Below are 490,275 nucleotides of genomic sequence, written 5' to 3'. Positions count from 1 at the left end.
GCAGTTGAAGCCATTATCTCACACAGACACCACAAGTGAAAGTTCTCTGATGATTTTAGAGTCTCAGTTTTAAAGCCTCATTCTTGCTTGTAAGAAGAAAACTTGTCAAAGTAAACTAGGCAGAACTGTGAAACAAACTGCTTCACTCCCCATATGCTCACACGCCATTCATCAGCAGTTTTCCGGCCAGAGCCAGAGATCCTTGCTAGTAAACAAGGATCGATAAGGCAGTTCCATTCCAAAAAGGAGCCTCTGTTTTCAGCATTTGACAATAGGCAATGGCCAGCTAGGGTGAATCACAGCACAGCAAGAAGCGGTCCCATCTAAGGCACCTCATTCTACCCTGGCAGTGTTTAAAGACCACGGATATATCATTGAGGGACTGGCTTCCACTGAAAGGAAGCAGATCTATAAGCCAGATGCAGACCTGCCCTGCAGACTCATTTGAGCTTGATTTAGCTCTTCCCATCCAAATCATTGTTTGGCTCTGCCTCTACTAGGCACTTGAGAATTCACACCAGAAAAGGGACATATGCACCCAAACTTCTTTGACCCTGCAGCTCAGCCTGTCCACTGGGATGGAATCCCTTGCTTTGTAATGTGGGTGGCAGCTGGAGAGATGTTTAGCTTGAAGACCATCAATCCAGTTTGAGCTGATGGGAATAGAAGAAAGGCAGTGGGTATTCTCCCATTCCATTCCAAGACTTGCAAGGGAAGAAGCAGACTTTGCAGGTTTTGTTAGTTACATACATCTGCAAAGACTGTTTTTCAGCAGGAAAAGCCTGTAATTCAGATACTCAACATAAGCAATTTGTTTGCATGGAATACCTCTCCCCCCACCAATCAATACCAGGATATTTTTGTTTTAGACAATATTTTGGCACACCACCTTTGCTGCAAGTGAACATAGCTTATGGGGAACAGAAACCCCTTTTAAGAGATGATTTTCATCTCATTTAAGAAATGACATAGCTGTCTCAGCTATATGTAGACTGATATTAATACTAGCAGTTAGTGTGTCAGCAGGTATTGCGATACCACTGCTCATTGCCCTGTAAGAGAATGTCAAAGGAAGTGAAAAGGACAGCATTCATTGAGTGCCTGAGATGGGGGATTTAAGAGATACATCCAAGTAGAGACTTCAGCCCAGATAATTAGTTCTACTGTTGCAAAGGTAAGAGTTTTGGCTGAAACAGATACAACTAAATGCTCTAGAAACAAGCCCTTCCATAGCCAGATTTTTCTGCTTGTTGCTTGGTGGTAGATAGGACAAGAAAACAGCTGAAAGGAGGGCATTTTCAGATTTTACACAAGCTCAAATCCGGTGCCTGAGCCCATGAGTTTGTGTTCATCTTCTCTGTGCATTCAAATACAGAGCACAAGCAAGGGAGAAAGCATTCATCTTCCCTTGACAACCAATTACAGTTCTTGATAAACATTCAGTAAAGTAAATCCATAAACATGGTATGCCTAAAAGACCACAAGGAACCATTTTAGGTAAAAGTGGTGGGTTAACCTTGGCTGGCTGCCAGGTGCCCACCAAGCCACTCTCTCACTCCCCCTCCTTAGCATGACAGGGGGAGAAAATAAGATGAAAAAGCTCATGGACTGACATAACGGCAGGGATATTACTCATCAATTACCTACTGTCATGGGCAAAACACACTTGGCTTGGGGAAGATCAATGTAATTCATTGCCAATTAAAAACCGAGTAGGATAGTGAGAAGCAATCCCCCTAAAAAACAAAACTAAAACCACCTTCCTCCCACCCCCGTCTTCCCAGCCTGAACTTCACTTCTGACTCTTCTACCTCCTCCCCCTGCCTGAGCAGCACCAGGAGATGGGTGATGCAGGTTGTGGTCAATTCATAGTGCTTCATCTCTGCTGCCCTTTCCTCCTCACACCGTTCACCTGCTCCAGCGTGGGATCCCTCCCACAGGATACAATCCTTCACTGTTTCAGTGCGGGTCCTTCTCACTGGCTGCAGTTCTTCAAGAACTGCTACATCATGGGTCTTCTCCATGGGGTACAGTCCTTCAGGAACAGGCTGCTCCAGTGTGGGTCCCCCATGGGCCACAGGTTCTGCCACAAAACCTGCTCCTGTGTGGGCTCCTCTCCATGGGCTGCCGTTCCTGCCAGGAGACTGCTCCAGCATGGGCTCTCCATGGGCTGCAGCTTCCTTCAGGGCACATACACTGGTTCCACAGGCTGTAGGGGGGACAGCTTGCTTCACCACGGTCTTCACAGGCTGCAGGGAAATTTCTTCTCCGGCACCTGGAGCACCTCCTCCCTCTCCTTCTCTGATCGTGGTGCTGCAGGCACCCTCTCTTTCTTACTACCCTCTCACAGATTCTGCGCAATGTTTTTTACCCTTTCTTAAATACGCTATCACAGACATGCTACCAGTGTTGCTGATGGGCTCAGCTTTGGCCAGCAGCAGATCCATTTTAGGGCCAGCTGGATTGGCTCTGTCCAACATGGGTCCCTGGTCTCTTCTCACAGCAGTCACCCCTGTAGCCATCACACCACCAATCCCTTGTCACAGAAACCCAATACAGTAAGGTAGATGACAATGGAGGTAAGAAGATACAGCCAAAATAGGGCACATAAGATCATATATATATGGCGTGCTTACAACAGAAGAATACATGCAAACTGATTAGTGTTCTCCTTTAAAAATGGTAGAGTTGGCTAAATACGACAGTCATAAAGTCAAAGGGAAAAGGACGTTCATTAATGCAAACACCCAGATCAGCTTGCAGCTGCATGAAATATTTATGTGAACTGACAGAGCCAAAGAAGGGAAAGTATTTATCAGTCTATAGGTAGGGCAACAATTTTATATGACTGAGACAGCTATGAAAGTAAAACACATTAGCACAGTGGTGGGGCACTGCAAATCAAACATTCCAAGCACAGACTGGAATCGCTGTCTAGGCAAACCATTAGGAAAGCCCTCGGTTGCTTGAGAGAATGCCTCAGTAAAATATACATGAATTATTCAGTCATGTTCTTATATTGTTAATGCTGTGGAAGTAAATACAAAAAAAAGAAACGGTAATATTCTTGCTACTTACTTCATGTCATTTTCCATACACTAGCAATGTGAATTACTTCTGTTAAAAAAACAACCCACGAACAAAAACAATAAACAAAAAAAAAACAACACAAAACAAAACAAAAAACCAAACCCCAAAAAAATACACAACCCCCCCCAACAGTACATATCAGGACTCTCATTTGAAAACCAAGTGATACAGGTACTGCAAGCAGACTATAGTGCCAAGTTTACCCACTGATCTACAGTACATTCTTGGCTGATCACATCACCACATTTCTAATTGCCTTCAGCCTTTGTCTAGCACATCTGTTTACTGTAAATCTTCGGAGAAGATGTTATTCCTGTAAAAGTGTTGACTTGGAAAGTAATACAACCCCAGAACCATGTACAAGCCTCATCAGAACTGCTTTTTCTGGGAAGGACACAATTTGTGTATAGTTTTTCATAGCAACATACACATTTGATAGAACAAAACCAGTTTAGATATCAGGAGTGATAGGCATCACAATCTATGTCCCTAACAAAGGCTTGGTATAATTCCTACTGAGATCAATGGAAAGATTCAAGAGAAATTATTGACAGCAGTGACTATATTCTGTATAAATTCTCATTCACATTCGCCCATATTTAAACACAGCAGGTACAGACACTTTGTCATGTTTTGAGGAGGACAGTTAAAAAATGCAGAAGTTAGGGGTTCAACTCTGACTCAAAGGGAGTGAGGTTAGAATGTTCATGTGCTTTTGCAAATCCTTTCCTAGCCAAATACATACATTTTTCCATTGTTCAATTATTTATGTAATAAAACCAATAAATATGATTTTATCCAAAGACAACTTAAACCCAAACTCTCAGATGTACTCTGTGGCATTTGTGACTCTAACTACATCTCAGCACCTCTTGCAGCAGGTCTGGAGTGTGCCCTTGCATGCCAAGCCACTCCCACATCGCCCTTGGCTACATGAGTAGAACAGGCCACGGTGTTTACAGCTACAGAAGTAAGATCAGAGGTAGCATGGCCAGCTCATTCCCTTCAAACTACTTGAATAAAAAGAACTATGCAACACATGAATTTCGTCCCTTGCATACTTTTAGGCCATGCCTACACAAGCAGCTTTGCAGCTCAGGCTGGTGACACAGGCTTCCTGCACTTCCATGCTGTTGTTACATTTACCCAATCAACAAAAGTAGAATAGGAACACAGTAGAAACCTGTGTATTGCTAATTACCACACTGGAGGTATGTGTATTTCCAGGACAGCTGGAAATCCTTTCAAACAAGCGTGCACAGGAAAAATAATATAGTTAGGTAACTGAAGATTCTTCAGGAAGAACAACATCACAGTGTAGGGAAGAAGTAGCTTAATCTTGCAAAAGTTCTGGTTCAGCAATATTAGCAATAGATGTTGGAGCTAGATGATGGATTAAATAGTCCCCTTCCTTCAACAAAAGCTAAAATACGATGAGCTACCAGATATTCGTTCTGTACTCTTAAAAGTTACATAAAGAATAGCTGCCTTGGGAAGTGGGAAGCTTTCAGTATTTTTTAGGCTACTATACTGCTCAAATAAAGTTCAAATGAACAATAAAAGTGGTAAGAGTGAAGCATCTTATCAAAACACAGATTCCTAAAATCTTTGTGTTAAAAGTGAGATATATAGAGACCAACTGTTTGTTTAAGGGACAGAGAGTATCAGTCAGTGCCTTGCCTACATCCCTCATGACCAAAGGTCACCACTTTTCAGCTTGTAAGAGTCAGTTTTTCACCACTGTAACAGTGTTTGAAATGATACAAGGAAGACATTCTCTGAAGGCACTAGTTAACTATGGATGATCCAGATCTGAACTATGAAGGCAAAGGCACTGAGCTGATTGTTCTTTGACCAAGCGAGCAGCGAACAAGAGAGAAAGAAGAGTATACCACAAAAACAGACCAAAAAGCAAGCTCCACAAATAGCCTGGATCAGCACTAAGAAAAGAGATTTTGGACAACAAAAGCTGAGTGAGAGGTTTGGAATTGTAAGCAAAACTATTGTCTCCCTGTTTTCTCCTTTCTTCATAGAAATGGACACTTCAAAAGTAAAGAAAAGGTTACACAGCCTAGGTGAAAATACTGCAGAATTTGAACACTCAACCAACATCACTGTCATTTTTTGAGTGCCTTGTTGGTGCCTGGTAAAGCACGTTGCCTTATGCAGAATCTTCTATCCTATTTGCATCTAACACAGGAAAAAAAATACAGATAAGGCAAAAAGGGATGCAAAAACATACGTCAGTGTGGGTGAGCTAGCAAAAGGTAAGCATTATACCAATGCTTATTCTTCAACATTCTGGCTACACAGGGAAAGGAAACATAAATGAGAGAGAAAACTAGTGGAATATTACCCAAAACTTTACAGGGAAGGGCCATGTGCAAAGCATATGCAGTTTACCAGGCATCGCTGCCAAAATGCATTTGCATTCAATCTAGTGGGCGAAGGGTGCCAAATAACCCTTCTGCCTACTGTCAGCAGAACATAGGAAATGTTGAGAGGGCACTGGGGGACAGAAAGGAAGAAAAATGCTACAAGCTGCTTCTGCTTCAGCTCAAATGCTGTTGAAAGCCATAAAACGTGTAGTAGAACTACTGCAAAATACAAATCTAGGGATGTAGCTGGTTACACAGTGCTTAGAGCATGCGTTAGGAAAAATAATGTAAAGAAAGAATCTAAGGAATATGTTTTGCTTTTTCCCTTTCTTTTCTGTTTTATACGTTTATTCCACCACATTCTTGTTTCCTCTCCCTGCTCTGCTAGCCCTAGGCTTCTTTCTAGCACTATTCTCCTTCTAGAATATTACCACCTTTTTTCTATTCTTTCTTGTGCTCCTTCTCGTTTAGCATTTTTGCATTTACTGTGTTTTTCCATGGCTTCTTTTCACTGCCTCTCTCTTCCTGAATTTCTCCCCCACCCTATCCCTGCAGCCAAGTCAGCAGCTGGGAAGCTGTGTCAGCATTAGCGTCCACACTGGCCACCCATTAGGAATGTAACTGACTTTCTGCACACCTTTGCAACCAACTCCCCACACAGCAGAAACCAACTGGTAAGTCGCAGAGCGGTGCTACATAGCCTCAGCTATCTGTTAAGGAAAGGAAAGCAAGTGCCTCAGCACCAACCTTCCAGTAAAACCCCTTGAGCTGAGTGACGATTTATGAAACCACAGGCAAAACCCCTGGACAGGATCAGGAAAACACCAGGAAGCTCAGGCAGCGGAGGGGGAGCCAGGAGAGTTGTGAGGCAAGGCAGGATGCAGGATGCTTTTAATATCTATGAATGAAGAACAAATGCAGAAGGAAGAAACCTGTATCTAAAAATCTCTTGGTAACTATATTGATTTCCTCTAACACGGTTAGCATATGGACAATAGGTTTGAAAGACTACATTTTTATCAGCAAACCAAACATAGGCTGACCATAGGCTCAATCACAGTCATTGATACAGTCCAGCTGCTTAGTACACTGCCAGGCACATTTTTGGCCCAGGCCACCTAGCAGCCACTCTGACCTCTCAGAAGAGAGCATATGCCAGAGATTGCTCCCAGTATGCAGCACAGACGAAGCCACCATGTTCAGAACGGGGAAGAGAATTTAGCTGGTATGGACATGACTTATGCCATATCACTTGCCTGAGGGCCAGATAATTAGCTGTGGATCTTTTTATTTACTAGTATAAATCACAGAACCACAGAATGGCTGAGGTTGGAAGGGACCTCTGGAGGTCATTTTGTCCAACCTCCCTGCTGAAGCAGGGCCACCTAGAGCCAACTGCCAAAGTCCACGTCCAGATGGCTTTCGATCGATCGTCTCCAAGGATTGAAACTCCACAGCCTCGCCAGGCAAACTGTGCCAGTGCTCAGTCACCCCTATGTGAAAAAAAGTGTTTCCTGATGTTCAGGGGGAAACGCCTGTTTCAGTTTGTGCCCGTTGCCACTGGGAACCACCAAAAAGAGCCTGCCTCTGTCATCTGTGTGCCCTCCTTTCATATATTTATATATATTAAGATCACCTCAAGCCATCTGTTCTCCACGCTGAACCATCCCAGCTCTCTCAGTTGTTCTTCACAGCAGAGATGCTGTAGTCCCTTAATCATCTTAATGACCCTTCACTGGACTTTCTCCAGTGTGTGCACCTTTCTCTTGTACTGGAGATGCCGTAACTGAACCCAGCACTCCAGCTGTGGCCTCACCAGTGCTGAATAGAGGGGAAGGGCCACTTCTCTCTTGACCAGCTGGCAATACTTTGCCTAATACAGCCCAGGATACCATTCTCCTCCCTTGTAGCAAGGGCACATTGCTGGCTTGTGTTCAACCTGGTGTTCACCAGGACCCCCAGATCCTTTTCTGCCAAGCTGCTTTCCAGCTGGGAGGCCACCAGCTTATACTGGTGCATGGGTATATATAGCATGTAAGTTTCTTCATTCCTTAGTCCACCCAGTGGACACTCTGGACAAGACTGCACCAGGCTGGCCTTGTGCCCTACCCAGTCCATTGTAGGTACTAGGAGGGTATATAGCCCTCCAAGACTATTGTACTAGCCACCATCTTCAGCCTTTTTGCTATCTTGGAGGGCACATAAAACAGATCCTCAGTTTCATGCTTAGGAGCACCACTGTGTGGGTTGCAGCCCAGACCTCCCATATCCACACACTCTGAAGAAAACAAAGAACAGCAAGGCCAAAGAAGCATTCCATCAGGCCCAGAGAGGACTCAGAGCCAAGTGCTTTCTGACATACATACAGCCACAAATGACTGATGGGAGAGTTAGAGGAAGCCAGAGGAAGCCAGCAGTTCTGTCCCCTCCCCAGGTAGCAGCCTCTGCATTGATGTGCAATTCTGGGCATGTTTATTTGGATTCCTCAGGCTCTTTATTCTATTTTATCTTAGAATGAAACTGATGGTTTGAGGAATTATTGTTTTTCCCCAAGTAGAAATTAAGCATCAGAATGCAAACCTGATTTTTTTCAGAGCCCATAAACAACTTATTTTGTGTGCTTCTTTGCTGGGAAAAGAGCCAAGACCCAGTGATGAAAATTCAACTTCAAAATTCACTCAACTATTTGCTACTTTAAAAGGTGATTTAAGGTAGGTAGTGTTAGAAGCTGTTAACTAATGGCAGACTGTACTACTATGTAGTTCTCTGTCAAGGCAGATACCTCTTTTGTTGTTCTTTAATGTTTTTATTATATGAACCTTTATAAACTATTAGAGGTTACTGCCTCTTCCTGTTTATAACTCTTTGAGAATATTCATGATGAATTTTTTTCTCCTCCCAGAGCCTATACAGAAACAAAAGGGAAGCCAGCATGGTGATGGAGCAGATCACCTGGGACAACTTCACTTGCAGAGGATCAGCAATGGTCCCAAAGGAGGAACCTTCCAAATCCTTGTTCTGAACTCAGACATAAGGTACAAAAGAAAGAATCTGTTTCAATGAGAGGTAAACAAACTTTGTAACACTACAGGCAAACTCTTCAACTAGTGAAGATCCTCAAGGCCAAGGCTCAGCAAATTCATAAAAGGGAAAATCCAGGGGCAGCTTTCCATCAGCACACAACACCGGTGTCCTTGCAAACCGTTTGGCAGTCAGCTGGCCAGCAGAGGTGGGCAGTGAGGACTGAAGGCAATATGATGATATTGGCTCCTGCAGCCACCTCAACTCATTACCTTCCTAGCAGGGAACTCGGATTTTTCAGCAGTCCTCACACCAATGCAGTGCTGCTACTACTTAGCAGATACTGCAGCACTTCAGCTGCCCCTGATGTCCCAGCCTTAGGATATGACACTTTACTGCTGTGCTAAGACTGGAAAATACAGAAGTATTTTTTCCTAGGAAATTCCAGAATATCAAAGAGAAAAAAAATCATTCAGAATCAGTATGGAAGTCAGAATTTCCTGGGGAACAGAAGCAGCTAGGTCAAAACATGCTGTTAAGACCAATACTTTGAAAGCAGGTCATATCTATAAAACACAGTAGAATACTAAAATACAAAATCCAAAGTGAAATAAAAAAAGATAAAGTTTATGACTCAGAAGAAGAAGACATTAAGTTCAGAGTGATAAAAGGTGGATGATCATACTGCATGCAGCATAAGCAGGAGAACAGAGATCTGGTCTTGTGTTCTGGTCTTGCATCTGTGGTCAGGAAGCCAAAGCTAGTGAAGGAATGATGAGGGAGCAGGTAATCATGTGCACACACCCCACTTGTGGCATCCAGTCTTTCTCCTTTAAGACTGATAGAATGTAAAACTCAGGCCAATGTTACAACAAAGCACGGAAAACTAACCTCCTCATTCTAACAGGTTATAGATACAGAAATCAGCACCTGGTCTGCTTGCATACTTACGGTACAGAATTAAGTATATCAAATATACAGTGTAGCATACAAAGAAAACATGACAAATAAGAGGTTTATATTCTTCATTTTATGTATGCTACATTTCAAAAGTGCTTTTGTATCTTTCTTTGGTGCAGTATGGTGCACAGTAACTAAAGTGCCACACAATGGAATTAATTATACTCTCAATGATTTCAGGAACAGAGCTACTCCAGTGTTCCAGAAATAGCGATAGCAGGATTAGTAAATTACACTCTTAGTTGGTAAACTGGGATAATCCTGTAAACCAAAACCCAGGAATGCCCTGGTATAGAACTAAAGTCAGCCAAAATAAAGACTTGAGCTTTGTCTCACAGTTAGTAGAAGAGTTTCTTATGTCCTACCTACTACCCTCAGAGAGCAATCTGAAGTAGATCTGGTGTCACCTTTTGGATATCCAGTAACTGAGTTCATGTAACAACTGATATTTTTGAAAAATATAATTTTAAAATTAGAATTGTACAACAAGAAAGACACTGACTTATCTGTCTGTAGTGGGTTTGCATGGCAAGGTTTTGGTAGCAGGGGGGCTACAGGGGTGGCTTCACTGAGATGCCAGAAGCTTCCCCCATGTCCAATGGAGCCAATGCCAGCCAGCTCCAAGATGGACACACCACTGGCCAAGGCTGAGCTAATCAGTATTGCCTCTGGGATAGCATATTAAGAAGGGGGTGGGGGGGTGGGGGCGGAGGGGGGAATCTCAGGAAAGGAATGAGAAAATGTAAGAGCAACAGCCCCACAGACTCCCAGGTCAGTGCAGGGGGAGGCAGGAGGGGCTCCAGGCACTGGAGCAGAGATTCCCCTGCAGCCCGTGGTAAAGCCCATGGTGAGGCAGGCTGTGCCCTGCAGCCAATGGAGGTCCACGGTGGAGCAGGTATCCACCTGCAGCCTGTGGAGGACCCCGTGCTGGAGCAGGCAGATGCCTGAAGGAGGCTGTGACCCATGGGAAGCCTGCTCTGGAGCAGGTTTGCTGGCAGGACCTGTGGACATGTGGAGGGAAGAAGATCCCAGGCCAGAGCAGGTTTGCTGGCAGGGCTTGTGACCCCACGGGGGACCCACATAGGAGAAGTTTGTGCCTGAGGGACTGCACCCTGTGGAAGGACCCATGCTGGCACTGTATGAAGAACTGCAGCCCATGGGAAGGGCACACAACTGGAGTTCATGGAGGACCATCTCCCATGCGAGGGACCCTGTGCTGGAGCAGAGGAAGAGTGTGAGGAGGAAGAAGCGGCAGAAATGTGTGATGAACTGACCATAACCCCCAATTCCCATTCCTCTGTGCCACTCAGAAATTGGGAGTGAAATTAAGTCTGGGAAGAAGGGAGGGGATGCATGGAAGGTGCTTTATCGTCATTTGAATGCTAATAAATTAAACTAATTTTCCCCAAGTCAAGTTTGTTTCACCTGTGATGGTAATTGGTGAGTGATCTCCCTGTCATTATCTCGACCCACAAGCCCTTTCTTTTATTTTCTGTCCCCTGTCCAGTTGAGGAGTGGGGTGATATAACAGCTTTGGTGGGCACCTGGCAGCCAGGGTCAAACCACCACACTGCGCTGCACTGGTAGACAATCTTCCCAAAACAGACCCAGTGTTGGTACCTGGCTACCTGTCAAATAGAGAAACAGAAAAAAAGAAAAAAAAAGAAAAAAAAAAGGGAATAGGATACATCTAGTACATATTTTTTAAGCAAATTATCTAGGAGCAGCCTACATTAGAATTGCTGCATTGCTCTGTGTAAGAACAAAGGTCCACCCAGTCTAGTACTCTGTATCTAATAGTATTGTATCCATGACACAAGACAAAACAGGGCAAACATCATGCTAGGTCTCCCAGCCTTAAACAATTGGGGAATCTGGGATTTCCAGAGTCAGAGCAGAGTCTTTGTATTTAATAGACCTGCACAGAGTTCTGCAAACTTGTCTATTTGCTCTTTAAACCCAAGTAAACTCTTAGCATCCACAACATCCTGCGACAAGAAGTTCCACAGTGTAACTACATGTCATGGTGGTTAAGAGCCACTGTTTTCTGGATTTCAAACAGGCAGTGTGATACTTTTAGTCATGTCTTGAATTTTTATAGTGGAAAAAAGCTGTTAACAGTTTGTTCTCTAGTTATTTTTTCCATACCACTAACAATTTGGTAGACCTCTAGCTACAGAATTCTTTGAATTCTGGAAAGAACTATGCTGTGATTCACCTGCTTAAAAAGCTGGCTAGGTAGCCTTATAAAAAACACTGCTGAGGTTCAGCCAAATTGGTTTCTGTTCCAAATTAGATGTACAATGATGGTAAACTAGCTTTACTTTATTGAATAATGTTTTCTTCTTTATCTCATCACAGTGACTGACAGTTCGTCTTCCACTGCTTTTGTATGGTTCAATAATATTTCACCGTGTTGGCAGCCAGTGTGCTGACTTGATTCAACCTCTGAGAAAATCACACCTACAGAGCAGCATGATGCAGATACATGTAAGGTAGATCCACTTCTCCAAGAAAGCATTTGGCTTTCAAAATTAGTCACAAACTGTCCCATTGTGGTCTGCAATCTACAGCACAGTAAAGTATTACTGTTGAAATGAAGCAAAACAACAATATACACCGAATAGCATGTAAGGATAGTCAGCACAGTAATACATACAGCCATCCCTTTCAATGGCAGCAAATTTGTCTTTTTTTCATTTCTCCAGTCATTTGTTTGAGGTGAAGAAATAAAACAAATAGCAATGAGAACAGAAACAGCCCCAGTGGGTGTTTCATCAGGAACAGTCTGTTTCTAGCTTGTGCCTTGTCTTAAAAGACTTAAACAATCCTCCATCTTTCTTGCCGAAACCTGGTTTTCAGTGGAGGACTTTAGGCTAACATGGTCACCGCTATCACAGGGCCAGAGACATGGTGGGGAAAAGACGGAGGCTCAGACATTTGCAGTTTTTGCTAAAGGTAGAGTTTGAGTTAACACGGTTCTTTTCCTTTTCTCCAGCTCTCTTTCATGGTCTTAAGAAATTTGTTTTCACCTTCTGATCAGTTTTAAATATTTTTAAAACAATTGTCCTTTGTCCACTCATTGATTGATTGTTTTTCATTTAATCTCATACAAACTAACTTACTCAGAATGTGAACTCCACGTACTATTCAGGTCTCTTCAATTCCTGACCTCTGGAGTAACACAGACTGTCTTCACAGTTTTGCTGTGAGCTCTCTAGACCATTCACTACCTGTCTTCCATGTGTTTTTACAGAGCTTAACAAAATAGCGCTCTGGTCTCTAATATCATCACCATTTTATTGGACAAATAAACTAAATCTTCCATCATTCAAACAAAACCAGAGTTCATTTCCCTCATCAAAAATGCCAAGCTATGAATGCCTTATCTATGTGATTCCCAACTTCTCCACCTTCATTGTGTAATTTTATTTCAAATTAAGTCCTGTGTGTGCATGTATGTAAGTTCTTGCTGCCAAACATACTGGTTGCACATTCAACCCTGAAAGATGTACCAGCAACATAAGATTCAGAAGCATTTTTTATTAGCTAAGAAAGGGAGGTCTCTTCAGTACGACATTGATTTTTCTGCTAAATACCCCAATTTGTAATGTCTTTATTAAAAAACCAAACCAAACCAACCAACCAAAAACCAACCAGAGATGCTTTTCTTTATTATTTGACTAGATAGGAACCAATTTCCAACTTCTCCAGGAAAGAAAGACTAGAAGTATGTGGCAATGCAGCAAATTTAAAACAGTCGGAAACCTGTGAAAAGTATAGGACTGCATTTTTTCTAATCCTGGCTTTCATCTTAATAGCGAATGACTTGAAAAGCTAATGAGAAATGAATACAACAAGCAAAGCTGGTACTTTAGATCAGGAGTGATAAGCTAAGCAGCTTCCTTCTTTCGATAAAAGACTGAGAAAGCAGGTTCCACTTACCTCTCATTACAGGTAAATGGGAATGCATTCTCATTTCTGCACAATAGTAGTCCCGGTGAAAAGTGTCCACAAACCAAAGCCATTACAGAACATCAGACGCCTCCTTCCCATTGTCACTCACTTATCTGGTACCCAAATGGCATCTTCTCACCTATCATCAATGAAATGCAACATATAAACTTTAAGGATACCATTAGTTTACCTTGCAAAAAAGAGAGAAGAACGTTACTGAATTGAGACACAAACTAGAAAGATTTATTCTGTCCTTGAAAACTTCCTTAAACAGATTTATTAAACTAGGCTAGGGGAAGGTCTGCATTCACATGACAGCAGGAAGGATACAAATTTTGCTTTACATTTTAGTGGCAGATGAAGACTGTTCAGTGCACAAAGATGTAATCAAACCTTTTAAAATTAATCTTGATATTTGGGTAAGAGACTGGAGTCTAACAAGAGGTTTTGGTGATTTGTTCAAATGATTCTCCCTTGCTTTGGAGCAAAAATATACTACCACAGATGAGGTTTACGTGAGTTTAACCTACTCTTTCACAGAACAATCACTGAGTTCTACCTAAAAACACTTCTGAAGGCATAAGCTGATTTGCCTATGTGGATGTTCATACCGTATCATTACTTGTTTCTCTGAATCTGTAGTGAAGATAACTGATGATTATCTGTTTGTTGGGAGAAAGAACTACCTCATGCTCTTGTGAAAAGCGCCACTTTATCAGCATGTTATAGGAAGGACAAAGTCCCTCTACAGAGGTAGAGATACAAATAATTTTTGTAATTTTCAAATCATTGATTCCCTCCAGTGTGTTAACCCTATGTTCTCAAACAATAATCTGTTCATGATCAGACTGCATGACCGTTTGGGCAAACTGCTGAAACTTTGAGATACTTCTGATTTATAAAATACGATAGCATAATTGTATAAAAATAGTTATAATATAAATATAACTATTATAAATACATTTGATGTAAATATATAAATATATGTTATAGAAATATATACATAAAAACAACCACTAGAAAACTCAAAACCTCATACCATTCTAATCTCATCTTTCAGTTGAAGGAGGTAGAAACCACACCCTTGCAGTCTTGCAAAGTCTCAGATTACTTAATTGTTTGAGCAACAACTTCCAGCTACTACAGAGACTTGTGAGACCTCCTGATGCAAAAGCTAAAAATAATGTATTTGTAAAAGTGTATTAATGTGTGGATAAAATAATAAAAATAATTTTAATTAGAATTAAACTTCTATCCATGTTTTTCTTTATGTGTAAATTCAGGCTTTCCTGGCCATAGCGTCAAATTCATACTTGGAAAAAACCCTCTCTCTCCCCCCACATACTTCACATGAATCATGAAGTGCCAATTTCACATAAATTAATATAGAAAGAATACAGTCACATAGTCCCAGGTTTGTGTGACACTGGTTCCCTTTTCTGTATCCCTGTGTCCCTGTATCAACCTTGACAAATGTCTTCTCACATGGAGAAGATGGTAGCTCTCCAGTCTGACAGACTGCCACACGCACTCTGTGACTGTGTTGTAACGAGGAATATCGTTGCAGCGCAGCACAGTACACTCGTTCAGATTCACAACAGCAAGGAACAGATTTGCCTTAAAATTCTACTAGCACAGACTTTGTATAGGCATCCATGTGAGTGCAAATCACAGCACTCAGCTTTGGCTGAAATATCCAACATGCTTAGAAACTATAAGTAATAAAAATTCATAAATGATAAAGAAAAGACAAGAGTGTGAAAATTAACGTGAAGCAAGGTAAGAGCCACACAGGAGAAAATGGGTAAAATGTGATCTTTCTTGGCTGCATTTCCACAATAATGTTCTCTCTTTAACTCAAACAAGACCTTTCTCCACTGCATTTCCATATTATTATTATTCAGTCTTCATTTTAAAGACAATTTCTACAGACCTGAGTAGTCATATAAAGGGTCTGCTGCTGTTAATTGTGTAGCAATAGCAATTGTATATGACTTGTTAGAAATTCGATAGCATCTAATAATAAGATTCTATTCTGTACTTTTTTTGCTGGCTGTTTATTCATCGTATGTGTCAAGTTTGTACTTTTTTTTCCTTTTTCCATGAAACACAAGTGCATTTTCATTCCATTCAGACAAGTGATTTGAACAATCATGATCAGGCCAGAATGCGTAGTATGAAGACTTTCAAAAGTGCTATAAGCAATTGCTGCAATGCAGTGCAGTGCAGATGAAATTCCATGTTAATTAGGTTTTATGAAGCCATAACAGTATTTAGAAACCTTGATGGATTCAGCAAGAACTATATGAGAAAATCGTAAATGAACTGTACAGTTACCAATCCCCAGGAGGAGAGCATCTCCCTCGTGACCATTTGCACACTGCCTATATACTATGTTCCATGGATCCCCATTTGTTAAACATAGTTTTCCTTTCTTATTTTGAAGCAATACCAAGCTGGCTTGCTTTGAAAAGTTATGTGCAAAAGGAACCATTCTCACACCAGCTGTGATATGGATACAATTAAGAGTTCAGACAAAAAATAACGGCTATATTGTATAGATAATTACTTCCCACTGAAGAATGCTGTTCTGTCAAAAAACGAATGTCAAAAATGACATTTCCGGAAACATTGATTTTAATTAAAATGTATCAGCTCCAGGATGGAATCTGGAGCAGGACAAATTAACTCCACACCTAGGTAATTCAGTGAGAACCGATGGGATTTTTTTTCTTTTTTTTATTTGATTTGAAGCACAGGCTGAAAAAAACCAAGTCTCTCAAATCTCACGTAGATGACCAAATCATGGCATTGTTCACTATTCTTATCATTTGGAATACTCACTCTCCTTGAATAATCAGCTTCTCTATGTTTATGTGTCTTGGCTTCATTTCATGCTAAACATTTATTTATTTTCTTTTTTTTTTTTTTTACATCTTCTATAAAATGAAATTCCTGTGGTTTTCTGGTCTGTGCTGGATACTTTTTTTAAACTTGGTTTCTAAGTAGTTAATGACATTGGCAATTTGTGAAGAATAAGAGCCAACATTCACCTGTTGCAAATCAATGTTCCTACAACAGTTTCACTGGCGGTCCATCGATTCATAGCACTTGATTTTCTGACAAATGTATCTCAGTCAGAGAATAGACAAGACAATGTAGGACCTTAACACAGCAAGAAGCAATAAAGTCACATAATGAAAAATCATATCTTGGGAAATGGCTGGGCAAACACTATAAACCTCTTCTGCTTATTAAATAGAATGAGACAGATATATCAAGGACTGGAAGGTCATGAAATATTTATTCCTTCCTTTAATAAACATTGATTATAGGCTTGGTGGCACATTCTCTGTTCAGTATCAGATAAAATGTGAATGCAGATTTCCCCTCTGCTTCAGTGTTCTTTGGACTCCCACCACCATGGAAAACTGAACGCATGCTACCAAATGTGTCTGGCTAAACTCATTATGCATTTAAAACCAAGCTGGCAATACTTAATAAGAAATAGACACAAAATCAAACAAAGGAAGAAATTCTCCAGTGAGAACCTAATACCTTGGTTCTACACAAAACAGTCCAGAAAGTTAGTTTAAACTGACAGCTAGGTATTTGTTCTGGCTAATACGCCAGTAATTTCTACATCTGTAACTACAGGAACTTTTCCTGATGCCTAGGGAGAACTGTGCTAGAAAGCCGAATTGCATGGGCTGCCACAACTAAGTATTGAGTCGTGCAGGGTCAGACTCTGGCTTGTCATCTTAAATTACACTCATTTTTCTTGCATTTGCAGGGAGGCAAGGAAATGGCAAGAGAGGAGAAGGGTTTACTCATCTCATTACTGTCTTAGTTTTTTAAAAAAAATTGTCAGAACCAGTACTTGTTCTGGGTATTAAAATTATGCTATAAATCTCCAACTCTTCTTGTCCTCCAACAAGAGAAGCACTACATTTAGTTTTAATTCAGTGTTCTGGTATGTCCTCTGTCATTCATGAACCTTCAAGATACCTCAGATAGCTTTGGTCAGTTGTTCAACAGAGACAGAAGTAGTCATCAATCTTAAAATATCAAATATGTCTAAGTACTGTTTGGCACGGTGTACCCCCCTAAAAGCTGAGATTGTCTTCACTTGTCACTAGTATTAATTCTGAAAGATTGCTGTTGAGCTTTAAGTGAAGGCTGATAGAAAAGAAACAACTTTTAACATACTATCCTCAGTAGTGGATCAGAGTCAGTAGTGGACAAATTTTTCTTGTTCTTTATCTTATAACTAATGTACTTTTTGAGTGATTTCCAGTTACTTTTTATGTCCCTCACTAACTGCATCTCATTTTGTTCCCTGACCCTTCTGATGTTTTTTTCTCTGCCTACCCATGTTGCACTTTGAGACTTCCCAGCTACTTGATCTGTACTTCAACTTCTGTATTCTTCTTGCTTGTGTTAAAGGTCAATGAAGAACTTCTGAACTGGCCAGATTGGTTTCTTTCTACATTTGTCTTTCCACTGTACTCTTAATATTATTTTATCAAAGAGTTGTCACCTCTTTTTTCCTTCAGATCTGATTTTCACAGAATATCCTACGAACTCTTAAAATTATTGAAATCTATCTTCTCAAACGCCATTGTTTTGATTTTCCTGTTTCTCCTTTGCCTCTTCCTAGAAGATGAGAAATACCGTCAATTCATGATTAAACCATACATTTGATATATGTGTTAATTTGCAGTTACTCAAAAAGTAACTGCTGAAAAAAAAATACTTTTACCCATTTTGGTTTTGAAACATGCCTAGTACTAATAAGCTCCTTTTCTCTCACTCGCAGAGTACACTGAGAAATTCCTTGCACGTTGCTTGCCAGCTAGCATCCATATCCAGCCTCTGAGAGCTCTTTGAAATTTGTATTGACTGTTGCAGCCAATCCCTGTATCTATACCGTACAAGAGGAAAGCAGACTTCCAAAGAGAAAGACGAAACCAATTTTACTTGCTTCTTCCCACTTCCACTGTTACAGACCTTGCAACAAAAGGGCAAAGATTCAGTCTGCTCCTCGGTTTTCCATGCACATGTAGGCATGCTGAACTTTTGAAAAATGGTGTGATCTTAAGCAGCCACAGACTTGTGTCATCAGCATGTGAGGGATGGAGCAAAAGCAAACAATTAAGCTCGGTCAGATACTTCAAAGTATTCTCAGACACGGGATAAATTCACAGCTCTAAGAATATTAAATATTCATGTAGATACAATTACAAGAGATTCCATTATTTATCATGTCCAGTCATTCATATCCTGTTACATTAAAAAAAATAATGTATTTTTACTATCTAGTCCAAGCACTATCACAAATTAAACAAAGCAAAATTCCAGTGTGGATGGGAGAGCAACAAATTTGTATTAGCTGAACTTCAAACTTGCCCTGGAATCATCTGTTCACTACAGGCTAGTGCAGTGTGCTTGACCCAGTAAAAACTGACTTGGGTAACTAAAAATTATGCTTCAGAATATTGTTTGACTAAAAGGTTACTGGTTCCTGGAGCAGAACCTAAAATGCTCATTGAGACAACTATCTTCCATATAGAGCTTGCAAAGAAAACAGTCTGCGGCAACCAGAAAGTGGAGAAAGCCATCTGGAGTCAGTGTTGTGCTGTTTTGAGTATATAAACAGTGCAATACAAAAAGACAAGGGCACCTTTTACATTTTTCCTTCTCAGAGATGGCAGACAGATGACTTCTGTATCTTGGCATCTAGAGTCCTTAACCCACTTGTATGTATGGACTTGTCTCAAAGCGATAAAGTAAAAATCATATTTTGAAGCACAGTAAAAGGGGGATATGTCAGTGGCACACAAATTTGTATGTGCCGAGGTTGTATATAGTCTGGATGTGGCAGTAATAACCACTCTTCTTAAACGTTTACTAGCAAATAATTCCAGCTACATTAAGCTGAGGATGCAGAGCACAGTCAAGTGTTATGTTCTGGTTTTCTACTTTATGTTCTGCTTTTCTGGGAGAAAAAGATAAACCCTAGCTGGCTTCATCATCCTTGGGCTAGCAAGCAAAACCAAACTGATCTATGAAGACCTTCCTCCCATTTCTCTCCCATGTAGTACATTTCACTGTGTTCAGTAATGATACCAAACTATTTGTCATTTTCCCTCTAATTAGCCTGCTTCTAATGAAGTTAACTAGCAAGTCAAAGAACCAAGAAAAAGGTGAAAAAAACCATGACGTTCAACTTCAGAAAAGGTTCAGGTGTATGTAACACCAGAGCTGTTACAAAAGCAAGGGGAAAATGAGAGCTTGACAGCGAAGAGCTATGTGAAAATGCACTGAAGCCATTGTGAGCACAGATAATTTAGAGACTAGAAATTTTCTCCTGTGGCTCAAATCTTTCCAAGGGCATATGTAATATCTACAGCTTTTAGAGACCTTATAAGGAATGCATATGAGCAGATATGGCTTGCAGTGTAAGGTCTTACAGATAACTAGTTGACTAGGACACAGGTTTAAGTTTGTTTCTAAACTGGCATAATGAAAACACCCTATCGATTTCCCACCTCATTATTGAGCATTACATTAGAAAAAATGCATAATGTATGATACTATTTACACTGTATCTACCTTCCCAATGAATTATTACTGTTAGGAGAAAGTTTTTCAATTTCTTGTGTCTATAGGTCCATCTTTTGAATATTGAATGTTTGTTTTTCTTGTACAATTTTGTACTTGAAAGAAAGCACCCTAAATCCATCTTAACGGTAAGTGTCCTCAGCGGTATGGAAGAACAGATACAGCTAAAAGCGCAGCAAAACTTTTACAATAGCAAACAATGATGAACTGCAATATTATCTCTAACATCAGTATACAATAAGGTTATTAATGTCCTAGACTACTTCTGATATTGTGGTTTTCTGGCTAAGGCATAAAGCAGAGCCAACACTTTTAAACACTGAAACTATTATTCCACTGTGTAAACAACTTCAGAGACAATGTAGTCACACTGCAAAAATCTTATTCCCATTTGGGATATCTGTTATTCATACTCAAGGTTTGTGTGCAGTGTCTCATAAAGCATATTGGAACCTTGTCAGCATTTAAAACACCTCCAAATTTAAGCATGCCTACAGAGGTAGGGGTTTAGATAAGATCTATTTGTAATTTTTAGCGGTATGATAAATCAAACCAGGCAAAAATGTTCAAGAACCTCTGATCCATCTTCACTTAACCGTCAGCATCAAAGCTCCAGCATACCTACATCACTACAGTAAAGAGCTTGTAGCCCCCTAATTCACTGAGGCATTCTTAAAAATAACTTATTCTAGCCACGTAGTAGCAGGCAAAATATTAATTGCAATAAAGCCTGGCTGAGGGTTTTTCCTTTCCTTTTGTTTTGAACAAAATATTTAATACTAGATATTGCAAAGTCTGAAATAGCAACCTGCTTGCAAAGCTCTCATTTCTATAAACCTTTCCAGTGCATTTAATGTGAAATAACTTGTAATCTGTATAAACAAAAATCCATTTTGGCATGGAAAAAACATACATACAAATGCTCTGCTTAAGATGAAAAAAGAAAAGGATCAGGAGAGAATCAACCCCATGAGTACTGAAGTACTGGACTGGAAGGAAAACATGGTGCCAAGGAAACCTCAGTTACCACCTTCCTGTACACCCACACAGATGCGCACATCAATGCTTAGCCCTAATGAAAATTTTTATTTGTCAGTATTCTAAAGGAGCAGGATTTGGCCCTTAATCCAAGTATGGTCAAATCTTATATGCAAATTATAACTAACTAACTAAATAAATAAATAAAAGCTACTGTCAAATGGTATATAGTTTGGCTGCTCCACAGAGCAGTTTGGAAGGATCTGTAATACCGTGGTTGCTGCTATCCTGACAAGACAGTTAGTACAGAAGATGTCAGTCACCCTGCTCAGCCACTAACTCCCCTGAGGAACACCACACAGGCTGTTGCCAGTCTCTTTTTCCACTCTCAGTGGAAAGCTGCTCCTCATGCTTCTACAGTCAGAGAAATGCGATCTGCTTCTGGCTTCAGGTGCAAATCTTGGCTCCCCAAACTCAGGCATCATGTCCTTTATCAAAGAGGCTCTTGGATGCAACTCACAATGACTGCCATATTGTCACACTACTGCTAACTGATACATCACAGGGATTTAAAAGCTACTGAGCTGCTGAAATAGGTGAGACTGGCTGAACACAGAAATGCCTGAAAAACAATTGAGTTCAACCAAAAGTTAAATTCTTTCAATTCAGAAATATTGATATTTATGAAGCATATGATGAGAAAATAATGCTCTCACTAAATCTGTAGTTCAGTTGTTTCATACCTACACACTCCCTGTGAGCTTCAGCACAGTCCTCACCAAGGACAAAACATAGCTGGGACACATATGATGAACCACTTTTTCTCTCCAAGCAAGGAAGCCATCAAGGGAGTTAAAAAAATTCCACAGAGGAAAGCAGAAGTATAACTCAACCAAATTATAGCACTGCTAAAGTACTGTAATATGTTTGATCCATGCTTGGGGGCTTGGGCTGAAACACTGTTCACTGCTGAATAACAGTAATGAATCAAGCATATCATAATCAAGGACAGTAACAGAAAAATAATGAAAATAAAGGAAAAATGTAAATAATTAATTTGTGCCAAAACCCCTTAATTCTGTATTTCTAGCAAGATAACACGATTCTAATGAAACATGATCATTTGAATTTCTGTAAGTCTTATGAAAGGTTCTTTGCTCTTTGTTTTTGTTAGTAATGAAAATATAGACAGGTGAATATTCACCAGAAAAATTAATATTCAGGAGTTATTCTCTAACAAATACAAAAAATAAATACATTAAGATCTACATTTGAATTTAAATATGCACTTTTAGTAATTATCTTAATAGCATTATTTTAAAATGAAAGAATTGGCTCTGAATAAATTCAAGATAGTGATTCAGACTCATAAGAGGGAAGAGGTTTTTACACAAGACCAACAAACTAACCTGAATTCATCTCCCTATTATGTTAAAACATGCCTGAAGTATTAGATACTGATTAACCTGAAGTGTGGACCTTATGCTGAATAGTGTTCTAGAATTTGGCCACTGATGCCACTTCAAAATGCTTTGATCAAACAGTTCATCATCATATTATTTATGTCTGGAGATGACAGCGTGTTTTCTGATACACTGGTAATCAACTTGAAAGCAGCCCTCACCAGCCCTCAAGAGATTTAACACAATTTTACTGGATGCAAATAAGGATTTGAGAGTACGCTGTTCATGATCTGAACTCTTTTATGAAATCTCACACAATGCTGACCCACCTATTGCAATCAGCTGTGTGTTCAACAAGAGCGTCATCAGATCCAGCACTACATGGACACTGATGAATAGTTCAGGTGTGGATTGTCCTGATCAAGTAGCCAACAACCACTTAGCAGAGCCTACATATATCCAGACAGTGGATGTTTTATTATATTGCCAGAACAAGAGGACAATGTGTGCAGCTCTTATAAAGTTGACAGTAATAATGTATCTGTTTTGCTGTCCTCCCACCAGCATCGCCTCCCAAAGAACATGCTTGTATGACTGCGTCCCCACACAGGTCACACTGGGAACCCCAGCATCCTTGTGAACAGCTAAGCATGGGGCACATCACTGAATCTCCAAAAGTGAAGTGCTGAATGTACGTTACCATGCAGGCAACCACCACCATCAATCAGGTGGGGACAAAGGCTGCAGGACACCCAGTCTTCTCTTAAGCACAAATCACAGAAGGTTCCTGATGCTCTTAGCTCAGTCCACCTCCTGCAGCCTGCTCTGCACAGCGCTTACCCTTTTCCTGGAGCTACCTCTCCTGTCTCACTGCTCCTTCCACCCCCATGCTCTGCTCGGGCTTTGAGCTGGAACTTCTCGCTTGCCTTCACTAGGCCCCGCAAGCCCATGCTTTCCTTGGCCTCCTCCCTGAACCAGGTTATACCGAAAGCATGACCCACCCACTCAACGACAGAGCTATTTTATCGACGGTATACAAATGGCAGACATCCTCTTTCAGCCTGGATGGCTTATTCCAGACTATGATGAAGTAAAGGGAGGAGGGAAATTGTAAGAAAACAGAAAGAAGCCATGTGTATTTCAGTAATACTTTGAGTAAAAATACACAGAGGAAAAGAAAATGCAGTCATTGTAGTTCCCCTCCACTTTACACACTTGCACACTTCACAGCACCTTTTCACTATTGTGCCAGGGCCTCAGTAGACTGTAAATAAACAAGCCACCACTGAAGTCATCAGTAATCCTGCTCTTTCATTTCAAGAGAAAATTAGAGCCAGAGAACTCAGAGCCATCCCATTCCAACAGTTTTATTCCTGCTTCCACAAATAAATGCTAATCAGGCAGTCCTGTCAGAAGCAGGGAGTTGGACTTAATGATCCTTACGGGTCCCTTCCAACTTGAGATACTCTATGATCCTAGGGAAGTACAGCCAGGATCTTGGGCTAGCTCTTACCCCAAGGAATCTTTTGATAGAGCTCATTAATTTGGCCTAAGAGCATTCTAAATAATACACAACATTGGTAAGGTGTTAAATAACATACATATTTGTATTATCAAACACTGTACCTAAGATATCGTTACCATACAGAACAATCCCACTAATTAGTCTTTGCTAATTTGAGGAAGTCAACCTGAAAACATACTTATTTAAATGTCTCAAAAAGCTGTGTCTTTTATGCCACACAGCACTGTGTAGAACAGCTGATTTTAAGTAATTCCAGGCCCTACTCTGAATACAGTAAATCTTTTTTGTTTAGAAAAACCTAATTTGGAGACAGACAGCTAGAAACAATAAAAAGTGAGCAGTATATATCAAGGTTTGTCTGCTTCCAAAGAATTACTCCCGTTAGATTTAGTTATTCTGTCTGGGTGATAATTCTTTCCTATCATGTGTGTTCCTAGTTCCCAGTGCTTTCAAAATACATTTATGCCTAATAATTCAGTAAAATATCTTAATTTAGAAGCCTTCCTTGTACTTTTTTAAGGGAAGGCTCACTCACTAAGGGGCAGCTGAGGAGTAGTTAAAGTAGAGCTCTGAGTTAACAGTCTCTTCTCCCTCAGCCTTTGAGTAAATTGAACAGATTGAATCAATTTGACCTCCTGGAGGCTGTAATTCAGCTACGGTGGTCACAGAAGTAGATGTTTCTGAGTGTGGAAATACCAGGCCACAAGAGGGTAAGTGTTAGACTATGCACCCTCCTGGCTAATGCTTTTTTCCTGCTGCACGGCAGGTAACCCTCCACCAGTACATCCGAAAGATACTGCTGAGCAATCCGTAAAGTAGCAGCCTTGTCAAAAGTGCGGAATGTTGACTTCATCCAGTGGGCAATCCCTAGGACCTTCAAGTATCTTCTTTACAACACTCTCAGACCAAATTCCTTCCCTCTGCTCACTGCAATGCAGTCAGAGTTGCTGTCCAAAGATCGCCCTTATTTTTTCATTCCATTCCAGCCATTCAAAATAGCTGTGCAACATCTACACCTTCCGCAGACATTTCTGGCATTTCCATTTAAGTAGTGATCAACAGAGTAACAATTCATATTTGCACTCAGGTTAATTCAATTTCCTTCCATATTACGAAGTACAATTTCACGGTAGAATTGAAACAAGAAGACTCCAGCTGTCCTATCCACTTATGTACCAAACAGAAAACACACATTGTCTCTTCTGTAAGACACTAAAAAGCCCATATGGGCTGTCCAGTCTGTCCAGCGTCAAACTGCTTTGCTGTTCTTAAATTCCGATTTTAGTTTTAGCAAAAGATGAAAACATGCAAATGTTTGGAAGACAAGAAACCAATACATCATACCTGTCATTTATAGAACTTCCTTCTGGGGATTTTAAATTGTTTGACACGTGTTGATCCGTCAGACATTCCCCTTTCACAGGAGAGGACTGTGGAGCAAACAGTATCTCCTACAGGATTCTGTTATCACCACACAGTGGAAACGACACTTTTCATCTGGGTCCAGGCAGCGAGCTGGAGAGCACATCTGAAAAGTACAGTGTTTTGAAAGGCACAATTTATTTCCTTTCTGTAATAGGCTATTTTTATAAAAAATAAACTTAAATATACGTTGAAGTGTGTTGGACTAGTTTCTTCTACATAAAAGGAAATACTGATTACAGAATAAAACACAATTATTTAAAATCATAAATAATCCCATCACTGTAAAACAGATTGCAGTACTTGTGAATATCTATTTTAGTTTCATAGACAAAAGTGCTTTCACAGCTGCTTTCTCAAAAAAATATCTGATGAAGCATGTACTTCAAGTCAGAATGGCAGACAACACACAGTCTGTTAAAAACCTCTCCTCTGACAAAGGGCAAGGACTCTCCTGAGGTGCATGACATATATCTAAGGTTAACAACAAGCAAGAGAAGTTGAATGAGATTTTGAATTTTAGACATTAAAACAGGACAAAATCTGGGAGATCACAGCCATAAGGTCTCAAAACAGCAAACAACAAGTTCAAAGAAAAGTGGTCTTCATGAGTGTCGCTACAGAACACATAGGGACATATTTAAAGGTGTGTCATCCCTCTCTGGCTAACAAAGCACATGTGCAGGGGCTTAAGAACATGCTTAAATACCTGACAGGAGTAGGGATTAGAAGCGCACTGCTAGGAATAAACTTGCATGCTTTAGGCACAGCTAGCACAAGTTGTCATTTTCTCCTTCCTTCTACACCAAAACTTAACACTTATTCTTTACTTACTATTTGTTTTCATCCACTTTTAGTTGAAATGTACATGGCAAAGTAACATAGGTGTGTCACAGACAATGAAGAGGAGTCCTAAATGCCAAACCATTTCACAAAGCAGGCCTTAAACAGACTTCCCATTCCTCATGAGAGACTAGTTACTGTACTTTAATTTTGTGCTCGTTAACAAAGGCCTTTACCTTCCTACCTTCTCAAACTCAACCATACCTCTCAAAGTACTCCTGAAATCACAGAGAATTTGCTAGGAACAAACACTTTACATATCTTTGTATTCTTTTTCTAGTACTCTGATTTCCTTTTCCAGTTTTCAACTTGCATGAAAGCCTCCATCCTGCAGTCAATTTGGAAAATATATAGCCAATTTCCACAGAAAATCAATTTGATCTTGCAGAGAGAAAAAAACCAAACAAAAACCATACAAAAAAAGCAAGGGATTTGGGACTGGGTGGTCTCCTAGAAAATTGCTCTGGATTTTTCTCTGTTCCACTTCACCCTATCTTCTTGAAACCACAGGGAACCAAAATTGAAGACATCATTCAAGTAAGTTTTCTAGTTAACCTGTAGGGAGCTTATGTGCCAACTGCCTGAATGTCATGGGATACAGGTTGAAATCTGTCTTCTGAACAATCCAACAATACTCCCAGGAAATGGGATTCTTCCTGTTATTTTGCTTCCCCACAGAACTGCAGGATAATTCTAAGACCATGAGTGAATTTACATTAGTGCACATAGTTCATATCAGGAGTACACTTTTGAAACACACTTCTTGATCATCCCCACTTGTTGTTTCTTGGTTTCCATTGCAGAGCAGTCTGTGAGTGTTCAATCATCCTCAGCACCAGCTCTGCTGATCTGCTTCTACTGGACCCTTCTTTAGATCTGATGTATTAGTCTGGTATCTCTTCAGGACTAATATATTAGTTAGAGGCACTGCTCTGTGAAAGGAGGTCAGCACTCTTCAGGCAAAGGACCTAGGTTCCTTATAATTCCTAGGCAATACTGCTGTTTACTGCCCAGGACCAAAATTCATCCTTCCATTTCTGGGTTGACTCCAAGCAGAGTTTATCGCCTGTCAAGTGGGATGCAAATTCAGAGAAAAGAGGCTAGAATGAAAGCATTTTGGTTATTTGATAGAAATTATGGAATTAAAATTCAAAATATGTGAAAAAACAAAATACCAAAAATTTAATGTCTGAACCAACACCCACAGAAATAGCAGCCGAACAATGTGCTTTCTGAAATACACTCAAGACTCTGTTTTATATCTGCAATCCATGCAGTTAGTCCAAATAATATATTCACCAATTTGTCCATTAGTTCCAGAAAACTATACCATTCCCTTCCCCGTTATCCTCTGCCAATTATTTCTGCTTCATTGTAGTCATCCAGACTGCCACTCCACCAGTTTCACAGAAAAAAACCCCATTAATTTGCCCCAATATAGCAAAAAATGTTACACTTAAGTATCAGGGTCCAGAGGGAAGTAAAAAAAAAAAACATGGTCCAAAATCCCAATATACTTATACTTGGCAGTCTACTGCTCCACATTTAATATCCAGCCGAAATGTCTTGTTAATCCAAAGCCATGCAATAAATGCTGCATGATATCTGTATGTTTTATTTTTGGCTAAAAATAAAAGGCATCAAACAGGCATCATAAGTTGCTATGCTGTCCACATGACAACCATGCTATTGCAAGCTGCATGTGATATTGCCAAGAAAAATACATACTGTGGAGACAAAAGTCACACACACATGGTCAAAAATAAAGTATTGCACAGCATTTCCATGCTTACTGCTGTAGGAAAGAGCAGGGCATTTCCAAGCTTGTTGCCACTTTGACACTCACAGGCAAGCTCTGCTCCACCTCAAGCAGAGATGGGTAGAGATGTTAGCACAGTGCCCTGCTGCACTCTCAACTATTGGCACCGGCCACCTCCATCCCAGAACAGACATTAGAAAGTATCTCCATCCCTCTATTCTCACCGTGCCTTCATAAAACGTATGCTTGGCCATACCTTCTCTTTTGTCACCTCAGCTACACAGGAGAAAACCTTTGGCAAATAGAGAAAGCAGCGGAGGACAGAGATACCTTGATCCTGATGGGGAAAAGCTAAAGAAACTCAAATCTTTTAACAGACACTTGCCAGAAGACCAATGGTAAAAGCCCTGCAGCCTTTAAACTATGGTATGATCTGGCTTCTACCTTAGGGATGCATCTATATTAGCATTTACTGCATTGCAGGGTTCACTTAAGGTTTAAATTTGTTTGCATCTATACTTGGATTCTTGCAATATCGCTCAAGCTCTGGTGCAGTCAAAGCACTTTCCTTCCTGGTGAACTAAGGTTGAAGTCACACATTAGAGCAGCACCTATCTCACCCCACCTGTGATGGTGGCACAAGGCCCTCCTGCGGTTAACACTCTAGACATCCATGGTGCACTCCTAGGTGCAGCGACTGATGGAAACACTGGTCCTGGAACCTGACAGGTCACGGCACATCAAGCCCTGATTCTTCCCTCTTTGTGCCACATCAATCAGTAATACACAGCCTAAGTTTGCCCAGGCGATTCGCCTCAGAGTCCTGCTATCGTATCACTCAAGCTGAACAGGCCTTCTGGTCTTTTATCTCTGCCCAAAATAATTCTAAAATGCCATTAACATACATTTACCGAGGACTGGAACTTGCACATAACTTCAAACTTTCACCAAAGAAAACATCAAGTCAGCAAATTATCTCCAAGGCCTGTATAACCAATTCAATGAAGAAAATCCAGCTTTCAAAAGTCTATAACCAAAGTTATAGATGATGCAGAACTGCTGACTTTAATAGCTTGACATCATGTTGTAGCCTCATCAATTTTCTTCACACACTACAATGCCTAAATAGGAAAAACCAACAGGCATTTGCAGTTGGTGTAGAGATCGTGTAGGTAGAGTAAGGCAGAAAACTTCATGTTGTGCTTACACTGTTGAGTTCCTGAGCCTCTCACTGCAGACACGGCAATTAGATTGATCCAAAGGTACACTGAAAAAGCTTATATACGATCTTATAAAACCACAGAAATCCCACAGAAATATATGCATGTAACTGTCCAGCAAACATGCCTGTCTTCTCTATTCAGTTTTGTGTTGCTGCCTTTATGTATGTTCATGAACGCAAACGGCCAGCCTGGCTGCCACATGCAGGCACACATGTGCGTGCATGTGTGCACACACATACTCTCCTGTTCTGTTTGTGAAGTCCTGGATATATTTATAAGTGAACCAATATTCCAAATCAGCTCAACGTAAATGAACTCCTATTGCGTGTATTTGTTCAACCAGGCAAATATGTCAGCCTTAAATGCCTACATTTATATTTATACTTCTGTGATATGAATTATGCATATGCCTATATTAGCGAGCTCTCTTCTTCTTCTATTAAGCTTTGGGCTGGTCCCTTGGGAACTCATTATCTACAGTGAGTTTCACAAGGGCTTGATGTGACTCTACCAGAACTGTTACTGTGTTGTACCTTCCCAGAAAGATTGCGATAGTTTTCCCAGACACCTACAGTTCAATTCAGTGTTGACTATTTAATTGTCTAATAGCAGCGAGCATTTTTCCAACCAAGCCAAAATAGTGAAATCTAATTATCAGGAATGTTACTGAGGGTTTGGTAGCTTGGTTTTTTCCCAGAGACAGAGCGAGCCATTAAACTAGCACTGGGATGGGTACTGCTGGAACAATTTCAGTGTCGTTCTTCCCCCTGGCGATCCGCTTCAACTTACTTTCCGGTGTGCAAAGCAGGTGCTGATGTGCTGGTTCCTCAGCTGCCTCGGGTGGCAACTCTGCCCGCCGGCGGCGGGAGCCGAGAAGCGGCCGCGGTTCAGTCAGCGCGTCCCGCCCAGCGACCGGCGCGGCGGGCAGCGGCTGAGGCGGCCAGTGCGCCGCCACCCCGCACCTCGAGCCGCCCCGCCGGGGCAGAGGGCGCTGCAGGCCGCGACGCCGCTCTCCGGGCTGCGGTGCCCCGGGCCCTGCGGCCGCCTCAGGCCCTCAGCCGCGCCGCCCTCGGCGGGCGCCGGGAGCCACCGGCCGCGCCCCTGCCCACGGCTGGGCCGCGCTGAGGAGGTACCGGACGGCTGGCTTCTTCCCGCTCCCGCGCCGCAGGGCACCCTCCTGCCGCGGGATTTCAGCACTTTTCCGCCGGCCTCGGGGGCGCCAGGCTGGCCCGCCCCGGGGGGGGGGGGGGGGGGGACGCTGAGGCGGCGCCCCGCGCGGGGCCGTGGCTCCCTCTGCCGGCCGCCGTGGGGAGAGCGGCGGGAGCCCCGGCCGGCCGGTGCACCTGGGCGACGTGCGCGGAGCTCCGCCTGCCCGTGGGCAGCACCGGCGGGGGTCCCTCCTTGGGAGCCCTTTCTTCTGTGGGCTGAGGGACAGGAGCACCCCCCGCGCCTTGCCTTGGCGGGCTGGAGCCTTCGGCTGCCCCTCAGGCACGGCCCCGGCGCTCCCGCAGCCTCCGCACGGCCCAGTGCGTGTGGCCCCGCCGGAGACCCTCGGTGTCTTACGGCAGAGCCGGGCTGCCCCGCTGCCTTCCCGGGAAAGGAGAAGCAGCCTGCGGGTCTGGCTTGCCTCACAAGTTGTTAAGAATTAAGGAGCAAACTCGGCACGGTCACACCGGAGCCCGGCGCTGGGTCCCGACTGGTGGCCGCTCCTGGCGGCGGCCGGGGGCTGCGCTGCGGGGGTACGGGCGGGCACGTCAGGGCTGCCCCAGCGAGCACCCCCGGGCGTGGAAGCGCCCGGCACGGCACGGCGCGGCCTCGGCACGGCGCCCCGAGCTGTAGGAGATGTCCTCCCCTCCCCGAGGAGGAGAAGGGAGGGGGGAGCGGCGGAGCCGGCGGGCACCGCTGCCGGGCAGCGCCGCAGGGAGGAGGGCGCGGGCCGGGGCAGGCCCGGAGCTCGGGGGGTCGGTGAGGGAGAACCGCCTCGACGGCGTCCCCATCTCCCCCCCCCCCGGCTTTCTGGGGGAATCACCCTTGGCTTTGTGTTTTGGGCTTGTGGGTGGGTTTTTTTTAAATAAAATGACCACCCCGTCTTCCTGCGCAGAGGTGCGGGAGGGCCCCGAGCAGAGGGAGGCTGGAGGCGTTTGTGCCCCCCGGGCGAGGGGACCCCAAAGCCCCCGACCCCGCAACTTCCACCGCCGGTAAAAGCGTCCAGGGCCGGCCCGCACCGCACCGCCGCAGCCGGGGGGCGGCTCCCGACGGCCGCCTCTCACCGTGTGTCCGGGCGGGGGCGGGGGTACCCCCGGTCAGGGGCGCTCGGCCGAGCACTTGCTCCCGAGGGAGCCGGCAGCGCCCGGCGGGCAGGGCGGGGCAGGCGCCCCGCGAAGCGCCCACCCCCGCCCCCGCAAGCGCCCGGTGCCGGGGGGCGGTGGGAGCCGGGCGCTGAGCGGGGAGCGGCCCCGGCTGCGTCAGCGCTGTGTAAACACCGCCGCGGCGCCCGCCGATACTTAAGGGGTCGCGGCTGAGCCGCCCCTAACTTCCCGCCCGGGCACCGCCGGCCGCGCTCCTCCTCGGCTCCGGCTCGGCACGGCGCAGCGGACAGGTAGGGAGCACCTGCCACCGCCGCTGGCCGCGCTCCGGGGCCGGACCGGGGGCCGGGGGGGGCCGGGGGAGCCTGGCGCTTACCTGTGCGGGGCTGGGCGGCAGCCCGGGGCAGCGGGGCCAGCAGGCTGTGGCAGAGGCAGCCGTCGGGGAAGGGACTGTGTGTTTCGGATCGTTAGAATGTACGGGAACGTATATATATTTATGCGTTAAAATACAGGAATCGGGTCGATGAAAAGGAGGGGAGGCAATGCACCTTCGGTGTCTTAATTACCAAAACCTACGCGGGTACAGCACTAATAACCGTGCTGGAGTGACAGTTTGACTTTTTTTGTTCATCTCCTAACAATACTAAAAAAAACCACCCCGTATTTTGTGCATCAGAAGTGCTTTCTATCTATTATATGTGGTGGACAAATAAACTTTGTTTTCTCCTCTTCTAAAGTGAAGAGGTTACCTTCAGTATGTTGTGCAAAAACTAATTTAAAAAGTCTCATATAGCTGAGGTAATTCATGTATATTTATAAATGGAAGTTACCCCTGTAGCTTTAAGTACTAGGTAGCTTGTTTCTCCTAACAGGTGAAGGAAGTTTCTCTGTTCCCAGAAAAATACTATTTCAGCTTATATGATCAAATGCTCTAGACAAGCAGCATCCTTTTGTCTAGTACTTGTTTAAGGAAGCGGTAAAAAATTTCTTACATTCGAATTTGCTGTCTTATATGAAGAACGTTACTGTTAAGTTGCATGTACTTCTTCCAGCTTTTAACTAAACAGCTTTTACCACCTTGGCTATTAGATCAAATGCTTGGGGGAGCAATAGATTTTGGATTTTCTTTCCTTTGGACAAGTTTTTGTTTTTTTTTTCTGTGCATGATGAGATGAAACCTCCTGAACACTGAAGTTGAAACCAATAAAGGCTGATTGAAGAAAGGCTTTTCACAGAATCTGTCAAACCTGAGCATTTGTAATAACAGAAGATTTTAGTGCAGCATTGAAATACTGAAATGTTTGAATCCTGACATTTTTCACAGTGCTGGATTCATCTCCCTGAAGTGTTAATGATATACAGCTTCCATAAAAAGAAAATCAAGTAAGAATTTAGTAGATCAGGGAGACATAGCATGTACTGCAGTGAAGCAATTTAGTCCCTTCCAGCATATCTTCCTCTTACCAAGGGATATTTAACCATTCACGTACATGTTTTCCAACTTAAGACAGATCCCACGGCTACCTGCATTAAGAAAACCCAACACAACCCTAGTTTGCTTAGAAACCAGCACACCCAATGGAAGATGGGGGTAGGGACAACATGCAATGTAGTAAATGTGGTCATTTTAACAGCTTAATGTTCCTTTTCTCTCCAGCAATGTACAGCGGTATATGCATCTGCGTGTTCCTTGCTGTGCTCTCGGCGAGCTCGTTCGGACAGCAAACTGTGGGCTTGCACAATGGGAATCCCCTGGCTGCTGAGCTTGAGCAGAGCTTGACAGAACATCAACGGCAGATCCGCGCCCCTTCATCTGCTGGCCCGCTGAAACCTCTGCCACGGCTGGATGGAAGCATTGACCAAAGAGCTAACATAGGTGCTTTGTTGGCCAAGTATCTCCAGCAAGCCAGAAAAGGTACGGTTTATAGCCTACTTGCTGTGACAGTTCTGTGTCAGTAGAATTTCCTGCAGGGATACCTAGATGTTAAGGTAAGCCTGTCATCATCTAGCATGAATTCCTAGAGAAGACAGGGTGTAGATTTTGCCTGGCTATTCTTGAAGCAGAGAGCATTCTATTATTTACTAAAAAACTCCTCCCAAAAAACGACTTGTGCATAGCAGCCACTGACTAAGAGCTGCGTATAGGTAACTAAAGAAAAATGTAACCTACCTGTCAGGTTGTACTTCAGCTTTTATTTTAAACTTACTATTTCATAGCCTTGTAATTATTTTGTTGTTATTTCAGCATGTTGTATCTCAGATAAAATACAGTAATTGCATTTTTTTCATTTTTTTTTTTCTTTTTCATTTAGTTAACCTCTCTCCTCTTAAATTAGAAGAGCAGGAAAACTTTTCTGAGGATAAATACAGAGCAAATGGCTAACCTCACCTCAGCCAGAGGTTATCTTTGGGCTATTGGATTTTCCATGTATTTGTTTGCAGAGGAAGTTCCAAAAGTGTGGAAGCTTTTGAAAGATCAGAATTCACACTTACGAACACAATAATTAAAAGCAGTGATAAGTAAAAGCACATTTGCTTCAAAACACATCAGTTCCTGTTAGTTTTTGGTCTTAGGCAGCCTGGGAACACAATCTTGTAGTTAATTTAAGCCTCCATGGCACTATGTTTGTAGCAAGGGCATGAAGCACTGGTAGAGTAGTGGAATTAAAGGGCTTCGTTCTTCTCATGTGATTTATTAGTCATTTGAGGAAACAATTGTATTACATACATGAGATAGCAAGCTGTCCCTGTTGATATCTTACCATATATGTTTTACATAGACAGAAACACATGCCATCTGTGCTACCAGTAAAAATGATGGATCAAAATCATTGATCGCTGAAACTCCTGCCAAGAAAACATTTTCCTTTTGAACTGCCTCATCTCTGTATTACTTTGTATCTCAATAGAGTAACACCATGGGCAGCCTCCTTGTGGTGGCCTTTTGACTGCCAACTTCAACAGAAGCTGCTACACAAACCTTGTTTACTTGTGATAGCCTCTCTGATCTATCCCCTGTGCTACCGCGAAAGAGGGTATCTTGAGAAGCAAAGAGCACTTGAGGGGAAGGCAGTAATAAGTATTACCTGGGTATACAGACACTGAGAAATTAACTCACTCCCTACCCCAGACTGTGCTTAGGATGAAATTCACTTTATACAAGTAAGAGCTTTTTCCTCTCCTGTCTCTTGACACAACCTTAAGCAGATCATTTAACCCTCCCCTCTTGATGCTCACTGCTCACCTCTATGCTAAGAAAAAAATCCTATTCTTATTTTTGATGGCAGTCTGCAATTAAGAGATATCAAATGCATTTTTATGCATTTCATATGCAGCCATATACATCAATCTGTGTAGTTAGAACAAAGCCAAATCAGAAACAACAGAAAAAGAACCACTTCTAATATAGTCTGAGAGACTTCATTGAATTTTACCAATTTGCAGAATATCTATTAAGGAACTTCTTGTAGCAGTTCACATAATCTAATGGAAAAGGAGTTCAGATATGAAATTCCTCAATTTGTGACTACAGTTAAAGCTGTTACTGAATAAGAACGTTATCGCAGGAGTCTATAAAGCAGAATCCTCGTTAGCTTTCCCAACAGTGTACTCATTGTCAACCACCTACCTGGAAACAAAACTCATTCTAGTTTATGTACCCACTATATCCTTAAATATCTGGCTGACATTTCCAAATAGCTTAACCAGATGAAGTGAAAAAAACACTTCGGATTTAAGACGTCTTTTTGGTAAATGTTAATATGAGGGAGAATTTCCTGCATACATGTTAATTGACTTATATAATTAACTCTACAAAGTGACTGTTAGCAGATGATGGGATTCTTGTGATGCTGGACTCTGGTTTGTAGACGTAGTTACTAGTTACAGAAGATTGACAGGGACAAAACAGTATTTACTTAATTTTACATACAGCATTTCCACTAAAACATTATCTTCTTATTCAACTTAAAGATTCTGGGCAGTACTTCAGAAATCTCTGCAGAGCACTCGCATCCTCTGTAATTTTAATCTGTCTAAACCATAACGCTCACTGGAAAATTCCATCCAAGAGGAAAGAGAGTCAGCATTTTCTAGTGTTAGCAGTCACCAGTGACGGCGCCTGTCCTTGTGCTTAATAGAAAGGCTGATTTTGGACAATAAGTCCAGTTGAAACAGTGAGAGAGTTAGATTTTCTTAAGAGGTCAGGGCTAAATGGCAGCCTCGTAGCCAAACTGCTATGGTTTTGAATATGTTTGCTGTACATTGATTCTGCAGTATCCACAGGACATCTCCAGTTGTTTGAGGAAGGGTAATTGATGTGCTTTTAAGAAATTAATTTTACTGTTTGTGACCCATAGCTTTCAACTAATTTCATCTGCAGGCTTTCAGCATGAATCTGGCACAGTGTAGAAGACATGCTGTAGCTGTCAAGTCAGTGACATGCACATTTACTATCCTCTAAGGAGCCTTTGCCAGGCCAGACCATAATGGCACCAGGGGAGCCATTACAGTCCACAGGTCACTGCAGGCTCAGAAGCCTCTTAAATACCAACATCTGAGTGATGGTTCTGTGCTGTCTTAGCCCTGCCTGATTATAGTGCCATGAAGCCATTTTCATCAATTTAATTGCATATTTTGAATTATACATGTGAATTTCATGGGGTTTGAGCATTTAATGGTAGACATTCTTTTCTAGAGATAATTAATTTTTTTGTCATTTTGTTTTTGGTAAATGGTTTATTTTTTTTGGTACCTTTGCTCTTCTGTCTCTCTGCAACCACTAATAAAATAATGCAGTTGGTTTTGTTTGTAACGGATCATGTTCATTACAAGTGATCACATGAGGAAAACCTTAAAATGTAAAAGCACAGAGTCACCAAGGGTTCCTTCAAAACAAGAATCCGTAAGCAAGGCAATTGTGTAGATTTGGATTTGGGGGGTTTGATTTGGGCTTCTTTTCCTTTTTGATCAGTTTGAGTACTCCTCAAGCTTCAGTCTGCATCGAATACTAATCGAATCTGTTCCTTCCTCACTCAAGGCTTAAGCTCAATCTAATTATTGGCACATGTCAATTTTGGCTGTTTTCAGGGAGTGGAGAGAGAAGTCATTTACTGTTCCCTACATTTTTAGTTACACAATGTGATGATGTCAAAACAGAGGATTAAAGCCCTTTTTTTTTTTTTTTAAGCATAAATTCTATTTGCTAATAATTTGTGTCTTTTTGATGCCTTAAGCGAGTAAGATGGAAAGGATAAAGCAAGATGAGAGATCAGCATCCAACCCTGCTGTGAAAGGATGTATGAAAGCTTTGGATAAGCAATGAAAGTATCACTGGCATAGTAATAAGCCCTGTATAGTTCCAGCAAGAGGTGTCTCTAGCTATAAACTCCAGACACAACTCTCTCCATTTCAGGATTATCCCCATTTCTCCACAAAACCTGGGATTCATACCCATACCGCGCTTGTTACTGAGTTTGCACTGTCAGAGCTCCTGTACTTAACATTTATGGCTTTTCAAGCAACACAGAACTGTGGTGGAGTCCTGTCTCAGGCCTGAGTCTGCTCTCAAGCAGAATACTTGGCATCTAGAGCAACTCTCCCAGCACCAGCAAGCAAGGGTGCAGTCCTACCGAAAGAGTGAGAAATGGTTTGAACTTTCTTTCTGTAGTGAAATAGGATGGAAAAAGAAGTGTACCCATATTCCTTCCTGGCAGCCAGGAGCAGAATGCCTCTGCAGCAGGAGGGAGAAAATGGCCTGTTTATTTTACAATAAAAAACTTAAGCCCCTTCCAGTACATTGCCCGTAACTTTTTCTATGATGTTTTCCCCAATGACATGACAGTGGCGTTTACACGATTGGTATTAAGTCAAACAGTGTCAACTTTTGCAGGTGTCTACTAAAGAGTACAAAACAGATCAGAAAATGGATGAACCTGAAAAATGTGTCCACTTACTCTCTGCTCTCCCAAACACTTTTTCTTTAGGTCCCACTGGAAGACTCTCAGTTATGGGAAACAGGGTACAGAGCATTGATCCTACGCACAGGATAAATGACAGAGACTACATGGGCTGGATGGATTTTGGACGCCGTAGTGCTGAAGAATACGAGTACTCTTCCTAAAGAACAGCAAACTATAGCAACAGAAAAAAAAAATCACACTCCCATGTCTGTACAGAAAGCGAAAAATTAATTTGTTTTCCTCTTTGAATCAGTGTTTTAAAATATATCATGTATTTGATGTAAATTTGTCTGTCAGACTATACAATGCAATATATACATATGCAGAATTTTCCAGAAAATATTTTCTTTCTTTTGTGGTTTCTCATACATCGATATTACATTAAAATGATTTCACGTACCCATTCTTGTCCTGTCACCACATGTTGCTGGGTGTCTTACTATACAGGGAGGCAGGAAAATGCCTTCGCTCTGCAATGTAAATGAATTCCATGTGTTGAGCAGTCAGATGAATGAGCCGCTTTTCAGACAAATCGTGTCAGTCCCATTAGCTGTGAACTCTTAAGGGGGAGCTTGTCCAAATGTAAACACAACAGCACAATACTGCCAGAAAAGGCCAGCTATTTTCACGGTGACCCCATTTTTAAAGGACTCAGACACCAAGCCCACATGTTTGTAGTAAATAGTCAACAATAGTAAAACTAAAAGAAAAAGAGGAACACCACCAACACCTTTCATCTTCCTGGTTTATTTATTTTATGTTGTGAGCTAAATGTGAAAGTTCTGCTGACAGCTGCAAATCATGGAATAAACAGAGCATTCATTCCTTGCCGTGTGGTGAGCCAAGCATTCATTTGGGGAGGGGGTCAGGACAGTTCCCTGAATGGAGAAGGTCATCCTGAGGGGGAGGAGGTACTGGAGCAGTCAGTGTCCTAAGAGGAAACCAGTCACTCCAGAGTATCACAGAGGCAGCCTGAGCTGCCTATCGCCCACCACCGTGGGGAGAAGGAAGGAGACTGTGCCCAGCCCTTACCTGGCGCAAAGCAAGGCAGAGCCCCACACTTGCAGCTGGGGACTAATTCCTGCTTGTGCAAAACCAGCATCCTGGGGTGGTCCAGCGGGTCCCCTCGGAGTTGTGCCTGCTGGCCAGCGAGCAACCTGCAGAAAGTGTTTTACCTACTGCTCTCCTCCTTCACTACAAGCCACCCCTCCCGTGGCTCCCACGTCTGCTTCAGCAGCTGGTTCTCACATCTAAGGAATTCCATAACCTGAAAAAGGAAGTAATTTTGCATTGCAGAATTTGCATAATTTCTTCCAAATGTGTGCATTAATAAGAAAGGAAGGCATTTGTCACATGCTGAAAAGCAGGTGCTTGCCGGAGGAAACAGGTGAATATCTCAGCAGCAATCCCTACAGCAGTTAATAGGCAAAACCAATGCATAGAAAACAACACAGAGAAAATACTTGTACTAAACCAAAATTATACCAAAACCAAGAAAAAAATTTGTTTGGGAAACAAACCGAAATGGTTAGGCCAAGGGCAGAATACAAAAACATTTTGAGGAGTTGCTCCCAACAGCAGCTGGCAGAGAAGAGAGCACCGCAGGAATCCGCAGTGAAAGGGAGACCTCAGCAAATTGTAACAGGGAATTGTCTTCTCTACTAACACCAAATCTCATCTTGAAAACATGGAACTGCTTTTCCGCATGAACTTTTCTTCCTTTCAAGCACCTTCCAGTCAATCAGTTTCCAAGCCACCTGGTCAAGGGTTCTTTTGCTTCCCTTCCAAATGTAATGAGTCCCTAAACACCTGAACTCTCTCCCTGGTTTTGACTTGCCCCAGGAAAACAGTCCAAAGTGCCAATTTTCCAAAACTTTCAAACAATAGATTAAACCCAATTATTCTGTATTTTTTTTCAGACTGAAGAAAATACAAATGAATCTAAATATACATTGATTAAAAACATTTCCTGCAAAAGTGGAGTTTCTGTAAAAGTAACTTGGGAGAAAACTAAGTTTTGACTTTGCTGTCTTTTATATTAATGACAGGAACGTTCAAACAACGTCTTAAAATGTTTCTATCCCTAGCTTATTTAATGAAGAATGTAATATAGTAATATTGCAGGGGGCTGGGGGTTGGTGATGTTACAAATCTAGCCTTATTATTGCCAAATGTCATTAGGAGAAAAAACAAACTTCTTTTTTTCTCCTTTGTCTCATTTCTTCTCTGCAGGGGGATGGAGGCACAAAGATGTTTCCTCCCATTCCTTTCTTCTGAAGGTCTCTGAAGGTGTCTGCGGAAGCGCCTGGCCCTTGGTGCAGCCAGGTGACGGTTTTGAGGGCTTTTGCAAGTCGCTCCCCCAGGATAGGGGCATCTTGTCATTGCCTGCCACACATAAAACGGTTTCACCACCAGGCTGCTCACAAGGCTCCCAGGTGAGAGGAGCCCCCTGGCCCCATCCTTTGTGGTGCAAAACTGCCCCATGAGCGGGACCATGGTCCCTGGGGTGGCTTGGGAGGCTTCACTGCCCTTGCAGTTATCAGGGTTGTACCTTCCTGTGTTCTCAACAGGTGAATAACCTCCAAGGCATCATTCCTAGGCACAAAACAATGCTTCCACCCCTGCCAAGCCACCATCACCATTGCCTTTGACCGAGCATTTGCTCATTTTAAATCACAAAGTTGCCCATTACAGAAAAAGTAGCTTCAAGCTTCACCTGTGAAATCTGCTTTCTCTTTGTGATACGATTGCAAGCAAAGTTTGTCTGTTTTTGAAAGTGATTAAGAGAAAGTGCTATTTTTCTTTGCCAGCCCCCCACCAGCATGACATTTTTAAGTCATCACATCTGGCACCTTTCCTGGATACCCGAGAGCTTCAGAAAAAACTTGGTCTAATTGTTTTTTACAGTCACTGCACGTGCCGGTTTTAATATTTAAGCTGTACATGCTGTAAAACAGAGCAGGGGAGTAAAGGTACTCGCAGTGACAGACCTGGCATTCAAATGAGGATTGAAAACATACATAATTTCGTCTCTTTTTTCCTATCTCCAGACTGAAGGTTTTAGCCGGCTGGCACAGGTAAATGGGGCCCCTCTGCTGACTTGGCATTGCAATGGCTGTCAGATGGGAGTGTGCGCTTTGCAGACAGCCTGATCCTGCTACACTTGGCTGTGTTTGCAGCTGCTTCTTGGGTCTGCTCATCCCTCAGCCTTTTAGAAGAAAAAAGCTTCTTACTACAGGTGCCGAGTTGCCCAGCTCTGACACATCCGCATGGAGACGTGTCCCAAGACGCCACAAAGCTGCACAGCCCCAGCTCTGCTCTGGTGAGGCACCACGCAGAGTGGGAGCACTGGGCAGAGCGGCGACCTGGTCAGGATTGCGAGTCGGGACCTACAGGTCTAAATTCTGCCAGAGCCCCCTCTTTACCACCTACAACCCAGCTCAGGACACAGTTTTTCAGGTGCCACTAAGATACAAACAAGTAGCTCCAGGGGACATCTCTTCTTCTTTCTTAGCACTCCCAGGCACACCAGTTTGGGGGCAATGTCAGTAATCATCAAGGCAGGAGGAACTGTGGCTCTAGGACACAGCACTGTTCCTGGAGACAAGGCTGTACGTGGCTTAGCAATATCCTCCTCCTTAAAACATCTGTCACCTGCTCCTCTGGGAGCAGAAACTCCCCAGGTGGGAAAGGGTTCTAAAGAGACACTGCTCAGCTCCTGGGTGACCTGGAGGTGCCAAGCCAACCGGAGGTGCCAATCGGAGCTAACAGGGGTGGGGGGCAGTAAATTCGGGAAAGTCAGACAACCCTGGTCGCTGCAATGCTTACCCTAGGGCATTAGGGAAGCCACTTTCCAGGCTGCTCTGTTTTAACCCAAGGGAAACAGTGGCCTCGGGGATGGAGCCCCTGCAGCTGGGTACGAGCCCCTCGGGTCTAGCAAAAGCTTTGGGCTGAGAAGCGCCTGCAGATTTCAGCACATGCGGCAGGGCATCGGCACAGCCTCCTGGTGCTCATCTGGGAGGTGAGTTTCCTGGCCCTGCCAGCTCTCTTTAGCTTTACTCAGATGCATCTTTATGGAAACGTGTGCGTAGGGGCTACATTAACACTGGCAAAAGAGCAAATCAATACCTTTTTGCATTTAAATATGTTTTTTTTTTACTCCTTGCATTTGATTCAACTAGCTCTGTTCCAGCTTTAACATAATTCCAAGACAGGTGCTGGGCAAATTCCCATGAACAGGGCAACTTACTGCAAACGGCACATAAATGAGCAGGGAAGAGCCTGTGGCTCTGCCCTTGCAGAGCCGTGCATACAGCAGCTGTGCAAAGTGGGTGGAAGCAGCAAGCGCTCCCGTGGGATTGAGAGGAAACCCAGGCAGCCCCCAAGAGAAAGGGAGCACCCCCACCCTGGGAAGGGGCAGCTCTCTTACAGCAGTGTGTAAGAGAAACCTCTGCTATGCCAGTGCACCTGATCCAGAACAGTCTTACCTGCCGTGGTATTTCATAGAGGAATGCATGTGGATCCAGCTTTGCTGCACCACCAGCCCCTCCATCCGTGCTGCCAGGGACACGCCGCAGCCAGATGTGCAAACCAGGCGGTCCCCCCCCACCGCCTGAGCTGAGGCATTTGCAAGTCAGACAAAATGCAAATGTTACAGTGTCCTAGCGGAGCAGTGGAAGGTTTTTCTGTGTGTTTGATTTTCATATCCCCTGAGCTTATTAAAATTCTCTTAAAGAAAGAAAAAAAATCTGGCGGTGGACTTGTTAAAGCTTTAATCATTCTTAAGTGCCTGTGTCAATTGAACAGCAATTGGATTCAGCACAGCTTGAAACCTATTTCAGCAGGACAAAAATCTCTATAATCTTCTAAACACAAACATTATCTGCTTCTTAAGTATATGCCATTCTCACACGAAAGCCCACTGCCTACATTACAGCTAAGGGCATTGCTAAACAGCAATAACTTTCAGGCCTTTCATTATTTTTCTTGCTATTCCGTGGTCTCAATTGGCTTGTTAACTGAATTAAAGCAGGTCTGAATGGCACCCAGCGAGACCCCACAGCCCGGCTGAACAATGCTAATTCCTCAGCGCTAATACAAGCTACAGGCAGCAGACCCTGTCTGTACCAAAGGAAGGCAGGACACATCTCACCGACACTGCTAGACTTTTCAGTTCAATGCGGAGAGGTACCAACAAATGTGTTCAGGAATTTGGGAGCAGCTGTTCAACCTCTGTGCACTACAGCATTATGTTGTGGGGCCCTCCAGTGCTTTGGAGACATGCAAAAGGAAGCGGGGAAGTGTCTCAAAAGGCTGAAATATCAGTCTTGGCTCTCCGGAGAGCATCCTATGTGTACACAGTCAAGTCTTAAGCACACAGGCCTCAGCACCCCACCCTCCTCTCACCTCCAACCCAGCTTTCAGAGGTGGATGACCACGTTCCTTGCTGCAGTATGGTGAAGATACATCCACTAAGGTTTCTGAGATACTTGGGTAATGCAAGGATGGAGGACCATTTCAGAGCAGAGGCCCTAATTCATCAGCCATTTGACCTTCTGAGGTTTAGTTTATGCAGTAGTTCTGTTCTGCTTTGAAATTGTCCGAGTGAGTTAAATACATTGGCTGAATTTCCAGATAGGCCATGCAGATTTTGCTACCCGGCAGCATAATTTACTGTCCTGAAGGAGCAACTAGGACACTTTCCAAATGCCAGCATTGTTTCCAGAAGCAGAAACCGTTTTCTCCAAAATTCACTAAATTCTCTAGGGTGCAGCACCTCACAGAGAAGCGGTCCTGCGTGCCAGCAAACCTCCCAGCCTTGCACCATCTCCAGTTGCTCCTTTTGTACCTTGAGGAGTTCAGCCTGACGCAGCTGTAACTTCCCTTGGCCTCAGTGGGCTGCACCCATCACAACCCTTGAAGCCCACTTCTTCTGTAGGGCCTTTCAGCGAATGTTGAATCTCTGGACTTTCATGGTTGTTTAAACCCAAGTTCCCCTAGAGTTCCAGGCCTTTGGGGAAAGCTGGGCTTATAAATCACCTTTAGAGACATGATGGCTTGAAAGCTGGTTTATCCATATGCACCCGCTTGTTAAACACCATCACTGTTCGCTTAGCTTGCACAGAAGACGCATATCTCCAAAGAAGTGAGTGAACCCAGCATTACATGCATCCTTCTGCATACTTTTTTAAAAAGTCAGAAAACAACAATACAGCATGAGCTACAAACCCTATGTGTTTATTCTTTCCAAAGCCAGAGATTTAGATCACTGCAGGAGCGTTCATGCACACCAAGGATAAGTTAGAGGGAAAAAAGCTATTAATTTTGGAAGGAAAAAAGATGGAAGAAGAGGATACCCAAAAAAGATGTTTGCTGTGTCATACAGAACTCACCAAGTGTCCCCACAGCGCCCCAGCACCCAGCGCAGCTCAGCAAGAAGTGACGGCAGCTGAGGGCTGTGCAAACAGCAGCCAGCACCCTTACGTGAGGAGGAGCAGGCCGGGGGCAACCTGCGTGCAGAAGGGCTGTGCCGTGGGGTGGGAACGGCACCGCAGCGCGCTGCAGAACTGCCACGCTGGCAGCGACACTGGCGGATCTTTCAGTCTCCTGGGTCAGAGCCGTGTAACAGCACAAAAACACAGTCTAGAAGCTCGTACGGCGTCAAAGCCTAGGCCCGACCCTTGGCCACCCTGGCCACGATGGCGTGTTTCACTTGAGCACGTACCTTCCTTGCCAGCACAGGCGGCAGCTCCCGGCTGCGCCGCGGCAGCTCCGGTGGCAGGGCAGCTCCCACCCCGCGCGGGCCAGCAGCTTCTGGCTCTCTGAGCCGTGGGACACGCTGGGGAGCACTGGGGTGCCCTGCTACGGGAAGCAGAGAGAAGCCAGCGGTTACAGGTCGCAGGTCTTGCAGGCACAGCAAGAACTGCCAGCACAGGAGAAATCCCACCACACACAGAGCTTATGAAGTCAAGGATGGCAGGCTACCTGGGGCAAGGCAACAGTTTACACACAACCAGCAAACTTTTGTTTTGCCGTTTGCGAGAGCTTACAACTTTAATTAAGCCCTGAAAGATAATTTGAAAACACTCCTACAACCAACAGCGCCCTTTAGACGCTGGTGCAGGAGGGGGGTTTCCGCAGGGCTCCCCAGCACGGCAGCAGCTGGGCTGGCACCGAATCGTACGGGGAACCGCACTATGCTCAGCTTAAATTTTCATAATTCATACAACTGCCTTACAAACCTTCCTGGGGGCAAGCAAGTAATTTTTCCTCCTCGCTTTCAGCTGTACATTTGTTTCTTCTGCCTTTCCTGGCTCGTACACCGTCACCATTTGTCCCCTGCTTGCACTGCCATTGAGCTCAGGGTTGAAGATCCTGACCCAGGCAGTGGCCAAAGAGATTGAGGAACTGGACTCGTGGGGCTGCGTCCTCACTCCCTAAAAGCCCAGGAAGGCACTGCATGAGGCCACAAGCATCTGACTTTGTCCACTACGATATCCAGATAAAACACATAAGCCTGTAAAAAAGGACCGAATTACTACTTGAAATCTTATTTTTTTAGCTATAATAGGAGAATATACCTTCCTCAAAATACTCACGACTTTACTAGAGTCTGGCAATAAGATACGTGCAGGTAGACCTTATGACTGCAAAACTCCAGTTTAAGTGGGAGTCCTTCTACGCTCATGTCTCTGACTGAGAACATTTGCTTTTTAAAGTGGGCAGGACAGATCTGGTCCAAATAATATCCCAATACCGTATTTATCACAAAAAACCCCCGCGGTTTTCTCCAAGTGACACTTTTATCTTTTTAAACCTTAAGCATCAACTTTCATTAATAGGCCTTACTACATGAACTCACCCCTCCTAGCTTTCTCCCCTGCACATCTGCGACAGTTCCCAGATTTCCTTCCCATTTCACGTGCACCCACCCTTCCGCGAGTTAACTGAATCTAAAATCCTGCTCATCGTAAAGCCACAGGCACCATGTGGACCAGCCTCAGCTCCCCGTTCCTGGAGTAGTGCTTGCTTAACTCTGGCACAAAGGGCGGGCTCGGTGCACTGTGCTTGTCCTTACTGGATCCTTCCCGTTAACCATTAACTTTCCGATCACAAGCCTCCCCCCCAGCTGGGTGCTGGACAGACAGGATGAGTCCCCACACACACTGACATGGTACCTGGATGAGGCCAGGATGGCAGCAGCCTTCCTCAAGCTGGTGCATGGCACTGCATCATGCTGCTGCAAGCCCTCCAAAAGTTTATTTTGGCATTACTGCTCTCCAGTTTTCTCTCTGCAGCAAGTATGTGACAAACGGTATTATTTCCCTCTCATCCTCACACACATCCCTCTCCTCAGTGTATGAGGCTGTCTAATCTTTCTGTGAATTCTTGTCTGACTATCCCCTCCTCCAGGGAGCTCTTTTATCATTACTTAGCTCTCACTACGTGTGCAGGATTTTTTGAGTTTCTCATTACCTGGCATTTAATCATTGGGCTGTCTCCTCCCTTGGCAACGAAGATGCTAGCTAACAGCAGAGCTCACTTCTTTCTCTGTTGGAAAACAGAGGATGTTTCCTCCTTACTCTTGTACTTCCACATTTTATCACTACAGATTTTGCATCATATTAGACAGAAGAATTCACACCCCTCTCCCGCTCAAAATAGACAAATGACACAACATCCAATTCTTTCTTGGAACACAAAAACCTGCATTCACTTCTGTATTTTTTGTTTTGACCCAAGTTTTACCTAGTTCCAGCAATCTTGAAATCTCAAGACTTTTCAACCGCTTCTGTGTCTAAGAATTTAAAAACTAGACCTGGTGATGGCCTCCTATTTTGCTTTGGCTGAGAGACGAAAGCAAGGGCTCAAGGTGGAAGATTTATCACCCTAAAAGAAGAGGAAAACAAAGCTGAACAATACACAACAATTTAACTTTTCTGTTATTTTATTGATATTAGTGAAGAAAAATTTAGATTTTATCAGTCTGATGTGTTACAATTGCTTTCTCCGGTGGGTGGACAGCTCCTACTGCTTATTTAAAGGCTAAATAATACTTCCCGATTGCATGATTAACTTCTACACTTTAAGTTCCCATATGGTATTGCTTTCTTCCTCTGGGTATATAAAATGGTCCATTAAGTCCATGATTTTTTTTTCAGAATCAACTGTTATTCTATCTACTGTTTTAAGATACATTCAAATAAAAAGATACTTAAGTTTACTTGCAATATGTGCACACATACAACAGCAAAGAGAGCTGATGACATTTTACTAAAACATTGTAAGTTCATAGAATAAATAGAAGTCTTCAAACACATGCAGTAACCGACCGATGTGTTTTTTTTTCTCTCAAAAAATATCCTTAGTGTCCATAGTGCTACTGCAATAACTACTTCATTCAGAAAAAAACAACCCACCCACCTATCTCTCGTCACAAAGACTAAAAGACAGTTTCATTTATACAAGAAATTATCAGTGCTAATGATTTAGTAACAGTCTGGTACAAACGGCAATTCACGGCAATTACGTGTAGTGTGATAATGGTAACAAACAGGGAGCTTGACTTAGATGCCACAAGAAGTGCAAGGAAAGTGGATGTTAAGCTCTCCCCTTTTTTGCTCCTCTCCATCTTCCCCCTCCAAAAAAAAAAAGTCTCAGCTCAGCTTTAGAAACAAGCTCCCCCCAGTCTGTTCCAATCCAAGATATTTCAATTCTTTCTACAAGCACCCAGCAGAAGTTTGGGAGAAACAGGCAAAAAAATTGCAATATAAGTTAAGATCGCCTGGCTGTAACTAAAGGTTGTGTTAGGTCTTTCGTTTCCTCTCTGAAAAAGCAGGGGGTTGTACGTTTGGTATTGGGAGGTGATTTTTCATTTTAAAACCACTGTGAAATAAAGCGTTTCCCATAGTTTTACCTATGCCAAGGTCCAACTTTGGATGAAAAAGGCTTCTCTGGAAACAGAAAGCAAAATGGGTGGGGAATATTCTCACCCCGCTTACAAGGCCATGGTCCTCAACACGCATGAAACCTGAAGGCCAGCGTGAGGACTGCAAGTTGCTCTTTCCAGCTTGTACCGTTCCATTACTAAATGTTTTTTGTGGTTCTCTTCTAAAGTTTCAAGGACGCACCTTTTCCTAATAGTGGTTTTGCTACATGTTCTTTTATAACATTCTTATCTGTCAGTCTGTTCTGCAACTTTGACTTCTAGGAAGTCACTGCCACGTTGACCTCATGAGTTGTGAAAACTGTTTTCTTTGGGGGCACTGACAAAGCATGTTTCAGTGACAGCAACACACAGTAAAGCGTTTTCCCTTCCACAATCCAGTGCAGCATTGAAAAACAAAAACAAAACCAAAAAAGAAGTCACAGAGTGTAAGTGTGCCAAATGAAACAGTGGTAGCAGGAATATGTCAGTATTCCAGGTACCCAGTAGGCCTGCTGACCTCAACACAATATTAATTCAAGTTTGTAATCTTGGGAGGGAGAATACAGAACGGGGGGGGGGGGGGGGGGGGGGGAATAATCATCCATTCAGGCATAATAGCCAGGCACTCCAGTAATTCAGATCAGCTCATCTACAGAAGCAAAATTAAAACTAACACATGTTAAACTGAGTGCTTTTTTTTTTTTTTTTTTCTCAGTATTTAACAAAGCACAGACGCTCCCATACTTCAAGTGATGTAATGCGAGGTCTCACATATCACATTCAATAGCTTTCCATGCACCTTTGACTCAAGTCAGGCTAGCTACAGAATTCACGTTTTCCTAGTCAAGTTATTTTTTGTTGGTTTTGTTCTTTTGTTTTTTTCTCAGTGCATCTTAAAAAAAAAAAACCCAAACCAACCAAAACACTTTTTCAAAAAGTTAGCAAGATAACCTTAATACAGCAATCATAACGTAGAGCCTTTTGCACTCAATTGAACAGCAAAATAATCCAATTAGTTACAATAGATCTGGTACATATTTACACATTTTATACAAAGTTTACACATTTCTCCCATTAGGCACGAAGTTGATTTGTCCAACTCAAGAGGCAATGAAGGGGTGGTGGGAAAAGGAAAATAAGATCGGAGAAAGAATCTGACTATTTTTCTTTAAAAAGACTAGCTGTAAAAATAAAGTCCTTCATCGTAAGCTAGTTTGCTTCGGGAGCTTGGTTCCCATGAGGATCCCCGAAGTGAGAGACGTTGGGCCTTTCATCTGCATGCTGGAACCCACCATGGTGGGGAAGCTCCGATTCCTTCGGATGCCAGTGTTCAGCTGGATGCCCCCGATGGCACTGGTCATGGCAGGGCAGCCCAATGGGAGACCATCGGATGCCAGGCCTCCAGGAACAAGGGCCCTCACTGGTCCTTGTGCCCCACAGAGAAGAGGTCCCTGGTCATCAGTTAAAGGAGGAACTGACGCTTGCCCTGAACTCACAACTTTGGTGATACCGAACCTCTTGACCTTGTCCACGAGATTAAGGTTGGAAACAGACACGTCAGTCTGACTCTCACTGTTCCTGATGTTCTTTTTATTCCTCACCTCCTTCAAGATCGAACTAGCAGGCTTCGAAGCCAAGAAGTTGTCGTAAGGTGGGCTGGTGCACTTGAACTCAAAAGATGGAGGGGAAGAAGAAGGTGTCTGCATAGGTGAGTTTGGTGGAGTGGAAGGAATGATGGCCATTTTAGGGGGGTATGTGCTCAGAAGGGTGCCCTTGCTGGCTCTGTCCCAGCTCTGTGGGTTGTACACTGCTGCCGAGATGCCTCTTTCCTTCAGCAGCCACACCAGCCCCAGAGACGTGCTCATCGTTGTTGTGGATTCCCGGAGGTTAGTGAAGGATTCTGCCAAACTCAGACGCCGAGGAGTACAGGGAGTAGCCACCGGGGTGCCTTTCAAATTGCTAATGCTGCCACAAGCTGGAGTAGGTGCTGCGTTAAGGCTGAAAGCAAAGGAGCAGTCAAGTTATTCTCTCCACTAGGGAATTAAAATTTACTGCAAGCAAGGTTTTTAACCCCGAGCTGGGCCCGTTATCCACTTCAAGAGGGCAGGAAACTGACAGTTCCCAGCTCTTCACCAATGTGTTAAGCACAAAACCATTGTCTCTTACAAAACACATCTCTCCACTTTGCCTACTCACCACCTAGTCTCATGGAATTAATGCATTCCCCAACACCCACCACCATATTTCTTCTGATAACCTATCAAATTGACAGGTCCACGATCAACACCTTCAGTATTTACCTCCAGATATATATCTCCTGGCTGTCACTACCCCTGGTTGCTTCCATGAGACAAGGAAATGGAGGGACCAACCATATAAGCAAGACAGATTTACTTTTTAGTGTCACTTCTAAGCACACAGAACTGCTAGTCCTTCTAGTACTGCTGGGTCACAGCAGAGAGTGGCAAAGGAGAAGGGGATTGCATTTGCTACAGAAGCATCTGTAGCAAAGCTGTTGGAAGTTGACATTGCAACCAACATGCACTTCGTAAGGTCAAACCTTTCTTCCCTTCTTTTGTTCAATTTGCTTTCATTAAAGGGGTAAGCGATGGGGGATCTGACTTTTGATGGAGATGCACAACTGTGAATAATCAGCAAAAGCCATGAGGAAAAAAACCAGTCAGGCTCTTGGTTGTCAATTGGCCAGTGGATAACTGACAACTCAGCAGCAAACCAAGCATGACAAAGAGCCATTCTACTGTTAATTTGGTAGAACGTTAATTTCTATAGCTTGAAACATTGCTAAGTTGATCCCCTATTCCAGTTAGTTCTTCTCAAAATAAACCATGTACAGGCAGTGGACAATACTAAATGGGCAACACTCTGCACACTTAGAACGAGAGGCTGGTACCACACATTTATGTTTAGTGTGATCTTACAGCATTTTCTTTCCTTAAGCACGCTACTGCTAGTTATGCTAGGGGTTGAGATTTCTTGAGGCACATCAAATAGCATTCCTTCTGGTGCATTGTTCTCTCCCCAAAAGCTGACCATCAGAACGAACACACACTCAATGCACCGCCTATTTCCAAAGAACTACCAACACAAAGGAGACATGCCAAACACTTTGGGCCACAGTAGGAGATCTCATGGACAGCGAGGTCTCTGTGTTACTGGCACTGCAGTGCCACCCTTAAAAAACTTGTTTCTAATAGATCGGGCTAGCCACTGTATGTTTACCTATGGATAATCCCCACTCAAAATTTATGGCAGTCCAAGGTACACCATTCATCAAGTAAGGCATGGTGTACTCAGTTATTCCAGAAACAAGGCAGTGGGACATCCATGACATTACATTCCAAATTTGCGTCTATTTGGGAGAATCCCAAGGGTTCCACACACTTTTAAAAAAAACAGCTTTCCAACTTTTTCTAACCATGCTCAAATGATGGTTTTTGCCACGTGTACACACACACACACAAAACTGAATCCCATGGTAGTATTTCCTAGGCATGGATTCATCCCCTCTAATGGCATTTAAAGGGTCTTGAACAACGCAACACTTGATGCTAACAGAATTCACTGACCTGAGAGCTCACCACAGTTCAAAGGCGGCAATCTTCCCCTTCATCTTGCCAGGTTAGCAAGCAGAAGACACTCAGCCAAGAGGCAGATAAAAACCAACGCCAGTGCAAAAGAGTGGGAAAACCAAGCAGCTAGGAGGGGAAGGAACAGGAAAGAGCAGGATCTTCCCTTTTCAGCAGAGCCATGCTGTTGGATTGGCTCAGTTATAACACACAGCTTTAGGTAGGGTTCTTTGTACCAAGAAATGCATCAGACAGCCACATTAAGACAGTCTGGTTCGATTTCCAGGCGCAGAGAAGACTCAGGCCAATGAATGAGTTGCATTATTTTTGTCCATAGGGACAAAGAGGCCTAGATATTATCTTAACTGGAATTTGAGGTCTCATTTCACCTTACATTAATGAACTCTGTGCACCCAATGCTACTGTGCATGTCAGGTTAGACACCCTGGAATGTTTTGCTTTAAGCCACAGTTTCTGATGAGCTTAGAACATCTAATGTTATACAGTGACCAGGTGACACAAGTTAACATAGCAGTACAAACTCTAGTCCAGTGATCTTCTAAAAATCAGCAGTACTTTAGTATCTTTAAGGCACTCTTTAATTAAGGAAATATTAGCCTGATGCTGTGAAGTCTCAAGTCATGTCTTCTTTCCATGGCTAAATAGGATGTGACCAACATCATCTCCACAGTGACTTGCAACTGTACCAGCTTCTACGGTAAGCAAGTGAAACTGCCGAAGGATTTTTATCCTGCAGTTGCGATTCAACAAGAGGAATCCCCTATCCTCCTCCCTGTAAACTGTGAAACATGTTTGAGAAAACTAGTATGAAGAGCAGTGTAATTTGAAAAGCAGCCTTGCTGAGTGGCTCCAAAATTGGTCTTCTTGCAAAGGCAAGCTCTCCTTGTGTCCCCTTTGTCCTGCCTGGATGGAACCAGCGGCAGGGGAGGACCACCCCTGGCAACACAGCTAGGGAGCACACCCGCGCTGTGGGCAAGGCTGAGGGGAAAGGAGAAGGCAGTTCACAGGTCTCTTTAAGCACTGATCGAAGCTGGACCTTCATAGCTCTGATTCCAGTTCATGGCAGAACTACAGAGCAGTGACAGCCACCGTAGTGCATCTCCCACACTGGCTGAACACAGAAGGACGCAAGTCTTGAACAGTGTGAGGGAAGGAAAAGAAAGAGAAAGCGAGCTTAACTGCATGAACTGACTTTCTGCAGGGTAGGACCAAGTACCTTCTGGAAACCCAGACATAAGCAGTGTTAATTATCAGGCCTCCAAGATGTCCCAGTCAGCAAATGAAAACTACAGCACTCCAGCGAGTTAACAAGTCCAACAGCTTCATTCCCTCCAGCTCCAGATTTGAGCTGCACAGATATTTACATTAGTATTTCTACTAATTTGTCAGCACAGGACACACTACAGTGCAACAAAAAAACCCAAGACATCCCTGAAAGAAAGTGGTTGTTACGTTGTGTTGCTTTTTTTGTTTGCTCATTTTGGTATTGCTTTAACAAGGAAATATTTTCCCCATCAAACTGACCAACACTGCAGAGCAACCTGGACGCAACCACAGAGACTCAAACTGGCCTCAGCAAGTCAGACCAGGGACAGTTTCAGAGTTAGACTGAGAAAAGAAACAAATAAATAAGCACCTCATTCAGCTAGATGACATTTAGTCAGGTTAGAGTGTCACCTGGGTTAGAGGCTAGGTTAAAGTGCAACCAGGTAGGTAAATATCCAAACTCTTTGGGTTAGCTGGTGCCACACACACTAGCATTCCTTGTACGTGACCCTGCCAACACAGACACTGCTGGCAGTGTTGCTCACCCCCTGCCACGCTGAGTCACAGTCTCTGCCCTATACCTCCTCCCAGCATAACGAGACATAATGCAGTTTCCTCGTCCTCCTCACATGACCTGCGAAGAATCGTTTATAGTTGGTAAGGACCAGCTCCTTAGACATGTCTGCTGAAAACATCACGTTGTGCTCTTCTTCCTCCTGAATGAATGATGAACTTTGGCTTAACTAAGGCAGCTGAAAACGTACCGAATGTAGCTGTCAGTTATGGCTGATTTGTTAGATTTAGTAACCAACATAATCAAGGAGGTTACTACGACCACAATTAATAGCAATTCGACAATGACAAGAAAATCAAAATAGAACTGCAGCCATATAAAAGGATCTCTTCAGTAACGGCGTTGAGGGGAGAGGAAGACAGAAGAGCGTAAAGAAAAACCAGCCAGGCCACAATTAACTAACTTATTGCCAAAAAGGAAGCAGAAAAGTTAAATTTAATCATCACCCATTTCCTTTCCACCTTGCAGGCGTTTGTATTTAATACCCTTACTTTTCAGGTGTCCACCTTATTTTTAGGCAGTTGCCACCAACCTCACATCTCAACAAGTCTGGACACATCATCTCTGAAAGGGGACCTACACAATGGCACACTCCTGCACAGGAGCTGGAAGGGGCCAAGAAAGCAATGAGGCATTGTCCTTCTAAACAGAAAAAAACATTCTTTAAATACTGATTTGCTAAGAAAGGAAAGTTCCCTTTTAAGTACGAAATTTACTCACCCCAAACAGTTCTCAGATCTTCACTTCCATAAGGCTAAAGAATTCCCATCTATTGGCATGTACTGCCTATACATGGCAGTTACTATTATTAAGCCAATTCCATTAGTTTCAGTTTGGCAACTCTGAACTAATTTCCAACAATTACACCAACAAACAAAGTAGATGGCTCCTGGTTTTGATTAAGGCATGTTTCCTCCTCCACTCCTCATGTACTCCCTGGATTTCTTTACCTGCGCATGTTTTGTTCTTCTGGGCCAAACGTTTAGATTTTTCCTCCCTGGAAAAATCTCTAATTTTTTTTGTGAGAGACCACATTCTGCGTATTCACACATGAATACTACGACTGGTCTGGGATCAAGAATAGTCAGGTTTGGATACTGGAAGCCAATTTAGTTAGGTCTGATCCTGCAATATTTTAACTAGAGACAACAAAATTTAAGGTGTTTTGACTGGCCTTCTAAAACAATACACATGCCTCTCAAAGAAAATCAGGATGAGGTAGCTCAAATTGGGAGGAAAAATTTAGGGGTGTATTGTAATTCAGCAATGCAGCTAATGCTTTTGCTTCTGCCATTACTTTGCATTTGTTTAGAGGGAAAACTCTGACAGAGCTAAATGCTTTGCCACCACAGGAAACCCTTACCTTGGTGTGACTCGTGTGAGTTCATCGGAAGGGTGCAGAATGCGGCAGGTGGTGAAGGTGAAGGTGGAGTTGGTTTGTGACATGCACTTCCCAGGATGAGGTACTAAATTAAAAAAAAGCAAATTCTTTGCATTTTACACAGAAAAGGGGAAAACCAAACTTCTGTGTGCTGATAAGACAGATGCAAAAAGTGATGAGGTACCAGAGATGGGATCAATGCAAGGAAAGTGAAATACACAAGTGCTACAGTGTTCTAACAGACACTTGTTCGAAACGCATCTAGAACTCCAAGGCCAGTGCTGACTAAAAGTGTCTGCTAAAACTTGCCCATGATCACTAACACTGCAGGTAAGTCTTGCTCAAACCACATTTAGGCAAAGCAGTGCCTGAAATGCTAGTCCTCATCTAAACTAGCAACTTGCATCAGTGGGAAATCACAAGCAGCATTTTCTAGTATCAGCTCAAGAGGGCAAAGATACTCTGAATGCTTGTGCATTTCAGCTTTTAGATCGATCCACAACAAGGTATCCCCATCACTTCTCAGTAATGGATCCAGCTTGCTAATACTACAGGAATACAGATTGCTGGGGCGGGGAAAGGACTGACACATGTCATTGTTTCTCTGTCTCTGACTTTTGATATCCACAGTAAGGAAAGGGGCAGTTGTTTGGATCCACTACTGTACATCTGTGACACTTCTCTTGTGCATGTGTTCAGATTCTTTAAGAATGTATGTCCTCTACTGCACTATATAGCAGTTTTTGAATATTTGTAAACAGTGTAGTAAATAATTTTCCCCACTAATGCTGCTGTAAAAATGCCACTCCGTCAGTGTACCAGTAATTTGCGAAAGCAGCAATACAGCTCAATTTGAAAAAAATAAGGACTGAGGCCAATTTCCTCCTTCTTAGTAGAGATACTGCTGCGGACATATGAACCTGCTATATAATGCAGCTGTGGCCATTGCAAAATAGCTACAAAATTTAAAAGCCATGCATCTGAAAAGCTGGTTGAAAAACACCCCGTTAAGTATTACATCAAAGATATCATGATTGCATAGGTTGTCTTACTTAGTAACCAAACTTAGCAGTGGTCAAAAGACATGCACAATAAAAACCCGTGTGTAGCTCCCTCCCCGTCGTCCTACCCAACCCTCTGAGCCATTCCCTGATTAAGCCACATTTTAATACCACAGTACACAACTATTCAACACATTGCAAAGGACAGACGGAACAACCAGCTAGACCAGACACCATTCTGAACTTCCAGAGAAGCTTAGCAGAAGCAAGGCAAGTCTTAATTGTGGCTGTGTTCCCTTTTTCATATAGAAAGTATCACAGCTCCAAAATAGTGTGTGCAGTTAGGTAGTCCTTTAAGAACACATAAAAGCAGTGTGTGAAGGGCAGCGCATGGGGAGTGTGAACAGTGGAAGCAGAAGTGGCTAAGCATACAGTGTGAGGTAACTTCCAGTTAGCGCTGGAACATACTGCTGTATGTTAAAAAGGATCTTTCTAAAAACCCACTGGAGTGTCATGTTAGCACACTCAAATGTTAGCACAGCATAACAACAAGCTCTACTTCACCTCCAGAGATGGTAACTATGATGCTTCAGGAATCCAGTTGCTTTAGAGATTAGTGTGAGTACTATAAAAGCTATTACAAGGGAGCACAGCCTAGCAATCATGATTCTCTCCGTATTGTAGAGAGTTAAAAGAAAATCTGGAGAAAGAGCTCAAATAACTGGACATGAAAAAAATTGGTTATTTGGAGAAAAACAAAGGACTTCAACATAAATCAAGTAGAAACAAAGCCATTATCCCTGGATGATGAATAGAGAACAGAATAAAGCAACGCCTGTTCAAGTTTGCAAGCTCAACCCAAAGCATGTAGCCGTAATACATTAAGTGCATTTTCCCCATTTGTTATATCCATTGGGCATCCCCTCAGATTGGAAACAGGCACGCTGAAGATACATAGCTGCATTAGCAAAAGCAAGACTCATTGCTATTAATGAGTCAGAGATAGGAGAAGGCTGCTAAAAGTAGAGCAATCACTGAGTAACCAGAGGAAAAATTGAAATTATACAAAAAAAATTTTATCGATTTCCAAGGATGTATTCCACCCTCAAATACCACTAAGAAAGTCCTGTACCAGCTTCATCCTCCATGAGTCAACAATGGGGTGTATCACATTGCTGTAGTATTTTCCATCCTTTGGACACAATACAAAGATTGAGAACCTGTTGCTGTAAATGAACAAAGTTTATAAAATATAAACAAAATCATTCATTCCTAACCTAGCCATTTTACTTAAGAATGGCCATCTCCTGAGTTGGTATCAGTTTTTGAGGAAGTAATACAGAAGTTTACAGTAAGAGAGACTATCTTCACATGTACATACAGCAAAGTATTATTTTAAATATAAACATCTGCTCCATGTGACTGTCTGAAATCGAATGTTTTATTTATACCCTCTTTAAAGCACTAGTAGGTTAACAACGAGGCTTCATATCTGTACAAAAAAGAATCTGTACATAATTCAGTGTTTAACAGAATTTACAAAAACATCATGTAATTTCATCCTCCGGGAAACCATAAGCTAAACTGTCTGTGCATTTTCCCCCTAAATTAAAATTCAAGCTAAACCTCAGATTGCTGCTAGATCATGTTTTCTCTCTCAGTAATTAATGATTCTTACCTTATTAAGCTTTCTCAAACAATTCTTAGGCATTTTGGAAAAAATGCAAAACGTTACAGCTGAAAGACATTCTACCGTAAGCACAAACACTGCTGTAAAAACACCTTTTAAAATACTGCAAAAGAAGGCAGGTACTAGTCAAACTGACTGCAGAGAGCTCCATCCTCTGGTACAACAGAGCTTTCCCCACTCAGAACACAAAGCTGATCTTCTACAGCTCTGAGCTGTTTCAGATCCAGCCTCAGTACCCCAGATGATGGGCCATTCTGCTAGATGCAACCAACAAACAGATGAGTTTAGGATATGGTCTTCTGCTGAGGGAACTCTCAAAAGACCCGTTAATCTGATTTTCGACCAGCACGTGCAGAGAAAGGTACCAAGTTACAGCTGGTAAACCAGTAGCCTGCCCCAGCCACAAAGAGGTGTCAAGACAAATTAAGTTTGAGAAAGATTTCTAAAAGGTAGCTATACTGAACCACCATTAACTTTTGTGCCATTGGTTACAAACTCAAATTCACTGTTATGCTAGATGAATAGCAAGGAGGCAGCGAGCTCACAGTGGGCAGTAAATCTTTGCATTTTATATAAACAACTCTTCTGGCAAACACAGAGTGATTAAAAAATTAACTTTAAAAAAAATATCAGAAATCTTCAGAGTATGACCTGATCCAGACTGGCACAAAGGTAACGTTTTAGTCCAACTCTGAAGCAAAACACTCTGGGTTTTGGATTTTTCTTTCATGTTTTAACAAAAGGAGGAAACCTGGTTCCCTGCTCTTTCAGCAGGGCGCATAGTGGAATTTGGGCATCTCTTTACCACAGGCTGGTGAGACAGGGATGGAACGACAACCAGGTTGGGGAGTCCTTACAGCAGCAGATGGTATTTTAAAGCATTAGAAGTTTTATTTTTTATTGCTGAATCGGAAAAAACCAACCAACCACAAACAACTCTGCCTGCTTTGGAAGAGGATAATGAAGGACCATGAAGAGGCACTTTCTCCCTCATTCCCACTCAGAATACAAGCTACGGACTTCACTTCTGCCAGTCTATGCCACCAACTCCATTCTTGGGCGAGGTGAAATTCCTGAAAACTAGGTCACAAAACCTCATTAGGATCCACAGGACAAGATAACTGCTGCATGCACTTTCTAAATTTAGCAGCATTTGTTCCCTCCGGCTGACTAAAGGTGAGAATTCTGATACCCAGTGCTACCTGTACTGAAAACTCCTGGCTGACGACAGAACAGGGAGAATATAGGGAATACTGGAGCTGATGCCCAGGTTAACTGCTACAACAACACAGAGATGGGTGATAAACACACCAGCTGTAAAATGTGAGCATGGTGCTCCCCTAAAGGCATTTAAGTGCCTTCAGATGTCCTTCAGAAAACACTGCCTTCAGGGGTAACCATGAATGCTGAAAACCTCCAAGAATCCATACATCTATGCCAGAAGCATTACTCCTGTTACCTTTCTTAAACAATCAACACCAAAATTATTTTCTGAACATATGCATTTCCAAACTTTCCATTTCTTTTGCCTTTGGAAACAGCAAAAGATGAAAAGTTGAACAAAGGTGAGTATTCTTTGGACAGGATTTTCTTAGCTTTCTTCTGGCTGAGGTCTCCTTCTCATATGCATATAACCACAGAGCACAGATGTAAGAAGACTTTGAAGTATTTAATGTGGCTTCAACATGAGTTTATGCAGGCTAGGATCGACAAATTAAAATTCTAGCATTTTAACAGCACACATAGCAACTGCTGACAGACTTTTTTCAAAGAAATAATTACTGTGAAATATTCATGCCATTTGAAAATAAAATATACTTAAATATGCATCAATACCTTAGTTCTAAGAGTTAACAGATTTATTGCTTTTCTGTACAATGGTAACCTCTTAGAAATATGTATAGTAATCCTGCTAACACCAACTCAAACATAAGACATTAATGATATGTTTTTGTGATTTTAGGCATCTATTTAGAAAGGAGTCCATGTCATGGTTAAGGTCTACACATGAAGTACAAGAGGGCTGATCCTGTAAAGCAATCAGTTAGTGGAACTTACAAACACAAGTACTGGAAGACCAGCTTAGGTTCATGCACCCAATACTAGCATGCAGTTAAGCACACGCTGAATCAAGTGTAGCCCTTCCAACCTCAAAAAGAGAACATTCATGTCATTATTAAGTGCTTTGAATGGCTTGGGGTTTTTTGTTTAAGGGAAACCTGAAAGGCAATGAATTAACACCACCACACACACCACACAACCACCCCTTCCTCCGAAACAGACTCCACAGTTTTATAATATACAGTTTCTCTCAAAGAATAATAATAAAAAAAATATATATTGAGGTTATTCAAAATTTGTGCTGCAAAAATCACTTGTTCTAGATGGTTTTAACATTGCTGCATCCTGTAACTTCTATACCGTTCCAATTATGCTGAGAGTCTATACAAGTGACATAGAAATTTCAACCTATTCCTGGGTATTAGGCTAGAACTGTGATTCTAGAATTTACAATCTTCCATAAAGTTACTCTAGCCCACACGCCATTTGTAGCTTCATCAGACCAACTGCAGATCATAAATTACATGTGCGTTAATTTCTCCTGAAATGTTCAGTGCCACAGCTGGGATAAATTTGCATGTACGGTAAGGAAGTTATTTTATATATCAATGGATATTACAGGTTTCAGTAAAGGGACAGGAAAATTCAAAGACCATAACTTTTTCTTATTTAGTCAGAATGATTTCTGACTCTGTCCAGCACTCACCAAGAAACAACTGATACTCTGTTCCAAATACATTTATTCTGGCTACAAGACACCTTTGGCACTACTAGCAGCACTTGCTCTCCTGAGCCTGGATGTTAAAATGACCTCTCTCGGGGCTCATCTCAAGCAGTACTCTGCATGCCTGCAAAACGGCAGTAAAAATAAGACCTCATAGCACTCTGCTAGAGAAAATCTCCAGTGCAAAAATGGTAAGACACAAGCCGTAAAAGCATACATCATTTGATAATGAGAGACACCTACGCAAAAGACTAAAATGACTTACACCTGCTGGGAACAGTCCTTGTAGGCACTGTATTTCCACAGACACCTTGCTCTCAGGTTAGAAGACCTGTAGCTCTGGACTGGCACACCCTATGACCTGCTGATGGGAACTGTAGGGAAATACCCTCTGGCTTTTACAAACTTCTTGAACTCTGATTTTTTTCCACAATGGAGCTATCCTGGATTACAAGCAAAAGCACTACCACTAAAGAACGCATTGAAGATAATTTTCTCCTTTCTTTTTTACTTTACTTCCACATTCTCTAGCAAGTGCTTACTCCGTATGTTGCCAACTGGCATCTCCGCTGAAATCATGCAAGCAATGAGGTCATAACCTTGCACTTGTGACAGCACTGTAAGGAACCACACATCCGTACACACCCCTACCTGCACTGCATTTCTTACACAGAAATCTGGGAGAGGCAGAAAGAATGCTGAGGAGGTTTTTTCAAGAGAAGCAATGGCTGCACGCTATTTAAATACAAAATACATTCATAAGCTAAGCACACATCCCTACTCCCAAAAGGCATCCTTCAGCGGGCAGATTTGTGGATCCTAAGAAAGCCAGTGCCATGTTAGTAAGTGCCTACTCTGAAAACATCCACAGTTGTCTTCTCCCTGTACACCACCTGACAAATTGCTTCAACAAAAAGCAGATACAGCAACTATGCAACCAATAATGATGTGGTGGCTCATGGATACTCCTAAATCCTAAGCAGCTGGGCAATTTGAAGGAAGGATAAATACTAGGAAATTAAAGTTTTCAGTGCATTTGTTCATTCTATAGATCAAAGTTACTAATTTTGACAGATTTCTCTGTTCATGTAATGTATTAAAATTACCCAACAAACAATATAAGATGAAATGAGACTACTAGGACAATTTCACAGATTTTATCTGCTTTGCCAATTTATAAGGTAGGGAATATGCTTAAAAGCCTTGTCTGAGAGAGGGTTTTCCCAGGCAAAGTCAGCAGTAACAAGGGAATAACCTGTTAGTAACAGTGACCTGTATTTAAATTATCATGGAGAAAGAAAGTGGAGGGCAATACTAGTCTTTCTTGCCACTTTGTAATCACAGCGCTGGACTACATTTATTTTTCTACTCCAAAGAAAGAACTATTCCAAATCATTACCCACAGATCTTTCACTAATCCATTCTTAAAAACCCTAAAGAACTAAATGATACCTATATCATTTATGTATGGTCCATGACAATGTCTTCCAAATTTTTGACATGTTTCTGTGTTGAATAGTCTTACAATTAGAAAATTATTTGCCCGGCATAACCCAAACAGCTTTTTTGCACAATTATTGTATTCCGAGTACATGAAGAACTGCTTGTTGCATTCCTCTCTGCAGCAATGTATTTTAAAATTAATCATATCTTTTCTTAAATCTTTTATTCTGCAGACCCTAAAACATGTCAGTTATTTCAGTCTTTATTTCAGTTCATATTTCCTAGATCTCCAGCTTTTCTTGCTGCTGTTATTCATACTTTAAAATTATAAAAACCTGGACAATACCCAAAACTGTACAAGTCCTGCAGAAGCATCATTTCTTTCCATATTAATATTAAAAATTAATATAATCATTATTCCTGGGCAAAAGATCTCATTGAATAAGACACTTTTTGCCAATGGAAAGGGAAGTTGAAGGATTTGAATGTTCAAGCACTGGAACAGGCTGCCCAGGGAGGTGGTTGAGCCCTGGAGGTATTTAAAAGACGTATAGATGTTGTGCTCACGAACATGGTTTAGTGGTGGACTTGGTAGCGTTAGGTTAATTGTTGGACTTAAGGGTATTTTTCCAATCTAAATGACTCTAGGTTGAATCTTACTACAACTGACTGCAAAAAATAGCTTATATTCAATAGCTGAAAGCACTGAACTGCCATTTCAGTGAGAGCTGAGGATACTCTGGCACTTCATGAAAATAACAGAAATATTATTGTCTAGCCCTGAGACAATCTAGTCTTCCAAAGATTAGCCAAATAATAAATTATTACATATTGCAAAAAAAGAACAGGAAGGAAGTGTCTTCATTTAAAGCAGTTACGTAAAAACAAGAAGTCTGAAGAAAATGGAGTTCTGGTAGTTTTCTGATTCTGGACTAAACATAATTCTTTACCAGTAGCAAATCTTAATGAAGACTAAACTCCTATATAGCTTATTAAAACAAAACAAACACCCGTCCACCCAAAAAAAAAAAACCAACAGAAAAAGAAACCACACAAACTCAAAACACATCTATAGTCTGAGAACTGGTAACCTCGTGCAATAATAGATCACTAACATCAGTTATCTAATAACTCATGCAGTACTGCATCACTTAAAAATGTTTAAGTCTCAATACGGTATAAATAGGAATGACAGAATTTAATAGTGTGGTGGAGAGGGAATGAGGGAAATGTCATTATTCTCTGCATAAAAGCATCCTTTTAATTCTTTATCTCAAAGGAGTTTAAAACCAGTTAACTCTATCTGAGGTAACTTAATTAAGTCTGCAGAAGTTCTTAGCTTGATTTTCAAGGCACTTCCATTTGTTTCAGCGAAGGCAACTTAGATGCACCTTTTGTCATCATTTAGTCTTTGTTTTTTTCCCAAAATACAAAAATCTAAAACATGGCAGCACCTCTTACAAACAGTCAGAAGAATATCTGCACTATAGGCATACAAAATATATATCATCTATACATTATATACACCGCAGAGAGTGCACTAAATACACATACAAGTTGCATACGTGCCACACAAAGGTTTGTGAGCCAACCACTTCCTTTTAGCAGCCTTCTCTTATCAAAACAGAGTAAAATATTGACCACAGATGCTGTTACTGAAAAAAAAAGTCAAATTAAATGACTATTAAGGAAAGGATTTTTGAGCCAATGTTAGAATGGTTATGTTCTAACTACTGCACGCATTAACGCGCAGATGTTACACACAAAGCAACACTATGGATGCTGTTCTGGAGAGATGCGAGAATGGCCCAGTAATCAAAATCCTGTAAAGATGTCAGTTTTACTGGACTTAATGAGTTTCCCTCACCAGACCCCTCATCATCGTCAGTCGTGGACTCCTGCATCTCCTCTGTGAAAGCCTGAGATTGGCGGGGGTTATTCTTGTTGTCTGAAACAGTCACTTGTGCTTGTGACCTCTCACCTGAGGTCTCTGTGTGCTGAACTGGCGTCGAGGTAGTTAGGCCCTTGTAAGAAATGTCACCTGTCTCATCTTCCTCATAGTCATTAAGGCAGTACACTTCGTCCAGGTCCAGGTCCAGAGTCCTGAAGCCCTTAGTGACAACCCCGGGCCTCGGGTCCAGGATCCCACCCAGGTGAGGCTGAGCCAGCTGCTGCCAGTGGTGCAAAGTGGCAGAACCTTGAAAGGGAACAGAAGGACAACACACACACACACACAAAGAAAAAAAAAATAATCAGTAATTAGTCCAGGATCTAAAAGGCAGAAAATCCCACTTTGTTTATCCGGAAGACCAAAGGTCTGGGAGCCCCAACCCCTTAATGTGTTTCTGGGTTTAATGTTTCTAGGCTTTACTCTTTCTAGGAAGACATGCTATAAGGCAAAACTGCTTCATCCACTCTTCAGCATTTCCACATCAGCATGAAATAAACTGATCACATCAGCACGTAGCTAGGCAAAGTCTGGTGGTAAGATGTGGCATACTTGTGTGCATGCACATTCCCTCCCCATCAGTATTCGCACCCTCCTAAATTCACCGGTTTAAGCGGGAGTGGAAAGAAGTTGTATTTAACAGTTGGTCTGAGCACTATCACAGAAAGCTGTAAGAGGAACATATACCACATATTCCCACATTAAGCTCACACCAAGAAAGGTGCTGCAAACATCAGAATTTACTACTGGTGGCTAACAGGGTGGTAGTCACATGAACTGCACATTTCTACCATACGTTGGGAAAGCCACATCAACTTCAGGCATCTGTAAGCAGGTAACAACTCTGACCTATACATCAAGTCTAAACCTTTGTATGGCCCTTATCTGAGCCCCTATGGTATAGGAACTCAACTACTACAAAACTAAATGCTACTGTACCTGTAGCTTCTTCTTTGGCAGAAAAGCGTTTTGAGTGAGGGAAGAGGTGCATTTTACAGAGAAAAGCATTCAGTATTTAGCGTTCAAAAGGAGACGAGTCAGAAACAGCCATGTATCACATTAAATTGATATATCCACTGAGATGGGCCAAATAAAACCAGGGGAGGATTTACCCAACTCTTCAAGCAGTGACTAAACACTGCTCGCAAGGGCCTACGTTTTCCAATGTGCCCACCAATCACTGCTGTGTTGTAATGTGCAACTTAAAACTATACATTCCAGGTCCTATGGCATAATCAAACCATCTTTGTTTTCATCTCTGCTAGCTTGAATCAGAACAGTTTTTGCTGTCTTGCTCCTGTCCCCTCTCCCCAGAGCACAACACTGACTCACTCAACAAGCTGGCATACAAACATCTCACCAGTGTTCAAAGACCAAGAATGTTCAATTTGTTGTATGGTATATGTAAAAATCTAAACCCACTGTAACAACTAGAGAAGGGATGGCCAATATACATTATTTTGTATGAGAAAAAATCCCATCGGATGAGAAAAATTGCTGTTTCACATGAGGATATTGCATGAGAGGAAGCTTATTGTCAAGAAACAGGGAAAAGTCCTTCTTTAGAATGAGAAGCATTTTGATTAAGCCTACCTCACTCTTCAAAATCTGTAATTTTTACCTCAGTTTAAATGAATCTGCTAGATTACTTTGGATAATGACCCTATCTTTTCCTTTTCTCTTGTTCTTTTTGAATTTTGAGTAAGTTGTGAGGGACTAAAGAGGATTGGAACCCTTGAGGTTCAAGAAGTAGAAACCATTACAATCCCAAAGTAAGTAACTGTAGGGAAGAGACATCCCTACAAATTGTATTTATTTCTGAATTGCCACAAAGGTCCCGGTTTTTTTCCTTCTATATAAAAGAAATATTCCAGAATGTGGAGAAGTGCCAGATACTGTCAAGCTTTAAGCAAGGAGTACAGCTTTGCTGTATGACAACACGCTTAAAAATTTAAGAACTGAAATCAAAATTTCTTTCTGCACTGCGTGCAAGTATAAAATCCTGTTGCTAATTAATTTCTACATGCATTCTGAAGACGTAATCTTTTTCACCTTTAGGCTCACCAAAACTTATACTCAGAAAAACTCTGCAGGGAACAAACATTTAATTGATAATATATTGTATCTTTTCTATGGAAAGATACTCACCAGAATATCTGCATTTTGAGCTTTAACACTTCTATTGACACTACATGTTATTAGTTCATTTTGGAAACTGGAAATCAAAGTGGCCTACGCTTCATCACAAAAAGGAGGATATCAGAGTTTAATTTTCATCTCATTAAAATGTGTGTAAGGGAGCCTTAACTTTGCTGCACATAAAATTGATGCAAATGCAAAAGCTATTAACTCCCTTATGATTGTTAAAAAAAAATAATAAGTCAAATGAAGAGGGGAGTACAACACCTTCGCTTATATTCAGTCCCAGTCTCTGGCTAGATAATTTTGTAAGTTACGTTATCAGAAAAAGCTGGCATCAGGGAATTAGTGTGCAAGAGTGGGAACTGCCAAACCGAAGCAAAGACAACATAAGCACAAAAATATGAACACAGTAAATTAAATCTGTTTTTCTGTTGTTGGTATCTGCATGATTGCATGCATGCTACCGGGGTCAGAGAAAGCTTTGAAATTCACGATGTGTTGTTGCCACAATTGCAGTAAAGTGGGTGAAGATACAATGAGTCCAAGGCTCCAGCTTTCCTACAGCACACAGGGAGTGCTATTTTGTGCTTATGGCACAACAAGCTGTAGATGCAGAGTTTAAAAACAAACCAAAACAAAAGACCCACTAAAGCAAGTCACATCAAGCGATCATTCTATTTGACTAAAAGTGTAGGTTTGTTGTTGTTTTGGGTTTTTTCTAAAGGTGCAGAATAAGATTCATTTCTTAGTGCTTCTGTCACCCTATTTGTTTTACTGTGGGATTTAAGATTGCTGTAAAGGAGTAGAAACCATTAACTTACATTTATTACAGAACTAACTTTTTATTTCTTCCATTTTACAGCATAAGCACCCCTAGGAAAACAGTAATAAAACCCAAAGGCACAACAGGCAACAATCTGCAGGAACAGCAGACTATTGTGCCCCAGTAGTCTGGAAGTATCCGTGAAGTTGAGGGTGCGGGGGAAATCACAGGGAAAATTCTCAGGAAAGAAACTAAGTTGAAGCAAGGAACAGCATCCTAAACATGTATTTAATAAAAGATAAACATTAAACTTATGAAACAGGCAGACACAAACATACTACAAATGAGATCTAAAACCAAACACGAGAAGTACTTTAAAAGGTGCAATAATTTTAAGGAAAAAAATGACCCAGGAGAACAATGAACAAAACCAGGAAAAAAAACCCAGACAGATAGAAAGATGATAAAGACTTTGAGAGTTTATTGAAAGAAAAAAGCAGATATAATGGGATGGTGACAGAAACCTATTACAGTGGTAGCAACCAGTAACTGAAACAGAGCTGGATCATCCCTTCCTTCAAGTGGTACAAAAATTTGTTATGACCATTTAAAAGCAGTCATGAAAACAAACTACTAAAAGCTGCTGAATCGTATGGACTCGTGTGCTATGGCTATAGTTTCATTTGAACAGGTAGATACAGCACATCACTTTCTTCAGGACATAGGAAGGATTATTTTTGCTTCTGAATTTATGTCATGCTAAATGTTCCTTATAGATGAAATAAACCTGCTCTAAAAAGATGAAAAAAATGAACTTTTGCAATTAAAACACACACAGACAATGTAATGTAACACAAGTTCTGTTAAAGGAGAAGAGCGAGAAAGACAGAAACCAAAGCTAAATTACATGGCTAGTGTATCTGTGAAGTACTAAGGAAAACAGCTTCATTTTGTTTAAAACCTGAAGAAATTTACTGAACTAACTTCCAGCAACAACCCGAAAGGACTGAAGAAAGCCAGGTAGACGGTACTGTATGAGCTGTCAGCTTTGTTAGACAGACTACAGCAATGTACTTTGCAATGAAGCTCTAGCCCTGACTACCATCTACCTATATCTTGCCTTTTTCTGCGACAATATATGGAGGAAATTTGACTTAAAAAAACAATCCCAAACCAACAAACTATTTCACACATGAAACCCAAAGCCACAGAAGCTCATGTATGGCCACTCACAACAGCCAAATAAAGTCCAGAGGTAATTTTTAATCACAAAAATAGTCTTATTAGACCTACTGGACTACGTGAACTAGGCAAAGGTCTTTCCAGGTGCTTATTTGCAGGACTGAGATATGATCAACTAATACTTTTGGCTGCTTAGTTTTCAGATACTCAACCACCTTCATTTTCTAAGTATGAAACTGCAACACTGAGGTTCAGGTCAGACATAAAGCTGCACTGCTGAGCTGATGCACGTGTGGCCTGTAACATTTATTTTACTGCCTTGGCTGGAATTGTTTCCTAACATTCTTAAGGCTTGTGGAAAAACGTCGTAGTTAGAAGATTTCAAACCAACAGCGTGGATTACTGTCTCTAAAGTAAAAAGAGTATGTATTGCAAAGATTTCCTGCTTTCTGGTGATGGATAAGAGACCACAAAGAGTCACTAAGAAGAACAGATAAAGGCCGAGGCCCTTTGTTATCACCTTCTAGTGGTTTCACAATCTGAAGCTTTTCTGGCAGGTAGGAGCGACTGCTGATAGACATTCCTGAATATCCAGTGAATTCTGAAAATCTGGAGTGAGTTCCCAGCGACATGATGCTCTCTGTAGGGGTAACGGAGCCACTGTGGAGTTCGCCCTTTTCTGCCAGTTCCCGCAACTTCCTTTCCTGCTCTTCTTCAAAGAACTTTCGCTCCGAGAGGTAATTCTCCCGCCTGAGGGACAGCCTGCGAAGGGCAGTCTCTAGGTCACTGGAGCCTGGGGTCCCTGGAGTTCCAGGTTTCTTCATCCTGTCTTCATTTCTAAAACGTAACAGGGGACGGACAGACACACACAAAGAAAAAAAGAAAGAAAAAAAGCGGGGAGAGGAGGGAGAAAAAAATAATTCTTAGAGATGCTTAAAAACTTCACATGACAGTTTTGAGACATTCAGCAGTACCTTTAAACTACTATGTCTGGGAACAACTTGCCACTCATCCAAGGAGCTCAAAGGCAAACACCAATATTTTGTCTCTCCTTCATACTAAAACTGTTTGGAATCCTAGTTCCTGCCTGGAAACTCCTGGTTGGAAGAGCTGCACTTTACTTAAGAGGTTCTTCCTACAAAGAGATGAGAGATGTCTACTTGTTGTCACTCTCTTACATTTACACAAACTCAAATAAGCAGGCCACATCTTACAGGGCCTACGTTACAAGAATACCGTAATGAGTCACAAGGGTATATTATGTGAATACATCTGTTATTTTGAAACATTAAGTTGTTTTTACTGGAAGGTATACACAGCATAGCGTGGAGCTGTGCTGGGGGAAGAGACAAATGGCTAGAATAGCAAGTTTCTTATTAGTTTCATTCATAAGTTCTTGTATTAGGTAACCTACACGCCATTTATTTATTTATAGCATCAAAAGCATTAGCTGTAGCTGCATCTTAGATCAGAACTCCCTAGCATTAAATGTAAAATATTGAAAATATAATTAAAGTTGACCCACAATTGCAAAGACAAAAAATTTATGTTTTACATCATCTGATGATGCTGCATCTCAGAACAGGCATGAGTTACAGACACTGATATACAGTACTTTCAAAAAGTTTCCTTTTTAAACAAGCTTGAGTGCTCAACAACTGTAAGCACAGAACAAAGTAACTTTTGAAGATGCACGTCACTGTGTTAACTGCACAATGTAAGACAAAAAGAGGAAAATAGCAACACTTTATGTCAGAATTAAAGCAAAAGCAAATTACAGAGCTATTGCACTGACCCGTTGTCAGAGGATTCAGTCTCTAGGATGATGCTATTGGTCTTGTTGTCTATCATAATGTTAGAGATGTCTCCCCCATAGAAACTGGAACGTGGAGTGCTGACGCAACTAGAAATGACTGAGTTCATAGCAGAGGACTGGTTAGAGCCTGGGATATTCATTGGTGACGGAGTCATGGATCTCTGCTTGACAACTTGGTTGACATTTCTCACTGTCTCGAAGACCCGCTTCTGATGACTGTAAGACACACACAGAGTTAATAATCACACAGTGCCTTCTCACCTTAAGAAGGAACAGAGAAACAGGTAACAGTTTGTTAACGACCCTTCCTATTCACAGCTCCACCAACCACCTTGTCTTTATACTTTCTGTAAAGTGGTATGCATAGGGTCCCATACTCGCTACAGTCTGGCCATTACATTCAATCCATCATCCTAGAATATTTTAGACAGAACATTTGAGAATGGTGTATATTTTTAATATGTATATATTATATCCTCTCAAATATTAATAACAAAATTAAGTGAAAGAGCATTTCAGTACATCAGCTAAAAACATCTTAAAGCCACTGTGTGGAAATGAGCTCTTCAAAAACAACATTGATCTCCATTCAATTCTTAACTATGAACTGGCTAATCAATTTTAAAAGGGAATTTGAAATTACTCTACTGAATATCTCTAAGCAAGCAAGTCTTGTATCTTTTCTTTTTGGAATGAATTTCCAACTCCCTTAAATAACGCTTAGAAACAAAAACCATCGGAAATATAATGGACCAAAAGTCTAGAGAGAGGCTGTCAAGGCTGGAAACTTAATTTTTTTACCTACTTCTACAGTTCATTCTTTATCACTATTGTCCTGATATCATAACAAACATTGTTCATCTGCTTCAAGATTAAGATCAGGTGACACTTTAGCAGAAATTTCTTGACAAAATTAAATTTGCCCTACATCATGCTACAGAAGTGCCATTGCTACTTTGTTTTACAGTTTAATGATGGCTGAACACAAGATCAATGCATCCCTTCCAGCTTAAAGGTAACAGGGCATAACAATGACAGCACACCTTATGCTATTTAATGTCATTCAAATTACTTTCCTTCTGTCCATGAGTGTTCAACAGTTGCAATCTTTGTGTGTAGGCTCCAAGTCTATACTTGTATACCTTTAGAGGCTGAATCTCAGAGCACCTATCGATAAACAGTCCCACAGAAGTTACAGTTACTACTGCTGAACAAATAAATAAAAACCAACACAAGCCATGAAACCAAAATAAGATATTCTTCTTTGGTACATGCATAGCAATACAAGTCTTTTGTATACTAAAGAAGTTACTATCTTTAAGTTAGATTATGCTGGAAGGACAGAAAGATCCTACGGGGTTCGAGCACACACATCTTTCTGATCTTACATTTTTCTAAACAACGTTTCACTCTGTCAAAGCCTCATTTACAATTCTTGGCTCATGCTCAGAGGAGGTTTAAGTACGTGCCAAGCTTTTTGCAAATATACTTAGGTTTCTGGAAAGTGGCTACTGTACCTTCCCTGAGTGTCCTTTCTTCGTAAACTCTTTCTCTAAGACTCTTTAAACAGGATTAACTTATTTCAAATTAACCAGTCCATGCCTTGTACAAATCTGTGAGATAAACCTACTGGAGTACACGTGCAACTGGTGTCACCAAGGCTGTATCTATCTATAACTTCTGTACTGTCACAAGCACTTAATTTGTTTCAAACCACTCTCCTGTTCAATTCAAGAGAACTTCAGCACAAGCGTAATGGGCATCACACTGTAAGCACCCAACCACTGAATCTCTTTCTGCACTGATGTTCTCCCTGTACTGTACTGATTAGATCAGTAACTACCTGGCAACTTCTGTTACAAAACCTGAGCAGATAACCCAAGGAATCGAACTCATCCCCTAACCATTAACTGAAGACACCTAGCATGGTAACACACAAGAAAACAAACCCTTCCTCATTCTCAGCACTCACAAATGAGGACAGAAAGTTCATAAGACAAGGTAAAATCTATATATAGGTGTTTTCCTTTGATACCTTTAGTAGAAAATATAATCACCCAATAAACAGATAATTTATTTTCCTTTCTCTCTATCATTCACATTCTGGCAGAAATATTTCTTTCTAAATTCCTAGCTCAACTATTTCCTGTTTTTTCCCTTCCCATCAAATGGTAATTAACTTCAGATACAATCAATCAATTAGGAACCAATTCTTTTCAGTCGTACGCCAAGTCAGGAGAGTCTGGTTCATCTAAATGCAGTTCTTTCCTCATTGACCCTTCTATCTCTGCTGCCAAAGAATCCTGTTAAAAATAAGCACAGAAGAAAAACAAATATCATAGTATTAATAAGTTATCATTGCAGAAAATAATTGTTTACTTATATAAAATAATAACTAATAATTAAAGTGTCATTATGGAGAAAAAGAGAAAGGTTTAAAAACTAAAATTTACTAGAAAGCTGGAAGACTAATGTATACATTTAAATTACTGACAAATTATGGCTTGGCCTTATACTGCTACAGTACTTAGCATCTGAAGACATATGACATCTGTCAAAGATCCTAAAAAGTCATCACAGGTAACAACAGAATTCAGGTGCCCCAACTTCCCAGACTGAATTCCCTACTCAGTAACGCTCACCTTTTGTTTATAAAGTTCTGCTTGATTTGTTTTCATTTAATATAAACAGAAAACACTCTTCCCTTTCACCTACCCACAAAAAAGACATGGCTCTTGGCATAAAGCATTATATGCTTCCCCCACAGGGTTACAGATGGCAGGCTATCAATTTTCCATTGCTGGTCAGTAAGTTTTACTGTCTAAATGTAGTTAAGTGCAGCGCCTAAGAGTCAAACATTCATAAATCCAAATGATCTTTGGTCCCATGCTTCAACACTTGAAAATCATTTTTATACAAACCACGTAAGCCTATCTCAGCACAAACATACCTTTTGCAGCTTTCAACTTTATTCGTGCAAGTACGACTTGTATTATTAAACGGCTGCACTTTAAATTGCCTGTTCAGTCTCAGAAGGGAACACCAAAAGGCAAGCTAAGCCTTTGTTGACTATTTACTTCTTTGGGTACAAATATAGTTTGTGTTCTTCCTCAGCAATAAGACAAGTCATGGCTAAAGACAAGGACAGCCAGATTCTGCTGCTTGATTACATTAATGTAACTCAAAAGAAACTTCACTGGTATCATTGCCCTCAGAAGTAATGGAATTATTCTAGAGATACACAGGCAAGCAGAGCCAGCCACTGAACTTACTTAGACATTCTTATCCACTCTTTGTTTCTCATTTGGTTGAGGGTACTGCACATTCCCCATGCTTTAGATGTACAATGTCATAATCAAATGAAACTAGGTAAACAAAGCTGCTAACACCAGTGACATTGCCATAATGCATATTAGCAACAAACATTATTTTAATGAACCACTGGATTTTCAGTGACCCTAGAACAAGAACATATGTGTAACCTATTCAAGTACTGAAGAACTAGAACATGTATCAGAAGTGACTAGAAGGATGCCATGTCCAGAAACCATTAGTTATGTTATCAGTAAGCTACATCTTCAAGGATATTGAAGAAAAACAAGAAGATCCTACTGAATATCAACCACCACAGTACAGGAGATGCATAACCAATATGCATGACAGTACAGAACTGCGCAACAACCTATTAATGCTACTCATGATTCACAACACAAGCACAGCTAGATGCAGGTTGTATGTAATACTGCATCAAAAATAAGGAACTGCACAGCATCACTGTTTCAGGACCATGTACGCAAAACTGATCGCTCCGGTATCCTTTAGTGCTACATCAATATACATTTCACCCATGCTCATGTCTGGCCCAGCATCCTGTCCCTGAAGCTGTAAGTCAGATACAAATACATTTCCTCTGGTTGATTTTCTGGTGTGTGCAAGTTTTTTTCTTGAATCAGCTTACCATAGGGAAGAGACCGAGAGAGTGGTACCGACGTGATATAGCATTTGGCATAGTCTTGTTCCGGAGGTTTTTCAGCTCTTCTTGAGCCTCATGAAGCATTTCCATGCACTCTGCATACTTGTCTTCCAGCTCTCGCAACTGCAGAGTATAGAAAACAGTCCAAGACATTATGAGCTACACTATCATCACAAAAAGCCTGCAAATTCTTTTAACACTGGTAAAGTATAATGGTGTAGGGAAGAACATTCCACTTTAAAGGAAGAAAACTCCAACAAATCAGTATCACTGAAAACCGTTAATAACAGATTAAGAATGGGAAGGTGGGGTGAGGGCAGAGGGGTCATGATGCAGGAAGGAACTGCTTGCTCCATTTCCTGCCCTGCATACCTATATGAAGCCACTATTACCAAGACACAGAGCTAAAATATCTTTAGTCTGATCAGATACAGTGCCTAATTACTGCCATAATGACCGCAGTAGCAAACAGCATAGGAAACGGACAAGACATTTCACAGTGTTCCAAGGGACTTCAGAATTTTTAACTCAAGACTTACATAGATATAACATATACATATAACCTCCAACAGGCTAAGAGAATGTCTTCTTTTTAGCTTGACTTTCTCAGGAAACATATCTCATGTAATCACTCTGTCTGTAGATGTCTGTACCTTCATAGCTTTTGACTTCACCAGCCACCTCAACCAAGTTTGGCAAGGAGCTGAAGTCTGAAACACCACATTCCTACAAGTTTCATAAAAATAAGCTACTTGGCTTAGAAACCGAGATCCTGTTCACGTCTTCCCTAAGAAAGGGATGGAAAAGCATAAGCTTAGTCTTTGTGGAGCACCACAGATACAAAAAGCCCATAGCAGGAAAGGCTTCTATGGGCAGTCCAAGATTCAACTCCAAGTAGTCCAACGACAAGACACATCCTAATGGAATCAAGCTTTATTCATTCTATTTCATGCATTTTGTTCACATGAATGTAGCACCCAGAAGACAGCCAGCAATCCTGGACTGTCTTTCGTTTATGCCCTGAACAAATCACAGTATGAATAAGCTCTTCAGTGTTATCTCACTATTCAAAACCAAAGTAGGCTTAAACTACCAGCACAGAGAAGTCAGCCTCTGAAGGGGTTCCTATATAGCCCATAAGCCGCAGGTTTTTAAAATGTATGCCAGTTGAAGGAGGAGAGAAAAGGAAGGAAAAGGTTTTGAACTCTACCAAGAACATTCATTCCATACACATAGGCAAAATTAATTGGTATTTCTGACCCAGCTTAAACTAAAACTCTTGTGGCAAAGTGAACAGCCATTGCCCTACTATTAAATTACTCTAATACTAAGTAATGTACTCACCTCTGCTGTGAGCTGTCTCTGGGCATCTTTAGCTGCTCCCAAATGCTGGACAAGTTCCTCATTTTCAACCGCACACTAAAACATGCCAGAAAATGTTAAAAATACTGTGATGACATTTATATCCTACATTGTATGTAAGCAGAAAAATTCTAACTTTTCTGAAGACCCTCCTGCAGCAATTAGTCCACATGTTAGTTTACAAACATTTAAAATGTTAACACAAGAACACCCAGAATCATTCTGTGCCCTGCTAAATGAACCTCCAAGGCTCTAAAATGAATGAGTACGTGCCCACTGAAATACTTGTGCTGGCCTTCTTCTCTTATGTGAAGTCATTAAGTTCAGTGCAGACTTTCACATCTAGTATTTAAAATAAATCTAACTATTGTATCTGATATATCATATATGCATCTTTTAATAAATTGATGCTTTCTGGTCAAGTATGCTAGATATTCAACATCAAACAAGGTCACCCAGGTAAGGAGGGTGGAAAATTTCCTTTAGGTTCTACTATACAGAGGACTGAAACTTGTCTTCCAGCTACAATAGTAGCAAATCACAACTTAGCCTTGCAACTGGATTCCTTACAGCTTTTGCCTTTTTCTGCAGATCGACTATCTGAGAGAGAAGATGGGTGATTTCTTCTTGCTGCCGGGCAGCATCTTCAGTTTTCTTTGCTAACTCTTCAGAGATATTGGCAATCTGGATGTTTGCATCCCCTTTAAGATAAGTGATTACAATTAATAACACAAACCCAAACATAGAAAAACAAGCAGAAAGGTGTTCTTTTGGCACATGACTTGATTCAGCAGAATCCTGCTCAAATACACAGCAAAGTATTTTTGAAAACCAACAGTAGAACACAAAGCCAGAAAGACACAAAAGTGCTCATGCTGCAAAGGAGATTGTATTTTCCCTTAACACTCACATTTTCAATGCAAAACTATTTTGCAACAGAGATAGATGTAGCTTACAGCCAGAATTTTCTGCTGTGAAATTTCAGCCATAAATTTTCTCCTTACAACCATTTAGATAAGGAAAATAAGTACCACAGGAAAGTATGGCTGATCTGACTCAGTTTTGTGCTTTTGGGTGGGGTTTTTTTTGTTGGATTTTGTTGTTTGGTTGGTTTTGGGGTGTTTTTTTACTCAACTATCTCAAATGAGAAGTGAAAAGAAATAGGGACATACTTAGCTCTTTTACACAGTCATTGACAAGCTGTTGTTCTTTCTCTTCGTAAGTAATTGTTTCAGTCTTCAGCTGACAAGCCTGTTCAAAAAATCCACATCAAAATACGCTACATTAGCACATTCTTTGCTAGTATGTTGATGCATTTCCATCTGCTTCAGGAAGACAAACTTTTCTAATCACTCCTCCAGGAAGACAATGAGAAATTACAGTTTTTGCCTGCCTGTCCTCCCTCATGTTCTGAAAAAAGGAGCCAGATGAACATTCAGCAGACATGACTGTATGGAGAAACTTCCACAACTATCACCATATCCCCACTAGATGTCACTTGTGTATTTTGCACTAAAAAAAAAAAAAAAAAAAAAGCGCTGAACATACAGAAGACTAGTATGCAGAGCTTGATCTGGTCACCTGAACAAAGCTAGGTATCATCACAAACTAGCATTCAGATACTATTCAAAAAGTGCTAGTACTGTAACCATATATTCCACTAAAACCTTAGTGCTACCTCCTTCCCTGCTTTGTCTTTCCTGCTCTGATTCCAGGAATGCCAAGAGAAGTGTGGCTACACCCGGCCGGTTTCGTCTGGCACCACCTCGGTGGGTCTGTAACCTATTCCCAAGGCTGGGGGCATGCACAGACACCCACAGACAGCACCTGTAGAGAGCTGCGTAGCTCAGGTTTCAAATTTGGCTCTATCCCGTGCCTTGCTGGCAAGATGACATCTCCCTGGAAGGGAAGCCAGTGGTAGGTAGGGTTCTCCTATCAGCTCCTGGTGCAGTGGCACTCAGTTCTAACCCTACCTTCAATACTCTCAAACCATCTACTGCTCATCTTCCTTGCTTGACTTCTCAATGAAGTGTATAGCACTCTGTTATGCAGTGTCTCATCCAAAGATGTGACACTACCTATTTGCAACGGGCCCTGCATTTGCAGTAGAAAATGGTAATCATACTCTGTTTTCATAAATTCATTCTTAGCTCAGAAGTATTTCTTCCACTATACTCTGCTACATGTTTGCAAAATGGTAATGTGCTCCCAAACTTTAAAAGTTGCATTGAAAATATAAAATTATTCATAGGATATTCAATTATGAAGTGTTATTTCTGACAGACAGGGAACAGTAAATGAACTTTTTAAAAGCTGCATCTGTAAAATGAACAGAATATTGTCAGAAAGAAAAGGCAAGAAAATCACATTCAACTGGAAATATAAACAGCCTGACTTGAAACACAAACCGAAGCGATTTGATGCAAATTTAGGCTAGCCATTTTTATTTTGCCAAACACTGAATTTGAACCAGACAGACCATGCCAGCCTACAACTTCAGATGTGCAGCCAAAATCACCCGTATCTGTCAGTGCAGCCATTTAAGTTTTGTTTCTATGTGCAGTGCTGGACTCCAAAACCTGCCCATGCTCCTGCACATTCTTTTGGCAAGGAAACTGCTTCACACGTAGCTTCACGTAGCTTCCACGTTTCAGCCTTTCCTTCATTTAGAAGGATAAAGGATGATGATTAACAACCACAAAGAAATGTGTCACGTGTAATTATATATTCTTAGACTTTCTCAACTTTTGATACACACTTCTCAACACCCATGTTTTTGCATTTAAATGAACAATTGCATTAAGCAAAACACAAAGTGAGCATTTTCACCTCAGATCTAAGCACAACATTCTCCTCTTCAAGGTCCTTGAGTTTCTTTTGAAGAGAATCCAAATGGAAGTAGTTCTGGACGGAGGAGGAAGATTCATTCCTCTTCAGCCTTGTAAGGAAAACAACAGTTCTAACTCATTTTCACCTGTATTATGGCCAATCTCACAGAAGAACAGGACTAAACAAGAGCTCTCAAAACCAGTCAGAGCCACATAAAATACAGCTTGTTCACGCCAGTATGTTGAGGCAGTGGCATATTTGCAGTGATTTTTAAAACAGAACAATTTTTAGATTTATTTATTATTCCACACATTTCCTACGGAAAAATTATTCAGCTAAGGCTAATGAGAAAGGAATCCACTTTACTACAGGGAGCAACCCAAAAGCTTCCTGATTAATGCTGCACATGCTTCACCAGAATGCAGCAATAACTCCGCAAGCAAGGGCAGGCAGCCCCTCAGAGCCTGCAGCGCTGTTCTGCCAGCTAATTGCCTGGAACTCGTGCTACAATCCATGCTTTATTTCCTTCCCTCTGCTTGGAATTTTTCCATAGAGCCTTCAGGTCCTTCAAGCGCAAAGGTCACACAGGTAGCACGTTCTAGCACAGCACGCAAAGGTATTTGATCCAGCAGGGTACTGTAAGCGAGACCTATGTCTGCCTCACCACCAGTGACCTAGTTCCTCTGAAAGTTACGGCGCTGTGTCAGCAGCCTCCCTGTGTACTCTCCCCTCCTGACTCTTGCTGGCACCTGGAGAGCCAGCTGGTACAAGGCAAACCCTTCCAGCTGGTGCCATGCACCAAGTTTGGAGTCCCATTTTTAGATCCAGCCAACACAGTGATCATTTCACCACTTTGCAAAGCTATTAAATTGTCCAAACTACCCATTGCTTAGTACCAGGTGAAGGTTCAGTGCTGTAGATCGATTAACTTACGGGGTGGAACATACAGACTCCGGCTCACTTTCTTCAGCAGCACTGGTATAGAACTGAAGCAGTTCATCTTTCATGGAGAGCTCATGCCGCAACTGAGAAACCTGCACAAAGAATTTGCAGATCACTAAGTTGATTTTCTAGGCACATTCATAAGTAAATGCACTACAAATTAGCTAGCTCTTCATCCTCCAAGCATCATCTTCAGACTAAATCAAGAGGCCAAGACTGGAACAGACCAGAACCAGTTCCTTTATTTCTTAGAAAGAAGGACAAGTGTACCTTTAAAATTAGCCATTAAATGTTCTTTTTTATAAATTAAAAAAACGCTATTATCTGCTGCTATAAGGCATCTTTCATCTTCTTTAAGATGAGTAATCCTGATTTGCTATTGCATTAGTCCAGAGTCACCTCCACAGAAATGGATATATTTCAATGATAATGCAAGAAATTAACGCGGCACAATCAAGCCAAACATCACTTTTATCCATTTTATGTGATGACTGTCACCTTCTGGCTTAGATACAGACATTTCCTCCTCTCCAAGAGACTTTCAGACAAAATTACTAAAATGCTTGTGCAGTGAGGTTACATTTGTGACTCAGTTCCTACTGAGCTGCAGACCACCACCACACGGTGGGAAGCTGCCATCCTTGAGGCTGCTTCAACAGTGGAGCCTGCAGTCAGTTTCTGGGTGTAGCGTGGGCTCTTGCTGACTCCAAAACATGAATCTAGTAAAGCTGTATGTGGTAGTCCCATACTTAGATACATACAGGTACCAAAAAGGGGAAAGAAAAAAAAAAACATTGAAACTGAGTGGTTAAGAGACCCTGTCATTGTGAGATCCACAAACTTGATCTTGGTTAATTTATATTGCAATTCTCCATGGAAAGGGTTAAAAACTCAGTTACACAGTAGCATTTACACCACTTCACAGCTGCAATTTAGGACGCCAGTGGCAAGTGATTACATTTTATTTGTCTTGCATAGCTATAAATACCAGAACTGATCAGACAGATCTGTTCCGTTCCACTTGCACTGCAAGACTTGGCCCTCAGTCTTCACTTTCCAATGCACAAATTACAGAGTATGTATGTTTCTATTAGACTTCTGCTTTTTGTATTGTAGGCGTTATTTATATTTGTAGTTACTACCCCAGAGAATATCAATAAAATAGATGTAAGCTGCATTTTCATCAAACAAAAAGCAGACTCAATGCAATAAAGTACTTAAACTCTGCAGAATTTTAAGCAAATAAGGTAATTTACTTTACTAAGGCTATTCTGTGTAATCAGATATGCTAAGACACCAAGCCCTCCTGGAACCATGGATTCTAAAATGCAAGGGAAAAAACCCCGCCATAAACCAACCAAAAAAACCCCAAACCAACCACGCTTTAGAACACCATGAAACAAAAATCCATGCATTAATTTTGGGAGGATCACTTTCCCTATTTCAGGAAAAGCTAAAAAGCTGAGCCAAAAATAACAATTTACTTCCCTCCAGTGCATTACGGCTCAGCCTCTTTAAGTAGCAAGGATTCAGATACTGTCCGTGGGTGGGTGTCAGATCATGTCCAGCTTTTGCTATACTTTTTTCTCTATGAATTAAAAAGACTGAGGATACTATTTTTACTGCCATTTCCAAGAATTCCAAGCCTCCAAAGGAGGGTGAACAGCCAGAAATGTTGACCTTTTCATGGAACAGAAGCAATCGGCACAAACCAAAACACAGGAAGCTACTCCTGAACATCAGATACAACTTTTTTATTGTGAGGGTGACTGAGCACTGGCACAGGTTGCCCAGAGAGGCTGTGGAGTCTCCATCCTTGGAGACAATCAAACACTGTTTGGACATGGTCCTGGGCAACCAGCTGTAGGTGTCCCTGTTTGAGAAGGTGGTCTGGACAAGATGACCTCCAGAGATCACTTCCAACCTCAATCATGCTGTGAAATGTGAGAAAACCTCACTGCAGTAACCTCCAGCAACACCTCCCTTTAACATTGCAATTTTGTGGGGTGTTGATGCCAGCCAGCAACTAAGCACTCACCAGCTGAGCCTGTACTCTGCCCCACAACCCCCATAGGACGGAGGAGAGAATCAGAAGACAAAAGCAAGAAAAACTGATGGGCTGAGATAAAGTCAGTTTAATAAATGAAGCAAAGTTGCCCATGCAAGCAAAGCAAAATAAGGTATTTATGAATTTATTCACTGTTTTCTATCAGCAGATGGATGTTCAGGCACTTCCTGGAGAGGAGAGCCTTGGCACACATAATTGTTACTTGTGAAGACAAACGCCACAGTCATGAGTGTCTCACGTTCTTCCTCTTTTCCCTGAGCTTTTATTACTGAGCATAACAGCATAAAGTATAGAATATCCCTTTGGTCAGTTTGGGTCAGGTATCCGAGCTGTGCCCCCCTCCCAACATCTTGTGCTGATGGGGGGCTGAGCAGAGAGAGAGAAAAAGAAGAAAGAAAAAAAGGGGAGTGTGGGGGGGAAGAGACAGACAACTGTCAGCAATAGCCAGAACACTGGTTGTTATCGGCACTGTTATAGTCACAAACTCAAACCATAGCACCACGCAGGCTGCCACAAAGAATATTAGCTCCAGCCCAGCCAGACCAGTACAAATTTTTACACTGCAAAATACAGGACTTGTTTTTTGAACAGAAAGGAACTCTTCTACATTTTCTCAAGCCGCTGCAACGTGTACCCTTCAGAGCAAGCACTACCACGCTACCCCTGCACAACAGATTGTTACAAGCAATACAGGCTGAGCCCTTGCTCAACGTGGGACAAGGCCCATGAGCTGTCACCATGCTTGGTTCCCAGGACTCCCATCTGTTGAGGCTTTTAATTCACTTCACTGCCCTGAAAGCTTCATTCAGCTTCAGAACTATGTCATGAAATAGCTGCATCTATCTTAGAAATAATTTAAGGTAGAAGACAAAAGGCTCCTCACATAGAGCACAACAGTTTAGAAACATGGAACCTAACTCGCGGGAACAATCCTTACTGAATCACTAACAACAGTTTCAAGAGTCCAGCTGATTGTTTCCCTGACTAACAGCAGCTAAATGCTTAACAGGTTGGAATTATTCACTTCAAATAAAGACATCCAGTTACACTGTATGTAATAACACACTTGCAAGTACCAAGCCAAAGAGCATTTACATCTTTCCAACATTACTTTATACTCTAATAGTCCAAACCCAATGTTCCATTCTTAAACCACCATTCCAGATCATAATTCAGTTTTCTCCTTTCCTCTCACTTTACACAGAGCAAAGTGAAACCTGGACTTTAAAACCAGCTATCACCAAAACACAAATGCTGATGTGAGCTGGAGCTCAAATAACAGGACTAAAAGGCTCTATCACCCAGACATTACCCCAGGTTTGAGATGGTGTTATTTGAGGACTGACACTGTGTTTGAAGCGCTGCCTTTTTAGCTTCAGAAATACATGACAAGACGTGAACACAAAAAAGAAATGTAAACTGGGGCATTTAGAAAGATTAGGAGGAGCTAAAACCTAATGACCTACTCCATTCCAAACACCTTGGTTGTCACAGTTCACATAGCTTTGATACTGAGCTCTGATCTCAAAGGAGACAACATTAAACTGTAGGCAGCACCACCCCAGCAAAAAGGAACACGTCTTGAGATGGGAGTTGTAGCATCCTTAGGAACACGGCAACACAGCAGGCAGATACACTGTACCTGGGAACTACACTTCTGCTCCTGAAAAGGCGGACACCCATCTCTGTAACCAAAATGATTTACAAATAAGAAAGTTTTATCGATATAATGTTATGCTTTTAGTATATAACTCTGAAACAGTAAGCTGAGACTAAAGAGCGTGCACGCAGTATAGTGCTTGCTCAGTGCACTCACCATTTGCTCTCCAGCGCGCTACAAGAAAAGTCTCAGTTCCATCAGTTTTTAATTGAACGTGAACACAGCCCCTTTCTAAACCTAAGCAGCACCTAACAATACAAACTCAAAAGACAAACCTGAGAATCTAATGTGTTTTGCACAGGTGTCTACATTACCTTAAGTGACATGTACCTATGAATGTGGCATGTTCACAAGGACACAGGAAAAACTTCAGCTACTTAATGGGAAGGCCAGAAGGTTTTGCCAGGACAAATTTGGAAAGTCAAAGAGATGAAAAGCTAAATTATTCACACCACGATACATATACCAATAAAACCTTACTTTATATCATATACCAGAAAGAACTTGTCTATATATTACAGAAACCACAGATCCCACACAGACAAATTGTTTTTTGGCTGTTTTTACAGAACATAAAAAGGACCAAATAAATTCTCTTATCTCTTAGCCTTCGAGGCAATGACCGTAGCTACCATTCTATTCAAATATTCAAAATTCAACATTAATGGAAAATTGAAACCTATGAAAGACAGATTTTCAACATAAAGGTGTCATGACTTTAAAGCCTGATGAGCTCTGCCTCAAAAGCATCAATTTCTGAAGGAGTCAAAATGACAGTGTGAAAAGATGGGTGTTGACAGAACATATGGTCCAACGTATCAAGCCACCTGGTAAGAAGCTTATTTCTGGCGACACTTTTCCTAACGCTGTTCCTGAGTCCCTATAAATAAAACCAGACCTGGACAGAGGCAGGCCATCCCTGTCCTCCACCTTCCCCAGTCAATTCTTCAATTCTTCCATTCTAGATGTATGATATGAATGCGCTGCCCTGCCCAGTCAGAACGTATATGCCTAGTAAATGCCATAGCAACCAAGGCACAAATACATTGGTTTGCCACATGATGGGACTTGGACAGCAAGCAACAGCACTCCTCTGGGACAGAAGATAATTAGTTTTCCTTGCCAAAAAGGGTAGGCCACACCAAAGGATATTATTTCTATGTGTGTGCTCCACCACTGTTCATCACCCATCTGGGATCCCTCCCATCCACGCTTTTCTCAACAGCACGTCTTGCATGTAAATCAACATCTCACACCCCTGAGCAGTTTTATTCGGAGCCATTTTTTAAGACTTTAATCCCCTGTGGTTCATGGTTCTCTTGCTCGCCCTACAACTGTGATATTTCTCTTGCTCTTGCTGAAAGCTACGTACGGACGCTAATCACAAACCAAGGTCACTGTCCCGGAATAGCAGAAACAACATTTGCCCCTAGCTCAGCAAGTCAGAGTTTAGTGACACTTGTGGTTACAGACAGAGCTCTTCTAAAGCATCCTGTATGGTTCCATGCAAGATACAGCTATCAAGAATCTGCCAGTACCTATAGCATTCCACTCCCCATTCAGAGGAATACAATAATAGCAACTGTATAAATATTTGCTTAAAAATTCCATGGTATCTGGAAGACATAAGGTGTTACTTGAAACAATGTAAGTTGTCTGGTATGTTTTATACATCACACCAATGTCTGCACTCAGAGTCTAGAAAGCCAACTGCATCCTGAGCTGCATAAGAAGAAGCACAGCCAGCCAGCAGGTTGAGTGAGGTGGTTCTGCCCCTCTATTCTGCTCTGGTGAACATCCAGCTCTGGAGCCCTCAGTACAAGACAGACACAGACTTGTTGGAGTGGGTCAAGAGGAGGGCCACAAAGATAATCAGAGAGCTGGAGCACCTCTCCTGTGAAGACAGGCTGGCAGAGTTGGGGTTGTTCAGCCTGGAGAAGAAACTGCTCCAGGGAGACCTTACTGCAGCCTTCCAGTACTTGAAGGGGGCTTATAAGAAACATGGGGACAAACTTTTTAGTAGGTCCTATAACAACAGGACAAGGAGTATTGGTTTGAAACTAAAAGAAAATAGATTCAAACTAGATATAAAAGGAGTATGTTTTTATTATTTTTTTTATGAGGACAATGAAACACCAGAACAGCTTGCCCAGAGAGGTGGTAGATGCCCCATCCCTGGAAACATTCAAGGTCGGGTTGGACGGGGCTCTGAGCAACCTGGTCTGGCTGAAGATGTCCCTGCTCATGGCGGGGGAGCTTGGACTAGATGACCTCTAAAGGTCACCTCTAGCCCAAGCCATTCTATGATTCTATGAATTGACAAACCCATGCACCATCATACTATATTCTACACGTGCTCATCAAATGTCTAAAACATTATTACTGCAGTCAAACTCAGACATATATATGTAACTGCAGCAGACTGCCAACCCATGCTTCAACAGATTCTATCACAGTTCCCTGGAAAGAGATACAGCAAAATCACAAGAAGCTGTAAGATCTTAGCAATCTAAATAAGAGGTAGCAAGTATCAGCCGATAACACTTTGCTTCCCAATATAACCTAATGCTTCTTGACATGACAAGTTCATGCATACAGAGCATGTTGATTAAAAATTATAAATTATTAAAAGGTATCTTGACTCATCTGAACACTGGAAACCTAACACAAGTCTATGAAGTTGGCCCAGCCTGGAAAAGGCAGAATGCACATGATTTCAGTAAGCATGCACCACTGAAATCGCCATAAATACAATTTACCTTATATGTGATACCTATATCATATTCAGTTTGAGAAGCAAAGGGAAGCATTCGCAGCGTTCTAAACCCCAAAATTCCAAGAGTCAAAATTTAACTCAGGTATGAATAGAAAAGCATTTGGGAAAAAGCAATTAGAGCAGCAGTTGGTGAGGAAGAAACAAGTGAGGACCAACAAGAAGATTCAGAACAAGAAGAACAAGAAAAATAAAGAGCTGCACACAAAGGGAGACAGGATAAAGGAAAGTGTGATGAGTGAAATAATGAAAACATACATGAATTATGCATAAAGCAGGAAAACAAGGACAAAAAAGGTAGAAAAAAACCAGTGGATATAGTGACTTTAAAATAGCAGCAAGTTTCAGAGAAAAATTAAATCAGAGGCAAAGCAAAATACAATGGTTTGAGGTGTTTTTTTTCCTCAAATCAACTCATTTGAGCCAACAGGTCAAATTACTTTTTTGATCACATTTCTAAAAGTGTACAAGCTGGAAAAATGGCTGACTGAACTGCTGCAACACAGATTGACCTGCTACGAACAGGATGCCCAAGAAAATTAAGTACAGACAAGGTGGAGCTAGATGGAAAATTCTCCCCATCACTGCAGATATAGCACTTAGGCATAAAAATCTTACCTCTTCCCTGATGTGTTCTACTTGCTCCTCCAGGAATTCATTTCTTTCTGTCAGTGATTTATTCTTCTTTAAGAGTGACTGGCCAATTCGAGCAGCTAATTCTAAGTCCCGTTCTTTCTGTGAAGGATTAAGAAGAGAAAGTTAATTTCAAATTTTTTATTCACCAAAGGATCAGAAGGAGGGTAACAATTGTCATGAAAGGGAAGGAACAAGTACTTGAACAAAAAAAGACTTTTCTTCTGTGAGGATTTGTTTGGTTAGTTTTTTGTTAATTTTATTTTTCTATTCCTGCTTATTTATTCAGAAAAGACTGACCCATACACATGAAAGCACAGCTTCAAGGTCTACAGTAGAACAACTTAAATGAAACCAGATCTGATTCTTTATTACAGTTTTGTTCAAGAAATTACTGAAACTATTCCATCACCTTGTTATACCATTTGCAGAATGCAATCACAGTACTTCAGAGGTTACATTTTAAAGAATTCAGAAGCACCATGAAAATATGAAAGAACTTGGGCATTTCATTCAGTTTCCACTTGCTCAGCCTTTAAATCAAATGCTGTAAGCTGAGCAGGAGCAGAAGCAGATTCCACCACAACAAATACTCAGCTCCTGTCTTGGTCTATGTATATCCATTAGCGCTTTTGTATAATACCAAATCCTATCCCCTTCGTTTTTGCACATGCCTAAATCTATGTTAAGTGGTTACTCTCATGCCATGCTTGGCCCTTCTTTCCCCCTCCTCTATAAGCACAGAATGGGAAATAACCAGTCCTAGACAGTTTACTACATGTACCAATAAAACTTAGAAGCTTATCCTGTTGGTGACATGTACCTATACATGTCTCAGCTTCTGCAAAGCTGAGACACGGGGTTGTAATCTGCCTGTGAAAGGATGTGTAAAACTCTGTGCTGTTCATTAAGCATTTCTATTTATCATGTTCTTATTCAGCTACTAGATCTTTAAAACAGGGGGGAAATGGCACAACAGTGAATTCCCCACTTACCTTTAGTTCAACACCATCTGAGGAAGAGTTTTCTCCCTCTCACTGAAAATACAGTTTGGGGTTTATACTGCCCCTGACAGCCATTCAAATTTTATGACTAAAAGCTACCTTATTTCATGCAGACATTAATGACAAAACCTACAAAACTCTACAGCTACTGAGTGCATGGATTTGAAGTCAATGAATTTGAATGAAGAGGCTTTCATAGTGGAAAAAAAAAAGTAGTTATGTCATAATCAGTAAATAAAACAGAGAGGTTATTGATCACTGCTGTATCTACAAAAGGCATTTTCCAAATGGCTTCTGAAGGTCAGGCTTATATTTGCATCGAAAGCTACTGGCATTATCTAGCCATAAATTCTTTATATAATCTTACGTACAATCTTTCAGAACAATAGGTCCCACAAAGTTATCCAAGCCAACTTATTGTTCAGTGATTTGGCTCACTTCATAAATACGAGTGGAAAAAATATATTGTTGCAGCTTTGACTCTACACAGGAAGAGCTATCTAGCAGCAAGGTTTCTAAACTCAGATTTGAGGAATCGAAGTGTATTTCCAGGCTCTTTAATTAACCTCCCTAGACTGCCTACGCAATTTTTAGCAATTCAGCTCTAAATCTCAGTGTGGGGTTAGGCCTCTTACTCATAGTGATAAGGATCTGATTTATTACAGAAATACATAAAAAACCATCCTGAAGCCGGACACATTTACACTATTATTAGAAAGGGCTGAGAAAGCAGGTTCACAGAGGAATCTACTCCTGTTCTTACTATATACGGCAGGCCTGGTGTTGCTCCCTTTGCTTAGTTTCAGGGCAACAGGCACAGATTTTCAAAATATCTGCACAGATACTGTTCTGAGATCTTACCTTTCCTATCCTCCCCCCAAAATGCTACACCTTTCAACCTGCCAACTTCATAATGCAATAATTTGCCAACAAGGACAGCCAAGGGGTAGTTTTGGGTTTTTTTCTTGCTTCTGTGTGTCAAGGTTCCAGAAGGAGTTAAACCTTAAATTCTGCAAATGGATGTGTCTTGTGATAACCACATTTGGAAAACAGAGAAAGGAGCTGTAAGTGCACATCTGCCAAGGAATGGAGCGATTTAATCAGAAAAGATGGCCAAATAAAAGGAAAAAGGCACACTGAAAGTACTTGTTTTATTAAAGGTTCACTTAATACACACTCCCCTGTTTTTTCTTTGCTATCATCCAGATAAAGTACACCAGAAATTTTAAAACATTGGCTCAGCAAGTCATTCTGGCATTGCTCCCATGAGTGTGATGTCTGGATCTATAGATGTTTGGCTATGTGGACTCAGGGGAGGCAACAGTTTGGCAGAATGCTGCATCATTACTGGAAGGAGCCGTGGAACAAACGCAAGTAAATCTCAGCCAAACAAGACAAAGGGAACAGGACACAAACAAGTAACAGACTGTTACTACAAATTAATGGATTATTCCAGGACAAGTCTTTTAGGTAAAGCATCAGTTTTAACTGATTTTCACAGACAGTTGTTTAAATGATTCATCTCAAAGCACAAAATGCAGGACATTGTACTGCAAACAGATCTATCAAGCATAGGTGGGAAATGTGAGCACTCCCGTGGTTGTTTCTTTGCAGAGCTAGGGGAGGAATAGACCACCCAACATATCTTAGACAGACAGACCCCATTTTTGACACTGCTATTGCAATAAACAAGCAAATAAATATGAGCCCTCAGCCATGAACCAATACAGTTGTAATAGTTTTCACCTAAAAAATTCTCCACAAACATTACTTGGAAAAACAGTGCTCAAGTTTACTGCAGAAAAGCAGCTGATTTCTGTCAAATAATTTATCATGTTTAATAAGCATCGTAGCTTGACAGTTGCTTTTTGACATTTCTTGAGTGCCAAGGATTAAAATAATAACAATTAACATAATAATGGTATTTAATATAAAAACCAAAAAATACCAACCCAAAACAACCAAATATAAGGCAAAGAAGAAAAGGTTTGGAGACAAATGGGATATTACACATTTTTTTATTTTGTGTCAATGCACTTTCTCTGGAAAGACATTATCTGAGCTAATAATTATGAATGTAAGACTATGTGTGAGCCTTTTTAAATTTATTTTTTAAAAAGACTAAATCCATCAATAATTATACTATTAGCTTTACATGTACTGTAAATGTGCGTGTCATTTTAAAACAACTCCCTCCACTCTCCTCCTCCTCATTCGTTATGTCAATTATTTGACCATAGCAAGTTAAATGGCCTCAACTGAAAAATAAGCATAAGTAATGAATCCATATGACTGGGGTAAACAAATAACCTTTATTTAGAAAGAATATTTACCTTACCAATGAGATAAAGTGTACATACCTCAGAGCACTTATTCCTCCTCACTAGAGGACAGTCTACCAACCATCTGTACTAGCGGTACCATATAATTTCTGTACTAGCGTCTCATACTGTGAATGGGTCCTTAAAGAGATGTAATACTTGCCTCTTCGAGAAGACGTGTAACAGCATCTATGTCATTGTATGTTTTAGTCATCTGGCCCACTCTTTCAGCACATAAAACTGTGAGGAAAAAATAAAACATTAATTATATTGGTAACACTGTTAAAGGGAAAATACTCTTAAGAGTTTGAGTTTGCATAAGTTTTCATCTTGAAAATACTTATCTCAACTTTTGGGTATGTATATCAAAAGCTTAAAAAAACCTCAGAAAAATAATCAAAGCTTCAAGTTAAACTGAGAATGCAAGTGTTCTTCTTTTGTAATCACTATTTGCTTTTTTCAGTGACAGAACAAACAGTTAAAATGTTAAATCTTTTGTCTGAAGGAGTATCTTGAGTTTATTAAAAAAAACATCAAGGAAGAAATGAAAATAGACATTCTTAAATACATGATTCAGATTCTATCACATCACTTAGTCATTGTATTATGTGCAATAATTTTTTGTTACTCCATGAATAAATACAGTTAGTAACACTGTTCAACATGAAGATACTATGTCATATAAAGTTGATAAGAACTGGGTTCTACTGTATGAGACAGCAAAGTAAATACAGAAGGCATGCAAATAATATTCTTATAATACCCAGAACACACCACAGTGGCCACAATATTGCTCATGAGAAATATTTACTTGGACTGGATGAGTTGATTAATCACTAAGGTGGAACCACAAGTTTTTTATACTGAAGAAAGTAGGCAGAAGTTTAGTCTACCACCTTTAAGAAGCTATATTGACTTATTTAAAAGTTTGCAAGTTTTCTAAAAATCCACTAACGGTCACAGGAGAAAAGAGCACTTTCTCCTCTACCCTTATATTCCTTCCATTTTCAGCTACACCTGTTTTTCAAACTCCATAGTTCTGGGAAAAAGGGATTGTTCATGAAGTTCCCTTGATCATATGTACTACGAGTTACCAGGCTGCTGTAGCACGAATTGCTATTTAGGGAATTTATCTTCAATGATGTCAGTTAAAGCTCCGTCTGACAGATTAGCTGATGTTGCCCTAGCGTGCATTAAGGCTGTGGGGGGAGACACAGATAAGGTCTAATAAGATTTAAATGGGGGGGGGGGGGAGGGTACTGAGTACAGTAACATTACCAGGAGACAGTTTGTCACACTAAGGAAACAACACTACCCAATTTATAAATAACAATCTACATATACACAAATGTACAGCTGATCACTTCTAAAGGCACACCCATAATGGACCAAATGCAACAGTACTTAGATACCTGTTGCAATGCTAGAGGTTGGTTTTTTTCCATACTTAAACATCAGAAAGTTCTTAAACTATGTCAACAAGGACAATTTGTTTCTGTTTATTTTCCTGTTTCTCAAATTCTATTTTTGAGGATCAAATCCTGAAAACATTTACAATATTTAGGGACATCAGCAGTGCCAGTGAACTCCAAAAGATGCCAATCAAAAGTATTCAAAAGATAATTACACTTATCCAAATAATTAAGTCTGAAAGGGATAACAGTAAAAACTCTTACGCTTTAAAGTAATAATCTGACATTACATACCAATATAAAAAATAGCTATACCACTGCACAGACAAAAATACAGTGCATCTGTAAACTACAAGCTATGGCAGTCAAAAGCAGACTAATCAGGATTCCACAGAAAAAAAGTGAAGTAACTTGCAGAGAACATCAGCTATAATAAACAAAGAGGTTAAACAGAAGCTTTCTATAAAAACTTCACATGAAGACAGATGGTGACACATCCAGAAGACTATTCACAATACAAAAAAAAAAAACCAAAAACAAACATTGCCATAAACCAAATTTTTTTAAGACATGGTAAGATCATAAATTGTGCCATAAAAGCATCTATCACAAGCCCTGACGCCAGCAAGTTATTTTCCAAAACAATGGTACACAAGTAGTTCCTTTGGTTACAGCATTCCCTTACTACTATAAAATAATGTTTGAGATTATCATTAGCAAGCTCACTTTAACTCTGTACCTAGCAGTAATAATCACCACTGATTATGACTATGGCAACCACCATGCCATCCTAATTCAGGTGAACATATAAACTTCCTAACATCCAAACTGGTAAAAGGACAATGCTCCCACAGACAGAATAAAGTCATCTAGGAAAGTGATAAAGGTTCATTTGCGTGGCTGCTCAGTCGGCTATTCCTTTGGACCTTGCTATTTAATCTTTAACCTGGCAGGCTAACACCACAGCCTTATCACAACAGACTTATTACTAGCAAAGCAGTAGCGACCTGGTCACCAATAGCTTTTATATCTCCAAGTTTCCATCACAATACTGTTGGTCATTATTTTTAAACAGAGGCCTTCATATATCACTCTGCCAAGGTGGAAGGGTTTCAAAGCAGAAATGGTAACTTGTGTATCCTCTTCAACATCCAAGTGGGAACAAACTTCAACAGACTGCATATAATAAAATGCCTCCTTCAGTCCACTACCTCCTTTGGGCACTAAACACAAAACACAGCAGAAGCGCAGTGCTACTAACTAAAAGGAAGGTTTTCCTTTTGGAAGGAGGGCAAACTTGCAAAGATGCCTTGCTCTCCATCACTCAGAAATCAATGCTTGTGGGAAAGAAGGTGAAAAGTGAGGGGAGAGAAAGCAATTGAGAAACAGCATTTAAAACGACAACTTCAAAACACTGTCAAAGTATGTAATTATTCCTCCCCCACAGATTACAAGATAGCATTTGGTCAGTTGCTAGTGCAGCGATTTTTATTTCCTTAGTGTTCACAAAATCTACCAGTGAAAAAAGACACACTATTTTGAATAAACATTTTGAGCCCTGATCAGTGAAATATGGATGGGAAAAAAACCCCATCACATCTCTCATGGATTCTGCATAGTATGTTTCTAGCCTGCTGGAGTTTCCGATGAGTATGTGAGTGCGGTAACACTACTGTGAAGATAAAACAAGAGCAAATGAAGGACAATGCTCTGTAATACAAAACCCACAGTGCCAATTTACTGACCTCTCTTCACTCACTTGCAAATCAGTAGTATGTTCGCCTGAGGGTGATAGGAAGAGCAGTGTCTAAACGCATGGGTACATGCAAACATTCAAATCAAATACACTTTGCACCTCTCAGTTTATGGAGAGGGCTGCTAGACAAAGAAAGGAAGAGTAACAATATTTTTCTAAAAAGTCTACCGCAGGTGGAACAACCATAGAATTCTAGAGACACAGAGTTAGAAAACATGTTTTGGTAACTGCTTTGAAAGTAATGTCACAGATCCAAACCAGGAAACAAACAACAGAGAAAGCTTCTGCTACACTATTTTCATAACAGCATTAAATACATGCTATCAGGGACACATTTGCAGTTCAAAGTATTTGGTTTGGTGGTTGATTTTTTTTCCTAACAGACAAACTCAAATATGGATAAATGCAACAGAGATCAAGTATTTCCTCTAACTTTAAATACAAAGCACCATCCTCATACCCTCTTAAAGCCTGAAAATGTATGGGTACCCACATTCCTGTGTTTCCCAACGTGAATACAGCTGAAAGGATGAGTATACTCTGGATTTCTCTCTCATCATCTATTTAATGCAGCACCTGATTGGAAGCTTCTTTCAGGCTCTGAGCACTGCACTGAAGAAAGCACCAATTCCCAAGCTGAAGATGCTCAGGGAGAAGAGAGGAAAGTATGTACCTTCCTGGATTGCTCCCCGAAAACTACACAGCCATTTAGCATGCTACTTAGAGGAAAATTGTTTCCAGGAACAGGAAACAGCCATAGAAGTGAAGGGAAGCAAGAATACCATTATTGGGAGCTGCTGCAGTGAGCCACCACCTACCGAACAGGGGATTCAGATGGAAGGGGGGGGGGGGGGGGGAAGACAGACAATCACAGGAGCCAGCAGTCACAAGTGTTCTCAGCCCCTGCTCCCTGCATCCCTCCTTGAGGCATATCCCCCCATCATTTTTGAGACCTAGCAATCAGGACAAACTAAAGAACTAAAAGAGAGCAGCCATGTCTGAAGCGGAAAGCCCAGCTCCCACTGCACCTCTTCCCATCTGTTTTCAACTACTGGGAAACAGAAGGGGGATAAGATGTTACAGTAAAGTTTCAGGCTTTAGGCAGATAATACTGACCTGTATATAGAGTCTAACAGAGAAGGCCCTAGTGCATGGGGGTTTCCCTACTACCAAAATTTATTTTCTTGGAAACTACACCAGGATAAGGGAATAGTCTTCATGGAGCACAGATCTCTGGCAATTTTAATACTGAAGCTTGTTCCAGGCAAGGTGGCAGCGGGGGACATTCACAACAGTGCCTACCCAAAGCCTTTAACTATTGCAAGGCCTATATATTCTCGCTCAGTCATGAGAAGCCCTGCCTCAGGAACAGCTTGTGTCTTCCTCCTTGCTGCTCATAGCTCTGCCCGAGCACTGGCAACACAGTGGCACGTTCCCTGCACGCTGAATGTCACGCACTGGAGATGCACGGACCACGACCACGGACAGTAACGCTGACTGGCCAGCCGCGCTCCCCACTGCCAGGTACCACCTGGCAAACATCAGTAGTCAGGGACCCCGGCAGACTCCGACACTCCTCAGCTCACATGGGTTTCATTTCCAAAAGGCTACTTTTGCACTCTGAGGATAAAGCACTTGCTAAAATCACAGATTCGGTTCTAGAGCCACTGACAGCTATGCTCTGGCACTAGTTACTGCAAGCACTGCACCAACCTGAGCCAAGCGCATAAGGAATTCTGAAACTCTGCCATATTATATATATTCCCTTTCAAACAGACTTGGTAAAACGGTACCTAAAACATGCCATCAGCTCTGTTACTGGCCCAGAGTAGCAGGATTTTACATGTTCAAAGATTAAAATGGTAGCTTCTCCTCCACTGAAGAGGACCTTCTGGCAGCCCTGGCTAAGCTGGAGCAGAGGCTCCAGGCACGCTGTTGCCCCTCATGTTTGAGATGGCCCTAAGAGAACACATTCACCTGAAGAGCTGAAAAATTTTAAGTGACTGTTGTCACTGGAGTGTGAAAAATAAAATAAAATGTACTTTTGAGGCATGACTTGCTATAAGTCCAAATTTTGACACAACACGCCAGCAGTTCCTCCAGCCACCCCCACTCCTCCAAGCACAGAGGCAGCCCAGTCCCTCCAGCAGGCAGATCTGGAGTTCAGCGGGTGGCTGTGACCCCGGTTACGGGGATAAAGAGTGGTCACAGCCTGCCAACTGCTTCACAACTGTCAAGTCACACTGTGGGCGAGATCCATGGAGGAGTCTGGAAGAACACAATGTTGTGAGCAATACATACTCCATCAGCAAGGCCATATTAGTGCGGTGAAAAATAACTACATTAAGTTCAATAGATAATGCCAACAGATTTTTTTCTTTTTCATTTTTTTTTTTTTTTTTTTAAATGTTACAGCTTCACTTACTGTCATTTCAATGGCATAGTTTGCAAATTAATCTTTTACTATTAAGGTGCAGTTACTGATTCTTCTTGAAGAAGACATTTTATCTTGTCATTTAAGCTATGTTTTGAAGGGTGTTTGTTCACTACCATTTCTCTCACACAGTTAAAGCCTCACATACAAACCTACACTATTACTTAATCTCAGGTTTGGGAAAACATTTTGCTGTTCTTTCTTTTCTAAAGCTTATGTCAAATACACAGGTAGGCAGCCATTTCAAAGTACTTCCTCTAAGCAAGGCAAGAACTGCACCAAATTTTCTTGTGATGAATGAAGAATCAGGTTAAAGGCAATTTCATCAAGAACATCACACACTTGCTCCTTCTATTAGCATAAACACAGATCAAATGAGGTAACTTAGAAAATACAGCCACAAAGTGAAACCAAGGAGATAAGGAAAAGCACCCGGAGGGAACTCACCATCGCCTCAATGCAATGTTCACACCGCTCACTGATACAACTCAGCACAACTCTTCTGTTAAAAATAAAGCTTTTTGTGCAGGATTGCTGATTATTAGCCGTTGAATTACTGTCTTGACATTCTCCTCCATCCATTTCCTGTCAAGAAATGTCTGGACTGCAGTCCTTGCAACTAATAAATGGGTGTAAGGCTTAAATCAGGATCTGGACTGTAAATCTTTCTGCACTGTCTCCCTTATTTAAATACGTGACCTTTTCCTATTCCAACTCTTTGGGAGGGATTGGCTGTGCCAAAGTTTTCAAGAAATACTAGTCTCCATTTTCTTCGCTTCAGTGTTTGAAGATTCCAGAGCCCTGTATGGCCTCCGTTCTACTCAATGTCTTTGTAAGACAAACCAAGCATTTTACATTTTCTGCAAGTGAGACCCCAGAGTGCCTGAACTTGAGATTTAACTTTTTTCTTTTTTTCCTTTTTTTTTTTAGATTAAACTTCAGCTAGAGTCTTAGCCTGCATTTACCCAGTACTTTAGACAAGGACTTTTAATCTGTTACATTAGTAAATTGAAACAGTAATGGCTAGCTGCTATCATAGGTCCTAAACAGCTAATAGTCTTTTCCTGTCCCACCTGCAAAAGCAAGAATCAAAACACAGCCCAGTTTCAGAATTAGCTGACCCAAACAAACCACTAACCAAAGAAAACTGACAGGCTGTCCTTTCACAACTCAGATTCTTTTATGAACAAAACCTAAGGAGTCTATCAGCAGATATCCCTGCACAAAGTTTCACTGCAGGCAGCTTACAGACCAGCTTATCAAATGAAGAGTAAACATGTTGCTGTCAGGAGAATTTACAACTCCAAAGCAATGCACTAACTCTAGGACTGTTCTGTCTAGACCTTTATGAAGGTGCTCCCCATACTCATCAAGAGAACCAATTCTGCAACTCCGCCAAGTGTACAACACACACTAGTTCTGGGACAAAGGATCTCTAAACAGGACTGAGGGCAGTCACAGGACCTACATGTTGGGACAGGAAAAAAACCTCAACATCAAAATGACCATAGAAATAACAGACAAGTAGTGAGTACATGTTCTGCCTGTGGAATAGGCCAAACAATTAAAGAGTCTTAATCACACTATTTTTCCCCTTCTTTTCAGTAACTATAAATGATTAAAGTAAGGCATATTCTCAGATCGTCCATTCTGATACCAGATGTATAGCCAGATATGGCTAGAATGCTTCTTTTGTTCAGCAAGAAAAGGCTGGTGTTTCCATCTGCTTTACTTATAGAACGAATTACCTCATCCCCAAGAAAAATACTATCGTTCCTAAGTGCACCCACATGCAAGGATACATAGAAATACCATACATCATTTTTGTGCACCTGTATCACTACTACAGTAACTGTGTAGGTGACCTGAATGTATAGGTGGAGGAGAGAAAGCATCTTTAGAAGGCATTTCAAATACATACTGAGCTTTTGAAGGGAAGGTACTGTAGAAGGACAGGGCTAAATTTATCCCAGATGGAAGTAAGCTTTCTTTTTTTCTCTCAAAATCAACAAGAACAGCTTCAGACTACTTAGATCTGGACAAAAGGTAAAGTCAACAAGAAGAATAAGAACAGCATGATGTACATTTCAGCAACCATTTAATCACTAAAAAAACCCCAGGAATCAAATATGAAAGTGTTGGTTGGCCTCTCTTATAAGTTTCCTCCCCATTCCAATCCCTAGTTTTAAATTTCCTTCTACCAGCATTCTCTCCAGCACCTTTCCACTTTGCAGAGGCACACAGGTTAGCTCAGCTTCCTTCAGAGACCCACAACAGGAGAGACGGATGGTTTATTGACCAAGTATGACTAAAATCCAGGTGGAATATGTGATTCTGAGGAGATCTTTACAGGAAAGACCTATGCAACAGGATTCAAAAAGCACATTTCGTCCACTGGGGCTCTGGACACAGGAATTCTTTCCTATAAGGTACGTAAGGGTATAAATGCACAGCAGGTCACATCCTCTGTGCTGACAATCTTTCAAAGTACCTTTACACCAGCTTTATGATAGTGTATTTGGAAGTAACAGTTCTCTAGCATAAAGCTGCTATTTTCAAGCAAAATTTACAGCACATGAAATCACATAAACGGTACATTTAACTTTTGGCACCTGAAGCCCTGAAAAAGATGGCCAGACTGGTGGGAAGCAGCCAGTGCACAGCATACAGCAGGTGCACAGGAGGGTTTGCAATGCACATACACTCACACTCCCACCCCAACGGCCCAGTTGCCTGCAAAACGCAGATGTCCATTATTTCCACAAAGCAGGACAAGATTGTTCCGTTGCTTGTTTTGTTGCAAGATTAAATCACAAGACCCAAAACTTGGATTTTTTCTGTTTGTTCGCTTTCAAGTTCATGGACAAGCACAAAATTGTTGCTCTGTTTGCTCTACTCATTTTTAGAAGTACCTAATGACAACACACACAGCTTCATAACACACACACACAAGATGTACATACAAAAACCGCATACAATTCCAAAGAAAGATAATTTCCCAAATCCAGTTTCATTATTAGAAAGATATTGCATAGTCTATATCTGTTGATAATGTATTTATTCTTTAAAGTAGTGTATATAAATCAAGATCCATCCTGCTCATGAGTATTTTCTTAGTATTCCATCTGAACATACTGGCTACACATTAAAAAAAAAAGTAAAATTTAGTAGATTTAAATCCACAAACATCACTCAAATAACTTATACGTTGCCATCTGCTACTACCGTAAAAGTTTAAAATCAAAAGGTGAAAAGTACCTTCTTCCAAGATATCAAGGCTCTGCCTGTTAAATGTGCCTTCTCTCCTACTTTCCTTTTCATAATCATATTCAAAGCTTTCCTCTTCCTTCACTGACATTGCTGAACTCGTCCCAAACAGACACGATATGATGCCTTAGTCTCACAGGAGATGGGAAGTCATTCCCCCGGAGGCTGTATTTTGGGGGAGAGCAAAGCGAGGTCTCCACAAAGCAGGATACCATCTTTCCTCACTCACATGCTCAGCCAGGGAGCTCCTGAGCAACTGAGTATTTGTCCTTAGCACAACAGCTTTCTGTTGTACAGATGGGGTGGAGGAGGGAAGAGACCATCTGTCTAATAATTGCTAGAAGATTTATGTTGTTCCTCATACCAGCTCTGAGGGCAGCCTGCTTCTGCTCAACAGCTCCACCAGCATATTCCAGACAAAGTAAGTGGGCTGAAAACCCCCGTCCTTGGAACTCCTCAGTCAACAAGGTTCTCCCTCCTCTGCCCCTGCTCGTCCAAGTGAAGTGGTAGCTTCCTGCAAGTGTCTCGGCAGCGCAGCCCGACCCAGCCTCCGACTGTCACACCTAGTGAAGGGTGTGCACCTTCACGGAGTTTAATCACCTCTCGAGTTGCCCAATGCTGCAAGTAACAGATTTCAGGGGAGCAGCGAGCAGCCACAGCCTGCGCACACGGCCAATCCCACCCAGCAGAGAGGTCTCGAAGGCTGAGGCTCTTGCGCAGCAAGAGTCCGGCTCTTGCACAGCAGTCCAGCTGCACTGACACCGCTGTGCAAAGAATCAGGCTGGGGGGAAGGGAGCTTTTTTATTGCTTTTCAAAAAAATACTATGGTTGCACCAAGCATTTAAATGACATATCACATCAGCTGTCAAACACGTTTTCCACAGTCGCCTTTACTGTGTGCTGTGGGGAAACGAAATACCTCAAGTCCACACAGGGCACCCTAATGCATTTTCAAGGGTGGACGTCTCTCTTTGTTCAACAACAAACAAAACTCCCTCCTTGTGCTCAGACCTCTTGGTTTCCAACAGATTGTTTGCTAAACTTGACTACAGACATAGGGCAGGTTAACTTTCTTATTTAACTTTCTGCGGCTGTAGATATTTAATGTTTGCCAGGTTGCCTCCCTTACTTTTCAACGGCGAAGAGGTGCCCTTTGCTGCTTGCAGAAGGCACTCCTATGGCAGGCAAAATGGGGGCACCGCAAGCCAAGGGCAGCTCATCACCCCCCGAGGGGCCCTAACTGCTGGGGAGGAAGGGAGCCAAGCACCACAAGCCAGCGGAACGTAACAGTTAGGATCACATAGAAACAATTTCTTGACTACCACCTCTCCAGTGGTGTGAGAGTACCAGGCACTACGAGATGGGAAAGAACTTGTTTTATACAATCACAACAAATTATTCTGGTTTATGTTTTAAACTCTTGATATTTATATACGAACACTGTACCAATGTTTATATAAAAAATAGCCAAAGGATATGAAATACATTAAGTGCTTGCTGAGGAAAGGAACACTCATTTCTGAGTAAAGAAGGACCTTACTACAGGACCTTACTACTCCAACTTAACCTGACCTTTGCCAAAATTTACTGCAATATTCAGCAGCAGCAACAGCCTCAAGAACGCTTTGGGAAAAAATGGGATTGTCCCTTTCTCCACCTACCATGACATTAAAAGATGCAATTTTAATAACAACGTAATAGGGTTTACTTCTAGTTTCTGGCTCCTTAGAGCTTTCCTGTGTCTTCATTTCTCCTCTGTAACAATGAATCAAAACTCTTTAAAATAAAATAAAATTAAGAAAGACAGTAAGAGTCTTAAGTACCTACTTGCCATCCAGTGTCAATTTATCACATTTTAATAATAGCTAGAGAATTGAAGTTCAGAGAATAACCAAAACAAACTCATTTTAAAAAAATGCCAGTAGCACCTTTTTAAACTTGGGGACAGAAGAGTCCACCCCTGCCAACCCTGTTGACATACTATGGGTTTAACATTGCTGGCAAGTGTTCACTATAGCTAACCAACTAGCTTACAAAGGAGAGCAGGGCAGTGGGTGATACACTGAAAACATGCACGTTGCTGTCCAAGATACATATAGCATCAGAATTGTTAAGGTGAAAAAGACCTTGAAGATCATCAAGTTCAACCATTAACCTAAGACTGCCAAGCCCACCACTAAACCACGTCCCTAAGTGCCACATGTACTGGTCTTTCAAATACCTCCAGGGATGGTGACTCAACCACCTCCCTGGGCAGCCTGTTCCAATGCTTCACAACCCTTTTGGTGAAGAACTTTTTCCTAATATCCAGCCTAAACCTCCCGGGTGCAACTTGAGACCGCTTCCTCTCCTCTCTACTATCCTGTCTTCTTTCTATCACTGGTCGCTTGGGAAAAGAGACCGACAGCCACCTCACTACAGCGTCCTTACAGGTAGTTGTAGACAGTGGTAAGGTCTCCCCTGAGCCACCTTCTCTCCAGGCTAAATGACAATATAAGGAGAATAAATGAGTATTTCCACAAGCTGACTTCTGAACTGTGACTCATGTGAACTCATGCCACACAGGAGGACTCTGACATTCAAAAGCTGGAAGATAAGTGTTGCAATGCCCACTTTGATATCAGTGTATGAAAAATGCTGATGCAAATTACTAATGGGTGGAGAAGGAATGTGTACCGAACCCTTACACTATCAACTCATTTTCAGTGCTATTCTGCATTAAGTCCTTTTAATAGTGCAGGAATATTGACTTTCTAAAGACTAAGAGCCAGGTTTCCAACAGATACCAAACAATAAGCAGCTACGGAGGAGGGGAAAAGCTACATTGCATATGGTTCTGAAAATATACCTTCTAATCAGGAAAGAGTCAAAAGTGATTTTTAGTATTTCCTATAAATACATACTCAGGAACTTCAAGAATATACCAGAATGAACACACATTTTTATGGGTTGCCACTGCAAAGTAAATTTGGCATATTTGCTGCAATCACTGCTCTGCATTAGCGGCGAAAGACATTTAACTTCCTTCAGGAAGCTTGCTAAGTGAGCTGCAATCCTTAAAGCACACAGATGCACATTCCTCATGCGAAGCTTGCACTAAGGTACAGATGGCCTTCAGCAACTTTGTGATCAAACGGCAAACACGCGAACTAGGAGCTCGTTTGAAGAAGGGTGAGGCTGGACACAACACAAACAAACCCTCATGTCCTGAGTCATTATTTCCAAGGAACTCCAATGTATTCAAATAATTCTAACCTTTCCTTATCAATAACATTTTCCACAATTAACCACATTAATTTTGACCACAATTAACTAATAATAACAATGCTGCAAAGAGAGTCTCTGTAAGCAAACAAATCCTAAAAACAACACCTGAAACAGCAGCACTCAGATTTTAAGTATGTTGAAGAAATGTGGGTGTTTTGGGGTGTGCTTTTCAGGGAGGGAAGATAAATTGGTCATTGAACATGTGCTTTGCTCAGTCAAGTAAAGTTAGCTTGTTAAATTTTCACAGGTTTTGCATGTTTCCCACTCTTTCAAAATCCCACCCAAATTATCTTCTGTCAACTCAACCAAAAGGACAGCACGTTACTTTTGCAAAAATGAAACAAAATGGGATGAAGTAGGAAAAAGCCTACCTGGAAATTCAGCAGGTGAGCAGAATAAAGAGGAAAGATACCTCCATACTAAAATACATAGAGGTAACATACAAGTACAAGTAGCTTAGGTCTGACTGAATAAAGAATAGAGAGTCAATGGAGGAATAAAGAACAAGAAGTGACATAGCAAAAAGCAGAAAACTAGGAAAATGGTATCAATGATTACATGAATATAAGCAAAATTCAACCATATTTATCAAGTATAGAGATACAGGACACAGAAGCAAAACAAGAACAACCTGAATGAGAATTTTAGCCCCATACCTATAGAGCAAGGGCCATTTCAGAGGTTGGATGCAACAGGCATTTGTAAGATTCTCACAGATTTAGACAGCATTAGATGCCACAAATCAGCATCTACCCAACACCCACAGTAACACCAGGGTTACTCTGTCCACAGGGCCAGCGACAAAAGAGGCTAATATATGAGGGAGACGATGATTCATCATAAATGCCCAACCGTCAGCTAAACTCCTGCTGTATGGGGTAAGATGTCATGGGAAGTGGATTTTAAGGAAAATGTTTGACTGCCACCCAAAGAGATGGCAGAGGTGTGTTTGCAAGGTTACCTGTAACTAAGGTGCACAGAGAAGAAACATGGAGAACCAAGAACTCTAAGAGCTGCAGCAGGGAAGACAAAATATTCTTCTAATGCTACCTTAAAGGAGTGACTTAAAAAAAAAGGGAGTGGGGGGGTGGGGGGGAGCAGAGGGGAACCAGGACACAGTCTTACATCTGTAAAGGCACAATATAGGCAAGGCAAGTAATCATTCTTACATTCTTAAAGTGGCTGAGAGGTCAAGGAGAACAAGCGTTAACGTTATTAATTATTGTTCAAGGAAAAAAGTTAGGGAGCTTGCTGATAATTATTTCAGTGCAGTGGAAAATAAAACAGAGAAAAGCTCCAAACAGTAACTGCAAACAGAACATGTGATCACGTGATGAAAAAATTCCAATGTGACCAGGAAGAAAATACAGGTAGGGGTTGAAAATTAGAGAAGAGCAAAAACAGGATAAGGTGTGCTGGAATGACAAAGAGAGTGAGATAAAGTTGCTCAAGCAAACATAAAAGCAGTTAGAAGCTTCAGCATGTGTAACGAACAGGGCACACAGTGGGATTGGCAGGGAAAAAAGGAAAAAGCGCCATCTTCTCCACAAGAATTGCTGAAACTCAAGGCCCACAAAAGCAGGAGAAAAGAGCCAATTGCACATACACAAAGTCATCTGGAATTGTAGGCAATGAACTCTCAGGCATTAGCATGAAGTTGTTCAGCTAGAAATAAACGAGTAATGGAAGAAACCACAAGAAAAGTAATTTGAGCCAAAGTCAACCTGGACTTCTCTACAAAGCATTGTTCATTGAGAGGATAAAAACATGGCTTAAGAAAGAGGCAGGGGGAGAAGGCTATTCATAAAGATTTCTATATGAAATTTATTTATCTATTTATCTGTTTATTTAGTTGTTTGGTAGTTTGTGTGGGGGGGGTTGCATTGTTTTTTTCACCCGAGTTGCATTACATGTGGGTTTTTTTAAGAATTATTTGGTTTTGTCTAAAACACCCAAACATCTAGATGAACCTATACTTTTATACTGCTTCCTTTCATGATAGATGTCTACAAAAGTTTTATCTTTTCTTCTTTTATCATTGGTTCTGTCAATCTCAAAGTCTGAGGTGAAAATAGCTACTTCCCTACCCAAGCACACACCCAGCTCTTTCCCCTTCGCATTCCACCTACGCAATATATTTAATTAATGCCAAGTAAGGTGACAACCGTTGCTCATATAATAAAATGTTATACTTGAAAATTATTTAAAAAGCACAGTGTAACAGTTGTTATTTACAGAAGTTTAATTTTATTGTAATGCTATTCAAACAGTATGACATTTTATTGTCTTATGTCCATCTACCCCTACCAAAAATAAACTCTGTAGGGGACCTTACCTAAAGGGATTAATTCATTACTCCAACCCTAGAAAGTCTTTGTAAAGATTTATAAATGGCAAATTTTGAGCACGTTAATTTTTTTGCAAGGTATTAAAAAAAAATAACTGCCACCAAACCCAATTTGAAGACATCATTACTCTGTTGGTTCATTAAATCTGAAGTAACAGTGAGAGTCACTTTTTTACCTATTAAGTTAAATGATAGCATTATAGCCTGATGCAATTTTAGAGGGCTTTTTTTCTCTGAAGAGCAAGAAACCACATGCTGCTGAAATAGTTATTAAAAAAAGGAAAACAGATGAAGTCACATCTTTTACATGGAAATCTGAGTCTCAGCAGCTCTGATAAAAAATGTATGAACAAATTAATCGGAAAAATAATACTGTAGGATAGTATCTTGTGAGGTTTCCAATTAGTTTCAATGTACCACCAACTCTCCTCTGTTACATTTACCAAAAAGGGTGAACTGGGTGGGATTCACAAATTGAATGCATGCATACATCTGAGCTCCAGAGAGTTCATGTATAGCAGAGAAATGAGCTCTTTAACTATCTTCATCTTGTCTTAAAATAGATATTCAAAACAGGTCAGCTGAGCCGCAACTGCCTATCACTCTCTACAGAATATAAAAAGACTCTCAGGCAAATGACTCTGGTATTGACAAATACATGGCAGAAAAATCAAACATCAATCAAGAGACAGGCATCTCTTATAATATGCCATCTGCTCCAGGTTTTTGGAAAAGCTCCATTTTCCTCTATAAAAATTTCTTTTGTCTCCCACTACGATTAGAATACCTTTTTCCATCAACAGGAAAAAGGTCAATACCATTTTAAACCCAAGTTAATGTGCCAGTATTGAAGGCCAAAGACTGTGCCTTCCACCGCACCTCTCAAATCCTTTTGTCTTGAGTACTTCAACTGGGAGAAGCAAAAGAACATTAACCCCATAAAGGCTCCATGAAACCCTGGAGGGCTACCACTCACCTGAGAGGCTGAGACAGGACTGACAGCACTATGCTTCCATCATGTAAGAAGTAATATTTTAATAAATTTTTTAAAAATAGTAATTTTAAGAAAGTATTATGCCTTACCTACCAGAGAAATGGTTTCCCTATGAGACATTAAACGCTGCTTTCTCTTTGAGGAGAGCTTCCCAAACACTTCAAGCAGCCAGCACGCACATACTCAGGTCTCAGGTCATGGAAGAAGTACGCTGGGTGGCGGCTCAGCGCTCACAGGAAAACTCGTAAGCCCAGAATCAGAGCAACCACTAGTGCTCCGGAGGCCCTGATCCCACAAAGGATTTAAATGCTTGCCTAACACCTGTTGCTTATTCCACTACCATGGAACTCCCATAGTTTCTCCAGCGCAGCACACACCTTAAGACAAAACTGATGAGCAGATCGGCTCTTCACTCAGACATTCAGGCATACCACACCTCTGCATAACGACGCTTTGACCAGACAAAGGACCATAAAAATGAACAATAAAAAGGTTATCTGCATTTAACCTGGGGGGGGGGGGGGGCGGGGGGTTAGAAATCAGCTACTGCTTTTAATGGCAGCATAACTGTTCTATTTCTAAAGCTTCTAAAACCAGGCCAACTCAGCTTGTTACATCATGCAGATTAATCAGATGCTACAGTATTTACTAGGGTCAAACCTAGGATAAAGGTTACATAATGGATTAAATCCAATTTAAAGTGGACAGATCTTTCAAATAAATACACACCTTTCCTCTTTGAATACCCGGACTCCTGTAATCAATTAAACATAAGAGAAGTTTAACAAGTTTCTGAAATGGCATTCAGTTCCAAAATCTAGTACAGAGAAATAAATGGAAGCACATACCACTGAAAAGACCATAAAAACCCATTCAAAATTTTGTCACAATTATCTTTACTCTTTACGTCCCCTCTGATACTGTTATCAAACCACTACAAAATATCTTTGTGTAACACATACTTACAACATCCCCATGGCCTACTCTCCTTTCTGCTCTTTGCTTCACTTTGATCTTGGACTTGTCTTGTTTAAACCAAGCTCTCCCACCAGAATAAAATCCATATATAACTACTGCTTTCCCAAAGGCTGCGTTTTCTTTTACAGGTTATCACTGAATGCCATCAATGAGAAATCTTGATTTTTCCACTCTGCAGAGAATACAGTTTTAGCCATTCCCTATTCTTCCTCATGTGCCTTCTGTCAGAAGTCTGATGAAAACATTCAGTGCTCTGATAAAGAAATAATCACCCAAGCAAACATTAGAAAAATTGGAGAAGGCCCAGAAGATAGTTTTCAAATTCAAAAAGTTAACCTGCTCACTTTTAGGAAGCTCCAGTTTCAAACGTCTTTCACAGACAAATAACCAGCGAGAAAACACATACTGCCTATTAACACATTAAATATATACATATTACAGCATATTGGTAGTGCAGAAAAAACAGACTTAAAACTCAAACCAGTACAGAATCTTACAGTAAGTGTATTTAATTTTAGCTCAATACATACAGTTATCATTTCAAATACCACTGCCCCTGCCCAAAGATTGCTCATACAGTACATACACTCCTCTGCCACTCCCTTTGAAAAAAAAGAAAGCTATATGGCTGAGTCTCTTGTAGCACACTCACAAGAGATGTTCAGCTGCAACAGAGATGCAGGCGTCTCCACTACACCAGGGCACCTTTTTCTAGGTATTTCATTTTTAAAACCCTTGAATAACGATGCTCCAATCTTACAAGCTCCAAATTCTGCAACAAGAGACTACAAATAAATATTTACCATCTGTGCATTCCTCATAATACCAGTCCAGTTCATAATAATCTGCTTCAATAAATTTCTGCATAGTCAGTATCCTTCAACAACATAGACGAGATTTCACTTCTCTGCTAAGGTCAAGTGAAATGCAGCCATGCCTTCCTGCCTTGGCGAAATACCACAGCGCAAGGAAGCTCACAGGAAGCTGAAAATAAGCTGCACATCTTCAACGAGGCAACTAAAATAAAACGGGGGGTGCGGAGGGTGTATTTGGAAAATATAAAAATAAAATAAAAACCAGAAAAAGGATGCAGAAGGGAGAAGCAGATGCCCTGGCGGCTCCTCTAATAAAGAAGCTCTGCACAGGAGCCTTGGATGGGTGTTAACAAAATCATCCTATCGAAAGGCTGATGCGCTGACGTAGGGGACACACACCACCACCGCCTGGCTGATTCTAACTCATTCCTTTCCTCCCTAGTCTCCACATCTCTTTCAGTCTAACATGTTGCTATGGAGACGAGCTGGCACCAGAAGCAATGCAGAGATAAAGAAAATGCATTTTGCTTTTCTGGCTTTATGGACTAGAAGTACCCCTCCATGCTGGAAGCAAAAATCCTTGCTCAGAAAGATGATACAACTCTCTGCTGACCGCTCACTGAACAGCACCATCATGCCATCACAATTCACCGGTTACATGCAGTACATTAATAATGAAAATCTAGTCCATTACTACTCTCCTCCCCAATCTGATAAAAGCCTGCCTTCCCCATGGAAAATTAAGCTACGTTACAGCTTTGTTACGCTATTCTGGGCTGATATAATAGAATCCTTTATGCATCTTGTTATTGCAAAAGTGGTAAACAAAAAAATGAAAGAATCAGAAACATCAGGACAGCAATACATTTCCCTTTGCAATAAAGCTAATCTGTTTCTACTTTTGCCCTGTCCATGAACGACTGACCCTTTTTTGAGTTTGTTTTTTTTTTTTTTCTTCCCAAGCATCTGAGCTTCACAGCTGAAAACAAGAGGTTAGGACAAACTTTCACTGCTCTATTCCTAAAAATGTTGAAGACTGTCACACAGATTAGCTTAATGTCTGTATTCAGTGTTTTGGAAATGAAAGAGAAGACTTTATTTTTGCAGCACAAAATAGAATTGTTTAAGCTATTAGAAGAAAATCTGTCTGAGGAAGAAATGGTGTTAAATCATCATCAAACAGCGATTCAATAAGCATGTCTGAATCTGAGCAGGTACAGTTACCAAAGGCACTGACATCCATTTTGTACATAACAGCCACATACTCTTCAGCCCTTTCTCCTCCTTTTTTAGGAAACTCTATTCCTTTATGAACACCAGTAGAATCACATGTTAATAACACAAGGTAGTAGGCCATACTGGGTCTGAGTAAGGAGGTGTCTGCCCAGCCAAAGGCTCCATCTACAAGAACAGCCACGAGCGGGTAGAGAACCAGCCAATACTTCCCGCAACTACCCTCCCAACCTCCAATTTTTCCAACTTCATAGATAGCCTGATACAGATACAGTGTCTAGTTTTAGCAGTTCTTGATGGACTTTCCCTGTCTATTCTTGCACCCGTATACATTTTCTGAACCTCCAACATCCTCTTGCAAGGAGTTCCACACATCTACTATTCATGATATAAGAAGCCCTCACCTTCTGCTTTGCAACTCAATTTTACTAACTTAATTCACTCCTTCCAGCTCTGAAATCTGAATGCTCAATCTCTCCTTTCCAATCACTCATGATTTCGCGGATTTCTATTAAGCTCACTCTCAGTCATGTCTTCTCTACGTTGTTACCCCATATTCTACTCCCTGACTGGTACCACTTTGCTCTATGTAACAGCAATATTTAAGACACAGTCAAGCTATGCAAAGGAAAATACATACATTTCATGACCGCATTAGTATTTCAACTTTTCTGGTATAAAAATTATCACTGCAGTAATTCTGAGGTTGGGAATTGCCACATCCCTTTTATATATTAATAGCTGAAGCATAGATTAACACATCGGTTCATGCATCTGCCAAACATTTTTCAGTGGCAGTTGAGCACGCTATTCACTCAGCTCCAAAGTTCCAGATGACAGCCAAACTCAAATACACCTTTGTTTGCAGGCACATTACTTCCACTGGAAAATAACATGTTGCTAAGTCGGGGTGTGTCAGGGTGTCTGTGTGTCGGGGTGTAGAAATCCCTGTGTTCATCCTACAATATTGTAACCTATTTGGCAATATCCCCTCTACTCAGCACCGGTGAGGCCACACCTGGGGTACCATGTCTGGTTAGGGTTCCCCAGTGTTAAGAGAGATGGAGCTACTGGAGGCAGAGTCCAGCAAAGGGCCACAAAGGCCAAGGAATCAAAGCATCTCTCCTATGAGGAAAGGCTGAGGGAGCTGGGACTGTTCAGCCAGGAGATGAGAGCGCTCAGGGGGATCTTACCAATGTGTATAAATATCTGAACAGAGGCTGCAAAGATGACAGAGGCAGGCTCCTTTCAGTGATGCCCAGAGGCATCTAGCACAAACTGAAACACAGGTGGGTCATGCTGCACATAAGAATTTGTGGTTGGTTTGTTGTTGGTTTTTTTTTAAATAGAAGGGTGACTGAGCACTGCCACAGCCTGCTTAGGGGACACTCCTTGAAGCAGGAGGATTGGACCAGATGACTTGCAGAGGTCACTTCCACACTCAACCATTCTGCTCTTCTATGATTTTGTAGTTCAAGGGCCTCCACTCATTTACTTAATTTTTTTAATTGCCACTGACTAAGATCTTTGAACTTTTTTCATTATACAAAACACTCATTTTTAACTTCCTAGGCAGTAGGAACAAGGGCACATGGTTTCAGACCACTGTGAACTTCAAAGCTTCATAGAGACTGGAAGTGCTAGAGCTCTTCCGCAAATACAGTTCCACCTTGCCCCTGTGAGATGTTCTTGGCTGGGCAGCAAATTGAAGCCCATGTTTCTAAATGACTGGTTTTGTCCAACTTTATTTACTCTTAGGACCCTGTCTGTTCTCCTCCATAAGCCAGCATTAGGCACCTGGGGCCAAGGCCTGCAGCTCTCCTGCAGTCAGTCTCCAGATGAAGAGGTCTAATGTTGGTACTTCAGTTATTACTGGTGGTCAACTGAGTTGGTGTAATACCCAAGTGAAGTCAGTCAACCTGCTCTAGGCTGGAAGCACTGTGATTCTTGGGTGGCTAATTCAAAGCAAAGCAGCACAGCCTTAACCAAGGCACTGCCACATTTACTGGCGCTTCTCCCCCATTTACAGGATACCAAAATGCAAAGTCAACAAGAATTGAACAGTCTGCATCTGAGCTCTGGCTGCCACAGCTTTTGCCCCTCTGTACCCACCACAGGTCAGGAAATCTTAATGTCTTATTAACTTCTAGCCCTGTACATGAAAAGCACAGAGATCATACTGATTTCCCCACAGAGGCTCGCCCTGTTACAATGCTTTTGCATCAAGCTAACCTTACCTCTTGAAATCAAGAGGCACACTGAAATAACAAGGGTCTGAAAAACAAAACTTATTTGCATTTTGACAGAGACTGTGTTATTTTTGGCTTTATTTTGCTGATCAGATTTTTGTTACACCCAATACTGATGTGAAAGCAGCACAGTAAGCATACATGAACTTCAGGTAGGTAAGTCACAAAGGATTATATAAAAGCCACTGAAAGCCTTTGGACAAAGTCATACAAATGATCTTTAAACAAATCACATTTCAAATAGTGCAACCTTTTTTGCCAAATGTGATCATTCTGCCATCACAATGTGGCATCTTGAAACAGGAATCTGACAAGGCAATCCAGCCCTAGCTCAGTCTTGCCTTGTGAGTATGCATAACTGAAATTCTGCAAGAACTGCACACGCTATTAAACGCAATTAAGGCTACACTGTTAAAATACTGTCAGAGAAAAATAAAGGTTCCTATGGCAACATTAACTCAATTGCTCTGCATATAAGCTATTTGTTCCACTTGTATTATTTTTGTCCGAAAGGTAATTTCAGTCTGGTAATGCTATTAAACAAGCATTTAAAATACAAACACTGGCTACAAGCTTAAATTGCTGCAGGGACTCTCTCCTTTTTAATTCCTGACATTTTAAACAAAGGAAATCTTCAACACGACAGAATTTTCATCTCACTGTCCTCCCCCCGGCACACACACCCCCTTCCAATGAGACGGGATAGAAACAGCTCAAGGTGGGGGTTTGGGGCTTCTTGTTCATTTTAATGATATTTTTCTACAGATTTGATTGGAAACATTGGTATAATGCAGAAAGGCATTCTTTTTCTGTGAAGAAAATCACTTGTGTGGTCAAATGACTTCAGAACTCCTCAAGAGACTTGGAAATATGGGATAAATGTATGGCCTTCCCAGCATGAAAACAGAAACCCTTGACAGACAGAATACTACATATCCAGATATCCACATGCAAGCATCCCTTCAATTATATAAGAAAGTGTAGCTTCATAAAGTGGGAGCTGGAAGGGTTGTCAAGTTGTCAACATGAAAGCCTGACCAGGCTGACAAATCAGTTGCATCCTTGCAGAACCTACTTTCAGCCTCTGCAGCCCTACTTTTCCTTCCTACAGCTATAAACCAGATTCATCTTATGTAAAACTTATCAGAACACATTTTTCTTTAGACTGCGTCTACCAACATTGAACCTCTGTGTATTCACATCTCCATATTACAACACTATTTCTGAGATTTTTTTTTTTTTTTTTTTACTTACCTAAACATTCATATAAAACTTAAGGTTAAGAAAGATTTCAGGTAATAGATTTGTGACTAAAAGGAATCTGCTTTTTCCTATTCCAAAGCTAAATACAGTTGTTCACATGCATTCAACATTCTCTTCCAGCTGCTAGATTTTGCTCCATTTTTTCTATGGTTAATTTCAAAGCAAGCAAACAAACAAAAACCCACCACTTTTACTTGTTCTCCACAGAGCAAAATATGCAGACTGATAAAGAATTCTGGTAGCCAACTGTGATCACCTAGACTGAGCACTCCTTAAGCTTGCAGTTACAAAGGGGTTTTATTAGGCAGAAAAGTTGGCTTGAAAAAGCTTTTAAGCCCTCTCCTCCTTCCTTTTTGCTAGAATAAATCCACACCATAGGTCAACACTGATCTGCCTAAATTAACCAGGCTACAAAAATCACACAAATCCTTTCCCTTGTTTGAAGAGAATTTCTGACTAAGGTAATTGCAACTACCTCATTTATAAACATGGCCTCTCAAGAAAGTTGGAGGAGAACACTCGAGGATGCAGCGAACCATGTTGCGAGGGTGCAAAGCAGCAGCAAGTCATCTCTGCTAGCAAATAAAGTATACAAAGAGTGTCACTGCAAACTATGTCACTATAAATCATGAGTTCCCATGCTTGGTCATTCTCAGCTTTCTCCTCCAAATCTTTCCCAGTTCCAGGAGGATCTTCTGAAACTGAACACCAGAGCTGGATGGAGTATTTTCATGACAGCTGCAACAGTGCATTACCTCCCATTTGATTAACTCTGGGTCACATTTCTTCTTTTGGCTGCAGCATCACATCAGGATGTTCAGATAATTAAACACCATATCCTTTCATTATTTTCTACAGTCGCCACCACTCAGGATAAAGTTGTCCATTAACATCACCTGGAGCCCTTTCCATCAGAGGAGCAGCTGTACAGACCATCACTATGCAATGCATATTGTTAACAGTCAGGGTTGCCATAATACTTACTTTGCAAATTGACATTTTTAACTGACTTTAAAAAACAAGTAAGTTAAAGAACATTAGAAAGGAAAGCAAGCATATTTAAAAGTCAAAATGATTTTCAAGGACAGGCTGGCATGTTGTTCTTTCTAAACTGGAATCTCATTTACTGAAGTGAAGAGTTACTGGTGTTTCACCTTCTAAAAGAACAGTTGAACAGCAGTCATTCTGTGACTTGCACACTTAGAGCAACAACTCTGCAACTTTAGACAGAGACTCCTCCACTATAGTTATTTTGCTTAGCAAGATGTCACTGTGGCTTGCTCAATCTGAAAAGTGGAACCAGAGCAGTGAAAAGCATTGTTATCAGCAGCTTTCAGAATTGGAATTTAGAAAAATGGGTGCTTCAGATTTATCAACTCTCCTTTGTCAAAATGGAATTGCTATTCAGGGCTTCAAAATGGTGCAAGTACTTCCTGCCGATGGGACAGAGCTGGTCCCTTCCAACACCATAAGGGTGTTTAAACACTGACCTCACCTGGTAGACAAAAGACCCTTCTAATGCAGAGAAGAATCTAACTTCTCCCACTGAAACAAAATGATTTAACATGAGACAGGGGCAGACAGATGAAATCAAGTTACTTAAGGACAAAAACCTATTTTCCACATGAGAAGATTATTTCTCCCTTCCCCCAAATTATTACTGAGTACTGTATTTGCACGTGTATAAAATCAAAATAGATATGGTCTTCAGCAACCTACCTGCAAAACCAGCTGCATAGGTTAATTAAGGTATCACTGGGCATACTCAAATACTCTAAATGAGACCATGACAGCGAGAAACAGACATTTAAGAGAATACACCCCTATCCAGCATAAAGCAAACGAAGAATAAAGCTTTAAAGAATCAAATTTGTAAACTGTTCACCATTTAGAAATAATGTAAACTACAATCTCTGATTTCTGTTGTTATATTTCTCCTGGAGACAACAAGAATATTTGTTGAGCTTAACATCACTCTTGATTGGATAGACAAAAATATTACAGCAGCATGGTTATGACCTATTTTTCTAACAAGGAGGTGAAAAAAGCCGCTGACAGTCATGATTGCAGCTTCCTGGGAGAGGAAAGGAATGCAAGTTGCATTACACTGAAGGAATACAGAATCAGGGAGCCCAGAACTGGACCCAGCACTCCAGGTGTGACCTCACCAGTACCAAGTAGAGAGGAACAGTCACCTCCCTCCACCTGCTAGCAACACTCCTCCTAATACAAGATACCATTAGCCTTCTTTGCAGCAGGGGCATGTTGCTGGCTCATGTTCCACTTGATGCCCACCAGGACGCCCCAGGCCCTTTTCTGCAAGGCTGCCTTCCAGCCAGCCGCCCCAGCACGGCATGGCATGCATGTGCATGGCGTTGCTCCTCCCCAGATGCAGGACTTAGCACCTCCCTCTGCTGACTTGCACAAGCTCTTACTGACTCACCTCTCCAGCTCATCAAGGTCCCTGGAGTCACTTCTCTGGAGTGTCTCAGCAGCTCCTCGGGGATCCTGTCTAGGTCTCTCAAGCCCCCTAATGCTGCGCAGCCTGCTGAATTCCTCTCAGCTTCTCTGCCTGGAGATAGCTCTCCACCAGCAGCAAGCCTCCTCTGTAAAAGGCGGCCATCTCTCCCTACCTCAGCGAGAGGCCCCAGGCACTCCCAGCAGCCTGGGACTTGCAGGGCTGCATCCACCATCTGAAGTTCTGTCTGGGTTCCAGTATCTGCCCTGGCAGGGACAGGTGGTCCAAAACCTGTGGAATGCACCCTGTGGCACAACGCCACCATACCTGAAAGTTTAGGCTGTTCATCACTCAGCGAGGGCCCCTTCTTTGCACCTTCCACACAAAGCGCTGCATGCTAGCTGCACTCCGGGCCTGGCTGCCACCTAGGGCTCTCCCAAGCGCCACCTAAAAGGGTGACTGACCATCCCTAACCAGCAGCAGCTGCAAGGAAGGCTCCGAGCACCCCTGGATCAAGGGCACCTGACAGTTCCTCGGGCCCATATCCCCGTGGCTCCACATACCTTGGGCAGCAGCAGGCACCCTCAAGTATCTCAGAGGGTTCCCAGGTGATCCTGGGCCCTGTCCTCATAAGCTGCCAAGGCAGAACCCAGACTCAGGCAGGCTGCTGTGTCTGGTGGCTGTGCCTGGAGAGCTGTGCCCTAGGCCTGGCTCTTACAGACCTCTCCCCAGCCGCCAGCTGAAAGTGTGCCCTAAGCTGGGGGCAGGGAGATGGAGCATCACTTCGCTGTATCATATATTTGTGCAGCTTTATTTTAAACTGCCTTAAAAGGCACCCCGCCTCCAGAGTTTAATGAGACTGGTGAGGTAACATTTGATTTATTTGATTATGCTTTAGGTCAGATCAGCTTTATTTTGTTAATTTTGTAGGGGCTGGCTCAGCCTTCTGTCTGAAGCATATAAAGAAAATGAAAAAGATGTGCTTTGGAATTTCAGAATGTAAAAGAACAGCTACAGCACTAATAAACCGTTCAGTTCCTCCCAAAAGTTATCTTCATCCAAGTGTGAAGACTCCATTTCCCAACTGCCATTGTTGGGAATTTTCATTTCATTTTATTATATATATCTTAAATTTTAAGAACTAATTCTCTAGATTGCCTATTCCCAGGTTATAGCTTAAGTTCCCCCCAAAAGTTGCTAATAAATTAAAACGCTTGGATATTTAAATATTCCTCTTTCCACCACCAATATCCTCAAAAATTAGTTGCAAAGGAGGTCTAAGTAGCTTTGTGTCCATGCTCAAATGACACTGCTCAGCAGATTCTGTGACTGCCGGCCTTTGCGGTTGGGGACTGAACTCAGGATCTCAAAAACAAAAAGGAACAGGAAGACAGAAAATCTGCTCTAACAAGCCACGGCAGTATAGCTAAGGGTCACTGTTGACTGTTATCCTGCGTGGATCAACACAGAAGGAAACTCATCACATTTCCACCAGCTGGTTATAAACCAGCATTAATCTTAGCATGTAGTCCAGAAATTGCAAGGACATTCTTCATAAGTCATTCAGGAATCAAATGCTCTTCTTAATTGCTCAGATTTCAAACCTCGCATATTCATACCGAACAGTTACAATGCCAATATTCAGTATGTAATCTTCATGAAGCTTAAGAGAATACTAGTAAAAGTCAAAAGCTAGGTTTTAAAATTCAAAGCATAACTTCTGTTGTAAAGTCATCTGAATTCCAATCAAAATCAGCGAGTTGTCTAAAAGGAATCCCGTAGGAATGACATAGCCAGCTGTAATCAGTATTTGGCCTAAAAGTTTTGATGTAGGTTGTGGAGGGAGATTTAAGACAAAGGATCCAAACATTCCTCTGGCCCATAGTCTTCTTTTCCACTACAGAGAAATCAACTCAATTTACATTAGGTGAGATCACCACTGCTTCTGTTGTATCTTCTGATGCACATCCTTCATTCTGTTAAAAGGAGTTCAGGCAGTATAACACCTTGCTGGAAATGGCAGACCATTACTAGACTCAGCATAAGGTTGTAGACATTTTTACTTAAATAAAGTTTTCTTTCTTCAGTGAAAAGAGTATGAAGACTTAGGGTTCTACTAATAATGATAGAACAGTCCTCATTACTGTAAAATATCACAAAAGCAACAATTAATGTTTTTTCAGAACTCAATGCTTTGCAATCGTAAAGACTAAAATATCATCCAAGTATCACAAAGAATTTAAGAAATATGAAGGTGGCATTGAAAAAGTGATTTTAGCTCACATAGCTCTGCAGCATTATTACTGGATTTACCTTGTATCACAATTTGCACATCTGTATAAGCCTATGAGAACAGGGCTATTAAAAAAATACTAAGAAAAAACAGTTTGTAAGTTTGTTTTACTGAAAGAGAACAGAGAGGTGCTCAACAGACAACCTAGGTTTTCAGTAATTAATGAAGTCACCATATGCACACACACATCCACATCACTCAAATCTCATTGCTTTTTTATTTTCATAGGTCATATCTTGACTCAGTTGTAACCACTACCCATGGTCAGAAGATCAAGCAGAACAAGTTCAACAGACTGGCGAACCAAAATAGAGTCAGTATTAAATACACATCACTGGCATATAGCACTCAGGCATACAAGAATAGCACAAATACTTGCTCTGTATAGACTTTCATATGACAAGTCTTGCTAGTCTGCAACTCAGTAATCAAAGCAGTTTAATGTATAGTTTCTTATTATACACAAGCTGCAAAAGATACTTAATTTTACTGAAAACCCACCCAGACCACAGTCACTTCCTACTCTTATCTTTGCATTGAAGCTCGCTCTTCATCCATCCACCCTCGTGTTTACCTTTTAGTACATGAACAATGCTTATTTTCATATTTTAAGGAGAAATAACAATACTAGAACAGATAGCATTTTGTGATTATCAAGTTACTTTTGAGAACAGCTGTACTCCATGCATCCTTTACAGTAGGGTCTAATATGTCATTTTCACTCAAAAATTATTGTTTCCCTACATCCAAGTGTTCTCTTGTGATATGCTTCCTATGATAAACATAAAACACAGCCCCCTCTGTCCCTTGAAACGGTACCTGTGCAGTCAGTGTAAAACAAGCGTGTGTGAGCATTACTAGCTAATCTGCTTTTTAACTAAATGAAAATGCATCTGTATACTTTAAAAGCTTGACTACACCACTCCAACACCCATCAGCTATTCAGAAAACTCAATCATTTCAGTGCTTCTACTGTAAAGGACAGCAATGCAGCTGCCAGTTACCTTATATGCTGAATCACTCCTAGAAATTATATTTCCCATGGATTCTCTCCTGGGAGCAAATGCAAACACAGATTAACTCCAACTAGAGAATACTGTCACTACAATTAATTTTGATTCTTTCACAAATAATGGTCTTTAGAGACACCTGAATCTATCTGAACCATGACAGAGCCTCTCTTATTAAATATAAAGCTATTATTCAGAAAAATCACAAATAGGTATGCAGTATCACAAGTTCCCTTTTAACAAGTCTGGTTTATAGAAAAGGTGGATAATGAGAACAAATTATAAACAAATAATAAAATGTGCAATGGGTATATGTGAACATGTAAGTGCATATGCTCAATACAGAAATCATGTACTGTAACTCATATAAAAATGACATTTTAAACAGCAAACAAATTATTTGGAAGTGCAGTTCTCTAAGATAGTCCTTGAGAGCACTGTTTTCTGAATGCAGTTTAAAATTTGGGTTTGGGGTTACAAATCAGTTAGAGCTTTTTATATAACCTTTTTGACAAGCAAGTTTTCTGCCTTCCATGTTGCCATTCTAAAACAGGAACAAATGAAGATGATAGTACAGTTTAAAAGCTATTTATTCACTTTACAAGACTTAACTAAAAATGCACTTGAGGAATTATTTTAATTTTCAGTAGTGATTTAAGATCTGGTCACTGTATTTTAAAGTTCTTTCAAAAGGATACCTACAAATCCAATTGTACTTCAATACATATATACTAGATATTTATTACTTATGCATACAAAACCACATGTTTATTTATTTATATATAAATATATACATACATCTAGAACACCCCACTCTCCTACTTCTGTGGACCTCAAATTATTTTTAATTAATTCAGTACTGAGGTTCAAAGGTTCAGACATCCATCTAGTTCAAAACTTAGACAATTAGTTGGACCAGAGCTGAAGATAGGGATCACAATCAAGACAGAGGTTAAAGAGTCACTGAATATGGTAACTGGTCACAAACGCATTCAAAACCTACAGCAGAAGGAAGGAAAAAAGCTGCTCTAAATTACCACCCCCCAAAAATCAACCTCCACTGCACTTGGATGGAGGGGTAGGAGTGCAATTACAACCACTGGAAAAACAGAAGTGTTCCCCTTCCCTAATTCCAGTTGTTCACAGTAGGTACCCGAACATCATTAAAGCAATGAGTTACAGCGCAAGACTGTCACTGTTGAGTTACCATTCAGACTGTTTCCAACCCACGTAGTTACACTTTTAACTGGTGTGGTGAGAGGTTATGAAATGTTGCTCTTCCTGATAAGCCCTCTCCCTATGTAACAGGAAGCCTTACAAAAGACATCATACTTATATGTATTAACATTGCACCATATTTACATATATTAAAACATGTCCAAACATCCTTCTCGCTGTCCAGTATTTCTGTGTGTGTCAACATCTCCCAAATAAAGCCACAACATACCCCTTCCTCTACAACCTGGTCATTTATTCATGTTACATCCTGGTTTCAAAGCTCATCAACACTACACCACCAGGAACAATAAGCAAAGACTTAATTTCACACCTAAAAATATTCTGCACCAGCTCAAGTTACAGCATCAGTATTATTTTAATTATCTTGGGTATCTCTAAGATGTTTGAAGAAGGTATAACAAAAATCTGTGTGTAGCACATTTAATTCTGATAAGAGTTTTTATTTTGCAGCAAATCCTTTTGTGCTGCTGCAAAAATAGATGAGTTCTTCCTTCCGTTAATGAAAACTGTGATTTTGAAATTTCATGTTTGTTTATCTAACTAGATCCATAGAAATCTCAGACCACAAAGGATACCATTTTGAAAATAAGTGTAAATTTGTAAGATTATACTAAAACTTTCTAAGAGACAAGTTACATATTTGCTCACCCCCTTCCCGAGGTTTTTAAACAACTTAAACAGGTAGAGAAGGAGTGCCTTAATTGCTGCACTGAAAATGAGTCATTGTGCAAGCAGCTACAACCTGGAAAACACTCTCCAAATTGATGTATAAGTCACAGGACTTTTCTGCCAACTCATTTAATATTTTTATTTTGACAATTATTTTTTTCATAAACCAATGTTTATAATCAGTCCCATGATTTCCAAATATGCCAAAGTTTTCTGATCTTGCATTCTCATGTATAGATGCATTATATGGCTTGTCCACAAAAACTGAACAAGGGTAAAGTCAGAGATCTCAGTTTCCAGGGTATCGGTCGAAGACGCAATCCAAATTTGTTTAAACATCTTAAATTACTATCTATACACAAGTACCTGCATATAAATAGTAAGGACTAAACTTTTATTGATGGAAGTTCTCCTTGCTTCGTTCCTCTTCTTTAAGCAGTTATTTCCCAATAAAAGGAGAAAACATACGCTGTGGCAGGAATTACACTATTTTTTTTCATTCAAGCCAGTTGATTGGCTGAAATGTTCAATCACAGCAACATGGTAAAGTTGCAGTCATCGTGCTTGTAAGCTAGAAACCGGATAAAATTGTTTAACTACTCAGTTCCAGGCAGCTACTGCTACCCCATTCCTCTGTTGTCCATAGCTTTGTTTTGTATCCATCTCCAACAGCCACGCACCATTGCAAGGGACATGCCCTGCCAGCAACTCTGCTGGGAGAATTAGGATGCTTCCACATGGATTTTTTACTTCCTTGCTCCACTAGCAAAGCATCTTTCCATGGTTATTGCAACAGTCCACCCACACAGACAATCTGATTTGTGAGACAGGACCAATCCAGTTACTAAAGACTTTGGAAACCTGGCATTTCAAAACATTTCATTAAGCCAACTTCTGCCATCATTATAACAGCACTAACGGACTGATACAAAGGGAGGAGTTGTAGTACAACCGATTCCACAGATCAGCTTCAGCTTGCCTCCTCCCCCTTCCCACTGACTGGAGGGAGGTGAAGAGCATATCTAAGCTCTCTACTAATGTTTTCTATTGAAGCATTAAAAGTCAGAAACTCAGTTCTTCATATTCTTAATGCTTTTCCTTACCAGCCTGGCTCCTTATAAAGGGAATTGTCCAGGTGCTTCAAAATGCAATGAAGCCATCTTTGCAAAGGTTTGTGTTGAGCCCTGTAACTCACCTCTTCGCTGCACAGTGCCTCAGTAAGTATATCTAAATCTGTCAGCTACTGTAATATCTTTAACTCCACTACTGGTTAAGTCTTAACTACCATATCTCTATCATAGTACCTATTGGCTCGATGCTCTGCACACTATTTTAATGTGCAACATATTCAGAAGAGCAACACAATTGCATTTCCATGTTGAAACCATAGGGGGGTGGGGTGGGGAAAGATTCATTTAATCATAAACTACTCTATTAATCTGCAACTAGTGGCTGAATTCTTCTCTAATTGTATAGCAAAGTCAATACCCACAGTGGAAGAACCCAGAGAGACATGAATCTATTCACCATGATAAAAACATCTACAGGCTCAAACAAAAGAATGAAAACCCAAGAAGGTCACAACTCTGCACACTTGCCCTTCAGGCACAGAAGGTACCTTTTTGTCAAACAGTATGAATACGAACAAAAGGACAAAGGCACAAACCATCTTAACCAAATGCTCAGTTTGGTTCTTGACAAGTTTTTCCTGCAAGTTTAAGCTGCAGAAAATTATTTGATGTCATGCCGTGATGCTGGCACACAGTACCATCAGACAACGTTGCAATGTGTCAGAGAATATGGTCAAAAAAAGCAAATATGGAAACATATTTGTCTAAGCTTTCTATGTTGTACAGATAGATAAATTTCAGTCTCTTGCCAGAGAGATCACAAGCAAAAAGAAGTATTTCTGTTTCATCAATATTTGCTAACGTGAAGAGAAGCACACAAAAATTACAAATGCAACTGCTGTTCCTGATTAAATGTTTCCTTTGTTTTCTATCTACCACAAACTTGAAGACCAAAGCAATAAATCACAGACAGCTCTCTTGCTTTCATAGTCGTAACAGAATTGCACAGATACTTTGGAGAAAATAACAAAGATAGCACTATTTTATTTGTTCCTCAGTACAATTTCTGAAGTTTTGACTTACGGAAGTATTTCAAGGTCTCTTCTATTTGCTCAGTTGTTAAGTCAATATTCACATCAGGAGAAATGAGAGGTGTATGAAGCCAGTCGTCGTGGTCATAACCATAGATTGTATCTGCTCTTAGCTTATAATGAGGCAGCTGCTCTTCCAGTAGACTGATGATTTCAACTTCAGGAAGATTGGTACTATTGCACACATCTGTAAGAGAAAGACGACAATCTCTGTTAGTTACCTTAAATTGAGTACCATACGTACAAGCTAGAAAGATGTCAGTTTGTTTTGATATCGCCAAGATTCTTCTACATGTAAAGAACAGCTAGACGCTAATCTGTTTAGAAGTTACAACTAGTACAAATTATCCCCAAATAAAATATTTACTAGCAGAAAATACAAAGGCACGCTCTCAGGGACAAAAAAGCCCAACCTCTAGAAGAAAGGACACTTCTATTGAAGAAGAGGGCTGCGGAGGGGAGCAGATGGGCAGGGGGAGAGTAAAGAGCAAGTGAGCATTGACCAAGACAGGGTAATTACAACCGGGGTGTGGATAAAGAATTAGTGCATATAGGGATTTTCATTTTTCATGTTCTACTTCACATATTTTTAGCTTGCAAGCTTTACATACCTCCTTCACTTGGTCTTTGATCATAGTTCAGTACCACTATTTTTTTTGCCTTTGCTACTGGCAGATTTTTCTCAAGAAAAATCCCGGATTGCAATAGCAAACAGGGTCACTGTTCACACCTAAGATGCACTGGTAAAGTTGGCTGCAAGAACTTTTAGGGCACCTTTTGACACTATCTCGACCTGTATTTTGTGACATCAGTCCCTTGTGTTCACAAGTATATCAAGTTTGCACACATTTTAAAACACATGTTTTAAAAACAGATACCAACAACCATCAACAACTGCAAATATGATGCAATTAAAGTTAGAGATTGAAATTCAGGACAAGAGGCAGCCGAGAAGTTTTAACACTAAAACTTCAACATAAAAACTTCTACAGCATGAGGATGGTCAAACATGGGAACAGGGGTGCAGAGAGGCTAGGAAATTTGCCATCTTTGGAAAGACTGACTACTCATCTACATGAGGCCATGAGCACTCTCTTTAAAAGACCTGATCGAAGTCAGAACAGATAACCTCCAGAGGTACCTTCCAACCTATATTATTCCATAATGAAGAATTTTGTGTGTCTGTCTCTGTGTCAATACCCAAAAAAGGCACGATAATTTTAAATATACATCTTAATCACCATATAAAATTAACTACAGTGTCTTACTAAATAACTGTTAAGAAACAGAGCAACACGTGGTTCATTTTCCATCAATACTTAGTGCATCAATCTACCCATTTCCATGCCAGGACAAAAAGAAAAGAACACCACTAGCCACCCTCACCCACCCCTTAAAATCAGAAAGAGCTATCTAAGCCTATTTTGGAAGGGCAAGCACTGAGGAAGGCTGCTCACATGCTGTGCAATGCAGCTCCATCTTTAACCAGTGCCCTAACTCTTGCACCTGTTGCTACAACTCACACCACAGTAAATAACAAAGACCATGAAGGCCCTGAGTGCACCTGTTGGCCTTTATTACTCTGACCGGGCTTGTCAGGACCCCACGCAGCACCCTCTGCCCAGTGGCCCAGGTGCCCCATTTAAACCCAAGCCCCCCTGTCTTCCCCTGTGCAGCACTGCTGGGGAGGTCTGTGCCCAGCTCTATCCCCCACTGAGACCGACTCACTGCCTGGATTGACTACAGACCAGCTCGGTACCTGACATTTACCTGATGATCACCAGAGAGTCAGTTTACTCAGGAACAAAAGAGACTGGGCTCTGCCAACAAGGATCCTGCCCTTCCCTCCCCGTGGTCACACTCAGCTGCCGGCAAGGCGGTAAGGCAGCCCTGCTCTTGCTGTTCCCAGACAACGACACCTGTTTTCCTAAGGGAGAAACTCATTATCACAGGACTGATGTACACTTGCAAGTGAAACTCACCTGTCAGGGGAGGAGGAGGAGAGGGGAATGGGGAAGTAACACATACTTTTCTATAAGCCACCAATTACCTCTTCTTTTTTAATCTTCCTAATCCAGAAATCGCATTGTCATAAGCATCATCCCAAGCACTAAAGACAGCAAGAATGTTACTATTCTATCAGACAACAGGGCAGCAGATACAAAGATGAACTCATACTGCTAATCTCCTGCCTATACCCTTTATTGATTAAAACTAAAATTCATCTGGGAAAGTTGCATCATACCTTATGACTCGAGGAGTCTGCTATTACCTATCAGAAAGTATTCTCCTCTGCTTTCATCCTGGCCATTCTGCTAACTTGTACATCTCTAAGTGTTCTCCAAACATCACTGCAGAAGTGGATGTGCAAAAGTCAGTAGGATTAGGTACCCAGACGTGCAGCAATGCTATTTTTATGGAGTCCATGCAATATGAGTGTCAGCCTGCACACATCATTTTTAAAAGTCCTTGCAGCCCCCTTGGAGAATTACTAGCTTACACAGAGAAACAAGACCCATTTCTCAGGTTTTAAAAGCCAAGAGCAAACCTCTAACTACAAACCTTTCTTCCTCCCTGGCTACCTTTTTAACTGCTGACAAAACCCATCTGAGTTGCCTGCAACCATCTGAGTTCAGAAAAGCCAGCTGATCTTCTAAACAACACCCACTGATGTCAGTTAAACAAGAAGAGACATTTGTGTGCATGCATACACAAATATATATATTTTAAAACATATTTATCTCTAGATTACCTAATTGCTCTCACTGTCAAGAATATGGGGTTGTTTTTTCATTGAGGTTGTTGGCGTGTGTGCACATGTCTGAAATGTTATTCGTTCTCCTCTTGTGAAAAACTGGTAAGAGTCTACACAGCCTAACTGAAGTGGTCTTCTTGGAAACAAGGAAATAAAAAACTTGAGAAAGTCCAAACCTTTAGTGTCTTTCTGCTTTTAATTAGTATTTCAAAAGAATTTAACTGACTTTATAGATGAAAAGAGAAAGTTGCAGGCAAGTAACTTTGTGCACAGAAGCAAACTGGTTTGCTGTATCACAAAAAGTAACAAAAAATGGAATGCAAAAGAAGTTACCAATAAAATTTGAGGAGGAAAGAAAACCATACATGCACACACACAAAGGAAACCCATACAGTTTTATTGTGGAGAAGAAATCCACTGGAACATAAAGGACAGAAAGCAAAGAAATAAAAATTAACATGGAATACAAGTCAACCAAGACAATTTTTCTACTTTACCATATAATAAATTCTGAGTGTTTGTGAGCAATTCAAAAGGCCTAACAACTGGAAAAGATATTAACGAGTAACTGGAAAGGCAACTCATTATGACGCTATTGTCATTAACTTCTATTGCAATTTTAAAATCAGTATACCAACAGGAAATAGGAGCAGGGTCTGATGTAATTGCCTATTTGGAAAAACAGGACACTGTGATTACACTTGTGTGTGACTAAACCTTAGCTCACCATTTAAATCCCAGCAATATTCTCAGTACAATTACACAGCCTTCCCCTTCACTTTTCCTCCCTTACTTTTTCTGAGGCGCAGGCACTTGTTATGAGAAGGTACGCAGACTAACGCCATCCCTGATCCCAAAATACCAGTCTTATTTTTATAAAGACCCTGACTGTGCTTCTAGATACTTTTTATTACTATTTCAACTAAGATAAATAACTTCTCTACTAAGAACACCTAAGGCATCATTTGTGGTTTATGATTAAGTTAACCGATGTCCAACAAACAAAACTGTTGCACTTCCTCTTGTCCTAAGTGGTACCTTCATTTTACTGAGTTAAATATAACTTAAGCTTAAGACTACAAGCTTAAGACAATTAATTGAAGATTAATGAAAAATGATACAACAAAATATAATTGACATATCCTTGTAAGTTGCTTTGTTAAGGATTTTGTTCTTTGTAGCCTAAGCAATTTTAAACTTGCAGTTTTCTGGACATCCTTAGCAAACAGGAACTTCTACAAGCAAATTGCAACTAACTTAAATAGCTAAATGAATTATGAACTCATGATTCTTGCTAAAGCGTGGGTCATTCCAGGTTCCACTTCTGAAAAAAAAGTTACAGAGAAAGATTTGCTAATGTTCTTTCATAGTGCAGAACTCTGCAGCTTTCACCACTGTATAGAAATAATTATATATAAACAAGAAAAAATTGGTAATTTTTTCCACATTTTTTTTGAGTAACACATTCCACTGCTTTGCTGTCTTCTCAGCTTACATGCAGCACATGCACAAACACCCCACCTCACCTATTCCAGTGCAAAAATATACTTCTCTATGCCCTTGTTCCTCCAGAAATAAAGTTAGTCGGTCTGCTTTGCAGGATTTTTTTACATTATTTTTCCTCATCCTCGGTATGTTTTCTAAATGAGATGTTCAAATAATCCAGTTCTTTGAAAGACTTCTGTGCTGATTATTTTGTGGCTTCAGATTGTAATCTTCTCTTTCAGTAAAGATGACAAAACTGATCAGAACACTTCAGCTGAGTGTCCTGGATTTTTCTATTCCTATCTCAATAGTTAGTCATGGAATACTTATTAGCTAGTTCCATGTCTTTTCATACGTTGGCATTTGACTGATTGGCATATTTTCACTTCTCTGGACTTCAATTTTTCCGCCACCTCCCACCCAACTTAAAGACAGCCACTAAAGTTTCACTGGTTGTTTCAGGTTGCTTACATTTCCTTAGAGGAATTTTTATTAGACTTGCTGATCTGGATACCTTAGACTATTTTGTCAGTTCGCTTTCTCCAGAAGCCAACACCTCTATCCATACAAAATGCCCTAAGTATAGTAAATTAACTTTTCATTGTGGAGATGGAAGCGAGGGTAATTTTTTAATATTTTTTTTATTTATTTTTGGGGTGGGAAGAGGCATAGTTTTTAGGACAACCACATGATGATAACAGCTTATTTTTGGTGTACGCTTACACCACTCCTCTGCTGACAAGTGAGCAAGGTGCTGATCAAACAGAAAATGGAGTGAAAGGTCTAAAACAAGAGGAGCTGATTGTACTGAAAGGGCACCTCAAGGACTGCCAGTCCCCCTCTGTGCACATAACATCACACAGATCATGTGGCATTGTGTAGGGTGCTGCCACCCACTGCCATTTTCATCCTGCACTCATGCAGCCGTGCAATACATTAGGTCACTTCCCATACAGTGTTAAATATACATTTAGCTGTCATGCTGTTTGGATGGGTAGAACTATGCCAGCACCTCACGACCCAGCAATTCAGCCTTGATTGAACTAACGTCAACTCAAGCGAAGTTCAACATGAACCACAGGCAGCCACATTTGAAGATCACATTCCAAACAACATGGTCACCCAGAGCAGCTCACCTCTGAAACTCCATTTCCTACCAGGCTTGTGTGTCTCACTTGTTTTCAGCTATGGCTGAATAGCCAGCCATATCCGAGTGTCAAAATTAAACCTAGCTGGATCAATAAAGGACCACCTATTCAATTTCAGCATCAACTTCACATAAAAAGTAGTGACAAATTCAGAAAAAAAGAAAAAGAGGAAGAGGGACGACAAGCAAAAGAAAATCCCTACAATGTACACAAAAAACATACACAGAGAAAAGAAACTCTACAAATCTAAATTCCTGGTATCTGCAGGAGTTTTTAGAAACACAATACAACACAGCTTATCAGTACAGTCATTGCATGGACATAAAATATTTAGTTTCGTTCTCTCCAAATTCCGGTCCTAACCGAGCTCGATCTTTATGGTTTTATCGGTTTGTTTCCAAGCACGGGGTCCCCTTTCAAGGTTAAAACCTGCTGGCAGCGGATGCTGCCACCTGGCGCAAGAAGCGCCTTATTACCCGAGACCCTAAACCCAACCGGCATCGGCAGCCCGCTTCTCCTTCACAGCCCCTTGCTGCAAAAGGAGCAGAACAATTTCTCATCGACTCAACCCTGCCATGCACCACGTTAGGGTCAGGCTTGTGCTCAAGACGGGCCAGGCCAGAACACACAAGACAAGTCAAGACAAGGAAGATCACAAGATAACTACCCAGAGACAGCGTCATTCTCAGAGCACCGTGTGCCAGAGTCATGGCCCGGACGGAGGCCAACACCTTGCAAATGGCTCAAAGCAGCTGTGCTACCCTGAAGAGCCTCCTCTGAGAAAAGGGAAACAAACCACTGCTGCACAGAAGCGGTGTGTTCAGCACAACTATGCTCCAGGTGTGACCATGGGCAACTGCCAGGCTGCTCAGCAACTCTCAAAGCACAAGCTTTGGTGATCAGGTTGTGTCACCCACCCACGCTGACCATCTTCCAGGAGACTCCACTGCACCACCACCCAGCAGCTGGTGCTCAGCCTGCCCCTTCCTGGTGTGGGCTAAATAACCCTCTCCTTAAAAAAACAAACCAAACCAAACCGGTCTCTGTTGTCACTCTTGGGCAAATTTTTTCATTTCCCGTAACAGAATTAAGGCATCGTAATGTGTCCCAACCTTTTGAGGCAGTTGAGGAAACAGAAGTAGGTAAGAGCACAGTAACAAAAATAGATGAGAGAAACAAAGAAACTCTCCGAGTAAAGGAGGAATGAAGAAGTCTACTACTCCATGAAGCCACCTATTCCTCGCTGTCTGCTTTTCAGCTCCGTCCCATTTCCCACACACGTATTACACTTAGCCTTGACATATAGCTCTCTGAAGTTTAAAACAGAGAGACATGGGGGGAAAAAACCTTCAAAAACGGCTGGTCAATACATAACAATTTATATCGGGGGGGAAAAAAGCACACAGTACCTGAAAGGATCAATTCCAGTGCTGGCTCCCTACTACTTAAGTGAAGGCAAGGTTCTCTGCAGAACAGCCCTGCCACATGGAGACTAAAGTCCAGCCACATGTAATGCAAGAAATTAGAGTTCATCAGCTTGAGGTTATTCTATGCTAAATATTAGTGAATCTTGACTGATGATTTTTACTTCATGTGATGCATAAACACACTGAGAAAGTCTGAAAGTCTTAAAGACTTAAAGAGACCCTTACTAGAAACCGAGGATCAGCAAGCACTGGACAAATTTTGTATCCCTGTATGAAAAATTACACAAAATTCTGTAGTACATGTACTGTCACACAAGAGCAGTTTTTAAGCAGGAAGTGCCCTGTTTAAAATTCTCAGTGTATTCAGTATCTCCCTCATTTTTAAAATAGTGAAAAAATATGCAACTCCATAATGTGAAAAGTCATCCCATTCCATTGGGCTGAGAAAATTCTGGAAACTCCTTCTGAGAAAAGTCTCCTAACCTAGCTTGGCAAGCAGCCAAGAAACCATGACTACAATAGGTTTTGCCTTTCTCAGCAAACCACAAGCCTAAAGCCTAATCATATCCCAGAGAAGGAAGCAAGAGAGAAGGTCTTTCTCTAAATGCTTTTCCAACAGGTACTTCCTTGCTGTTTGAAGCAGCTCAATAGCCTCATTTTCCCAATGCTTTCTGTCCATTTAGACAACAATGGAGAGGTGTGAACTAGGCATTACCCTTGTGAAGAGATCTACATAAAAATGAAAAGCAAAAGGGTAAATGAGAAGCTTCAAGTCCACAATCAGGCTGCTAGCTAGTCTACTGAACAGAGAAATATAGCCTGTAGTCATCCATTATCTGAGCTCTCCAGGCCCCCACCCACACACTGGCATTATGTACTAACTGGGGTCCAGAATTACAAGTATTTTTGGAACATTATTTAACAGTTACTCTACACATGTACCTGCAATAGGCAAAATACCAGAACCCATCATATCCCTATTTAATTTCAGTTCCAGGATGCCCACAATGTGGCTAATTATACTGAAGTCTTATAAATACTACTGCTGAACTCAGGACTGCATATACACAATATGTGTGTTTTAATAAGTGTGTGATCAGCTGGGCAAAAAATTACTTCTAATAAAAAGAAAACTCACCATCCTTTCAACTCACTGACTTGCCCAAAGGGAAAGAGCCTTAGCATCCTACATATCTGAAGTCTCAATGCTGGCTGCAAAGTCAAACTGCTGGAGCAAAAGCTTTTCAACAAGAATGCTGTCTCATACCCTTAAAAATCAAGATTCCGCAAACAGCCCATGGCAACTTCTGTAACTTGACTGGCATGACACAATTTTGGAATTCCAAGTCCTGCCACACCCAAAGTTGTTTAAGCAGTGGTTCTTCTGCCTCTAAACATGGAAAACACTGCACAAAATCCAGTCTTCCATGGGAAAAGAAAAGACGCCATGCTAACCTCAGGTATTCCCATTCTGGGCTGCCACAGCAAGGTTTCAGCTGGCCTGTAACTCAGTACTGCCCCTTGCACGCACAGATCTCAACTGGCCTTCCCACCTTGCGCAGGTGGGGCACCACAGGAAAGGCAGCTAGCTGTGGTCGCCAAGTGGGCACAGTGAATCACAGCAAAGGAATTCTGGATGATAAGTCCAGCCCATGGAGAAGAACAAAGCACTCTAACAGGGATTCTCACCATATTATCTATATAATACCATGCGTCACTTCAGTTGTCTGCCATTTGATATTTTAATTCATACAAACATGCATTTATAAGAGCAAGGATAGCAGTAGGAAGGAAGAAGACTTCCAAGACTTTGCTTTTCTTCCCCGCACCGACTCCCATCGCCTTTCCTCTGAACAAATCCAGCTTCATTACTGGGAAGAAGTCTCTTCTCCTCAAAAAGTTTTAAAGGATTTATGCAAGGGTGAGAAAGCTGCACAGAACATAATCACAGTTCTTCCTTTGCTACCAAGTAGAATAGGTATGAAAGATCAGATCATTCAATATTATCCAAAAGAATACTGTTGTGAGGAAAAAATAATTACATTGACCAGGCTGCCAGCTGAAGTGGAAGAAGAAAAAAAAAATGCTGTTCCTTCAGTTCTGCCACACCAGGCACCGGCCAAACCTGTCTGTGGGGTGCACAACCCATGGAACTGTCTTCCCATATAGGTCAGTGGACTCAGCCTACATCTGCATACTTGGGAGAATAAAGCACTGTTTCCACCATGTAACCTTCCTTGGTAGAAAACTACTTAAATTTGGCAGCTGAAAGCATATTGAAGAAATAAGCTGGAAGAAAACTTGGCTTAGTCAAACACACCAAATAAAGACTGGGATAAAGCTGGGAATGTCAAAGCTAACAAAGATCAAACTACTGGGAAGCGTGATTCCAATGTGAGAAATATCATTGTTTACTAGGTTAATGTCTCCCTGCTTTGGTTTCATCCTACACACACATTTCTACTGGGTACAAAAGGTGAGACAGATCTGCGTGATGAGAGACCATTAAACTATTAGACCCCTACTATACATTATGCCATAAATTTAAGTGAGCTTTGCTTCAGTATGGAGACGTTTTTCTTTGTAGATAAATGCAGCCATACTCATGCTTTTATTTTTACATTAAACAGAAAATAAAAGGAAACTCCACCACCATGGCTATTCTTTTAGAGCAGGAACAAAAGCTATTCATGTGTCAAATGCATGCTGGCAACGCACTGTTCAGCAGCAGAAAGAATAAACACATCCATTAACCATTAGGATCTTCCAGCTTCCACGACAGACTGAGAACGTCTCAAAAACCCATTGATAAATCACTGAGTACGGAAAACCCTGAAAAGCAATTGTCCTGCCTTTGCTTGTTGTTCAGCCCAGCTACAAAATGTGCTAGCCCCTAAACAATGGATGTCAATGAAGCTTTAGAATCACAACCAAACATAAGAATTAATCCTTGTGTAGCTTGGTTTTTACAGTTGTTGACTTTAAAAGGAATTTTTTTTTGTTTTGGGATGGACACATACATGTGCATTGAGGGAGAAAGGTAAAGCTGCACTCAGCATGTTATGGAGGCAAATTTAAATATGTCAAAATACTTGTATTCCATAATACGCCAATAACCAAATGTAGCTTTTTAGTCTTCCATTACTACTCAAGTGCACCACAATGCACCTCCCAAAAAATCTACCAGGTACTTGCCTTCAAGAGTTGTTTCTCCAAAGAACACAGAACACTGACGAACACTTACTGTTCTCACACATCCCTACCTCAAATGAAGTAAATATTTAGCAATGACAAGTGCTTGCCAAAATAAGGGAAAATCTAGAAACAAATTTTAATAAGTCACACTGGATTTCAGTAATTCCTGTGGTTGCTTTCACAGTGACTCTAGAATTGACAGTTTACACTAAAACCCATGTATCCTCCTACTAGGAGGAGGAGTATAAGTAGGAGGGCTGCATAAGGAGCATAGCAGTAGCCCACAACTCTGCTTGGGGAAAAAACAAATAAACAAACCAACCCCACCAAAGCACAAAAACATCATCCTTGAAAGAAAAAAAAAAAAAGTGTGTCTGGGATACAGACTAAGAGGTAGTAGCATTAACAGCCTGTCAGAGGAGAGGAATCAGGAAAAAGAACAAGTTGTTGGCAAAGAGCAAGAGCTGGAAAACAACTGACAGGAAGCCAGGGTGGTGGGGAAGGGAGGGGTAGGAGAAGCTGCATGAAGTTGAATGAGAATCCACCAAAAGCCAGCCAGAAAATTCGAACAGATGCAATGGTGCAGCAGGCACAGAGAGTACGATCATTTTGGTAGAGTATGCTAGACAGAACTAAAGTCAGCGCCACAGAACAGTTCCACTCATGCTGAGAGAGTTATCTCATGTTAATAGGATAAGCATTTTTTGCGTGACTTAGAGAAAGAAAGAGTGCTCAGAATTTAGCAATAACTGCTTACAGGAAGGGTCAGGAAAGAAGAGGGAGAAGAGACCAAAACTAGATCCAACTTACAGTATGGGACTAGTGACAGCAACAGCAAAGTAAAAGGACTGAGGTAAGAGCTGACATGCTTGAAGTTTTGCTTAAAGGACAGACTAAGAAAGCTGGGAAAGGAGCAGGCCAGGGTGTGAAAGTGATGGAGATTTTTCAAATATCACAAAGATAAAAACATAAGGGGAATAAAAAACTGACATTCACTACATCCTAGATAACAACAACACATACTGACAGCAACCAGTGCAAGACTGGTGTAAGTACCACTGCACACAGCCAATAAAAGCCATGAACTACCACGGTAACACAATCAGCAGATTCAGAAAGGTTTTAAAGTCATGGACAGGGTCCAACACCAAATAGACACTATAAGAGCTAGGCAGGGATGTAGTGTCTATATCCCTAGTACAACGGTTCTGCTAGATGGGGTACTTATTCTGAGAACATGCTGCTAAGAGTGGCTGAGCACGTACTTTCCATACCCAGCATCTGCTGCTGCTGGAGTCAGAAACACAGTCGTGAACCAGGTGGTCCAACCCAGGAGAGCATTTCTTATGTTCTTTATTTGAATTCCAGCTCCACCAAACACCATCTTAGACCTTTTCTCTCATACCGATGAAACCAAGAAAAACCACAAAAGTATCCCAAAACAGGAGCTGAAAAAGCATAAAGTGCTAGAGCAAGTTTTTGCTGTGTAGGGAACAACCACTAAAAGAGAAAGCTAACCATAACAGAACTCAAAGAGGTTCAGATAGAGAGAAGCAATTCAAAACTGTTATTATTTTATCAATACTTTTGTAACTTAGAGAACAACCACCCAGCCTTTAACAGGTACCAAATACAATCACAGCACCCTGTTCAACTGCCTCAGATTAGCAACTATGCAAGGTCTGATGGTATCTCATGCACCCAAAACAGGACGGCCATGGATACAGTATTTTCCCATCTCCCACGTGACAGGAGTAAAGCATTCTAGTAACAACCTGTATTAGCAAAATCTTAAGGAGTTACGTTGGGGCAGTCATGCTTTGTCAGGCTTGGAACAGAAGGAATCGAAATTCAGCCTTGCGAACAAAAACATGCACCTTGGCGGGGCACACACAGACACGACACATGACCACAGGTGACTGGAATGGAAATTCCACAGGCCCTAGGCATGCCTTGTCAAATCAACTGACTACAGAAAAAAAAAAAATGGTCAGAATTACACCAGCTATCTGCAGGATCAGTCAGTCATCAAAACTGCTTGATGTTGCCATGAGGAATGAAGAGTGGTAACAGCTGGTGGAAAGAACAGAAGCTCTGTTTCATATGAGAACACAATTATAGCCTCAATAACAAGAGAGGCAGAATGAAAATCCAGAGAAAACTTTCTGCACCCAAATGTCTTTGTTGCTAGGAGATTGTGAAAGGCCTGAGAGCAGGAGAAAGTCGGTTTCTCTGGACATTAGGACTACCCACCATTGCAGTAAGTTAGAAGTTATACCCTGCAAGGTCAAAAAATACCAACTCTTCTCAGAGATACCTCCCAGCTGAGAGAAAAAGATTTCATGGCTTGACCCATCCAGTGATGTAACTTTATTTTAAAATAAACAAATCTACTTGTGTTAATTACAAAGTAACATACAGAACAGGTTATCACCACAAAGAATTTCCCAAGAACCCTCAGGAAATTGCCCCTAGCATGACAGCCAGAGAACACACTCTGACGTGCATTTGGAAAGAGTAATTAGTACAATGAACAAATGAATCATGCAAATTAATGAAGGAGCTAGGCAATTTAAATCACAGCCCATTCATTCTCTCCTTTTTCAGAGAAGGATGAAGGAAACCTACATGGCATATTAAGCAGTCAGCTCTTGAATTGCAAAGTATATCATGCCAAAATCATTGGAAATAGCAAGTCTTCAGACATGAGAAAGCAGACTGAAAATTAACTTACTGAAGATGGCCAACAATACTGTTATGCATATTTATAGAGAAACTAAGGGGCAAAAAAACCCAAACCACTGCAAAAAAAAAAACAACCACCAAACACAAAACCACCGACAGCTAAACATCTGTCAAAAGATTAAATCTATACTACAATGGTGTTTCAGGCTTTCACCCCCACTGTACTCTCCATTTCCAAAAGGACGGGATTTGTCTGATAGCAGCTGACAGACAAAGAAGAAAGGCAACCACACTATTGAGCAACTTAGTGGCACTGTGCTTTATGATGTCACAATTACAGCCCTTCCTGCTTTGCAAAAAATGGGGCAGGGGTGTACAACAGAGAAGAAAGCCCCCAACGTCAGCTCCTGTTTCCATCAACACCTGACTAGAAGCATCCAGGTCTGCACTGCAATTAACAGGACAGACAGACACACCTTTAAAAGCACTTCGATCCCGTTTCCAGCAAAAGGAACACTAGATGGTGCTACATCCGTATTCCTACCTTTACACTCTCAGATGAACGGTATCCGCAAGAAAAAGAAAAGTTCAAAGGAAAAAAAACAACTAGGACAAGACCGGTACCCCACACATGTAGTAGCAGCACACCGGCTTATGTCATGCAGTGCTGCCCCACTGTCCACCAGCCTCGGGATATGAATCTCCTTCTCCCTATTTACCTACAGAGGTTCCTCAAGTGATAGCACTAAAACCCTCTAAGTCAGACTACATCCAACTCTTCCCTTAAATCTTACCAAAACCCAAAATGAAGTAATAATTAAAAAAAAAAAAAAAAATCTGCTAAACCAGCTACTGAATCCATTTTCAGGTTTAATACTACCAGCGTTTAGAAAAAACATGCACTACCAGTAACATTTTTTTAGTAACTCTTAAAACATTCACAACTATTTTTTTTATAACTGGATAAATTATCTATTTCATATTCCCTTCTATGCTCAAATTAGCACAGATTCAGAAGTGTCTACTTGTATAACACTTCAATTATAGCAACTATGACTTTTGGATCGCTTTACTACCAAATTCAGTGGGAAAGCAGTAGTCTTTTACGGTGCTATCCCCAACTCTGAGGTAACACTGGCTTAGGGAATCTTTTAATCTCACCATTTTTTGTGACCCAGGCCCACCCCTGCAGTGCTCATTCCATGGGTTACGCCAGCATAACTGCTTTTAGGCCACATAGTTACACAGATCAGAGGTGTGACCTAGCTAGAGAGTAACTCATCTCCTCTCTGCCACAAAAACAGAACAGGGATTCTATCCAGACCAGTTGCCTAAACTACCTCCAGCTGCACTCCCGCAGGAATCTGCAAAAGCATTATCATTCTGAGGTGGTTTGGGGACAGGAAACATTGAAGCCAACCCTCTGTCCAAGAAAACATGCTTAGCACAATCAGAATGTGCAATGCACCCTCAGCTACATTGCATCTGCTCTTAGGTCCCAGGCAGGATAGATCATGCTGCTGGCAGAGAATGCCCAAGTGCTCCTCTCCAGCAAAGAGAATAGGGGAGGGAAAAGAAAAGAAAAAAGGTAGCAAGAATTTAAAATTCTTTGAGCACCAATGGGCTTCTTGAAAAGTTAAATAGCAAGATGTGCACATCATATAATTTAAGCCTAAGAACAAATTGTATCAGCCAACTCTAATTACATTACTATTAACTAGTTGGTTTCAGAAAGCATCACTACACAGCACTGTGACTCAGTTTCAGGGTTTTTTTAACTCTGTTCAAGCCTTTACTTGCAAGAATTTTTGCAGATGTCTTTTACAATAGGCTTTAGCTGTTAGTCTCAGACTACAAGAAAACAGATTGTCCTGATTGCTAAATTTGAACATGCCAGCTCTAGGATGAGGCAATGCTTGGCATCAGAAGAAAAATTATGGTATATGCAGACTTGATATGAGCAATTTCTTTCCCACTAAACAGTTTTAAAGTGTAAATAGCACTAACCTGTCAGTAAGACCTACATAAAGTTTTGTGTCGAAGTCTCTGACAATCCTTATTCCTCTGCAAGGATTTTACTGCTTGTTTCAAGGGTATACGCTGCACACCAGCACATACTACTGACACCACAGATATTTTACAGAGCAAGTATGAGACCAATTCCTAAACCCCAGTCTATGTCCATTGAGACCCTTAAGAAGCATAGCAAACAGCCATTTAAAAAGAAAAAAAAAAAAAAACACCCTAAAAACCCAAAACTAAACAACTAACCAAAACTACACACCACTATTTCTACTGCAAGTCCTATTATGTTGTCTCGGAGTCACAAGCAATAAAAATGTGCTGCTGCAGAACAGCTAATCCATAGAAAAAGCATTACAGGATCAATCAGTAAACCACACTTGGCTGACAACTAAGCAAGAAGAAAGAAATTCAGAAACTGAACCAAGTTTGAAAGAGTGTCAGGTAGGAAAACATGCACTGACCTCCACTTAACAAAAGCTACTTTTAAAAATTAAAAAAAACAAGAGTTTATCTTGCCTTTCAAGGAACCATAACCAAGAAAGCATCTTGGTTCATGAAAAAAGTTGTTTGTCTGGGCTTGTAGTCAGAAACAGAAAAACGTAAAGTTAACATCTTCCTGTTAACAAGAGAGGGAAGGGAGAGGGCACAGGATACAGCCAACAGAACAACCTGCAAAAAGAAATTATTCTAGAAGGGGCCTGGAAAACAGTTATGCTACTAGCAACGCATTTATGTAATGTGTAGTTTTTAGGCTACCTAGCAAGCTAATATCTACATGGCAGTCAAGAGTGACCCATTTATAAATGAACCAGTTAAAGAGCTCTAAACCCATGAACACAAGGGAGGAGGGATGGGGAGTAAGTTTCTGTTAACAAAATATTTATTGTATGTAGAATCATACCTGAAACTGACATCACTGTTATCCTGCTGCTTGTCTTCTCAAGGGAATCACGATGGACTTGCAGAGCATCTCCCCCCTTCTATTTTCTTTTTTCAGAGTATCAACCCTTAGTAACTACACAGCAACTGGGCTGAGCTAAGCTAGGGCATACTACAAAAGTATCTGTTGACGGTCACCATTAACTAGTTCTCTGACCTTCAGACCACTCTAGAAAAGGCTGGAAGTAACTCAGGATAAACATACCTAGTAGTCAGCTAACATGGCCCCGTCTTATTTGTGTTTTTCTCAGCCCTCTCAATTATCCCTCCTGAAAACTCTGCTAGCTAACTTCTCAAACATTCCCAAAAGACCTTGGCACTGACAAGGTCACTTTAAGCTAAAAGGAAACCTCACAGCTCAGCCAACAAACCATGCATTTGGAATGGAAACTGCCTGTCATCTCATGGACACAACCATGACTAAACCGAATTACCATGATTATTCAAACACAAAAAAAATCAGGTCAGCTGACCACATCACTAAGAATCTAATTCTACTTAAAATACCATACTTAAACACATACTAATTTTTTTTTGTATGAATTTATGATAAAAAGACATTTAACCTTTCATAGAAGCATGCAGAAGCCATTCCTTATACACTTAACTTTTATAGTCCCAGAACTGATGTGACAAAAATGGAATGGTTTGAAAAGCAGAAAGATGTACAGCCAAAATATGTTAGATACTACTTCTCTCATCCCCTTCTCCCACAAACCAATTCTCATATTAAGATAAAGATCTAAATTATGTTGAACATTGGGACAACCATTCCAAGATTCCTTCCCCTCACCCCTGACTTGCAATTGGCTTATTTTCCAAACAAACTTCAAATGGTTCAACTTCCCAAGCACATCAGTTTCCTAGCTTCACAGCTGTCATTGGTCTAGCCTATTTGCAAGAGCCTTCCTTAAACCTTACAAAAGTGCTTTCATTGAAAATTCAGGTGCTTGTGAAATCATTTCTTAAACAAGAAAAAAACGCGCAGAGCATCAGCAGCCCTGTCCATGAATCGGATACCTCATCAACAGCTTAAGAACAGACGCTTAACTGTACATCTCCACACCCTTCCCAAGATAAAAGATCTGACTGCTTACCAGTAATGGTGCAGGCATCTCTGTACTCTCTGCAGTCTGGCACATCATCTTCCACTGCTTCACTTACATAGTGCTCTTCGTGAATGCCTGTGTCACAGGCTAGGACTGCATGATTTGACAGCTCCAAAGGAGGCACAGTGGCGGCCAAAGTGCAGTCGTGCAAAGCTGTGGCGTCCAGCTTGGCAGGTTTCACAGGGTTGTACAAATTGCCATCAGGGGGACCAGCACTGGAGACTGGGTCTGGCTGGCAGAAACAGAACTCTTTCTCTTTGCTAGAGTTGGCTTCAAGAAGTCTGCAATACACAAAGGAAACCAGTGCTCAATTCAAGACATTCCAAACAGCATAAATTGGAATAGATAATTTTATTATCCTTAAACATTGGTTTAACCTGATAAATCCAGCAAATGCTAAAACCCAAACACATTTCAGAGAGCGGCTGCCTATCTCTGCACCTTGCACGGTCATGTCAGGTAGGAAAGTGCTATTCCTTGGACAGTGTTATTTACCAACAGCTGATTAAGCATCTGTTTTTTTGCCTCATCCAACCTGGAGTAAGCACAGCCCATCCACCTTGGCTCATTCACCAGCTAACCTTCTCCCACACCAGCCAAGCAAAAGCTCTGTGTAACCCAGTGTGTTGTACGAGCCACGCTGCACAGACAGACTGCGCACCACTAGGCGATTTACTGGTACTTTAACATCATCATTCAAAACTGACTGACAGCAAACAATACAGAAATTAATATCAGCTTAAACTACCCCTGCTAGACTTTCCTCTGCACTAGGCCACCCTGCACAGCTCAGCCCTTCACTGCCAGACTGCCAGCTGGCATCTTTGTTCCCTTTACAGAGTACACAGGAAACAGAACTCAAGCTGCACTGAGTTAAGGGGGTACCCACTTACTGTGGCTCCCCAGTGCTTCAGCATCAAACAGGGAGCAAAGTCCCTCAAAGACAGATACCGATGCCTCCAGCAAGATTAGAATGGCCAGAGAAGGAATGAAGAACACCTTTATCCAAAAACTTCACTGAACCTTTCAAATAAGGGACTAAAGGCCCTGCAATAACTGGTGGCATGGTACTGGTTTTGGTTATTAACAGCATAAGGAAAGATGCAAATGCTCACTACTACGAGGAAAGGAAAATACAACCATGGGATTGTGGAAAACCAGTCTTCGGAAAGGACTTGAAGGACAGGAAAAAAAAAAAAAAGGACTATATATGTAGTAGTTACAAGACATAAGCAGCAGCTGAAGAACAAGACACACAAGAACACCCAGATTACATGGGAAAAGCAGAAAAACAGCCAGCAAGAAGACATAAATGCACTGGTCTGCAACCAGAAGATGTGGATACAATTCAATATGCATGTGCAGCAACAGAACATGGAATGTTCAGTCATTCATTGAGAACCAGAAATACAAGAGTTTTCTGGAGAATCCTATTAAAGAGGTTCTCTTTAATCTCTAGGAACATGCCCAGATAATCCTATTTTGCCGTTAAAGCTACACACAAGATTTTGACATCTTATTTTCTGGCATTTGTAGTAAATAACATTATTGCTTCACCAAACCATGACAGTATTTCTAGAAAGTCATCACAAGACTTAAGCATCTGTCTCAACTGTCAAGACACAGATAATGCGTTCTAGACCTTCTGGGAGTAAGCTTCAGAGAAACCTTGCAACAAAGTTGTAATACAAAGAACACTACCATCTTTTCTCAACCCATTTTTCCCTGTCACCACAGGCATAAGAACAAAAAAAGCACAATTGTCTCCTCCTTCAGTGGGTCTCAACAAGGATGTGTTTACACTGAAATCAGAACACCACAATTGGAAAACAGATGGGCAATATTAACTCCAAAAAAATAAAATGTTTTGTGTATGAGGGTGGGTTAAGTTCTCCTCAATTACATATACTTCTATATCTGCAGGGTATCATTTAACATGAAAATAGTTCTCACTCAGAGGCTCAAAACCTGTATTTTGTAATGATTTTAATAGCTACAGGAACATATTAAATCAAGTGATAACTTTCGGATACGTACTCTCATATAAATGGTACTATACTCTGGTAGCTTCAGGAAGGGAAAGTTTCCCTTGAGTGCTTTAACAGAAAACATTCTGGTTCCCCAGTAGAGCATCCATTATTCCTGAGCTATCACAGGACCTACTGGAAAGAACAATGGGGTCATTTGTACTGATTATTTTTAAAATGGTCCCACTTTCAAGTGGCTCTTTAGGAATAACAAGAGGAAGATTTACTGATATTAGAAATTAGTTGTTCAAATGAAGTTGGAATCAAAATGGAAATCTTTGTTTTCCACTCTGCATTGAAGATAGAAACAGCTTAAGCTATGAACAAGAAAATACACTGAAAATGCACAAACTGACTGATTAAAAGGGCTCCATTTTTGTCCTAGTTGCTACCATGCATTTGTGAATCACGTTTGTTTTGGGAAACTGAGCTGTCTGTTGTTATGAACAAGGGTATGTCTGGGAGTAAGTAACTGAAAGCATCAACAGCACTCCAGCTTTTCTTGCTTTCTTCTCCATGCCCTGCCTCAGCAATTACAGAAAGCCAACAACATACCAACACTACCAAATGCAATAACACTGATAATCAAAGTGCAATTTTTGTGTAAAAGTCTTCAAGTGAGTTTTGGGAATGTGAGATCTTGTAACTTTTCTGGACACACTGACATTCAACGTCTGATGTACCTGATCACCTTAATTCATTCACGACTATCTTCCACATAGTTCTGACCAAAAATACTTTTGCCCAGAACACAATATTCCAAGTTACGTTAGAAGTTTGTGCTGAATGAGCTTCACCTCTCTGCCTTCACCCAGTTTAACATTCACCCCACCAAGGTACCGTGGAATCCTGTATGCTGCACTCCAACAGCTTCCGCCTTGTCACTGTTAAGGACAAGTAAATAGACACATTCAGAAACAAAAAGTCATCAATGCTTTTCCTTCACACAAGCTGTTTCATTGTTGACACTTGCGGAAACTATGAGCAGAGCTTGGAAAAAAACCAAACAAGCAACAAAAACATCCCCCCAAAAATCCCCACAAGTCAGTCTGCCTGGTCTGCTGCAGAAATGCATGTAACATCTGCATGAGAAAGTCAAGTTCTGGATTAAGGGAGAGAATTTGCCTTGGTCTTAAAACCTTTTATCATGGAGGGAATAAAGCAGGCATAAATGAGTATGCCTGCTTCCTTTCAGACTTATTCAATAGCTTCCATTTCCATATACACAGTGGAAAAAAAATGTTGTTTTGATTATCAAATCTATAGAAGCACTGCCTCTGTGGCCTCTCTTGCAAGGCAAATATTACCACCTAACGCAGGGGTGCACACTTTTCCTTTAAGTATTCATCTAAATCTTCCTGTTGCAGAAAAAAATCCAAAATACAGCTGAGCATTATTTAGAAGATAGCTAGAGCAGCCCATGAAGAGAAATAGACATTGTAGCTACTAAACCCACGAAATACAATACATTAATATTATTCTTTAGTCAGCCTCACCTGCATATATTGTATTTGTAATAAGAAGACTACACAAATTGTTATTGCAGTATCTTGTATTTACTCCTGACATCCAAACTTTGTGTACAATTTATAAGTCAGATGATCACTTTTCTTGATGAAAGTTCAATGCATTTCATTCTTTCTACTCTCTATGTCAACAGCAGCCTCCATACAGGATTCAAATAACTCATCTACCTAATACAGTATAATTCAGCTTCTGCCTCAATAGCTGTATTGCACCATTTCTACCAGTCTAAATACAAAGACCGTTTGGGGCCAATAAACAGACCTGGATGTAAAGAAATATTTAATTTGGAATGTCTGAACTTCATTCTTCAGCGTAAAACTGTTTGCAGGAAGACCACAATTCCAAGTTTATTACCTAAATCTTTTTAATCAGGCCATTTTACTCTGAAAAAAACCCCACCCCTTACCTGTAAGTATTTGTTAAAGGGACTCACTCAAATCTTGTACTTCATAAGAGCAATGACACAAGCACAAAGACTTGCTCCTGCACACCTCCTCCGTACTAAATCCAGATTTTGGACTAACCCAATACATGCTTAAAATGAAGTGTTTGCATGATTAATATATGAAAAGCTTAAATTTTAAATACACCAAACATCACTGTCATCTAATAGTACATCTGCGCAATAGTTTGGACTATGACTGCAGCGTAGCTAAGTCCTGATCAGGAAGTACCTCGGGTACTGATTGCAGTGTGCCTGTGGCAGGCCAGATTACAAAAGCCTGCCCCAAAATTGAGTTGTGGTTAGCCAGCACTGCATTCCACCTTTTTGTTAAAAAAAGTTATCCAGCTGTAAGTACCTAGGCAATGCAGCTTAATGCTAACAGTCACATTCACATCAGAAAACAGCCAAGATTTGAGAGTTTTGAGGTAAAGAAAAAATAATACATCAGTCAGCCATTTCTTGGTTCTGACCATTTTAAAAAGTTATGTTCATTTTTTGTTTGCAGTGTGTTTTGGGGGGAAGGGGTTAAGTGTCATACAGCACAAGTTTCATACAAATAAAATAAACCACTTGCTGTTTCTCAGTCATTTGAGAAAGGTTTTCTGCATTCAGTATTAACACAATTTACCTCTGAATCTAAGGCAGAAATGAGTTAGTAAACCTTATTCCTCCCTCAAAAGCAGTAAAAGATACCGAGCTCTTCAGCCACATACCCATATCCCAGCAATGCCAGAAGATACATTATTTGTAACATTGCAATGTTATTCTCATCCCTATCTTGGGACTGCAGCAACAGCAGTATACTGTAGTCACAAAACATCTGGAACTCCTACAAACGTACTCAAATGTACAAATGCTACCCAAAACCCACACATTGCACCCTATGGTGATTATTAAGCTGTGAACAATTTTTAGCTACCTAGCTCACATTCTGTGCGCCACATAATACTTTTATTCATTAGTCCAAAATGGCAGCTTGACCACTGCAAACATTTGTGAACTTAAATGCTTCCTTAAAAGAGGGGGGGAAATACCTTTCTAGGGCTTCCAACTAAAATGTTCCTTTTGTTACAGGTCATCCTTTTGCTACGCATACTCTCATACTTAATTATTTAGTTTAGACCAGGAGCAGAGCTTTGAAGCAAAACCACGTACTGTGAGCTAGTGTACACATGAAAAACCAATTCCCTTTTGAGTAAGAGAACCTGAAAACTCTACTCCAAGAGTTGTACTTCAAATGCAGCCTGCTGCCAAACTGGGACTTCAAATAACCCTGAGGGCTGCATCAATGCAAGGGCATCTGACTTGCACCTACTGCATTTTTCTCCTTCAAGAAGCTTCAAACTGCACAGTTGAGTGGGGACATTCAGCCCAAGGTGCTAAGATAAATCTAATATAAAGTAGCCCACCTGAATCAATAATGAAGATCTGAGACGCTTCAGTGCCAATAACTTTGATCTGCTCATCCATCCTTACTGACCAAAGCATTTGCTAATTTAGAGACAACCTCAGGGTGTCAAGGGATTGAGAGAGCTTTCCACTCCTGGAATCTGCCTGGAGCTACAGAGCTCTGATCATGTAGTCTCATTTACTAACTACTAACTGATGGTTAAACACTCCAGAGGGTTCTAGGGTGTTGAAATACCTCCCTTTTATGCACTTGAAAGAGTACCACCAGAAATGTTCTTCCCTGTTTTGTGTATCACTTAGTAAAACAGAGCCATTTAGTGGTTTTACAAAGTATGGCAAGTTTTACTAAATTCTTTAAAAAAAAACCTGAAGCTTCTTATTTACACAAAAGAAACCTAAATACTTTCTTCAGATGCAAAATGGCCCAAGTAGACACTGGAGCAAATCAAAGCCAGGTTATAGCCTGTCTAATCTGCGAAGTAGATTAACATGCTGGCTCACCCTCAGTAATTCAGAATCCAGGCATAATCACTGAATTGACCAAAGCAACATAATAAGACTTGCTTCAAGCATTCAACTTGCTTATTTCTTTGCTAATTCACATCTTACATCATATTTTTTTTAATTTAAAAACAATTTCTTCACTGAGTGGGTGGGCTCAAGAGCCAGTCAAAATGCCTACTACTATTTAAATACACTTTGTCAGACCATATTGAAACAGCCATTTGCAATAGGTCTGGCTTTTACACACACATATACAAAATCACTATTTAACTTTTACATAAAGGCTGAATTTGATCCCAAATAATTTATTGAGTTGTTTTAAATCTGGCACTTTTATATACCCTCTTATAAACCATGAGGGTTTATTTTCTGCTCAGAAGCTACCTTTTAATAGGCACGATGTTGACTGCTTAGTTAAACCTCTAACAGGAGGCATATAAACAGTTTCATAGATTAGTGACAAAGTATGACAAGCAGTTTATTTACCTTCAAACACTTTGCATAAAAACAAGTACAGCATTTCTCATGCTAGAAGAGGTCCATTGTTTTTACAGCAAATTAAAGGGACAAGCATCTTGGGCAACTCTAGACTACATCCTTATCTAAAGTTTAAAAGATTCTTTAATGGTTTTAAATCAAATTTCCTAGATAACCCTGGGGGAAACACCACTTCACTTTCTTAACAGCACTTTTGTGCCCAGTGATGCAGGCAGGCACACCAAAGCCATCTGCTACCCCAACATCACACAATTCCTTTTACTCAAGAAGCCCTATACTACAGTTTAACTATATTCCATGTTTGGTTTGGTTTTTTTTTTTCTTTTTTCTTCATAGTTAGGGGTTAGGAACTCTTTGGCCTAGCCAAATGCAATCTTTTCACAGAAGTATCAACACTCGGGGGTTATGTCACATGTTATCAAGGATCTTCTCAGGTATATGCCTCCCAAGAGGGGCTCTTCTGCTTATGAAACCATTGAAGAATGTTTCTAAGCTAAAGAACTGAAAGGTTTCTAGAATCATTTATTATAAAGCCTCACAACCAGCAAGTATGAAGCAGACGAAGGCATCCAAAACCAGAACAATACTTGGTTAACTGCCAGTGGCATGGCTATGTCATTTAGAATAAATAAGTCGAGAACAAAAGCCAGAATAGCAGCAGCAATAACCAAAAAGATGTTTAAGTGACAGTATAAACTTGTAAAGCATACAGCCTTTCTCTCCAGGTCCCCAAAGCTGCTGCTGTGACCTTGTTTGGCCCTGTTTGACCATCAAGACATCAATCAAGACAGAATAATGTTTTTCTCAAAAAGCAATGCCAGTCAGAACATCACAAATAAAAAGCCCCAAAAAGAAAAGGAGGAAGGAGAAGAAGGGAGAAAAAAAAGAAAAGAACAAAACCAAGAAAGAAAACCGCCCCACTGTTCTCCACAAACCAAAGTTTCTCAGGACAGGGAACTGGCCTTCAGAAGGAGCCCGTCAGCCTGTTGCCCCCTCAGGCCAGCGGGGAGTGGGAGCATACTGTAGGCAAGACCTGGGTCTGACCTTCGCAGCTGTGGGTGCACAAGCGTGCTCTCACCCAGCTCTGTGTAACACTGCCCCTCGCCGCTCTGAAGTTCCTTGAGGCAAATATTGCAGCCTTCTATAAATAGTTCTTCCTTGTGTAAGGCTCGCATTACACTGGGAGCTTTTTACAGCTCCCTCTACTTTTATTTAATGTAGGCCACCAAAACTGCCTCCCATCCCCCCTCCCCCCATGAACAAATAAAACTGAAAACAGTTAAAAATTAATGTGTTCCCTTTCCTACAATGCATCACACTACTGGCTGGGAGATCTTAGCTAGACATGCTGTGTACCTGCCTTGGAGAGAGAGAAAGCTGTTTGACCACCAACACTTGCACAGAGTGCATGAGAACTGCATGTGCAGTCAAAGGAGGAATTCATCAGGTAACAAAACCAAGCACAGAAGTACAGCAATGCACACTACAAACACCTCAAACGTTCTTTCTGTTCAGTCATGTACATGCAAGGTGTTCACTGAGGTAGATCAAGACAAGATGGACACAAGGGGCATGGCCCAATACTTGCTGAAGAGAAGGAAAGCATCTAATGACTTAAAACAAAAACCAAATCACCAAATCATTTGGGATTAGGCTGCTGTTGTATTTAGCATGTATGAACTCCTGACTCATACACAGCTGATACACAAGCTAAACTACAGGAACGTACGTTTTGGTACATTAACAGATACGCTACCTACCAGCATATCTCCTTGTACCGCTATTAAAGAAAAAAAAAAGCGGGTAGCAAAGATTTCTCAAACAGTTCAGGTAAGGGGGAAACTATACACCAGCAGCAAACCAGATCCTCAAACAATATGAATGGGAGCAGTGATACCAGAAACCTGAAAAGCGTTATTTGTTTATACACCACAAGAGCATGAAACTCCTGACTTCTTCACTTTGCCGTAAGTCTCAAAGACTTTCAAAATATAGGCAAGTATTTGGTAGTGCTTGTTCACTAGCTGGGATGAGCTGTGGGATGACCACAATTTCTCTAAAATGCTGCAGGGGAGGTAACACCACTGTGTCTGCTCGAGTCCTCAGCTCCTTTCCCATCCACAGGAGAACCAGCAAGAGCACTTGACCAGAAGCAGAACAGAAAGGCATAAATGCACCAGACACACATGAATTAGCTACTAGTAAAAGGGAAAACACAACAAAGAAAACCCCAACAACCCTACCGAACAGTGCCTGGGCCTAGGACAGCATGCAGTAGGTAAAGGTATTCAAATTAAAATGTTACCATTCCAAGCCAAAACCCTGATTAGCGAGCCAAGCCGTATCATCTTCTTCAGGACAACACTAAAGAGCAAGGGAAAGTGGTGAGAACAGCTGAAAGACCATGCTAGAATGGTGGTTCCCCACTGCCTACTACTACTGTTTAAACAAAGATACAATTAACCTAATTGCCAACAACTTAGGGCCAAGAGTTTTAGTCAACTAACCCTAAACAAAGAATAGACTGACTCAAACCAGATATTCATCACTACTTAAAACTGGGGGGTGGGGTAATCTTGTTTTGCATTATTTTTTAAAAATTTCTCACACTTCACAATGACTTTTAAGAGTCTACATAGAGATGGTACAATTTAAAATTTTAAAAAAGCTTGTTCACAGGATTGGAGAAATGTCATAATTTCACATTTTAATAGCTGTCCTGAAAACATTTATACAAAATATCACATAACAGAACTAAGAAGAGTGCTGCTTTTCTTTATTATTTCTTATTAACAGAGACAGTGAGAGCAGGGGTAAACCAAACCAGATCACAGAAAAAAAGAAACAAAATGCCTTACAAACTGCCCCAAAACAAACAACCCAACAAAAACCAACACAAAACCAAAAAAAAACCCCACACCACACCTGCTGTGTCCTGATCCACTTACTTTCAGACTGAGTTTATTGCTTTAGACTAAGTTGAATAATCATTTAAAAAGATGATTAAGAAAAAAAAAATAATCACCAAACAGACCAAAACCAACCTGTTCAGTAAGAACATCCCCTCCCTTTTTCCTTTTCCTCTCCCTAAAAAGTAAGAGCTTAGTAACTTAGTTTCCTATTGCTGCTACAAGTAATTTTAAAGACAGCTATTAGGAAGCTTACCTTCAAGGACAGTCAGACCAGGGAATAAGATGCTACGAGGACAGGCTTTGGCTCACTACCACCACTGGCACTCGCTCCCCGGCAGCAAGCCTTCCCACGTGCTTCAGCAACCAGCATAATCCAGCGAGAACCTCCCTCACTCTTCAAGGTTGTCTTACAACCCTGAACATGCACAGAGTTCCTCAAAACCCATCCCACAACATCTTAACTGGCGGTTAACACCCCTGGGCCTCATATCAATTTTCTTTTGTCACCTTTAAGTAGTTATGTATGGAACACTTTCAACCGTATACTGCTATGTTTGAGAGGACACGAGTGAACTGAACGCAGCTCTGTCACAAGTTCCATAATTATAGCCCTTCTCCAAAGCTTTGGGCTGTAGGGAATACAGATTACAGCCTCTGCACCAAAAAGAAAGCTAGACCTCCAACACTTGTGGGCACCCAGGCCTTAGGAGTCACCTTAGGTACCGGCATTGATGATCAACATTACAAGACTACATATTCCTAAAGAACCAGCAGTCCTAGGCCTCAAACCAAGCACCTCTGTCACAGGGACTTCCCAGCGACCGAGACATGAGCTGCTGACTAACCAGGGTGCATCTCAACAGACCACTCCAACGCAGCACTGCTCCCCTTCTACTTCCATAGATGCTAATGGCTACAACAAAAGAAATTTCACAGTCCTTCTTAAAATGCTACAGTGTAGTTCAAAAACTGGCACAATTATTCTGTTGAGTCATTTTTCTGCTTATGATGTTTGTATGTAAACATCAAGAGTAACATAGGAAAAAAAGAATTTGCTATTTAAAGGTTGCTCTGTATATACCCAGTGTATTACCATATACATGTGTCTGTGTTCTTGGGAACTAGAAATGTTTATCTTAACAACAGGCTGTGGAATTTTAGGAAACCAAGCCAATTATTCATGGCTTAGTGCCATTAAAGTCAAAGTCACACTAGCAAAGATTTTGGAACAGAGTTTTTTAGAAAATTCCAGGGGCATTAACATGAACATGGCAAAAGCAACACTTTGATGCAGTCTTTAAAAAAAAAAAAAAAAAAAAAAGTCTCCTTACAAGGTAAGAACTATACAAAAGCACAACACAAGTCAAGGGGTAAAAATGCAAATTAAATGTAATACACGCTCTGGTTCTGCTTCATTTGCAGACTAAACTATCTTACTTATTTATGCAATGAAGCTGAAATTCAGCATTGTGGCTTTCCCCAAAGGACCACAGAAATTCAAATCTGAAGTCACTCGATACACAGGGATTAAATGGTTCCAAACAATCTGGAAATAACTGCAATAACCCTTAAACATGGCGTTTCTTGAAGTTGTCCTCAAATTCCTGTATGCATATACATATTCTCCAAAATGCACAACGGACTGAAGTTTCATGCCCGGTACTCTTACCGCAGTCATGGCATAGGCAGTACGAAAGCACTCGACCAAACTGCCCCCTGCCAGATCCTGCTCTATTGTAAATCTCTGTTGATGGAGACCTAAAACTATTATAAGTGGACTAGGCAAGCCAACCTGCTTACCAACCAGTCAATTCGGTTTCCCACTTATCAGCATGCCTTATGGCTTATTCATATCTTAGCACCCAGTCAGAAAGCACTCTGAGTATACCAGCAGCCTCAGGCAAGCAACCGAGCCAGCCTTCCGTGAGGGGAAACAGTTCTTTGATGAACCTTATTCCTATATGTCAAGGGTTGGTTTTTTTTTTTTCTGTGTGTACTCTACAACTTAATTGAAAGACTGAAATTTCTCTGAAATTGAAAGTTTTCACTATAGTATCAAAACCAACCTTTGTTCAGGCAATAAAAGAAACCAGACAAATGTACTAAAATATTACAGACACATGGTAAAGGTGAAAGTGCACAGAACAACATGTACGTTTACAAGGCTGGAAAATACAGCATTTGAAGCACTACTTCATTCACCTGAAAAATATAAAGTTATCACTAATGTTCCCCACCCCAGTTCAAAAGAAAGCCTCTCTCAATAAAAACATCTTAGGATGCTTAGAAATTTCTTGCTTCAAAATGTTTTTTCATTATATAAATCTGGCAAAGCAAAGGTCCCATCAGCCTCAGCACCACAATTAGGAATCATTTTCCTCTGCACAATACACATACTCTATCACAAGCAAGGTTATCATTCCAAATACTAACATTCCTCAAAATAACAAAAATATTTACTCAGATTTAAGATCGGAACATCTTCTGGACTTTTAGTACTCACAGTTACATTTGAAGAAGACTATATTTAACACCACAGGAAAGTATCACTAAAACCAAAGTAATTGCCTGACTATTTTAAGACTTTTGCCCTTTTTGCTTGTGCACTAAGAAGCAAGCTTCTGTCAAGGGAGCTATGGAAGATTCAGAGTTCTAGATCAACAAGAAAAATGGAAAGCAAGGCCTACAAGTACAACCCTGAATATAAACACAGGATTTCCTGAAAGGAACAGACCTCTTTACCTACTCTCTAAGTTCCCCATATAGATTGCTCATTTGACATACAAACTCTTATTTGAGCTAAAAAAGGTAAAATGGCCACCAAGATTTGACGCTGAAGCCAGTAATACTAAAAAATGCCTTGAAACTGTGCACCCTCAATTTCATTATTTAGCCTTCATTACAATTTTAGGTTCTCCTGTACAGTATGTTCTAGTACCACACCTCAAAGCTTTATCCCATCTCTTTTACTGTCAAGACAGATTATTAAACTTTCCTTGCTATTAAATAAGGTCTGGGGAGCGCTTCCTTACAGCTTGGTGTGTCTGACAGGGAAAAATTAACTTGCTTGGAAAGGGCTGCACATCACATCATTAACAGAGAATTTTTAGAAAAATACTTCTGTATTTTACACAGGCACTGGCTTCCCTGAAACAAAGTCACCTTTTAACTCCTCCTACAGTTCATGTAAAATAGCTTCTGATTTACATTTAGTCATGCTTTAAGCACAAGCAAGGTGACATATTACAGTTTTTCTGCCTGAGGGTTTGGCTTCCAGTAGAATTTTCAGCAACAAATGCTGAAACAACATTAAAAAGCACACTCAGTAACAGCAGCAGAGATCTCCAGGCCATCACTTGTCCAATAAAGCCAAAACTTGTTTGTGTTTAACCATTTCTTGGTCACCCCTTTGGTCAGAAGAACAACAGGAGTCCAAACAGTTCACTCAGCAGTTGAAGCAAAAGACAACTGTATCCCAAAGAGAAAACTGCAGTTATCTCCCCTACCAGGATGCTGGGAATTAAACATTGTAGTTATTCCTACCGCAGAGTAGAGACACAGGTACACTAGACCACCCCCACTTTCCTTGCTGTTCTGAATCCAGACTCTGTTTTCAAAAGCATACTGTTTATCCGCCTGTACCAACAAACCACAGGGTTCAAAGACACAACCCTCAATTTCTACTAAGAACCATTTTCTGTTCTCCTCAGTAAAATATTCTGCCATCACTTTGAAACTACCAGTTTGTGATATTCCATTTTTCTTCTGTGTGCTCTTAGGTCTCCGTAAGGTTCCACAGTCCATAGCAGTGAAGCTCAGTTTTTATGCACCTGTCCCTCACCATGGAAACAGAAATGGAAGGAAAAAAAATAGCATGCACATACCTAATTTATATTATTGAATAAAAAAATCAAAGTACCCTACTGATAGCCATTATTAAGCTGGAATCTCCACAGTCAAAACAGGAAGCACAGCAAGCCTCCCGTGACTCAGGCCTAGCAATAATTCCCTTGCAAACTTCCATCGTCATCAACACCAGCAACTGATGTGTCAAGGCCAAAACAAGCCACTGACCCATAGTTTAAAAAGGCAGCCAGCTCCTAAGCAGCACTAGGTCTAGCATAGCCCCCCCAGAGTGAACGTCTTAGTAATGACAAGCAGCACCAGAATCTTCCTGGAGTTCTCCTTGTTTTAAGAGATCCACACGCTTCCATCCTAGGTCTGCAGTTCCACTGCTCGTGCCCTTGCTCCAAAGTTACAGTTCAGTCCAGACTCCACAGCCACCAAAATTCTCACCAGCTGCCTGCACAGCCCCTGCTCACAGCCCAAGCAATCTCTGCAATTTCAGTAAGACATGGTGCCACCTTCCCAGGGGTATGAGCCAGTGCTGAAATGCTCTCCGCCTCAGCCTCACTCTACCTACACTGACTGCAGTAGAAACACAAAGGTTTATTAATAAGCAGGAGGAAAAGGTCAGCAATTTCACTTGGATCCACAACTTTCTAGCTCAGTTGCACAGTATGCCAGAAGGGCCAGATAAGACACAGGCTTTCCCAGAACATACCATGAAACTCCCACAGAATCCTACTGCTAAATAAGTGCTTATACAGCCACATCGATACAGAACAGAAGGGTGTTTACAACTCCTACCAATTTCAGATAATCCATGCTAAATCTACAGTGAGGTCGTAAAACAAGTCCAGCAACAGACAACCGGCACTACATTTCTGGGAGGATTTTTGCAGAGTTCTCTCCTTTGAACTTTCGCACAGTGTCATTTCATAGATTTCCATTCTTCCTCTATCTTTACATAATGTTCAGACCTGAAGGCACTAAAAAAACAACAGAGCTGTTCATTAGCTTTACAAAGGCCTATACAGAGATAACAATTTACAAGGCAATTAAGCCATACAAAACCCAAATCCATAGCTAGAACAAAGAAGAGTATTTTCTTGCTGCTAGAATGCATACATGGAAGTTTATATAGAGTGCATATATTTATTGGCATGGTGTTTAGCTGCAGGTTTCTGAATTCAGACAGATTTTTCCTCTTTCCTCTTACAAAAGTTTATTCTTATTAGGCAAGGACCTTGTTTTTGCAGTCATGCATCACAACAATGTCACTGAAGACATATGAATCTGTTCCACTGAGTTCTTGAAAAGTATTTATTTATTTATTTACAATTCTGGTTAAAATAACATAGATGCACATTAGTGCACAGTGGTAGAGTATATCCTCACAGATGAAGGCAAGACAGGACTTTGAACATGCTCTACCCTTGCTCCAAATGTACCTGAAGACATTACAGCTGGGCAGCACTGCCCCGTCGTTCACGGTGCAAAAAGGCAAGTGGAGGACACCGGACACACCATTATGTTCCTCTGCACAGCCACCAGACTCAGCGACAGGCATACGTACGCCATCAAGTCTTTAAAACCAAACATGTAATGGTTAGCTACCACATTCCAGTTTGCATTCATCATCAGTTCCCCTTGCTGCAAGATAAGGGGCACCACCATAGCCACCAGTTTTTAACTATTATGGTCTGTGTTCTTCAAAAAAATTACAGATGTAAAAATAAAACAGAACTTTAGCTTAGCAATTTTGCATGTTACCCAGAGTACCTCACACATTCTACGTGACAGTGGGCAGAAAACACCTGACCCAACACAGCTGAAGTGCCACACACATAATTTTCTTACAAACATCCTACATAGGCAAAGTTGCACCACCAGATTAAGCCCCAAAAAATCCACATGACTGCACATGGAGCACAAAAGTCAGTCACCATACAATAATCTCGGCATGACCAATGCCCACGAGTTAAAATGAAGAAAGATGATCTTCAGCATGAATGCATTCTGACTGGCCAGAAGAAAGAAAAACAAACATTTTGAAAGTTATTCTGAACTGAGAAAAAATGAAAAAAGAAAGTTGTTCCATATTAGATAGTTGATACTACCCCAGTATGAGGAGATAGTATGGTGGAATATATAAAACCTAACAATTAATAGTAAGAAGAGAGGTGGCTCACAGTTCAGCTCAGACGCCTGCACATCTTCTATTGCGTGGAATGTTACTTTATGAAACACTGCAACAACTGACTGAGCCTACCTTACTTTATCTTTGGTGTCCCCACAGCAATGAAACACACATCACAGAAATGTTTCTGCTATGTGGCAGCATTCCCAGGTATGTTATTTAGAGAAATCTCAAACAACTTTGAATTCCATTTTAAATTCTCTACCTGCAGGTTTTATTTGCAAAGATAAACATGCAAGTGAAGCAAACAACATCCATTCAGCCATGCACATGGTGAGTGAAACACTGGGGGTGATCTTTGACTTCAGCACTATATCAAAACACACATTAAAAATAACAAAACGTTGGAAGGGAGGAAGGGGAAAAGCACGGCAATGTATTTAGGGGAGACTCACTAGCTATTCTGCCACCAAGAACTAACAGCATCTTTCCTGCCCTGAGTTCATAATGCAGCACATAAACATGTAAACTGGTTTATCTTACCTCAGATGTCTGTTTTATAGAATAGTTCTGTGAACAAAATACATCAAATTGAAACTCACAAGAGTTTTTTAAATATCAGATTTTAAATATTAAAAAGCTGCTTTTAGCCAAGTATCACAGTTAAATTAAAGGTTCCACAATTTATAACAACTTCCTTTTTCAGTGGCACTGTTGTCCACATCTCCCTTCCCTGGTTGCTACGCAATCAGGAAAAAGCCTGGCATATAAGCAAATGCAGTGTACAAATTAATAAAACTCCAACTTCACAAAATCATAGAACGGCTTGGGTTGGAAGGGACCTTAAAGATCACCCAGTTCCAACTCCCCTGCCATGGGCAGGGACACCTTCTGCTAGACCAGATTGCTCAAAGCCCCATCCAACCTGGCCTCGAACGCTTCCAGGGATGGGGCATCCACAGCTTCTCTGGGCAACCTGTTCCAGTGTCTCACCACCTCATAGTGAAGAATTTATTCCCTATGTCTAATCCAAATGTACCCTTTTTCAGTTTATAGCCCTTACCCCTTGTCCTAGCACTACAAGTAAAAAGCCCCTCTCCAGCTTTCTTGTGGGCCCCTTTAAGTATGAAGGAGCTGTCTCTTCTCAGGGCTGAACAACCTCAACTCTCTCAGTCTGTCTTCATAGATGTGCTCCCTCCTCTGATCATCTTTGTGGCCCTCCTATGGACTTGCTCCAACAAGTCCATGTCACTTTATCCAACCTGTCTCAGGTCAGAGCCTTTCCACTAATGCACAGTGAAAACGAGCACTTCTCAGATTCACTCTAGTTAAATGCTGTCAGTCGGCAGAGATACAGGCAGCCTTTGAACATCATCATCACAGTGCAAAAGGAAGTTGCTGCCAATGCAATTTACTCATTTCCCCTCAATAACAGAGATTATTCCTAGCTGGATGCTAGCCAGCAAACCTGAGAAAAGTGCATTTTCTTTGCAAGTTACCAGGAAATAACAACATATAAAAAAATAGACAAAACAGCTGGGAATGAAAGGTACCTCCCCCCCCCCGCCCCCCCCCCCCCCTTTCCCATTCCAAACTGTTGGCAGCTCCCTTTTACAGCTCTCTGCCAGGGATCTGTCCCCCAGTGACTCTAAGAATCTAACCAGACAGCTAAAAATAGCTTCTCAACTACAAGACATGTACATTATCAGTGGAAAACATTTCTGTAGACCTAGTAATAGCCCCACAGCTCAGTCTGGTGACACAAGAAATTGAAGAGGCAGACTAAAGAATGCTTTGTCAGGTTAGGGAAGCCTTTAATGCATTCCCATCCATGTCCATCAGACAGATGTGTATTTTTTTCTCCAGGTGACAGATACTTTACAGGCAGTCTTGTGTAATAACATTATATGACAATTTGTAGGCAAGTGCAACATTCCCAACACTCGAAGTCATTTTTCTCACTATAAAACAATAATAAAGCAGACAAGAGATTATAAGACTTGCCCAGGTCACTTTTGTATGGATACCCATGTTGTGGGTTCTGCTGCTTCACTGCACACTATGATCACTACAGGAAAAATGCACATGTGATCCTCCATTACCCAAAGTTTGGAGCTACAGAATTAAAGGCCGGTTACAGTCTCAAGGTACACAAGGCATGTTTCCACCAAACCGTGAGAAAGGAGAGTAATTTTTACAGCACTTCATGAAATGAAAGAGTGCTTTAACACCAAAAACATCCAGTTGCTTGTTCTCCTTGCCATCTCTAGAACTGAGTTCTCTGGTTTAACAGCAAGAATTTAATGGAATAATGGATTGGTCTGGTGTCCAAAACATTTGTACATAAAAACATTTGGTCTGGATTTTTTGAGGTAGCTGTAACAAAATCTACCTCTAATACAAATGAATTGGAGATTGAGGCTGTCCTTTGCATAGATGTTCACTGAAAAACCCAAGATGGTAATTTCTGATCAGTAGCAAAGCAATGCAATATTGTTCAATACAGAAAAAATATAAACATTGCCCTCCTTTCACCTTCAAAAAAAATCAGGTTTATGCTAACCAATAGATGCTAATCACTTCTAAATTATGGTAAATGGAAATATAACAGAGACATGACATCTTCAGACATTGCATAAAATGGCATTCTGCACTGCGTCACTGTGCTAAGGCACCATTCAAAATTTTCAAGATGTCTTAATAATAACATTGACTCATATTATCTGCATTTTAGGTTTTTTTTTAACTCAAAAGGAACTTGCCATCTCTCAGAAAAACACAGGAAAAGTTAGCAAGGCTTTGAAACCTCACACGCAAAACTGTCCTCCCTATATAGACCACAAACTTCTTCAATCTCCACCACTCACTGCTACCAGAGGAGTTGCCCAAAATGAATGGAACAACAGAGTTCTCATGTCATTACAGCAAAAACTCTGCAACCCATCACAACAGCCTTGGTTTGACTCTTACTACCAGCTTGATTCTATTTGGTTCACAGAAGTCAGCTTTGTTAACAAAGCATTTTAAGTAGTGAAGCAGTCACCATCAACTTCAAAAGTTTTGAAACATAAAGGTGTCCTATTTACTCCATCTCTGTTTTTGCATGGGTGTAGAGGTATTTTAACTCATGGAAAACAAAAACAACTTTCATAACTGTTACCTCCAAAGCTGAATCTCTGGTTAGGAAGTTATAGATCCATAAGTACAGTTACATGTCATAAACTGTGATCACATTAAGGGCTGTCATTTTAAGAAGTCCGGGAGTGATATCAACACCACCTACTCCAGACTTTGAACACATGCTTCAGAAGCATTTTTTCTTGTACAGTTTAAATCCCCAGCTGCTTCCAGACGAACAATATCATTTTATCGCAAATAAATTCCTGTGTAGAGTTGAACTGATACTTGAAAAAAAAAAAAAAAAAAAAAGAGAAATGTTTTATTAACTGAAGATTTAAGAGCACGGGTGGGGTTTTCTCCCAAGCTCAGTGTAAATTTTAGCAAAGCAGAACTTTCCATGGCTACTGTAAACATACAAGGAATCCATCTGTCCATTTGTTTTTCCCATGACACTTTTGTAAGAGGGCAAGTCACATCAGTTACACTATGACCCTCCTACTGATGTTATGTTAATGACCATACCAGAAACCAGAAGTTTTCTGAACTGAGTTAAAAATTACTGTGCTGTTAATGTAATAACTGTTATTTGATGTTACAGTATTGGGAAACATACAAGTAAACCAGTGCTTAGGCATAACTTAAAAAAAAAAAAAAAGTAGGAATCCCAGTGAACTTGCATCCTTTTTTAACAGGCAGAGTGAAGAATTTGTCTGTTCTAAAGACTGCCATTTCAAGATTAACATTTAAACTCAAGGGTTGTTTGGTTTGGTTTGGGGGTTTTTGGGGTGGGGTGGGGTGGTGGTGTTTTGTTTTACATTGCAAGGAGGGCACTGAAAGGGCGATGCATCTGAATTAATTTACCTGCTTCCCTCTCAACTTTGAGATGTGCACTTTCCCTACATTTGCCATCTCTCTCACTGCTTCACTTGTGGGAAGAACAAGAAAGGCCATGTTCAAAAGTCACCCACACTTCTCAGCAAGCAGAAAGATAATCTGACCAGAGCACCTACTTGTTTCATATTCCCAGTCCAAGCTACCAGGAGTGTCACCAAACGTTTGCTTAAGACTCCACTGAAAAATGGCTAAACCAGACCAAGTGTCAGTATTGGAAGGCCGATTTTCCTTCACTCTCCCTGGTACCCTGAGGTGTAGATGTGCAGTAACAGTTGCTGATGTACTGCATTTCCTGAGAATAAAGAGCGGGGTTAAGGGAGGAAAGCAAACAATCTGGCCAGAAACAAAAATAAGCTCAACTTCTCTTATATCAATACATGTCTAAATTAGAGTTTCCACATGCTGAGCTATCTATATTAAGCCTCTCAGGCCAGTCTTCCACTAAATTAAGCTCTTGAGTGGCTTAAAGTTCACATGATTTTTAGAGCCTAACTAGGCAGCTATTCTTTCTGCATCTCCTGTATTGAAACTTTGTCAGCTCCTTTTTTCAACTTCAGGACCAGCTCTCTGATGAAACCTTTCATGTGTGAAGTCAAACGACATCAGGAAGCACATTTCATCTCTTTTAGAGAAAAAAGATTTCAGAATGAGGTGGGATCAAAGAGAACAGCATCACAGTTGATGAGGAAATAGTTTCAGTATTTAAAAATATAATAATAGAAATGCATTTCATTTTGAATGAAATGTATTGTGGTTTCCCTATCACTTCTAATCCTCCAGTTTTCCCAGTAATTCCTGTACAGCCCCATGATGATTTGAAGGCAAGCTGTACTGTTTTAAAAGGCCACATATTCACCTCAGTCTTTAATTTGTATTTGAAATGTGTTGCCTCAGAATAATTCTAACCAAAGTTCTAATTAAGAAGGCTAGTAAGCATATTATAAATCAATCCAAATACTCTCAGTTTTGTTTAAAGACTGAAGTTATTCTGTTTTCTTCCTAGTCTGCAAAGACTGCAAGTCTTAGTACAGACCCACCCTTTGCTTTTATCCAAGCTCCCTTCACACATTTCGAACCAGCTGCTCGCTGAACAAAACCTCCTGACTACAGAGCAGTTTCTAACAGCACCTGCCACATTTCCTCTGCCTGCAACTTTTCTTCTTAGTATCTGTGTTATGTAATGCCACGTTTTGCGACACAGTTCACCCAAAATAAATAAAACCGATTTCCACTGCAGTCCATATCACAGCAGTACAGACATTAAGCATATGGGATACACAAGGAGGGGAAGGGGAGTGGTTTCAGGAGAAATAGAAGTCCATTGAAAGTATTTCTGATTTTAACATGTTCCCTCAAAAAGGCTTTCTCCACAAGGACTGAAAATTGCTCAACACCTGTGCAAGGCAGGAGTTCCTCTGTATGCTAGAGATAGATAAAAAAAAGTGGGGACAAACTCTGAATGACTGATGAATACCAGCACCTCACGGGAAGTACACGTAACAAAAAGAAACAAGAAGTGTGGGTGAGTGAACAGGGAGACTACAAACTTTGTAGTCACTGTACATTTATGTTCTTTATAGGGAGGTGAAACAGAAATTTACAAGAAGAGAAACCAAGACATACGAAAATGAACAACAACAACAAAAAAAAAATCTATCAGATTTATTTCACCCAAGGACACTATAGAATTTTAGTCTAGTTGCTATGGACAAGGGCTCCTACTAGAATTTAAGACTCTTCAGTTGCAATGCAATCCTACCTGAATAAGTGGGGACAGAGAAGGACGAGAGTAAAAAGAGCCAACAAGAAGGGTATTGTTAGCCTGATATGAACTCCATCTCTGTCCAACTGCAATTACAATCCTGTAACTTACCAAGTCATGTTACAGGTGCTAACAACTCTAAAACAAAGTCAGTCTCATCTCATTCCCTTTGCTCTCCTACAATAGTCTAAACCAACTATAGCACTGAGATTTTCGAGTGTGTTCAGGATTTTAGGCATTGCAGGGAGTGCCAGTCTAAAGCATTTCTCTAAAGTTTTAAAATGTAAAGCTTTTTATTAAGAAATGTCAACTTCCTTCAAGTCAGTCAATCACAGAGCAAGGAACAGCTATTATGGGCGTTGTTCCAAAGCTGAAAAGCTCCCAAAGATGGAAAGCCCTTTAAACTATTTTGTCTCCGAGATGAAACGGGGTTTGTTACAAAGAACATGTAAAAAATTAACTTGATTTCTTGGTTTAACTTGATTAGAAGCAGTTGCAAATTTTTTACAAATTCAGTAAACATACTAATTCTTTTAACAGAGTTCAGACACAGATAAGTTGTGGAGTAGTAAAAATAACTAGTTAACTGTAAGGAGTTCTTCCTCATTTGATTGCAGCAATGAAGATTATTACATTAAAATTCATTAGTATGCAAACAAATTCATAGCAGCAATGTTGGGGGCAGGGATGTCTAAATAGCTTTCCTACCTTCCAGCCACCAAAACACAAGAACTCTTCAACAGTAATCTAGTATTTTAGAGTGATCAAGATTTAAAAGATAATTCTTCAAGAAAAATTCTATGAAGAAAATAGTTCACACCATTCCAAATTCATGCAGTAATTTTTAACCATTTTGCATTTTTCTGTTTTACACTCCTGGTGTCTAATTTAAATACAGATAAGAAAAGCAAACTCAAACCACATTCAGAAAATAAGCTTAATGTAATGATGACATCCCCAGCACAAGTTATCTTGTGTTTCAAAAGAAACACTTGTGTCTAAGCTCCTTATATTGTAGGAATTTCTATTTTAACAATAGAATTAAGTCCAGGATACCAGTTAGATGGGCACCATTCGTAGCCTACTCCAGTAAACAGGCCCAAAGTTACCAAAGCATCTATCAGCATATGCAGAGATTAATACACATAGCAGATAAACACATTTCCTGCTTCTGGTGCTCCAGGATCACCAACAGAAATCAGTGACAAATGAACTGTCCTACAAATACAGGACAGTATGAGTATCCCAAATAACTGCTATTTCTTCACAGCTGAAAGCCTTCAAAACTGTGCAAGTAATTCTGCTTTCACTGATTTGCCTGCTCCAAACACACCACTTGTTTAACAATAATACCATGATTTAAGATACCTGATGCCCATAACAGTTTCATCTGTAGCGTTAAAAAGAGTAGCTGCCTCAGATTGCTTCTGGTTTATTCTCAAAAAATTCTTACGGTGGCAGCATTTTAAATAACATGTCAGTTCACTAGAACTGCCTTCAGACTTTGAGGCAGGGAGAGAGAAAGCAGCCACAGCAAACAGTGGTCCTTGGCCCATTCAAGCATAGTACACTGTCGATGCCTTGCTTTTGCAGACGAAAGCATTAAGTCTTTTCCTCTGCCCCATCAGAACAAAACCTGTATCTGACAACACAACAGCAGCTCAGCTCAGCATTATTAGAGAGAGACCAGGCAGCGTTATGCCGTGCAATAGCTGAAAAACAGCATTCAACTAAACTGCAGAGTAAGGGAAACCAAAAAGTACTAAAGCAGCGTTTGCCGTGTTCCCTTCCCTTGTCTGAGTTAATTTAAAACGTGGCTAGCAATGCCTCTGCACACACTACCTATATACCACACCCAAAGCTAAGCTCTAAGAGAGACAAACAGTGTAAGGGGATTACAGCTCAGCAGCAGCCATTGCTGTACCTGGTTTGCAATTCTTTTTGCTCTTGATCATCTGCACAGCATTCTTCCTTTCTTGAGCGTCCTTTTCCCTTCCAGAATGTCACCATTTGGCTAGCAGGCTTCTTTAAGTGTTGCTTCTATTTGTGTTTCCCCCCACATGAACAGTTCGTGATGCTGTAAGGTCATTTGAATGCAATTGTAACTTTGGCTCACAGACAAGTTTCCTCACCCTCTCTTGGCAGAGCAGTTACACAAACTACCAAACTGAGTCAAAAAGAAAGGGATGGACTACTCCTCTCTTCAGTCTGCTGCATTAAAACCCTGACCTTTTGAGCATTTTACAGTATCCACATCATTAATCATGTCCAAAATCTTTAGTTTGAGCACTGAGTACTATAGACAACTGAACACAAACACCCTCTGGACAGAACAGATGGTAGCAAATCTTTTCCTCTTAAACATCACATAGAAAGCATAAACAGGGAAGTGTATACCATAATGAAAACACTACAAAATGTTTCCAGAGTCTTCAAAAAAGCTGTAAGATTTATCTATAGAGCAAAATAAAGCAGTACTTTAAAACTGCACACATTTCAAAAGACTAAGGCTTTCTGCTGAAAGTCTTGAAACTTCAAGAAGAAATGAGAGAACAGAGCTACGAGCCCATCTGGCAATCACGTAAGCACTCCTACAAATTCAACCACACTTTGCTGAAATTATCCTCCAAAGGGAAATCAGTCATGAACTTTGCCCTCCTCAAAATGGCATTTTTTATATAGTGCATGAGCCATCACCTCAACAAACTTCTGAGTTTTAAGAATTTGGGAATAATTTATCATTCCTCAAGAAAACTACTGAGCCATCCTCCAAGACGGGTCACAACAGTTCTTCTCAAACAGCCTCCTGTCCCCTCACATGCAGGCCAAGTTTGCAATTGCAGCCACCTCTTCTCACAGCAGCACTTCTCTTTGTGGACTGATCCAACCCTTAGGGTCAAAACACAGGATGCATAAACATTGTCTTCCAAGGGTAAGTCCGCACCAGTGACAAACCCTTGAATGTTTTTAGATATGAAATGTAATTCCCTCCCTGCAAACCTCTTCAAAACCAGATGCTCCTTCAGACAAAATAAAAGATAATGCAATTTTAAGCATTTCTTATCTGATCTTGTTTATTAGAAGTTACCTTCGTACACGTCTATCTAGATTTTTCTAAAAAGTTCAGGCCTACACCTACATCAACGGTTATTTACAGTGCTTCCTATTGCAACAAGCTTTTGGATGCTGACAACCCAACTCTAATCAAAAGAAGATTCCCCATTCTGGATTGCCTTCTTACTATATTAATACTTCAGACTCACACATGTTTTCAGATTGATTTGCATTCAAACATCTTATTATTCTTCAGTTCCAAGACTGAGCACAACTGTATGCCTGAATAACGTCCAGCCTTTAAGATACACCATCATTTACTTTATCAGTGGAGCTGCAGATATTCCTAGTGCCTTTTCACACCACCGTCTTCCTGCTTCACAACACTCCTGAGTCATGCAGTTCCGATATATTCAAGTGCAAGAACCGCTATGAGTATCAGGCTGTGATTACAGAAGACTAAAATTCACCATATGGTGAACAGTGGATTTGATGAGGTGATTTACATTTGCAAATGTAATTCTATTCTCATGTGTACTTCTATACCTCCATCTTAAACCTTAACATAAACATCTGCAAAAGGAGAAATTAAATTTGAGTGAGAGTGATAGTGAAGTAAAAAAATTTAACCAATGAAATATTTCACATAGAACTTTCAACTGAGAAAAACATTGTACCTTTTGTACTTCAAAGACAATATCTTCCCATCCCCAAGTTATTTACCCAGTTAGTTCCACTGTTAAGGAGATAATTTTTTCCAGTACCACAGAACTTTAAAAGGCAGAGATAGAAAAATATTTTTTTAAAAAAAAAAGTTTCCTTTTCCTCCCCAGGTGTGCATAAAAAAAAAAAAAAAAAGAAGGAAAGTAGTACAGCAGCAGACCTTCAGCAGTCAGGTAAAGACAATCCAGAAATAACATTTGCAGCAGCATGCAAATACAGCACTTCACTGGCCAGGGAAAGGAATAAAATACTCTTAAAAGCTGAAATGGCAGAGAAAAATATTTCTTTTCACCAACATGCAGAGCTAAGAGAAAGATTTCCTGTTCATACCCTTTGTGTATAACTTGGGATTTCCACAGATGTTTCCCTGAAATCACAGCAGATCAAGTATTTCGTGAAAATCCAATCTTTGTTTTCATTCATTCATTTCACTCATTTTTCAGTTACGCAATTTACATTTTCTAAGAACTAAGAATTTTTCAACCAACAGGAGTCCCTGTAATAGTCATCCTCCATCTGTCTTGCCCACATATCTTCAGCAGCAGGAAGATTTGCTGACACTATAATCAAGAACAAACTGACAGTAAGTTTATTTATCCTTTGCCAGGCTATGTCTGTTAAATATCCAGCGAGATTAATTAGGATTTAACTCTACAGCTGACTGGCTACTAAACCTTGTATAGATTTGAATGGGTTTATTATTTGGCAAAGTTTATCCTGAAACATAAGTCGTTGCTTTGTATGCAATCATCTGTGTGAATTGCCAGATCAGTACACGCAGACCTTCAAGGCATTCTACTCCATTTCAATTGAAAGAATTGATTTGTTGTTAAATGAAGGAATTACCAATTAGTCATCTGACTTTCCCAGGGGAAAGTAGTTTCCATCAAGACAACCTGTTGAGCAGTACCTGGGTAAACTGTTACTGAATGATCATCCCCTTGCCTTTTTTTTAATTTATTTTCAATTTACAAATACAGAAGGCATGTATAAAACCCAAAGCACATTTTCCTTAAGATACCTGCAGTACATGCAGCGAGATTAAATTCTCACAGAGATGCAATCAGCTCTGCTCCTGAAGACTGGGAAGACAAAAAGATAACTAAAAGGAGAACAGCAAATGACAGATTTGGACACCTAGGCATTACCACAGATCTAGCAAAATACAAAAACAGGACTTTTTTAAGCAATAAGCAGTTATTTCATGCTATTTACCCACTGATTTTTATGAAGAGTCACCTTGCTGATACAGTAAGATCTCCAAATCCTCAAAGCATTAACTAGATGTCTCCTGCCTACCCATAAAACCTTATGCCACCACAGCTGGAACAATCCTGTGCTGCATGACCTACATCATCCACCTGCTCACACTGCATATTCTCAAGACTCACATCATGGTGGTACAGCAGAGGTATCTGCAGTAACTTGACAGTCCATTTGCTATGGGAAAAAAAACCCCAACCAACCAACAAAACCGACCCCCATAATAAGCCTACATGCAAAACACAACATTTCTCAATTTCCTTCACCTACAACATATTTCAACTCAACATTTTTAAACTGTTTTATTTGGTAAGTTTGCAATGTAAGTTTTACTACCATCTTAGCTTGGTGGTAAGGAAAAGACCACAGTCTCTAAAAACTGCCTAAAGAGAGGTTGGAGGAAGGGAGCAGCCTCTCTGTGCTAATAACTAGCATTGCCTTACTAATGCAAGGTAACAAAAGTTTGTCATTTGTAGTAACTGCTATTAGGCACAGTGGGTGTACAGATGCAAACTGAAGTCATGGGCCAAAAAAGTTTACAGAGAAAACTGTGGATCATTTTTCCAGTTAAGTATGTCTCCTACACCACCCTTTCACACCCACACAATCAAATATGCGTTCAATCCAAAATCCTTTCCCTGCAGCTTCTGTGAAAACACTGTAAGTAGGCAGGATAAAGTATTATTCAGAACTAGAACATTTGGAATGTGTCTCAGCTTTTCAGATACTCAGACACAGTCAGTAAACAGCAGATTATTCTCTGAGCAAATGGGCTGAGTAGTAGACTGTCTTAATATTGAAAGTATAAACTAAGTTATATGGTTATTGTAAGAAATCTATAAACTAGAATACAAACAAAGTTTAGTATTAATTCAGAAAGATTTAAGATCTTGCAAAAATAGGACCGTGTGTTGTAATAACAGGAACTGTCTCCACTTTCCTCCTTGTCTAGCGCACATTTGTGGTCTAGTATTTAAAAAAGTTTAAAGTAATTCAACCTCAGAAATAAGAATAAAACAAATGCAGCTTGTTCCGCCAAAGAGTCCTCTTCTGCCTGGCAATCCTACACCACAAAAAACAGACACCAAAACGACCACCATTACCACCCTTCCAGAGACAAACACTGAAAAAACACTCAGGCCTTTGACCACTTCACATAATATAACAGAAAAAACCCTGGGGGCAGAAGTAGAAAGCAGAAGATTACAAAACATCACTCCCCGCCTCAGTTTTGTATGGTATTCCTATGGCAGTATCCATCACACCTCCATCAAGTTACCCAAGAAGTCATGCAGCTGAATTCACCTGTTCCAGACATCAGCAGGGACAGTTTTACTGAGGATTAAACCAAACCAAAGAGACTCTGGAGTCTCCTCCCCACCTCTGTCCTCTTTGCCCACATACAGTGCACTCACTACACAAGACACTAGTAGCTGCAGGTGTGTCTCCACATGATGCCCCAAGTATACAAGTGGTTTCCAGTTTCAATCAGCCACTGTGGATCCACCTTCATATTTAAGATGGAAAGAACAAGTTCTTCCTTATTCCAGAGTGTGCAAGTTTTCAATTCACACTTGGGTTTTACAACGTACACCAGAGCAGTACATTTAAAAGGAAATCTCACCACTCCGTGCGAATGTCAAAGGACAGATGTAGACGACAATCAATCCATGATGCCTACTCAGTGTATCTGAACGAAAATGGCTCTTAAAGAAAAGAAGAAAGAAGGAAACTAATGATTATTTATTGGAGAAATCAACATCTGTTTGGTAGACTTAAGATAGGTGCCTGTGCCAGGGACCTGCAGGGACTGGCTGAGCATCAAAGATCAGAGCCAGGGACAGCCAGCCTGTGGTAATGGGCAGCAGCTGCAGGAGGCTGCCACAGACATTCGGTACATCTGCCTCTACCCATGCAGGAGCCTGCTGTTCCAGATGGCAAACAGGTACTAAGGACTGTATGGCTTTTTTCTGAAATCAGTTTAAAGAAAGACAGCACAAACTCAATAGATTGTCAGCTGGTTTCAAATAAGAATTGGCTTGGTGTCATCCTGATTATGCTAAAAGCCCCCCAAACAGCATCAGGACAGTGCCAGTAGAAAAGCAGACAGCACACACATGCTATCCCTCCCTCAGGACCAAATTCCCTCTGCCTTCAATCTGTTATTAAATACCACTTGTAACTATTAAAACCAAAACATTTCAGAATAGACATCAGATTAAAAGTAAAGATAAGCATTCAATATTTATGCTTTCACCCATAATTCCACAAAAAAAATAAAGTGTACTTTTGTGGGCAGGTAACTTACATGAGCACTCAGTTGTATTTTAATCACTGAAGACAATTCCAACAAGCTCCTGGTATGCCACTAGGCAGCATAACCCTTTGTTTAGCTTGCATCTGCCAATCCAAAACACTAAACTGATCTCTTCATTTCTCAAATGTCACCACCTAACCATCAGGACTGTAAGACTGAGTTTAAGTAGCAGCCAAGTCAACCAAGGTTCCAGTTCTGCCCTCAGTTTCAGTCAAGAAACTCTAGTCTGCACTACTCTGGATACATAAAAGTAACAGTACAACACAGCAGAGTATGAAAGCTGCAAACTAAAAGACAATTTAAATTAATGTTTTGGCTAACTGCTTAAACTTTTTGGTTGGTTGGAACTGGTAAACACTAAGCCCCAACAGAGAAAAGTGTCCCTATCAGTAAGGCAAGCTGCGCTAAATTACTTATACTCCAACAAACCCATCTAACCATGCACACCCACAGAACATCTAACCTCTCCATTTGACAGCCCAGCATTGCATTCAGATACGGCACCATTTAATTATGCATCGGATTGCTAGAAAAGAATAGGACAGTTAACTTACTGCTGTTTAATGAGCACGCTCTTGTTAGTTATGAATACATTCACTGTACTCATTAAATCAGGAGGCACTGGAGTTCTGAATACATCATTAAAAGGATCCAGGAATGCTGCTGCTTTGTTCAGCATGACTACATGCTCTGCTTGACAGTTGGAAAAAGAGCAAGAAACGTAAGCCCCTTCCTGTTTGGCCAGCAGATGTAATTTTAAACTAAGAAGAGGGAGATAGTGCAGGGGATCTGCTTCTTCAGAGCTTCACTCACTTAGAACACAAGTAAGTTTGTCTTTTTACTGCTGGCTTGAAGCAGTAACATGCTCAGTACTGTAGAACAGCAACAAAAAAATGTGTCAAGCTTGGGGGAAGAGGGGATATTACAAAAAAAAAAAAAATCATAGGCCATCCTCCATACATTCAAGGAGCAGGAGTGTGCATTAATCTACCAACCTGTCAATTAGCAAAATGAACCTTCATTAAAAAAAAAAAATCACACACACCCATAATATGGTAGTTCCCACAGTATTTACAACGTATTGATTAAGGAAGGCTGAAGAGAGAGTGAAATCTGTTAGTAGGCTCCCATACATTCACACAGGGGAGATTAAGAACACACGTTCACTGAGAGGGCGAGAAATTAATCTGTCAAGGGTTGATCCATTTACCCGCAAAGATACACACCCACATCAGAATCTGTAGGTCTAAAGCACTCTAGTTACAGAAAAATTACAATGTAACTGGCAACTGTTCAGCTTGAACCTATTGCATGGAAGTGTTTTCTGCCAAAAGAGGTATGTGAACCAGCATCACTGATGGAATCACTGGAACTGCAGAGAATCCTGGAAGTTCAGATTTAACAAGCGCAATTGCTTCCTCTAGCACATCCTCAGGAGGGGAAAATGCATTCCTGAAACATGTTTATAACACACTGGACAAGCTGAGAAAGTTCAGAATTAGAGGGGGGCAGGAGCTGGCTGGGGCTTAACACTCTCAGCACAAGACTCAAACACTTTAATCCAAGCAATTATTTTCCAGTTAGAAAGTTGTTGATACTGCAAGAAACTATATAAATACTGGATTCTAGTCAAACAAGGACTGCCACTTACGAAGGCAAGCATAATACCATAAGCACGTTTACCACTGTCTCCTCCCATCATGCAGACATGACTGTTCATCTCTTACCTGGGAAAAACATTCTAACCAGTCATGTTAGCTAGCACATTAGGGCTTTGCTTGCTCCAAGCCTTCAGAACAAGCCCCTGGAGCTCATCAAGATCCTGATTTTCTCAGTTTTGCCAACAAAATAATCTTCAGGAAAAAATCCTTCTGATTAAGCAGTCAGGCTTAATGCAACATGCCAATGACTAATCCTCTTAAATTTTCTCTAGGTCCCACACTGTAATCTCAGTAACACAGGAGACACTGTTCTTTTCATAGGACGAATGTGGCTGTGTGAACTGTCATGATCTTATTCAAATAGCAATCGATACCTCACTGCTATCAACCTGAGTAATCACATCCAGGCTTCAGCGCACAGTCCAGCATGCTTTGGGTGTAATCATACAGCAGTACTCTCAAATGACTAGGTATAAGCCATAAAACAGCACTCACCTACATGAGCCACCAAAGACTTCTGGCGTCCCACTGCTCTCTGCACTGCAGTAAATGGAGGCACTTAGTTCTTTTACATCATATTTGGAACAGCCTGAAGAACTATCTGGGTCTCCAGTGTTTTAGAACACCACCATTACTAGAAAGTAGAAAGGTTAACAGTTTGGAGATGGGGAGATCAAAAGAGAGAATCCCATTCAGACTAGATCTAGATACTTATCTCTTGCCAGAAATAGGCACCTACAAGTGGCTCCTAATGCTTGACTAAAATCTCAGTTCACTGACTTCAAAAGAAAAAAAAAAATCCCTTTAGGCCATCAGTATTGGGGTTTTGTATTCAGATAAAACAATGCAGAGAATGAACACTCAGTTGTTTTGATGAATTGTATGGTCTGTACCTGTAACATCCAGAATGAGAAAGTGAATGGGAAAAGCATGACAGCCCCAAGAAGAATTGCATGTTAGATTATTTATTTTGGGTACTGTTCTCTTTAATCAATACTAAAAAGATCTGTATAAAGGAGCTGTCTGATTAGAGTTAGGAAGCTGAGAGATGGACATACAAAAATAAAAACTTATCAAGCATTGCATTTTCTTTCCTTTGTGCTTAACACAGGGCAAACTCATGCAGCATCTCAGCTGGTTTAGCTCAAAGAACACTACACACTTCAATGACAGGAAGGAAAAGATGATGCACAGGGAACTGTTTAAACATTAATTTTTCTGCTTAGCAACAATGTGCTTATATGGTTTAAAAAAAAAAAAACCCATAGCACAAGAAAGAGAGACATACTTGTTACCTATTATAAATACTTCACATTCTTCAGCTCCTCATGTACCTTTGGTCTACCCTTTAGTCACTTGCACCCTGCCGGTATACACCTCCCTTTTGCATTTTGTACAACTCAAAACACATCAGAAGTCCACAGAATACTAAGCAGCTTTATATTTTGATTAAAAAAAGGAGCAGATTTATATTTTGAGGATATTTACACTGGTTAACTAACTTCCATAAGGGACTCAAATTACATATTCAAAACAGGATGCACATACTCTTATCCCACTGTGACAAAAAGAAAGAAAAACCATGCTTTTCTCCATGTTACATGTTGTATCACCATAATATAATAAGCAGTTCTGTTCACAGATTTTAAGAACGATGTGATTAATGCCTCTTTGCTCTGTATTGCATCTCATCTTTCATCTCATCACAGACATTCAAAATCTTTGCAGGAGCAGCTTTACAGTATATACATACACAAAAAGTAATACGAGGGCCCTGTCTAAATAGCAGTGTCAAAGAAAATAGAAAACAAATACATGCATGGCAGAACACTGGCACCTACGGGCTTGAGTCCTGGCTAACTCCTTAAGTCCTGCTTTCCAAGGAAAGCAATTGTATGTATTCTCAGATGATCACTTCTTTCATTCTTCTGTCCCAACTACTTCAAACTGGTTTTTGATATTTGCAAGTTAACATAAAGTATCTTGTCCAGTCCATGGGAAGGGAAGAGAAAAAAAAAAAACAAACAACACATTCCTTGCATGGAAAAACAATTTGTCAGACGTTTCTTTTTCCATGTACTCCACTGCACCGTATGTGGGGGCTGGAAGAGAGCCTAAGAACATCTGCCACCGACTTTAAAACCCCCAATAATAGCACAGCTGGTGTCCCCAGTCTAATGATTTCAGCACAGACTCATGTGACCACTCCTGACTCTGTCCCCCAGCCCAGGCAAAAGGGTGGACTCGTTCATTCATTCTTAACTCGATTTGCATTTCACTAAAGAACCAACACAGAAAGTTGAAATGCTTGCGTTTTGAGCAGTTCAACAGTCACTGTTTCCATAGGATATCCCCGTTCTTCTTCCATTAAATCCCAGTTTAGCCGAGCACTCCCTGGTCCATAAAATGAAGCTACTCAAGAAACTAAGTGCATGTCTCAGTGATCAAGGGTTAGAAACACAAAGTGCTTTAACTGCACTTAACTGTATTACAGAGGTGTTGGATGTGTGTGTACCTCACTAAACCCATGGACTATCTTCCATTCTTGTGCATTTAGTTTACTTACAAATAAATGTTTCTACCCACTTTCTTTTAGACATGTTCAAAAGCTGGTTTACAGAGAAGAAAACCTTTATTTCAAAGAGGGAAAAAAAGGCGGCAGAAGAGCAAGGAACTCAGGAAATTGAACTATGATTTAGCTCAGGCACAGTCAGCACTTGGGCATTAACAGGTATTTATCACAGAGATGATTTAGAGAAACATCTGTGATTTCCCATGCCCAAAGGGAACATAACAAAACAGTATGACGGGCTCTGTGAAGGTGGGAACAAGGAAAGTAAACAAAGAAAGTAATGTTAAGGGGGGGGGGGGGGAGGTGCCTGAGACTCCCATTACACTTCAGCCTACCCTCTTTACTCTTTAATCTACACAAAACCTTCAAGCAGTCAACAGGCATGAGTTCAGTTTATGATTTAACATAATGTGTGCGGGTGCACCCATGAAAGGCTAGACCTGACCCAGTAACTGGCTGTCTCTAGCACAGACAGGAGAGACAAGCATTCCACAGCCAAGTTTAGTCACTGGCAAAGCACGAAGGGGTGGCTACTTTAGCAAATTACTGTATCCACAGTAACAACAGACTGAATACTGAGCTCCAAATACCAGGGACAGCCCATTTAACCGGTCTACTATAAAAAAACAGTATGACACTAACGTCCTAATCGAAGAATGTTTCATTCATATTTCCCATGAGGGAGAAAGGGGAAAAAAAACCAAAAGCAGATAAAGGCAACACTTTGTAAATTCCCAAGCTGTCCAACAATGTCGGCCCACTTTAAAGTAAGAGCCATTTAGCAGATTATCTTTCCTAATTTGCACCACATCACTGAATAGCAAAGGGAAACAGAAAAGAAAATACAGAGTAAGTTACTTCTTAGTTTTATATAAAACCACTGAAGTCTGAGAAAGGTTAATACACAAGATCAGCCCATTTACAGTAATCAATTTGGCTGTGACAATTATATGCCTTACTCCTCTGCTAGATCAAGATACATTTTAGGTAGCATTTTTTCCTCGAGTCTCACACAGGCTATTAAACTACACACATGCTCTTTATTTCTGACTTCACTATGAAAAAAGTATGTTTTAAGAAACTAGGCAAACTGACCCACCTTCTCAACCAAATTCTAAACATCAGCAAGAACTAGATCTAAGGAGGAAACCTGCAGCAGAAAAGCATCTATAGGAAATAAAAAAAAGATACAGCCTCAAACACCATCAGTATGATCATGAATTCTTAATACCAAAAACTGTACAACACAACTGCCTATAGAAGGCTGTATATATGTGGTCATGCCATAGATTTCTGACTGCAAATAAGGCAAATCCACTTCATTCCCACCTTAAACTGCAACTAGGGAGCTAAGTATGCAATGGCAGCAACAGCTGTATCACAAGTGTTGACTGTAGCAAAGATCTGGGCTGGCACCAATAATGAATTACACTGCTTTTTAAAAATAAATTTGACATCAGACACATTAAAGAAGTCTTCTGTTGCTGTGCTGTTGCTTGTGTAACAGATACAGTAACTCCAAATAGGACACATGATGCCCTTCAACTTGGCAGGAAAGACTGCTGTTCACAAAACAAGCATAACCTCTCAGAGGCACAATTTGCAGAACAAAGTTCTGCATAAACCAGCTCACAACTGCAGGCTTGCAGTGGGCACGTAACGACTGTTGTCTCCAGATTCTGTTTCCTCACTTGCTACAAACCCAAACTCCTTTTCCTCTTCTCTCTGGTGCCACATGCTGTAGCTCCAAGTCTCATGTGACAGAAAGCAGGTAGAGACAAGGAGTTCTTCTAAGTGGATTAGTACTTCCACACTTCAACAAGACAGCGACAGATTCTAGCCATCTACGCTGCAGCCATCCTGCACTGCAGCTGCGCTATTTCACTCAATACAACAATATCTGCATACAATTTACAAGTTCTCCGCCTTACCCTACTTGCGAGATCAAGCTATTGGATCGGGAAAAGGCCAGGAATCTTAACCTCCATGCTTTCTAGCCCATCTGCATGCTATCCTCTCATGCATGCTTCCTCTCAGCAATTTGTAATTAATCCAGAAAACAGTTTTCCCTTCCTGAGTATTTCAACATGTGCCTTATTAAGCAGCTGTCCTGATAGAACTTGTATTTTGCTATTCAGGAAACTACAGGCTGGGGTGTAAGACAAATGAGTACATCAGACAACAGACAGCCACAATGCAAACACTGTATAACTGCAAAGTACAGTCATTGATAGACACAGTTACCACAACCTGTAATAAATAATTCCTGCTTGGCCAATTCCCATATTTCTGGAAATAAGTCTCTGACAGCACTGCCGCCAACAGTCCAGAGAAGATTGGGGGTGGAAGGGGGAGCTGTTTTAACATCATAAACTAATCACATCTCAGACATATGGAGCTACGGAGCAGCCTAGAAGCCTTCCAAACTACAATTAAGTTCAAATAATGAGACAGTCCCCTACCTTAAACGGCCTTAATACTCATTCACCAGCTGAGCACTTTATATAAAGAGGTGATAGGCTCCAGTGAAAGTCACTTGGCTAAACTTAGCTCAAAGAGTAACAAACCCTAGAAGCACAAACGGTGCAACAATCAGCTATTTCACTATGGCTGAATCTTGTGCCAGTTGATATCCCTGTCTTGAATAAATATTAAAGCAAGAGTTAACAGAAGTGGATAGCCATCTTGTATTATTGCAACTTTGTACTTATTTTGAGTTGGGCATGCTCTGTAGATAAGAGGCAAAACTTGGAGCAAATACCCAGGGCAGCATCGCTACACTCAGTTGCATTTACCAGCACTGATCTGAAACAGGTTAACAGACTAGCTTTGCCCTCCTGTTTACACCATCTCCCAAGAAAACTCATAGGTTTGCTAACCCACCCGTCTAGGTGCAAATGGGAACTGGTTCAACAATAGTGTGTTTCCAAGAAATACACTTGCTGCTTTTGTGTCTTCTCATTTAAGCTGCACACAGGCTTTACCACAAAGTATCATACCCCAGGGCACAATGAAAAAGTAGAAGCATCGGTGCTTAAGTATTACAAGAGCCATTTGCAAGTGCAGAACACAGAACTGTTTCATGCTCTCATTTCTTTTGTGGTCATTTAGAAGTATGCAATACAAAAGCTTCATACAGAGTGAACTAAACATACACTGGGCAGAGCTCAAGCCAGCACAGATCTCTTAACCTGAAGGTCATATTGTCAGTACCACAAATGTGGAAGCAGCTGCTGACATTTTGACATGGTCCATATATTGCAGCGCTCAAGATCCAAGAGACTGTAATTCAGAAATGCATTTGAGGTGTCAAGACTTCCACACTCTTTCTACCTCCACAGCTGAGGTACTATATGTACTAACTATATCTAGTCAGGTGCGCTACTGTATCCAACAGTATTCAAATGGGGTTTGGTTTTTTTTAATTATTATTGTTATTAAAAAGCAGATATATAGGCTCCCAAGACAAAATACTAGTCATTTTGAACCAAACATCTTGTCTTATAATGGATCCTTCCAAATTTTACTCCCCTCCTCCAAAACACACTCACCCACCGTATCACTGTATTTCTTTCTCCACCTTTTTCCCTTCAGGCATGCTAAGGATGATCTTCACACAAAAAGCAACGAGTAACCACCTGTTTAACCACTGTGATTCATGTCTGGTTTTGCTGTTCTGGAGTGTAAATGGTAAACTATGTTGAATCTCGACTCACTTCATTGGCTCCTGCAATTATTTCCCAAAAGAACAAAGATAACCCTCAAGACCAAAAAAATCCCAACCAACCCACCCCTTTTAGTCAGTAATCCACCTTATGATTTGGACTTCACTCAAGGAATCATTCCTGACTTACAGGACCATATTCTGCTTCTCATAACTGATAAAAATTTACACCTGTAAATACCAGTTTCCAACTCCTATTAACTTCCTATTGTTCAAGAGATTGGTTAGTCCACTTGTTCAGAAATGCTTTTTTTTTTTAGATCAGTTTTAACAGACACTTTAGGTTGTTGAGCATGAAATACAGCTAGGCAGCATAACTTCTTTTGGCTACCACAGCCATCTCTGGGATTTATAAGAAGATCTGGCATACTGCGTAAGTTACCCTAGAGAACAACTGCCTGGTATGTTTTGTGAAAAAATATTTCAAAGTTTATAAAATAATTATTTCAATTTTGGGTGGTCTGTTTATTATTTGTTTGGATTTTTTTAAGAGTTAAGTCTTAAATAAGGCTTCACTTGCATTTTATCAGTTCCATTTAGCCTTGTTTGTTAATAGCTGTTTTTTACATGCCTCTGTGCAATTAGTTGCTGCAAAGAACTTTACAAAGGATTAACTGACTCCCTGTAAAGAAAAGAAGATTGACATTTCTCTCTTGGAGCTCTTAAGTGAGGAGATAATGGAGAATCTATAATACTTGACACACAAAACAAAGCCAGAGAAACAGTATGGTTAAAAAAAAAAGGGAAAACACAAAACGGGGAGAAACGGTAAAGATTAGCCAGCGCCGTTTCAGAACATCCGATACCTTAATATTCTGAGATCCCAAGAGTTCAAAATCCTTTCACTTCTCCAGTGGTAACTGACAATACCATTGAACAAAGCAGTGTCCAAAACAGTCCCTCCCAAAGTCTATTCTTTAGCTCGAAGCACATTCAATTCCAAGTTGCCACACAGCTGTACTGTAAGGTTTCTATCGCAAAACAACAGTTTTCAGTTAACGATCAGGAACCACCAATTCCCAGTCAGAACAGAAATTAACTACCTGTTGTAGGATTCAGATCAGAGCCAGAACAGGCTGAAGCCCTGTAACTGCATGCCTTCCCAACTTCTGGAGATCTAAGTTAAGTATTTTATAACTGTTCAGTCTAGGAGTTCGCTAAACAAAACAAAAAAAAATAAATCTTTTACTCCCACATTACAATAACGGCTCGCTTACTTTTTCCAGAGAAAGGTCTGAGGAATGAAGAACACAGCAAACATCTGCTATAACAAGTCATGTTACAAGCTGATCGTTTTCCTGATTATGCAGCCCCTCCTATTTCCTCTTACTCACTTCTGCTACAGTATCATATCATGGCTTTATCTTCAAGTTATTCCCACTGGTCATAGGATCAAAACAATAGGCTTGCTGCTAGGTGCATTTAGGAATTTCCTCTCAGCCTTCTTGACAAGGTAATTAGTGTTAACTTACCATCTCAGATAACAGAAATAGGACAGGGTAGTCAATCTTCACCATGCATTTCTGCTAATGAAGATTACTGAAATTATGTTTGCTGCTTTCTTCTATTAAAAAAACACAAAGCACCAAAACCAAAACTCCCACACAACTAGCAAGTGATACAATTCCGATAACATTAATTTTAATTTTTAACGCGAGTCATATAACTTAATGCACACAGTTAAATATAAGGTGTGGTGTTATTCACCTAGAATAAACTAAACACTAATTGGCCTTGCCTGCACACTCCTGACTTGCCTTTGTACCATCTCCAGCATTCATCTAACACCCTAAAAACAGAAACTGGCAAAAACCTAAAACCAAAGAAATAAAACCGATTTTTCAAAACATGTTTTTCCAGTTTGCCTCCCTGGCTTATTTCCCCATAGGGTAATAGTGAGAAAGATCTGCAGACAAAGCAGTACAATACATAGCTGGTGATGAGGCAGGACTAATTCCCACCAGAGATGGCAAACTGTGACACCAGGCCAATCTGGCTGCAAAAGCACAACCTTCAGGCACACTCTTTCCCAGTCACCTCTAGCTAATATTAGCGTAGGCTGTCCTGGAAGCACACCCTCATCCTACCACACACCTACCCTGAAGCCATATATTCCCATCACTCCTTTTCCCCTCAGACACACTGGTGATTGTACCACTCCAATGTGATCAGGAACCTGGTTGAAAGGCTAAGCCAAGGGGATGGGGGAGGCAGGCAGGAGAGGGCACACAGAGGGTGGTGTAAAGTACTTTTCAGCTAGATCACCTCTCTGAACTGGGCCACTGCATGCCCACACAAGGAGCAGTGCATGAGGGAGGGGAGAGGACAGGGAAGGAAGATTGCCCTCTTCTGCAGCTTCAGTTGTTTGTCAGGAAAACACGTTGGGTTGGTTTGGGTTTTTTAAAGAGTCATGCCACTAAACCAGGGCACTCTGTTGGCTTCACCTGTTACCTCCTTTTAGGCTTCCATCTTCAGCTTCCATCTGCAGCTTTGAGGATTTTCAAATACTGGTGTTGCAATGTTATCTTCCAAGCTTCATTGCCATGAGAACAGCAATTCCTGGTAGGACTTAGATCACCAATATTTCCATCAACTACTGCATGTGCTTACGCATGGCACCACAGGTCTGAGGGAAACCACTAGGTGAGCACCCAGAGCCAGAATTTACAGAAGCTACACAAGCATTAATCCAGGGTTTAACAGCAATGGCCTCTTCTGGAGATTACAGAGGTGGTTTCAATTTACCCAGACCAATTCAACAGTCACATGAAACTGAAGCTGAGAAACTGACTGGCAACTGAAGAGCTGAGAAACATTTTAGTTCTTGTTGAATTCAGACCTGCTGGCAGAGCAGGTGTGCTAGATGTACAAATCCAAGAAATAATCCATTTAGTCAGTTGGTAGAAAGGTTAGGTTTAATCCCAAAATTTAAGAAAGTTAATTATGATTAACAGTAAGGACCATTTAAAAGTACAGTTTTGCTCACCTGAATTGAAACTTGTCTAAATCTTGTCTAAATACCAGCTGACAATCATGTGAGAATTTTTTTTAAGGATACACCAGAAATATGTGAAATAGATTTGTTATTAATTCTTACTATAAATACTCACATAGTTCAAAACAGTGCATTTATACTACTTCTGGATCAAAAAATCCCACATTTACAGCCACATTTCATAGATTCACGGAATGTTCTGGGCTGGAAAGGACCTTTCAAGATCAACTAGTCCAAACCCTGGTCATGGGCAGGGACATCTTTCATTAGATCAGGCTGCTCAAAGCCCTGTCCAGCCTGATTTTGAACGTTTCCAATGGTGGGGCATCCACAACTTTACTGTGCATATTATTTAAGGTCATATCATTAAGATACATTTCCTGCCATCAAGTATCATCAACAACAATTTGGGAACAGGAATAAGATACAAAATATCCCTTAACGAATGAAATAAGATCATCATAAAATCCCGATTGCTGAATTTAAGAAATCCACTCTCTGCTTTTAGGAGATACATTCATCACTCATACCCAAAGTGCAGTGGCATCCATCTGTCTGCTTCATCAGGTCTGAGAAGCTTTTCATTAGAGTTCAGAATCCACCATAAATTGTTAATTCTGTGTTAATTCCCTTGGAACTATACATGCTTATGATCTTTACCTTTACATACAAACATTCCTAACTTTAATACATTACTCATTCCACAACAGCAGTTATCCAAACTTCATTTTTTTAAAAGAAAGACAGCAATACCCCCATAAAAAAACCAAGAAAAGAAATGTCTGGATAGGAATCAAGTCACAGATCTCACTCCTCTCCTCTCTTTCCTCCTATGCAGTATAACAGTAGAGGGGGCCATCTATAACAAAACTTTCCACTTTTCTTCCTCTATGTCAACATACAGCAGGTATCCTCCAGAAGCTAGTAAATAGTACAAAATGGGTGCAGTGTTTACTCTTGGAGGGAGGAGGTTGGTAAGTCAGGCTCAAGAAGCTCTGAGACTCTGACTAGAACAGTCATCAGTGAGCAAAGTGAGATGGCACTGTGTTTTGGACATGCTGTGCTCCCAGCTTGTGAAATCCCAGACTCCCATCATGAACACTGACCTTTTCTATGACACCCCATGGTTAGCTTAATAGTCCATCGGTTTTACTGAAGGCAAAAAGAACATAGAAATTGCATCAAAATCACTACTACAACAGTAGCCCCACCATATCCTGAACAACCCATCTGCCAGACGTGTATTTAGAACTTTTCTAAAATGCAAGCAAATTACTTGAGCAAGTCACACACTCTTCAGAGAAAGGAGAGTCTTCTGGCCCACCTGTAGTTTTTCTTTTGTAAGAGGATTAGTAATGTACATTATCAACTCTAGTACTGTAAATAAAAAAGGGGAAGTGTAGCACTTGCATCTACTGAGGGGGCTGTCTGTTTCAGATACTTTACGTCAGGTCCTGAACAGCTAATACCACAGAGGGTGCCAATACCCTGATCCTAACAGACTGCCAGGCTTCTTAACAGAGATTCACAAGAACTGGAATTAATTCTAGTACTGGCACCAACTCCTGAATTACTTCAGTCAAATGTTTTGATCTCACTGACCCCCTCCATCCTTTGCAAAATAAGGTAAGACCGATTTCCGTGACCCGTGAATGCTTAAACAAACTCAGTTCATTAGAAGTTTACACTGAATGTTTTGTAGCTTTTGCAATGTAAAAGAGAAGATATTTAAGAAAGTCGCGTTTGCCTAAGGTACAAGAGTTCCTAAATGAAGTCTCATTTAGTAGATAAAAGCAGTACAAGTGAGTGTCATGGAGAAATCAATGTTCTCTACAGAAAAAACAATAGCATAACATACATCCAATAGCATGACAGCAGAGACTGCTTTGGACTTTGGGACAAGACTGTATTCTGCCAGGTAAGTGCGGTACCTAATCCATCTCAGTCTTCTCATTCTAATGGCTTTGGATGCCTTGCAAAACAAGATTTTTGAGAAAACCATTATGAAGTAAAATTCTAGGGAACAAACACAAGAATAATCAAAGGTTATAAACATTTCAAACAAACAGAAGAAGCACTTCCAGTTCACATTACTTTATATGGGAAATTTGTGGCACTCAGGTCGGTCAGCCACAAATCACTGGATCAAACTGTAACATGCTTATCTATAACCTGACAAGATTACATAAGCCTCAGGAAATACAGCCATAAAAGACTGATCTTGCCATGACCTTCACACACGCAGGTTTGCAGAACTCATTCATTACAGGGCCCAAGCCTCTAGGAAGGTAATGTTTTTGGTAAACACTGATCCCCACCCCCTCCATAACTTCCTGGAAGCGATCATTACTGTAGTATTAGCACAGCAAAACAGAAATCTATCACTTCTTTCTGAAGGCACTGCAATTTGTGACTACAGGAGAAGATCTACAATAAGAAACCATATTACCAGAAAGATTTATTTCCTCCTTACCACTTTACACCAAAGGTGCACACGTCCCCAGAAATACAGCCACTATGACCAGTCCACAGAGAAAGAAATCCCATTCAACACAGGTTTAAAGGACAGTCTCAGGACTTTGACATTGCTCCAATGTCTTCCAGTTCTGCTCATTTTACAGGTACCACTGGGGCAAATCCATGCACTAGGTTTGTATGGATTTGAACTGCAAGGTTTCTGCTTACTACAGAGAAGTGGATGGTGCCCCCTTGCAAAGTATGCAAATGTGCAGTATCCGATGGTGAAACTAGGCTTTCTGGGACAGGCCATGTTGTCAGTAACACAGGCTCCACTTATGCAAACATTAAAGAGGGCAGCAAGTGCAAAAGTCTCTATTTCCACAAGCAGCAGACATCGATGTAAATATTAAAAAATACCTCTCTCTCCAAATAAAACTGCACTTCAGTATTCTCTAGACACCAAATTATGGCTGCTGTCAGACCATAATTCATGCAGAGTCCTTACCTGCATGAAATTAAAGTCCAATATGACATTACCAGCACCTGCCTCTAAAAACGAGAATTTATGTGAACATACAATACAGAAATGTACTGATTGGTTACAATCTACAGTAATCAACTCACCTCCTCAAAGAGGTGCACATAACTATTTCAACGTCTCCACAGTTTTTAATCATCCATTCTAGGCTATTTTTCTACTGTATGAACATTTTCCTAACCTTTAGTTTCTATTAAAAGATGCGACAAGTCAACTCAGCATTATTTTAAACTGCATTGAAAATTAACGATAAGCAGTTTTTCCATGTTTTGTTTGAAGCACTGTAACTGTTACACAGCAGAGCATGGCAGGAGGGTGGTCTTACATTTTTCCTTCAACAGCTGTTCAGACAGGTGGAAAGAGAGGTGATCCTTCCCCTCTACTCAGTACTGGTGAGGCCACACCTGGGGTACTGTGTGCAGGTCTGGGCTCTCCAGTGTAAGAGAGACATAAACATATTAGAGAGAGTAATGTGAAGGGCCATTAACACAAAGAAAGGAGACTAGAGCATCCCTCTGTAAGGAGAGGCTGAGAGAGCTGGGATTGTTCAACCTGGAGAACAGAAAGCTCAGACGAATCTCATCAACTTGTATAAATACCTGAAGTGAGGGCACACAGACAATAGAGCCAGGCTTTTTTCAGTGGTGCTCAGTGACAGGACCAGAGGCCATGGGTACCAACTGAAACACAGGAAGTTCCCTCTGAAAATCAGGAAACAATTTTTCACTGTGAGGGTGACTGAGCACTGGCACAGGTTGCCCAGAGAAGTTGTGGAGTCTCCACCCTTGGAGATACTCAGAAGATGTCTGGACACAGTCTTCAGCAATCAGTTGTAGCTGCCCTGCTGGAGCAGTGGAGTTGGACCAGATGACTTCCAGGAATCCCTTCCAACCTCAGCCATGCTGTGATCCACCAAACACAACGTGGTACACTTTCCACAGAGCTCCTATCTTCACACACAACCATTAAGTCAACTTTGCCCTTTTACAATACATTGCCTGCAGAATCCCAGAAATTCAAACTCTTAATCGCTTTGTATTTCTCTTCATTGCACTTTCTATACCAGTCATTTTTCATTCTGGTGTTCACTTTCCTTAAACGGTCTGCAAAAAGAAACTAAAGAAATAACATTTATATGTTTTACTACACATTAAGATGTAAAAGTATTTGCAAACTGCCTGCAGAGTTACAAGAGATTCACAAAGTAAAAGCAGTAGAGGAAAAGAGTGATTGTCTTAATAAAATCTCGTTTCTACTTTCCAAACACTTCAGAACACATTGTAAGAAATGTTTAGGAAAAAAATTTAAAAAAAAAAAAACAAACCAGAAACCATGAGCCATTTTCACATGGCTGTTTCACTAGACAAGCAACATTTAATTAGAAATACCTGGATAATTTTTGCCCAGAGTGATTAAACACATACAGAAGTTTTAACTCTGATGAAAACACTTCAGGATGGAGCCATAAGCTCACAGCTTTGCTAATGAAACTAGATCACCCAGTTCTTTCTGGTCTTATGGTCTATGAAGAAAAACACTTACCTGCTGATGCTATAAAACCTAAGGCAAAAAGCTCTGATGATTTTGTATGAGTTTTAAAAAGGGAAAGCCTGTCCAAAGAAGTCTGCTAAGAACAAATAACTAAAGAAGGCAGAAGGAAAACATGGTTGTGTTTTTTTCCTAAGATTAGTTCATATTACTTTATAAATCTAAAATCATGCTATTTTATACATTAAGTTTTGAGGACTGCATTATTCACAATAAAGACTATAATTTGTGGGCATCTTGCTCAGGAAAGAACACTCAGAAATGCAGACCAAACTGAGAGCTAGTAAAATGAAAATATTCCAATTTATTCTTAAGTATATTTGCATTCTGTATGATAATGGATAATATCTGTGTATAGCCCGAGAACATCAACTGCTCAGTATTTCTCTCTTCTGTTCATACAGGTGATGAGAGTCAAAAATATTCCATAAGCACATAGATATGTAATAGGTTATTGTCAGGCTTGGCATTAGCATCTCATCTACCAAGACAAAACTGGTGTTGGTTATATCAAAGCTTAGACTGCAGCAGTTTCAAAATCAGCTTATACTCACTGAAGACTTTCCCTCTTGACACCTAAGCCTCAGCCACTTACTCCTATTGCTTCCTTTGCCTCACTGCTAACAGCCTGCTCAGCAGCTCAGAGGTCAGACAATCTGATTGAAAATTAACCTTGAAAACAGTTCTGGGCTACATCACAGAGTTGATTCCCAGCAACATAATACAGAAGGGGACAGAAAAGGGAATCCACAGCCAGGAGAAAATTTGCTCTGCTGAGGAGCAACATGGTCTTATGTCAAAACAACCTAATAATGAAACTCTGCGAGAGCTTTTAAACCAAACTCTTCTCACGTTTCCTTCCTCCTTTGTATTACTGACTGCTACTGTGTTCTCAACTTCTGCTATAAATGCAAGCAAAAACAACAGGGCTCTAATATATATTAATCCATCAGAATACTTGAAAAACAAAATGCATGCACACAATGATATATGATGCTTAAAAAGTAGCATCATCATTTGGGTTTACAGCACCTAATGGACTGCAAGGTTAGACAATCCTGTCCAGAGAAGCTGTAAATGCAAAGAATCGACTGCAGTACAGTCACTAACCGATTTAACTAAAGCAAATCTGCCAACATAATTGAATCTAAGAATTATCTCTGAGCTAATCTGTTTGTGCTATCAATAAGCCTCTTAGCTGGACAACTAAAAGCAGGATGACTATATAGCATGACTTTTTGCACTGCAATCAATAGGCTCCAATAAAGAGAGACATACTGATGAATCAAAGTTCAAATATAGGACAGTTTTAAACAAATAATATTAGCAGTGAAAACCTGAAATTTATTTAGGAGCCATCATGTTATTCGTTACAAAGTAAAATAGGAGTGCTTGTGAACTCACACAACTACCTCAGTCAAACCACAGAGTAAGCAGGAAGGCTCTGAATCAGACACCAACTGGTATCTTTGGAAAGCCTGTCTTAACAGGAAATTAATTCTCAAGATTTTTATCTCTCCCACATATAGCTCTGATCCCACAAAACTGAGCCCTCCACACAATGGCAGCATTCCAAGGAGGCAAAGGCATTGCTCATGGAGTTTTAATGATAACAAACATGGCCCACAAACATACCTTCACCGCACAGGCACTGTAGATCACAAACCAGTTCTACAGTCCAGCATTACAAAGTTTTGTACATTAACTGAACTGTCTACAACTGACATGCAACAGCTCTCATGTAGCGAGTAGAAAGCATTTCTCCTACTTACTGTTTTTATGAGAAGTCTGAAAGCCACTTGGTGTGCAATCACTACTGGAATCTATTCCTTTTAATAGCCCTTATGCAACACACCAAGGACAATCTCACTCACAGCAGAAACAACTAACGTGACCATCACACAGGGAGTTGTCAGGATGGCTTTGGTCGTTTTACATGCAGTTTACGTGTGTTTATTTTTTAATCTTGATCTTGGTGCCACCGCTAAGCTTTGTACAGAGGTGTACATCTGGAGAAAAGGAACAGTTTAAAAGGAAACCAGAACCAGTTATAAAAGCCTATCTATCAACAATGGTTCTCTGACCAACAGGCTAAAACACTGCTCCTAATTCCATATTGTAGTTATCAGGACTTCTGATATATTGGTCTGCCTGTTCTTGTATTAATATGGAAGTATAGTGAAATAAACAGCATGTGAAATCAAGCGACAGTTCTGTGCGAGTTAAAGTGGTACCTGGCCTAATGCCAGAGACTTATTAGAGGCGGCACCCATTTTTGCAAACAGAACAATCTTTGCTAGGGCAGGGGGAAAAGTTTCTGTTCCAAAATTTGGAACAAAGAACACACCATTTTCTGCAAATTAACGAGAAACCCTCCATCAACCTTGACTCAAGAACCACTCACAATGCACAACATCCAGACAACGCAAAACAAATGATGTCCCACAAATGTTACCTCTGATCCTAGTACTAAAAGGAGTACTAAACCACCCCAACTCTAGAGATCAAAGAAAACTATTTTAAAACTTCAGAAAGAAATAAATTTCAAACAAACATAACTCATACACTGCCTTCCCTCTGATTATGTTCCCTCTCCCAAGGAAAATTTTAAGTAACGTAGGAGATTGTTAAGAACAAAAACACATACAGTTTTTAGAAAGGGTAAAAGGTTTGGGTTTAACTCCTTGCCTTTTGAGATTGCAGATGCTGCCTCAATAGCACTCGTTCTGAGAATTCTTTCTGCTAAACTATTAGGAGAAAAAAAAAAAAAAAGTCTCTTGCTTTCAGCTTATTGTCTATCATAGCAGATAGTGGGAAGTTCCAGCGTTCTTCCTTTCCAACATTAAACAGTGACAACAGTAAGAAACAGTATTATTGATCAAGTGCATATTTAAAACAAAAATATTTAACCTGCACTAATTTCTATGGTACTAATCTCATTCTTCTCTCCCAAAGTAGACTGGCTGGAATATTTCAAAAGTCAAAAGAAAACCCTCAGAGGACACGGGAAGGTTAGGATCAAATCACGTCTACAAAAGCAGCTGGTAATCTGTTGCAGGAGATGTAATGTGTGAAGCAAAAAGGAGCTCAGGTGCGAGCTGCAGCAGAGGGGAACAGGAGTTCCAAACAGTTCCAGGCAAAATCTTTCCAATCTGATCTCATTCTCTGGTACATGCAAGTTCAGTAACTCCCACAAACTGACAGAATGCCAAGTTAAGAGCCATCAATATACATGGCAAAACTGGCAGGTACTGCTTCACTAGTCAGGACTCTGGATTAAACTAGTTGGACCCTCAGAGGCAGAATCACATTAATGCTTCTTTAGCATACCGGTGTGCTACCCAGTGCTCTAGAACAGGCACCAAGCTCAGTTATGAACAGCAAGATTTTTGTTTGGTTACGGGGATTTTTGCCATAGATCCAGAGAGGTTACTTATTTCTGTTACTGCCATCCACCATGCAGTTAAATCCACTGGCAAGTGGGAGTTCATTCATGCAACTGATAGAAACTTTTGTTTTACTACAATAGAAATTTAAATTCTATCCATACATACAGCCATCTGGTCTTCACTTAATTCACTAGCTCACATTAAAAGCTGTAAACATTTGCCTTCCATTAGGGTTTTTACCCTTCTGTTTTTCCTCCCTTATAATGGTGTTCATCGAAAAACAGAAAAGTAACAGCTGTAATCATGGCTTAACATGATTTTCTTTTTATGGGCTTCTAAAATGATTTTCTTATGTGTTGTCATCACAGGTTGCTCTGGCTCAATTAGAACAGGTTACAGCGCCTCAGCGAAGGCACAGCTTTGTGAATATGGTTCCTGGGCTAGGGGACAACACTCCTTCCTCCAGGCTTCTTACAGAAACTCCAGAAGAGCCCTAGCAGGAACAACCACATTTAAACACTGTTCAGTGCCAGTACGGTCAGAGGCCAGGACATTACTTACAGTACACAAAAACTGTACAACACACAGCAGTAAAACATGCACATATGGCAAACAGGTCATCATAACTGTTGTTTGCTGTGGTTTTGTTTTAGCTTGATTTTTTTGCTGTTGCTTTCCTGATTGCAAAAACCATTACACCCACGATTTAATCTCCGTGGACTGAAAGGTTCAAATAAGGTTATGGACTGCAAGACAGGGAAAAGTGCCCACACAGGAGGCTTCTCCCAAGGTCCAAGCAAGGGAGAATAAGAAGCCTGGGCTCTCACCCTTTGAGCAGAGGTTCTGGTTTTTGATATTCCCTCATTTTACCTGAAAATAAGCTCATCTAAAGACGTAGTTGAAAACCGTCGGCTGCAAACCAAAGCAGACACTGAGATCGCAAACTTGCTAAAAGACATAATGGACTATTTCAGCCGTTTTAAACTGAGGTATATACCGCCAAAAGCCACCCATAACCCCGGACACTGAAGAAACCAAGACAACATTTCCAAGTGCGCCCCCCCGGCTATGAAAGCTATCCCGGGAAGCGGGGGTCCTCCTGAACACGGCAGCGGTTCAACTGTAAATCACTCGCAGTCCGAACGTGCCAAGCGATTCTTGACCTTCGGCAAAAGGTTATACCCCGCTGCCTCTCTCCTTTGGGGGGGCGGCAGGGACAAAGGGCGCAGCGCTCCGCCCGCCCCCGGGCAAGCCTGCTCTGAAGGTCGCCCCGCTACCACCGGGCTGCGGGGGCCCGAGGAGGAGGAGAGGAGGAGGCGCCGCTGCACCTTGCTCTGCCACCCGCCCCGCTCCCCGACCAGCGAGCAGGCCTCGCCCGCGCAGCGCCGCGGCACAGCCGGCGCCCCTCGCAGCCGCCCGCTCACCTGAGACCCGGCGGCGAGCGGGGGCAGAGGTGGCCCCGCGCGGCCCCCGGCCCCCCCGCCGAACCGTTACGCGCCAACCGGCCCCCGCTGCCCGCCCCGCCCGGCGCACTCACCCCGCTCCGGGCCCCCCAGGCGCGCGCGCCGGCAACGGCGGCGGGGGGCGGGCGGCGGCGCCCCCGCGGGCCGGGGGAGCCTCGCTGCCGGCGGCGGCCACCTCCGGGCTGCTGCTTCCCTCACGGCTCGGCCGCGGCCCGCGCCGCTGAGAGGCCGCGGCGGGTGGCGCGCAGGGGCTGCTGCGGCCGGCGGGCTGCTGCTCCCCCCTCCTCCCGCCGGCGCCTCATGCGCCCTCTTCCCGCGCCGCTCCGGCCGGGCCGCCGCCCCGGCGGCCGCGCTCAGGCAGCGCCCGGCACCGCTGCGAGCCCCTCCCGCCGGCCGGGCGGCAGCGCACGTGGGGCGGCTGCTGGGCGCCGGGGTCCGCTCGCCTCACCCGCGCCGCCGGGCCGGGCCGCGGGGCCTCCTCGGGAGGCGGGGCGGCGCGGACACCTAGGGGGCTGCGGCGCCGCCCGCCGCCGGCGGGGCATCAGGAAGGGGAGTGCCGCCGCCGGCCACCGCTGGCTCGGTAGTCGCAGCGCTCCCCGGCGGCCATTACCTCATGGCCCAGCCCTGCCACGGAGGAGGGGCCGCGCGTCGCTCGGCAACTGGCCCCCCGCCGCGGCCCGGGCCGGCGGGGCGGACTGCCATGCGCCGGGGCAGGAGCGGGCTCTCCGCGGCGGGGGCGTTTGCCGCTGCGCGGGTAGCGCTGCCCACCGCCGCCCACCCAAGTAACTCACCGCTGCTTCGGCCGGCTCCCCCGGCCGAACGCTGCCCGGACTCGGCCGCTGCGGAGAGGGGTGCCGGGCCCGCGCCGCCCCGGGGCTCCTGCCGCCTCCCGCAGATCAGAAGCGGGCGGCTCCCCGCCGCGGGGGAGATGCAGCTGGCTCGGCAGCGGCCACGGGTCGGTCTGGGCGGCGGGGAGGGCCCCGCCGGGCGGCAGGGTCCGGTCTCCCCAAGCCCTTCCTCCCTGCCCCGGCCCACGGCGCCTCCGCGCTGGCGGGGTGGGCTGGCGCGGCGCAGACCCGCTCAGCTGCCCGCCCTGTGCCAGCGAAGGGGGCCGCGGTTCTGCCAGGCGTTCGGATTTCTTGTGGCCACCTTGGCCACCTCGCTTTTGAATGACCTGGGCTGGTACAGCCGGCTGACTGCCGCGGGGACCCATTCCGGAATTTGCCACCGTGCCTGCGAGAGCGCTGCCTGCCTGGGCCGGGCAAAAAGGCTTGACCAAAACCCTGGAGAAGCACCCAGCCCGGCTGCAGGGGCGCAGGTGGACAGAAGAACTGACACGGGAATAGGAGAGAGGGTTGTGGTGAAAGTTAGACATTCAATATGTGCATTTTGGTAGAGGCACAAAGGAGAGGAATCTGTGTGCAAGATGTATTAGACACCAGAAAATCCCCAATGGGAAAGATTAGTTATTAATGCCCCACCTGCAGAGGAAAGCTTCAGTTCAGGTTCTTAATATATCTAATCATTAAAAAAACCCAACAAAAAACCAGAGGAAATCATGCCGTCTTATTTCTGCAGCTCACAGAACTATTTGCTGGAGGAGGGTTTGATTGTTTTTGTTCAGTGGCAAAGGAAGAACAGAATTGTGTCCAAGGTTACAGCTGGTAAGACAAAAAAGTTCTAGTCATGCTGGTGACAGGATTCCGGAAGCGTGGGATGTGTGTTAACCTCGAGAGAGTGTAAATGGATTCGTGGTTTGACCCTGAATAACCCATAAAAAGAAATGGTCCAACCCTTCACTGATGCAAACAAAGAGAATCCCAGATGGGGATGCGCTTGGGTGATAGAAGAGAGAAGAGAAATATGTCAAGGACAACAGAGGATTCACAGATGCCTGCCAAACAGGCGTGTCTTTAGAGCAGATCCCCTGAAGTGACTAAGGGTGCATGTGGTTGGATGGGGCATGTGAGTCAACCTAAAGGCGTGCTGCTGCCAAGAGGAGCAGGCTGCTCTCCCCACTTCCATGGACAAGCCAGGCACTCCTGGATTTCCCCTGGAGTTTCTGTGGCTCTGCTGCTTAGGATTCCTCAGCGAGTGACTTGGTTACTAACCTGACACAGAACTAATAATACTTTTTTTGCTTGTCAGTTTTCTGCCAGATCAGTGAACTGAAATAGATTCACCCTAAGGTCATAAAAGTATCAGGATCGAGCACAAAGGAAGAGTTGAAACCCTTTGTCAGGGAGGAACAGAACCATCCCTTTGGTAATGCTGCACTCCTAAATCATCTTGATAGTCTCATCTAACTCTTCCCCAAAATTGAAACTTCATGTTACTGCTAGGAAGTCTAACGCCTAGGTATCTTTAAATAGGTTGCTTCCTTTGTGCCTGGTCTCGTATACATGTGACCCTGGGGTTAGCGAGTTAGTAAGCTAAATCAGGAGACTTTAAAAAAGGGTAGTTTTCTGATTAATTCCTGAAACGGCTAAGAATGGAGTCAGATGAGGGACAGAGGTTGCACAAGAGAGGGAACAAGACTGCGGAGTTGCAAACAAGTGATAGAGACTTTCAGCAACAGCTGGGCACTTGTTACATGTAATGTGTAACATAAGCCCAAGACGGCAGCGAGGGGTTATAGTCTGCACGGTGAAGAAGTAGTTTTAAAGAAGTTTGATCTGTGCTTTAAAGAATGCCAATGAGAAACAGAAAAAAAGCTAAGTAGGCTGGTAAGGGATTAAAAAAATTAAAATAAATAAACTTTCAGTTCCACAAAAACAGAAGGCACACAACTGAGGCATCTTGGAATCGGAGGCCAGGAAGAAAATCTAGTGCTGAAAGAAACGGAAGGCAGAAAAGATCTGCAGGCAGAAGGAAAACCAAGAAGGAGAAAAGTAAAGATCGACACCAACAATAGAGAGAAACAAGTCTGCGTGATTGGAGACTTCTTGCTGAGAAGAACCATTTGACCTGTCACATCTGTAAGGAACAAGGATTTGAGATGTTCTGCTGAGACTGAAAAGAGTTGTTAGAGTGAGAAGAAGTCCTTCACAGTGGGACAAATGGCAATGACACTGTTTGTACACAAACACAGTATGTGGGAGTATATCAGGGGAGGGAAATTGGGGCTACAGGATTACATGCCACTCACATGCAAGCCGTGTGTCTGTATGCTGGTCATGGGATACAGCAGCAGTTGTTTGGTGGTTGCTGCACCAAATCCTCATGATTTTTTGTTGCATGGTATTATAGTGCACATAAGCACACTACATTGCATTCTTACTGTCATCTTAATTCATCCACCTAGTAGTTCAGAAGCTGGCAACTGACCCAGTAACCAGATACTTTAAAAAAGCTTCCTAGATTGCTCTGCTCTCTTTCTGTCTTCATTATCCTCTCCATTTCCTCTCTCTTCTTGATTATCGCATGATACTTATCACATTCATTCTCAATTTTGCTTTCTTGATTACATCTCTAGAACAGACTTTTTATTTCCACCCTGCTAAAATAGAAGACTTCTCAAATATACTTTTCGGTGAGCATGCTGTTTTTCTTGCATGTTCCTCACTCTAGAACTTCTTTTATAATCCCTGTAAAGCAATCATAAAATACAATGTTGCTTTAAAAGCATTTGAAACCAGTTTCAGAAATACCTAGTTAGTTTGCCAGCTGAAGAACCCAACTGCAGCTATGATTGTAGAGTAGATGATTTTAATCTCAGAGAACAAATTAATTCCAATGGGCATGAACAAATGATCTGAGAAAAAAAAAAAAAAACACTAAAACTTATCCAACACATGTGTTTCTGAATAGCTGTGTGGTGGATTTAAGAAGAAAGGAGTTGCAGTGCTTCTTCCCATTACTACCTAGTGTTACTGGCCTCATTTTTCACACTTTTACATGAGCAGGGACTAAGTAATGCTGTAAGTCCTTTAAAAGGATGTATGCAGTGTCAGCATAATGTTGCCTGTACAACATGTTTTCTTGTTAAAATGGTGATTTTTGTAAAGCTATTGTTGCTTTTACTTGTATATCAAAACACATAGATTCTTGCAAGTTGTCTGACTGAGCATGTGAAAAAATAAAAATGTGAGTACTTTTGATGGATTTTTTTCTGGGTTTGTGGTTGCTGCCTTTCCTGGAAGAATCAAATCAGCAGAAAAGCTTTTCTTGTTCAGAGCTCTATGCTTCCTCCAGCTAGCATCAGCCAGCACCAATGCTTTCTCCTTCTTAACTGCTTTTCTACAGGAATTTATTTCCTGCATCTTTCAAGAGCAATACCAACTTATTCAGGCATTGGCCTGTAGTGTTATTGCAACTGTAACCTAAGGAGAGCAGACACATGTAATCTGGAAAAAAAACACACGGAAAATGAGAGGCTAAATCAAAAAAGTGAGAGTTTATAGACAAGATAAAGCATAAACACAACTAGAAGAGACAAATAAAATGAAGATAAAAAGGTCTTAAGGAGAAAACCCATTGAAAAAGTCCTGCGTAGATGATCATATATAATAATTATGGCAAAATAAAGCATTATTCCAAAACTTACAGTCTGAAAAAACACAAAGGCGGCAAAAAGTGAGTCAGAGGATGGGGTTTTGCACATATATGACATTAATGAAATGCAAGTTGGAGTAAATAGTTTATAAAGCTCAGATTAGCATTAGAAGTCAAGACAAGTACACAAACAAAGAGGAAATTAAATGCAAGATAGTGGGCTAATGATGAATGTGCCAGGCATGCATTTTGCAAGAAAAGGAAAAAAAAGTGCAATCAAGCAAAGCCAAATGAAAATTACACTGTGGAATGACGATAATACCTTCAAGACATTGTGAATTCTAATCAGGATGCAGCTTCAGAATATGCAACATAAAAGCCATTGCTTTCTGCTGAAACAGTCAATCTGTATACTTGATAATAAAGCATTTGACTCTTGTGTTGAGTCTGAACTGCTGAATGTATTTGAAGAAAATGGGATGTCCTCCCAACATGTTATACCTAGAACAGATGAAAGCAATTCAAACAGTACTGCATCTGCTTTACATACCATCTATTGCATTAGAATAAGGAATTGTTTGAACTGAAATACACAGAAAAAGAAAGCATCCCTAATAATTTACATAATCTCAAAATTACATAAGCAGCATGACAGTCACTAAAAAGCAAAATTTTGATAAGGCCTATTCAGCCTTCCTGCACAAGCAAGGCCATCATCTCATCATATTGTGGAACCCAGCAGGTAGGCTTAGGTGTTGGGAATGCTGTTAGTAGTGAACCTTGCTGCAGAAGAATTACCAGCTCTGCCAGCATCAGAGCTGATGATACTCAGGAATGTGATATGAGGAATGCCTGGCAGAAACTGTGGTAGTCCATAACAATTAACCCCATCTCATTAGCAGATAAAACTCAATTGGGAAAAAAAAAAAAAAAAAAAGGAAGTTGGTTTTTACTTCAGTATCATACACAGAACAGTTGCTGACTTCCCAAGGAAACTCAATGATTTTGGAAAGGTAAAAGCTGCTTGTAATATACCAGCCTTTAAAGGTATTAAATCAGAGAGTATTAAAATTTGCAGTATTTAAATTTCTATCTTACCATATCTCTTTCAATTCATAGACATATGCAAAGCATTGAGACCATAAGGGAGGAAGAGGCAACACAAGCATGCTACACACGCAGTACTGGTGACCTTGCAAGCTGATCCAGTGAGGTGAGATTTGGAGCCACGTTCTTGTGAAAGAAACCACTACTAGATTTTCCCTCACCCATGAAACAAATACATTGGCAAGGACTGTTTTGCAATAACATTTCCTCAGTGAAAAGGTCAACTTATGATGGAGAAAACAAATTTCCAAACAAGAATCCCAGAAACTACCAAAGAATTTGAAAAATCACTGCTACTCCCAAATATCATCAGCATACAATACTGGAACGGTAACATTTGAATTTATTCAGCAACTTTTAGAAGGACCAGTGAATACAGCAGCCTTGTAGCAGAAAAACAAGGTGACTATATCAAAATGCAAGAACCTTAATATTACCACAGAAATGCAAAAATAAAAACACACATAGTTTCACTTGAACAATGAAAGTATGCACTAGTTTCAAGAGGATGCTGGAAAAGAATTTGAAAACAAAAACCTCAATATAAAGGTGTGTTCATGTCCATCATTCTGCTAAAATGGTCAAAGGCCAGAAAAGTGACCCCATGTACTTTCCAGGAATGACAGAACCATCAAGGCAAATGCAACATAAAAATATTATATACAAGTGACTGAATCATCATACCCAGCATGCTGAGAATAGACACTCTCTTGAGAACGGGGTCAGTCTGGAATAGAAAGAGACACCATGTACTAGCAAGATGGGATAGAGCATGAGTAATCATGATAGCTGGGAGAAAACCTAGTACATGTGGCAAAATAAACCAGAACTGTATAGCATCTTCAACAGGCATTGCAGCAACCTAGAGAAAAGATCCTCTTGTCAAAGGAAAACAAAACATGTACACATACCTTAAAATTATAGCCTACTAGTCAGGCTTTTGGGAGCCAGGCAAACTCTTAGAGGCTTCCGTAGTACCCATTGAGGGTAATGCAGTAAAGTTTAAGCATTCCTGAACTATGTGTTTTCAATCACAAGATCTCAGTTTACCTTAAATTAGATCAAATATTTATTTGAGAACAAGAATTTGATTACATCTGACCATCTGATATAATAGCCAGGCAAAGAGCAGGGCTGAGTTTGCTGTACGGATTGCTAAGAGTATTGAAATGGTGCAAACAGCAGAGAGAATATTTTGCATTCCATTCCTGAACACTGAAAATATTCCCACAGAAAAGTTTACTGCAGTTAAGTAAAATGCTCAGTCATGCTCAGTTACAGACTAAAGGAGTAACAGACTAAAACAGTAAGAAAAAGGCCAAAGATTAGGGTCTTACAATTACATCCCTTATCGGTACTTGTATTTAGATTATTTCTTCAAGATAACTCTTGTATTGGAAGCAAATTACATGTTTAAAGAGATAATTCCCCATTTTTATACCAAATCAAAGGCAAAATTCCCCATCTGGAGTACATTGAAATTGTGCATCCAGATGGTACGAAAGGTAGACGTGTAATGAAGTGTGTATCAACAATAAAAAAGTGCCATAGATCCTAAAAGGTATTGGAAAAAAGAGGTGTTGAAGTCAACACATCCCCCTGTGTCTGCCTTTAATTACACTGAAAATTCTTCATTATGGAGACACTTAATTTGAAAAGTGATCTAGTTTGTTTGTTCTTAAAGCATTTTTAGGTGTTTCTCTGTAATTTCTAATACTATTGCCACTATTACATGAAGATTTCAACAACAGACTTCGTTAAAGTTCATACCATCTCACTCCACTAGAATGGGGCATTTACCCCCTTTGTAAAGAAATGATCCCTAACCCAGGCTAATTTAACAGAAAGCTGTACATAGGAACACTAGAAATTTGGAAGCAAAGGCAACTTGATATTGTGTCACAACTTGATATTGTGACTTAGTTTTGTCCTCTTGGACAGGGACAAAGAAATTAAGTGATGTGTCATCAGGTTGCTCTCAGGACAGGTCTGCAGTTGAGCTAATATTCTATTCCTTCTCCTTTATATCGGTCACTCGCAACAGAGCCAAAGATAAAATACACAGTTTTTTGAAATCTAAATAAATCCCTCTTCAAAGCATACTTTTATTGTGCTTACTAAAAGAAACTAGGTGATGTATACTTAGGCATTTGGTTTATTTATATCTAGTCAACTACTCATTAACATTAAAAAAAGAAATGGAAAAAAATAGTTTGTGCAGCTTCAAAGCTGTAGCTTCATTGGTAATTACAGAACAACTCTGCAATTGCTGAAAACTTATGGTGCACAGTGGGGCAGGATCTGGAACTGTTAAGGAGTGAGCAATTTTGCTGTGGATGCGCACATGATACCTTTCAGTGCTTGTGAGTCCAGTCAATTATATGTGGGTATCCAGTAAACCAGCAGAAATTATCCTGGTGGGCAGCACCCACTTCTTACCAGTTTTGTAGGCTCTCTACCAAACCCCTCAGCAGCTGAACTGTGACAGAATTTTTGGCAAGCTGTGCAACTAATGAAGCTTCATTTCCTCCAGATCTGTGCTCTGTGCCTACAGCCTCCACTGTCTGTGAAGGTTATGAAACAAACCCAAAGAGCTTCTTGCAACTGACACGTCCCTAACATCCCTCTCCCAAATAGGATGGTTTGGTTTTATTGTTCCTTTTTTCCAGTATTTGGGAGGTTTAAATTCATAATGAAACATTTCGTACGGGGGGGGGGGTGGGGGGGTGGGGGGGTGTGGGTGTGTAAAAAACCCGGCCATCTGTTGTCACGCAGCCTGAAGAAACATTGAATCCTTCCTATTAACTACTACTTCTACCACCTATTAACTACTTCTTTTATCAAATCTGGTTGGTATGGATCAAGGGGTTCAGAACTGCTGGGAGGTTGAGATGAAGGTGGGACAATGGACAAAACATAATGCTTTATAACACGCTCTAGGAAGCCTGACAAACCAAATGTTGTCAAATGTTTTGTCCCACAAGAGAAAAGAATACTTTTTTTTTTTCCCCAAGGGCCTTACAAAACCAAAACCAGACAAAAATCCCCAAACCAGACCATACTGGAATGAAAAATGAAGTGGAAACTCCACTGAAAAAGTTGAAAACCACTCGGTTGAAGGGCTAAATTTTGTTATAACAAGGCGTCCCTCAGGCATCCGCACAAGGCCACAAGGCCCAGCGCCACCACACGTGGCTCCCACTGAAGCCGACCTACGGCGGTTCCACTCAACAGCCGCAGCCCCAACGCCGGGGGCGCAGCCGGAGCCCGCCTGAGGGGCAGCTCCCCCGAGGGGGTCCCGCTCCCGCCTCCCGCTCGCACCACCGCCGCCGTTAGCCCGCCGGGCGCCTGGCTCCAGGGCGGCTGCGCCCCTGACGCCCCGCCCTCTCCGGCACGTGCTGTCCCCCCGCCCTCTCCCGTCGCGACAATCCGCAACACCCCCAACAACAACATCCCCGCCGCAACATCCGGGACCTCCCCGCGGGCCCGCTCTGACGTCGGCGCGGTCTGGCTCGGCGGCGGCTCCGCTCTGCTTCCGGCGTCCGGCCCCGTCTCCTGGAGACGGGCGCGGGGTGCGGCCATCCAGGCGGTGCGCGGCTGGGACCTGGCGGTGTGTTCTCGCTAGAGTAAGGGGAGAAACACCCGGGCGTTCCCGGGGTCGCTCCGCGCGCTGTGCCGGAGCCCCCCCCTCCGGCTGTATTTTGTGGCGTGCACGGACAAGCTTCCGGCTGGGACGCTTCGGAATCTCGCCTTCCCCCCATAGGGGCGTGGGAGACTCCAGCCCGGGGGCGGGGCTCCGCTGATTTCGGTTGATGGCGGCGGCGCGCCGTTAGTACCGCTGCCTCTGCCTCCCCCCCGTCTCGCAGGTACGGCTGTTGCCGCCCCCCGCGGACGGCTAACGGCCGCTGACTGGCGCGGCGAGCGCGTGCCTAACGGCGCGGGGGAGCGCGGCGGCGCGCGAGGCGCAGCCCTCCGCCCCACCTGCCGCGGCCGCGCGCGCAGACAGCTTCCCGCCCCCCGTTCGCGCCTCCCCGTCGGTCCCCGGGTCTGAGGGCCTACTTGAACCCGGGAGTGCCGCTACCCCCGCTGAAGGGCTCCTGAGGGGCGGGAGACCCCGCCGGAGGGTGGCCAGCCTTATGGCACTCTCCTTACTGCGCCAGCTGGGCCGGGGGCCTGCTGTGGCCTAGGGCCTGCGGTGCGGCGCCTCAGGCCGGCCCAGCTGACTGCTCTTGACAGAGCTTTGACTTCAGGACAGCTGGAGCCCTGCAGGTGCTGCTCAATTCAGAGCAATTATGGCCTTTTTTTCACCAGGAGAGGGAACCCTGTCTCCTTGGTGTCCTGTGTCCAGCCCAGAGCAGGCGCGGTTCCCTTGGCAGCTGGAGTCTGCTGCTTTGGGTACTTCTGTGAGGTTTCAGATCTGCTTCAGCTCTTTCAGATCTGTGACAGGCTTCCACAGCAGCCCTCTTGCTTTTTCTTTATACCTTTTTCTTTTCACTTTTTGTGTCACTTTATTAGATCTCTTTTTACTTTGTGTCAAAACTAATTAACATATTCCAGCTGTTCAGAATCTGTCTTGTCTGTCATGCTCCGTTGGTTTGTGTACTGAAATTATGGCATAGCCATTACTCTTGCAGTTTGGGGACTCAAGACTAGAGGCTTTTCCCCTAGTAGCCTCTTGCAGAGCAGCTAATAGGACCCTATTTGCAAGTACTGCCTCTTATGAGGTAGCAATGAAGGCTTCCCTTTCTCATGGCCATGACTACTCTGTCCTATTGTGCATTTGTGTGTCATTGGTCACGCTTATGTCAGACAAACAGATACATCTGTATTTGGCATTGAGCCTGGCATATATTTGTATTGTTTGTTGCGTGAGTGGATGATAATGCCTTTCGTATGACCAACATACAAAGGTAGCTTCCATCCACCTAATGTGTATATGCATCAGTCTTTTGATGAGGTGCACATGTCAAGTTTGAAGTATTCTTGGGAAAGAAGTACAGGGAAGGGGCTGTGGTCATGTAAATTTTGGGAGTGGGCTGTAGATTGGCCATTTTTTTTGCCAAATACATTTCTATGGCATTGCTGTTCTGGAACCTCGCTGTAGTAGGGGAAGACATTATGGGGTTTTTTGTTTGGTTGGGTTTTTTTGTTTGTTTTTATTTTGTTGTGTTGGTTTTTTTTTTAAGCTGTCCAGAAAAAGAACATAAGGAATGATATGATGATCTGCATGAATCCGAAAAGAGAGGTGGGGAAATGGATACCTCCTTCTGTTCTGATGCTGTCTTTGTGCCTTATTTTGGGGTATTTGGCAAGCTGATCATTGTATAATTACTTTCTTCCCATAGATAATTAGAAAAAAAGTCTTCCTTCCTATATTGCACTAGCAGTACCTAGCTGTTTGCTTAGTGCTAGATAAAATCAAAGTAATTTACAGTATTAATCTGAAGGCTGGTGAGATTGTTTCTTCTATTGGGAAGAAAACTTCTGTTTTAGGTAAATACCTTTGGTAAAGGAAATCCTGGAATCATGAGGTTCCTATATATGTCGTAAATTCTGGTTCATCTGAGTTCTGCTTGGTACCTGGCTGATATTCTGGCAAGAACTGGTGTTTTAGTGACAGGCTTTTTGTTTGGTGCTGCCCAATGCTTTGTTGTATTTTCACTTGAAGTCTTGTCTGAAAACTTGGGGATTCCCTGGTCTTCATTTTAGTCTTTGATTTGTCACTTTTGGAGCTTAGTGTTTCATGAAAGAGTTAAAGTGAAACTGAGTTTGTGATTTGCGAGTAGGCATTTGGCAGCTGTTCTACTTAAGCAGCTCTTCCTCTCCATCCTTGCTCATCATGTTGCTGCACTACCCTCTCCAATATGCTGCTTTTATATGGTTTTATGATAACTACATTGAGAACTGGTCCTGTTGAAGAAAACCCAACAGTTTTATAAACAAAATGGAGTAAGTAATGTAGAAACACCAACTCCAAATGGCTTGGAACTAATTAAACTGGTAGTTGGAAGAACTGGGCACTGAATGTGAAGCTGTCCTGGAGGTCGATGAACTTACTACAAGGTGGTCACTGAGGGCTAATTAGCAATATATCCTGTTTCTGGAACATGCCAGTATTGGGATTCTGTATCCCTCTGCTCTTAACCCAGTGGAATAGCTGAGGAGCAGGATTGAAAGCTGGTGCAGAACTCTTACTTCATGTATTATAGTTGCTTCGATGTTTTGCTATCAGTTCTCCCATTGTTCCAAGATGCTCAGAGAAAATAGTTATGGATCAAAAGAATTAATGAGACTTCTATGAAAGGCATCTGACTACTTAAATATACAAGTGTCACTTGCTGGGTTTGCAACAAATGACAGATATTTCATTTGTTTCAGTGTGTAAATGAAAGCATATACAATTCTTGAGACAAAAGTGATAGTTACTGACTCCCACAATGCAACATTTGCCCACACTCTTACACAGCTTTTGTCTGCAAGGAATTGTTTTTGTCCCTGAAAAATTAACAGTGAGTCCTATAGCTGGTAGAGCCACATTCAGCTTAGCATTGCTGGGAGCGCTAATATTCACAAAGTCCCGTGTTTTTCAGTTAATGTTGATGAAATCAGTTTCTTGGCAGGTTTAAATTACATTGTGAAAAGTTACAGGGGCACGTTTGCCTGAAGTGCTCTTGGGCAGAAATGGCGAACTTATTTGGCAAGGCTTTCAGTATAGAATATTTTCATTTGTGCAGCAGTTTTATGTTCAACAAGCAATTTTAATTTTGGTTGTGTGATAAAATATTAAGAATTTGTAGGTCTGTAACTTTTCAAATGTGTTAAGAGCTTTGAAAGTGGAAAATTCTACTACCCATTCAAAATTTTTATCACATTTCCTGAGAGGAGGCCTTCTATAAAGTAATTGTGTTTGATCTTGCTGGAAGACTATAATCCCTATTTTTGAGAATTGGGAGGGTAAATACTATAAGTCAATGACTATTAAATATGAATGCTTCCCCCTCTTCCTCCTGTCTTTAAAGGTTTATTTGCGTATGAGATAAATGTCATGGTTTCAAGCCATTGTCTGTAAAGCATCGTTAACTATGGAGAACTTCATTTTGTATGAGGAGATTGGAAGAGGAAATAAGACAGTTGTTTACAAAGGAAGAAGGAAGGGGACAATAAATTTTGTTGCCATTCTTTGCACTGATAAATGCAAAAGAGCTGAAATAACAAACTGGGTAAGTAATGCTTTTTCCTGCTAAACCTGGGAAAAGATCTTACAAAATCCTTGTAGCACAGGTAATGTAAAAGAAAAATACCTTGTGCTTCTTTAGAAGGAGTTTTGTCACCATTGAGGTCAGCTTCTTAAGATTTTAAATTCTTATGCTTTTAATAGAGTCTTATCTGACTTGAGTTTGCGTAAACCCATATTTACAGGCTTACTGTTTCTGTGATGTGTCAGAGAACTTGTAAAAACAGTTACTTGCATGTAGTGGTTTGCTTTATTTTGTTATTAGTTGTGCAAATCCAGTGGTAGTAATAACCTTCCAGTAAATAATCAATTTCTTACTTGACAAGAATAAATATTTTTTGATGAAAAAATAGCATTTAAGGTAAATCAGTTCTGGTTTGTAAAACCTTGGCAAAGTTTTAAACATATCATACTTTATGGAAAAGAAACTGTGACACAGTTAGACATTAAAAATACTTTATTTTTTGAGTAGATACATTTTGCTTCTGTGGTGGGTTGACCCTGGCTGGATGCCAGATGCCCACCAAAGCTGCTGTATCACTCCCCCTCCTCAGCTGGACAGGAGAGAGAAAATACAACAAAAGGCTTGTAGGTCAAGATAAAGACAGGTGGATCACTTGCCACTTAACTCAGGGAAGTTAATTTATTGTAAATCAAATCAGAGTAGGGTAATGAGAAGTAAACCCAAATCTGAAAACACCTAACACCTTCACCCCACCCCTGTCTTCTTCCCAGGCTGAACTTAACTTCCAATTTCTCTATCTCCTCCCCCCAAGTGGTGCAGGGACACGAGGAATGGGGGTTACAGTCAGTTCATTGCACATTGTCTCTGCCGCTCCTTCCTCCTCACACTCCTCCCCTGCTCCAGCGTGGGGTCCCCCTCCCACAGGCTGCAGTTCTTCACACACTGCTCCAGCGTGGGTCCCTCCCGTGGGGTGCAGTCCTTCAGGAACAGACTGCTCCAGCGTGGGTCCCCCCCAGGGTCACAAGTTCTGCCAGGAACCCTGTTTATGTGGGCCTCCCGCTGCTCCGGTGTGGGTTCCTCCATGGGCTGCAGGTGGATATCTGCTCCACCATGGGCCTCCATGGGCTGCAGGACCAGTTTGCCTCACCATGGTCTTCCCCACGGGCTGCAGGGGAATCTCTGCTCTGGTGGCTGGAGCACCTCCTCCCCTCCTCTGCACTGACCTGGGGGTCTGCAGAGCTGTTGCTCTCGCATAGTCTCACTCCTTTCTTCTACTGCAATTTTTGCCCAGATTCCCCATCCCCACCTCCCCTTCTCAAAAACATTATCCCAGAGGCGGTGCCACCATCACTGATGGGCTTAGCCTTGGCCAGTGGTGAGTCCACCTTGGAGCCGGCTGTCATTGGCTCCATTGGACACAGGGGAATCTTTAGCAGCTTCTCACAGAAGCCATTGCTGTAGCCCCCCTGCTACCAAAACCTTGCCACGCAAAGCCGTTACAGTTTCATGTTCCCTCTCGTTGCTTCAATGATCATTTACTGGGTCATTAACAAATTTGGTCAATGTAAACTTTTTGTTCTTAGCAGCATACTTCTCTTAGAAAGCCCTTGGGGATACCCTACATACCACTGTGGCAAGATACAGAGGCTTCTGTAGAGAGGAGGCCATGTAGGTGTAGTAGAAATATAGATTTCCAGGGACCCTTGAATGATTGCTCTTGCCTAATAAGATAAGAATGATGTAAAAATTTCTTTTTACTTCCTCTTACTGTATTCACTGTATTGTCTTACAATGTGTTCCCAATGGAAAAGAAAATAGAAATGCAAGTTTGACTCCAAATTCTGATTTCCAGTTTTACTGTTTTAGTGATGCAGGAAGGTTAAATAGTGCTTATAACTTTGGGCTGGGGAACTTTGTTTTTTTTTTTTTTCTGTATTTTTAAAAGTGAGTGAGTTGGGCAGGGTCTGTGAGGAAAGTTATCTTTTCTCAACATATATGTAAAACTAAAATATTTGAATTGGAGAATAATTTTAGTGAACTGGAAAAGGTAAGAGAATGAGTAGTTAGTCTAGAATAAATTCATATTGTGTCTCCTTGTCTTAAGTCCATATATATTGCTTTCTCCCCCCCGCCCCATTAAGTATGTTAAGTTTGTTCTAGGTTCGTCTGACTCACGAAATCAGACACAAGAATATAGTGACATTTCATGAATGGTATGAAACCAGCAACCATATCTGGCTTGTAGTGGAATTATGCACAGGTGAGATAAGCTCAGAAGGTAAAAATTTGTAGAATGAGGATTTCATATAATATTTTATCCACAACAAATGTGTGTTTGGAAAACCTTAGTAATTATCTGATTATTAACATGAGAATCCTATTTATATATAGCACAGTTTTTGCTTTTGGAAACATTTTTAGAAATCATACTTTTCTACTTCACTGTATATGTATGTTAACTGTTAACTGGTGTGATGTAATGTTGGTTTGTAATAGCTGAAGTGATATGGTGTTCAGGGGAACTTAACTACCATTCAACTATTCACAATTTGGTTTTAAGTAAAAATTACTTGATAAGTTTTCGAAGGACTGGCAGCGTTAGTGTTCTTTTTTTCATTTTATAGCACACAGTAATAAAGATGACAAAGAGCAAATCAAGTTATAATGTACAAAAGACAATAATGTTCAAATGAATTTTTTAATCAGAAGGCAATTCTGTAGCTAATAGTAAATTATTTAAGTTTTCTTCCTGTTCAGTAGAAGTATTTTGACTTTTCTGTTAAGATGTTAATTTGGGAGCTCTGGCAACCTAAAACTGCATTAAGTGATTCACTGAGTTTTGATAGGTTCTCATCAATCCATTACAGACATCTTTTAAAGCTTTCTCTAATTTTGATGATTGCATGTTTTAAACTCCAGATAGTATGCCTTACTCCACATGGAGGGGAAAGGTGGCCAATTGTGCAGGTGATTCATGTTAGTATTTTGGTATCTGGAGTTTGTATCATAGTAAAAGTCCATATTACACACAGTCTTTTTTTCTATCCAGAATTCTTTTTCAAAAATAACTGAAGCAGAGAAGCTACAAGTTGGGGGGGGGGAAGGGAAGGGAGGTCAGGCCATTCTGTCATGTATTGAGAATGAAGTTAATTACTCATATGGAGGCTGTGGTCTATTTGCTTAGTCTAACTTATGGGCACATACTTACGTTATTAGACGGGCAGCCTTTTATTAAGTAAAATTTGATTAATGTATTTTTTACCTTGCAGTACTGCAGTTTGCTGTAGGGAGAGTCTGGAAGCTAACTTACTTCTAAATAGACTGACATGGATTTCTTATTAATTTTGTAGAGCCCTGAAAATCACTTGAAATATGGAAGGTCTCTCTCACTTGTCTCAAGGTGACAAAGTGAGTTTCTGTTACCAGATGCAGCATACTCTTCCTGCGTTACTGGTTTCACTAATTTTTTTTCTCCTTTGCGTACTTGGTTATATTATGGAATTATTCTATATGTAGTCCTCTGAATTGAATTATTAAAAGCAGTGATTAAAAATGATGGAAAATTCTTTACTATAGGTATGTAAAGCAGGCTTGGTTTTAAAGGAGCCGGCTGATTTACTAAACAGAATAAAAAAAGGTTTAGAAATAAAATAATTTTAAGATTCAGATTGAATAATTTAAAGAATACTGTGATGACAGACCTTTTAGTGTTGCTATTCTATGAAAGAAATTACTGAGCAAATGGAAAAAAGCTCAGGAAAATCTGTTACATGATTTGGAATAAAGGTTCTAGTATCCTTGTCTATGGAAAGCTCTCCTAATTCCTGTTTTCATTCAGGGACTTAAATTTGTGTCTTTTTTTTTTTTTTTCTGTTTTGTTTAATCTGCATGATTTAGCTAAGATATAAATAATAGATAATGCAGGAAGCCCACAGATAATTCATGAAATCCAAACTGTAGTCTCACGAGAACAGGTTTGATACAGGAGTAGAAAAGGACCAAATCAAGTTGAGGAAAGGATTCTGGGGGGGAGATGGGAGTGTGGAGTTTGGGATAAAGACTGGGACAGGGAGGACGAGAAAGACTATTTGAGCAATGACCTTGTGGAAAACGAGATTGGGAAAAGTCCAGGTCCTGTTACCAGTTAGGACAGGAATGGCTCAAATGGGATGAGTCTGATGGCGTACCTGAGAATCAGTGGAATGTGAGGAAGTAGTTGATGGGGGAAGGAGAGAGGTTTTGCAAGGACAGAGAAACAGTAGGAGTCAGTGGGGAAAAGCATAGAGTGAATGTGAAGCCCAGGGAAGGACACAGGTGATAGAGGATATATGTGAGGTTTATTTGAAAGGCTTTGTAGGTGTGATCTGCTCAGAAACAGAGGAAGGTTTGGTTGGAACTTAGTGGAGAAAGGGAAGTGGTGATTTTGGGAGGACAGAGAAGGGTCTCATATTAGTGTGAGAAGTCCAGAGAGATATGAGTAGGACTTGCTGGGGCAGGAAGCTGGGATTTACGTGAGAAACCTGGGAAGTGAAAGCTTATTTCTGTGTGTTTCTGTTCTGGTTTTTCGATTCTTTTTTCCTTAAAATAATAATAAAAAAAAGATAAAAGAGAGAGGAAAGGATGAAAATAAAAGACCTGGGGCACATGAGTCAGGAAAAGGACTGTACGGAAATACTATGTGTGAAGAACAAACAAAAGAATTTCTATTGGATGTTGTTGACCTCAGAATGTAACCCACTTTTACTATTTCTGATGTCTGTGAATTCAGTGAAAAATTACCTGTCAAGCTTTAGCACTTGTTCACCGAAGTTGTTAGCCTGTTCTTAGTATTGTTTATTCTTTTAACTCATGCAGCAGGGATCAGTTAAAAGGAATTTGAATAAACCCTTTGGATAGTATTATGTTGTGACGTGGTGCAGTTTCTGGCTTTCTTTTTTCCCTTCTGTTTCCTTTGTAAAATATATGAATATTAAAGTAATTTTCATGTCATGCACTCCATTTAATTGTAGTCAAGATATTTTTGGTCACAGTACTGGAAATATTTTTTTCCTGTACATCTTAGATTTTGTAATTATTATTTAATCTCAGGAAATATTTTTAGTATCTACTGATAGTGATTTTTGCTTGACATCCTTTGAAGGAGCTTATATAATGTACTTGGGGAACTATTTGTATGATGTCGTCTTTACATGCACTTGCTGACTACATATAAATATATTTCAGGTGGTTCTCTAGAATCTGTTATTGCTGAAGACAAACATCTACCTGAAGATGTAGTGAGAGAATTTGGTGTTGATTTGGTTACTGGTTTATACCATATTCATAAGCTTGGAATTATCTTTTGTGAACTGACACCTGGAAAGGTAAGAAGGAGTATTATTTATAGGGGATGCTGCATATTACTTTGTAGGCCATCAGCATTTAGTTCATTATTTCTGTTTTACTATTTGGAAGAGGCTCGCCTCAAGTTGGAGGCCAGTTGAGCTTTATAATACATGTGAAGACAATGAGAGACAAGTCTGTAGCTTGAATATTTTATGATCCAGTTGATTTCTTCCATTGTATATTTGATATGATGTGATAGATTCTTTTTGATTTGTTGTACCGGTTTGAATTAATGAAGGATTTTAGTTCTCTGTCCTTGGACATGTAACTTTGCTGTTATGCCTATTCTATCATGCTGTAGAATATTTTGAAGTCACAGAAAATGCTAATGAGGGAGTAAAATTAACTAAACTTTCTTTGTTAATAACCTTCTCTTGTTTCCAAGTACCTTTTAAATTATCATCTTACTCTTGCATAAAAATACAAATATTTATGTGGTTTCTGATTGTGTGTGAAGTTTAGGTATAGTTTTGTCAAAGTCCACATTTGTTTTTAATTTACGTAGTCACCAGAATATTAACTATAGTAAAAAAAAAATAACAGTAATTGGTTTTGATCCTAATCTATAAGTCATCAAGTTGCCCTTCTCTGAATTTTCTGTAAAACTTGCACAATTATACTCAGTTTCTGTCACTTGTGGGTCCAAAAGCACTAAAAAAAATCCACCTGACTGAATCCCACCATCCCACCCCTCCACCAACTGACTGATGGAAGAGTTCTCTAAACAACATTTTTGGGATTATGAAGCTATTAATTACAACAATAAGCAGTGACCACATAGAGAAAACTCTGCATCATTGGAGAAAATCTTCGGAATTTTCTCCAAATTAGAATTTTTGTCTTCAAATAAAGTGAAGTATCTTTTTACTACACACTTATTTTCCTATACAGGGTTACTATAATTTTACTTTCTTTTCTATAGTAACGTTGTTGTTCATTTAGATTTAATAATGAGTAAACAAAAGTGCACATTAAACACCTTGTAAGGGTTCTGTTGTGAGATTCTGGAGTTTTGTGGTTATAAGAAAGAGGACACTATTGGTGGTGACTTAAAAGAAAAAATTTCAGTGCTTTCGGTTATAGTGATCATCTATATGTACTTAAATGGTTTGAGGTTGTGATTTGTTTTTTTATAATAAATTATTTTATACTTTGTGTTGGGAATTTCATTAGTTGTAGTATATGATACTTGTATGTCAGATTTTCTTTTTTCTTCTAGATTCTGCTTGAAGGGCCTGGCACTTTGAAATTCAGTAATTTTTGCTTGGCTAAAGTGGATGGTGAAAACTTGGAAGAAATTTTTTCTTTAGTTGGATCTGAAGAAGGCGAAGGAGATGTCAGTGAAAGCAATCCACAAAGATACCTGAAAAGCAGGTTTCGAGGTAAGATCTTTTTACTAGCCCAAACTAACATATACCAAGGGGACAGAATGAAATCTGGAAAAAACCTTTGTGGCAAGCAATTCGGAGAGAAGACCTTGAAATAAAATATATGTTTATTGTTCTGTTGGGGCTGACTCAATTTCTAGGGCAACAGGATAATTAATTCTGTTGTATTATCATTTGTAAAGATTAATGTTTTTGCCTGTGTCTTTATAACAGAAAGTACGATCTGTACATATTTTGTAAGTAGGTTTAACATATCCTGCATATGGGGAATTTTTTAAGTAAGTTCAAAACCAAAATTTAGCTCTTAAGGAAGGTTGGTCAGAGGTCATAACTTAGAGGGAACAACACCTGCAAGTGAATAGAAAGAAAATAAACTGTATTTACAAGTATATAGTAATAATTCTAAGTTTCACAAAGCCAGTTTAACTAAGAGCTGGAAAAAATATACTCCTGTCTGTCATACAATGTATGACATATTAACAACTCATGACCTTTACTGCTTTTTGTAAATAGACTTCAGGTTATTTTTTGGATTGAAGCTCTGATGTAGGTGATGATAGACTGTAGTATAATTGTATAATAATTTTTCAACATAACATAACATAACTGGAGGTGGTTTATTTTAGATTTCTTTTTGCAGCTTGGCATCAGATCCCTACAGTATGGTTTAATGTTCAAAAGGTCTGTCTATCCTGAGCATGTTTTAATTATTTTATGAGCTGTTCTTGATTTTTTTTTTCTTTGCAGAAAAAAAGGTAAAATTTCAATAATTAAAAAGTCCCAACAAACCCAAAACAAACAAAATCCTAACCAAACTGAGTATATGAACGACATCTGAAATGTTTCAAGGTAGCAAATTCATTAAAAATTATTATATTTTTGTTTGGATTTGTTGGTGAGGCTTAATTGTTAATTGATGAAAACTATGGAAGATTGCTAAAATTTTGGACATTCAGAATTCAAACTGACTGGCTTTGCTAACTGATGAAATTGTATTGCTGGTATTTAGTTGATATAAGACTATGTATTTAAAAAAAAAGTTTAAGGAAAATTGCAAAAGAATCATGCGTTTACAATCTTTTGTGTTTCGGTTATGAAGTAATTGGAGAATGAAGAGATAACTGATACTGGATATATGATAAAGAAAATTGATTTAAAATTAATCCTGTTCTCAGAAAAAATTGAGCCATGGAATTATTTATGGACTTCTAAAAAGTCTGTGCTGTAGATGCTCTTTTTATGGTCTAGGATTAAATTCTGTGAACTTTGTTAAACGTATATGCAAAATTAAGTAAGTACTACACAGAACTGCTGCTTCTTTCATTGGAGACTTTGCACTGCTGTACTTGCATTGTCCTTTTTGATGCAAATGATCCAAAGTGATTTCTAGTTAGAGGCTCGACTGTTTCAGTACCTTTTACTTAAGAATGATAATTTCTTTTTAAAGTATGAGAAAGTTACTGTGCTTTAGTTTCAACAGGCAGATCCATGCAGATGCAGTAGGCTGCAAATACTATGTTATTTTTTCATCGAATAAGAAAAGTTCAGAAACTTGGTTTTAATCTTCTCAGTCTTTTATTAGTCATTATCTCAGACCATCTCACAGACCTCTATTTCCAAGATAACGATGTGTATAGCAGTTACTGTTATCAGGAATGGTGGAATTCTTGGCAATGTTTTATGCGAACAAAAAGAGCTTTCTTTAATACTTTGCTGTCTCCTGCTGAAAGTCCACACTGGAAATACTAAGACCAAGAACAGATCTTTATTCAGGAAGAAATACAAATCTAATCTCTTTCCTGTGGCCTTTCAAAACAGCTTTTTTTGATGTGTATAGTTAATGACCTTTTGTCATTTAAAAAAATAAAACCCAAGAACAAAAGAATCCAAAATAAACTTTTTAAAGGATTATGTAATTGATACTTGTGCTGAGTTTGTGTAATTTTTTTGGAGATTATTTAGAACTGAGTTAGTGTTTACATGGGAACTACTGTAGCAATAGGAACTATATGTTTCTTTTTCTATATCAAGACAAAAGGGGTTTGTGTACTATATTTTGATATGTGATGTTTTCATAGTGTGTTAGTGTGAAAATAGCTGTAACTAGTTTGGATCAGTGATCTAGTTGGCTAGCTACTTTGGTTTTGTCACAAAGTTTCTAATTTTGTGAAGGTTTATGTCTTGGGATAGCTTTAAAAAAAAAACCAAACCCAACAACTAAAAACCAAACCTGCTTTAACCTAATTATTTCTGTTACTCATATGATGATTATGTTGTTTACCATTCAGCTTAATTTGTTTGGCTCTGGAAGCTGTCAAGGCATATCAAAACTTCCTTTGCATGAATCTCTGTGTTAGGAAAGTGTAGCACAAGTCAGCTTAGTTAACAGAAGTGAAATAGCAAAATAGTGTATAAAATCCTACATAATTCAGTAAAAGTATAGGAGATTAGATTTGGTATCTGTTTGCTTATAGTAAGTGAAAATAACCCCTAACTCATTGAACTGTGGAGACAAAGTTTGAAGTGTTGAACAGGATAAATGCTGAATGAATAATCCAAGTGCGTTATACATACTGTATTTTGTAGGCTCTCCATTGTACACAGCTCCAGAAGCAATAAAGGGAGAAGACTTCTCGAAAGCCAGTGATCTGTGGTCCTTGGGATGCTTACTTTATGAAATGTTCTCAGGTTGTAAGTTTGTGTATCTATTTAATATTCTTGATAATGGAAATATAGGTCATGGTCCCAGAGTAAATTCTTGTTAACTTCCTAGGGGGGTTAAGACATAGAAAAACTTCAGACAGGTTTTAAAGAGTTTGTGAAGAATATACTATCTGTACTTAAAAAAGGAGAGGGAGGTGTCTTCATCAAATAGTAAGTGGATTAATACTGTTGTCCTTTTGATTGTGATCTAGATATTATGTTAACCAACATGTATTGTTTAAATACTATGATCTAAAACTATAGCAGTCCTCCGATTCTGACAGTGTAACATTTTTAATCTCCTCAGTATTAAACTCGGGGTGCATTATTTTGACCTTTGGAAGAGAAAACTGTTTCACTAGTGTAAAACTAGAATCATTGGTTTTCCTGCAGATAAAGTAGCTGTTAGCATTAGCTGCAGCTGGAAGGAGAATTTAATCACAGAAGAGAATTACAGTGCAACTTTCTGAAGTCTTAAACAATATGTTGATCTCCTGGATCAACATAGTTACATGGACATTGATTTCTGCCTAGACCTTCTCTTGTTGTCTTATTGCTGATTCACACAGGTCTATCATGATGACTTCCATCAAGCCATCTTTGGTGCCTCTTCTGTCTGTGGACTCTTTTGTTGTTCATGGTAGAATAATTTAATTCAAGGGTTTGTATTTGACAAGGGAACTTGATAAATAGAATCCAGGCTATCCAGGTGTTTATTTCTTTGGATGTTTCCTTAGGAAAATGAACTCATTGCTTGTCATTGCACCTGAGACATTTTTAAGTTTGCCTAATCTGTTAAATACACTTCTGTTTGTTTGTAGGAAGACCACCATTCTTCTCGGACAGCTTTTCTGGATCAATTGAAAAGATTTTATATGAAGAGCCATTGCCACCTAGACCAGAGGGTAACATTCTGTTACTGTTTCATGAATCAAATCAGAGTATTAACTTAACAAAGTTAAAGTTTTGTTCTGCACTGCTTCATCTGAGGCCCATTGCAGGAATCAGCTGTCCAAAGTGAATGTTACCGTTGCCTTCCTTTTATAAGAACTTTTCCCCCATTAACAATGAATGCTTATTTCCCTTTTGACAGCCAAGCATATCATTTAATGTTAAGAATTAAAAGTAAATCTACCTTCTGGGATGGAATTTCTGATCCCATTTATTCTGGGCATCAGTGGTGTTTGTGAAGACCTTTGTATATTAGTAGCTCTTTTCAGTTCATAGTAGTGTGAAAATGGTGACCTGTAGAATTAAAACTCTTGTTACTTGTCTCAATTCTAAGAGAGATTTTGTTTTTGAAGTGGATAAAGTGCATTTCATACTTCTGAGCTCTCAGAAGTAGGACCTTTCTCAGTTAAATATGGATTCTGGAAAGCTCTTTTGTATAATGGCGTGCAACAATGGTCCTCTTTAAGTTATGCTTGGGGAAAAATTCATTTTAATTTAAGCAGATTTCAAGTTTTTATTTTTTGCTAATAGCTATATTAAAATTGGAGGGTGCTTTTTTAAGCATGTAAGAATTTTAATTAATTCGGTAACTGAGTACTGGTGATTGGTTCTTTGGCTTTTGTTTTTTTGAGGACGCTTTGCAATGCAAAGAGTGCATATTTAAGATTCTTCATACATTCAGATTTTTTTCAGATGAAATTACTATTAAAAGAAAATTTTTAGCATGATCTGTAGATAGCGATTTGATCTACATTGTGTGACAGTTGTTTTTGCTGCCCAGTACTTACCTTCTCAAGTGCTTCTATTTACAGGTTCAGCTTTTCATAAACCTTCTGCTGAGTTCATTAGTTTGCTTGATGGGTTGCTTCAAAAGGATCCTCAGAAAAGGTGAACAGTCTAATCCATGATAGTTGTTTACATTGTCTTTTTTCACCTCTGGAGAAAATAATTGCTATGATACTGTATGTATAGTATTTTGTAGTTGACAAAGAATGCAAAAAATCATTTAATCCCTTATATAAAAGAGCAAATTGTGCTTTTTCTTACATGAAGATATACAGAATTAATGCTTTGATTAAGTGTATCTTTGTATCGTTGTAGCTGGTGCTAAATAGATATCTTTGTAATAGAAATGATGGGTGATTTTAAAATTGGAAGGCTTTTCTTTTCCAGGGCAACGGACACATCTGTTTTATGAGGCTTTGATTTATAGCTGATATAGTTGTATTGTTAAATAACATAAGATTATAATTTACAGGGTAGCTCAGATAACTTACATATTGGGAATGGCTATGCAGTTTCTCATACCTCTGTGTAGTGTGCGTTAGCCATCCTGATTTGAGGCAAAACACTTGTCCTGTAAGAAAACTTATTTGTTGACCAAATAAAAGCAAGCAACAGGATTAATTGCTCTGTAGAGTCACTAGGTTCAAAACCTAGTCTGGTATCTCTCTGTGGAGCTGTAGTTTGGAACTCTCTTTCAGTTTGCTTGTTGTTTTTCAAAAGGCTGAATTGGACAGACCTATTGCAGCATCCATTCTGGAAAGGATCCCTTGACCATTGTGGTGGTGATTCTGCAGACAGCCAGGGCACAAGCTCAAGGTACTGAATATTCAAGGAAGGCTTCTTTTATAGTAAAGACAGGCAGAAAAAAATTAAATGTTTTTCTGTAAATTTTTTCAGGTTTGAATTTTGATTAGGATTTTTATGTGGTTAACTAATCAGTGAATGGAGTTTTACACCATTCAGTGAACAGTCCTTGATACTTAGCAATTGCATTATCCTGTTAGTGTTATTACACTGCTTGCTTTCAACAGACTCCTTCCTCCCAGCTATAGAATGTGTTAAAATTTACTTCTGAACTAACTGCTCTCATTTTTATTTGTTTATATACCAATGATGCACAGTAATTTAACTTGTTCTACAAAAGCTTTCAAAACAATGATAAATATGGATGTTTTACCTTTAGTGAGATTTTTTTGTATGTTACTGTGCATTAGGCTTAGAGCATCGCAAAGCCTATCAGTATGGTATCTTAGATTTGTGATTCAGCCTTATATCCTTGCAAATGCAACTGACCCACATTCTTTGCTTATGACATAAAGCATTAATCTGATGGTTTTTTTTCCTAAATTTGTAATACTCCACACTGCTATACTTGCAGAAAACCCCAAACCTTTTGTGAAAATGGGTTCTATGTATTAAAAAGTTAGGCTTCTTCAAAACTCCTGTTATCTTGCTCTTTTTTGTTTGGTTTTTTTTTTAGTTTTGAATTAGAATATTTAGTGTTGATTTTTATGTCCTTTTGTTCTAAATATTTGTAAAATACTTTAGATTCCAATCTAGCAGACTAATGTGAAAATAGATTTCTTCTAAAATGCTGAATGTTTTTGCATTCTATTTTAAAATTCTCTCTTGTATCGTTTAATACCCATTTCTGATACCAGTAGTGCAGTATTTTTGTTACTAACATTTATTCTGGTTTGAGATACAACTCTTTGTCTTTTAAATTTATTACTGCTTTCACCAGCAAGGCAGAGAAGAAATCAAAGTTTAAAGTTTATACCACAAAGAATTTATTCAAGGTTTTAGCAAGACTGATTTCAGCTTCCACCACAGTGCTCATCTTTGAAGAATCTTCGGAGAATCAGAAGAATCTTAATCTCCTATGAAATGTTGGGCTATTCGACCTTACTTCTGAGGGTTTTCTAACACCTCTGAAATATCAGTGAGGTTTGCACTAATTGACAAATACAAAACATGTAGGACATTGGCTTGACATGTAAAAGAAGCTCAATACTTTTTCTTTTCCGTCTGTGAGGCCTATGTATCCATTTTCTTCAAAATATGCGTTTGATTAACATTTGATATCCTGGAGAGCCTTCAGGAAACTTATATGACCCAGTTCCATGTGTATAATAGAGGGTTATATTAACCCCCCCCCAAACAACCAAAGTCAATAAACTTGCAATTAAGTGTGACATGTAAATCATTTCACAGAAGAATGCTAGTTTGTATTGATCTTCATGAAGTCTGTAGCCTAGATTATTAGAAGTAGGTTTGTTGTGACTTTTTCCTGTAACGATTGAATGATCTCTAAAGATTTTTGGTTTTTTGTAGCTGTGGTATGATGGGGTCATAATTTAACTTTTCTAATTTCTTTCATGCAACTTCTACTGAGGGAGCTAGAGAATTTTTAATATTCTCAAAGTCATTTGCTGTAAACTTATTTTTCATCATCGCCGTTACTGATATGTAAAGTATGTGTAATACATATTACAATAGTCTGTTTGTTCTAGAGAATGACAGCTGAATTGTATGCTAATAGTTGCAACAAATAATAGATATGATCCTTCCTTTTATTTGTTTTAAAATCTGTGTGATTGGTATCTTTTATTAAACAGCAGTGAAGACGCAGAGTCATCAGTGTGTTGGAGTGCCAAAGAGCCAGTAGATACTCATAAAAATCTAGATAACCTGTCATCCTCAAGAGCAGATAATAAGCTACTAAGAAATTCTTTAAAAATAGGTAATATTGTTTATTACTTTATTTTGAATTATTTTGTCCTGTGAATTTTGTCAGTCTTACCAACATGCATATTCCCTATGCTTTATTTGTTTTTAACTTATGAATGCAAGTTCATGTTCTCTTTTCAGTAGAAACTCAGATTGAATTGCGCCCAAAAAGTGCAGTTGATGGTGAATCAAATGAATCCATATTTCTTCTCAGGTATGAAAACCTTGAAACCCTGTATGTTGTTGTGTTCCCCCCTGCTCCACCCCGGTCTCTTCAGACATTTTATTATTCTATTTGTAACATATTGTTAGCGTGTCTCCTTTGGAATTTTCTATCACTAGTTTAATTAATATTCAGACACTTTTGAAGAGCTGTAAAAGCAGTGTGTATAGTTAAAGCAATGCTTTAATGGCTTTATTACACTAATTTTTAGAAGTAGACTTTTGATTTCTTTGTCTAAACAGAGGAATTTATTTAGAACTTTATTTCCTTCTTACTTCATATATATGAGAATATGCTTACTTTAAATACACAAGGATACGCATTCAGCTCAAGATCTGCAAATAAATTCTGCCTGCAGCTTTTCATCACAAGCTGTTGGTAACTATCTACCAAGTAGTAAATAGATATTAAATAAAAAAGTGATTGGTTTAACAGTGATTTGTTTTAGTTGAGGCCTGATTCTGAAACTTTGTAGTAGATTTCAAGCCAAGAAGATTATCTAGTCAGATAGACTGTCTCATCATCATCAGGCAGAAATATTCCAGTCTGAAATTTAATAATCTTTCAAGCTTCTTGCATAACCTGGAATAGGGCTTTTGTACATGATAGTGTTTCTACTTTTCCAGCAGTTACACTTGGTTTTAATAAAGCGTTTCTTCTCATCTCACTTATAACTCCTATCATCACAGCTAAACCCATACTGTTAGTAATTTAAAATAGCATTTACTCTTTGCTTTAGGAGTCTGCTGAAAAGAAAGGCTACAATGGCATTACAAACACTTAGTATAACAACATGTAATTGAAATTGTCAGGAAAAAAACACTTTTTTTTAACAGCAGACTTCATGATAAGTACACTTATTTTAATGTGGAATTTGAAATGTAATACAGTTTTAAAAATATTCTCTGAAATTCTCTTTGTTTCAACAATTTAACTTCTCAAAGCAGCAGGTGTTACCTACTAAGTTGTTAAAACACTGCAGTGAAAGTAAGCTCTTGACTTGGCACCAGAATTTACTTAGCTGCTGGAGTGGTTGATCTGCTTTTAACAGTGGTAGCTTCTTCTATATGTGCAAAGGGAATAAGTCTTATTAATTTCACCTAGTTCAAATTGAGAAACCAGCTGGAAACTGGAAAAGTAGGAAAAAATTTCTGTATCTCAAATACATATGAAAGCAGTTAGGTTTGGAAAAAAACAAAACACGTTTAATACATGTTTTGAAGTATGGAACCTGAAGTGATTTCTTCAGCCTTCTAGCTAGAAATATTTTTTTTTTTGTGTGAAGGAAATAAGACTGTTTAAACTTTCAAGCAGATCCTGATATATTTTTTTGCCATAAGAATTAGGACTTTAAAAAAACTTAGTTTTATCTAGCTAGTAGATAATATTTTGGCACTCTTTCATTGTGCCCTATAAATTTCAGTCTCCCTTGAAAGTAGACAAAAGCTGCCTTTATAACAAAAGACAAGAATAAGAATATGTTAGTGATTTGATCGTTGATTTTCATAAGTATCTTTAATTTTGTTTGGTGTTTGTGTTTTTCAAGTAGTTGCTTTTTCTAATAAAGCTGATTCACAACTCAATGTGTATATTACTTTCTGCTAATCAAGAAAACGCATGCATTTGGAGTTGATTAAATTAGTTTCCTGGCCTGCCAACTTTAATTCTGAAGTTGATTTGAAACTCTTTACTTTGAATTAGTGTATACTATAAAAACCAAGTTCACTAGCTGCTTTATGAAAATTGCAAATTTGTGGTGTTCTGGTCTCTCCTTTCTTTATTGTCTGATTAGCAGACAAGATTTTTAAAAATAAAAAATGAAAAGTAAACCCAGTTCACCTTAATACAGGAGAATTAGTCAGGTTTTATTTCTCATTACCTAGCTAAGAGTTGGCAGTCAGAAGAGAGTAAGAAAATAAATTGCAATTTTTTTTGTGAGGTTAGTTTTCTTTCTATGTATGTTGCTTGTTATTAGAAATTAAGATAATGTTTTAGCATCCAGTTTGGAGAGCAACTGTGCATGAGAAAATAATCAAATTGCATTCATTTAACAACAACAAAAAACAAACCACATAGTCCTTCCCATTTCTAACTGACAAACAAATACTAACCTTGTCAGGACATATTTAAAGACAGGAAGTTAAGTTCATGTTTAGTTCAGGCATGGCATCATTTATGCTTGTCAGCTCTGAAAGTTTACTGTATGGCATGGAAGTTTCAAAAGAGCAACAAGTATATAGTTTGCAGTGAAGCTTAGTCTGTAGTCTTTCTTTTTTTAAAATTTTTTCTCTTTTTTTTTTTTTCATTCTTTTGTTTAAGTTCTCGTCCCACACCTAGAACTAACACTGCAGTAGAAGGAAGTAATGCTGCTGTTACTGCCCCAATCCAAAACTCTCCACAAAGAGATTCATGTTTGAAAAAGGTGAGTAGAAATATAATGTTAGGGGGTGGTGGTATCTTCATAGTTAGAATTTTAGCCTCGAGTCTATGGCAAAGCCAACTGTCCTCTACATCCTTCCATAATTATAATAGGAAAGCAGTTCCTACAGTGTGCAAGTTATTTGGGGAAAAAAGAAAAAAATTGCAGAACTTCAGAAGTAAGATGCTTAGTCTCCTTTTTTTTCCCCAGTGTATAAAAGGGATAATTTTATCTTCTTTCTTTGCAGTCTACTTTTTGGACCCAGTGCTTTTTCTTCCAATGTGTTTCTTTATTATAATTTTTAGCTGGCCCTGTCTGCTACTAACTAAATAATAAGTAAGTTAGAATATATTGTCTACATGGCCAAACTGTGTGGTATAATGTTAAGATGAAGTGTTTTGGGAATAAATGTGAACTTTTTTTTTTTTCAAAACATTTTAAAAAAAACAACTTTGTTCTTGTTCTAGGCTAAAAATATGTGCTCAAGTCAGCAGGATATGGAGTCAACATTGAAAGAGCTCATTTACACTGAGTCTGATCTTATCATAACACCAATCATTGACAATCCAAAGGTACAGCAAAATAAAATATAAGATTCAGGAACTTGTGGGTGAGGCTATTTTTGCAGATAAAACTTTAATCAGGGCAAAACTCTTTTCCTGTATTTTGTAATTCTCATTTTAAAACAGTTCCACCCAGTCATCTGGCAAGTGCTCATGCAATTTTTTGGCAGTCTTTTATAATCCTATTGTGTTGCTAATTTGGGGAACTGAGTTATTTTGGGATTGAATACTGATATTAAATTATGTCTTACAAGAAATTGAACCTACTAAGTGCTGTGTTTGGTGCTTTTGTAGATTTGTTTTCTGATAACTTGGATTAATATCTGTTACTTAAATGGACAAAACTGTGGGTTTGGATACTCAAAACAAGGCCATCTATGAAGCCTTCTAGATTAGGAGTTAGACCTTTACAGAATAATTTTTGTTACTCTTTAAATTTTAGGTGTGATAATGTTTCTAATAAATATGAACTTACTTTCTTTGGAAAAGAAGACCTGATGTTACAAGAAATGTCCATCCAATTTCTGTCATATGGATTCCAACATGATAACAGTTTGTGATGGGTCTCTTGAGCAGAGACACTTATTGGCAGCAAACGGAAGACCAAAAAAGAGTTGCACTGCAATTGCAATATAATGTGCATGTATGGGCACATGTGTAGTAGTAGTGGAAGGAATGATAGGCAAGAGCCCCTTTAGTCTTCCATTTATTTCTGTGGAAAAAAACAAAAAAAAAGTTGTAATTTTAGCAACTTCATTCAGTAAGTGGTGGATGCAGGAAATGCAACACTTGTCATTGGAAGTGAGCGTCTATCTCATTAAGTATGTCTTACAGCTTTTAGTTTATGTATTGCTTTAGTACAACTTTTTTTGTTTTTTTATAATGGAATTCCTAATACTCTCAAAAATTAAAAATCTTACACAGCTAGCTAAAGTAACTACCCAACAATACTGTTTTAATGTGTTTGGGGTGGAGGATGTCCGTTGCCAGTGGAGAATTTCAAAGGTAATTATGCATTTGGATGCCACCTCTGTAAATTCTCAGTTCTGTCTCAGGACTCTGACACAAAGCCTTAGCCTTTCACTGCTTCTCTTCTTACTGCAAGTATGAGAGATGAGATCAGGGGTAAGTGTACCTACTAATGTGCACGTGGATGCTAATCCCCTTCCAGTGCAATGCCAGGCTTGGAATTAATGCAAAATAGCCCACTAAATTGCAGGCATGTGTAATCAGAGCCACTGAATACTTGGCGATCTTCAGACTAATGGATGATACTGACACCTGGTAAAGCTGAAGAGCTTGCAGTTTAATCTCAAAAGGGATTTACTAGATGCTGGCAGAATTTTAAAAGCTGAAATGTCAGTTTATATTGTAGAATTTCCCCGTGTTCTGCAGATCTATTGAACTGAAAACTTTCTTTAGAAAACAGCTCTCTGGTTACACCTAGGCTTCATCTGTCAAAGGCTAAATTCCAGTATACAGTTACCTTTTTCGCATGCTTTAGTTACTGAAAATTTCACTCAAATGTTCAGTCACTGAGCAGTCATCCAATTTCACAATGTACCAGAAAATGATGTGGTGTGGGGAAAAAAGCCTCAGCTTTTTAGTAATTATATAAGTGATTGATGTTAATGTGACCTTTTATACTCTAGAATGATATAGTGTGTGTATATATATGTATTTACTGTATGGCAATTAATTGCTAAAACATTTAATGAGCTCTTGGCTGCATAGTTCCTTTCTGTAGCTTTTGAAACCCAAATGCAAATATTTTTCCGTATACAAGATAAAAATGTAAACTGAAAAAATCCCTTCATGTTATATTCCCATTAAAAAAAAACTTAAATGGAAATACTAATAATTTAATTATATTAAAAACATAGAGTTAAATCTCAAGTATCTGCTTGGATAAAATACATACCAGAAATCAATGGAAGATGCCTTAGTAACGAGCAGTGGTTTGTACACCCATCCTGTACAATGTTTGCATCTTTGGTTTCATGTTCAGCTACTTAGACATTTCCAGGAATGTATTAAAACTAGTTGTAAAGTCTGTTTATTTTTCCAGATAATGAAGCAGGTACCAATTAGATTTGACTTCAAAAATTTACATATACCAGCATACTCAGGTATGGATTTTCTGAAGATGTTAAAACCTAAGTTATGCGTATACTGGTGTAACTCGCTATTACAGGATCTGTAGCTCTTGAAGATGATGAGCTGCCTCAGTTGCAGAACTCATAACTTTTCTGAAACTGAAGTTGCATATGTAAAGTATTTAGCTAGACCAATTTTGAGTAGACTTTTCAAGTACGAACCCTTCCTTTCTCTTCTGCCTTATTCAATTACAAGCCCATGCTCAAAAGCTTTTAAAATGAGACAGTCGACCCTGTTTTAGTGTGAGAAAAACAGCAAATATTTTCCCCCGTGTTATTTTTTGCAAAACCCAGATACTTTAAATGAAATATTCAACCAAATAGATTAAAATTTGACAAAGGCAGATAAGCAAATGAAAACAGGATCTTAAAATGTGCAGTGTTGATCAGCCATAATACTAGGCAGCCTTGCCAGTCCCACCTTTAATCATGAAATACAGGGATTGTATCCCAAAAGACAGTGTGCAGTCGTTTGGGGTTTGGTTTTTTGTTGTTGTTAGTTTTTAGCGTCTAGAAACTCTGCTGTTATTTCTGAAAACAAAAGGTTGCTCATGGTCATGAGTGTAACATTTCTTCCACTGGAAAATTTTCTCTAGTCTGTATTAATGAAATGTTACGCTTTATTGTGCTTGAAGAGGGATGTCAGCCAGATATGTAGTCCTAGAATTCACAGAACACCTCTTCCTAGACTTAAAAGTTACTTTTTTCCTTCTATGAGGTATGTATTTTGGAGAGTTAATTTGTTGAAGAAATTTTATAGTTTAAAAAGTAAGAAAATGTCCCCCAGTCTCCTAATCAAGGTTGTAGTAACAGAAAATATTTTTGACTTGGCTAACATCCTAGACAAAAATTACCAGATTCAAGTGTCTAAGGGGATGTTACTTTATTTCATATTGCATTTAAGTAGCTAAATTATCACACTGATGTTCTGATATGTTTAACTATTGTTGTGTATATTTATTTAATATGAGACAGTGTTTTTTTATGGTTGTAACACTTTCAGGTTTGTAGGGTTTTTTTTCTGGACAGCTTTCTGATTGTTTTTGAATACCCTGAAATTGATGGTGCTCATCAATAAAGATTAAAGACAGTATGGAAAATAAGCCAAATGCCTGAAATCCAAACCTCTTTTCACATTTACTAATATAATTTATAATTGCCTTCATTAGTGGGTGTTACTTCCGTGTAAAATTGGAGTAAAAGACAGAAGACATACTCTTAAATGTTCTGTACTGGAGCATATCAGGGTGGCACATAAGTTACTAATAAACAACTAACCAAACAGACAGTATGTATGGCTGCTAGAGTGAAGTTATCCACTGAGCCTGATAAGGAAGTCTTTGAAAAAATCTCTATTCATGCACACTGGTCAGTGAATTGAGCCACAGGATTTATGTTAATCATCCTAGTGACTTGGCTTCTTCCACATTCCTTCTGAAGTGATCTATGTTCTGATACTACTAAGGCTTAACTAGTTAGATACCTGCCTATATGACTAACTATGCACATTTTCAGTTTATTGATTCTGAGGAGATTTTGCTGGCTGACTTTAGTTTTTGTCTCAGATTTACTCTAATGAAAAACTGCACTTTCTTAAGAATTAGTAATGCTTAAGGACAACAGTTACTGTCTTTCCTAAATGTAATGACATGATTTTTTAATTAATAGAGTTGTTTTGAGGCTTTTATTGCTACATTTTTATGCTTTGTTTCTCTTCTTACTACTTTTAAAATTTATATAATTTTCAGACATGAATTATAACATGTTTGTTTAATGTTTTAAGTACTAGATTTACCATTAGATTCAAACTTTGGAACTTACTAATATTGATGTTACTTTCTAGTGTGTTAGAGCAACATCAAAGATCCATTATCTTTAACTACTTCTTTGCTTCTTATGGTTAGCTGAGAAGTTATCATCTATGCAAGACATGGACTGGAATGACTTCTTGCAACGAGTATGTTCACTGCTTGATTCCACTGAGAAGAATACAGGAGCAGCACGTTCTAAATTGAACTTACTGTACTATCTGTGTACTGTGGCTGTCCACAAGGAAATTGCAAGCAGGCTAATTAGCTCTCACCTGGTAAATAATAAAGCTTTGAAGGAATCAATATGGTTTACTTGCCACTGTAGGAAAAATTAGATGCTTTTAGTTATAGTTCAAGAGATCATTTGTGCACTGACAAAAATAATATGGCAAGTTAAATACAAAACAATGAAAAAAAACCCCAACCCTTACTAAAATCCGTGTCAGTTTTTTTTTTTAAAGAGGTGAGGGAAAATAATTCTTTCTTTTAGATTTCAGATATCTTTACATACAGATTTGTTGTATTTGTAAAAAGGTTGGGGTAAAAACTAACCTAGATAGAGAGTGTGAAGCAACATATGATGTAATGTTAGTCTTTGTAACTCATGAAGTGACAGAGAAGACTGAAAAAAGTTCATGTTTGAATTGTTAAATCAATTTTATTTAGCTATATGTCTGTAAAGAATAGCAAGGAAAACTTTCTGAAGAACATACAGTAAAACCTTTCATTAAGCAGTGTTTCGAAGAGTGAGAGTACTTTCTGAAGAGTTCTTTTTAGTGTATACCTAAATGGCAGTTTCATGTTTCGGTAACCATTTTCTACCAAACAATTTTACTAGTATCCTCTGTAGTGGTTTAACATGTTTTTCAGAGTATTGCATGTACAGAAGAGAAATAGAGGTATTTTCTCCATTATATAAAAGCATCACAGAGACCATCCTGAGATGCATGTTTTTAAGTGTAATTGATAAAAATTAAACTACCTTTATTTATACTCCTACATTTATACTAATGCACCTAAGTCATATTCTGACACGTCATTGTTGGATGTAGAGATATTAAAGACAAAAATTGCACTGCCAGAAAAATTCAGTGAAGAATATTCAGGTTCGAAGCAATAGTAGGTCTTATGCCATAGAATTTTTGTGAAAACAGGAAACAGAATTGCTGGAAGTTATATTCCATTATCACTGGAGAATTTTTTTGGAGACAGTGATCCAATAAATGAATTGCCATTAACAGGAAATTTTAGAAATTAGTTAGTAATTATGCAGTTTTGTTCATAAGTGGCTGATCATGCATGTCGACAGTCCATGAATTATTCTAGTTTTACCAACTATTTTTGTCCATTCTCACAAAAGTAATTTATTAAATACTTGTTGGGTTAGACTATATGATAATCTCTGTGTTTGTAGATGAAAGCATCAGATGTTTGTTTCCTTTGTAAAGTGTTATTCATAATGAAAGATATGTTCATTTTTTAGCACACTAATATATGTTTAGCAGTGTAATTTAAGGTGAGAACATAGAAAGAAATACTTTTAACCTCAGCCTTTTTCTTGTGAAAAATTAGTCAATATCTACAGTATTTGTCTAGGATAATACTTTTTGCAAATATTATCCAAATAAATTTTTATGAAATTGGTGATACGTTGATTTTTTTTGTTTATCATTGGAATATATCAGATCGCTGAAATTCATTAATGTTTCTCTTCTTTAAACTGTAGTTTCCTATATTGATACAGCAGCTGCGTGCAGCCACCAACTGGGATATGTAAGTAACAGTTATGTTAAATGAATTTGTTCAAGTACGGAATTACCACTGAATTTGATTAAAGACACTCTTTAACAGTGTATTTGAGGAATGTTTTAGCCTGTCGGACTGCTGTGGTACCTGACTAGCAGTATGAAGGCATATAAAAGATTGATTTTTTGCAGCATTGAATTAATATATTGCTATTTTACAGTACCAAAGATTATAAAAAATCTTTAAAATTTTATCTGGAAGTTACGATTTAGTGTGTCATATAGTGTTGCTTAAAATCACTGAATAATCCAATTTATTCCGTAACAGTAGCAAAATAACTATAGTGGTAGCTTTTCTTTAAATGCTTGTCAGAAATATTTCAATGTGGTAGTGCCCCCTGCTGTTTGATTCATAGATACTGATTTTATTATTCCAATTTTTTCTTTAACGAAACATTTAAAATAATTTGCTGATACAGATTTCATTTCTGTTTTGTCAGCTAAACTGAAAAGTTTAAAATGATCTATTAGAATTTTCTGTGTTACAAGAAAACTGAACATAAGCGTGACTGATTAGTAAGACTATAACAAACTAAAGAATCTTCACTCTTATGTGCTAAAGGAAAGAAATACCTTTATGTGTCAATTTATGGCTAAATTCAGCTGAAATATACTGAAATAATTTGATGATCCAAAGAAAAAGCAAATAAGAAAAAAATGTGACCTGTAAATAACACTTCAAATATTTCCTGCCTTTAGCAATCTGTGTAAAATATAAACAAGACATAATTTGTTTTGTTATATTTTTGGAATAATATTCATGCACCTACAAACAGTTTATTTGATATGCAGACGTGCCAAAGTTGCTCGAGTGATTGGTTTACTGGCATTACACACATCTGAACTTGGAGAAAACGTACCTATTTCTGAGGTAACTTTCCTTCTCTTTTTTGGGGGGTCGAGGGGAAGTGACAGGGAGGTGACGAGGCAGAAAGTTTAGATAATGCTTTTACTCTTTGTCAGAAATGTTTGCAGGTGTTTGTTTGTTTTTTTTAACCCTGCTTTATTTTTTCTCAGATGTGTAAATGGGAAATTGATTAATTCAATTAATTAAATGTACAAACTTCTCAGTTTATTCTATGTATATAGTTGTGGTTCTGATCTTTACCAACCTGTGGCAGAACTACCCACCAGTGATAAAACTCTAGCCTTTTTCTCTTTTCAGAAAATAAGTAGTCACTGTCATACTGCTTGTGTGTGTATATATGTGTGTAACAAGAAGAAACTGTTGACATATTTGGTGATCCTGAATTGTAGTTACTATAATTAGTATAAAAATATAAAATTGATTCTTAGAAATCCTTTTTTCAAAAAAGTAATTGAGATGGGGCTAATTTGAGATTCCTCACAGTTGTTGAAGAACGCATGTAATGAAGAGCAAGTAATTTTCTTTGGAGAAGAAAAATATTTTTCATCCTTTTTTCATTTTGCGTGCTCAGTAGTTGACTTAAACAGAAGACTGATTAGACGAAGTGATTTTACTGTCCTTTTTTGTATGTGACATGCACAGAAATTCTGTAAACTTGACAGAATCTGCTATTTACTATCTGTTTAAAGTGTGAGCGTGACATTTGTCATGAGGTGAAGTCATGATTTCAGTGTAATGAGTGTTCGAATGTAAGAGACCACTGCTAAACACAGGTAACAAATATGCCTCCATACTGTGCAGATCTGGTGTGTAGGTACATGCAGCTATTTCTTAATAGCTGACCTTATTGGCAATGCAGCTAAAGAATTTTTTGTTGTTCCAGGTCCCCCTGGTTTCTTCTTAATGAATATTAAGAATGATTCTGATTATCTTGCTGTGTTGCTTAACATTTCAGTTCCACAGTGAAAGCTGAACTCAAAACATTTTTTGTTTGTTTTGTAAAGTTATGAAGTGGGGAAAGAGTCCTTATGGTTACAGTCACTGAAGCGTGGTCAAAGTCTTTTGAGTACTGACAGTTGTATGTCCATTTAATTCCAGGTTGCAATTTAAGTGTGCTTTTGCATGTGGCAAATTTTTCTGATATTTAACTCTTAAAAGTTCCAGTGAAAGTACTCAAAAGTAATTTTGAGATGCCCATATAACTTTGGGCTTTAGGTGCTTAGCACAAATATATTCAGCAATGGTTTCCCTAGCTTCCCAGTTTCCATCATAGAAAATATATATGATAGTCTGTTTTGTATATGTAAAAGATTGAAATAGTTTTACATTGAGCTATAACATCATTTTTTTCAAAGTGTTTCCATTTTTTGGTTTTTTTATATGAACTTAAAAATTGTTCACAAATGTAATTTAGCATTTTTAGAAATATGCATATACTTAAATAAAGTTAACTTCAAAAGTTAAGTCTGAGACCAGTGGCATTCAAACTGGACTAGAAAGGAAAACTAATTTTCATTATCGCTTTCTGGCCCCATTCCTATGTTAATTGTATATATGTTCATTGGGAAAATAAGGATTTCTTATTTAAATTAAAAAATGTGAATTGTAATACTGTTCAAATGGCATCTACTGTGCTTACTGTAATTACATTAATTTTAAGTTATTTTCTCACAAAGTAATATCTCTGAATGAAAAAAATCTAGAATGCTCACACAAAATTAGAATGAAGAAAAAAATTGAATCCTAGTATTTCCATGTTTTCAAATTTATTTTCACATATGTAATCTAAAATCAGGTAACTGTAGGCTTGTACACAAGACTGGATAGTTCATTTACAGGAAAAGTAGGAAGGAGTCATTTAAGAATTTCTGATTTACAGAGTTCCCCACTGCTCCCCGCAAAGGAACTAGATGAACCTGTGAGTTTGAACATTCTTGTGGACTGTCAGCTATTGTATGTTGTGTGATGCTTTAAAAAAAGTCAAACCAAACATTTTAAACAGCATTATATACTGTATTAAAATATCATGCTATGATTTATCCTCTTAGATGAGCTAACCTTAGATGAGGTTGATGCTGTAGCTGAAGATTTTTGGTGGCTGCTGTGATTTAGGAGATGGCAAAACCAATCTGTAGCTAGTCAAAAGAACAATCTAAAATGCCTCTTTGTGATCCAGGTCTTATAGACTAAAGATACATGACTGATATTGATAGTTGTTTCTATGTTTTGTTTCCTTTTCTATTCCTAGTAACTACTAATAGAGTTTCCTTTTTTGACACCTGTTAGGCAGAGGTGATGCCTCAGTAGAACTATGTCCTATAGCCCCCAAATTTTGTTTCCAAGCGTGAAAAGTCAGTTCAGAGCCCATGAAGATACAATTCTGGAATTACTTTTGCCCTGTATGTGTACCATGCTATGTACATCAAGTTTTCTTTCCAATTTTTATCACTCAGTCATAGCCTCTTTGCAGCTCTTTGTTACCTCATTATGCACTCATCCAGTTATTTCTGATTTCTTTTGTACTTTTGAAGTACTACAGGACCTAATGGATACTCATGCAGGACACCACTGCTGGGCCTTACATGTTAAAATCTGGCTCTTCATTTCTGCCTGCCACTGTCTTTTACCCAGTTATACGTTTATTTAAGGATGGTTCCTCTATCTTTGAGGTTGAATCAGCACATTAACCTTTTTGTCCTTGTTGTTCAAGCAATTTGTTAAACAGTAGTAACGTAAGGTCCTGAAGAAGCAGAAAAACTTAAGAAAAGAAGTGTCATCCTCATGTTACAGGCTAAAGTAAACTTTCACATACTGTGTGCCAAAAACCTTTATTTTGTTGGGTTTTGAAGAATTAGTGGTTTTCCCATTTCTTAACTTTTTCTTAAGGAAAAAAAATAGTATTCTTATTCAGGTAATTGGTGAACAGCAATTTGTTTTAAATGTAACCACCGGAGGTCACTAAAACGCAAAAATAAAATGCAAGCAAGCTATTTCACAGACTAGACAAACACTGGAACCGTATACTATCTTTTTTCCGCTGTAGTATTCTAATATGTAGGTCATATTAGAAAAAAAGCATAGTAAATGAATATTTATACCTGTGAATACCCTTGCAGTTGATCTATTTCCAGTTAAGTGTTTTTTAGAAGAATACTGCATTGGTTAGAAAAAAAGACTGATCTTAGAATACAATAGGGAAATTGATCTCTTGTATAATTGAAGATGAAAACATTTTAGGTGTAATGTCTTCTATCTGGAAATTCCAGTAGAAGTTGTTGAAAGGCCAGGGTTTTTTCTGACTTAGTAATGTAATTTTTTCCCATGGAATTTGCTCTTTACAAATCTGAAACATCATTTCCTCTTATTTATTCCTAGTCATTTTAGGAAGACACTTAAACTTTAACATTTTATCTTTGTATTTAGGTTTTGAAACTGGTTCTTAAGGAGCTAGATTCTATGAAAAAAAGATTCTTTCCAGGATTCTTGGAAAGAAAAACCTGCTTATTCTTCTTTTTACTGAAGAGTAATACTTCCCAAGATAGGGAGACTTGCTTTTATCTAATGTGGCTTATTTATTGAAAGAAGCTGTTGTTCTTACCTCTCTGAATAGGTTGGGCCTTCTGCCATGTAGGACACAGCCACTCTGATGTGAGATTTCAGACACAGTTTTTTATTTTGTTAAGAGGTGATAGAGCAACTTCATAGAATGCCTCCATGTCAGGGAGCTATGTCCTTCTCTGTTTGGTAGGAGACCAGCCACCTCCACCTGTTGAGTCACGCTTTCTCTGTTCTTTTGGAGGCAAAAATCTAGTCCTTTTCCTTACCTTTTTTAAATCTGCTGATTGGGAATGCCAGTCTCACACTATGACCGAGGCAGCTGTGCCTGGTTTTTTTACAGACCTGGGTACAGTGCTCTGCTGAGTGATTAAAGGGCTCAGAGAACCTGCTACAGCCTTCACACTGCAGGTTTCTTTGCAAAGCCTGTGGCTTATGGAATTCCATGGCCAAATTAATAAACTAAATAGCCCATGGAGAATGACAGCATATTAGATTATTTCCATATAGTGACCTTAGAATGTGATTCCTTTGTCAAAGCAGTGGAATGTCCTGATTTCTGTTTCAATCCAAATTGGAACTCCGTATAATTTGAGCCTTTTTTTCTGATTTTTTGAAGTACAACTTGGTGTTTGTTTTCTACAGCTGCATTGTAACAGGTGCAGTTTTATAACCTGTAAATTCATATGTAGACTCTAGCTAGTCTGATTGTACTACTTTTGTCTAGGTCTGCAGTTTGTTGTCATTCAAATTCAGACAGAATGCTGATTTTAAGTCATGTTCCTAGCTTATGTCTATGATAACTCCTGTTTCTAGGTCTATCCACGTCTGCCCATATTATAAAGAGATTCAAATAAAAATGGTTTCATTTGGCCATTTATTCCCAACCTATTTAGTTTTAATGTTGTTTTATTGTAAATAACTTACTGAGTCTGCCCACAATTATAATAATTTCAGTGTATTTGTTTCCTTCAAAGGCACTTTCCTTGGTTTGACCTGATAGCTCTTAGGTCAAAACAAAACCCCCCAAAATAACAAACAAGCAAACAAAAAACAAAACAAAACAAAAAAAACCCCAACCAAACAAAACAAGATCCAATTAAAAAATTATCTGTAGGCAGGAGATGGGAGCTGTAACAAAGTGTGTGTGAGTACTTGCACATGTACGTGCACACACACATGTCCACTGTTTTGTAAAATGATTAAAATCTTAAAGTTATGTTTCTGGCATAATCAGGATTGTGACTTAATAGTTTTGTAACAGTGACAGGAGATTCCATTTAAGTTTTCTGAATGACTTTTAGTAACATTTCAACCTCTGTAATACATTTCTTCAATTTATTTTCAACAACCCAGTCCACTAAATACAACATACATACTTGCCTGGGACATGTGGCAGGAAGACAAACAAATAAAAGATAAATATTTCTTAGGCCAATTGGCCTCTGCTGGCAGAAACTCACTGAGTGTTTGAGAAAAGTTTTTCTGAGTGAATAAACAGAAAATGTAGATATAATTAAATTAACTACAATGAATCTGTCAAGCGTGGCAATTCTGGATTGTTAAAGAAAATATCAAGACCTTTTATCATAATTGAAGGAAGATGGTTTTTTTCCCCCCTTTCAAAAAAATCGATTTTATCAATCCAGTCAATTGGGCTTGCTTTATATTTGGAATCTGCACCAGGTAGGTAGTAGAAAACGTGGAAATTCTTAGCGAGGGAATGGAAAACTTACATTGCTGAATGCAGGATCAAATAACTTTTTGCAATTTTCTTAAACTAATTGCCTGATCAAAGCAAAACCTGTACACTTTTAAAAGACATCTACTTGACGCTATTTTCTTAGTCCTCCTTTTTTTGAGAGATGAAATAGTATATTTTCCGCTAAAATTATGTCAGTGGTGTTGCCCATATATCTCTTTGCAACAGTCTTCAATTTAGTTCTTATAATAGTAAAAATGCTGTGTGTTTTTTTGGTTGGTTTTTTTCCCCGCCTACAAGACTGTTACTTTTGGGATAATTAAGAGCTTTGCTGCTAGGATTCTTTTCTTCAGTAGATAAATATCTGCATCTCTGGAAGATGCAAAGCTCTCTGGCAGACCTTTGTGTTTTCAATATTTCATTCAGGGTTCTAGGCATAATTTATATTCCTCCTAAATTGATACTATGAAACACCAAGTTGGTGTTCTTCAGCTACTTCTATCATAAATACGATAGTGACCTGGGCTATTGTAAGCTTCAGAGAGAAGCTTGTTAAGGGAGAATTAAGGGTAACATACGTGAGGGGGAAAAGGCAGACTCTACATTCACATACATATAAAGACTTGAGGAAATCAGTGGGCATCCACATGCTGTATCACAGTTGAGAGGCGAAACAGCTTCCCATCAGATGTTTTGATACTTAGTTTCCCCCTACTTCTGGGAGCTTTTTGGCAGACACAGAAGTGAACACGTATGTGTGCACAGTCGGTAGGTGGCTAGATGCAGTGCTTCAGTTTTGAGGGACTGGTATCTGCCAGTCTTTCTGTATCCCTTCTGAAAGTCATATGCTGTTATGCAATGGAGAGAAGTGGTGTTTTACTGTATGTACTTACAGCTTTATAGCAAGAGCATGTATGTTGGTCTTCTCATATTATATCTGAGTATTCTAAACACTGAGCTTTGAGATATTTGGGGTTTACATTTCTTTGTTATGATGAGATCAGGTTTTTTTGTGTAGCAGGAATGTGTCTCAAAAATGTCCCGAGCTGATGAACCATCACTATTGACTGTGATCTTAAGATGAGTAATCAATAGGGAACTGATCTAGATTAGAAGGAGCTCTTTGTTTTCTGTCAGGCTCATTTAAACTTGCATCCGTTCTGTCATCCAGCTCAATGTGTGAATGCTGGTGCCAGCCCAAAGGAGGAGATAGAGCAATATTGAGTCTGGTTTTATTGATGGTAACACTAGATATACTGGCTTGAAATGGCTGAAATTATGGTATCAAACTCTGACTGAATGTCTCTGTATAGCAAATAAGAATATGGAACAGACTGCTGAAGTGTGCCATGTAGTCAATGTTAAAAAATTCTGCAGCCAATAAATCTTTCTATGCGTGTTCCTTTTGTCTCTCATTCATTCACCTGTCTTGCATTCAGTTCAATTACTAGGACTAGATAGAGAAGTGAGAGCTCATTCTTCTTTATACTAATAGGCATACAAATTTGGTTTTTAATCATACATACTCTAAATCAGAATGGTCTTAGATTTACACCATAGTTTTGAACTTTTAGTATATTAAACTTATCTATATTTTTTCAGGAAAAAAGAATTTTAATTTAAAAAGAAATTGTGTTTTTATTTTTGAGAATGCTGAGGTTTATGGTTCCTAACTTGAGCAATCAGATAGCATTAAAAGTACGAAAGCATCAGACTGAATATTTTGAATGAAATACTTCTCTAGTTACTGGGTATGACTTTCTGTTTCCAATTATAACTTCAAAGCATTTTCTGATTACTGTTTTCCCACTTTTTCTTTCTACTAGGCAAAACATAGGATTTCTGTTAGATATTATCAAGTTTGTAGCTTAGTGTCGAGTTTTGTTCAAATCCACCCCACCCCATTGCCCTATAATATTCTCTCAGCCTGGGTTTTAAGGTAGAGGGGGGACATCCCCACCATCAACTTTTACTGAAATGCTATGTCCAATTCAAGTTCACTTATCTAAAAGAAAGGCATTGTAGGAGTTAAAGGTGAGATTTGGAGGAAAACCAAGAATGATCAATTAGAAGACCTCTGAGGGTATTGAAGAGTGTCAGATTCTTTAGTAAAAAATCTTTGAATTATCCTCAAATGCTGAATGATATAGGGAAAAAATATGTTGGAATGTTTTTCTCATGTTGTAGTTTAAGAATAAAGCCACTTCATGAAGTTGAAAAGTGGCAAAATAAGATCCAATGAGAGGACGCATAATGATACAAAGAAGTGCCTTTCCACATGAGAAAGTGAAAGCTGGGAAGCTGGCAATTTTCAGGGAACTTTTGTGTTGATATAGGTGATGGGAGTGTCTGACATACAATAGCAAGTGCTGGCAAAACATTTCTGAAAATTTCTAACGGTGCGTGCCTCAGTTTTAAGGTCGGTACCTAACTGGACTTGGAAGATAATTTAAAGTAGGGTGTCCAAGTTCCCTTTGAGGGTTTTTTGAACCTTTTTTAAAAAAGCATCTGGAGCTGACCATTCACAAATCTTAAAAGCAGTTTGATCCAGCTGACAGCTGGACATCCAGCAGTTTGATCCAGCTGACATCTTGTGGGTTTTATTGGCAAAGATTTATCTTGTGAAATGATTTCTTTCCATATATTTCGATTTTAGATAGAGTAACACTTTTTTTAGGATAAAAATAGTCATACAAACCCTTAATTTACTGTCACAGTTGTTTATAACTGATATATACATTGACTTATGTCAAATTCTTCTTTATATTTATTGAATGTGTTGTTTGTAGCTGGGAGGACTCATTTACCTTTAATATTGTTGTGTATCTTTTTAATGTTGCTTATTTCAGAAGTAAACTTATTTTTTGAAGAAAGAACACTAAAATCTACTTCAATTTTCAAGTGAAACATTGGGGGAAAAATATTACCTTTATTCTTCTGTATATGTGCTTTGAGACTGATGTGCAGTTTGGGTGTAAGATTGCCATATTTAAGTTGCTTATGTATAGGGTAACACAACTTAAATCAGATAACATTTTAAACTGGTTCTTGATAATTGGTTATAATGATGGAAGTGTTTCATGTGTCACCAGACAGCTTGCAGGACTATTTCAGCGTATATGCCTTCCTGTAATCACTTTTTTTTTAATTCTAACCATTTGATATCTTTGGCCATCTCGACTGTAATATTTTTGCAACACAAGCTGTGAGACTTCTATTTAAAGCATAATGTGACTTTGTTTTCTGGACAAATGGCCATTCCCACTGTATTTCTTTTTAAAGTGGGAAATGTTTCTTATTTCACTTGCTCTGCTTTAAGCTTTTAATTTTTTTTAACATTGCATAGTCATTTACTTTGTACAGTTAGCTATTTGCAGATTACCTCAGCTAAAGAAACATAATTATCTCACAAAAATGCTGTTAAATAATGACTTCTTTAACACAACTAGTATTTGAGGCTTAAGATCTCATATTTTACCTTTTAGCATAAAACAATAATACAGTTTAAAATGTAGCTGTTTAAACTTTGTATGACATGCTGTAACTCATTTTTTCTTTCATTCTATGCATTATAATGTAAACGTACAGTGAGAATAGTTTTAAGTCCTACTTAGTTAAAATATTTTACATTTGTAGTTAAAAGTAATATTTTTTCACTATAATATAATAACTCTCTATATTACTATTGATTATATTTTTTTTTTTACTTAAATTCTGTGGTAGTGAAGTAAGCTGCCACGTTTTAAGTTGGTTATTTCTCTGTCCTAGATTATTCCCAGGTATCTTTTGCAGACAAGCGGCTCCCATTGAAGGGAGTTTTACATGCAAGACAACTGTAGAATCAATAATTTCTTTTAATGGGAATTATGTCAGAGAGGACTAAATTTACTCAAAAAACCTGAAATACTTCATTTCTTATTTTCCATTTCAGAACTGGAAATATGTAAAGAAATTTCTACTGTGTAAAACCTACTAAGAAACAGAATTTGACCCAATAGTTCTTACTTTTTAAAAGTAACATAATCATAGATGTTAGGCTAGTAAATAATGCTTATGTTTTTCCTTCAATTCAGCTGCATAGAGAACTTAAAACATATAATTTATATATGTTTTCTGTCCCTAAGTCTCACAATTTCATATTTGCCTGAGAGCAGAGGTTGCTGTTAAGCAAGAGGAGTGTAAGAGAAGAAATTAATAGTTCATGGATTAGTTTGTGCAAGCCATCCTTTTCTAGGGCTGCAAAGACTAAAACCTGGAAGCTGCTTTGATTTGGAAGGCATCTGGAGGAGTCTTGAATAGGATTTACCTTTCTGGTTTGATCCTAGGGTGATAAGCAGTTTCAGGTTAACTTACTTCCAGAAGAAAATGATGATTGTGTGAAGTGTACCATGTACCTGACAGCTGCCTTTATTATGTATGTACTGTGCAGCAGGAAGCTTAGTTTTTCTGACTGTTGTACTATGTAGGCTTTTGCTGAACTAATTTCAGTTCCCCCCTCCTCTGGCATCAGTTTCCTGAGGCTTTAGCATATCACTTGTGTCCTGTTCTGTGTATGCATGGAATAATTTTGCTTTTATTTGTTGTATTTGGGAATCTAAACTGAAAATGATATCTTAGAGTTTTTTTGCTTTATTCGTACACACACAGTGCAACATGAATAATGCATTTGATATTTTTTTTATAAAGCAAAAAAAAAAAAAAAATCAAGACAAGTAAGAGCAAATCCCAGATGGGAAATTTCAAGTACCTTGCTGCTTTTTTCCCAAAAATAAGGGTGGTTATCCTGCAGCATTAAAAATGGAAAGATTCAGCCTGTCAATGGTACTAAATGAATGTGATGTTAACAAATAAACTGTCAGCCACTTCACCAGTTACCTTTGGGAATATATCCTTAGCTTTCTTTATAAAGCCTGTACTCTCAAGAGCACTGAGAGCTGTTTCATGAAGAGGGAAAAATTCAAAATATTCTAAAGCCCCAAGAGCACTTACTGCCTGCAGTTCCCTCTCTAATTAACGTAAGACAGCTAAATCTGTATGTAGGAAATGCAGTAGGGATACTTGAATGCTCCTTACTTTTACTGCTAACAAGCAGATCTGTCTGCTAACGGAGACTGCTTTCTCATGAATTGATTTGCGCTTGGCTGACTTCTAAACTTAATTATATGAAGGCTACCATTTAGCATATTCATCTCTTTCCTTGTTAGCTATCTCAAAGTTTAAACAGAAAATCCTTGGTTTAGGAGGGCGTGTTCTAAAACTTAATAATGTCTGAACTTCTTCTGTCTGTAGTGTGTTCAAAATTTTTTCATGTATGTATTGCCTTTTTAAAAATAAATGAGTTTGTATGTTGCTGTTTTGCTTCTAGAGGTTTCAAAAAAAAGTAATTTTTTTAAAAAATTTTTTTTTACTCTTATTATTTTGGTAGAAATTGGGTAAGAAGTGTTAAAAGTTTGCAGGGGACAATGCTAAAATGAGTGTCTGAAGGCTTTTCTTTTTATGTTATCCCAGTTTTAATGAAAACAACACATTAGAGTATAGAATTTTGTATGGTTGTGCATCACGTGACTGAGATATGAATTTGTCACGTGTTGTAGATCTAAATTAGATGTGTTCTTGGACTAGTATTATCTGGCATCATGGATAGACTTTGGTCTTTGCTTGTAGCATCAATTTATGTTACTTTAACTGGCGTACTGTGGGTAAATTTTGTAGAGCAAAATGAAAATTAAGGTAAATCTCAAAATGAATAGTTTGAAACTGATCTGTTTCTCTTATTTCTTAGATTTGCAAAAGGCTTCTCTTAGTTCCAAATAACTTTTAGGTTCCTCTTAGCTAGAAGAGTTATTTGAAACTAATTTGAACTTTTAATATGTTAAAGAAGAGGTACACTACAGGGCAAAGAATTTTATGTATTAAGGAGGACAGCTCCAGGAGATCTTTTAAAGTTTATTATTTCTAAGACAAATCTGTTTACAGTGTATGATTTCCCCCCTTTCTGTTTTTCTGTTTTACTGTGCAGCTGACAGCTGTTGCTTTATGAGTAAATGGATATGTCATATACACTGGAGATATGCATGGGGTGTGAAAGGCTAAGTGAACTAGATGGAATATTGTTTCTGTAGTTAACGATAACCTAGCAAGAACACATTTTTTTCCTGTGGAAGAAGTGAAAGACTTGCTTTTCTTACATTGCTACAGTATCAGCAGAACCATCAAATACATACAGGAGACAGTTAGCATTCTTGCTGTGAGCAAGAGAGACCACACTGAAGAATTTTTCATACCTAAGCTTCCTGACATGAAATACATGACTCTTTCTACTAATTCTGGAAAACATGTATTTATGTGAGGTTTTACATATTTCCTGGCATAATTTTGATGCTGCTTGCCTGGTGTTTGCAAAGTCACGTCATATAACATTGCCATTCTATGTTGTGCTGCTATTAGTCCTCTTTTTATTAAAGCTTGACATAACTGAGAATTTGGGTTTAATATATTTTCTATACTTTTAATTTCTTTTCAGTCATCCAACTTTGTGTCAATGTGAATTGTTGTACACTTTGCTCACTGAAGTGTTTAGCTCTTGCAACTAAGTATGTACCTTGAAGAATGAACCTAAAAGAGAACCCTTTTCCCATTTTATTTTGTCTCACACTTGCAAATTAATCAAATCATAGACTAGTAAGAAAAGTAGGAAAATCCAGCCTTCTTCCCTAAAGCACATGCCTTCTTGATTGACACAATTAGGCTACAACATGTTTTAGTGATAGAAATTGCACACTGGCTGTAGCTGAAAAGCCTAATTTCCTACTGCCTTGTGGTTACAGCACTAAAAGACACTGAAATCAGGCTCAGTGTTAGGCAAGATCAGTTGTATATGGGTTGCAGTCCTAGATTTTCCTCTGAACGCCAGCTCTTTCAGCTATCATCTGGAAATATAATGCGATTTTTTTGGTCTGAAACACATTTTAAAAAGTAATTCTGTAGAGAAGAAGGAAATTCCTAGCCAGGTGTTGTTCTGGCTTGCATTCTTACAGCAGAATGCAGGAATTGGCAATAATCAATAATGAGACCTAATTTCAAAGAACATTTGTGGAAAATCCTCTATGTCTATAGAGTATGTTAAAGTAAGAGAAATTCTACATAAAATTAACCAATCTAAAACATCCTACATGGATATTTTATTGATGGATATTGGTTTTAAAGAGTGTCATCAGCATGGCTTCTAAATCAAGTGGATAACAGGCCCACTACCTGGAAGCAGAAGATGTCTTAGAGTAACCTCACATTGAGTTATGAAAAGAATAAAAATTCAACAACTTGATATTCAGAAAAGGCAAGGATGAATGGTAGAAACCTGCAGATAATGATGATAGTAAAATATAGGAAAACAAAAAAGGAGAGAGAGGGGAAAAGGCAAGGAAGAATTTTAAAAAAAAAAAAAAAAAAGAAGCCCTTTTCTTTGAATGCTGCTGCCAAATCTTATTCTGTGAAGACCGGTTTCTAGTTCCAGTTATTCTAGTTCTTTTAGATGTAAAGCAGCTCCAGCTGATAGCCACTGACCTCAGTTATTAAGGCAGAAATCTTTCTAATTCAGGGACCCTTCGATTTCTGGGCTCCTGAGCAATTTTTTTTCTTTCCTGCCCTTGGCAAAAATGAAAACAGGCTCTCTCTCCTGTTTGAAGCAAATGTTTTTACCTAGTCCTTCCTGTCATTAAACAGCTTCAAATTCAAGGGCTGGGGTGGAAGTCAGATATATTCATTAACACCTTCAACTGACATCATGTAATAATACATCTGTCGTGACAAACTAGGAGGAATAACTACTATAAATTTTTTTCTTAAAAAAACCCAACCAACAAACAAACAAACCCCAAAGCTTGTAGACAGTTCTTTTAGCTGCATTTTTTGTTAGTCAACATAACAGATTTGTAAGTTAATTCCTACTATTTGTGTCCGCTTGTATCACTTTGGGATCTTGAGTTGATTCCAAAGTAAGTTGATGGAGCCTCCAGTTGAGTTAATGACATCTGGTTGGCTACTCATCTGCTAAGACCTCTTCCTACAGCAGTTATGTAAAAGTTGAAAAGGTAAGAGTTTGTATGGTGAATCAATTTTGCATTGTATTCCATCTAGAAAAATGTCACACATCCATCTGGTATTGCTCCCTGGAGGAGCTATATTTCTGCATAAACTCTGCAATATGTTGTACATCTGCTTATCTTTTTTTTCTACTTTCTGGACAACATTAGTACCACATCCATAGTGTGCTGGTCAGACCTCCCTTCAGTCCTCCTTCTTCCATCACCCAGTTTATTGTATTGAACACAAAATTTGCAAAACCTGAATATTTCACTGTTTCAGAGCCTTTCTTCTTGTATCTGCACCCTATACAAGAGTTGGACAAAACTATCTGTTTCCATCTTGCCACCTAACTCTTCAGTCAAGCCACTTGTTTATTTCAGGATTTTTAACCAACTTTCACTGAGGTGTAGTGGATCACAGGTACGCATGGATCCAACTCCTGATTGATTTGTTAATCCCTCGTAATATTTTAACTCTTCATTTTTGTGGAGAGTTGACCTTGGCTGGATGCCAGGTGCCCACCAAGCTGCTCTATCACACCTCTCCTCAGCAGAACAGGGGTGTGGGGGGAAAATAAGCCATTTGTGGGACGAGAGAAAGGCAGTTTAATAAAGCTATAGCAGAGAACATGCGTGTGGAATCAAAGGGAAACAAAAGATGTTATTCTCTACTTCCCATCAGCAGGCGATGTTCAACCACTTCCCAGGAAGCAGGGCTTCAGTATGTGTAGCGGTTGCTCCAAAAGACAAATGCTGTAAATAAGAATGCCCCCACCTTCCTCCTCCTTTTTCTTAGCTTTTATATCTGAGCAGATGTCATATGGCATGGAATATCCCTTTGGTCACTCTGGGTCAGCTGTCCTGACTGTGTCCCCTCCCGAGATCTTTCTCACTACCACCCTGCTGGTGGGAGCAAGGGAATGTTGGAGAGACAGCCTTCATGCTGTGCGAGCACTGATCAGCAGTAGCAAAAAACACTGGTGTGTTATCACCACTTTTCTAGGTACCAGTACAAGCACAGCACTGGGAGGGCTGCTATGGGGATCAGCCCCGCCTGATACAATACTCTATTGAGAAGGGAGGTAGGCAACATGCTTGAGATGTTTGGAGAAGCCTGCTCATCTCTCTTTTTTTTTTTTTTTTTTTTTTTTTTTTAAATGCACCATTTTAAAGATGCATATTTGGTATAAATATTGCTGTAGTTTCTTTTCTCGTTAGTGATAATATAACTGCGGCATACTTTGTCCGCTTATTGAGAGTGCTTTCACATTACTTCTCCACGTTATGTGATGTGTGTATACACAAGAAAATGAACGGAAAACTAATTTCCATTATGCTTGAAGCACTGGCAGTTTTGTCACTGTAAGGGTTTTCAGAATTACACGTACGTTTTAATTCGCACTAATACTTGCTAATAGTCATGCTAATAGATCAGAGATGGAGCAGTATGGTAAATCTATACATTGCCTCTTTACATCTTAAGATATAAAATACCTTCTTTTTTACTATGCTGTGATTTTTACTTATGGACTCCTGAAACTGGAGAGAAACTTCTAGATACAGCTCTAAATGGTTTGAGAATCTACTACAGGTAGTAGTAATACATCAACTCCACACACTAGTGTAGATGAAGGTAATGACTGTCTATTCAGTTATGAATATTTTTTCTTTCTTCTCTTCTTGTCTTCTATGATATGATATAATATTCTATGAATATTTTTTCTTGTCTTCTACTAGACAGTGTAGGACTTGCAGTTCATTACTATTTACTTCTTTAAAAGGGAAAATATAGGCAAATTGAAAAGAAAAAATAATGTACTGTAGGGAAGAAGGAGACTTTATTTATCAGACTTCATAATTCAAATAAACTTAATTTTTCTGTTGTGTGTTTTACCAGGTAATGTACTTTACCTAAAATTTATACTGCCTTTTAACATTGAATCAAAGCTTTTGGGCAGAGTTTTTTCAAGTCTTATATTTTGCCTTATGAAAGGATGAAAGAATATTTTAAATCTTGTGCAAATCACTATTGTCAAGATCAAAAGTAATCTGTGCACATGACACAGCAGGAAAAATAGCTTGCCGTTTTACTTTTAGGACATTTAAAATATGTTCTTAAAATTATATATTCATAAATGCTTTATAGTATATAACATTACATGTATTTTGATAAAAATATTTGTGTATATGTATAATGGTGCTTATAATGTAGATGATGAATTAAAACTTTGTGTTTCATAGCTTCTGTGGTGGAGAACACATGAAGATCTTAAGTGTGGTTAACGGCACAGACACTCTTCCTGTTCAGTATGTGATGTGTTCTGTGAGCTCCTGTTTCTTGCACTTGTTTAATATTTGATTACTTAAATGTGTTCAGTGAACAGAGGAAAATCATAGGGCAAATGTTAGACTGCATGCTCTCCAGAGAAAGAGAGACCATTATCTGATCATGGTAAATATAGACTTGTATTTGAGAGACCATAAACATTTAAGAACAGTGAGTATTCCCTATGACATGTACTGACTTCATGTTCAGTGCCTTCTGCCACAGTACCCCCATACAGTTCTATTAGTCTGTGGTTTTGCTAATTTAATTGTGCTTTCCTTGTTATTAATCTACTTGCAGTTACTAAAATTAACCTTTAATGGACATAAACTCCACACACATAAAAATTCATGCAACTTACACTGTTTCTCTTTAACAAAGGTTTAACAGTTTTGTCGTGAGTTAGTCACTAATCGTATGGCTCAGCTTTCTTCAGACAGGTTTCTCTCTTGTTTAATAAACCAGTTTTCTTTAAAATGAACATTTGAATTTACTGCAGTGTTGACTAGCTTTTTGGCAGTTTTTGTTAGTGCACAGAAAAGTAACTTCTTAGTTTGAATTTAGTTAACTCAGTTTTACCACTTTTCATTCAAATATGAGAAAAGAGCAGGAATTGGAATATCAGGAGAATGACTTCCTCTTCTTATCACTTCAGCATAAAAATAATAACTAGGTCTGCTAGTCCTGAAATCTAGGAGAGTGAGAAACAGTAATTTCTGTTCACCAATATCAAACATTGTTCTTTGTTTTCATTATAATTAATTTTAAATCTTAAATTCTTAATTTTGATGAACAACAAAAAACCCATGAAAGATGAAAAATCTAGCCAGTATTATTTAATGTTAATGACAGTTTTGAAAAATTTCAAGTGAGTAATAAGGCAGCCAAACAGAATAATAGTGAGAATATAAGGGAGCAAAGGAATAGTTTACTAAATACAAAGTTTTAATTATTTAATTATTACTAAATACAAAATCTAATTCACATAAGATTCTGAGAAATTTAGGACTGCATGCATAAATTTATTTAGATAGTGTATCATAACAATTTGCCATTATTAAATTTATTAACTGTGATTTTGGAAAATGAATATTACAGGTGCAAAACAAGTTTAGCGTTGATACTAAATCAGGGTTTTCTGCTGGATGAGATACATCATTAAAGCTGATAATCCTGAACAGCCTGCCTTGATTCTCTATAGCAGATGTACAATTCGATTTCTTCATCAAGTCCTGCCTACAAAGAAGCAGGCAATTGTAACTTAGGTATCATGATGATTTAATGTTCCTAGCTAGTCTGCTGGGACTATTGTCTGCAGGTTGTGTTACCACATAGCTCTTCAGTTTTGTGTAGTCTAACTACTATTTTCATGACATGTTCACCCTCAATCTAAAGAGACAAAGTTTAGAAGTGTTAACTGAATACGGATAATTTCTGTTAATGCTGCAGCGCTGAGGTACTTTTAGTAGTATTGATTCCACAGTGAAAGTTCTCAAAATATGTATTTCATCACAAAAGCAAGAGTAGTTCTGTATAGCTGTAGAAAACAAATCTAATAAAGGAGAAAATGATGTCATTGTGTGTTTGTCATTTAGTGCAGAACTGCACTTGAAACAACCTGAGTACTGTTTTCTTAAGCTGATATATTAGAAGCTTTAAAACCTACTGATACATTTATTTTTGAAATATGTAAGTGCAGTGCTGTTTGGAATGGCAGGCTATTTAAAGTTCCTGAATAACTTCTGAGGAAACGTTCTGAAAGCAGTTAAAGAAAACAGTTAATGAACATAGCAGTACATTAAGAAAAAGGGGGAGGGAAAAGGTCAAAGTTTGTTTAGTAGATTTTTTTTGCTTTCGTTTGAACACTACAACTCCAATTTTTATATGATTTCTCTGTACAAAGACTGGAGTTATGAAGCTGTTAAGGTCAGAAGGTGGAGGAAAATCAAGGAAAGCTGAGGATAAAAACCCTTCAGTGCACTGAGGAAGAAGCGCTGTACTCCCAAGTATATCTGTAAAGTATTTTTTTTAAAAAAAGTAAATTTTATAACTTTTAGGACTGGAAGTTGTTGTTTCCTGGGGTGATTGTTAAACTCAGTAAACTCTTGGGGTTTTTTCTTATTGTTTTTTTGGTTTATTACTTTCTGATTCACCTTTCAGTTCCCTTTATGCTTTTTAGCAATGTTTGTGATGGAATCTTCACAGAATAGTTGGTTGCAAAGTCTGCTAAAATGAGACTAATTTTCAGATTATTTTCTTTGAGTTTTGGAGAAGTTTGTGTCAATATTTTACCTCTTTATGTAGATGGAAATGACAGTAAGGTTGGAGACTGCAAAAACATTATGACTTGCAAAAATATAAATTGCATTTCATATTAGCAAAAGGTTCAGGAAACAATATTTGTTTACTGAGCAAGTGATTTTAGGCATTTATGAATTTTTCAATGTAAAAAATTTAAACCTTGTAATGGAAGCTGTTCAGAATCCAGCCATATAGTCTACAAGTAGTTTTCCGATAAAGATCTCTAGAAGATGATGTCTTGCAATAAATCTGAAGTGACTTGTAAGATGCTGATAAGCATTAAGGTAGTTTCTTATATCAGGATAATATCAGGATATTCGCTGTTCTGAACGGCAAGTCAAGTATGATAATGAACTACTGTTTTTTCAAGATCATGTATATTTTTACTGGTCCTCTCTCAGAGAACAACAGAATTTTTGTCTCCTGCCTAGAATACCTCTCAAGTTAAAATACTTTCTGAGCTATGCTGTTTTTCTATGTGTTTGTTCTTTGTGGATAAAAAGTTAAATTATGTTTTTACTTTTTTAATTGGTGGATATGTAGTATACATGTTTCACCAAGAATTTAATAAGGTATTACATATTTTTGTAGTATTTTTTTTTCTGTGGTGTATGCATAATGACAAATTTGCTATCTGCTTTGCAGTGATCAGCAGCCAATGTATGTGTCTTGGCATTTATATTCATTGCTTGATACGGGGTGGAATTTATGTTCAAAATGTCTTATGTTCTTTAGATTTCTGAAAAAAACTCTGAGTAATGCTTTCTTTTTAGCTGCTTCTTGCTTAATGACTAGATGGGACTGTGCTTTGCAAGGCCTTTTGAGGTAGTGGGAAGAGAGAGCATGTTTTGAAAGTAGAGAGCCAGGACTATTTCAAGTAACTTTTGCCTTTGGCCCGCCCAACTCTTCTCATGATTTGTGAGAAAACCACAGTGTTGGTGGTTTGGTTGGTGTTGGTGTTGGTGGTTTGGTTGTTGTTGGGTTTTAATTATCTTTTTTGTGTGCTACCCAAAGTAAAGAGTATGTATCTTCGTGACTGAAAAGCATCCTTCAGTTACCACACATCTCTTTAAAGGTATATCGCATTAAATCCCTTTCGGAGGAGGGACTGTAGATTGCTTGACTCTTGTCTTATGGAGTAATGCTGAAGTGGCTTTGGTCCACAGTTTTCTAACAAGAGAAACTAAAATTCCTTGGGACCTTTGTTGTAAATTTTTCATGTGGATGACAGTATCACCTTTCTGTCACTCTAGATCAAACTCTTAATCTTACATACTTCCCTTAGTCTCCTTCTGCATTCACATTGTCCTTTCATCTACATCTGTTTCCTCAACTTCAAGCTTCCCATTTCCTAAGTTTTTTCCGCTCCTATATTTGTAACACACAAGCTACGCTACTTCCTTGGTTATGTCCAGAAAATGTGTTTATCTCTATTTTTCTTTTGAGCTGCATCCATCCTTTGTCTGGCTAGGTAGCTACAGTACCAGAAAAAAATTTTGGAAGCAAGATCTGCTGTTGTAGCTACAATGTAGGTAAACGAATGTGGCTATATTTTGTCATCCCTCTTTATGCTGGTGCTTTTCTTCCAGTTCAGAAAAGTGCACAATGTGGCATTATAATCAGCAATAGCATGTGTTCACTCTCTGTGGCCTCATACTCAACCCAGGCTACAGTCTGTCTTTACCACTCCATCCCTGTCACATGATATCCCGTGCTTGAAGTGTGTTGGTAAAGAATGTGAAAAAGTTAGAGAACACATAATGGCAAACAAATCACAGATTAACCACCACAATTTAACCAGATTTTGTGAACTGCTTGACTTCTCCAGGTCACCAAGTGGGGTGATTCCACATTTTAAGTGTACTATCTGAAATACCAGTCTCTGCTGTACACTGGGCTGTATGAGTATTTCAGCTGAAAACCAGTTATCTGAGCTAACTCTCATGGGTTACCTGAAAATCTCTGTCTGCTGTGACTGCTTTTTTCTGTTTAGAGAAAGCTTTTTACAGAGGCAAAACTATGAAGCTTGTAAGTGTTAGGGTGGTGGGATTCAGTCAGCTGAAGTGAATTGAGCAGTTTCTTGAGTGTGCAATGAAGCTGATGCTCAAGTGAGTTGGACTTGGATCCTCCACAGAAGGAGAAAGAAGCCCACGTTGGCAGGCCCATAATCAGAACTGAAAAATTCTTATCTTTTTGTTGGATTGAGACCAGTCTGAAAGAATGGCTGTCAGGTTCTCACTTTAAACCTCATGCAAAGTTTGAGAGTATCTGAGGAAACTGATTGCATGAAGTGGTTTCCCAGAACTGCTGCTGTTTAGACCCCTTGTGCCCAGGTTGAAATGTTGCATGTTTGTATTCAAATAGAATATAGATTAATAGAATGAGACAAATGATAGAAGTCTGTGCTCTGTATGCAGATAATACAATACTTGCTTAACTGGGGAAAACACCAGAGAAATTTTTTTTGTCTCCTTAACTTTTCTGTATTGTTTAACTGTATTAAAAGTAGTTTTAAACTAAAGAGAACAATAAAAAGTCTGTTACAGTGATGCAGTACTTATTTCATTATGTTTTGAATAGTTAGATGATCTTTGTTGTATAAACATTTCTGCTTCTTATCAGATATTTGTAGTATCATCAGTATCTAAGGCCCGGACTTAATGACTTTGGGATAGGACTGTCACAGAGTCAGTCCTACCTTAAAACATTTTTAAACAAGCTAATTTTTTAAGTGTCATTTTTTTGTACTACAGTATAAAATAAACATTTCAGTTTGTTTCAGACATTCAGAAATGTCTCAGTTATACTGCTGATAATGTTTTTGCTACTTAAATAGGAAGGGAAGAGTTCATAAGCAGAAGAATGAAATAAAATTAATGCTCTATTTGTTATATTAAGCAGATCATAATATGATGCTTTCTATTGCCTTCTTTTCTGTATAATAATAAAATGCACAATAAGTGTTATTATTTGCTTGTACTACTATTCTTTTTCTGTTTCCCTAGGCTGATACTTTACAGCAATGCTTTCTCTGTTTAATTAAAAAATGTAGTGCATTCTACATTACACTTCACATGTAAAGTAATAATTAAAAAGTTGACTGTTTCCACATTTTAAAATGGAATAGTATGTGCAATATTGCCATTTATTTAAAATACATAAAAATAACTTCAAATCTCACTTATCAGATCTTGTAAAGTATTGGAAATCACTCAGTTCACTGATAGTATCTGTTTAGAGAGCTCATTTGCTCTATCTCGTAAGTACTTTAAAAGTATTAGAACTAAATCCTTCCCAGCAGTCAAAGGAACATAGGCACATAGAAAGTTTGTGAAATCTATATCTGCTGAACAGTCTTCTTTTCCTACTCTTGCAAGGCATTCATGTTTTGGAGCAGGGGGAACACATGTAGCTTCATCTTTCTTAAAAGAAACTACTAGCTTCTCTACTGTATATGATTGGTACATATTGGAGTGCTTTTGGTTTTGGGGAGCACACCTCAGCCAGCAGAGAGCATGCTTTTCAATTTAACGTGTGGTAGCCAAATGGTCCTTGGTTTCTTGAATGAGTCCAGCATTAACATTAGGTTGGAATCTGTTCCATGTGTGTTTGGCACAGTGATTTCTTAGGTCACCTACACAAGATGAATCAAAATTCTCAGTTTCCATCTAACCCCTCAATATAGATAATGTCTGTCTATCTATATATGTATATCTCGGCTTTGCAAACAGAAACTTAGTTATATCCAGGTATGTCCAGTTCTCACACAGTCAGTTGCCAGTAAACTCAGAGATCAGGTGACAAAACTTTAAGTGTTCCTATGTTCTGATTTAATATATACACAAAAGACAGCACCGGGGTTTTGTTTGTTCTTTTTATAACCTGATGATGATGAGAACTTTTAGGTCTTCTGACAGAAACATAGGAATAGCAAGTTGACTCTTTTTTCCTGGCAGCTCTACCTCTATTGTCCTGAGGGAAAGGGAAGAATGGATAGCTCATAATTTGCCACCTAGGCTATTTACTATTTGCATTTTTGTCCATATAGCATGTATTATCGGTTTTGTAATGATTCTTTTTTCTTGTCTTTCCATGCTTATTAAATCCTTTGCAAATGGCTCTTTAGCATAAGTGAAGAGTGTATCAGTAACATGGCATTTCAGATAAAGCTTGTTATCTTAACAGGACATTTTGCTTGAGAAAACATTATACATGGTATTCTGTGATTTATTTTTTGTTTGTTTGTTTTAGGCAATTATACTTTTAACTGAACTCATCAGGGAGAACTTCAGAAACAGCAAACTGAAACAATGTTTTCTACCGGCACTTGGGGAGCTTCTTTACCTCATAGCCAGTGAGGTAAGACTGTCAAGGGATCCTTACAAATTTAACAAATGTGAAAAAAATTTCCCATGGAAAAGTAGACAAAAAAGCAAATTACTTTCTCATTTGTATCCTCAACAGTTTCCTTGTGTGTTCTGTGATACTTTTTGTGCTGTAAGAAACATGTTAGTCCAATCATGTACTTCATTTGACATTGATTAAATTGTATTCTTCAAGTATCAACCTGAAGTAACTAGTTTTAGCTTCATAAAGCAATTTAGTCAATCACCATAATGACTGCTGGCCTCCACGTGGCAGATCTAAGGGTTAGAACATCTTAGCTAGAGACTTTGACTAAATAGGGTGTATCAGGACAGCCTATGATATTAGTAAATTAATATATCTGGTCCATATTAGATCTTATCCCAGCATGGTTGAATTCACAACTTGGTGGGAAAGGAAATGGAATGATCCTGACTAAGTTCAAATGGAATTACAGTGATTCCTGGCTAGAATTGATTTAAACCTTCAGTCTAGCAATAGTAGATTCACATTAAAAATAAATGAGCTATTTGTAGAAAAGAAATACTGTCAATAGTAGGAACTGAAGATGACAGCTGCTGTAAACTCTCACCTTTCTTTTTCCTTACTCAAAAAGTAAAATACTTTCTTTTACTCACTAGAAATGAAGGTGACTTCAAACAGCAAAGGCGTAGTCCTAGCTTCTCTAGAGCCTTTGTATTAGCTACATAATCTATTTACTCTGAATGCTATCATGTTAGTTTACAGTCTGTGAGGTCACTTGATAAAGGAATGAAAGTACCATCTATATTTTGGCTTACTGTAGTTACGGCTTTGTACTGAACTTAAGTGTTTTATTGTCAACATCCTGTAGTTCCTTTGCAATGTTCCGAAAGATTTAGTGGTTGCCTTGTATTTTGTAGGTTAGCAAGCATCGTCCTTTTTTTGGTTAGACAGCTGCCAAATTTGTCAAACACACAGAGACTCACAGAACTTGTTCTTACACTGAGAAATTATATTATGTAAAATACATCCACAGTCACAGTATATTTCTATGTTTAATACTTCCTCAGTTTTCCTTGAGAGAGAAAAATTGTACTTAGCATCATCAGACAGATTGCAAACTATGTATTTTAACCATTAATAAAAACAAAGTTAAAATTCCAACTTGAAAATTATATTTGGCAAGAGTATTTTACACTGCTTGATTTTATTTTGAAATTAAACTTAAATGGTTGAAACAATTCTGTTTTCACTGGCTCTGTAACAGCAAAATGATTTACATCCACTGACCCTACTAGATTTTTTTCCTTCTGAAAATGTGAATTGAAAAAATTTTGAGACTGTTTGATTTATGAGCATCACAATTTTTGAAGCATGATAACTTGTATTTAAATGGCAACTCTGTCATGTTTCAGGAAGATGTATAGTAACGGATTGCACTGCTTTGAGTCATAGCTAACTAATTATTAGAGAATAGGAAGAAATATTTGGAACTACTGTACATGTATGAACTTAATGTACTGTGTCTTGGTAAACTTCAAGAATACCAGTGTGATTTGTATGCTTTGAGACACTTCTTTTAATATTTCTTTTTTTAGAAAAGTCTTTATAAAGCTTTTAATTTCTCTATTCTGTACCTACTTAATCTCAAAATACTGTACTGTTGTAGGCATTTTGTTGCTCATTCAGCTGCTAACAGTAGTATTGAATGACCTTGCACGATCACATACCAACCCAGCAGTAGTATAACAAGATGAAACAAGCACGTTTATTCCCAATCTGTATCTTTAAACAGCAAAGTTTTATGCCTTGACTAATCTAAGAAAAAAAAGTCATAACTGCATCTAATTTATTAAGAAATGCCCACAAAATATTTTATTCCTTGTTTTCTTTCATTTTGCTCTTCAGACTGCTTGATTGTTTTATCAAGCTGTTAAATATTTTTTATTTAAAATGTAAGTTTTTGGGGACATGGCTGATTTTATTTATTTATTCATTCTCTTTGTTGTTTTGCTAAGTGTTTCTAGGCCCAACCACAATATTAATATTAAATAATGGTAAAGATTATTTCTTTTTTATATGAATATTTGGTAAAATATAGACTATCAAACATTTAAAATCAAATGCAGCATGAATCGCTACCTTAACTACAGGCTTACTGTTGGTACTTCTGTGGCTTAAAAATACTATGAAAAAGTAGAGGTAAGCATAATGGTCCTTTGCAATCCTAAACTCTGATATTGTGTCTGTGCCTGCATATGAGATCACAGAAGTAAGACCTTATGCTCCATCTCTGCATTTTTCTTCCAAAATGAAGCCAAGAGCAATTCACAAGTAGCATGAGCAGACCCCAGGGAAGATGTTCTGTTACTCTTGAGCAAATTGCTTTCAGGGAAAACTTTTAAGTTCTATGTAATATTTCCACTCATTTTGTGCTGTTTGTGTTATTAAGGTGCAGAACCTAAAATTTAACCAAAATCAACATAGGCTGTAAGCAAAAAGTAGGAAGAATCCCCATTGTTTGGTTATATATTTAAATTTATTAAACGTCAAATTTTATAGGTGTGTTTAAGAATGGTGCTAAGTTCATACACCTTTTGCTTTTTTTATTTCTAAGTAGAGACTAAGCCTTACAGAAAGTCTTTAATCAGTCTGAAGAATGGAAGAATAATTTATACTTCAGGACTGTACAGTTTCTTAAGGCTTTTTATTTTACAGTACATTTAATATGTATGGTTGCAGAAAAACCTGACACAATTTCTGATTAAATCAGATTATTAAAATGAGAAGCAGATTCATGCTACTTCCAATATAGGATTTTTTAACTCTGTCTTGACTTCTAGTCTTGTCCTGCCTTTTCCAGGCAGAGCAGGTTCCACTCTTGACTGTTAGAAAGTAACCTACCATCCCTCTTTGAAATTTGGGCTGCATTTTCTTAAACTTATATGCTAAGCCATGGAAGGCAGACTCTGGTTAAATGTCAACACGTTTTTACACTGATAAGATGAAGGAGGTGTAATGTAGTAGGTTTGATGTCTCTGTTGGGTGTCAAACCACTCTTATTCTTACTATCTGTTTACTTCCAAGAAAAATTGTTCCATACATCCTAATGCAAAGTTAGCAGAAATAAAGCTTAAAAAAATGGGACATTTAACAAACTCATTTTCTCTATTGATACATGTTGCAAATAAAGTTTTGATTTATTTTCAGTACAGAAGGAAAATGAAATTTGTCAAGGCAATTAGGTGATAGTCTTCCCTGCTAATGTGCTATGCTTTAATTAACTGCCTGACATTATCACATCATATACGTTGAATTAGTGTGAGCCACTCAGAAATCAGGAAACTTAGAAAGTATAATTTGGTTCTGCACCATTAACCTCCACCTTGCCCATCCTATGGTTTCTTTATTAGGGACACTTAATTATAATACTAAAAATAATATGCTAATATAACTAAGAGAGTTCAAGAAATGTATAGTATCTGCAGAAGCTGTTGCTTGTCATCCTTTGTCTACTTACTAAGACAAGCTACACATTGCTTTCATGGCCTATCAACTTCACACCATCCAATGGCTATTATTTATCAATTTCTTTTCCAAAAGAGGCTTTTTTTTTTTCTTTCAGTTGCTAATATCTCTTTGTTACTAGCCTAGACACGGAGATTGTTTTAGTTAAATCTTAATGATACCCAAGTGTCTTCTTTTAAACTGGAAGTTTTACAATAGGCTACTGTGGGGGAAGGAATGTGGGGGGAAGTGGAGTTTATTAACTTCTAATGGAAGAATCAAACCCCTGATTCAACTAGCAGTGAATCAGTGCAGTGTCTCTAACAGGGTGATTTCAAGGAAATAATACATGAAGATCTTGGAACAGTGTTGGTTGGTATGTACTGAAGGCTATACCGTACAGTAATTGTTCTTAAACGGTTTGTATCTCTTTGTATGACTTGGAATACTCTTTTTCCAAAGTAAGCTTATTTTTTGTTTAGTTGCCAGACAGAATTAATTTAGTTTGTTTGGTAGAATTAAGTCACATTGAAAGAAAAGCATTGCTGCTATTAATAACCACTTATCTCTTTCTGAAGAGATTAAAATGATTGAGAGAAATGCCAGGATATATTTGTGTGTGTGTGTGTGAATCAGGAATTGATGAAATCTGGAAATACAAGGGCAAATACTGTAGTGGATTTTGGAGACTATTTAAATAAAGGTAATAAAATACAAATTTCTGTGCTCCAAATGAAATAACAGTAAATAGCAATACTGCCCTAGAATTTAATATACTTTTTGCATATGTTGATTTGAAATGTGTATAATATGATCCCTGTTAAGAATCTGTTACCCATTTTTATGTGACTGAGATTATTGTGATTTTTTTTTTATTTAATCATATGTGCCATTGACTTCATTTCAGGAGGAGAAAAGGGAGCACCCCAGAGAATGCTGGGTTGTTCCCTCGGCTGCTTACACAGTGCTAATGAGGTGTCTTCGGGAAGGGGTAAGGCTCTTTCATTGTCCTCAATAGAAATTCTCCACTGTAATAACCCTTTAGGCATTGTGTGAGGATTGTAGCCTGCAGCACTGCAGTCCGTTGTCAGCTAAGTATTGCTCTTGCATTTAAATAATCATGATAAGACCATGACCTAAGCAGGAGATTAATGCAAAAATGTAGCGTTGTTCTCTGTACATTCAACATTTATGTATTGTTGCTTGTTTTTTTGGAAATGGGACGGTATATATAAATTACTGTTGATAAATGTGGATTTTATTAATGCAGTGGCTTTCTCTTGAGAAATATTCTGACAATTTGTACTGTCCTCTTGCAATCTGATTTTCGTGCATCTTCCATAAATCTTTGAGCAAGATTTACATTCTATTTTGAAGTGGCCGATACACAGGTTTTGAAAACTGCATTGTTATCCTACTGGGTTGTTAACATTCTTTCAAGGCCAAAAAGTAGTAATTAGTTTTATTCTCATACATGTGCTGTGCTGTATTCCTCATTTTTCTTGGTGATGACTTAGCTGTGTTAGAAGGGAAGAAAAACATGCATATAGTTCCAATTTGTAAAATGAAAAAAGATTGAGTTTGAGGGTTTACATTTACATTTGTATGAGAGCACTTGACTTTATTTTTGCCTGAGGCAAAGCTGAAGGCAGAAAACATGTCAGAGGTTGCTGGGGGGAGGAAAGCAAGAAAAATACCTTTTTCTTTTCCCTTCTTTTTTTTGAGATCTTTATTGCCTACAGCTTGTGATTAATAGGGGAAGAGTCTATATGCATTTTAACATCTTCAAACCTTCAGGTGATCAAGAACACACAACTGTGTGTGTATTGTGGACTCTTTCCAGCTCATAATTAGAATAAGATGTCATTCTAAGGCACATTAGTGAAGCTATTAAATTATCAATTTAGTAATGGAGGACTTGCCATTTCTGAATATTCAGTGTACAGAAACTAAATCGAGACATTCATAAGACATTAATTTATTCCTATAGAATAAAATCACTTCTTAGTCCTGAAACATGTCAAATTTTACTTAATAATTGCTCTTAGTGTATTTTTCTTGAAAAAAAATAACACAAAATAGAAATACATTTCCCATGCAGTACTTTGAATTAAATTTAATTAAGTGTAAATTTAGAGTTATGCCTAGGCTAACCAAGCACAGCTGTGCATTTCTACAGTTTCTGTTTGTGAAGATGCCTGAGGTTTGTAATGGAATTTTAAGTATTTGTGCTTGTTTGTGTGAGTACAGTGCAAATATACTATTACAAATTGCTCTGCCTCAGTTGTAGCAGCTCAACTTTCCAGAACAGCACCACGTGAAGAATTTAAAATGCCCATAAATATGTAAAGTACATAAACATATGGAAATGGAGAAACTTAACACCCACTATTATTAACTTCTACAATTTCTTTTGCTACTGTTTTCCTCCAGTCTTGCAGCAATCCTCTTCTTATTCTCCATAACTTTACCAGCCACCCATCTTTCTTGGAAATGATGTTTCAGCATCTAAAACTAGATGGTTAAAATAATATTATTGTTAGACATCTGTTTGCAAGAGATTTTTTAAGGAAAGAATAATCAGATATAAAACAAGTTTTTGTGCCAGATGCTTTAGATGTAGAGGTGGAGGAGGAACGAATGAAGATGGAAAAACAGAGAGAGAAAGATTTTCAAGTATTCAATTCAGTTTGTGGTGTCACTTTTGCATATTTGTTTCAAAGCTTGTAAAAGTAGGACTACTGAAGTAGATGCATTCAGGACGATAGTATATCAGTCTCTTCAGTTTATCACATTATTTAGTGAGAAAGTAGGTCTCAATCTTAAGCAGTAAAAGTTACACAAAAAATGTGCTTAATGAATTTTTATGAAAAGATCTGTGTGGTGTTGTCAAACTGACTTCAAATATAACCACGTGTCTTAGAGATTAATTTTTAAAAAATATTTTAAGCTATAAAACTAGAATACTTTAGGATGGAATGGACCTCTGGAGGTCATCTAATTAAACTTCCTTCTCAAAGCAGGTCTAAACAGATCAGATTGCTCAGGGACATGTCTATTTCACTCTTTAATGTCTCTAAGAATGGCAGTCCCACAACTGGGCAATGCCTGGACTACCCTCTTAGAAATAGTTTTTCCTTGTATGATTGGAGTTTCCCATGTCGCAACTTGTGGCCATTGCTTCTTCTCCTATGGCTGTGAACCTCTGAGAAAAATTTATCTCCAACCTCTCTTTGTCCTTTGGTCAGGTAGTTGTAGACAGCAGTAAGATCTTCCCTGAACCTTCTTTTCTCAAGGCTTAGCAGCTGGTTCAGCCTTTCCTTGTATGTCATATGCTCCAACCCCCTGACCAACCTGATTCCTTTCTATGATGGGGACACAACTGGCGCTGTGGACAAGGGAGGGCAGTGGATGTTGTATGCCTTGACTTTAGGAAGGCCTTGGACACGCTTTCCCATACTCCCCTTATCAGCAAGTCGGTAAGGTACAGACTGTTTAAATGGAAGATAGAAGGTGGGCAGGAAAATTCACTCAAGTGATCAGTGGTGCGAAGTCCAACTGGTAGCCAATAACTAGCAGTGTCCCTCAGAGACCAATACTGTAATGTCTTCAGTAATGACCAGAGTGACCAACTGGAGTGTATTCTCCAGCTGTGTAACACCGAATGGGAGGTTCAGCAGGGAGGAGCAGCATCAATATGCTGGATGTCAGGGCTGCTAGTCAGGAGTAGGACAGACTGGAAAAATGGGCTGCTGGGAATGTCATGAAGCTCCACACAAGCGAGAGCAAGGCCTTGCTTCTGGGGTGGAATAGCCTCCTGCGACAGTACAAGCTCACTAGGAAGCAGCTCTGCAGAAAAGGACTTGGAGGGTTACCAATCAATGAAAAGTTGAATGTGAGCCCGCAGTGTGCCCTAGCAGAGAAGAAGCACTACGGCAACATGGGCTGTATTAGCAAGAGAGTAGCCAGCAGGTTCAGGGAAGTGATTCTTCCCCTCTGTGTAGCAATAATCAGACTGCATCTGGAGTGCTGTGTTCAGTTTTGGGCTTCCCAGTACAAGAAAGATCTTGACATTTAGGAGTCCAGCATAGTGCTACCAAGGTAACTGGAAGAAAAATACCTAGTGTTCAGAATCGCTTCTTAATTGATTGCCAGATTTGTTATATTAAAGAGCATGTTTAATGTTTTCTAGTTATGTTCATATATTCTTTTTCACAGAGAATAAAATACGAACTATGACCACACGTAAAGAAAATCAAGTGCCTTCAATCTTTTGGTTTGTAAGGGTAAGCAAATCATAAGAAAAAATGAGCTTGGACCTTCTGGAGATTTTGTGGTCTGGCCTTCTGTTAAAACAATGCCAGCTTCTAGTTGCATTCAACATCAAAGTTACATGAGGTTCCTCAGGGCTTTATGTACTTAAGCTTCAAGTAACTCCAAGGATGGTTATTCTGTAAGCTCTCTGCCTATTTCAGTGTTAGACCGCTATCATGGTGAAGAATATTTTTCCTTATATCTAATGGGGATTTCCCTTGCTGTAGCTTGTGTCTCTTTCCTCCTGACCTTTCATTGGTACCTCCAGAAAGAGTCTTGCACCATCTTCTTTAACTGTCTATGAGGTGTTGGAAAACATCTCTCTTAGCCTGTCCTTAATCATCATGTGCACCTGACCCTCAGTCATCTTGGTGGCCCTCCTCTGAACTAACTGGCATATGTCAAAGCCCAGCTTACAACGGGTAACTAAGCTGGGACACAGTAGGCCAGATAGTCTCATGTTTCAGAATATAAGTGAAAAAACACCTTCCTTGGTCAGCTGGCTGCACTGGTATGTGTGCAGCCCAGTATGCAGTTAACCTTTGTTGCCATAAGGGAACACTGCCGGTTTGTGTTCAACCCATTCTGTTAAATATTCAGGTCCATCTCTGCCCCTCTGCTTTGTAGGAGTTATTCCATCCTGGGTGTAAGACTTCGCATTTGACTTTTGTGAATTTCAGGAGGTTTCTGTCTGACCATTTCTCCAGCTGTGTGGTGGACTAACATTCTGTTGGTTCATCCGTTTGCTCTGAGCTTGTGCCATCTGTGAACATGCTATGATTAACAGTATCAGCCCCAATACTGACCCTTGATAGCACCAGCTAACATAAGCTTAACTTTGTACTGCTGATCACAACACTTTGAGTCTGGTGGTCCAACCAGCTTTCTGTATACCTTGTAGTCCTCTTCAGTCCACACCTTTGCTATTTGGGTAGGTAACGGAAACCATCTGGAGAGCCTTGTTAAAGCTGAAGTAAATGAAAGCCACTGCTTTCTGTTAGTCCGCTGGGCCAGTCAACTTGTAATTGAAGCTTGTCGTGTTGGTCAGGTGGGTTCACTCTTGATAAATCTGTTCTAAATGTTACCATTCATCTTGCCCTTCACATACCTGCAAATAGCTGCCAGGAAAATTTGCTCTGTAATTTTTCCAGGGACAGAAATAGGAATTCCTTTCCTTGCCTTTTGGAAGGTGACCATGCCCTTTGTCCCCTGCCAGCAGTCAACAGGATCCTGATCACCACAAACTTTTGAAGATGTGTGCTCCTTCACAAAAATGCCAGCTGGCTTCTTCAGCACATCTAGTTACATCCTTTCTGGTTCAATGGACTTACGCCTGTCTGGTTTGCTCAAGTGTCCGCTGCCTCTGTCTTCCTGTCCTGTAGGTATATTTTACTCCCCCAGATTTTGCTGTTTGGCCCATGGGCATGGAATGCCTGTGAGCAGTAAAGATGGAGGCAGAGAAGGAAGGCACTGAGCTCCTGAGCCTTTCCTGTGTCCTTTGGCCCCACCTTGTTCAGCAGTGAACTCAGTTTTCTTCAGTTCTATTTTTATTACTGATATACCAACAGAAACTGTTGCTTTTTGAACCTTTCTGAATTTCAAATCAGTGTTCTTTTCTGCTAACCTAATACGCTGGCTCTAATGTGTTGTGGGTTTTGTTTGGGTTGGGTTCTTGTTTGGCTTTTTTTTTTTTTTTTGAGTCAATTTTACATCACTCTGTGCCTGCTACCAGAGCTGCTTTGTCCAGGCAGTGAGTGGCTCACAATGCTTAGTGAGTGATACAGAGGTGTGGTAGGGGAGCGTGTGAATGACACTGTCCCCCTCCCCGCATCCTGCTGTGAAATAGCAGATAATAGAAATAGTTAAAATGAACAGTCTAGAATTTTTTAAGGTCTGACTTAAAACTAGTAAAGCACTGGATGTGAAAATCCTGAAGATACTGTCTAAATTTGTCTTCAGTGTGCTTAATGTTCTTTGACTGCAGCTTAAGATCTTAGCTGCTGTATTTCTTTGTTACCTTTGTAGCCTGTAATCAGCTATTTATTCAATAAATTTCCCTGATCTAACAATTTATTACATGGAAGTAAGCTTTGCATTCTTAATTAGAAATTAAGAAATCACAATCAAATTTAATTAAATCATAAGTTTATTTTATTTGTCCTAAGCTAATTTAATTAAATTTTATATCAGTGTGTTTTCTGAGATGAATATTTACATATGATCTTGGTATTAATGAAAATGGCAAACTAAATTTATGTAATAAATCCTGAATTACCACTGTGTTAAGTATATGCATTGTAAATACTTACTTGTAGCTTTTTATTGCCAGTTAAGAAGCTTTATTTGATGTATTTGATAAGGATTCAAGAAAATAAAACCAATTTATGTCATTCAGTACTGTTGTTTATATAGCTTTGAGTTTTGTAAGGTAAATTTGCTGTTCTTCAGTTTCATTATGAACTACTCTGGAGTTCTGCAAGATTCAGAGCAGAATTGCCCTCTGAAAAAGAACAGTAGAGCAGGAAGGAGTTTGAAATGTACGTGTGTCCCTTTTATTTGCTTATAAAGGAACACAATGTTCAGAAAATGCAGGTAGTGTCATTTCCACATACCTTCTATGCCTCAGAATCTAACAGTGACAAAAGATTAAGTACAGGTGAAAGGAGTTTTAGGATGGTGGAGTAGGGGATTGGGACAGCCTTTTATCTATGGTGGATCACAAGTTCAGATTTCCTGCACTTCAGTGTTGTTAACATGAGATAGAAGGTGATACTCAACTCAGGCAAAGAAAAGGCATGTTCAATGATGTGTCAAAATAACGAAATTGGTACACTCTTGTGTAAGTAAACGATAAGCCAAATTCAACATGTTTAGTCTTGGTATAATGTTGCCGTTTGTCAGAAGCCATGTAGTAAATATTACAATGTTTTCCAACAAACGTTTCCAACAGTGACACATAATGCCTGTTCCAGGCATCTATATTCTTGTCTGTGTTCAACTTTTAAATACTTGTGTGCAGTCTCTAAGATAGCAGGGTCCAGATTTCTACAGCTAAAGTGTTCTTACAGTTGCAGTATTACGCAGTCATGAAAGATACCTTCTGTTTCTGTTTTTTCTGTTATTAAATAAGAAGGGATATTCTTATGTAATATTAAATGCCTAATGCTAATATGGCTACCCTTTTCCTTTCATCCATTTTACCCAGTTTATTCAAAATTCCTTTGCTAAAGTTACCCTTGTTTACTTCACCCCAAATGTGTCATCCTATCTCTTATTTGAATCTACTCATTGACTTTGCATATATATTTTTGCTTTTTGTTATCACATTTAAGATTCAACTCAATCTTAAATGAAATCGCAGTTTTAGTTTCTGCTTTACATTTGCCTCTTCTCAGACTTACGTTCCAGTCAATTCTCTTACCTTTCTGCTTCCACTGTTTTCTCCCTTATGTTTGCCCCTCCCTTCCTTCAGATCCTCCTTTTACACATTTTTTTCTGATACATGCTTAGAACTGTTAATCTTTCCCATATCTAAACTACTTTTTGATATCTTTTATAATTTTTCTTGTCTGATTTGGTCTGGATTATGTTGCTTTGACGAAGTCCTTCACTGAAACTAGACGGTGAGGTCAGAAACTGTGTGCAAGCCTCCTTTTAAGTCTTCCTGTGTGAAAGCAGAGGACCACTGAAAAAGCTTCCAGGAGCTCGGTATATGTCCATTTCTGCTTACAAATGTAAATATAAGGTACACAATTACGTACATTTTCAGTAATAATTTCACAGAACCTGGAAAAAACTATATATCGACAATACATTTGCATGGATAAATTAATATATACAGCTATAGCTAATTAGCTGTATCTGACTTTTAGAATGTGCATAATCCTCTCATTTTAAAGCATGGCGCCTGGAGAATGTATCTGAATCAGTAAATGGGTAATGGGGTTACAAAGGATAATTTTCTGTCCCTTGGATGTGCAAGGTACTGTTTAAGCAAGATTTTTAATAAATTAGAGCTTGCCAGTAAACTATATAGTACACATTTCCCGCTTTCTTATGGATTTCTTCCCTGATGAGGGAACAAGATACAAGTCTAATGGTTTTGTTTCTGAACTGATCAGAAATTTTAATAATAAAAGATAACTTTAAAAAATAATTACCAGTATTTAATATAAGGCAGTTGTTTTATAATGTATATTCCGAGCCAGAGCAGTTCATTTACAGTGAATTTAGAGGGGAGAGGAGAATTTGGAGGAGAGAATAAAATCATAACAATTTTCTCAGAGAGTATAGGACAGCCTATAGTATAAAAGTGATAGTCTGAATCATATGTATTCTTACTTTTATTTCTTCTTTAGGTATCAGTTTTCTAGTTTCTAGTTTACTGACAGGACTGCCTATAATATAAAAGTAAAGCTTTGAATCATACAGATTACCACCTCAATTTCTTCTTTAGACATCACGTTTTGTTAGGTTACTGACAGAATTGCCTGTGGTTTAATAGTAATGTTCTGAATCATACATGTTATCATTTTAATTTAGATATCAATTCTCTAGTCTACTGACAGAATTTTAAAACGTTTTTCCACAAAAGGGATTTAAAATTTTTATTTCTGTATGTTCCTTCTTCTCTGTGCAGGCTTTATATTGCAAATTGTTACCAAATCAAGATTTAATTCTTGTAATCATGGATGCTTATGATGATAAAACTTTACTTCGTTACATTATGTTTGTAGTTTCTTTTTATTCTGTCTTTTTAGATTAAAGGAATAAGTGTATGGAGATTGATTTAGAATAATGATGGAATACAGTGTAACTTCCTGAATCTTTCAGCTTTTCAAATGTTTATCAGTATTACGCTTTTACTGAAGTGTGTGTCTCTGTACACAGTATAATATAAAAAGATCATAAAGTATGTTGTGTTAACCTTTAAATGAAACTATGCTATTTTTAGGTAGTATGTTGGTTAGCATAGTGACTGTGTATCATCAGTGCCTACAAAACTTCTAGTGCACTGTTAAGTTCTTAACAATCAATAAAAATATCCAGTAGATTCAGTTATTTTAAAAAATGAAAGTAGATTTCTTCATGATGAAGATTTGTGCACGCGCACACACACACATACACACCCAGTTGCAATGAAAGTCTTGATTAAAATAAGTTCTCTTTTTTTAGTAGTTTACATGTATCTACCCTTTTGGTATTTGCTTTCTCACTCAGGGCTCATTTTCACTAAGCATCAATGACTTTTAACTGGAAACAGATATATATGCAAGTGTTCAACGTAACTGAAAATTAGAAGCTTTAAGTGCATTTTATAAAACCAGTTGAAATCTAAATCCAGTGAAAGTAGATGATATGCTGCTTCTTGATACAGTTCTATTCATAGATTTAGATTTGATGCAATTCATGATATGGCCAGAGGTTAAGCGTTACATGGAACGGTTTTACTCATATCTTGAAGATTGGTTTCTGTTCACTAACATAGCTTATGTCCTGGTAACATGACAAAATGACTCCTTTAAGTAGAGGCCAAATACTAGTTAAAGTCACTCTTCCCTTCCAGACACCTAATTAGGCAGAAAATGGTACAAGTCTAGTTGCTTAGGCAGTGCTCAGGAATAGATCCCGGAGGAGCTGAGATGGACAATCTCAGGGGACAGCAAATGGAATTTCTCTGACAGCCTCATGGAGTTTTGAGAGCACTGTGATGGTATACGACCTTTTTCTAGCCAAAGTAGCAGGACAGTCTGGCACAGGGCATAACTCATCAGTAGCTGAAAGGAAATAAAGCACACCTTCAGGACCAAATTTTGTGAAGAAAAGCTGTCATTGTGCCTGGAAATTTGTTAATGTTATAATAACTATTATCTGCTGCATAATGCTTTCATTATGATTTATTAATGGAAGTATAGTGCATTTATTGAGTGTTTCTGCCTGCTTAAGGTAGCAGTGGAGTCCCAGTTGGCATTCCTAGTAGTCACTTCATATATGAGAGATTTAACTTGACTATTAATAATTCAATTATTGATTCAATTTTAAATGCATATAGTCAGTTTGGTAAATCCATATATTTTTACCTTAAATGTAGCAAAATAAAAAAAAGGACTGAAATTCAGAAGTATAATTCACAAAAACTGATTAAAAATTAAAATTATTTATAAGAGTTTTTTGAGAAAATTAATTTTGGTAAATATATATATGTATTTAGGTATAATAAATCAAAATGAAATGATATATTTCAGTAATAAAAGCTAAAATCAGAGAAGCCTAAATCCTCTTTGGTTTCATGGCTGTAAATGAGAAGGAATACCACAGAAACCAGTAGAGTTTTATAAAAGACTGTAACTGGTTTAAATGGGAATTGACTTTGTTATTTCTTTTAAGTATTTGAGTAGAGCTGCAGTTCCTTGGGAGAACAGGAAGGATTAGCATGAAAATGATCAATGCAGATTTTTTTTAACAACTTTATACCAGAATTTTGAAATATTTCTACATCAGTGTCTATATTTTAGAATACCCAAGTCACCAGAAAGAAGAGTGGATATTCAATATGTTTTTAATGAAGTATAAGTTCTCCCCTTCTGGAAGGCTTTTGTACTGCTTTCTGAAAGGTTTCATTATCATTGCTCACAGTTGTTGGTAGTTCCAATTGTGAAGATAAATGTCAGAAATCCAAAGGTTAGTAGGATAATGTGGAGATTAGTTTAAGAAAGAAATCAATTAGATATTATGATGAATTATTTGTGAAGCCAGGCTATGAGGTAGACTTGACAAATTAAATTGGTTGTCCCTCTTACATTAAAATTCACTCTTGCTGAACTCAAGAATGCCATTTAAGACATTGTTGAAAGACTCCACTTATTCATAGTTAAAGATTGAGATAAGGTGAAGCAATGCACAGCCAAAAAGCCACCAGCAATGAATCTTCCAGTTCTGTTGAGGCAGACTCTGCTTTTAAGTGAAAGAATAAAAAAAAAAAAAAACAAAAAAAAACCACACCCAAAAAAAACCCACTAAAGAAAGGAGGTGAAGGGGAAAAGAGAGAGAAGTAGAGGCTCTGCTTTTAATTGGTCTGTGTTAAGTATAGCTTCCATTAGGGTCAGTAAGGGTTTCTTGAGAAAGAACTGCTGTCATGCATTGTTCATGATGTGCTGATGGCTCGTGACTATTCTTACCTGATGTTTTTTATTTCATGGAGACATTGTAGCATGAATAGTATTATGTAGATGTTAAAGCTACATGTACAGTGGCTTTCCACAAATTTGCAGATGAAATTATTTAATTAGTATTAAAAATATGAAAGATTGAGAATCCCTTACAGAAATTTAGGAGTTGATTGGATTCAGTGTTTTTCCTTAAACTTTTGTCAGGTTTGTCTGCTTCAGAACAGTAAGAGAAGGGAGTTACGGAATAACTTGACTTGCAAGAAGGCTTTTTCTTTATCCCAGGGGATTGTTGGCCCTTCTGAATAAAGAGGGTTTGATGTAATCAGTTTTATTTTTCCTAATGTAACTTTATCTCATAATCTTGCTATTCAGAGCCAGTTGTGGTGATGAATTTTGATACACATTGATTCTTTCATGCATAAAACACTGATCATGGAACACCTCTAATATAACAAAACCATTTTGGTTTTGAGTGACTGCATTTAATTTGGTGTGATCATTTGGAGCTGAAAGATTTTGTCTTAAATTATACATGTAGTAAATTGTCTTTGCAGTAGAAGACAAAATGGGGAGAAGTAGAATCTGTAAGGATAAATTGTCACAAGGTGAGGTTTCCAATAAAATGCCTTTGTCAAGTATCAAGTGAAACCAAGAAACCACAGTAAGACAATATACATGGAATAAAACATGGACATAGATAATAGTTTAAAAAGAAATTTGAAACATTAGAAGAACTGCATATGAGTTTTCCTTTCCTCTCCTTCCTATAGGAAGACCGAGTAGTGAACCATTTGGCAGCAAAGATAATTGAAAACGTTTGCACTACTCTCTCTTGCCATGCACAAGGATTTATTACAGGAGAAATTGGACCTGTCTTGTGGTACCTTTTTACACATTCTACAGTAGATTCCTTGAAGATAACCACTGTTTCGGTAAGGAATTTCCTTTTGTGATATAGAAATGTTTTGGCATTTATTTTGAAAAGCATTCTGAATTGAAACTGAAATGTTTTTGAGCATGTTTTCTGTAAGTATTTGTATTTATATTTCAGATTACTTTAAAATATATTTATAATTTTTTTGAAATTGAAAAGTCTTACAGTCCAGAGCTTATGGAAAGTTGCAGAATCGCAGAACCGTCAGGGTTGGAAGGGACCTCGGGAGGTCATATAGCCCAACCCCTTGCTAAAGCAGGTTCACCTAGAGCAGGCTGCACAGAATCACATGCAGGTGGGTTTTGAATGTCTCCAGAGAAGGAGACTCCACAACCTGTCTGGACAGCCTGTTCCTTGTGATTCATTGTTTTCTGGAACATCTGTTTTCTTATGCTGGTGATCATGATTTATGTTTGAAACATTTAATCCTTTGAAGAATCAATTAAATTCTTGCAAACTTGAAATTTCTTTTTTGTTTGATGTTTTACATGACAGGTGTTTATTCTCATCACAGACTTGCTTGGAAGACATATTTGAAATCTTCATGTTACTTACTGTAAAATTGTCAGGGCTGGTCTTTTCCCTGAATTTGTAAGTTAATATAGGATGATAACAAGAGAATCAGAGCTATGACATGCAAGCAAAAGGTTTGGAACAAAAAGATTTGTAAGCCAGAAAATATTTAGCAGGGCTGTGAGTTTAACTGTATCTCTTGTTGACAAAACAAAAGCCTTATCCACCAATACAGGTAATATTTTAGAACTGAACAAGTTGACTTACTTTAAATGAAGTGTGATAACTGGATGCTCATTTCCTGAGTAGAGCTCAGGCTCACTAATGAGTTTACTGTTGGCTTCCCAGATGGAAAATGGTAATGTTGCTGCAGCACATCTAGCACTGAGGTAATAAAAGAGTGAGAATTAAAAACACAGCTCAAGTGTGGCTGAAGAGATAAATGGTGGAATAAAATTATAATTTAAAAAAATAGGTATTTATTAAGCATTTACTTCAGTGTGTATTTGTGGCAGAGTCTTGCCTGGGAAATAAACGGCTCTAATACTGGGGAAATATCCTGACCTTTTTGAACAGTAAACTTATTTAGTAAAATACATGTTACAGAAGCCTTTGTTCTGTGGCACCTCCCAGTCTTTGTAAAAACTCAGTCTCAGAACTTTTTATGGATAGAGAGCTGTCAGTCTCTAAAAATGTAAAATATATGTGTAACCTTCATGGAGGGCATTTATTAAGTCTGCTAGGGCATTTATTAAGCCTTCTTTTGAGTCTGGCTAGTAGGCTGCTTTTTCAGAAGAGTTCTTTTTGAGTCTTTAGCCATTTGATCTGTGAATTTTATGCTTACATCATGACTGCATATATGGAAAAAGACAAGATTAGGGCTATGACTTCCCTTACTTATTGAATATTTTAAAAAGTCTGCTCAGTCCTCTCTTCTCCTACTGCTTTTGCCATAACGGATGTTTTGTATCTTGTGCTTTCAGTTCTTGCCAATCATTAGACTGGTGTTGTGGTTTAGCCCCAGCGAACTGCTAAGTGCCACACAGCTGCTTGCTCACTCCTCCCACATGGATATGAAGGAGAGAATTAGAAGAGTAAAAATTCACAGGTTTGAGACAGACAGTTTAATAGGTAAAGCAGAAGCTGTGCATGCAAGCAAAGCAAAACAAGGAATTCATTCACCACTTCCCATCAGCAGGCAGGTGTTCAGCCATCTCCAAAGCAGGGCTCCGTCACGCATAATGGTCACCTGGGAAGACAAATGCCACAACTCCAAACATCCTCCCCTTCCTTCTTCCCCCAGCTTTATCTTGCTGTCATATGGTATGGAATATCCCTTTGGCTAGTTTGGCCAGCTGTCCTAGCTATGTCCCCTCCCAGTTTCTTGTGCCCTCCAGCCCTCTTGCTAGCAGGGCCTAAGAAACTGAGAAGTCCTTAGTATAAATGTTAGCAACAACTAAAAACATCAGTATGTTATCAACATTATTCTCACACCAAATCCAAAACACAACACTGTACCAGCTATTAAGAAAAAATTAACTCTGTTCCAGCTGAAACCAGGAGAACCGGGCAGTTGTTGTTTGCTGCTAGATGATAGATCTTTATTTTTATATCTTTCAACTTGTCCTGAAGTTTTCCTCCTGTTTGTCTGCTATCCACTTGGAGAGCTTTGCTTTGATGTCTACCATACTCTTGCTTCCTACACCAGACTTCTGAGCTGCTCCATTTGTAGGGGCCGGCTGGACAGTTAATGCCCGTTTTGTGTGCCACAGTGAGCAGCTTATCCCAGAGGAAGTCTGAACTACATTCAGACATTGAGCAAAGAGAGATCACCAGAGGAAACGTCAGTGGGATATTTTTTTTAAATCCTCTTGAAAAGTCAATTTCTTCTTGGACAATATAGTATGCTTGAGTAAGGCAAGAGCTTTTTTTTTCTCTGCTCAGTAAGATACGAAAGTTAGACTTTTGATTCTTATGAATGCACTTGTCAGTGCAGACTCACTATAGCTTTTTGTAGCAGAAGGCTCACAGGTTGGTATCATCAGTGCCACATGTTTTACACAGTTTGCCCTTAGATGAGGTTTCTTGTGACTGTAAGAAGAGAGGGTTGTTGTTTGTCCCTCTGTATCCTCACCCTCTTTTGAGATCCCAGATCATTTGATCTCACCAAAGCTGTAAGGTTGAGGTGAACAACTGAGAAATCTTTTCTTTTTCATAGTATTTATGAGATGGGTAGCTAGCATCTCTTAAGCACTACTGGAGTTGCCTTTTTTTCCATAGTATCTGATGAGAAGAAAATCTTTATGCATCTTGTCTGCAAGGTAGGAAAAAGATGTTTAAGAGGAAGCTAAAACCTGAAGAACTTGTTGTAGCCTGGTTTACATTTTTTTTTCTTTCTTCCTTTTTATATCCATGGACAGCTACCAGGACTTACTAGTCAATGAGGCTTTTCTAATTGCCCAGTTCAGTCAAACAGTGTTGGCTTTTGTGTGGCCTTCTCTAAAGGAGATTGAAAGTATCACAGATTTTGAGTTCCTCAGTTCCTTCACCTCTTGTTGCTGCAGGTGTCATAGAGCAACCTGATCTCTGTGGGCTTCTTGCTCACCCAGGGACATTAAATGTAATTATTTAAATGGTAAATTAAATTAATTAAATGGTAACCATATTAATACTGTAGTTCAAAACTGATTCATCTGGCACTCCTGGGCTGGCACTTATAAGGCTTGCAATGATACTAGTTTTGCCAAGCTCTTCCTTCCTGATTTTTTTTTTCCCTTCCCTTTATAATGCAATTCAGAGACATTAGTTGTTAAAGCTTAGCAGTCCTCAAGAACACTCTAGAAGCCCTCTTACAGATGACATGTTTAGGACAAAGCAGTGTGTTTTAGGAGATCATGATAGCTGCAATTACCAGAGTTCCCTAGAGAAACTCAGCTGATTTGTGGGACATCCTTTCAACAGCAGTTGTCAATCTTAAGTAAGAAATGCCTTTTTATCATTCTATTAACTTTTTGTCCTCAAAGTTCCTTAGCAGTGCATGCTTTAATGTTGAGGCCAGCATTTTGAAGAGATGACCAAGTTTGTGTGTGCACACCGAGTTCTGCTGAGGCAAAACATTCTTCAACATCTTGTGCAAATCTGCAGTATAAATGTACTTATGGACAATATAAGAAAAAAAAACCCTATTCCCAACTAACATTTTTTTCCTGTGAAGGCAGTAGGCTTACTGGAGATCATACCTTTCCTTTAGGTAGTTACTGAGGTTTTAGTTATGCTGGAGGGTAGGGCTTGCTCCAGACTGATACATTGGAGAGCTCTGAGGGAAAGCAGCAGTAAAGGGGAACTGCAAGAGTAAGACTTTCACTCTTCTACATCCTTGGTCCAGCTCCTGTGTTTCTTGTTTTTCTGGTCTTCATGGAAATTATTGCTATCCATGTAGCTAGTTCCATCTCTTTCTTCCAGACAGATAGTTTCACACAAGTATGTTTGGGTCTAAATGTGTTCTTGGTTTTTCCCCTGCACTGTTTTGGGGATTGTGTCGTTTGTCAAAAGTCTGAGGTTGAATTGTTTTATACTGCATATGAAGCGAATTGGACAAGGAAGCTTCTGAAGTAGGATACACTAAGGTGGTACTTTAGTCCTGTTGCTCCTTTGTAGTGAAACACTAAAGTATCAGGAGGGTGAACTTATTTGTTGGATTTATTACTCAATGTCTGATATAAATCATGGTTATGTATAAATACTGCTGGGGTATTTGGGTATATAATCTTAATTTTAGAAAAAAATTATCAATGAACATTGAAATCTAGCACAGGCAGAACTTTTACCAACTGAAGTTCAGAGAGATTTCAGTGACGTACTAATTTTTAAAGGAAAATACTAACGTATTCTCCAGCTATATTGTACAATTTTTACAATCATGAAATTGTTGCTATAGGTATGTAGGCATTTTTATTCTGCATGACCACATATATTGAGATCATCAGTGTCCTATTGTATGTTATTATGCAGACATTTCTGCTTTGTTTGAATGTATCCTGAAGAATTTATTCTTGACTGACATCTATATTAACATGTAAAAATATATTTCTGTTCAGAAATACATGTGTCATGTCTTTACCTAGAGCTAGCAGTCTGTCTGCAAAGTATATTAGCAGTAAGGCACTATGGAATTTTACTTATGGTTATTTCAATCAATAATAAAAATACATCAAGGTGATTCTCTATCTTCATTCTCTGGAGTCACAAAATGACACTTTACCTTGTCCTGTCTGTCAGAGGTGGTAAATGGGGACTGTGTCTCAGTATTTGTGCTCACTTTGGAGTCCAACATGCCTCAGGTAAATATCACAAATTTTGCCTGCAGGAAAGCTGTATCTTTTTATCATTTTGCTAGACTCAGAGAAAAAAGTAATTCTGTAAGATGTCAAAGTGACATTCTGACAAGCTCAGCAGCAAGAAGAATATTTTCTTTCTAGTATACTGAACATGTTAATTTTTTTTTTAAATAATTCTTGATTTTGTTTCTAAGAGATTTCTTTTTCTGCTGGGGTAGGAGTAACAAGGCATAAGCCACTTAAGTGGAAACTAATTTGGGAAAGCTCACCACAATCTTTTGGGGGTATGTTTTTGTTTTATTTTGTGTTTTTTATATATTTTATTTATAAAATAATCGGTGCTGAATAGTTACTTTCAGAGACTTGGATATTGCAGATACATTAAAGCGTTCATTCTCAGACTTGAGAGAGTCATGTTGTCCAGCCAACAGACGGCATGTAAGACTGGACAGCAACAGATAGGGCATAGATGATCATAGAATTGTAGATTATCTCACGCTGGAAGGGACTGGTAAGGATCATGATACTAGGGTTGGAGCTGCTGGGAGAAAAGGTGCTGGTTAAGGCTGCGCAGAAAGCAAGGACAGAGAAGCCAATTCCAGGAGAATCTCCTGGAATTCCAGGATCACTCTCATGGTGATGATAATTTCCTGTTCCAATAATGCTGCTGAGAGATAATGGTGTGAGCTCTAGTCTTACCTCTTCTCATCGTTGATTCTCAGTTCTTGCTCCACCACGTTTTGACTTACCTCCATCTGTTCTCTCCAGATGCTGGATCTACTGAAGTGATTTAGGATATTTAGTCTTCTATCCTCCATTAAACTCCATCATCTGCTTTTCTGCTGAAGTGTTGGTTTCCCTCATACGGCAGAGCACCCTGTGACGTACCAGCTAATGGGAGTTTAAAGCTTCTCCCCTTGGCGGTTGGTGAGCTGGAGCATTCCTGCAGTCTCCAAAGCTGCCATATGATCCCAGAAGACAGCCATGTCTTTCCTGTCAGATTTGCCTGAAGGTCATCTGATGGCCTGTGGCTATGGTCACCCTTGTTTGACAAGGTCTGTAGCAGAGAGCTAAGGCATTGGCAAGTCTGCATACACCCCCTTAGCACACCAGGTTCCATGTTGCTTTGACACAGTCCCAGCAGTTCACTGTTAATACGACCCTCGAGGATAAGCTTAGTGAATGCGCATACCTCCTGCCCACTCCTGTTGAGTACTGCCCACTCATGTTGAGGGCTAGAGGTGAGGGGCTGGATTGCATCCTTGGGGAAATAGAGCATGCTGTACTAAGAAACTGAGATTGATAGTCTATGTTTTAAAAGTGGGGGTGGGGGGAAAGTGGAAAAATAAAAGGCTGCAATCGATCTGGTTCCTGGACCAGAAAGTACATGGAAGAACAAGATCAGAGTAGATGAACGGCATCAATAAAATATCTGTTTAAAAATAATAAGTTATTGATTTGTTGTCTTATATGCCTTTTTATTTTTTTAGCATGTTTTGAGTGATGTTTCTGAGGGCACTGGTGAGCTGGGTAGTTTCTGAGGTTCTTACATGGGAAACTTCTCTGAGGATAGTATTCTGTGGGTGTAATTGACTATAGTTTCTCTTAAATGCGACCTTGCTATTGAATGCATACCAAGTAAGTAGCAATTTCTAAATATAGCTGGTGTGAATAGAACAAAGCAGTAGTAATATTGCCTACTTTACACAGAACAAAAGTCGCCTTCAAAGTTTTTCTCTAAAACCAATTCCTATTTTCACGTGAATCAAATAATTGACGTAAACTGCTTTCGTATCGTAACACTACATTCAGGCCAAAGAAAATGAATTTTTAAATGTCTGAAGAGTCTTATTTTCTTTATCTGGAGAGAACAAAAGCAGTTACAGTATCTTGAAGGTTGCATTTCCAGAGGTACCAAAAGGAAAAGCTATGCTGACTTGGAGATGAATCCACCCTCGAGGTTGTTTGGTAATGTTTGTTATGAAACCGCCAACACTGAACACATTTGTGGTCACTTCACTAGAGCGCAGTCAGCATCTGCATTTTCTGTTACAACTGTATTAATCACGGATATTTCTAAATCAACCATTTGGAGAATAATTTGCATGTTTACTACAGTAAACACAGTTCCTTAACAAGTATCTACATCTAAAGTATTATCTTGATCTAAAGATAGTCTTCAGATAGTGATCTACTATATATCAGATTATAGTCCATGAGCAGAAATAGTGGGGAAAGATGCCCATCTCTATGGGGGACAAGAATTTCTGTGCTGTGTGCCACCTCTATTTTCTGCTGCCAGTGGTCTTTTCTAATACAGTGTTACCTGATGCTGCCTCCATCCTGTGCTTGACAAAAGACTCTGTCATGGACTATGCTGCTCCATTGTTATTGTACTCTAGAGGGAAAGAGTAATATGACTTGGTGTACCAAACATTTCAATTTCAGCTGCATGGAGTGTATAGCAACATATTTAGAATAATTCCAGGTCTAAAAATAAAGTAGCCTTTCCTCCTAATAGTTGTTTTATGAATTAAACTATGAATTTTCTATATTCCTGAACTCTTGGAAAAGTCATCACCTGTTTTTATTCCTATTGTTTTTCCTGAGATGATAATTCCATTAAATAATAATGGTTTGGTGTGTTTTGGTTTTTTTTTTTCACTTTTGTAGGCTTTGTGCAGAATTACTCGTTTCTCACCTAATGCTTTCCAGAGTGTTATTGAAAAAGTGGGATTAACAGCTGTACTGAATTCCTTGGCAAATGGAATATGCAAAATTCAGCAGTACATGCTAACCATGTTTTCAGCAATGTTGTCATGTGGGATTCATCTACAGAGACTGATTCAAGAAAAGGTTTGATTTCAGATTAGTATTATTCATTGGCGTTGAATTTCACTAATGGAAAGTTAAAGTTGGCTCTGGTAGTGTTTTTGTGTTTTCAAAATAACTCAATGATAAGTATCTGAAAAGCAGGAAATGAGGAATGTGTTTATGTTGTTTTTATTTGCTTAAAATCTAAATAACAAGGTGTGTAGTTTTTCTTCCTTTCTCCCAGATCTTCAAGAGATGGTACTAATGGGTATATAAATTGCTGCTGCAGCTAGAATTCAATCAATTCAGAAGTTTTTCTTTCTTTCTCCCAGATCTTCAAGAGATGGTACTAATTGGTATATAAATTGCTGCTGCAGCTAGAATTCAATCAATTCGCAAAACTCTAGCCTGACTATAACTGATAATGGCCCTAAGGAAAAACAATAAGGAATGCATGAGGACAGCTATTTGACATAACTGTCTTAGACATTTAAAAGAGAAAATAATGAGTGTCCTGATTGGATCTAAAGCTGTACTTTTTGCTCTCCTTAAAGGACCTTAGGCCAATTTGTAAGTGAAATGTCTTGCAGAAATTAGCATTTTAATAACTTCTGGTTTTATTTTTAGTGTCATTGAATAAAACTACTGGTTCTGATTTATGTCTAATATAATTTTAGGAAGAGGTGATGAAGAGCTTTCTATTTTGATTACCAAATTATTACATGCTTAGGGAAATGGTGTTTATTTTTTTGGCAGTAAGTCTGCACAATTCATAAATGAAAGTAATCCCTCTCTGCTTAGAAAGGATAAAAATCACAAGGAAAACGGGAACTCTAGCTTATGTTTTCATCAGATACTCTCTTGTAATGTATTTTGTAACCTGACAGTCATCTTGACCGTAACAATCTGTTTAGGCTTTAGTTGGGAGAGATCAATTTGGTTTCTCTACACATTGTTTTTAGAACAATGTTTAAATTAAAAAGTAATCCACTGTTTTCCACCCATCACTTCTTGCAGCCTGAAATCGCTCATTCTCTGACTAAAAGTTGTTTCTGTGCCTTGTCAGAATTGCCAGTGTGTTTTTGTAAATGTTTGTCAGCTGTTCTTAAGCTTTCCAGGGATTCCACTACTACAGCACTAACAGGTGGCGAATTGCCCCATAATGTCACAGTTTCTGATAGCGCACATTACTGTCAGTTGGTGGCGTAATCAGAGAAGTATATTCAAAAAATGCTCATTTGAATATTCAGTGAAAGAATGCAACATGTAACAAGCATATGGCTACAGCATGATGTTTTCTGTGAAGTTTGTACAAGATTTATATGGTTAAAAGGACTCTTTCTGATACTGAAATTCTCCTACTTATAGGAAAACAGGAAGTATTTTGTTGGCATGCAGTATGGGAACAGCTGACACTTTGTGGGTTTAAAATTGCTTTGTAATCATTAATGAATTGTCATAGGTGTTTTTTGAGCAAGTGTTGCAATTTTGCAGATTAGAACATGTAGACATTCTTTTGTCTAATAATACAAGTGTGAATAGTACCCAAAGCTGTAACTGAAAAAACATTGTACTTTAAAAATTGGTAGAGGGTCTAGTTTTACTGCATGTGCCCAGATGTGGTAACTGTATCTGCCTTACAGCTCAGATAAATCTGTATCTCATAGAATGTCTATTTTGCTCAAATCAGATAGCAGGATTTTAGAAGAAAAACTAGATTTCCATTTTTCTTGAACAGGATCTAAAACCAGAATCCTGCTCCTGAATTGAACTGCCAGGTACTATCATGTTAGCTGGAGTAATAACATTGTATTGCTGAAAAGTGAATTTAATAATTTATACATTTTTCAATAGTCCATGAGCATGACACAGAAGTGCACCTTAATGAGAGAAGGGAAAAGAATAAACAAGTGGGTAGTGTTGGCCTACAAAGTGTTTTGCTTTCTGTAGTACTCTTGTATACAGCAGCCTAAGAGGCAGAACCTCAGTGTTACACAGAAGGTAGTGATAAAGTTGTGACTAACTTTTTAATACAGCTGCAAACCAACGTATTAAAAGACGCTTAAAGATATAAATTCCAGTTGGAGATCGTTTAGCTTTGTATACATTATCTGGAATCTCTCTTAGCTTACAGACTTAAGGCTGCCCTTGTTTTCTGCTCCCTTCAAGAACAGTGATAAAACCAGTTATGAAATAGAAGCCAGAAGACGAAGAAGTGCAATTCTGTGGTCAGCTACGCTAGTGTAAATCTTCAGAGAACTACAGTAGCTAAAAGGGACTGTGTTTGTCCCTCTCTTGACACAGAGCCTTTCAGTTTCTTGGAAACAAAAAAAGCCAAAAAAAACCCTAAAAATCAAAAATCTTTGGTGGACTATAGCAGTAGACCAAAAAATAATAAATTGCCAATTACTTTCATCTAGCTGTCAAGATTTACCTTTGAATGAGTAAAAACCAGTCACATAACTTTTTGAATGTGGTTAGGTTCTTCAGAGGTCAGATAATGGGATGGGGTATTTTTTGTTTGTTTTTTCTGAAGTACTGGTAAGTAAAATTCTTCAGATAGTTACAGCAATACATTGTCACAATGGCATTGTTTCTTTATTTCCCTACACCATTGACCGTAGTGTCTTTTTATCTTGGTCCTGTCCAATTATGACGCTGAAAAAAAGCATTATACATGTGTTATAAACATTGTCCTCATATTTCAGTTAGTTTTTTCAGTTCTGTGTCTTTTACCTGATTGTGGACAAAGACCTACCTTTGGTGTTCATGGCTTCATCAATATCAGTATGAATTAATAAAAATATATAAATACCTTTAACAAAATCTTTGTAACTCTTACAATATGGAGGCATTTGCAATGTGTAGAGAGTTTGAAAATATGCAACAATACAACAAATGCTCACTATCACAACTTCAGTTCTTGCATAGTGAAATTGTGGTCTGACTGTTTTCCCCTTGTGTAGCCAATTCAAAAACATCATTGCTTTTTGTGATTTGTTTTAAACTTGCTTTGCAGTATTACTAAGTGTCCAATATAAAATAATGATCTTGTTGGAATCGACAGTGCATTGACTTGCAATGAAAAGAGTGTCCTTACCCTGCAGAGTCTCCATGGATACATCAAACAGTTGCAGGAGAAGAAAGAACAATGTAACAGTGAAATTATTAATAATTAATGTATCAGATGGTATTTCAGCCATTTTTAGCTTTTCTGATCTATTGAGTCCTGCAGGTCAGCAAAGATGTGCTTCAGATTTTCTTTGGATAAACTTTTGCTGTTTTGCAGTTCTCAAACCTGCCAGGAAAGCAAATTCCAAAATGTCACATCTATTTCTTAGGCTAGATTATTAGAACATTCCCGGATGCACCTAATGTAACTGATTTTATTTGACAGCTTTGTCATACCCCATGGTAACCCCCACATGTAGCACTGAAATATTCTTGCTTTCGAGACCATGAGGACTAAAAATAGTCAGATGTGTTTTGGTTTGTAGTTGCAAGTGTCTTTGTGATGGTGTTCCTGTACTTACTCTATTGAATCCATTTATGTTAGCAGGCAGTGTTGCATTATATAATACTCTTTCACCAACTCTGAGACTTTACAGGGTTTCTTAATGTAAAAACTTCTTTTGGTTGTTCTGTAGTTTCATTTTAAAAAAAAACAAACACCAAACCCCCCATAAACCCCCACTTTATTAAAATGTCAACCTTTGCTTTTAGTAGATTATAATTTAAGAACTTTACTGCTGCAGGTTCATACTGGAGAAGCTACAAGTCATGCTCCATGAATTGTTGAAGTGTTTAAAGCAGTAAACTTTATACAGCTTATGTATACTAACTGCAAGACTGAGGAACTCTTCTGTTTACGAAAGAAGTTACAGAAATACAACAAAACAGTTCTGGAATAATTAATAGCAGTTTGTTTCTCTGTGATTTCTGTCGTTACTGCCTATGATAACTGCTTTTGAAGACAGTGTTAGAATGATACCAGATCAAAATCTGATGGTTTGTTGGCCAGCTTTTACACTCCTGTTCCATTTCCAGACTCTGTAAAGAGGTATAGTTAATTGTTGCAAAGGCTGTCTCTAATAAATTACATTCAGTGATGATTTTCAGTTTTATGACAACGAAGTTCCTGCTTTTGCTGACAGAATAACTGAAAGGCAATTTGAATAATATTTGGTATGTTAAAGGTATGTTAAATGCACATCACACAGCAGGATTTTAAACTTCTTTATTTCTGATTTTTTTTTGTTGTTGTTTTTTTTATTTTGGGTTGGTTTTGTGGTGGTTTTTTTTGAGAGGGAGAGAGATTTGAAGTAGGGTTTGTGTTTTCAGAACAAGGCATTCTGATCAAAAGCTGATCCAAAAATACCTGCCGACAAGGTCATCTTTGAAGGTGGAGGCTTGGCTTTTTTTGTGGGTTGGTTTGGTTTGGCTTTTTACCAAATAGTCCAGTTGATTGTTGTAGAAGATAACAGGTGTGTAGTGGACATTTGTACTCCTCAGAGGTAGAGGATACTCCATATGGGGGAGGTTGTCCTTTTTTTATTTCTTTTTTTCTCCTTTGGTTCTTCAGGAGTTACAACACGTATCATTGGACAGAGCATAAATGATCCTCATCTTACGCTTTTTACAACTCATAATACTTGATTCTGTTCTTCATAATATGAGAACTCTTTTTCCTTTTGATGATTTTCGGCTTTATTCTCTTGAAAGCTGAGGCAGTACAGATGAAACTCGCATCTTTCCACATGTCAGCCCACATTCCAGAAACAAGAGAAGAAAATCCTTAAAATATACAGGGCAAAATAGAGAGAAAGAATAGAAGAAAGCTGTGATTTCAGAATCCAGTCAGCTAAGCATTGTTAAACTTCTACATGGAAATATTTGTGGTTATTGTGTATTTATCACTACCCTTATTAAACTTTTAAAATTATTCTTTCATTTGTATTTACAGGAAGGAAGAAGTTAACAAGGATCTTAGCATCTTATAAATTGACTTTATTATAGGGCTGGAGAATGATTATAGGATTAGGAAAGTTATGGCTCCTTACTGCTTGTGGTTTATCCTAGTTCTTTCTTTCCAAGTCCTTATTTGGGTTGTTCCTAGAAAAGATGTTATTAACATTATGAACCCAAAATAAAATCAGTTTAGATAAGAACAATCAGAGAAGGTAGAAGCAGTGTTGCCATCTATTTAGAGCATTTGTTGTATAATTTAGTGTCTGATGTAGACATGGTTGTGTCCAACAAAGGTGTTGGTTTTAATCTTCCCACATATATAGGAATTAATAGGCAAACAGTCATGTTTGTGCTGAAATATTTATGTATTCTGAAAATCCTTCAGTCTCCTTTTAAAATAAATATATTAAAGTATCCTACATTTATCCTTAAGGTAAGACATTTTAAAATAAAAGTTTTATCATATTTTGTAGTTAATCTTGTACAATTTTGGACACAGTACATTAGATAGATAGTCCTTACTTGTTGCAGCTTTTGAGAAGATGTACAAAGCAGCCTTGGACTGGGCCAGTCTGTCTTGAATAGAATTTATTTAGTATGTTTTCTGGATATTTTTTTTTTTTTTTGCCATGAGTGACATGAAAAATACCTTAGGAATATAGAATGCACATGCACATGAAAATGAGCAATTTTAAAATGTATACAGTGTTAAAATACAGTGCAAATAACCTTTTTCCATAAAATAAAATTAATGTATTTGTGTTTATTTCCACCAAGGATTTTGTGACTACCATTACTCGTTTACTTGAAAGTCCTTCAACTTTTATTCGAGCAAAAGCCTTTCTGGTCCTTCTACAAGTTTTAATTAATAACAGGGAGATGTTGCTACTCAGTTGTCAAGCAAGGTAAGGTGACAATGGAAGATAATTGGAGATTTAATGGTTATTTTTAAAGTTGTACCTGAATTACTTTAAAATGTGTTGTATTTTTGAGCCAGTGTTTTAGGAGTGACCTAATTTCTGTGCAATACGAATCCTTTTATTCATGAGGATATCAAGAAAAGAACATTCTCTTTTGTCTGGGGTCATCAGGTGATGATTACTCACAAGGGGAAAACGCTGTCTTACAGGGAGACTGTCTTTTAAAGTAACTTGTGATCCCAGTGAGCCATTAGCAAGGAGCAGATTTTGCTTTGGGTAGGGCAAAACAAATACTGCAACAGTGAGTTGTTGGTATAGTGGGAAAGCAAAATAAAAAGGTCTGTCATATACCTTCCTTATTTTGGGGTGTGGTATAATCCATAGTTTTTTCACTATAGACACATAAAATAGTATTTCTCGGCTCTATATGTTGTTTATTTTTTTCTATGTTTTAAAATACTTTGCAAGAAATGACTGCGCTAAAATTATATTTGACTTACGGTGGAATAGTTATTTGAATTTTGGGTCTTCTGATAGCACAAAAATAGTCCCATATCAGACATGAGGAAATTAGACTGTGTTAGAATGTAAATTGTCTCCAGGTGTTGGGGTGATTGGAGAAGTAAGATGAAAGAAATTTTATTTGGATTTGTATTTTCTACTGTTCATTATGAAGAACAGCAAAATGTAGTGTCAACCCAGTTTTAATGGTATTGGGATAAAGCAGGTTTGGAACTGAAAGTAAAAAACAATGAGGCTTAAGGATAGCTGTAAATCTAATTGCATTTACAGCAAATATAAGTTCATATCATATATTGATGTTTGAGAAGAATTAAGATGTATGCATTGGATCTAGAGGGCTGGATTGGAAGGAGCAGGTGAGTTACGCCATGAAGCGTTGTGAGAGGATGTCTTGTGGGATGCTGTTGTTATATACCCCTCCACTCACAAATCTGTAGGTATCCCAATTTCTGTAGATCACAGAGAATAAGTACTGAATCCAAGTTTCTTTTTCATGTGTATCTTTTTATACTTCCAGAAATGTTTTATCAGTTGATGTGTTCTGGTTAGTGTAAAATGTCTCTAATGATTCGTTAGTGACTTTTTGAGAGGTGAGATTTTTAATGACTGCTGCTATTCATATGCTTGTTATAGTACATAGGGCTGAGCTGCGTGTTTGAAGAAATGTCTGAGAGAAGCCCTGTACTGACAGTTACAATTTGTTTATTTATACCTAGGGTATTATGAGAACAGCTTTAATTTTTATCAACAATTTGGACTCTTCTATTTATAATGCTTTGTAATGTGTAGCCTTTCTGAAGAGACTGTGTTGTGAATTTGGGATGTTATTTTGTATTGTGAATTTTGGCTTTATCCTGCTGGTTTTTATCATGATGCTCCAGGCGGAGCTGATTAGGGACCAATACATAATATAACACATTAGGCAAAAAACAGGCAAGCCTTTTAGTAGCTTTATTGAATTGTTAAACTGTTTTTCTTAATTTGTTATGTTTTCTTCATAAATGTTCTTCAGTGACCAGAATATCTCTTGACAGGATAGATCATCTAGACTAAAACTTTTCTCTTGCATCGAGAAGGTGAGATGGCTACAATAGCACGAGAGAGGATAAATGACTCATAGTATGTGGAGACAGCTATTTTCATAATATCCTGAACTCTGGAAAAATTTTATTAAGCCCAGTAGAGATAATGGGTATTCTTTGGCTTATACTGTTGAATTCCTATTGGAGTATTTTAGTTAAATGTCTCCAGTTCTGTGACAGAAAAGTTACTTCAAAATTAAGACTTATAAATTCAAAGTTGCTAGTACAGTAAGCAGTTATCAATTGGATGACTATTGAAAATGTTTGATATATTCAATTCTCTTTATGAAGGTGTTTGATTTGAGAAATATAATGAGTATGTAGTAAAATGTGCATAATTTCTACTTATTAGTTTGTCTTTAGCTAGTCCCTGTAACAGGATTTATATTGCTTTAGTTTATAAAATCTGTTTATGATAAAGATAATAAGTATAAGGCAATTTTTCAGCATGCATCAGTTGAAGGATCTGATGCAGATGCCAAAGCAGCCAGTAATAACTGTTTCATGGCAACACTACATATGTCTTTACAGCTTCAAGTTAAATCTTGTTTGACATTGGAAAAGGCTTTTGTTTAGTAATCAAAATTATACATAATTTTGCAGAGATTTTTGTGAGTGGTGATTTTGGGTGGGGTTTTTTGTTGTTGTTTTAAATCTTCATCCTTTTTGGTTAACACAGGTTAACTAAAAACAGATTTTTGAATTGTTGGGGTAAATGGCCTCTATATGTCCTCAGAGCATGCAAGACATTTAGATTCTTGGAGGTCTGTCATTCTCTGTGAACTTAGTGAACTGAAGAGAGAAGTAGAGGGAGGACTGCTAGTGAGAGACCTCCTGCATTTAGGTTCAGTCATCTGGCGCCTACATGAGATGCTGGTGAAGTCGTAACTGAATCTTATTGATACCTAAAGCTGATTTTAAGGATGTTGGTGGTAAATGGTGGAAGGGAATGAAGGAATTTTAGAAAACAGTTCTTAAAGAGACCTTGAGTAGTTGCAGAGTCTACTCTTCTGATCCAGGCCAAGGTCTATTATGCTTGAGAAATATTTTTTAATGATTGGTGGAAATTGGTGGGTATTCATGACTTCTTTTTGACAGGTGTTCTAATTGTTAGCTATTAGTAACACAAATTAAAAATTCTTGTTGTTTGCTCATTGAAATGTCAATTCTACAGGTTAAGCACAGACAATAATGTAGCCTCTTTCCTTTTACAGTGACTTATGTATATTTGAAGACCATGTTTTACCATGTCTCTGCTCGGTCTTCTGAATTTTGACTAAATCTTTTTTTTTTTTTTTTTATTTATCATCTTTATAAATGAACAGTTCTTATTCTGTTTAAGTAGTAGACTTTATTCACATTCCTATTACTCAAGACTGTTAACTCCAATTCTGTTTTTGCTCCACTCTTCACATCCTTTCTCAGAAAACTTGGGTTGTTTTCCTTTTTTTGTGTAGGTCACTGATGGCCATATCATGCAATACAGATACTTGAAGAAATCTTTTTAAAAATCAAACTTGGCTTCATAGACAGTGTTTTATTCCTTATCATATTTAACTTATCTATAGTAACACTTACATACTTATCCATGTATTGTTGAGTGCAAGACAAACGTGTGCATTATGCGAGTTGAATAAATGTATTTCCGTAGGCATAGTTTTGCCCATTAGACAAAACACTGAGATTCTTCAGGCAATAAAAGTAACTGATCAGTTCTTCTACATGTGACTGAGGAATTTGTCAAAGGAAAATAATGATACTAATGCTTTCCTGCCTGTATATGGATCTGTACATTTTTCTCGAGAAAATGTATCGTTGAAAAGTACTGTCAGGGAAGAAATACTTATGTGTATTTTGAGAAAATCTTTATGTGAAAAACAGTTTTGTGATGGGAGGGTCAACAAAAAGAGAGAATGCATGAGTTTACATAAACTTTGTATCTTTCCTCTCAGAATAAATGAACATATTCTGTATGCTTCTCAAATGTGATTAACTAGTAGAACATGCTTTTTAAAAAAGAACCGCTGTCCCATCCCACGCCCCCCTCCAAGAATTCCCTTCATGTTGAAGTCTGTTCAGCCTATTTTAAGTAAAACTGAAACAGATCTAAACATATTTCCATATAGAATCAGATGACTGTTAAATCACGGAAGGGTTTTCTTCAAGAAAAAAATCCATACAAACTCTGATCTTTGAAAATGTTTTTGTTAAAAATTAAACAGTTTTTCAGTAAAATTTACATGGTTGTCTGGAAAACCTAGAGGGCTTTATACACTTTTTAAATTAAAACTTTTTTTAAAAATTAAAAAAAAAAAATTTTAAAAGGAAAATTCTATTTGAAGCATAATGTGAGGTATTTAGGTAGTTGTCTTCTCCCAGACAAATCAAAATTCCTTGTAATCTAATACAATTCCCAGAGAGTGCAAGAAAAATAAAAGATGTCCCCATAATCTCTGGGAAGTGCAGCTCAGTGTCTTGCATCTGGGCTATTGCAGAGGTGAAAGGTAGTTGGAGAAGGGTCTTTTGATTTATCTCTATCTTTGTTTTTGTAGCACAGTTCAGGAAGGATAAGGTGAGTCGTAGTATTCCATAACAGTCATGCATTGTTTATATTCCATAACAGTCACCATTGTTTAGAGACGTCATCCTGAAAAATGCATTCTTAGGTGTTTTTTAGTTTTCTGACTAAAGTGGCTTTTTGATGGAAATACATAGTTCCTGGGATAAAATGTTGTGTTTGTACGCCCTGCAGTTTTGTTATGTACACTTGAGACAGTTTAAATAAGTTATTTTCATACTTCTATAAAAGAGCATTTATTATAAGAAGGGGTTTAAAAAAAAATAAAAAATGCTGAAGTACAGTCTCAAAAAGCAGAGCATGAATTTCACTCACCAGTGAATGATGGTTCTTTGCACAGGACCCCCAGGGAGTTTGAATGTGAAACAAAGATGTCAATATTATGCCCCTAAAGGGAAGTCTGGCCCTTCTGTCTATTCAAATGAGCATTTTAAAATATTGCCTGAAGCATTCTGTTACAGGTGTATTATTAAAGCAATCTCTTGTAAGTTAGCCAATGGCCAATAAATCAGTTACCATAGTTTACTGTGAGAAATGTCATTCTGCAGAACAGCATAGCTACGCAGCACTTGTCAGTTCGAGTGTAAGCATGGGGTTTGTCTTTGGAGATCTTGAACACCAGATTTCTAGAGAGAGGATGTAAGGCTAGTCTGGACTTTTATCTCTTTCAATATGGCTGTTCTAACTAATGCTAACATTTTGATAGGTTGTAGTATGATCTATGTAACATGATTTATGTAGCATGATTTTTCTTGACTGAAAAATTAATCTCCTACACTGACATAAATTGTTCTTGCTTTTGGAATTCTTGATGTCTTTATTCTTTTGCTCATATTGCACATATAGGTCATATATTTCAAAATAAAGTTAGTTTTAAAATTAGTATATCTCTGTCTAAGTCTGCAGAGGGATTCACTCCTTATGTTAACTTCATATATTAATTTAAACTGGTAGAGTTGCTCTTCTTTACAGTAGCTTAAGGGCTGCTTTCCTCTTGTTTGTTGACTCAGTCATTTGTGTTATTTTAAAAACTGATTTATTTGAAAGAAAAAGTCTAAAATTTCAACAGAATTGCAGAGCAACAGAGAACTAATATATTGTCTTGATTGTAAGCACAGATGCTAGAAGTGTCTGGTTTAGTAGTATTTTTGAGATATAGTTCCATTTTTTGTTATGAGAGGTAATGTTTTGCACTTGCTTAAATGTAGGCTTGTGATGTATATTGAAAGAGACAGCAGAAAGACCACGCCAGGAAAAGAGCAGCAAGGTGGCAGTGAATACCTGTCAAAATGCCTGGATCTCCTCATCTATCACATTGTGCAGGAGCTGCCAGGAATTCTAGGTAAATTCATTGGTTCACTGAACAAATCTTACTTTTGCTTACTCCCTTGAGAAACAAATATCTCCTTGCATATACAGATGGAAAGATTGTATTGTCTGATTATGTAAAGTTTGCATGAGACTAACGTCATGAGGTTGGTTTTAGTTGTTTCACGATCATATATTTTGTATTGGAATGCATGATTTTCTATGTTAATATTTTCATGTTTGTTGAATGGTAGCCCCATCAACTCAGTCAGGAATGAGGCCCAAATGTACAAGAAGTTTTATCAGTGTTCTAAACATATTCCAAACACTGAAAAACCTAAGAGTAGATTTGCTTCATGAAGCACAGAGCTAGGAGAGATGCAGTGGGGCATATCTGTGAGTACATATTAATCCCTTACACTGGAAAGTCTATGTTGAGTATTTGCTTCAGGCAATTTTTCTGGGAAATTTCAGCCTAGATACTTCAGTTGTTCTAGATGTCTGAAACTGATTTGCTTATGCATAAGGAAAGATGCAAAGATTTTCTCTGAGAGAGCATTAGTACGTCGAGCCCATCCCTTATACTTGGGAGTAAGGACCTGCAGTTCCAGCAAAGTGGCTTTTGTACCAAGAATATGCATTTGGACAATTTTGTGAATATCTGCTCAAATTTCACTAGCATTTGAGCCTTTAGAATGATATAAAGTTACTTTGAACTTTGTGCTGTTCATATGTGTTCAAACAAATTTGCTTGGATATAGCAGCTGAAGTCCTGTCATCATTGAATTATGCTCAAACTTGTCATAGGGGGATGAGGTACTGGGGAAGAGGGGATGAGGTACTGGGGCATGCATGCAAATAGGACAAAACCTGCAAATCGTAGTACATAATTTGAGCTCATTGGGGAACCATAGAAGAAACTGGAGTAGAAAAAAAATCAGTTCGAGAATCTGGGGAGTCAGTCAAGACAAGGTGATGAGACAGCATGAGAATTTTGGCCATTTGCAAAAAAATAATAGATAAAATCTTGAAAAATTAAGGAGCATCTGTTGGTGAGATTTGAATGTAGGATTGATACTGAATAAAAGAAATGTCACAGAAGTTCCCCTAGATGAGCAAGAATAGTGGGATTGTCATTCCTGGAAAAAGCAGTGCTGGTGTTTTATGAGGAAAGATGAGGGCTTTGTCTGAAAAAGATAATTATGAGTGAATGAAGGAAGAAAGGAAAGAAGATAAGGAAGGGAGTTAGGGAGGAACTGGAAGAAGGAGGAAGGAAAGTGGGAGGAGGGGGGAGAGGGGAAAGGGTGAGGGGAGGGTAGGAAGAAGAGGAAGGAAAGAGGAGGGGAGGAGAAGGGAAGAAACTGAGCAGAGGGAAGGGTAGAGGGGAAGAAGGGATGGAGAAAGAGAAGGGGAGGGAAGGATGGAAGGAAGGAAAAAGGGAGAATGTAAAAAGAAGGAGACAAAAAGGAAGGAATCAGAAAGTATGAAATTGGTGTGGCCAGTCTGAATCATTGTTAAGATTCTTATCAAAACTGGTGAGTGAGATCTCCCACAGAACAGAGGAAGAAAGCTAAACAGGAAGATAAGGAAGGAAGTGCTGTGAGTATTCAAGAAAAGAAAGGAGGCAAAACCAACCTTGATTGTGTATGCTTTGTCATTAAATGATAAAAAATTCTTTTCATAAAATTATTTTCTGATTAGATGATACCTGATTTATTTTTCACCCTCTCTACATTATCACTAGAACATTGAAAATGAAGTGTTAGCACTGCAAAAGTCAGTAGACCTAAATGTCATGCTGCTATTTTAAAATAAATTTTCCTTCCTATGACAACGCAAATTTTTGCCTTGCTGCAAACACCTGATCCCTTTTTTCTAACTAAATATCAGGTTTGCATATTGACTGTATTTCAGGATTTGGAAGTCTCAGACTATAAATGTTGGAGGCAGCAATTCACCTCGTACTGTCTATGTGTACTATAGGCAACTAATATAGTAGGCCGTGATATTTTCTTAGAACCTGAAAGTACTGTACATCAAATATATAGTAACTATCACTATAATACATCAACTGCTTTAGCATGTATTCTGCTGGGTTCTTTACTGCTGATGTACAATTTCAGTACATAGTTGACAACTGATATATCAAGCATAATTTTTACACTTTATTTTCCTTTCCAAACTAGATTTGTGTGTTGATTGTTTTTTATTAAGATTAAGCTATCTGTATTTGTCCACTTTGTTAGAAGGCTTTTTGCTTTTTTTGCTGAATGATAAAGGAGCATGTTCTGCTTGAGGAGGTAAAATCCATGGACTCCAAAAAAAACCCAACAAACAATCAGAATTGCAAACTGGAACAGTTAAAAGCAGTTTAACTGTTGATTTAGAATTAATCCTAGCTGGCTTTTTTAATATGCATATATGTAAGCTTCTTACTGATTCCATCTTCTTCCACCAGATGTAGCTATAATCCAAATAGATTAACAAATTGTAGAAATTGGCCTTAAAGATACATTTAAACAAATTAAATGAATTGTTCATCTTGTGGATAATTTTCAAAGTTTTAAGTTGTTGTAGGAAAGAAAGTAATTTTATTTCTGCATTTATACTATTTAACCTATTTCTAGGAAGTAGATATAAATTGCTTAGATCATGCTGAAAATTAAAGCAACCGTATCGATCTATGTATCAACTGCAAAATTGGCAAATATGCTGATTATATAGGCCTTAAAACACGGGAGAGTAGACTGTTCATTAAATTATTTGTTGCTAACCACGGAGAGGTCTTGTTGAAATACAGTATTGTGAGTAATTCAGAACAAAAATCTGTTGATAAAACCCCCAACATTTTGGTTTATGTATTTAAAAAGTTTTAGGCAATGCTTTATTTTTCTTGAGTAGTGTATTACAGAACGAATCAAATCTTTAAGGCTAGGTATTGTTACAACCTACTTTAGTGCCAGGCTCTGTTGTTTCTACTTATGTTGAAAATAGAACTCCATGGGAGCAGAAGAAAAGCATTGCTATTATTCAACATGAATAAACTCTGACTTGCTCTGAAAGGAAGGGCCTTTGCTGGCATGAAAACCATATAAAATACTGAATCCTGTCCTTTATTTGTTTAATGTCTATGTGATTTCCCTTTTACAGTTTTGTGCAGCCCTCTTGTTAGGGGAGAAAGATGTAGTAAGTGTTTTTCAAGACAGGATTTGGCTTTTAATATTTTCAGGTTATAGGAACAGAATTTTTCTTCTTTGTATACGAGCTGTGACTTTTCTCCTGCTGCTTCTGTTTATCCCATGCAGAAGAGATCTTGCTTTTCTGAGACAATAGTTAAAATAACACAAATTTAGCATAATGTTCCTTGATTTTATATGTCTCTTCTGAAGTTTGAAGTATTCTCTTCACTGTTGCAATTAAAATTTTGTTCCCTCATTATTGTGTCTGGGGTTTGTTATGGAGGGAACTAAGTTCTCTCATTGACCACCTGCTACCTCTTTTATGAGAACATGAGAATTCCTGTTGCTTTAGGTCACTTGCATCATTGTTAAACTTGTGTATGAGAATGTGTGTGTGCATGGCTGGTGGCAAGATGTTTTGCTGGGAAGGGGAGGAAGTTAATTTCATTCTTTCAGTAGTACTATGCGGCAGGAAAAACATGCTGCTTGAGCATTATGTCACCCAGTAATCATGGTGAATTCAGCTCTGGGTCAGCTGGAAGTCATGAGAGTTTTGCTTTTTATTTCACTGGAAATAGAATCGCATCCATTTCAGGAATATAATTCTATGCATATGTAGCCACCTACAGCCAGTATGTCCACCCTGCCAAGAAGGATAATTTGATTTTTGCTTCTACACCTGTCTTATATTTCTGTCCTCACTGTGTGCCTGTCCCTGTAGCCACAGCAGGAAATTGGCCTGGCTGAACACTGAGCTAGGAAAGTGCTGGATCAGCCTGATTTATCATGCAGTCACATGAACACTACTTTCAGCAGGATGGACAAGACTGGTTTGAACAGTGGATACTGGAACAGAGCTGTTTTATATGTCATTTGCTGTTGTTTAGTAAAGCAGTTATGTTAGATCAGTCTGAAATATTGTTTTCTGTAGGTGACATTCTCACTGCCTTAACTAACGTCTCTGGACGTAAACACCCATCAACAGTTCAGGCTAAACAGCTGAAGATGTGCCTTCCTATGATGCCTGTAGTGCTTCATCTTGTGACATCCCAGGTAGAATTTTTCCCACCCCCTGCAAAAACTGTTAAACAAAGGGCAAATGCTTGCTGTTTCCCAAGATCTAATTTCTGCCAGTCATGATCAGAATGGATAAAATAGAACTCTTATTAATGTGTAGATATGTTGATGAGTATTTCAGCTATGTAATAGCATTAAAGATGTAAGCCTTATTTTTTGCACATTGGAAGGCAACTCCAATGATAGAAGCAGATACATGTTTTGTCCTCTTAACGTGGCTGTGAAATACATCTTACTTTGGTCATAAGATAAGCATTTAATGTATTATTTTCAACTTTTGCTGAATTCAAATAGGTATTTCGTCCCCAGATAGTCACAGAGGAGTTTCTTTTCAACTATGGGACCTTACTTGTGAGTATAAGATAAATCTTGTTTACAAAATACACATAAAATTTTGGGAATTATTTCCATGTAATAGAATTACATTAGATGTATAAATTGGAGAGAGAACTTTATTCTGAATATAAAATGTAAGCTTTGATTATATTCAAAACTATATATATAACCATAAAGTATTTTCTGTAGTAATCTATACGGTCAAACAAAATATTCTACCTTGTGTCCAATTTAAATTACACAGAATATTCTTTCTAGAATTTTACAAGTAGGAATGAAAGATAAATTATAATCTAATCTATATTTGAGGTATTCTTTCCTTTTGTTGCCTTTTTCTTCTTGCCAGTACTTTTACACTGTATTGATGAAAAGCTGAGTATTGTAAGCTACAGAACTATGATCTTTGTCTCGTGTTGACATCTACAACCTATGATATTAGCAAAAGAAAATGACCTTTTTAACTTTTCTATAGGATAATATAGCAGAAATTAAGTAGTACTGTTGTAATGTAATTTCCTAATGTATAAACAGTTGTTTCTGCTAAATGAAAAAAAAAGTATATACTAAAGTTGTATATTGATTTAGGAAAATAGTTTTAAGTAAATGGGTTCATAAATGACAACTAGGTATTTACTTGCACAATAGCATGAAGAAATGCTTTACCACGAACAGCTAGAGTAAAGTTTACTGTTCAGATTCAATTCTGTTCCTCCTTTTACACTTGATTCCAAGAAAATGTGGGTTTCATTTAGCTCTACTGAAGTATTTGTATAAAAATTAGCATTAGAATTAAGAAAAAAAATTAAACTGCAGATATTCAATTACAAAGCCTTCTATCTCTTTGAAACATTTGTAACTATGCAGTAGATTTATTAATAGTTTTGGATCAACCTTCTAGAAGGTGAAGTTCTTCTGTCAACGATATTGGTACAGCAGAGCAGGTACAATGTAAGTTTTCTTTTGATGTTACTCCAGCTTGCTTGAACTACTGACTGACTAAGTCAGGCTAGTTATATTAGCACAGCTTTCTTCTCAAATCAAGAAGGAGATGATTAACGAATATTTCCTGTATCTTGTCCTTCTGTCTCCAAACAACAAGGCAATTCAGGAACTTACATATACTATTTCAATTTACACATGAAAAAGGGAGGAAAAGTAGTATATGTTAAAACTGAATATCAAATTTGAATCCATATTTTATAACTGTGTTTTAATATGGGTAACATAACTACTTCTGGAACAGTCGCTCTCCATTCTATCAGACAACGGTCTACTCTGGAGATTTGGGGTTGGCAACATTCCCACTGACATCTATAAAGGGACACTCAGTCATCAGCTTGTAGTTTTTTAAAGTACTGTACTATGATTGAGACCTCTAAGACTTTAGCAAGTCAGTCTTTCAGGTTTTTTGGTGATGTTGCACCCTCGATTTATTAAAAAAATCTTACTCTTAACAATAAGAAATGAGTAGGAGTGGAAAGATGTGTGCTTGATATCTGGAAGGAAAAGAGTAGTTATTTTACTGTAACTGTTGTTCATTGAGTTTTTTTTTCTTGCTGCTTTGAAGTTATTTTCATCATCACTGTAATTTTCAGTAGTGTTGTGCAAAGAAATTGAGAGGGAGTCGGAACAGTCCTTTCATGTTTTCAGTTGTGAATAGAAATATATGGAGGATATGCTCTGCCCCAAAAGCGCTGCTAATAGTAACCTCCTAGTGCAGTCAATAGGGCACCGCCTCACCTGTAGTGAAATACACACACTACTCCTCTCTGTTGCTTAAAAAGACTCAGATTACTATTTTTTTTAATAAATACATCTTCTTGTTGTGTTTCTAATATAAAATTAAGGAAATAAGCATTAGTAGCCAGAAAGGTGTTTGCACCAACTATATTGATTTTTCCAAATTGGTCTTGAGACTATGGTTAGGTGTGAAAGTAAATGAGCAAACAAAAAAATTTACTCTCTTCCAAAACAAGTTGATTAGTAATATCTTGTAATTTTCTTCAATTTATCAGGAAGATAAAATAACTATTTTTTTTAATACAAGCAGTGTTTTTATGTTTTTTAGATGCATTTAAATTATGAAATATATAATTGGCTTCTGTTTTTTTAATTAGAGAAGAATCTTTCAGATATTTCTTACATACTGAGAAGATAACCCACGTAGACACTTCTGCCAATTCAATATATAACAAAATTTCAACTGATTATGCAATAGAAAACCAGCATCATTTTTCTTCATGCTTGACATAGTATAAATAGATATGTGCAAACTGAAAATGGGAAAGATTTTTATCCATCATAAATTATCTGTGATTTAAATATTGCATTAGTAAAAAAGAGCATATTATAAATTCTGCTGAGAAGTTTTCCTTCTTTAGCAAATGTTAATTATGTGTCTTTTACATTCCTTATGAAATAAACAGCTATGCATGGAAGTGAAAGGAGTGAAGTTAACGTTTAAAGGCAAAAGAATAATGGGTCTAATTGTACAATATTTACTTAACCCAGATTATTAATATTTCATTGTCTCTGTTCCTCAAAATGGTGACTAATTTAGGTGATTTTTAATAGAAAGTTATGCATTTTTGTATGTTCTCCTGTGTCTAACTGTATTCATAGTGAGTGTAGTATGCATGGAAATAAAAAAGATGGTACAAATAACAGAAAATTGCATTTTCTGGAGGGTTTTGGTTTTTTTTCATGAGTTACTTTAACACAGCCATGTCCAAGGTAGTTCAAAGTAGTCTAAGAAATCACAGTTTTCTGTACATTTAATTACTGTCTTTTTATCTGGAAATGTTATCATTCCTGACGTTAGTCAGAGTAATAGTCCTTACTGTAGTCTACATTTAAGTGTCCAGCAGCATTACAGACTTGCAAGATTAAAACTGCTAGATCATTAATGATTTCAGTCTTTCATAATGTAGGAACATTAAAATTTTGTATTTACATGGTCCCTTAAAGAATTTCATGTTGTAGTTATTCCATGATTACTTCTTGTTTATAAAGTATTTTAACATAAATGCTGCTTCTTCTGTAGAATTTTATCAGGTCGATAGATTCCGGAGAAACAAACTTGGATGGAACAATAGGTAAGGTAACCTATGATATTGCAGTACTTTTATATGCAGGCCTTATAACTGTTGCATTTTATAAAGAAATATGATTTTTACCAATAGGGCAAGCTGCATCAGAAGAATTGATTAAGATTACTTTATCAACCTTTGAAGCAGTAACACAGCATCCTGTGTTGTTGACAACCTATCGCTTGACCGTAAGTCTGGCAACAAATTAAATAGTTGTAGGCTAACAGGCCTAATTCCATTGATAAATAGAATGTTTTGAAGGTTTAGAAACTGTTTACAATATGGTTTAAAATGTGTTGTGGTTCTGTTTGATGGAAAAAAAATCCTTATTGTTTGTAGAGAGATTTAATTTTCAAAGAAGCAGCAAGGCATTCAGACTCAGTTTACTAGATTTAGTTGAGAATTCAGAGGAAGAATAAGAATGGCTTAAAGTTTAGAAATAATAGTTCTTAAAATGGTTTTCATGTAAATATAACACTTGATTCTATATGTCTTTCTTCAGCCTCAAAGTAAGTATGTTGCTATATATTAGTGAAAATGTCACCACTTTATTTGTCATTATGCTTTTAACATAGCTTGGAAAAACCACTTTTGAGGGTTGAAGATCCCATTCCTTCAATACCCTTCCTGATGAGGTCATCAATAGCAGTTATGGTGGTTGATTGTTTTTTTTTGTTTAAGTATAACAGATTGCTTACTAAAAATTGCATTACAATTACCAAACACACATACTGTAAGCTTCTTACATCACTATGATTTGTTTTCTTTCAAGTTTTTGTTAGATTATTTACTGTCAGCTAAGCTAACTAAAGGCAGAACAATTACATTATGAAACAGCTGTTAGCAAATCAGGAGGTCAGAATGTATTGTATCAGTGTTTGACAAGTTGTAACCTGTACCAATGCATTTTTGTACCTGAATTTCCACCATGTTTACTGGGGTGGCCATTTAATTGAAAATGAAATTTATGTGTTTGTATAGGTGTTAGGTTAAGGGCACACGCAATATAGCACTTAAATCAAGAAAGGCATTAGTAAATTGTAATACTTAAGAATGAGTGATCTTGGGGATTGTGCTAGATAAGAACGGGCGATCTTAGAAATCAAGTGTTTTTAGAAGTTGAATCCTGTTTGGGGGTGTGTGTTAGTTAAGTACTTGTATTATAAAGTCTTAATAAGTGAAAATAGTAAAATTAATAAAAAATACAAACTGGAGTTTAAATAAGTTTAGTATTTATTTTCATTAATGCTCGTAAAGGAGTGATAATCAAGAAATGGTCCTTATGCACAAAAATCTAGCCAATTAATAGGAAGAAGGGAAATAGTACAGAAATGAATGGTTCAATTTACTTTCAAGTAATATGGGAAATTATGGTCTAGAAAAGAAATGTAAGTGTAGGTGAGGTATGAATGCCTATTGGTATCTCCCTACATGCCTGTCAGCGTGCAAGTCACTGTATTATGACTGTATTATGACACTATCATTCTAGAATCATCTCAATTTTTAAAAATAATCATTTTAATTCTGTCTGTTATCAGCGTGTCTTATATTGACAGAAATATGTGCCATTTTTTATGGAGGTCCATCAGCATTTACCGCAATTGTAATAAATTGTGTCAGCATGTTAAATAAAATTCCCCTAGCTGTTTAAATTTTAATGGTCTGGGGGTTCTTCCCTAAAAAAATAGCACCAAGGAGACAGCTCTCCTTTACGGCTCTTCTTTCCCTGCTCCCATCCCCACATTCAGTGGGATGGTGTACTGAAGCCAGGGAATGACTATCCACTGTCTTTTAAGTAACCCCTTACTAGCAGTAGGTGAGTCTTATGTAAGTATCTAAATTTCTGGGGAACAGTTTACTTCATCTCACATATATTGAAAGTTTTAGTTGTTTATTTAAAATCCATCTGAGCACATTGGTTAACCTTATGCTCGAGATAAAACTTCCTGCCTGTCCAGTGCTTGTATATTTGTGACACATACCACTGCTGTAGAATAGTTTCCCTGATTTAGAATAGGTATATATTTATTAACTAAAAATAAATCTATCCTTGTCAATGAAGACTTTTTTTTTTCCTAAGAAAGAAAATCTGCTCCTTCATGCACTTATTTTCATAAATAACGGTTCTTCCTAATTTAGAAGCCTACCTGACACTCAGCAAATAGCCATTCAGGCACAAAATGAAGTGGAGAAATTGCCTTGTATTGGGTATGTTAAATTCAAGAAATTGTCCACTGTAATTAATAATCTCTAACCACATCTGCCACTAGTGGTGCAAACAGTAATTAGTTTAATACTATTTATGAAGTCTAGTGTGCTAATTATACTTGAATATACAGCATACATTACTTTAGAGGAAAGTGGTACTTCATCTTCTGTGATGCATACAGACTATTTTTAGAATTGCTGTTACTCAAGGGGTATCTTCTAATTGCTGCTTGCTGAGCATGACTGGAATCTATGAATATAAATGCCAGCACCCAGTGGAACTTGGTGCTTTTTTAAAAAGTTGAGGCAAGACGTGTTTGAGCTTCTAGATCAATACTGAAGTATAACAGTGGTTAATAGGATACTCTTTTACTGAAGAGAAATGTGTATCCTGCGCTGATCTGTGAAGCCTGGATTGCTTATTTAGACAAGGTTGGTTACAAACAGCATTTTATGGAGGGGGTGGGAGGAAGGCCAAAACCTTCTTGAGAGGATGCATTTTTTTCCACTGCAACTGTGACATTGCTTTAAAATCTCTAAACAGAAATCAAGTAAATTTCTAGTGAAGTTTAAAGAGTTTACTAAAATGTGAGGTTATATTAAGCAAGCAGAACCACTAAGTTTTTCATTCCAGCTCTGGCTTTAGTTTAGCTACAGTGGAAATTGTTTAAGTTAATAAGAACTTAAGAGCAATGTTTCAGGTTCTTTTTCACTTGAGAAGAAAAGAATTGCTTGTTCTTTTTTAGTTAGTGTTTGATTTGCCTTTGTATTTGTACCTTGAAAAAGAAAATGGAATAAATTGATTTTTTGTGATCAAATTTCTGATTAGCATCAATCTGCAGTCAGTTATTGAGGAGAGTAATTTCTGTGGGGACTGATGTGGGAGGTATTATATATTGCTAAGTGTGATAAAGTCAAGGGGAATTAATTGAAGTGAAAGCCAGTAATGAGCAGTAATTTCATTCTTAAACTGGCACAAGTTCAATTGATGTTTCCTTCACATACCTAAAATGGAAAAATATTCATTACATTCAGAAAGTAAGTGTTATAATAATATTTATTTTCAAATTTTGGTAAAGGTTTAGGTATAATTAACTGGAAGAATTCTGTGCTGATTTTATCATTTGCGTTTTCCTTTTCTCTAAGTATATTTATCGCCATGAAAAGAGGACTTGTGTTAATTGAGAGCAACTTTGAGCAGTGATGAGGTTCCTAATGGCAGGCAGTTCCTGTGGGAGTGTTTTCTATACTGTAGCTCCCCAAAAGGATCTGTATACTGCACAGATGATCTTTTACCCAAACCATGAAAGTTCTATGATTGAGGCAAAAGTTGTCAGCAGTGATTCTCATCCTCAAGGTTTTAAAACTTGCTTTAAGAAATCAGGCTAAAATAAAAGCACTCCAAACATGATGAGTTGCTTGATGGGAAGTCAAGGGAAAAGCAGTGTGACATGGAAATCTGCTGGTTGACAATACAAGAGTTATTATTTTCACCAAAGGTGACAACACAAGGGTTAGAAACTTCTGCAAGTGATTTTTTTTCTGCTCATCTTAGTCTTTTCTTGATTCAGCATCAGTGGTATTCTTCATCCACAGGGTGCTCTGATCTAAACACTGACACCCTAATTTTGTCAGTGTAGGGTATGACTATATGAACATATTGTACAGCATTTCTTCAATCACTTTCCCTTTTCAAGTAGATTAAAATTCTAGATACCATGTGGCTTTCTGTCCATTAAGCTAATCCACATGACATGAGACTTTTTTGTGAAACCAGTTCTCTACTAAATGACATATTGAGCCAGTCAATCAGTGCTCTCTCTTCCCAGAAGAAAGAAAAAACCCCACAAACTCAGTGAATATTCTGAAGACTTCTAAAAAAACCCTACAGAAATGTCATTCTTCTCCCCAGTTCATTCTATCGTGCATTAGATTATTTTTTCTATTACATTCTGAGAGATTACTGGCAATATTAAAACATTGAGGAGCATGCTGTGCCTCCAGCAGATTCATCAAGAAATTTGAAGGCAGCATGATCTTAATTCCATGGTCACTTTCAGCAGTGACATTGTATGTGGAATTTTAATGAGAATAAATGTCAAGGTGATGTTGAATGTTGTGGAACTTACATGTCAGTAGAAAAAAAGGTTTTGGGAGCTGATGGTCTTTGCTTTGGTACATTCTGCTTTGAATAGTGGATAAGGAGAAGATATTTGTCAGTAGCTGTAAGTTAAACATTTGCACACTGAAAAGAACCAGATATTGCTAGAAAAATCTCTGGAAGTAAAGCAATGGGCTTAGTCACTTGCGAGTTTGGCTACGATAGCTGTGTGGAGTGAGATAGTGTGGTTTCTTTATGCAAGTTTAGTTCTGGGGTCTTATTTTCACTTGAGAACAGCATGTTTCACAGATGCTACTGTACCAGGCTTTAAGCCTGCTTACTTTTTCTGTCCACCCAGCGTAACATCAAATGTCAGGACTTTGGCGTTAAGCACTGATTCGAAGAGCTCTGAGACTCAGTTTTAATCAAGGGAGATATTTTTTTTTAGGTCAGTAATGTTAACCATATTAAAGGTTAGTTCTGTGGCCTTGAGAAGAAGGTTAAGCCATATTCTAAGATGTAGGGGATAACGGGTAAGTTTGGTTATATGCTAGTTCATTAATGCACCGAGGTTGCATGTATATGTTGAATAGTTGAATTCATCCTTGCTGACTAGCACAAGGGAATGGAATTTTAATTCTCCATCATCATTCTTAGGGGCGTACCTCCAGCTAAACAGGGATTCAGTGTATTGGATCTTTCCACACTGAGCCCTTGCAGTGTTATAACTGCTTTTTAGTGGATACTTGTGGCGCTTGGACTTTGCTTGGTGAGGTTAAGTAAAGCTGAGGTGATGCTTCTTTCTAACAAAGCAGGCACATGTATTTAGTGTGCAGGCCTTGTGTCTAACATCTCCTGAACAGCTGAGACAAGCAGAGAAGGACTGAAATTAGCAGTTTTCTCTTTCAAGCCCCTCCTAGTAGCTGGTGAATACTTAACTACTCTGAAACTGTGGCTTGTCTCTCTCTTTTGAAGGTTAAATTAACATACAGACTTTGGAGAAGAATTTCTTTTAAAATTGTGCCTTGTTTTCAAAAGATAGAATTTTTGTAAGAAAGAAGATACTGTAGAAAAGCTTTTTGCTCCATGCTCATATCTCACTAGTAGAGTTTTCCTTGCAGAATTCAGTGAATGTTATGGAGAGATATTTTTTGGATTTGGATAGTATACATGGATTTCCAAAAAGTTTTTGACAAAGTGATGTGTCAAAGACTCTTCAAATCCATCCGTGGCCCTTCTTTCTTACCCCCTGACAGAGCAACTTCTTCCAACTAGTTAAAATTCACTAAGTAGAGAATAGAGATCAGTTTTAAAATAGATAGATTAAGAATGGTGCTGTACGAAGTTCTGTGTTGCAACATGTGCTATTTATAACTAATCCAGAAAAGGGAATGAATAGGGACGTTTCAGAACTGACTGATAACACTAAATTATTCATGGTAGTGAAAATTAAAACTGACAAAAGAGTTGCAAAAGATTTCAAGATATTGAGTGAAAGGGCAATAAAATTATGTGCCATTCAATACTGATAAATGTCAAGTGACGCAAATGGGGAAACCCATTCTAGCTATGCATATGCAGTGTCAGGCTCTAAACTACTTGTAAGTGTTCTGGAGATCTTTTAGCATTGTTTTTCTATGAAAATGAGTTTTTTACACAGCAGTAATGAGAAAGACAACCAGATTATTAGAAATGACTGGTTAAAGATCAGACAAAAAAGCAGAAAACATTACTGTGCCATGGTAAGCCCATGGTGCCCTCAAGCCTTGAATACGGAATGCAGTTGTGGTCATTCACTCTCAAAGGGAATGAAGCTTAACCAGAAAAAGTACAGCTTGATGATGCAAGGAGGGACTAAGTAGGTAAAAATTTCTGCTTTGGCAACAAAAGAGTTGAGAGTATAGAATTATGAATGGCATGGGAAAGATGAATTGGAAATAATTGTTCCTGGTTTTCATAAAATAAGAATAGGTGGGTATCAAGTTAGCTGCTTTAAAAGAAACAAGGAGGTGTCTTTTCATAAGGCATAATTGAAGTGTAGAATTCAGTGTCATAGGTATCACACATGCTAAATGTATAAATACATTTTAATGTATAAAAACATATAGGAGAAAAGGCTAGTAAGCGTTACTAAATGCCAAAATACAGATACAGCATCAGCTTAGGAAGTTTCTTAACTCAATAATTACTTTACTAGAAAATAGAGTTGTGCTTTATGCTTGGTATATTTCTTCTACTCTTTTTCTACTCCTTTGCTATTTTCAGAAACAGCATTACTGGGTTTGAGCTATGTTTTTGTTTGGTTATGTACATGTGTATTATAGCTGGGAGATGTGAATGTAGCATGTATGGAAGTTTCCAGTACTTTGTTGCTATTTTGGGTACTGATAACAGCAGAGTTGTGGCAGCACAGCCTTTGAATGCCATCATTACAGAATCATACAGTGGTGGCTTTGTGCAGTTAAGGTTTTATCATGAACTGAATATCAGGCTGTTTAGAAGATGGTGCAAACCCAGATATAGCTATGATCATATTCAAACTATCTAATCTGTTTAGACTTGAAGAAGAGTATTTCCATTTTTAAAGAGTGGGGGTTTTTTTTGTAATCAATCCTAGCGATAAAGATTGAGGCAAGAGAAATATCTGACTACCTTCATGCATATATGGAGATTTGATTCCATGTATATGTCAGCAGTCATTTAAAAGAAGAAATAATGAATCCTTGTTTAAGTATTCTATTTCAATCCCTCTAGAAAATGTCAAAATACTAATGCCATGCTTCTTTATATGTAACTTACAGAAACTTGTGCAATTCACTGGTGAATTCATTAAAAATATCTTATGTACTATTACACTTCCGTTTATTTCACCTCAGTAATTATTTTCGTAGTTAGTATCTTGTTTACAAATTTGTGTACACTTAGTAAAAATGAGATGGAGGGAAGATGAGGGTTGCAGAGTTAGGAAGTATCTGATTTAAGGTTCATGTGCAGTTTAATACTTGCTTCTCCCTTTAGAATGTACATTCGGATATGCTCTTATATAACGAATTTTCCATAGAATTAGTGCTTCATTTAGTTGATCTCCCCACCACACTGAACTGACATGAGGCAAACACCTGCTATGGAGGATTCAGTTCTAAACAGTTCATTTGCCAAAATTGATGTTTGTGTTAGAAAAAGGTCGGAGAAAGCTAATACTTTTTATTAAGAACTAAGGAATCTTCTTTACAATGACACTTTATAACATTTATCTTAGAAAAGACTTATGACTGACAACTACACTTGCTAGTGTGTAAAGGCTACTGTTAGTACTAGATGAAAGTGAAAGAAGATTTGAAGTTTTAGAAGTTGAAGTTGCATCATACTGCTGTATACTGCCATCTTAACTGGTATTAGTCTGAGTCAGTGCTGCTTCTGAGTGACATGTAATATTCTGAGTACTTAGGCTGAACTGGTTTTTTGGACTGAAAGATCTTAAGTACATACGTTATTTTGCTTTTTATCCTACCTCTCAGGTATGGTATAACTGATAAATTACCATTGTAGAATAGTTTAGAAACCTGCACTAATGGAGTCACTGGAATGCAATGTAGTTTTATTATTTCTCTTATTACATATGAACTGAAAAGACCATGAAATATTTCAAAATTACGAAGTGTTGCAGAAGTCACTACATCAGTCATACATTATCTATATAGGCATAAAAGCTATTTGACCTTGCAAGAGTAGTTTGACTTCCATACCTCAGGCAGAGTCCTTTACTTCTTTTATTGGAAGTATGTAAAAAATGGCATCTTTTGGTAGTTTTTTCAGAAGTAAAAAAAGCTAGACTAAATGAATACCTTTATGTCAGGGATTCAATTAACAGAGACCACCAACTAGCAATGGAGTAGTTGCTAATTGTAGTTATTGCTGACTAGAAGCTAACTTCATTTAGTGACCCCTTTTCATACATACTTTCAGCTTCTATAGATGTGTGTTATTATTAGCTGCATAAATATAGAGAAATTCTATCTTCTAGTATTAATCACTAAAAGAAAACACATGGAGGATTATAACACGGTCTTGTTATGCCAAATCCTGCCCACAGTGGAGTGACAATTTACACAGTAATTTTATTTGTATAAATAAATCCAAGGACAAGCTTGTATCCATGATGCAAAAATAAATGAATTATATTTTACCAATGCCTTAAGACTTAGCAATTCATTATCTTACAGCGAATACTAATAATACATTGGTTTTGTGTATATATAGTAGATATATAAAACTGAGTTATAGCCTAGTTTGCTATAAGTTGATTTCAGATGGAACTAAGCTGACTAGTCCTGTAACAGACTCATGGACAATAAGGAGTTGACTGGATTATTTTTTTTTTTATATTTCAAATATTAAGTCTGTATATTTAGATGTCAATGGAAGACTGTGTATTACCAGAATGGAAGAAGTTAAAATGTTATCCAGACTTTCTACTAAGCTTAAGGATGTTTCATTAGAGGTACTACATCTTTCCTGATGTATTTTAGTTCTATGCAGGTTTGTTTTAGAAGGATATTTCTTCTGACCTGTTTGAGTAGTTTATAGATTAAAGCATCAGGATTAATAGGTATTCTAATACTTTAGGATTAATAGATATTATAATACTTTTTTCTTAATACCATATATCTGCATTTAATTCTGTATTTTAAATTAAAATTCTCTCTCAATGAATTATACCAGAGTTACTTGTTCTCTGTATAAAAGTACAGTACTATCTGTAACTTTATGACAGCTTACCAGAGAAAAGTGAACTTGGTGGCTTTGTAAGTGTGATTACGGATGAATTTTCATGATTATTCATCTCTTTGATTAAGGGCACTGGCAGTGGAATAAGCATAGACGATAGTGTATCTCTGTTCTATTTTTTCCCCTGTGAATAATCTAAGCCAGATCTTTCTAATTCTCTGTTTTAGGTTGAAGACTGTATCCTCCCACCGCTAGTTTCTTTGGTCCACAGTCAAAATGGTAAGTATATGGGCACATCAGCTGCAGTTTCCATGAATTCAGCATTTTGTTTTAATTAGACTTCAGTGTGGTCACATTCTTGGCACCTTTATTTTCAAGTGGAATGGAGACTCTTCAGCTTGCGGTTGCTCTCAGAAACCACATCACTGCTTTTAAGTCATGAGGTCATGGCTGAGGAGAAAGGGGAGAGCCTCAACTCGAACAGCAAGCTTCTGTCTCTCATTAGAGATTCATTGCTGCCTCAGTAAGTATAATATTGCTTGTGTAATGGGGAATAACTTGATACTCGATCGATTTTGACAATGTATTTGTTTTAACTACCCTTTTTATGTTTAAATGGTAAAACAAAAAGAGGAATAACAATTAACTGCTGCTAGAGTTCTCTGCCCAGCATCTCTGTCCTAGGTTTTAGTATGTTGTCATATACAACACAAACACAACTTCGGTGTGACAGTCGTTTCTGATACTGTGCCTCTGGCTGTTCTTGACGTGAAACAAATTTTCCCAAGCTTTTGGGTTCTGTTTTAAATACTCCTCTTTGTTCTGTTAATAAAGTCAGAAAATTCTAACAGCAACATCTTTTTGTCTAATTCAGATATTGTGCCCTCATGTAAGATGTTCTGAGATCACATGGAAAGGCATGTAACTTTCTGAAAGTGAATAGTGCAGGATGGGTTAGTCCTCTATGACCCACCCAGGGGCTATCGCCTCTAAATTGCTGTCCTACAGCAAAGTAGATGAATCTACAGCCTGTGGGCCAGATGTGGCCTAGAACTTAATTTATACAGTTTCTGGTCAAATAAGGCCTTATCATGTCAAACTGACTTGCACGTGAGCGTAAAGGCGGCTTTCTGTGTTAGGCACATTTGATAACATCTGCAAGTAGAGGGATGAAAAGCATGAACACAAGATGAGGATAGTAATGATGAGTCATCATTTTTCTTTCACATTATTCTAATAATGTTACAGTGTATTTTAATGTGTGGTACTCAAAAGTTAATAATTGTAAATACTTAGCTGCTCTAAGTGAGAGAATTGTTCCCCACCCCTACGTTAAGTAAGTGACAGAAGGGTAGAGGAATGGATGCTGGTTTATGATCAGAAACACAGTGCTTTCCCCCAAAATGAGACTGTCTCTTGCTAGTTGACTAGTGTTCTTATAGTTTGAGGACCAAAGTTCTATCCATACCAGACAGGTAATCATTTCTCTGTGAGAGAGAGTGGGAAGGAAATCTTAAAATCTCTATGGAGAAGCTTATTTTCGCATCTATCTTCACAATGCTTTTTTCTCTAGGAAATACAGAATATATAAATATGAATTAAAATGGAAATACTATTTTTAAAATAGAGTATATGCATTACTAAAAGCTGTCAGATGATTTTCTTCAGATTGGAGTGGAGACCTGGAGTCAAGTGAGACCAAAGTCTGTCCTTGCTCTGAAACTTGCTCTGCACAGAAATGCCCACCTTATAACATGTTTCTCATTGAACTGGAGGGTGTAGGGGGAGTGTCATGCTAATTACAAACTAGAAGGAAAACGGCCCGTATACTCCTCTCTTCAAGCTAATTATCTCAATTATGTGGCAGGGATTTTCGGTCTGAGACTAAATATGATCCTACTCTGGGGACTACACTTGGGCTATCTTGGCATGCATTGCATTGTAGGTGTATGAAAAAGGGTCTTGCAGTAGCTCAGAATCTTGGTTCCAGGCATTAAGTATTTCCTGAAACAGTTCCATTATCTCACCGGTAGAGATGGTGATGCTTGTATTCAGAAAACAGTTTGAGATTGTCTCAAGAAAATAAATGTGAAGTTTCTGATATTTGGAATATATTGGAACTTGGTATAAACAAATTTTGCTCTAGTTTAGGAGCATAGTAAAACAGTATGTAAATCTTCTAGTGATTCAGAAAGGGTTAACTAGTGTCTGCATATTTAATACATTACTTGAACCTGTGTGTTGAGCCAACTTCTAGTAAATATGTTCACCTGTGTTGAAGTGGTGTTTTAACCCCAGCTGGTAGTTAAGTGCCATGCAGGTGCTCGCTCACTCACCCCTCCCCCAGAGGGGTGGGGAGGAGAAACAGAAAGGGATGTAGAACTAAAGGGTAGAGATAAGAATAGTTTAATAACTGAAATAAAATAAAACCAAAAGAACAATAGTAAAGATAACAGTAACAGTTATAATGAAAAGGAAGGAGAAGGGAAGAGGAATGAAATCCAAAAGGAAGGGAGAAAAGAAAACCAGTGATGAACAATATGACTGCTCACCACCTGCTGGTTGATGCCTAGCCAGTCCCCAGGCAATGACTGGCAGCCCTGGCCAACCACCCCTCCCCCCGGTTATATACCAAGCATGATAGCCTGTGGTACAGAATACCTCGTTAGCTAATTCAGGCCAGCTGAGCTGGCTGTGTCCCCTCCCAATACAAACACTACCCAGCAATGACCAAAACCATCAGTGTGTTATCAACGCTGTTCCCATACCAAATCCAACGCACAGCACTGCACTAGTCTCCAAGAAGAAAATTAACTTTATCCCAGCTGAAACCAGGACAAGGGGGCAGGTAATCAATACAGTAAGGCACAGAGGGAACAAAATGCAGAGGAGAATTTGAGAATTTTCTGCAGAAAAGGGAACTCTGAATCAGTTTCGACTGGAAAGCCTCAAAACTCCAAAATTTGGAGAAGACTCAAAAAGAAACTAAGAAAAGACCAAAGTAACTGCTTTAAATGTCAAAAAAGACACAAAAGGTAAGTTTTGTTCAGGAATTTTCTAGGTATGGATAAAAAAATATTGATGGGAGGTAGGAATGAATCTTCATATACTCTCTACAGTTCTCAAAAGAAGCTTTATCTGAATGCAAAGGGGTCTGGTCTAAATTGAAAAAGAAAAGGAAGGTCTGAGATGCAGTGTAACCTACTTCTAAAGATAGTGTAAAGCTCTATCCCAAAAAGTAAGAGTGACTCTGAGATAGAAAGTGAAGAGACAACTAGCTTTTTATTTGGAGGCTGGAGAGGTGTTTGCTGATGTTTATTCTTTCTGTCACTGGACAGAGGATGGGACAGAGTGACTCAGCTGGAGGACAGTCAAAAGAGGGAGGCATGCAAGGGCTGTTTGTTCCTGGGCAGTCTGTGTGGGGAAGTAGGTATTTCAATGCCTTTTTGATTCTACTTTTTAAGAACTGAGAGCTGTTGAGTATGGAAGGGAGCAACATTGGGTTTGATATGTGATGTTCTTTTTAACAAAGGTTATAATGATACTCATTTGTGTATATATTTTGTTCCTATAACTGTCATCCACAAGTTAATTTGTTTAAATGGAAAACTGGCCCAGCAAATAGAATTTTGGTCATTGTGCATGAAATAGAAATGGTCTTAATTGCCTTCATTTTGAGATAAATGCAGGAATGCTGTGGTTACTACTTTTTTCTTGTCTTTGGTATCATCAATGAAATGGTAAGTCCATTAAATATTTGTGCATTTGTAGATCAGAAAGTTAACATCCTCATAAGATTTTGATTGAATTGAATAAAATTGTGTTATGAAATTTCAGTTCACTGAAAGGTTATTTTCCTGAGCATTTCATAACCAAAATGAAAGTTTCACCTATAGAAAATGAATACCAGGTAAATGCTTTCTGTTACCTATCCAGAGATTTTTATCAAAAATTGAAACATCAGCTCTTCTTTATTTAATTCTTAATATTCCTAGTTATATATAAATTTGATATTTGAGCCAGAACCAGCAAAAGTAGAAGAATGTGTAAATAAAGTTTTATTTCATTTGAAAGATTATGTAGCTTGTTCTTAGTAGAATGCTGAGTCAATTCTGCAAGTACAAAGTCCAGGATATTTGAGATAATTAGTAGATAAAATGTTCAGTCTTTTTTAAGAGCTTAAAGAGAATCCATAACCACAAATCTTTAGGTCCTCTTGTCACGGTTGCTTATAGAAAAGATTGACAGAATAACTCCTTGCAGTGTAGTACCTACAGTTTACAGAACCCTTATAAAATGCTCTCTAAAACTTGTTACTAAATTGGTTTGTGTTCTGGAGTGGCAGGGAAATCATTGGATGAACTCATTCATTTAACAAAGTATTTCAAGCATGGAATATTTTCCCTTCAGAGAAGATTCATATATTCATAGCTTCTAATGGCCTTTGTTCAGGCAATGTGTTTATATTAATTACTAAGATATTGACTCTAGTAATCTGAATTTTCTCACATGGTTTGATGGATCACTGCACCTTCCCTTAGAAATATTCTTTACTAATGTTATCTTAGGGGAGGGGGGAATAGTTTCAAGTAAAAGGAAATTAAGTGAGACTTCTTTTATTTAACCTTGAGGAATTAGGATGCTAAGTGTGCACAGTAGTAAGTCTCTCTCAGATGTAATACACAGGCAGCTTAAAATTGTTTGAAGTGGACCCCATTTAGGGAAGGTATGTATGTGTTTATAATAAAATAAGTATATTGCCAAGCGTCAAATTCTTAAGCTGGCGTGGCTGATTCCTTCATTATTACTATTAGGAATAACCATTTTTGAGACTTAAATCCGTGTTTTAGGCACTGAGCAGATGACTTCTGGCACCTGAGTCGCCTAATAGCATCTTTGCTTGCCTTAAAGGATTTAGTCATGGATTCTGAAAGAAAAAAAAAAAAAGTAAATAGTTCCATTAAATTTGGCAGGAATATGTATTGCTCACCTGTAAGGCTTCCGCAATCAGTGTCTACTCATGTATTAGAGTCTTTTCTTTTTTGAAGAAAGGGACTTAAATCACCAGTGAGAAACAGCTGTTTTTTCACGAACTGAACTGGAATCTGTTATTTGTAAAGGAGTGATTTTATTCACTGAAGACATGAAGCCAACGCTGACTTCTAATTGGTTTATTGTGTGGATTCTCCAGTGTGGTTTGCAAGTCTAGGGCAGCACATTCGAGCTAGTATGTAATATCCATGACACATTGCCCACAGGCTGTGTGCTTGTGTGGGATGTTAGCCCCTGTGGAGGAGCTCCCACAGGCTACGTCAAGACTGCACAGCTAATAACGCCTGTCTTACAGTTGTCCAGATTGGAGACTTGACTAGAAAGCACCACATCTTGTTCTAGATTTCCTTCCTGTGTAAATTAGATGGGTGGAGATGTGATGCTTGGGGAGAGGGGATCTTCATTCTGGTGAAGAGCTGGCACATAGTAGGGTATGTGCTGACACCCAGGTGGTGGGAACTGATCCAAATTCCTCAGTTCAGGCAGCACCAGGGATCTCAAGATGTGACGTAAAATTCTTGGTGATTTGCTTGATTCCACTCCCTCCCCCCACTGGAACACAAAAAAGAAAAACATACAGGAAGTGTTTTGTTGCACAAAACGTGATAACCTACCTACATGTTCCTACAAATTCCATCCTTTCATTTTTCTCCATGTTTTTTCCTCCTACAGATGAAGAGATTTATGCTTCCAATTCTATTACTTCCACGTTAAATGTAGTACTATTTGTAATCAAAGACGGTGCTTTGACATGGCTGAGTCCATGGTGGTTTTTATGCCTACATCTTTCTTTCTTCCAATATTGTATCTTGTTGCTGTCCAGATAGATTTTGATTTAAAGAAAACAAAAATAGCCCTGTTTGTAGGGTGGGTATTACTGAAATGTTAGCAGCAAGAGCAAGGTCTGTTTTGTTTTTCAGCAGCCTGTTCTGCTTTACCAATATTTCCATGAAGTGATATTTGGAAATGTTTCATAGATATTTTTCATATAGTTTTATCTTCAGTGCTATAGTTCTCAATAAACATATTTTTGGAGTATTTTTGTATTGTTCTGTTCCATATAACTCAGAGAATGGAAGTATTCTGTAGTTACAGTATTTTTTTAAAATTTGAAATAAAACATACAGCTCAATGCGAGTGTTCTGTAAGTAAATATTTCAATTTGAGAAAAAACATGATGTAAACAAAATACAGAGCTTAATCATGTACAAGTTGGTTGATGGTCTTCTGGAGCACTGAATAAATCTTATGCCTAATGTTTTGAGGCTCAGTTTTTACTTGTGGCTTGAAGGTTAGCTGTTTAAATATATGAAAATATATAATTTGCATTAATAAATAAATAAATCATATGCATATAGTAAAAATGCATGTTTTATAAATATATTTTATAAATAAATATTATTTAAATATAATTTATATTTATAAATGTGTATGTGTTTTATAAATTTTACATATTTTATAATTGTGTATCTCTCTAAAACATGATGTCATCTTTGATTAATGCTGCTTTTAAAGTCAATCTGATGCTGGTTTTAAAGTTTCTAAGTGAGTCTTGTTTATTGGTTTGTACAGTTCCAAACAGTATTGTATTTCCATTGTGGTTATTGTAAAGTTTGGAAATGGGAAATTATATATTTTTAATATAAACTTTTTAACATGCATCTCTTGACATTTTTTTTTCACTGTTGACCTGTTCCTTTTGCCCCTTCCCTTTCAGGTACAAGCACATTCTGATGGCTCCAGACCCAGTACCAATGTATGCTCTGAAACTGTTGGTGGCTCTGACTGAACACAGCCCTGCTTCCGTAAGGTGATACAACTACACATTCCCTGTTGTTCTGAGCTCTTTCTGTTCCAATTCTTTTCTTTTATTTTATTTTTAATTAGGAATTAACAATAACTTAGATCTCACTGGCACACTACTTAGACTAGCACTTAGGAGCTTTAGAAAATCCTTGGAAAGTATTTGCTGTAGAACACAATCTTACGGTTTTTGTGCAATTTCATATGATCCTGGTTATTTTAATCTGGATTTAGCCAATGAAACACTAAAGACAAAATTGTAAGAATTTAAACATTAGAATTATCATTCAAACTTTAAAAAAAAATTAATACCAAAACATTACTAAAACTGTTGTCTGGCTAAGCATATTTGTATTAGGACAAAGGTGGTGTGTTTGTGAAAGGTTTAGACCAATCAATTGTCTTTAAAGCTGTTCAGATTTCCTGCAAGTATAGCTACCCTTTAAAGTTCCTAAATATGGATTTTAATGTTTGGTGTAAGTACATTCAGTAGGTTTAGAAATATCTTAATGTCTCTTTGTTCCAAAGTTTAGGCAGTTATGGACTTACAAAAAAACCCCAAAAACAACAAAAAAAAGTGGCATAGAATTTAAACAGCATTTGTTAATAGTAGTAAGGATTAATATCTCTGGCATATGCGTGCATGCACACAGCTATTTCTCTTCCCAAATCTGCCCAGAAAACTAGGTTGTTCTTGCACTCGCCATTGTCTGTTCATGGTGTCTGATAATGTTACTGTTAGGAAGTCACTGCATACCATACTGTCCTACTTTGACATAAGCACAAGATTAAAAAAAAAGGAAATTTGTTTTCCCACTGTTTTTATTACAGGAGATGAAAATATCCTCTTTTAATCTTCTATGATGCTACTGTGAACAGTGCTTTAATATACTAAGTAGGCTAAAAATTAACTAGGAAATAGAGTGGCTTGATATTTTAAAGAGTTTGAATACAGTAAATGTACTTAATTATATTTTTATGATATAGAAGCTGTTTATGCTATTGCAGGATTTTATGTATTATACAAATAATGCAGCTTTCTATTTTTAGAATTAACTTACAGATACTTACTCTAGTACTTCAAAAATTACAAAAAATATTCCTGTAACTAGAATGCTCGGTATTATAGCAGCACTTTGCCTAATGAATTCTCTTTATTTGAGGAATCATGCATATTTGCCATTTTGTTCAATGTAGGCAGATTGTGAATGCACACTCATCCTCATGGTCTTGCAGCAGACAGCAATTTTTAATATTATTTAAGAGCAGCTGTGGATATCAATGAACTCTTAATAATTTCAAGTACCAGTGTGTCCTGTTATTTAAGAACTGGTTACTAGATTCCAGATACTAACACATCCCTAATTATTCTGTTTCTTATGTGCCTTACTGGCCCTCTTCTTTTACTTTCACTAATAATTTGTTCGGCTAGATTTCTGAAGGAGCAAAATTTATCCAATTCTTTTGGTCTGTCTTCCTGATTCTTTGATTTCCCAATAACTTTAGCTGGAAGTAGCCAATGCATCGAAAGTGTGACAGAATAATATATTCATATTTGCTAGTGAACAAAATGGGAACAAGGTACACGCTATAGGGAACAACCACAATTGATTCTGTTTTGGTTTGATGGCTAATTCATCAGTATGCATGGAACTCAGAATTACTTAAGGCATATGCTGTCTCTTGCCCCTTTCATTAGGCTTATGGAAAGTGTCTGATTATTGTGATTGGAAGTAAATGAGTAACATTGGACACAGATCCTTTGGGATTAAATTGTTCTTTGTGGAAAAACTCTACTATATTATAGTACTGATGACAGGGATGCGAGTCACTTTTAATTGAGTCTCTGTGGCTTCTCGGTGCTTACATTTTATCCTGGGTTTTAAGGATGGATGCTTTCTGCTGTGTTTTACTTTAAAGGAATAAAAATGATGGTAGCAAAGAGTTTGTAAAATGGCAAAATCTTAAATTAGCATTTTACCTTATTGTTTCCACCTCTTTCAAAAATACTTATTAACGTTATTTGGAATTGTGAATTGGGAGGAGAATGAGGGCTACTGTGTTTTATATAGTTTGTTCCATATGATAGCTTGTTCTCAGACATGTTCACCTAACACATTTTCTCTTTCTTGCTTTCTTTTCTTTAATCCCACCATTTTTCTTGTATCTCACACTTACCTTTCTTCTTCTTCCCATTCCCTCAGTCTTTTCCTGTGTGCTTACTGATAGAGGCATCAGCATTTGAGCAGTTCTTATTTTAGCACTTGAAAGGAGACAGATGCATTCCAATCTTTTGTTTCTTCTTTTTCATAGCTGATACTGTAAATCAGCTAACTTCTTGTGGTGTTGGAGGAGAAACATGCGATCTCCTTTTTACTTTTTTTTTTTTTTTTTTTTTTGGACACCTGTTTTCTATTACAGGTAGTTTGATCTACATGGCAGACAAACAGATATTCAAATATTTTAAATGCCTTTTAAAACTTAAAATCAAAAATTTGTGATAAGATACTGCTAATATATATCTACTTTGAATGCCTTTAATAATATTTTGTAAGAATACAGAAAAAAATATAATCTTTGCCATTGCTCCACTATTGGGGTAATTTTGAGCATTCTGTATTATAGAAACTCTTCTGCTCTATTGCTTTTCAATTCAGCAGTGGAGAATTCTAGTGATGTCCCATTAATGTGCTACAGAATTACATCTTTCACAAATATTATTAGTTCCAGCATGTATAAGATGGTAACTGTAAAAATCCCCCTACTTTAATGTGTTTCTATGAGCACTTTAAATATTTGGACACCTGATTGTATGAGCATCCACAGGAAGAAAAACCAGTTTTAGAGAAGGATGAGTGTTTTCTTGTTTGTTTTCAGCTTAATGGGTTAGAGCATAAATGAGTCATGTGTTTCCTTTACATACCTGTTGTTACATCATGCAACAATTGCTGTCTGATACAACTTCACTTAGAGTTTGTTTATTACAAAATTAGATACTGGAAGAATGAGCTTTGAACAGAATTTGTCCATCAGTTGCCTATTTTACACGGGGCTCAAAGCTGATAGTCTGCTGTTAAAAGTGTTAATAATATTGTGTTGTGGCTCTCCTAAGTACGTATTGCCTTGTTTTCCTCAAGAATTTTTAATGTCCTCTGATAAGAAAAATTGTGGACATTAAAACCAGTGTGAAAATGAATAGCAGAGTTCATCTTTAGCTATTTTGAGTCTGATTTTTAAAAGAAATCAATGATATTAAGGAAACAGGTAGCTTCAGTTCATGATTAATCTCTGGACTACTGCATTTTCATTAGGGTTTTTTTTCCCCTTGTTGGATTTACTCTTGTTGGATTTTACTTGTGTAAGAAGTTGTTGGAGGAACTGAACTTCTCATAGTGGGAGCAAATGACTGCAGCAGGACGAGATCTGATTTAACTATGCAAAGTCTGTATTCAAAAAGAGCAGTATTATAAGATACCTTGTCCTTTGTGTGTTGATCAGCTTAATGTATAGACTGTATGTAGGAGTCAGAAGTCAGACATAATCTATTCGTTAAGGGTTGGGGCTTTTTTGGTTCCTGCTTTGAGTCTTGTACACTGTTGTGATCTGTAATGATCAGATTCATAGATTTTCTAGTAACAAGGAGGAGTTGAAGTGAATTTCGTAGTTTCTATTAATATGGTATACTGATCAGCTCATCTGAAATGTTTTGTCTATGGGAAGATATTTTGTACTGTGCTACTGCAGGAAACATAGTGGATCATGATTCTTGTCTCTTGGTCTTACAAATAAGGTAATGAAATGCAGCTATATATTTTGCTGTGGGCTCTTTTGTGCAGCTACTTGGCTTACCTTTAGTCAGAAACTTACAGCATTTGATGACATTAATGTATCTGAAAGCTAAATACTGGAAACTATGGATTCTGATTTTTATGGGTTGTTAAAATATCCATTTTTGGTTGCAAGGAAACGAGACAGTAAAGGAAATAGAGTGGAGGTGAGGGGAGTGTCAGATACTGCATCAGATAATAATTATGAGAATGGGACACATTCCTGTATTTTGTCATTAAGGTCATTTCCTGAGGGAGAAAAGATAATCTAAAAACTAATGGTGTGACCCATCTTAGATTTACGGTGGATTGAAGGACGGGGAGCAAATTAAGGAAACTTCCCCACCTCCAGTCTGTACTGTAAGTTTCCCAGACAGACGTTAGGCACTGTTGTAGAAAAGGGGGAAAAGCAGCAGAAAACAAAACAGGAAGGTGCTGAAGAGCAACAAACCCATCTGCTGCTTCTAAGTGCCATGTATCTAGTATCTGTGAGGTGATAGCTAGATCAACCATGTACACCACAGCAGACTATCTTGTCTAAAGTAACTCTTTATCACAGTGTCTTTGGAATCATGTAAGAATCGTGCAATTTTCAAACTTCATTTATGGTACTGTTCATACCCATGCATTTTCTATTAAAGGCCACTAAAAGCACATTTTAGAGTCAGTGTTAGTAATTAATTGATCCTCTTTTCATTCATCATGATGTTCTACATTAGCATTTGTTGATATTTCTGTATGTTCTGAAATGGTGTATGTAATATCCATACTCTCGATTTCAAAAAACAAGCAGTAAAAAACCTCAAACTCCAACTCTTTTAATTGGTTTGTGGTGTTAGAATTGTGATTTGGTTCACAAGTACTTGTTGGTATTGTGCTCAGATTATCTTTGAACCTGCTGTAGTTTCTTTTTTTTTTATACTATAGGGCTAGCACTTTAGTACTTTCTTGGTGAATTTGTTAATGTGGGCTTCTATTAATTGCTTTAAAAACACTTTGTTCTTCTCAGTCATTTTAATTTCCTAGTTTAAGGTAGAAATGTTCACTTTAAAAAGTAAATCTATTTGCTTCTAAATTACTTCTCTGTTTTTATGTGTTTACTTATTTTCTGTAATGAATATGAATAAAATAATATGGAGTAGCTCTGACAGCAGGTAAGCTTATAGGGCCTAGTCAGCTGAACTGAACAGTAGAGTTACATGTTAGAGGTGTGTAATATTAGTAAGAAAATCTCAGTGCAGCTGGATTGAGAGATTGTCAGAGGATGGTACAGTTTTATTAGAACTTTGGGGAATATTTATGTAGATTTTGAACGGGATTCTGATTACGCTGGTTTCCCATCTATGAAAACTGAGTTGTAAAAATGCTGACTTTCTTGTTAGAGAAGGAATGCTAATATAAACCAGCAAAGAATTAATGTGATTTTTGCTGTTGTATGATATTTGCATATATGCTGCTTTACTGAATAACACCAGGCAGGAAGACTTACCCAGAAACAGACTCTTGAAATGTTAAGTTCTGTGTCAGCTAATAACACTGTTGTCAAGTTGTGCATCATTGTAGTTCATATCAAAGGCGTTGGTTGGAGTTCATTATTGCAAGTGAGTTCTTACAGTCTAGTCATGTGCTGACTGTAATGCTAATCACCGTTTTTAATGTGAAACACAACTCCTTAGTGGTACATTTTATAAAAATCCCCCTTTAGTAAAGAAATTAGCTATTAACCTTAAACCTTCAATTTTGTGTTCTCTTTCATGTTGCTGATGAATTGCTGAATATCTTAAGTTTTAAAAATGTGAGGCTACTATTTGATGTTACTGTTAAACCAGTTATTGAAAAATGTCATATTGTAATGTTGACGTATTTATTTTTCTAGGTTAAAGCGTTAAGCAGAAGGGGGAAATGCCATTCTTTCTTGGTTATTTTTACTTTCCAGAGTGAATTTTTGCTGTTGTGAATATATAAATAGTAAATAAAGAATAAACAGGTTGTGAGGAAGGGTCAGCTGATTAGGGTACTACAGTTGGAGTTGCAAACTTGAGTGAATTCAGTCCTGCCACAAATCTTCTCTGTTCAGCATGAAGCAGATCTAAACCACCATCCAATCTATTGTGTTGTTTTCAAGGGCAGATGCCCAGAGAAAACTGTAAGAAGGCATCAAGTGAGTGACAATACTTTCTGCGGGTTTTCTCAGCCCCCTGTGAGTTTTCTTTTCAGAAGCTATATAAGACAATGTGGTGTTCTGTAGACAGTAGCTATTGATGCGTAATTTCAGTTTCATTTATGTGGGCTCACAAAGATACTTGATAAATAACTTTTGCTATTTATAGTTATTCTATAGCATAATCACCTGCATATGAAGATTTACCATCTTTAGAGGTTTTCTTTGGATTTCTTTGTCTGATCTGGCACTTGCTGCTAAATTTGATGCCATCAAGTTCTTACATTCAAAAAGAAGCACACGCTACTTCATAAATTTCTGCAATATTGTCTCCTTTAGCTGTACCATTTGCAATCTGAACAGCCCTGCCTATCTTTTAGTAACCTTTAGTAAGGGGTCCTTACAAAACAGATTTTGAAAGCTCAAGAATACTGTATCAACCAGCAGTCCTTTGTCCACACACTGACTGATGACTTCAAAGATCTGTCATGGATTTGACATTTCGTCCTTTTAAAACAAGTGTCTTGGTTCTTGCTCTGTGCATCCCCACCATTTCTGTTCTTCACAATAGCTTCTACTCATTTGTTCAGCTTAGAATGTCTGTAATACCCAGATTTTCACCCCCCGTGTAACTTTTATCGGAAGTTAATAGCCAATAAGATCCCATTTTCCGTCTTTCAAATCTCTCCTATGAAAGCATCTAGTTTTAAACAAGGTACACACTACAGTTAACAGCTATTTTCTTCTCTAGTTTCTTTTGAACTCTTCAAATGCTCTCTGGTCCTGGTGATTTGTCTCTGTTAATTTTGTCTATAACCTCTTTTACTGATACTTCAGTTTGAGGCAGATGACCATATAGAATCATACAATCATTTAGGTTGGAAAAGACCCTTAAGGTCATTGCATCTAATCATTAACTGAGTACTTCCAAGTCCACCATTAAAGCATGTCCCTAAATGCCACATCTACAGGTCTTTTAAATACTTCCAGGGACGGTGACTCAGCCCCTGCCCTGGCAGCCTGTTCCAGTGCTTGACAACCTTTTTGGTTAGGAAGTTTTTCCTGATATCCAACCTAAACCTCCCCTGGTGCAAACCTGAGGCTGTTGCCTCTCATCCTATCACTTGTTACTTTGGAAAAGAGACCAACACCCACCTGCCTCCAGCCTCCGTTCAGGTAGCTGTAGAGAGCAGTAAGGTCTCCCCTGAACCTCCCTCTCTCCAGGCTAAACAACCCCAGTTCCCTCAGCCACTCATATGCATTCTCTACAGAGAAAAATGCTGCTGTTAGAACCTCACCAAGCTAATTTATGATAAAAAAAGATGTAAATATACTTGTTTAGATGTTGGCTTTTTTCATTGGGAACTTCTAAATTGGGACCCTTACGCCAAGACCAAGTTTTACAAAAAAAGAATTCAACACTTATAAAAGGATTTTTTTCAGAATTTATTTATTTGTAAATATTTGTATGTTGTTTTTTTGGTTTTTTTTGTTTTTTTTTTTTTTTTTTTAAATACATAGATATCACCAGGGATTCAAGATTTCATTTTGGCAGGTGGTGAAGTAAAACAATAGGTGACGAATTTGTTCTCCCCTTCTGTGGTCTAATAAAAACTCTAATCCTTTTTCTGTTGAGTAGGATAGTTTCACAAAGAGAGGTTGGAGCATAACCCTTAGTAGAGTGAACATAGCCTACTGACTAGCTGAATTTACCTGAAGAGAGAAGTCTGGGGATGAAGAAGAGGTTTGGAACCTGGGTCTCTGCTACACTTTTGGGTAGACAATTGGGTAACTGTTAAACAAAACACAACGAAACCCCAAAGCTACTCTTTTTAAAAAGAAAAGAAGTGAGTAAAGCATGAGAATGTCAATCCTAAATAGATATTGATTACTGAACCCAGAAGATAGGAGCATTTTAAGCCTTCATATTGGTTGGATCAGCCAGATCCCTGGGCAGTGTTTTGAATATTGCAATTCTGATTTTAGGCACACCCACACACATACACACATGCTTTTGTGTTTTATGACTGGAAATTCTAGGACCATGAGGACACCTAAATCCTCATGCAGATCTAACTCAGAAACACTACTATTTCCAAATGTTCTCTCAACATTTTCTTGCTCATGCATTATTTTTAATAATTCTAAATATGAATTTTTATAAATAAATATTCATATTTATAATTATGAATTCTAATATCTAAAAAAACATTTTAGATGGTTTTGTGGGGATTTTTTTTTTGTGTAGGTGGAAGAAATATTCAGAAGATTGAAAGATAACCTTGTTACCATAACACTTAGTGGTGGTGTTCTACCTGCTTATAGTTTTATGAAATTAATATAAAGTTGTTCCGTAGCTATGGAATGTTTTTAAAGCTTCGTTTTTTCTGAGTTTTTTTTTCACAGCTCAGGGTGGATTTGCTTTGTGTCCTCTTTCTTTCAGTAACAGAAGATGGGTTTTGATTTTTAGCAAGTTCCAAATTATTTACCAGTCTCTTCCCTAGAGATTTTGCATAGAAAGGACAGTTAATCATACATGCAAGAACTGCAGTCTCTACACAGGTTAAAATCTGAACTGTTGATCTTAATTTTCACAGATTTTAATCCTGTTGTTGAATAGATGGCTTAAATTCACTTTAATGGCTCTTTTTTAGATATTCCATTATTATTTTTAAAATACCTAAAAGATGCTTGATTGCAAGTGCTTCTGTGAAAAGATATTGCTTTGTGAGAGACTTGCCAGTCTTCTGTTGTATCTCTTTCAAACTTCTGCCATTCTTCAGAGATTGGGTCAGCCCTTTTGTCGTGTAGTAGAATTACATTTCGTAGGAATTGAGAATACTTGAAATCAGTGTTAGCTGACTGTACGAAGAAGTGATTTCTGGTGTGTGAACTGAGACCTTTGCTTTGATCTCACCCACTCCCTCCCATTTGTCCCTCATCACCCATATCTCTATCAATTTGAAGGGGTGCTTTTTATTTTAAATTCAGTAAGATTTTTTTATAATTTTTTTGTGTGTAGAAGGATTTGCAGTACTGTAGACTATATTTTAGAACAGGCTCCAAACCCACATAATGACCATTATTCGGCTTCCTTGCTTCTTGCTGTGTCATGATCTGCAGAAAATGCAAAATGAGAGGAATCTCAAATGATTTTTTGAAGGTGTAAAGCCTACTTTACCTTCCTTAGTGTGTTGAAAACATAGGTCAGTAATTTAGCAAAGGGTGCATTTATGTTTACACCTTACAGATCACCTTTCAAAGAACCATATGGGCTCAGAAGGTTTCATTAACATTATCTGTCTAACAAAGTGCTGGAAGTCTGAGGTGTAAAATGAATGCTTTGCCATCTTGGAAATGTCCTAAGGTTACTGGTGGAGTCTTGATTTTGTTGTTGAAGGAAGTACTTTCTTCTCACCCCCATTCTTTCATTTAACAGATTGTGTTATAATTTCTTAGGAATAAGAATAATAGCCAAAGATCTTGGTTATGTAAGACTAATTGCAGTCCTTATTTGTGCAAATAGTTCCATGTGAAGACTCTCAGACATGAGTGCTTAGCTATACAAGGCCAGAAGCAAGAAAAAATTGCTCGACATACTATTGTGTTTCTCATATCATGGAATATATCTCAAGTTGGAAGGGCCCGATAAGGATCGTTGAGTCCAACTCCCTGCTCCTCACAGGACTATCTAAAATTAAATCATATGGCTAAGAGTGTATGACTAAAAGTTTTTTTTCAGAATTGTCTGAAGCTTTTTGATGTATCAAATCAGCTAAAATCATTTGGCAAACAATGATTTTATGTTTAAGGAATTGTAGCTACTTAGGGCTGAAATCTCAGTCAGGCTTGACTTTAAAGTTATAAATACACAAATGCTTAAAAATAATTAAAAAAAAGGCTTTGGAAAAGTATCTGAGATATGGTTGAAATAACTTGTCTAACCAGCTATTTATTTTAGACAATATTAAAATACATCTTAACATTTCATAAAATTATATGTTAAATAAAAATCTGAAAATTAACTTCTAAAGACTTCAATACAGTTCTTGTTTAATATAATATTAAAAGTAGCAGAACTGGAGAAAAGACTAACATTGTTGTGCTTCCTTGCCTTCAGACAAGTCTTTAGAAGTCAAGGAATAATGGAATTATCTTATTTTCCAGCTGGATACAATAACAAGTCTAAGATATGCAATCACAACCTGGCAAAAACTTGAAAAAATATTACTCTTTAAGCTTTAACAGCAGCAACATCAAAAAAGCTCTGCTAAAATAAAAGAAGTAAGATTTACTAGATTTTCATCAGTTCCATTTGTAACAAGTAGTGAACTTCATCCTTAAGCTGAAAAATTTCCTGAGGAATAATATTTCATAAAATCATTTTTCAGAGTAAGATATCATGATTGTAATCAAAAGCTTTTCAATTGTATAATTTCTGATACTTCAGGAGATGAGTAGGTTTATTAGGTATTATCATGATCAAGTGACCATACTTGAAATTCATTGTGTTTTAACTCACTGATACTGAAAGTTTATGAAGAATTAAGGTTATTTTTATAGACATTCCAGGAGCCTGAGAGGTGTGTATTTTTAAAGCAAGATTTGCATTTCTTTTCCACAGAACTCTTACTGATTATTGTATCACTGTTATGTCCTCATTGCTCTCCATTCTGATAATGTGAACTCTTAAAAAAAACTTATTAAGATATGTTATTTTGTGTAAATTAAAACATAGATATACTTCAGTGAGATATCAAAATTTGGAATGGATGATTGACATGCTTTTGTTCAGTTGAGAGTTGTAACTGGAGTACTTAATAGGTCACTTTGAATCAAATTGACCGAGGACTTGGAAATGAGTCTCCTCGGTCAGTCTTTAGCAGAAAGAACCATCATACAGTTATTTAATCTGAGACAGGACACATTAGCGCAGTCCAGTTTTCCTGAAAATTTTTGCTTTTGGAGTGATTAAACTACTGTTAGAATGTATTAAGACAGTTTAAATAGAATAATTTTGAGTTTATTTGCAAATTGTGATATAGATTCACCTGAAATTTTGAAAATTGTCTCTAAAGTGTAGCTTTTCATCTTTAGTAAATTCTGATTTCTTTTAACCATTGTGTAGAGCTCAGAATACCATTTTGATTGTTAAGCACAGTGACAGGAAAAATAATATCTGTAAAATGATCATGGAAAACTGAATTAATCAAAACTACAGCTACTGACAGTTTGTGGCTTTGTAAATCACTTTTGGTCTTTTTCTGCAAATTTCTATAATATGTAAATCAATGCATAGCTTCTCTGTTTTGGTTTCCTAGAGGTAAGTGGAATAGAAAAATTATCTATCAGGTATCCATATTGAAACGTGTCATTCAACAAACTGAAATAAACTGTGTGTGGGGGGGGTGTGTATTATCACTGGCAATATAAAAAAAAAAACTAATCTTGGGAGGAAGGTTGCTCTTTTTCTTTTTGTAAAAAATTCTGATCTTACTGGTTGACTAAGAATAGCTTGGCATATTGCTCTACATTAGAGATCCTAGCACTTCACAGACAGTCCATTCAGAGAATTAATCTGTCCTTTCCAGAGCGTAATCATCAATGGGAATTGGAACACTGCGGGCTTAAATCTGAAACCCTTGATATCAGAGTAAACGACAATCTTCTATATTCTCAGCAAGGAAGAGAACAGGAGACTATTGAAAAGGGCTTGGATATGTATTTTTAATGTTTTAGACTAAATCAATTCTCTTTCAAAGTGAGGAGGAAGCATCGACTCATAGGTGTCAAAAGACCATGAAAATAATTTATAATGGAAGTATTAATATAATTTTTTTCAAGCAAAATATCCCTCAGGATTTAGTACTCAAGGGAAAGGAATACAACTTTCAAAATCAGATGTTTTTAAGGAGCCAAACTTCGTGTGAATTCTTTTTAAAAATTAAGCAAAGATTTTATACCCTAAAAAGTAGGAAATTCTTATAATTCTGGTAAGGCAAAGGTTTTATGTTGCCACTGAATGTCCAGAGCACGGTGGCAGAGGCTGCAGCTTTGTCAGAGAGCTTCAAAAGATTTTATTTATGACTATAACGCTGAGTGCCCCTCAAGCTTTTGGTCATAGTATTTTCTTGTTTTATACCATGTTGTAGGTCTGTAATATTTACGGCTTGATAACATGTACACTTCTAATTTTTTGAAAAAAAAAAAAAAAAAAAAAAAAAATTTTCATGCCTGCATGCAATTACTGCTTCACTGACTGGGAGTCATTTTGTATTATGATTTTATATTAAAAAAGGGGGACATTTTATTTTAAGATTGTTGGCTATTTTATTGTTGGTATTCTATACTACTTGTTAATAGGCAAGAGAAAACTGTAGGAAATAATGGGAAATGGGTAAAACACAATACATTGTGGTTTAGACATTTCAAAAGACAAATATTCCTATAAAAATATGAACCTTGAGGCTGGAAACTGAATAGGAATTGAAAATACAAACTGTTCTCCCTCAGTAAGCTTGCTGAGACTGCTGGCAAAATGACTGGGATTGTGTTGACACCCTTCCAATAAATGTGTGCAACAAACAGTTTTTGCGCTTATGCTGGGACTGAAAGTAAGCCCCTTTCATTTCACCACATAATTACTGGAAGTTATTAACATTCAGCTGCTCATAAATGATAAAAACAAAACTGCAGCGGAGCAGTGCATTTAGTACAAACCTTCATATTATACTTACTGAAAAGTATTTTCCTTCATTTCACATACTTTGATAGTTGTAGTAAATACTCAAGATATTTGAAAGAAGAAATGCCCTACTTCAGATATTTGTCTTACAGTGCAGTTGCATATTTATTTTAATTCTTAGATCTTGTTGTTTTGTGTTTATGAATAGCGGTTAGCCTTTCCTCGGTAGGTTTCCCATGTTCAATATTAAATTATACACTTGTGAAAGATTTTAAAATATAATCATCAAATAATAGTGATGTATATCCCTTTTACATACAGATCTTTCTTGTTGTGTATATCTTCCTTTACTGTCTACTACAAAAAGTAAAGCATTAAATAAAAATCTAATTATTCTGTATCCAACATAATTATCTGCCCGTAGAAAGGCCAAAAGTCCTTTCTTCCTCCTTGCCCCCGGGTCATTTGAAATGTAAACTGCAGCTGCTGAAAAATCTTGGGAGCTGGAACTGAAGAATAAATCTTTGCCAGAAAATTGATTTTAAAATAATTGGGACCCCTAGAGATAAAGTTGATAGATCTTCTCCCCGGTGTATTTAATGGTAGATACCATAGTAAATTGTGCCTTAGTATAATATTTCTTAAAATCAATGATAAGATCATTGTGTTTGCCTTTGAAGAGCTACCGAAGGGGATGTTATGAAAGTTATGAAAGTGTGGCAGTAAGAGGAGTTTGAGATTTTTCTGATTCAGTGGTGGGTCTTTATTATGTGGGATTCAGCCAGAGTTAATGTGAGCTTTTCTGTAACTTACTCAAGGTACCAATGTCCCTAAGAGGCTGTTACAACTTAACAGCTCATATCCCTGAGCTTACTTGCTGTATGAGATCCAGGAGTTTCCATTTGACTATTTCCACCAACTTTCTGTGCTTCCATGCTGCTAAAGTGATATGAAGTCATGGATGTGTTGGTCATTTTGTGTTTGTTCTTTAGCCTTGGTTGCAGCTTTTCAATTCGATAATACAAACATTTGCGTGCTTGTGCATTTGGGGATTTTTTTGTGGATGATCCAGACCAAAAATACAGACATGACTAAAAGCAGACTGCAGTGCACCATGATGTAAAGAGCATGAATTCTTAAGTCATTTGTCAGGGGTGAAAAATCAAATTCTGTTTGTGTATTAACCCCTGTTTTTTATTGAGAGGTGTGTTTTGTTTGTTGCATTGCTGCCCTTCTAGAAAAGGTATTTATTCTGTATAATGAGAAGTGAAAGACTGATCAGTAGCGTTTACTCCAAGTGTACCAATCTGAGGGTTTTTTTATAAAAACTTGAAACAATATTATAATATACTAATTTTTGAAATGGGTTGACTTAAGAGCACAATTCTCAGTGTTTTGGAAAATTCACTGCTCTGTATTTTTACAGAAGACTTTTGCAGTTTCCTTTATTGAAGGACCAACTGCCACTGTAGATATAGCCTATGTACAGGTAAATCCTACCTATAAAGGAAGAATAGAGTTATCTGGATATGTAGGATTTGTAGTGTTGATTTGAGCAGAGAATTTACTAAAAAAGCTTTTTTTAAAAAAAAAAGCTTAATAAGAATATTTAATTGTTAGACAATTTTAGAGGAATAAAATAGGGATGTCACTAAATTGCTTTGCCGGTGACGCAAGATCAGAAGTTTTATTGATTTCACTTTATTGTTTGTTTGTTTGTTTTTCTTTCTCTATCTTGGTATAATACCCAGCTTGAACACATACAACTGAAATACCATGTTTTCGTCGAAGAATTTTGCATAGGGAACCAGTACAGATATTCTTGATGCCAAATAAGAAAGGAGTTAGTCTTATTCTCTCTTGTCAAGACTGTATTCATTACTGTGTACCAGAATTATTCATGTTAGAAGTGAACACAAGGCAGTGTAAATTCACACCTTGGCATAAGGTGCTGCCTTTTATATGCAAGTGCTGGGACTTAAGAAAGCTTAAATTCTAAATCAGAAATCCTGTTCTAAGGCTCCTACTTCAACGCAGGTACTTGGAATCATTAATGCATCTCACCTGCAACAAAAAGCCTTTGGTCTGTGTTCAGTGCCCTGCAGTAGGTTTGTGTTTTGCAACAAGGCAATTTAGGATATCTTGAAAAAAGAGATCTTGCAATTGTTCTGAAAGCAAAATTGGAGACATAATCTTATTCTGAAAAATGTTAGTGTGTTAAAAATTCAGATTGTATTGATGGCAAATCTTATAAAATCAGATGACCATTGATTGGTAATTGATCAGATGAGCCATTGTTGTTTATTTGGATGTAATTTGAGAAGAAAATGCAAGTACTTGATATAATGATTTCCTTATATGTATGGGGATGATTCTCTGTGTTTTTCAAACAGGGTGGGACCTAATTTAATACACATTTTATGAAAGTCTAAAAAGAACCAAACTACTTTTGATTTAGAATATGACCGTTCTATGAAATAAATTCTATAGCTGAACTTTCACCTGCTGTAAGACACTTCCTTTGTAAAACTATGTAACAGCAATGACAAATGTGGTAATGTCACTCTCTCTTGTGCACATACCTGCAAAGTTGGGATAAAACAGATTTAAGCTTTGTCTTAATACACTGCTTGATGTGTCTTTATGCTTTAGCTAAGTTATGTGTATAATTTTCTTTAAAGGCTGCAGCTGTTTCTTATTTCAATCATAAAGGTTTGCAGGTGACCTTTACGAATAGCTGTATTGGCTCTCTTTTTGTCTTAGCTTATCTCAGCAGAAAGTATAGCTGACATCCTAACGTTGTAACAGTCAGGACTGCTTACAGATTTTGAAACCAATTGTTTCATAATTTAGTTTTTACCACAAAAGCATTTTTTTTAGCTTTTGCCTAAATAGGATTGCTTAGCTGTTCTTGGTATTTGATGGTATTTTACTGCCAATGTGTTCTCAGTTTAAATGCTGCTTACATAGCAAAGTAAGCAGCTTTTGCTGGGGTAAGTAATTCCAATGTGCCCTGAGCATAAGAGTTGTGCTGGCAAAACTTTGTTTTGTCAATATGATTGCTGTAGTAGTTGCTCTTTCTGGGAACCTGTGGTGTGTAAATGACCATTTTTACATTCAGCGTTGTTATACCCACATCAGCAAAATTCTGTTTTACAGACTTGGTCTAAGCTTTTAATTTAACTAGTAGATTTGGCCCTGGAAAGTAAACCTCAAATATAACAACTCTTCCTGTCTGCAATCCTATGACTATCTTCTGACCTGGCTGTGTCCAGGGTGCCATGGACTGTCTATTTAAGAATTGCGAGATAGCACAGGGGAGAATACCTTTAAGGTTGTTCTGACATACGTAAGGAACTTGGAATTTCTCTTGCAAATGGGTATTTTTTCCATCAAAATAAGAACAGAAATCATCCTAAAATTCAGGCTTCTTAACTTAGAAATAATGAGGGGTTTTCTTTACATAAAATCTTCTTTCTCTCTCTCCATTGGGTGTAATCTGTGCTTTTACACATTTCTCTATGCAAGAAAAAAAATGAACACATTTGGCTAAACAAGGCTGTTACTTATATTGAACATGTTTATATAGGTGCATAATTTATATTGTTTTGTTAGGTTTTGACCAATTTAGTGGGTGTGTGTTACTCATCTTTAGCTCCACATGCCAATGCTGTACAATGCAGTAGGTCTTAGGCTAAGCCCTTGCTCCTATCCAACTTCATATATAGATTTTGTATGGTCATCATTATTCAGGTGAATTCAAGGATCAGAGAAATAAGAAAACAATATGAAATAGGAAACCATTATTTATACTTAATGCATATATCTGATATCTGAGTAATTCTCAGTTCTTTGTATATATGGTTGCTCTGCCTTAGCATGGTTAGCAAGCCTTTCATTCCTTATTATATTTCCTTTACATAACATGACTTCAACAAATATGAAGAACCAGGGCTCTGATAGGAGACACTAATCTAAATGAAGCATTTTATGATTTTTATGACACTTGGATGCTTGTTCTAGCCCCCTTTCAATTTTTTCGTTAAGTTCATAGAAGACAGTGTGCAATTCCTTTTAGTTGCTTCAGTTCACAGACTAGTGCTTTAGCTTACACTATCTGTAACAAATTATACCTTCTTGTCTTTTCTTACTGGATGGATGTGAGTAAAAGCTCTTAAATGGAAACATGTAATTGTAGGAAAATATGGTTTCTTCTTAACAAATAGTTAACCAAACAGAATTAATCTGGTTATTGTTGTACCAGAAGCTGGTACAGAGTATTACACAGTAAAGCTTCAGTCATGAAATGAAATGCTTATTTTAGTCAAGTATCACTCCTGTTCATTCACAGAGAACTGTGTAATAGAACTTTGTCTTTTTAACTGACTTACGACTTGCAAGACAATTTTGAAGTATGTTGTATGCCTCATTCCCCAAATAAATGTGCAAAAGCACATGTTGAGCATGCGGTCATGGTGGACATCCTCAACACTTTCAGATGTGGTCTCTGTGATTGAGTTCTGTATTTATTACATGGGACTCATCATACAGTCTTATCTTACAGCTGTATTACAAGGCTAAGCTTACCTGTTGTTTCTGAAGCACTTCACTAATGTTACAAAGACACAAGGAAAACACTATTTGGTGTTTTCTGTGGTGTTTGGTGAATAGGCATCTAGTTTGGCGTGTAAGGAAAAGGGACAATCATTCTTCAAATTAGATAATATAATACACAAAAGACTATGTAATCATAATTTATGTGTCATTGTAGTGTTTGTGAGAGACACATCCTTTACTAATAAATATAAGGTGTTATGGGTTTTGTGAATAGAAAAGACTGCATTAATGTAAAGTATTACTGTTTTTTGAGAATATTCTTTTTTGTAAGTATATATATATATGCTAGTTTGTATGTGATTTTTAAATTCAAGGGAATATAGCTAAATGCTTTCGGCTAACCACTCCTCAGTATTGTCAACAGAAGTGGCTGACAAATGTATCACGTATTAATATGTTAAACCCAAGAAGTTAGTTAACGTAACATGCTTTAAAAAACACATCATGTTTGTAATTTCACGATGCACACTGACTCTGTTAATTCAAATTATTAATGGTGCACACTGTTTCGTAGTATGTATGGTATTATATTTCTGAATTGTTATTAATTTCTGCCATTTAAAAATACTAATTTAATTACTGTTCCACTCACTTGAATCAGATCAGTGAAGCAGACCTAGAAGTAATTTCCAAAGCAGTACAACATTGCTGTTTCTATTTAATAACTGAAGTGGAGCTTATTTTTGTTGAGAGCTACTCAGAGGCTGAGGTTCTGGGTCATGGATTTTGGCAAGCGCACTACTCTGCTCCTTTTATGAGTTAAGTGTGCTAAATAAGAATTCACTTCCTTGCTTCTTAAATAAATCTTAAAATTTGTTTTTGCAGCCTTGTGGAAGAAATACGTCTTTTTCCAGTTCTTTTCCAAGTCATCTTGGTAAGAATAATTTTATATATATATTTTTTTCTAATAGATAGGTATTTTATCTCCCAAATAATGTCAGACTAGTAAGTTTCATTAGGTTTGTTGATAAAATGAGAAGATACTGATAAACTGAACAGTCTGTCAATACGAAACAATCTAGCTTAAGCAGCCATTTATGTGGTTCTCACCAACTAATTTGCCTGAATAAAAGGTTTCTTTTATAAGATAAATACTTTTTTCCTTTTTGAAGCAAATAAACCCCTGAAAAATAGAATTAATGAGCTTGATCCTTAATCAGAACTACATCTTTGCCAGCCCAAGCAAGAAATGCTGAGGAACTTTCATTTTATTTAACAGTGTGAAACCCAGGTTTGATATTGTTGGTATGATAATGCCAATTCCCACTTAGGCTTTCGGAATTTCTTTCAATATAAATATCAAGGATATGGTTTTGGATAGTCATATGCTGAATTTTCATTCCTACGTAGGGTCTGCCACTCATAAAGATCTTGAAAATTGTTGATGGTTTTGTCTCTGAAGTGTTGCAAAAAAATATGTTAATGAAGAAGAAAAATCTGTAGGCTACTTTGGAAGCTGGGTACTGTGCTATCCACTAGCCTTCTCATTGCTAAAATCCATAGTCTCTTATTTTTTCAATCTTTTTGTTCATGAAGTTGTGTCAGGTAAGTGTCCTGTCATGCAAGCATGGTCCTGATGAATATTAAATATGCATTATAGATAAATATGCATGAACTATGCAGTGCAGGCAGATTGCATACTTGGTTTTGTATCATTATTGAAATTCAGTCTTACTCAGGGTAGGTGGTGTTCATAAATATGATTCTGAATCAATTTTGATATTCCTTTCTTGGGTTTAAATATTTTAATCTTTGCTTTTCCTTTCCAGTGATTTATTTCACTGCCTGTTTTAAATCTCTTTAATACTGCATATGCAGATAAGCCCTTTTTTATTAAAGGAACCTCTTTAGTGATGATAGATTTTTTTCAGTAGCATACAGAACACAGGCTTTATGGTATTTTATGTACATATGTGTATAAATCTCTTCTTGTGATAAGTATTAACAACAAAAACAACATTTTACAGTAGTTCATGAGCGGTTTTGACCTGGAATGAGTACTGCTTTTAGTTAGTAACAAGACGGGAACACATTTAAATATGGAAGTGAAATGTTTCATGTTAATACTTTCAAATATTGAATTAATGTTTGAAAGGTCTCCAGGTATTGGAATCCTGAAATTAAACCACCTATATGTGTACACACAGACGTGTGTGCACACACGTATGACGTTAGTATATAGCTATGAGTATTTGAACACTGGTTATGATCTCTAGAAATATTCTCAGATCTTGAAAAACAACTTATAATGTAACTGTAGTCATGGAACTTAACGTGTGTGTATGTCATGCCATCTAAGTAGGCTAAGTTAGAGTAAGTCATAAATGCTCCGTCCTGACCTCCCCACATACAGTTTGATGTCATGAATTCTAGAAATAGGTTTTTGGAGAGGGTAAAAAGCAGCTAAACTCAAAGTTGTCTGCGTGGCTGGTGGTCTGTGAAGATTTCACAACTCTCCCAAACCTGTATAGCTGTCTTTGAGCTTATAATTACAGTTGTGAGGGGAAAAACCTTACAGCTTTTAGGGAGAAAAAAAATCCCCTTCCAACATGCTTTGTTTGAAGATGGCATCTGTACTGGCTTCTGTTGCCAAATATAGCATTCAGGCCTTAATGGCACCCCGCTGTCAGTGGTGGTCTTGTTCACCTCCAAAGATGTGAGACCCTACACAGGTTGCCACCCTCCTTCCTATTCCTCTCTTTCCCCTACCAAAAAGTGAATTCAGCAAAAGAATCTTAGGTGATTGGGGAGGCTCAGCAGCCAGGATGAATTGGACTGGAAGGATTAGTTGTTAGGCTGGTTTTCCTTGAAGAGACCAGATTAGCAGACTCCTTCATTATAGGTTTCTGAAATAAATTTCACGGTGGTATGAGTGAAGGGAGCTGCATATCATTTACTTTCCATTATGCTTCATAAACTAGTCTTTGTCTAGGTTTATGCTTTTATTGGTTTCAAGAAACAGCACAGATCAGTAACTTTGAGCTCTGTGGTGTTGTACCTAGAATTTTACCATGCCCTAAACTATTGAAATTGAATTATGCTTCAGAGTCAATAAATTATTTTATATTGTCAGTGATTTAATGTATAGCTATTACTATCAAGTTCAAGGAATATCACTAGTACTTCATAATTTCTGTGCCAAGACCAAATGCCCAATGTGTTTTCCATGCATCATTAAATATAGTTCATGTTATTTCCAGTGATGCCACTGATGGGACATTGACTCTTTTAGGCTTTGAAGGGAAATAATGTGGGCTCAGAACTGGAAAGTATCTCCAGGAGCAGCCTTCATTTCTAGGCTGTGCTACAGTCAAAGTGGGATTGAATGTACCAGCTTTAATCTAGCTATCACAGTAGCAAGGACACGATGGCTTGCAGATACTGGGCAATTCACAAGAAATAGGTTTTAATGGGACTGCTTCTCACTGCTTACTGATGTGGAGTTTCACTATCTCATATACTGCATACTACCCTGTGTTGTGGTCTAAGCGGTAGCACTGAGATTTGCCAGTTTCTTACCCTTCGTCATGTATCAGGACCAGTTAGATCTCTGAACTCAGCTGAATCGTACCAAATATAGCCTTTTATGTCATTTATGACTTCGATTTTGTGTTATAGTTGCCAAACAAAAAGAACTGGGACAGTGAAAAAGGCTGTTACTGTCTACTTAAAAAGTTTTTCTAAGAGAATAGCTATTACTGAGCTAGGTTTTAGTTAATGATCTTATTAGTAGGAGGCTTTAAATACAGTTGTTACTTCTCTGGAAACACTCAACGCTCATTTATCACTCAACACTTGGTTACATTTAGGAAATGCACATTAATAGTGTACTTTATGAATATGTGAAAGACCTGGATGCAGTTCTCTGTTGCATTCCTGTCAGAGGGGAATTTCATGTTACAATTGAATGCAAATTAATTTTGTCAATACCCTGATCCCAGTTCCTAATGCTAACAGTTACATAGATTGAGTAGTTCTACAAAGGAATATGAAGGTATGACTGCAATATGAGTTGACATTTATCTTGCTGTAATGTCTGTTGAGATCAGTGAAGATGTAGTGATGTGTATCCCTGGAAAAAGGGAGATGTATTGGCAATGCATGAGTATATTCAGGACAGTAAATGATTGAAATAGGGAAGGAAGGCTGGCATCATAACGTGCAAAATTTAAAAGATGTAAACATCCCTTGATAATGGAATGAAAAATAGTTACCCAAATTCCATGATGACATAAATGATACCAAAAGTTGGGTTGGTATAAGGTGTAAATAGGAAATGCTGCTGCTGATGAAGTAGAAGAGATTGTAGCAGGAAAAGCTGCCGTGGGATGTTTCATGGTTTACTTTTTTTGCTGCCTTTTTCTGCTGCATCCATGGTGTTCAGTTTCTAATATATTTTACTGTGTCAGACCTGTGATCTATCTGCAGTATCAGTATATTACATACCAAATATTATTTTTCAATGTTATCTTATAATGCTGGAGTGAGGTTGATGAAGGAATTGAAAGTATTTTATTTCCATATATATGAATTATGGCTATTTGTATTTTAGATTGCTACTAAGATTTTGCAGAGTACCTAGAATGAAGTTGGCATACATGTTATTTTCTGTGCTATATTACTTTTTAGAGGAGGGTAATGTGGGGGCCTTCCACACATCATAAATATTACCTGGCCTTCCTTTAGGATTATCTGAATCTAATCTATTGCATAGAAAAAAAATATGTGTTATTTGGTGAAATTCTGTGGCTTTGCTGCCAATAAATTTAAGAACTGAAGTGAATGATGTGTGTGATTAGGAGCTTGGTGGTGTTCTCATTTTAAAGCTCAGTAGACAAGTGTGTGCTTATCCTATTAAAATCTCTAGTGTAACTTTTAATCACACCAGCATCATTCAGGTTTTGCTGTCAAATGTTTTTGTGCAGCATTCTGTATTTTAATGGTCAGTGATCACATGAAAAATGTGGCAATGTGGATTTAAAGGCACATCCTTTTAATAAAAATGACATTATAGTAAGATTGAAAGTTATTGTATTTATAAATGATCTTATTATTAAATACCATTAAACAATGATAGATAGTGTCTTAGTGTCTAAAGTGTACAATCTAATTGAAAGTTACAAATATAATCATGGTTTTATTTATACTGTTGATCTATTCTTAACACAAACAAGTCCACATCTTTTCTTTACACTTTGTGAAATAATTAAAATTAATTTTGAAGTTACAAATTTTAATTTGTTTTCCTTTAAATACAGTGGAAAGTTGTTTCTGTGAAAACAGAAAATATGTTTCTTATTGTAGTCATATTCATATATTATTATTTTTCCTAGCTGCCACTAGGTTTGAGGTTTTATACTGTCCCTGTGTATTTTGGGACTGCTATATGAATCCTGTGTTAAAAAGTTTAATTGCAGAATTGGGCATCTTAAACTAAAGTTTCATGTACTGTTCATATTTTTGATAGACTGCAGTAAATCTGTTCTCGAATGCTCAAAAAAATGCTTCAAAATCATTGTTGTGCTGGCCGATACTGATCTTTTTGGAAGGTGTGCTTTCTCATTTTGTAACTGCTGTTGAAAATGAAGTTCATTATAACATTGAGTATTAAGGAAGAGAGTATGAGCTAGGTGTGATAGTAAGAAAAATTGTAACAGTTACACATACTCATACTTTAAAATACTCATACTCATACTTTAAAAGAAGCCAAAAACCATTCCAATTTTATTTGGTTAACACCTTTTCAAGAAAGCTAATAATTTAGTGGAAATTTTATCTAAGTAGGGGATGCATAGACATGTATAACTAGATTGCTTTGTGGGTCTTTTAAAACTAAAAATAATTTTAACCAAAGGCCTTCAATAAAAAACCCCAAATACAACAACAACCAAACTGGAGAGAAAAGTTGCATAGCAGCCAAGTGGAAGCAGTGGTTAGATTTTTATATTTCATTTTGAATTTTAATTGGAGGGAAAAACTCAAGCCACAGGAAGTGGTTGGAATCAGACATTCCGCTCCTTGTGATCCAGTTAGAGCACTGAAGCCACCCACTTAGAACAGTTTAAAAATAATACTTGTTTTCTGACAGGCTTTTCCTGTGAAGATACTATTAACAAAGGGAAAAAACATATCTGAGGAAAAGCAAGAGCCTTATCATTCTTGTTTTACTTGGTTTCTGTTTTCTGCTGAGAGATATCTGTTGAGGTAAGAGGTAGAAGTATTTTTCTGTTTAGCAGCTACATGGATGATAGGTATAGAGGAACACATCAGAGCTTATTGCGACAACTGAAGCATTAGTTTACTTGTGTCTACTAAACGAAGCACCTTTTAGCCCAGTGTGGTGCACACCTCGTTGGTTGTTTAGAAGAATGGGGAGCATGTTTCTAACTCTTGCAAATACATGTAGATCATCCAGGATTGATACTTGAAACAGTAGAGTAGGAGACTCTTACTCTTCTTATATTCTGTACAGACTAGAAGTTTATGCTGCCAGACTCATCTGCTGCAGAAAATCGGGAGTGAATATGGCAAATAATATAAGCTATAGCACTTAGTGGGGATTGGCAGCTGGTGCTCTGTGCTGTAAATGAGCTTAGAGCTAAAGTCCCTCTTTAAGCTGTGTGCTTGCATGAGAAGATTGATACTGGCTATCGACATTTCATTCCAGTCTGTGGGCATATTGAAACCTTAATTTAGCCTCAGCCCTCTATTAAAAAAATCATCATGAAGATATCTGGGAATGGTTAGGCAACATAAGTTTTAAAGAACAGGAAAGAGTATTTGGTTTAATAGCTTTGTTTGTGGTATTCCTGTTCCCGTCTGTATATTCAACGCCATTATAAAAAAGTTAAATGCAATGGCTTGTTTTGGTGTATTTAATCTGCTCCTTATTGCTTTTAGGGGAAATCTGCTTTTATAAGGTATCTGAAATCAGATTCTAAGAGTGATTTTTGTAGGTTCTACAGGATGGGCATTAGTTATAGTTATGAACCCTACATTTATCCATAATGAACATTTTTTTTTCCTATTTATGAAGTATGCATATTTCCTGAAATCTATTAGTTTTGATAGCCAAATTGCATGCTGTGGCTGTGTACATAAAACTGCTGTGACAGCTTAGAATCTAATCTTTGAGGGTTTCTGAAAATGAAAATACCAAAATCCTTTTTTAATGGGTGGTTTATAAAGCAAAGTAAACACTTGTTTTGAAAGAGACTTAATATCTGAAGATGAGTTAAAGAGAAACTAGTGAAAATGTGTTAGACTATCTTAGAATTTATATATTTGGATTGATAAAAAATTATGAAATAACGTTCAAAGAAGATAGGTGTTATGCAAATGTAAAAACTACTATGCATAAAGAACACTTTAACAATTAGTATGGTCTAAATCTTTTCCAAACTAACAAGTTTTTGCCAATGTGCTGAAGTCTTGCGTCAACATTCAGTAAGGTGTTTTTTAATATAAATATTAATATAAATATACTTAAATTTAACCTATTTAAATAAATTATTTTTTTCATTATATCTATTATATAGTATATACATTATAAATTATATATTATGTATTATAATTAATTGTAATTATTATAACTAAAACAAATTAAATAAATAGTAAAATTATATAAATATTGATATAAAGATAAGTATAAATATAAATATAAATAAAATGTATTCTTTTTTAATGCTAAATCAAATGAATCGGAGTCTTTCTAGAGACTGAAGAAGATATTGTAAAAGGCAGTAGGGTCCATTATGTTAATTTCCAATTTTATGTAGAATATGGGTCCTTCTGGTAGAAATGTTTTTTTTCGTTACTCTGTTAACTTGTTAAACGCTTCAGTTTAAAAATGAGATGCATGAGACTACTTACTTCTCTTAAATTGCTGACTTGAAAATAGTGTATACTTAAAAGCAATATGCCACCATATCACAATACGTACTCCTGGAAATAAACATGTCAAAGTGTAACTCTTAGGAATTTTTTGAACAGGAAGCAGAAGATTACTAAAACATATTTTTTTTTAAGGGAACATTCTATTTTATTTTTTGTCAGTAATTTTACAGTCGGGAGTGTCTGGGAAAGTGTTTATATACTTACAGAGCTGTAAATGTTTGATCAGTGTTGAAACAGGTTGCTGATCTGTTACGACAATTGTTCTCTGCAAGTGTTAACACTGTACACAAAATGACCTCTTAGCAACTTTTAGTGATGCGTAACTATTGTCATCTTAACTGATGACAACAGAACTATTAGAAGCCAAAATGCATGGTATTGGTATGTGTTGGTAATGAAAACCCATACTATATAATTTGTTTCCCTAGATGTAGTTAGATGTTGTACGGTGATTTTTTGCATATGGATAAATCAATCACCGAATCATAGGATATCTTGGGTTGGAAGGGACCCATAAGGATCATCAAGTGCAACTCCCTGCTCCTTGCAGGACTACTGAAAAATAAATTGTATGACTAAAAGTATCATCCCCATGATCTATGAACTGACAGGCTTGGTGCCATGACCACTTCCCTCAGGAGCCTGTGCCAGTGATGACCACCCTTTTAATGAAGAACTTTTTCCTAATTCCAATCTGAACTTCCCCTGACGCAGAGTCATTCCATTTCCTCATGTCTTATTGCTGGTTACCAGAGAGAGGAGATCAGCACTTCCCCTTCTGCTGCCCCACTTGAGAAAGTTGTAGACTGTGATGAGGTCTCCCCTCAGCCTTCTCCAAGCTGAACAAACCAAGTGACCTCAGCTGTTCCTTGTAAGTCTTGCCCTCGAGACCTTTCATCATCTTGATTACCCTCTTCTGAACACACTTTAAGAGCTTGATGTCCTTATATTGAGATGTCCAAAACTGCACACAGCACTTGAGGTGGAGCTGCACCAGTGCAGTATGGAGTGGGACAACCACCTCCCTCAGTCAGCTAGCTGTGCTGTTCTTGATGCACCCCAGGACGCGGCCAGCCCTTTTGGCTGCTGGGGCATGCTGTTGACTCATATTCAACTTGCCATCAACCCAACCCTCAGATCTTTTTCCATGGGGCTGCTCTCCAGCCTCTTGTTCCCCTATGAAGAATCAACAAAAGTTTCTTTTGCATAGGCATTTTGCTACAAAAAACAGGAGAAAGATTTGACTTCCTCAATATAATTGCGACTTATGCTAGACTTTCAACATTTGCTTAACCAGAAAGCTTAAAGCTTGTCTCTGCTGCAGTCAATGTGTGGCAGCAGTTTATGAAGTTGTCTCCACCTACCTTTGTGCTACTAGTTTAGCTAACAGTAGTAATGTGGATAAAGCAATGCAGGGCTTAAAAAGTGCAAAGCCTTCCATGAAGCTTAATAAACACTTGGGCAGTTTGCTGCTGCAACCATCCTGCCTAGGATCCTCTAGTAAGTTCTAAGGGGAAGATGTCTTCACAGTGTATGGATGTTGTCCCATACTTGTGAAAGACCAATGTAGTTTGAAGAAATATCGTGGAAAAGACTGGAACTGGAGTGTTGAAAGTGATGGAAAGTACTCTGGGGACTTAGGGACCACATGGCAACCACATGCTGCTCATTTGGAGAGGTGCCATATACCTCTGAGGTGAAGCGTGCCACTTCTTTTGTGAATATCATGAGCTTAGGATAATGAAGGAAATACCGCATAATTAAAACTTTTGCATTCATAAGTTTTAAAAGATTCTAAAAGATTCCTCTTAACAGCTGCTAGCTTTAAACAGAGCTGGAACGATTTACTTTCCCTTTACAACCTTGAGAAAATTCTTGTTGTTGGGGGTTTTATGTTGTTTTTCTGAATGGTATCAGTAGCTGATTTTCAGCTGTTCTTGTAGAATTGCTTGAGTAAAATAGTTTTGACTGGTTTTAATTCAACTTTCTAATATTGAGAGGTCATGCAGTTAAATGTGTATTCGTTACAAATGACAGAATTTGAGAAGGATAGGTTTTCAGGTGATTTCATTTACCTGAAGTACGTGATTTGTGGGATGAATATGGGGCTTGTTGGCAGAGTACTGAGAGGACTGAGAGCACCGTTTCCTCTTGTTGCTGATGATCCATGTATCTTCTTGACCCTGGGCAAATTGTATGCATCTTCTTTTTCAAATGTGCTTAGCGTGCTTCTCTCCTTTGGGTGTCCAATGAACACCTTTACTCTTAGAAAACTATCAGAAATTGGTGCTCATCCTTCTAAAACTAGGCCTGTTTAAGGACCCAGCTGGACCTTATTCAAGCAGAATTATTTAATGAATCTGCCTTATGGTTAGGTAATGCCTAAACAGTAAATGTACATCACAGGAATGTAGAGATGATAAATTCATTAGGATTTAGAAGGTGTTCAGATTTTGTAATAAGAAGCACTGCACAGATTATAAATAAATGTGGACAGCCTATTTGATGACTGAATGTCTGTATAGATCTATCAGCAGTACGATTGCTGATGGAAAAAGAAATATGTGAGGGGAAGCAGAACCATCCTTTAAAGCATTTTATATTATAAATTGATATTATTCATAATAAAATGGCTTTTAAAAAGGAAAAAAAAAATCTTACTAAAGCATCTCTTATCATTCTTTTTCTCCTCTGGAAAATTATTTCAAATCAGTGCTCCTGTTAGAGGAGAGAATAAAATTGTTTACAAAATCACCTGAAGCTCCACTTGTGAGAGAAAAATTGAGTCCACAGCATTTGTGACAGCATTATGTTCTTTTATAGGAAGGAAATTCAGCTATTTGCATCTTACAGGAATTGCTTTCTATTGCTCGACACTAATATTTTAGTGTGTATACTTCATAACTGGTTTTTTATTTTATATTCAGTGCTAAGGGACATAAGAAAACTCATGTTATAAACAATATTCTCTTGTGTTGCTTGGTAGTTTTTTTTTGTCCTGTCCCAGAAGTCAAAAATTTGACAGATAATAAACATGAGTCTGAAAGACTTTAATAAGATTTTAAAGCTAGCTGTAACATACTGAAGAAGAAAATTGCGACAAAGTAGTGAAGTGTGTAGGTCAGTGCTTTGCAGAAATAGTGACCATGATTACTGCTGATACTAGAACACCTTTATAAGTTTTATGATGTTGTGTCTGTTTTCCATCTCTTTAGATCTCACTGTTCATGTTATATTTTACTGGTCTTCAGTAAGCAGGCAAGCATACTGTTTTTTGTGGAGGGTTGGGGTTTTTTTTTGTAAAATGTTTCTAAACTAGTCTGAAGCGGAGAGTTGTTTTGTGTATTGTGGTATTGTATCTTATAAGTTGTCTTTTGAAAGAAAATATTTTTACAGTGCATTTCAAAGAAAAAGTTGCTGCAAAGTGACAATCGTTGTTGTGCCTTGCATGGGCAGGTCTCGGTCTTTATTACTTTGTTGCTCTGACTGTCCCAAGAACATTTGGCAGCGCGTCAAAGTGACAGCCCAGCTGAGGCCTGTGGTCTTTTTGCTTCTTCCATTGGTTGGGACAAACAGCTCAGTGTTACAAGGATGCATGGTGATGATGTAGTTTAAGCTCTCTTCAAAACAATTAACAAATAACTATGACCCTAATACTTGTCCAGTGTTATGGTAATACAGAACTCCTGTGATCCCTTCAAGGTTTGCCTTGGGATCTAACTAAACAGTTGTCCAAGTCTCCACACCTGCAAAGGGTGAAGCATCTGCTTGTTACTGTGTGCTGGCTCTTGGCTGTTGCTCAAAATCCACTGGGCTCCTGTTGTAGAGGGTTGCTTGTTGTCCTTTGGACCTTGCTGGAGCCCGGCAGTTGGCGCTTCCTTTAATCCCCTCCAATTACAAAAGCTGTAATAATGCTCATTCTCAACAACTTTAAAAAGTTAGTTCTTCTTGGAAGGCTAAACTGGCTAGAAATACATAGTTTAATCAAATCCTGTTTTCAGAGAAGAATTTTAAATGTGTTGTGAGACTGTGATAGTGCTTACCCTGAACCTTTGACATCTTGGAGCAAGCCCACTGAATGATCATGGGGCCCTGATGATCATGGGCCCCGGAGCACATGGCAGACACAGAAGGGCTGAGAGAATAGATTTCGTATGACCTTTGCAAAGAAGTCTTGGGGGGATCTTATTCCTGTCTGTAGCTACCTCATGGGACACTACAGAGAAGGTGAAGCCTGACTTGTCCCAGCAGTGCACAATGGAAGGCCAAGAGGATGAAAGCAAGCTGGAAGATGGGAAATTCCAGCTTGTTATAGGAAGACACTTTTGGCTGTGAGGAGGGTGGTCAGACACTGGAACAAGAGCCCAGAGAAGTTGTAGCATCTCCATCCTTGGAGATTTTTAAAACTCAGCTGCATGCAGCTCTGAGTCAGTTTACTTTGACAGGGTCTTAGACTTGAGAGCTCCAACGGTGCAGTCAACCACATGTCATTCCATGATGTGACTGGCCCAATCTAGTCCATCTTCCTAAAAACCACCCAAGCAACCAAACAAAAACTATCCTGCAGGTTATCTCTGAGCCATGATAGCCACCATTCAATGTGTCCTGCCTGTAGATAGATGTTAACTCCTCTAGATCAGAATCCAAGTCAGTAGCCTTCCAGCTGAGTTTGGGTCTCTGGGCTCTTCATCTGTTTCCTGCTTCCTCCTTCCTTGTATGCTTTGACCTTTCAGTAAGCAAGGTGGCTGGACCAAAGTGGCTATGCTTGTTCAGCTGGCTTGGCTCTGCTCCCGTGTCTGCCTTATCTGAGCCATCCACATTTAATACTGCATGAGGGTGTCCTTTTATGAACCAAATCCAAGAAAGACTGCAGGGTAGGGTGGATGGATGTGTACAGTCACTGACCATTTCTGCCAACTGGTTTTGTCTGGCAATATATTTGGACATTATGCAAGGTACCTCAAATATTAATCTTGTGGGTTTTGAACAGTGTTTCTGAACAAATTTTAATTAAGCGATATATTTGAGACTTTTGTGATTGAATTTGAATACTGTTGTGGAGAATTTAGGGCGAAAGAGCTAATATTTTCCTAATGATTATATGTTTACTTAAAAACAGTGCAGCTCTGACCTTTAAGGGAACATGTTAACTTCAGCTTTGCACCTGACAGATAAAAGCTGATGCTATTAGATTTTTCTTGGAAAACTGGAAGAGTTTCCTCTAAAACTAAATGGAAAACAAGTGTACGTAGATGTTAACTAAGGCCTTTCTTTTTAACTCTGTGATCTTTGGAACAGTTAAGATTTGTAAAATATTTGAAATATGTACTGAGAAAGAAGGTTTGTGGTTTTTTTGTAGTGTTTAGCAGAAGAATTATATATTTAAAAAATCAGCTAAATTAAGGAATGACAGAGTGCTCTATTGTAGTTTAACTATGGTGTTAAGTATTTTCATTGTTTTTCTCTACAATTCAGACATCCTATAAAAACCTGTTGTTTTCTCACACTGAGTAAAGATGGTTTGGATCTATGCATCATTCAAAAGACTTTGAAAAATATGGAAAAGACATGAACTTCTGCCCTGAAAGGGAAATCCTATTTCTTTTATTTGTCATTTTATACTGATATGTAGCTTTCAACAGTAGTCTGCAGTACTTCATTTTATAGTGCGTTCTTCTCTCTAGCCCACTGTCAGGAATAATTCTGTTGGTGTTCCCCCAGATAGTCTGAATGAGAGGAGTTTATGACCTTTTTCTGTGGTCCCTGAAGATTGTACCAGGAATTCCATTTCAGTCACCAGATCAGTCCGTGGTCTTGGGAACTTCAGGCAGAAGGGTATTGAGCTTACGTTCCTTAATGATGATGGATGTCACCAGCAGCAGGAGTGAGAGAGCAGGACTGGCCGTCACCACAGACTGCTTTAAGACTTGGACAGGCACACAATTGGTGCTTATGTTGTCTCCCCTCTCAGTTTTTCTGCAGATGTGAAGTGTTTTAAGATCTTAGCAAGTTCACAGTGTTCAACCGTTTTGGTTGCGTTTTTTCTGGTTTTTTGTTGTGGTGGTTTTTTTTAGTTATAAAGCTTTTTAACAATCACATATTCTTTCATCACACTCTGAGCCTTTTTTGATAGGAGTTTTGTACATAACCTTCAGGATCTTGTGAGTATTTGTGTAATTAAAAACCTCTCAAGTTTTTTTCACACCTAACACTACTCACCTTCAGTTTAATTTGCGCTCCTTTTCAAACCAACCTTGAAACCTGTATGTGTTCCAAACTGTTGTACAATGTGTCTACCAACATCCCTGACTCTGCATATGCAATGATGCAAGATGTGTTGCCATTGTCACTCAGGAATGAGATACTGTGGTTAGATAAGACAGTCTAATAAAAACATCTGCATAATCCTTAGTCCTGGTCAGAAAAGCAAACAATGTTATAGACTGTTAGAAGAACTGTTATAATGGTAAGCAGAAAAAATATTACGCCATGTTAATCCATGTGTGGATTTTGGGTGTCCCATCTCAAAAAGGTTACGGTAGAACTGCAAAGAAGAGAGAACAGATGATCAAAGGTCTGGAATGATCTGGAAGAGATTACTTTTTCCATATGCTTTAATCTGGAAGGTGATGATTGAGGAGGAAGTATAATATACACATAGCATACAGTCATGAGTGGCTCATACAGGGTGAATAGGGAACAGTATTGCTGTTCACTGAATGTTCCAATAGAACTGTATTATAAGAACTGAAGAAAACTTGCAGTTGGGGTCTTAAAAACAGACAGAAGGTGACGCTGCTTCCTGTAGGGTTAAGTTCAGCTGTGAACTCTGTGCCATAGGGTCCTTATTTTACTTGAATTAAAAAACAAGACTGGACAAATTAATGGAAGAAAAAAATCTATTGAGAGCTATTGTGTTCAAAACACTGTGTCTGGCTCCAAGTCATTGGGCTGTGAATTCCTAGAGGCTAGGGAAAGTGTTCTGTATACCTGGCTTGTACTTGGAAGGCCGCTTCTGCTGCCGAGTGGGTTGTTGGGGTAGCCAGACTTCTAGTTTTAGCTGAGTCAGGTTTTGCTTTATATACTGAAAACACATGCATGGGAGCCCTTCTGTATTAAGTTTTTAGTTATTAGCTGTAGAAGTTTGTCTTATCACTCCTACTTTTGTATGAGAAATTAGGTTTTATGACTTGGATTGACTTGCTTTCTGAATCAACGGTTATTTCTTTGAGAAATCAGCAAGTTAAAAGTACACATTATTAGCTTTGTTTTACGAGGTTAATTTTCAGTCTGTGCTGTTTATTTGGTTGGATGCAAGTATATTGGTCTTAATGAGTACATGACTTAAACAGTGATTTGGAGAATCCAAACATAAAGTTATTATTTAAGCTCTTATTTTTAATTGTATGAATTACAAAATATATATTATTTAATATCATGCTTGCTTTCAGTCCTTTAACTCTAGCAGGTATGAGTGTATAGGTGTCTGTAGCTCTAATTGTACCTGACCTAAGAAATGTTTTGGAAATTCCTTGTTGATTAAGGAAAGTGTATTGGATTTGCATGGCAAGGTTTTGGTAGCAGGGGGGCTACAGGGGTGGCTTCTGTGAGAAGTTGCCAGAAGCTTCCCTTATGTCTGATAGAGCCAGTGCCAGCTGCTCCAAGATGGACCCACCGCTGGCCAATGCCGAGCCCGTCAGCGACAGTGGTAGCGCCTCTGGGATAACGTATGTAAGAAGGGAGAAAAAACCCATGTGCAACACCAGCAGCAGTCAGAAGAGAGGAGTGAGACTACGTGAGAGTAACGGCCCTGCAGATCCCCAGGTTCAGTGCAGGGGGAGGCAGGAGGGGCTCCAGGTGCCAGAGCAGAGGTTCCCCTGCAGCCCGTGGTGAAGCCCATGGTGAGGCAGGCTGTGCCCTGCAGCCCATGGAGGTCCATGGTGAAGCATGGAAGCATATAGTTGGAGGCACCAACTATAGATGAATTGGATAGACAGCTCCTAGAATATGAAGCTTCTTCCGTGTGGGCCTCTTTCTTGGCTGTGAACAGACTGACCCACAAAGTCTCCAAGCAAGCCAAGAAGGGTAGTTCTTCCTCATGCACTCCAACCACATACTCAGCTCCTGAGTCAGCCTTTTTCTGCTTAAGGGAATGGGTGCCAGTGGTGCACACCACATGCAAGCCTTTGGTTCTTCCTGTGTGACCAGGAGGAGGACATGAGGAAGTAAGATGGTGAACCTATCTGGTGACTAGAAGCGCAAGTACGGGAAGTGCAAGGAAAACCAACAGCCAAAAATATTCACACAGGAAGACTACTACTTCACTGTCTGTTGGGCAGAGTAGAAGGGCTGCTTGGACTTTTGACTCTTATGAAGGCACTTTTGCTTTGCAGTTACAAAAATCAAGTAATGAGGACTCCCAACTAACAACAGAGGGGCCCTGCCTTCAGCCAGGTGGAGGAAAGGGGCAACCAGGTTTACTGGACTGTGTGGACTCAATGGTCTGGCACATCAGCTCCAAAGGAATATAAAGCTCTACTGGACACTGGTGCACAGTGTACTCTAATACCACCAGATTAAAAAGGAGAAGAATCCATCTGTATTTCTGGAGTGCTGGCAGGATCCCAAGAACTGTCTGTGTTGGAGGCTGGGGTAAGCCTACCTGGGAACGAGCCGCAAAAGCATCCTATTGTGACTTGTCTGGAGGCTCCCATGTATCCTTGGCATAGAATTCCTCAGGAGAGGGTACTTCAAACACCCAAAAGGGTACCAGTGGGCTTTTGGTATAGCTGCGTTGAGTATGGAGAATGTTAGACAGTTGTTTAGCTTGCATGGTGTCTCAGAGGATCCATCTGTGTTGGAGTTGCTGTGGGTTGAAGAAAAGCAGGTGCTAATTGCTACCATGGCAGTGCACTGGCAACAATACTGACCAGTCGAGATGCCCTGGTTCCTGTCTGGAAGTTGATCCAGTGACTGCAGAGTCAATATCGAGGCAAAGGGAAAGCATTTAAGGAAAAAACACATACTGAAGTAAAGCTGAGATACATGTTCAGAACAAGAGTTACTGATCTTGTGGCCGGAATTCTACTGTGACATTATCCCTGTTCTGTCTAACAACTGAGGTGTATCTCATGATCTCATCTAAGTAAATTCTGGTGTAGGAAAACGTGGCAGTTGCTGATGGTATGTTTATTGACCAGCTGCATCCTGATGACTAAGGTAATAAGCTAGTGTGTGCTTTGCAATAGAGCTAGTAGAAGAATATTGAACGTCCATGAATAGTTTCTAGAGGGTTCCATATTCTACTTCTGAACTCTGATTATTTATCTAAAAATTTGTCTGGTTTGGCTTCAGTCATGTGTAATGCATTCCTCATGGTAATGTCTTCCTGAAGAGTTCATATTGCGGGATGATAATTAGATTTTAGAATGTCAGTCTTCCACAAAGCAAAACAATTTAAATCTTAATATTCTGCTTTTGACTTTCTGTTTTTGACTGTCGTCACTTACTTGTTGTCTTATATGCTTAGTTTCTAAATATATTTTGGTTTATAAAATGTTTTTATAGGCAAGCTTAAAAATCATTGCTTTGCTAAAGTAGATTTATAGCCAAATATATGCAAGAAGATTAAGCCTACAATGATCTAATCTTAGTTTACTGACTGTAACTTTCTAATTACAATTGTAACAGTAGCATCATCTCAAAGACTCAGCTGAAATTTTGGTAGTCTCTTTTTTTCTCGTAGGTTTGTCTTTCAAACCTGTTTGTATTACAAGGTCCAGTGTGTGCCCCTCACTTGCTTTGAACAAATAATTCTTTACTGGTCATGTGGGTACAGGAAGCAAAATTGTGCCCTAGAACTGTTTTTCTTTTTCATATACTTGGTTCCTTTTGAAGTCCTGCCTACCAAATAAAATAATAACCTGTTCAAACATCATGATACAAAATATGGTGGCTGACAGTGTCCACTCTGCAGTTGGTGATGGCCGTGAACTGGTCCCTGTGGCAGATAACTAAGCACTGTTTGGTGGGTGACATCACTTAATTTTTCTGTTGCTGTCTCATGTGATTTGATGTGGAATTTGGCAATAAGTTAGATCGTGTACAAGGACAAAATAGATTTCTTCCAGTTACTGACTTGAGTAAAGTATCCTTTCTTCTTGGTGCACCCTTTCTGTTTGGTGCATGCTCTTTTCATTTAACTAAAGCAGAAGGGACACGTAAGAGGGTTGACAGCTCTTTTGCACTACTGCAGAGAGGCAAGGTTTATTCTGTGAACAGTCCAATTAATTTGTTACCATATATTGTGTAGTTTCACATGTGCTTGCCCTGTAACAAGTTGTGGAGCAGGATTTAAATTCACTGCACGTAGCTATCTTTAGGGCTCACATCTGGATGGCACTGCAGGAGCATATTGCTGAAAGCAAACAGACTAGCAGTTTTGATGGTAACAATGGAGTCTGAGAAAACACTGGATGCCTGAATAAGATTCCATTAAAAAGGGGGGAGCGAGAGGGATGTCTAATGCAGTCCATTTAATGCAGAACTCTCCAGAGAGTGAAGTGGGGATTATGCCTGCTGCCCTTCTTATTAAAGGCTGGTATAGAAGATGCTTGTTGGGCAAATGGTTTCTCCATAACAGACACTCTATTACTCATGAATACATTTCTAATTATATCTTAATGATCTCAGCCACAAATAGGAAAACAAAAATCCTTGTCTCCCTGAGTGGTTACCTTCGTGGCTGCAGGATTGGCAAGGTTTAGATTATCCATCTCCTCTCACTAATCCCAGGGGACTTCATTGTGAGAAATGAGACTTGTTTATGATGGTGAATTAAATTGCTGTAAAAGGTTATTTCAACAGACAGTTGGGAAATCATAATAAAATAATTTAGTAAAAATGGGAGCTAGAGTATGCTTAATGAAACATGATTAGATTTAATTTTCTTGCTATTTCAATCATTAAAGGTACATTATCTTTTCTCAGACCTCATTTGGGCTCTTTGCCACGGACCCACTCTTAGTAACAGACTGAAACTTGCATGTTCCATTAGGATATGGAAATGGCTAATGATACCCTACTCCCCTCTCCCTGGCTTTTGTAAAATTTCTGTTACCAGCTTTTCAGTTATGTTTTAGCCATTTTCCTCTTTCATCCTTTTATTTCTGCTCACATCTATTGTACACATTTTTCAGTGTGAGTAACTATTCAGGGATAGATGGAATTAAATGAAATAAAAACCTAATACGGTTATGTTAATAACTATAAAATGGTTTATTATGAGTAATTAAAAAATGAACTCCTTTAGTTATTACTAGGACCACATGTTCTAACAAAGTTAATATTTTAATCAGTTCATATAAAAAACATTGCTATGCTATCTTAATTCAGCAGTCCAATTATTTGGGGTTTTTTTGTTTGGACAGTTTTAAGTTTTTCTTTATTCTTTCATTTTACAGTGCAGTGACACATTGTGTGACATTGTATATGGGCTACAATTTATGCCTGGCCTCTAGTAATAATAAGCGTGGTTCCTGGTGATATTTTATGCCTCTCTCTTAGCATCAAAATGCTGCTTTGATCTAAAAGCATTCAGCTACTTTTCAGGCTATGAGTTCATATGAGAATAAAACTACTCTGTTGTTGGACAACTTGGGCAGAGCAGCAGAACCTTGTTGATAGGAACTGATCAAGGCTCCATGGTTTTCAGGACTTGAGTGTGTTGTTTGAGAAAGGCGATATTTGCATTATTTCAGTTTTCAGGATGATATTCCAGTTTGGATGTATGTTTCGCTGAGAAAGGATTTTTGCATTTAGGGTGAAATTTCTGCACAAAGTGGCATGGGAGGCAGAGGAGGAGGACAGACCTCAGGATAGCCAGTAGCCCATTAATTAGAAACGCCTTAGAGGAAGGGACCAACTGCAGATCCCAAGTTAAGAATCATCCAGAAGGAATGGCTGGCACTGGGTTTCTAAAGCTCAAAAGAAGTCTTCTAACTACTAGGCAAGACATTTTACTAGCATCTCTTACAGTCTCCCACTGAAATGGCTTCAGTTTGTACATGTAAAATTTTCCTTGTAGCAGAGGCTTCTGATTATCTGGACTGTCACTTAAAATGAGGAGGAATAAAACATCTTCAGTCCTCTACACTTTACGTGAGATAGATAACCACTGTGGGGTACAGGTAGTGTGAGAACCTAGGGAGTGTGTCAATGCACACTAGGAACATTTTTTTTTTTTTTTAAGTCTTGGATGTTTGAGGGAATGGAAAATCTAGTCCTGCTTTGAGACAACATAGCCTCAAGTCATTCATTTTTCAGTGGTGCTAGAATAGTTTCATTTGAATTTTGTATGTTATATTTAAAATTTTCTATGAAATGTGTGTGTATATATGTATTTAGTGTATCCTGTCCTCTTTTAAAGCAATAGACATAAATTCTTTTATAATCATTTAGTATCTGTTTACTATTGAAGTGAACTATATGGAGGGGTGGGGAAAGGTCAGTCTTTTAGGGGGTGAAGGCAGTATGTTTCCAGTGCCTTTACAGTGTATCTCCTATGTTTCCAGGTGATAACTTCCTTAATGGTGATGAAAACCAGGAATATTTGAATTGAACCTGTGCTCAGAAGAAAGACTGGGTTATATCTTGTCATTAACCAGAATTTATTTTTGTAACCTATACCAATTTTCAAACCTATATTCCTAAATTTCATTTATTGAATCAATATGGAGGCGCCTAAATAGAAATTATGGGGGGGAAAGAGGTGGGGCAAGACTATGAAGGAAACTTTAATAAATCATTTGGAGATTACCTTAGAAAAATGTGCAAATTAAAAAATGATGTTCAACATAGTAATAGTAATAATAAAAAGCAGAGTAACTTCCCCTGTCTTTGAGAAAGAAGTAGGACTTGTTTAGAAGACCTTCCTATTTTGCTGGTGTTAGTCATTCTTGATTTTGTCTTTGATTCATCTGTTAATCTCCTATAAAAATGGAATAAATTATGGGTGAGATCATACGTAGCAGCAAGAGGTATACCATCTTTGAAGTCATAGCATCTGATACTGCTTTGCAAATGCCTTTAGAGAAGCAGAATTTTGGTGTTCTTCCCTTGTGTCCTTGTAGATCTGAGCTAAGCTTTTAAACCCTAAGTTTTGTGCCGTTGCTGTTCTTTGCAATGCAGGAGTTGACTTCAGACCAGCTGAGATTTTTCAGCAGTGGTGCTTGGCTGGTGCAGGGCCAGTGCACAGGTACCAGTGGGGTGCCAAGTGTATCTGTACCATGAATTTTTCAAACTGTCTACTGACTGGCACTATTGAGATTGAGGGAGCAAGACTTGGGCGATTCCAAAATTGATTGTGCTATACTTTTTTTTTATACTCTCAGTGAAGTAATTTCTGTTTTCTGTCTTCTCTTCCTAGTTCAATATTCTGGGTGACGAGAACTGTTCATGCTTTATGTCAGTGTCTTTTATTTAAGAGCGGCTGCTATGTGAAAACATGGATGTTGTCACTCAAGTGACTAAATCAGAGAATCGTAGGATGGTTTGGGTTGGAAGGGACCTTTAAAGATCACCTAGTTCTAAGCCCCCTACCTTGGGCAGGGACATCTTTCACTAGGTTGGGTTGTTCAAAGCCCACGTCTCCAGCCTGACCTTGAACTCTTCCAGAGGTGGGGCATCCACAACTTCTCTGGGCAACCTGTTCCAGTGGTTTTACCCTCACAGTAAATAATGTCTTCCTTATATGTAGTTTAAATTTACCCTCTTTTAGTTTAGGTACCATCTTAATTTCACAAGAATAGTAACATACAAATTTATACTATTCTAAACCTCATATTGCAGGTATGTTTTGAATCATTATTAATATTATTAGTGCCATCCTTTTAAGCTGTTATTTCTTTCTCTATTTTACTTTTTTCTTATCAGTTCTGTTTCAGATGCTGCTTCATAGTCTAGCATAGCTGGCAGACCACTGCTGGTTAAGGAGACAGTTGTCTTCCAGTATGCGTGAACTCCAGTGGCTGGAGGATGTAATTCCTGTGACTGATGTTGCATTCATGCTGTCATTATTTTATAGAGCTAAAATGGGGCTGTCACTTCATAAGTATTTTGCTGAAATACATGCCTGAAATATGACCTACTAAAGTGAACTTCACCATGTTCACTTTTTCTAGGGTCACAGGTAGGGACAAGAGTAAGAATTAAATGCTAAACAGGAAAAAAAACCAAATAAAAGAATAAATATAATGATGAAAGGAAAGAATATTATTTCTGCCTCAGACCAACATAACCAAAATATGTATGCTGTCTTTGATTCTGCCATCACAGGCAGGACCGATTTAAAAGCAAACTCTGTGGAGTCTCTAAACTGCAGCAGCATCCTAGAACAATTTAAGCAAAGCAGAAATACTGTCATTTAACCTTGAATTTCTGTCTTTTTAGTCTCTAGATTTTTTTTTTTGTCTTAGCTGTGTGCAGTTCCTTCTGGTAAACAGTAACAAAGCAAAACCATGTTAACCTCACACAGAATTTGATTAAAGAATGGGCTTGGTGGCTTCCTTGTTAGACCCCGAGTTAAGCTGATGAGTGGTTCATATCTTTGTGGGAGACTTTTGGATAACAGGAGGCTTCCTTCTTGTTTTGTCTACAAAAGAAAGTGTGATTCTAGTATTTACATAGAATAAGAAACTGTACTTTTTATTTTTTTTTTTTGTTTGTCTGTTTGTTCAAGTTCAGCAGTTGTCTGGCTATGAATCCAAGCGCTCCTTCCAAATATTCCCAAATGTGGTTCTGAGTACCAGACTTGTTTCTTTGAGAGCTGTGAGGTTTTTGGTAGCTATGAACATTTTGTAGGCCTGCATTTCACAAATGCTTAGTTTTGTAAACCAAAATTAAAAGAGGTAGCAAATACTTCAAGTCTTATTTAGCTTAAATATGTGTATCAAATCCACTTATACTCAGTAGAGTTTTAATTGCTGTGGCCACACAGTTAGGACTACTGTAAGTTCTAATCTTGCCTTCAAATTTTGAATCTTTGCCCTGATATCATAGTTCAGTTCTGTTCAGACTATTGATTTTCAATTTCACCCCAGCTCCTTTTATGCTTGGACTTCATATACATACGCAGCTGGACATAAGAAGAAAATACATTAATCCTTGAGTTCTTGAATAAGTGCCAAGATAACACTGTGATACATGGGGTATGGAAGTGTGTTTGTGTAATATACATACTGTTTATCAGGGAACCTTACCTTGAGATAGATGTTTGATAGTACAGATTATATCTAATTTATAAAAGAAGCAACTTTATAGAAATAATTTACCCATAAACTCTGTTCCTGTATTTCACAAAGATATTGTAATATACCTAAAATATTTTTCGTTTCCTGGATTTTTAAGTATTTAATAATGGGATTATGGTAAAGGTTTGCTAATGTTCATGGTCCTTAATTAACTAATCGGAAAAAAAACCCCACATAACAAACCCAACACCTATATGAGTCTACCATCTATTATATGTTTTTTCAGCATTCAGTCATCTGGAAACAATAGTGCTAAAATGGAGGAGATACCCAATTCTGTAACTTTCTGCAATGTCAGAAGGAAGGGAGGAAGCTGGTGATTTAAAAGGGAGTTGTTATAATTTAAATTTCGGGCCGATCATAGATTGTCTTGTCTTGACCCTGAATATTAAGCAAAGAAAAATCATGCCAAATAAAATCTCTGCATAATATTGCTTTAGACTATATATGAATTTCAGTCTTAAGCAAACAACTTTACTGTTGAGAGTTAATGTTTATTGAATATGACACCACAAAAAAAGCACTGTGGTGATGAGTAGAGTTATTTAACAACTTCTTATTTACGCTTAAACCCCAGTTTTGCTAGACAAAGTTTTCACTTACAGCAGTCAGTTCATAGTTTCTCTTGCTTTGTCTGCCTAGTGTCATAGTAGCAATATAGTTTTTTTAGAGTATAATTGCCAACCTGTCTAAGGCCAGAACAGGAACATGAAAGGAATGCGCCCTCTCTCATGGGATTATAATGCTGGCTGTTATTACTTCTCAGCACTTCTGCCAGGCTTTTCGTTGAGGAATATTGTTAGTGCTCACCCCTTTCCAGCCTTGTGGCTTGGTGTCTTGGCATCAACTAACAGCAGATGTAGCTGGCTGCTATAGGTATAACTTGAGTGGGGAAGGGCTGGAAGATGAATTTACTAGGACATCCTTACGCAATAGTATGTGTACTTTGAGCTGAGTGAAGTGTTCGTAGTTGACACAGTCTGATTGTTGAGTATGTTTTCTTTCTAAAATGCATGTCTCAGGGAAAATGCAAAATCTCTGTGAAGATGTGTCTGAGATTGAGATTAACAGGCAGCCTTAAAAAAAGACGTTAAAGTGAGAATTTCATAATGTCTTTCAGACTAGTAATTAACTACTTCAATAATCCTTAAAAAACCTAATTGTAGAATTTAAGAAATAATAAAATTATTTTGAAGATCCCAAATATAATGAGACTATACCGTGAATCTGGTAAGAGAAGATTCAGCAGATGCTTCCTTTTCATTTAACAGCCCTTCGTTGTTTTCAAGTTTAATGTAATTTAAATAAACTAATTATCAACATTCCCTGTTGCATTTACAGCTTGAGTAAAAGTGAATGTGTGAAACAACAATGTATTTAAAACTAAATAGTATTTTGAGGGTAGAAGGCATAAAACAAAGAGTAAAACCAAAAAAGTAAGTATGTAAATGTGGTTTTCCTGCTATTTTTGACAGCTCAAATGTATCTGTCCTCAACCCAACTAAATTATGGTAGGGAAAAGCATCCTTTCCTCATTCAGACAGGTTCCATTTCCCTGCTGCTTTGTCAGCCCATGGCTTCTCACTTAACACCTTTTTCGCCAGCACCACTGATTTTTAAGACAGACCGTGAGTATGAAGAATAAAACATTCAATTTGAGATTAATAGGGGCAATGGATATTTTTCCTGTCCCTTTTGCTTCCTCCAAAAAGTCTACTTTTTCCTTAGGGTTTTTTTTTTCATTTGTTAGAGAGAATGTCAGGCAAGGTATTTCAACCTCAATCTTGCACGCCTCAGTAGGCAGTGTAAAATGAGTCAGTATCAGTTTTTGCTTTTAACTACTGATTTAGCAACTAATTTGCTATAGGGAAGGGAGCAGTTTAATGGGGAGGAGACAGCTACCCATTCCTTAACAGCTGATGATAGATTAAGGAATGCAGAGTACAAGAGACAAATGTTCAAATCACTGCACAGCCCAAATACAGCAGAGACTTGAAACTAAATTTTCAGTATCCTAGGTGAGTGCCCTTACTTAGTACCGTATTCAGCATATATCTCTTTTTATGATTTTAAACAGAAATTCTATTCTGAACCCTTCAAACCTTTTGAGTCAAAAATGTTAATATGATCCTTTGGGTAAGTCTAAGGAATCTATGTTCTCTAAATTAAAAATGTCACCAGCAAATTCCCCAAACTCATCTAAACTTCTTTCCTTGTGGTGACAAAGTGTCTTTTACATCAAAGCAAAATCCATGTGGAAAAAAAGATGTCAGTTGATTGGTACCTGTCATTCTGAAGTTGTTTAAGAACTAGATGTTAATTAAGGCTGAAAATGCACATCTGAGAAGTGAATATTTTGGTATGGAAATTTCTTGGTGTAATGGTTGATTGCAGCTCCCAAGTGACACTGCGGTTTAAATGCTTCGCTGATACTTGAGACTCTCCAAAGCACCCACAGATTTATGATACTAAATATGAAGTTACTGCTGTGGTGGTATCAATTACTTCTAGAGCTTCATTGCTTCAGAACGTACCAGTATGAATGCTTCCAGGGTGCTGAGATCTTCCTTGATATGAGGAAGCTTAATTCTTTAGAGTAAGATATCTGTATAGCTTCTTTTCCATACTGTCTTGTCAGTCATGAGCAAATTTTTCTTTTAAAGGAGCGTCTTAGTCTTATTCATAATGAATGAATTACCCAGGAAGATAATTGCTTGGATACTTCCTTCTAGGTATTGGGAAAATCATGTTTTTATAGGAAATTGCTTCAGTGTCCTCCTTGTGAAGAAGCCTGACTCTACTTGAGAGGAGTCTTCTCAGACTCCCTCTGTTGACAGTAAAGAACATTTCCCTTGAGAATGAACTTCCGTAAGGTTTTCAGGAGCAAAAGGAGAAGCTTTGAGGTTTCATTGGTGCTGGAAATTGAGGTGCAATTTTGTAGGAAGAAGAAATGATATTGCGTTTAGAGATTTGCTGCTGAGTTGCATTGCACTTTCATCTGTAACAACGAATGTAAGATTGCATGGCTGGTTATTGTTTTCTCTGTTGTGCTGCAACAAAATTTATCCTGTCTGTCCAAAAATTAGACTAAAAATGGTATGTGAATTCCACCAAACTGGATCATAAGTTTCCTGTTGTTGGTTTGTTTTTTTCTCCCCAAGATGACTGTTTGATTCACTGAAAACTAACAGAAACTTTTGTGCCAGTAGCTGGGTTTTTTTAGTCAGATAAATACTAAGCAAAAACAAGGAGAAAAATGAATTCTTAAGTTTTGGGACTTTGTCAGTTTACACTATAAAAACTGTATGTTAATTTTATAAGTGTATCAATACCTGGAATATTTCTCTTTTCATCATGTATAAAGTACTATTGATGACAAACCTCCATGTGGTTTCCCTCTTAATAACCTTGAAGATTGTTTACCTCTAATTCCAAACAGATTTGAGTATCATTCTTTTGACATAGCTTATAAATCTCATGCTTGCTGATGCAGAAGAGTTTTGTAATCCTTAATTCTCTGCTTAAATTTTTTTGCTTGGATTACCATGGTTTATTCAACTTCCACAAGTTTGAAACATGAAGTGATCCTTTTAAGGGAGGAGAACTGGTTACCCTATTAATAGGTGGTGTTAAAAATACTGTTCTTGTTCACATGTCCATTCTTTGAGCTTGTATTCTTACAGGATGTGGGAATAAAATGAGAAGAGAAGGGACACTGGCCTTATTTATATTTTCAGTTCCTAATGTTTGCTGTGCAAAAGTAGTACTTGTATGATCTTGACACAAACTCGTTTTCTAAAAGTAAAAGATTTCATCTTTTCATTCTAGAGACGCAACAGTCTTTAGAGCTCTGTTTGTTGTAAATGTCAACTTTTGTCCTTATGCCTCGTGAGATTCTAACCATTAACACAGATAAAATTACATGCTTGTCCCCAAGTTAACAATGAATTTGGGGAAATGAAAAGGATCTAACAAATGAGTTCCAGAATAAAAAGACAGATAATTAGGTATCTGAAAATATGAAGTTAGGTGTGGTAAGAACACATCTGTAAATTGATACACTTCTCAAAAAATGGATGTACTTATCAAAAAGTATCTTGTGAAATTTTGCATCACCTGCTGCAGTGGGTAGGAGAACAAAATCTAAGACTAATACTGCTGCTTTTTGTTGGTTGGTACTTGACAGCCTAGGGTTTTATTAATGGTATCCTTTCTCCTTCATCTAATCTAAATTAGATTCTAAATCTCCTTCATCTCCTTCTAAAATCACTACTGTTTTCCTGTCCTCAACTGACTTTGCCTAAGCATTTGGTGACTAAGAATAGATTATCTTTTATTTTTTGCGATATTCCAACAGGAATTTTTGTAAAAGTTACAAGACTTCTGATCTTCATCTGTGGCCTGAATATATCACTGTTGTGATACATCTGAGACGCGTGGTCATTCCAGAAATTGGTTGCCAGATTAGTAGTTGCTCCTTGTTGTATAACCATACCCAGAGGAAAATACTTGGAAATATTAGCTCTGTTAGAACTGTGCTTTTGAAAAAGGCTGATTTTTGCAAAGCAGAGTAGCAAGAGACATAGTTGTGCTTACTTCTGACTTAGATCATCAATAAGGAAAATAGTATTACCTTAATGTTAAAGATACATATGTATATGCTTTCAGTTTATGCATAACTGGTTTTATGCATCAAAAGCCAGAAAATGTTACAGACCAGATTATCCAACTACATACATAGCTGGATTAAATTTGTTTCTCAGTTGGCTTCCTCTGTGATTGAAGAACACGGCATACGCTGTTGTGAATGTCCCTTGCAGGCTGCATACAAATAATGCTGTTTCGTACAGAGGAGTTTGACTGTTATGTCCAGAAAAGTTTCTGATCCTCTTTTTCATATATACAAAGCAATACAGTATATCGAAATATGCTACATTAAATGCAATATTAAACTGTACTCTTTCTGGAGGTCCTTGTTAGCATCAATGCTTTGGTTTATTTTCTCTCAATTATAATACGCCAAATATTCATCACATAAAAATGGCATCTTTTAGTAAATATATTTTGGATATGGCTCATGTCTATAATTTTCCTCTTTCAATGGATTTAGTATATGAAAAACCAAGCCTCCATCTTGTTACGTCCCCTTATTTACCTAGCTTGCATTCACAGGCCATATATAAGCTTCAGAAAGCCTCTTTATAGTTAAAGTTTAATCACTCGGATTATATTGAATGAGCAGTAGGACTGTGGTGTATAGCAGTCCTTAGATTTAATTACATATAAATACATAGTGCATTTTATTCTGGGTTCTTAGATACAAGAGTAGGAGGCATGTATGGGAAGACTCCCAAATTCGTAACCTCTTATCACAATTGCTATCTCTTTTGTTATCTAAAGTGTAATTAAAATACTGTAGTTTGCCTATGCTGTTTTAAATTCTAATCCACTTAAAGGAAGAGAAACGGCAGCTTTAGCCATAGTATCTTGCCAAGATTCATACTCCCACTTTGCTAATTCACACCCTCTTACCTAACTGGCTTTAAAAAAATACTTCAACTGATTTCTTTTGTTAATGTACAACCCTTCAAAATTAGAATGAAAAGTTTAATGGCCTAAATACAGTGCAGTCCTATTTGAAAAAGTCTGATTTGTCTTCTGTGATTCCTTTTTTTTTATACTAGTATTTCCTTGTTATGCCCTTGGTATTTCATAGCTGTCCTTTTTAAGCACTGAAGCAATTAGTTTTGAGAAGGCTTATTCTTCAGGGTCCAGTGCTTTCCTGCCTTTCATTTGCCGAAGCTGTACATTTTAATGAAGTTGTTTCATCTGTGTTGCCAAACACTAGAATTTTGCTGCTTCAATTCTAATTATCTCTGCTGGCAAATGCTGTGTTTTATTAAAGCTGTCAAGTGCACTGTTCATTAAATGTCCACAGTCTGTGGTGCTGTGCACAAAAATTAGATCAGCTTTGTTCCTTGATAGATTATGAAGAAGTTAAATATTTTTATATAAATGTCTGAAACCGAGTCTAAGCAATCAGTGATGACTTATCTAAGTAAAGCATACCTGTAGCATCTTGAAGCCTACCATCTTGACAAAACCCATCTATGATACATACATTACCTGTAGTAGTGCAACTAAGTATACCATTTGTAAGATTATTTAATTAATTAAGAGACCATTTTCCTTCCTCGAGGTATCTACATTGCATCTTGAATTCTAGTCTATATGTGTTTAGGGCAAGATAATTTTGGTAACATATACTTTGATATAGGTAAAAGCATCGGTACTAGTCTTGCAGTAGAGGGAGAGAATTGTTTAGTATAATTGATCTCCATTAAAAGAAAAAATGGCTTCGTTTTAATGTTACTAATCTGATGAATGTGAAAAATTGCTATTGTAAGCAACTGGCAGCTTCTCTTGTAATTACATATCTCAAAGGGAATTTTACTAGAAGATGTTTACTTCAGATATATGGGTCAGTAACAGAAGTATTGTACTTGGGAAGAAAATATTTGAGTCAACTCTCATTTTGGGACTTCTGGAATTTTTTTGCTTTTATTAATTTTATATACTTAGTGTATGTATCATTATCTTCAATAATGCAAGCAGTCATTCTTACTATTTAATGTATTGTTTTCTAGATGTTCTCTAGGAGAAATAAGAAGATACTGTGACGCTAGACTACCAGATAACCATGTTGTTGATCTTTCAGAAAAATGTTTTTCTTACCCTTCAGCTATCTGTAGGAAATAACTTCAATTTATTTTTAGTACCATGGCTTTATGGTATCTCTTTTCTGTATTGGTTACCTTATCTTTTGAGGAATGTAGTGTTTATACTTTCCAACATTACTTTTATATTTATCGGGCTGTATTTTAAACCATCAGAGGAACAGATATCTATTGTACTCTTTATAGAAATAATAAAAGACATTGCAAAACGCTATGTAAAGTAAATAGAACTTCAGGGGCCTCATACATATACATATATATATATATATATATATGGGTTTGGTTGGAAACTACAGTCCCTTAAAAGGCTGTGAGCCATTTTTCCTTGTCTTTTCTCCTTATGATCCAGCTTAAAGTGCTCTAGTGTAGTGAGAACTGAAATTTCGTACAGACTAAAGTTGAATAGGAATCTGTGTATTTTTATATATTTATCTGTTAATGTATTATGCCTTACCATGTATGTTTCATGGTATTTACAGGAATAATAGCATTTAATTTTAGGTTTTGAGTGCAGAAACAGAAATTAATGTTCTCAAAGCAACCATCTGAGTCTCTGCCTGTCAAAACTTTTCCTTCAGCAGTTAAATATCTGAAGGAAAACATTTGCTCTTCACATAGCATGACCCTTTCTACCACTGTAACAGAGGACTTTCTGATGTGGCATTGCAGATGCATTTCACAGTATTCTGAATTTTATCAGACTAGTCAAGAAATAAAAATCAGGTGTGTCTCACTTGCATATTGATTGCAACCACTTATAACATGTTTCCAGGCAGGGGTTCAAATAGCGTCCTATGAGTTATTTATTTTATAATAACTATATATTATATTATATATTTATATTATAAATATAATATAAAATTAGGCCTGCCCCAGCCCAAAAAGTGCCTTATAAACTACAGAGACCACTCCCAAAGGAAACTTCAGGGAGAGTGTTCCTTTGGCTGTATTCAAGGGCTGAAGTAATTTTTGTTGTCTGAAATACTTAACTTGAGACCAATAATCTTTCGTCTTGTTCAACTTCAAACTGGAACTTCTATCAAAGGTATAATGACTCCTGCTGTCAGGCAGGAGGTGGCTCAGAATAGATGGCACGTGCTCTGGCAGTGAAGCAGTTGAGTGATATCAGTATATTGAGAGATTTGATGAGAAAGGGGAGCGTGCAAGTCACCTAGGTACATGTGGAAAGTCTACAATAAATGAAATATGACATGTTTTTCTTAATGTTGTTATTTTCAATTTGGATGTATGTTTGTATTTGGCTTTGAGTCTGAAGAATCGGACAAAATAGTTCCTGAACCTTCTAGGGAGATTTGAAATGTATTCAGGCTTATATTTATATCTAGACTTAGATTTGGAAAAGCTTGTCCTGTTTTGGTTCCTTGGAAGTTGCCTGAGTTATTACTGTCACGAGCATGAATAAACACACGCTTTGATTGCACCGCCTTATCCACCCTTTCCAGGTTGAGTGTGCAAGTGTGTAAACTATAACAGAGGAAAATAAATTTCTTTATGAAGCCTGACGTCTTCCTGTTATCAACAGAGTCTCAGAAAGTGATGAAAAATCACTGCAAGCACAAGACAGACATCACAAGTGATGCAATTCAATACAGAAATAGGTCTCTAACGGGCATGTGAAATCAGTTTTATACTTAGGAAAGTATACAAACAAAACCAACAAATACATTTTACAACCTAAGGTAGGTTATCAAGCTGCAACTGAAAAGAGTAAAATTAATACCGTTAATAAAAGAAATGCCATACAAAGGGAAATGTTCCTGGTTCTGAATATATAGAGATTAGGCTGATAAAGCTGTATGCCGGTTTTAAAAGTCCTGAAAGTTTATACCTAAATAGGAGCTGTTTCAGTTCAAAAGAACATGGGAGAAATTTTGGTCTAAGATTTTTATTTGGCTCCCTGAAATTGATATTATTTACTAAGATACTTGGCTGGTTTTCTATTATTTTAAAAGTTGAACTTTAACAGATTGAGAGAGTATTGCTTTTGCATTACTACATTTTTCGAAGGGAATAATCATCTTCTAACCTTGCTAAAGGAAAACTAGATTATTTTTATTTTAGTGGATTTTTTTGTTGTTTTTACAGGATCACCAAGACAGTATACTTGGGAATACAATGCAAACTGTAATCGCCTTACTGAATAACATGGTTGCTAACAAGAGCACGAACATGGTGTTACTTTTTGAAGTAGGTATGTTGTCTTTATCTTTAGTTGTTATTCTTAAAATAGAAGTTTATCGGTCTGTTGTAATACCTGGCACTGTGTGAAACCGTAGACTTGTATGTATTTATATACTATAGTGGTTGTTAGATAATTGCATGGTAACTGACTGGTACTCCTCATCACTTCATCTCTCTCTCTTACTGATTTGATTATAAATTTAACTTTCAGAAAGCTGTTCCTCCAAGAAAATGTGGTTACAAAAGAATTACAGACTGAAAGTTACATTATGCCCATGAAGAATGGCTTTGGAAAGGAATGGGCTAAAGCTCTGAGTGTAACAGTGCAGAGTGCAGGCAGAGAGCACCTCTGCAAGTTCTTCCTTTTCTCACTACTCAAACATATGAAAGGATAAGTCGTACAATATTTCTGCATTTTTTAAAAAAACTAGGGTCTGTTGCAGTTCAGTGATGTAGCCTAACAGGGTGAAGGTCAGAGCGGAGCTCAGGGAGCCCAAACTGAAGTTTTAGTTTACAAGCTGTTCCATGTCTTCATATCACTATGCTTTATTATTGAAACTCCTTTTATTTAGGAATTGGGTCTGGCTTACAAAATGAGGAGAAAGTTCCTTCTGTTGGAAAGCTATATACATGTAAAAACTTGTTTAGAAATATATGTGTTGATAGCATTACTTTTGTTTATCATTACTGAGTGAGTGACATCCAGCAATATGGATTTACAGTACTGTGTGTATTATTTGTGTAGATAGAATAAATCAAAGACCTTGAGTACTGGCATAGCGGTATATAGCATACTCCAGAAGGAGAAGGAAGAAATTTGCATAGAGAGACAGTGAAGAGACAGCTAAGTCTCTTGTGAAACCAAGAGTTGAGAGAAAACCTTTTAAAAGTCTCTAGGAAAAGGCTGTGTTGGGGTGTGAGGGGGAAAATTCATCAGAGTGTAGCTTTTATATAGTCACCACATCAGAGAAGGAGCCAAATGAGACATAGTATGATTAATGGTTTAAGTGTAAACACTGATGGTGATGAGCAAATTTGAAGAATTGGATCTGCCTTAGGCAATAAAAAATCAGAACACATGTCAGCTTGGAACTCCATCAGGATTGGTAGTAGTGGTCATGTCCTAGTTCTAGTAATTACCTTAGCAGTTAAAGCACTCACCCAGAAAGTGGGAGAGCTGAATTCCTGGTCCTTTTTACTCTGAAGGGATTGAATGTACAAGGCTATCATTCAGGGGATGAACGGGAATTTGACATTGTAGTTAATAACATGCTCCTCTCCTCTGTTTCCAGCAGATCCACTCTGAAGTTAGTGGTGTGAGAACAGGGCCAGCAGAAATGAAAGAACAGGAAAATATGACTGAATTGGAGAGGGGTGGTTCATGAGATTCTGGTGCTTTGGTTCTTTCTCAGCAAAATGCCTATCACCCTTGGAACTGCTTGGGGTTTCTTGGGCTTTAGATTTATGTGCTGCTTTTGCTATCTTTGGGTAGACCTGCTCTGTGTCGGGCAAAATGGTAAGCTAGCACTGACCTGAGCTGCAACAGGATAACTTGTCAAAACTGCACAACAGTATGCAAAGACATTAGCTCAAGGCTCACAAGCACTGGAACCACGTAATGGGTATGCCTTACTCAAAGTAATATGCTCTGCCTTTCTGCGTGGCAAATTAAGTGCAAAATTATTTAACAACGTGGCAAAACTGCATCTATTCCCTAAGTATCTCTTCTTTAATATCTCACAGAGCAAACTCCTGTGTATTTTTTATGCTGCTGGTAGTATATTAGTGCTCTTTCCCTTCTCATCTGCTCCAAAAATAAAATGCATCTCTTCCATCATGCTGGTTTCCAAATTAAGGCAGTGAGATAGAAACATTGTTCAAGTCTTTTATCTTTTCCTTGTGCTATGTTATAAATGACTCCAGTAATATTTTCAGACTATTAGTGATTGGATAACACTAACTTGGGCTCACTGAACTTCAGTATCCTGACTAGGAAAAACAGCACAGCAGCCAAAAAGAATTTATCTCAAGTAAAATGTCCCCATCTCCTCTCATCTATTTTTCCCATTGGCTAATCTTCACAGTACTGGAAACCTGGATTTTTCCCAGTGCTTTGTTGATTAAGGGCCTAATTGTCAAGTAAAGAACTTCTGAAATTTGGTTTACAAGAATTTTATGAAGGTATTGATCTTGTAATGGTAGACTCTTAAGATTTTCTTTCAGTGAAAACGGGAGAAATTTTATTCCATAAAACCTGGAGGGCTTTTTATCCTTTTCATTACCAATGGTAAATACATAGCGTTCACTAGAGAATACCTTAAACTTACTCTGCCACTATCTTTGATATTCAGCTTGTCATTTTTAAATGACTTTTGTGTGACGAAGAACAACATGATCTAAAAAGATGGCAACTAAGCTCCCTCTTGCAGAAAAGATCCTGGAGTCCTAATAGAAAAGTTGAACGCGAGTCAGCAGAAAGCCTTTGCAGCAATAAAGGCAAAAGAGGGCTGCAGTAAGAAAGAATAACTGGAAGACTGAGGAAAGTGGTTGTTATCCTCTGTTTGGCACTTATGAGATTTCATGTAGAATACAGTGTCTAGTTTTGAGCTCCAAACTATATTGGAGTTTTATATACTTTTATATACATTTATCTAAATGAAGACAGACATTCATAGACAGGAGCAAGTCCAGTGGAGGGCAACCAAGACGTTTAGGAGGGTGGACCACATGGTGTATGTATTTTCAGCCTCCGCCTATACTATTACATTGATTTATTCCTTCCTAAGTGAAGAAAAAAGAACTTTGCATTTGTCTTTGTTAAACTTTAAAAGGTTTCTGGCAGCTTATTTTTTGAGCTCTTAGGCTTCTTGAGCACTTTCTGAATGTTAGCTCAGCCCTTCATCACATCAGCTGCTTGCCACGTTTCAATGTCATCTGCAAACTTGCTGAAGGTGCATGTTGTTCCATCTTATTAGCACTCTGTGTCCATGCTGTTAATGAAGGCATTCAACATTCATGAGCTATTCTGCTGTCTTAAAAAAAAAAAAAAAGGCTGAAGACAGAGTACTATGGGTCATCAATTTCCCTTATTTCCCCATTACAATATGATAATTAATTCATGTATATATGGAGCTTTAGAAATTAAATGCCCTAAATACTTGTTAAACAATATAAGGAACTCAGGTTAGCGGGTCAGTCCTGTCAAGATTTTTGTTTCCAAGAATCCAGACATTAGCAATGAGGATTTCTTTCCAGTTCTGTGTATGCCTTTCTTCAGCTGCCAAGAAGCAGTATTTTTGCAGACAGATCATTCAAAGACCCTTGTCACTGTTTCCTTTTGTGCCTGTTAGCCTTCAGAACTCTCTCCTGCTCAAAAGACTTGTATTAGGTGATAGATTTTTGTTTTTTTTAATGGGTTGCAGTTTGTGTGTTGAACTTTCCCCTTTCTCAGGCAAATCTTGCATGATGGCACTTGCTTCATTACTACTTCTGTGATTTCATATTAATAACAATGATACAACTGTGCATTGCAGCAACTTGCCTATGGAGTGGATTGCCTAGTGTTAATTTCTCTCTCCCCTGAACTGTGTCCTTTTGCGTGACAGTACATCAGACATGTAATGATAACCGCTTGCTATGTTTAAAGGTGAAATGGGGAATAACATATGCAACTAAAGTCACAGAGGGAATTTAAAATTGCCTGTACTTGTTTTATTATCTACTAAATATTTGTTCTCTTTGTTAACATTAATGACAACTTCCACTTAATAATCAGAGGGGAATAATATGATCTAGCTTAATTACTGAGACTGGAATTCAGTAAGGAGGCTGGGTTTAATATAGGGTCTTTTGTGAATAGTTAAGGTGAGATGGTAAAAAGCCAAGACAGTAGTGGTCATTTTTAACATAGTCTTCTAAGAATGTAAGACTAACCCTGTCTGTCTTGGCTTCTGTCTGCCAGTCTCTTTCTTTCTTCCCTTTCCCCACCTACTGAAATAATTGGATAATTTTAAGTTAACTTGAGAGAGCATAGAGGTCCAAATATACAAAGTATCCATTCACTCTATAGTAATCAATATCTGGGGAAAGGAGAGAGACCCAAGTTAGTGCCATGGTTTAGGGAAAGGCAGTAGTATGGGCTTATCAATTAAATGTTCCTGGCTAATGTGCAGTGAATGGAGTAGTGCAGTACACGACATGCACAAAATATATATATATATGTACTTAGAAATTTACAGAAAGAAAGGAGTTCTAATACCTAGAGTTTCTAAATTACAAATTTTTTAAAACTATGTTTTAAACAAAAACAAAAAACCAAAAGTTTTAAAACTATGATCTGGGACTGTCCCTATGGAAATTAGGTTGCAAAACCCAAAAGATGTCATTTCACCTTCAGGTAAGAACTAAAGAATGTAAATGTGAAAGGAGCATCATTCGGGAACAGTTTTCTTGCTTTTGCCATAAAGTTGTGATGTGATCAAAGTGGAGCTAACTGGTCTGAGTTTATGTCCTGGATTATAATAGTTTTTAGTGATGGAGGTAAAATGTTCTCATCTGTGAATCCTATTTCCATTAGCATTTATTAAATAAAAATGTAAAACTTACACTCATATGGAATCCAGATGTCTACTAATAGGCCTGTAAAAATCTATTTATTAGTATATCTCCCTGGTCTTTTCTGTATTCACTCTTGGCTTTTTTGGATATCTGCAGTCTTCTGTTTCAGGTTTGTAACCACTGAGTTCAACAGTGGGTTGGTCACACCTGAAGAGGGTACCTATGTAATGATCCCACAGGATCTGTCAGTGCATGGGAAGCAACTCCCATTGTGGCACATGCTCATAGTTGGGTGACATAGGACAAAGCAGTGCCAAGGTTTCAGAAACAGGGAAAGGGAATCGTTAAGTGACAAGGATGGCAACTTACTACCATGGAGGTAGCAGGGATATAGGATACAAATCTGTATTGTTCTACTGGTCATGAAACAACCAGCTATATATTAATTTGTGCTTGTTAAATTGAAAGGGTTAACTTTTGTTGACTATAAAACAAACACCCAGGTCTAGATGCCAGACTTATCAACTCTTAAGCAGGGTTGTAGGATCGTCTGTTTCTATAGATAGGTGTTAGGGCAGTCTGCTGAAAAGACATATGTTGTCTGTCTTTGACATGTCATGTCTATTGACAAACATTGACATATTGGCAAATTTAGATATAAAATGAACCACAAAGTCAGGTTTGGCTGCTTAATAAATAAGTGGTGTAAGTGTGCAAGACCACTTAATTATGTGGAATGTAATGAATAATAAATAGCCAAGTGCATCACAGCACTGTAGTAAAAGTCTTGTACTCTAGTACAGTTCACAGATATGTAAACTCTTTGTTTTGCCTTCAAGTCAGTCTTTTTGTCACTGCTGTTACTTTTCTGGTTATGTTTCTGAGTTTGTTTATCAGGTAGTTTGTACAAATTAAGAATAGAAAATGTTAAATTATCTTAATCATCTGTAGTTAGTAGTAGTTTGCTTTCAAACTTTGAGTTCTGTTTGTCCCCAGGTCATATTCAAAGGCAAGGAAATTCTTCATTCTAACTGTTTCATCATATGCATTTTACTTATAGGAAGAGTTTGGACATGGTACATTAGAGTGTAGAGAAGTGTGTTTCAAAGGCTTTAGCTGCTTCATCAGAATCGTCATTTTGAAGAAATTAACAGAGCAGGTTGTTGCAAAATAGATCGTATAGACTGCAACAGATAAGTTCTGATAGTCTGTCTACAGCTTTTCATTCCTGATAATGCCTCAAATTTATTATGCTTACATAAACAGCTATTTTCAGTATGTATAAAAGTAATTCCAAGTAATTCTATCTTTAGGAAAGGTTTCCGCTGCGATGCAAATCTGATCTAGTAAATTGTTTGCAGCTCAGTGTTACTTAACAAATGAGTTTACATTTTTAGCTTTTTTGCAATCTCATTATACTCCATAAATTGTTTATCAATTTTTTTTCATGATGGGTCATATAAGGAGATGATTTATACATAAGGTTCAATGCAGTCATGTTGAATTGAATGACCTTTTCCCTGCTCTACTGCTGTGATCCCGTGTTTGGCCACTATCCTGAAGTAACCACCACTAGAAGTGTAAGCAGAGATGTTTGTCAGAATGTTTAAAAACAGTTTCCATTATATGGTACAGCAAATCCTAAACTATTCCATATGTGGTAATGCTGTTGAATCTCAGGAACTGAAGTAAAAGGGAATTTGTGGGTTTTAGAACAATAAAAATAGTCTTTTGAGTTGTGTAAAAATGCAACACCTATTAGTAGTACATGGTACTTCAAGCAGTTTGCGTAAAAACTGAAGTTCCTGAGGAAGGACCTTTGGTGGGAATGTAAGGTGTTGGCTACAGCGGTTAAATCCAGTATCATATTAAAAAAGCATGCTAGGTGCTTGAAGCAGAGACAATTATTAAAAAGGAAAAGATTTGCAATAAACTTTGTAGTCAGATCATCATAACTCATTTGCACCTCATGAAAGAAAGATCAGCCTTCATGGGTGAGGTATCCTTTCTCATCTTGTGGTCCACTGCTTTGACTTTTAGTCAAATGTCAAGAGATTAATTAGATTTCAAATGTCTTTGTGTGTCATATTGTTAAAGTCTGTTAAATACTGCATATCCAAAAAGTGGCACTCATGAGACCGACATCCAACTTTAACCTTTCTCTTGAGGAAAAAAAAAAAAGAAAAAAAAAGAAAAAAGCATGTCAGTCTCTTACAGACTTTATGATCTTTATGATCTTTAACATAATGATACGTAAATGACAATGAATTCTGAGGTCTCTAGATAGACCCCAAAGGTTTCTAACTTACCTAAATCTTTGGTGGATATTCTTCTACCTTTTCACTTCCTCACAGATAATTACATTTCAGCTTCAGTCTCGGAAAGAAATTTAATTATGCTGCCCATAGCACACTTTTTAAGAACAGCTTCTAGCTTCCGAGCCAGCTCTTTCTCACCTGCTACATCATCAGTGTTCATGAAATGACGCAGTTAACTGCACTGACGTGGCAACTCAGATCTTCCTCCCTGCTGCACCCACCTATGCAGTGCTCTGAGCTGCTGTGCGACACGAGAAGGCAGTGGTGGGACGTTCCGTGGGACATTCCATGGGACTTTGATTTTAGGAATAGAAGTGAGTTGTTGGAGTAGCTGGCTTTAAAGTTGCAGGATTTTCTTCCAAGATGGGAGAAACTAACTCTTAAGACAGTGATCAAGAAGACAATTAGTCATACGGGAGAAGTCTACTTGCAAAGGAAAGGCAGTACTTACAAAAACCTACAGAATGTATTACACTGCTAATACGGCATTAAGAAACCCCAACAAACAAACAAACAAAAACCACAGGCTTTGTCTGTGAAGGAATTAGACACGCTGGTTCTGAAGCCATTTGCTCCTTCCTTAGTAGTCCCTGTTTAGCAGAAAACTCCTCCTAGGAATAAACTTTTACACGATACAGTATAGGGATATTTCTTCAGTGACTGAAGATAGAAAATGTGTTGCTATTCATAGCAGTACTTTATACCTGCTTGTTGAACATCACCCTAAGCAATTATAAAGCTTAGTTCATATGCAGCATATTGTGATTCTGGATGGAAAGATTGGCAGGGATATTAAGGGATATAAGGGAAATCAATATGAGTGAGAACCTAAACCAAATTTTTCCATATTTAATCAATGCTTAGAAACAACTTGCTCTCATTTAAATAAATGTGAAGAAATTATCTTAAAATACAGAAAATAAATGCAGACAGATTTGTATCATCCTCTCAGAGTAGTTGCAGATGTTGCTTCTTATCATTTGGGTGTTACAGGTGAAGTTCCTCGGTTAGGAGGTGTGCACCTTAGAGCTGTGCAGGACATGAGCCTTTCACAGCTCCCTGCCAGCACTGTAGTAGCTCAGCTCATGAGCAGAGATGTCTCTGTTAACATCTAAAAGTAGTAGTTGTGTGTCACAATGTTCATTTGAGTTACAGGCTCTATGAGAAATCAGTGGTGGTTGAGCCTGAAGAAGTCTTCTATGGTATTACGAAGTTGAGAATATTTTTTAATAGTATTAAGACATGTTTTTCTGACCCAAAATGCCAGGTGCTCAGGTGGAACTGTATGTCATCACATGGGTATACTTAGAAGCCTGATACCATAGAAGGTAATGGGAATCATGTCAAAATAGCATGGTGGTAGTGAATTCTTTGAGGAAAAAATAACTTGTGTCATCCTGTGATATTCATCAGTGCAGCCATCTGAAAAGGATGAAACTAGAAAAGTAATTGCTGTGAGAAACAGTTATGCCATTCCAGTAAGAACCCAGCCCATGTTGAGAGCCATACCCATAAAGCACATAATGTCGCAGCATGCTTGCTAAGACTTCAGAGGATAAAGTAAGTTAATAAAGGCTCAACAGGTTGTTACTAGTTGTCTCGCTAGTGCTGTACTGTAAAAGGGGACTGACCTGTTCTGGGGCTGGCGTGGGCTTCCTGATCCTGTCCCTGTGGTCAGCCGAGCAGATAATCTTGCAGCATAGCTGCCTGCTTAAACTACCTAAGATATCTCATTTTAACACCTAACTGACGGAAGGGAAAGGAGAAATAACAAAAAATGTTCAAGATCTTTTCATTCAGTGATACTCAGGTCTGAGAAGCCCTATGCAGAAATCTGATGATATAACTGATCAGCTTAGTTTAATGATGGGAAGTTATTTCAATAAATATAAGCAATTTCAATACTTAGACTGTATTTATATTTCTAATGTGCCAACCATAATATACATTTTTTATGCCTATCCAGTTCCTAGAGAAAACTAAAACTTAAGGTCTTGACTTATTACTCTGATTGATAAAGTTTAGTAGCATAAAACTCATTTGAAAAATTAATTTTTTGTTAAAATGTAAGATGTCAATTTTCCATCTGAGAATGTGGCTACCTGAGGGTTTCCTGGTGACAAACTCAGGATTGTGAAAAAAGAAAAAGTCTTCAAAGACAGTCTCCTTCTCACCCACTTAGCCATAAAATGGTATTTTTTTCCTCCCCTCTGGAGATTGTTGTCTTTGCATTCACTCTAGGTGGTGCTTTTCCTGCAGTCTAATTTAAACATTATCATTAGACATTATGCTAGTACTCCCATGAAGTGCAACTTAAATCATATATATTAGCACTAGTGGATTTGATCAGTCTGAGAGAAAATGAGTAACTAGATAAAAGTATAGCTATCATAATAGCTACAAGTTAAGTATTGATGACACAAACTTGTTACTGATAATAAATTAAAACCTAATTATAATTATGTCCCTGTGCTGCCTGTCAGATATAATTAGAAGCTACAAGGTGATATTAAGGGATTAAATTAAAAATTTAACTATGTATTTGAAAAGAGACCCTGTTTGAATACAGTTACTGTGCCGTAGGTTGTAGCGCTATCATGTATTTTCTATTCTAGCTGTTAGAACAGTCTCAGTATGAAAGCAATGTATCACTGCCAATTTGAGGCAAGTGTAAAGTTGCAAAGGTACAAAGTATGGTACACAACATTATACTACATCAATCATTACTCTGTTGTAGGGATAATGGTCATCTTCAGATGTACTTACATGATCCTACTGAAAAAAGTTCTTTTTGTCAATGGCTAAAAATAAGCAATGGTTCTGGCAGGACTGGATCTATGTTGTGGATAGATAAATGAAATCTGCGTTTTTTTACTGATTTAAAGAATGGTTTGGGGGGTTTGTTTGTTTTAGATATTTTCAATAGTTGTCGTAGCTCCCAGGCAGCCAGATATTTTCCTATTCTAAGTCATTTTCATGAATATTGTAGACTGAACAAATGTTTTAATCTCACAAAATCTGTTTAAACTGTTTGTGAACAATTAAACTTCAAAATAATTTGCTCTGTAAAACAGAAAGGGTATTATGTCATAATGGAGAAACTGCAGTTCTTTACATTTTTAAAGCCTTTTGAAAGACCTGATTCTACAGAAATATGAAGCACTGGTCTATATTGAGACTTTCCTGTGATGTGTATGTTTTTCCACCTAAATACTTTTTATTTTTTCAGATTTTACCTAAAATACAACATTCGTATTTAGTCTTTATAATGTAATGTTTTATTTTGCTATTCAGGATCTGATTTTATAATACAGTTTAGTTTTTCTGAACACAGTAAGTTTATTTTATGTGCATTTCATATTTAAGAATTTATTTCCATAGGTAAATTTCTTTTGAAGTCTAAAGTGTAGATCTATGTCTACACATGTGTTTTCCACCCTCTTAATATTCAGGTGAGTGTTTGTGGTGGTGTTCAAGTTATTAAGGCAAGTTACCACTCCTTAACTGGTAGGTATTTCCTACAGCATTTGGTCAATGCCTTGTAGATTTGATATGGTAACTAATTATGTGTATATTTGTAACAGTATTTACATTTTATAGCAATGTACTTGCACATAGTCAGTTTTGCAAGTCAACTCTTGGGGGAACCTGATTGATACGCGGTTGAAAGCTTCAGCTGAGGGACAGTGGTTATTTAAGCTGCCCTAACAAAAATGTAGATGTTGACCTGATGATACTGTTTGATTTTATTGAAAATACATTTCACAGATGTGGTGTAAACTTGTCTGTCCACCCATTTAAAAAAATGTTATTTTGTCTTATTTTAGCTTAAGCTTTTTTATAATCAGACCGAGATTATATTTATGTAAGAAGGGTTTATGAAGACAAGCGTGTCAGTAAAGATGTGCTCAAGCCCACGTGGTCGATTTTGGATCTGAGCTTTAAGCAAATCAGTATAACTTTTCATTTAAAGAGATCCTAACTTGAAAAACGTTGGGGTTTTTTGTTTCATAAATAAGCTTTAAAGGTTTCCGTATATGTCTCCACACTGTTAGAAGATATTGCATCAGCTAACTGTTCCTTCTTTGTGGTTGAGGAAAAAGATACATGCTTCCCTTTGAATTTTTAAGATGAATGAGGAGGAAATAGGGTATCTTTATGAAGTCTAAAGCTCTTTTCTTTTTTTTTCTGTATTTTAGAAGATTTAAAAAAAATGGGAAGTTTTTTTTTTCCTTCACATTACCACCCACCTTTTGAAAAAATAAGGGAATAAAAAGGGTGGAAACTTCTTGTTCACCTGCATCCATTTAGTTTCAACTTGTCTTGCCTCTCCTGAGGGCCATTCTTTCTTTGTTTATCATATTGCCGGTTGCTTACTCAAAAACCTCTCATCCCTGTTCCTGTGAAACTTGGCAAAAATCCGGTAGAATGTTGTTAATGGATTTATTCACATTTTTGAAAGGTCACATTTCCTACCTAACACGTCCAGATTGTGACATACAGCTTTTTAGTCAATGATACAGCCATGAAATATGAACTAAAACAACTGCTATTGTATGGATTATATAAAGATTGAAAAAATAGTAGAATTATTTGTGATGGCTCAACAGTCTTTCCAATGCACATTTTTGCTGAATAAACACAGACATCATATTTTCTATTTTGATCCCACCATCTAACCCAGAGTGACATGAAGTGTGGGTTTATGCCATTTTTTCTTACAACACGCTCGAACTGTTACTTACAATGCATTTGTTTCAGGAATTACATTGAGTGTTGTTGAGTTCAGAGAGCATGTGGTTCAAACAGCAACACATGAAGATGAATTTAAAGGCAGCATTTTGTCTATACTGTGAAGAAGAGTCATAAGCAAGATAAGGAAAAGGCAGATACAGTACCCGAAGGAACAGATTATCAAGGCAGGTTTAGGGGGTTGACAGAAGATACGGGAAGAACAGCAGTGCTTACAAGGTTTTTGCCTGCCTTGGCTGTGGGTCAGGCAGTCACACAGACTGAGCCTGTGCATTACGGGATCAGCCTGGATACAGAGGTTCTCGGTCTGGACTGGGTGCAAGAACTGGCTGGGGGCTCTGCCTGGCCCCCTGCAAGAAAACCTCTGTTCAAGAAAGGTGTGCATGCAGTCACGCTTATAACCAGCTACAGTGACGCGTCCAGAAGGCAGTAACTGGCAACGCTTGGCAATAACCTTCTAATTCAGTTCCATCAAGCTGGCCAGTGTTTGTGCTGCCTGTGGGGCCCAGTCTCCCAGGCAGAATTGTAACCCGCTATCCCAGTTCAATGCAGTATTCTGACAGGCCAGGTTGTACAAAATGCTTGACCTCTACTTGCCATAAAATTGCTTCTCTTGAAAACTTAATTATATACATCTCTCATTTCTGGTGTCTGCTGGCTGCAGCTGCTCACCAGTTCTTGCATAATTTATTGACAATCCAGTTTTGCAGATCTTAATTCCTTCAGTCTTCCCATCGGAACTGCCTTTACTTGGTGTAGATTCAAATTTGCTAGGACCAGACTTAACTTTTTGTAGCCTGCTTCCAAAGCCCTTCTCCCTTAAAGCACAATCTTCATTAAGCCTAGTCAGTTCTCCCTTTCTAAAAATGTTGATGAACAAAGGCAAAGGATGAGCCTAGTTCAAATAGAGTGGAGCCAATATTTTGAGCAGATCTTAGCTATTTACAGATAGCAACTGCATGTTGGTTCCATTGGGAAAAGTGTGCACTCCTGTACTGAAACACATTGGGCATCCCTAAAACCATTTAACACACTAGCTTTCTCTCTGAACCAGAAAAAGTGTTTCTTCATGTGAGCAGAGGGAAGCACTATCAAATATACCCTGATGCCACCATTCTGTAGGGTATCTGTTGCAATCCTGAATCCGAGATGGAAGCAGCGACCTGTGTTGAATCTATTGCAGAGAGTATTATCTTAGAAAATGCTGGGGATATTACTTCATTGTTTCAAGCTGCTGTTAAATTTTATCATCCTTGATGTTTGTCTCTTCACTTGAGATAACATGGAGGAAGAACAAAGGAACATGAGCCCTTCATTGCAGGCTCCCTCATTCCCCTTACCCCCATTGTTCATCTTGTCATATAAAAAGATTGAACTTAATGTCTTTGCCTGAACTTGCTTTCTAGAATCAGTGGTCTGGGCATAAGCAAGCTGGAGGAGAAATGTAGGTGCATAGTGGCAGTGCCCAAGGCACATAAGTGACACATGAAGCACACACTGGGACAGAATGGTGGAGGCTCCCTACATTGGAGCATTTAAGTTACTGGGACCCCATAGCACATTAATGCCTGACAGGTATCTCTGCCCAGCCCCAGCAGAGCCAGCACGGTAGAGAAAAAGGAAAAGATACTGTCATGGTGTAACCCTGGCTGACAGCTCAGCACGACACAGCTGCTTGCTTACTCCCCAGCATCCCACTAGGGTGGGGGGAGAATCGGAAGGGTATAGAAGTGAGAAAGAAATGGGTCAGTTCAATAATTAAAAAGTGGTAAGAATAAAAAGACATTGTAAGGAAAAGAGCAGCGGTTTGGTAAAACCCAAAAATGCAAAGAGAGAGAAAAATAAAACTCAAGAAGGACAAGTGATGTAAATGAAAACAGTTGCACGCAGTCAACCAACAAATGCCTAGCCAGTCTGGGAGCAGCAGTCCCCCTACCAGCTTCCCCTCCAGTTTTATGGCTGAACATGGTGTTACATGGCATGGGATACCCCTTTGGTCAGCTGGGGTCAGCTGTCCCAGCTCTGTCCCCTCCCAGCTTCTTGTGCACCTCCAACCTGCTCACTGGCTGGGTAGTGTGGGGAGTAGAAAAGCCCTTGATGCTATGTAAGCACTGCTGAGCCGTAATTAAAACATCAGTGTGCTATCCACACTGTTCTCAGCACAAATACAAAGCATCGCCCCATACAAGCTACTGGGAAGAAATTTAACTCTACAGTACCAGTACGGGTACTAAACCAGAACTTGCATACTAAGTTTCTTTTGCTGTTCTGTGGCACATCTTCACAGGCACTCCCTTGAGAAAACATCCTGGCTCTCTAAAGCCCTCTTTTCTGTTCTGCGGTTGCCGTCTCTCTTGCTGTAGTTATATCAATGTTCTCATCTTCTTTTTCACCACTGAAGAAATTAGTTGCCCTCGAACAAAGCAGAATCCAGATTTTCAGTTAAAGCAGCAAGATCCAGTTCAGCTTGTTGTGGGGGACTGTTCACTGGTTTTATTTCAAAACTGGATGGCTTGTGCCAAGATAGCATAGTAGACCAGTGTTCCATGTGATCTCCTTCCACTGCTTACACAGAAGTTTCCCCAAGAGTCTGACCCACCATATACACAGGCTGTATACCTGCATAGAAAACGTACAAACTGCCTACAACCCGGTGTCAGTAAACCCACGCTCCTGTTGTGTGGGTCCTGTTCAGATAAGGGAGACAGGGTATGGAACACAGTATTCAAACACATGCAGGCTTGCAGTTCTTTCAGAGCCAGGACTACCTCTTGATCAAGTAAGCTGAGCTGTAGTACCAGCTGACTTAACTCAGTGCAGTCTTTTGAAGCCAAGATAGTTGGGATCAAGTAGCTGTGCTGGCAGAAAATGAAGGCTCTGTTGGTCTAGGTTGTACTAATGATAAGTATTAGGTAAGGCACTTCTGGTCAAGCCTGAGGTGACAGTGTGATCACAGTGTGATGGGTTCCAGCTCAAAGACCCCAGTGATAAGGTTGAAAATCGTGCATAGGTTAAAGTAGAACAAGCATTCATGCAAACAAAACCGGACATACGCCTGAGCCGCTTAAGAAGGATAATAACAGCTGAGGTGAAAAGTCTGTGGTTAAATTTTAGAGATTTAATCAGATGTGGCATTATTGGTACAGCTAGATGATAGCAAATTAGAGAGTCTGCTGGTCAAAGTTATCTTAACATGTATTTGGAAAATGGTTAACCTAGCAGAGTAGGTTTAAGGCTACAGAATTTAATCTGATCATAGCCGCAAAACCAGATTTACTATTGTGTAGCACCCTGACCTCTGTTTAAGCCCTTTGATCATGTAAGTGTAAATATATCAAGGCCACCTTGGACAGTTGCAATTACTAGTTGTCAGGTTTTATTTCTGTTGTAAACTTAACTAATGAATAACGCAGGATGTAACGCAGGAAACTGGCTGAGATTCAGGGTTTTTGTAATAACCAGCAGCAAACTGCACTGAGCGGATACCCTAGCCATTGCTTTTGTTCTTTGGTCTAGTTGTAACAATTGTAGAAGGCTGTCACTTCCAAGCATCACTTCCAAAAATCCAAGCAATTGTGCCCTGTAAGTTTTCATCCTATGGAAGACTGATGTAAACAGATCAAGCGGGGTAGGAAAAAATATTTAGCATCTTTTGTTACAGAGCATGACTTCAGTAGGGAAATGTGTAGACTTTTTACCCTTATTCTTTGCTGAATATATGTGGGAACAGTAGTCAACCGTATTTTATTTCTGCAGTTTGAAACTGAAAACTTCAGAGAATTTTCTGAAGCCAAGGTTCATTGGTCCTTATCACTGTCAGTCCAGGGACTCTTGAAGGCCTAACTAGAGCAATTAGTGCTGGTAATGTTGTTCAAAGCTGTTGAATGCTGTCAATTTGTGACAACGGTTCAGGGCTGTATCTGCATTCTGAGGCTGTTCATATCTGGTTTGTACAGGTTTTGTCCAAAAAGCAGCTCTCAAAGTTTGAATGTGGTCTCTCAAGGATTTTGGTAGAAGGGAAAGTTGATGCCAAAGCAGAAGCACATTAAGATATTTGAAGTAGATAAACAGGATTTAATCTTGTGTGACAGGAAGTCTATTATTAAAATAGCAATCTCTTTAGAAGAATTTCTAGTTCTAAATTAAGCCCTGGATATAAATTCCCCCTGTATTTTATCACATGGTAATTGTTGTTGGCTTGATCTTTCTGAGCAGTAAGTCAAAAGTCTTTGAATCTTTGCTGACTCTGAGTCTTGCTGAATGCAAAGAATTCCTAATCTAACAAAATAACAGATTTTAATCTACTGAAGAACGTTTTGTCTAATTTTTGCCATTAATTTGAGGACTTTATGAAGCCTTTGTTTTTCTAAGAAGCATATGCTATATATTAATTCGCAACGTGAAGGCAGAGGTTCTTCCATGTGGCTGTGAAGCAACAACAATTAATATATCAGGCTAGTTTTAAAGGAGGTTTGAAAGACTGTTCCTTCTGAAAGAGTAAGGTGTCCTGTTAGATATTCTTGTTCCTCATGCAGATAATTAAAACCTGCTGTTTGGAAAATCTCCCTAAGCATTATTTAACACTTGTCTAACAAAGCCAATAGATTTTATTTTAGTTGACGCCTTTTAAGGAATGAAGTAGGATGTATCAGGATCTGACTTGAAGTATAGGGTCCTGTAGAATTACTGTGCTTTATAAAATGGACTACAAGCTCTAATGTATCTCTAACATATGAGGAAAAATATCTAACTGGAAAGCTGCTACAGAGTTTGCTTAACAGCAGCAATAATAGTCAGTCCATACAATGTGATTTTGTATTATTACAGTCTTGATTTATTTATATTTTTTGTTTGTTTGTGATGGAAGGTTGTGCTTGCGAGTACTGCACAATTGCTGTATTGAGAGACTGTATCAACAAAAATGCTGAAATCCGTATGAAAAGAATGCAAGTTAGGTGTTTAATATATGCACAATTGGGGACAGAAATATTTGACACGCATACCCTGTGAAGTCATTGTATCACATCCACCTTCCTCCCTCCCCAGGTCTTCCAGCTAGAAGGGTCATTGGAGTGTGTGAGCCTGCTTCAAGCCAAGTCAGATGGGCTCGTGCAGGCTGCCCATGCAAACAGTGTGAAGCAGCCTAGCACGGCTTGTCAGGGGAGGCCAGGCAGTACTCTCATCATCTCTGGCTCACGCGTGCACACATGCAGTTGTAGGAGTAACAGCCTCCAACAACTGATCACCAGCAAACACCTGGGAAGAACCAGTGTTTGCCATCAACAAAGCTGTCTACAAATGAACGTCTGTCACAGCCTTAGCATTGTACTTTGTGTATTGTCAGTTACCTCTTGGGATGATGCACTCTATTTCATATGCATCAAGGGCCTTATGCTCCCTCATTAACAAAAAAGCAGCCTATTTGTGATGTATATAACATACACATTAGTGACAGAACCAGCAGCAATTCTTATGACTATGCTGGGTACTAAACTTCATCTCTGAAGAACAAAATTTTAATTTGAATAAATAATTTTAAATGTTTCTTTTATGTCCAGTCTCACAAGCTGCTTGATACGAGCGTTTAAAGTTTGTGTGTAGGTCTTCAGTGGATCCTACCTTTTGTTAACAAGTTTTTCACTTACCTTTTTGTAGTAAGTGATTATTCTCAGCTACTTAACCTAAGAACCAGGTAGAATTTCTAGAGACTGTGGTGCCAACAGCATGGTACCCAAACAAATCAAACCTGACTGCTGACATGAGACACTATTAATGTCTCATGAACACTGTGAATAGATCCCCTGAACATCATTACAGTCCATAGTTATGTAGTATTTGCTCCTATAGCTTTTGGATAATTTTTTCTGATAGAACTAGAAAGCATCTGGATGTTTTTATAATTATTTTCCAGAGAAAGTTACCTTCCGATCCTTCATTCCATCCCTGTTGAACAAGTTTGTGTTCATGTTCGATGAGTTATACTCCTAGGAATTAGGACCGTGTCTGTAAATCTTGTCTAGAATAAAATCCTCTGCCTTCAAAACTTTAATGCTATGTACCTACATGTGCTGTGAACTTGGTTTTGGCTTGGATATCTTTTCTGCATTAATTATAGTATAGTTGAGTCAATCTGACACAAAATCTTGAATTCAGTTCAAATGTTGTCACAGAAACCTTAACGAGATTCTAAGATGGGAAACTTTTTTTTTCTTTTTTCATTTCCAAAAGCAGCAGCAAATCAGGAACTCCCAAGGGATCAGATACTTTCAGAAATACTCCTCTTTTTATACAGAACACCATAGTCTAGCCGAGTTGTTATAATTTGTTATATTTTACAATTTTTGTATTGACCAGTCAAGCATATTCAACAGTATGTGATTTTATTATTTCTCAATTGTTTGGGTTGCATTTTTACTATCTTTTCTTACACTCAGATACTTTTTTTTTTTAATGAGAGAATCCGCTTGGTTTTCTATCTCTTAGCTGGCTGTTCTGTACACCTGTTGGTCTTAATCACCTACATGTTTGTTCCGTAGATTAAACTTTAGAAGAAAGTAAATTTCTGGGTTGGCAGGATTCTCTTAGGCTGAGTAGAATTTGACGTGGTTCCCTGGGGAGTCATCAGTTCTGCCTTCTTTCTTCACAAGTAAAAATGCCACCTATAAGCTGCCTTCCAACAATAACCGCTGAACATTGCCAGTCCAGAAAAAGCGAAGCAGAGCTGTGCTGCGCTTTGACTGACTCAAAGCAGAAAAATCTTTCCACTGAGAAGAATGTCAGGTCTGTAGTTCTCTCAGGCATCCACGCTCAAGATAACGGAGTAGTAATTGCCACTCTACTTCCAACCTAGTTGTAGTGAAGGGTGATAACTGGCTTTTCTTCCCTGCTTGTTGTATTCCCACCACATCCATTTTCCTGCACATAAGGGCAGGGCTGCTGGCTCGGGCACCATTGGTGCACTCCCTGCCTGCCGTCTGTGTAGGAAAAGTGGAGCCACAGATTCTTCTCACAAAGGGAAGCTCTGGAGAGCCTTGACTACTGCAGTGTGACAAGTTCAAATGAGATTTTTGTTCCTTAAACCTAGTGATTATTTATTCAATCACGAAATGTGTAGTCACTGTCCTGGTACTAGGAATAGACTATCCAATATGTACAAAATTTTCTTCTTTAGATGCTATTCATTTTTAAGATCAGAATAGAAAATAATTTTCAGGGCAGCAGTCATGCAATGGATGCGTTCATCAGACCTATCGTTTTCTTTCCACTTGATCTGACATTCATAACTCACCAAATCTTGAAATCGGTGGTGATCTGATTTTCTGTCCTAGTTTATTCTTCCCACAGTATTATAGTACTAACACAAATAGTTCCTAAAACATAAACAGTAACAAATAATGAACAAAAATAACAATGAAAGCAACAAGTCTCTTTTAAAAATGCCATTACCCTAAAGATACCATTTGCTTTATGTTGCCTGTTCTCAGTTGTTCAAAACAGGAAACCCAGGAAACCTTGAGTGTTAGGGCTGAGATGCAAAGAATGCAAATTAAATCTCAGGTTTATGTAGTTAAACCAGGTTTTATGAAGAATCTTTATGACGTGATGCATTATCTTAAGTGCTCAGGTACTGAGGGGCTAATTCCTGTGTGAAAGAATCTATCAGACTAGAGTCCTGTGTTTCTCCTTAGCAATACTATTGCGTTTTATGATTAACATTAAAAAGATAATGAAATACGTTTTCTAGTTAGCGTGGTGATATCGTTTCTAGTTCCCTATTTGTTATTGAGTGATTTTAAAAAACCCAACAACAAACCAAAAACAAAACCTGAGCAGGTCTACTCTGTAAGTAAAAGGAGGAAGAAAAGTCTAGTGAATATATATTTGGTAATATCCCTAGGGAGTCAGTTGTGTAGGTATGATACAAATGGGAAAAACAGCTCTCCAGAGCGCAACGTGTCAAAAGGAACAAAGAGAAACCTTTTTGCCAGGCTGCAGGTTTTGCTGCTGGCTGCTTGGCTGCACTGTGGCATTGTTCGGAGGAAGTGCACCTGCTCTAACATTTGCTTTGGCTGGAAGCAGACAGGTTTGTTGAATGCTCTAATTGCTGGTAGGCATGAAAGGATTGCCTAGAAGATTGCTTCCTAGGCTGTCCTTTGATGTTTCATATGATTTGGAAGTGAAGATTTCTTTTCCTTTATCCATCTTGCTAATAGGTGAGAATAAAATATCTCCCCTCAGCTTTCATTCCAGAAGGTATCACGGCACATTCTGTCCGTTTAGCTGTATCATGGGCGAAAAGACTCCTTTTATCTTTTGAAAAGATTTGTAAAACACAAGCATAGTCATCACTTCACATCCACATTCATAAAATGCTATTAGCGATGTGTTCAGTTCATTGCAGGGGTCTCTAGGCAGGAGACGTACTCTGCTGTGAACACTGTGTTTGTCAAATGCTGTAAAACTTGGCTAGGAATTTTGGATGCAGTTCTTTTGATACATATTATGAATCTTGAACTGCAGTTAGAACAAGTTGTTTGTTTAATTCCAGTTACACTAATTTCTAAACACAATAAATCGAATACAAAACCCAAGTTTTGCCTTATTTTTCGGCAAAATTTGAATACCAGAGAACTGTACTGAGGCTTGATATTGTGAAGATCCTCCTTTTACAAATAAATATAAGGCATGACTAGTGCACTGTGAAGTATTGTAATAAATTTAAACTGTAACAATAGCTATATGATGTGATATGTTTTAACTGCTGAAATGTGCAAATCACTAGAGTAACAAAAAAATTTATAGTAAATTAAATAAGTTTTTACTTAATTATCTTAATAAGAAATGCCTAGCTGAAAGAAATTATGATGCATTACTTCAACCCATGTAAACTGCCACTAACACTTTCCTCTTGAGAAAGTCTACTATTACCAATATACCCAAAAGTACCAGAATACTTAAAAATATGTAGTTTTCTCAGAAGAACAATCTTCCTCAATTTAAATGGGTTTAGCCTTCTCTATGAAACAGAATTTAGATTCCGGACCACCGCTTTCAAAGTTCAGGAGCGCATGGGGTGTACATTTTGAATCAGGGCCTGTTTTACTTTCCGATGAAGAGTTGAGAATTGCTGCATAAGAAATTTATGTCTGTTAAGTGTGACTCAGAAGTACCCTGTCTGAAGTTTTAAAAGATAAATATTGGTTTAGGCTGTCTTGGAAAGTAAGATGAATGTGGTTCTTGAAGTGGTTGTAAGATTTGGGAGAAAATCTTCAATGTATCTGAAATTTAGAGATCCAAATGCAATTTTTGTATTATGATTTACTGAATTATGAATACAATTTCCTGTTTTTTTAGAATTGCATCCTCTTTTTTCAGGCTGTCTGTTTTGGGATTCAGTTTTTGGAATGCTGAGACATACTGGTCAATTTTTATAGCTACCTTCTGAGTATACTGGTCACGGTGCCAGTGGCCAAGGCTGTTAAACTTCTATTGAATTTTGTCATGGTCACTGTAAATTATACTAGCTTCTGAACTTTCTCTTCTGAGGACAAAGAATGTGTATTTTGTCTTGTGGTGTAAGCAGGGAGTATATTTACATGCCTACAATTGTGGCCTCCGATTTTTATTTTGTTGTGATACAATGAAGTATTTTTAAAGAGTGTGTCTGGAACTTTATTTACTTGGCCAAGAGGTCTGTCTGTTTTATTTTTTTATCTGTGGAACCAAGTGTTCATCAAGTTTCTGTATGAATCGTGCAGTGCGTGAGAGAACATTTTGCACTAGTGTTTTACCTTAGATGTCTTTATTATAAAGTTTTGATGTGTTCCAAAGGTATTGTAAGTCCAGGTAAAGTTTGGGGTTTTTCCCCCCAAGATTTCCAAATCGAACAAGCATATCTCTGTACTTAGAACTTTATGTGAGCATGTACCTACCTATGCAAAATCCACTGATGCTGACGTTTTAATTCGCTAAGTAAATGTGAATGTTCTGATGTATTTCAGGTGTTTGGAGGCAGGGTTGCTAATATGCATACTCTTAGGATGGAAATACTCCAAGAGAATAAAAACTAGGTGATTATATTATTCATGTCTCAATGGCTGGGGAGAAAGTTGAGTGTTCGGTTCACCTCCCAGTCCACCAAAAGGCAGAAATGAGGCAGTTTGTGAGACTCAGGCTGGTACGTCAAGGGAATAAACAAGTTGTTATTTTCAAAGTTGGGGAAAGGATTGCGGATCAGTCATGGATCCTGTTGTTTTGTTCACTACTAGCCATTCCTTACTCCGTGCTGTACATGCAGAAAGGACTGCTGCCTTAAAAAATCCTTGATGATGACCCATACAATGCCTTCATTTGGAAGAGGCCTTCATCTCCAAGTCACTGTCTTAAGGGTTGTATGTAAGCCATCTAGAAATACTAGGGTGACTCATTCATTTTGATGTGGCTGTGGGTTTTGTGGTCATATACAGGGGACACAGAGTGTACTTGGGACATAATCCTGTAGGCAGTTTTGCAGGCATCACTTTTATAGGGGCCAGCTCCTACTGGATTGTTTTCTTAGGTTTATTCTAATTTAGCCTGGTGAAAAAAGGCATAGAATAGCCACAAGTTTTGTATTGGGTAGTCATACAATCATGTCTGGGTTTTTTATTTCTTGGTGGGTATTGGTGACATCACTTAAATGTGTCTCTGCATGCTATCTCATTTTTGTATGAAGTGTTCAGAACTGCAGCAGAAATGGTACTTTAAAAAAAGGAGAAGGAAATTAAGTGTGCAAGATTAGATTGATATAATTTTGAGTTTGGTTTATGCAGACAAAACTCCAGGAAATTCAAAGCTTAGCCTGAGCTGTAGTCCATCAATCAAACTGTTGTGAAAGAATAATGCTAGTAGCCATAAAAACACAGAGATATAAGATGATTGCAAGTCATAATGACCCTGACCCATAACTGTATTCGAAATGGATGGTTTTGTATTTAATTTCTTGAGGAAAGTATTAAGGGTCGTGAATAGGGGACCCTTATTCTTAAGTTTAGTTAACTGATGGGGCATCTTTGAAAGCCAAAATGTTTCACCAGTCCGCAGAATTGACTACTCTCAAAAGCTGAATGGTGTTATTATGTATTGTGTTCTGCAGTGTCTCACTTTAATCTTGTACTGATGTTTGTAGAAATATACACAATAGCTTTTTAAAAGAACTTCTAAAAGCAAGCTTTTTACTTTGGTGAAACCAGTGAAATGCTTCAGTCATCTTTGACACTCATGGGGTCTAGAAGCTAATATACTAATGTACTACAGTGTTACTACATATGTGCACCCAAGTCACAGTATGGCTAATTGCCAGTTTAAAAGAAGATGGTTTACAAACATAAATATGTTCTTGATGAGAAACAAAGTATCTTTAATCCCTTATGAAACTCTGAAAGAAAAACATTAAGATCAAATATAATAAACTCAGTCACTTTGAAAGTAAGATTCTGAATTGAATTGATGTTGCCTTGAAATGGGTTAAATTTTTTTCTGATATGTCAATTGATTTGCGGGTTAAGCAAGCTACAGGAGCTGATGTTGGAAAATTCCAAAGGAGCTTGAAAGGTTTTTAACAACAAGGTATTTTCAGGAGACTTTTTACTGCCATTAGTCAAACAAAACTTAATAACATTTTAAGATTAGTATTCAGTATTTAATTTATAATGCTCTTCTGAATATGTTAAGCATAACACTTTCAATTCTACAATTAAAGCATATAGGGAAGGTTGTAATTGAAGGGCCAGTTAAGAAAGAAACTTTAGGCTTTGACCTTGATGTGTCATTTTGTAACAGCCTGGAGAAATGGCTTAATTCTTGTGATCAGGAGTGTTGTGAAGGAGATGTGTGTACCAGCATGCGACAGAAAAGTGTGTCTTTATTTAATGAATGTTACATAATTTTTCATGCAGTTAGCAATTTGATTGTATCAATTTAACTCTGTGAGCTTCTCCAAACAGAATAGGAGAGGAAGTAATTATCATAATGGTGAAAAAGAGGAAACTTAATAAATATTCATAATGTATGTGAAATTTGTTTTTATTCTAATCTATTATTTTTAACTAGGCTACCTTCCACATTGTTCTTTACCTGATAGTCAATTTCTTTTTTTGTGTCTCTCTTTCTGTGTAGGACTGGCTCATCATATCTGTAATCTCCTAATAGAAACTGGGACTCTGTACTTGGAGACAGATGATAAAAGCAGCACCAAGACAGCAAATGCACTGCTTCTGTCCTTGCTTGACATTTTGCACTGCATGCTGATGTATACAGCAAATGTTGTGCGCCAGACTTTACAGGTATGGAATTTATTTCCTGGGTGCATCACCATCTTAAACAATTTTTAGATGACTTCATGTTATCCTAATAACAAAATCAACACTGTTTTGATTTTATTGCATTGTTAGTGTGGTGGAAAGAGAAAAGCACATCTTTTTCAACTTCATCTCACTGTTTCGTGTGGTTCCTGGCTAGAATATCTATACTAGCCTCACTTTGTGCTGGAAACACAGATCCTAGTTGACTGTTTTGTTTCTGTACTCTAGAAGTAGCTTAATTCAATGTTTGCTCAGTGATAGTTTGAAACATTTTTCTTCCATTAATTTTAAAAGAAAAAGATTACTCCGTAAAAAACATCTTTTTATTATAAATCACTTGTGATTACTGTACTTGAAGGGCATATGTAATCGTTATATATGCACTGACAGAAGTATTTCCTCTCTTACACTGCTTGGTTTGTCTTCCCAGTTTGTTTGAACCACTGCAAATTATAGCCCCCAGTGAGGGACATCTTCCTTCTCAAAAATGAAGTAAAAAAAGATATTATTAAAAAAATTTAACATAGTTCTCTTAAAAACAAAACAAGAAGAAGCATTCATCTTTTTTAAAACTTGATGTTAAACTAGCAATATTTGCTTTGTTTTTAAATGATCTGCCAAATTTCTAAGCTAGTCAAGTGGAAGTAACATCTGTATTTAGGCTGCAAACAACACCACATACTCTTCATGTTAGATTTTTGATGGTCTTGGGATTATCTGCTGAAGTACAGGGAAGCCTATTAGGTCTAGCATACCTAGAGGGCAGAGATTCAGAAGATTGCAGCAGGTTGTATTGTCTTTCAGGACATGGCTGCTTTATTATGAAAAGGTCCTTCTCTGTGGGTTAGTTGCTTTTTTGCTTTGGTTTGGAGTTTTTTGTTTGTTTTAAGGACGTTTAATGTATGAAGTAGGTGTTTGAAATTAAGCACTTTTTTTTCCCCTACACAAATTTACATGATCGGTTATGTTATCAACTAGATAATTAATTGAGAGGATTTTGGTTTTTTAAAAAAAATTTTGGAAGAAACTTAATTTAGATCTGATGGTACAATACTGTGTCTTTTTTGAGTCTTCTCTTAATAGGCTCTGTAATGGGCCTCTCATCTAAGAATCACTTTGTAAGTCAAATTTAAAGGCTAATTGTTGATTGTCATATTATTGGCATCACCTCATGTAACCACAGAGAGATATATTCTGTACTTAATGCTCCATGCAGCAGTAGTAAGGCCAGTTATACTGGAGGACACGTGAGGAAAGGGGATCTTGCACATGGATTAGTAATGTTGGTGAAACTGGTGATTTTTATTTAGATACAAAATTAAATACATTCAAAGCCAAATTCTGTTCTGGCTTTGCTTGAATGCATCAGTTGATTGATGCAATGAAACTCCAACTCCAGTTTTGTCCAACGCTGGTCACAGTAATCATCTTTGCTCTGGAAGGCTAATGGGTAACAAAAAGCAGCTGGAAAACTGATTTTTGAAGATAGCTGTGTCCTGTACACCTGTAAAACTAATTTTACAGTGATGTTACTTGCCTTGGCATACTTGTCTTTACCATGCTCATCCGGGGGTCCCTGTGGACTCTACAGCTGCCTCAGGTCACATGCCCTATTGAATGATGACCATTAGATGGTAACTACTATTTAGCATGCATATACAGGATATTCCACTACCCTGTCTCACTAAATGCATCACTATAGTGATAACAAATATTCTTGGACTGTTTTTATAGGGATCTTCTGAATAAGATACCTTCTAAAATAGAACTAGAAGAGGATCAAGTTTTCTCATATTATCCATTTTTGAGGCTTAAATTGACTTTTACAGATGGTACTAGCTCCACTTGAATCCTTTTTATTTAACTTTTTATATATAAAGTGATAACCTTATCCAGCTGCATAAGCAAAACATGACACCACTTTCCCTTTGCATTTCAGTACTTTATGCTGAATGTTGCTGGTAACTATCCAGCTTCATTCAAGGGTTTGCTCTCTGTCGTCCAAGTACTTGTGTTTTAATGGAAATGGTGCAAAGGTTCAGATTAATTTGCATGTGTGTTTTGGAGCAGTTTCATCATGTCATGTTCTACAGGTGATCCACAGTAGCTGAAAGTAATTGGCAATCTTGATTTGAGACGTGAACTCTATTTAGTGATTTAATGTAGGTTTAAGCACAGGGTAGCGTGTATTCTTTGTATACGTATATAAAGTATAATTCCTTTAGTGATACTGTTCATTCTTTTTCCGAAACCATTAAATATATAAAAGTTAGAGAAAGTAGTCAAACATCCCTGATGGAGGATGCCTGTCTGCTCATCCAAGCACTAACCAGAACTATGCCTTGTTGCTCTTCTTGGACTTCAGCGTTCCAGGTCATTGTAGTGAATCTCAGTGAGGGACATACAAATGTGTCTTATTACCTGGAGAAACAGCTTTTCAAATCTCTTTTATTTCAAAAATCTTTCCAGAAGAAAGGCATTATCCTTTCAACTAATCAGTATCAACAGTGGAGTTTCAGCTTCTGTCTCAGGGGACTTGCTTCTATGTTCACTTAATCAAATAAAAATCCTCAGGTGTTACACTTGGATGATAGTTTTAGGATTGAGCTTTAAATGAAACACAACACAAAATTATTTTTAAATGTGTTCTTTAGACAAAGTGTTTACATTTTCCTCTAGCAGCTTGGACCCATGGAGGGTCATAGTCCAAAGCTGGTGCAAGACAATGAAGTTAAATGAAAAATCTTGCAAGCAGAGCTTTCCTGGTGTCCTGGCACAGGGATGGATCATAAACAGCACTGCCTAGGATGGCAGTGTGTTTTGATGAGGGGTGGTGACAACGGTCAGAACTGCAAGTAGTAGCAGATCTTATCACAGACTTTGGTCGCTTGAAGATTTTATTATTTCTATTTCAAAACCAATTGAAATTACTGTGTTATGCATCTTTCAGGATACAGTGTGAATCAAAAAGGCAAAACTGGACATGATTGCTGAGAATCCTAACTTTTCAGTCATCTTGATTTTCTTGTTTTGAGTTGCACTTTAAATCGTTCCTGATAAAGGAAAAATATATACTTGAACTTTAATGTTAAAATGTTGAAAGAGAATACAAATACGTAAAACGTTTACGGCTTTAGAAAGATGTTTTCCTTACACAGTTTAGAGCATTTTGCTGAAGAAACGTCGTGTAGGTCAGTATATCCAGCGTGTGCAGAGTGGGTATGACTGCATGAGTCGCCTTTGCTTTGTGGTTATTGTTACAGAGGGAGCGTAACTGCTCATTGGGAGCCCAGGAATACTTAACTAGAAAAGTGTCTTAAGTCTCCTTCAAACTTACATTCAAACTTTGAGCACCTAATGGACCTAATTTGTTTCTTATAACAAAACAGGCACCCAAGATTGCTTTTTTTTTTTCTCATCATATTAAGGCACAGAAATCTGGCACAAGAGGGGACACACAGGCTGCTGAAGACCTTCTGCTCATCAATAAACCCCTGATGGACCTAATTAGCCTGCTTATTCAACTGGTGAGAATTGGCTTGTTTGTAAGCCGTTTGGATTGTTGCTGAAGTTGGAATTAGTCAGCTGAATACAATGTCTTAGAGCTCTGTTCTGTTTGCTAGTTTTTCATTGTTTATAAACTCCCACCTAGTACAAAGGAAGGACTTTAACAGTTTTTAAAGAAATTACAGGTCACAGTGACTTGCAGGTTACCGGTGACATCAGAGTAAGTCTGTTCCAACCGTAGAAGTGGCACGAGGGGCATGCTGCAGATTCTCAGTTTGAATACATACTTATAGCCAAATTTCAGCCCTTTGGAATGAACTACTGATCACTGCATAGGGAAAGGATGGTGTTAAAAATTTGAAATAAGCACTGCTACCATTAGAAAAGTCAGTAAACATAAAATTAGTTTGCAATGAGAGATTCCTTTTTAATATTATTTTCTTGGGTTTGAGCCTTCTGAGTTTTTCTCGAGTGTTTAGTGTTATTTTAAAATGATCCTGAGGGATTCATGAGTGGGAATGGTCCCTGGTGATCTGTAAACATCTTTGAAGTCTGTCTGTTTAAAGTCAGTCTTTTTCAGGGTTTACTAGGTGTCACAGCGCTGCACTGAAATCTCCACAGAGGGCTGTGTTGTGGCCCTGATGCATCCCATCAGCTCAGCCTTCATCACACTGCACAAGAGATTTGTATTGGCTCTGCGTGTAGTAGGTTGTAGCAGAGGAATGCTTCTTGAGCTGGATGGGGTTTTTAGAGGCAGCCTCAGCCTTTTATTTAACATAAAGCCATTTAAATGTTATGTGAAAATTTCCCTGTGGCATATCACACTATCTTTTCCAGGTTATTTCACTTAAAGGCATTTCAGATTTTCTGTCTTCTCTTCCAGACCCAATTGTTTTTTTGTGTTTCATTTAAATATAAGCTTCCAGATGTATTGTGATATGAACATTGTGGCCCTTTTGCTCTCTTTAGCACTGTCAGTCATCATCTATATTGGGGAAGAATGTGATTCCTCTTTTATTAATTTTTGGCATTATGATTGTGGCTAAATAATCTTTTGATGTATTTATTTTAACCAGCTATTAGCGAAGTTTTTTTGGAAATGTTCACTGAATGACAAGTGACTGAATTTCAACTATATAATCTTTCATCTTTATAAAGTCTTTTAATTTATTTTCTATTATTTTTTTAAATGTGTATACATGATAAATAGTAAGACATAAAGAGATGCAAATATTCCCTTAAATGGGAAGTAGTCATAAATTTAGATTCCATTAACTCTCTAAAGAACAGAAAATTAGAGGCCAAGCTTTTCTCAGCCTATACCACCTGGAAGTCTTTATAAGTTTTTAATTAAAGGATAGGATAATTGTATAGTTAGCATGTACTAATTAGATTTTGACTTGCCCTTGTATTTCGGAAGCATGGCTGCAAATTACCGCTATTTTTTGCTTTGTTCTGTATTTCTGCAGATTCTGGTATGTTTAAAATGCTTATTTAAAATCTGCTGATTTTAACATATGAGTAAAGAGTGAAGACTGTTAGTGCTGCTGCTTTTTTTTTGCTTGGTTTTGGTTTTGAATTTTGTTAAAGATTTTGCAAGGGTAGGGATTTTTTTCTTGTAATGTATATGTGTTGTTCTTTATATACATTTGCTCGGTTGGATATATGAAATTTACTTCCACTGGGTTTGTTAAATGTTATATCCTTACCCATTGCTGTATTAAACATTTCCTATTAAGGCTGGAAGAGTTCAAACAATAGAATAATTTCAACATTTAGGATCTACTTGTTTTAAATCTTTTATGCCCCAGTCTCTTTAAATATGACTAGATCTCTTAAGATGTATATGCTCCCTACCCCTTCAAAAAGACTCAGGCCCACCTAAGTGTAAGTTCTGCAGAGCTGCCAGCAGTAGTTCTCTGAGTTTGTTGAGCTGTGCGGCTACATAACCCTTTATTGCTGTTTTAAGGCATTCCGTTATTTGAAAACTTTACTTTTTTGGAGATAATGGAGGTCTTAAATCCTGAACTCACCATCACTTTAAGATATTGGCTTAAAATTATATTTTATATATATATGGTTTGCCATTTCTACCTATTTTACCATAGTTGTAGTTTCTTATGTTACTTTGAATAATTGCTTTCCCTCATTGATATGACTACCCCTCAAGTAGATGATTGTTCCATGCCCCATTAATTTGTCTATTTATTTATTTTTCTCAAGTTCTACATGTTTATTTGTCTTAATAATCCCTCAAAAGTCAATGTGTATTAAACTTGAAAATATAAAAACCTTACAATAAATTTTTCCCTTCTAGAATTGTGATTTAGTCTACCACTTAGGGCATAGCAAAGCAAGTGTAGGAAACATAGATTGCATGTAAATGAAACTTCAGAGTTTTTTAAAATGTGAAAGAAGAAATAATTACAAATTCTGTCATGCAGAAAACACTGCAAATATGGAGAATTGAATGTTTAATCCCATGATCAGTCTGCCCTTAATTGATCAATAAGAGGAAAGCAAATTGAGCATTTAGTCTTCTACTTGGCAGCTTTGTGTTTAGAAGTTAATTACATTTAGCTTTTTTGTGTAATGTTTCTCCACTTGAACATAAATGTAATTTGATTATTATACTGGAACTTGCAGCAGTTATGGAAGATTTAAAATACCTTCTACTTTTTGACATACCATTATACTAAAAAAAAAAAAAATTTTTTTACTTACTTTTGAAATCACTTCAGTGTGGATTTTCAGAAGCTTTTCAGAAATTTACAGAAATCTTGCCAGTACTATGAAAAGGAGTTTCATTTCTCTTTAGATCCTAGATTTAGATCCTAGGTGTAGATCTTCCAGTCTTTTCTGCAGCCTGCCAGACTGCCGAGAGAGAAGTTTTCTTGCCTTCTGGTGGTAGGCTCCTTCATTATAGTATTACTAGTGACATTTGCAGTTGATTTCTGTGCTCTATATATCACTGTTGAAAGACCAGTTAATCATGTGCAATCATGAAGAGGACCAATATGAAGCCTCAGTGCACATGGATGAATGAGATGATGTCTTCTAGGTCCTTTTGGTCTCTACATTGCGCTGGCTCTGAGGCTGTGCCCTGACTTCGGTTTCAGAGCACATGAAGGTATTTGCTGATGAATGATGAAAATGACTGCAGAAGAGTGATAACCCTGTGGACTGTAGGATTTTAGTTCACATTTCTTAGGAATACAGATGCTTCTGTGGTCAGAATGAAAAGACATACATTTATGTCCTATAATGTATTGCTGTTACTGTATTTGCAACTTTATCTGAGTCATATTTGAAGAATTCTTTTCTACAGAGCTACCCTAAAAACCAAACCCTAAACAAAATCACACACAAAAAAAAACCCAAACAAAAAGGCACCAGAGGAAGTAAGAATATGTTGTCACAAGCACAGAATTTCAGAATGGGGATTTAGTTCCTTTAAAAATTGGCTAGATTAAAATGAACTGAAAATACATTGTTTTAAAAAATATTTTCCCTTGGGTAGAAGGACAACAATTTTGCCCTAAGCCAAAATATATTTTATTTTTTCATTTAAAACTGTACATATTTACTAATAAAAAGAGCATAGTAAAGTTAGCAGATTTAATAATGAAATTTTGCTTTTACATTCCGTTTAATGTTTGCAAAATCATCTTCCCTATAGTTCCCACTGGTGCTTCCTTTACAGCACATTCTGTAATCACATTACTGATCTAATGAACAACTATCTCTTACCGTAATAAACTCTCTTTGTGTATAACCTCATTAATGCACTGAAATAGTGTCCCCTCCGGGTAAGCCAGGCAGTTTCACTGGAGCTCTAAAATTAGATGCTGTAACAACTCCAGTGCTGTGAAAACTGCCACTTCAGCTCAAATGATCACGTGTTTCTTGCAATGGTTTGCAATTCATGAACACGCTGCGACTCAGTTCAAAATGAAGGCATTTTTGACAACAGACTGCAGAAATATAGATGTGTAATAACAAGAAACTTCCCGCTCTTCACCACATTAACCTTAAAATACACAGAGCAGGTTCCATCTAGAAAGGAGAAGTAGAAGTTTATGTTATGAGCCTTCTTACAGGAAGTTTTAACATGGCCATAAAAATTAAAAGTAATACACAATCTTCATTGCACAGAAGTCTTGTCATGAGGCATTATGTAAAATTTTGAAGTGAAAAATAAATCTACAGTTTTGAGTTAGAGAATGGCAAAAATTATGACTTTAGCTGTTCAGTAATTTATTTTATGGTACTGGATTTTCTTCAAGCTATATGCTAGCCCAGAATATTAACAGCTGCAAGGAGGAGTACTAATGTTTCTACCTTGCTGAAGGGCTGAATCCATAATCCCTTCTAAGATGGATAAAGCAAAAAGAAAGGAGAGGCCACTAGAGTTTTTTCATGTAATTATGAAATATTAAGGGGCTATTTTCTTAAAGAGTTAACTTTAGTTTTTCATGGATTTCTTCTGCCTGAAAGAGCAAAAATTTAAGTAGCTGCTGTCATGAAAAACTATAAATGCGTTTCAAAGACTAGAAATACACTTTTTCATATCAAATGGAATTGTTATGATTAGAAAAATAATCAGAATGCTGTTCCAGCTAAGTGATGAGCCAACAGTCTATATTCATTGTCTAGCAACATGTTTTTAGCTTTGCTGGTTTTATTAGATATGAGAAAATATTTACTTGAAAGCTGAATTTTCATTCCTTGGCTTTCTATGTTTGCAGATATTTATTATATTTTCAGTCATTGCTTTTGTTCATACCAATAATTTTCCTCAGGTCCCCTATTCTTTATAATCAGTACTAACACTGGCAGCTGATGTTAGATGTCAGGTTACCAGCTTATGGCTTTTGACATCTAAATCACTACTTGTCAGTAATGGAACAGCAGAATGGTGAGAGTTATAGAGGACAATGCTGATGTGGACGTACTTAAATAGGGACATTGCTGAGAGTTCCTCTTCCGCATTCATTATTGATGGATTAGACTGCAGGCCAGTGATTCTCATCCTCTCCAGAGTAAATATGGCCTTTCCTATTCCCAGATTGTTTTCCTGTTCATCCAAGAGCTATGCTGTTGTTTTATCCTGCAATTTTCCAGGATGACAGCAACTTGCTCCCCAAACCCTAGGTAACACTGAAGCTCAAAGGAACTCTGGTGAAGCAGAGGAGCAGAAGAGTGTGAAGGACAATAGGGGATGAAGGACTTCATTGGCATTTGTGACCTAATAGGATGACATTATGACTGGCAAGTACTGTGAACCCTGGGGTGATACTGGTGGCTAGGTTTCAGGGTGGTCACTGGAAGTCTGATATGCTGTGAAGAGCAAGCCTATCTGATGCTAAGACATATTGCATGGAGGGTTCCAGGGTCTTCCTTTCTCTTGTTGGGGGACAAAGAACAGCAGCAACAGTGATAAAGAAAAGGTTGAGCATGCCAGGAGGAGATAAACAAAACCACTGGCCCAAACCCAGCTCCTCCTCGCCTTGGGCAAAATGTTCCGGTCTCGCTAACTGGGGACTCCAGCTGAAGACAGCCTACCTTGGGAATAACACTTAACAAGCTGGACTTGCTCATTTGCTTCCTTGAAAGTCACATACCCTCCTGGTGTCGGGAAGAACTGTGAAGGACATGCTGCTTTGTGTATTTCTTCATGCAAGGTTCTTGTAGGGGCAGTCCTCTACAGAGACTGACGCCGTTCCACTCCTCTGATACTCAGTGAATAGCTCAGAAAAAGACCTTGGGAGCAGGCTCGCTTCAAAGTATGGCTGTTGTGATTACTGATTGCACATGGGATTTTATGCTTATGGAGCCCAGGGAACTAGCATCCACTGCAATACCAGGGCAGGGACATACCTGCCCAAATGTTCACTGAAATTTTATTTTTTATTTTTGGTTAGCCAACAAACAACATTTGAAAATTAAAAAAAGTTCACGTACTGTGGTTTCTTCTGCGGTTTTCTTTAGAGAGTGGTTAATATACCTGTTTACGCTGATCTAGTAACAAACTGTAAGTTGGAGTGCTGCTTTAGAAAGGGATGACAAAGATATGTTAGTTTAATTTTTCCTTCCTTTATCTAATAGCATATTTTTTTCAGTGAAGGAAATACAAGTCGGCTCAAAGCCCCCAGTGAGATCAGTGGAAAATATTTTTTGACTTGATAAAGATTGAAGATATAAATGGAGCAATAAAGCTTGTTACTATTTGTAGCTTTTCCTCCTTTTTAGCCTTGCTATTTATGTTGATGATGTTATTAGATAATTTGGGATGTTAGAAAGGAAACAATCAAATAGGTGGCATTTAAACTGGAAAGAAGAAAAACCATGCAGCAGAACAGTGGAAGAAATAGCTGCTGTGGTCCTGTCACTTGCATAGCATTAGGTCAAATAAAATGTGATATGTCTTGGGGCTATGTATTCAGAGCTTACATGTCAGTTCAGTCTGTTTTAAACAGCCAGATCTATGAAGTTAGTGGAAAACAGGATTGTATTTGCATACAGATCCTTGGAGAATTGCTGCTTGAATATTTGAGGAGTATATGTCTGTTGATATGTTCACAGATTACTTTAACTGTATGGGTTTTCCTTAAAATGAAAAAAAACTTGTGAAGTTCACACTGCAGATTAAATAAGTAATCATTATTGAAATGGTAGGACTTGTTATATAAATGGTTGGGCAGATTATATAAATTGTTCCCTTTTATTGTCCGTAAGGATAGTCTGTTAACTGTTCTTTAATCTAGATTCTTTTTATTTAAATAGTACTTTTTGAATTAAAAAGCCAAGTAGGAGTCATGAGGTGGTTTTGAACTTCTGTACCTTATTGTTTAAGACCACCACTGGTATATTTTGTGCCGTTCATGTATTATAAGGTGAGAAAAGGCTATTTGTAATCGTTTAGTCTAGGACCTTACATAACACAAGACATAGGACTTTGCTAAATTAATTCCTCGTTATAGTGAAAGGGTTTGTTATTTTTTTTTAGAAAAAAATATTTTTGTGATAGATCAATTGCCTGTGATGGAGAATCTGTCTCAGTTCTAAGAAAGTTGTTTCAGTGGTTAACCACTCTTCCTACAAAAAAAAAAAAAAAAAAAAAGGCGGGGTGGGTGGGTGGGGGAAGGAAATCAAAGTATTATCTTCCTTCTAATCACAATTGCTTTATCTAAAGTTTTGAGCATTCATCCCTTAACATTCCTATTCAGGTAAAGGAATTAACCTATCCTCAGCCTGCTTTTTCTCACATGTAACCAAAAACATATGATCAAGTGTCCTTTAACCCTCCCTTTGATAAGCTATAGACATTGAATTCCTTCAGTCCTTTGTTGTTATGTTTTCCAATTTGTCACCCTCTTGCCTGTTCCCAAGAAACCTCTGTGATTTTTTTCACTAGCTTTTGTGAACCGTCTGTACTAAAACTAGGCATTGCATTCCTGTTGTCATTCCAACAGTGCTAAATTCGAGCATAAAATAGTATCCCTACTTGTTATTTCCAGATTGTACTTTCAAGAAAGATAGAATTTTTTTTTTAGTGGTTTCATACTATCAGAAGCTCCTTAAAGATGATAATTAGCCATGCCCCCAAATCTTTTCCATAATTTTTCCTCCTAGGAAAAAGTTTTTCCATCTCATTGCTAGGGCCTACTCCAGTGTCTGCTCTTCAAAGGAGTGCAGAAAAGCTGGAATTCAGGAAAATATTTTAAATCTGCAAACCATTCCCTCCTAATGTGACTTGAAAATCGATTAAATAGCTAGGTAGCCTGTACCCTGCCTCAACCAGAAGCCATAGACTTGATTTAGAAATAATTAGATGAAGTTTTATGGTGTGCGTTATGTAGAAGATTAGACATCATGACTATAATGATACTTTCTGCTATTACTACTTCTATTTAAAGCAAAATATACTGTCTTAAAATAACAGAACTGGGAGCAACGTTTTCGGTGCTTTTGTAATGTGGCTATAGGTAGGCTATTTGATAGAATCATAGTGGAGACATTGTTATACTGCTGCTTAAGAATAGATATATTTTAATTGTATTGTCATCACTTCATTTATTAAGCTTAGTTTAATGGAATTTTGAGTCAATCAACTAGAAATTATTCTTTCCTGACACAATGGAAATGTTAATACTCTTCCAAATCCCCAGTGACATGCAATTTTTCTGAAATTGGAATTTTATTTTTATTTGTTCATTTTTTTGTTCATTTTTAGCTTCCCAGTGAAGATACTGAAATATTTTTGAGTGCCTCACAGTGCTTATCATTGCTGGTTCAGCTGTATGGAGGGAACACTCGGGAGAATATGTCTCCAGAAAACATGGACAGCTTTGCTGAAGTACTGAAGTCGAAGAAAGACACACGACAACTGAAACTTTTGCTGAGAATTTTAAAGAGACTGGTGAGTGGGCTTCTAAAAATTTTAAAAGTTCATGTGCTTTATTTTAATTCATTGGATATTTTTTGGCAGTTTTTTTCCTCTTAAAGTAAAAAAGAGTATAAAAGAATTTTGAAAACAAAATGTGTGACATTAGAAGTCTTTAAATTTCAGTTAACTTCTCTGCAGAAGATAGCCTTCTACACTTGAAACCTCCTATAAAATGATTGTTGGGTTTCTCCTATTTGAGTTAACCGTTCAGCTATTTAAAACCCATGTTATTTATATATTTGTGTGGTACTTCAGCTTTATGAAGTATGGGAACTGTTTTCTGAATGCCTTCTGAAAGAACTAACCTTGTAGCATTTAATAGCTGCTCAGGAACACAGTGCTTGATTTTATGATAAATAAAATGCCATTTTGTACCTGAAATAGGTTTGTACTTGAAACAGACTGTTGACTCCTCATTTTCACTGAGCGGTAGGGACCACTTCTGCCAGAGTGATTGTGATGTAGAATGCCAATCCAGGGCAGTCGTGCAGGACCAGAATCTGGTGATGTTATGGCAGGTGGGAGTTTCAGTTTTGTCCTGCTCTGACATGGTGGCATGTTGTGTCTTTCAGGTAGCTTAGGTGGAAAACCTTCTGTATCTCTAACGTCCTCTGTGGTAATACTATGATTTTTAGCTTGTTGTCTTGATCAGAAGCTTTGCCTGCATTGTCACCTTGTGTCGATTGATTACTTTGCCATTTATTCTCCAAAAGCAGGAGTTTTCAATTAAAGGAGGGTAACTTGCCCAGTGTGAGGCAGAAGACACTTGAATTTTCTAAGTGCAGTGCTGGCTACTAGAGTAAGGCCGTAATCAATGGCAGCAGGAGTTAAGGACTCTACAAAAACTCTTTTGTAGAGCTTTCAGAGCTGTTCCTGCCCTCTCTCCTGCCTGCTGTATTTACATAACAGGAAAGACAAACACCATCCCCTTCTTCCTAGTTTTGCTCAGTCCTATCTTTCCCTAAAAGAAGTATGAATATATAAAATTCAAATTGCTATGGTGTTTAAAATAAATAATTTCTCTCATTCTTGATTTCATCTCAGGTTTCACTCCTTTCTTTTCTCATGCTCTTCCTGAAAAGACAATTCCAGCAAAGATTTTTTTAATGACACTTCCTATTGATTTTTGCTCGCACCCGTGCTTCTCTGTGTGTGTAACTGTTGTACTGTGTAAAATTGGCTTTTGCTTTTCCCCAAAAGCAGTAAGAGAAAAGAGGCGACCAAGTGTGAGAAAAGGAAAGAGAAATGAGGCTGCAATATACATAGCTAGATTATTTAATTTTAGCATAGCTACAGAGTTGTTTCCTTTCCTTCTGTTTTGAAGACACTGGTTCAAAATTTGACCTAGTGTGCAGGAAATTTCTGTTGACTATCTTAAGAGAACAAAGCTGTGCTATCATCTATTGAATCTTGCAAGTTCCTGTACTTTTAGATCTCTCCTTTATATACCAGTGATACTGGTACTTGTTATTTGTAATATCAGGCATAGATTTTCTGTAATTATTTTAATGAGATCATAGGATTTCTTTTGAAAGCAGAGTTCATACATAATTTGACAGATTATTTAACAAATCTTACATTATTTCTCTAAACCTTAAAAAGTCCTGTTCAGAGGAGATGTTTATCTTGTCAAAATTGCCATAACCACAAAAGACATTGAAATATAATCATATCTGTTTAAGAAGGTTTCTGCCCACATCAGCTTTTTGTGCTGAATTTTGAAGCCTAGAGCAGTAGTGTTCTTTTTTTTTAGTATCTGAACAGTATTTTAATAGAAGGATCATGATGTGCACTGTTTTCCACTCTTGCCAATCAGTGCTTCTACAGACCATCTTTCCAGTCTGTGGTTACATTAACTTCATTGTGACAGGCACAGGTATTTCTTATGTAAGAGGAATGTACAAAGGGAAGTTGTATGTTTATGCTATAGATGGCTTTATAGCATCTATCTCTGGAAATAAGGATAAGGCATAGCAATATGGCTAATTAATCTTTGTCCAGGTGTTTCATCTGACTCCAGTGAGCTGATGGCGACAGATGTCTCAATTTCAGAATATAAAATGTGTTAGAGAATTTGTTGATGTACAAAATGACCTTACCTTGATGAAATGGATATTTATGTGTTGTTTTAGTTTAATAGTATTTATTCACTAAATTTTATCTCCAGTGGGTGGAGGAGGCTTTTTTCGGCCAAAGTTGAACGTTTGTTTTGAATGTTTGGTTTTTTTAAAATGGTCATTTTCAACTTTAACCAGCAAATTGACTGCAGGGCAATATAAACTTCTTGCAACACTTTCTTCACTGATTTTGGCCTACAGTCCTATTGTATTCATTTATTAAACAGAAATAAAGATACAGGACATTCTGTGGGGGGAATATGTCTTTGTATAGACTTACTAATGGGAGCACCATGAGCAGCCCTGTTTGCAGACTTTATTTTGCTGCAAACAGAAATCATTAGGAGTGAAAACCAGAAAAAAATAGGCTTTGAGCTAACTTTTTTGTAACTGTATGTGAGGATCATTTAAAAGCTTTAAAGAGGAAGTATTTACTGTCATCTTTCTGGTTTTTATAATCACCTCTTAGCTTTTAATGCTTTTGGCTCTCTCAAGCCTAGGTTAACCAGCCTTTTTCAAGCACATTCTCTCACTGGCATTGATATAATGGACAGAAACTGAATAAAATTATTGAATCAAAGAAACAGGGTTTGGGTTTTTTGGTTTTGCTTTTTTCTCCTTTGGCCCTCTTACTAACTCTGGTTAGTAAGGTCTGGTTGCTTCCTCTTGGGTTAGACAATACTGCTATTCAGATAAATTAGTCTTTTTTTAGCAGCATTTGTGTAACCTATCAGTGACATCAGGAGAGTGATCTTGTCCCATTTCTTGGTTCTGCAAGCCTCTCCTGCCACCCTGCATGGAAATTACTGTTATCACTTTGTCTCTTCTGTGAAGATATAGTGCATCTTACTAGAGTCCAGTAAATCACCTAGATTAAAGTATTTCTTGTGAAGTGGAAGAAAATTTCATTTGGGAAGCAAATAGTACAATTTTTGCCTGCTTTACTGAGAAATTTTTAATTTCTCTTTTTCCCCAGAGGAAAAAAATCTGCCTGCCATCTCAATATATCACCTAGTATGTAATGTAAAGGCAAGTGATTATCACTGTAATTTTTATAGAACTCGCCAATATCTTTCCATCAGACACACAATCACCATGGGATTGCAGCTGGGAACTCACAAATAAAATGTTTCAACTTTCAAAACAAGAGTAGACTTTTTTTTTTATTTATTCCATCTAGTAATAAGGAAAAATTCCTCTGAGAAAAATGAGTGTCAGCTTTAACAGGCAATTCTGCACTCACTGTGGAGAGTGAACTTTTGTTCTGTGACTTTTACTGTAAGTACTTGTCAGAAGTATATTTGAATTCTACCTCTATCACACTTTTTTTCTTCTGATTGCCTTTCTAGAACCTCATTTTCACTAATTTGCATATCATAAGTGTCAAAAAGATGTTCATCCATTATTTGTGAGCAACTAAGACGTTTAGGATGTCATCTGCATGTCACATACCCTGTGGGGATACGTATAAGGATTTCTCAAATTGTATTAGGCTGTGTAGTAAAGATGTTAAGGCTAGAATGGCAATACTTGAGCTATGGCAACGGTCCATAGCTTTCACTGATTTCATTGTAGGACTGTTTTACACTAATTTGCTTTCCCTGCCAGTTTGGGCCACAGCAATGGCATTACTGTGTACCTGCAGGCAGGTTTACCACCCAGTTTCCAATGAACCAAAGCCTGAGGAACCCCTGTTGAATTAAAAAACAATTCATGTGCCCCTGAGCGTTTCTGTCATGTATATTAGTAATAATATCATCCTGAGTTTTATACAGAGATGTGCTGAGTTCACATCTCTTGAATTGGCAGCTGTGTGTTTGTGTATTAAAATATATGTGTCTATTTTTACTGTGATAATTCCCAGATTAGGTCCTCATTCTATCAATCTCTGATCATGCAATATGAGGAAAGACATTTAGAGCTTGAAGTGCGAGTAGCACAAAGGTTTGATTTAGGGTAGCAGTTCTGCAGTCCCTCTGTAAGTCGAACTTCTTGATAGAGATTTGCTCCTTTATAGATTCCCACAAGTATTTCTACAGGGAGTTTCCCTCAAAGAAGGTGAAACTAAATCCCAAGAGATTTTCAGATAGCATCCCTTCTATGGCTTCAGCTCTGAGGGTTCAGCGCCACAAGGAGGTGCTTGTGCAGCAATTCCCAGTGGCGTCTGCTTTCCCAGAGTCCTGCAAAGCTGCCCGAACCTCTTGGCTGAGAGAGGACAGCACTCAGATAATCTCAATTAGCTGGAGAAAAACTTCTTATGCATCTTTCCCCTAATCTGAATCTTGTAAGCGTGCCTTTAATTAATTTAATTAGTTACTAAGGTAATCCATAATACTCTGTTGCTCTAAAGAATAATCTTATAATAGAGATGCTTGTTAGACTCTGAATACAGTACTCATTTCTGGGTTGCTGATGTGTTTAGGTATGCTCACTGTAAATGCACAGGTGGTTGTATGTGTTTTCCCTGAATTATACATCTTTAAAAATCTGGGAGACTCTTGCATGAACAATTTCTATCCTTTGATAGTGTTAATCTCTTATTTTCAAGTTGTTACCAAGCCTGCATCCCTTCTTTTTAGACCATCTTTTTCTGGCTTCAGTCTGATAGATAATGTCCTTGGGTGGTACGGAACATTTCATTAGACCCAAACAACTTAAGATCCCCCCAGGAAGAAAAAGCTAATCAGCATTAAGGTACACTACGGAGGTCATAAACAGGACAGGGTTCTCAAAATGCTTTGGAGTAAATACATGGGAAAGGTAATGCCTTTTCACCCTTCCCGCCATGTGGGGAAGTTCCCTCTGTTTGCACACTCAGACAGGCCCTTGTTTTAGGGTTTTAATAAAACTGGAGAGTTTCCAGAGAGGAGAGATGGGGAAGCCTCCAGCGCCCGCAGCTGCTTGGCATGCCCTGCTGTGCCCTGCCACATGGGAAGGGAGTGGGCTCGGGGAGATGGCTCTCCTCCTCCGCTGCTGGGCCTTAATCTAGTTGCAAAGTAAGCTTTGAAGTATAGCTTTTTGAATTTTGCATATGGTTTGACTGAAATTCAGTCTGATTACACTCCTTTTGATTGGAAAAAATTACAGTGTCCCTGATGGATATTAACAGTCAGCGGGGATGCTCGTGAGTCAGAATTGCTTGGCCAGGCCGTTGCTGTTGGTCAAGAAGCAATATATTTGGTTTACAATGAAGTGGTAAGAAAAACAGGTTTGAATGACTAGAAGGTGAATGCAACTAATCACAACTACTCTAATACAATTTAAACAACAATTAAACAATTGTTTAACTAGAGTTAGTATAGTGTAATTTAAAGAAATTCAGCATTTGGTGGGCATAATTTTGTTGCAGCACAGCCCTTTCACTGTACTTCGTTGTTTCCTGAACAGAGAATCGAGCGAATATTGATTAACTTATCTGAGTAATTTAGATATTAAAAAAATGCTTTAAAATCTCACTTAAGCTGTCTTTTGAACTTTGTGCTCAGTTTGTGATGTCATACGGGCTCTACCAAATTCTCATGGAAATTAAATATTGTATGTTCATCATTAAACCCTGATGGAAGATTATTTTTTTTTAAGCTCAGTAAAGCATTTTCTGCAGCACTAAGGAGGAAAACATTTTGTCAAAGAAAGTGTGATTTTTGAATAGTCAAAACTCAATAATGTTCCAATATGTTCTCAGACATTTTACGAGAAATACCAAAGCCTCAAATACCGATTATTTAGTTGATAATAATTTACTTCATATTAAGAATAACATGGCTTTTCAAAAAGCACTCTTTTTAAAGTTCTGTCTGAAAGTGTTATTTTTATGTCTGGTAATACTTAGGATATCCACATGTGAGGGGGATACTGTACTTGATTATCATTCGAGGTCCCATGGCATTCTTTATAGTAGTATACATGGTTAATTTAAACCGGACTAATTACATTCCGTGTATTGGAATCCAGGACAATTTTTCACTCTATAGGTCTGATAAGAAGAATTTTAATTTTAATAATCTGAAATAGTTGGATATTGTTTCACCTTAGAGGCATGTACATGTTTATGACCAGTGTGCCTGGCTTATGTAGCTTCTGAAGGTGTAAGTTCAGGCTCACTTGTACTTTGTGTAACTCATTGAATGTTTTATAGGATGCCAAGTAGTAGTACAATACATTAGCACTGTCTTTGGCTTTCTCTTTTTTTAACATTGGCATCCTATGGTTTCTACTAGAGGAGAGGGTAGAATATTTTGGTATTTAGATTTATGCACTTGGTTAGAGCACTGAAAGAATTTTAATAGGCCTTTTCTGTTTCTGATTAGCCTTCATTTTCATTTACCTCTTTGAATTTTACAACATCCTTCTTTCAGTTGGCCGAAACTCTTACACACAGCATTCTAAAGTTATATGCTGATGGGATTTTTTCCAGTATTTATCCTTCTGTCTTATGAAAGGAAACAGAACAAGTATCCATGGGTAAGTCTGTCTCTGATGCAGTCCCTGGAATTCTTATCTTCCCTTATCTTGTCACTTTTGATTCTGTCCAGAAGTTCTGTGGCTGATACCAGATTGCAGAAAACTTTGCTATTTTTTGACCCAAAGTACTAGGTGGTACAGGAATGCTCTGCTTATTTCTTCTCATAGAAAAGGCAGATATTTAAATCTCAATAAGATTGTCCAGGCTTATAGGATCACTTATTTCTGGCTGTGTCAGAATCCTCTTCTGCTGTCTGAATTTTCTACTTCTCTGACTACACTTGCTCTAATTCGCTTCATGTGCTATAGTTTGTATCACTATGTATGCATGACTGTAAACACAGTCTGTTTTCTTTTTGTATGTGACTTGGGGTATTCTTAACTCAAACTGTTGAGAAATTCCTAACAACTCTGAGAAGTAAAATTTTTATTTGATCTAAGGAGAGATTATTTTTTTTAAGCTGATCATGTGAGTCCACAAGCTTGTTTGATTAAAAATGCCAGGCTTTGTATAGCCTGTAGTAAAATCAGAACATTAACTAGTGATACATAAAGTCAGACAGTGAGGAAATTTTTGTGCAATTAACTTATCATTTTTGGGGTTATATAGGAGTTTGTATAGCTTGATTAAGGAAATACTTAGCGGGACTTCTAACTCCTGATGTGATTTAGGTCCCACCTTTTTGCAGCTGGTGATATGTCTGGAATATCCGTGGTTATCTTAATCCAGAGGTGCTGGTTTGTTTTATACGTTTACATCGCTGCAATGACTAATTTGCTATCAATGTTTTTACTGTAACTGTGAACTTTTTCATATTGAAGAGAGCACACTATCCTTTGGTATTTCTACAGCATAAACAAACGCCTGCTTTGCTAGCAAATCATATATTGAGTTCTCCCATTCCCAACCCAGAAGTTCAAACAGAGGCCTATTTTAGTGGCATTCCTTTATTTTTCTTTAGTGAGTGTTTGATGCTGACAACCTTCTAATATACAGCTGGACAGTTGCTGCTTTTGCTGCTTTCTGCTTTGTCCTAGCGGCTTTTTTTAATATTACTCACCTACCCTCATAAGCTACTGTGATGTTTAATGTTTGCAAAATATTTTTATGGTACTCACATAGGGAGTAGTAAATATCAACAACATTTTGCTTAAAAGGATCTCTCAACACCAATCAAATAGGATTAAATTATTAAAAAATACTTTCTCAGCTTGAATGTTAATACCAGGTTGCACATATTTCCAGGTTCTGTAATGTTAATGGGAAGCTGTTCCCATTATGGGGAGCATATGCGCAGTAGTTGCTGCTTTCATTATTATTATAACTGAATTGCCTTAGTGCCCGTAGACCAGGTCCTCCTTGTGATAAGCTCAGTGCAAGTACAGTAAAAAGTAATTTCTTGCTCCAGAGAACAGTCCAGCTTGTTTCCTGAATTCACATTAAGATAAGAAATTGCCTGAAAGTGACTCTTTCCTAATAGGAAATAATTTAACATGAAGATGACCATCCTGGGTAAAACAGATCCTTGGACAGTGTTTAGTTCTGTGCAAGCAGGCATGGCAATTTAACTGGCTGCTCCTGATTATTAATACAAAAGTATCTTCATTTTATTCCAAATTTAAGTCCTTATGGTCATAGAGTATTTATAAATCCTTAGTCTTCATATACCCTTCATGTAAGGCTGTTACCAGAAACTGAAAGAGCTTTGAAAGGTTTTGGTTGCCCATGTTGAAGGTGAGATAGTTATGCATAGAACCCGGGTTTACTGCAACTTTCTGCAAACTCATATTGCAAACCCTTCAACAAAACCCTTCTTACTACATCTGTTCTCTTAAATGCAGTCTCCTTGCTGACCAGTTTACTGAGGGTGAAATAGTCCATTACATTTCAGCATGTAAGTAAAATTTTAGCTACCATATACCAGGAGGAAAACTAATGTAGGAATTAGATTCCCTGCTGGAAAGGGGTGACCCTTCCTTTGACTTCTAAATCATTTACTACTGGACAGTCAGTGTAAAAGGTCTTGACATATCCTCTTTGTCAGTCCTCAGGCACCCTGATTTTCCTTGCCAATGTTTCTATCTATTGTGTGTGGGTTTTTTAATATATTTCAAGTTCTGGACTTTAATATGGCATCTGGCAAACATTAGCTGTGTTTCACTTTGTCTTGATCCTTACCGTCTTCATTTTATAAGGCTGGAGCACTGCCGAGGAGCTGGCATTTTCAAAAATCTCGCCATGAGCAAATCTGCAGGGTCACACGGAGCTTGATTTAATAGCCAGTGTGTGGATGCAGATAAACAGTGAAGTGCTTTAAGGGGTGCGTGCAGATAAACAGTCAGAGTGCTTAATGGGGTGTGTTGTAGAGGGGAACGGTCCTTGGCCATCAAGCTGGGAGGATGTGGGACTCTGAGGCCCATGAGTTAGACAAAGGAGATGAACAGATTCAGGTACAGGTTGTCTGCCAGATGGAAATCGTAAGTAAAAATATGACATACATAGAACAAAAGTCTGCTGGTTGTTATGATGAGACCAAGCAATATGACCATATGAAGCAAGAGGAAGGCAGCATTTAAGGAGTTAGAGATTGCTGGAAAGATCAAAGATGAAAATTACTTTAGCAGCATCAGTTAAAATATACATACAATGAAAGAAAACAAAACACTTGAAGTTTTTCCCTGGACCTCTCATGTGTCTGATGGTTGGTTGATGTATTTGTTAACATAAATGCATAAAGTTCCCCAACAGAGGGCCCATGCTCACATACTAATCCCTGGCAATAGTAATGATATCTGGGCTTTATGAACATGGTGCTGCACAATTTCAGATGACTCTGTGATTCATGTAAGCATTCTGAAACAAGGTTATGTTTAAAAATAGCATTTGTGTGCATTGAGGTAGATTTCTACAGTAACTGACCCGCCTCTCCAGGTTCAAATAGCGATTCAATCCAGCATCTTCAGTGATGAAACCTCCACATTTTAAATTATGAAGACTCTACTAGTTAAATATTTATAAAGTGCCCAATGCTGTCACTTCTTTAAACTATTAAAACATAATGTTTTTATACAAACATCATTATAAATTTATAACAGTGTAATTTGTGGTGATGCAGTGTTCCATGGGCTGTGAATTACTGTCCTAAATTTCACACAGCAGATGCTTTCTCTGGGATGCAATGCCTAGTTGATGAGTTCATATGATGCGGCATAAGAAAATCTCATAATTTGCATACCAGCTCTACTCTGCGTGTACAGCTTGCAGTTTTAGACCATTCAGGGGGCATTTTAAAAGCAATGAATTTGACATGCAATCCTCAGTCTTGTCAAAAGCCAATGATTACCTAAATCCTTTAATACAAATACAAGAGTACTTCTTCCAGAAGCATGTAGTGTTCATTCAGAAATTCATTCAGATGCATGAAATTTTACATTATCAGATAGCTCCAGTGATTTAAAATTCATTTTTTAAAGCAATGTACTTGTATACTTAATTGCAAGAGAGCTGTTGTAGAGCAAAACCCCAGTATGCATTGAAAAGTCAAAATGGTATGTTCCACAGTGCGTAATATTGTACCTTGTGGATGAAAATCTGATTTTTATGCTGTAAATCCTTGGAAATTTTAATGGGTAGGCTTATTGCGTATTACAATTCCATCAGGAAAAGATAACGTCTATCAAAACCTGCCCCTACCTTGGCTAAACAAAATGTGTGTATAAAAATCTGCCATGCATACATGATGTGAGGTGTATATATATGTGATGTATGTATACTAAACAGTGGAGTCCACCGGACTATATAACTTAAATTACATTATTTGTAGCTGTAGTTTTGTGCCATTTTGTCATGGAAAAAGAGAATCGAGGTGGAATACCTTGTGCTCATTCTGACTGAATGCTTCCTTTGTGGCTTTTGATGCAAGAGGCCAGTGTTTCCAGGGGGGGACTGGTGCAGGGCTGTTTCCATGTCCCTCAGGCAGAGGTTTTCCCTGCAGTGGGCTTGGGGAGATGGAAAGGCAGGATTTCACAGGGGGGGGGCTGTGCCCATTGCTGCTGGTCCTGAGTGCTGAAGCAGAAAAGCTACACAGAGCTTACTGGTAAAGCAGCATTTAGTCAGCCCTAAAATTTTAACTAAGACCCCTTAGTGAGTAGCTGTGTGTTGCTTATTCTCATTAGAGCAACAGTCTACACAAAGTAGGTTAGCGTGAAAAACAAAAACACGCTAATCTTTTCAACTGAATAATTCCCATGGAAATGAGTATATTAACTCATACTGCTACTTTTCTTCAAAGGACTTTAAATACTATAAAAGTATTTCAATATTTAAATACTATAAATACTATAAAAAGTACTTTGTAGCATAAATGAGAAAATAACAAGTTTCCATAAAGCATAAAAGGAATCATTGTTTATAAAGATCGGGGCCCTTTTTTGTCATTTTAAACCATTATTACAGTACGTTGTGTTTGCAGTATAAATGGGCATATATTCATGAACTGGCACACAATATTTATTTTCAAAGTTCATAACTATAAGGTGGCTAAGAGTAATTTGTGCCCTATATGTCAGTCAGTTATGTGCGGCCCTGCCTCTGCTAATATATCAATATTTCTTTTAGTTTGGTGAGAAAAATCCTTACTGCTGAAAAGCAAATTACAGCTGTCATTGAAAGACTTAAATAATATGCCCTCAGGATTGCTCGAGTGGACTGTTGCTCCACTGAGGAGCTCTGATGACATCAGAGATGCTCATGCAATTTATTCATGTAATTGTAGTTCCAAGATGGAATATATATTACATTTTGAAGGTGATGTTATTTAATAATGCAGGATTTTATAGACTCTTCTAGTCTATCACCTTCACTGTTATATTTATTAGGATTCTTTTCTTGACATGTCTTTTATTCTTTATTTCCACCTCCACTTACATGTTTTCAATTCTTTACTCAGTTCCTGAACCAGACGCTCCTGATGTTTTCTTGAAACTTACTTTTTTCTTTTAAATGAAGCTGAAAGCTTTGTGGGAATTGATGCTGAAAACTGGACAAGCAAGAATGTTAAAAAGCCTACTTTCATCTTACATTTTGACCACTGCAGGTTTCAACAAGATCCTCTTCCCCTTCTTGTAGCTTCGTACTTCAATTTTGCATGACTATTTATGATTTCAAGAGTACATAATTACATTAGCATAATGTTATGTGCTTGTGTGTGTACACCTATTAGGCTTATATACTGTTCTGTAATCCTTTAGTATTTTCTCATTAAATTATAGCTTCTCTTATTTTTTAATATTTCCATCTACATAAAGGCTAAAAGTTTTTTAAATTACTAGGATGTGAAATACCTTAATTTTCCAAATTCCGTTGCAGTGATTCCAAAGGAGATCTAATTTCCTGAAAGTACTAATTACTTACTCCTGAATATCAGGCCTACAAAAAGTTTCTCTGATTTGGCATCCCAAATCATCAGGTATTTTAAGTCCTAGCAAACAAATATTTATTTTTGTTACAAAAGGATTGAAAGAAGAGACCAAAGAACTGATTGGGGAGCAAAAATCCTACAGAATACTAAGTATTTTTGTTTAGCTATTTCAATTCCATTCAGATTTAAATTTCTTCAGTTGTACGTTTCAAGAAAATGAGATATAGTGAAATAGGATGCTGTGATGAAAGACTAAACTATGTGGGAAGCTTAACAATCGTCCTAAAAGCAAAACCAGCATCAGCAGGGTTTTGGTTTTTAAAGCTTGTATCTGTGCCTATTTCCTCACTCCCCTTTAACAAACTGTTTTACATGAGAGATGAACCTCATAATAGTGTGATCAAGCTTTTGACCCACAAAGTTCAAATGGCTTTGAAACGAGGCAAACCGAATTTGGCCAGCTCTACTAGAAAATAATAGCTGACAAACATCAATCTGCCAATATTTTTTAATTCAACTCTTGCCTAACACCTTTTAGAATAATTCAAGAACTTAAAAAATGATGATACATTTAGGTGAACTTGGATGAGAAAGTAGAATGCAAATGTAATCACTGACAGTGATTTAGTGACTCTGGGACATCTGGGAGTAAGGCAAGGTGCAGAGGACAGTGGCAGGATGTGGACTGGAATATGAAAGGAGCAGCACTGACTACTGCTGAATATGTGTATGTGAGAAAGAGAAAAATAACAGTCTTGAAACTGTTAGAGGGGAAAAATATAAAGCAGTGATGAACACTGTCTCAAAATCATGGCAACACTGCAGTTCTGAGTGAAGTTCCCAAGCAATATGACACACATTAGATTTTGAGACAACTGAATGTACTGGTTTTGTCACGATATGGATCCTGTGTCCCACTCTGTACAGCCTGTCTCCTCTATAGTGCTGCTTTGATCAGGCTCCCTGCCCAGGTTACAGGGGTTCAGCTTGCATCCTCTCTGATGCAGCAGAGAGGAAGGAAAGAGGTTGTAGGTGGTTACACTTTGCATGTACCCTTTTGTTCTTCTCCCCTCTGATGGACAGGGATGTATCTCCCACTTTTCTGCAACGACGATGGATCAGAGCTGGACTTCTGTGTTACAGTGTCCATAATGGGGAAGGTTCTTCAGGGAAATTGTGTGCATTCGGGAGGACTGTAGAGAGCAAGAAGGGTCACCAAAGCCACCGTGTATTATAGTGTCATCATTGAATAAGGTCTTCTAGGGACATTTTCTAGCCACAATCACATTATTAGTGAGAAGAGAGAAGTTCTGGCAACCTTAGTTGAACTCTCATTGGAAAGAGTCAATAATATCATATTTAGCAGTGTCATGCTAACATCATGTGAGATGCAAATGTTACCACCTATCAATTACTTTAAAGGAAAGCAAAAAAAAGGTCTTTCTGTTTAAACAGGAAATCAACCAAGGTACATGGAGCAGTTGGACAACAGCTGTTTGTTGGTTGTACCACGCTAATAACCTGTTGTTGGTACCACACTAATAAAGCAGCTGTAGCACCTGCCAGTCTTCCACCAACCCTACTGCTCGGCAAGGTGGCCGGTGCAAGTGCGCTAACCCATGCGGTGTGCTTAAGCATGAAGGTTCCTCCATGCGGTAGGGGCTGTGCTCCAGTCAAACCGATTCCACGCTTGCAGTACAGCAAGTGTGTGTGTCTAGGTCTAGGGGCCACCATGTAATGCAAACATCACCTTTGCGTCTCAAGCTGTGTGTTTATATGGTACTCAGTAGTCTTGATTTTGACTGGAAACTTAAGACATGTAACTAGAAAGACTAGTCGGAAAAAAAGAGTGAAAACAAAAAGAAGCAAGTTTGTAGCACTTGAGTGGCTCAAAGGGCCCTTTCTTCTTAATTGTTCCCTGGACAATCATTCTTTTAGATGCTGTGCCTTATCATTAGTCAGAGCTAAAATAACAGTCAGACCAGTACAAATGATTTCAGACCAAATGTTTCCAAATACCAGCTGCAGAACAAAGGACGGAAGAGAAGGGAAACTTGTTGCCCATACTTAATTATGTATTTTCAGATATAGCAAAGACCAGCCCTTAAATTCAGAGGTGATGCTGGAGTTGCACATTTTGGCTTTCAGTTCACCAGTACGACAAGCCTGAAGAAAAATGTAGGGAACCTGGTTATATATTCCTTACATAGTTAATATACTGCTAGATCTAATGCTTGAAATATTGAGATGTCTTACGAGAGTGTTGTCACAGCTTTAATGTAAAACTAGAAAAATCAAATTAAAAAAACTATAATATTTTCTGCCACTCAAGTGGCTTGCAAAGCTCATTATTTTTGTGTTATTTTCCTGACATTAATCTTTTCACTAAAACCATGTGGTTGAAAATAGAGGGATAATTAGCATTAGCCCATTTATGAGAAAGTGCTAGTGACAGAAGCTTATTTATTGTTGTGTACAATTAAAATATGATGTGAACACATGAGAATTTACATTAAAACAAGATTGCAGCTTGTCAGCAGTTTCCTTTGTTCAGCTGTGTGTTTATTAGGCTACAGCTGCTCACCTACTTTTATATGACTTTATAATAATAGTAGCAATGTCTTCATCATTGGAGATGTCTAAACCAGTTTGATTACACAATATATCAAGAAAAAAATATCTGATACAATCTTTGTTAAAGAACTAGATTTGGAAGTAAGATTATATACCAAAAGAAAAAAAAGACCATCCTGTCTCATCTCTTTATTGTTTTGGTAGGGTTTTTTATTCCTTGCAGTAAGTGCTGTTTATACATAGCACCTAAGGTGATTTATGTAGATAATTTTGCTGGTTTATTTGGACAACTTCAGTGCATCTACAAATAAACAACTTGAGACCTGTCAGGAAAAAAACACCAAACAAGTGTGCTTCCCCCCCCCCCCCCCCCCCCCCCCCCCAATTCTGTCATTATACAAAGTGATTTCTGTAGTGTATAGTTGGTCTTAGTTTATATATTTAAGTATTTTGGGGGCTCATAGTCCTGTTGTTAAGAGGGTCAACTTTTTTAAGTTCTTTGGAGTGTATAAACTATGGGGGGAGGTCACAGCGAAATACTCCCACCCTTTTCCAGCTCCTGTAACTGAATGAGTACTATTTCAGAGCCTACAGGGAGGAAAGCAAAAGTTTCAGCTGTCATTAGTGCCCTGCTGACACACAACGTCCTGAAGGAAAACAAGGCAGGATTGGGGGCCCTTGTTTCTGTCTGGCCTAGAGATGTGATCAAGTATAGAGGAGTTGTCAGCAAGTCCCAATGAGAAGATGTAAAAGAAAGTTCTGGGAACCTTCTTGGAGCTTTCTAAACTTAAAGGTTTTGTGCTTTTGGAAGTAAAATAGGGCCATCGTGTCTTCAGTGTGCCTAGGGGACATACCAGCACTATTAACTTGTGCTAAGATGGTTCACATTTTCTCCAAAAGAGTCAGAGAAAATATTGTCCTATTAATTTTTTTTTCAGTCACTATGTGCAAGTCTAGCTATTGTGAACTTTCTGAGAAGATAGGTATTGACTTGCAGAGCTTTTATGCTGTCTCTTCTGTCATCGTTATTTCTGTCTAGAGGGTTTTATTTCTCATACTTGGCACTTTGCATAGACACAGAGTTGTAGCCCATGACTTTGAACAGAATCTTAGTCTGGTTTTCTCAGGCAGAAGCAGGATGAATGAATGAACAAGGACTTTGGACACTATCAAAATTAAGACCTTGAGCATATGCTTCAGGTTCCTTAACATGAACAGAAAGAACTGTGCTTAAGTGGTTTCTTTTGACTTACCTGATGGGAAGCAAAATTTCTTTTTTTCAGCTTGCTAATGTCTGTAAAAAGGTCCTTTACATCCCCACCACCCCATTTGTTACTTTTGCTACAGGTGGAAAAGCAGCAAACTCTGTTTGGGAAGTGTTCAGATACTACTGGAGCTATGGCAGTAGTAAGTCCAGTCTGTAGAGCAATTGAATGCTTCCTGCTGCCTTCAGTATGCACTGTTTAAATCACTAGGGGCTTTTTGCACTATTTAAATTACTAAGCGTTTTTTGCACTGTTTAAATTACTAGGGTTTTTTTTGTTTGTTTGGGAGTTGATGAGGAAAGTGATATCTCTCTGCTTTCTGTTCCTTCTGCTGTGATTTCCTTTGGAGAAGAGTTCCCAAAGTACCATAAGGTCTTACAGCCCTGTACAAACATTTAATTTCAGTTTACATGCCAGGCAGCACTTAAAACTGTGGTCTAGACTCATCTTCCGATTGTAATGACAGATTTCCGCTATTTCTTTTTACCTAAATGTGATATCGTTGACGTTGATTTAAATGGGTTATGTTCTCATAAATTATTACTTCATTTACATAACATAATTTAAGTGAGAACATCTTTATATTCTAATGAAAAAAATATGTTATTTCCAGTTAAGTAATTATAGGTGTCAAAAATTTTCTAGAACTATACGACACAATACGTAATCATCTCCTTATAGTACTTTCTTAATTAATCTCTAGTCTCAAAAGCATTGGGCTGAATATGCAGGCAGAAATTCTGAGTGACACTGTTAGTGGTTTGCCTTCTGATGGCATTTTCACCTTTGCAGCTTTTGCTCAAATCTGCTTATTAATTTTAAAGCACAGAACAGCTCTAAATGATCATTATATGCTCCTGTGAAGTCACAGAGGAAAAAAGCCACAAATGTTTTGATGTTCTCGCACTGGAAAACTGGGGTTTGAAAACCCCATAGTTTTAACATTTTAGAAATTGCTCACTAATGACAGTTTAATCATAGGGTTAAAACTGACTGTGATCTAAAGCAAAGAGGGAAGGAAGAGGAGAAGCAAAACAAGAACAGGTAGAAATATCACTATATAGGATCATCTGAGCTTAACCTTGGCTAGCCGAATTGCTTGGGAGGATTTTTGCTCTCCCTTCAGCATATAGAAAAGAGACAGGGTGATACTTAACAAGTGCAGTTGCACTCTGCAGTTTTCAGAAGAAGAAAACCAACTGGATAGTGTCAATGAAACCCTGGGAGAATTAAACATTGTTCTTGAAAGCTTGAGTTTTAAATAGTGTTAATTAAAATGTGATCTACTCTCTTTCATTTCTCAGATTAATTCATATATTTTCTTTTGTGGTTTTATTGTATTACAGTGATTTGTTTTTAACTTTTTAGAATGTACCTCTGCTTTCAAATGTAGCTGATATTGGCTGGTCTGCTTGCATTCAAGCATCCTAGAAATACAGATGAGAGAGCAAAGTGGTGTGGTGTTATGAAAGGTTTCATGAACATCTCCAAAGAAACTCAGCCTTTGGTTTTGTCATGTTTGCAGTGTCACTGAAGAGGGGGTCTATGCAAACATTTTTGTTTGCATGTTCTGGTTCATGTAGTTCTAATCCACTCAATTTCTTACTTTTTGGTCTGGATGAGGAATCAAAGCAAAGCAAAAGTCAGATACTATCGTAAAATATTTAGGCTCATTAAAGATGCAGGTTAGTAGACTTTGGTTGAAACTTGGGAACTACTGATGAAACTCAAAGCCAATGTTTATTTTTCTTACAGCTTTTGTGGAAACAACAATGAATATTGATAGAATGTAATGTGAGTTGAATAAATTTTTTGCAGTGGCCATTTATAAATGAAATAGCATTTCTCTTTACAGAAGTTCATGTCTGTTACGCAGACTGTTTTCTTGCAAATATGAAAAGTTTCAAAGGAGGAAGTGAGTGGCTTTGTGACAGCTTATATTTTTAGCAGTTCATTTCCTTTAAAATTTTGAATGGCAGAACAGTAGTTGTTAGTGCTATAGTCCATGCTTGACAAATACTGAAGATAAAACCCGCTCCCTTTACATACCCAATACGGGTACCTTACTGCTGAACTTTCAGCCTTAACTTAGCTCTAAAGCTGAACACAACTTTATGGAAAGAAGATACTCAGTGTACATGTTTGAATTTGGCAAGTCTCCCTTCCTAACTTAATGACCCTGATTTTTATATATGTTTAAATAGCATTGGTTTATTGATGAAAGAAAAAGATGGGATTAAGGAAAGGGATCAGGCAAGATGAAATACAATTGGAGGAAAAGAGTTTTAGCAGAAAAGAGAAAGTTTTAATTCTAAATCGAAGGGGGTTTTATTTATTTATTTATTTTAAGCATTTTTCCTTAAAGTTTTATTTCATTTTTATATTCATTTATTTAAAACATTTGTACTTTATGAAATTCAGTCAAATTTTAGACAAAAATGTTTTTTGGAAACAATATGCTAAGATGTCTTGTACAAAAAGTTAAGGTGCAGAAGACTGTTGGAGGCTTTCAAAGCTCAATACTTGGTTGATTTTGTTCCATTAGTGTTATTACAGTTCTTATATCAAGAACAATATGCTTCACTGATTAATCTGTGTTAATAATTAGGTGGATCTTCAACACCTTTCAAACTCCTTCCTCTATTTCTATTGTTAGTCAAAAAAAGGCTGCTTGTTTCTACGTTAATTTTTTTTTTTTTTTTTACTTTAGCAGATTCTAAGCAAAACGTAGCATTGTGTATGTGCTGATATCACTGCAAGTAGAAACTGGAGAGATCTTATGTTTTCTGGCAGGATGAAATTTCCCCATGGTATCATTTATCCAGTTATCAGAGAAACATCTCTGTAAAATATGTGTACTTAATTAAGGTAATCATTTGAAACCACCTGTCTGCCCCATTCAAGGTCTTGGGCAGACTTGTTCATTCTAATTTACGCTTTTGTAAATCAGTAGAGAAGGTTTCTTCTTGCCTTTAAACGTAGAATATCAAAGTGTTCATCATAACCTTAAACTTCTTCCAGCTCCTGTACAAGTGCTGACTAATCCTCACCATAGATGGGATCCACGGTTCAGTGTGCAAGGAAGGGCGCTCAGCATTCCTCTAGGACCTGCAGCTTGCAGATGACACATTTCCTGGGGTAGTGACATGCCAGAGCTGTCTGTGGGTCACAGCTGGCCTGTTGTTGCTCCTGTAGTTGCTGCATTTTTTTCAGCCTGCTGCAGCTTGGGTATTTGCCAGATTAAATTCTAGAGGAATTGTCCAGAGTACCACTGCTTGCCGTCTAAGCAGAAACTACACTTTTTGACAAAATATATAGTTTTCTCAGCTTTGAGGAAAGAATTAGCAAAGGACTTGGTCAAGACAACTATTATGGGCATATACGAGCTGGGTTTAGTCTCTGCCTGCAGACACATAAAACTCTGAAAATGGCACATCCTTGGGAATAGCGGGATTGAATTGTATGTGTCAGCATCCTGTTGCTTGTTTACCACATACATATGGAAAGTGCGCCTTCAGTTTCCTTAGGCTTCCTGGTTTTATAGAGACGAAGACTAGTACGATTCCGAATCTGACCGTGGTCGGAAGAAAAGACTCCGTTCTGATGCTTGGGTTTCTAATACCTTAGCGATGGGCTGTCCTAGTGCAGCATGAGGCAGCTTGATCAGTGTGTGGAGAAGTCAGAACTAACTATGACTGCCTGCTGATTCACCCTGTACTGCCTTTGGGTGGCAAATACAGTCCAATTTCAGGAATTCAGATTGGTTGCTGTAAAATTTCAAATTGGGAAGTCCCAGATCTTCATTAGCTTCTGACCCATCCAAGTTTTATTCTTCTCTATTGAAAGCATGCTAATCTGAAAGGTTATTTTTGGCTTTGATAACTTTAACCTGCTCCATTTTACTCTCTTACAGTTTTACTATTTTGGCATCTTTCTGCAGAGTGGTGTATGACCATTACAGGGGACAGGTTTTAGCACATATTCTGACAGGATGAAGAGTTAAAACCTATTCCAGAAAAGGTATTCATCAAGTTATATGCACTATAGAGCAATAATATTGTTCTCTCTTACAGTTTTCATGCTGAGATACCTTCATCTTAGTCTGACAATTGAGATGCAAACTAGGGATTAATTTGTATTTTGAGATGATGCTGCATAAATATTATGAGAAATTTGTTCATCTTTTTTTTTGGTAGCACAACTCCGTTGTTCTTTTCTAAACTAACCACATAACAGTCTTCCAAGATACAGATGCAGCATGAAGTAGGCTTTCTTATTTATTTAAGCACTTCCCACATTCATTAGACCAAGAAAGGCTGAACTCATGTAAATTAGCAAAGTGTTAGTGACACAGCAGAGCTGCAACAGTTTGTACAAGCTAAAGTATCCTGCTCTTTTTGTCCAAAAATGCCAAAGTGGGGAATTTCTTCATCTTACTGAAGTTAGTAGACTTTGGGCTTACTTGCTGCCTTGCCTGATTAAGTCCACAAGCCCAGCATTCCTCATTTTTGGATATACAGACAAGCTGCTACTTCATAATAAGGGGAGAAAGGTATGGCTGCATATATAAAGACAGGTTCCAGTAGAGTTTGGCATGTTCAGAAGTACATTGTGACTTCCCATCTACCTCTCATTATTCTGTATCGCAGATTTGTACATGAAAAATACACAGTAGGTCTAGAATAGTGCTTTAAATATAAAAGGCTTTTAACAACTGTTGTTCTACCCTGGTTGATAAGGCAAAATGGGAATTACAGAAGCCAAACATTTTGATCACTATATCTAAGTTGCAATTTAATAATGGATTATGTGTAGGAGTTAATAGCGGAGATGTGTTCAGAAGACCATCTGACAATTGTCCATGTTGACTTGTGAGACACCCTGATATCCCTGTGGAGAGAATATAACAACTTCAAGAGATGAGAAGGTTGAGACTGAGGCCAGCGAGAGCAGCTTACTGGTATATGCATAGACTGAATCAAATATCGTCAGTGCTTAATGAGTAATGCTTCTTCATTAGCACATTGATGTGTTTACAAACAGTGGTTAGTTCCATTTTTATTGGAAGTGCTATATTCTTATTCTTAACCATGCCCTTAGAAAAACCTTCTTTTTACAAGAATGAATTCCTGCTTGTGCCAATCCCTTCCAGCCACACACCCTGCGTATGCACACAGTAATTTAGCATGACATTCAGAAAGAAAAAATACCATTTACAATCAAGACATCAACTTATGCTTTAAAATTCAGATTATAGAAGTTCAGTGCCTGAATTTGCATAGAAAATGTCTGGTTTGCATAATAACTTGAAATCTATTTTCCTTCTCTAATATTTGATTTTAAACTCCATTTAATCATGTTTATTTCTGGAAGCCACTGAAGCATTAATACTTAATTCTGGTCAAAATATTTGGGTTGGTTATTTTCCATTGTCTTGGATTGCAGTCAGATCTGGATCCCAGAAGATTTTCCCCTGTTCTTGCTTTGTTTTACTGATTATTCAAGCCTTTTGGGTGGAATTAATAACGGAAACTGGGAGCTAAGTTTAAATCTCAGCTGAGATTGCACTGAATACTTTCTTGAGACCAGAAAGTTAACTTTGGGATTTTTATTTTTTTTTTCAAGATTACTTATTTTTTAAGGATTTTTCCAGCCTGTCATAACAACATTAAAAATGTCCTTCTGTTCAGTCAGCAAGGACTTTGTATGTATGACACACTCTAGCCAAACTGTACTCCTCTCAGAAACATGTAATTTCAGATGTCAGGAAATTGAAGGTTAGTGTTTGTGAAAAAAAATCAGGCACATTAAAGTAACTCTGACAAGGCCCATTGAAACTTAGGATTTTCTTTCTCTCAATAGATAATTCTTAGCTATGTAATTACCTTCTTTGGAGAAATAATTTCTTTTCATTCCTTTCCCTTCAGTATTTTTTCTTAACTTAGTGTTTCAGTGAACAATAATTTATTAAAAAAGATCAACAGTTCTGAAACTTCAGAAGTGAAATACTTGCATGTCTGTGAACAATCTAGTCCAAATAAAATACTGCAGGCTTTCCTGTGCCAGTGCAGATGTCAGACTGTGAATTAGGGGAGGTAGCGTCTGCATCCTGGTTTTCTTATTACAGAAAAGTATTACAAAACTGGAATGATTCAAAGACTTGAGGACTTTAGTTACTCAAAAGGATTAGATCAGCAAGAACTGTATTCCTTAGGAAAGAGTAGACTAAGAGACTGTACTGATTTATTTTGAATCCTGAGAAGATGAGAAATGATGAGTTATCGGGTTATTTAAATAGAGTGAAACCAGTACAGGGAGATACATTCATTTCTCTGAAAGGAGACGGGGACTAAAGAAACGCATGAAGATTTCATTTCATTTAGAAAATACCTGAAATATTTAATAATTTGTCATGTGTAGCAATCCAAAATGTTATTTGCTATTAGTAGTTAAAAGTAAGGATGAGGTAATGATCCAGATTTATTAAAGCTGAAGTTCAAATTAAGTTTGGAGTGGAGTTTGGATGTGAATGTTCAGAATTTCAACAGCTTTTATTAGGAGAAGTCACCTGCCAGAGACAGGAACAGGTCACAAGACCTGTGTTTGTAGTGGATCAGATTTTGTGAACTCCATTGTTTATTTATGACTGCAGATTATTTATTTCTGCAAATTGGATCTGAACCTTCTGTATAATACCTTTTCTAATAGGCTTTTATCAGAATGGATCAGTAGGTAGATAGGAGTAACCAAAAGCCAAAGATATGACAATGTCTGAAAAGAAGCAATGGGAAAATAGCCCTCTGCCCCACAGGCAAAATTCATGTCAGAGCAGGGTATAAAGATCAGTCACTACTCTGGGGTCTTGTCAAGCCACACGCACAGATGTGCCACTGTAACTGGGCTGGCACAGCTGTGGTGCAAACCCCCTAGTACCGATGTAGCATACGCTGAGAGAAGAAGCCTTTTTGTTGGCAAAGGTACCAGCTGCCTGGAATCTCTGAGCCACGTAAGCCACCTGACAAACGCACTCTCATCTCGATCTAGCTGTGGCATAAGGTGTAACAATCCAAATAACCTACTCCATTGAAAAACAAGCAAACAAACAAAATGCAAACCTCCTGCCTAAGAGGCACAAATGTTTTAAAAACAGCAGGTACTGAAAGTTGAAAACAGCCATCATTTAGAAAGATGCTGGTTTAAAAAGACAAACCGTGGTGTATACATGGACGGAGGGCTGGTGTGATGCCACGTCTTTGAGGGGGCCTGTCCACCCATTTCCAGCTGCAGTGTTGGAAGTAAGGTTTCCTATCTATCTGACATCTCCAAAAGTTATTTTCAGATTACAACCAGAATTACCGTTTTTGCTTAATATAGATTGCTGCAGAGGATAATTTGAACTAGCCATGCTGATTTTGCACTGCAGTGAATGAAGAACAGTCATGATTAACTCATCAGGCTGGGAGAACGGTAACACGCAGCCTGGTGCACAGCAGTATCTGAAATCACTGCATCTATTTTTGCAGTGACTGTTAGACTGGGATATTACATGAAATTAAATTTTTTATAGAAGAAGAAACACAGTTTTTGGCTTCTGCAGAAGTCAACACGTTTATATAAAGACTTTGGAGGAACACTAGCTTCACGGTTATCTGTTAACAGGAGTGGAGAAGCACGGGGGGTTTTCTGCTAGGAGTTTCATAAAGTGGGGTGTGATTTCACAAGGTTTCAGCTCTCACCACAGCTGAAAGGGAGTGGGCTCACTCTTCTCCCTGGTTCTTCTCCTCCTTCCCACCCCTGCCACACAGGTCTGCCTTTGTTTCACATCGCCTTCCACGCTCATCAGACAAGAAGATGGGCCAGTTCCATTTGCTAATGCGGCAAAGAGCAACAGCCACCCTGGGTATTTTTTTGCCACTTCAGCGAGCTGAATTAGTTTGATGTGAGATTGGATGACCCACTAGGACCTGTCTTACTGTGATAGCAAACTCCAGGCGATTTAGTAAAGCTGTGCCCTTGGGGTGAGATTTCACAAGATGCCTGAGCCGGTTTAGCAGCTTGCTGCTGTCAGAAGGAAAAATCCCCCAGGTTCGTGTTTCCCACTGCTTTCCCTGTGCTTAGTGCTGCCCCCTCCTTCAGCTGGTTCAGTTCACTCAGCTGGCAGAAAATGAACCCAACAAAAAAGTGAACGGTTTTATGTCAGTTTAGCGAGTTAACTGAGCTCACAGAGGTACCAGACAAGTGCCAGAGCCAGCGCAGCTGTGGATAGTGCTGGGAGGACTCGGTGGGGGAGGAGCAGGGGGAGCAGCCTCTTTGGGCAGCGGAAGGGTGTCAGGCTGGCTTGTGAAACCACACATTACTTCAGGCATTAAGACAACTGTTCTGTCATTGTGAACATGCACTCTGGTATGGAATTAATTTTAAAGATTTTAAAAAAATACATATTCTGGCACTGAAAGATACCGAGAAACTATATACCTTCCCCCCCCCCCCCCCCCCCCCCCCCCCCCCCCGAGATGGTTCTAAATCAAAGGTGAAAGAGAATAAACAGAGTTGTAGTTTGAAGCTGTTGGGAGCCAAAGACTATCTACACTGTGCATGAGTAAAGGGATTTTTGTTTGTTAAATTTTTTTATGCAGTCTAACACTTCTGGAAGGAGTGCTGAGTTTCCAGCAGTTTCTTCACTGAAATGAGAAAAAAAAAAAAAAGTGTTTCTGTAGCCATCAACATGCTAATTAACATGTTGCTGCTTCTTTCAATTGGGCCTGGCAGGAGAGCCGGTGGAGCTGTGCAGCTGGAGGTAAAGGCTTTCCTGGTGGGTAAGCTTAAAGGGTTAAAGGGGAAAAAAAATGTTGAAGAGAGCTTGGTTAATGTCCTTAAAGGGAAAAGTGTAAGATATTGAAAATAGGGCAATGACTAAAAATCAGTATTAAAACACCAGTGGCTGGATCACTGCAGGTATCACTTGGCATCGCTTTGTCGCAGTCGGTGCTGCTGCGCGGCAGGCTTGGAGAAGGTTTGCCAGCAGAGCTATTTGGGGAAACCTCCCCCTCCGCTCCACAGTGGAGAGCCACCTTAACTCCGTGTTCAAATGAAAGAAGCCACTGGGGCAAGGCAACTTCTCGTGGGGATAACAGCGTCTGTGGGAAGGGTTTTGCCAGCATTGTTAGCGATACGGTTTCACGATTGCTGTAAACCAGCCTGTGTGTGGGCTGGCGTCGGGGGGGGGGGGGGGTCCCAGCCCTGCGCGGCTGCCGCCTCTCTGGTGCCAGTGTGAGCCGGAGTGGTAAACTGGAAAACTAACCTCGGGAAAGAAGCACGGGAGGGCTTGGCCAGATCGCATCCCTGATTCTTCACCATCTGGTTGCACAAATGCCAGCGCGGGCGCAGAGGGGGGGTGGGGAAGGGGAGGGGCATTTTTTTTATTTATATTTTTTTTTCCCCCTAAGTGAATCCTACCATCACAACACATTTTGGGATAGAGGTTCTGTCTGAGAGGCGTTTGGCACTCCGAAGGCTGGCCTGGATCTTGCTCCATGTAGGTCAGTGAGGAGTGCGGTCTCTTGTTCCCAGCATATCGCTACAGGTACTGCCAGCCAGAACGCAGGATTTCTTAATTAATTTTTCTCTGTGTAATACAGCACACACCTAAGCCTCTGATGGAGTACAACCATAGTTTCCAGTTTAACAATGTATCAAGGCGTGTCATTAATATACAGTTACATATGCTAAGTCCTGTCTTATGTAAGCAATAACACACAACAAGGTGTGTTTGTGTCAGCCAGTACGCATACATCTTGGATGTACTGGGGCAGCACCGTCGCCCAGGGCTAGAACACACCCAGGGTGTGGGCGTATTAGCTGACTAATACGCATTTTGTAGTGTTATTGCACTCATTAAATATATTGAAGGGAAAAGTTTTAGAGTAAATTAAAATCTAAATTACGAAGAATCAACCCACTGTGTAACTGGAAGTGAGCAAACACATCTCAAAGAAGTAACCAAAATGGCAGAGCTACTCCTGCCTTTGAAACTCGCCCTTGCGTGTGTCTTTCTCACAGGTGGCAGCCAGGGGTTGTGGTTATTTCCATGTTTGCTGAGCCATTAGTCCCTTACGTGTGCCATGGGTTACTGTCCCACACTGTAAAGCACAGCTACAACTATTGCAAGTCAGCGGCAAGTTCTGTCACAAATATGTTTAGATTGAAGCCTCTGCTTTTGCTTGGCAATCGGTAGGAGTGGCACGTCAGAAATGGAAAAACCCCCACTTGTTCCCAACCACTTCTGCCTCCTGTGCAGAGCCTGGTTTCCCTGATCCTTTTCCTCATTTTGCGTGTCTGCTCATGGAAGAGGGAACAACCTGAGGACCTCAATACTGCGTTTGCACTTTCCCCCTCACTGCTTGGAAGAAGCATGCTTTCCACAGTGTAGTGCAGCTTCCCAGAATATAGATCTTCCCAACCAAATGTCTGCCACTGCCTTAAAAACACAGAAGAAAGAAACATCAGGCAGCTTAGTGATGGAGCTTTTTTCCCCCTCTTCTTGTGTCCATTGCAAAGGTGAAGTTCATCTTTATGTCATTGAGTACACCTGAAAGTTATTTGAAATAACTTTCCTTAACAGCTTGCCAACCTGCTCTGTCTGAAAATGGTGAAGATGTCCTGGTCTGAATTCCACCTCTAAACTGACTATTCGTATATGTATGGGGAAAAGGTTTATTAGAATGCCTCATTTTCTGTGTATCTTTAGCTGAAATCCATTTTCTGAGGTTTTTTTATGTATCTTAGGAAAGAGACAGTTTTACCTTCATATTTGGACCCTTGACATTTCAGAAAGAACAGTTAATTTTAAATGAAATTATTAGTTACTTTCATCTTGTTTATGGGCAGGTGATTTTGCTAGGAGTTAGATCAGGTCTTAATGTTGAGTCATTTTCAGTTTGTTGATGGAGAGGTATAAGCTGTGAGAGTTACAGCTGCACAAGAGAGTGGTGTTCTGCTGGTTTTGGTGCTCGTTGCTTGTTGGGAGTCTGTGCTTCTATCTGAGATACTTCTGCTTTATCTTGTAGCGCGCCTATACCCAGCATCCGATTTCCAGCTTTACAGTGCTTTATTCTTGCTCAGAGAAGGAACCTGTTACTGGCTATTTTAAAAAGTACCATCTCTGATGGTATTCAGTCCTTTTTCAATTTGAGGCTCTTAATATTTAAAGTGAATGGTGGTGATCTTATCATGCAAACACCTGGTTTCCTTCAACTCTGACACTGTTTTTTTGGCTTAGAGAACATCAATTAGATGCTGAAATGATAGAGAACTGGGTGGCTAACAGACAGCAATGTATCAAGGATGCCTGTTTGTATTCGTTCCACCATCAATATTGTCCTAGAGATGAAACAACCTGCAGTATAGCCTTCCATTCCCCCAAAGTCATCTGATCTTCCAACAATTTATTTGCTTATTTATTAAAACAAATTACGGATAAAATGAGAAACTTTAAAATGTAATAGTATATAGAATTTGCCCCTCCTTTGACTAGAGCAAAGTAAGAATAATTTTGCTGATGTAAAGGGCAGTCAAAAGTACACTTTTTCTAGTAAAAGTACTAAGGTGCGATTACGTATCATTGTATTTTGTGTGGTAGCGATATGCCCATGCACGAAAACAATAGAAGTTTCACCACCATGCAAAGCACAATGTTTAATTGCCCTGACTTACTTTATTTGTGCAGCTGACAATTTGAATACATTCTTAGCCTCATTACAAATGTTATTTTGATAGAGGTAAGCCAGAATTTTGCTTCTCCTCTCCATAACTGGTTGGGTTGGGTGGTTTTTTTCCCCTCCATACTTTGTACCTGGTCTAAGGTTTACAGAAGAAATTGCCATATCTGTACCTCTCCTTGCATGCTGTGGCCCAGTTCTTGTAAGCCAGACTTTTGACCACTGTCAAGAGTACAAATAAATAATATTAGAGACTGTTCTATCTGTGAATCATAGAATCGTTTAGGCTGGAAAAGATCATTGAGCCCAACCATTAGGTTAATGGTACTAAGTCCACCACTGAGCTGTGTCCCTAAGCATCACATCTGCCCAGTTTCTGCTTTTGCTAATGCAGTGTTTAGGTGTTTTAGTTGCACAATAAAACATTTCTTTTTTCCTTTCCCAGTTACCCTAAGTATAAGAATAAGTAAACTGGGTTCTTACTGTGAATATGATGCTTTGGAAAATATCAGCTTTACTAGTTATGCCAGAAGGTTTTAATTTGTGAAGGTCTTTGGTGTCCTAGAAGTCTTTCCTGAAAAATACCAGTAAAGAAAATGATACCTTTCAGAATGTTCTCTTTTATGATCTGTCATCCTTAGTTAAGAGTCCTTGACAGGGTGAAAATAAAAACTTAACTTCCAATGAATATATAAAGGATTTACTCTAAGCAATTTGACAGTAGTGTTAGAAACGATCCATTGTGGTAAAGTGACAAAAACTGTGTATCCCAGTGGCAGAAGGTGGAAAGTTATTTTAATTATTTGTCTTCAGTCACAGTACAATTGTTGTAAACAGATCTGGAAGAGGACTGGTTAGCATCTACATCCTCAGCTTTAGAATCACAAAATAAATCACAGCCTGCAGTAATTGGAACTCATTTTGACATGGTGCAGAATGCTGGTATCTATGTTTATGGCACTATGGTTCAAAATCAAAATATACTGAGTTTATTAAATTTTCCCTTAAGAACTGTAGCTCAGCTCATTCATTTATCTTCATAAATTGGAAAGTTGTTGTTTAGGGGAATGAATGAATGACTAAAGAAAATTGCTTGCTATCGTTAGGGTAATTTACATACTGTAAAACAAACCACTGATGTAGGTAATTTTTCCTGCCCAGTATAGGTGTAAATCCTTGACCAAAGCTGCTGTTCAGCTTACCCAGTTCTCCCATATGTGATAGTAGTATTAATGGATAGATATGATTCCAGAAGAAGAAAAAGTTTGTACTGACTTGATGAGATCCTTGTGGATTTAATTTTGTTATTTCTAAAAATAAGTAAATCTCATGCAGAAAGTTACCAAGTTTCTGTATTAATTTCAGCTTATTCTATGATCTTAAAACCTATCCAATATGCCAGTAACTGTAGTAACTATTTTAATTTGCTTTAAAATTACTTTGACAAACCCACTATTACCAAAAACATGAGTAACTTGATCCAAAAGGAAAATAATTTTGTTTGAGAGACTTGTGAAGACTGAACCTCATACATTTGAGTTTTGCTTGGACAGATTGATGAAGGATAGCCTTTCAGGGCGTGCATCTGTAGCAGGCACTTCTGCTGTTCAGTCCCAGCTAAACTGGAGCTACAATGGAGAAACTCTTAGTAACACGGTATCAGTAAATTGTGCCCCATGGTGGTTTCAGAGCTCAGACTCTTGGAGTAGCCTCACGGAAGAATGCAGACATAGCTCAGGCTAGAGGTGACCAGGCTTCCTTCTGATTTTCCATAAGGAGATGAACCCCTCTTGATCTCTTTAAAAGGGGAGATTTTTACCCCTGCCCTGTGCTACTTAACCCAGCCATGACTTCTGTTAGACGGAGCAAGGTAAGGATGTAGTTTCTGTTCGCCTGAGTGACCAGTTTGATGGACACGTTTCCCCAGTTTCCTACTTCTAATGGACAGGGGTTGGCCTCAGTGCACAGAGCCCAGAAGAGTTTGGATCTATGACTATCCATGATGGAAAAGGAGACAAAGTGTTATGGGCTTCTCTCTTTTGTATTTATAGGTTGTGACCTTATACCCTCTTCAAAAAGTCCCTGTTTTTCAGGAGTCTCACTGGCCTTCGCCGTATGTCACCTAAGGGGCATGTGCACTATGGATAGGGCATTAGTGCCTGGTTCCTCCATCATTTATGAGGCATAGCCTTGTTATGGCAAGGCCAGTTGAAATGCAGAAGTGTGAGTGGATTTGAAACTTCAGGCGTAGAATATTTTTGTATTGGAGATGTTTGATAACATATAGTTGGTAATTTATTATGGGAAAACTTAAAACCCTCTGTATTTTTATTGTGTTCTGTTTATATTACTACAAGTATTCCATAACTGATTTGATGTCACATGAGAATATGAAATATTCTTTAGTTCCTGGGCAATATTCCTATCACAAACTTGCTCATTACGTTGATTCTATTTATCTGAATTTCCTACAAGGAAGGTAAAGTTGGAAGCATAGGCGAACCATTGTTCACCTGGGATATCAAAAGGGAAACATTTCTCTGTGTGTCCCATTGGGTCTGCTCAGTGGTGTGAGTAGACTGATGGCAATGGGCAGGATGTGGTCGTTACAGCCCTTGTGCACTGCTATTGAAACTGTGGTAGCAACAGATGCATTTAAACATCTGTCACCAGTGTCGTTCTAGTGTGAGTTCTAAAATAATATGGAAACAAGGAAGAGAAACAAAGCTATCCTGGGAAGTAATGTTCTGCGGCACGATGTTTAAGAGAAACACTGTGGTGATACTAGCGAGAGAAAGCATGCTAAAAGCATGTTAGCCAAAAGACAGCAAAATATTTATTTTTTCTTTTCCCTTGTGGCGTAGACAGGGCTTAATGTGATATGTGTGCTTGCTTATTATTGGGGTTTTCTGACTTGTCCCATTGTGCAGCAGTTGCCTGTAACCGTGGGATGTTTTGGCTCTGACTTTTGTAATAGGTGTTGCCCTCAGGTTGAAAATTTCCTAAGCCATTCTTGATGAAATATCCAGTTTCCTGCAAGATTACTAAGAGATACTGTGTTATTATTATTGTGTGGTCATAGTTTTAACAATTCTGATGACTTTTTTTTTTAACTCTGCTTTTCTGAAAAGTTACTGCATGTGGCAAGAATTTGCCTTCTGTTTTGGCAATTTGGCTTTTGCCATTCCTTGAAAGCTTTTCTTATTTGAAAAGTCTTTTAAAAGCTTGAAACCCTTAGAAAAGTGTCAGCTTGTTATATGCTCAGTAGACTTTTCTTCTGTATTAGAAACAGAAATATCTGAAAATTCTGTTCTCCCTGAGTATGCTATAGCTTCTTGCAGCTATGCAGCTGATTGTATGGTCCCCCAACAGCTGCTATTCCCATTTAAACAGTGCATGCATCATCCCAATCCGAGACTGAGCATGGACCTTATCTTCCCCACTTGTATCTGTAATAGTATTGTAAGTATGCCAAGCCTAAAAATAAGTATGTTCCAGCGTAGGACAAGAGAGTGAAGTGAGAGCCTGCACTTTGTGATTGTTGCTTTGGGCTAAAGTGAAACAGAGTTACAGAACTGACAGCAGAACTTCGAATTTCCCAGTATATTCTGGGTCACAAGAGCCAATGGGCTGGAAAATGTAAATTTAATGCCTGAGCTAATGTTTTCATGTCAGTTGATTTATTGTGATCTAATGTTTTAATTCCTGCTGGTTGGTCGTCTTCATGGTCTCATGGAATCAAGTCAACAACTGGGGCAAAATCAAAGTGCTGTCATTTAGCCAGCTCTTTAAAATGTGCACTTCCTTTCCTACATGTATATTTTCTCTGCTCCTGTTTAAAAGCCTGCAGCTGAAAACACCGCTAAATGCTTTCAGCAGTCTTAAAAACTCTCAGAAGTTTCTTAAAATAGGGAATGCTTCTTTCTATAAGGCATGTTCAGAAAGGTGTGCACAAAAGAGGGTGTTATAATCAAATAATAGTTCTGCAACTTAAACTACAGAATTAATTTTCAATTACATAATAGCTGAAATTACTACTGGTGTGGTGGAAACCAGTGATTTGGGCTTTGCTAATTGATATGACTGCATCTGCATATGTGTAGAATTCATATCTAAAGGTCAGTGTTTGTGTCAAGTTGAATGATAAAAATATTACTGTCAAGGACACTGACTTTCCTCAAGCTGACTGATAAAATCAAGTAGAAAGTACTGGTTTTCAGAGATCTTTCACCTCTGCCTATCAGTTCAGGGGCTGTGCAGTGCTTCAGGGACTGCACTGGTTCCATTGCCTGACGATCTCTGCCGTGGGGTGGGAACAACTGGTTTTACTGACCAGTTGCCCATCTTACAAATGGCCGGACTGGAGTTTCTTACGGAAAGGCTGTACAAAATGGTGTCTGACTGATCTTTCATTTATTCTGGATGGGGCGCTGTAGTTGTATGCATTCCTGTTAAGCACAGGTCACGTTTGTTCAGACCCTCTGAGTCTGAAGGGTATTCAGTAGCTGAGGGGTGCACTCTTAGGCAGTTGAAGAAATCTGCTGAAAGGGTGGACAGCTGAGCCATATGGCAGGGTTGAACCAGTTTCCTTAGCTGAAGTGGGGCATTTCAAGTTTGTAGCTTGAGAGTCTCGAATAATCATAAATGCTTCTGAATGTCCATGTGATAGTTGTCTTTTTTTTTTAATCTATAACTTGTGAAAATAATTTTCAGCCGTTTTAGACACACCACTACAAAATCCACCCCTTTGTCACATTGACCTCAGAATACTTTGATGTGCTTAAAGGCTTCTAAAATATTTTTGGGAGATGGAGAAAACTGGCTGTTTGTTACATATTGTGTCTGGCAAATTCACTATAGTGATTTATATTTATGCATAGCTTTCCTTTTTAGAAGAAGCTTTTATTGATTGGAACGTATCTTAGGCACTTCAGGTGCTCCCTCTGTCCTTGTGCAGTACTGAAACACTGGTTAAATATGAGCATAATTTTTAATTAGGTTTCCCCAGTGCTGAACTTGCTGCAGTCTGGTCTGTTCTCCATTAGTTTGCTGGTCAGAAGTTGTTGACCTTTAGATTATGCTGCAAAATCCATCTGTTGCTGCAGGCTCTTGTGAAGAGAGATGTAAAGAAATGTTATCTCCTGTCAGTCAGCCATGTAAACAAACCTGAATAGAGGCAGCAGCTCAGTTTCCAAGATGTGAGTTCATTCAAAATAGGGAGGGAGAGGAGAAGCTGTGAACCGGTGCTCCCTATCCACTGGAGAATCCTTTCTCAGCTGTTGTGCCATAATAAAATGCTGTTGTCCTATTTAAAATCCTCCTGTTCTCCATGGGAGAAGCTGCTCTGTGGATAACCCTAACGACTAATCAAATCCGCTTCTGTGATCTAGGAAGATGAAGGCCGTAACCCCTCTTTGCGGATCTCTCCATGCCTTCCCCATTGCCAGTTTCCAGCTTGTTCTTTAGGGCAACGTCACCCATGAGACTTCCCTGTTAACAATCTGGTATTTGCACTTTTTGTTATGTACCCATCAGCTGTATATTTCCATACCATGACCACTCTTTGACATTTCCCCTAATGTAGCACTTTCTGTCCCCTAGCCTCCAAGACTGTCTAGAGAACTTACCTTCTTTTTTGTCCCCTGTGTTGGTCAGCAGCATACCTGATGGTCTTTGGTTTAATGATAAACTAAAAGTTACTTGCCCTGATGTGTTTTAAATGTGGTCATTCCAGTAGCTTTTACTGGTATAAATGCCACTGATGTGTCTGAAGTTTCTGAGTCCAATTTAAAATGAGACCGACAAATGGTTCTCCTCATTACAACGTAATGATGTTCTTACTCCTTCACCTGCATAGTGTAAATTATCAATGCCTTTTAATTATGCAAATTTTCTTCTGCTAACATGGTAAGCACACTGTTCTCAAGACTATTTTGGTTATGTTCTCAGATACGTTTGCATCATTTTCTAATTTTAGCTTCCTATGTTTTATTAGTCTCTAAGCTCTAAACCTGTGGTTTCTGCTTATCATTGAAACGCTATCGTATCCTAGCTTTACTGCACTTGCATGTCCTATGACAATAATTTTCCATTTTTCTGATGTCTTTATTGCAAGTTTTTCTTTCATTTAGAAAAAGAAGAAAGGTTTAGCTTTTCTTGGCTCTGAGCATCTCTTCAGAAAACTCCCACAGTCCACACCCATCACAAAATTATCCTCTTCTCATTGTCCTGTGAGTCTTAGTCCTTTGCCCTACCTTATTATACTTCTAAAAAGTACTTCCTAGTGGTGCTCACATTAAGCAAGACCTAATACACCCACAATTTGTTCCCAGGGTCAAAAGCTAGATGTGTTATGATGATACATTTGTGTGCTTGTCATACATATGCTACAAATACATGGGAGCATGCTCTTCAGAAACTTTTCTCATTTCTGTTTTCATGAGCAAATTCAGAAACTACGCCATACAAGAAGTGTCACTCTGAGTGTCAGTTGTGAGGAGAGTCCCCCTGGTGTATGAACTTTTTTGATGGAAATACAGTAAGGGATGGAAACAATCAGTGTCTTATCTCCAGGAGCTTTATCCAGGATATGCTTCAAGGGAAATCGTAAGAAATCATTTCAAGGTAATGAGATAGCCTACCTCCAGGTGTGATGTCCATCAGAGCACTTCCAAATGTCTGCGATTTTCTATCTGTCTTGGAACATTTATGTCCATAAATATTGAAGTGCTAAGACTTAAAAGGTTGTCAGATGTCTGTGGTGGTAATTTAGATTATTGTTTGTCTAGTTCTACCAAACTGATTAGTATGTATTTCTTAGCAAGGTCAGTCATCCAGGTTATGCTCTTAGGTGTATATTTTTCAAAAAAATTGTCTCATAATAGAGGCAAAGATACCACTCTTCGTGGTCATAGATAGTCCTCATTAATGGCTTATCAGTTCATCGAATGAAAAAATACATCAGCTGCAATGAAGGAAGTCATTCATCACTATTTACAGAGATTTTGAGAAACTGCTGTATCTTTGCATCAGACTTCATTCTGTGGGCTGACGCATGAAGTATTGCTCTGAGGACAAGGAGGGGAAGCCTCTTTTCAGGCCTTTGATTTTTGCTGCTGAAAGTTACACAGTTTGGTCATCTGTCTGGTTTTTATGTATATAGGTTTGTCTAAGAAAAATTAAGGTGTTCCAAAAAGAATTTTTTGGAACAATTTGATGAAGTGAGTGGTAATAGGTCCGCTGGTCCCAATGGTAATTTTCCAAGAAATTGCTGAGCCTGTAATTGTGCTGTGCAACCTATCAGGTGTATCAGTGCCTATATTAAATGTGTTTTAAAGGGCTCCAGGGATCATTATGGGAATTACAAATAGTTAACTCTGACTTCGATGAGGCTGAACGGTTAGGGGTAATGATAAGGAAAGGATGGGTAAACAGAAAGATAAATACAGCACATTATGTAAGAGTCAATATGATGTCATATTTCTGCAGTTCCTCCAAGTGAGTCAGTAGCGTATGAAGAATTGTAATCCCTGTGATATAGTGGACTTGGGATTTTGAAAAGGCATTTCTTAAGGTTTCTTGGTAGAACTTCCTAAAGCAACTAAGCTGCCATGAGATGGTTCTTCTCATAGATTAGTAACAGTTTAAATTATAGGAAATACTAGATGGCCAGTGATGCACCATAAATGTAGATTGCTGTCATAAACCTGGTGGGGTCTTTGCTCTGCAGTGCTATCATAAATTGCCTAGAAAAAGAGATGAAGAGCACTATGACAAAGATTTTTGATGATACAGAATTAGTCAAAACTAAGGCTGATTGTTAAGAGTTGCAGACAACTCATAATATTAATCAAATGGATGACAGAATTGCAGATAACATTAATTGGTGATAAATATTGAATAATGTATAGAGGGGGAAAAAAAATCGTCCTAACTATACAGGCCTTGGGGCTTGAGGAACATTGATCCTTGAAAAATGTCCATGAGGCCAGAAATTAGTCAGGAGCTGCGCTGTGGCTGGTCAATCCCTTTCATCGACTGCAACCTGGTGACTGTAATGGTCACGAGCTCTTAGTTTTGGCCAAGGTCAGCATATGGTCATTCTTACAATAACCTGTCAGAGGACACAGGCTTTGTAGAGGCCATTTGGAAGTTTGGGCTGCCTTGGTAGGAAGGAAGTTATGTCTTTTCCTCATTGTAAATGTGAGGGGACGTAGTGAAGGTGCGTTCCTTGTGCTGCAGCTACATGAAAAGGGCTAGTTGGTGGAGAGCTGTGGCAAGTTGGTGTCTGGTGCAAGATATTTTAGAGCCTAAAGGCACCTGCCTTACCTACCCTAGTGTATTGGGTGATAGGAGAAAGAGTGTCAAGTCTGGGTCCAGAAAGACCACTGGGCCTGCGGCGCATTTCTCTGATCACACATCCACCTCCTTTGGGAGGGGAGTTGGAGCATGTGCATACATCTACTCCTTGGAAAAGTAAAAGGGTACCAAGAAGCATGTTAATATCCTCCTGGCAGAGGATGACACCCTTCTTACAGATCCACAAAGGAATGCAAGAAGAAAGGGCTGTCTATGTACACCTTTTCTCTCTGGATTCTGTTCATTCTGGCACTTGCCAAGCCTTGTGGGATTGGCCACCGATGGTCAACATGGAGACTGGGAATAGCTGGAGTGTAGGAGGAGGTTTAGGCAGGGAAGATAAAACTGAGTGCTGGTGTTGTCTCAGTACCTAGACGGAGATCTGATGGGAATGCAGGGGATCATCTCTTCCTCTGGTGACAGAAGTCAGACCCAAGACCTTGATTTTCTGGAAAGATGGTAGCCAAGTACTTGTATATTCAGAATAGATTTTTGCCTGGCATCCACTAAGGCAGTCTCTTCCTTCTTGCCAACCAGAGGACCTTATCCAAGGCTTCCTCAAGGACTCTGTGAGAGGTCTGATGATGGTGGTATTACTCCTTCACATGACTGTCTCTACACACAGGCTGCCTTGGGAGATGGGGCTGTGGATGCATCAGTAACCTCCCCTAACGATGTGAAGGAGCCCTGTGGTTTTGTCCCCTAGGACAAATTTCCAGCACCTGCTCATGGGTGTCTGTGGAGGGGTAGCTAGCAAAACTGGGTTTGGAGTGAGCAGGATCCAGGAGGCAGTGCACAAGGGGAAGAGAGTAAGAAAGGATTAGCAGGAGAAGAAATGGTATCTTCTCTCAAGGTGCCCTTTTCCACATTATGGTGTTCCTCTTCACCCCTGCTAAGGAACCTGTCTTGTATTTGGTGGCTTTGGCCACCTGTGCATGCCTGCTGCAAGGGGGCATCTTAGAACCTACATGAGGTTTTTGATGGTGCCATGGAGGGAAGGAAACATCTGTGGGTGGTCAACACCTTCTGTTATTTAAAGGTACCAAATTCCTTCTTCCTGGTCTATCGGGCAATCTCTCTGGATTTGCCTTGGGACCTAGCACAGGAAGAAGCTGGTTTTCCCTGGAGGGATCCTTTGAAAGACACAACGAAGAGCTCTTCTAACCTCCCCTATTCCATGCAGTGCCACCAGCACACCACGGGGTCTTGCTCTGGTAGCTCTGGTGGGTTCCCCTCCTGTGCATGGGCGGTAATTGCCATGGGGTTATGAGGGAGGTTCCTGCAGGGAGAAGGGACTTGGGTTATGGGGTGGAAGGAGTACTCCTTGGGAGGAAGGAAAGAGGGAAGAGGGCTGAGTAAGGGGAACCGGCTCTGCTCCTGCGGTGGCAATTAGTGTGTGCCCAGCCCACTGATTCATATGCAGGTAAGGTCAGCCCATCTCCTTGTACTGTCTATGGGTTTGGTTTGCACAGTAGCCGCTTGAGATAGATAGACGTGCCATGTGCTGAGAGCAAAGAGCTTTAGGCCTAGGAGGTGGACTCTCGTCTACCTGGTAGTCAGCAAAGAGAAACAGCAGTGTGTCATACAGTTGATCTGTCACAAATCCCATTAGTAAATCAAGAATCACAGCAATAAGAGTTGCAAATAGTTCATAGACTGAAATATGTTCAAACAAACAAAACACCTGTAGAACAGCTATGACTAGTCAGTTAATTGAAATGATACCTTTACTGTAATTTATGAGTGAAACTAGGATCTAAATTCACTGAGTACATAAATGACTGGAAATTATTAATTTGCTTTTATTAAATAAGAGGGAGGACTTAGTAAGTGCTGTGTTCTAAGCAACTGACATGTGGTAATGACTGCTCCGGCAGAAAAGCATAATAGAAAGTTGTCTGCATCACTCATTAACATGTACCACTGCCCTTTAAATTATGTCATTAAAGCCCCGTATAGCTACTCTGGAACTTGAACAGTAGTTTTTATCTTAGGAAAATGCTTCATTTAGGTTTACTGTAGTAGTCTTAGAGGCTGAAACTCTTATTTTGAGCAGGCTAAGGAAAGTAATTGTGATCTAAACCCGATCCAGAAAGCCAAAGCCTTGTTTTATATCACTGTTTCGAGGGATAAAAGTTAAATTGTTTCATTGTCAATTCATTCCTTGGTTTCACTGCAAAGAGTGCCAATTTTTCTGGCAGTTCAGTGCTCTAAAGGCATGTTTCTTCTAAGAATAGAGTGAGAACATCACTTCATTTCTTACAAGATCATCAGATGTCCACCAGTTAGGGGATCTTTGTCTTGGATTGATTTTAAATAGCAGTTAGATATGAAAAAACTCTATCTCATTAGCAATCCCTTGATCCACCCAGTTCCCCTGGGTGCTGTTTTAGAATGATAATCCCAATCATTCTTCAAATCTTTATGAGCAATCAGTTTTAAGTGCAACTCTTACAAGATAAGACTTTTCCTGCTAGTTAGTTGTAAAAAAAACCCAACAAAACCAAAGCAAAACAAAAAAAACCCCAAACAAACGCAAACAAAAAACCCCACCAACACAGGTGAGCTAGAGGCTTTGATCAGACAGGTATTCTTTTTAAGTCAGATTTAGTAATTTTAGGTTTTGTTTCTGCATGTCTGATACTATGCTAGAATGTAACTCAAATACAATATTAAAAAAAAAAAAAGGTGAAGAGCTTCAAAATGAACCTCCCAGCCAATTTAGATTGCGTCGAGTGCTTGAAATAGTGCAATAAATCTCTTCTTTAATGTACAAAATTATTTTTAACCTGACATAAAGGTAACTTCCAGGTACCCTAACCTCACCAAAAAGGATCATAGATTTGGTTAAGCTTCAAATCTCCTTTAAAATTCAAAAATCCTCTGATAAAGCACTGAGTGTCAGTGTCACTATCACCCTTATGGTAATTGTTTCCTTAATGGGGTGCCACTGGTGTTACTTGTTCTCTCTGTTATGTGGTGGTCAGGGCCTTCATAGGTGTCTTTGCTGAAAGCTAGATTTGCTGGTGTAAATAGGAATTGAGTATTCCTTTTCCTGGAACAGTAATGAGATCATCGCATCAGCTTTATGTTGTGACGTGATTAAATTTGCACTGTGACTCAGTTACCTTGTCCTGGAGGACAGAGTTACAAGATTGACAGCCACGGTGGGTATAGGAGCAAAAGGCAGTATCTTGTGGCAGGCATCCAGATGCTTATTCTGCATCTGAAAACATGAAGTCCTGTGTTTTTAAAAGAATACAGTGTAAGAATATAGAATGACTTCTTGTTTAGTAAGAATCTGTCTGCTTTCATTTCTATAACTATGTTAATATTTAAATTATTGACCTAATCAGGTTAAGTGTATAGACGGCAACATCTAATTTTAAGGCACACCTTGTTCGAGGTAGTTGTGCAATAGCAAATGCAAAACAATGATGTAATTAGCTGCGCATCAGCAAAAATGTCTGAAGAGTTTTAACTTGAAACCTCTAAGAGAAACTGCTTTATTAAGTTAAAAGTGCTTTATTTGTAGCCTGTGCACATTAATGATGAATATTAACATATGATAATAGTATCTTATAATTTTATTCCCATAGTCAAAAAGAAAATGAGAGGAAAACATACCCAGTTCACATTGTGATTAGGTCACAGCTGAAAGCTGGGTTGTCGGTAGCCGTTTTGTACACGGTTCGATATGATGTCTATTCAGCTGAAGCCAAGGCTGCAGGAGTGGCAGTGCTGTGAGCCCGGTGTAAGGTTCACTGCCCAGTCTGCGTTGGCGAAGTTCGTTAGGATTGCCTTTACTCAGTGCTATCCATTCCTTGAACACTAAATTCAGCCATGAGAGAAAAGCAAAAAGCTGAGGCATGTATAAAATAAGAAAATGTTTGTTCTTCTGCTGCTGCTGAAATATAACGTATTTTGAGATGACAAAAGCTACCAAGGATTGCTTTCTCCCCAAAAGACTTAGTCGTATAATTCAGCATTGAAGTGTAACTTGTCTCGGCAAGCATTGCATGGCCAGACAAACACCGCATCACAAAGCTGGTTAACATTCAGCCACAGCAGCCGGACTCATATTTATTAAAATTTTCCCTAGGACTTGCTCTGCACTTTTAGAGAAAACTCTCTTCCCTAATTTTTTCTCAGTAGACATTGACTTCTAGGCTGTTTGTTCAAGATAAGCATCAAAATGAGGATGCAAAGGTCAATCTCTGCTGTGTTGCAGTTACAAAGAGGAACAGCCCGTTTGTCTTCCAGAGAATGTTCTCCTATCCAAATTAAACTGTTTACTTCCTATAGGAGAAAGGATTTCTTCTTTGGGAATTCAGCCTGTTTACAGGACAAACTCTCCCTTTGTTGTGGACTTATTGCTTCGCTGAAAGTTTTATCTTTTCAGCTTTCCACCTCCTTATCTCCACCTTTTAATGACAAAGGTCTGTGAGCTCATGCTTGAGGCTCTGAGCTGCTGGCTGCAGTGGGGTCTGGGCTCTGCTGCCCTGCCTGAGCCACTGCCGCCCCCGCTGCGCTGCCCTGGCTCGCCCAGCGTTAGCGCAGGGCCACCTTCATCAGCTGTTCAGGCTAATAGGGCAGGTTGTGCACCACAGCAAGAGAGGTATAAACAAGGATCTTGTTCTCCCATTCCTGCTTTGGGGACAGGAACCCCTGGCAACAAAATGGAGCAGACAGCTGGGGCAGTGATTATTCTGTATTTTTTTAAAAAAAAAACAAACATGGCAACTAAACCCAAGAAAACCACCGTGGACAGCATAACTAATCTCAAATCTAATATGTTTTGTAAAAAGAAGGATGCGTTAAAAATAATTGTGCTATCATCTTTTCTCTGTTGATAGCAGTTTCTTGCTTGGGATTTTAACATTTAGCAAGCTTTTAAAATGAGGACATCCGTCATGGTGCCATCAAGGCAAAGGAGTTAGGGGAGCTGGTGCCTGCTCAGTTGGTAATTAATACTGGCTTGCCTGAGATAACACAGCTGACTGTATGGGCACCCCAGTCTTTCTACAGCACGGAGTAGAATACACCAGCGTAAATCACCAACAGCCATGGTTCAAGCCAGCCCACTTAACACTGGTATTTTGTGCGTGCATACATACATACATAGGTTTCACATTCTAGCTAAGTGGCTGGTAATTTCTTAAACTGCTTTAACTGAAGTACTTGTGATTGTTTGACTCTTTACTTAATTGCATTATTTTAATTTAGCTAAAATGTTTTTAGCTATGCAATAGAAAAGATAAGCTGGAGTATCTGTGGTAGCAGTGCCAGACACAGCCTTCAACGTGGAGAGGATGAAGTTTAAGCAGGTATTTTGTAACTTCTACGTTCCTTTCTTGGCACTCTGATATATTCCTCCCTGCCTTATCCCACTTTGGTGAACCACTTGGCAGTCGCATAGGACAAAGTTGTCCTTCCTGTGCCCGTCACCCACACAGACAGCTAGTCTCATTCCCCTCACTCCATCTGCCACAAAGGATTGAGCGGAGTTGTCATGTGTTGCCCTTCTTTTTATACTGTCAGGGATGAGTTACCGGCTATTGAGTTTATCCTTAAATAAAATGAGCTTTGGTCTTCCCTTTATTAACAGTAAAGCAATACTTTGCAGTTCACGTCACTAGTTACTGACATCGTGTTGGTCTTGCAGTCTTTGTATCTTTTTCTTTTATTGTTGATAGAAGACTGCCAGGTTGAAGAGCTTGATCCTTTTTGCTCCCTAGCATAATAAAAGCACTTCTAGCATGTGTTGGAAATGGCAGCTGATAAGAAAAGATGAAGATGACTGTACAGCACTGTATTGAGAGAAAAAGGTGACTTGTCTTCTCTTTGCAAGTTTCTGCTGTAAATTATTTAACCTTGTCTTAGAGGCTGTTTGGGTTTGTAGTTGCAGCAAAGAAACTCCTCAGTGTTTATATTCACCTGTATTTTGAAATACTATTATAAAGAACAGTAAAATGGTATTATGCTGGGGACAGATACAAGAGTTTCTCTTATGCACAAGCTGCCAGGAGCTAGAACTCAGTGGACTGATAAAAGCATGAGAAAGCTAATCGGGAACTTGTTCCTGCCAGTCGCTGATGAAACTCTGGAAGTCAGCCAAGTGTGGGTTGTGGTAGGGAGTTGTGGTAGGGAGAGGAGAATCGATATGAAATCACCAAATCACTAGTTTCTTGATGTCACTAAAATAGCAGGGCTCATAAAGGGTGAAGCATGTGGAGTCCAAGCACAACTTAATGCAACGGCAAGTGCTGACAAAAGACAAAACATGAACGTACTGACTGCTTGTGGTTATCTACAGTGTGAGATGCAGTGAGGAGGGGTGACCTCTGAAGTAACTGGGAACACTGACTTGCAACTTGGCCTAATTCATTCTACCCTACATCTTACGTTTATTTGGAATAAGTAGTGCAAGTCTGGAAGTATATGTGCGTCTGTGTTAAGTGCAGTTTTGGGTTGAGGTTTTGGTTGATGGTTGTTTTCACAACTGACATTGAAGTATTCGGTCAGTCTGCAATGGCTGCTCTGTAATGACACTGGCGGGGGTGTAGAATCAAATACGGGACCTGCTCGTGATTTCAGAGAGCAGCAGGAATGAAGAGTCCTTGTTGCAGTGGCTGCCGTGCTGCGGACGGTGTTCCTGGGGGAAGTCACTTTCCCCCTTGCTTGGAACGTGTTTGCTTTTTGAGACACCCCACACACTGATTAGCGCTGTTCTGGTATTTCTGGTATTTGGGTACTGGAAGGCCCAGTGTGATTATTAATAGATAACAGGAGCTGTCTGAAAAGCAATACTGTCATGGTCAACGATGAGAAGTACGCTCTCTTTTTGCATGGACAGATGTTTTGCTTCAGGTTGTACAGTGAAACTGGCAGTTCTGAAACCCGCAACCTGTTTATTCAATTCATGATTCAAGGCCAGTGTAATTCCCAGTGACTATCGCTGTTGTTTTCGGTATGGAGTCCTAATTCATTGTTTCTGTGGGCACAAAAGGATTGCCAGACTCATTTGGTGTTTCAGTGCACTGTAATTTTACATAGTGCAATACTGTTGAGATTGCCTAGCTGTGTCATCTGTTGGGCTCATCACTGTTACTTCCTTTTGACCTCCTCTCTGTAATTGCACATGTATGACTTACTAGCTGCGGTAAAGATACTTAAATGCAACTAGGCTTGTTAAAAAAAAAATGTGAATAGACCAAAATGATTCTCTACGAGGTCAGTGAGGACCAACTAGGTAGCTGTTTGCTCTCTGCCAGCCAGGCAGAGCCATCTGTCACATGACAATGAGCAAGCATGGATTTCAGAAGTCCATTTGTTTTTATGACAGTTTTTACAATTTTATGGAAATTGGACCATTACATAAAGCATAATTTTCCTCAGAAATTGGTGTTTTATAGACGTATATCCCTGTTCAGTCATTTACATTTCTAGTTGCTTTTTACATAAAGCATACATATAATGATGCTTTTTTCCCCTAATAAAAAATCTTCAGAGCTTTTGTTTTGCTTTGTTGGGTTTTTTTCAGTATATAAAATACTATCCGTGTTTGGTATTTAAGGAGAACCTCAAGGGTTCTATGCCCAAGCTTTAAGTGTTCACATAAACCAAGTCTATAGGGGCTACAAAGGAACTAATGTCTAGTGCTTTGATATTTAGCTCAAAATGGTAAATCATAATGATTTTCTAACAAGATTTTGCTACTCTTTTTATTTTCTAAGTCTGTATTTTTTATAATCTGTGTTAGTTTTTAATTTAACTCATTATTTTCCTGCTTTTTTTTGGAACGGTAAATATAACACATTAAGTCAAATTGTACAGATATTTAGTTGTTGAAGTCTTGTGTTCGAGTCCAGATTCTGACCAGTGTGAGCATGAGCTTGCCAATTTTGTTTCATCCTCCATGAAGGTTAATCAATGCCATATAAAGGTTTGGCTCAGGGGAAGCTAGGGATTTTGCATACTAGATCAGACTTGAATTGCACTGCTAGATCTGTGTAATGACAACTTTGACAGCATCTGTTCACATTGCTCTGCCTTTGTCAAGGCACAGTAGACTTTTCCGTATGAGAAGCATTTCAAAGCAGGACAAGGGACAATGTCAAGTTGGAGGTATTACTTTTTGGAGGCTGTATGCATTAAAAATCAAATTCCTCAGTAAACTGCAACTTCTTGACAGTTTGTAGGGGTTTGGCCAGTTCACCTGAGCATCACAGGCATGGCTGCTCAAGGGTTTGTGTCCTTAGATATAGAAGTATTTCTGAAATTGGTAATTGCTTGGTTGCTTGCATATTTCTCTTGTATGGTAATTGCCATTTAAAGGTCAACACTTTCGAATATGTTCTGGGTGTCACTGGTTTTCCTAATAGTGAGAAGATGAGTTATCTGTGGTAGTGATTCTTACCCTTACAAGTGTATAAATATTTGAAATTGTTTGAATTGTCATAGCATGAAATATGTCAGTGAAACATCTAGGTTCAGCTGTACTAGGTGGACATGAAAAAAACAAGTACATGAAAAGAAAAGGCGGCCATCCCTAACCCATGGAACTTATCAGTGAAAGTTGGCTATAACTCAAAAAAACCGCCACTTTGCAGTCAGACTGTTTTGTGGGTTTATGGGGAGATATAAGGGATTACATGCTGGAATTCAGGGATCTTAAAAACGAGTTGAATTATTAGGCCATAAAAGACAGCAGCACTGGAAAAAGTCTCAAGGATCAACATTTAAGAGGGACTGGGAGTTACTGTGAGAAGCTATTTTAGGAGAAAAGCTGATGAAGAGAAAGTGACTGTGATGGATACTTGAATGTGAGAGATGCAGGGAATGATGAACTTGAGGGGAGATCTGGATATGCAGAGAAACTGTCTGTTGTTTCGGTGTGTGTTCATAGCTGCTTTTAGGGGGTTTTGCTCTAAGACACCCAGGAGCCTCTATAATAGCTCCTAAAGGAACATAAATGTAGGATCTGAGCTTAAACTGGACCTGCTGTGGTAATAAAAAATTATTCTAGTGAATTTCCCTGTTCCTTTTGTAAGGGGGAAGTCGTAAGAGACCACAAGGTTGAGGTGTACGTGGGAGGTGGTAGTCTCATCAGATCCAGCAAGGTTAAGGACAGGCATCTGCCTGGGAGCTGCAGGAATAGGGATCTGAGGGGCTTGCAAGGTCTGTGTAAGATCAGTATGTGGCCCTGTTTTGCTAAAGCTGATGTCTGAGGCCAGCTGGGATCATTATTTGGACAGAGTGGAAACTAGTCTGAAGTGGTACCTCAGGGAGTTGTTGGCATGCAGATGACAGATGAACCTGTGTTTGCACATGAGATCACCAGCAACAGGTTGGCAAGTGTTTATTTTTAATGTCGTATTGACGTTGGGCTGGCTTATGAGCATGTGTAACTTGTCGACACGGCAACACTATGTGGAAGTCTCCTGTAGCACCTTTGAGACACCTTTAGCCAGACAGGACTGCCATTTGCTTTTGCTAATGGAGTTGCTGTGGACAGCTGGTTCTAATGGACGTGAAGAGGTTGCCCTATCCAGTTCTGTTAAGTCAAATGTTTTAAACTAAGTAGTTACAGAGGATGGAAACTGCAATAATGGGTATTTTGTGGGTTATAAAGACATCTTGTATTGGAAGTGAGCTGGGAACACTGCTCACAATAAAAAAAACAAATAAAAAATAATGAAACAAGACAGAGAGCGGCCTTCCGTTCAATAATTACCCCATGGTTTTACGAACCTTCTCTTATGCTTAGGACAATGCCCCTTAGATTTGGTAATTTTACAACTTCACAACAATCACAGAGGATGCCTTTGTGTGCGTTGTGTATACGCTGAAGGGCAGAGAATAGTCTCAAAGTGGAAGGTGTCAAGAAATGTCCAAAATCAATTAACCATTATCTAGTGTGTGGGAGACGTTCCTTGTCTCTCTGTGAACAGTCCTCGAGACAGCGTGGCTCTCAGGCTGCCAGGGAAACTGGTACGTTTCCAAGTTACCGGTGGAAATTGCTTTGAACTCAGAATAAACCTGCACACACATACAAATTAGAAGAAAACAAAACATGTCAAATGAAATCTTGGCCTTATCAAAGTCAAAAGGAGTTTGCTGCTGACTTCAGTGGAACAAGAATTTTTTTCCATAAAGAGGGGAAAAAAGAGATTTTTGAACTCTAAAATCAGAGCTAAGCTGTCTGATGTAGGGTGGTGGGTTTTTTTTGTCACAGATACCTGCTTGTTTTTACATGTATTTGCAGGATCTGAAGGCCACAAAGCCTTTGTAATTGTGTGTCTGCAATCCCTGCCTGCAATATGCTTGCCAAAGCACACCTGGAACACTCATGCTTTTGTAACTTTCATTTCTTGTTTTTATGGTCCAGCAACATTGCTCAGACCTGTTCAAATGAGTTGGCCATTAGTAACGTAAATATAACTTGTCCGACTTGATTTGTTCTTCCCACATACACGTTCTGTGTCTGTCTCCCTGGCTGCACCGTGTGTAGAGAGGAGTATCAAGGAAGCATGCTGTGATGGGGAGGGGAATGCCAAGGAGGTTTTTACCCTTTTAGAATGAGCTCTAATACATTATGGAGAGCAAAAATAACTTGTGGCTGTCCCAGTGAGCATGCAGTGTCTCTGCATGCACACTGTCCTCAGGTGTTCCCCTGCTATACTTGCATAACCTGGCAATCATCAATTTTCATTATACAACCTGCAGGTTGGTTGCACCTTAGCGCTTTGAAGGCTCCAATCCCATGTACCTGCTGAGAGCATGTCTAATAAATGCCAGATTGAACACCTCACAAAAGACCATTGTCTATATCTGGGATTTTTCTTGCCAGTTTTAGTTGGTTTGGTTTTATTTTAAAAAAAAAAAATCCTGCCACAGGTATAAAATTGGCTTACTACCTCAAGTGCTCCCATGGTAAACTGGGAATTTGTGCTTAACTTCTCCGACCTGGAGAGCCGTGCTGCCTCTCGCCTCCCTGCCGAGCCCCTGTGCCATGGTGTTACGCACTCATGGCATGGGAATGGTCCAAACCTCCCTGGCTAGTGGAAACCATGCTGCTGCAATAAAAATGTGACCTTCACCTGCCCAGGAAAGGGGAGAGGACTACAGGAGAGCACAGGAGCCCGTAGCCTGCTGTGGGGCACTGAGAAAAGGGTTGGAGTTGTGGTGTCCGCCATCTGGACTATGAGTTTTCATTTGCTGTGTTAGCAGTCCGAGCTCCAGAGAGGAGAGGGAATTCGGGTAACTTCATGCTCAACATGCAGATTTCCGTGTCCTTTGGCAACTATGTGCTCCCTGTGCACCGTGCAGATATCTCAGTCTCAACTTGGGGTTCCTCTTTGGGGGCTGACACCTAAAACGTAATTGTTGCAGCTTCTGCTTAATAGGGGCTCCTAATGCTTTATTGGCTCTGGCCCTTCATCATGGAAAGTGGTGCTACGTTCCTTTCTAAGAGTAATTAAGCGTGCAGACCTGCAGAAGTGGCAGATCTGTTTGATCTGTCATAGGAAGTGATGGATCCATTTGTTATACCTCCTCTGGGCACTGCCAGCTTAATGTATATGCTTGGAGAGGGATTTGTAATGAAAGAAATATTTATATTTAGTAAGCCTGAGCACAATCACTGGGTCTGTTAGTTTTATTTCACATAGACGCTCACCAGAATGTGTCCCTGTTTGCAGTACCATGCTCCCCGTGAAGGAGGAATGGCTGCATATTTCTGGCCGTGTTGTCATGAGTGGTGAATGACAAACCAAGTGACATGTTCTGTTTGATTACTGCAGTGCTTGCGAATAGCTCAGTGCTGGCAGCCTGGGAAGAAAAATACCGTTAAATGTCCTGAGATAAGTTGTAAGATGGGCCACAACACTGGAAGATTTTCTCCTCCTCCAGCCCAGGCGCTGTGCCTCATTTCTGAAGTTGCTGTCCCATTGACTTCCTTGCTGGGCTTTCATGTCAGCTATAGCAATGTTTTTGATACCAGCGTGTTTTGTGACATTTGTTCCTTAAAAAGTGGGAATAAGGTCACACTAAGCAGCTGTGAATAGCCATCAGCTTTCAGTTACCACCAGCCCGGATGGCATTTGAAACAGCAGCTTTGGGTGGGGATGAAAGGCTCTGTGTCCTACTGGCAGTGCCTTCAGCCAGCCAAAGGTGGAAGCAGCAGTGAGAAGTCTGAGGTGCACATTTAAAATTGCAGGGACAGCATTTACTACGGAGACTTTATTTGAAATAGTGTCTAGAGGGCAATAGGAGTGTGTTTATTTAATTTTTTTTATTCTGAAAACTTGATTTTTTTAAAGTATATTTCATGTCATACATGGGGTCCCAGTTAATGCATGGAAAAAATGTGTTGCTGATTGGTTTTACTGCAGGACTAGCTGAAGATACGACTCCCATTCACAGAAAAGCCTCCAGCTGGGAAAAAAGTGATACTTTATTCACAGCATGTGTTTATATTCGGCTGATGCTAACATTGGACCTATAAGTGTATGGTGGTTCTGATAAACCAGCCCACAGCTGCTCCCGTGTTACTCATCTGGCTGCTCTCAGCCAGTGTTGGTAAGGTTGAGCAAGAACTTGAGCTCACTAATCCTGCAAAGGTAATTAGCTTAATTGTGTTAAATTTTGAGGAAAAAGTAAGGAAGCATCACTTTATGAGGTTAATATACGTGTGTTTGGGAAAGAGAAAAAGCCAATTTCTGAGAAAGAGCATTTATGAAATGCCTTGCTTGTATCTGTGTATTTTGTATCGCAGGCACAGTGATGGCTTGTGGAAAAGCATCCGTTGAGCATGGAAATGGTAAACATCTCTAGCAGCTGTCTATTTGATAACACTTGAAGGTGCCGCTAAATATGCTCCTGAGGCCTTTTCTTCAACCAAAACCAGTTTCAAATAGAAAGCTCCTTATTTATACCTAGTCAATATTTTGCATTGTTTCCCAGTTTACTTCGCAGTCATCAAGCTTACAGTTTACTTGAAATCCCAACAAAGCAGGAGAATTTACTTCTTTTCAAAATGGTGAAAGAGTAGTTTACTACTAAGGTCATTTAACTCAGCCATAAATTACAGAATGAATTATGACTAATCAGAGAAAGCAGTTCAGTATTATGAAACCAGCCTTAAGAAGAGTAATCGTCCCTTAAGTTTCCATGCTTTCTTGAAACTTGAATTGCAAAAATCACTTCTTAGACCAAGAATCCAAAATTCCTCAATTTATTAGTGAAGACAGTCTTCCAGCGAATGTTTTATATTACATCTTTTCCTGCACTCGCCTTTAGCAGCACTATAATACCTGAACAGCTCTCCTAAATTTTAGGAAATACTGATATTTACGTGTCAGTTACGGTATTCCTTATGGCTTATCCTTGTTTAATAGAATTGAAGAGAGGAAAACTGCTGAATGGCTCTTGGCTTAATAAAGAAAAGTAATTTTGAAATTCTTCTTAAATTGCAGTTAGTGTACAACTAAACTGAGATTTAATTACATTTTTAATTAAAGAAATAGCTATTGATTATGTGTTGTAGCCAGCCCTAACGAATAGCAATATTACCAGAGATCATGAAACTAGTTGTTAAAATTCCAAGTGAATGAGAACTAGAGCTGGTACGGATAAAAGGCACAGCAATGTTGGGCAGACGAAAAAGATAAACTAAAGTGAAAAATACATTAATTTTTAAAGTTTTGGTTACTGATGTGTTTATGTCCTGCCATAATTTTTATCTAGGGAAGGAAATATGAAGACAAAACCCGAACAATGTTTAAATGAGAAAAATGGGTAAAGTTTTATCTTGGGCCTTGAAAGTGAAGTGTGTTTCAGACAATATTTCTCGTGAGCTTTATGTGAAGCAGGATGTAATCTGTTGTGTGGGAGAGACCTTTCTGATCACTTGGGGTGCGACCAGATCTGCTACGCAGACTGATCCAAAGGGCCCGGGGGTGCTGACAGCACAGCGTGGGTGGCTGGGGTCCAGCCGGCGGCAGGGCTCGCCCCGTGTTCGACCTGCAGCTTTCCTCCTGCCTCAGTTCATCGTCTCCCAGGCCTGCGGTGTGGATGCCTGGGGGTAGATAGAAAGCAGTTTTCTGGACGCTGGTGATCGAGAGTGGGTGGGCAAACCCCAGCTGCCCACAGAAACCCGTACAGCCACGTTTTTGTCTGTGCAAGCTCCCCATGCAGGTGGCGCTGGGTTCTGTTCCTCACCAGCACCCCTTGGCTTGTATGAAGCTGTTAGCTGAGGCTCTCAAGAAGATGTGTCCTAAATTTGTTTTAGACTTAATTTAAACAGTCTGCAGGCTGCGCATGATGTTAAAAGCCAGATCCTTTCCCTCCTTGTGGTACCATTTTTAGTGCTGAAAGGATCTTATTGAAGCATTTTATTAGATAGGGGAGTAGCCCCTATGGATAGGTATCGCGGGAGCCTATTGCTTTTGTGGCTGAGAGCTGCTCTGAACAGTGAAGTATAATAGGGAGATGGGGTAGATGATCTCATGCGTCTTTCTGCCTGTCACGATTGCTGTGCGTATAAAGCCGTTTTAAGCCTTTCCATTCAAATGCATTGTATCCACAGAAATGTATTCTTAATAATGACACACGGCATGCTGCAACACAGGCAAGCGTATAGTCAGACCCAGTGACTCAGTTGGACTAAGCTATTGTTTGAAATAAAGCGTTTTAGAATTAAAACTTTTTATTGGTACCAGATTTTATAACAGCATATTTTGAATGTTCTGTTTATGTATAATGCACGGAGGCCAGTTTGTTAAAAGACTGAGAGAGTTGTACAGATGTCAGCACTCAAGAGTTAGAATGTATTAGAATCAGAGATATCTGTAACCTTTATTTGACCTGGTAGTTTTATGAAGCATGATGCAGTCCCGGTGACCTTCCTCCCCCCATGACCTCTGGATCTTTTAAGTGTGCAGGATAAACAAGGGGTGTGAATGCAGCAAGCACAGAGCGCTGCAGGGCTGCAGGTTACGGGGAGGCACTGGGCAGAGGCATGAGCACTCTTTAGGAACGGAAAGCAACATTTATGGTGAAAGCACTTTTCGCCCTGTATTGCAGCTGTGTTGTTACTGTTAGATGTGGTGGTGTTCTCACATTCAGAAGCCAGATTATGAAATGTCTTCTGTGTCTAACGGGTGATAAATACAGAAGAGTGGATTACTGAAACATCAGCTGAAAGGGTCAGATATAAACCTCAAGAGAGTAAAAAGGTTTAATGACCTGTAATCAGGATTTACCAATGGTTTGTACTCAGGTAATGGCATCACTTTTTTTCCAACACACAGGATGCATTTTAGTTTACTTCGTTCCCTGCTACTGCTTAACTACAGGATGTTATGATTATAGATGTAGTGACACTGTTGTTGCAGAATCACTGCTGATAAATTATGGTGGGATGGCAGCTGTAAATACAGCTTCTCTTGTGATTTAAGAGGGAGATGTGAAGGTGTATCGCCCAGATGCTTGATCGATGGTAAATAGGGCCAGCCACAGCACGCTACAGCTTAAAAGTCCTTGCCAATTTTGGGGATTAGAAGTCATTATTTCAAGCATTAACCCCTCCAGTATCAAAATAATCAGCTGCTCTGGTACTCCTCTTTTCCCTTCTCTTCCGCCAAGTTTTATTTACCTTTGCAAGCAGGAACTGACATGCAAGCCTTTTTTTTCAGTGATGTTTTGAGATACAGGAGCTTCTTCAGCAAGCTGCCAAGTATTCAGTGTGCTTGTGCCACAGTGCCATGCAACTTCATGTCACATCCCCTGTGACCTTCCCATTCACCTGCTTAACTGGTCAGGAAACTTGCAGCCACTTGGAGCTGTGTAGTTATACTACTTAAGGCTGGAGAAACAATAAACAAGTCATTACACATCAGTGTGATAAAACACATCAGCAGCAATGTCAGCTGTAATCAGGGCTCACTTGACGCAAAAGGGCATATAGCTTTGGTCACTCAGTCCCCTGCTCTGTAGGTGACAGTCCTGTGCAGTTAATATACCTAATGACTGATGAGGGGCAAGAAAAATTTCAATGTGCAGCTGCCAACACCACAGTGATTTTAACCTGGCTCCTCTCAGAGAAACCCCACACGTCCTCATCTGAAGGCTGATGCAAGCTCGCTTGTTTTTTCCCTGAAGTGAGAAATGAAAATTGCTGCCTTCCCAAGATCTCCCTGGAATTCAGACTAAATGGGGCTTGTATTTGCATTGGTACAAGGACGAAATCAGGATTGGCAGACTGTGATGTGTGAATTTGCACACGTACAGGGACTCAGAACAAGAATGAATCTTGTTAATTAAGCCAAGACATTTTAGATGGTCTGTGCCTAAAATTCAGTCCTGTTCAGTAAAAGGGGCTTTCTCTTAGGTCTCTTTAATGTCACATTCCATTTACAGTTGTAATAAATGCTGTAACTTGTTTCCCTCTCCCCTACCCCACGAAAAATGACAGAGAGGAATTTCTTGCTAAGCCTTTGATAACGGTTCTTTCTTTTTGTTCCAGGTAACTTCAAACAAGAAGTGCTCAGAGAGCCTGAAGAATGATGGCGATGCTCTTATCCAAACTCTAGAGAGCCTGGCCCAAACTGCCAGGTGAGTTCCCTCAGGCTTCCAGGAATTTCCAGGGCTGAGAGCACTCACCTCCTCTTTTGTCTGTAATAGTCTACGCCTTCTGTGTAGTATAAGCTGCTCAGGTTTCTGTCCCTGGCCCCTCTCCCTGCACTGCTCTCCTCCAAACTCCTCTGTTCCGAGCTTGCTGGCGTTTCTGCCATGTCGTCGTCACTCTTTGATCCCCAGCTGCGGAGAGCCGCAGTGTGCTGCAGTCCAGCTCAATGTGTGTGTACGTGTCGGTTTTTTGGTGTTTTTTTTTAATGTATCATTTTGTTCCAAACCCTTGGTCTCTATAATCAGGTACTGGTCAGTAGCTCTTGGCGGAGCGGGCTAGGTGCACAAGGTGACATTTGTGCCCTGTTTTAAAGTAATTGTGTTTGGTGCACTTGCACGCTGATGACTTGCAGCTGAAGAACAACTGCTTTTGTTTAAGAATACCTGTGGCTTCTCTGAGAAGGCACAAGACTTAGAGGAATGCTGTGGCCTCCTTTCAAGAACAGAGGTGCTAGTACCAACAAGTTGGCCAAACCTCAGCTCATCTCCTGTAGACTTTCCCTCATCTAATTCCCCTTGGATATACGAATTAATGACTTACTGTTCTCTGCCCCTCAAAACAAATTTTGCACTCTTTCCGTGGTCTGTTCAACTTCATTTTATTCCCGGTTGAACTAAAATTCATAGAGAAATTGTAGTTTATAGATCAGTTTTTAAAACTGGTAAGAGAATCTTTTCAGTGCTCTTTATGCTCCCAAACACAGGCTTTGTATGGGTCAGCTGTCTGGGGAAATCGGCTCCTTGACATTATGGCAGGGTGTACCCTGTGTAGGAAGGAAGGAAGGAAGGGGGGATGAGGGCAGATGTGCATAGGAGATGCTGGGATGTGGTGAGTGTAAGGAGATGCACACTGAGGACTAACCAAACCTGTTGAGAACAGTCTGCATCCTTCTTGCATACTCAGCTGCTGACTCACAGATTTTTGTATGACACATTAAATTATTTAACTAAAATAAAACGTCAGCTCTCCCGAGGAGAGACACTGGCACTGCCACTGAAAAAGACAGTGGGAAAAGATGGGGTTTCCTCTTTTAGAACTAGCTTTCACTCTGTTTTGTAGCATTTCAGCATTAGATGCACTAGACAGCCGCTGTCTTTGAGCCTGCTTTTCTGACTGTCAGTAAATTGTCTGTTATCTCCACATTTCTGTACTGAGAAACCCAGATACTACAGAGCCCCAGATACACAGCACTCGCTCTTACTTGACACAAGATGCTCAGTAGACCAAATTCTAGCTGATGCCAGTGACAAGTGTTTTGATACATGAGGGTGAGCCAAGTTCCTCCGCTGTGCCAAGCTCCCGCACTGCAGCAGCAACAGGGGAGCCCCCGGCAGCTCACAGATTTCATTTCCCCTCCTCCCCGTATTTAGGGAACACATGTCGCTATCTGTTTGCCTCCAGAGGAAACTGAAAGGGATTCCATCTGGATCTTGGGGCTGTAATGGACTCAGACACGGATAGACTGGCAATGGGCAGGCAGGAGAAGCCTGGGGTTAGCAAGCTTTACCGGGTTTGGCTGAATGGCTGTTTTGTTTGTGGAGTTTACGGATATTCTGCCGTCTCCCCAGATTACCTTACGTGGCATCTTTCCCAGAATATTCCTGATGACCTAATAAACTTGGTCTCCTCGTCTGTGCTTTGAACTGGTTTAAGAAGCTTCTCTGTCTCCGGCAGAACAGAATACGTTTTAGAGAAGGCTACAACCGAGATCCTGGATCTAAGCCATCCTCTGAGCAGTCTAAGATCCCAGGCCCTTCCACCCACATGTTATCTCTGGGTTGAAGTGATTGAGGAATGTTTTTGCTTTGCTCATTTCTTACAGACGGGCTTCTAATATTCTCCCCTGCCTGTGTGGCAGAAGGAGGGTTCCAGCCAAGCAGTCAGGTGCCAAGAGGGGCACGGCTCGGAGGGCAGGCTGGAGGGCGGGCTGCTGCCAGTGCTCCCCTGCTGCCGTGCCGCAGCCGCGGATTGCCAGGCTCCCTCGGCGGTACATCCTCAGCTGGCCAGGGCAGGCGGCGTGCAGAGCGACACACAGCCAGCCCAATCTGCTTCCTAGCTACGTGGAAGCAAATCTACGCTTGAAAATGTGGGATCGTAGCCATTTGTTTTTCAGTGAAGACAGTTGCCAGAAGACGAATTTGTTTCAGATAACTACATTTTCTGGTTTAAACTGCTGCTCATTAAGACATTGGCTTACATAGTGTGGACTGATCATTTGAGTTTCCTGGCTAGCTCTGCGCTCCCCAAAGCGCAGCGTGCCGGTAGGTATTTGTCATTAGAAGCAGCTGAGGAAGTTGCAGATTGATCTACCAGTGTCCTTCCTGAGCTGAAGACGAGGGATGATAGTCTGTTAAAAAAGACTTGTTGCTGTGGACTAGCAGTGATCTGTTAGAGCCTCTGTTCTAATGCTAGAAAAAACATGTGTTTCCAGAAAGAAAAATCAGGCAAAATATGTGTAATAAAAACAGGTGAGGAAGCCAAGGGCTCCACCGTTCAATCTTGAGGAAGCCAAGAGCTCCACCATTCAACCTCAGACCTGCAGAACTGCGTGTGGTGGGGCAGTCGGTCCTCTTGCAGTGTCTAGAGCGGAGCTGCCTCCCCGCGTGGGGCAGCGCTGTGGGAAGAGGGCTGTGGGGGGGAACATGCCTTTCTGCCAGGCTGGAAGTGTGCGTGTGTGTAGCTTCGTGGGGGGCATGATAAATTGGGTCTTCTTTTTACAGAGGAGATTGAGTGAGGTAGCAGGTACTGTGAATTTGAGCTGAAATTCATTTTTACACAAGATTTTGCTAGAAGGCAGAATCGCTCATTGCATGTTACTGCTTAATAGAAAAGCGGGGTATACAGTGCAGTTAATGGCTATTAAGAATTTTCCAGCATAGATAAAGGCAAATGTGGAATTTGAACTCATGAGGACATCTAATAGATGTTACTGTTGTTACTGTTTTTAATTCCTAGCTCTCACGCTGATGTTGCTGTTGCTTCCTTGGCATTTGAAATTCTGAGAACGGTGGGACATGAAAATATCAAGACTACCAAGTGAACTGTTTTTGACCGGCTTACCAAAATGCGCAAGTTGCGTATGCTGCTCAGCACTGCAGTCCTGCAGGAACATCTTCTAACGAGCAGAGCAGATGTAACTAATTTAGCAAGCTGAGCTGTAGCTGCATATGGGCGTATGTGTGAATTTGGGAGGCTTCGGGAAGGGAGGGAAACTGGTTTTGGGGGTGTGTGTTTGTTTGTTTGTTCTTTAAATCCCTGTAAGGATGAATTCTTCATCACTACTTTACCTTGCTGGAATTACGTGATATAGCTCAAGTATTTGACAGCCAGAGATTGAAAAGTGTAAATTAAATAAGTAGTATAGTTATTTCACAATACAGACATAAAGTGTTTCATTATTTTAAGCTGCTGTTAGAAATGTTCATTTATCTTTTGGACCAGGTGAGTGCCTTGGCTGTTCATCTTAAGGGGTCACCTCATGGCTAGGGCTGGCACTAGACAATACCTTTTTATCAAGAAAGACAACATTCTTCATCGCACACAACCAGAAGCAGCCCCTGCGGTCCCGTAGAGGTGGTGTGTGTATACGTGGCATGCAAGCAGGATGGATTTTTCTCAGGTTTTTACCCAGTAGTGTGTGGGGTTTTTGTGAGACTGTGTGCCCCTCTGCTGCCTAGCGCTGCACAGCTTACGCTGCGCTGGCGGAGTGGTGTTCTCAGCTGCCAGCACTCCCAGCTGGAGCTCCTCTTTTAAAATAGGTGAGACTATGAGCCTGGCAGTTTGTCATTTATCCCCAGTAAAAGTCGATACCCTAGGAAGGGTCCCCCTGAGCTAGCAGGTGCCACAGCGTGTAAAGAATTAGATTTTTCTTCTCCGTGTGTGCCCTGAGCGAGCACAGCATGGCCAAGTCTGGTACTATGGCCACTTCTTCCCCGACGTTCATCTTCCAAAGCAGCAACTGCACATTCCTGCCACGCCGACCGAACGCAGGTGCCTCATGAGAGCTGCTGCTACAAGCCTGCTCTTGGGACAGCCCGGTTCTCCGGTGTGTGGAGGCGAGCAAACACCCCAGGTAAACAAACCCATTTCACCTTGTACATTTTACAGGAATTGTTTTAAGTTACTTTAAATACCGCTATTTCTCATAGCTTAACAGCTGGCGTTAAGAGCTGGAGTTAATAGGAACAGGGAAGAGCTAAGTGGTGGCTGTTGCTTGGTGGTGTTTTATCGTAATGGTCTTGTAGCAGGAGTGTGGCCGAGAGGAACAAAGCTGAACCGCTGGGTGAGCCTTGCCCCTTCGCTCTGCTGGCGAGAGCGTGGGCAGTCTGCTCTGTGGCTTTGTTCAGCTCTCATCATCTCGGCATCCCAACTTCAGCCACGATCCTTTGCAGCCAAGGCCCCCTCTGATCTTCTGCTGGCAAACTGCCGCGCTGAAGTGGAACTGCCTGGGAGTGTTTGTTCTTGGCAGAGGCTGGTGACAGCTGCACCACACAGATGTGCAGAGCCTGTGAATTAGCCAGCAGTTCAGGAACCACTTTCCCTCCTTCCAACCACCCAGGTGCTGCCTTGAGAGAAGCCAGTTACACACAGGTTGTATCTCACACTAACTGAACACCGAGGACACTTGAAAATGGATTTAAGCTACTGAACCAGCTGATAGTTCGAAAGCAAAGGATCTTCACCTGACCCCAGTGACAGTGCACGCCGGAAGAGAGCTGAAGTAATACACTGCTTTCACTTTTTGAAGCCCAGAAGAGAGTGTGCAGCTGGCAGGCCAGGCACCATGTAGTGGCCTCACATCTGGCTAGACCTGCCCCATGCTGCAGAGCCTGCCAAAGCAGAGCGGCAGCAGGTCAAGGGCAAGGATACTGCCTCGGAGAACTGCAGCAGGACACCTGTGTCCTTAGACTCTGGGCTCTAAAGGGTTAACCGTGGGATGAAAGAGGTAAGCGGTTCTTGGCTTTCTCCACCAAAATACTGAAGGTGGTGTGCAATTCCAGGGCAATTTTCAGAAACCTTGTTAACACTCAAGTGGTACTTTATGATCTGAAATAATTTGACACAGAGTGAATTAAAAGTTTACTTTAATTTTGAACCATTTTATAACTGCATTTTTCTCATGAAGCATCTGTATCACAGCAGGCTACAATAACTTTGGGATAAAAGGCAACTGGTAAACTGTCCAATACAAGGTTCCAAATAAACAGTTCTTACTGGCCCCTACCCAGACATATCCCAGATAAAGTTTTTGATCAAAAACATGAAATAGATCCACCTGCTTATTTTAAGCATATTAAAAAGGAAACTAATTGGACCATTTCTATTTGTCTAGTTTTTTATACAAAAAGGCTACACAATGTTACACTTTATTCAGAATACAGTTAGAGCGATTATGAATTAGTGTTCTACACCTTTACTCAATCCTTAAAAATTAGAAACTGCTGTAGCATATTCACTATAACTTAATACTACGAGAGACTTTAAAAAAAACTAACAACAATTACTGCGAAAAGAAAGGCTACTTCCAAAGCAAGCAAGGTCAGTACCATTACAGAGATTTAAAAAAAATAATAAATTTTTAACAAGCAAGGCTAGGGTTTGATAAATTCCATCTTGCAATTCATTCTTGTGCATTCTTCGTTTCTTGAATCACTCCCAAAATCCATTTGTATTATTACTCCTCGACCAAAAAGGACCAGAACAAAAAGTTTACTTCAATTGTTCCCATAGGAAACTCAGCTTGGTTAGTGTGTCAGGCACTTTCTGAGATACTAGCCCACCCCTCGAGCCCTCTCAGCAACTCTACAGGCCAATCAATGCAAGTTCATTCAGATGATACAGCTGCAGAGAGAAAAAAAAACAGGTGTCAGCACTCCCGAGTAAAGAGCTATTGTAACACAACAAGACTGCATGAAGCCGGTGCACAAGACCTTACAGTTAATTACTTCCACACTTCACGGCAGAAGTCAGTTTGGAGTGTACTGATCATGTGTTTCCAGAGCATTTGTTCACTATTCTAGCACACTGGGACCCGATTGAGCCATTCCCTCCCTGCCAACCAAGTCCTCAGTCCAGTCATGTTTTTCTCGTTTTGTTTTGTTTTTAAATTCAAGGTTGGAGCTTCTTACCTAAAGGATGATTTACAGGTCAGTATCGAACCAGGCCAACTGATTACTGTCACCTGGAGGCAGCCCATCCATAAGGTCCTGGGCATGGCCAAGATCTGGCAGACCATCAACTGGGTAGTCAGCACCAGGGTGGTGGCCACCCATTTCATGTTCCATCATAGGGTCCATACCCAAGGCATCCTGACCGTATCCGCCAGAGTGGAAAGAACGGTAGCTAGGATCTAAGAAAGTTAAAGGTGGCAGAGGGAAAAAAAGCATAATGTTAACAGATGTTAGATGCATCAGAAGCTGCAAGTATCAGTGTGTGAGAAGATCTTTGTAGCCATCTATTTTTTTTCTAGTTCAGCCAAGTTCAACACAATCTGATGCCTGCCCTTAATGGCTATTCCATTGTTCGGAACAGCCTTCCAGTATGATTCTGCAGACAAAGCACACTGCAGTCAGAAGCACGAGCAGATTCCAGCCAAGCCATTAGTCTGCACAATCAACAGTACTAAAATTCAACAATACTGCAGCAAAACCAGGCTCCAAGACTGTAGACTGGCTTCTGAAAGACTAGTCAAAAATAGCTTAGAATCCTTAGGGATAGGCTAGCGTTCAAGTCTATAGACACTTACAGACTAATGCATTCAATACCAGCTTTTTTGTTTTAAAGAAAAACTGCATTATTGGAATTGTCAAGTCCATTTGTAAAAAAATGTAAAAGATTTCTGGAAACAATAGCTCAGCAGGATTCTCCCACGAGACTCGGACAAGAGACACCAGTTTCACATGTTCATACGGCTCCCATTTAAGTGCTGCCAGGGCTGTTGCAGGAACTGGGTATTTGAACTGGCAGTTCCTCATCTGCCTGTCAGTTTGCTGAAGAGTAATTCACCCTTCGCTCATTTGCAGTTCTCCTTTAAAATCTGTGACTTGACTTCATCCAACTTAAGCTTAGTCAAGGGGAATGGAAGAGACATACCATCTGGGCGGTATCCAAGAGGTTCTCCCTGGGCACCGATATCAAGTCCGAGATCTGCTGTCTACATAAAAAGTTAGAAAACAGTTTTAACATCAGGTCTTCAGGCCAGCACCAGTAATTCCAAGTTGAAGAAGTTTCGAAGCTTGCCCCAGATCCCTTTTTAGCAACTCTGCTGCAGCGAGCACTGCAGCACGCTGCTTCTGTGAACATGAAATGCCTTTTTATCTAAGCATCTGTATCCAGTATTTAATGGCCAGGTTTAGGTACAAGAAACTGTAGATTACTGGAAGAAGGGTCCTGTTTGGAAATGAAAAAGATGGGGCACATCTAGGAACACTCCTCCCCGCGTACACCTGCCCAACTCCTGCAAGTCAGCTGTTCAGAGATTCCCAAGCCAGCAGTACAGCTTTTTAGGAGTTCCGAAGGGACCTCTACCAGTGTGTCCAAATGCAGAAGTAATTGCCTGCCTGCAGTGCCACTGCATAACTCCTGTCTCAAAGAGATATTCCACTTTAGCTTTTTTTTTTTTTCTTACTGTGGTAGATACAGATTTTAGAAAAACAGAAAAGCAAGAGCTGAAATAGTACACATCAAGGGCTACTGTCCTTTATTTAGTAAACACACACAAGGCAAAACAAGCTAGGCTCCTGAACCTTAAGAATCCGGGGAAAGACACTTAGTGAAACCTTCCCTCTACTGCATGCACACAGTTTGTTTTCAGTCTCAATTCACCGTGTCTTTTAAGCATGAAAAAAGGCAATTATTCAAGTCTGAAAGCTCAGTTCTAAGTAGAACACGAGTTGCATCCCCACCCCAAGGTTATTAGTCCCACACCATCTGATCGATAGAGGCCTCACAGGACATGTTTTATGTTTATGCTTCCCTCGTACCACTCATGCCTCAGCTTTTGCATGCAGAGGTCATTAGCTTCTGACAAGCAGCACAGAAATGTACAAAGTTCTTCTATACAGCTTTGCACACTAACAACCATAGTAGGAATTACAAACTTTAGCAGCAGTAGAGGACAGACTCTTCCTGTCTGCGAGGGAAGAAGCAGCTGTAAGGCTGCTTGCCACAGGTTTGCTGAACCTGAACATGGAGGGCAAGTAACAAAGGTACTGCCACGTGTAGAGCTGGGCCTCTATCACCGATGGTGTCTGCACTCCACTGCTGGAAGGAGGGAGGACTTAGAAGTAAGGTCTCCCCCGGGAATCATTAACACAGAAGACACTACTCACCTCGTTCCAAGCCATTGGCTCAGTCCGGAACAGAGAGCTTGTCAATTCAACTGAAAGTCGCTTCTTATAGTCTTGTGGTTTGTCCTCAGACATCCTGAACAGCACTGCAGCTGCGTATGTTGCTATCAAAAGAAAGAACAATTTTAGCAGAGATTGAGTCTTCTAGCAACTTTTCTAACTCAAGTATGTAAGCTATCTTTTAAGTTCACTTACCAACACCCTCATTCCTAGAATGAAGCAGTTCTGTTAAAGGGGCGGTTGCACCTTCAGCTTCAATTGCTTCAGCTGCTTCCTTGTCTTGAGCCAGTTCACAAAGTACACCTGCAGCTACTCTCTGGATATTCTCAATGGGAGAGTACAACAACTGCAACCAAAGCATAAGGATGTCTTTAGCTCTTCTACTTGAAACAAGCTCTTCAGTACAACCCGGCTTAGCAGTTCTACCAAGGAAGCGTAAGAGCCATTTCACTAGTTTTCCTAGTACGCACTATAGCATTGTCTTGAGCTCTTTCTTACCTGCACAAATAGTGGAATGGTATTTAGACCCCTGATTACGATTCGATTATGAACATCACGTGCAAGAATATGCAGGGCTCCAGTGCAGCCCTCGACAATTTCTTCCATACGCACGCCCTCCTAGTTTGGAAAAGAAAAGGCATTTTTTGAATTCGAGGTTCTGTGTGCTATCTTCTAAAATGACTGTCAAAAAGCTGAACGGCCTGTCAACAAATAAACCAAACCCCCTTCCCCCAACAGGGTCCATATCCACTATCTACTGCTGGCCTTCAAACTTAATATCCCTGCTAGGAGTGGGCCTGGTTTATCTAACTAAATTCAGTAAGTGAAACATCTCAGTGAAACTACTCCCAGCGTTCTCATTTTCATTTCAGTTCATGATGAACTTCACGTCTGACAACACTGGCTTTTTTTCTCCAAGCTGGATTAGCTTGTCAGTTTGCTAAGTTTGAAGCAGTGGTTATCAGTAACGAAGAGGCCCCCTCCTGCCTCTGCAAGTATTAACTACACTGCTTCCATTTGTCCGTGCTAAGGCAACTTCCCCTTTGTTAAACCCATACTCTTCTGAGAAGGATGAGGCGAGTTCTGGTTTCCAGGTAGGGAACCTACTTCTGCCAAGACAGAATTATCAGCATGCCAAGAGAATAACATGAATTAGAGCAAATGATAGAACAACAGCTATTCAGACCAAACAATACATGGGTGAGGCACACTGAAAAATGAGGAGTTTGAGTTTCACAAGTTTGTTCAGTTAGTGGTGGCCACTTACCACAAACTGCTGTTGTGTTCCACCCATAGAAGTACGTCGCTGGGTATCTTGATGTGCTCTAACCAGCAACTGAACTAGCCTTGGAATAGCACCTTGTTCACGCAGTGGGGCGTGGTTTGCAGGACAGAGAGCCAGATTGCGGATCAAACCAACAGTAGCCTGCAGTTAAGAAAGGGAGTGAGGGGGGGGGGGGGGGGGAAAAAAAAAAAAAAAAAAAAAAAGCATGACAGGAGTGCTTGCTGTTAGCAATATTTTTTTTCATCAGGTAATCCCAAATGCTTAAATCTCTAAGAGACAACACCAAGTTGCTCAGTAGAAGCAATTTTCCCATCAGATAAATGACATTCCCCAAGACCTTACAAAGTATTTTTCACAGTTAGATTTAAATGAAATAAAGCACCAGTTTTCAGTGCTGAAAGCCATTAGCCAGTATTTACCTTGATCAAAGGCCAGTGTGAGGGCGGGTGCAACAGTTTAACCACTACTGGGAGTCCGTAATGGAGACGTACTGCGTTTTGAGCCATCTCAGCTTCTTGATGTCTGCTGGTGAGGTGACGGAGCGCACAAATAGCGGGTTCTGTGATGTCTTCCCTGTCTCCAGCCCGAAGAACTGTGCGCACAAGAGCCTCAATGCCACCAACCTGGCACACCATCATCTTGTTCTTGTAATTGTTGCAGGTGAGATTAGAAAGGATGCCAGCAGCGCAAGTCACAACATTAATATCATCTGATCCTAAAAGCTGAACAAGAGTTCCTAGAAGACCTTCCATGCCCTCCTGCAAAAAAGAGGGGAAAAAATTTAGTCTCTCTCCTCTTCCACTATGTTGGGTTTTGATTCTGATCCCTTAGAAGAGCCATTTACCTGCTTTGTTGCAGCATCTGACAGATTTCTCAGAGTCCAGAGACAGTTCTGGACAAGACGCTGGCTTGGATCTGTGAGGTGGAGACCCAAAGCTTGCATCCCACCTAGAAAATGGTAAACATTTGACAGCATTACTCAAATTTGACACCATACTCAGATATTCATCTTGTGGACAGTCAGGTCCTCCTCTTCCTTGAAGTCTGAGTGCATCTCTCACAAGCTTCTGGATCTTTCTTGGCATTAGTATCATAGTATGGCTAGGCCCTAATCCTCCATCACATAGAAAAATACCCTGAGATTCTCTTTGTGACACTGGGCCTTTTAAATGTACGCATATTCTAAGGGGACCAATCTGACAATGCTCAGCCACTAAGCCACCCAGCTAACACCACAGTAGACTTAAGACAGACTGCCTTTTATACTTCTGTATACTAAATGCCTCTAGAACTAGTTATGGACTGAAGGGCTAATCCAAGTTAATTATTTGATGCTGGCAAGTTTTGGTTCCTGTGTGGGATGCACCGATCCTGAAGTACTGTATAGCTTTTTAAGTTACCGTGGGTACAAGGTACTTACCAGCCTCAACAATAGCAGGTTTGTTGCTGGAGCAGACTGACAACACCTTCAGCACCCTACTTGTGGTCCACAATAGTTTCTCATAAGTATAGGTCCTCATTATGTTTACTAGAGCCTGAGGTCCACCACTTGCCAGAATAATCAGCTGAAAGACAGCAAAAGTAAAATTCATCAGTCATTTCCTGTGCATGCCAGTGGGTAGTAATTGTTGCTGGCTTACATCCATTGTAGGTTACAGATCTCTAAAATACTGTTCACATCTGCTGGTGTGATCTGTAAGTTTTGCAGTCTCACTGTAAGCACGACTGTACTTTCAGAAAGTAATTCCCGTGTCCCTCACCTCTTGCAAGGTCAGGACTGACTGACAAAAGCCCAACACGGCTGAAGAGGAACTGTTAGGCCATTCATAGCAAGCCTGCCTGTTTAAGTACTTCAACAGCAGAGGCACTTACCTTACTTTCTTGATTGCCATACGCTAAAATCTGAAGGCAGTCTGTCGTGATGGCCAGGAATTTGACATTTGTCTTGTTGAGCAAGGCAACCATCTTCTGCAGCCCACCAGCTAGACGGACAGCCATTTTGGCTCCTTCCTGGTGTAACAGGAGGTTGTGAAGAGTTGTAATAGCATAGAACAGCACAGAGTCCACTGGGGACCTATGGAAGGAAAAAACCTTGTGAGTACCTGCACCTACCAACACCAACTGAAAAGCACAACAAGCACCACCTTAGTCGTCCACATACCCAAGCATTTTAACCAAAGCAGGGATGCCTCCTGATTTGAAGATTGCCAACAAGCCTTCACGGTGATGTGAGAGATTGTGTAGCGTACCTGCAGTACAACGGGCTGTTTCTACATCATTTGTATTTTGCATGGTACGTACAATAGCAGATACCATTTGAGGAGATCTCATAATAGCATGGCGAGATGCTTCCTTTTTGGATAACTGATGAACCATAACTGCAGCTTTGTTCACCACTACCTACAGAAATATGCGAAGAAAGCTTTTAGTTTTAAGGTCACCGAAGAAGCCCCACAAGCAAGGTACACCGAGACAGAGAAAATGCTTACCTGGTCCTCATCATTCAACAGTTTGGTCAGTTCTGGGATTGCACGAGTTGCGAGTTCAGCATCATCTTGGTAGTTTATCAAATTAACAACAGCATGTTTTAACATCTGGGACGGCTCAGCCAGGCGTTGCACATTAGTTGGATGAGCAGCATCAAATTGCGTGGATGGGATTTGCATTCCTTCATCCAGTGTTTCAGGGAACATAGCTGCACGCACTCTCTGAGCTCTAGTCATTGCATACTGGCCATCAATATCTGAAAAACAAGGTAAGTCATTACCTCAAAATAGGAATAAAAAGCTCATCTTCTAGTTTGGCAATAATTCAGTATTTATGTTTCTGCATTGTTAAGCTGTGTATCTAAGCAAACCAGTGGAATAATAAAGGCCTTACCAGCAACTTGCTCCTGGGTGAAGGACTGTGAGAATCCCTGCTCCCACTCATACAGCACTTGTGTCGTGTCCACATCTTCCTCTTCAGGATTTCCCTTGCCACTCAAGGAGGGAGCAGTTGTGGTGGCACCAGAATGGATACCAGAGTCCAGATATGATTGTTGCTGCCAATGACTGACTGCTGCTTTTCTGTCTGGCTCCATTGCCATGTCCAACTCCATCAAGTCAGCTGTAAGAAATCATTGTTGAACAATTAAGTTTAGTTCAATTACTCCAGCATGTATTAATTCTTCAAGAGATGACACAGATTTTAAACAAAAATAAACCGTTATGAACAACTACCTCAATCCAGCAGAGGTAGCGCTGCAAGCGAGACTGCAGTTTTAAACTGAGGCTTTATACACTGAACCAATGCAGACATCTGTAAACCTGACTAACAGGCAGAGCAATCACTGCTGTTGTGACTGTCTTAGCCTGCCGCTTAAAGGTTCCCTTTTCCACATACTGTGATTATGTATCGACTGTACTTAAGGGACCCAAAATGCTTACAATGACAAACTTGTTTGCAGGTTTGAGTTCCTGTATAAGGTATTCATTACTGTAGTACAGCAGACATTATTCAATCCAAGTGACTTTAAGAAGCTAAAAAAGGGGAGTAAGGAGCCAGTTTAACTGCTCTTTGTTAGAACTGCTAGATTCCCGTAACAGAAATTGTAATGCATTACATACCTTGAGTTGCCATGTTCCTTGTTGTACTCCCAGAACTCCTTCCTGCTACCTTTCAGAGACCCTAAAAAAAGAGCAAGGTTAGAACTTATTAACCACTAATCAGAATTAGTAAGACACACTTACATATTAGAAACACTAGAATTGCAAACTTCACACATCTTGCCATTTCATTACTACAGTGAGTATGTTCACATGCTAGTTAGCAAACCTCCATGGACAGAGATGCAGAAGAATGAGATGTATCACCCTGACTGTTTCTGGTAGACTGTATCTACGATGTATTGTCCTCTTAAAGCTGCAGGAGAAAAAGTACTGAAGACTGACCATAATAAGAGCAATTTTTTACTTCTCTATCCTTGCATAAGATGAAGTCCTGACATTAAATTCCACAGCTTAGACATGCTGCAAATATAAGGGCTACACGTCAGACTTCATTTCCCACGAAGACAACTACTCTTACACTACTAGCAAAACTGTCTGATAGAGGGCTACAACATGGATTTTCACAGAGAAAGCTGAAATGACCATTTAAGACAAGCTGCTATTATTTCAGTGGTATAAAGACTACCTTAAGAGTGATATAATTGAACCTCCTCTTCTTTACTCCTTTCCTGTACCACAAGAAGAAAGGTTTCTTCCTACACAAAATACTCTCCCTTGAAGTTAAACTGAAAACTGAACCAGTCTTATAAATGCTCTCCTTTAGTTGCACACCAAACTTTTTTTCCCCCCCTACAGAAAGCCAAGATAATTGGGGGCAGGAGGCTGAAATATGATCAAATGCCCTATCAAAATCTTCAGCATGCACCTCCAATTGATATCACCAAGCAGTATGGAAGTACTTGTCCTATAAATCTGTAGCTGTCTCTTCATTAACCCAGAAAGGGAAATTTGAGGCTACAGTTTCACAACAGGTCACTCAAAGCTGTCATACTTTTATTTCATTTGCTCCCCCTCCCCCCACAGTCCAACAATGTTTTCAGCACTGACACAGGGCTGGTGACAGCCTATTCTGGGAGCTAGCCAAGCCGAAACATTTGTAGTGGTAACTAGTGCAGTGAGCAAAAACATCTCTTCCAGCAATCAGCTTTCAGCTTGCCGTTAGGTGTTAGAGCTATGCTGATCAAAACATTCCTAGACAATGAAGTAAAGGCAAGCCACTAATCTCTTTAAAGGACAGGTTTGCAGTACAGGATATAACAAAGTCCATTTGACATTGTATTTGTGTACAGACAGATTTCTCAGTTTAAGAGTTTCCTTCAGGAGCACCTTTTACAAAATCATAATTAAACAGAAGACAGGACTGCAGTTTTAAAAGTCTCGCCGAATAGGTTAGGCAACTCAGAGGCACGCTTATATGTCACTGTCTCTGAGCCAGCTACAGGATACTCCCAGCAGCTCCCGAGCAATCTCGTTACTTTGCCATACAAGTGCCAGGGCTGTTTGTCCTGACTCTGCACTCCTGCAACTTCTGGCAGCAACCCTTCTCTGGCTGTTTTAAAATGGACAGTAGATCTGCATCTGCACCAGATAAGCAGCACCGAGCTGATTTAAGACATAACACAACATAAAGTACCCTGCTACATAGCTGGAAACACTTATGTCCCTGAACTGGTCCTACTCCACAGCCTGGGAAGACTAGCCAACTCTGTCTACACCTCACCATCTGCATGGAGAATGCACTGACAATACAACCACCCTTTTTTCCAGTCCCTTGAACACTAGACTCTTCCAACATGCTGTTAGGCTTCTGGGATCAGCAGTGGCAAGGGGAAGGAAAATCTAAGTCATGCTGCCAGTTCGCTGTTAATACAAAAATTCTCCTGAGTAGCCAAGTTGGAGGAAGTACCTATACAAAAACTTGATAGCTCCCTGCAGGTCTTCTGCATGACTTTGTCAGCCCCACTAACCCCTTCCAAACAGAAAGAAGTGGAATATAACTAAAAGTAAAATTTCTATCTTTGCTCCCCATAGTCCTCGCTGCAAGTCAGACGCAACATTTCCAATAGAAAACCAGGCAAGATGTAGCTGCTATACACAACTCACAATATGCTTCGCACAAAAGATCTGTTTCTATTGTAACTTCTCCTGTCTCCTCCTATCGGCAGGCTGCTAATAAAAATGATCACCAAACTAGTTCTGAAGTTAACATACTAGCAGATGAACCTGTCAAGAGCATTGACCATGCTTTGAGTTATTTCCTACCACATCATATTCAAACACGCAATATGAGACTTGGGAACAACATTTATAATTTCCTTCCCCTGTTGAATACTGCAAAAATGAAGGCAGCTGGCTTACAGCAACTGCATTCTGAAATGCTTTTTTCCATTTCAGCAGCCTGATGAGATCTGAAGAGCAGCTGTACCATTAGATGAAACTAGCCACTGAACTGCAACACTATTCCAAAATAAGGCTGAAGAACATCTACAAAATAGCAACGAAGAATACTGATTAAGTGTTCAGAACTGCATTATCAGTCAGATATTCTTTGAAATGTTGACCTTAGATCAGCCTGCTAGCTGCACCTGAAGTTTCTAATGCTAATCTGCATCTTATACACCTGTAAGCCCCCAGCAATTCCAGGTAGCATTTTTTTATTTAGACGGGAAATTGGTTTTAATCTTAAAGAGTTCAAAATAACTGCAGACCAAAGATAGCCAGGCAAAAGGGGTATGGGTTTTTTTTTGTTTTAGGCCTTCTGTAACTGAAAATTCTCCCATATTTTCCTTCCCATTCTCTTCGCATTTTACAAGGGGGTAAACAGAGTCCAGACAAGCTGCTGACTTGGTCTTCCTGTGTATCACTGACAAGGTTAACTACTACACTCACAAAGAGAACAACCACCCCAGACTAGGTACAAATGTTTGTGCTGTTCATTTTCCTGACAGAAACTGGATCAATACATGCAGGGTGGGGGTGAGGCAGTGGGGAAGTGGAAACAAAAGAAAAAGAAAAACACTACTAGATAATTAAGCTTGTAGTCTTCAACCATGAAGCATATACCAGCTCCTTTAAATTGAGCTCCTATTCAAATTTACTGGAGGACAGGACTAGCAACATGACATTGTCAAGGTAACATATATCTGAACCATCAGGAAGAAACAGAAGGACAGTATACTTTACAAACTTGAGCATAACAGCAAGCTTCTGTAAAAGACTACCTGGTATGGGTAGTTCATAAGGATGTACTGCCATAAGTCATGGGACAACTTAAAAACCGCCTCCTCCTCCACGATGCTATCTACTTGTTTAGCAAGCATCATCAGCTTTGGGTTTAAATGGAGGTTGGGTTTTTTAAAATATATATTAAACTCCTCATGCAAAAAGCAATGCAAGGCATTGCATTAGACTGTACTGTGTACCATCAGTCCCAACCTTGCATTTGAATTCCAAAATAACACCCGAGAAAAACAGTTCTTTTATTTTATCAGTTCTCACAGGCTTGTGAGCTAATAATTGCAAGTTACTATAGAAGACAATTCAAATTGCTTAGTTTTCAAAGGAATGAAAGAGAAGGAGCGTTCCGATGACAAATGAAACTTAGGTACTAACTACTGATTTTGGAGAAGAGTTAGATACTTGCCAAGGAAACCAAGAAGCCTATAGCATGCCTCAAATCTGAACAATTCTCTTCATTAAGATTGACTCAGGTTACACCTGACAGATCTGATAAACAGATTCCCTCCCCTTTGTAAAGCAAGTCAAAGTTTGCAAGTCTTCCAGAAATCTTTTGCTTGAGAGCAGCGTATTACCAAAACTTGTATGAGAAATCAAGATTGATACATCCAACTACCATGATCTATTTAAAGGAGATTATCTACTGACCACATTTTCATATGTCTGCATCCGTCTCATGTAGGACTCGCCAAGCAACCACAACTTTAAATTAACCATCAGTGCTGAATGACACATTTTCTTACATAGAACAAGCAGATCTTAATCTTCTTGTGACAGTTACAGCAGTTAAAAACATATTATCTATATACAAGTGAAGAGAAAGAAGTATGCGTACTGGAAAATGTTTTTTACTCCTAAGTTACTGCAACCATTACCAAGGTGTTACTGGAAGCATTCTTTGGCTCTTATTTTATAATTGCTCTTGTTTTGGGCAACTGCCTACCAATGTTATGTTGCCTGTGTATCCACTCCACAAAGAGCAAGTAGCCAAAATATACAGGCAACATCAGTTCTACACCTAGTAACACCAGATAACTACAACACTCTTTCCTATGACCCAATAACAAAAGTATTAGAATTTAGTGTAGCAGCAGCTTCCTAATTAACTTTACTTTTCAAGTGGAGGATGTGGGAAATACATTCAACTAAAGACTTTTAAATAAAAAAAAAATCCTTTGATCTTACCCTGAAGGTTGTTACTCTGTTTTCTAAAAAAGGAAGTGGCAGAAGAATAACTTAAGTAAGGCAATACTGATAGCGGAAACAAAGAAGCTTTCATAGTATACAAGCTCTTTCAGGCATGAGTGGCTGACCTATCTCCCCAAGCAATTTTTGGTCTGACCTACCCCACAGGTATAAGCACTCTTGCAACAGGCAAACCTACTTCTACTGCTTTTAGTTGTATGAAGACATGATCCAACTGAGATGTTCGCTTTAGTATTTATTAGGAATAGCACTAAACTAATTAACAAGAAGCCTAGCAAAAATTTATTTTTCTTCCTTCAAAGAAGGAAACTATAACTAGTTTATATCTGCCTACTAACTTTTTTTTTAAAAAAAAAAAAAAACAGTAGTCTTAGTCTGGTTGAAGACAACATGGCAGCTACAAATTTGAGATGGAGTGAAAGAGGGATAAGTTAAAGCTGACCTATAAGAAATGATTTATAGATTGCTATACACAGATGAAAACAAGGATGGTGCTTGTGGGAAGTAATTATCAAGGGTATTTGCATTCAGTTTCTAACAGACAATTCTAGTTTTGGATTAAGGAGCAAGATAATCTGGGAAGTATTGTCATTTGCCTTGTAAAGGTCTCAAAGTTTCATTTTTTATCTCTGAAGGTTATACTCAAGTTCAAAAATTTTTACCATTTGAAATCTGATGTAAACTTCTAATTATTCCTTATCCAAATGGGGATCTCCTCCCATATATTCCAAACAAAACTTTGAGAATCTTTATCTGGCTTGTACTGAGCTCTGGGTTAAAGTATGCTTGGTAGGTAATTTTGGAGGTCCTTCATTATCAGATGCTCTGTAAGACTGGTAAGAAGTCTTGAAAGTATAGTTTCAGTGTTTGTGTTAACAGATTTCAGAAGCTTGCTATAGGAATGACAGTTGTGGTGCACTTTTTCTACACAATGAACAGAAGATACTTTATTTCAAAGTAGGAACAGATGACATGCTTGAGTTTCACTCCAAAGACTTTAATTTTAAGAAGTTTAATTCTTGTACAAAGGTACCACAGAGGATTAAATACAGCAGTTTTCCTTAAATACATCCCATATCCACAAGTACCGAACAGCATTCCCATATTCTGTCTAAAGTAGCAGATCTGCAGTCCTCAGTCACTTTGTCCACTTTGAAAGGAGGAGCTACACGCAGTGAGTAGAGATTTTGAAGTTCAAGTTACATGCAAGCAGCAGAGCGTGTTGATTGTTGTGGAACTGGTCACTCACCAGTAGTGACTTCTGGATTAAGAAATTCAATTTCTCAAAACCCTCCTCACACCAGCAGTTTAAGGACCTGGATGGACAAAGCCTACTATGAAATTCTTTGAAAAACTGGCTCTCAAGTAGTGATTTAGAGCTGTAAATTATCCCATTAAACAAACTACTTGGATATTTGTTGGAGACAGTAAAATTACTGTTTATCTTATTATCTATATCAGGAATCAGAATATAAATATCCACATTTTTTATATAAATGTCAGCCTTCCTTCTGCTTTCAGCAGGCTGGTATTTAATACTGGGTAAAAATATCTTGTCACAGGCCATCTGAAGATATCCTAAGTAAATGGAAGTAATTTAGTATGTAACAAAAAAAAAAGTCAAACCATACAGCCAACCCTAAGAGGGAAAAAAACACCATGGGTTTTCACAGCTCTAAAACATTTCCATCTTCTTTCAGGTTAGATATAACACTTATCTGTAGCCTATACTATATTTCTATTTCATCTGTAGCCTTACTATATTTAAGCATTATGCCAAGATGTAGCAACCTCAACTATTTCAGTAGTTCTATTGAAAACTAAGAGCTACCAATAACCTTAATCTGCATGCCACAGCACATGCCCACACTGAAATCCCGTTTACTAATCCTAGATTGCAACAAAACAGACTCATTCATAAAGTTTAACTCGTGACAAAACTGCTCTGGTCATTTCCTCAAGCAACATTTGCTTAGCACCATTCCCTCTAACCACTAAGTAAAAATACTCACAAGTATCCTCTGTAATCCATCCACCACAAATTTATCAAAGCTGAAATATTTCAGACAATGTGCTCTACTGATGCCTGCAGAAAGTTAGAAGATGCCTTGCAAACAGCAATACTTTCCATTTAATATTTAGCAAATCAGATCACAGTAAATTTGCCTCTGAGTCCAGAATAGAGTCTTAGGTTGTTCTTTAAAATATCTAAATCTAAAATCTGTTTCTCCTACCAGACATTAGGAATTTAAGAAACCTGAATATCTGCTTTACTGACTTAAAAGGTCAACAGGTTGCAACTTCCAAGCTTTAAATATCCTCAGTACATGCTGGAAGAGGCAAACTAGCTCAGATAATCCACAGAACTGAAGTGGAAGAGGTGTTGTTTGACAGCACATACACACAGATCTGCCAGTGCTCACAAGTTACCTCTGTTTTCAAGCCACTGTTTTTTGCTGCTTCATTTCCATTAATTTCTTTCTTCCTTCAGGCATCCGAGTTTACTATTCCATCAGTTGTTCTGGCTTTTCAGCCTCTGAAGTTATCTAAAAATTCCTTTCCACAACATAAATGCAGAAGAGCCTCCCTACGCTGGCTTTTGTAAGTTTTTTTGTAAGAGTTCATTCGATGCCACATCACAAAAAATAAAGTGTTATGTCTGTCTTTTCAGTCATCTCAGCAATCTAAGACCAATTAAGAGCACAGAGTTTCTATTCACATGCTCATTACCTAAAGCAAACAGCATGCAAATATTTTCTGTTCTTGCTAGAATTCCGAGTTGATTACAACTGTTTAATGGAACTGAAATGCAGGCATCTGATAGTCTGTGCTAGACTTAAACACTGAGTTAGCTGTGTTAAGAGGATTTATTCCTCAAAAAATGCCTAGTGAAGGAAAGGACTCCAATTACAAGGTCAGAAAACTCAAAGCTCATCTTTGAATCCATGCAACGTTAAGCACATATGGCAGAGGAGGGGGGGAAAGGGGACACAAGACTTCTAGAACAGCTGTAAGGCTCAATTCTACCACACTTCCATTAGGACTGGAACACTACACTGCTCTGATACTACAGGACACTCACCTATTTCACCCTACCTTTCCTCCCAAAGGTGACAGCAGGCTAGTAAAGGATCATACTTCCTAGCCAGCTTGCCAAATGATCATGAATTACATTTCATTTGTAACAATTGTTATTGTACATTTGTAACAAATCAGTTACAATTCATGAAGTTTCAAGTGCAGTTGAAACTATAATGTTAAGTGTTATAAGATCCACATTTTGGTTTGCTCACCCCAAGGACAGAATGCCACCCAGAACACAGGTAGTTTTAATCCATCACTGAAAACCAACTTTAGCCACTGACCAAAAGTCCAGGTAACAAAATGAATCGGAAATAGGCTTAGTGAGCTCTCACTGCCAGATGGAATATCTTTCAGCTCCAGGCAGAGTGTCACTGAAACACAGCACTTCAAGGAACTAACATGGTATTTAGGCACTAACAGGTTGTGCCATTAGTCAGGGTCTTCACAATTACTAAGGTTTAAGTACCCTTTTAAAAACAACCCATTAGAAATTTCAATAAAGAAACAGTTAACACTGGTCTGAGAGCCATGGTCAGCCAACAAATACTTGAGATAACTAATCTCTAAAATTATGGGAACCTGGAGGAGAATTCAGAACAAGTACATCAGCTAAGTTGCTAAAAAAGTCATGAAGCTCACCTGGGCACTGATCTGCACAATCGTTCTAAGAGCTGAACTTTCAAACTGTAAAACCTGCCTCCCCAGAAATGAAGCTGTCCATATCACATACAGTTTCTCCAATACCTTTGATGCACAGTCCTTTACTCCTTAGGACATTTTAGAGAAACTTTGGTGGAAATTACATATTGACAGGACACCTAGAGATGTCACAAAAGGTACCTAGGAACAGTTACCTACCACCATAATTTCTTATGACAACCAGTGGTGCTTTGCAGAATTCTGTTTGATACTGTCCAGAGCCTAAGGCTGCCAGAGTCACATACATGGCTGGGCATACTATGCAATGTAAAGACCACACCTTTTTACATTGTCCCATACTCTTTGCTATTTAAAAGCATACTTATGCTGTAGTAGCTGAAATGTCCCAACACTGGATATCTTGTCACTTCAGAGAAGTTACTGTTTGGATCCACGGCACAACTATTTTGCCCTTTACCTAGAGAAACATTCAGCAGTTGCAAGAGGTCTGTCAACACAATTTTATATTAAAAACATCACAGGCAAGTATACCAGCAGCTTCTAACAAGGTCTGCAAACTAAGTGATCTTCTCAGAGCTACAATTTCTGCACTGGCTATTTGTTTTTCCTCTATAGAAATCTCCAGTTGTTTCCAAGAGCTATAAGCAGCACCTGTGCTCAAGCCAACAGAGAAAATATCAAGTCATGTTTGAAAGTAATGATTTAAGAGAACTTTTCACTGGCAAGTATACTGCAACAGTAGCAAAATCTATCACTTTATTAGTAGGCAAGATTGGCTCCAAGTACCTACATATCCTTCTTCACTGTCCCAGAGAGGAGCTGACAATAACATTTAAGGTGATGTGAGGAACTGCTTCAACTACTAATCAGGTGTTACACACACAGCTTGAGAACAGTAATGATATTCTCCACATAATGTACATACCAATCCTTTGACAGCAGTTTGCAGCTCAGTAGTAAAGGACTGGTATAACAGTTTCAAGTTTATGGAATTGCATTAAGTTCATAACAATATTATCAACCCAGTTACTCTTATGCCTTAATTGTTTTGACCAACTAAACACCACCAACTCACATAAGTAACCTCAAAACAGTTACTAGGTCAGTTCTGCTCAGTGATGGATTTACTTTGAGATCTTTTGGTCACCATCAAAATTTTCCAATTAGTGTTTCATACAGCATTCACTATGTTTGAATATCTTCATGGATGTGCAAAACATTAAGAGCAGTTTTACTATCACAGCTTAGGAAGTTACCAGCTCTTATTTGCAGGACACAGTGAGGCATCTACATTATGCATGGTCCTGCCTTTCTCAGTCAGGGATGAGCTAGTGCTTCTGTGTTTAGTTTGCCTGCAGTACTCACCTAATAAGCTGCAAATCAATGCAAGTTTTTGGTCCACATGCCCCTACTTTCACCAAGTAAGATGCCTGTAGTAAAGACGGCAGTAGCCAGGATCAGGCATCATTCTTTAGTCGTACCTAGCCACATACAAAAAAGCTGCTATTGTGACCACTTAAACAAGTAGTATACCCCATTTCATTTAATACTTATAAAGTAGTTCAGCAACAAACCACTGCCAGCCCTCAAGCTTCCTGCCCACTTAGTTCTGAGTGTCAGAAAAAGACAGTATTTCTGCAGTTATTTGCCATGATCCCCTACATCACTACCAAGGTTGGTAGCCACTGTACTACGTAATTGTCTTTCCTTCCCATGCACCTAAAACTGAAAACATTTGTTTCCACTCTAATACAGCAACAATTTAGCAAGTAATCTCCCTTCCAAACCAGGAAGTATCTAACCATGATCTAGTTTCTTCTTAGACTGCAACCTTGTAGCCAGCTCTGAACATAGATATTAAACACTAATCTCCACAGTTTAAGAAACCAGAGTGATTAGTCATAATTGCACTGACACTAATGAAATACGAATCTGAAAGTGGCTGTCTTTGCCTGTCAGAATAACTACGTATTTACCACAAGACATACCAATAGTCCAGAAAGTACTGTTTAAGCAACAAACATGCGAATGAAGTCTGACACTGTAAGATGTTTCTTCAACGCACTTTTAATTAAGGCAAACTGACAAGGCACCAGCATTTATCAGCACCTTTAGGATGTTAAGATTTCTGGCCACTGGAGGGCACCTGAACTGTTGCCAGGACAACACAGAACTACTGGCTACAGTTGCTGCAGAGCTGGCAAACTTCTCCAGTTTATACAAGTCTATTTAGCACAGTAAGTCTGCCTAGAAATGCTAGCTCCAGCACATATACCTACAGTGCACATTGTGCATTTGCAAACTCCAGTAAGATCCAGCTAGCTCATGCCACCTTTTTAAAAAGCAGCAACCCCAAATAGTAGATTAACTTTTTCAACCTTTATGGGAACTAATTTATTCCTTAAACAAGGCTCCAGAGTTGATTTAGTATTAAGGAATAGAGCAAGGACTTCTGCAATACTAATCTAGCCAGCGTACATTGTTTCCTAAAGCAACTTTGAACATTAACAAAAAGTTCTTCTGTAATGAAAGCTGTAAACCAACATCTGCACCTATAGTTCCCAAGGCAACAAAAGCCTAGGACACATTTGCTTTCACATCAAATCAGAGTTAACAGATTCATGAGGGTAGGTTGTGCTACAAGTATAGTTTCCACCGGCTCACCGTATCAATTTGGTGTTCCATACAGACAGAAATGCCAGAGTAAGAATTCCATTAGTTCTCTCCCTTGCAATTGAAGTTACCTGTCAGTTGGGAAAAAAAAAAAAAAAAAAAAAAAAACACAAACCACAAACCATGCAACTTTTCTGGCTCCTTTCTTGTCATAAGAGGCAACACAGGCCACATAACACTATCATATTAAGACATTACTCTCTTGAGCTAAAGTCTGATCACAGACTACAGCCAATTTTACCTTGAAATCAAGGGCAAGAAATGGGTATTAAAAGTTAACCACTGTCAGGCTACCTTATGTTGGCAAGTCTAATTCAGCTGGCATATAACATCAAAGTACCCCCAAAACAAGTCTCCCAATGCTTAACTAGAAAGTCAGCAATACTGCCCTGCCCATCTGACCAGGATAATCATTTTATCTTAGAGAGACAAGTCAAGTCACCTGCAATGCTTACTGCCAAGCAGTTTGCAGAATTTTGCAAAGTTAATGTAGTGCCATTTCTAAGTTACCACAGTCATCCAAGCAAGGCAGGGGGCTCAGAGCTCGCAAATGGGTGCTGTGAGGACCCAAGAGTAAGTCCCAACTGCCTGCAGTTTCTCACCAAGTTTTATCAGGCTTCACGAAGTACAATGTTCAAGATAAGTAAGGTTAGTCCTGATTTTCCTGCCACAGTATGCAATCTACCAGAGTCACAGAACAAGTTTTGCTGCAAGCAACTGCATGATCACCACAACCCCTGCATCACCAGCTTTAACTGTGAATTAACATGAGTGATTCTGATTACTGTTGTGTTCGCACACTAGTCTGCCTACTAGACAGTATTTTGCAGAGACATCTTTATGCAGGAGTTTCAGACTGCATGTTCAGACTTCAGCTTACAATAGCTGTATTTCCTGCCAACTCCCTTCCTATCCCTCAAAATGCTGCAAAATTAGTTTAGAAGGCCACTAGTACCAACTTGTTGTCTTTACAGCTGAACTAACTTTCCAAAGTACTGTGTTCTGAAGAGTTAAACTTGATGCTTTGGTGATGTAAAGCCATAAAAAAAACCAACATCCATTTCACAAAGAAACCATGTCTGAAGGACAACCAGGTTTTGCGGCCAAGATTTGATAAGCCAGTTACCAACACACCATGCAGTCATAGCAAAACGATAGCATACATAGTAGACTATGTATCAAGCAAGAAGCCCAGCCTATTCGTTGCTTAGGCAAGAAAAAGGAAGCTTGGTTTACTGAGGCTGTAACACAACATTTGAAGGACTGACTTTCTCAATCAAGCTTTACTTTGCATTAAATCCTGGCGTTTAGAAGCTATTGTGTAATGCATTGTCCTTTCTATCAACATGTTTTTACTTATTTCTTCCCCACACTCTTTGAAATGATCAGCCATACAGACCAAGACGAACATTCCCACACATATCAGTTTATACCCAAACAGAAAATATCTGAACTAGTAGCCACGCAAATATGACATTTCTTTAGAACAACCCCAGAACGGCAAGACACTCAATACAGTTTTATACTGAATGTCTGAATTTAGAGAGCCATAAAGCCATGTCTGAACGCCTAAGTAGCCTCATTTTCACCAGTACCAACCATTAGGCAATCGACACAGTCACCACATAGCTACAGCTGTCAGCACCTTTTTATTAGAAGTGCAAGATTAACCTGGACTGTCAGTTACTGAAATTCACATTATAAACTGGACCAATAAACAGCAGTAAGTTTTGTCCTTTATGCTGTTTTAAAGCCTTGCAGTAGTACCTTTTTGTCATTTAGAAGCAAAAACATAATTGGCAAGCTGCTCTCTGGTGTGTCTGAACTTCGTATCAAGAAAACCCCCGATACCCTCTCAGGTAGTTTTCTCATCTTTGCCCTTACTATAGTCTCAGCACATAAAGATCCTGTTTTTACTAAAACCCCTCCTTGATTTCCGTCCATCGACCTCAGCACAGCATACCAGCCCAGCCTCTTTCCATTCACCACTTGCATACTTTGGGGGATGGGAGGACCACAGATGTCTGGAATATACAGTGTCAGAACAATGGCTGCTGCTCCATGAGAAAGAGATCAAGAAGTAGCAGCTGATTACAAAGATTAAGATCAACATTGCTATTCCTAAAGTCACAAAGATCAAGATCAACATTGCTATTCCTAAAGTTGCACATAGTACCTTCACAGCCTGTCCTTTCTTTCTTCCCAGAAGGGATAATCTTCAGTAGAGGTTTTTGGGAAGACATTCAAAAGGAAGCAGTCCGATGTTCTACATCGTTTTAGCTAGGAAAGAATTTAAGGTTTTGCTAGACTTAAGAAACCTCGCCGTTCAAGGAGCAGCTAATCATGCATAAAAGAGATGAACTAAGTTTTGCGGGGGGGAGAAAAAACGCTTAACAGAAAGTCAAAGACCACCACATCTTGAGCTCCCTGTGCCACGGGAAATCAGAAACAAGGGCCCTAAGTCCTACTAGGAGTAACAGCAAGTTACCTCACACGCCTCAGAAGTGCGTTAGTTTGGGAGGTTGGAGCCCCCGTCGCCCCCCCCCAGCGGGCCACAGAAAGCTGCAGGCGCTTCCCCTCGCAGCATGCGAGCCCCCACGCTGCCCAGGTCCCAAGCCATTCGCTAGAAGACTCTGGTAACGTGGGTGTTAAAAACTTAATTTGATTGCTCCCAGCTCCGGGGAGCTTCATTTCGGTGACACCCAGAAGTGTAACCTCTCCAGCAAATATGCATGCAACGAAGACCGAAAACCCACAAGGCAACAGATTAGTTATCTCCCGCTGACTGCGGTGACCGTGATTAATTATATTCGGTACAAATAAACCCGTCCCCCGCTCTCTTCCCCCTCCTATCACCAACGGCGATCTGCAGCCCACCAGCGAGTCAGTACCTCCCTTAAAAAATAAAAAAGACGGGGGGAGGAGAGGAGGGCACGAAAGTACTCCGGCCTCGGCTGCAAACGCAGGCGGGAGCGGAGAGCCGGGCGGCGGGGACTCGCCTTCCCCCGCAGCCCCCGGCAGCCGCCCCCTCGCCCCAGGACGCGCTTCCCAACAGACACCTCGGGAGCCGCAGCTGCCGCCTCCCGCGACCACGCAGCTGTCCGGAGCTCCCAGAGCGGGAGCCCTCTCCCCCGCTCCTGCCCACCTCGCCGCCTCTCGCCCACCCCCGCTGCCCCCCAGGCAGCGCCCCCCGCCCCCCCAGCCCCGTCCTTGCCGCCTCGGCGCCGGGCACACCCTGGACCACCCCCCCCGGCCGCCGCGGGACGCGCCGCCCGCTCCCGCCCGCCGCTGAGGGAGGGGGCCCGGCCCAGGCTCGCCCTAAGTTCCCGCCGCAGAAAGTGGCACTAACGTTGCAGGGAGACGAGAGCGCAGAGTCCCCCCGGGCTCCGGCTGCTGCTGCTGCCACCCGGACGATCCCGGTCCGGTCCGTCTTTTCTTCCTCGTCCCCCCGCCGCCGCTTCCTCCTCCTCGCTCGGCTCTTTGCTCACGGCGGTGGCCCTGCCGCTGCCTCCCGGGTGGCGACGGTGTTAGTCCCCTTGCCCCAAGCGCCGCTCTTGCTCCCACCGCTGAACCGAGCGAGAGGCTTAAAATGGCGTCGCTCACAAGGAGGTTCTTATAGTGAGCGGCGGGATCGGCTGTATCCTGCCGCCGCGGCCGGGCCCAGCGCGCAGCATTCCACAGGCACCCAGCGCACAGGGCAGGGGGAGGAGAAATAGTGCCCGGCTCCCAGGGCGGAGGGAGACAGAGAGCAGCAGCGGCGGGAAAGCGGCCGCGAGCGGGGGGAAGGCCGTGGCGGTGGCGGCGCGGCGGGGGGAGGCAGGGTGGGCCGGGCCGGGCCGGCGACGGAGGGGAGTGGCGGCGTGAGGGCCGGGCCGGGCCGGCGGGGGGAGCACGGTGGCAGCACCTTATTCCGGAGGTGGGGAAGAGGAGGAATCCGAGTTCCCGGCTGGGAGCGAAGTTGCTGCCTCAGGGTGGAGTAGAGGCGGCGGGGGAGGTGGGGGGCAGCTGGCGGGACTAGCCCGGGGTCCCGCTCGGGAGGGGAGCGGCGAAAGGCGGCCATGACCCCCCCACACACACACACACCCCCCTTTAATTTAGCGTTTCGTTGCCTGGTGATTTATTTTTTTCTTTCAAACGCACGGCACCAACTGTAGCGAAAGTCCGTCTTCCCAGACGCTTGTCGCCAAGTCCGGCAGTCTGCCGGGCTGTTGAACCGAGGGAGAGCGGCCCCGGCGCTGGGCGGGGGCAGCCGGCCGAGCTGCCGCTGCGGGCACGGCCCGGCCCGGCCCGGGAAGGGAAGGGAAGGTGGCGGCGGGGAGCCCGGGGCGGCCCGGGAAGGTGCCGGCGGGGCCCGCTCACGTCGGCGGAAACGCGCTCCGCTCTGCCTTGTAAATATTTGTCAGGAAGCAGTTGCCAAAGAAAGTATCTCGTTATACAATTTATTTATTTTTTTTAAATGGAAGAACCGAGCTCCCCACCACCACCACCTCCTCCTCCTCCTTCTCGCCTGCCCCTCGCCTCTTTTAGTGACTCGTAAAAACAGGAAAATATTATGAATTGCACAAGGCTTTCCGCGGCGTGCAGCGCCTTGTGCAGGCGCGCCTGTGGCAGCCTCCTCCCCGGCGTGCACGGGCTTGCACACCAAAATGTTCTACAGACTTTTTTGCGTGCACCGTCTTGCTCTGGCAAAGTGTGTTTGACATACCGAGGGGAAAAAAAATACACACACCTCTATATGAAACAGGACAGTGTATACTAACGTGTTTATGTGAAACATCCGTTGCTAGTGAAAGATGGATTTATCTCCATCCCCAGTATAAATTTGCTTTGGCACTGGCGGATGTTGGGAGTTGAATTCTTGGTCCTGCGCCGGGGCGCTTCGTGCAGCCTCTCACTCACCAGCAGCCTTCAGTTTGTGTAGTTCTTGCAGTGCGGAGATGTGTGGTGCACGGAGTGGCCACCAGTTTTTCTGCTGATAATCCTGTTTTAAACAGGCTCTGGATTTCTACTTACGAAGTTACACTTAAAAGATTATTTTTTTCCCCGTTGATCTATTCGATAATATGTAGTGTTAGACTAAAAAGAGCCTCTGCTGTAGCACGACTTGATTGTCACATCAGCTGCTTTTTTTTTTTTTTTTTTTTTTTTTCTTTTTTTGAACCAGCACTTTTTGAAACAGGATTTCTCCCTGGTGGGGGGAAATACTGTAGGGCTTGCTGCACACAAAATCCACTGTAACTCTCACAGGTGGACCAGGCATGTGTGGCCAGGAGCCACAACCCAGTGGGGCAAGTGCAGGGGAGGCATCCTGAGCCCGTGGGTTAGCTGTCACTACTAAAACGGCTCTGGGAAGGCAGTGGTGATAAAAAAGTCCATGTTTTCTCCCTGCCCCCCCCCTGCTGTTGCAGGGCATGTAGCAATCATCCACCTGCCAGCCTTCCCTGTGCAGTGGGCAACCTCCTGTCCCCACTAGTAAGGAAATGAAATGGCACCTGGACAACCTTGAAGCCAGTTCAAGAAATATACCTTTCCTTGTCATGCTGTTTTCTCTTACGACAGTTGCCCATTTCAACCATGTCGGCCAAAAGGAGAGCAAAAATGAGGACAACCGTTGCTGAGAGTTGGCAAACCAAATCCTGCCAGATCAGGGCTGGTAGCCTATGAATGCTCATCTCCTTCCAAGGGAGTTACTTAGAGCTATGAGCAGAAGGACCTTGCCATTTTTACCTGAAGTTTGATTCCAATTTACAGTAAGACTCAAGAGAAAGTATTCCTGGAGATTGGTTTGGGCATTAAAAGAGAAGGAGGTGGGGGGAAGAGTTAATTTCTTTGTCCACCTCCCTTTCTCAGCTGCCTTCCTCTACAACCTTGGGAAAATCTGCTTGCCTCTGTTTCACCCTCTGTAAAATGGGAATAGTAATACCAACAGACCCCTCCTTTTAGATCCCTGGATCAAAGGTACCATGTAAGTTCAAAGTGCTGTTTCTATAGGGCATTATTGCCAAATTCACTATAAGCAATTCCATTGGGTACTTGATAACAACAGTAGAATCAGTCAAACGCCCTTAATGCATTGCATGGTCCCAGATACCTTTCAGAGCCTCTTTGTGTGCCATCCCACCCCCTGAGGTCCGCAGAGATGGGGCTTTTGGAGCCTGGATTTTGCAGGAGCAGGAGGGGTACAGTCCGTGTCTTTGCTTCTGGCCCCTGAACTATGGACCGCTTTTCTTTTTGACCCGATGAGGACAACTGGAACTAGCCCTTTTAAAAACAGGTTTAAAACATACAACTTATATATATATATATATATTAAAATTTCATAAGGCCTTTAGTACATTGTAGTGCTAAACTCTTGTTGATTTTTGGTTGCTTTACGCTTGCATGTTTTGTTACTTTAATCTGTATTTGTTTCACTGCAAAGTTGTTAGGATACTTTCAGATCTAGACACATTGCTAATAGAAATCTGGTTCATAATAGCTTTGCAATATTTAGCTATTAAGTAGCTAAACGTTTGCTAAAATTTCACCTTTAAAAAAACCAACAAAAAATCTACCCCAGGAAAACTAATATCTTAATAGCTGGAAGTGTTGCAATTATGATTAACTCTAACTTGTAATAGTGTTTTTTCAATAATAAAAATGTTTCTAAAATACATTTTATATTTTTAATTTTTCTAAAATGCAGTGTGTTACGGTACACTATCAAAGCAAGAGTAAATGTTTTATCAGATATTACAGTGCAGGGCTTCATGAGTAAATTCACAACCAGTCCAGTATTTCCCCCCCAAGAAGTGCTGCTTCAGAATATGCAGCTTCAGAAGTTCCCTTGGAGCTCTTTTATACTTTAATAGGTTTGTTTTTGTGGTGGCTGTTTGCTAGACCGGTATGCTGCAGACATATTTTCTTCAAAAGGTCAAGCAGTCTCCTAACATGTCCATTGTGTATCACTGCATTAAGAAATCAGTGCAAAGGAGAGCTTCATGGTTAAATTTTAAAAGATAATGATTTAAATCTTTTTGTAAGCCTCTTTTTTTTTTACATCCTTAGCACTGCTTTTAGAGAGTCGGCTTGTAATGGGGTACAAAGCAGGAAGTCCATTAATTAAAAATAACAAACAGCTAAAGGTAAACTTAGCTGGTCACCTTTCCGTCTGAAATCCTGACATTTAACTATGTTTGTTAAGGAACATAGTAACAAATGAGTAGCCACAGCACTAATATAAGGACAAAGCAAAATTACCAATTACGGAAACATCTAGGGCTCTGGGCCTGAATCTTTGATTTCCCATATGGATCTTAAAAATGTATGCATAATTGGCTTCTAACGGTGCATACTCTAGGAACATATTCAAGAATCAACTACAGATATTTTTTCAGACACTGACTAAATATATATTCACTTGTCAGCAAAAAAACCCAAACCCAAAACACCATCATTCTGATCCTTTTAAAAACAAGAAAAAAATAAAAGGAATCTTCTTCCAGCAAAGTGAAATTGTAGTGTATTTAAAGTAACACATTTTCACTTTTATACGGGAGTGAAGGGGAAAAGAAGAGGAGATGCTTGCAATATTTAAATACTCTTCAAGATACAGGACTAATCGATGTAACTTCTGCCTCATACTTGAGACCTACAGTTTATTAATACACATCAGAATCTTTTCTATGTTAAAGCAAATAGCTATGCCGTTCAGGCTCAGTTTCAGTGAAAAAGAATTATTCTTTATGGACAAAGAGAATTAGCTAAACTCAAAATACTGGTAAGATTTCACTTTTCGCAAAAATTATGCAAAAAATTATGTGAGTGTGTAACTGGCTCATTTTGAAGAAAAGAGTGACCCTACAAATTATTAATAAATTAGTATAGAAGATACTGATCAAAACATCTTAACTGATTGGAATGACATAAATCAGAGTAGTCTAAGTGTTGCTTCAAGCATTGGAAATAGAATTGTCATTGGCTACCAATTTGACTTTTCTTAAAAAAAGTTATTCTTTCCCTCAGTGTACCTGTTTTGGATATATGCAATATGCATTAATGTTTTCCTCTTTAATTCAGTACACATTGACACCTACAACAGTTTAACTTTATTTATCAGGTGTGTTTCAGAAACTGAAAAATGTCTCCAGCTGATTTAGCAGCTGAGGCATTACTCATCAGAATATCTGATTACTGGCATATTAAGCAATGGAACAGAATAAACATGAAACATTACATCTCCCAATACATGTCATTTAATTACTACTAACCAAACAAATATCGAGATGGCTTTATATTCAAAATGTATTGCATGATCATGAAAACAGCAATCCGCAATACTGATCCTTTCTAAAATGTTGTCATTATCAAGTATACCACGGCACTTAAGTTTTTCTTTAGAATTTCTCTATGTGCCTGTCTCTTAAAGATAATGGGTCTGATACTTCTCATTTAAAGCAATTGCAATGGTTGTGGTCAGGCACCCTGACAGAAGAGCCAGCCAGAAACACAGGCAAAAACAGTAACAGTTGCAGAGGTGTGACACCTACCACCTTCTTCCCTAATCAAACTCCCTCCGCATGAAACCCCTGAAAACCCGGTTTCTCAGAGTTGTAACCCTTTAATTGTCAATAAACATATAGCTGTACGCATACAGAAAGCTGTGTTTAAAAAAGGTAGTTGATAGGTAAATTTTGCCACTTTCTTTCAATAGCTTTAGGCCAGATTTCTTTATTCTGAGTAATTTATTCTAATATAATATCTTAAAACATACAATAGTAAATTATTAAGACCTGTTTTTTCTGTTCAGACCACTCTTTATTATTACTCTCCTTTTTATTACTGTGCAGTCTGAAAATACGCGAGTATCAGACTAGGTTTCATTTGAACAAATATCCAAACAGGCTGTGCATGGACTTCGGATTTCCTTAACGCCGCAGAAAAATTTCCTCTTCCTTTTCTAGCTGAAAACCCTGAGCCACTGTAAACACCTCTTGCTATCTAGAGGCTTGGCTCCCTTAATGCAATCCAGTCATAAGAATCTACTGGTCAAATGAATTTCAATGACCAGCAATCAAAATTTTCCTTAAAGCCTGCAGCATGGAGGTAGTAGTTGTAGGGTTTTTGCAGTTATGGCAAGGAAACACTGTATTTCTTAACGTCTTGGTTCTCAATTTCTCACCTGCGTGAAATATGGGTAAGACCATACTCCAGGCATATTTACGGACACCGTTGAAGAAAGGGTAGGAGTGATGGAGACAATAGCTAGAAACTCCCAACACCACAACACGATTACAGTATGTTTTCCTTTCCTTGTTCTTTCAATTCACAGAAAATTTGATTCCAGCTTTTAGAAATCATCATTCTTTCCCCCTTTTTATTTCAAAATGGTTGCATATTTTTCATTCACGAAAAGGTTAAAGGCGTTTCCCCATTGCAGGAGGGATTATCTTACCAGAGGATTCTGGGACTGCAGATGTATACTGCGGCAAAATCCTAAATTCATCGGCAAAAAAAAATCATTTCCAGACCCCAGCTGCTAAAAATAATAGAATTATAGTAAATCATTGATAAGATTAAAACATAAAGCCATTTTTACGTTCCAAAGTGCTCTAAAACATGAGTCTTTTCTCTTAATTCATTTCTTAAATAATGCAAATTTTAAAGTAGCTTTTCTATCCCAAGCACGCAGCGCCATGAAATCGATAATTTTTGATCTTTTGGTTAGTAGGCAACATGGTGAGCTATTGCAGTGACTGCAGGCAGCAGACATGTTCTTGTCAGCTAAAAATTTTCATATTGTTTTTGAGTCCATGGAGATTTGCGGATGGGATACAGCCAGTTATATCTTCAGCTTGCACTTTGCTGGGGGGACGTAAACCAGCACTGTTTTAGATGCATGTATAGATATAGATATATGTTTTAAAAACAAGAAGCATTACTGGATTTTAAACAAAAAATTATGTAAAAAGAATGGCTGGTGTGATTATAATCGCATCATGCAGGGTCCACGGTTTCCATTTAGTGAAATTTCGCAGAGGGCAACTTCTTAAGAACATCCCTGCTGTGCAGAGTGAAAAGCATGAACAAACCAAAGACAGAATTCATCTGTGTTTATATTTTACAGACAATGAAAAACCTACTCTTTGTATGCCTTTTTTTCCACCTTATTATTTCACGAAAACTGCAGCATTTTCCCCGCCCCCACCCGAACACTCACCACCCCAGCACTGCGGTGTTCGGTGTTTCTTTCTTTCTTTTTTTCCATCTCTTCTTCTTCTTTTTTGCTTTCACAAATTCTGCACGCGCCATCTTTGTCTATTGTTACTCTTTTCTAATTTCTCTTGCCCATTCTCTTTCAAATCAGCTAATAAACAGAAGGCTAAATGCCTGATCAATGCTTATGTGTTATATTCTCACCAGCTTTTTCTTTCTGAGAAATAAAAATAAAAAAAAAAAACAACACAACAAGCCAACACCCCATGCCCCAAAATTTCTGTATTACCATAACCTGTTGTATACAGTGGTGATAAAAAACATTATTAACATAATAGCAACAGCTGCAGCCTAAATAGAAGCTATGAGATAATAAATGTGCTACAACAAATTAATTTGCTGCAGGTGCTTGTGCTCTGAACTGCGTAACCCAAGCCATTTCAAGTCTGAATACAATTATTATTCCCCCCACATGCTAAAACAAAGTGCAGAGTGAAACGTCCTGTTATTATAAATATCTTGTCCTGTCCCCCGAACATTTTTGCCATCAGTAAAGAGTGGAAGAAAGGATTTTAAAACCTTAGTAGAAAGCTGTGGCATTTAAAAATATTTAAAGAAGCTCCAAGTCATGTCCAGGCTTGAAGAGATAATGTCTGTTTATACATTAATTTGCACCTATTGTCTCTTAACCAGAGCTCTATAGGTACCGACGCACTGAGGTATTACATACGTGGAATTGGCAAGGCAGGGGCTGTAAACATCTCATTAGTAACAGATGCATATTTGTATGTGTTGGTGCTTCCATTTACTTCATTGCAGAGAAAAAAATATCTCTTTGCAGTTTGGCTTGTATAATGTGCAGTGAACTAAGCAGGGGGTTTTATTGTTTTTTTTTTCTGGTAAATTTAGTGTTTATGGAAGCCTAGTTACCTTACAGGCATGCACCAGTAGCATGTTGCAGCATTCTTCAGACTACGAAGATGGGAAGTTAAATGAAGCCAAGTGGTCTCTTTTCATTTGGGCACCATAATGTAAAAATTAACCATGTGCTTTTTGCTTCCTCTCCCCCTGCTCCTTTTTTTGCTGCTCACAGACCTAATTGTCTGAAACCTGGTGAAAAGGCAAAATTAAGGGCTCAGTTGTGCTGACTTTACTAGCTTTATCATTGCCACAGCATACATGGCTTTTTTTTCTTTGCAAATGTAATTAGAGAACTTGTGTGTTTTAAAAGATTGATTATTCTCATGGTGTAACCTTGAAATGTTCTTTCTGTGATCCTAAAAAAAAAAAAAAAGTAGCCTGTATCCTAAGAGAACTAATCAAACTAATTCCTTGCACAGGACGTATTTCTTCTGTGTTTTAGCGTAGGTTTCTAGTGGTCAGAGAAGCTCGATGAAACACCTGTGCTGAAGCAGGGCTGACGCAGTGCTGTCTGGGAGGGTGGTGCAGATGGAGAGGTGCACTGAAACCCCACCGATTGTGCAACCTTTGGTGGTGGTGATGAGCTCTTGTTCACATGAGTTGGCCAGGGGAGGTCAATTGGATTACTCATGAGCGAGTGCGACGTTGCACAACTTGTCTCTAAGCTAGAATTTGCATGTCTCAAATCCCTTTTACCCAAAGAAGAAAACGTATAATCAATTAAGCAAAGATATATATACTGTGCTAGTGAAAATGGGTTTGGTTTTAATGCTGCTTTTGTATCAAACTCTTTTTTTTGTTTTCTGTGGCTTCTTCACATCTACTCCAAAGGTCTGATTTAAGTTGTTAGTTGGGCCCAGCTTCCATCTATGTCCCTAGCTATTTTCTCAGAGTAACAACTGGGACATGAATTCCTAAAATTGAGGCATTCATCTCCATAATAGTTCATGGTAATGTGTCTCCCAGTCATCATCCAAGTGAGTAAATAGTATAGCATTTCTGCATATGAAGCACAGGGTGAAAATGTGCTTTCGCACACCTCTGTGCAGGTATTTCTACAGCCCAGTGTGTCCTTTCTCCTGAAGTAAAGGTGGTGCTACAAATGAGTGGTGCTTTAGTCTCTGTCCCTCAGACCCTCAGTATCATGCTCTTAAGAAGCAAGGTGCTATTCATGTTCTCAAAGGATGTCTTTATTTTCCTGGCAGCTGATTTCAGTAGGGAAATTAGATCAACATTTCATAACTTGTTCATCTATCTAACTGTTTCCTGCTGCTGAAGTACCCAAACACCTGCCTGGCTCAGGCTATCAGGACCACACCACACAGGGCAGGAGATTACAAACCAAAACCGGAGAGTTGAGACAGAACTCAGGGGCAGGTTTTCAGGCTCTTCAGGCAGTTCATGGAATACCCCATACCATCCCTTGCTCCTGCTAGCAGATGCTTTTGGAAAATTGCTGTCTGCCAAGCAAAACAACTTGGCATTCAGCAGAAAAACTGGAAGAGGAACCATAGTTGACCGAGGCCTACACAGGAGAAATGCATGTGTAGGAGAACAGTGACTTTACACCATGTAATACTTTGCTATGGATAGGTCCCTCACAGCCCATCCCCAGCCAGCTCACTTGCCAGTCCAGAAAAGGCTGTCGCCACGTCTCAGGGCACGGGTGTTTTACGGCTGGAGGTTTTTGGGCTGGGGCAGAGGTTCACAATTTCTAAGCTCTTTTGCCCCCTTGCAGGGCTGGACAAGTCAGGCTCTCTCTCCTTGCAGCAGATTACCGCCACCACAGAGGGATGGCTTGCAAAGTGTCTTTGGGGGAAGGACTTAACCCTGAACGCCCAAGTCTCTAGAAGCAGAATTAGGCAGAGCGCTTTGCCAGCTTTGCCAAGAGATTTACTCACCCCTGTGCAGGGGCCTGCTGCATGTGAAATACTACAGGGCAGAGGCAAAGCTGCTATGGTTTTGGGGGAAGCCCCAGGTGTGAGGGCTGGATTGGCAGCTATTTCCTTCTCATAAGCTTCTTCCTTTGCCCTCCCAGTGTTGCTGTCTTTGCCATTGCCTTTCTCAACCATCAGGTTCCTGGTCCCATTTTAGAAGCCACTCAACTTCTCAAATTATTGTTTTTTTGAAGCTGGTTAATGCCACTGCACAGTGAAGCCTGTCTCCTACATAAACAAGGTGGTGAGGTCTCCTGATGCAGTGCATGGTACAAAGGGATTCAAGTATGGCTGAGCTTGTTCTGCGGAAGGAAGAAGGAGCTGATCAGGAGGTCTGTCGGGGGAGGGATCTGCAGTGTGAATGGGAAAAACCCAGCAGGAGAAGGGGGGACGTCAGCTGCCAGCACCATCTCCTTTGAAGATCTCCACAACCGCAACCGGAGGGAGGATCAGGTTGCCAGCAAGTCCTCTCTTCCCAAAACATCCTGCCCCTAAAAAAAGGAGAGTGGAGCACAGATTGCCAAGGGCCTTTTCTAGTCGCCCCCTCACCGGAGAGTCCCATAAGAGGGCAACAGTCCCTGTGATGGCTCTGCTGTAGCCGGGCTGAGGGGCAGGGACACATGCCCTGACCATGTAACTCGCTAACCCGCTGCATTTGCCCGCTGCGTTTAGGATGGAAAGCATTTTCTTTGTGGTGCTGGAAACTGCCAGCACCCAGGGTTTTATTTGCTTTCAGACCCATTTGTTTCTAACATACTGTCATGCCTGAGTAACTAGCAAGCTTCACCCATGTATGTTGTTTTGTAAGCTCTTGGGCTGCATTATTCAGTGAGTGACTGTACAAGTCGCAGGGTCAAAGATGGGAGAGGGGAGACTTTTCTGAACAGGTGAAGATGGCTGAGAAAGAGTAAAAATAATTAATTTTTGGCATTAATTTTCAAATTAATGAAGGCTTGAACAACAAGAAAAGAAAAGCTTTTGGCTTGGACACAGTTAAATATGAGTTTCACATTTTCTGTAAGTACAGATGATTCAAATCTATTCATTATTTGAAATTCATATCTACTCCTGTGCAAGAAGTGTAAAAACTATACTGACTTTTAGGAATGTCCCTCAAGACCTTTATACACCTACATTCTGTTGCTTTTCCTTTCATCCTCTTGTCAGTCAATACTTAACCCTTTTGGATTCTGACCTTTTGATAGTGTGAGGGCTTGGTATAGAGCTGGTCAGATAGTTAAAAGGATATTCTTGCATATTTTCACAAATCAAAGCACCATGCTTGGTTTACTGTGATTTGTGGGTTATATTATTACAAGCACACAGGAGCTTGTTCACTGAGGCACTAAGTCTCTCAAAATCTTCTCTAATTTGTTTCACAAACCCTTATTTATTTCAAAATTAATCCCATACATTTATTATTTTTTATTCTTTCTTGTATATCAAATCAGATATTTATAAAAGCACCCCATTTCAAATTAGCAAGTGTAAAAGTTTCTGTATGATTTGTACAGTCATTGAGCCCCCCTAAACAGTCAGAGTAAATGGTTTGAAACAGAGCATATGAGGCGGGTTAGTAAGCAGTGATATAATTTTCAAAAAATCCTTTGGCCCAAAGGGTAGTAAATATGTAAAATAACGACTAAACAAAAATAACCATCTTTACACATCTAAAACATTTCTAAGTACATACAGGTCTGAGGCTCATAGTAATATCCTTGACTGTCGTCTAGTATCAGGAATATAAGGAAATTGTTACAGAAAAGGTGACAATAATACATCTTGTTGGAACTGAGAACCAAAATGAAGCAGCTGTACATCAGAGAGAAAATCTGAACCAAGAGACTGATAATGAGTGTGGCAAGTATTTTTTCTTGCTTATGGGTGTAAAAGCCAGCGAAGTCTCCGTTTGAAGACAAAGCATATAGTAATGTGATCATAAAAATCTCCTAATGGGGACTATGTGATGTATGGTAAATTTATTCCTTTCAATATATCTACACACAGTCTTTCAAGGGTGCCTCGAACTGTACCGGGGATACGACAGCATCAGCGTAGCTAGATCTGGGCAGAGCTGAACCTCCTGTTTCCTTATTATTGCTATTATTTGTGCTGTTATTATTTAATATGTATATTGCAGCAGCTCCTCAGAAGCTCAGATAAAAAACGTCACCCCATTTTTGTAAGGTAGCATGCAGACATTGCCAAGACACTGTCGGTGCTCTGAAAAGCCTGCAATTGATGGAAACAAGTGACATTCAGAGGGTGGGGAGACGAGTACCAAAATTATAGGTGGGGCTGGTACTATTACCTGTTATTAAAGGCTTGCCTGACATTCACATTTTAAGACCTGGTTTTGGTGGTTTGTAACTACTTAGTAAACTTTAACCATTTGTCTTTCACTAGACTTCCGTCCCTGGCTGCCAGTGCTGCTCAGTTGTTATTACGAGGCTGATTTATTTAATTTAGGCTTGGGTGATGACAGGATTTGGGCTGACAGAGGGAGCAGAAGCTTTTAAAAAATACAAAGAATTTTTATCATTGTGCCTTTCACTGTTTATCTGAACTAGGGATTCAAATACTGTAATATCCTGTTTCCTTGTACTCCCCCAGCTGTCTGTCTGCATCCATCAATGAGCTCTCATCTTAGATTTGTCTTTCTGTTCTGCATTTGTACAGTACCTTATACAGCCGGGTGCTGGCCCATGACTTGTACACCTATAAGCTACAGCTGTGTCAAAAAATACTCTGGTTTTGCACAGGACAAATGCTTTTGGGAGGCAAAGAAATATTCCCTGTCCAGAAATCCTTCATGCTCTCTTCCTTATTGATTGTGAGTCCCAAATTGCTTACCTTTCCTTTCACACTTAAAGTGCTGGAAATGTTTCATATTCAAATATGAGTGGTTTTTCTTGTCAACAGCAATTCCTTTTAGTAAATTCTGTTTCTAAAAATAAAAAGGCTGATTTTCAGGCTCTATTTAAACAGAGGCACAGTGCTGTTTGGGGATCGAGCCGAGCAAAAGCTTTTTCCCTCTACCCATGTGTTTGGAAGCAGCACAGAGAGGAAGGGAATGAGCCACTGAGTTCATGTTTCCGCTGGAAATGCAAAACAGAGGGCCAAGATTCATTAAGATTGTTATACTAAGTCAATATGACCTTTCCCTTTGTATTTTGCTTCCTTTGATTGACTTGAAATTGGACTAAGCACCAAGCACATGTGTTCAAGACTTCTGGAATTTCTTCAGCAAAGGTCGATGTTTTCAACTGTAAGGGGATCATTGTTTCAATAGTGATTTTTGTGTTACCCATAAAGCCTTACAAGCCATTTCATTCACCTCTTTTATAGTCTGTATTTTGCACCCTCATTAAACTGAAGAGTTGACAAAATCTTACATAATTTGGCCCTTTAGAATAAACGCAAAAATCACTGGATTGGTGTTACAACACCAAGTTGTTAACATTGCGCTTTTCATACCTGAAGCACAATCCTGCAAAGTGTTTCGGGTTCTTCTGCTTCAGTTTTAATTTTAATTATGAGCATTTTTGTCCCCCAGCAGAGTGAACATCCCTGACATTTGCAGGATCAGTCCCTACATTTAACAAAGTCAATAATGAAAAAGTTTTAGGCTAAATGTTTGAAGCTGTTCCTATTGGGATTAAGCATGGTTTCCTAAATGCAGACCTATGTTCTCTCCTTGTAACCTGGTTATGGACCGTGTAATCTATGGCAAACTTTTAGAGTGTAATCACACAGAAAAGTTGTTGGCCAAAAAAAGCAAGCAAACAACACAAGATCTCAGCAAACCGCAAATGTACTTTGAGATCCGAGTGTGGGCAGACCCAGGAGATGAAGACTATGCCATGCATCGTGCAGAGGGTAATTTTCTGCTGATTTGAAAAAAAGAAAAACACCACACCCTCTAACAAATCTGATTTGACCTAAGATCTTCATGTGGCTGTGATTTGTGATTAATTTATTCTTTCCTTTCCTTCCTAGCTTTCAATGATATAGCAAAACACATCCCCCTCCTCTTCTACCTCTGTCTTTTAAAAGTAGTCCACAGTCCTTGCTCACAGGTTTGCCAGCTGAAAATACAAAAGTGACTTTTTTTTCCTTTTTGGACCATACTCTTCACACACATGCACATGCACAGAACTCCTCCAGGGGCCAATGTGAGTGTATTATGCAGAGATTGAGAAGAGAATACAACCCTGTCTTGCTGGTGTTTTTCTGAGGATCAGGTGGAAAGATGATGTTTGCAGGACACATTTTGCTGGCACCATGCCAGGCTCATGCCAGCTGCTGCAAATGCACGGTAATAAGGCTATTTCTATGCAAAAGAGCTTATTGCTAATAATTTCTGTCAGCTTCTAACCGATTAGTGTTTTGTTGTTTTGCTGTTTTTTTTTTTTTTATCAGATGTTTACAAGAGGTATTTTATTTTATTTTTTTAATGCAGTGTTCTAATGCAGCGCTAATGGTTATCAGCTCCATCTGACTCATCCAGCCCAGAAACCAACTTATGTTGGTTTCTAATGGTAAAAGCTAAAGCAAAAGATAAAATAAAAAATATTTCCCCAAACAACTTGATTTTTCCTCCCCCCTGGAATTAATGTGAACAAATTTCACAGTAAGAAGCAGAATCTGTGAATAGCCAGGAGGTAACCATTTGGGCTGTAGGTGCGTGCTGCTGGGAGGGGGCACCAAATGGTGGATGGACCTGATAGGAGTCAAGAATACACAAGACAAATTCTTTAGAAATCATCAGCCCTAAAGTGATGATCTCATGATCTGATGCATTAAGGGCACTGTTGAAGAGCCGTGTTTTGCCAAAGTATCCATTTTGAGCTGTTCTGGTAAGATACGATAACTAGAGGCATGGTAGGAGATCCAGTAAATGCCCCTGTGAGCATTAGACAATCTCTATTCTTTTTCTCGTGGTGCTACAGCTTCTTCTTTTTTTATTTCTAAACAATAAGGAGCAGAATGAGAAAAAAAGAAAGAAGTGGTTGGTACCAGTCTGGTTTCTAGGTAACATATCTGTATCGCAAAGCAGGCACCAGAGCTGGCATAGGCCATCAGAGGGCCCCGGGGGCTAAATTGTTCATGAAGACCAAAACTTACCAGTAGCTGGTCTTTCTTCCATGGCAAGGCTGAGTGGGATGGAAGAACCTGAATTTCTTGCTGATCCTGTGTGTGGCTAGACAAGTCTTCACCAACAATCCCATGTCTTTCATGAGCTTGAAATCCACATTAACATTTTAAAATGACAAGCAATGATTGTGTGAGCTTTCAGGCTTTCCAGAAGCCTATTTATAGCCTCTTATACGGACAACCAAGTTCCAATGTACACCAATATCCTCAGCTGATTTTATTAGCTGAGCCTCCGTTGGATCCACATCCCCAAACACCACTTCCCATTCTAGAGGGGCTCTCACATAGCTGCATCTTTACCCTCTGGCTCTCCTCCAAACAAGATTTGCAAGAGACAAATCTCTGTTCAAGTGGGAAGTGCCAGATTTATCCCTGGTCTGTATGACGGAAGAGAGCTGGCTTGATTTCTCCATTCAGGCCTGCATTGAGTCCTTATCATGTCAGCAATGTAGTATCACATGGGAGGTGAATTCTTTTGGCACTTCACCTAGCACAGCCTGTCCTCTGAAACATCCAGTTCGGAAGAAAAGTCAGCATGAAAGCATCTCTGATGCTCTTGTGGGGGTGCCCCCACTTAGTCAAATCTTCTGGAATAGGGGAAGAGAAAGGAGAGCTCAGAGTGAACTTCATGGAGTTACGGAGGCCAGAGGTACTGCTGTATTTAACTCACCTGGCCCTTTTCTAGAAGGAACCTAGTCTTGATTTTAAAATTGCCAGGGCCAGGGAAACCAGCAAAACCATTGGGAGGTTCTTCTAGTAGTCAGACATCAGCACTTCTAAAGTCTAGTCTGAACTTGTCCGGTTTCAACTTGCAGCTTCTGGGTGGTGTTGCACCTCCATCTTCTGTACCACACAGCCCAGTATGAAGCCCTGTTCTTACAGACTGATCAAATCCAGTCTTTCATTTTCTCTGTGATAAAGAGATATATTTGCTATACAAGGCAAATTTTCCTTACCTACTCTGCTTTACAGCTTATTAGCACCCTTCTAGACCACAGACACCAGAATGGGACAAAGTGGCTGCATCTAGACTGTGCCTGAGATACAGACAAATTGATGTGGTGGGCTTAAGCTGTTGAGCTTGTTGAGCAGCTCCATGCATCTACATGACAGCCTCTGGGACACCATGGCATAGGAGGCTGGTGTTCCTCACTGGGAATCCCCATTCTGGCAGCCCCTTCATCTCCTTGGAGATCCCAGGAGGCAAAGGCCAAGGCACATGCCATGGATGCTCATGGCTGAATGCAGCATATCTGTACGGCTCACCCATATAGATGCAAGTTAGATCCCCACTAAAGAGTTGTATAGACCCAAGATTTCTGCTTCCTGGCAGTTTCCCAGAAGTGGAGTCACATCCAATAGACAGGTTGGTTTCACAAAATGAGGCTGCAGGGTTGTTGGGATTCACCATTGGGCTTAGGCCTTCACTGAACGAACCAGTGCCAAATACAACATGCAGCCTCTGTATCCCAAGGTTTTCCTACCTTCTCTTAGAGACTTGGTCTTTTGGCCACTGTATCTTCTCAGGGATTGGTACTCACCTGGCTATTCACCATGACCAAGCTGTCATAATGACCTCCTACATTGATATCTTCTTCACACTTCTTATTGAGGTGTATTAGAAAACATGCTGTTTGCTTACTAATGGCTCACCCTGCATCAATGATCTCTCCTCTTTCTTTCATGCTTTCTTTCTGTCATCTGCCAACCTTATCAGCAAGGATTTTATATTTTCTTCCAGGTCACTGATAATAATGCAAAGTAACTCAGCTGGTTTTGTTGGCAGAAAGAACCCGTGGGACTGTCCCGTGCAACTTGGGTCCTTAAAAAATTTGGGTTTCTTGTATCAACCACAAACTCCCCCAAAAGGTAAGCTGCCTAGGAAATTACTCCTATCGATATCCCACTGGTATTCCAGAGCACAGCTCTACTGCACAGGGAGAAGAGATTTACGCATATTGAATTCACTGTTACTACTTTGACAAATAGCATAATCCCTTAGAGCTAGTTCCTGCATAATCACTTTTGTATGTTTTTACCGACCTTAGAAACGGAACTAGAGATAAGAATAGTTGAGAAGGTGGAAGACAGCTTACCAGACCCTCCTTTGCTCCAGGCTGATGCAAGCTGCCCTGGAAACTGTTAAAGGATTGCTCCAACTTCCAGTGTTTTCTTCAGTTTTGTGGCGACAAGGACACCCTTTCAAAGGTTTGGGTTAAAAGAGGAATGTATTTTGAAGGAATGCAAAGGAAGAAAACACACTTTTTTCTTCCGTAACAGTCCAAACAAGTATCTATGTGTGTGGTTTAATCATGGTACAGACAGATCTGCCTCTGTGATGCTTTCATGCATCAGATGCTCTTCAGAGGGAGTCAGGCAGGGCTGCAACCCCAAACAGATGAAATAAGTTTAATGATCAACTGAAATGGAAGACAGCATTATCTGGTTTAAGACATTTTAATGCTTTATCTTTACGAGCCTGAATTAAACTTGTGATGACTCCATGTTGCCTGCTCCTTCCAATTAAGCATTTTGCAGAAACTTGTTCACCTTGTGATCATGTATCTGGGAGCATCTATGACTTTTGCTGCTCAGAATGTTCTCAAGAAGAATATGTCTTCTTGACATATCCACGTGCTACCAAACATGGGATTTTTATTTGTCTGGATTCCTGAATTCTCAGAAGTAGCAAAGTCTTCCTCTAAAGGTGAGGGCTGCCTCACATATCACATATGGCCAGTGAAGTTTTAGCTAATGAAACTGTGATAGCATCAGATGCATTTCATGTCTGTCTTTGAGAGGAATATAATGGAGCTGAGCGAAGGCTCTGCAGAATTTAAAGGCCATTCATGTGTTAGCAATATGGATTCTGCGTGGTGCTGCATCTTCAGGCTTACTGTTGTAAAAGTGTTTGTAACGTTTTCAGGGGTTACAGCATCAAGAAATCTGAGCAGTTGCATTTACCAGTCTGTCAACAAGTTATCTGAAAAACAAGAACTGGGTTCTTAGCTCGGATGGATTGATTTATTACCATAGTGTATTATGTGCCCATATAATATACAGGGCACACACTCAAATCTTTTCTGCTAAAAATAAGATTCAGTAACAACATATACTTTATTTTTCACACTCCAGCAAGTGTGCACCGGCATGCAATTTTATGACTTACAGATAAATGAAAGCTGGATAGCATGTTTTACTTCATTTCTGATTTCTGATTTTTGAATGTCCGTATGTGCTTCTCCCCAGTACATACTATGTCTGTTCCAATACCTAAATGTTAACAGACATGGCAGAGCAAGAAGAAACCACTGAGATATTTTGTACTCCCTCTAAAAAAGTTTATTAAATAACATACTGTTAATTCACACTCTTTAGAGACCAGTCAGATATTTCCAGAGCTGTCATATACCTAGAGCTCTTATTTTTGCAACATATATAAACACAAATATTAATGCAAACATATATTAATGAAAATGCATCAAGACTGAGTAGAACTGAACTGTAATTGTTGAAGGCCACACACTAGAATACACTGTATTCCTTTGTTTATTAACTTAAAGAGATCCCAGCCTGACTAAACATGATTTTTTTTCAGTGGTTTGCCCGTGATTAGTGCCTCTGTGAGGTTCTAGTATAATTTAATTTGTTATAAGCAATGTCATTTTATCAGTAGCACGCCACATGTATTGCCTGCGCATTTTCTTAAAGTCTAATTAACCTTCAATATCGCATGGGTTAGTTAGTGTTGAAGGCTTGAGTGCTGGGGTTGTTTTAGCTTGTGTTTTCTTTTAACACCGACCTTTTCAAATTCCCTCCTAGATAATAGGATACGACTTTTAAATGGAAGGTATAGCTTTCAAAATGATTCAACATAATAAGAGATAAAACAACTGAGGAACTGAAAAAGCAAATAGTGCCTCTGACTTAAAAGGAAAACAACTATCAGTGCCCCTAGCGATTCTCTAATTTGGAGACATTTGAAAAAGACAGGTCTTAAGAGGGAAAAAAAAAGCGCCCTAAACTGAAAACCACTGCTTCAGCACTGTGAATTTCAACTGGCAGGAGGCAAGAAGAGTGCAGATGAACAGTATCTGATGTAAAGCTTCATGGCACAGAGTTAACCCACCAGCAAATGTGAGCAGGAGCAGTGAGCTCAGGCTGGACCAGCACTCTGCTTCATGTGGCCATGGCAGCTTTTGCTCCACGTTACCAGCCTGAATAGGAGGAATCAGCTTATACCAGGGGAAGAACAGTTCTGATTGCAAAAGAAAGCTGGGGTATGCCCTGCTCTAAATTGTTGTGCTGTGGCCGCATCAGCTGCTGGGTTCCAACTGCTCAGAAACACCCATGACTCCCACGGTGTAATCTGAGCTCAGCCTCAAGCTGCTGTGCCTTCAAAAAGGTCTGGAGGACCCAAACCAGGGCCATGATGGATGTTTACCAGTCTCGGGAATCATCGCTGGGAACTGCTGTGGCTCTAAAAGTAAGATCTTCTTTTGGGGTAGGGTGGGGAGATCATTTTATGAAGAGACTAGTCTTCAGTGTGTGCCAGAAATAGGTATAGTCTCTGCATTTTTTCACCAACTCTCCAGATTTTATTTACATTATTTAGTGCTGTTTGTTTAGTACTGCCCCCCTCCCATTCCCCCTCTTTTTAAGGAAAGATGCCTGGGTCATTTGGTGGTGGAAATACCTGGAAACCATTACCTTATCATACTCCGAAGGCTCAGATTGCAGAAGGAGAATAGAAGAAGCACAACTGTATTTATTTGGGCGGTTTAATCTTATGCATTTAAAACAAATCCATTGATCATTCGAAACCTTAGTCCTGATCTGTGAAGGCTCAGGATTGCTAATACTATTAGCATATGCACTGAAGAGTTTCAGCTGATGAAGCTGTGAGTGGCGTGCTCTCTGGTATGCTCTCTCAAGGGAAAGTCAGGCTCAGGAGATGAGGTTTGACTTCATTTACTCCATGTGACCTTAGACTGCTGCTTAAAACAGTCTGCTCTTTGTTTCTCCAACTGTCAAATGAAGATAATGATTCTTACCCATTCTTAGGACAGCACTTTGAAATTTATAAATGAAAATATTATTTATATTCAAGAGGTTCCCAGACAAGGAAAATGAATTATTTCCATAAATGCAATGTATTTCTTCCTTGCATCATTCCAGTCTGGAACATCATGTCTAGTTTCTGGCAGTTGCACACACTGAGGATGGGTGTGAGAAACCAGCACTTATCATAATTTTATATGTATGTACAGTCCCTCTCTACAGCAGCCCTCTGTGTGTAATTTTCTGTATATAGGTATTTATGTGTGTGTGTGTATGTGTCTATAACAGATACACAGAATACCACTAGAGGTGAATGTGAACCTTTCCCATCTCACGTTCATGAGGCTGACTGCCTCTGTTGTGCTCTCAGAAAGCAAAGCTGGTAAATACTTCCTGTGACTTTAAAAGGTCAAAAACTCTATCAGTGTGTTGCCTAGTGAAATACATACATTAGAAACATTACTAGTTAGAAGGGTGACGTAACGTTTGTCACAGGATGATGCCAATGTGCCTACTTTAACACAATGTTTAACTAAGGTCCGGTCTGCATAATTTTGGTTTCTGTCCAAACGGTAATGAAAATTCCCAGTGGACCTCTGTGAAAGGGTGATCAGGTGCCAGGGAGCTCCAGGGGAGAGCTCTCTCTTTTTCAACAACAGCCCATTGCACTGGGCAACAATGTCTCTATGGAAGAGTCTAATATCCAAGATAACAAGAGATGTATTGCTGCCTGCAAAATGGCAACTGTACCTCCTTCCCTGGTCAACAGACCAGCTTGCTCAGCTCTGCCTTCTGCTGTGGGTCTTCAAGCTCTGAAGAGTCACTGTTAATTTACATTTTATTCTTCCATCTCCTCCTGATTCTCTGTATTACTGTATCTACAGAGATCTTCAGAGATGCCGGGATTCCTGCTACAGAAATTCCTGGCTGTCTTTGGTTTGACTGTGGTTGCTTTGAAAGGAAAGTCTACTTTTTTGCCTGGAATCACTGCACTATGTTTATCTTCTCACAGCCCTTACTTTATTAAATATCTCATAATAAAGTTCCAGGGGTTTTGCTTTGTCTCTTGCTCATTCTTTTTCTCCATGCTTATCCTGTTTTCTCTCTGCAGTGTTTGCTACCATCATGTAAACTGTGGTGAGTTGGGGTAAGAAGAATATGAGAGAGCGGTAAATTAATATGGCAGAAATATACATTGTTGAGGAAAACAGTTTTCTTCATTACTGTTTGTAAATAAACTTGTCTGTTCTTAAGTTTTTAAAAATAAACAGTAAGATTATTTTATATTGGGAAGATGATGAAAGGGAGAGAACACATGACAGAAATAGTTAAGGATGAATACTGGGAAACTTGTTACCATCTTTGATACTAAATCTGTGTTTGGCAACAAGAAACTCAAACACTTGCAGGTGTCCCTGAAAGAGAAACAGAGCATGGGAACTCTTCTGGTGAGATGGCTGCAGGTTGGTGGACCCAAACTTGACCCAAACTTGTGCAGATCTCAGTTTAGATCCTTCCACACAGCAGTAAGCCCTGAAGGATGCTGGCTGTTAAGCCTGATTCTGTCCAGGGCTGGTGCTTCCCAAGTGGCTAAAAGGCTGCAGTGGCAGCATATCT

The 490,275-nt window shown here is 39.1% G+C and overlaps 4 protein-coding genes across 23 annotated transcripts; 2 read left to right on the top strand and 2 right to left on the bottom strand.

The window, feature by feature from the left end:
• Positions 1-31,703: 31,703 nt before the first annotated feature.
• Positions 31,704-47,954, top strand: CCK (cholecystokinin; the record flags this gene model as incomplete). 2 transcript variants are annotated; one of them, XM_080382648.1, is made up of 3 exons in its annotated part: positions 31,704-31,782; positions 33,147-33,404; positions 37,474-47,954. In XM_080382648.1, the coding sequence occupies 2 exons, from the start codon at positions 33,149-33,151 to the stop codon at positions 37,608-37,610; spliced, it is 393 nt and encodes a 130-aa protein (XP_080238774.1). In that variant the 3' UTR covers positions 37,611-47,954. The 2 variants fall into 2 exon arrangements, with proteins under 2 accessions (XP_080238774.1, XP_080238773.1); XM_080382647.1 differs by lacking the exon at positions 31,704-31,782 and having other exon boundaries at positions 33,068-33,404.
• TRAK1 (trafficking kinesin protein 1) lies at positions 46,379-187,430 on the bottom strand. 13 transcript variants are annotated; one of them, XM_080382629.1, is made up of 18 exons: positions 186,735-187,430; positions 137,143-137,435; positions 120,379-120,573; positions 88,701-88,781; positions 85,202-85,314; positions 78,074-78,174; positions 77,141-77,249; positions 75,484-75,562; positions 74,882-75,012; positions 74,294-74,368; positions 72,935-73,072; positions 71,203-71,279; positions 68,956-69,192; positions 67,681-67,997; positions 62,993-63,322; positions 54,189-54,291; positions 52,797-52,885; positions 49,237-49,375 (listed from the first exon to the last, which is right to left on the bottom strand). In XM_080382629.1, the coding sequence occupies exons 1-17, from the start codon at positions 187,316-187,318 to the stop codon at positions 52,813-52,815; spliced, it is 3,036 nt and encodes a 1,011-aa protein (XP_080238755.1). In that variant the 5' UTR covers positions 187,319-187,430; the 3' UTR covers positions 49,237-49,375; positions 52,797-52,812. The 13 variants fall into 13 exon arrangements, with proteins under 13 accessions (XP_080238748.1, XP_080238753.1, XP_080238757.1 ...); XM_080382630.1 differs by having other exon boundaries at positions 63,107-63,322; XM_080382622.1 differs by lacking the exon at positions 52,797-52,885 and having other exon boundaries at positions 46,379-49,375.
• A 7,631-nt stretch (positions 187,431-195,061) lies between these two features.
• Positions 195,062-444,719, top strand: ULK4 (unc-51 like kinase 4). Of its 5 annotated transcripts, none has more exons than XM_080382620.1 (37): positions 195,062-195,116; positions 198,564-198,764; positions 200,904-201,003; positions 203,967-204,106; positions 205,348-205,510; positions 208,103-208,204; positions 209,041-209,124; positions 209,983-210,058; positions 210,677-210,772; positions 212,575-212,699; positions 212,828-212,900; positions 215,229-215,331; positions 215,796-215,900; positions 217,960-218,020; positions 219,952-220,133; positions 221,585-221,631; positions 222,456-222,534; positions 244,751-244,858; positions 249,261-249,344; positions 260,607-260,768; positions 268,294-268,476; positions 274,180-274,307; positions 279,713-279,846; positions 283,923-284,044; positions 284,363-284,419; positions 287,448-287,499; positions 287,587-287,681; positions 296,758-296,809; positions 296,909-297,053; positions 303,300-303,392; positions 321,501-321,549; positions 352,723-352,828; positions 376,602-376,768; positions 380,215-380,313; positions 388,530-388,715; positions 441,183-441,271; positions 444,300-444,719. In XM_080382620.1, the coding sequence occupies exons 2-37, from the start codon at positions 198,585-198,587 to the stop codon at positions 444,382-444,384; spliced, it is 3,912 nt and encodes a 1,303-aa protein (XP_080238746.1). In that variant the 5' UTR covers positions 195,062-195,116; positions 198,564-198,584; the 3' UTR covers positions 444,385-444,719. The 5 variants fall into 5 exon arrangements, with proteins under 5 accessions (XP_080238746.1, XP_080238743.1, XP_080238747.1 ...); XM_080382617.1 differs by lacking the exon at positions 195,062-195,116 and adding an exon at positions 195,177-195,410; XM_080382621.1 differs by lacking the exon at positions 195,062-195,116 and adding an exon at positions 195,428-195,813.
• A 1,692-nt stretch (positions 444,720-446,411) lies between these two features.
• CTNNB1 (catenin beta 1) lies at positions 446,412-468,970 on the bottom strand. 3 transcript variants are annotated; one of them, XM_080382644.1, is made up of 16 exons: positions 468,738-468,969; positions 454,586-454,646; positions 453,858-454,085; positions 453,467-453,720; positions 453,139-453,377; positions 452,850-453,051; positions 452,398-452,542; positions 451,822-451,925; positions 451,397-451,735; positions 450,960-451,118; positions 450,191-450,310; positions 449,888-450,038; positions 449,675-449,796; positions 448,437-448,497; positions 447,473-447,693; positions 446,412-447,185 (listed from the first exon to the last, which is right to left on the bottom strand). In XM_080382644.1, exons 2-15 carry the CDS (start codon positions 454,596-454,598, stop codon positions 447,485-447,487), a joined length of 2,346 nt encoding a protein of 781 aa, XP_080238770.1. In that variant the 5' UTR covers positions 454,599-454,646; positions 468,738-468,969; the 3' UTR covers positions 446,412-447,185; positions 447,473-447,484. The 3 variants fall into 3 exon arrangements, with proteins under 3 accessions (XP_080238770.1, XP_080238771.1, XP_080238772.1); XM_080382645.1 differs by lacking the exon at positions 468,738-468,969 and adding an exon at positions 467,565-467,669; XM_080382646.1 differs by lacking the exon at positions 447,473-447,693 and having other exon boundaries at positions 468,738-468,970.
• Positions 468,971-490,275: the final 21,305 nt, after the last annotated feature.

The sequence above is a fragment of the Falco punctatus genome, assembly GCF_963210335.1.
Source record: "Falco punctatus genome assembly, chromosome: 4".
NCBI lineage: Eukaryota > Metazoa > Chordata > Aves > Falconiformes > Falconidae > Falco > Falco punctatus.
The sequence above is the reverse complement of the archived record's forward strand: the minus strand, read 5'-3'. Positions and strand labels throughout refer to the sequence as shown.

What these genes read in the sequence shown, in the direction of transcription:
- TRAK1 (XM_080382622.1), bottom strand. Translation starts at nt 187,318, where the DNA reads ATGTCTAACTTTCACCACAACCCTCTCTCCTATTCCCGTGTCAGTTCT. An exon ending in AGAGACCTTGAAATACTTCC is followed by an intron (nt 88,782 to 120,378) that starts GTAAGTCAAAAC and finishes TTTTCCTCACAG; the next exon opens with TTTTATGTGCTGAAAGAGTG. An exon ending in TGACGATGATGAGGGGTCTG is followed by an intron (nt 54,292 to 62,992) that starts GTGAGGGAAACT and finishes TTTTTAATTTAG; the next exon opens with TACCTCATCCTGGGAAGTGC.
- ULK4 (XM_080382620.1), top strand. Translation starts at nt 198,585, where the DNA reads ATGTCATGGTTTCAAGCCATTGTCTGTAAAGCATCGTTAACTATGGAG. An exon ending in CAATCATTGACAATCCAAAG is followed by an intron (nt 215,901 to 217,959) that starts GTACAGCAAAAT and finishes TTATTTTTCCAG; the next exon opens with ATAATGAAGCAGGTACCAAT. An exon ending in TGACAACCTATCGCTTGACC is followed by an intron (nt 287,682 to 296,757) that starts GTAAGTCTGGCA and finishes TCTCTGTTTTAG; the next exon opens with GTTGAAGACTGTATCCTCCC.
- CTNNB1 (XM_080382644.1), bottom strand. An exon ending in CACACTGGCCTTTGATCAAG is followed by an intron (nt 451,119 to 451,396) that starts GTAAATACTGGC and finishes TCTTAACTGCAG; the next exon opens with GCTACTGTTGGTTTGATCCG. An exon ending in TCTTGGATACCGCCCAGATG is followed by an intron (nt 447,694 to 448,436) that starts GTATGTCTCTTC and finishes TAACTTTCTTAG; the next exon opens with ATCCTAGCTACCGTTCTTTC.